The 556,692-nt window shown below is 37.2% G+C and overlaps 13 protein-coding genes and 5 long non-coding RNA genes across 46 annotated transcripts in view; 10 read left to right on the top strand and 8 right to left on the bottom strand.

The window, feature by feature from the left end:
- Window positions 1-21,411: 21,411 nt before the first annotated feature.
- On the top strand, window positions 21,412-26,662 carry LOC125268906 (serine/threonine-protein kinase pim-3-like). Of its 4 annotated transcripts, none has more exons than XM_048191537.1 (10): window positions 21,412-22,424; window positions 22,791-22,937; window positions 23,482-23,619; window positions 23,665-23,781; window positions 23,910-24,254; window positions 24,414-24,508; window positions 24,654-24,704; window positions 24,950-25,331; window positions 25,418-25,597; window positions 26,270-26,662. In XM_048191537.1, the coding sequence occupies exons 1-10, from the start codon at window positions 22,391-22,393 to the stop codon at window positions 26,440-26,442; spliced, it is 1,662 nt and encodes a 553-aa protein (XP_048047494.1). In that variant the 5' UTR covers window positions 21,412-22,390; the 3' UTR covers window positions 26,443-26,662. The 4 variants fall into 4 exon arrangements, with proteins under 4 accessions (XP_048047494.1, XP_048047495.1, XP_048047492.1 ...); XM_048191538.1 differs by having other exon boundaries at window positions 23,482-23,781; window positions 23,910-24,092; window positions 24,228-24,254; XM_048191536.1 differs by adding an exon at window positions 25,875-26,014 and having other exon boundaries at window positions 21,417-22,424; window positions 23,482-23,781.
- Window positions 26,663-37,429: 10,767 nt separating this feature from the next.
- Window positions 37,430-58,868, bottom strand: apoba (apolipoprotein Ba). Its single transcript, XM_048191534.1, has 29 exons — window positions 58,770-58,868; window positions 58,297-58,350; window positions 57,790-57,902; window positions 57,409-57,554; window positions 57,138-57,279; window positions 56,765-56,917; window positions 56,550-56,674; window positions 54,886-54,974; window positions 54,334-54,781; window positions 54,122-54,236; window positions 53,888-54,031; window positions 53,516-53,721; window positions 52,676-52,880; window positions 52,391-52,570; window positions 52,099-52,302; window positions 51,812-51,979; window positions 51,526-51,731; window positions 51,171-51,353; window positions 50,943-51,073; window positions 49,029-49,239; window positions 48,678-48,850; window positions 48,414-48,589; window positions 48,177-48,298; window positions 47,546-47,919; window positions 39,771-47,354; window positions 39,410-39,521; window positions 39,294-39,323; window positions 39,008-39,194; window positions 37,430-38,926 (listed from the first exon to the last, which is right to left on the bottom strand). The coding sequence occupies exons 1-29, from the start codon at window positions 58,819-58,821 to the stop codon at window positions 37,706-37,708; spliced, it is 13,254 nt and encodes a 4,417-aa protein (XP_048047491.1). The 5' UTR covers window positions 58,822-58,868; the 3' UTR covers window positions 37,430-37,705.
- Window positions 58,869-60,843: 1,975 nt separating this feature from the next.
- Window positions 60,844-62,633, top strand: lg5h1orf115 (linkage group 5 C1orf115 homolog). Its single transcript, XM_048191533.1, has 2 exons — window positions 60,844-61,221; window positions 61,714-62,633. Exons 1-2 carry the CDS (start codon window positions 60,928-60,930, stop codon window positions 61,849-61,851), a joined length of 432 nt encoding a protein of 143 aa, XP_048047490.1. The 5' UTR covers window positions 60,844-60,927; the 3' UTR covers window positions 61,852-62,633.
- Window positions 62,634-64,607: 1,974 nt separating this feature from the next.
- Window positions 64,608-73,924, bottom strand: LOC125268226. Its single transcript, XR_007184842.1, has 3 exons — window positions 73,576-73,924; window positions 73,172-73,273; window positions 64,608-65,594 (listed from the first exon to the last, which is right to left on the bottom strand). It is a non-coding gene; the product is annotated as an uncharacterized LOC125268226 (long non-coding RNA).
- A 13,219-nt stretch (window positions 73,925-87,143) lies between these two features.
- Window positions 87,144-93,148, top strand: alkal2b (ALK and LTK ligand 2b). 2 transcript variants are annotated; one of them, XM_048191532.1, is made up of 6 exons: window positions 87,144-87,378; window positions 89,679-89,974; window positions 90,114-90,167; window positions 90,248-90,328; window positions 90,568-90,641; window positions 92,461-93,148. In XM_048191532.1, exons 2-5 carry the CDS (start codon window positions 89,731-89,733, stop codon window positions 90,630-90,632), a joined length of 444 nt encoding a protein of 147 aa, XP_048047489.1. In that variant the 5' UTR covers window positions 87,144-87,378; window positions 89,679-89,730; the 3' UTR covers window positions 90,633-90,641; window positions 92,461-93,148. The 2 variants fall into 2 exon arrangements, with proteins under 2 accessions (XP_048047489.1, XP_048047488.1); XM_048191531.1 differs by lacking the exon at window positions 87,144-87,378 and adding an exon at window positions 88,176-88,990.
- A 5,314-nt stretch (window positions 93,149-98,462) lies between these two features.
- Window positions 98,463-131,958, top strand: sh3yl1 (SH3 and SYLF domain containing 1). 2 transcript variants are annotated; one of them, XM_048191529.1, is made up of 10 exons: window positions 98,463-98,577; window positions 105,795-105,905; window positions 108,030-108,143; window positions 108,786-108,850; window positions 111,464-111,576; window positions 115,104-115,232; window positions 115,373-115,523; window positions 118,127-118,199; window positions 118,407-118,469; window positions 130,989-131,958. In XM_048191529.1, exons 2-10 carry the CDS (start codon window positions 105,881-105,883, stop codon window positions 131,180-131,182), a joined length of 927 nt encoding a protein of 308 aa, XP_048047486.1. In that variant the 5' UTR covers window positions 98,463-98,577; window positions 105,795-105,880; the 3' UTR covers window positions 131,183-131,958. The 2 variants fall into 2 exon arrangements, with proteins under 2 accessions (XP_048047486.1, XP_048047485.1); XM_048191528.1 differs by having other exon boundaries at window positions 98,500-98,653.
- A 330-nt stretch (window positions 131,959-132,288) lies between these two features.
- LOC125268901 (solute carrier family 22 member 13) lies at window positions 132,289-140,370 on the bottom strand. 5 transcript variants are annotated; one of them, XM_048191526.1, is made up of 11 exons: window positions 139,979-140,367; window positions 139,774-139,867; window positions 139,588-139,688; window positions 139,346-139,500; window positions 138,176-138,344; window positions 138,002-138,104; window positions 137,762-137,892; window positions 137,143-137,360; window positions 136,891-136,999; window positions 134,714-134,944; window positions 132,289-133,423 (listed from the first exon to the last, which is right to left on the bottom strand). In XM_048191526.1, the coding sequence occupies exons 1-11, from the start codon at window positions 140,002-140,004 to the stop codon at window positions 133,330-133,332; spliced, it is 1,431 nt and encodes a 476-aa protein (XP_048047483.1). In that variant the 5' UTR covers window positions 140,005-140,367; the 3' UTR covers window positions 132,289-133,329. The 5 variants fall into 5 exon arrangements, with proteins under 5 accessions (XP_048047483.1, XP_048047482.1, XP_048047484.1 ...); XM_048191525.1 differs by having other exon boundaries at window positions 139,588-139,691; window positions 139,979-140,366; XM_048191527.1 differs by having other exon boundaries at window positions 139,588-139,691; window positions 139,774-139,916; window positions 140,063-140,263.
- A 4,463-nt stretch (window positions 140,371-144,833) lies between these two features.
- Window positions 144,834-199,599, bottom strand: nhsl1a (NHS-like 1a). Of its 10 annotated transcripts, none has more exons than XM_048191513.1 (9): window positions 198,728-199,599; window positions 159,153-159,305; window positions 155,826-155,953; window positions 155,185-155,259; window positions 154,352-154,544; window positions 153,585-153,716; window positions 149,548-152,700; window positions 148,697-148,820; window positions 144,834-146,624 (listed from the first exon to the last, which is right to left on the bottom strand). In XM_048191513.1, exons 1-9 carry the CDS (start codon window positions 199,011-199,013, stop codon window positions 146,024-146,026), a joined length of 4,845 nt encoding a protein of 1,614 aa, XP_048047470.1. In that variant the 5' UTR covers window positions 199,014-199,599; the 3' UTR covers window positions 144,834-146,023. The 10 variants fall into 10 exon arrangements, with proteins under 10 accessions (XP_048047470.1, XP_048047474.1, XP_048047477.1 ...); XM_048191517.1 differs by lacking the exon at window positions 198,728-199,599 and adding an exon at window positions 184,348-185,122; XM_048191520.1 differs by lacking the exon at window positions 198,728-199,599 and adding an exon at window positions 183,352-183,575.
- Window positions 199,600-202,213: 2,614 nt separating this feature from the next.
- Window positions 202,214-237,278, top strand: itsn2b (intersectin 2b). 2 transcript variants are annotated; one of them, XM_048191502.1, is made up of 39 exons: window positions 202,214-202,453; window positions 210,651-210,726; window positions 212,451-212,543; window positions 212,676-212,739; window positions 212,827-212,993; window positions 213,769-213,975; window positions 214,776-214,872; window positions 214,954-215,096; window positions 217,666-217,729; window positions 218,092-218,229; window positions 218,379-218,482; window positions 218,938-219,200; window positions 219,315-219,464; window positions 219,613-219,753; window positions 219,951-220,038; window positions 220,254-220,393; window positions 221,921-222,057; window positions 222,143-222,900; window positions 222,985-223,109; window positions 223,357-223,514; window positions 225,298-225,388; window positions 225,483-225,679; window positions 226,017-226,060; window positions 227,090-227,256; window positions 227,341-227,386; window positions 227,474-227,595; window positions 228,067-228,163; window positions 228,248-228,442; window positions 230,895-231,016; window positions 231,550-231,656; window positions 231,744-231,927; window positions 232,088-232,186; window positions 232,308-232,475; window positions 233,202-233,414; window positions 233,519-233,640; window positions 233,915-233,997; window positions 235,524-235,607; window positions 235,896-236,069; window positions 236,216-237,278. In XM_048191502.1, the coding sequence occupies exons 2-39, from the start codon at window positions 210,720-210,722 to the stop codon at window positions 236,371-236,373; spliced, it is 5,517 nt and encodes a 1,838-aa protein (XP_048047459.1). In that variant the 5' UTR covers window positions 202,214-202,453; window positions 210,651-210,719; the 3' UTR covers window positions 236,374-237,278. The 2 variants fall into 2 exon arrangements, with proteins under 2 accessions (XP_048047459.1, XP_048047460.1); XM_048191503.1 differs by lacking the exons at window positions 225,298-225,388; window positions 225,483-225,679.
- A 140-nt stretch (window positions 237,279-237,418) lies between these two features.
- Window positions 237,419-265,627, top strand: pfn4 (profilin family member 4). 4 transcript variants are annotated; one of them, XR_007184994.1, is made up of 5 exons: window positions 237,419-237,842; window positions 237,959-238,093; window positions 239,657-239,762; window positions 239,847-239,986; window positions 264,549-265,627. XR_007184994.1 is itself a non-coding variant. In XM_048191510.1 (5 exons), the coding sequence occupies exons 1-4, from the start codon at window positions 237,723-237,725 to the stop codon at window positions 239,873-239,875; spliced, it is 390 nt and encodes a 129-aa protein (XP_048047467.1). In that variant the 5' UTR covers window positions 237,419-237,722; the 3' UTR covers window positions 239,876-239,900; window positions 264,549-265,622. The 4 variants fall into 4 exon arrangements, 2 of the variants coding, with proteins under 2 accessions (XP_048047467.1, XP_048047466.1); XR_007184993.1 differs by lacking the exon at window positions 264,549-265,627 and adding an exon at window positions 242,010-242,138; XM_048191510.1 differs by having other exon boundaries at window positions 239,847-239,900; window positions 264,549-265,622.
- lpin1a (lipin 1a) lies at window positions 240,036-261,807 on the bottom strand. 4 transcript variants are annotated; one of them, XM_048191504.1, is made up of 21 exons: window positions 261,624-261,807; window positions 253,586-253,786; window positions 252,562-252,657; window positions 249,939-250,240; window positions 248,421-248,510; window positions 247,913-248,011; window positions 247,520-247,646; window positions 247,149-247,434; window positions 246,934-247,027; window positions 246,675-246,856; window positions 246,337-246,430; window positions 246,146-246,215; window positions 245,148-245,240; window positions 244,914-244,975; window positions 243,391-243,529; window positions 243,156-243,304; window positions 242,974-243,060; window positions 242,712-242,864; window positions 242,507-242,621; window positions 242,327-242,430; window positions 240,036-242,111 (listed from the first exon to the last, which is right to left on the bottom strand). In XM_048191504.1, the coding sequence occupies exons 1-21, from the start codon at window positions 261,690-261,692 to the stop codon at window positions 241,952-241,954; spliced, it is 2,772 nt and encodes a 923-aa protein (XP_048047461.1). In that variant the 5' UTR covers window positions 261,693-261,807; the 3' UTR covers window positions 240,036-241,951. The 4 variants fall into 4 exon arrangements, with proteins under 4 accessions (XP_048047461.1, XP_048047463.1, XP_048047462.1 ...); XM_048191506.1 differs by having other exon boundaries at window positions 261,607-261,747; XM_048191505.1 differs by lacking the exon at window positions 261,624-261,807 and adding an exon at window positions 255,830-256,780.
- A 495-nt stretch (window positions 265,628-266,122) lies between the features above and the next one.
- greb1 (growth regulating estrogen receptor binding 1) lies at window positions 266,123-297,777 on the bottom strand. Its single transcript, XM_048191501.1, has 32 exons — window positions 297,634-297,777; window positions 288,518-288,671; window positions 287,592-287,696; window positions 286,944-287,120; window positions 284,206-284,388; window positions 283,272-283,394; window positions 282,980-283,111; window positions 281,801-281,923; window positions 280,580-280,702; window positions 280,093-280,278; window positions 279,437-279,787; window positions 278,888-279,016; window positions 278,700-278,804; window positions 278,418-278,615; window positions 276,176-276,356; window positions 275,900-276,083; window positions 275,646-275,782; window positions 275,010-275,358; window positions 274,783-274,898; window positions 274,062-274,267; window positions 272,546-273,021; window positions 272,362-272,464; window positions 271,751-271,906; window positions 271,517-271,656; window positions 271,156-271,317; window positions 270,759-270,963; window positions 270,513-270,675; window positions 268,223-268,444; window positions 267,993-268,128; window positions 267,684-267,884; window positions 266,841-266,979; window positions 266,123-266,754 (listed from the first exon to the last, which is right to left on the bottom strand). The coding sequence occupies exons 2-32, from the start codon at window positions 288,666-288,668 to the stop codon at window positions 266,591-266,593; spliced, it is 5,526 nt and encodes a 1,841-aa protein (XP_048047458.1). The 5' UTR covers window positions 288,669-288,671; window positions 297,634-297,777; the 3' UTR covers window positions 266,123-266,590.
- Window positions 297,778-297,847: 70 nt separating this feature from the next.
- Window positions 297,848-383,557, top strand: LOC125268899. Its single transcript, XR_007184997.1, has 3 exons — window positions 297,848-297,985; window positions 299,330-299,538; window positions 383,273-383,557. It is a non-coding gene; the product is annotated as an uncharacterized LOC125268899 (long non-coding RNA).
- spata17 (spermatogenesis associated 17) lies at window positions 369,898-402,578 on the bottom strand. Its single transcript, XM_048191508.1, has 10 exons — window positions 402,418-402,578; window positions 402,115-402,204; window positions 400,242-400,323; window positions 399,273-399,323; window positions 396,195-396,298; window positions 390,401-390,524; window positions 387,945-388,130; window positions 385,224-385,372; window positions 381,521-381,656; window positions 369,898-370,026 (listed from the first exon to the last, which is right to left on the bottom strand). The coding sequence occupies exons 1-10, from the start codon at window positions 402,483-402,485 to the stop codon at window positions 369,946-369,948; spliced, it is 1,071 nt and encodes a 356-aa protein (XP_048047465.1). The 5' UTR covers window positions 402,486-402,578; the 3' UTR covers window positions 369,898-369,945.
- Window positions 402,538-405,932, top strand: LOC125268897. The gene is made up of 3 exons (XR_007184995.1): window positions 402,538-402,649; window positions 403,140-403,455; window positions 404,108-405,932. It is a non-coding gene; the product is annotated as an uncharacterized LOC125268897 (long non-coding RNA).
- Window positions 405,933-475,759: 69,827 nt separating this feature from the next.
- On the top strand, window positions 475,760-482,564 carry LOC125268898. The gene is made up of 6 exons (XR_007184996.1): window positions 475,760-476,098; window positions 476,213-476,311; window positions 476,691-476,750; window positions 479,372-479,586; window positions 479,699-479,745; window positions 481,626-482,564. It is a non-coding gene; the product is annotated as an uncharacterized LOC125268898 (long non-coding RNA).
- A 1,454-nt stretch (window positions 482,565-484,018) lies between these two features.
- On the bottom strand, window positions 484,019-494,648 carry LOC125268890. 2 transcript variants are annotated; one of them, XR_007184992.1, is made up of 3 exons: window positions 494,466-494,648; window positions 490,917-491,050; window positions 484,019-484,460 (listed from the first exon to the last, which is right to left on the bottom strand). It is a non-coding gene; the product is annotated as an uncharacterized LOC125268890 (long non-coding RNA). The 2 variants fall into 2 exon arrangements; XR_007184991.1 differs by having other exon boundaries at window positions 484,019-484,444; window positions 494,466-494,639.
- Window positions 494,649-500,797: 6,149 nt separating this feature from the next.
- The window catches only part of esrrga (estrogen-related receptor gamma a), a 190,213-nt gene continuing 134,318 nt past the window's right edge, over window positions 500,798-556,692 (top strand). Inside the window, exons 1-4 of one of the 3 annotated variants that reach the window (XM_048191495.1) lie at window positions 500,798-500,982; window positions 501,242-501,388; window positions 504,772-504,894; window positions 505,149-505,693. The gene's annotated coding sequence lies outside the window, so the exon portion shown is untranslated. Of the gene's footprint in view, window positions 500,983-501,020; window positions 501,389-504,771; window positions 504,895-505,148; window positions 505,694-556,692 lie in introns of those variants that run through there. The other 2 variants (XM_048191497.1, XM_048191496.1) reach the window with 2 other exon arrangements.

Raw genomic sequence — 556,692 nt, 5'->3', positions numbered from 1 at the left:
CTCACCAAGGCTGCATTTGAATGCAAAGTACAGTAAAAAGTAAAAACAGCACAGTAAAAACAGTAATATTGAGAAATATTATTACAATTTAAAATAACTGTTTTCTATTTTAAAACATTTTAAAATGTAATTTATTCTTGTGTTGGCAAAGCTGAATTTTCAGCATCATTACTCCAGTCTTCAGAAATCATTCTAATATGCTGATTTTCTGCTCAAGAAACATTTATTGTGTACAATTGTACAAAATATTTGTGTACAATATTTTTTTTTCAGGATTCTTTGACGAATAGAAAGTCCAAAAGAACAGCGTTTATTTGAAATCTAATCTTTTGTAACATTATAAATGTCTTTACTGTCACTTTTGATCGAGTTAATGCATCCTTGCCGAATAAAAGTATTAATTTCTTCTCAAAAAAAATGAAAATAATTACTGACCCAAAACTTTTAAACGGTAGTGTATAATGTTACAAAAGCTTTCTGTTTCAGATAAATGCTGTTCTCTTGAACTTTCTATTCATCAAGGAATCCTGAAACTGTTTTCAACATTGATAATAATCATAAATGTTTCTTGAGCAGCAAATCATCATATTACGATTTCTGAAGAATCACGTGACACTGAAGACTGGCGTAATGATGCTGACAATTCAGCTTTGCCATCACAGGAATAAGTTACTTTGTAAAATATATTCAAATAGAAACGGCTATTTTAAATTGTAATAATATTTCACATTATTACTGTTTTTACTGTATTTTTAACTAAATAAATGCAGCCTTGGTGAGCAGAAGAGGCTTCTTTTAAAAACATTAAAAATCTTACCGATCCCAAACATGAGCGTGTATGTTCTCGCGCTCATAACCGCTGAACATCTGACACAAACAATGATCAAATGCATATTGACGGATCTTCTTCCGTCTGTTTTCGAAAAGGTAATCAAATGTATATTTCTACAGGCGCGTGTAAACTGGTTAACAAAACGTCGCCGGCGCCGCCACTGCACTACCCACAAATTACCACGGGGCGGCGAGTGTTCATTTCATACTCTGAACAGTGGGAGCTTATTTAATGTCAGTGGCGTAACTTTGTTTTAAAAAGTGGGTGGGACAGGAATGTGTGGGGGGTTGGGGTATTGTAATTGTATTATTACAATAATAATAATATGATATTAAAATTAATATGATAGTTTCTTCCTTACATCTGCTATAATACAATGTCTCGAGAGTATGTATATTAGTTAATAAATACGTGGATCCGCTGTTGAAATTCAATTGTCATGATGGGCTGGAGGCAATGTTTTCGTTTAGCATGCAAGAGATTCTGGGTTCGAATCCAACCATGTATGATTTTTTTTCTCTCATTAAAACCAAAGATGGTTATCAGTGATTGTATATCAAGAGCAGGGACACGTTTATGTGTATTTTGTTTTGTGATTGCATTTGTAGGCCAACCCGGAAGTTAGTGGCGCACAGGTTCCCTCGGTTGAAAGCCTATGCATTTTTCCCATAGACTTTTGGAAAATCGCAGAAAATAAGCTGTGTTTAACAAAGGGTTATGACACTTACACGTTTTGTCTATCAAGATAATATAAGAAGTTAACACAACATTTATAGATTTTGAAGCCTAAATAAAGTCGTCAGATATAAAAGGCTAACAGCAGGCTATAAACGGACTACAGCACACCATGGTCGTGGATCAACGTCGTCACCACCAAGCTTCCTCAAACTGTATTTAAAAAACAACTTTATTTATAAACATGCTCGTTGATTATGATCTGTGCTGTTGTGAATACTTATCCACTTTTTCATGAGAAATGCTGTCCAAATGTCCCGTTTTTAATGATGATGTCTAAAGTCCCCGCCAAAGGAAGTAGTCCCTTTTAGCAATTTGTTAGCAACCGCCGATTTTAAGACACAGTAAAAGTTTAAAAAAATCACAAGTGGGTTATAACTGGTGTGTTTTATGTCATAGATCAAAACGTTAAAGTATTTAGAGGCTTTGTTAACCACAGACCTTATTTCAGGCGATTTAGCAAAAACCCATTCAAAAAACCCATAGACTTTACGGCGTTGGAACCGGAAGTCCTAAAATGCTAACTTGCTTCCAGGTTTTGCCTACAAAAATGCGTCATCCCTGAGGCACTCTATCCACAAGTTTCCTACGCCCCATGAGGCCTTGCGTCAAACGTGGGAGTGTCTTCCGGTTCGAAGTAAACAAGCTGGACGTGACACTCATTCATTCAACATTTGACAGTCATTCAAGATTTAACGATCCAAACTTGCGAACGTTTGTTTTTTACTTAAAGATTTAAGATTCCAGCATAAATATTTGAAAAATGTTTTACAATAAAAAATGTTACATTAATAGTAATGTATTAATTTATGTCAGGAGTGCAGATCAATCATGCTAAATCTAACAGACCTATTCAGTTGCGCCTGCTTCCATTTATTTACGATCACGAGAATGCACAAAACAACTCCACTAAGGCTTTTAAATCCAAAGGCTTACACATTTAGAAATATATTGATAATATACCCTATGTTTACGTCACTTTTCTGAGCATTTCTATTTATTTTCCTCTAAATTATGCGATGATTGCAATCCGAGGATGTTTGCGCGATCTCTTGTCTATCTATCCTGATCCTTTCAGCCAGAGCAACAGAGGGAGCTCATGAGAAGACAACAGGAGTTATGAGTTATACGAATTAACCGGAGTGTGTGAATCTGTGAAAGATATGCATTTGTCAGGAATCAACAGGCACAGGGAAGAGACAGATAAAACATTAAACTAAATAAATACACGATTATAATCATATAAGAATTGTCTTCGTCCCTCAAGCAGTCTCTGATATTTTCCATAAACGTGTGTATCGCAATGGTTAACATCAGTAGCCTTTAGCATCGCATACAGTGGAAACGCGACTGGCTCTGGCACGCACGATACGTTAGGAGTAAAATATCACATCATATGGCTTTGGTGCATCAGTGACAGGTGAAGTACAGACAGTGGGTTGTTCATGTATTGCAGGGTCAGGATGCTCTAGTCATGCAGTAGCACTGTTGTGAAAGGTCAGTAAAGTAAAGGGCAATTAAGGGCACGAAAACTGTTTATTGTATTGTGATATTATTAACTAATAAATGTACTAAACTGAAATGTTGTCCCTGAGCGCCGTAATGACATCTCTCATAAAGATTTGCAACTTTGCAAAGTAAACACTGATCCAAAAAACACTTAGCCTCTTCGCTAATTAGCACACTAAATACCATTGGTATGCTACTTCCGCTGCCTCACCGGAAGTTGTACCCACGTTCTCTTTTACAGTAGCGGCCCGCGGAAACAGGTGGATATAGAGAGTCTCCACAACAGCGATAGATTGAAGCACTCGTCCGTGTGAAGACTGCTCAGTGTGCATGAGCGCCAAGAGAACACTGTTGCGCCTCTGATAACAGCGACAACGAGCACTCAACATGATTTCAAAAACAACACATCCCAGCGCCAGATCGCCTATTATTAACACAAATTGATAATCAACTAGAGGTGTTTCTTTTGTATTAGATATCCGCGAGATGCCACTACATGTTTCAAAAAGTGGTGGGGACATGTCCCACCCGTCCCACCCGCAAATTACGCCTATGGTCGTAACAAAACAAAACGTTTCACACTGAAAACTTACCATCATTGAGATCTCATAACTGAATAAATCTGACTGTCATTGAAATCTCATAACAGAACAAAGTAACAAAACCTACCGTCATTGAGATCTCAAAACAGAACAAAACCAACTGTCATTGAAATCTTGTAACAGAACAAAACTGACCATCATTTAAATCTCGTGATGAAAAAAAACATTTCACACTGAAAACTTACCGTCATTGAAATCTCGTAACAGAATAAAACCGACCATCAATGAAATCTCGTAACGAAAAAAAAGTTTGACACCAAAAAAAATTTACCCTCACTGAGATCACATCCGACTGTCATTGAAATCTCCTAACAGAACAAATGAACAAAACATACCATCATTGAAATTTCGTGACTAAAAATAAAACGTTTCACACGGAAAACTTACCGTCATTGAGATCTCATAACCGAATGAAACCAACCGTCATTGAAATCTCGTAATAGAACAAAACTGACCATCGTTGAAATCTTGTAATGAAAAAAAAAAAACATTTGACACTGAAAAACTACCTTCATTGAGATCTCATAACCGAATAAAACCGACCGTCATTGAAATATCATAACAAAACAAAGAATAAAACCTACCATCATTGAGATGTCATAACCAAATAAAAAATACTGTCATTGAAATCTTGTAACAGAACAAAACGACCATCATTTAAATCTTGTAATGAAAAAAAAATCGTTTCACACTGAAAACTTACCGTCATTGAGATGTCATAACAGAACAAAGGATCATAACCTACCATCATTGAGATGTCATGACCGAATAAAACTGACCGTCATTGAAATCTCGTAACAGAACAATGCCAACCACCAACGAAATCTTGTAACAAAAAAAACGTTTCACACTGAAAACTTACCGTCATTGAGATCTCCTAACTGAATAAATCCAACTGTCATTGAAATCTCGTAACAGAACAAAAGAACAAAGCATACCGTCATTGAGATCTCATGACGGAATAAAACCGACCATCATTGAAATCTCACAACATAACAAAACCAACCATCATTGCAATCTTGATACAAAAAAAATGTTTCATACTGAAAACTTACCGTCATTGAGATGTTATTACTGAATAAATCCGACTGTCATTGAAATCTCATAACAGAACAAAGGAACTAAACCTACCATCTTTGAGGTGTCATAACGAATAAAACCAACCGTCATTGAAATCTCATAATAAAAAATAAAAAAAACGTTTCACACTGAAAACTTACCGTCATTGAGATCTCATAACTGAATAAATCCGACTGAAATCTCCATTGAAATCTCGTAACAGAACAAAACCTACCATCATCGAAATCTTTTAACGAAAAAAAAAACGTTTGACTCTGAAAATCTACCATCTTTGAGGTGTCATGACCGAATAAAACTGACCATCATTGAAATCTCATAACAGAACAAAACCGACCATCATTGAAATCTTGTAACGAAAAAAACATGTTTGACACTGAAAATCTACCGTGGTTGAAATCACATAAACAAACAAAACCGACCATCACTGAAATCTCGTGACAGAACAAAGAATAAAACCTACTGTTGTTGAGATGTCATAACCGATTAAAACCAACCATCATTGAAATCTCGTAACAGAACAAAACAAAACATACCATCATCGAAATGTTTTAACGAAAAAAAAAAACGTTTGACTCTGAAAATCTACCATCTTTGAGGTGTCATGACCGAATAAAACTGACCGTCATTGAAATCTCATAACAGAACAAAACCGACCATCATTGAAATCTTGTAACGAAAAAAAAATGTTTGACACTGAAAATCTACCGTGGTTGAAATCACATAAACAAACAAAACCGACCATCACTGAAATCTCGTGACAGAACAAAGAATAAAACCTACCGTTGTTGAGATGTCATAACCGATTAAAACCAACCATGATTGAAATCTCGTAACAGAACTAAACCGACCATCATTGAAATCTCGTAAAGAAAAAAATACATCTGTCCTTGAAATCTTGTAAAAGAATAAAGGAACAAAACTGACCATCTTTGAAATCTCTTAACAGAACAAAGCCGATTGACACTAAAAACCTACCGTCATTGTGATCTCGTAATAGAACAAAACCGACCATCATTGAAATCTCATAATGGAAAAAACTGTCATTAAAATCTTGTAAAAGAAGAAAATATACCGTATTGAGCTCTTGTAACTGAACAAATGAAAATTTGACTGACAATGAAAACCGACTGTCATTGAAATCTTGTAAAGGAACAAAATGACTGTTACTGAAATTTCTAAATTAAACAAAACATAGAAATCTCATAACTGAACAAAGTAGCTGTTAGTAGCTTTTTATGTCCAGATCTGATTGTCTGAATTTTTTTTTTCTGCTCATGGTTTTTATGTTCAATCTAACTGTTTTTTTGCAATACAGTGAGATTTCATGTTGTAGTAAAACAAAGTTCGTAATTTGAATGCATCAATGGCACAAAATCATAATCTGATCTTATTTCAGCTTTCTTTGCTACTGCAAATGTGTTTGACAAACACAATGTCACAGAAGCCAGAATATACAAACATATTATATTCCAACTAATGGAAACACCAACTAATGTCACCATTCTGGTAACTTCAAATTAAACAAACAGGAGTGTTAATTTCTGTTAATTCTCAATAGTACTTCTGTAGATGAATGACAGAAATAAAGTTAATAATATATGAAGCTGTAATGCTGTTTGTAGAGTTGTTTATTCCTCCTCTGCTGAGATCTGGAGAGATTTAATGACTTTTTTTATCTTCAGTTGATTTCATTCGATTAAGGCTGTGGATGAAGTCAGTTGTAGCTCTTGTGTTTCTCTTTGTCTCTTTTTTCTGTTCTCTTCTTTCACAGGCTTGTTAATGCTAAGATGATTCTATAAATAATATATAAAGATTTTGTGGCTCAGATAAGGTCCAGTTCTGGTTTATTTCTTTGCTTTTTTTTTTTTTTTTTTTAATGCTTTATTAACACCAAATCCGATATCCTTTGAGCATTGAGTTTTAACATAATATCCTAAAATCACATGCATATAGGATAAAACAAAAGTTTTTAAAATATTGCCAGCAGTAAAGTTCTCAACATCTTTCCAGAAACACTGCGTATCTTCACAGGACCAAAACAAATGAGAGATGGTTTCAGTGGAATTTTCACAAAAAGAGCATTTTACTTCAATATCACTTTTAAATCTTTGTATAAATTGTTTAGTAGGATAGACTTATTAATTATTTTGTATGAAATTTCCTTAACCTTCTTTGTAAGGAGCAACTTCTGGGGCAGTGACCAAACTTGAGTCCAATTTACATTATGAAAGAGATTGTTCCAATAAAAAGTAACAGGAGGAGTAGAAATATTCTCTTTTAAAAATAAAGATCTAATTTTATAATTGTTGGACTTTAACACAGAAAAGCAAATCATGCCAACTGGAGTATTTTCAGGTCTTGGAGGGCATACATAGTGCAGATATAAAGGTATTATTTTTTAAAAGCATTCCTACTCCAGCAGGTATAGCCTTGGTAACCACATTGAATTCTTTTAGTGTAATAGGTATTTTTGTATTTTGAGATAAAGTTTGCAAACTCAAATAAAGTTCCATTATTATTGAATAATTGGCTAACTAATATCAGCCTGCTCCTAAACCAATTGTGAAAAAATAAAGATTTATTCCTATACAAGATATTTCCATTATTTTTAGATAAAAAACATTTGGGAGAAGTTGTGTTTGTAGATACGACTCCAAGCAGCAAGTGCTTGTTGATAAAATTTAGAGAGCTTAATTGGAAGTTTTTCAATTTTATAGTTACACATTAAAAGGAATTCAATGCCACCCAAGTGAGAGAAAATATATTGGGGTATTACATTCCAGACAGATGATGGGTTTTGGAAATATTGTCTGAGCCAGTTTATTTTAAAGGTGCTATTTAGAGAGCCACAGTCAATAAAATTTAGGCCACCTTTATCACATGAATTTAATATGACTGATTTCTTAATGTAATGAACTTTGTTTTTCCATAAAAATTTAGTCAATATACTGTCAATTAATTTACATGTGTGTTTGTCGACATAATATAATGACTGGGCAGTATATGATAAACGAGAAATGCCTTCTGCTTTAGTGAGCAGAAAACTTTTGAGCAATAGATCTCTCTGCAACAAATTATCCAATACCTTACGTGTCTTATCAATAATTGGAGTAAAATTGGAGTGGCACCTAGTCTTATTATCTTTAATAATTTTAATCCCTAAATAGGTGACACTTTCTCTTATAGGAATGTTGCAGATTGAGGACACCAAGCATTTACCCACTGGAAGCAACTCACATTTATTGATATTGATCTGAAGGCCTGAGGCTTTGGAAAAGGGCTTGAGAGTTTCTAATGCTATAGCTACTTGAGAGACATCATTCAGAAACAAGGCAGTATCATCAGCTAACTGACTTATTATCACTTCGGTATCAGCAATGGTGATTCCTTTTAAAGGGCTTTTTCTAATATGTAAATTTAGAAGCTGTGTAGCTATCAGAAAAAAATACGAATTGGGCACCCTGTCTGACCCCGCGATTCAGAGAAAATCTAGGAGAGGCGCCACTGCTGAGTCTTATAGAGCTATTGCCATTAGTATAAAGCATTTTGACAGATCTGCAAAAAAATTCACCAAATCCCATCTTGCGAAGGGTTTGAAATAAAAACTCATGTTCTAAGAAGTCAAAAGTTTTGTAAAAGTCCAAGAAAAGGATAAAAGAATCATTAGAAATAAGTTCAGATTAATCTAATATATCTAAGACCAGACATACAGTATTAAAGATATGCCTTTTTTGTAAAAAGCCAGACTGGCATTCATCAATCAGATTATTTAAAACACATTTCAGTCTTTTTGACATAATCAAAGCTATTATCTTATAATCATTATTTAGCAACATAATTGGCCGCCAGCTATCAATTAAAAGAGGGTCTTTATTCGGTTTGACATTAGGGTAATAAGTTCTTGACACAAGGTTGGAGGAAGCAAAGCTCTATCAAGACTCTCAACAAAAACTTCAAACAAGAAAGGAGGTCTTACTAAATGCTTTATAGAACTCGGCTGTTAGACCATCTGTTCCTGGAGATCTATTATTCTTTAAATCATTTATGGCATCAATAATTTCTTGTAATCTAAGAGGGGCATTGCATACAATAGAATCCTCAACATTAAGCTGCTTTATGTTGGGCAGGGATTCAAAATATTTGGAGGCAGATTGTTGACAAAAATTAGAAGTATATAGATTACTATAAAAATCAGAACAAAAATTGGCAATGATTTTGGGGTCTTTAACAATATCACCATTAATATTCAATTGTTCAATACAATTATTTTTGGCTTGTTGTCTCTCAAGTCTAAAGAAGTAGGCAGAATTCTTTTCGCCTTCCTCAAGCCATTTCCTTCGAGACCTTATAAAGGCTCTTTCAGCCTTTCTATTGTAAATTTCCTCTAATTTAAGTTTTTGCTCAGTAAGTTCTGCTTTATCAATGTCAAACATTTCTTCTACTTTTTTAGATAATAAGATGGAAATGTTGACTAAAATTTTATCCTCATCAATCTTCATTTTCTTTGCCAAATCACTACAATATTTCCTAAAAAACTTTCCAATTTCAAATTTAAGACGCTCCCAATTACTACAGTAATTTTTATCACTTTTTGCTTTATCCCAATAAGACAAGAATAGTTTCTCTACACCTGTGACTACTTCATTATGATGAAGTATTGAATTATTCAGTTTCCAATATGCAGAATTTCTATTTAAATTTTCTAGAGATTTAAAGGGAATACTAATAGAAATTGCCTTGTGGTCTGAGAATGGAGATGGTATTATATCAGTGACAGTATTTTCTAATTCTTTAGAGGTGAGCCAATAGTCAATCCTAGATTGACTCGACAATGAATTATTATTAAAGATACTTGTGATGGGTGCGATTTCCTCCATGCATCAATTAAGGAAAAATTCTCCTTGAATCTAACTACATAATTAGGAACTTTACTGCTAGGCTTTGAAGGCTATCTAATGTATTGTCTAGGACAACATTAAAGTCACCTCCAAAGATCAGAGAGGAGTTTGGATACATGGCCAACATACGAGTCACCCGCTCATCCAATCTGTCAAAAAAGGCCTTATTGTCTTTCTGTAAGTTAAAGCCGTAAACATTTATAGTAATACACATTACATTAGAAATTTCAGTAGTAAGTAAAATGTAGTGTCCAGACGCATCGCAATCAGAGCTTAAAAAAAAAGCGATTTTTCAAAATACAAACCCCAGCAGAGTGAGTAGTTCCATGAGAGATCCATAAATCTAATCCCCACTGCAACCTCCAAAAATTAGCATCTTGAATATTGGAATGGCATTCTTGTAGAAAACAGAAATCTGTATTAAAGTGCTTAAGATACAAAAAGATAGCTTTTCATTTAACAATATTGAGTAACCCTCTACAATTAAAAGAAACAATAGATAAAGACATAACACTGACAGCAACATAGTGTCGGCCCAGATCCGGCACACATCTGGTCCATGTGTAATCCAAATGAACCAGATGTGGGCCGGATCTGGGCCACGTTTTGTTGCTGTCTGGGAAAGACCATAAAGAACACAAACAAACTGAACCAGAAGATTTCGATAGAAAGTTATAGCAGATCTTTAACGATTGCAACAATTTTCCTCACTAAAGACGAGAACAGCAATCCCTTTTTAGAGCAAAGAAAAATATTTTAGTGTTGTGTCTTTCAAGAAAAAAAAAAAAACATTTGAGCTTCTCTTATAATAATTGTATAGGTCCTTAAATCAAAGAAACAAATACCTAAATTGTCACTAGACCCACTTGCATAAAGCGAAGTAACATTCTCTCATTTTATGTGGATCTCAACACCATCTACAAAAGCACGTCCACCAACAAAAAAAGCTCTCTTATTTTCTTTGCGTGCCTTTTCGATGGCGGGCCACAACTTTAACCTTCTCTCTCTGTCGGCGGGAGACAAATCCTCAGTGATCCTCAGGTGGTTGTTCTTCAGAAAGTCTGCATCTTTTGTCGGAGCGTCAGACAGCATCCCTGAAGAATCATCCCTGAAGTGAACTGGAAGATTATTCCTCTAGGTGTGTTGTTTCCCGAGTTATTACGACTTAGTCGATGCGCCACATCCACAACATCAGGTAGTTTGTCTTTGTACTGCGGTAAAAGGCACTGGCATATCTTGATAACCTCATAACATCTTCTCCTCCTTTCTCTTGAAGCCCATGAATTCTCAGATTCCACCTGCGCGAATAGCCTTCCAGCAGGGTCAGACATCTCTCTTGCTCCTTAACACACTTGTCAGCTTGTATCAGTTTAGTTTTAGCTTCCATAACCTTCTCTTTCAAGGCGTTGATGTCTGTGCAAATAAACTCAATTGTTTCCTTTAGCCCGGTAATTTCTTTCGTGTTTGCACCGTCTTCCTCTTTAATTTCGGTAATTACGCGCAAGTTTTTTCTCCACCAACTTTTCGAACACATCTGATCTATTCTGTACAAGTCAAAAAAGTTCAGATATCTGTGAGAGAATGACCATTGTGTCTCGGTCTACAATTCTGCGTTGCTTGGGCGCTGGAGACTTGCATGGGATTTCAGGGAGACATGGAAATTCTTCCTCCGCCAGCATAAATTCATCCGGATCAGCATCTTGTATAAGATAGTGATGTAAATTTTCTGTAATCACATCACTGGGAGGGACTTTCATCAAAGTTTCAGTCACCTGCTTACTGCAGCTAGCTTTGTTAGCAGTGTTAGCATTTCTGCTCTGATCAGACTTTCCAGCCTTCTTTCCAGCACTTTTCCTTTTTTCAGACCCACCCATCGTGGTCTCAGATAACTCACTATAATGTTAGAGTAAGCTATCTTTCAAAGTCTTCTTTGCAACAAAGATTTGGGTCAATTTAAATTTTGGGGAATGCAGAGCTCATTAAAACACGTGCGATCTTGGAACCTCCCCATTTCTTTGCTTTTGGCTGACATGTGGCATTGCTATGGCCTGCTTGTGGCTCAGATCTGGCACACAGGAGTGGAAACCAACCAGTACCTCTCAAATAAAAAAAAAAAACAACATTATTACAAGTGTACCTTTGTGAATTGGGCTAAGGTAAGGAGATAGTTTTGAACACTGACTGGTTATGTACTTGCTCAATAATTGATTTGGATAATTTTTAACCAAAAAAAGTTACAGACTAATAAAAGTCAATCAGGTAATCCATAAAAGTGTATAAACAAAACAGTGTGCACTCAAACACATTCAACACCAGATAAAGGAGGAACTGAAACAGAGAGCATATATACAGAGGATAACAAACTAAATACACACAGGAGGGATCTAATTAATGTGTAACCAAGGAGACTAACTAGTTGTGGGAAAATTTGAACAAAGGAAACAGGTAACTGAAGAGAAACAAACTAAAAGTCCATGAAAATGAAACTAAACAGAACATAACTATGATACTAACAGTAGTAGCACAAACATGTTTGAGGCATAAATCTCTTAACAATGGTAAGTTGGTTGAAGCTATATATTTCCTCGTTTCCAGTCATGATTAACTTTGTTTTTTTACATACATAATGCACAATGGAATTAAGGTTGTCAAACCATCTTTGGACTGAAACTCCAGCTATTGTGATTTTTCACCACTGGGATTGTATTGCAACTATTGTGTTCATTAATCACTAATTAGTTGTTTTAACATCCTTTTACTGTTGAGGCAATGTCATACATTTCAATTGAATAATATATATCTGTTTTTCTGTATTTTTATTCACTTCCTTCTTCTGTCTATCATTACATTCACACACAATAAATTCCCTGGTGTTATAATAACACCGCTCGGTGTTCATATGGGAACCACAAGCAGGACGTTAAAGTAACACTAAAGCAGTGTTAGAGTTAATTAATTATTGAAGACACCTGATGATAATGAGTACAATCACTGAAGAAAAGGGAAACACAAGAACTACAACTGACTTCCAGCCACTGCCTTAGATTTTGGCTACGTTTACACGTGGGCGGCTATTTTCATAAATGGACATTTCAACCTCTCCGGTTTCAAAAATAACATTGTGCACACATGTCAGTTTTCAGAAAAGTGTTCATTTGCACGTACCCGTGTATATATGCCGTCAAGAGCATGCCAAACCTTTAGGTGGCGGTGTAACGAGATGCTCAAGCCCACGTAAGCCAATCAGAATCCCGAAAATAGCAACGAATCACGCGGACTGGTTCTTCGTGTTGGAGGGAGAAGTTGTTGCAAAATTGCTGACCTCCGAGCACTCATTTGTCTCTGCTCCTCGACATAATGGAGCAGCTGTATTTGCAAATGCAAACACACAAGAAGAGTTTGCACCAACATAAACGCGACTGCTACTCTGAACGCTTCCATGATCACATGTAAACATAGGTCGCACTTTTGACGTAGATGAGAGCTCTGGCGCATACTGTGACTTTGGCTGCCTAAACAACCGTTTGTCTCAGTTTACATACAAACGTGCAAACGAAGATTTTCAAAATCTCCACTCTGGCCGGAGTTTTTAGAAAGACTCATTTTCAGAGGCGAATTCTCCATTTGCATGTAAACGAAGGGCGCAAACGAAGGGAAATGTCTCCATTTTTCAAAATAACCATGTATGTGTAAACGGGGCCTAAATCAACTGAAAAGACATTAAATCACTCTTATTGCAGACCAGACTGCCTTTATATCTGTCATTTGTCTACAGTTCTTTTTGAGAATTAACAGAGATTTAGGTGTCACCATTATGGTGATTAGTGTTTCCATTAGTTGGTCAGTTTGATACTTTGCTTTATTATTTCAGTGTGTTGTTTTTGTAACAGAGTTAACATAAACACACAATTAAAAGAAGCTATACATAAAGGCTACCAGGCGATATAGTTTTCTTTATCATAAAATAAATGATTAACTAATCGCATCATTGAATAAAGGGGTCAATGATGAAAAAAGAAAAACATTAACAGATTTTCACAACACTTTCTTGACACAGATCAAGCATTCAGGATTCTGCTTTTTAGACACGTTGTAGAAAAAAAAACCTCAAGCACACAAACTTCAAGAATCAGCATATGAATTTCAACAATGGTGACACTTCATGCCATAATGCAAGCTGGGAGTTATGAGCTTTATACTAATGTTGCTCCAAACATGTGTTGCAGTATGAGGCATGTCACTGTTTTTGAGATTCATATGCTGATTCTTGATGTTTTTTTGATGCGTCATTCAGACAGACAACAAAAATCAGCATATGAAGCTCAACAATGGTGACATGTCTTATGCTGATAGCCACCACAGTATAAGTGGTTCCCATCATGCATGAAGAATGTCACCATTGTTGAGAATCTTGTCCAACTAAATGAAGCACTGATTGTCGTAATGGTGACCAATCATTTTCAATAAAAAACAACATTTAAATCTCAGTTAATTCTCAAAAAGAACTGTAGATGAATGACAGGAAGAAAGTCAGTCTAGTTTGTAATACGAGAGATTTAATATCTTTTCAGTTGATTTTGTCTTAGGCTGTGGCTGGAAGTTGTAGATCTTGTGTTTCTCCTTACTTCAGTGATTCTGCTTGTTATCATCAGGTGTCTTCAATAATCGAACAATCATTACTCAATTAATCACTTAAGTATCTAATTAACTTTTAACATCCTGTCGGTTGTTCCCACATGAACACTGAGCAGTGTTAATTTAACACTTATATCCTGAAATCAATAAACTCACCCTCAAATTAAATATGAAAAGCCTTCCATGATCACATTTTTTGCAATATAATCAATGTTATTGTTTTGGCCTTCACGTTCAAAGCTTGTCTTAGATAAACATTACGTTTACAATAGGATCTAGAAATTCTTGATTCATTTTTGAAATTTCTCTCTAAGGTCAAAAGCAAGGTTTTTGCCTCTTTCTGTTTATGAATTAGTTATCAAAACCACATAGCTGATTTCTTGTAATTACATCTGAACTGAACATCTGAACACATCTGGGAAAAAAAAGTCTTGTGAAGCTTTTGATTAATTCTTTTAGTTAAAAAGGCAAAAAGAGGGAAAATTCCAAGAGAAACAGCTGTGTAATAGATATCTTTATTAATGAATGAATGATATTCACATTGTCATGCATCAAGTTATATTCAGGAAATACTTAACATTATAATCTCTCTTTTTTCATATTTAAACAACAGATCTCTCTACCAATATTTTGATACTGTTTTCACAGGTGCGCTAAATATTCCCTATTGTCCTCAAACAGCTCTGTGAAAATTTGTTTGATTGTATGTGTGTTTAGTTAAATGTTACATGTGTTTCCAGTAAAATATCATTATTATTGATTAGATTGAGATATGAGAATGGCAGGTCACAAGCATGAAATTCTTGGCATACTCACCGCAGGCATTTGTATATGAGCAGTGCTCTTTAGACCAAGGCCATAAGCATACATTTAAGAATGGGCAGGACCAAATATGGGGAACAGGGGTGATTTGACAATCTTAACACCAGATACATAAGTTAAGCTTATTTCTTCTTGTTTTAAACAAACTCTAAAAAGCATTTCAAACCTATTTACATTTGTAGCTAAACCCTGGGTTAAAGTTACCATGAAAGTTGATATTTTTGTATAGCAATGTTTATTATAACTGATTTATCAATGCACATCATTATTTTTTTTAGATGTGCCCTAATAATCTTTCCTAAATAAATTTAATAAATTTTCCTAGAATAAATTTCCCCTCCCTCTTGCAAGTCTCTTCTCTGATGACGTCTTCACTAGTGTGAGGGCAGGACAATAATCCTTTCCCTCCAATGATTCAGTGATGCAATCAATTCTTACCTGTCCTACCTTTTATCTCATTCAAGCAGCTGTTTCACATAAATGTCACAATAGAGAAGAAAAGAAGATCACAACTTTTGTTTCATGTAATTGTATTTGCCAGTACTTGTACTTGTATTTGTACAAGTACTGTTACATTGCTGAAATAATACTCAATTACAAGTAAGAGTACTGGTGTCAAAAAAGTACTCAGACTAGGTTATTTATATGTAAAAATCATACAAATGCCCCATTCTGAAACATACATCTACATTGTAAAGAAATTAAAGATTCATCTTTGTTTGTTGAGACTTTCTGGTGCATTTCACTTATAGCCAATTAGATTTCCTGTTGCATTTTCATCGGACAGACATGGAAGTCTATTCTGGGGTGAGTTTCCCGAAAGCATCGTTAGCCAACTATGGTCATAAGTCCCATTGAACTCTATTGGTAATGACGGAACTTGCGACCATAGTTCGCTTTGGGAAACGCACCCCTGATTGATTGATTGATAACTTTTGACAAAGTTTAATTTTTACTGCGCCAAGTCAAAGTGCTCCCGAGCAATTGCTATGGTATTCCGTCATACAATATAGTTATCCATTTTACACGCTTAGAAAAGCGCAACGTTTTGTTTTGTGTCACCGTCCTAAGTCGAGTTACACTACTCGAGTAACTGTATTTAAATAGGGAAAACGTGTTGAATGAACTGGGCTAAGCTAAGTGCTAACAAAGTTTCGCCGCAAGACAGAGCGATTTAGTGCACGCACTGAGACGAGAGAGGTATGTATCAACTCGTCTTAGTTAAGGGAATAACATAGTTTAATATGAAAAAACATTGGAGTATCCCTTTAATTTGTAGGCCTACTTAAAGGTGCTCTAAGCGATCCTGGGCGGAGTAACTTCCTGTTGACGTTCGAAGTGTTGTCAAACAAAACAGAAGGTGCGTTCCATTCGACCGTAAGTGGACTGCGAAGTGGACTTCACAGGGTATTTCGCCATCTTAAGTGAGATTCCATTCCGAAGGGAGCAAACATGTTCTATTCGAAGGGCACTGCGAATGGCATAGGGAATAAGGGAACATCGATACATCACTTCACAGGAAGTAGAGAGGTAAAATTATCATTGCGCACCACGTCACCAGTCAGAACTACGATGAAGCAGAGCCGTTAAAAGAGTTTAACGGCTCTCTGGTTTTGAGTATTAATACTTTTTATACGAACGAAAGTATGAATGGTTATGGCGATGAGTGTTACATTTGTATATTTTATTGTATGAATAGGCATGACAAAGTAAAAGTGTTGAAAAGCAGCTAAGGCTCTATCATTTATTTCATTTTATTTTATTTAATGTTACCTCAGGAGTGTTTATGTGGCTGCGCGTGGAAAAGAAAGTGCACAAGACCATGGATTAAGAATACATTCATACAGTTAACCAAATGAGAATTTATTTTCATATGGCATGACAGTTACAGCTTCAAATCTCTTAAGAGTCCATTTTAAATTCAAAAGTAAATTAAAATATCTATTTATTTATTTATGTTATCAATCTGCACAACACTGTCGTTGACTTTCTTTGATGACGTTTGCAGGGCGTTCCAAATGAGCGATTATTGTCAGCGAAGTCCACTTCAACTGATATACTGTGCTCAGGGAGTAGGGAGCAGTGAACACTGCGTAGGGACCCTGTCGAATGGAACGCAGCTAGAGGCTAGCTAGACCCTCCCTCCTCCTCCTCCTCCTCCTCCTCCTCCTCCTCCTCCTCCTCCTCCCCTCCCCTCCGTGCTTCCTGAAACAGTCATGAATGTGCACTTAAAATCATTCTTGTTGGTTATTGGCTGGAGCATGTTTATTATGTTTCGTGGTCCAGGCTGCACCAGGTAGTTTTTGTTGCTGTTTTTGGAGCTTGTGGCGACTACAGAGACAGGTTTTTTTACAGTGTGTTCAGGGGACAGGCAGCTAGCGGATAGTGAGGAGATGTTTGCTGTATGTGACAAAAAATGTTTTGGCCTAAAAACACGTGACATCACTTAGAGCAGTGTTTCCCAACCCTGTTCCTGGAGGCACACCAAAACTGCACATTTTGCATGTCTCTCTAATCAAACACACCTGATTCAAATCATCAGCTCATTAGTAGAGACTCCAAGACCTGAAATGGATGTGTCAGACAAAGGAGACATGCAAAATGTGCAGTGTTGGTGTGCCTCCAGGAACAGGGTTGGTAAACACTGGCTTAGAGCACCTTTAAGTACAAGTAAAATTACAGATTAAATTAAAGCTGCAAGCAGCGATGAAAGGGCCCTCGCACCCGGGCTCACCGCCACCCGTTGGCCTTAGGAAAACAGTGAACAGTGGGCGACATGCATGTAAGCGAGTGAATACAGGAGAATTATGCCAAAGTCATTTCGAAATGCCACACTTCCTGTGGCCAACAGGTGGCACTTTGACCGTCACTGAATATTGCCATGTTGATGTCTTCAGGCAAGGACTATCATCGAACATGTGAAGTTTGAAACAGATCGGACATTGTATGCCTGAGTTACAACAACTTCCTGTTTCTTTCGTTGCGTTATTTGCATACATTAGCACTCAGCAAAGTGTTGCATAATTTAACATGTTTCTAGCATGTTTGGTACTTCGTGGCATAATGAAACATGAATCTGGTAGTGAATTACAGTGTAAAGCATGCCATTTCCTGTTGCCAGCAGGTGGCGCTATGGCTAACTGAATATTGTCATATAGATGTCTTTAGGCTAGGACTCTTATCACACATGTGAAGTTTGGAGCAGATCGGACATTGTATGCTTGAGTTACAACAGCTTCATCTTTCATGGCGAAACATCAGAATTTGTCAGTCCACCACGGACACGACCTTCAACGAAAACTCAAGATCTTTGCAATTTAACATCTCAAAGGCCTTAAGATTAGACTGGCCATATATGATGTTGATCTGGTTTAATCTCTATGAGGAGTTAATCACAGTGTAAAACATGTCATTTCCTGTTGCCCCCAGGTGGCGCTATGACTGTTACTGAATATTGTCATGTAGATGTCTTCAGGTCAGGACTCTAATAAAACATGTGAAGTTTGGGACAGATCCAACATCGTATGCCCGAGTTACAACAACTTCCTGTTTCATGGCGAAACATCGAACTTTGCCAGGCCGCCACGGACATGCCTTTCAGCGAAAACTCTAGATCTTCGCAATTTAACGTCTCAAAGGCCTTTAGATTAGACTGACCAAATATGATGTTGATCTGATTAAAGCTCTAGGAGGAGTTCATTAAAGTACAACATGTGGAAATGGCAAAAACTGCCAAAATTTTCTAGAGAAAATTCAAAATATCTCACTTCCTGTTGGGTTTACAAACTTTGCACCGGGGCTTTTTTGTAGGTATTGGGCTGTTACATCTGCCTACCGAATTTCATAACTGTACGTGAAACGTAGCACGAAGGGCGCTTAATTGAAATTTTGTAGGTGGCGCTATTGAGCCATTTTGCCACACCTAATTCTGAAACCCATATCAGATGTAAATTTTCACCACTTCTGACGCGTGTGCAAAGTTTCATGAGTTTTTGAGAACGTTTAGGCCCTCAAAAATGTGATTCATTTTGGAGAAGAAGAATAATTGGCTGAGCAATTCCAATAGGGTCCTCACACCATCGGTGCTCGGGCCCTAATAATACACTAATTCCCTAACTTAAACAAGAGAAAACAAGATATAAAGAAAATGGCACCCACCTCTCTACTAACCCTTCCCCAAATGATTAACAAAATAAACTTAGGTAAAGAAAAACAATAACAAAAGTATATACAAAAGGAGATAACTTACAAAACATAAGGGTACAACAAAAAGTGTCAACACAATGACACTAAAGAAAAAAAAAAAAATCAACAAGGTATAAGTCAAAAACAACTAATAAGGCTTTCTGGGTTGGGAAAAGAAGCCTCACAATGCAGCCTCCACACACAAACACACACACACACTGCTCTCTTTGTGCAATGGTGCTGCTTAAATCCCCACAGCTTCCTCTCCTCCTCCAATCACATCAGATCACCAGTCACTGGAGTCAGGTGGCAGCCGTTACTTCCTGCTTATGGAAGTAGAGAGAGAGGGAAAACAGGGAGAAAGGGAAAAAAAACACAAAACAAAACAAAAACATACGTCCTTGGACGTAACAATCAACTTTATAAAAGTTTGGTTAAAAAAAAAAAAATCCTGAACCCTAAAAATTGATTTGTAAATGGCATGTATATTGTTTTTGCCTATACATGTCATTTCATGTCTTTTTATTTTTTTAAACAACCGAGTTCTGGTGTCCACTACAGAGGACATACTGTAGCATAACATATGTCCCCATTTGTTTATCACGCTCTGAACATGTCATGACATGAAAAATACTAAATTCAAACAACCTTTTGTTTTTCGGGCTCTCAGTAGGAAACATTACATTGTCCATCTGATCCAAATATGTATAGGCCTATTATTAATTTTCATTTCACAAAAACACTCAATTTAATTGCAATTCAGTTGTCTCCTGTCTTTCTCAAACAATATTTAAGTTATTAACAGTTTAACTCTACGCTGTCATGTGCCAATTCAGGACTGAAATATTACGGAGGTAGAAACCACATCAAATGTAGGGTGAATGAAGGGTGATTGGGACACAAGGTCAGATGGGACAGTAACTATATAGAATTTATTTTCTTTTCAAATAAAAACTTTTTTTGCTGAGGCCTAGCTGTGAGACCGCATAATTCAAATGGGATGCCCTCATTGGTCTAACATCATGTAAGTGGGTGGGACATGCATCAAACGGGAAGTTGACCGTGAAATGCATGAACTGAGGAAAATGACATACGCTTTTGGTAGTTTTAATAATAAGGTCTTAAAATTGTCATAGCTACTACAAACGTTTGATAGAAACATGAATATGACGCACTACTGCTACAAAATCAGTAAAAACAATTGTTAATATCATGTTTCTATTTTCAGAATTAGGTTGTTTTTATTTTGTCCCATCCACCCAAACACAAAATGTGTAATTTTGGGTGATTGGGACAGTGCTTAAATGCTTTGCTAATTAAGAAAATTATTAGCCTTGCAATAGAGAACCATTGTTTATGCTCTATATGCTCTATATTCTCTATATTCTGAAAATAGAAACATTATAGTTAAACTCTTTTTTTTTTTTTTTTTTACTGATTGCAGTAATAATTTTACTGTTGCAGTAATGAAAGGTTTGACTTTTGGACTTCAAACCTTCTTTTGATGGATTTCAAATAAATAAAGTTGAACAAACATAAACATGGACTCTTAATGATGATGAACAGAAAAGGAAATATTGCATATAAAATTATATCAAAGTATGAACTGTGCAATACAGTAAATATGCTTAAACTACCCTAAATCAATGGAAAGACGTGCTGTCCCAATCACCCAAACGTTACCAAACAAATGGTTTTGCTCAGTTTGCAGAAAAGTGTATGTCGCACATCCTTTCATTATAATATACCATCGTTTCCTCCTCAAATGGATAGTTAACATCTTCAGTATTACAGAAATGTATCATGTGCTGAGCTGATGTTTTTCATTTAAGACAAATTCAAAAACTGTCCCAATCACCCTTTTAATTCACCCTAGTAAATACATAAAAAAAAAAAAAAATGAATAAACGGTTAAAAGAAAAAAAAAAGTCAACTTTCAGTTTAGCGATTGTTTCCTTGAACATTTTTTTTTTGTTATTTCCCCAACATTCGTTTTATTTATTAAATTATTTATCTTCCTCGCACATTTAATTCATTGTGTATTTATTTATGCAGGAATATGTGGAATTATTGTGTATTTATTTACACATGTATTTTATTTATGTACAATTTTGTGGATTTATTTATTCTGGTATTTATATATTTATTGTTTTTGCAGGTTTCGTCCTCCATAAAAGATATGATTGTAAAATACATGATGAACGTCATCCTCCACTCCTTCATTAGTAAAATCATAAATGGGCTTTATTTCGATGACGCATTAGTGATACTGAAAGCTGATTGGCTTGATGGTTATATATGCGGAAAAGAGCCAATTTAATCAATCTCTAGAGTTTATAAGATGTCCGATTTATCCTCCCTTGTGCCTTTTTACACGCATTTTGGACAGAAGCAATGCCTACATGATCCATTAGACTGTAAGTGCCTTAATTGCGAAGTGGACGCTTTTGCTCAATTATGAATAGGCTAATGCAGATTTTGGACACGAATATTTCCAAGGATTTTAATAATAATAATAACAACAACAATAACTGTTCAGAAAGAATAAAAATTATATTTATTAAAGAAAACGTCCAAATGAAGTTTGAAACAGTCAATAAATGTGTTCCGATTCGACGTGCGCTCACGCGCTCTTCTCATGTGCACGTGCATGCATGCGATGAGTTGCTATAGCGACGCGTGTTATGAATTCTGACTGAATATATACACTCGAACCGATCACTGTCTGTCGGTTGAGAGACGAATTTACAGACTTTTGCAGAGTATTTTCTGTGCGAATCTTGTGACTTGGAAGCTGCTGGAGGATTTCTGAGAGGAGACTTTTATTCTAGAAGACATCGCAGGATATATCCTTTTTATATAAAGTTATATTTTTGAAAGAGTTCCTATTATTTTTGAGGATACTTTTATTTCATTGTTCTTCTCTTATTTTAGAAGGAGTTTGTTTTTATTTCTTTTTTTTTATTTTATTAATTTTTGTTTTGTTTTATTTTTTTATTTTCTGTGGAGGAGTATTTCTGAGGAGAGTTGTATTTTATTGTATTGCATTTTGTATTGTATTTTGTATAGTTTTTATTGCAGATTGCAGGAAGATGTCGATGGCTCACATGATGGGTGAAAGAGGAGGCGAGTGCTTTAGTTTTTCACTTGTTTATGGTATGGTATGATGTACAATGATTGCCTACATTAATGTGAAAAAAATTGTGCCAGGTAACCCATTTGATCCCCCAAGTGATCAGATGAATTTGATTCCTTGCATATGAAATAAACGCTTCAATTTGAGTAACTAAAGTAACAATTTGTAATTGACCCACTGACATTGATTATTAATACAACATAACTAACTAGCATAACATAGCATAACATAACTAACTTGGAGACCCAGTTCTGATGATCAGGATCCGCCGCCAGACCCGACCCAGACACAGAGCCAGGAGCTTCCTGGATATTTAACACCTCTGTCTTCTGAGTCGGCTGTTTCTATGTCCGCAGGTCAGGCTGTCAGGTCCGCCGACAGCTTCGATGGATGGCTGTGCCCTCCGCTGCCAGGTCAAGTTCCTGTCGAGCCAAAGGAGACGTTACGTGGCCTAACTGCCCAGGGTGCCATGGAGGCTTCTCCTGTGAGCGAGAGCTCAACAGGTGAGATTGAAATAAGGCCGGGCGGTGTAAAGTGGACAGATCAATGGTAATTGCGCTGTCTGACACACACCCGAAACACGCACACAGAAATCCTCTTCTCAGACGGCATTCTATCGTTGCTTAATTTGATGTCAGAGATGTTTCTAATAGTTGTGTTTTCAATTGTTTTCTTCATTTCAGAAAAACCTACAGAACGCAGGAAGAGGAAACGAATTCGTTCTTTCCTCAACAGGACCGTGGAAGGCCGTGGAAGATCTGGAGCCAGAGTCTGATCCCGAGCCACCGTCACCTGCTCCAGATCTGGAGCCAGAGTCTGATCCCGAGCCACCGTCACCTGGCTCCAGATCTGGAGCCAGAGTCTGATCCCGAGCCACCGTCACCTGCTCCAGATCACTCCGGCGTCAAGCCAATTAATGGTAAGTCGGCAGTGGTTATTTCTCCAACGTTATTTTGTCAGTTTTATTTTCCCCATTTTAATATGATTTTTTCGACACAACCAGCACTGATATTTTTTAAATAAAACAATTGTTTTTCTTCCTTTCAGAAAAACCTACAGAACGCAGGAAGAGGAAAAGAATTCGTTCTTTCCTCAACAGGCCGTGGAAGGCGATGAAGAGTCCTTTCCGGTGCTGTTGCCCCTGTAGTGATGTGGATGTTGTGGAGCCTTTTGTCCCTCCACCAGATCTGGAGCCAGAGCCTGATCCCGAGCCACCGTCACCTGCTCCAGATCTGGAGCCAGAGTCTGATCCCGAGCCGCCGTCACCTGCTCCAGATCTGGAGCCAGAGTCTGATCCCGAGCCACCGTCACCTGCTCCAGATCACTCCGGCGTCAAGCCAATTAATGGTAAGTCGGCAGTGGTTATTTCTCCAACGTTATTTTGTCAGTTTTATTTTCCCCATTTTAATATGATTTTTTCGACACAACCAACACTGATATTTTTTAAATAAAACAATTGTTTTTCTTCCTTTCAGAAAAACCTACAGAACGCAGGAAGAGGAAAAGAATTCGTTCTTTCCTCAACAGGCTGTGGAAGGCGATGAAGAGTCCTTTCCGGTGCTGTTGCCCCTGTAGTGATGTGGATGTTGTGGAGCCTTTTGTCCCTCCACCAGATCTGGAGCCAGAGCCTGATCCCGAGCCACCGTCACCTGCTCCAGATCTGGAGCCAGAGCCTGATCCCGAGCCACCGTCACCTGCTCCAGATCTGGAGCCAGAGTCTGATCCCGAGCCGCCGTCACCTGCTCCAGATCTGGAGCCAGAGTCTGATCCCGAGCCACCGTCACCTGCTCCAGATCACTCCGGCGTCAAGCCAATTAATGGTAAGTCGGCAGTGGTTATTTCTCCAACGTTATTTTGTCAGTTTTATTTTCCCCATTTTAATATGATTTTCTCGACACAACCAGCACTGATATTTTTTAAATGAAACAATGGCTCTAGCAATCTCATATATTTCTTAGATTTTACTGTTTGTTTTTCAGAGTCCTTTGAGTCTCTGTATAACGTGGGAGCGATGCTTGGATCCGGAGGATTTGGCAGGGTGTACGAGGGAACGCGCAAATTTGATGGCAAAAAGGTAAATCTTAATTTTGCTCTTGCATGCATCAAAACATATTTAAAACAATTTACACCGATGGTTTAATACTTAGTGCAAGATCAAGTGCTTGAATACTGTTACTGTTTTGATTTTTGTTGTTGTTGTTGTTGTTTGTTTTTTGCAGGTTGCCATCAAGCAGATGCTCAAGATTGACAACGATCGTTATCTTCATATTGTAAGTTGGGCAAAGCCTGAATATGTATTTAGTTGTTTAAGTGCAGATTACTGTAGTTGATACACCCGTAGGAAAGCATCAGGTGTGAATGTGATTGACAAATAAGCCTAGAGGCACCAAATAACTTTGAGCTGAAAAGCCTCTTTTGAACGTATCTAAAAAGATCAAAGAAAAGTACATTTAAAAATGACATGTTTTCTTCAGATTTTTACCCAGCTAACCTTCTGTCTACTACTTTTCTCTAGCCTGGGCACCCCAAACCTCTCGTTACCGAAGTGGCGCTGCTGCTGATGATGAGGCGAGAACCCATATGCCCCTACGTCATACATCTATACGAGTGGTTTGAACATCCTCAAACGTTCACTCTCGTTATGGAGTACCCGGAACCCTGCGAGAGCCTGCATGACTTCATCGCCCGTAACCCTCGACTGTGTGAACCAGCCGCACAGCTCATCGTGCTACAGGCTATGATGGCGCTACTACACTGCCTCGAGCGTGGTGTTTTTCACCATGACATCCATGCTGAGAATTTCCTGTGGAACAAAGACACGTTTCGTCTCAAGCTGATAGACTTTGGCTGCGGTCAGCTATTTAGTAGTGATGGCTACGAGAGCAAAATATACATCGGTGAGTATTTTGGGAGTGTGGAAACCTGAATGTAGTGACTTACTAATTATTTGTTGCTTTAAAATGTGCAAATGTCTTGCTTACAGGAGCACCGCTTTACTGCCCACCTGAAGTCCTGACCGAACCTCGCTTCCACGCCGTCCCAACAAATGTCTGGGCCCTAGGAGTCTTGTTGTATAAGATGGTGAACGGATGTCTTCCTTTTCGCAGTAGAAGAGAAATCACACAGGCCAAAATTACATTTCATAACTCCACATTATCCGAAGGTGAGTGAATAATATTGATAACACTGATAAACACGCATGAAGCAAAGGCTCTGTACAGAAACAGTTAAAGGTGAAGTATGTAAGATTTTTTTATAACTATAGCCCAACGTATAGCGAGAGTTTGGGAAGGGGCCTTTTGAAAATATGCTTTATTTTGTAAGAAACGACATACTTCACTTTTAAAGTAAAAATAAGGAACATTTTAGATGCTATTTTCATAGATGCCAAGTCACATGGTCACGACTAACCAGCTCTCTCCTTATTAAAATTTGTACAGAATGTGCAGATCTGATTAGCCAGTGCCTAGCCCGGGATCCCACTAAACGGCCGACGTTAGAGCAGATGTTTCAGCATGAATGGATTACAAGTGATCTAGATTGGGGAAGTTCAGGAGATTCAGTCTGTCTGTGATTTCAGGTGTGAGGAAGTGTAACAGACAGAGTAGGATTATTATCATGTGTCTTCAATTCTGGATCATTTGCAGTGAGGTGTTCATTGTAATGTTCTTGTTATAGTCAAGTCAAGCTCATTTATGTAGCGCTTTATACAATACAGATTGTTTCAAAGCGGCTTTGTGGTAATAAACAGGAAAATAACAGAATCAGTGATGCAAACAGAAAATATAAAATTGTTCATGAGTTGACTTGTTCATATGATCTTTGTATTGGACAGGAAATAACATACTTGCTGTCCTTGGTGGAAGACTTGACCCGAAGCCTGAAGTCCAACCCCAACCCGACAGGGAACTCGGAGCCCGTCCACGTCTGAGCGAGAACACGAGAGACTGCGAGACTGGAACCAAATCATCAAGTCATCCCAGCCACATTTGCTTTGTTTTAAAATGAATTTTTGCTTTGTTTTTTAAAAAGTCAAGACACCTCATCTTTATTTATATATAGCGCCTCGTATATGACCGATCTGTACATATGTATATATCATTTTTGAATTAAAGAAATGTTTTTTTTAAACAGTCTCGGCCTAGGAGGAACCTTTGAAGTGAAAAGGCAAAGACCTATTTTTGTGCTTCCCAAAATAAAACTAAATAAAAATGTAAATAAAACTCTACATGATATCAAATGTTTGGAGGTTTCACCATGGACAACAAGAACTCCTTGGTCTTTAACAATGACTGACATTAATTTAGTGATCAAATTTAGCACTCTTAAATAATGTTGTAATCATAATAACTAAACCTCAAATTGTCATAAATCAACATCTCCATAAAATGTTATGGAGTTTCTAATAGAAATATGACTTTCTGTAACAAAACAGGGCATTGATTATGTACAATCATGTTTATCCAACATCAGGCATTTTGGGAGACACAACAAGTGAATAGGGAAATTATATAGCAATATTCCTATGAAATATTAGACATTATTATGAAAATGTTGCCAATTATTGCTCCCATTATTACACTTCTTTTTTCATGACATGTTGCCCCAAGAACACATTCATATGCAAATTAGATACAGTATATAGATACAGTGTATCACATTTAAGGCCATTTTACCCACACATTGCATCAAGTAAAACGGTATATCAATCAATTCCGTTATATCTTTGATTAGTTGAGAATCATTGTTACGTTCCCATCTAGTCTAAGGAACAGGTAACGGAATAAATATGGTGTGATGTGCGGAGGCAGCAAGGTGCAATTCCCAACACCAGGGCTTTAACAAAGACCAAAGGCAACTCAATATCAAAATAAACAAGTTCATTTATTGTACAGATGTGGGAGGATTAAGGCCAAAATAACAAACATAAACCCTCTAACTATTTAGGAAGAAACTAACTAATCTACAAAAGAAAAGAAAACCAAAATACAATTAAAGCTGCAAGCAGCGATGAAAGGGCCCTCGCACCCGGGCTCACCGCCACCCGTTGGCCGTAGGAAAACAGTGAACAGTGGGCGACATGCCCAAGCAAATTGCCCAAGTGTTGCATAATTTAACATGTTTCTAGCATGTTTGGTACTTCGTGGCATAATGAAACATGAATCTGGTAGTGAATTACAGTGTAAAGCATGCCATTTCCTGTTGCCAGCAGGTGGCGCTATGGCTAACTGAATATTGTCATATAGATGTCTTTAGGCTAGGACTCTTATCACACATGTGAAGTTTGGAGCAGATCGGACATTGTATGCTTGAGTTACAACAGCTTCATCTTTCATGGCGAAACATCAGAATTTGTCAGTCCACCACGGACACGACCTTCAACGAAAACTCAAGATCTTTGCAATTTAACATCTCAAAGGCCTTAAGATTAGACTGGCCATATATGATGTTGATCTGGTTTAATCTCTATGAGGAGTTAATCACAGTGTAAAACATGTCATTTCCTGTTGCCCCCAGGTGGCGCTATGACTGTTACTGAATATTGTCATGTAGATGTCTTCAGGTCAGGACTCTAATAAAACATGTGAAGTTTGGGACAGATCCAACATCGTATGCCCGAGTTACAACAACTTCCTGTTTCATGGCGAAACATCGAACTTTGCCAGGCCGCCACGGACATGCCTTTCAGCGAAAACTCTAGATCTTCGCAATTTAACGTCTCAAAGACCTTTAGATTAGACTGACCAAATATGATGTTGATCTGATTAAAGCTCTAGGAGGAGTTCGTTAAAGTACAACATGTGGAAATGGCAAAAACTGCCAAAATTTTGTAGAGAAAATTCAAAATATCTCACTTCCTGTTGGGTTTACAAACTTTGCACCGGGGCTTTTTTGTAGGTATTGGGCTGTTACATCTGCCTACCGAATTTCATAACTGTACGTGAAACGTAGCACGAAGGGCGTTTAATTGAAATTTTGTAGGTGGCGCTATTGAGCCATTTTGCCACACCTAATTCTGAAACCCATATCAGATGTAAATTTTCACCACTTCTGACGCGTGTGCAAAGTTTCATGAGTTTTTGAGAACGTTTAGGCCCTCAAAAATGCGATTCATTTTGGAGAAGAAGAATAATTGGCTGAGCAATTCCAATAGGGTCCTCACACCATCGGTGCTCGGGCCCTAAAAATGTACTCAAAAAAGTACAAAAACCCGAAAAATCTACTTAATTACAGTAACGTGAGTAGTTGTAATTCGTTACTTCCACCTCTGGTATTTGCATATTTGTGGTGCCAACATTTCATGAACAAACACAGCACGCAACTTTTTAAAATAATGGTATTGTCCGTCTTGAAAAGGTGGGGGGGAACAACAACTACTTATTATATGAATACATCAAGTATGTGTGGCTGGTTCTCCACTTATTGATGAGGAGAAAGCCCACTCCAAACCAGCTATTCTCATCCCAAGCCTGCCTGCCCCAAGATCCTCCAGTGGACCACATTTCACCAAACCAGGTGCCCAGCCACCCCCACGCCACACATGGAGAATAAGCCAGAGCCCACTGCAGATGGAGAGCTCACACCTGCCATGGTGGACGAGCCAGAGCCTGAGAGTAGGACGGTGCCTATAATTGCCCTAGATCCTGAGCCCCAAAATGAGTCTGACCAGGTATATGAGCTGGCAACATCTGTGCCAGTGGGAGTATTAGTGGAGATGGACTCTGAGGAGTGGATGATTGACTGGGAAGTGGAGGTAGAGCTTCCCACCCTGTTCAGCCCTGTATCTTCTGTGACTTTATCATTGACGCTGGACCTGCCAAGCATAAAGCCAGTTTCTACGCCCTGTACAGAGTCTATGTTGTCATCGTTAATCCCACCCAGCCTCCCTCTCCTGCCTTCTCATCCTCACTCAGCCAGTCAGTCAACTCTGCCTTAGCTGGTTCCCTTCAGCCCCTCATCTTTCATAACACAATGCCGTGTGGATTAGCCTCAGGTCTTAAGGCCCCAAGCAAGTGGATCCCCTAGCTCCTCCTCATGATCCTGTCACTCCACCTTGGTCCATCGATCTGACACCTTGGCTCCTTCCTCCCTTGGCTCCACCAAATACCAACGTTCTTAAAGACGTTCTTACAGTTCTTACAGGTGTTGCTCGGGCCCATCTGCTCTCCGTCTGTGCCTAGGGCTCCACTTTCAATGGCTTCATCTCTGTCAGTCATCCCAGGCTGTTGTCAGCCAAGTCTCCACCATGGGCTATCGTCCTGGCAGCTCTCTGGTACCCCCTTTCCACCAGCACGAACCGAGTGCTAATTCAGAGCTAGTGCTAGTGCCAGTTCGGAGTTGGTTCAACTGACGAGCCTTCTAAGAACCGGTTTGCCTTTCCACGGGCTAGAGAGCCAGCACAGAGCCAGGTGTTACGTCACTGTATACGTCTCATATTTTACAGAATCTAACAAACACAAACACACCAGGCTCGTTTGAGATGCATCGGCTTCTCGCATAGCGATCGGAGCATGACATCAAAGCTCCGCAAGAATGATCCGAAAGCACAAGGAGTTGTATGCTCTACAAACGCTCCCGCGGATCCGCGGCACCTGCCGAATTGGTCCGCGCTGCTCCGATGCATCTCGAACAAGCCTTCTAACAACAATCGCGGATGTTTCACTACTGTTGATGCTCATGGCTTTGCGACCCTACATCGGCATACAAACACAGCTCGCCGTAATTTGTATATAGGCGGAGATTACAAGTGAGCTGCTATTAGCTCAATTAGCTGCTATTTCAAAAATGGCGGTCACAAGTTTCTTGTTGGTCACGGTAACCGTGGTTACTTACTTCTAGCCCAGCAACGTTTTGGTGCTACTTACGAACCACTTTTCCTGGTTCGGAGCTGGTGCTTTGTGTGTCGAAAGACAAAGAGCTGATTTGAAACTAGGCTCTGGCTCCGAACCAGCACTCAAACTGCCTTGATGGAAAAGGGGTATGGGTCACCACCTGGCTACCTCTGCTCCTGGCTCCACCCACCATCATCGCCAACTTGATCTCTTCTGCCACCATCATCTCTAGTCTCCTTTTGTCACAGTTATGCTTGGTTTTGTCATTCTCGTGGACTTTTTCTTCAGTTACCTGTTTCCTTTGTTCTCAGTTTCTCAGTTTACAGTTAGGAAGAAACAATTTCCTCATTACATTTTTATAAATAAATTAAAGCACTTTTTGAAGTTTAAAATGGACAATATCAGTAGCCTAATAAAAGCAGCTTGATTTTACGTGGAGCACATCATTTTGGGATCCCATGACAGACCAAGTACTAACCAATTTATCTCAGTAACTGCCCTGTTATTAAGCAATTTGCTTGTGAAATCAATTTATCATGGCTCACAGCAAATAGACCATCTGTGACTGAAAACATTTGCTTTTGCGATGCTGCATCCACTAATTGTCAAAAGATGATTATCATCCAGTGTGACACACAAAATTACTACATAAATCTGAAATTAATTGAAATTCAATTCTATTTGCACGTTGTCTTTTTTTCTAATGCTAACCACTGAAAGGCATTGCTTCATTTCAAAGTGGCTTTCACATATTTGATACACAAAAGCACAAGGAAATGTTTTAGAATTCCAAGTGCCACACAGAACGGATTAACTCTTTTGTCGTAAGAATGCCATATCTGTAATATGTTGCTCAGTCAGTGGCCAGCTGTTGTTTTATGCTCCAGCTTGGTCACAAATCATCACAAGATTTAGAGAGACACTTTGAAACCTGCTGCAGTGATTTACATGTATGACAGACCCAACAGGTTGAGGTACATCATCTGAGCTCTCAAATGGGGGAGACTGCTGTCCATTAGAGGCACTACACAACCCACACACACATAGTCTGTTGCCAGAATAGCTAGAAACAGATGCACCCAAAATCTTCAGGTGCCCTGTGCGGTTAAAGTCCATGGTGTCTTGCTCCTGTGGGGCCTTTAGTGCTTGAGAACATGAGTTTGTGTGTGCGTATGTGTGTGTGTATTAGTGAGAAGGATGTGATTTACACATGTATGGGTCAGAAGGAAGAGGGAGCACCTGGTGTTCATTCTAGCACCTGGCCCATCATATTTGATCACATCAGTTTCTTCTTTCTCTCTTTGCTACTCAAGAGACATTTATCAAACAACTTTGTCATCACTACAACCTCTAAATCCTGTCTGAATACATCTGAGGAAAAAACATTCCCCATCCAACCATCTGTACCTCTATTTGGTGAATAATGCAGAATTTATTGTTATGGAACAATTTATTGTTAAAGAATTGACATTTATGTTTTTATGCATGTTTGCATGTTAATAATTCAAAAAGTATTAAACTGAATAAGCTAGAACTTTAATAATAAAAGTAACCTTTAAATCATGTTAAACAATGTTAAATCACAATATTATTTGCTGTCTGGTTCACTACCCATATACAGTGCCACACTCTCTGTACCGGTGTGTCTATGGGCTGTAATGCCATTTCCTGCCTTCATGTTACTTATGACAAATTCACCCACCAGATTTCATTACTGTTGACATTTCAAATAGAAACTATTGGCAATGCTCTTTGTCTGCCATGGCTTGTCCAACATCAGGTCTCTGTTGGTGTTGGGGAAAACTGGTGTAGGGTCACCTTCTGCTGCCATTAATTAAACAAACAGCTGCAAGATGACTGACAGACGGACACCACTGCCAGCATGCGCCTTCCAACAAATATATAAATAATAATACATCCATTTCAATATTTTAAAATCATCTATACATTTTAAAACATTCCATTCAAGCATTTTTTTTTTTTCAAATTATGCAACATAAATGAATGAATGAATAAATAAATAACTTTTATTGTTTCATTTCTAAAAGCCTCAGTGCCCATAAAGGATTTGAGAGTATTTATATTATATGGTATAATTTTCATCAGCTGACTGAGCACCATATAGAGGAAATGTAAAACAGGCTACTTATTTTAGCTTCCAAACATCTTGGAAATGTCAGCAGATGGTCAGGAGCCACATGAAATCATCAACGTGTGGAAGGTAATACATCATTCAGGCCTGTATGCTCTCATAACAGTAATGTATTCAGATGAATGTTTAAAAAAATGTTTACAGATTGATGCAAGGCAATGTAGACATTCACACAAATCAACACAAAACACAGGCAATATGCAGTATTGTGATACTGCAGTACAGTATCTGACATTAAAACAATTAGAGGGGGCAAATTGTGTATTCCATTAAAAAAAAATAGAGAAAATGTAAAAAATGAATTAGTGGGAAGATCTATGGAACTCTGAAGAAAAACGTCAGGTTGAGAGCATGTGATAAATAGATGAGTAACAGTACAGATGGGGAATTTGAAAACTGCTCACCTGCTGATCTTTCCTCAAAAGACTCAAATCCTTTTCAATTTATGAACAGACAAAACATAGATTATTATAAAAGAGGCTTTTAAACTCTCTGGTGGACTCAGAAAAAGACATGCAAATTGGAAAAAACATAAATAAAAGATTCTGTCCCAGAACTCTAATTCTAACTCACATTAAGTTTAACTCTTAAAGGGATAGTTCACCCAAAAATGATAATTCTGTCATCATTTATTCACTCTCAAGTTGTTCCAAACCTGTATGAATTTCTTTCTTCTGCTGAACACAAAAGAAAATATTTTGAAGAATGTTGGTAACCAAACAGTTGATGGGTCCCCATTGACTTCCATTGTATATTTCCCCCCATGCTATGGAAGTCAATAGGGTCAATCAACTGTTTGGTTACCATCATTCTTCAAAATATCTTCTTTTGTGTTCAGCAGAAGAATGAAATTCATACAGGCTTGGAACAATTTGAGCGTGAGTAAATGATGACAGAATTTTTTAATTTTTGGGTGAACTTTCTCCTTAAGGCTTAAGCCACATGATTGGCTAAAACAAGAAAGTAGACTGGTTTGGATCTTTCAAAAACTTTAATTCTAGTTTGTTGTTAATCGGATGAAAAGTTCACTGAGGAGTGGAGAAAATGAATGACCTTTTGATTAATATGACGCTGGTGTGAGGAGCTGATGATACCCAAATGCCAGTGAATAGCGGAGAGACTGTCAGCATTTTATCTATAAGAAGGTCAAGTGAAAAGCAAAACAGCTAAGGAATATGAAATCATCCGTCCATGTGATTTTTATCAGTTTCCAGCCTTCTTCCAGCTGTAGCAGGTCTGGATGGTGGAGTGGGGTGGAGCGGCGTAGAGCAGCATGTGTTTTATTGCCTTTTACGCACCCTGTAAATCACTGACATTTTGTTTTCACTTGTTAGCCTTCTCCTCTGGAGAAATGAGATTACTTAGGGCTGGCACTGAACCAGTTCAGGGATATTTGACAATCAGTGACGCTGTTATGAAATATGTCTTGTTAACAACATGTGCTTGAGTTACTGAAGCTACCAGACAAACTGATTTGTTTAGGCTTATAACTTTGCTACTTATCTGACTACATGTCCAACACAATCAAGCCTTTCACTGCAAAATATCAGTATTTTTATATTTATGTAAATATCCTAAAAACAAGATGATGAGTTGCGTTGATATTAAAGGTGCCCTAGAACTTCTTTTTAAAAGATGTAATATAAGTCTAAGGTGTCCCCTGAATGTGTCTGTGAAGTTTCAGCTCAAAATACCCCATAGATTTTTTTTAATTCATTTTTTTTACTGCCTATTTTGGGGCATCATTAACTATGCACCGATATATAGGTTGCGGCCCCTTTAAATCTCGTGCTCCCCCTCCCCTGGAGCTCGCGCTTGCCTTGAACAGCATAAACACAGTTTACACAGCTAATATAACCCTCAAAATGGATCTTTACAAGATGTTCGTCATGCATGCTGCTTGCATACATCGGATCATGTGAGTATAGTATTTATTTGGATGTATTACATTTGATTCTGAATGAGTTTGAGGCTATGCTGCGTGGCTAAAGCTAACATTACACACTGTTGGAGAGATTTATAAAGAATGAAGTTGTGTTTATGCATTATACAGACTGCAAGTGTTTAAAAATGAAAATAGCGACGGCTCTCTTGTCTCCGTGAATACAGTAATAAACGATGGTAACTTTAACCACATTTAACAGTACATTAGCAACATGCTAACGAAACATTTAGAAAGACAATTCACAAATATCACTAAAAATATCATGTTATCATGGATCATGTCAGTTATTATTGCTCCATCTGCCATTTTTCGCTATTGTTTTTGCTTGCTTACCTAGTCTGATGATTCAGCTGTGCACATCCAGATGTCCTGCCCTTGTCTAATGGCTTGATCATGGGCTGGCATATGCAAATATTGGGGGCGTACACCCCGACTGTTACGTAACAGTCGGTGTTATGTTGAGATTCGCCTGTTCTTCGGAGGTCTTTTAAACAAATGAGATTTACATAAGAAGGAGGAAACAATGGAGTTTGAAACTCAGTGTATGTCTTTTCCATGTACTGAACTCTTGTTCAACTATGCCAATATAAATTCAATATTTAATTCTAGGGCACCTTTAAAACTTATTTTAACACTTCAAAAAATATATCTTGAATTACCCCAAGCTTTATTCACCCTCAAGCCATCCTAGGTGTTATATAACTTTCTTCTTTCTGATGAACACAATCGGAGTTATATTAATAAATATCCTGACACATCCAAGCTTTGTAATGGCAGTGAATGGGACCAATGAGTATGAAGCTGAAGAAAGTGCATCCATCCATCATAAATGTACTCCACATGGCTCCGGGGGGTTAATAAAGGCCTTCTGAAGTGAAGCGATGTGTTTGTGTAAGAAAAATGTCCATATTTAACAAGTTATAAAGTAAAATATCTAGCTTCCGCCAGACCGCCTTCCATATTCAACTTACGAAGGAAGTGTAATGCCTATCGCAGTTCAAAACGCTTACACTACTTATTAATATAACTCCGATTGTGTTCATCAGAAAGAAGAAAGTCATATACACCTAGGGTGGCTTGAGGGTAATTTTCATCTTAAAGTGAACTAATCCTTTAAGTTTATTTCTTAATTCATTGTTATTTTATTTATTTTTTTATTTTTTAAGTATAAACTCCATTAAGTTGGCAAAACTATTTGCCAATTAGAAAAAATAATGTAATTCAACATACTTTCTTATTATTCTTACTTACTTCAATATTTATTCCTGAATCATCAGTTAAGATAGCACATCTGATGTTGTTTTTGACCAATGTCCTTTGAAATGTTGTGCTCTTTCAAGTTTGTTTAAAATGTGATTTACCTAAGGGTCAAATTCATGCACACTTTAAAAAGAATGAATCTTCACTGAACTTTTAACCAACCCCATGTATGAAAACTGTCTCAAAAAGCAATATGTTATGTCTGGGTGATCACACACTAAAAAAATGTTGGGGGTCACAACTGGGAGGCTGATTCTCCATATCCTGAAGTTCATCTTCACACGGCGGGGGTCCACAATGATGGACAACCATGAATAAAACTACCAACAAACTATCTTTCATTCACAGCATTAGCCAATATTTCAGTGTACTGTATTTGTCTCAATACTTTTTCCAATCTTTAGGCAGAAATATTATATATGAATCTTGGGATTGGGAATCCCCAGCAGTAAGGGGAGAAAATGGACAGCGACCAATTTGCTCGCTGCTTCCATTTGGACATCCTTCGGAAAACAGCAGACAGCTATGCTGTGCTACTCAGTTACTTGTGAAACATCACCTAAGTTGTTTTGCCAAGTATCCATGGCTAAATAATAACTGGCATACTCTTCGGAGTGTTACGTTAAACCTCTGACAAGTGAATGAACGAATGCCAAGAGAAATGGAAAACGTCTTTCCTAAGAAAGCACTTCATCATGAATATGGTAGCAGGCTACTGCCTTATTCCCTTTATTCCAGGAGCAGATGCAGTAATGCTGATAGTTCTTTTGGCAGGACAAAACTAATTGTCACATCAAGAACTGGATATAGAAATGCTTTTATGCTTTTGTTACACATGTACCTAACTGGCAAACTTCAGTTTTCTCAATATTCATGATGAGTGAGAGAAAAAGTATTTCTGTATCAGCTATCAATGCCAGATATGTTATCCATATGTTATATGAAATTTAGATGGAGAAATTAATATTTGAATGTTTCTGGAACAGAAATGCATCATCTAGCAAAGCTGTTATAAATATTAACAGGAAGTTCCTAAAGAACACAGGTGTTGATGCATGATGAGTGATAAGATCTTTTTTTGGGTCACCATACACTCAGGCTATGCTTAGTTTTGAGTGATTCTAAGGATTTGTGAGTTCTGACAGCCACATTGGAAGAAAAAAATGATGTACTGCATGAAAGTTACATTCATCCAGGTAGCAAAAAAAAAAAAAAAAAAAAAGTAGCAGAAGAGCCAGATGAGGCCTACATCCTATCCCTTACACCCCCACTCCAGTGCTAATGACCTCTAACCTTGTCTGAAAAGACTGGTGTGGGAAAAGCAGCACGCACTTGAACACAGCACAGGCCCAGATTCCAAACAGGTGGCAGTCTCTCTGCTTAGCAACATTTGTTTTGGGGCTCTTTTGATGAGGTTATATGAAATAACAACAGGAGGGAACTGTTCCCCACCAGGTAACCAGGGGCAGTATATGGTGGGAATGTAACCTACTATATTATACTGGTGTGGCCATGCACTGAGTGGAGTGAAACAGCACGGCTGGTTAACCATTTATGATCTTACAAGGTGCAAGAAGTGAAATCCACAGCCGTGTGTCATTTGTTGCCATGAAGACATCGCCCTCTTTTGACCAAAAGCTGTAAACGCTATCACAAATTCAATGCAGTATTTTAACAACTTTGTAGAACTGTAAAGGACATTTCTAAGGAATTGTGGAAAAGCACTCCAAAGTCATCTGTTTATATAAAAACTCCCCATTTGTAATAATCTTTGCACATTGCAAATGTTTTTCACTTCAATTTATGTAATGTCTTGCAGCTTTTTATTTATGTATTTCCTTAAATACAATTTTACAAAATCATTTTAGCTTAATTATATTCTTAAAACATGGTTCACCAAGACAGACATTCCAAACATTACTATATTATTTATACTTTAATTTTCTACAATTAAATTAAAGATTAAAATATAGAAATGACATACAAACTTCATAATACAGTGTTTAAAGGAACACAATAACGGACAGAAGAAAACAGTGGACAGAAAAAGTGTTTCTAATGCAGACTTTTTAGACAAAAGGTTTACGCCACGCTGGGCCATTCACTAAAAGATTTCCAATAGAAAGGAAGAGGAATATCTACATCCGTTTTTTTGTTTGAAACTCGTACGTATGGTTCTGTATATGACGGCAATGACTTCATAAACGCAAGATAGCTCTTAAACAGGCTATTGATATACGATTCTAATACCATGAGAAAATCTTTCAGATTTGAGTTGAGCTTCTCCATGGATATTTCATTGTACAGCTCTTGGACTTTACTTTTGGCAAAGTCTCTGAGCTCAGATAAACCTCTTTTAGCCTCCCGCATCCATTCACGAATCTTCTGTGTAACTTGTAAGTTCCCTGCCTCTTTGTAAATCCCATTGATACGTGAGGAAATTTCTTCCAGTTTTTCAGTCCTGAGAGAGTTCAGGAACTCTTCTGCTCTCTGGATGTAATCCCTTACTGAGTTTAACAGGTCCTGGAACACCGTCTCCAATTTGAGGTTTTCCCATCCCTCTATCGCCTGCATAATCTGATCCTTTGCTGATTTCATGGCAGACCTTAGATCTTTCAAAATGTTCTTCCCACTAATAACCTTAGTGGTACCAGGAAGAGTAAATTCTACTTTGTTGATGTAATCTGAAACGGAGTCAGCAATGGTTTCCATGAGACTAAAAAACCCTGTAGTTATTCTATCAGTCGTCTTTGAAATGGACTGCCTGATCCTATTGTACAACTCCTGCCCGGTAAGCTTCTCCTCCAGACCTGGAAGATGGAATTTTGTGTCCCTCAAAAACTTCATGGCAGCATCAAAGAGAACCCGCATGTTTGACTCATACTTCTGAAGGAGTTCATTGGCACTGCTGAAGAACCTTCTGCTCAACTCTTGAAGATCAATCTGGGGAAAGTTCTCCAGTGTTCTCCTCCACATATTTTTACCATGCTGTCTGAGCTGCTCAACTGAGGTCTGCAGAGTATCAATCAAGGACGGGATCTCCTGGTAAGCTCTGTCGATGCCATTGGAGAGTGTGTTCTTCAGTTTTAGGGCAGCACGGTTCAGGTCCATGCCAAAGTGATCAATGTGGTACTGGTTGATAAACTTGTGAAGAGCTGCTAGGATAGACGGAAGTCTTTCCTTAAGGCCATTAATCATGTCTGAGAGCCCATTGATATGATAGCCAACCTGAATGCTCAACTTTTCAGAGTTCTTCAAAGTCACCTTGAAACTCATCAGGTCTGTGTCCTTGTCAGGGGTTGACTGGATAAACAATGCAGACATTTTGTTAAAATATTTAAACAAGTTATATAAATTGTTGACAAAAGATTATCACTCTCTTACCAAATATCTGCTGAACAGTTTTGCATAAAACTGAGATGGTGACCTCCTAGTGAACTGGAACCCAATGAAGCCAGCTGCTGGTGAGGATATCGAGGATGTAATTCCATTGTTGTGCGATGCATAACGAAAGCTCATGTCAGCAAAGGTCTGGCTTGCTACATCAATGCCCAGTGTATGACGTGAAGGACTGTAGTGTAAAAAAACATTCACCGTAATATTAGTATTGCAATTTTGCAATGCATATAGCAAAACAAGGCCTATGTAAAACAGAAATTCAAGCGATTACCTAGAAACTGAAGACTCTTCACGTTTCATTCTGGAGAAACAACAAAAATCATTAGGAAATTATGACAGGAGACTTTATAAATGTGTAGGTTTGAGAAATTGATTAATTGTTCTTACCTTAGATTCTGACTGAGATCATGCTTCCAGTTTATATTTACATCACGATGAGTGAAGGTACTTTTTCCATCTAGACCCAGAGCTCCATTCTCAAAAATGATGGTGGCAATCACTAAAAAGGGAATGTGAAAATGAATAAATAATATTAGTATTAATTAATAAAATTAATTGAGAAATATTGCACAATGCTTGACAGATCAATTGCATATATCCAAAATACATATTATTTATTATTATATCTCTTCATGTTTAATTATTGGTTTGTTTACAATTATATAAATGTAATATTATGTTTGTTAATTAAAGTTATAACAAAGTGCCAGTAAATATATATGAACTTGCAAAAGTCTTTTAAACTTACCATCCAAGTCATACTCCAGGAAAACCATGGTGGACGTGCAAGTGGACTTCAATGTGCAAACAATTCCTGACTTTGTGTTTTCCATATTTCCAGTCCATGTATTGTTGTGAACTGGGGAAGACACTTTGACAGTGGCTGATAGGGAACCAAAGGTTGGAATAAACACACCAGCTGGGAGATGGAGTGATATCTCTGGGACTTCAATTTTTTGTTCAGGGATGATAATAGTTGGCAATTCAAAATGATATAGTGTTTTTGTGATGTCATCCAGACGTATTGGGTACTCGCCAATGTCGAATGCTTTGGGAAGGTTAAATGGTGAGATGGTAATTTCATACTGTGGCAAACTTACAAACAAATGAGCCATTTTGTCTTTCAAATATTTTGTTTTAGCATTTACGCTAGGGATTTCCACTTTTGGTAAACCAGGCAAAGTGATATCAAAGTTAGGTGTACTGATCTCATTGGGGATTTCCAGATTTGTCAAATCAATGACAAAGGACGGTACATGGAGAGTAGTGAAAGGTACAGTAAACTCCGGAACAGCTATGACTGGTGGTATTGAGACATAATCAGGCAGGTCAGGTTCTCTGAATCGCATATCAACCTCCCTAATCATTTGCGGAATTTCTTTAAACCAATTCGGAATGCTGACTGTTGTTTGCGGGATATTAAACGTCACGCCATTTTCAAACAATCTTGTTGGTAGCGCAAACAGTGTTCCCTCCATGCTCTTGGTGTATATCACAACAGTTGAAACATTGAGGAACTGTAATTGGTCAGTTTTGGTGACCTCACCAAATTTAAATATGTCCCATAGACTCTTATGGTAGACTGGCAATTTGATGGACTTCAGGAATGCAACATCCCCCTCAATGGATTCAGACATTTCCATGCGGATTTCAGACTCATCGTTTGATAGTGTCAGATCAGAGGAATGGATCAGTGTTGCTAGTTGTTCCTTGCCACTCCAAAGTAATTTTTGCTTGTCTGAAGTGATGGAAAGATCTGCATTCTGCACTATGCCAGCATGACCGAGGTCACTCGGCTGTGATATGTCAATATCAAAATTAGCTGTCAAAGTTGTCAATGGAACAAACTCAAGCGTCAACCTCACATTTTGCTTTCCGTTTGTTGAAAACGATGCAATACTAGCTGCATTAGTGCTTGTGTAAGTCATCGTAGCATAAATACGCCGCAGAGAGGCCTCAAGAGCAAGGTTCTTAGTGATGTCCATATTCAAGGAACCAGCCTTTTGGTGGTAGACCTTAGATGTTACATCAGTTTTCAGTGTGGAACGAAGACCATTGGCATTCACATAAATAGTTGCTTCATTGTCCAAAGATCCAGCAAGATTTGCACTTTCCATGATGGTTGTTTCTGTTTTTCCTTTCCAAGTGCTCTCCAAAGAGAAATAGGATGACAGCGCCTCAAGAGCAAAATTGTGATCAATGCTTCCAGTGCCTTCCATCTTGATTACAGGTAAATTATACATTATTTTACACGTTAGTTTAGAGTCTATATTTGGATTAGACTTAGTATTACCACGAATCACTTGATGTAGGTCCATCGTAAAAACTGGAAGCTTAATCTTTGCTAGGTTTGTTAAGGAAGCTTCCATATTCCTCTTGGTGAGGCTCACAGTGCTTTCATGACTACATTCAGCACTCATATGTACAAAGGACAGACTTGTGGCCATCTTCAGACCTCTCCTTTTATTGATGGTGGTACTACCATCAAGTTTAGCTTTTAGGACATCAAACACGGATGTTGACGAGACATCAAACTTGATGACAATGTCAGACTGATTATACAGGCCACCAATGACATTCAGAGATATTACAGGAGATTTGATTAAAAAATCATATGTCATATTTCCAAATGCAGGTATCATGATGTTATTCTGGATTTCTGGTATTGTAAATGTGGGTAGGGTCAAGTCTCGAAGCGTCTCAGGAACATACAAGACTGGTAGCTCCAAAGATGGAAGCACAAGAGTGTATGATGGCACCGAAAAACCCATAAAAGGAACTTTAAAGCTTGGTGTGCTTACCTCCTTGGGTATGAAATAACTAAATGCGGGCAATTCGGCTCGGAAGGCTGAAACCTCAATGTTTAGTATGGGTATGGTGTATCCAGGAACAGTGAAATATCTTGGTGGCTGGTTTGATGTGTCAATTTTGTACTTTTCATACTGAATTCTGGCTTTGTTGTAGGAATTGGTGAGGGCATCAAAAATGTGGTCTCGTCCAAGTTCAAAATGCAGATTCAAGATCTTGGCATTTTCATTGAAGGCTTCATAGATCGGCTCAAGGTTTAGATCAAATGTGTGCTTGTCTGGGTTTTTCTGATACAAGAGCTTGAAATCAATGTCAAATGATTGCTGAGGGGTGGTCAGAAGATCTTTCAGACCATAATCTTCCCAAAGAGAAAACTCTTTGATTTTTGGTGTTTTCATACCCAGGTATGGGATCATAATTTCTGGAATACTGAGTGGAACAGTCAAAAAGTCAAGATTGGCCTCACCATCAACAAAACCATAGATTCCAGCTTCATTTTCACTGTTATCCAAAGTAAAGTTGTGTTTGTATTTGTACTGATTGAAGCGAGCCAGACCTACCCAAAAAGCATGTTGCTTATTGGAGTTCAAGGTAAATCCAAAGTCATCTTGGAGATCAATTTTTCCAGTCAGCTTTAGGGGCAAGAGAATTTTAGAGTTACCCTTGTTTCTGCAATCAAGTGTGACCTCAAATGGTTGAGCCAAGAACTCACATGCGTTGGATATACTTCCACTCACTTTTCCAATGAGCTCAGCGTTATGTGAAATTCCTATTTCCATTCGGACATCCTCCATTTGAGCCTTTCCTTTAAGCGTCAAAACACTGCCCTTAATGAAAGGCGCCTCAGTCTCAGCCCTGGCATCAACAGTAATGTGGCTCAGGATGACAGACTCTGCATTAACTGACTGCTTCATCTTAAGGTTTCTGCTATTTGTTTCTCCTTCAAAATTGAGCTTTGCTGCACCAGCGTTGACAGTGAACTCCAAATTGCTCTTGTGTGTAATTTCATCAGAATAGTCATCAATGGACTTGATGGTCCTTGATGGACTTAATGGAGACCATTTTCCACTTCCCACTGTTCCAATGGTCACGGATATAATCCCAGATTCAAAGCGAGCCTCTGCTGTTTTGGTTATTATAGCCTGACTGGAAAAATCTATGTTGGGTATGTTCAGATTATGCGTGTAAGTTGTGTCTATATTTGCAGATATTCCATTTTTTAAAGCAATGCCTACATTGTTAATCAAATCAGCTGTGTATATATGAGTGATGACTTTAGCAGCTGTCTTGACTGTTGCTTCTGCTGAAGGACCACTTAAGAGAACAGAAGCCTCATGGTCAATTCCAAGGGCCTTGTGACTAACTTTCACAGTCTCACTAATAACCATTTTTCTCATTTTTGGAGCTTCAATTTGAAGCATTGCATCCAGAGTATAGTCAAGAAATTCAAGGCTTGACTTTCCCATTGAGTTCAGGGTAGCTTTAAACTGTGGAGATTTGGGTGTTCTGGTTGTGTTCTCGAAAGCTGCTGATGTCATCATTGTATAATAAGGAGAATCTACTTTGAATTCTCCATAAAGTTTGCCGAAAGCAGGTAGGCATGGTTCAAATGGAATTTCAGGTATTTTGACATCAGGAATTGGCAACATGGTGATCTCAAAACTATCCAGTTTCAGTTTTGGAACAGTGATCTCTGGGAATCTGATCTCTGATAGAGTGATCTCTGAAAAAGTAAAATTAGGCAAGTCGGAAAGATAAAGAGCTCGTAAGTTCCCGAAGATAGCTTCAGGGTCCACTTCTGGCATTTCTATCTGACGAACTCTGTCAATGAAGTCAATAATGCTCTGCTTGATTTTCTCAAAGTCAACTGTGATGGAAGGAAGACTGAACAAGTCCAGAATAGTGAATTCAGGTATTGTTATCATTACTGGAATTGTAATATCATGTATCCTTGCCATTTTAATCTTAAAGGCAGGAACCTCAAGAGTTGTGAATGGAAGAACAAAGGTAGGTACATCAATTTCTGCTGTCTTTAGGGCATTGAGAACTCCCTCCACAGCTTGAGTGATTTGATTGAGGAGCGCCTTATCTTCAACCATCTTCTTAATTTCATCAATGAGTTTTATGAAATGTGATGAGATGTATTCAATCATGTTGATGTAAGCACCACTTGCCCTTTCCAAGTAAAGTGAGATTTCATCTCTGATGTCCATGTCACTGATTCTCTGCCTCGCATCCTCGAGAATGTCTTGGATCTTCAGTTTTATGTCTTTATATGCAGTAGTGTCAATTACATCTATAATATTCTTGCAAACTTCAGCTATCCTTGTATTTTTCATTTTCTCCAAATAATCAATAACCGTCACCTGCATCTCTTTTATAAACTCTCTGGATGCCTCTATTTTTTGAGGGATTTCATAAACTTCATTTATCTGCTTGTTAATATAATTGACTATGTTCTTTACTTTCTCATTTACTTCATCAACAAATGTGTTGTAATCAAAAGTTCTTAATGTCTTTACAATCAAGAGAATGTACTCATTTAAATAATCTATAATCTTTTTGAAATCCATAACCTTTAACAGAGCAACAATTCTATCCAAGACCTCCATAACCTTATCCGAGATGTACTCAAACTGGATAGATTTTAAAGTATCCACTACAGCCTGCACCAGATTTTGGATTCTGTACTGCTTGACTAATATAATGGCCTGCTGCACAAAAACTTCAATTTTCTTGTCAATTTCATACCTTAATATAAGCTCTTGTGCATTTAAATAAACTCTATTGATTTTCTGTGGAATTTCATATTCATCTATCCAGTTGACAATGACATCCTTTGCAGAATCCAGCACTCTCTCGATGTCTTCATATGGGATTTGATAAGATAGTTCTTCCACATATTCATTCAAGTCAAATGAGATTATATAGTCTCTCAGACTGTCAAGTAACATCTTGATGTCAAATGTCTCAACAATCGTCCTCAGTTCACTCAGCTTTTCCTGAAGTTTGGTTTTAATTTCATATTTTGCATCCAGTTGTTTCAACCAAGCAGCACTGCTGTCCTGCAGCTTTTGTAAATCAATCTGTCTTATTATATCTTCAATACCATCAATGCCTCTGATGATTGTTTTGGTTATTTCATACTTCTCATCAAAAGATTTAAGTTCATCTCCAATCTGCGTCAAAATGTCAGAGACAGAATTGGCCCATGATCCACTCTCAATGCCATCTTTGATTTGAATCATTAGATCCCTAATTCTTGTCGCTAAATCAATAATTTTCTTTCCAGAAGCTTGCTTAATTTCCTCTGCATATGCATCAAGGTCATCTATTGATACAGTGTAGTCATGTATGAGGGAAATCAGCTGGTTCTTGACATTGTTGACTTTGTTCTCTAGGTCCATGTCCACTATGATGTCATTCACTTTTTGAGGGAGTTCATCCAACTTGTTTCTAAACCGACTTATCAAACCATTGATATCTAAACTGTTGATGTAGTTTTGGAGGGATTCGAATTTATGAAGAATTGCATTTTTCATTCTTTCAAAGGCAGCAGGGAAGCTCTCGATAAATGGAAAATAAATAATGTGACAGTCGCTGTTCTTATCATACTTGACAAACCCAGAAGCACTAAACTTTTGATTGTCTAATGGAATATCACTAGATATTGTTTCAGTGTTCAAAAGATTTGTTTGAAGCACTCCAGAGAACTGGACCCCCATCTCATTTTCTTTGTTGTAAATATTGACATCTTGGTTGTATGCATGATTGTTTAGCTTTGACTTAACCTTCCATACCACAGACTGTTCATTAGGTATCAGAAAGCTGTCAAACTTGTTTTCAATGTCTGTTTCAAGTGACTCTCCGTTTGGCAACATGTGTACAGCAGAAGCTCTGCATTCATGGGACTTAGCAATGGCCAATGGTTCAGCTTTCAAGAGGAACTTACTGTAGAGCTGACCACTGTGTTTACCATAAAACTTCACAGTGCCATCACTGTTCAAATTGGCATCGATTGTAAGGCTAAACGGCATGGCCATTGTGCGAATGTTATTTTCAAGACGTAAAGATTCACAATTTACTTGTGTCTTGCTGTTCATAACAGAAGACAGTCCAGCAAAATCCAAGTCGAAGTTGTTACTTATCTGGAAATCAAAGACTTTTGCTGTTGTATCGCATTTGATGGTGCCAGCCAGATCTGCGTAACTAAATTCACAGCTGTGTTTAACGTTATCCTCTTCCCCATACTTCCCACTGAGGCTTCCAGCTACATCCATCTTAAATGGCTCCATCTTTAGGTGACCATCACCACTGAGTCCAAAATCAAAAATCTCAAGTTCGTTATTTGCACTTATCGATGTGATAAATGGCCTCATATTAATCTTAATGTCGTGATTGTAGGACGCTCCATCACAGATGAAATTGTTCATTTTGGAGCGGAAAGCTAAGGTCCATAACGTTATAGTCAGGGTATGTGTGCACTCCGATCTCATTTTCTGTAAGGTACCCATCATAGTATTAGACAGACTCAGTCCTTGCTTATTAATACCAAAGTTCATTGTGTTTCTTGCAGTTCCATCAAAGGCATTCCCTTTAAAAACGCTGGTTAGATGCACTTCTTTGGGTGAAATTTTACCCTCCGCATTGAGCTCAACTGTGTTATCCTGTGTTGATCCTTTTGATACAAGAGACATGGAGGCTCCATCGCTATCAATTCCACCATTGAAGTTATTTTCAAAAGTCAAAGAGATTCCATCAATGGTTGTCATGCAACTGGTCGTCAAACCATTTGCTCCAAAAGTAAGTGTGCCTTTGTGTGTCCCACGTCCACCTTCAAAATTCAGCAAACCTTCTGTGTTAATTTCAAGGCCGTTACTGTTTAGGGATCCAGTTAGGAGGGAGTATGCATGATGTGTTGCATCATCTGCCTGGGATTCAACCTTCAGTATGGCTTCCTCACTTGTGACATCAAGTTCAGCTTTACAGCGGAGCGCTTTTCCAAGTGCAGTCGTGCTACCATCCGACTTCACAGACAGCTGGCCTTTCTTGTGCTTTAACTCGACCACGTGCTTCAGAGCATCATTTTGCACATTTGTTTTGGACAAAAGTGACAGCTCTCCATTGACGTAGGATCCTTTGATCACATTCTGACCTTGGATAATTGAGGAGTCAAACTTCAATGTGGACTCTCCTTTTCCTTCTCTTTTGATCATATTGTAGATGTAAGATTGGCTGAGGGTGGAATTAGCATAGAGAGAGCCTATCCTGATAAATCCATCAAAGTTTCCATCTCCAATGACTTCATCACTCGTGGAAGCTGACTGAGCTGAATAATACACAGAGGTGTCTAGACCAAGTGGACTAGATGCTTCAATCCTGTAGTTGGTCCTACCACTGATTTTATCAGCCATACTCATAGTTTCAAAGACACTCAGGCTGGCGTCAAGTAAACAATGACTGATGGATCCATTGACAATGTACTTCAGTGTATCATCGACTGTACCAGTGATCATACCCATACCTATGTGAAGAGAAAAAAAATTGCACTTAATAAATAATGAATAATAATAATTAGTTAATAATTTAATAAAATGTGATAAGTATAATAATAACAACAAAGTGCTAATGTACAGTGAAGTAAAATAAATTCAAATAAACTGAAGATGCCATTATGACAGTCATCTTTGTGGTGATTTTTGATGACTTAAATACCTTCAATTTTGTATGACAGGGGTGTCACAGGGCAGCTGGCCATCACTTTGTACTTAGCAATGTAACTAGGAACGTCAACAGTGTTGTTTCCCCCTAAGATGGAACCCTCCCAGTCATAAAAGTTGCTGTTCATCTTGACAGACACCTCTGCTACACCTAATATGGGTAAGGAGAAGTCCAAAGCGCGGGGAATTGTGAATGATGGAATCTTATAGTTGTTCTCAGGAATGTCCAGGCCAATAAGAGGAATTTGAATCTGTGGGAGTGTGAGGGTGGGAGGGATGTTTAGTTCAGCAGATGACTTTCCTCCGAGGAGAAGAGGAAGTGAAATGGAGATTCTGCCTTTGTTGAACTGGTATCTCATCAGTGCATCGCTGAACATAACAAAAACATGAAGAGTAAAAAAGTTTATGCTCAATAACAATGTATATAATATACCTGCATATAAACACTAACAGTCTAAAATGTGGACACATATCACTGTATTTTCATTATACTATATAAAATGTTAATGTAATACATTGATCTGTTGTGACAAAAGGCCCTAATAGTAGTATATACACCCTTGGGTATATATATCTCCTGTATCATCAGTTTTTTTATGTAAAAAGTAGCAAATAGTGTCACTCACGATTTAAGATATATTTTTTCGGGCAAAGATGGCAAGGTGAGCTCTGGGGTGCTTCTCTTGCTCCTCTCTACGTTCACGAATGAACTGCCTGCTGCTAATTTATCCAACCAAATATTCACTGCCTAGGGACAAAAGGACTTATTATGAAATGTTCATTTTGAACAAAGCCATTCAAATAGTCAAACTGTAAAATACAGGCAATTCAGAAAAATCTCAAGTTTGATTTGACGGACTTACCTCTAACCCTTTTGAAACAATGTGACGAAGTTTCATGTCAGTCTTGGTGACTTTCTGGTCAAGGATATCATCAATACTTGCCTGCAGCTGGCTAAGGTACTCCTCCATATTTGGAAAAAGTTTCTCAACTTCAGAGTTTAAATCTGACTTCATTTCAAGTTCAACCTTATTATTATCTGCAAAGTCACCAAGAAAATAATGAAAAACACAATGACAAATTCATTCCAGGAATGTTTGCTTCATTAGCAATGTGTGCTTCGTTACCATATCGGAGTATGGCTTTCTGCACAGATGTTGTCTCCGGCATGTTAAAGGCTGTTTCAAGCTGCAGGACGAGCCCATTGTTATTCTTTAAGGTGGCAGTGGCAGAGGTGTCCATCTGTAGTGCTGGCACTGCCAACTGAAGCTCAATCAGACCATCCCTCATAGACTCCAGCCTTCGCAGAAACATATCCAGATTAGCATCAAATGACACTGCCCATATAAGTACTGTATATGACATGTTAAAATAAAAGTCTCCATAACGCTGATGGGATTGCATTGTTCCAATATTTTTTCCCCACTACTGAGTTTTTACTAAATCATATTTAAAAAGAATAATTGTTTATACTGTACCTGGCATGCCCAACTAGGGAAATCTGTGGGATGTCTTTATTAGTTACATCAATTGTAATACCACGCATCTTTTTTCCTTTAGCACTGCTATCTGTAACTGCCAACTTGATGCCAGCTTCAAAGTCATAATCAGGGATCTGAAAGTCGGTGGTGAGGATGTTCTTATTGCGATTGTATTTCACAACTGCTGTGGCTTCAGTTGGTTCAGCACCTTAAAATAAGAGGAACTTATTTTAAGACCGATTTCACATTCTTATATACTAGACAACTCATTAATTGAAATGCAAGCAATCTTGACTGAATAAGTAAGTTATTTTCATAAATTGCAGATGAATATTACTGGACAAAATCTGTGTAGTGCAAGATCAGTGATCCGCATCTTTACTCTATTTTTAAAGGTAGAGGTGGTACATTTTTAATGCATGTACACTAAACATACCTTTGAAAGGTTTTTGAAAATAGTCTGCATTTATTTGATCAAAAATACAGTAAAAACAGTAATATTGTGACTATTAAACATATTATCTAAGGGTTAGTTCACCCAAAAATGAAAATAATGTCATTGATTAGTCACCCTCATGCCGTTCCACACCCGTAAGAAGTTGGTTAATCTTCGGAAGGCAAATTAAGATATTTTTGTTGAAATCCGATGGCTCAGTGAGGCCTCCATAGCCAGCAATGACATTTCCTCTCTCAAGATCCATGAATGTAATAAAAACATATTTAAATCAGTTCATGTGAGTACAGTGGTTCAATATTAATATTATAAAGCGACGAGAATATTTTTGGTGCGCCAAAAAAATCTAAATAACAACTTATATAGTGATGGCCGATTTCAAAACACTGCTTCAGGAAGCTTCGGAGTGTTATGAATCAGTGTGTCGAATCAGTGGTTCGGAGCGCCATAGTCATGTGATTTCAGCAGTTTGGCGGTTTGACACGCGATCCGAATCCATGATTCGACACAGAAGAATCATTGTGCTCCAAAGCTTCCTGAAGCAGTGTTTTGAAATCGGCCATCACTAAATAAGTCGTTATTTTGTTTTTTTTGGCACACCAAAAATATTCTCGTCGCTTTATAATATTAATATTGAACCACTGTACTCACATGAACTGATTTAGGTGTGTTTTTAGTACCTTTATGGATCTTGAGAGAGGAAATGTCATTGCTGGCTATGGAGGCCTCACTGAGCCATCGGATTTCAACAAAAATATCTCAATTTGCGTTCCAAAGATTAATGAAGGTCTTACGGATGTGGAACGGCATGAAGCTAAGTAATAAATGACAGAATTTTCATTTTTGGGTGAACAAATCCTTTAATATAAATATATTATTATTATTATTATTATTAATAGTAATAGTAGCTGTGGTAGTAAAATATTATAAAATATTATTCAATACAATTTAAAATAACAATTTTCTATTTTAATATATTTTATAATGTAATTTATTCTTGTGATTGCAAAGCTGAATCAGCCATTACTCCAGTCTTCAGTGTCACATGATCCTTCAGAAATAATTTTTATATGCTGATTTGGTGCTAAACATATATTTTTCTTATTATTATCAGTAGTGAAACCAGTTGTGTTGGAGGTTTTGTGGAAACTGTGATACATTTTTTCAGGATTCTTTGATGAATAGAAACTTAGAAAAGAACAGGATTTTTTTAAATAGAAATCTTTTGTAATATTATAAATGTCACTTTTGATCAATTTAATGCATTCTTGCTGAATATATGCATTAATTTCCTTCACGAAAAATCTTACTTACCGAAATCTTTTGAACGGTAGTGTATTTGTTAAAACTAACTTTTGACAAGATTTAACACAAGCATATACTGTAGATGACCTCAAAGCATAAATGTTAAATGCAAAAGTTAGAAATAAAATAAGAAAGAATGTTTGAAAACTTACTCTCAGCCTTGAGAACAATTTTCACAGAATCGACTTTATGGCGTCCCTCTTTTCCCTCCCTGAGTAATGCATAAGCAATGGTTGCCGTATACTCAGGCACTTCTCCTGTAGGATGAAGTTCCAGAGCAAGTCTGGAAAGAAATTATTTATTGCTATTATTGTTTTTAAGTGCATAGACCATAGAAGTAAATAAGTTGTTTGCATACTGTACATCCACCGTTTTCTCACCTTGTCTCTCCTGTGAGAGGATAGTACGGGGCATTATTGGTTAAACTAGCGTTTGAATAGCGCAAAATGGTGCAGTAATTCATCCCAGGAAGGATGGGATTACACTCTGTTGAGTCAGTCCTGTCCTCTACCATGGAGGGGACAATCTTAGTCTGAGTGGAGGTCACTGAAAGCAACTTGTTACTGTTGTGGAAGAGAAGACACATTTTTCTTTATGTTACATTCAAATCTTTAATCTCATTCAGTGCTATAGAAAAAAGTGACCCTTGTGAGTATGCAACAGTATAAATGCATTATAAAAAAGCATCTGACAAGAAACAACAAATGGAGGATACTGAGAGTTTAGATGGCCTACCTGATGCTGAAGAGCTGGATGTTTCCCTGTGGAGCAGGGACGGAGAGCTTGATCTGACTGTCACTTACAGTGACTTTGGCATTAACCGCACTTTCATGGTACATGTTTGTGTGTGTCTCAATCCCAGCTACCACAAATTCTGGGATATAAACACCCATTTGAGTAACAAACTCCACTCCTAAGGATGGCATGAATGAAAGCTGTTGCTGTGAACAAAACAGAAAAACATTAACAGTTTGCTACTTAATTGTGACATGACAAAATTTACACTAGTGAGAAGGATTACCATCATGCGGTCAATGGTCATGCCTCCTTTGGCTCCAGGGGCCAGAACTCCAGATAGGGAAAACTTCAGTGGAAAACCAGCACTTGTAGGTAGTATAAAGGCCTTGTCCAGGAACATATAGTGGACAAAAACCTCATTGTCTAAGCTAGATATCAGCTTTCCCATTAACTGCAATGACAAAAGAATATCACACTTAAATTAAGCTACAGTTAAATTTAGTTGATGAGAGATTTTTATGGTAATGCAATTAGTATACAATACTTTCAAACTCTATGAATAACACTTACATTCATAGACATTGACTTAAATGTTTCTGTGTATCGTTTAATGTACTGAATGATGAGATTGAGCTCATTGGTCTTCAAGTATCCCAGTTCTGTTCCCATAAACCGTAGGTAGGCCAAGCCTTTGGGGGCATCTTCAATCTGTTCAAGGCGTTTTTTGAACTCTGAGAGGTATTCTTCCATATTCCTCATAATGTCCTGAGGGACCTTAAGGGAAAAGATTTTTAAGCATTATTTTTATTTTCATTATTATCATTATACACTTAAATGATTTAAGATAGAATAGAATATTTACCTGTCTTTTCATCCTTTCACCTCTTAGTGGGGAAATCCACTTATCCAAAACCCGTTTGATGGGATGTGGAATCTTGTCATTGGCCCAGTACATAGCTTTCGAGATTGTATCAGGGAAGAAACCATTTTCACCAAAGAGAACTTCAATGGCCGGCTCAAAGCCTTCACCTTCAAGACCAATCTGAAAAAGAAGTGATCACATGCAAACATAAAAATGGAAAATATAGGCAAAAATATAGAGCCTTTTTTAAAAAAAAATGTATTTTATGATAAACTTATACAGTACCTCCAGTATTTCTGCATTGAAATTGTCAAGTGTGGTAGCTAACATGACTTCTCTGGGCATATAATTGGCAGAGTCAAAAATCATGTTGCCTTCTACCGAGCCAACCAGAGGGACTTCAATTTTGTAGCTACGTGAGAACTTTGTGAAGTCCATAGCATTAAAGCTTGCATCCCCCTGTACAGCTTTAAGAATGTAGTCCTTTGCTCTAAACATAGACAAAAATAACAACAACAAAAAATATTATGGATGAACAATATATCAGTGCCATGTCGGCCATAGACTAATCTAAAATTAGAGGTTTTTTTAAGCTATAAGTATCAGATACTTATAATGGATATCACTTATGGATACCTTTACCGTTAATCTAACGCTCACATTTAAAGTTTAGCTTTAAAATCACTTGATTTAATAACACCATTAAATGTTATTTATAATGTTATGCTGCCTAAATTCACTTATAGTATTTTAGTTTAGAGTGTTTTGTGATTAATTTATTAAGACAAATTAAAATAGAATTAGATTATAAGTTATCAGCAATAACATGAAAATAATTTTAATATTGGTGCATTCCTAAAACGATTAAAGATATGAAGACTGGGGTTGTCTTGACAACATAAAAAAGTATTTCTTTTGTTTGAGGAAAGAATTAAGAATTTGTCCTCGAGAGGTAAGATCTTCAATCTTAATACAACATGGCCAAAACTTCAAACACTTTTGAACATCCATTGTACAAGTACATTTTCTGCTTCTGCTTCCAACTAAAACATCAAGACAAATAATTTTGAACTACAAGGCCATAATAATAAACACATTTAGTATTTGAAATATTAGTGTACATACGTGCCCAGGTTTGGATCTTCTGACTCCAATATGTTGGCGATATGGGAGGAGACAAAGCTCTTAACCTGCTCATTTTGCTCACTCTTAAGTGTCCTCAGAACCTCGTTTGCAACCTCAGGGTTCCTCATGAGCATCAGATATGCTGCGATGCGTTTTTGTGCAGGTGCCACTGTGTTCTCATACTGTTGTATCAGGGCACTTCTCACCTAGTAAAAAGAAATCAAAATATCAAATGCTTTGACAGGAATTAAGATCATGCCGTTTTTCACTTTAAATTATTTTCAAGAACTAAACTTTTATTTGAGTAACCAATGCATTTAAGAACTGGAATGCGGATCGTATAAATGTAAATCTTAACAAGAGTTGATTTACATCTGAATTCATTTCCATGAGTCTGAAAGCCTGGATAGCTGCTTTTTGTACTGGCAGAGAAGCGTACGTCTGGCCCATGCAATTTAGGAGAGAAGACTTCAGAGATGGAAATCTCTCCATGTACTTTCCCATGACACCAATAACCTGTACAACAAATACTTTGGTTAATAATAAATCATTTATGTTTATCATATATTCATCAGATGGATGGATAAAGAGTCTTGTGACATATACCCTTAATGTAAGGAAAGTGCTGTCTTCGTCTCCAGAGCAATCACCTAGCATGAACTCCATAAATTCAGCTACTTCCTTCACTTCAGGTGTTGATGTTGCTTGGTCTTGAGGAAGTCTGGTGCAAAATATACATTTATCTATTAAAATTCTTTCTTGAATTCTTGACTTGTGCTAACTGAGAAGCTAACAGAGTAAACATCGCCGACACTTACTGTTTCACAGTGTTGGCAAGAGCATACATGATGGCTTTCCTAGGCTTGTTTTGGGCCATGCTCAGCATATCTCTAACCCTCTGAGGGCTGGCCTGGGGTAAGAGACTCAAAGCATAAACTATAGCATCCACCCCTCTGGCTGACTCATCAGAAGTCCTGAGGATCTGCATGATTGCACTGGTACATTCATTGGTTCCACACTGGAAGAGTGTCTGCCATGTAAGCCACTCTGATATTTTCTTCATCTCGTCAGCAGCTCCAGAAAGCGTTTCATTTTTCAAGCCACGGACTTCAGACACCAACTTGTGGAAGAGGCTGGCTCTCTGTTGACTCTTTCCTGAGCTGCTAAGCGTATTCAGCTCTCTCATTGTGGCAAGCACATCATCCTTTGACTGAAGAGGAAGTTTGTCCTCCACCTCCTCTAAAAAGAGCTTCTTCTCAAGAGTGTCTGTTCAGAAGACAAAGACAGAGGAAATTTGTTTATTTATTCGTATTATCATGCCGCTAAACCTCTCAAAATCTATCAAAAATACAAAGTAGATGGCTACTCACCATCTTTGCTGAAATATCTGCTGTTTATTTTCACTGAATCCTGTAGGGTTAGACTCTGTTTTACTTCTGAGGAGATACCATACTGCCCCCTGTAGGAGAAATTTTAACATTGATTTTCATGAACATTACATAGTTTATGCCAGGTTTGACATCAATTATGATGTCATAATTTTTTTGTGTTAAATAACTAATTACAATGCAGCAACTTTAAATAGGTCCATATTCAAATTGGTCCATATTTAAATAGGTGCATATTCAAATACATTTGAAAGTTTAGAGAGCTAAGATGTAGAGAAAGACTTTCGGCGATTAACAACTTAAATTTATTTTCATAAAGCTATAATATAAAAATAATATAATACAGCAGCACAATATAGTCATTTAAGCTGTATAGACTATAATAATGGTGCTATTTTGTAATTTTTGGAGCTTGACAGTTCAGGTCACCATTCACCCAGTGAACGTTCTCAAAACTTAGGCTAAAGTTCTGACAAGGTTCTCTCAAAGTCATGAGCAAACATTCTTCCACTAACATTAATAGAGTCATCTGGTCTTTAGTAATTTTCTTAAATGTTTTTTTTTTTTCCAGAAACATTTTAGTTGGACAGTCGTCTAATGTTTTTTAAATGTTTTTAAATCATTCAGAGAACACTCAAAAGTAACATTTCCATAATGTTTGCAAAAATTATAAATTAACGTTCCCTTAATGTTGGTACATTTGAAAAAAAGGACATTTTGAACATTCAGAGAACTTTCAATAATGTTTTTATAACTTATTGGGAACATTAGCAAAATGCTCTTACAACATACTTGTTAGCTGGGCAGTTTCATTGTATGGAAAAGAACAGTGTGAACAGCCTAGGTACATCACCTTTTGTGTTAAAAGAAATCATAACATTTGGAATGACACGAGGATGAATAAATAAAGGGATAGTTCACCCAAAAATGAAAATTTGATGTTTATCTGCTTACCCCCAGGGCATCCAAGATGTAGGTGACTTTGTTTCTTGAGTAGGTCACAAATGATGATTTTTTACTCCAACCGCTGCCGTCTGTCAGTCAAATAATGCTAGTGAATGGGAACTTCTACTATAAGAGTAAATAAAACTTGCTTAGACAAATCCAATTTAAACCCTGTGGCTTGTGACGACACACTGATGTCCAAAGACACGAAACGATCGGTTTGTGCGAGAAACCGAACAGTATTTATATCATTTTTTACCTCTAAAACACCACTATGTCCAACTGCGTTCAGCATTCGCTTAGTGAGGTCTGATTGAGCTCTGACAGCGGAAGTGATGTATAGCACTCATGCGCGAGACATCACTTCAGTTGTCAGAGCCCGTTCAGACCTCACTAAGCGAATGCTGAACGCAGTTGGACATAGTGGTGTTTTAGAGGTAAAAATTAGAAGTTCCCATTCACTCGCATTATTTGACTGACAGACGGCAGCGGTTGGAGTTAAAAATCATCATTTGTGTTCTACTGAAGAAACAAAGTCACCTACATCTTGGATGCCTGGGGGTAAGCAGATAAACATCAAATTTTCATTTTTGGGTGAATTATCCCTTTAACAACTGAATTTCCTGTTTTGAGTATACATTTCTGATCAGGTCAGATACCAGGCATCCAAAACAAAGCCTTTATGGGAAGAGAATACGCACTCATGTGAGAACGGGATGAAGAGATGCTTCTCTGTACACTGGGCTTCAGTCATGTGCTTTCTCCTGTTGTCAAACTGATAGTTGCAAGTCTGAGTACTGCTGATTAGCTTGGACATAGCACCATTCTGCAAAAGTAAATTTCAGTTAAGTTGTATGAGTAGTGACTGAGATGGATATGAAAGAATGGATATTGAAAGAAGTCATTTGTGTCCTACCAGGCCAGGCAAGAGGGACAGGGGGCTGGTTGGGAGACTGTGAGGTGAGAAATGGCTGCAGTCTGACAGATCTCTGACTACAGTGACATCTGTGTCAATGTCCTTCCGTGAGTTGACTGTGACACGAGTCTTGCATATGCCATGGATTGTACTCTTAAAAATATAAGAACATAGAAGAAGTTAGGGAAAATCTGTATTAAATCTATAGAGGTGTACAGTGGGATTCAACATCTGATTTAAAATGTGCATTTTTTTCATTTAAACCTGGAGATAAAAGAAGTGTATTTTACATATGACAGAAATACAATGAATGGAAAATGAACGGTGTCGACTGCATTTGTGTGTCTACTCTACATTTTTGTTTTAATCTCACCATTTTTTCATTGTGTTCTTCCGCTGGCACGAGAAGAGCAGAGATGATTCCTCTTTTGATGTTCAAAATGTTATCTGGCTCATCCTTCTCTGGATAAATGGAAACACTGGTTACCTGCTCGACCACAAAATTCAGAGGGTTCCTGAAAAGGGATATTAAAAATCACTATTCAGTGAAATAGGATACTGTATTATCAGTACTGAAGGAACTGGGGGTATGTCCTCTATTTAAGGGGAGGAATATCCCATATATTAAAGGCTTTTCCACATACTTCTCCATAGCAAGCTGGAAGGCCTCAGCTCCAGCAGCCTGTCTATAAACAGGTTGACCCTGTGCGTCGATGATTGACACCTCGCTCAGGATGCATTCTTTTGTGTGTAGGACAAAACTGCACATCTGTGGGACTTCAATTTCAACCTGATGGTGGACAAGGAATATACATACAGTACACATGGTATTCTCATATATAATAATCATATCATCTCATAATATATATACACACACATAGCCATTTAAATTGTAATGATAATTCACAATATTACTGTTTTTAATAATGTAAATGCAGCCTTTGAGAAAAAAAAAACATCTTACCAACGCCAGTTGAATGCTTATATAAAAAAGAGGTTAAGCCATTTTAAGGATTTTTTTGTACCTGACAGGAGATCTTTGGCCCATTCTTGAGGTTAGCTGTACCCGTCACCCCATTTTTGCTCTCGGCTGTATACTGATAAACATATTTTCTGAGGTTCTTGAACCTTGCAGACACTTCAAAAGAAAAAAAGCATTTAATAATTGTCATTATTACTGACAATAATTGTCACTGTATAATAATAATTTTATCACTGACAATAATGACAATTAAATAACAAATTTGTTGTTGCAATTATTTCACAATTGCCACAATTGCCTGGCAGTATTTCAGAGTCAGTTCTAAGCAATCAGATGATCTAAAGACCTTTGGACCATTTGTTGACAGAGTGGCACCTCTCTGATTCAATATTTTTGACACAGACACATGTACCATGTACCAGAGTTCAGTGCTGCTATCTTCAGCAGCCGATAGTAACATGGTAGGCCAGACTAAAGATAGAGTATGTCACAACCAACTAACCTAAGGTTAGTTAGAAGATAATCAACATGTTTTTTATTGGTTTCTTACATGGGCATATGGATGGTTGTCCTTCTCCACCGTCTTCCTCAGCTACCTCAGCTTCTACAGAGACAGAGAAACAGTAGTAGCTCTATAAGTAAATCAATTTTATGTTTAGCAAAATGCAGCAAATCTCAGTAAATGATAACTACACAGTTCTAAGAAAGGAGGACAAAAAACATAAAACTTAAATGTAAAAACAGTGAACAATCTCTAGACTTTAATTTCAAGCACGGCAATCTTAACATTTCTATAATTTGTTTTCATAATAAACACTAGAAACTTTCATAAGACAAGGCATTTGAGTAACAGAAAAAGATAATAATACAAATAAGAATAACAATAGGATGAAAAATAAGAAAAATAGGTGAATTGGCCAAATAGGAGTAATAGTAAAAAGGGAAGATGTGGATAGCACAAAAAGAGAGTGCAAATGTATAGTACAAACTTAAAAAAAAAAAAAAAGATATAAATAATCTTACCTGCAAATAAATGTGCACTGAGGAAGAGTAATAGACACAATTTAGTGTCCATCTTTATGGCCACTAAAAAACTCTTTCCCTCTGTTTTTTTCACTAACTTCTCTTAAATATTCCCACCCAGCCGCGTGCTTTATAGCATGCCCCCCACCCCCTAAGCCTCCAACTGAAACCTCCTCCAATCAAAAGACCACAAAATGACAACTCTGACTTGTCAAAGTTCATGAACATATTCTATTTGAGAACACAGGGAGAACACAAGAAAAACATGATTAATATGTGAATAAATATGTTAATAAATGCAGGGCACCTATTTTTGTCTAATAAAAACACAAACATATATACATTTCTTTTTTTTTTCATTTTCATTTCAATTTCAAGCATATTTAGGCCTACATATGTCTCATTTTGCAAGTGTATAAGTGCAATTACATACTTGCGAAATGAAACTTGATTAAAATGAAAATTTTACAGGTTTCAGTAGCTGATGTTTCAATTTTTAATTTTCTGACTGTACTGTATTTACCCACTGTCCTATTTTAAATGGTAGTATGTCGTAACGCCGAATTCACAAATCTAATCAATATGTTAAATAAGGCACAATGTATAGGAGTCCAAGCTGATATGTTAACACGTAAAGTCACTTTCAAAGTTACAACATAAGAGGGTTGCATAATATTCACAATCATCTTCTTGACAGTGAAGACGAAAATTGTCCTTTTTGTAAGCTACAAAACAAAAATTGTATTTTTCAAGCTAAAAAAACCCCTAATCAAATAGCAACTTTTTTTTTGTCACAATGCACAATGTAAATAATTTAATATATATTTGTATTTGCATGTAGAGTAAACCAGTAGTTGGCATGAAAATATGTCTTGTGGTCAAAGTCTGTTTTAGTCTAAAGCTGATGTTTGCAATAAAACAAAACTAAATAAATGTATAAAATACATTTATCAGTTTATATAGACAATTAACATTGTGACTTCACATATATTTATTCATAATGCAACAAAATGTTAAGATTTTCATGCCAAAACCTAAAATGAAATAACCTAACCACATACTTGGCCTGGCAGACTAAAATATTGTAGGCCTATATTCTTTTAAGGTAAGATATGGAGCATATTTTCTTTTCTCAAACTGGCATATGGCCTACCTGTAAACTTCATAAATCAATGGGTGATCGCAATGTCCAAAGGGGTGTAATCTTCTTTCTTTCTTTCTTCAAAGGCTATATTCATGGCGAAAATAAAGTATAATTAAATCAAAGGAAGATTAAAAAAGATGTTTCAAATTTATTTCCTCTAAAAATCTTAAAACCATGCTTGGGCTCACTTGATTAAAAACCTTTTCAAAACTATCAACAGAGTAAAAACGGTTTCTCACAGGGGTAAATGTAATACAGTCTAAAAGGATATGTTTAATGGACAATGGATTTTAAAGGGGTGTAATGTTTGAGTGCATGATAGGTTTATAAAAAGAAAAGGCTTTTTTTTATTATTATTGTTTGACAAATTCAAACAATCCACCACTTTCTCTCACACATAGCCTATACCAAATCTCAAGCTGAACTTTAAAGGGATAGTTCACCCAAAAATGAAAATGATGTCATCATTTATTCACCCTCAAGTTATTCCAAACCTGTATGAGTTTCTTTCTTCTGCTGAACACAAAGGAAGATATTTGGAAGAAAGTTTGTAATCAGGCTGCTTTGGGGCACCACTGACTTCCATAGTAGGAAAAAATACTATGGAAGTCAATGGTGCCTCAGAACTGTTCAGTTTCCCCTAATCTTCAAAATATCTTCCTTTATGTTCATCAGAAGAAAGAAATGTATACAGATTTGGAATAGCTTGAGGGTGAGTAAATAATGACAGAATTTTTATTTTTGGGTGAACTTTCCCTTTAAGTCCTGTTTAGTTTAAAATGTTGTGATTATATTTCAAGTTGCAGAAGACTCTACGGTAGTGTAGGCTATAACACTTACTGAATACCAACTTCAAAATGAAAAGTGATACTCAAACCCGTCTAAATGACACATTACATCAGGTTCGCTGAACAGCGCATGCGCTAAACTACTCCGGTCGAAGTTCCGTGAACTTCGCACCTGCTTACACGTTCAGCTGATTCCGATGGACAGTGTATTTTTGATGTGAAGAAAATGCCTCGAAAACGTGTCAAGTTAAAGCGGAAATCAAAACAAAGAAAGGAGGACAAATCTAAAATTATTCCTATAAACGACGCTCAATCAGCCAAGGAAGGAATCAAGGCTCAGGACGAGCCGCGTATGCTGGACTCAGCGAAGTGCGTGAGCAAGAAAGAAAAGTCCGCCAAACAAGTGCACATCGCTTTTCTACCGGAGAAATACCAACCGCTGGTTGAGGAGGATGTTGTTGACCAACCACAAGATGACAATATCAAGAAAAAACAAGACAAATATAAACGTTTAAGAAAAGTACGTGGTTAACTATTATAGTGTCTTATCATGATTGTTTACACATGACGGTAAATAGGCTATAGCCTATAATAACAAATTAATGACATAATCACAGAAACATTATTTCATTTGTTTGAAGAATCAAAAGCATGCTATTGTATGAAAAATAATAGCCTATTTGTGATAGGCCTGCTATATTTGTCTTTCACAAGGTTAGCCTACTCATAGTAAGCAATCTACAAACTAAACTTAAGGAAAATGCTAAAATACGTAGGCTAAAACATGTAAGCAGACATTTCTTATTTTAACTGGTCTTCTCAACATCTGTTGTTTTTATTTAACAACAGTTCTTCAGTGTGGTTAATTAATTTAACCTATTGACAATATAGTTTCTCTTAATAAAAAGTTTGAAAACAAGCTGCTTTATAATCACTAAAATAGAATAGGCCTAGGGGGGATTTTGAATACTGTATTGTTTTATTCATCTTTGTTCATCCACCTTTTTTGCAGAATGTGGGAAAAGCTCTTCGTTACAGTTGGAAGTGTTTAGTGGTGGGACTGCAGAATTTGAGCACAGCCTATTCTATGCCACTGGGTGTCGCTACCACAATAGTGCCAGACATCCAAAGAGCAAGATCTCACGTCTAACACATGACTCGAGATCAGGCGGTAGCACACTGATCAATGTTGGACCCCCATTTTTACTGCAGCCACTTCCATATCAGTGATATGTAACTGATCTAATTGCAAAATTTGTATTATTGTTTATATGCCACTGTTATCAAAAGAGAATGGCAATGAAGAGACATGGTAGTGACTACATTTTTGAGATAATTTGCCTTTGACAAGAAAACACTAAGTAGGCCTATGCTGTGATTGACTACAGTTATTTACACATAATTACACATATTTGTCTGATAATGCACAACTGAGTAAAACATTTAACTTTACAGGCTTAGGCCAAACATGTTTACCAAACAGATAAGTTCTTGAACTTGATATTTAATATGATGGATAAAGTAAGTATAGAATAATGGTATTGTGGATGTTATGCCAGTGGAGTGCCTTTATTTAGTGCTCTCATTGAGAAGACAAACTGAGAAAGGAAACAGATGTGGACTGAATAGTGATGCTGAACAGGTGGAACACAGTATGTTAAGTTTGTTATCAGAAGTTGTATTGTTTCTCAAGATTTAATTATTATTCTTATTTCTGGATGTTGCAAATACATTGTATAGGCATAAATGTGATTCAGCTGCACTTTACTATTCTACACTTTGTTGTAATGTGAAGAAATAGTTTTTTAAACAGGATTTAGAATTTGAATTGAACAAAAATATTGTTATTAAATTAATGTGTATTTACAATTTTGTACAAATGAATTGCATAAGAATAAACTGGACTTGAAATGCTTGCTAATATTGCTAAAACTGCTTCAAGCCTGAAATTAACTTCCACTTGTTTACCAATAGGTGCCAGCATTGTCTAGGACAACAGAAATAGATAGATAGATAGATAGATAGATAGATAGATAGATAGAATATTATCTATGTACACTATAAAAAGGTTCTATAGCCTATGGGTCGTAACCACCATAGACACTGAAGGGGATGATAATTAGAAATTGCCAAATTGTCAATTTTCGAGATATTAGACATAGGCCTATGAATAAGAGGGAATGTGTATATTTTAATATAAAATATTATTTGCAAATAGTTTAAATTGATTGCTTCAGTTCACAACTACAGTTAGACCTAGAACTAGGCTATTGGTTCTTAAAGGATTAGTCCACTTTTAAATACACTTTTCCTGATAAATTTACTCACCCCCATGTCATCCAAGATGTTCATGTCTTTCTTTCGTCAGTCGAAAAGAAATTAAGGTTTTTGAGGAAAACATTCCAGGATTATTCTCCTTATAGTGGATTTCAATGGCTACCAACAGATTGAAGGTCAAAATTACAGTTTCAGTGCAGCTTCAAGGGCTTTAAACGATACCAGATGAGTAATAAGGGTCTTATCTAGCGAATAGATCGGTCATTTTCGAAAAAAATACAACCGTTTATGCTTTATAAACAAAATACCGCCTTGAACGTACTTTCCGCATTCTTCATAACGCTTAAGCTGAATGTCCTACGCCTTCCCTATTCAAGTTACGGAAAAAAACGAAACTGGCGCCGCGTTCGTTCCATAAGTAGAATAGGGAAGGCGTAGAACATTCAGCGTAAGCGTTATGAAGAATGCGAAGCGGAAAGTACGTTCAAGGCGATATTTTGTTTATAAAGCATAAACGGTTGTATTTTTTTCGAAAATGACCGATCGATTCGTTAGATAAGACCCTTATTACTCATCTGGTATCGTTTAAAGCATGGGGGTGAGTAAATTTATCAGGAAAAGTGTATTTAAAAGTGGACTAATCCTTTAAGGAAGCTCAAACATGCTGCGTAACACATGAGAATGAACCTCAATGGTTCTCGTACGTCAAACAAGCATGATTGAGCTTCTGTTTACCATATCTGATGTGTGAGTTGATGGATGTTTGTCTGCGAATAAAAGCCTAAATGGAATCTGTTCATCAAATAGGCCTAGAGTAATCGTGTCTCTTAAGAAAATTTGGACTAAACCGCTTGAATATGTAATAGACACAACATATTCATATATATTCATATGGTTTAGTTTTATAGTCTCTTTATTAACTTTTTGAAGTGTCAAAGTGGTAGTTGCATGGACTGTCAATGGAGGGACAGAAATCTCAGATTTAATTAAAATATCTTCATTAGTGTTTCGAAGATGAACGAAAGTCTTATGGGTTTGGAGCGACACGAGGGTGAGTAAATGATAGAATTTTCATTTTTGGGTGAACTAACCCGTTAAAGGGTTAAAAATTTATTCAACAATATCTTCTCTTCTGTGTCATTCTCATACGCTGTTTGTGTCTAGTGCTTCCAGGTTCAACTTCAGAATGCCCAGTCATTATTGGCCGGCTCCTGCTTCAGCATCACACGCATGCATTGTGCTGCTGACATGAACAGCGTCCGCCAATACTGAGCCGGCATTCTGACGTAGAACCTGGAAGCGTTGGGCGTAAACAATGTTGAAAGAATGACACAGAAGAGAAGATATTGATGAATAAAGTCATTATTTTTGTTTCGTTTCTGCGCACAAAAAGTATTCTCATCGCTTCATATAATTAAGGTTGAACTACTGCAGTCACGTCAATTATTTTAACAATGTCTTTAGTACCTTTCTGGACCTTGAAAGCGGTGCTTAAATTGCTGTTTACTGAGGACTTCTTGGATTCCATCAAAAATATCTTAATTTGTGTTCCGAAGATGAACCTTTATGGGTGTGAAATGACATGAGGGTGAGTAATTAATGACAGAATTTTCATTTTTGGGTGAACTAACCCTTTAAATCTTTTTAATCCTCATTTAGTCCCTTTAAATAAAAAGACTAAAAGACTCCAATTTCATGAATTAAACAACACATAAACTAGATCACTAGAAAAAATTGAAATAACCTGTTAAACATGAAAGTATTATGCAATAATTTAAGACATTTCTCAGAACCTTTTTGTCATAAAGCGTTCTTTCAAACTGAGTCAAGAACCCATAAAGAACCCCACTGAAACTTTTTTCTAAGTTTATAATAAATTAATGAATTAAAAATATATTATTTAAATGAATTGCTTATATAAACACCTGAATGATTTATTATTATTATTACTGATTTGAAGTGTGCTCTGGGTAGCAAGTTTAAAGGAAATATTCAGATACCAAATCAAGATAAGGATGCAGAGTACTCAAGGCAGTGTCTTGTAACTTGGTTTCCCACACACAATGTTCTTGTTTGATGTTTTCTGGGTTGTTCCATTTTTACTAATTAATTAATTTAATCCACATCACCATGCCAGGGATTTCCCCACAGGTTCATTTCCAGTCATTTCATCATTACCTCAGATTCAACACTTACACAACACACCTCATTGCCTTTATGTTAGCAGGCACAGCATGGAATGGAATGGAATGAGTCAGTGTACACATTCACAGCAACATACCGTTGTGCTCTAGTGTAAGTCTATGCATGGAAAGCAACCAGATAAGTTTTAATCATTTGTAAAGTGAATTTTGTTGTTGTTTAACAAAGGGAGGGACGTTAAAAGTCAGCCAACAAGATGGCCATCAGCAAGGAGGGGAGCAGCTGTTACAAAGATAGGAATGTTTGAGACTTAAAATACACTTTTTTTATTTAACAGAGGGTGTTGGACAGGGTTGCATGGCTGAAATGTGATCTATGGACCAAAGGAGATTAAGGGTTCATGGGTGTATTCAGCTGGCACTCTCCTCCTTGCAGGTGCTGTGGTAGAACTTGACTTAAGGTGGGCTGTGATCACTGTTAAGAGATAAGAAAACACTCTTTTTAACAGGTGCCAGGTCATTCTAAAGTACATGAAGCAAATTAAATCAGCATTTTATGCTATTATCTATAGACTTAACAATAATACACTCATCACTTAATCTAATAGTCATAATAAAGAACCACAAAAAAGTCTGAGGAAGAAAAAAGGATTCTTCTCATCTTTAAAACTTATGGCATTTTAGACAACCACTGGCTACTAAGAATATGTCTCAGCAGATATTTGTGCTAAATATTAAATGCATATTTTAATATCTTATAGGAAGCGGTTCTATATAAATCCTTAAAAGGTTCTGTCAGGCACTTTATATGTAGAACCTTTTAGGGGTTCCCATCATGGGATCATTTTATAGATTTAGTTTTAATTAATTAATCTTATGATTTAAACAGCTCATAAACATACTTTATCACTAGAAAGAATAAAATAACCTGTTAAACATGATTTAAGATTTTTCTCCTTATATAGAACCTTTTTGCATAGAGGTTTCTGTAAAACTGAGTCAAGAATCCTATTAAATATATATTTAATATTTTATAAGATTTCTGTATTTACTTATACTTGTATAATTTATTATTTATACTTCATATACTTTTTCATACACTTACACATTGTAGGCTATAAAGTTAAAAAGTATAAAATTAAGCACAACAAAAACATAACTGTTAAGTCTGTTGTTCTCAAATCGACTTACTGAAGGCAGATTTCTTAGAAGAAATTATGATTATAATAACATTTTTCACTTTGATCTTATCAAGTTCCTCTTTGAACATTAAATATCAAACTAATTAAAGTCAAATTGTTTTTAAAGCCAATATTACACACAGTGTTCTGTTGTCTCGCCATTATTTATTAGACCTCCCAAAAGCTGAATTTAGAAAGCTGAATCTAATTAAAAGACATCTTGCCACTGATGTTGTCTGATAAATGTGGTATTTACCTCCAGCTCCCTATATTCAATTTCAGTTACTGTCAATTTATATTGTTTAATAAATTTAAGCAAGGTGTTTTTGTTAGGGATAAACCCCAAAGTCTTCTGGTCTATGATGAGCGTGCTCTTTGATAAAAAAAGACATCAGAGAAATGAGAAGCAGGCGGCGGCAATTATTAAAATCTGTCATTCAGTTTTCCCAAAGTTCACCCTTCAGCTGGTCAGCTCGGCTTTATATGATTTATCTGTCATGCATTTGCTGCATTACACAAGAGGATGCAATGACTTCATCATCTAAATAATCTGCCTTTGTCAATAAATACACTGGTGTGAATTAAAAAGCAAAAATCTTCCCAGCACTTAAAGGCATTGACAGATTGTGTTTCATAATGTCACAATCAAACACAGACAGACAGACTCCGTTCCAATAGTAACATCTGACCTTCAAAGGGGAACAAGAACCAGCAGGCTGTTGGAAGATGCACAGAAGGCCAGTACAAGCATTAGCGGTTGTTATGATATTTACATTATCTGTTGCCTCAAATAGAAACTTGAAATATTTTTGAAATTATTGAGAGGTCTGAGACAACCTGGTTTGGATAACAGGAAATAACTGGCAAAATGGAATTTTTACGCTCAAAATACTACCACACATAACACCCTGGCAATCACATAGCAACACCCTAGCAACCACCCAGAACACCCTAGCAATCACCCAGAACACCCTGGTGTCCAGTTCTGCTTCTAGTAAGCCTATAGTCTTACTTAAGTAGTTAAGGCAGGTTGGAGCTAAACTGTGGAAGGACAGTGGCCCTCTAGGACTGAGTTTGGACACCCCAATTGCCTAGCAATGCCCTAGTAAGAACCGTAGAAACTGTCTATTAACCACAGATAACACCTTAGTGATCACAACACTCTAGCAACCAACCAGAACACCCTTGCAACTACCAACAACATAGTGCTGAGTTTTGCCAAGCACAACCCTTATGGAAAGAAAATATATTTCCCTATATATGAATAATCAATATATTACATGATTTAACAGTATATTTGAAAATATACATACAAATATATTGCGTAAATATATTAAAATATATTGAATAATACATAAGGAATTGCCGCTTTTCATATATTGAAAAATATGTGATAATATATTTACTAATCTATCATAATGTATGTCATTTTATATTCAGTAATATACTTCATAATATATAGATTTATATGTGATCAGATATGGTACTGCATGCATAATATATTGCAGATATATTTATTCATGCAGTATAAACACATATATGGTAAAATATATTAAGTAACACATTTCTTATATTTTATAATTATTTACATGTTAAATGTTACATATTTGCAAGTTAGATAACAAAAGCACACCTGCATGTACTAAAGTTTCTACCAAAAAGACTATCATTGCGCTATAGTGTGCACAGCCGTTACTTTTTAAATAAAGTTATTATAGTCTTAATGGTGTTCAGCCAATAAATCTAACCTCAGGCTCTACTCACACATACCAGAAAACCTTTTAAATTCTAAAATAATACAACAGAAGCAAAGCATGCTGGGAACTAGAAGTCTGTTGTAACCACTGATTGTAACTTATTCCATGAATGTGTGTGTATATATATACATTTATATGGGAACATGTATGTGCAATATATGTACACAATAAAGGATAAAACTTTATGAATTTAATGCTATTTTTGTCTTCATTTATAAATATTTTATATGTATCAGTATAGCCATGCATGGTCAGTGCATATATTGCAGTATATTGAAAAATATAAGCACTGGTTTCCCATATATGGAAATGTATTATGTAATATATTGCATCATATTTAAAACCTGTTTTCAATTTATTTATTTTTTTGGTTATGATACACCTGGAAAGCTCTTGGACTGCCTTATTGATTATGGGTGGGTATGCAGGGGCTCCTATCATGGAGGTCTCTTCTCTGGCTGCATGGCTGAGTCACTGCTTCAGGCACCTTATTAATCAAACTACGCCTACACTATCTCCAGCCCTCTGATCCATCACTCTCTACAAGTGACATTTAGCTATCCGGCCACCAATCAAGAGGGCTGCTCTTTAACCCAGCCCGATTTAACCTTAGAGTTTGGGCCATTGCCTATGATACATTTTGCTGAAGAATTGGACCATAGAAAAACAGCAAGTGCTTTACAAGACACATTAGGATACGATGGTATGATTTTGATACAGAGTTTGAAATGTAGTAGTTATGGAATTAAAAAAAAAAAAGAAAAATGTTTCATCCATGTTCCACTTCCATGTACACTACCATTCAAAGTTAAGAACTTTAATGTTTTTGTTCTTAAGCTCACCAAAGCTGCATTTATTTGATCAAAAATACAGTAAAACAGTAATATTGTGAAATAATATTATTACAGTTTAAAATATCTGTTTTCTATTTTAATTTATTTTAAAATGTTATTTATTCCTGTGATGGCAAAACTGAATTTTCAGCAGCCGTTACTCTCAGTGTCACATGATTCAGAAATCATTTTGGGCTCAGGATACATTTCTTTTTTTTTTTTAATCAAAGCTAAAAACAGTTGTGCTGCTTAATATTTTTGCAGAAATCTGATACATAGATTCTTTCAGGAATTCTTGATGAATATATATTTAAAGGTGCGGTAAGTAGATTTTGAACAACGCTGTTGGACATTGTTGATATTTGAAATCAACCCCAAAAAAAATACCCCTCTTTTCATTGCTCCGCCTCCAAAACTCACACTCCAATCCTAACCACCGCAGGCAAGGCGAGTGCACTAACAATGACAGTAAACTCTGCATTCTCTAGCTAACATCAGTTTGCAGTGGTTTACATGCAAAACTCTCACTATCTGGCCACTGTTACACATGCAATGCGAGTGGATGTCTGTTTATCACAGCTGACGCACAACAAAATGCTTCTCGAAAAATTAAGTGCAGTTGATGAACGAATGACAAGGAAGCACAAAAAATGAACGTACAGTACACAAGAGTAAATACAAAGCTAGTCGCATACAGCACAGCAGCTCCAGACAATCAAAACCCAGTGTTTCTCACATGAGAAGCTGGATTAAAGCAGCCTCCATGTCTGTTTTCAGGCCTTCCCACTTAGCTTTCTCCAGTGCTGGAAAGCTTTTCTTATATAAACACAGGTCCTAAAGCGCTTGCCCAGTCATAAACCTTCATTCCAGTGATATTCTTTGAGCTCTTTTGTATTGTGTCCCATCTCTCATTCTCGCTGTTTTTTTTTCTTTTTTCTTATTTTCAAATCTCTCTCTTGCTCATTCTCTTTCCTGGACATACGCCCCTGACTAACTTCCAAACAGTGTATTTGAAATTCTACTGAGTCCACTTTTAACAATATTTATTTGAAATAGAAATCTTTTATAACTTTTTAATGTATATATTATACAGATACTTTTTGTTCATGTCATGCGGCTCCATTACAGCTTGAAAGTCAATTACATAAACTGCGTATGAATTCAGGAATGTTAGATGATACTCAGCGAACTGTGAGGTATATGCCAGCATACAGGTGTGAATTATTGCTTAATGTCTAAATAACTGGGATCTGATAAGGATTTAGTGCAATCTTTAGGACCAAGAATGTGCATCTGGGTGTAGCTGAAGAATTGTTAGATTTGTCATCACAACAATTGTAAACAGATTCTTAAATCTCAAAAGTGGTAGTAATTGTAAATAGGCTGAATAAGGAATCTAATAGCAAGCTAGCTTTGAAACATGAGGACCCACCCTCCCTTCAGAGCGTCTCCAAAGCTATGCCTCCTCCAAAAGATGTGAACACACACAGCACAGTCTGCAAAACTTCATGAGAGATGGCGTTAAATTACCTCATGTCTCAAAGCCACCTGTACCTCCTGACTGCTGCAGATTAATTTCAGTGTTGATAGTGTTGACATAGAAGTGCAAAAAATCTGAGTATGAGGATGTGAACAGCTCCGGGTAGAACGTCACGGGTTGCCATCTCATAATTACAGTTATGACAACGCAGCATAAGCTCATTGTTTTGGTTCAGGAGGAACTGTAAAAGGTGGCTGGTGTTTGTTTGCAGCACTGTGTGACTGTCTGTGTACATATGAATAACATACGGAACGTGCTGATGACATGTGATGTCTGCACGAGCAGAGGTATGGAAATACATACAGTGGTATGCAAAAGTTTGGGAACCCCTTGGGAACCCCTTGTAGAACAGTTCACAGCACTGAATCTATGATCTCAAAATCTGCAGCCAGCAACTGTTTCTTTTATGTCGACAGATAAGGTAATTATAATCAAAGTATCATAACAGTGTAATTTTAAAGTATATTTGAGACAATAGACCATATAGATCTGGCTGTGTGTAGTTTGAATTAATCTCTTTTCTTTGCATGACACTCTAAAATTACAATAAAGAATAACTCTTTCAGCATTATCCTGAAGAGAGCCTCTCGGAAACACGCATAAATGTCACATCCTTTTGATTTTCCCACCATAAAAATCAGTTTACAGGCTTTCATTAACAACCTAGGAAGGTCTTGTTTTTAAACTTTTCCTTACAAAGGTTTGCTTACCTTAGTTTGTGAAGCAGTCCGGCGTAAAATGACAGCATGGCAACAACACTCTACTACAACACTTCCTCTTCTTTAAAGCAACCCAACATGGTCTCGCTCCCTTTGTTGCATTTTCTCAGGGGCAGGGTTTGAATAAATTTTAGGGTTATTGATTACTGTGAAAGGTTCAAACATTCACTGATGCTCCAGAAGGAAACAAGACGCATTAAGAGTCGGGGGGTGAAAACTTTTGAACAGTATGAAGAAGTCCCAATTTTTCTTATTTTGTTGAAATATTTTTTTTCAGTTAGTACTGCCCTTTGGAAGCAACAGAAGATACTTGCATGTTTCCCGAAGACAAATTTACCTTGATCTTCAAATTCAAAAAGTTTTCACCCCCTGGCTCTAAATGCATCGTGTTTCCTTCTGGAGCATCAGTGAATGTTTGAACCTTTTTTAATAGTTGAGTTTGAGTCCCTCAATTGTCCTCAGTGTGAAAAGACGGATCTCAAAATCATTCAGTCACTGCTGTAAAGGGTTCAAATATGCAAAAAATGCTTGAAAACTGAAGAATCTGCAGGACATGGAGGATTTTTCTGAAGAACAGAGCTCAGTTTAACTGCTCAGGACAAACAAGGGACTCATGAAGAACCATCACAAAACAAAAAAAAAAACAGTTGTAGATCATCCAGGTAACCACACATAGTATTAAGAATCAAGGGTTCCCAAACTTTTGAACGGAGATATTTTAATAAATTCAGCTATTTTTTGTCATGTGGATTATATGTAAACATCTTTTATGTAAAATATCTTACTCAGGACAGTACTACAAAAAATAACATGCATTTTGTATGATCTCTCTTATTTTCTTAAAATTATTCACATTTTCACAGATTCTGCAAGGGGTTCCCAAACTTTCGCATACCACTGTATGTTGACAGGCAGGTAGGACATTATATCATTGCATTCGGATCAAATGCAATGATTGGACGAACATTTTTTGGTCCTGAGACTTCCACAGAAGATATATGTACATTTTTTAATTTTTAGACCATTCTATTATTGACTGCTATCAGGATGTGAAGAGAGTTTCAACCAGTATAACAAAAAATGTTTATGAAAAATTTGCCTACCCTACCTTTAAAGGGGTGGTAAATTATGAGTTCACTTTTTTAACTTTAGTTAGTGTGTATTGTTGCTGTTAGAGCATAAACAACATCTACAAAGTTATACTGCGTTCACACCAGACGCGACTTGCGCGAATAAATCGCGCTATTCGCGCGTAGTTGGACGCTTGAACATTTTGAGTTTACTCGCTTCATTCGCGCGTGAAAATCCCTTCACAACAGACGCGAATTCGCGTCATAACGCTCAAAGTTCAATGCAAAGAGAGATATTTTCTTTTTAAGAAAATTTGCTGTTTAAGGACTACAACAAACGACTGGCTACAACGAGCTTCTTCCCGGGTTATTGACATCAATAACCCTAAAATTTATTCAAACCCTGCCCCTGAGAACATGCAACAAAGGGAGCGAGGCCATGTTGGGTTGCTTTAAAGTGTTGTTGTAGTAGAGTGTTGTTGCCATGCTGTCATTTTACGCCGGACTGCTTCACAAACTAAGGTAAGGAAACCTTTGTAAGGAAAAGTTTAAAAACAAGACCTTCCTTGGTTGTTAATGAAAGCCTGTAAACTGATTTTTATGGTGGGAAAATCAAAAGGATGTGACATTTATGCGTGTTTCCGAGAGACTCTCTTCAGGATAATGCTGAAAGAGCTATTCTTTACTGTAATTTTAGAGTGTCATGCAAAGAAAAGAGATTAATTCAAACTACACACAGCCAGATCTATATGGTCTATTGTCTCAAATATACTTTAAAATTACACTGTTATGATAGTTTGATTATAATTACCTTATCTGTCGACATAAAAGAATCAGTTGCTGGCTGCAGATTTTGAGACCACAGATTCAGTGCTGTGAACTCCCTTTATGGGTTGTCAGTTTGATTAGTTCATCCACAAACTCATGTGTGCAGAAACTCTTCAGATCTCACCTCACACCGTGTAAATACTTCTTGTCTCTGAAGAACATTTTGTTGCTCAAAACAAGTTATAACTAAGTATCAAAGTTGTTTCAAATGTTTCTCCCAAAATACCTAAGGAGATATAAAGATAATGAGCGATGGGTTGACATACAGTAAGACTATGAAGCTATAAAATTAAATGTGGACAGCATAGCTCTGATAATTTGGTTGTGAAAGAATCTAAAGAGAATTATTTGAGTTCATACTGAAATATTTGACTGTTAATAGCAGACATTGATCTGAATCATCTTTGTGAATCTGAGCTTTTAGTCTGTTCTAAAGCAAAACAACACCTTTCCTTTTTTAACAATAGCAAATACTCAACATGACAAATACAAAACCTAAAGTTTTTGAAAGAAGTCTCTTATGCTCACCAGGCTGCTTTTTGTTGATCAGAAAACAGTAGTACACACAGTATTCATCAATGGCAACAGTATGGCAAATGGCAAGCACTTGCCATTTGATTATTGTGCACAGAGATTGTAACACAAGTAGCAGTACATCCTGCCAGTAATATCCATTGGCATTTTCAGTTGTTCCCGATGAAGACATAGATAAGACAGAAGACAAAAAACAAAATAGGATAGTACATTAGTTCATGGCAGGAGCAGTTGCAAACATGCGTAAAGTGCCAGCACCCTACACGCTCAGCTGCTTAGATAAATATGTAGCATTGGGCTGTTAAAGCTGGAGAGAAAACTTGAGAGGGTTAAATAAATACAAATACACACTACACACGTCAAAAGCTGGGCTTTGTTTTAGCCTGCCATCTGTGCAGCTGGTAAGTGATGATATGGGGCAGTAAGTAATACCTGCAGTAGCAGCCAAGATGTGGGTCTGTCTTATAAACTATAGACACACTCCCCAAGAAGGATTCATCAGGCCTGGATGACCAGGTGGAATCCTGAATTGTGCAATTCTGTTCGCAGAGGTTATATTAGGCTACAGAAACACAAACAAGAGCTTGCCAAGGTCAATAAACACATGCTAGAGAATAACAACATGACTTCCTACAGACAACAGGGCAATTCAATAACTTCAGTTTGAGAAATAAACCATTGGTTTAGATTTACTTAAGTTTTTCTAAACATTTTCTGGCTGATTTGCTAATGTTTTCCCATAGAAAAAAAAAAAATCATAAAGGAGCTATGTTTAATCTTGGTTGTTTCCTGTTTCTCTGATTTGCCATTTGAAATGAAATCTGCTATTAATAGGTTTCACATGCACTCAGTTTCTAGGTGGAGCATCTGAGAAGTTAATTAATTGAAAATTAACTATAAACTCCATTAAGACTCCTGGGTTTTAAAAAGAGCATCCTCTGAGCAACATTTCTTTTCACATGTTTTTGTCTTCAGCTAGTTTCTCACGGCACAGAGGTTCAGAATGAGGCTCAAGAATGAGGAGGACTGAATTCCCTCCCTATATTATTATGTCTTGCAAAACCTTCAATATTTATTTGTAAGTCAGATATGGTAAAAAGAAATAAATCACCAAATCTGGATTTCAAAAATTCTTTCAAGATTTCATAACATCAATTGATGAGCCTGAGAAAGGTTTGGTCAAGGGTCTATTGGCAGCTACATCAGTTACATTCAGAAAACGGAATCCTCATAATCCTCATAAACCAATAAGAATTGACAAGGTAGATTTGGTAAGGTTTCAGGGTATGCATTTTAAGCAATCACATTTTATAAGCTGTTTTTCATTATTTACCAGGAATAATGCATCTAGTACAAGTAAAACAAAAACTCTAAATACAAAACTAATAAAGATAAAGTGAACAATAACTATAAAACAGCTGTAAAAAAGCCATTAATTTGTGATTCTACCTGATCCAAGTTTTCAGTTATGTGCAATGTGTAAACTTCTACCACGCTATACTTGCAAGTGAAAAATAAATGAATATAACTCTTAAATGCAAACCACTTTCACAATTTTCCTCAAAAGACCTGACTTGCTAAAGTAAACTGAGGGTTTCCTAGTCTGATTTGCCTTGCAGCTTGGTGCTCTTTTGCTTTGATCTTGGAGCAAGAGGGATTCCCTCATGTTCATTCAAAGCTAACTGCAGATTGGGGACAGCTGAGATCTGAGGTGTGATTGCGACAAATAAATCCACCTACATAACATGTCCCATGGGTGGAGATTTTCAAAAGCAGCGTGACACACAGCCCACTCTCTCAACACAACCCCACCAAAAAAAAGTTTCTATATAAAGTCGTGAGTTATACCCTACTGAATAAACCAAATATCAATTGTCTGTGCTAATATTCACACAGCACGATTTAGAGTCTGTCATTTCTTTTATAGAACAGTTTAATAAACAACAAGGTAATATTGAGTAACTTACAGTAACATAATAGTAAACGAAAATAGTTCCAAACAAAGCCACAGCCAAATTAAACCATTGCGCTTCTCAGAGCAACACACAACAGTGGTTTTGTTCCTTAAAGGTGCCTTAGAATTAAAAATTGAATTTTCCTTGGCATAGTTAAATAACAAGAGTTCAGTACATGGAAATGACGAGTCTCAAACACCATTGTTTCCTCTTTCTTATATAAATCTCATTTGTTTAAAAGACCTCCGAAGAACAGGCAAATCTCAACACAACACCGACTGTTACGTAACAGTCGGGATCATTAATATGTATGCCCCCAATATTTGCATATGCCAGTCCATGTTCAAAGCATTAGACGTCTGGATCTGTGCACAGCTGAATCAATAGACTAGGTAAGCAAAACAAGAACAATAGCAAAAAATGGCAGATGGAGCAATAATAACTGACATGATCCATGATAACATGATATTTTTAGTGATATTTGTGAATTGTCTTTCTAAATGTTTCGTTAGCATGTTGCTAATGTACTGTTAAATGTGGTTAAAGTTACCGTTTCTTACTGTATTCACGGAGACAAGAGCCGTCGCTATTTTCATTTTTAAACACTTGCAGTCTGTATAATGCACAAACACAACTTCATTCTTTATAAATCTCTCCAACAGTGTGTAATGTTAGCTTTAGCCATGCAGCATAGCCTCAAACTCATTCAGAATCAAATGTAAACATCCAAATAAATACTATACTCACAGAAATCGATGTATGCGTGCAGCATGCATGACGAACATCTTGTAAAGATCCATTTGAGGGTTATATTAGCTGTGTGAACTTTGTAAATGCACTGTATTTTAGTCGACAGCTCAGAGGGGGCAGGGAACACGTGATTTAAAGGGGCCGCAGCATAGTTCGGTGCATAGTTAATGATGCCCCAAAATAGGCAGTTAAAAAAATTTAAAAAAATCTATGGGGTATTTTGAGCTGAAATTTCACAGACACATTCAGGGGACACCTTAAGGGGCTCGCACACCGGACGCGAAGCTCAGCGCCGCGACACGTCTTAAAATTCGAACGCATTGTTTTCTATTGTTTTCTGGGCGCCGCGGACAGGCGCCGAATGTCGCCACCGGTGTGCGTACACTCATAGAAAACAATGCGTTCGAATTTTAAAGACGTGGCGCGGTGCTGCGCGGCGCTGAGCTTCGGTCAAATACAGGTTATGTCGATGTGTGTAAAGGCAGCATTAATCCACGTTTTTGAACAAACCTGTTAAAGACAGTCAGCTATCGCCAGTAGGTGGTGACAAAAAGTGAATTTCTTTAGCCTGCTTATTCAATCTAACTTACAGAGAGAATCATAAAATACTCCCCAACTAATACTTACACTTGGTGCATTCACAACATGTTCAGAATTACCTTTATTAGGAGATTCTGATTTGTAAAAAAGCGTACATGTCCTGGTACAACTTGTTTCTAACAACTTGTGAATTTGGAATCTTCTGAGAATATTCTGACTTGTCGTCGTAATTATGGTTATTCCAGCATGACGTAAAAGCAAGAGACTGCCTGAAAGGTGAAACACAGAGAAGCAGAGTGATTTATACAGTGAAAGTCACAGTGCAGTGCACTTTTGGAACGTGGTAGGAACTAACTTTTGTATAAAGCAACACATTCAGGTGAGTAAATGAATGTCATGTCTTTTTTGTGTGTTTTTTTTTTTTTTAATGTGGCCTTATATAAACTTTCAGATCCACACCACCAGGAGCTGGTTCAAAATCCAATGATTCATTTTCAGCCTGGCCTCAGCTGGAAGGAAACTCTTCCAAGACATAATTTATGGATGGTATAGTATAAATTCAAAGTTAACCTTAAGTCTTATCTTTACAGATTAAGTTCCTGGTTTCTTGACAGTTGGTCTTAGAAAATAAATCCCAGTAAAATCTTTAGCTTACATTTTGTGTTGTTTTAACCAACCCCATTTTACGTGAAAGTGGTTTTCCCCGTCATTTTTTTGATGTAAGAGGCAGTGTGAGTGCACATATTTCTCTTTTGTTAAACCTTCTCTATTTTGATGCTGACTCAGATCACTTACACATACAATATAACAATTCCCAAAATGCTTGAAATGCATGAAAATGCTTTCATGTAAATATTTCTCATTCTAGCTGAGCAAAAGATGCTCATTTGTAGTCCAAAGATTTGAAGAATGAATCAGCTTTTTTTCCTGACCACAGAGGAATTTACTGCATGAGGCTCTTCATCACAGAATTGCCTGATGTGTCTTTTCTCTGATGACTTCTAGGGAGTTGTGCACAGATGACCTTAAAGTCTCCATGAGGGGGGTGTCAAAATTACTCACCCAGAGTGATTTTAGCCTTCACTATTGCATGTCTTTCTCAAAAGATTTAGGTGTAGCATAAGAGACGTATTAGTCTTGCTAAATAGCCATGCACATTTTTTGTCTTGTCCTCCGTAGTTTCTGCCTGTCTTTAAGTGCTGCATGCTCCTGATGTCAACTTAAAATGAATTAACCCTTTAACTGTTAACTGCAATTTAAAAAAAAAAAGTCGATATGCTGTGGTTATATTTCTTAAACAAGACTATTTGAATCATAGAATTGAAAAGCATTGGCAGTACAAGAAACGTGCAGACAGCAATAGATTTCTCTCTAGAGACTTCAGTTTCACTCACCAGAGCTTGTGTCACATCTTTAAGTGCATTCATCACAGTATGTTGGCCAACAAAGAAGTGATAATGTGTTATCTCAACAGCGGCAGGGATGGAATTTGGAAATCTGGAAGATACAGACACCTGCAATCAAAATTGAAATATTGATTTTGGCTCCACATTCTCATGTACGTGTGATTCTTCAGGTAGCAATTTGACATCCACCAAGTTTATGTTTCCATTGGATCTTAAGGAATCACAGCTTAAAATGTATGCAAAAGTGCTGAGTTTAACGTCTATCATTACAGCCTTTGGCAATGCAAAGTGTGTATAATGACACTAATGGTCTTTAGCTAATGCCATCGTAAAGCTTTCGAAATCCTTGTAAGCTTTCAAAATCCTTAGCAAATGTATTGTTATCACTTACTGCTTGTAGAGAATTTAACTGAACAGAATAGAAATATTTATTTGCAATTGCAACACAAATTCAACCAGTGGTATTTCAAGATAAATAGAAAACAACTAGTGAATATCATGAAGACATAATTAGCAGAGCATTTCCCAACAGGTCTGATGAAGGTAAGAGACATTGTTATTGATTATTGATTGCCAGGTATTTTCTGTGCTGTGGAAAGTACATTTCTAAGCTATTCATTTTCTCTGTTAGCGTAATAAGGATTTCCTCTCAGACTGGAGCTCAGTTAGTCTCTCAGTACATCATTAATAAATTATCAAAAGGAATTCCCTCTTTTATTTAGGCTGTCAATTTTTAATATCAAAGAGAAATATATACACATAGCAAAGTATCAGTGTGAGCTTCGAAAGTACTTGCAAAACTAATCTAAAAATCACACATGCAGTGCTTTTTGAAATTGTGTTATAATTTAAGTAAATCTGCTTAATAAAATTCAGAGAAATTATAAGAAATTAGTGTATTGCTGCTGTCAGACTTTGGGTTATATTTTTAATATTGGCAAATTGCACACAAAACAGCTTGCCTAAATCTACTACAATATTACTACAATACCTCAATTGATGTATTTGAAAATATATGAATATTGTAGATTCTTGCATAATGATGATTACTTAATTTCAGTTAATGTGGTATTTATTTATTTATTTATTTATGTATTCATTCACTCATTCACTCATTCAAAATTTGAAAATTCAGTAAAATTTTAAATAAACTGTCAGGGTTGAGGTCTATATAAAAAGCCTCTTATATATGCCATATACTTGTATAGAAATATGCCATATACTTATATAGACTTATATAGAAAGTCATTTGTGTGGTATAAGCCCTCAAGCAATGGTAAATCTTTTTCCAGTGTGGTGTCAAATCAACAGCTTGTGCTGTATTAGATCCTGTGAAATTACTCTTCAAGTGAAGTCATGTTTTTCTAAGGATTTGGGGGTTTTCAACGAAGATTTTTGTGCTTCCAAAAAGATAGATGGGAATAAAAATGTATGAATTTGTAATCCTATATAAACAATTACCACATAGTTTGTCTTCAAACTGCTCTATCCTTCCTCTGTCAACTGATGCTTTCACTTTGAAGATTGTTCACAAGCCTCAACATAGAAAAGCGTTATTCCATCAACACCACATTGAATATATATTTGTATACTGTTACTGAGACGAAGAATCAAAGAGTGCTAATGATTACAGGAATTTTAAAACACCCTAAAACTACAATTCTGTCATTGTTTACCCACCATCATGTCATTCCAAACCTGTAAGCTGTTTTATTTTATTTGTTTTATCTGTGCAAAACAAAGTAAATTTGAAAGAATCTCCACATTTATTTTTGGCTGAACTATATTCCTTTGAGATTAAATCCGCTTACATGCATTCTGCTCCTGAATGAGTCATTTCAGAACTGTCTCTGCTTGCTTGGTCTCTAAGGTTACCGACGACAAACCGCATATACACTTCCAGAAACGGGATAATAGTTTTGCTGTATACAAGAGACATGTTCACACATTTATTTCCCAACAGGAACACAGCAAATGTTCATGAGTTCAGGTTCCTCATACCATGGAATCAAACTGTCATTGATGTTTTGAGATAAAAGATGGAAATGATATACTATATGACATATAGCAACTTTCAGAACTCATACTCATACATACTCCCCAGTAAAAAAAAAAAAGTCCAATCATTACAACTAACTAAATTAAATAAAAAAAATTACCTATCCTCATCAGAAAAAATGATTTGACCCATTTTACTTGGGTCTGCTGGCTTTACATGAAGCACAGAGATTTCAAGAAGACCCCTGCTACTTTTCTAAGTGGGACTCCTTGTTGATGCTAATTAATCAGAACATGTGCTATAAGGTATTACTGTTATTTGACTGTGTGCACATACTATTTATGGATGCATGTTAATAGTCCAAGAAAAGAACCTGACAAATAGACTTAGCTGTTCTCTTACAAAAAGTAATGTGTGGAATCCAGGAACATTAATAAAAAATAAAATCATACATATAACTGACAATAAATGACATTAGAAATAACATCAGTCCACAAACATATCTACTCATTCAAGACATTTTCTAGAATTCAGGTGATAACTTTTTTTTTTATTCAGATTCACATTTTGCGGTCAAGGGTTGTCTGGTTAACATGGTCCACTTTGCCCCTGCTGGTAGATGTTGTAACTACACCAAAACGTATTTATCCATTGATGATGGCCATTCAAAAGTCTGAGGTTAAAGGATTAATTCACTTTCGAATGAAAATTAGCCAAAGCTTTACTCACCCTCAAGCCATCCTAGGTGCATATGACTTTCTTCTTTCTGATGAACGCAATGGGAGAAATATTAAGAAATATACGCATCCGAGCTTTGTAATGGCAGTGAGCGATTCCGACGAGTATGAACAAAGTGCTTCCATCCACATCCATCCATCATAAATGTACTCCACACGGCTCCAGGGGTTAATAAAGTCCTTCTGAAGTGAAGTGATGCGTTTGTGTAAAAAAATATCCATATTTAAGTTATGAAGTAAATAGCCTCTGCCAGAACACCTTCCATATTCAAGTTACAAAGAAAGAGTAAACTGGCGTCACGCCAGTTACACTTTTTCCATAAGTTGAATAGGGAAGGCATAGGACATAGCGTAAGCGTTTTGAACTGCAAGAGTTTTACACTTTCTTCATACGTTGAATACGGGAGACGGTCTGGCGGAAGCTAGATATTTTACTTCACAACTTGTTAAATATGGGTTTTTTTTTTTTTTTACACAAACACGTCATTTCGCTTCAGAAGGACTTTATTAACCCGCTGGAGCTGTGTGGAGTACACGTTTATGATGGATGGATGTGGATGGAAGCACTTTCTTCAGCTCATACTTGTGAGTCATGACCCATGCACTGCAAGCTTGTATGCGTTAATATTTCTCCAGTTGTGTTCATCAGAAAGAAGAAAGTCATATACACCTAGGATGGCTTGAGGGTGAGTAAAGCATGGGCTAATTTTCATTTGAAAGTGAACTAATGCTTTAAAAGAAATGAATACTTATATTTAGCATAGATGCATTAAATTGATCAAAAGTGACAGTAAAGGCTTTTATAATTGACTGATTGCTTTGTACAGCACTTTGGGCTGCACTTGAGGAGATTTATATTTCAAATAAATGCTGTTTTTTTTTTTTCCTTTTTATTCATAAAAGAATCATGAAAAAAAAAAAAAAAAAAAAAAATCGAAATGTAGCATTGATAAAAAAATAAATGCTTCTTGAGCACCAAATCAACATATTATATGATTTCTGAAGGATCATGTGACACTGAACACTGGAGAAATGGCAGTTGAAAATTTAGCTTTGCCCTCACAGCAATAAATCATATTTTAATTTAATATTACTGCTTTTACTGAATATTTGATTAAATAAATACAACCTATGTGAGCATAAGATACTTCTTTCAAAAACATAAATTATCACAGACTCCAAAACTTTGAATGATGGTGTGTCTGTCTGACTAATAGTAGACATGTAAAGAAACAATTATTTTTACAATTCACTTTTGTACTAAAAATGACACACTTCACCTTTAATCAACTACAGACCTGAGTAGAGCAGTTATTAGTGACAGTCTCTAAGTATAGCATGGCATTAGAAATATAGCAATTATCTAACCAACCACTAACTGACTCAGCAGTTTTACACTGTAAAAAGCTCCCGTCAAACTTTCCGGTATAAACAAGTCTCGGAACGCCTGGAAAAACTGGAATCATCAGGTATGGCTGTATATGGACAGCTGCTTTGGCCTTCAGTCAAAACCAAACATATGATGCTGACGTGACAACGAACAGGCGTAACTAATCACGCATACATGTCAAAACTGCTGTCAAAGTTGTCAATGATATCAGATATGGCAAACAGGTCAGCAGAGATTAAGGCTGTGGACAGGGAACTGGCATGAGCCAAGATTAATGAGTTAATGACTGAAAGAAGATCAGTGGATTTTAGGATCAGTGGCTGAATGTGTAGGCTGGACTGTGCAATGCATATTTGGATATGGGTCGACATGGCTGGTGTCATACCAAGCACTGAATTATGGCCGATCTGGAGCGCTTATTATGTGATACTAGATGTAGAGGATCACTGCAGTTTGAGTGGATGACAGCAGAATCTACTGACCGTTAAGAAAGAGTCTGATGACAGATTGGTTTGAAGAGAGGCAGGGAGAAGATAAAGGCTACACGTGGGAGGCTTAGTGTCGCTGTTTGTGCTGTGTCAAGCATGTGCTGCATAAAGTAGGCCTACTACTTAATTCTCTTGCATTGATTTAATTCAACAGTTCTTTTTTAGAATTAAAATGAAAAAAAAGCACATACGTAGCACAGTTGCAGTTATTATAGTATATAGTTAAATAACATTTCTTTGAACTTTTTTGTGAGTTTAAAGAGTTTAAAATTATATATACAGCATATACAGTAGTCAACATTTGAAGTGGATCAAAAAAGTTCATCAAAGTTGTTCTAAGAACTAAGTTGTCTTAAGAAGAAGGTTTTAGGACAGCTTTGATGAAAGTTCAAATGTTGACCCATGTATGCATATCGACCTATAGGGGATGATATGCTTACATGCGATATGCATACATATCGCATACTTCTCTATAAATGTTCTATATATCTCAGGTCCAAGACCTTCTTAAGTTAGATGAATTCAAATAAAAAGGAATATATATATATATATATATATATATATATATACAGTAGTCAACGTTTGAAGTGGATCAAAAAAGTTAATCAAAGTTGTCCTAAGACAAGAACGGGTATTGTTCAAAATTCATGTATAACATGTAATTCTGCTATTAATCAGTGTTGTCATCAATGGAATTTCATGCCTCATTGCTTTTGATGGTGCCCAGACATGATTGTTTGTCACAAGGTGTGAAGTGGCTTGTCACAAATTCATGAAATCAAAAGGGCATCAAAAAACTGTTGGTTGTTCAGTACTTCTTTGATTCACCTGAAGTCACAATTGACTAGAAATGCCTCTTAATGCCTCTTAAGCAGTGCAGCAGTGTAGTGCCTTTTGAGTGCCTCAAGGAGCGAGCACAATGGTCATAATGATGATGCACTGGATACTGTACTGTACTGTACTGTAGTCACTCTTGAGCTTGAAGCAGGAACCAGAACAGGAAAGAGAGTTTTTTCAGTTCAACAAAATAAGATGTTATTGCACGTTACAGCAGATCAAAAATCTGAGTTCATATTGTAAAACAAACATGGTTTAACAAATGCGACAAATAAGTCATGAACAACAAACAACAAGCGTTATGCATTGAGACACCCAGTCAGTAGTCAGTGTTACCACCTCTGACGTTGATCACAGCCTCACATCGTCTGTGCATACTTGAGATGAGGTTTTGTATATTCTGTTGAGGGATGGCTTGCCATTCCTCCAGCAATGCTGTTCGCAACTCCACACGGGTTCCTGGAGGGAACGTTCTGGCGTGCTTGCACTCTTAACTGTAGCTGCTCCCAAATGTGTTCAATGGGGTTCAAGTCGGGTGACCGGGCTGGCCACTCCATCCTTGAGATGCCCTTCTCTTCCAAAAATTCCGTCACCAGCCTTGCTCAATGTGGGCGGGCATTGTCATCCATAAGCATGAAATCTGGCCACATTGCACCAGCATACATTCGCACAACTGGTCTCAGGATTTCATCACTATACCTTTGGCCTGTCAAGCTGCCATTTTCAACGATGACAAGCTCTGTCCTTCCACCAATGGAGATGCCTCCCCAAACCATGAGCGATGATCCACCAAAACTGTCATGCTGTACAACATTTTGTGGCAAATTTCTCTCCCCAGGGCGATGCCAGCTCCTCCTACGCCTGTCTAGGAAGTTCACGCAGAACCAGGACTCATCTGTGAAGAGTACTGTACCCCACTCATTAAGTGTCCACCTGCGGTGTTTTGTGGCCCACTGCAGACGTGCCAGTTTCTGGGCTCTGGAAAGAGGCACCCTCACAGCTGGTCTTCTGGCTCTTAAGCCAACTTCATGAAGTCGTCTCCTCACAGTCTGAGTGGACACTCGCACCCCTGTTGCATCCTGAAGGTCATTTCACAGGCTAACTGCAGGCTTGAAACGATATCTGTGGGCATGCAGGGTCAAGTATCGGTCTTGATTTGGTGTTGTGACCCGTTGTCTGCCTCCACCATGCCTTCTACTCACACTACCAGACCTTCTGAACCTGTTCCAGGCTCTGGAAATGACACTGGAGATGTCCCCACTGCGTCTGCAACACTCTTCTCCGCTCCTCAAATACATAAAGCATTAGTCTTTATATGTTTCTTTTTGAGTAAAGAAAACGCTGAACTTTTTCAAAGAACAAGTTCTTTATTTACCTTTGGACTGCAGACAAGCAGAGACGCTCCAAGCTGCACTAGCGATAGAGGTGGGGTGTACGGTGTTCATTTTAGAACATCCTCCGACCTCAGTCATACAACAAAAAGGCATCATGCCTAAGGCTGAATCCCAAATGGCACACTTCATAGCACTTTCGGTCTTGTGGACTTATAATGGCTGCAGGGTGCGCGTGTCCGTTAAGTCCACGAGACCGTAGGGTGTCCCATTCATCATTTTAGGTTTCAGAAGTGATCGCAAGCGCCCCCTTTGTGGCCGCTATGCGCCCTCGATGCGCACTTCAGCTGAGCCCGCAAGTTTGCGAGCTACGCGGACCTTACCCGGCAGTCAAAGCGGCAAGAAAGTGCAGACTCAGAGGGTTTAGGGTGCCATTTGGGATCCAGCCAAAAAGGCTCAGTCTTTGGACAAACCAGCATCACACCTTAGACTGAAAGGCCTCAGGTCTCAGGAAAAATGATTCCTTCCTTAATCATGATGATTAGGATGATTAGGAGGCCATGATGGACAGAGGTCAATGGGCAAATTTGGCCAGAATGTCAGGTTAACACCCCTACTCTTTTCGAAGGACCTCCTGGGATTTTTAACGACCACAGGGAGTCAGGACCTCGGTTTAACATCTCTTCCGAAGGACGGTGTTTTTTGACAGTGTGTCCCCATCACTATACAGGGGTGTTAGGATCCACATAGACCACAGGGTGAGCACCCCCTACTGGTAAGATTTTTTTACTTCCATTATGAATATTAACCATGATTTTACTACAAAAATAATAACAAAATAACCACGGTAACCACAAATTAACCATGGTTTTGTTACACTATAGTTTATGGTATTTGTAGTAAAACTAAGCAATTTGCTTCCTTCTAAGTCCATTTCGTCTGATGCCTTTATGTCTGCTGCCTTTTGGTCTGAGGCTGTTTTGTCCGATTGTATGAGACCTGACACCTGATGTCGTTTTTCCTGAGACCTGAAGCTTTTCAGTCTAAGACGCGATGCTGTTTTGTCCAGTGACTGAATCCTTTTAGTCTAAGGCATGACACATTTTCGTTGTATGACTGAGGTTGAAGGATGTCCTAAAATATACACCGTAGTGGTGGGGCTATGAAGTTTGACTGACATTTTTTGGGAGCCAATAGAGTTACAAGGTTTTAGTCACAAGCTCCTTTTAAACTTTTCATTGATTAAATATTTGCAAAACCCACAGACAGATGTAAAGGTTGACCAATGATGATTTATGGGGAAAAAAGACGAAATATACAAGGTTTCTGCCTCACAGTGACATTTTAAATTAAATGTATTAATTTAAAAAGTAATTTTCCATAGAGTCTAAGTATTGGAGTAAAATAATAATAATAAAGATTTTAAAATTGGACGTGGGTGGAGTACGTGCCTTGAATGCTTGAAGTAGCTCCTCACTGCAGAACATGAGATCCAAGATCCAGATCCAGGGGGTGGAGACAGGTAGGTTTAGGGATATGTAAAGTGGTAGGAGTTGGATCTGGATTCAACCTCTCCCCCTGGATCTCGTGTTCTGCAGTGATGATGACCATGGAAAAAACCTTACTGTGGTTTGAGTAAAACTTGAGTAAAAAGAATTTATACTCTCTATGTAAACTTAAAAAAAAGCTATCAAAACATTAAGTCTGCTTTTGGAATGACTATAATGTTTGGAAGGGAATTCCGAAGAAATAAGTGGTTTAAATAAAATTTTATCTATGTATATTTAATAGTCAAATAGGAAACAAAAATAACTTTAAAAGCAAAAACAAACAGAATTCAACTTTAAACCAAAGAAAATATTTGCAGATCTGAAACTTCTGTCAAATCTTGTGGTTTCAAGGTCTCTGCAGTGTTAAAGCTTTACTTTAGTGCAGTGTCTCTGCATTAAAGATGTAGTAAATAACACAGAATACTTCACACATGTAGAAACTGTGGGCGACAACTTGCCACTACTTGAGCTGTTATCTTAGTTGTACCCGCTCATGTGGTGCATCATATCTATTAAGTCATTTAGATAACTAGGGGCAGCTTTGAAGAACATTTTAACCACAGATGATGAAATAAGGGATGCAGTAACATTTCATTCACAAGTACAGTATGGATGATTTGTGAAGGGAAAGAGAGAGAAGAGGATAAGGAAAAGAGAACGTGGGACAGAGAAACCAGGACTACAGGACTGCAAGAAAGAAAGAGGGTCTGTGGGTGATAAAAGACATGGAACATGGGCTATTAAAAACTGAAAGAATAAATTATTTATTTGGCACAAAGACAGGAACAACTGTGTGATGGCCACTGGTGTGAGAGTGAGTACTCTCTTCTACTCTATACAATTGTTTTCATTGTTATTTTATAACTTTAGATACTTTTTGTTTTCATTCATTTAACTTGTCACAATAATTTCTGTAATTTCTATTGTTTTGAGTTTTAACTCATATCCGCATGCTGTCACTGCAAAACAACTTTGATTTTGCTTAGAACATTTATGAAAGCAATTATATTTACATTTATTCATTTAGCAGATGCTTTAATCCAAAGTGTAATGTGGAATATCATAAGCAATTTATCAGGTTTAGTGGGTTTGTTGGGCAAGGAAACCTTGTCATATTTCACCTGCTTCATGATAGTTAGTTTACACAAAAATGTATTACAATAAAAATAAATAAATAATAATAATTCTATCATAATTTTCTTTTTTATGTTTCATATTTTTCCAAAACAAGTCCAAAACAACAGTAAACCAACACTGATATATAAAACCCACACCACATGATTTATCTTCTTTTTTCCTTCCACGGAAGAAAGAAAGTCATACAGGTGTGGAACGAAATGTGGGCGAGTAAATGATGACAGAATTTTCAGTTGTCGAGTTAACTATCTCTATAGGTTCACCTTGAGCCCATTTCGTAGCACTTATCATTCAAATGAACACATTCACTGTGTGGCACTGTTGAGCTGTGTCTCAACACCGCATCACGTTATCCCAGATTAATCCATGCAAGATGATTAATAATAGTTCCCAAGGTATATAATCCTGATTATCATCAGCTATGGACATGGAAGCGCACGGCAGAATGGTGTGCAACTTGAATTTGAACCGTTTGAGAGCCAAAGAGGAGGGGAATGAAATATGAGGGTTTTTTTCTATACTCAAAGGGAGTGGTGTAATGTCGAGATTGAGAACGAAACCAATATTGGAGAAGGCCTCAGTCTTCTCATAGACGCTGCTGTTGATAGTCTCCAGGAGATTCTGCCTTCCCACTCAAGCTCTTACCATGAAGGGTTCTGATGATATTTTGCGCTAAAATACAAAACCGCAGCATCCTCTTCGGGGAAACTTTAAATATAAAGGAGCCGAGAAGCACCGCGCGCACATAGTGTCACTTAATAAGAAGATACAAAGAGGCATTAGGACAAAGAAAGCACTTCTGGTGAGAATCTTTCCACTCGTGCCAAATTGGACCACCGGAAGATGCGCGTTACGAGACGGTGATCCAACAAAATTAAAATGCATTTTTTAAGGAGTGCTCTTAACGCGTTTCTAATTAAAGACATGCCGGGGTAATCCACATGGGACAGCTCCTTACGTCTGCAGCTGACAATAAAAAGTGAGGAACCCATGCCGGATGATCTGAAGCAACTTTACGCACCGGAGGGGGAAAATAAATAAATAAAAAGCGGCGGACTTTCGTCAATTTCCACCCACTTCGAGTCAACACGATCAACAGATGACCACGGCGGTCTTTAACCATATAAAAGAGACTCGCTCTCCTTGTGTCATGGTGCGCTAGAGCTTGTGGAAGTACCTTTGGAGAGGCGACGCCAGCGGAGTCTATTTGATGTGCATTGCTTTAACATTATTAAACACGGGAAGGCCGTCGAACAAGTGTAAACCAAATCTGCATTGAAGAAAAACAGGTAATTTGTTACTTTACCAAACAAACAGGTGTTTCCGAAGCGCCTTTGCGCAAGAGCGTTCGTGCGTAAAAGTGGAGAAAACTCGGGATTCTGGTGTGGGTCTGTGATGCTTTGATTGTTTAGAGATATCGGACAAAGCCTGAAGCTACATTAACTTGTTTTGTGAATCAAGAACTTATTTAATGCATGTTACAACTTAGGAATAAGAGAAGAGATTGTGTTTACTTCTTTTAGCTGGATATTATTAAATTATTGACAAACCTTGGTCAAGTACCCCCCTATATGGACCAAGGTTTGTCAATAATTTCATAATTAATAATATCCAGCTACTTTCAGGTTGAAAAGTATATCAATGCAGATGTCTTTTAATTTTTAAAATATTTTAAACAATTCAATATTTTTCAGTGTCTTCCAAAATCTTTCAATTAATATGAGATTGTAAATCTGTATGCATAATAATTATACAATAATCACCAAAAAGCAGTTTAAAACAATTTTAGATGAAGTATAGCAGGATGCAAAAATTAAAAGACATATGCATTTATATACTTTTCAACCTAAAATGTACACGATGACTAAAAAAGTCTATGGACAAAATCTAATTATGTGTCAACCGTCCATTCATTTAATGTGAATCAATAAATCATGTAAGTGGCAGGGGACTGAAATGATCATGGTGTGCTTGCAGGTCTGTAAGACTGGACACTGGGCAGAGGGGCTCTCTTTGCCCACTTTTCAGCATGAGTGCAGTGCGCACACCTGTCTTCATAGGGCTCCTTTTGCTGATCCTCACCTCCGGCTACTGCAAACCGAGAGATAGGGACGACACAAGTCTGCTGGACCTCCTAATGGACAGAGTGAGACAGGCACAGGAGCATCGCAGCGAGGGAAACACACAGCATCCCCCCGAGATCATCGAGCATTCGATGGAAACAAGAGACGTTAATAAAGTTACAAAGTCATATCAGCATGAGCGCATTCTTGGTAAGCATCATCACATTCACTGGCTTACTGTGTTTGGATAATGAGAGTATTTTAGTCCATACTTGTAGAAAGACTATGCTAAACTGATCTGCTATGTGGCAGACTTTTCTGACCTGAGGAATTTCTCTTCTTTTAACAGAGGTCTTTCCGAGAGATCTTCGACAGAAGGAGAGATTTTTAAAACATTTAACAGGTGAGCAAATGTCTGTATCTCTGTGCATTTTCTTCATTTTCGAATTGACAGCAATTTAAAATCTTTTTGTATTTTTGCAGGGCCACTTTATTTTAGCCCCAAATGCAGCAAACACTTTTATAAACTCTATCATAATACCAGGGACTGCACAATACCAGCCTGTAAGTGCCATTTCATTGAATACCATTATTATGACTTCAGCTGCTATATCTAGGAGTGTAACATATTGATTGGAAATATTTCATTTTTAATGATTGACCTGAAATGTTTTGGCATATATTCTGGTAAATGATTATGCTTGCACACTGTATGAAGCTTTTATATTATTTTTTTTACTTAAACATTTGTATATGGTACAGGTCTGTCAAATTAAACGTGTCTAACTCTTGTCTTTTTCTAGATTATAAAAGATGTGCCCGGCTTCTTACAAGACTAGCAGGGAGTCAACGATGCTCAGAGGGATAGATGTCGCAGGTGAATAGTTAACATAATGTATACACAGATTTAATGGTAAACTTGTTTCCGCTATTAGAGCTAAAATGTTTGTTATGGAAATATTTGCCCAGAACAAACACAAAGCGATCAAATATCTAGGACACAATCATCCCAACGTTCTCGCTACCACATTCTAAAAAAAGAACATGATAGACAGTTTCTGGTTACACACACACAATGTGTAATCTACGTACAGAAGTATACTTAAACATAACTCTACAGGAGAAATACTACACCTAACTGTTTATGACCTTTCTAATATTACGGAGCTCCCAAATTAGCTTTTACTTAACCTGTTTGTAATGAAAGGGTTTTCATATTTTAGTTAAAAGTCTGTTCTGGTGGAGTTTCTAGTGCAGAGCTTCTCAGACTGTGGATCACTGATGGTCTGTGAAGGATTCCAGGTGGCTGATAGAAATAGACATATATAAGTAGATTTTATCAATTCAAAATGAACTAACTAACTTCTTAGCAAGTGAATAGTTAGCTCATGTATGTACAGTACCTGTGTAGCTCATTTCAATGAAATGAAAATAAAATAGCACTCTGTAATCATTAAAAGAGAAGCTATGTCAAAAGAGTACAAATTAAGGATACTTCAAATTATTAAGTGTGCTTTGTTGTTATACTTTATGTTGCTGCATAGATAAAAATAAGAAAAACATATCACAAAGCATGAAACATTACCACACAGACACATATACTGATAAACAATCACACAGATAATTCTTGATATTTAATTTGCATATTGGGACTCTATATCTTCTCCCCTGTTTTGAGGTAGTTGGTGGTTTCCCCCATATTTGGATGTTGGGTGGTTAAAATGTATTGTTTAACTGTTGAACTTGTGATCCGCAACCTAAAAAAGTTTGAAAACTGATTCAAATACAGTACTGCTCCTCAAACTGAACGCAAAAACATAAGAAAAGTGTAAGCAGGTCAAACTGTGGCACTACTACGTCTGTCAGAGAAAGTACCTGAATATAATCAGGGATTACATTCTCAATTGACTGTAAATGGCATGTTAACTATTTGAAGTAAAGAGCCACACTTATGGACAATGGCCTTTTATGACGCTGCTTTAGTTCTCAGTGTAACATAAAACCTTCAATCCGTTCGCCATCTGTGTTGCACAATTTGCTCTTCTCTGAGGCTTTTCCACACTATTGTGTCAGGTCAAGTCACCTTTATTTATGTAGCGCTTTATACAATACAGATTGTTTCAAAGCAGCTTTACAGTGATAATAAATAACGATTCAATGATGCAAACAGAATTCAATTCTGCTGTAAAAAAGACAGTCATTAGTAAACAGTCATTATTCAGTTGGAATCAGTTCAGTGTTGATTCATTTCGGTTCAGTAACTGTGTAAAGTACATCAATTATGAAATGAGTTCAATAAAGCAGCTCTGCAGAAAACAGTGATGTCATCATCCAGTTAAGTTGAGTTCTCATCCAATGGTGTCAGTGCTGTCGAATCAGTAATATAGGTTTATTTTAGATTTTTTTCATCCTCTGCCTCGTAAAAATTATAGCTTATTAATTTTTGTGTGTGTGTGTGCAGTCATAGGGAGATCTCTAGGTGAATAATAATAAATATAGTAAGATTTTATTATTTTGCTGTTTTAATAACTGCATAACTATTTATTATTATTATTGCTAATGCCCCCTTTTCATATAAATATATTTGCATAGTCTAGCTTTAGCATATATGTACAGAAATTGTGTTTCACTTGTTTTTTAAGGTTTTTGTGCTGAAATAATTTTTTGTTCATTCCAATCATTGTTTCATTTTACAGATTTCAACAGACCTGAAGAAATAAAGAGAACCAAGTAAAGTGCCTTGGAGAAAAACAGGGAAAATAAATTAATTCAGAACAATCATATTTATCACATAAACATAGCTTTTTTTGCAATGAAATGGAACTCCTCTTCTGACCTTTTTCTTCTCGCATACAACTCGTCAGTCTTGTGAGTTGACAAAACTGATGTTAGAACCAAGTTTACTGGCAATGGTCATGGTGAAAATGAAGAAGACAATGTTTTATGGGAAAAACACACAAAAAAAATATGTCCTGCTGCCAAAACACGAAATCTGGATGTCACATTCAACCTCATATACATTATAAGTTGAATTTGCCTTCACAGGTAGTTTTTGGTTGAAGAACTTAGAATTTAGATGTTGTGTTGCTGATGTTCAAAGGTGTTTACTGGCTGAACGAAGCCTTTGGTCCAATATTCCTGACAACCTCAAAGCCACATTCCTCAAAGCCAGAGCTAAATCCTTTGATTGAATTATGATTTGCATGATATTTTCTTGCCTTTTTTGTCTTTACAAGACATGTCTTGGTAGTGATGAATGCTACAGGTTGCAGTTTATTCTGTGAAAGAAATTAATTGCATTTTGCTAATATTGAATGTCTTATATTATGTATTTATACATTCAAGCTATTAAATATTGCTATTGTCAAATGTATAAACATCTAAGCTAGAGTTCAGTTTGTAAATATTGTAAATATATACAGTATATATATAACATATGATCTTTAAAATAAACATGTTTGTTATAAATTGTTTAAAGAGTGACGTATGAATTTGAAGTTTCCCACTCCATTTTGGCTGTAAATCCATCTTTGAGAGGTATGAGACCCATTTAAGAGTGTGGGAAAGCAAAGCAGTACTGCTCTTAGCTGATGTCATTACAGCACATTTAAGTGACAACCTTCTGAAATAATGTTTGCATTGGCATTTTACTGAGGGAAAAAAGGCAATAGAAAAACATTTCAAATTGTTAAGAAAAAAATCAGCAAATTTTATTAGTGTCTGTTAAGCAGAGATAATGCACCATTTTAATCATCACACACACACACACACACACACACACACACACACACACACACACACACACACACACACACACACACACACACACATAGTTTGGTATTGAGCAGCAGCCCATCAACTTGACTTGAAGTTAATGTATAAGTATACTGTCTAATGAACCATGGTAAAACCCTCTATTATTTCTGGTTTACTATTGCAGAGTTATCATGATTTGTCCAGACACGCTAGTGTCACTTGTGCTCAAGCTTAAGAACAAACAATCAAATGAATGAATGACAAAATTAAAGGAGATACATGGAAAGATTCATTTGTCAGGATGAACCAGACAAGCAAACAAAGCTAGCCATGCCGATCTAGCTAGTCAGCTAGCCACAAAGAACATCCTCCTAAACTGCTCATCTTTAACTTACAGAAAAGTTTATAAAAAGCTCTTCCTTTACTTTCAGATCATTATAGTCCAAACATCACACACAATAAAGGCAGAATCACTAAAGTACAGTAGATGAAGAGAATTCTTGTTTCGCCAATAGCTCTAGTACTTATAGTCATATAAGCATTCAAGGCTAGTTTACTTGCTGCTGTTACAATCAGCCATATTGCATGCAATTTATTAGTCTGCTGAGGTAATGCCTGTGTATCTTTCTTCTGTCTTGCTTAGGAACTCCCATTAGTTACCTGATGCCAACACTGTGGTTTAGCTGGTCTGACTATAATTTTGGGCAGCAGCCAAGTAAGAGCAAGAGTATAAGCAGCAAATGGTACATTTACCATTGTGACAACAACTGACCATCAAGAGAAGGTGATAAAGATTTTGAAATTTCTGTAATTCAATAATGTTGAAAAAAATCAATGTATGGAGGTTACAGTTGGATTTCATAGCTATATGTCACAGCTATATGGTGCCACTAGTGATAACTGGTAATGTAAAGTGACACGGATAGGCAGAGAGCAGTAACTTGAAACCAAAGATCAGGAACAAAACTGGCCAAATCTGACCTGATGATTAAAATGAACCATACAAAATCTGGTGACTCATACCTCCACGTCAGCCTTAACCGCATGCAACAACTGTGACACAAGAAACTGAGCAACAACAGCACTGCAATTTATATTTGCTTTATAATTAAGCAGTCAATGATATGATCTAAAAATGTATTTGAAGGTCCATCTAACAGAAATTCATCATGCAACACATCCAATATTATAAAAATATGTATAATTTCAGATATTTAAATATGCAAACGGAAGTAGATGTTAAAATACATTTATTTACATGAATATATTTTAATGAAAAATAATATTTTTTCCATAATGGGGAAACTATCAATCAATTCATTGTATTGTATTCTATTCTATGAATTTTCTAAAGACATGTTGTTCTTTGTCATTTACAAAGTTGAAGTGAGGACATTCTCTTTGAGACGGCTCCAACAGAAGTCAAAAACATTACTGAGGGGCTTAATTTCAAGTTGTCTAGATAGGTGTTCTACCAAATGCCATTCTAGGCTTAATGCTCCTTCCCTTTTCCCACTCCAGTTGGTAATATACTGCATGGAAAAAGTTCCCGGAAATGTGACATGAAGCATTCAAAGAACTCCATAAGCTGATTACTGGAACTTTGTTGAGCACATGATCTGAAAATGTTCAAAGTAACAATGTATCCACCAATGAAAGCTCCTCAAGCTTATGTCTATAGCATCAAGGCTGAAGGATGCATATAAGTTAGGCTATAGGAAAAAAGATATTTGTCCATCACTGACTTTATAAACAACACTCTGCTATTAACTCCCCTAAACTGTATGGCAAAACATGCTTTGTTATTGACAAACCTTCACATAATCTTCACTGGAATGTCTCGGGAAATATCTGTAAGTTTCCATTAAACCATTTTCACTAACTCCCATAACAAATTGGCATATAAGAAAACATCTTTTAGGGTAGCGAAGAGAAATTTGGCTTTGAAAAGGTATAATTTGGTGAAAACCCCAAATGATTTTCACATTATTAGACCCTCTAAAGCATCACATAATGGGATCTAAGCCTATGGAGCAAATCTGTGACAATGAAATGACAAAAACAACCTCTGGGAATTTCTTACATTGGTTACGGTCATTGGTCATGTTCAGAATTTAGAGTCAAAATCAATTAGATTTTCTAAACTTCAGTCTTTAATCCTCTAATTTAGGATTTCTGCAGTGTCAGAGTTCAAACAGTGGTGCTGCAGCCCTTTGAGAGATTGACAAAGACTTTTGGAAAGCTGTGCAAACCAGCATTGTTTGTCGTGTTTTGATGTAGGAGCAAAGAACTGGAGCATATATCTGCATAAGGTCTGTTTATGTTGAAGACAGGTGTTTGTTAAATGCCAAAATGCTGTCTGTTACGCAGAAAGGATGAGACACACGTTACATTTCTTACATAATTGGGTGTGGATGACTGACAACCAGTGGGGTGGTTATAAAAAAGCCCAGCTTTGAGCAGCAAGCTTCATGTTTTCTCAGCTTCCAAGTAGGGGCAGGGAGAGGAATGTTCGGCTACTGCGATTTGCAAGTCATAACTTTGTGGGCGATCTCAGGCAAAGGGTCTTAAAATTCTGTCTGACTGTCTGTGTGTGTGTACATTAGATTGTTTGATCATTAGATCATCAGGGTGCACATGACAAGCCAGTTCTGCCAAGAGCCCACCAGTGAAGATGTGTGACGATATAGCATGAAAAAGCAGTCTCTGTGTTTTCATAATTTTATGGTAAATACTTTATTAGTAACTTCTAAAAATTCTATAAATGCAACATAAGGGATATTAAAGTTAGGATTTGAGAATAACTTCAAATGCTTTAAATAGTATAGTTAATAAGATAAATATTTGCATTTAAATGAAAATAAGAGGATTTAAGGATATTGAATTATGCATTTATATAAACACATAAATAGTAAATACATTTTGTTTGATGATTTTAAAAGAACTTTCGGACCCACTTTATATTAAGTGGCCTTAACTACTATGTACTTACATTTAAATGAATCATTTGATACAATGCACTTATTGTGTACATACATGGTTTTACATTGTACTTATATTTTAAAAACACCTGCATGTAATTACATCTGTAATTAATTTCTGTAATTACATTTATAATTACACTTTTGACCCATCCCTTACACCTTACCCCTACCCTTAAACATACCCATACCACCAAAGCTTTCTCTAACCTTACCCGTATCCCACCTCAATAGCTGCAAACATGTTTTGCAATTCAATATGAACCCAATAAGTACATTGTACTTATTTTTGATGTAAGTACATAGTAGTTTTTTTCAGAACTTTCCTATAGGGAAAAGCTTCTATTGATACAGAAGTGGCCAAAAGTGATGTCCGGAGATTATATTTGTTTTTAATGACTCCACAAGTTTGATTAAACCATCAAAATATGAGGAAAATATGTTTTATTTTATTTATATTTTTTCAATATTTTAAATATGAGGGAAGAACAAAACACTTGGTTAAGGTCTGACAAAATGATTTGGCAAAAAAAAAAAAGGCAAACTAAAGCTTAAGGTTACATTGACTATAACAATCAGTTAATATTTCATTGGTTGTCTCTTGTTTCTTCATGTGTTCATAATTTCTTTGTATGACAGCCTGGTCAAAAACTATGTCTGCACAATTGGCATGTTTAATTGCATTATCACAAATTATTATAATTAATACTACAACTACAAAATATGCTTACAAACACATTTTCAATAATATTTGTATAAATAGGCCTAGTAAAGAAGGCCGGACATCACTTTTGGTCACAACTGTATGTTGTATTTTTATGAGAACCTAATATGTAAATTCTTTGGCATACTGTATGGACTTGTTATTGTTTTGCTTACTGTATATACATTTCTAAGTCATATTAAGCTTCAGGTTATACTGTTAGTAAAGAATTCCATTATAAGGAATCAGAACTGATTTAACTGTATGCAGGAGACTGAAAGTTTTTTTTTTTCAGATACAAAAAAACTGCATAATTTTGTAATATTAATAAATAATAAATAATTTTAATAAAAAATATTTTATGGTTTTAAAATTAATGTGACAAGTGATGTTGTAGATTGCAGTCTTGAAAATCCCACAGAGGAATAACAAATGTCTAATGTGCGAAAATATATTGTGAAGAAATCAAACAGCAAGAATGGCCTGTCAAATCAAGTTTCTAAACTGAGAATTTCCTTGGTAAGTTATTTAGGACAATATGATCTGTACATACTCTGAACAATACCCTTTTAGGCAAAAGAGAATGTGCCAAAGGAAACCAGGCTTTAGAGCCCTGTTTATATACAGTATGCAACAACAAAAGTGAATTCATACCTTCTTTGAGTCTAGATTTACACTGTGCTCACAGCAGGTGATTCCATATAAGGAGGATTATCACTGTTTGTTTATAAATGTCCAAACTGTATGAAAGAAAAAAATACTGGCAGGTTGTTTAAAACATATATCTCTTTAAGTTAGCCTACATAAACATTTCGACCCTTATTCATTTTTTCTATGAAGAGAAACTCTCACCTTTTAAAAAATGCTATTAACTGTTTTTTATCAGCGGGGATGGTTTTACACACTGAGTTTTCCTAATAATACAATTTTATATAAGTATACGTCTATTAAATGAACACTGACTGAAATAAATGAGAAATGTCACTCATCACACAACGCGCGCCTGTTTGACTTCACACTCCCTGTCAGCTGAACTCACCAGAACGCGCTTCTGTGCACACCAGAGCGCGCTAGGGGTCCTAATCATGTTAAACGTCATTTTTCCTTGCTGTGTCCCATTGTTGCCTGAATCAAAAATGCTGACTAGAACTTTGATCTCTGTAAAGCTTAAAATAATAGTCTATAATTGTGACATGCTACTTTTCCTCACTGCGTTTCTTAATAATATGGATACATATTATTTACCAAACGAACTGATTTTTTTTATATTTAGTTTTACTTCTTTACGGGTCCTTTAAGACTAAAGTAAACAGGTTTGGCAGGTGTATCGGAAGTGTACGCTCTCGCTTTTAAACTTCTCTTACCTGCACCAGGTGAGACTACATAAAAGTCAACTTAAAACTTCGAGAAGCTTTCAATCCTGGTGAATAAAGTCGGTTTTTGATAAAAGTAAGTAGAGAACGTTTTTCATTTTCCCTGAGATGAATCGGTAAACCAACGTTTAATCGAGTCGGTTTATTTCTCTGTGCAGTGCTGGGCTGAAATATTCACACGTACGGTGTGATCTACTTATTTAGTGAAGTGCCATTTGTTTTGGTTTACTACTTTTTAAAGTATGACATCACTTCTATATTGCCTAGATTAAACATAAATAGATTCAAAACATTCAGAGTATTCATTCAAACTAAGTGTAAATGTATGTGATTATGGGGCATATTTGATGGTCCCTTAGGAAAATTAACAGAATATGACTTTGACAATAATAAGGTCTGTTAGCCTAATTATATTTTGGTGTAAAATATGATTACCATTGTCAATCTACCCCCCCCCCCCTTTTTTTTTTTTTTTTTTTTTTACTCAAGAGTAGATGATGTAAATAGTAGCTGCATGACGTACACTTTATTTAGCGTCACTGCGGCCACACGTGATTATATAGACTGTCTGCTGTCTTGATTGACAAAAGCAATTAATTTAACCCCTGTGGGAAAGTAGATATGATTTCTCCACCTTGGAGCAGACAGCTTGTCATGATCTGGAGTGTCCCTTCAACATTCCAGTTGCTTTTTTAACATGCATGATGAAAAAGAGAAAGACATGACCTGATTGTGGGAGACTTTGTCGAATGTGTTTAAAACTTTGAAGCTATAATTAAAAACATTATAACTAAAGGGGTTAACTTTGGTTGAATTTGAGGGGATTGTTGGCTGCTTTGTGCCATTTCAGACTTTATTTCATTCTAGAACCACATTTACGTCTTTATTATCCCTTTCGCTTAAAAACACTGATCGATCGTCGGGGAAGCACTGAATGAAGATTCTTGAACCTTTCTGATTAAGTTGTTTGTCCAAAGTGTTAAAGCAACCTCCACTGTAAATGTCAGTGACAGTCAGATGTTTGCGCTCTCTCTCTGTGGATCAATGCTGCATCCGTAATTGTTCATTATCTTTTCCAACTACAAATTAAGACATAATTGCACTGTCCCAGGTATTTGCATTTTTCATGCTTTATTTTGTTATGTTAATCTGGAATTGACTAATTATCTGCGTAAGCGGTAATTATTTGTACAGTAGTAATCACAACAATCATATTCTCATTGTTACGCTTGATATCACAGCTGCATTTATTAGTCCACCCCCTCTGTATGACAGTCACACCACAGGTTTTACATGCATGAGGAAATGAGTGGAAAACAACACCATCTATTATTACCTGGGGACAGTAATAAACCTTACCAAGATGCCCCGAAAAAGCTTTGTTGCTACCGATTCTTGTCAGATTTATACCATGCAAAGTTTATGCTTTATTGTTCTCAAGTCTGTTGAGAAAATATTTATCATGTAAGAGAGAGAACTGCATTCATCTGCAATTCCCCATCCAGATGTTCTCAGTTCACAAAGTTCAGTGCTTTTGCTTGTATATGAATTCCCTTTTTTAATAGCACAATCATTTTTTTTCTGTTGCAGACACATGTATTAAAGCCGTAGGCTTATAGAATAGAAAGAGGGGATTCTTGTATTAGACAAATCAAAAAACGACCCAAGGCTCACTTTAGTCAGTGGCAGCTGACATTAGGTTCAGAAATAGTGCTTCATTTGCTCTTTAATGGCAGTGCTTTTCAAATTATTTTACTTCAGGAAACGGATTTTACAATGGGAATCATGCATTGGCCCAGGACAGTACCAAACGTGTTTATTTTACAAACTAAAGTAAAAAGCATTGGCCCACCAAAGTTCTGTTTGGTTTGTAAATGATCATGTTCTCAGAAGCCAATAATTAACTGCAATGTGTTTGTGTGGTGAACACAAAGTTTTATCAGTAACCTGTATTTAATGTATTTAGGTTGCAGGCATGTCATGCAATCTGTTCATGTTGGGATCTGCTGATTTTGTCTAGCTACTAACAAGGGACATTTATTTGGACCAAAATACTGTACAAATAACAAATATTCATCTTAAATATGCATGATATAATATATGGTTAGTTGCATATTATTATTTGTATTTAGCAGGGCTCAGACAGATGGCCCACTGACCCGGGGCAAGTGTGAAGGAGCTTTGGTCTGGTTGATGAAACCCTTTTGCCCTTTTGGTCTTTTGGTTGCCCCTTTTGTGCTAGTGCTTTCGGAAACTTTCCATGGGAACTTAACCGGGGGAATTTTGGAAATATTCCAATTTGGAAACTTAACAAGAATTTATGGGAATTTATGGAAATTTATGGCAATTAATTGGAAATTTTGGGAAATTTATATAAATTTCTAATATTTATATAAAATGTATCATATACAAACATAAATATAAACATTTTGTTTAGTCATAACATGAAATTTCTTTTTCACATTCAATTAATTCTAATTTAGTAATTATGTAAAATAAATATTTTTATTGCAGCAGTTCTTATGTGTTCTTTTTTTCAGTGTCACATGATCCTTCAGAAGTCATTCTAATATGCTGATTTGATACTCAGTTGCTGTCAATGTTGGAAACAGTTGCACTGCTTAATATTTTTTTGGAACCTGTAATACTTTTTTTTTTTAGGATTCATTGATGAATAAAAAGTTAGAAATCTTTTCTAACAATATCATTTTAATATCACTTTTTTTTTTTTAATCAATTTCACACATCCTTGCTGAATAAATGTATTAATTTCTTTCAAAAATATTACTGACCCCAAAATTTTGACTGGTAGTGTATATTGTTACAAAATATTTCTATTTTAAATGCTGTTCTTTACATTTTTATTCACCAAAGAATCCTGAAAAAAGTATCACAGGTTATAAAAAATATTAAGCAGCACAACTGTTTCCAACATTGATAATTGAGTATCAGATTAGCATATTAGAATAAATTCCGAAGGATCATGTGACACTGAAGACTGGAGTAATGATGCTGAAAATTCAGCTTTGCATCACAGAAATAAATTATATTTTAATGTATATTAAAATAGAAAACCATTATTTTGAATTGTAGTTATATTTCACAATATTACTGTTTTTTCTGTATTTTTGATCAAATGTGCATGTTATGGACTGGGGGAATGCACAGTGCATGCAGGGGGTGTGGCCTCAATAGCCCTGCAGTAAGTAGTGTGCTGTGTGAATGTCAGGGTAAAAATTCAACTGAAATTGCATTAAATCTGGTTGTTTTAACCAAAATTATGTTGCAAGATGTTTTTTTCAACTACATTTAAGTATCCTGTTATAGGCTAACCTGCAATTTTGCAAATTCCCGTTAATTCCCATATATTCCTGTTAATTCCCATATATTCCTGTTAATTCCCATATATTCCCGTTAATTCCCATATATTCCTGTTAATTCCCATATATTCCCGTTAATTCCCATATATTCCCGTTAATTCCCATGGAAAGTTTCCAGCTTAGAAAATTCCCGGAATTTTGCAACCGTAGTTTTTATGCCTTGAAAACTTAAACGTTTAATTATCTGTGATGGTTTTATAAAGAAAAAATATTTTAGTAAACAAAAAAAAATTGTTCAAATGTTTGGGGTCTGTATGTTTATTTATATTATTTATATTTAAAAATGTTTTTGAAAACATGCCTCACAAAGGCTGCATTTATTTAATCAAAAAAAGAAATATTGTTACAATGTTGTTACTCCAGTCCAGTCTACTTACAATGTTGTTTCTCCAGTCTTACTGTACTCAAATAATCCTTCAGAAATAATTTATATATGCAGATTCTGTGCTCAAGAAACGTTGCTTAAGTTAATAATGTTAAAAACAGTTGTGCTGCTTAATATGTTTGTGAAAATGTTTTTTTTTTTTTCAAGATTCATAATGAATATAAAGCTTAAAAGAACAGCATTCATTTGAAATAAAAATCTTTTGTAACATTACAAATGCCTTTACTGTCACTTTTGATCAATTTAACATGTTAATGTTGAACATATTAATTTCTTTACAAAAAATCTGACCCCAAATGACCCCAAACTTTTGATCAGTATTGTAAATATTTCTAGAAAATATAAAAATGGATCATTCTTTTCTGTTTAGGTCAGTGAAAATGTTTGCAGGGCAAGTAAAAATCAGACATACTGGTCAGCGGTATTGCGTAATACCATAATGCATATCGTTAAACAAATTATTTGGCGAAATATGGGGTTGAAATGGCTTACTATTTGCATGACATGACAATGAAATGTCAGTGTCTTAGCTTGCACAGGGTTTTTGTAGCTTTGGTAACGGCAGAGGTTTTTAATAGTGTGAATTTGTAAGCAATACTGCATGGTCTGTCAGATGAGATAACTAATACACTTTTAACACTAGAAAATGTTTTGTTTTTGTTTTGGTTATAGCACAGCTGATCCCTGAAATCACCATTACATTGCTCAGTGCGTACTAATCCACTTTAAAACCACGTCATATGATCAGGTTAGACTGAGGATGACTCAGACAGACATTCTTTTCTGAGGTATTTTGGCATAATGTCTGATAGATGAGATGCTATTTGACATAAGTTACTTACGCAGAAGTCTTGAGGTATCTCCCAGACAGTTTGAAAGCGCGTGGAGTTTTATGATCATTGACGGCAGTTCAGTAGAGTAATTTTTCCAGCGCATTACATCAGGAGCTGAATGACAGTTGAGAGAAGAATTCTCAGCACACAGCTGTTTAATACTAAAAAAATGTGAGTGGAAGAGAATCATAGAGGTGTTACCAGCCACAGCCTGGCATTTACTGCTACAATGTATATGTTCGTAATGAGAGATTGTTATTACCCATAAGCACTTTGTGTAAAATGACCAACTTGATGTTCTCGACTGGTCTTCAGGTCTTAAAAAGTTCATTACTCCAGTTCACTTTCGGAAATCTCGTGCACTTATTTTCAGGCTAGAGCAGTGTTTATATGCTTCTTAAAATAAATAATGGATTGTAGGCACTTTTAAGCGATACAAAAACAGAACATGACCTTGGTCCTCTTTTTTTACTTTGGAAATAATCTGAAACAACTGTGAATGACTTCTTTGTTAGTCATCTGCTTTTTCATGTGATGTCCTGAACTTGGGGAAGTTTTTATGTGAAGGCAAGCATCATTTTTACTTTTGCTCATTTTTAGGGTTAGGAACTTGAACAAACTTTGGTGTGCAATCTGAATGAGCCATGGATAGGAATAGATTTTTGACCCTTTTGTGTTGTGTAACAGTAGTATATAGTGATGGAAGTGTGTTACTTAAAAAATAACCATTGAGTGATTCATTTGTAGTTGTAAATAATATACATCAACAGCCCTTTAAAATTTCAAGGATGCTAAATTACAGCAGCCGTTGTCAATCTGATACTTTTTTGTTTACATTTTTACTGTGTAAAAAAGGTTGAACAAGGTCAAATATTTAACATGTGTTTATGACATTTGTCACTTTTGTACCTATTCAACTTACAAATGAACTCTATTCATCGATTCGAAAGTAGAGAACATTTATCTTGAAAACAAGGGTAGCATGTTTCTAGAGTGACAAATTCCTCACATAAGGAGGAAGTCAAAACCATCACCTATGTGTATATAAACATTCTTATAACCAAAATGTATGTCGTTCAATACGGGTTATATATTCAGAACATTTGGACTAGTAATCAATCATTTTTTCTCTTTGAAAGTTCACACAAAACATATTTTTTTAAACTTCAATCCAGTCCTGTATTTGTGGCAGATTAGGTTTATACCAACATCTAGTTATAGCTTTTTTTGCTTGAAGCAAGAAGTATTCTGTACATTTGCTCCTACCATTGAAACATTGCCAAGATAAAGTCATCAGTTATCATTGGTTAGTGACTTGTCAAAGTCTGTCTCATTAAGAATGTCTCGAGCAGCATTAGTTGGACAGAACAGCCTAAATGGTGGCAGACCTGGTATTACTAAATTGAATTATTTAAGCAGGTGCATACAGGAGAATCGTCTTGTTGATGTGGCCGGTATTGCAAGAATTCCTCAACTGGAAAGACTGCGTTGAAAGTGACATTTTGCAAGTACCACAGAACCAAACCACAGAAAGTGTGCACCTGCCAAAAACAACTCTTATTTGTTGCAAAATGGTGCTTGAGCACCCCAATATATCCAGTGATTCATCCCTCAAAAATCAGTTCGTAGAAAGCGATGCATTAATCAGTGTCGCAAAATGAGGGTGTGGTGGTATTTAAAAGGAATGCTTTTGTAGTATACTGTACATCGGGTGCAGTGTTTGTATGGATTCATATTATTCGAAAATACTTTAAAATGTCATGCATGCATACAGTGACTTGAATACACCCCTTTTAGATATACATTTTTTTGGGGGCATAAAAACGTGCTGCTGATATATTGAAATTATTAGTAGCCTAATTCATATTTGCAAAAAATAATTTTTACCTGGAAATATATTTTAAAACTTCTGAAAATAATAATTAAGATATGTACGCTCACATTTATTCAAGCTGTAAGGAAAATGTTATTTATTTGATGGTTACACCACAGTAATTTTTATGTTAAAATTTCTCAAATCTTTTCTATAAACTTGCATTTTAAATGAGATTTTAAGTGATTTTTCTTTATCTTGGACACTGTTATTTATTTGACTTTTATCTTTTTCTATATGTTGTAAATGGGAATTTACCTGCATCAGTGTTTTAGATGGCTTTTAGATGGGCTGGGATAAGATGTAATGAGTAACAACTGGAGGAAAGGCAAATCTGACTCAGTGACTCATGGGAGACACATTTCTTTGACCCAAAGTCATCAGCATGAATATTAACACATTAATCACTGATTGTAAGGCTATTATAATTAGTGCAATTATCATTGAGATGAGCAAAATAATAATAATTTGTTTATGTTGACATTTGATGCATTACTGAATAATTAACAGGAACAGGCAATTGTGGTGACTTCAAATCTCTGTCACCTTGAACAAGTGGTTAAATATTATAAATTGCCTATAGCCTGGTAGTACATAGTAAAAAATGCCATGAGTCATTTACATAGTAGAGTTGAAAGCATTCAGGAAGATGCCCAACGCCCTACAAATTTAGTCTACTAGACATTTGACATTTCAGATTGATGGAATGTGAGAACATTATGTATCTTCTGACGTTTCTTTTACAGTGAATAACCCTATTCCTGCTAACCTAAAGTCTGAGGCCAAGAAGGCCGGCAAGATCCTCAGAGAGTTCACAGAAATATCCAACAGAATGGGGCCTGATAAACTTATTCCAGGTAACTGTTGTCGCTGCTGTTGTAAACCAGTTAGAAGGCAATGGAAAAACATTTGTCTTTTAGTTATGGGGATTAATTGAATTAATTGAATTCAAATGATTCATTTTTTCTGAGTCTGAGAACAAAGGGTTCAGTATCATATTTGTACCATATATGTATGAATATTTTCTTTTTGGTAACCTTGTGTAAAAGCACTGCAAATGTTCTGTTTTGGGCAATTTAATGTATAAATTATTATTACATTAATTATTTAATATGAATTAGTTTAATCACTCTGACCCATATGGAACAATTCAAACAACAATATTAATTTATTAATTTAAGCAAATTATGTGATTATTTGCAGTTAATGAAATTAATTTATTTAATTGTTTGACAGCCATAACTTTATTAAATGTATTTCTCAGTTTAATAGACAAATTATGAAGTTCTAAGATTGTTTTCTTATTTACACAATACAGTGGCTCCACAAAGTATTTGTAAGCTTACAGTGAACACTTAAAAATTTCAAAGCATTAAATAAGAAAATATCAAACCAAGTGGTTTCTGCACACAAATGATTTTAGACCAGAGAACTAACTTTTCAGATGTATTTTTATAAACATTTTGCCAGTGGTCCCAAGATGATTTTTAGTGGATGAAGTCAGTTCTCTCAAATTTCATACAGGTGTAATTCAATTCACCTACGGACATGCTCTTCATTTCATGCTCATTATCTGTTGTTTTATGCTTTAAACTTAAAGGTACACTATGGCCTGGTTTCACAGACAGGGTTTAGATTAAGCCAGGATTAAGCCTTAGTTTAATTAGGATACTTAAAGAGTTATTTCACCCAAAAATGAAATTTCAGTCATTAATTACTCACCCTCATGTAGTTCCAAACCAAACCCGTAAGACCTTCATTCATCTTCAGAACTCAAATTACGATATTTTTCTTAATGAAATTCGAGAGTTTTTTTTATCCACCATAGAAAGCAATGTAATTATCACATTCAAGGTCCAGAAAAGTAGAGACCTCGTTAAAATAGTCAATGTGACTACAGTGGCTCAACCTTAATGTTATGAAACGACAAGAATACTTTTTGTGCGCAAAAACAGCAAAAATAATGACTTTATTCAACAATATCCTGTCATTCTCCTACGCTGTTTACGTTGTATAGACTGTGTAACGCTTTTGGGTTCTACGTCAGAACACCAGCTCTCTTTTTGCCAGCAGACTTTCCTCTGTTCTGCGTTTTTTTTTTTTTTTTTTTTTTTTTTTTTAAAACTGGTGATTCCCCAGAGAGATTTAGAGTTCACCATTTCAAACTTTCTCACTCGTTGTGACAATTAAACTATGCTGCTCCCACGCCATACTGCATCAAAGTAGCCATAACTTTTCTCTTTTTACGGCTATGACGAGACACACACGGGTGAGTGACGCATGTATGCAAATCCCCGCGAAAACCATCCCGTCAGGGCTAAAATATAAACATTTAAAAAAGGCTTACCATAGTGAGGTAAGACAAAAACACACACTGGAAGAAGGATTGATGATGTATTGACTCATTATTTAAATTTTAAAAAGTTACACAGTGTACCTTTTAATTTTAGTGAAATGTTTTAAAATAAAAAAAAATAGTTTTGTGCCAAAAATTAAATGCCACTTTTATATATTGATATGTTTATGCATTGACATTGATACATTTTTATTTTTCTAAATACCATGGTTTCTTGTGGTTTAAGAGCGTAGACTAATCCTGATGCAGTAATAGCACACATGCCAGACATGTAAGTGCTATTAACTGCTCAAAGTTAGCATTTCTGTTGACTGATGTCATTTGTATACAAGACCAGCAGTCTTTCTGCCAGTCCATTGCCAAGTATCTGTTCATGCATGTCTTCAGAATGTGACATGAATGCAACTCACTCAGTGACTTCACCATATCTGTGCAACCTGTGCGAAAACACAATGCACCAATCAACTCTGCCTACCTGTTTCATCTTGCATTTACAGATTGATTGATTTTTTTTATTTATATATTTCAGTCTTTGTGTTTAGATTCAGAAGAGTTTTGCCTGCACAAGTCCAGTTGTAATATCTCATATTCATTTACTTCTATCTTTTCCACAACCTGACACCAGCCCATGTCATTGCCAAGGCTCAGGGACTCGCCATCCTGTCAGTCTTCAAAGCGGGTTTCATGATCACTGCGAGGGGTGGCAGTGGGATAGTGATCGCAAGACTTGCTGATGGAAGTAAGTTGGTTTTCCGTCTTTTCTGACGTTTATTTTAAGTGTAAAATATATTTACACGAATATTTGCTTGGTGAGGTCAGGTGATTGTACGGGTTTGTGACTTAAACTGTACAGTACATGTTCAGAAATGTATTCCTTTTCATTTATCTTCATGTCTAAAGCATAACTATTACAACAAATTAGACCAATTTGAGTAAATAGGGAGGTTTAATGGGTTTTGGTATAATTGATGTCTGGCAGCTGCCTTAGCAACATTCTAAACTGTATAAACAAAACACTCCTTATGGTCATTTAGAGCTTCATTGTTTTTACTCATTTAACTTGTACATTATTCAGAGACGATACAAGTTCAGAAGATTTTTTGAGTATTGTAGTAATCATTATTGAAACTTTGGTAATAGCTGTTATAGTGGACAAATAGTCCCATGTTTTGGCACTATATTTTAATCTCGGAAAAAAAAGTTGAAGAAAGACCATTTTGACTTGTTATATATATTTGATATATATTTTATATATTTGACTTGACATATATATATATATATATATATATATATATATATATATATATATATATATAGTGTAACGTTTTTTTGTTTTGTTTTTCATTTTAATGTTTTTCGTTTTCTGCTTTCTGTTATGAAGGATGGTCTGCTCCTTCAGCAATTGGTATTGCTGGACTCGGTGGAGGATTTGAAATTGGTCTGGAGGTAAGTTTTTATTTGACACCAGACTCTCTAAAGTTGCTTTTCCACTGTAATTACCTGGAACAATTTGTCCCAGGAAATTTTTTCCCCCAGACCTGTTGCTGTCTGTGTTTCCACTGCGGTCTAAAGTACCGTGAAGATTAAGTCCGGTGACGTAGGGCTGTGCGCAACTTTACAGCTCCAGCTGGATTCTGTCCTCCACATATAAGCTTAATAAAACCTGAACCTCGTCATCGGTCCATCAGTCATATTTTTTAAACTCCATTGATGATTCAAATAGCAAACAACTCACGCACCGCAACAGACTTTTTAAAATGGTGGTTGAAATAAAATGCTGCGTGGAGTCAACCAATCAAAATGCTGGAACTTCATTTAGACCCTAGATTCTGGGGAAAGTTCCTGGTGGAAATGCGTCTTAAAAGAACATTCAGATATAAATTGGGTTTTTGGCTAAATAGTTTTTTTTTTTTTTTTTTTAAGCTGTGAGAAGGTCATTTTTTCGTTACTTTAAAATTCCTTTTGGGTTCTTTGGTAGATGTTTTTTTTTAACATCAATAGATAATGAATAGTCAAAAAAACATCTGACTAGACATAACCATAGGTAACATGATAAGCACCTTAGTAGTAGATACAAAAAGTTTCTCACATATTTTGTGCTGAATCAGAGAGTCAGTTAGAGAGTCAGTAAAGTGTTCAAGAACAGTTATGCAACATGTTTATTCACGTATCAGATGAACATCTTGGACTACACTATGCTGTATGCCTATGGATTATGCTCCGTATGCAGACACTATAGGTTCTTCATCAGGGTATAATTTGTAAATTACTTCACATGCAATGTCATGGAAAAAATGTTTTCTTTCCATCGAGATTGTCTGAGTCATGCATAGACAAGAACATCAAGACACTAAAATATTTGCCCTGTCTGACTTGGCTGTCTTGTTTTGTATTTCTTTTTCTTTCCATCATCTCCCTAATAAAACATATATGTTATTAGAGCTGTCAATCATTTAGAATAATTAATCGTGAATAATCTTATAGGCTAGTTTTAATTATGAAGAAAACCAATTAATTTTCTTAGGTTTCAAGAAAACAAATTGATATGCTTTTGTGTGATTCTTAATGTAAGCAACAAATAAATAAATAAACAATAAAACGTAGCAACTGCCTTCACACTTTATGGACTTAATCTTGCAAAAAAAGTTTTGCAAATTACTTTACTTTCATCAAATATACAACCCGGGTTTGATTTATAATTAAATTTCACTATCATTTACTCAAACAGGTGCTCCCCAAAATAATTGTTTACTTTTGATTTGAATTGAAGTAATGTCAACAGTAAGTTTTCCCTGAATCTTGCAAGGTGTTCTGTAAAAGCATGATCCATTATGAATTACTCATTACGACCTTTTCCCTAAACCACAGGTCAGCCTTTTGTTGGGAGCTATTTGTAGCTCAAGTGCTGGCTTCATCATTTTTCAAAGCGTAAAGTGGATTCTCATATCTCTGGCACAGGAAATCACTGTGCATGTGTCCAGCGAGGTCATTTGTCAGCATCAGGCAGAAGTTGCACTTTTGTTTCCTGACCTTGGATTGCAGCTCGGATGAGTCATTTGTGTACCGAGCGCCTGTGCATCTTGACAGTCTTGATTAATTTCTCGAGTAGCCTTCAGGCACTGTGGTTAGCACTGCGGTCTCTGTCTCTCAGTATGTAGCAACACACCTGATAAGTAGCAAGGGAGTACAGGAAATATCGATTTTATCTTTAGGCATTAAAACCAGAGTATGTCTGAAACCGGTCCAAATCTTTCGATACCAAACGCTGAATATAGAGCTAGTTTTTTAATGTTTTGCTGGTGACAGATGCACAATAGTTGGCATAAGTGCTTGTCAGAGTGATATATAGCTAGATTATGCATTAAGGACACACTCGCTTACTAACTAACATCACATGGCCTGGTGCTGATTTTATAAACCGAGAGAGAAAATCATGAAAAGAGTGATGCCAGTTGTGAGACTAGAATAGGCAGTTCTGAGTATCTGGTGAAATATGTGAGTGTTTTAGGGCTGGGCAGTATGAGATTCGGCTATATTGTTTATACCACAGCACATCTGTGGCACGATTTTAAAAATACTACAGTTCTTTGAATATAATGACTGTCGTTTAGTTTTTATTTATATTTAGGTAAAGGCACAAGGTATTTGATACCCGACTTATCATTCTTATCCTCTCTCCTTTTTTTGTTTGTTTGTTTAAAATTCAAAATGTATAATGTAACAAAAAAAAAGTATTTAATGTAATTAATTTAATTTAAACTTTCTTTGAAATTACATCCCATCACCATTCACTTTCAGTGTAAGTAAAATTCATATTGAATTATTTTTATATTCATTTTTTAGTTTGAAATTCAAATTGTGTAAAGTTTAAATAAAAAATTAAGAAATCTGAAAAACAATTAAATTCAGACTTTCTTTGACATCCCATGGTCACCATTTAGTTTCAGTGTAAGTAAAATTCTTCTTGTGAGAAGGAAAAAAGTCATTTTTAGGTAAACCGTCCCTCTAATGCTTCACATAAAACATGACATCTGTCCATCTGTCTCTTTTCATCTCCAGTCATCAGATTTTGTCATCATCTTGAATCAGAGGAGAGCTGTGGATGCTTTTAGTAAAGGAGGCAATCTTACACTTGGAGGAAACTGCACTGTTGCTGTTGGGCCTCTTGGCAGGTATGTGAGTTGATTTTAAAGTGTAGTACCCCATTCTGTTGCCAGGGGTCAGAAGAGAGGGAATAATGGAGAGTGAAGGTTTGGAAACTTGGGTTCTTTGAGCAAATGTCCACTGTTAAGTATCAGTGTCGTAAATGAAATGACACTTTTATTACTAAAGTGTTTTATTTTTTATCTGGATGCATCTGTGTCACTTGGCTGACTTCTGATTAAAATCAAAGGTTATGGCTTAAAGAAAAAAGGCAATATGTTAGGCAATTGATGTTATGATTTTTTTTTTTTTTATGTTACTGAAAGTGCTGCCAAAGCAATGTGGACAGGAATGAGAAAAGGATTGTTCAGGCCTTGAACGTTTGTGAGTTGCATTGCGTTTTATTAATTTGAAAAATCGAGTGTTGAAGCCCATTTGTTTGGAGAACAAGTGTTTTTAAAATGTTTACATAGGCGATGGAGGGCTTTGACAGCATTTCTCTGATGGTATAAATAAGCTGTCTAATGTTTTTGAACTGTTGTTTTAGTGCATTTATGGATAGCAATGAAAGAAAAAGCTCTTGCTGAATGTTGCAAAAAAATCAACAAAATATAAAAGCATCTATTTTTATTATTTCACAAGGGACTAATTTTCTCTGATGACATGTTTATACAAAAAATGTATACAGTTGTGAGCTGCCAGCTTAAGCTTTCATACGCAACACAGTCATTCGTAATTTGACAAGCATGAACCTGTGTGGAAAATACTGTGAGAATTATAGATAATAAAGGGTATCCATACTGTACATTAGGAGCCATTCAGTAGTGCTAGTTTAAATGACAGCTGCATTGTTCTAAGGTGAATCAGTGATTTTATCTTTATTGACGGATTCTGCTGTGTTCATGCTTGTTTGGAAAGTCCTTTTTTGTTCTCACTGCTTTAATTGTTGTTTATGGATCTCTCCAGAATAGAGCTGCAAGCAATATTGTACTGAATGGGTGCCTGCTGCACTACAGTAGCTTTGAAAACTAACACTTAATGTGGATCTATTTTTTTTTTTTTTGGCTTAGATTAGATCGGGTTTGGATTTGGTTTGGCAGCAATGACTGCAGGGTCCATGTGCTCTTTTGAAATGAGTTATTTTTGGAATAGAACCTTCTTACCACCTACTAGGATATATTTTATATAAATGTTACATCTCATTATTTTAATAAAATCAAGGTTTGCATCAAAATCAAGGTCTCTTTTAAGAACATAGTTATTTAGTTAGTGGACAGTGAAACATGGATATTTTATAAATATTTTAAAGGGGAATACAATGTTTTAAAGGTCCCGTTCTTCATGATCCCATGTTTCAAACTTTAGTTAGTGTGTAATGTTGTTGTTAGAGTATAAATAAAATCTGTAAAATTTTAAAGCTCAAAGGTCAATGCCAAGCGAGATGTTTTATTTAACAGAAGTCGCCTACATCGAACAGCCAGTTTGGACTACATCCCTCTACTTCCTTCTTTAATGACGTCACTAAAACAGTTTTTTGACTAACCTCCGCCCACAGGAATACACAAGAGTTGCGTTTGTAGAGTGTGTTTGTCGCCATGTCGTCGAAACGCTGTTATTTTCATCCCGCAGTCCAATCACCGGGTCTGATTCCGGCTCAAATTGATAGGGTAAAATTAAAGACATGTTTACAATAACGCTGAGCGCATGCATCTCCACGTTATGGTAAGAGGCGTGACCTTTCCGGGACCTTTCCGCTAAGCTGCTGTCGAATCACAACACAGGAACCGCTGGCACAATCAGAACTCGTTACGTATTTCTGAAGGAGGGACTTCATAGAACAAGGAAGTCATCAGCCCGTTTTTATGACAGTGGAAACAGCGGTATACAGATAAGTAAATTATGTGAAAAATACTGTGTTTTTTACACGCGAAACATGAACACATGTTATATTGCACACTATAAACACAATCAAAGCTTCAAAAAACCACGAAAAACGGGACCTTTAAATTACTGTACCTTTCAGAACTGAAAATCATCTCTTTGGTCTGTAAAGATTAGTTTGGTGAAAGCTAGTTTGGCCATTCCAACATTTTTTATGTCGAAACTTTGTAGCATTAATATATGACTGTCCAAATGTACACACAGAATCTGCTGTTTTTGACTGTGTAGCACCTACCGCTCTGCACGTCCTTCCAGTGTTTCCTAATGTTAGAATTAGCAATGAGTGAAGTTTTTTCTAATTTATTTTTTTAACTGCTGCAGTGTGCTTTTGCTATTTAAACACATGAAGAGGGTGTTTACACAGAAGTCTTAAAGGGGTACTTCATAGCTGACAAAACTGGTGCTACCTGATTAGAGAAAATAAAAATAAAAAAGGCTCTTGTCTTCAAATAGGTTAGAGGCTGCTCACTGCAAAGCCATAGGTGGAGCGTGAAGTCCAGCTCCACCCTCTCTGGATGTAATTTGGACATAATGGGTGGAGCTACAATGTCCAACAACACCCTAACCCTACCCATAACTTTATCCCTCCACCTATTAGATCCACAGAGGTAGAGCTGGACTAGGTCAAGCCCAACCCATGACGTGGAGCTGGACGACATTTGGCTCTGCAGTGAGCACCACTTGGAATAGGGAGGAAAACTTCAACACCCATAATGCACTGGGCATGTTGCTGTCCAAGACCACTCCTGTCTGTTATGGATATGCTTACCAGAGTCAAATACCGCTTTGCTTTAGTAGGAAATACTTCTTAGCAAACTTTTAGGTATAACATTTTTTAGTGTTGTTTTCGTTTGCAAGAATTTAAAGAGTAAACGTTTAGCGGGAGTGAGTTACTTTCAGTTTTCAGGCAAGAATCCATACATGATGTAGGCAGTGGTCAAAGGCTGCAAAGAATCATAAATATGGAGAGAATGCTGTGACGGAAAATCTGAAAAGTTTAGTCAACATTTCAAATTCGATGACTTTTAACGCAATGTTTTATGCCAAAATGGAGGGGAAAAAATAAAGAAACTGCAGTTTTCACAAAAGCCCTGGAGATGTCAAAAGCGTATTTTTGCTGACAAATAAACATGAATTTCTTGGTCCAGGTAACACAGAGAACAAGTAAACATTATTTATTTACATATACTACTGACACTGTAACAATACAAAGGTTAAAAATGACTTTTAATGCTAAAAGAGAAAGAAAGGGCTTCAAAGGGTCAAAGAGAGGATTGAAGTGGTAATGAAACACTAAATTATGACACACTACTGTTTAAAATGTTTGGGGTGAAAAATTTCTTTCAAGTTTCGAAAGACATTAATACTTTTATTCAGCAAAGACACATTAGACCCCAATGTTTTGAATGGTAGAGTTTAAAACCATAAAAAAGCAAAGTATAAAAGAAAAAAAGACCCTATTAAGACATGACCTGAGTAAGCATGTACTCTCAACAACCCCAGTAATTATTACCTTCAGTGCAGTTTCATCTTCCCATTCGATTCCACTATGAGCCTTGACTGTGTAGTGTATAGTCCTTGCATCTATACAAATCTGACTAAGCATATTTGACAGGAATTTGGAGGCAGATGTGGCGTTTCGCAGTACAGCGGCTGTCTACTCGTACTGCAAATCTCGTGGTCTCTACGCTGGAGTGTCTCTTGTTGGTTCTTATCTCATCGAACGGAAAGAAACCAACCGAAAGTAAGAACGTGTCATAGGTTAAGGAGTTTAAATGTTGTATTAAAACCCTCAGGCACTGATGTTACCTCACATGTTGACCTACTTTGTGTTTTCATTGTGTTATAGTTTCAATATCTTATGTGTGCTCTACTTTTGTGTAGGTTCTATGGCCAAGACATTCGTGCTTCTGCTATTCTCAATGGAGATGTGGAACCCCCACCTGAAGCATATGATTTGTACACCATTTTGCAGGACTACACAGAGAAATACACCACCGACTGGCAGAACAAACACATGCAAGCTTCAAGCAAGGTTACTTTCTTGCACTACTAAAGCTGAAGCTGAAATTAAAGCTTGCTAAGTGACAAGCTACTCATAATTTTAAATATAATGCTGCTACTCTTTTGAAAAAGTATATAGTTCGTTAGACTACAAGCTACAACATACAGGTGACAATAAATATATAATATATGTAAATATAAAATTATGGAAAAATATATAGCTATCTGCTGATTTTTTGTTTAATCAGCTGTAAAAAGACATTGAGAGTTTTGAATGTATGAACAACAAGGGCTATCAGGGTGATAGTATCAAATTTGAACAGATACAAAAATACTTAAAGGTGCCCTAGATTCAAAAATTGAATTTATCTTGGCATAGTTAAATAACAAGAGTTCAGCACATGGAAAAGACATACAGTGAGTCTCAAACTCCATTGTTTCCTCCTTCTTATATAAATCTCATTTGTTTAAAAGACCTCCGAAGAACAGGCAAATCTCAACATAACACCGACTGTTACGTAACAGTCGGGGTGTACGCCCCCAATATTTGCATATGCCAGCCCATGTTCCCAACATTATGAAAGGCATTAGACAAGGGCAGAACGTCTGGATGTGCACAGCTGAATCATCAGACTAGGTAAGCAAGCAAGGACAATAGCAAAAAATGGCAGATGGAGAAATAATAACTGACATGATCCATGATAACATGATATTTTTAGTGATATTTGTAAATTGTCTTTCTAAATGTTTCGTTAGCATGTTGCTAATGTAACTTACTGTTAAATGTGGTTAAAGTTACCATCGTTTCTTACTGTATTCACGGAGACAAGAGCCGTTGTTATTTTCATTTTTAAACACTTGCAGTCTGTATAATTCATAAACACAACTTCATTCTTTATAAATCTCTCCAACAGTGTAGCATTAGCCGTTAGCCACGGAGCATAGCCTCAAACTCATTCAGAATCATTGTAAACATCAAAATAAATACCATACTTACGCGATTAGACATGCTGCATGACGAACACTTTGTAAAGATCCATTTTGAGGGTTATATTAGCTGTGTGAACTTTTTTTTTATGTTGTTTAAGGCAAGTGCGAGCTCTTGGGGCGTGGAGCACGAGATTTAAAGGGCCACACACCCTGAATCAGCTCATTTCTAATTATGCCCCAAAATAGGCAGTTAAAAAAATGAATTAAAAAAAACTATGGGGTATTTTGAGCTGAAACTTCACAGACACATTCAGGGGACACCTTAGACTTATATTACATCTTTTTAAAAAAAAGTTCTAGGGCACCTTTAAACAACAAAACAAAAAAACAAAAAATTGTGATGGAGTAGAATTTAACTAAATATTTCACTGTCACTAAATATGTTAAATGCAGGACAGGGACTCAAAACTGTGAATTGGTTGTGAATCGTTTATTATTTAGTTTTTATCATTTACATTAACTGTGTCTGAACAAACTGATTCACTCAGACTAGATGAATCACTAGAATGACTTTACAGCTGAAAGAGAGAGGAAAGTTTAGTCACAAAATTCCACACGTCTTATCAAATTTAGAAGAATTATTGACATCATATCATATTCAAAAATTTTTTCTTTAGATTTATAGTGTGCGGCAATATAGCAAGGGATTTACTGGGGGGAAAAAAATTGAATAGCACACTGTTGAAATCACTTCTCATTTGTATCATCAGATTAGCAACAAAATAAATATTCCTCACCCATCCAGTTACTCTTTAGCTCTGTTTAAATTGCCCGTGTGATTTTTCTTTGCATGCTAAAACATCACATTAATTTGACTGACAACATCACTCATTTGAAGGGTTAAGTTACTTTAATCTCTCTTACTTGATGGGATTTAAAGTCACTCTTTTTCCACTCTGACTTTGACTCAAGTTTTGTTTTTTTTTTCTTTTCCCTTTCCAGTCAAATGAACAAAAAATTTCATTTTGTTCATTTGAGTCAGTGCACACAGAAACCCCTCTAGTGGCAAACATTAAAGTACACTTTACAAGTATGCAGTAGTTCTGTGAGTTTGGAATGAAGAAATAAATAAATTACACCTACATAAAGCATGAGAGGTGTAATCTTCTGACAAAGTCTTTCAACACATTAGATGGTGATTGTGAGTTTCATTTGATGGCTACTATAAATCAGACTTCTATAAAACACTGTAGATGACAGTAATATAGGCTTTCCTCTTGGCACTTCATATTTCGGGTAGTATATTTTGGTCACTGGGGTTATGTGGAAAAAAACAGTGGTCTCATGAAATCAGTTCTAAACAACCCAAGGGATTCCTTGTCATAGTAACAAGTATGTAATGTTGTTATTTAGTTTTATAAGTTGGAATGAAAAAAAATCTGAAGTTTTGTATGTGTATGGCACAACATACTGTGTAAATACGGTGTATGTTCAGTTGCTTATATACTTAAATCCAGTTAATATTTAAGGTGCAATCTGATCTTACATACTGATTCAAATTTACAAAAAAAGTGGTCCAATTGTCCTTTCAAAGACTTAAACTAATTGATTTTTATTGCTTCAGTGCCATGCAGTCTCTGCTTATCAAGTTCACTGGGTGAGAGACAAGCCTGTTGATGTATATTCGGGTGTCTGTTTTCACAGATGAGTTCAGCACCATCTAGACCAAGGCCTCCCACTCAGAGAGCTGCCTCCTCTTACACACCCAGGACACAGGGTAAGACCCCGAGTGACCTCTCAGATCCGCACGCATTTCATCTTTCAGAGTAGAAATATGGTGACTGACTGAAAAACTTTTTTCCTATATTTTCTTGGGCTGTTGTAAAATTGAAGGGAAGTTGCTATCTCTTTGCCTCTGATTGAGTGACTCTTTTATGGTTATGTTAATTAAAAACTATAACTATAGAAAATTATATTTTTACAGCTCCTGCATCTGTGAAGCCAGTTCTTTATCCGAGCTTAGACAGCTGGGATACCGAAAGTTCAGGTGAGTGCTGTTTAGAAATTGTATTTTATTTTATTAAGTGTAATATATTTTATTTTGAGGATATATATTTTGAGGAAATATATATATATATATATTTTTTTTTTTTCTTTTCTTTTTTTTGACCCCTGCGTGCCACAAGTGCTGCTGGTTTTCTTTCTTTCTTATACTGAGGACTATGTAAGTGCCTAAGAAAATATAATTCAAAAGTTTCTGTCAAGAACAAAATGTTTTGTGTATTTCTGTTAACACAAGCTTCCCACACAGCTAATACAACCATGAGGAGTATGTTTTTCCCTTCTTAAGTGGAAAATGGTAAATGGTGAGGTTAATCAGACACTTTTTAAAACAACAAGAAATACCTGTGAGAATAAAGATGACAATATGGTCATGCATTTCAGTTGACACTGATAAATTATAAAGTGGATTAAAACTGCTAGATTAGCAACGGCTAATTAAATAGCAGAAATGCACGAGAAAAAACACCCAGTGCTGTGTGAAATCCTTTCATTAATCAGCTCAGCCTGTGGAGGATGATTTGTGTTGTCGTCAATTCAACTGCACAAACATTCTCATTTATTTTCATTAGGTTCCTAAAGGCTCATGTTTAAAGTTGAATTATAGGGATTAGATAAAAAACACGCTACGGAGTGGCTTCGCCTGCCCCATTTCGAGGAAAGCCACTCCGACTGGCTGGGAAGATTTCGAAAGAAGCCATGAACTGTAGACTGGCTGTTTTCCCATCTTCCTTTATTCAGTAAAGGCCTCTGTGCTCTTTGCCATGTCACAAGTCAGCTACACAGCAAACGCATTCTTTCCCACAGTGAGATGACATTTTCATCCTTGAGGGGAGAGGTTTTAAAGACCACTTGCTAATATATGATGTGTGTGTTTGTGTATAGATTCAGGACTGATGGATTTTGTCACATACAGACCCGAGCATCAAAAACATTTGGCAGCCTCCCTGTCCTTTAAATAGGACATACTTGGAGAAGATGTTGTCTTAGGTCACCACACGTCCTTAAGGCTACTTTATTGCTAACAGTACATTTTATTCCCAACTAAACCGCAGACGAGTACTCGTGCCAATCTTTAGTACACATGCATAAATGACAGCAGTGATTCATCATGAACACATTATAACAACAACATAACACAGTGATTTTAAGTCCAGGACAGCCAACAACAGCACTCAAGGGAGATTATAGTGATTCTGCTCATAAAGGACAACCGAAAGGAAGCAAAGGCTACAGTCTTAAGAAAACAGCTCACCAGTAACTTGTCTTTTTAAATTGTTAAAGGGTTAGTTCACCCAAAATGAAATTTCTGTCATTAATCACCGTCATGTCATTCCACACCCATAAGACCTTCGTTCATCTTCTGAACACACATACACAAGATATGTTTGATGAAATCTGAGAGGTTTTTTTATCTCCCATAGAAAGCAACGTAATTACCGTTATTCAAGGTCCAGAAAAGTAGTAAAGACATAATTAAAGATGAACGAAGGTGTCGAACGACATCAGGGTGAGTAACTAATGACAGAAATTTCATTTTTGGGCACTAACCCTTTAATTAAAATAAATTGCTCATAACCCTTCTGTAAAAGCATCTTAAACAAGCCTAAGTTGGTTTTGTGGTCTTAGTTTGTCTTCCAGCCTTGTCAGCATGGTTTGTTGGCTGGTTTTTAGAGGGGTTTGGGGTACTTTTGATCAGGGCAGATAAAATCTTACACAAACAGTTTAAAGGCTGAAATACATTATGTGACTTTTGCTCCAATTTGCAGTCTGTTACAAGTCTGACACTAGTTTCCGAAAGATTTTTGGCAGTGGGAGTTGACAGATTTCACAGATTCACAGACAGATTTCATGTAGTGTAGGATGAGCACAGGATAAGCTTTTTAAAACTTTGATTTCGTCCAGTCAGAGGATATCAAACATGTTTGATATTTTGGTAACACTTCAGTATAGGGAACACATATAAACTATTAAAGGGTTAGTTCACCCAAAAATGAAAATTATGTCATTAATGACTAACCCTCATGTCGTTCATCCGTTCATCTTCGGAATACAGTTTAAGATATTTTAGATTTAGTCCGATAGCTTTCTGTCCCTCCATTGAAAATGTATGTACAGTATACTGTCCATGTCCAGAAAGGTAATAAAAACATCATCAAAGTAGTCCATGTGACATCAGTGGGTTAGTTAGAATTTTTTGAAGCATCGAAAATACATTTTGGTCCAAAAATAACAAAAACGACGACTTTATTCAGCATTGTCTTCTCTTCTGGAATTGATTCCATTGAATTGATTCCATTGAATCCTTTCATCTGTCGGCGTTGGTAATGCACTTTTACGTCGCCATGGTTGTTTTTGGCGATTAGGACATCCGCGACATGCACACTTACGCACCATTTTAAAAAATTTAGCAATGGCAAAATACAAACAATGTAGAATAGCTTGAATACAGCGTGCGTCTCCCTCAGACTGTAAACGAAGCTTCTTCTTCTTCTTCTTGTTTTATGGCGGTTGGTATCCAGCGTTTTGGTGCATTACCCCCTTCTTGTAAACAAAGCTCAGGTGCACCGGATAACACGTCAGCAGCGTCTTACGTCAGCAGCGTCACTGCGGAGTCGTGAACGCGGATTGACAACAGACCCGGAAGAGAATACAATGCTGAATAAAAGTCATAGTTTTTGTTATTTTTGGACCAAAATGTATTTTCGATGCTTCAAAATGTTGCGGATGTCCTAATCGCCAAAAACAACCACGACTACGTAAAAGTGCATTACCAACGCCGACAGATGAAAGGATTCAATGGAATCAATTCAATGGAATCAATTCCAGAAGAGAAGACAATGCTGAATAAAGTCGTCGTTTTTGTTATTTTTGGACCAAAATGTATTTTCGATGCTTCAAAAAATTCTAACTAACCCACTGATGTCACATGGACTACTTTGATGATGTTTTTATTACCTTTCTGGACATGGACAGTATACCGTACATACATTTTCAATGGAGGGACAGAAAGCTCTCGGACTAAATCTAAAATATCTTAAACTGTGTTCCGAAGATGAATGGAGGTCTTACGGGTTTGGAACGACATGAGGGTGAGTCATTAATGACATAATTTTCATTTTTGGGTGAACTAACCCTTTAACTATGACTTTTCCCTCAATAAACTTCTAATTTACTGCTTATTAATAGTTAGTAAGGTAGTTCTTAAGTTTAGGTGTTGGGTAGGATTAAGAATGTTGAATAAGGTCATGCAGAATAAGGCACTGATATGTGCTTAATAAGTACTAATAAATAGCCAATTTTCTAGTAATATGCATACTAATAAGCAACTAGTTAAAAAACCCTCAAATAAAGTGTTACTGATATTATTCGATATTGTGGTAAAGAATAAAATCTTTTGTTGTGGCACTGAATATTCAGATCCATTGAAGGCTAGAAGTTAAGTATACTAGTGTTTCTGTCATTGTGAGCATAGCAACCTGGAGGGAAAACTGCTTGTGTACCTGTATGTGTTTGTTACTGTGTCAGGGGTCCCCTTAGGTCCTTCATGGTCCTTCACAAGAGTGCCATCAGAACATTGCACATTTCTTAGAGAAGGTATGTTTGCTTCAGTTGTCCCTAACTTGCGCAACTGCAGTTCATTTAATGTGAGCGAATGACGTTATGAGAGAGGGCAATCAAGCGTGCTAAGGCTAATATAAACTAAAGACGCATTCTGTGATCGTAGATAAATGATATGGGGTTTGTTGTCCCAAGTAAAGTCGTTCTTGAATGCATGGATACCAACAGTCAAACATATCACCTTTGCTACTAAAAAAAAGATGCCTGTACATTTACATTCCTTTTAATTACATAAATGAGTGATAATTTAATTACTTGCACATTAATTCAGGCAATAATTCCTTGTTGAAGTGCACACAAGTCGACTCATTGAAAATTGCTAAAATTAGATTGAAAGAACTAAATTTTTGTATTATCGCCACATCTCTCACGCATACATCAGCCTAAGAATGATTAGCTGATATCCCTCATTTCCTGTGTTTACTCTTTAATTAATTTCGATGCTATTATGGTGCATTTGTTCAGTTATTTTTAACCCTGTTGATTCAGATGTGTAAATGAAGGTAATTGTTTGAAATGTGCACGTGCCTCAGCATGATCCAGACAGTTAGAGACTGCTGTAGACAAGGTTTCATTGTTCGCATCTCCTTCAGGTGGGAATAGGAGTCCAATTCCCTGTTGTGATGTTTAATTACTGGATTTTGTCAAATTACATGTTAATATTCTACTGGTTGATAACAGTAATTTCTAAATCAACAAATGATGAGTTGAGTTTCGATTGTCAGCTTCATAAGACACCAAACCATTAGCCAACAGCAATCTTTTGGCCAGAGGAGGATAATGTGTAAGAGAGCCAGATGAATTGTACAGGGAATAAATGCTGTTAGCCAACTACTTGACATGTCTTTCAACAGCCAGTTGTCAATGCTTAATTCAGAATAAGCAGACAGGTACGCCTGTTTTGTCAAAGCACGGCACTGGATGACTTCATCAAAATCAGGACAACAGATGTCTCTGTTTATTTTGTTAACTTTTATTTTTCCACAGCAAAACCGTAGAGAACAATGCAAAGCATAAGAAGTGTTTTTCTATGGATCAGTTGTGTCAGTTAAAGTGAACTGTCACCAAATAAAATTCAAAAATAGTTATTGTTTTTTAATAGATTCCTAAATATTTACATATACTTATACTATACTTTTGATCTTTAATTCATAAAATTAGCAAAAATCTAACCTTTCATTGAAGGAAAAGAATTGAAAGTGGGGGGAAACTCACATTATGAAATAAATGTTTTTTCTCCAAAACACACGTTGGCCATAATTGTTGGCACTCTTAGAATTTATTATGAGTAAAATATCTCTGAAGTATATTCTCATTCATATTTACATTTTTAGCACACTAGGGTGATCATGAACATGATATTGTCCAGCCATGACTTCCTGTTCCACAGGAGTATAAACATGAGGAAACACAAAGACCAAATTCCCCTAATCATTCATCACAATGAGTAAAACCAAAGAATATAGTTCTGATGTGCAGCAAAAGATTGTTGAGCTTCACAAAATAGAAAGTGGCTGTAAGAAAATAGCTAAAGCATTGAAAATCCCCATTTCCACCATCAGGGCAATAATTAAGAAGTTCCAATCAACTAAAGATGTTACAAATCAGCCTGGAAGAAGACGTGTGTCTAAATCATCCTAATGCGAGGTGAGAAGGAAAGTTTGAGTGGCCAAAGACTCTCCAAGGATCACAGCTGGAGAATTGCAGAGATTAGTTGAGTCTTGAGTCTCAGAAAGCCTAAAAAAGAATTATCAAACAGCACCTACATCCCCACAAGTTGTTTGGGAGGGTTTCAAGAAAAATGCTCTCATCCAGAAACAATCTCCAGCATATTCAGTTGTCAGACACGACTGGAACTTCAAACGGGACCGGCTTCTATGGTCAGATGAAACTAAAAGAAGAGCTTTTTGGCAGCAAACCCACCAGATGGGTTTGGTGCACACATGGATAAAAAGTACCCCATGCCCACGGTTAAATATACTGCTGGATCTTTAATGTTGTGTGCCTGTTTTTCTGCTGGAAGTCCTGAACATCTTGTTCAGATACATGGCATCATGGATTCTATCAAATACCAACAGATAAAAATTCAAAACCTGACCGCTTCTGCTAGGAATCCAACAATGGGCCGTGGTTGGATCTTCCATTAGGAGAATGATCCAAAACAAATATCAAAACCAACACAAAAATGTGTCACTGAGCACAAAATGAAGCTTTTGCCATGGCCGTCCCAGTCCCCTGACCTGAACCCTAAAGAAAATGAGTGGAGTGAACTGAAGAGAAGAAGCACCAACATGGAGCTGGAATCTGAAGGATCTGGAGAGATTCTGTATGAAGGAATGGTCTCTGATCTTTTGTCAGGTGTTCTTCAAACTCATCAGGCATTATAGGTGAAGACTCAGAGCTGTTATCTTGGCAAAAGGAAGTGGCAAAAAGTATTGAATAAAAGGGTGCCAATAATTCTGACCACCACTGTATCATCATTTACTCAGCCTCATATCTTCTTTTGTGTTCCACAGAAGAAAGTGAGTCATAAAGATTTGGTTATGATCAAGTGTGCTGCACAAGCATTTTTATCGCCCTCTGGTGGCTGGCTGCAGTATAGGTCTTAAACCCCGCCCTCTCCATGTAATCAAATGGGACGCAAGCCAAACTAAACAATCCAATTATACTTCAAATTATTATTATTATTTTTTTTTTTGAAAATCGTTTCTGTCACTTTAGGTAGTTCTTATCACACAGACATGTTAAAGTGTTCATTTTCCCAATACGTTTTTTAAATAAGAACTTATTAGTATGAACTATAAAGTATGGGCTGGACCTTGATGCTGCGGATCCACCTCAGGATCGCTACTGCGCAGACTCAGGCTCTTAGTGACGTAATCGGCAACAACCATGAGCCTACTGGGATATTTTGGCTTCATTTTTTGCAGTGGAAGGCAGAGATGCGCTGTCCATCTTGTTTTAGAGTTTATGGTTATAATATTCATTCTTCTGTGGAACACAAAATATTTTTTAAAAAATTGTCCATACAATTAAAGTCATTGGAGTCCATTTTTGTTTTGGACCCTATTGACTTTCATTGTATGGACCGTGTTCCACAGAAGAAAAAAAATTACGTTTCAGACATCCCACCTCTTCCGGGAGTCTCTCGCATATTGATAGCGGTGTGCTAGAGTGCAAGCTACTTCCCGGAAATGAACTTTTATAATGTTGAGAAAGACATTTTGGATGAAATATCCCACTAAATTTAATATCGGGGAAAACACTTTTAATGACTTTTGATTTGATATGTGTTCTGTCCACTTTCATAGAAGTTGCAGATGTGTTACTAAAAAGACTTCATCATGATATGATGAAAACTGACTAAGTCTTTCGAAGATGAGTCAAAGAGATGCTTATCTGTAATGTTACAAACTGAAAAGAAAAAAAAAAGTCCCTGGGCGTGTGTTCACATTGCTTGTTATTTTACTGGCAGACATTTCTCTCCCCCCAATTATCATGATATCATTTGTGAAAAATGAGACCTGGAAAACTCTCACTCCTCACTGTTTCATTAACACTCCTTAACCTCAAGATCATTAAAGCTGTAAATAATACAGTCATTTAAATGGATCCCTGGCCTTAGGAAAAGGTGGTTAGAGAGCCACCCTGATTTCTAAAGACTCTTTTGTCTATAAAGGGAAACTGTTTTATGAGGTTTTGATTTGTTGAGTGTAATGACACATTGAGCAGCTGTTGTACTGGTTTCTCTGATTAATCCCGCTTTCCCTTTTCCTTTGGAATGAAAAGTGTATCCAGGTTTTCATTTGTTAATCAGCTCTTTTGCATTCCACTATAACCAGGTGCCAGTGATTATATATGAAGACTTCAGATGCAAAAACCTTTAAGTGCCATCTGAAATGTTCTTTTAAAATAAGCATTTTTAGGTTCAGTAATTCCACTTTAATGGCAATGAAAAGGACCTATTAATTGCCATTAAAGTGAAATAACTGAACATAAACAAACGTGCTTGATAAAAATGCTTATTTTTGAAGAAAATTTCAGAAGGCACTTTTGCATCTGAAGTCTTCATATGTTTACATAAATTGGATTTGGTCACTGTATAACTTTTTATAGCAGATTTATAGCAGCAAAGAGGAGAAATGGCAGACATTCCTTCTTGTCATGAGCTGTCACTTTTTCAGATATTGCGTGTGCAAGTAGAAAACCGCATAGCTCAAATGTCACCACTCTGCCAAAATACACAGCCCTTCCAGATCTGAAGAAACTCTCTGGATTGTTTTGCTGTCTTACGCCCGGCTTGTCATGTCTTGCACTTGTGGTAGCGGGAATGAACATTATGTTGAATGGATGCAGTTTTTTTAGGATACAAGTTAAAAGCGTAAAGTGTAAAAAAAACGGCTCTACTGAAGCTTTTGGCAATGCCCGAGGTTTTTTTGGAGTCAGGAGATTTCAGAGCAGGTGCCAGCAGTATGAAACCGCATTCTACCTCGGTCTAATTCCCTGCTCCTCTCTTATGTCTTTACTCCTGAAAACCCCTCCCCACCTGTTTCCCCCCATTCGTACTCTAATTCGCATCCTCCGGTGGTGCTTCATGCATGTTGGATGCCAGTCTGCTTATAATGACTCAGAAATGAAAAAGAGTCTAAAACCACATTGGAAATGGGATTCTGTTCTGAACATAGAAATAAGGCAGGACGTTTTGGCAGGAAGGCAGTAAGTTTTTTTAATTGTTTATCAAAAATGATAAACAATTAAAGTTATGACCAGAGGTGTAAAGAGTACCTGAAAACCATGCTTGAGTTTAAGTACCATCCAGCGAAAATGACTCCATTACAAGTTATAAGTCACCAGTTCCAATACAACTTGAGAAAAAATCTTAAAGTATTTCACCCATACGGAATGTAGGCTCAAGGATGCACTAGTCTTCAACACCTAAGAGACATGCCAATGAAAATCAAGAAACAGTTGATTTGTTTGGAGAGCATTTGCATGTTTATTTTCTAAAATCAATATAAAACTGAACACCTGACGATTGCAATATATCCAGGTTGACACAACAGCCTTTACAAAAGGATCATTAGTAAACCAGTATCCTTCAAAAAGGTTTATAACGGATAAATTAAATAATGTTAATGTTAAAATTAAATATTCAAAGCCTACTTGCACTGGACTGATTTCAGCCTCATCACCAATGAGGCACTACAGGACGTCCTCATCTCATATATGAAACACTTGTTCGATTCACAACTACTTGTCAATGCGGTCGCATTCAAGACTAAGGCAGCTGCAGGTAGCGTGCTGAAAGGAGGTGTGCCGAAAGGTGAATTGCTACAACTGAAACTAACCCCTACCCCACACCCTGACAGTCAGCTTTCACGACCAATGATAATGACTTTTCTCCCTACCTTTCGGCATACCCGTTACTCCAACCCGCAGATACCCACACTTGTAGCCTTGTTCACAAGTTTGGGTGGTAAGGGCAAAATGCACAAGATATAGTACCTTCAATTCCCTGTTGATGGCAATATCACTTCTTTTGTAGCAGAAATAAACTGCTGCAGAAAAAGTTTGGTGCCATGCAAAATGTAATTAGTAATTGCATTACTCATTACAAATGTATTGGAGTAAAGAGTACATATAGGGTGAATTCAGGGTGATTGGGACACTTTTTGCCAATGAAATGACTGGGGAGAAGTGTCCCAATCAACCTGAATTCACCCTACTTATTAAAAAACATAGTCAAGTAGAGAGTAAAGGTTGTTAATATCCGATACTTAAAGTAGCCAAAAAGATAAAGATTTTTTTTCTTCCGTATTGTGACATCCGAGTGAAACAAAAGGACTTGGACTTGGTTCTATCCATAGGCTGCTGATTGGATAGAGGCAGATCTGAATGCAAACTTGCAGTTGATTTGTAAGAAAGGGGCAGGGTTTATGCGAACGATGGACATTGGAGAGTTTCGGCATATGTCACCAGAGAGAAGTCCACTGGAAGATTACAAATGATGAGATAAATAAATGATAAAAAATTAAACATGCATGGATTAACAGTTCACAATAACATGCATCTATAAAATAGGGTGAATTTTCATTTCATGCCGACTTGAAGATTCTGCTAAGATTTCTTGGTCACTAATCCAAATTTCACTGGTCGTCATTTGGACACAATGTTTAACCAGGCATCAAGAGTAAAATGTTTTGGTTAAAAAATATATTGTTTTCCAAAAGACCTCTAAAGGAAGGAATAATCCCGACTGTAAATCTTTCATTTATTCCAGCTTGATGTGTTAAATCACTAGAGTTTCAGTAATTGAAGGTTTACATGTTTGTTAACCTGACAGCAGAAATGATTGCACAGTTGTTTATATCTTAACGTGTTGATAGACAGATAAAGAAAGGGGTTTTGCCCCTGGCTGACAGATCCTATCTAAAGATGTTAATATTGAGCTGCGCAACCACCATGTAGAGGTGGAAAGTTGTGTGGTGTTTAAAGTGTGTGTGTGAGAGAAAGTGCCAATTCACTGAGCTGAAGTGGGGTAAACTGTTTTAAGAGAACACATGCTGCTCTCTAGTGTTGACCATTTGCTATTACAATTTTCTACAGCATAATATGCAAGTTTTTAATATCATACATATTTATTCTTGATCATGTTAATATAATGTCACTCTAAGCATGTGCAAGATTTATACATTTACATTTAATCATTTAGCAAACTGACTTAAATAAGGAAAAGCATATTAAATGCCTCATTCAGTTTACTTCAATTTATTTATATAGCCCTTTTCATGATACATATTGTTCCAAAGCAGTGCTGAAATACCATTCAGGACAAATTTAAAATAAATTAAAATGATTTCAAAGGTAGAATTACAAATGCAAAAATGTATTTATAATATAAATGTGAGAACACATACCGGTACATGTAAATACCACAGTAGAACTTTTTTTTTTAAAATTTTATTTAGTTTTTTAATTTTATATTAATCCGTAATATATTTTACTAAATATTTTATTGTATTTAATAATAAGGAATCCACATTTGGGAATCATATTATCATGCTTTAAATTGCCTTCTTGCTGATTTGTTTTAATTAAAAAAGCTGCAATAACTTACAAAATACAAACCCGATTCCAAAAAAGTTGGGACACTGTACAAATTGTGAATAAAAACAGAATGCAATGATGTGGAAGTTTCAAATTTCAATATTTTATTCAGAATACAACATAGATGACATATCAAATGTTTAAACTGAGAAAATGTATCATTTTAAGGGAAAAATAAGTTGATTTTAAATTTCATGGCATCAACACATCTCAAAAAAGTTGGGACAAGGCCATGTTGACCACTGTGTGGCATCCCCTCTTCTTTTTATAACAGTCTGCAAATGTCTGGGGACTGAGGAGACAAGTTGCTCAAGTTTAGGAATAGGAATGTTGTCCCATTCTTGTCTAATACAGGCTTCTAGTTGCTCAACTGTCTTAGGTCTTCTTTTTCGATATTCCTCTTTATGATGCGCCAAATGTTTTCTATGGGTGAAAGATCTGGACTGCAGGCTGTCCATTTCAGTACCCGGATCCTTCTTCTACGCAGCCATGATGTTGTAATTGATGCAGTATGTGGTCTGGCATTATCATGTTGGAAAATGCAAGGTCTTCCCTGAAAGAGACGACGTCTGGATGGGAGCATATGTTGTTCTAGAACTTGGATATACCTTTCAGCATTGATGGTGCCTTTCCTTTCCTGCCCATGCCGCACGCACTCATGCAACCCCATACCATCAGAGATGCAGGCTTCTGAACTGAGCGCTGATAACAACTTGGGTTGTCCTTGTCCTCTTTAGTCCGGATGACATGACGTCCCAGTTTTTCCAAAAAGAACTTCAAATTTTGATTCGTCTGACCACAGAACAGTTTTCCACTTTGCCACAGTCCATTTTAAATGAGCCTTGGCCCAGAGAAAACGCCTGCGCTTCTGGATCATGTTTAGATATGGCTTCTTTTTTGACCTATAGAGTTTTAGCCTGCAACGGCGAATGGCACGGTGGATTGTGTTGAGTTTTCTGGAAGTATTCCTGAGCCCATGTTGTGATTTCCATTACAGTAGCATTCCTGTATGTGATGCAGTGCCGTCTAAGGGCCCGAAGATCACGGGCATTCAGTATGGTTTTCCGGCCTTGACCCTTACGCACAGAGATTGTTCCAGATTCTCTGAATCTTTGGATGATATTATGCACTGTAGATGATGATAACTCCAAACTCTGCAGTTTTTCTCTGAGAAACTCCTTTCTGATATTGCTCCACTATTTTTTGCCGCAGCATTGGGGGAATTGGTGATCCTCTGCCCATCTTGACTTCTGAGAGACACTGCCATTCTGAGAGGCTCTTTTTATACCCAATCATGTTGCCAATTGACCTAATAAGTTGCAAATTGGTCCTCCAGCTGTTCCTTATATGTACATTTAACTTTTCCGGCCTCTTATTGCTACCTGTCCCAACTTTTTTGGAATGTGTAGCTCTCATGAAATCCAAAATGAGCCAATATTTGGCATGACATTTCAAAATGTTTCAACATTTTTTATGTTATCTATATTCTATTGTGAATAAAATATAAGTGTCCCAACTTTTTTGGAATCGGGTTTGTATTTAATTTTAGCTTTTAATTTAGTGTTTTTATGTATGTATTTATTTGCTTGTTTGTTCATGAATATGTTTTACTAAATGTTTGGTCTTTAATAATGAGGAATTTCAGAATCATTTTGTATATTATCATGCTTTAATAAATTACCTTTACACTGATTAGTAGAATTAGAATTTCAAAACCCTGCATTAACTAAAATGTGTTTTCAGCCTAATGATGACCTTTCCTCTGATTGTGTTCTAGATCAAGCATCAGGCGGTGCTCTAGTGGTCACAGCTGTGCATCCGTTCACTGGCCAGCAGCCCGGGGATCTGAGCTTTGCTGCAGGAGACCGCATCACTGTTATCACCAAAACTGATTCCCAGTACGACTGGTGGGAGGGAGAACTAAGAGGGCAGGTTGGGATCTTCCCAGCCAATTTTGTGTCCTACAGCTAAAGGTACTTAAGATGGCAAAAAAATCTCAATTTGATGACAAACGATATCTGGTATTGAAGGGTCCTTTTCTTTTGCACAGTTTGAAATGACGTTTATGATGGTGTATATTTTTAGAAGCACTAGGTGTTCCCCTCAAGGGTTGTATGAAGGGATGAAAAGGTGTGTTTTTTCAATCTTCCGGCCATTGGTAAAATATTTTTTATTTATTTTGTTCCGTTTGGTTATTGGTTTGTGGGTAAAGAGTTTCTATTTTACAGATTTATTTTTTAAATTATGCTATACTTCAGAAATGCATTTTTTTTTTTATGCAGACAGTAATTATGACTGAAACACATAAAAAGTGACATTGTGGTATTTAAGTGCAGTTGCTCCAGGTATTTGAAATATGATAGCACATCGGTTTGCCATCGACAAAAACACAGTAACACACAATTGCATGTTGTGCCATTTTTTTTTTTTTCTCTGAAAAACACTGAACAGTTGTTGCTAACAAATGTTACTACACATGATAAGATTTAAAACTGGTTATGAAAACTATAGAGATGCCTTATTTAAAGTGTAATGAACTATAAACACAAAACGTTCCATCTGACTTGATCTGTTACTTTAAAAAAATGGTTTTTTTTTAAGGAAGTGTTTGCTCTCTGTGCTTTAATCTAATTTATTGCATTTTGCACAACTGTTAATCAAACATGAATGATTGTTTTCCTATTGATTTTTAAATGTCTATAAATGTATATTAGTTCTAATAAAGATAATTTCCTAAATTAACTTCATATTAATTTGTCTGTGGTGCTGGTGTTAAACAGAATTCCCTTTTGTAAGATAAATGAGTTATACTATAAGTTATAAAAATATTGCATATTTATATATTACATAATGAATGGCGGTTTCATTCACTTACACAAAGGAGGGCCCCTTGCCCACAAGGTGTCATACAAGCTATAAATAAGCAAATTATGTTTTATAACGGCAACATGCAAATCCTTTTACACCTGGAAGGAAAAACAACTGAAGCTGAATGTTCAGTTACATGCTATACCTACATGTAATTTTGCCTCAGAGCTATACATAGATCATTGTACAGTATATACAAACATGTATAGTTAAAAATATTAATAACTTTATTGGTTATTAGTTGATCCTGTCGAAAGACTGATTTAATGTGTTTTGACATTTGGGTGAGGTTAAATGGTCGGTGTAAATGTATGCTGTACTGGGTTCTTAATAAGTGATCACTTTGTTAAACTTTCATAAAGAAACTGTAAAGATGTCCAAAAATCACATATGTAATACTGGTGACTCATTTTAAGAAGCAGCTTCTCTTTTTTTAAAGGACACAAATAGAAGAAAGTTCAAGATGCATAATTCAGTTCTAAATCCACTTCAGCAAACAAACGCATACAGGAAGTCTTTGAGATCAAGAAAATAAAACAATTGTTTTCTTAGTGTAAGGATCATTTTAATAATCTAAAGAACCCTTTTCCACTATAAAGAACCCTTTGGATGGTTTTTCATGGATGTTCACAGAACCATAGATACCAATAAATAACCTTTTTAATAAAATCAGAAAGGTGCACATTATATCTAAGTTGAAGACTGAGTTGAAGATTGTAGTATTATTGTTGCATGGTATATATGCAAGCTGTTCAAAACAATGATTTAACCTATTATTTAATTGTAAGACGTGTAAGAATTACAGACTTTGTCCTCAAGTGTTTTTGTGAAAGTAAATATTTTACTTTTTAAAATTATAGGAAATAAATTCTGTGAATTTGTCAAATCTTTACAAAACAAAGGTTACTCATAGGAGAAAATGTATAGAATTGTGCGTGTTTTTGAGCTGAAGATGTCCTCTATAAAGACATATTGTGCATATGTCAGTAGCAGCATTGAATGATTCCAGTATAACAGGAGTTTTGACATGTTCCAGTATCATCATCCAGAAATAAAGTTCATTATTGACACAATCTTGAAACGCCATTATATAATAGAATTCCTTGAAAATATCCTTTTGAAAAAAAAGGGTGACATCCTTAGCATAGACCCCCACTTATACTTGATTGTTATAAAAAAGACACTAAAATTTATAGAAAATATGAACAAGTCACTTTCTGCTATGACAGGAAAGAATTTCCACTTGTTGACTATGCTGAGAGGGGACTGCATTCCGTTTGGTTCTTCATGTCCGTCTCCTTGGTAAATGAAGCATCTGACTCCTGTTTAGGCTTCATGGGCCAACTGTCATTAAAACAAAAACATTATTATTTTTAATTGATCCGTAATGAATTGTATATATTCTTATTAAAATAGTGACTATTTGTCTGCAGCTAACCAGCATTTTTTCCCATATTATATCTTTAAACAGGCTGCAATCTATTGGATATATAGAATGATATAGATGGCCTGGTGATGAAAAATGCTGTCAAGGAATGACATTTACTGATAAGGTTAACATCTGATACATCTAGTTCACTAAAACAACTCTGACATACTATCCCATTGACATCTTTGTAATTCAAAATATTCCATACGTGTTCATGTTTGTTCCACCTGATCACCAGTGGCAGCTTGTGAAACAGAAGCTTTTCAGCTCTTTTCAGAACTTCAGGGCCATATCGTATATGTGGCTCTTTATTGGCTTTCTATATGGCTGGTTTAGTACAATGACAACATACAGACACTGACCAAGAATGTTTAATTTAATTTAAATATGTAATTAATATATGTTAAAGGTCCCGTTTTTCGTGGTTTTTTGAAGCTTTGATTGTGTTTATAGTGTGCAATATAACATGTGTTCATGTTTCGCGTGTAAAAAAACACAGTATTTTTCACATAATTTACTTATCTGTATACCGCTGTTTCCACTGTCATAAAAACGGGCTGATGACTTCCTTGTTCTATGAAGTCCCTCCTTCAGAAATACGTAACGAGTTCTGATTGTGCCAGCGGTTCCTGTGTTGTGATTCGACAGCAGTTTAGCGCATCTTGCCCGGAAAGGTCACGCCTCTTACCATAACGTGGGGATGCACGCGCTCAGTGTTATTGTAAACATATGTCTTTAATTTTACCCTATCAATTTGAGCCGGAATCAGACCCGGTGATTGGACTGCGGGATGAAAATAACAGCGTTTCGACGACATGGCGACAAACACACTCTACAAACGCAACTCTTGTGTATTCCTGTGGGCGGAGGTTAGTCAAAAAACTGTTTTAGTGACGTCATTAAAGAAGGAAGTAGAGGGATGTAGTCCAAACTGGCCGTTCGATGTAGGCGACTTCTGTTAAATAAAATATCTCGCTTGGCATTGAACTTTGAGCTTTAAAATTTTACAGATTTTATTTATACTCTAACAACAACATTACACACTAACTAAAGTTTAAAACATGGGATCACGAAGAACGGGACCTTTAAAAGATGCATGTATTAAGTCATTGTTATTTTTAAATTTGTATATATATATATATATATATATATATATATATATATATATATATATATATATATATATATATAAAATTGTATCTCACCATGCGCAGCATGAGATCTTCAGTCTGGGCTGTTTTTCACAGTCCTGTACTGTGTCTGGTAAAGGGATGCCACTGGTCTCTGGGAGGAGCAGGCACAGGGCTGCACCAATGATTGGCCCACTGCTGTAACAGATCATAGCTGGCAGAGGAATCCCGCCCTCAGGGGTAACCACTGCATTTATAATACAGGCCACTCGGTAACAAAGACTAACCAGGCCGACACACTTCTGCCTGTGTAGAGTGAAACACTTTGTTAGTGAGAAAGAGACTTCAATTCAATGTGCATTTCATGAACAATAAAGTACTTGGAGGAAAATAAATTATTTTTTTGCAACTGTTGCACTGTCCTCCAAAGGCAAAACACAGTAACTACACATTTTGAGTTCTGACTGAAATTTACACGACAATGATGTATTAAAAATTGAAAAGTTTTTCCTTTGCGTTTTTCATGTACAGTTGACAACATTGTAAAAATGATCCCCATTCACACAAATCCACAAAAACAACTAAAAACGCTTGTGGGTCAGTAGTTGACAATGTCACTACGGGCCTATATTTTATATGGCTTTCAAAAAATTGCACTTTGATACCTGTTTTCAAAAGTTTGTGCTTTCAGGCCCCCAAAATGCCATTGTCGTGTAAATGAATGGCCAAAAGGCATAAAAAGTCTTGGGTGTCATGTAAACAGCCCTTAAGACTATGATCTGTCTTGTTATAAATAGGATTAGCTCAACTATTCTCAGATTTAGAGAAAACTGAGTGTGTTAATATCACACCAATCAAAAAACTTCAGTGTTGGTGTAGTTACTGGATTTTTTTTGTGACAGAATAAGTGAGCCATTCATTGAAAACATTCATAGCAAGTTAGCAACATTGACTCAACCAATAGTGTATGTCTGGCTGACCAATGACAGGTGGGAGGAGTATTTGAGAAACACGTTTGAAAACAATCTTTTTTATTTTTTGTCATTCCATTTAAAACGACACACTTCACCTTGAACAAGCTCCAATCGCCTCCAACTTCCATAAAAAAAATAAAGTTTTTTTAATGGCATTGATGGCCTATGAAGAAAACAGTTCTTGTTCTTCACACTAATAAAAAATGGTTCTTTTAATAACTGTGCACTAAAAGGTTCTTTGGGGAACCCAAAAATGGTTCTCCTATATGGCATCGCTGCTATGGCACTGCAACCTTTATTTTTAAGAGTGTAATTGTTAACTAATCAAATTCAGGTAAACTCTGTAACAGTTTTATAAACTCAATCAATCATTTCTTATCTTTGCAGCAGATCTTAAGCAACAAGGTGTCCAACAATTTCTAATCTGAACACTTCAGATTAAGTGTGTTTAGTACTGTGCTGTTTGCTTACATATACACCAATATTATGTAACTGATGGAAAAACAGTTTTACAATGTCTACCATGAGTCAGCATATTTATTACTCTGAATGTCCACCTGCGTCTCGCACTGTGGATCAACAATCCAATATCTCTCTAACAGTGCCGGAAATGCCACAGATGTTCTTTTGATTAGTACTGAATACTCTCATAGATCAGCACATACTCATATTGTCAGGATTATGTTTGGTTTCATTGTCTTTTTGTTCATGTGTCTGTGTTTCTTGTCTTTCCTTTCCGTTCAGTGTGTTAATTTATATGATAAATAGCCTAAATGAGGTAAAATAAACCATGTGTATGAGTTGACATTCTCAAGCTCAAACATGCATTTTAGTCTGGGACAAGGCTTAAGTCTTGTCTGTGAAACTGGGGCTATGTCAACTAAAACTTGACTAAATAAAAACAGGACATTGTTGACTAAATAGTATTTGACACAGGACTAAGACTAAATTTAAAAATAGCTGACAAAATTAACACTATTTCTGTGGTCTTATCCTGTAATGCTCCTGGCAATCTCCTACATATTTTGAGTTTTATGATTAAAGACTTTGAATTCCTGGTTTGTGTGTGTTATTTTCAGCACCACAACGTGACATTCATTTTAAAATATTTTTATATAATATTTTTGAAAAGTGAAGAAGGTCTTGCATATTTCAAGACTGAAAGATCTGAACATTAACACGGTAGCCTTAAGGTGTGTTTTGAACTTAGAGACAAGTTATCTAATTATCTGGCCATTAATGTGTTTTATCAGATAGGCTTGTTTGGGTATTGTGTACCTTATTACAGTTGGGAACAGCTCAATCCCATAGAGCACAGAGACACAGGAGGTAGACTGCATACACAGCTTGCCCATCAGCGCCAGACTCATAACAAGGGCAGGCATGTCTGTTCAGAAAGAGAGATTGCAAATAACAGTTGTAAGAGTGATATTCTTCTAATGAACCTACACATATAGCTAAGAATTAAGCAATATCAGATCAAGATAAGACTGTGCTAATGTATTGTATTTCAAAGACTGTGTCCCTCACCGCAGAACTTGGAAACGAGGAGGGACAGCATACAGGAAATGCCACTAAGGAACAGCGAACCCATGCTGAACGGCCTGCGGCCCCATCGCTTCAACAGAAATGGAAGCAGCAAAGAGGGAGCCTCTGATAGTCCAGAGAAGAACTGCGCCAGATAGATATTTACTCCAAAACTTCCCACACTGAAGCAGATCCCATAATAAGTGAGAGCAGATGCAAAACTGTGAAATACATAAAAAATGAGTGTGAAAGGTTTGTGTGGATAATAGAAATATTTTTGAATATTTTCAGGTATTGCCAGTAGTTACAGAGAAAATAAGTTATTAGAAATGTCTCTAACTGGAGATGACAAACTTGCCAGTGGGGTGTCATGTAACAGCCCCTCAATGTTACATCATTCAGGAGGCAAACTATTTACTTTGTGCTTTTTAAAAACAAACAAAAAAAAAAAACAACTCCAGTAAGACATTCCTCAAAGTGCAAGATCACCTCCCTCTGTGCCACATACTTAGAAATCCTCCAAATCTATGAAAAACACATGTGCTACGTTCAAAATACAGTACAGCACTGTACAGACAGGCAGACAGACAGAAATTGCATTACCACAGTTAAACTTCCATACCCAATGTAACTCATGATAAACAGGCGCAGCAGTATAGTATGTGATGTAAAGTTGGAGAAATTAGACTCTGTTTTAGTGGAGGTCTTCTCTGAGGGTGACTTCTTCGTCTTAATGTCCACAGACTCCAAAAGCTGTCCATGAAAGGAACATACAATTTATGTTTTCATGTTAAAAAAATTGCATGCCTCTACACTTTCCATAAACATTTGAGTAGTTCTAGATTACAACCTAGTGTCTTACAAGATCCAAGTAGTGCTTGTCTTCAGGACTTCTATTCTGATAGCCCTCTAGTGTTTCCATCCTCTTATTAAGAAGTAGCCATCGAGGAGATTCTGGAAGAAAGCTAATAATTGCTAAAATTAGTAAATTATGCAACACACTTTAACATGCATTGAAGATGTTCGTTCTACTAACAAATAAAGAGGTAGAAAGAGGATCTGAGGGATGCCTAGTGCCAGATGAAACTGCATCCAGCCACTGGTCAAGAAAGCTACGGCCGCCAATCCCATCATTCCCAGACTGAAGATGAAAGAAAACAGGGTGGGTGGCCAGATACGGTACTTGGGCAGACTCCATTCAACCCCTGAGAAACCAGATAAGCATTTTCATCAGGCTTAATTAATCAATTTTACTGTGTCATGTTTGTACTGAATCTATGGCCCGGTTTCACAGACAGGGCTTAGCCTAAGCCAGGATTAGGCCTTAGTTCAATTAAGGCATTTAAGTAGCTTTTATAAACGTTCACTAGAAAAACACATTACTGGTGTGCATCTTGAGACAAAACAATGAAAATGACATATTTTAAGATGTATCAGTACAAACTGTTTTCAGTTACAACAGCTCAAACATGCATTTTAGTCTAAGACTAGCTTAAGCCTTGTCTTTGAAACCGGGGATACGTTGTACAATTTTGATATTCAACGTGGAAGTAAGGTGTTTTCTGTGAATGTGGGAGACTTCCAATTTATTAGCTGCTATAGACCATATGAAAATATATTATAGTAATTTATAGTAAATTCTATAGTGTTTTTGAACCATACTATAGTAAAGTACGTTAATTAATTTGTTGTGGTAATTCTATAGTTGCTGTGGTAATATAACTACTGTAGTAAGCTAATATAAACAAATTACTTTACCCAATACTGTACTAAGTTTTCTACAACTATAAGGTAGCTATATTATACTCCAAAACACTAGTTTACTGTAAAAACTAAAGTATAGTACAGTATTATAACACAATAGTAAACTATAAATTACTGTAGTATTTTTTCATGAGGGAGGGAAATAACGAGAAGAATATCAAATTGCAGTAAACTGTAAAAATGTCTGTGCTACAAACCACTGTTTATAATTAAGGTAAGAAATACCAGTTTGCAATATCAAACATCATAAACGAGCTGTTTTGTACAGCTAAAAATAACTTGCAGCGAATGACACCGGAAATCAGACACCTTAAATTTACAAATGGCTGCGCGCGGTCGCTCTTACCTGAAAAATAAGGTGGATAGCCACAGCCTATATTTAAAGTTTGGAAGCACCCTAAAAAAAGTGGTACAGTGTTAATACAGAATAAGAAGACAGTACCTAAACTGTAGGTGCAGATGTGAATGGCACAACAGGCTGCGCCAGTGATGCAGCGGGCAGTCAGGTACGCGGGCACATACGGCAGAAATGCCACCACCAGTGTAGCGACTGCATGGACCACTGAGCAACAAATGAGAAGTAATTTCTTTCCATACCTGATTGGAGGGAGAAAATACACTTTTTGTAATTAACTCGAACTCTTTAGTCGCAAAAGCGTCTGCCAGAAAAGGGAGAATACCAACCTGTCAGATACAGCGCCACCGAATAAAGATCCGATAAGTAAACCCGTCATGTATGTCGCTTGCCCATGTGCAAAATGATTTGCCTCGTGACACGTGAGATCCTGCTGCAAAATAGATACAGAGTGTAACTCACTGAATACACGTGCTGGGCTTTAAATAGGCTATATATTGTGCAATCCTACTCACACTTGTAAGGTCGCTGTGATTGTCTGTCCGAGTTGTGATGTTGGAAATAATAATGTCCACTGTGTGGTTCAAAGACTTGCTCGCTATATTCTTACTGCAAGGCGTAATGTATAACGTAAACACATCCACGAAAAATGTAAAGGCTGTGAAAAAGATCGGTAAAGTAAGGATCAAATAAACATGTATTTGTAGTGGACCAACAAACCGACGAAAAGCGCCGTCCGTCTTCATTTCGCCGGTGATCGGAGGTAAAGTTCCCTTATAAAGAAGTAATCCTAAATAAACTTACAAGAACGAACACTGATCTTTCACTGAGAGTCAGCATTTGAAACGTGTTAATGTTCCTGACATCATGACTGGGACTTCTGAAGACGTCTTCTCTCCTTCCTCTGGTTATGTGAATAGCATAGTTGTTGGTTTGGACTCCTTGAGTTAGAATCTCTCACCAGTGACGCGACGGGGTCAATAAGGATAGTCTCTCTCTGACACTTTATCTGGCATAGGCTATGCTTTTTAACCGGGTATGAATTGTAAACTCTCAGTATAGAAGGGTTCTGTATCCACAAAAGTGAAATAAAACAATCACTGTAGCTACATTTGTGTCTTTTTTACACAGAAACGCTAAGAAGTACCTAGTAGCCTATACCAATTGCATAGTTATTAGGCTTCTCCAAACAAATATTAAATGGTGGGTCTGAGATGGCAACTCATTTTGACGACACAAAAATTAAATGAAATTGCCTGTGAGTGTAGATCAACACAAGTAAACAGTATATTTGCCAATATGTTGTCTCAAATAGACCCAGGGGACCCCTTGCTGTCCAGAAGACATCCTTGCAAGATGAGGCAAAATTACTGCATACCATTTTCTGATTTGTAGATTGTGTTTATTTCAAGATGTTAATTATTATTAGCATTCAGCGAAATTCAGACAAAGGAACTGTAATGAATATAAATCTCTGATTTTGCAACTATCCTACATGCTAGTAGCCTAGTGTTTTATATAGATATTTTATACATAGGCTAACACAAATGCAAACTAACACAAAATACACACACAAAATAAAAACAAGTACAATAGATAAATTGGATAATTGGATAAAAATCACAAGACATGCTCAAAATATAAAAATGTGTAGGCCTATCAAATAAACATGTTGTGTTTAACAATTTAGCAATCTCAACAATTCAACACAGTCCTTTAATAAATAAAAATAAAGCATTTAGCCCATGGGTGCCCAATCCTGTTCCTGGAGACCTTCCTGCAAATTTCAGCTCCAAGTCTGATCAAACACAAATGGACCAGCTAACTAAGATCTTCAGAAGCACTTGGTAAGTACAGTCAGGTGTGATGGATCAAGGTTAGATCTTAACTCTGCAGGTAGCAAAGAGCTTAGAACCCAATAGACCCCTTAAAAGTTTGTAAACATTGCAACGTTTCCTGGTGGGCGGGGCTTAGCTGGAGGCAAAAAGAGGCGCTGCAATGTTGACAAGCGTAAGCTAGCATGTTTTAGGAGGGATTTATTGAACATGGATGCAGAAGAAGGTTCAGAACTGTCCGAATATGTACAGTCACTGACTCTGCGGGACCGTGACAGCTATTTTTGGTAGCAAAGAGTTTAGAACCCAATAGGTGACACTTTGATACTTTTTGGATATCAGCCACTATAGATATGGCGCTCCGGTAGCGCGGCCGCTAATATGGGGTGAAAATACTAACTGGACCATAGAATCCTTCACATCTTACGCACCCAAAATCGGCGAATTTCACTGCCAAATCAGAAGCGCAATAGAACAGTTTTTTAAACTAAGTCACCAGTAAATTGTATGTCTCCTACAGTAAATGTTGTCTTATATATGTTTTATTTTACCAGTTGTGGAATCCAACCATTCAACCATCTGAGGTAGCGTAGTTAGCCTACTTTATTGAGTATTTCCATTTTATGCAACTTTACACATTTTTGCAGCGAACAATATATTTTAGACCTAGTGGAGTAATAGTAATAATATCTAGGTCTGAATTTAAATATATTGTACGTTTTAATGGATCATGCTACAAACATTGATCTTATAATACATGATGCATTACTGTGTCCATTATCGCATAATTCCCACTTTTGGACACTTATGCTTCAATGGACAAAACTGCAAAATCAAGCTGTTATACTCATATATTTATTGTCCAACATTCCCATTTTTTCTGATGCATGTCCTTAATTTAATTTCATATGTTGGTAATAATTCAGTGTTTATAAGCCTTTTAAAGAATTTTAACCCAAACTGACTGGGTTTCTAGAGAGTGGTTTTGTGAAAAAAGTGGAAAACTTAAACACAAAGTGTGTAAAATAAACTGTTAAAAGGATTTGATGATCACTATAGTATTTTATTCTGTGTTGTCATCATTCAGGTTGGATTTCAGCTTTAATGTAATTTTTTTTTAAACAAAGCAGCTGATATTGCCATAGAAACTAGTGGGCTACCGACTCGCTTTCACCCCAAAATGGCGGAAACGCAGGGCTGCTGCTGGGCGCCGGTGTTTCAGTGGAACCTTCTATTGACTGTCGCTTCTTGTTACTGTTAGTGTATCTGCAGGTAGTTAGATCTCCAGGGACAGGATTTGGAACCCCTGCCTGTAGCCTATCGGTTTCTCTAGTCTAGTAGCCTACTATTCTTATTATTTTATAAACGACTCATTACTGACACCAAGTGGTATCTCTAACACAATTATATTTTCTAGTGTCCAAGCAATTAGAAACCATAAAAGCCAAGTCTCATAAAAAAGAAAAGAAAGAAGATTAGTCTAAATCTCTTTTGCAATGACACAAGTCTTACACGAAGACCTCCGTCAATCCATCACATTTACTCAGTGAGGTACTGATGATACTCCGTTCATCAGCGACCGTTACAGACATTAAATGAAACACGATTCCCGCCAACTGCGCTGTAAAAATCCCGCGTGAACCGCGCCTCTGCTTTAGCAAGCTCCAGCTGAAGGGAGGGCGGAGGTGCGCGCGAAATGTTTGGCTTTCTCGTTGGATATTAACGGATGGAAGATGGGTGGCCTTTCTACCAGTATCCGCCGTCGGTTCCCTAAACCTCAGGACTTGGGTTAAAACTGTCTTCAATCCTGCGACCGTTTTCGTGTAGGGGAACAGCCTTGTGAGAATTTCCATTGATGTTTGTTAGGATTGTCCTACGGGTTAAAATAGATTAGGAAAATTAGTTGGCCTAAATAATAACAAAACAACAGGGTAAATCAAATCATAAAAACGGAAATGTTAGAGAACCGTTAACAACTTAACAAAAAGTAGTAACTGGTTACAACTAATAAAGAAATAGCCAACAGTTTGGTATGAATAAGCATACTCTTTTTATTCAGTATTATGTGATTCAACTGGATATTAATAAGGAGATCATACATTACAGATCTGTTTAGTTTGTAGTCATAAAATGGAAAGAAAAATTATGCATTTTGGGTTCGCTTGACAATGTTATTCACCCAAAAATGAAATTTCTGTCATTAATTAAGCTACTCACCCTCATGTCATTCCAAACCCGTAAGACCTTTGTTCATCTTCGGAACACAAATTAAGATATTTTTTATGAAATGCGAGAGTTTTTTTTATCCCCTATTTATCGCATTCAAGGTCCAGAGAAGTAGTAAAGACATTGTTAAAATAGTCAACGTGACTAATTTATTAATTTAGTTGCTTTCGGGAGATTAAAAAAAATCCTCAGATTTCATCAAAAAATATCTTAATTTGTGTTCCGAAGATAAAGGTCTTGCAGGTGTGGAACGACATGAGGGTGAGTACTTAATGACAGAAATTTCATTTTTTGGGTGAACTAACCCTTTAATTCAAACTTAAAACCTGTCAGTAACTTAGGCTACTGTATTTTTTAAAACAGACAACGGTTTCAAAATTCACATTTGAGAATTAAATTAGTAATTATGTAAATATCTGTCTTATCTCAAAGAATGCTCCTCACTTGCCCAAATCATTTCGAAATATGACCTTAGATAATTAACTTTATTTATTTTATTTTTTTCAAAAAACTGAAAACTTGATAATTACACAATTTTAATGACCATTTGTGCCTTATTCGGTTAAGCAAGAACAGATTTCATAGTATTTTTTTATTTCAAATAAAACTAATTGATAAAACAGCAAGGGGGTTTCCATGTGGTGTTCCAGAAGTTAATAACTGTTAAAGTGCAATAGTTGCATGTAGGCCATTCATTAATCTGTTTTCTCTCTTCAGTTCCTGAAATGATACTTAAAATGAATATACAGCATATTTATAGACACATGTCCATTATAGCTAGTATTGATAGGCATTGAATTAAGCCATTTATAACCCAGTATTAAATTACTTCCTTATTTGGATTGCCACATAAGAATTAAATACTCTCAGTTTGTCAATTTAAAGTTACAGTAACTTACCTTTTAGTGTAGGGTCTTGTCGGGTTGAAAACTCAGGTGAGACAAAATCTCCCTTGCTACTAAAGAAGAAAAGTCTATTTGCTAAAATGTATTAAACGCTCCTGATTCGGTTGCTCCACATCCATCAACATCAGTGACTGCTCTTTCTCAAGACTAAGGATGTTGCATCTATAGGATTTAATTGCGTAAGCGATCACATGTCTACGTGTCTGCAGTCTATTTGCATCACTGGCCCACAGCTCACATGTCCTGACGTTTGGAGATGAGCTTGAATGCAATTAACCAAATAAATTGATTAAATTATTTACTGGGTAATCCATACTAAAAACTGTTTGATGCTCCCACAATTCATAGGCATTTCACAGGTTATATATGGTTATACAGTAGGCTTATGATTAAAAACAAATTACTGACATCATTCTGTGCTGGAGTCCTGTATTTGGCCTTGTCTGCAAGCTGTAAATCTCAGCAAGGATAATAGCAATCAGACGTGATTACCTTTATGACGTCAATGGATTGTGTGTGATCCTGAGTCACTGCTGTAAATATGAAGCTCTGACACAGTATAGATCAGAAATACATACTGCATATATATATCACAGAAAACAAGTGATGTTTTGAGATTAATGCCATGTTTTATTTCTTTCACAGAAACTCTTGCATGTCACATGGCATTTTCCCGGGGGCTTTACCATTTCTCTACTACCATTCTGCTGGTGTTCAGTACTACGGGAAAAAGAACATTCAGGAGCATGTAGTACAGTAATTAAACTAAACAGTATACCTCCCTTTGGAAATAAGAAACATGAAAATGTACAAATTGTCATATCAGGGCAAATATGAGACAGGCAAAGGCAAGGAATTTCTCAGCTCTTGAAGAACCTAAATAGAAATATGACCTAAATACAAGCAGTCAGTTTCTATAAATGAAACAGAATGGTTGGTAACTGGCTTTTGTAAAGGTTGGATTATTTACACTGATGAAGTATAAAGAACTATTATTATTGTCTAACTGTAAACAGATAAAATTCTATTTAGTTAGTTAAAAATTGACTTGCATTACTAAATATCTTTATGTTCCGATAAACTTTCGTTCCTCTCATTGCTCTAACTGAAGATTGTTCGACACAATCAAAAAGAAATTAAGAATGTAAAGGTGCGTAAAATATACATATTTTAAATCAGTCTTTCTGAACACTTCTTAAAAATCTCCATTTTATGTCCACACTCATTCTTTTGCAACTTCACCATAACCATATGTGTCCCCTTTCAAACTTATCATGCTTCATAATGCCAGTACTTAATTGACACCTCCTCTTCCATAAATGTGATCTCAATGTGGGTTCCGTGCATTCAGTGTTTCAGTGCTCACTTTGGTTAAGTACTTTCCATTGTCACAGATGCAAAAACACATCAGCATGGACTATTCAACACAAAATCCTTCAATAACATTCTGCTTCCACTCACTCTTTCCTCAATTTACCACCAAGAAGGAAATGTACATTTCCTTGTTCTCCTAACCTTCATACTAAGAGCTAATAACCTTTGATCAAACCAAACCAGTAACCCTCTGTTAATATAAAATTTTTTTTTTGAGAACGCTAATTTCTTTTGAAAGACAAAACTCTCAGGAAAAGAGCAAAACTACAGTTACAGAATTACAGAAACTTCCCCCTTCACCCTGATTTCTTGGGGAATTTTCGGCCAGCGCAAGCATGGCCTTCCAGCCAGAGTTTAGACCTCTACAGTCTTCATATTGAATGGATTGCTATCTCTTACAAGCTATTAGGGTTGAGTTGAGAAGCCTAAGTGCTGCCTTGAGCACAGACCGTGCTGCTGGCAGATATAGTCAGGGTGAAATGACTCTTTGCGCTAATGCAGCAATCTGTAGACTCAGCCACCTCTCCCTCTCTTTCACAGATGGCAGTCATTGGCCCACTAGGAATGCGGCTGCGGCTGTTGTACCGACTGCTGGCTGCGGAAGGTGGTGTGCTTGAACGCCCATATTTTAGGGTTGTTAGTCCAGCGGTAAGGCGGGGCAAGGCTCCCTCCGTACGTGCCCACTCTTCAGGTGCTCTCCTTATGCTTGTCGGAGAGGTGCACAGTCCTTCAGCTTGTCCATGCTCCGAATTAGCCCTCTGGAAACGGGGGTCTGTGGATTTGAGAATTTCAGTGGCTGACATGCGGAAGCTGGACTCTGAGCGGCTGCCCTTCTTAAGTAGCAGAGCTTTAAAACTGTCATTGCTTGTGGTTGAGCGCCGCAGGCTGCGCTGAATAGAGCCGGACTGACGTGGCAAGGAAGGTAGGCTGGGACAGGATCCGGTTGGAGTGACAGGTGGTGAAGGGAGGACGCTACGGCAGCGTTCCTCTTCAGAGTCGCCACGGCCCAGAACCTTCCTCTTTGACCTAGGGATTAAAAAGACAGTAGGACAGATTCTCAGGTAAGCCTTTGGCATGGTTACTGCATGTCTTCTTGTTGATGATGTTGATAACATGAGTGGGTAATTTCCACATGTAGCATTTTTGGACTTTAGTTCATGAGACTGTCATTTGTTGTAGGACTGAGAATTTTTTTTTAGGTTAAATAATTCAGAAGTCATTCAACATAATGATGAATATCTAAATATGTCTACAAATGTTTAGCATTGTATTTTCAGGCTTGAAAATCATCCGATGCCATGAGGTATTGGTAGAGGTGAAGTGTGTACATTTGTTTTTGATGTTATAACAATATTTGAAATTTAGATGTTAGAAATTACACATTTCATTTAATAAAGATTAAAAAAACTACTACTCGTTTAATATCTTGTGGGAGTTGTGATATAAAAAAATTATATTCTGCTATACCCTTAGAAAATAACTCCACATTTGCATTTAAATAATTCCACATCTTCCTTCATGTTTCCTTAAAAGTCAGGTCATCATGTTCCCTTAAGGCTGCTTTATAGGAGCACTTGGAAGTCAGATCTTTCTTATTCATTAAACTTTGATTCACACAAATTAATTATGACAAATCCTCTAAGAATAACACTGCATCTTGTGCTTTTTATGCCAGAATAATCTTCACAGCTCTGTGTTCGCACACCTTCAGGTTGTTTCATATACACATTTAACTTTTAACCTAACAAACAATGTGACACCACAATACAAACACCATGAAGCAGAGTTTGGGGATTAGAGAGGACAAAAAAGAGGATAGTTAATTATTTTAAGGGAGCTACTAGATTACGGGTGTAATCTGACCCTAGCCAAACTACAGGTAGACAACACCAGCCAATTACGTTACTTGCCAGTTTACTCCACACCTTTTATTGGATGTTCATGTTCTGTTTACGTAGACTGCTCCAGATGACACATTTAGACAAACGATTTAACATACAGTAAATGCATGAGCACATGACACAACTCCAATAACATTAAAATTCAATGATTAAAAGATTACAGCTTGTTAGTTAAATCAGTATAATACATGTTGTACAGACCATCAAAAATACCAAGATAAAAACATTATACATTTATATTATTTCAGTAAAAAAATACTGATAGGCCTTCTACAGAAATGTGATTCACCACATTTGATTTAAAAATGTGTTTGCATACATTTAAAAGTATTTTATTATATAATTTATTTATTATTATATTAATAATTTGTTAATACTTCTAATGAGAGAATGAATAGCTTCACACACTGATTTACCTGTTATCATCAGGGTTGTGCTCTAGTCAGAACTAAATTAAATTCCAGTTCAATTCTTGAATTTTAATTAATGTACTGTAGCAAACTAAAAAGCCTCAAAATAAATTTGAATCTAATGAAATGGAAAAAAATCATGTAACTTAACATTGAGTTTTTATTTTATGTTGCTCTATATGGCATATAAAAAAATCAGTTTGATGGCTAAATAAATATTATGTAATTATTTGTTTTGTCATCCTTTTTCTGCCATTATAATTCAAAAATTCAATTCAAAATCCTGTGTGGTTTGACCAATTCAATTCACATTTCAAATGGAGCCAGTTCTAAAATTCTGAAACTATTTATCAGACAAAACTTTCGTAGTTTTGGATGATTTGGTCACAAATTCCCTTTAAATGATCCTGGACAACAAAATGAGGGAGGGTTGAATATTCTGAACTTTCCTGAATGAATTATGTGTTTTTACAAGTCAATTCAAATGTAATACAGTACAATAATACTTTATATGCACATGTATAAAACCCTGATTTATGTTGAATAGTGCAAGAAAAATTAACAATCTGACACTCTTTTTTAATATATATTAATACATTTTTTTATACATAGTGAATTATCCACTATAATGGTACGTTACAATCTAGTAAACCTTTTAACCTGCATTACCTTTTTAAGCACAGCCTTCAAGAGTTTGTGTGCTTGTATTTAATGTATTTATACAAATAATGTATAGCAGGCATAATGCAGGCATTACTGGCTAAATAAAAAAAAAACATCACATTACCTATGAATGGCAGCAAAGAGGTCCTCTGTTGTACGAGGGCGAACAGGCGTCACCATCTCCTCCACAGCCTCTCTTATAGTGTTAATGCCAGATGCGCTTTCAGAGCTCGAGTCAAACACGGCACCTACAGCCCACACACAAACAAATACTTAGCTTACCTCTCAAAGTGGAAAGAAACAATGGAGATTGAGTCTATACTGAAAAAGCAGAAAGGCATAAAACCCATGCTGCAACAGACATTTTCAGATGTTTAAATTATTCACACTCCTTTGGTAGTCCTGCTGTTGTGCAATAACTGCACTTTAGTGAGCACTACAGAGGCTTGAGAATATTACAGTCTAAACCCGCTAACCATCACACACTCAAGGGCTTTCGTTCAACTTTCTAAGCTTATTCAAGGGCAACAGACAACACAATACAATCATAGAGTTATAGCTATTCCTGTAGCACATAAAACAGAATTTGTGTGGCAATGAATGAAGAGCATTCACTGTGCCTTTACTTACAATGGGGGTTGCATTGGAAGTTTAGAAAAGTATTGAAAGTGTTGTTATATCAAATCAATTTACTTTACAGGAGATAGAAAGATGATAATGATCCCTGAGGTTTGACAATAAAATACAGAGCACTTTCTGATCCATAACCTAATAAAATAATATAATCTACTAATTCATGCCACACAAAATGCAGTTACACATGTCTCTGCTATTCTGCTGATGGGTGTAAAGTTGAATAGTAAATTCTAATGCATGATCTTTTGGCACAATCGTTTGTTTGACATGCTAGAGTGATTCTCAATGCACAGAAACTTAAATTCTTAGTTTTAGGCAAGTAATAATAGAAGCCCTTACCATTTTCCTCATGTTCATCCTCTTTAAAGCTGATGGATCCTGAGCTGCTGCTTGAACCATCATCTGATGTGCTTTTATCATCACAGAGCCCAAAGTCTTTATCACTCAGGCTGAGGTCATGCTCATGGAGAATGAGATCGGAGAGTTGCAGGTCTTGGAGACTGCTTGATGACAGCTCACTGCTGAGAGACACTCTGCTTTTGATCACAGGGGTTGAAGAGTCTGAGTCACTCTCTTCTTCTACCTCAAAGTCTAAAGGAACTGCCTGCAAATTAATTGGGTTTGTTGGGGATGTACCATTCACTTGCCCTGACTCAAGTGTTTCTTGTGCTTCATGAACCTGTTGAAGCTTAAGTACGTTAGAGACAGGTAGGTGCATAATGGGTGGTATAATAAGGGAAAGACTGGGCTTCTTAGGTGATATAGGAGGCTTCTGTTTTGGCGGAGAACTTTGAAGAGAAGCTGAGGAGTTTGTGCACTGCAGAAGCTTGTGGGAAGATTCTGGAACATTCTGCCCAGTATTGCTGACAGGTTCATCTGGGCAAGGGGGTATAGAACCAGTTGATGCCTCAGGGAAATCTTGTATAGATTTGTTCACTGAATATTTATGTTCAGATATTTCATTTGCATTTTCTGACTGACTAACACAGCTTGCAGTCACTGTGTGCTCTGGAGTCTCACTTTCTGGGGACTTTCCTGAGTTTGTTTCAGAATGGTTGTGTGCTTGGTCATCAGAATTATCAAAACTGACTGCTGTAAAGATATTTTCTATTTGCTTGAGCTTGACAGGTCGTAGCTGCACCATCTGAAGAGCTTGGGCAGTGATTATTGGTATCTGAGTCTTCTCTCGCTCTCCATTGTATTTGATGTTCAGCCTTTTTTCAATTTCCACGGCCTTCGTAGGTCTAAGACAACTCTCTGTCTTCAAAATGGCTGAAGTTTGAAGATTCATCTCAAGTAATGGTGGAGGAGGAGGTGGAGGAGGAAGAGAAGATAGAATGCACAATGAAGGTTTGGGAGAAAGAAGTAGAGGAGGTGGAGGAATATTTATATCTTCATTGCTTGACAGAGATTGAGAAACCTTTGGTGGGGGAGGGGGGAAATCGAGAGAGTCACATTCTTCAGGTGTCGATGAATCTGAAAGTGAATTATGTCTCTCTTCCAAGGCAGAGGATACGTCAGATACAGGAGGAAGAGGTGGGGTTGGGTCTATCGTAGATGCTGTTGGAGAGCAAGAAGCGGGGCTGGGTGACCCACATGATGCAGAAGTCATGTCAGGTGGAGGTGGTGGGATGTTCCTGATAGAATCTGAGGTGTTGGAGGACAGGGATGTAGAGGAGGATGACACAGAAGACCGCAGGGAAGACTTTCTTTCAGGCACTTTTGGTTTTGGCCTCCCTGCAGGAGACTTCGCTCTTATTAGAGAAGTAACTGGAGTGCCTGCAGTCGGAGTGTTGGACTGACTTGAATAACCACTTGATGGTGATGTCAGGCGATGAACCTTGTCAGGTGATGAGGCCAATTTTGACTGACTCCCACTACTGTTGAAGTGGGATGATGGGAATCCGGTGTTGTTGGATGCATTGCCCGTGACTCCTTGATTCGCTTCAGCACTTGCAGATTTTGTGATTTGGGAGGAGAGACCCTGGTCGGACTGTGGACCAGGGTAATCCATGTAGAAGTCCCATGACTCTGCATAGTCTGAGCGCTGACTGCTGCTGTCGCTGTGCGTGGGTGTGACTGGACATACAGCAGCTGGTGCAGACATCCCACTGCTTGCTGCACTTATGGTGCTCTGGCTTCTGGGTCGGAGCACCCAAGGATCTTCAAATCTACCACACGGTGTCTGTTCGGAACAAGATGAATTATTAGTTTTTAGATTAAGCTCTAAGGACTGCTGGAGACTGGAGATAAACTGCTCATTAAGCACCAAACCACTTTGGTGAGGCTTCCTCTGGGGTTTGCGCCTTAAGGAGTCAGTCCTTGCAGGAGGGAGTGGAGGCTTCTTGGCTTTCCGCAGTGAAATGCTACGTGTCAGTGAGCGGTTGCTATGCAGACTTGTATGGTCACCTTGACTGTGGTGGTCCTTGCACTCGTACAAATTGTGCCTGGCATCCCCTGCTTTATTGATGCAGCCATGGCTATGTGACTTCAAACCCGAGTCCAGACGCATGGAGGTGTAGTAACCTTCATTGTCAACAGAGAACAATGAGCTTGTGTCTGTCTTGCTGGGAGAATGTTCCTCACTGTTGTATATATGGCTGACAGGTGAGGAGCAACTTGAGGTGACGTCCTTTGGAGAAACTTCATATGTCCACTGGTCAGTGGTTAATGTGCTGCAGCTTTGGTTGCTGCTCTCTGAGAAGTTGGAATCCCTGCGGACACCATTAGGACTGCTGCAGTTTCTACCATCAAGTGTGCTGCACTGGGACTCAGTCTCAGTATGGATCCCTGTACAAAGGGAGGCTGTGGATTCGTAACAGGAGGAGACAGCTGACAACGAGGCATCATCAGAACTAAGTAACCGGGTCAAAGAATGAGGTGATTGTATCTGGTTATCCTCTGTCCTTTTGCGTCCATAAAGAATAGAGTTCTGTAGAGCACCACTGAGATTGAACAAGCTTGGGCTATTATTTTGATCAGAGCCTTGGTAATTTAAATTTTCAGCAACCTTTGGGCTGTTTAATGTATTGCTTATGGAGTCGGACAGCATATGCAGTGATGATGAAGAGCCATGCTGCATGTCAAACTGGTAGGACAATGAGCTTATAGAGCCAGAATTCATCCTGTAGGGGGAGCTGTTGTACTTTGGTTCGCAGTGTTGATGTGAGACGCGAGAACCTTGTCGTGGCAAACTGTGAAAGCTCTGATCACTGTCATTAAGTTGAGTGTAGCTAATACCATTACAGTCACTCATGGTGGAAATGCTGCTTGAGGAGGAAACACTGGCCATTTGGGCGGCAATTCCGTGGCCTCTCTGTGCTCTGATTCTGCGTACTGAGGGAGGAACAATCTTCACCTCTTCTGTTTGGCAACTTGAGTCTCGGGTGTCTGAGCGTCTCAGGGTGGAGTTTACACTTCCCACTCGACTGAGGGTGGAGTACTGATCTGCCACACACATGGAATGAAATCTAGAGTCTTGTTCTTTATTTGCTGTAAGAAAATAGGAATGGGGAAACATAGATACATGGTTAATTTTTCATTGATTTTCTTTCTTAATGATTCCAACAAAAAATAAATACATATCAAAAAAGGATTAAAATACAGTAAAGAAATATACTATATATTATAGTATTAAAATAATTATAATAATTCAGAAAAAAATTCTATAAATCTATAGAAATTCAGGCTACGTTATCCCTAATGCATCCAGTTTTTTTGTATTTATTGTTGCGCTAACATGGCAGTCATCTTGGACTATAATGACACCTAGTGACATAAATACTGTACAACATCACACTAAAAAAGCAAACCTTTTTTGATTACCAATGTCAATGCACAAATGCTCTACTAGCAGTCAGCCATTGTCAGATTAATGCATTTCCACCACCAAAAATGTCAAACAGTAGTCTTTGACACATACAATCTTTACTGGTAAATCACCTTTTCAGAAATACCAGTAAATCAGATCTGGCAATTTTCCTTCATGAGTATTGCTTTGGGCCAATCATAAAGCTCTGTTGGAGCTGTTTACAGTGTTCCGTTGCTTTTAATTGTTTTATATCTAAATATGCACGAGACGGACATCTGATTGTTAGTTGTGCCATGTCTTACACTCGAGACCCTGCTTTCTTTTCCATTCATCGGCACTGCGGCTCTACAGTTTCACTTTTTCATATTATAGCCTAGTAACTGCTGTAATATACTAGCTATTATGCATCTAATGTTTTTAAGAGCATTATGTAAAGAGTACTATTCATTCCTTCATGTGTAAAACTTTGTGTAAAACATAATGTGGGAAAACATACTGAGTGCAACTTTAATTTGGTTGAGAATAGGGCATCATATTTGAATGCAACAATTAATAGGAATCATACCTAATTCAGTGTGGATGTTGTCAGGAACTCCTGTTATTGTCTTTCTTCTTTGCACCCTCTTGGGTCTTCTTATTATGGTATCAGTGTTTGCTAAGGAGCGACGGAAACTAGCCTGGCGGTCAAAGTTCTCACCTAAAGATGTAAGAACAGAGAAATAATGACATGCCTCATGCAGAGTTCACAGCACTATACTGTAGTTAGGGATGCACAATATATTTACAAATATTACAGAAAAATGTATTGATCAGTATTTGTTCATTTTGGGTATATATTGGTAAATATTTAATTGTGCATGCTCATTTTCCTTATTTTTACTTTTAGATTACATTTTCCTGTCATCTAACGCTCATATAAACACTAATAATTTAATAACACTGTTCAGAACTGAATATCTATTTTACTTATTGTACATTATATTGTTGTGATGCCTAAATTCACTTGTTGCATTTAAATTATGAATTTTATTTTTTAATTTTATTTCAAATTCTTTAAGACAAAATAGTACTTGAATATTGCCATGTATAGTGTGAAAACAGTTGTTGGCATGTTGATATTGGCCAGTTTTAATATTGGTGCATCCCTAATTGCAGCTGAGAAGAACTGAAATAATTAGAGGAACCTAATCTTAAACCTGTCATAAATTCCTCTCATAAAATAAGTATTTACTGGAAAAAAATATGAGTTAAAGTTTAAAAGTTAAAGTCACTGCTCTAAAAACCTCAAGCTTATTGCAAGTGATATATTTTATGATTTAACAATGGTGGTACCTGTAATGTTGATAGGAATGATATCAGTGGCCACCGACTGAGCCTGTAGTCTCATTTTCTCCTCAGGAGTAGGCAAAGGTAGACAGTTGGTCCAGCTTCTCTGGATGTCCATGTCAGAGCCGTGATCCAGCAAAGGGGTCTGAGGCGGCATTGAGTACACAAGCTTCTCCTCCTCATTAAGTGAATCTGAAGCCTGAACACAACACAAACAGACTGATTTAGTGAGGTCAGGATTCTCTGAATGATAGCCTAGCCAATGCCCAGGGATAGGTATTGTCTGATACTTGGTCATTTCTACTGTTATTTCAATTAAGTTCTTTCCAAAGAGAGCAGAGTTAAAAAGACTCTTGGAGTGCATTTCCCTCCAGGAACATCGGCTGACTGAAATATTTCTCTTAGCAATAAGCCTAGGGGAGCCCTGAATGGAGGAGAGCTGCTCTCTAAATTATTCATGCTAATTTGAGATCAGTGTTACAGTCAGTGTTTTCAACCATAATGTGTCTAGATACTCCATACTCCATTTTTTTTCTTTTTTTTTTTTTCCATTGCCAAAAAGACAAATTAGACATTCTTTTGTTCAGCTTTGCCTTAAAAAAATTCGCAAAATTGCTTGAGGGAAATACACATCTAATTCTGTGTTAATTATGTCTAATTTGTGTAATCTACTACTATACTTATTGCCTCTAAGTTGTTGAGGGGGAAACACGCTCACAGCGGGTGACTAGCGCTAGTAGGTTCTGTATGAAGATGCTATAAAGACTTGTCAGGATCTGAAGCCAACCTTCATACAGCACAGTGCTACCACTGACTAGCAACTGCAGTGAGAGCAGTACCTTTCTTTTCCAAGATCTCAAATGACAGCAGAGAGAGAGGCAAGACTGTGATAGGCAGTCTAGGACTTTAAACCGCTTGAGGAGAGGAAAGAAAATTTGAAAATAAAGGAACAAAACAACATCAAATGAAGTAGGACACTACTTTTTTTTTTTAGTATTACAGAATGTGGAACAAATACTTTCTAGTTTGATAATTGATTGTATTAGATACCGAAAACATTGCTAGCATGCATTTAGCCACTAGGGGGCAGTGCAAAACAAGACACCCAAAACATGTTCAGTTGAGTATTTAGGAGAAACCAGGCCTTTGTCTGTTTCATGCACATATGAGCATATTTAGCTCTCATTATACAAATTTAACATCTAAAGAAATAATTTCTTTTGAATTAAGAGCTTGTTTTCATTGTCATGTCAATCCACTCAATTTCAGATTTGTATACCTGAATGTCAACTTGGACTACATAATTAAAAGCTATTTCCACCAACAGGATTTTTGTAATAATATGTTGAAATTGATTATAAACAACATTACTGCATATTACAAACATAAAAATAGTTGCTGTTCTTTTTCTAGCAACAGCATACATGTGAATGCAAAGGTAAGGACAGTGGCAATATATATATGTTAAGGTCACGCTTACCTTCTTTTTCTTCTCCCTCTTCTCCTCATCCAGGTGCACACTCTCACATAGGCTGGCTGCAGAGAAGGCAGGGCTTTGGGAGTAGTACTGGGAGCTGCGGAAGCCATCTTTCCTGAGCTTGTCGCACTCTGGAGAGGCAAGCATAACCATCCAATCATGAGCAATTTGTTGTGGTAATGAGTATGTAGAGATCATTTAACACAGATCACAGGCCTATAGCAAGCATTTACATGTCAATTCATGTTACATGGTTGTGCACAGACTGTTTAAACATTTTATTAATCAAAGAGGCTATAAATCAAATATTTATTTCCTTAAAATCATCCTGTCGAGAACTAAATGAAGCAATAAAAAGTAAATGTAAAAATACGTCTTCAGAAAAAAATAACTGCAGAACATGTTCTCCATTTGGAAGGAAGAAACGGCTGACTACTCACCAAAAGAATTTAAATAAAATGTTTTATCAAAAGAATTTATTTAAATATGTTTTTTTTTTTTTTTTTTAAGTGAGCAATTGAGAATGATTAAAGTACTTTTGGCTGGCATAGAATGCATCCCGATAAACACACTGCAAAGAAGACATTTCAGTTTCACATAAAGGCTGATGACTCTTATATCATGCTCAGCATTTACTGAACCACTGCAGAGCTACAGTGTCCTTTTGCCCTCAGTGCAGAGAGAGGGCAATTACAGACTGATAGACAGTGGGCTTATGCTCTATTACAGGTAGGTAGGTAGGTAGGTAGGTAGGTAGGTAGGTAGGTAGATAGATAGATAGATAGATAGATAGATAGATAGATAGATAGATAGATAGATAGATAGATAGATAGATAGATAGATAGATAGATAGATAGATAGATAGATAGATAGATAGATAGATAGATTGATTGATTGATTGATTGATTGATTGATTGATTGATTGGATTCAATAAGACCTCCAGTCAAATAAAAGTAGTGCCAGTTTTTACTGTAGGACTAAGAGTTTAACCTGAATATGTCAGATCTGACTGTCGGTTATGAATGGCCTGAGAGCAGGGGGTCTCCACCTCCACCTAATGCCACTGACATATCCATTTATTTTAGCTGATCACCTCCTCTGGCACCTTCATAATGAGAGCCTGCTGAGAAACACTATGATCCTCTCTCTCTCTCTCTCTCTCTCTTGTCTTTTTGCAGAGCTCAATTTAATCAGCTAATCCTTCCTGCAGTAGCTCATGAAAAGACATGACACCTCATCCAGTGTAGTTTGCAGTATGCACAAAATGCATGATATACAGTATCTCAGCTGGTTAGTGTCTTAAAATCTATAATATGTAAGCACAGCAAAGCTTTAGTCCTACATTTGCATTCTGTATTTTAACCGAAGAAAAACTGATTACTTCAGGATATAAACGGATTCTTTTTTTCATGGCAATCAAATTTCAGTTACTACATGCTGTATATAAATTCAATGTAAATGTCTGTGTTAAACATAACATATATGTGGCACTGACCAGGTGATTATACAGTTCAGTAAGCAAGCTTACAAAAGACATATAATGCAAGTAGGAACAGCTTAGCCTGCATTCTTAAAGTATATAAATATATGTCTTACACATACAGTACTGGACAGAGGCATTTAGATTACTTATTTAAATTGCATAAATGTTTAAAGCACAATGAATCATCATAAACCCTGGAATAAGCTTTGTGTTTCTCATGCTGCATAGTGTCAGAAGTACATTATTATTGTATATAAGTGTGTTGGTTTGTTTTAGGCGGCTAATAATATTACTTCACAGAGTGCTACTTATTTAAACTCCATTGAAGTCAACAACTATAATTATCAGCGCATTTTAAGCTGTGATTAGTGAGCATAGGCTAGTGCAGGTTAATATATTAGTAGCTCAAGGAGTGAAGGATAGACAGAGAGAGAGAGAGAGAGAGCGAGAGAGAGAGCATGTGTGAGGGATATTGTATTAATCCTATAACTGAGAGGACTTGACTTGTGCTCTCACCTCAAATCTTTCACTTTACCTCTCACTTCTCATCTTACTGCAGGCAACATGCACAAACAACAGATTATTGGCATAACAAATACTTTAACCTGTAGTTTGTTTCTATAAGCAGCTTTGTCCGCCATCTAAGAAGGCATTAAACCAGCAAATCAGCAAAAAAGAAAGGAAAACTCTGCTGTTCCAATCCCATATGACAAACTTTCATCTCACTAAATCAGTCTTTGTTCAATTATCAAAACATATCATTTTGTGCTGATCTTCATTGGAAGGAAAAAAAATTAGACAAGGTTTGTAGTGACATGATGGTGAAGGTATTTTTACATGGTTATCAATCAGTTTCCAAAATCTATAATGTTGGTACGGAGAGATTATTGTATAGCTGCAGTAGCTGAGTAGACTCTTAATTGTCACATTGTGATTCAGAGTGTGAGAGGAAAATCATTCAAAAGCTGTGGTGTGGGTGGTCAATGAATGGAAATGAGATTTAAAAAAAAAATATATATATATTAAATATAAAAAAAAAAAAAAAAAAAAAACACACACACACACACAAAACAGCCATGACCCTGCCAAAACTCACTGGGAAAAGAGGGAAAACAGACATTTGGTGTGCCACCTGCTGCCCCCGCTGGGGCCAAGACAGCTCACAAACAGACACCGGTATATTAGCATTCTAGAACACCTCAGAGGACTTGTTATTAAGGCAACAACAAGGTCAAATGAATGAATTTAAGAAGAGTCATGAAAGTGAAATGTATCTGGTTTCCAAATACAAAAGGAAGTGATGTTGTTCAGCAGAAGAAGGTCAAATGATGAGGACATATGCCATTAGGCTCTACAGGAGCTCCCTGTGGGGGGTTTATTGATACAAAGTAACATGAACCAGAAACCAAAAATTTAAAACCAGGAAGATTCAGAAACAATGTGAAACATAATTCACAATCCATCCTATGATCCAATCAATTCCCAAAAAACAAAATCAAATCCCACTCTATATTTTTCTCATTCCAGAAGCTGCTTCACTTGGATATATGTCACAATAGGGAAGAAAAGACTGTGGCAACTTCAATTTCATGCTGACTTTAAAATTAGTAATGGTTGGGTAAGAGAACTTTCTGCACAGCGGTAATGTTATCTTCATTATAATGGTTTGTAACAGAAATTAGATATTCCTCTGAAGGGCATTTTGTATTTGCTGATTATATGAAGCAATTCTGAATCTTATATGGGATTTCTGATGAAATTACTAATCATATGCTGTAGTGTTCAGAATATTATAATTGTGTTTTACATTTTAAAGAAGAAAAGTACTGTTGCCTTTGTCTCTGACCTCTGAGGACTGTTTTCAGGTTGACTTTGGCCTGGCGGTGAAGGTCCTCGACGCAGGCTGGTCTGGACCCTGGCAGGAAGACATTCTCCTGTTGGTGCCAGGAGGCTGTGTAGTGCACCGACCACTTGCTCTCCTCATCAAGACTGGACACCGCTATAAGGAAAAGAAACAAGGACACATTCAAATTCGACATGCTTAAAGGAAGAAGGTCAGTGGTTTGTGTAAAAATGCAATAATCCTATTTGGGATTATTAGTAGACTGGTAGATATGAAAAGATTTACAGTGTTTTCCTCCTAAATAACTGATGTTATTAATAAAAAACTAAATGTTTTTGTTGCTCTACCCTGCTGGAAAAACCAGAATCAACTTCCATGATGGCTTCCAGGTTGGTTTATGTTGGTTTAATTGGCAGACCATGGCCAACAATGTCTCTGTGGTGAAGCTACAGTAGCTGACCATGGAAATGCTAGTTAAGATAGTCAAGATGCTTGTTGGGGACACAACCTATGTGACCAGGAATGCATGTCTCTTCCACAGCATAATCTAGAATAACATTGTCTTTTAGGGGCCAATTTTAATATTGGCCATAACAATAAAATAATTATTGGATTATTGACAGAAATTTAAATTTAGTTTTAACTCTAATCAACTCAGATGTCAGCAGAAAGAGATACAATTCAGACAGAAAGAAAAACAGCTGCTGGGCACATGAGATAGATTTGGGAGCTGCAGTCATGTGTGGGTTCTTATGCTCCCTCAGAGAGATTACATGAAAAACTGCACGAGGGGCCTGGCCAATCAAACACTTCTACGCCACTGCGTCTAAAGACACTGGGGACATGCTTGTCTTTGGCTGGTGCCTTGACAACCCAGATTACATGATCAATTATGCCAAGTTCCTCTGGGTAAGATTAACCAGGTCAGCCATATCAATGCATTTTTTTACCCAGAAAAAATGTATGCCAGTGATTATAGATTATTCACAATCATAGTTTCCTCGAGTGCAAGAAGTCATGCGAGAGTACTAGGTCATGAGCTTAAAATACATAGATTTCACTAGTCCACCAAAAAGTCAATGGCTCTGTTGGAAAATACCTTAAGGCTAAATGAAATGTGTAAATAAGATCAGTAATAGTGTAATCTAAACTTTACTGTACAACATTAATTTTTTACAGTTATATCTATAATAATTCATAATAACAAATCATATATGAAATAAAAAAAATAAAATGGATATCATAATCATATATAATTGAAATTAAACATATCTCTCTAAATATAATTAAAATAATCTACATCATTTGGTGAACACTCAAAGTAAAATATATTAAAATTGAACAAAACAGGGTATCAGAGCTTTACATCACCAATAAAAATCACTCGAAATTGCAGAACAAGGTCACTATAAGAGACTGATGCCCCACTATAAAAAGAAACTCGCAAACAAATGTAGCACAGCGCTCCGAATCAGATGCATGCAACCACAGCAGCAGTGATGAATAACCCCACACCCCAAACTACTTGAGTCTACTTGACCTTGAGCTGCACGAGTGATAAGAGAAACCCAAAACGGCACGGTACATGATTTGAGGAGCTTACCCTTCTTTTTGAAGTACTTAATGACAGATTTAAGAGTGGTCCCGATGAACACCATTGTGACAGACGATCGATCCCCTGAGAGATACGCGCATAAGGATGTATTAGTCCACCATTGGAGCGAGTGAGTGTGAAGAGAAAGAGAAAGGAGGAAAAACGGCACTACCCATACGACACTCTTTCTTTACTCATTTTACGCTGACTGGCACAGCATGCAACACTCCCCCTCCTCTTCTATCTCTCTCTCTTTCTCCATCACACTCTCTCTCACACACATTTGCCCACCCCAGAGGATATTCAGTTGCTGTTTGAGTTATTCTCTCTCTCTCTCTCTCTCTCTCGGCGTCCATCTATTAATTGTGTGTCTCTCCTCCCCTCCTTGTGTCTCTAGCTATAGTGCACGTCTCTCTGTCGCATTGCATAGGTTTAAGGCTCTCTCACCTTGCCTTGCTGTGGAGGTATAACCAACTTGGATCCGTGCCATACACTATGGATCACTGACAATCAGCCTATTGTGTTTCTTTACACCGCTGCAGCCCCTGCCACTCCTCCTTTTTCTCTGTCCTTTTTTCTTTTGAGATGGGGGGCCCAGGACGAGTTTGAAAAGGATCCTAGACTATTCAGCAGAGATTAAGGTGGTGGTTACCCACCCAGCTCCTATTTAGGGACTCACTGCTGCAGTATTTCATTAGTGTTGAAGCAAGTGTAATTTCTTTCTCCCTCTTGCGATCCTTTTTTTTCTTTCTAATGAACCTTGAATGGCCACTCAGCATTTTCACACGTGAGGTTGGTCAGAACTACATTTAGATTCAGTTCACATGACTCACAGCTGGTTTTCGATATCACTGTATGTCTATGACATTGTCATGAGAGAAGGCATGGTAAGTTCAGACAGTTTGGTGTCTTGAGCAAAGAAGATTATAACCTCATATTTACCAATTCTGGTGTGCCAATCAGTGATGCTGTAAATTAGAGCCCTCTGTTCACCATAGGAAACTAAGATGACACAGATGGCCATGATGCATTGACACTGATCCAACTTGCTGACCATCATATAGAGCATGACGACCACTCACAGCAAATGTCTGTCCCTGTTTTTAAGCACTTTATGGATAAGAATGGAGAACAAAAATATGAAGCATGCTGTATCCGTTTGTAAGAGATTTTACAGCAGTGGTAAAAATGTTTATTGCTCTCTTAGCTAATAAATAGGTTTAGTAGTTCCCTGTAATGTCAAATTCAAGTCTACTGAAAGCCTTGTAAATAGATAAACCACTTTTAATTTTAGGGCAAATCTTCAAGTAAATATTGTGCAAAATTATTTCAAAATATAGCAGCCATTTTTGTATGCTGTAATGTGAATTTAATTATTCTGGTTTTGGTTCCTCTTTCTAGTTCTGTAACAGTTCCATGAATGATTCTTATAATTATTTTGAGGAATAAATATTTGAAAAACAGAATGGAATTCCAGTGCCAACTATTGAGATGAACAGATGATCAATAATTAATAAGTAAATGGTGTGTTTAAAGTTGCGATGAAACAGAAGTAATGAACTATCTTTTTTTCTGTATTATACATTTAAACAGATTATCGAAAATGAAAAAAATTAGGGCTGGACTTGGTTTTGTCCATCGGTTGTTGATTGGATGGAGGCAGATCAGCTGAATGCGAGCTCACAGTGGATTGTAGTGGCGGGTTTAAGTGCACTAAATGGTTGGAAAAATCTGGCATGCTGTACATTTCTCCAGAAGGTCATTTTGATAAAAAATTATGAGGGATTTTTTTTTTTATTTATGGATAATTGTTCACAATAAGATCTAGAACATGCATTAAGAAATTAATTTTCATTTAATTAGACATTGTGGGGCAGTATGGCAATCCAAAAACTGGTCTTAACTGCAAAATAATAGTACAAAATAATAATAAAAAAATGTGGTCAAACATTTTATTCAAAAAATATTTAACTACATTTTGTCATATGAGCAACCAAACTACACTTAAAGGTTAGTTCACCCAAAAATCATAAATTTTTGTCGTTCCACACCTGTAAGACCTTCGTTCATCTTTGGAAAAAAAATTAAGATATTTTTATAAAATCCAATGGCTCAGTGAGGCCTCCATTGCCAGCAAGACAATTAACACTTTCAAATGCCCAGAAAGACATATTTAAAACAGTTCATGTGACTACAGTGGTTCAACCTTAATGTTATGAAGCGACGAGAATACTTTTTGTGTGCCAAAAAAACAAAATAACGACTTTATTCAACAAAATCTAGTGATAGGCTATTTCAAAACACTGCTTCATGAAGCTTTGAAGCTTTACGAATCTTTTGTTTCGAATCAGTGGTTCGGAGCACGTATAAAACTGCCAACGTCACGCCCCCCAGTGGTCAACCATTGAAATTTTGAAACACTTATGACTTAACGAAGCCTCGTTTACTGAAATCACGTGACTTTGGCAGTTTGATACACGCTTCGAACCACTGATTCGAAACAAAAGCTTCGTAAAGCTTCAAAGCTTCATGAAGCAGTGTTTTGAAATCACCCATCACTAGATATTGTTGAATAAAGTCATTATTTTGTTTTTGTTTTTTTTGGCACACAAAAAGTATTCTCGTTGCTTCATAACATTAAGGTTGAACCACTGTAGTCACATGAACTGTTTTAAATATGTCTTTCTGGGCATTGAAAGTGTTAATTGTCTTGCTGGCAATGCAGGCCTCACTGAGCATCGGATTTTATCAAAAATATCTTAAATTGTGTTCCAAAGATGAACGAAGGTCTTACGGGTGTGGAACGAACAACATGAGGGTGAGTAATTAATGACAGAATTTTCATTTTTGGGTGAACTAACATTTAAGTCTTAAATACAATATAACAGAAAGTTGTAAGTTGTACTTGTTTGATTCACAAAAAAAATGGCCATCAGTTGACTTATTCATTCAGGAATCAGACTATTCTGGTAATGCTGAATGTAATATGCTGTAGATACAGTAGTGGTGTTTTGGTACCACAAAGAGTATTTTAATACAGTGTTCGGTGTACACCGGAAGAAAAATGTTCCTGAGAGAAGCGTTAAATGAACATCATTTGGTAATGATATTGAAGAGGAAAACAAAACTAAATTCTTGATTCATTATACTAGTTGTAACTACTGATTCTAAAGCTGCTTTGCTTGTCTTTTTCATGGTTAATGTTGTGTATTCCGTTGGCACACCCTGGCGCAGCTAAAGGGCACACTCATAATGAGATTGGGGAACAGCCTCCTAAAATGCTAAAAAACTTTCTGCATGACTGATCCTATTGTGTTTAGTGGTTTCCAGCACTACCAGTCCTGAAACACAAAAACTCATATACACACACATAAACTATAGCACTTCTCCTTCCCATGTCCCAGACAAGACATTAACTAAAGAAGACAAACCGCTCCATGTAAAGCAGCTAGAGGGCCAAAAGAAATGCCCATTAAACACAGGCCTAAAGAGACCAACAACAGCTAAACTAATAAACCCCTATAAAATGCAATGTTGTTTTTCACTCACCATATACCCAAAGAACATATGGCAAATTGAGTACAGAATACAACTTTTAATTACCTGCACCAATATACAAACCATAGTCCAGTTGGGATTTTAATGCTGCATTTGTGCTGATACAATAGAAATGAATAGGACCATAATGAGACAGAATGGGGATTCAGAACAAAACTCCAGCAGTGTGTGGACTCCCTCAAAGACATCTCAGCTATTGTGTGTCGCTGTGTTAAAATGCCAGACAGACAGAAAAACGTAGTATACTACAAAAGAGAGGAAGGAAAAAGGAAGAAACACTTGAACTTTAATGAGGAATGGGCTCGTAGACAGGCTTTGCACTGTATGTATAAGGTACAAAAAACTAGTTCAAATGTGCAAGGACGTTATGCACCTGTAACACTGTGAAAGTTATATTTTGTCCTATCTGTTATCTGCTTCAAGGAATTATCTGTTATCATGTGACAATTTACATATTGGTGTATCCCTATTTAAAATCCATGATGTTTTTGCATATGCGTTTTTTGTACTGGAGATCAGAAGAGCAAGATCCTCAGTATTTTTTTCAAGTCTGAAAGGTTTCAATAGCAATAACTATTAAATCTTGAATAAGAATCATCCATCTTGATGTTTATGCCCTGATTAAACAGCCTTAACAAATGCAAATAAATATTCACCGCAATCACTCTCATATTCATGTATTCATAAGAGAGATAATAGTAGTTGAAAAGGTTAGTCTGTTCTATCACCTTTAATCAAAGCAGCCATCACACCGAGTATGTTCCCTTCATAGTGCTCAAAAACATATCTGATTAGAGAGAATCCAAAAACGAGTCCCCTAGCAACAGTAGAGGAAAGAGAGGGTACTTCAGTGACTGAGCGAGTCACGTGAGGCCTGCCCACACCTGCACAACAGCCCTTATCATTCGTCCTGCATGCTACGGTCCACACAATTGACCCACTCAGTCCCGTGTTTGTAGTCACCAGGTTAACAGCCTCTGCCCACATATGACTGGTAAAAACAAGCATTCAGGATAACTGGACAGAATTAACAGTATAAAATGAGTATGTGAGCATTGATCACAATGTAAAAATACTTTATAAAAAATGCTGATGCTTCCTGAAACTGATATTAATATGTTTTATGAATCAGCCATCACTGCATAATGTCATCTAGTGTCAAGTTACGAGGTACAGGTGGACATAATATAAAAAAATAATAAGAAAAAGAAAATATACCATAATTCTCATTGTTCATGAGCAACTGACACAGACAAGCGGACATGAATGATAACTCAAATCATGAGGAGTGAACTATTACTTTTCTAAGTGATCAGGCATACGTTTTTCATCTAGTGGGCAAAAACAAAAAAATCTCATAGACTTGCAATGAAGAATATAAGTCGTATATGCAAAAAAAAAAAAAATCTTACTCAAGACACATTTTACATCATTTTACTTTTTACAGAAGTAAAATAACATAATATATTAAGTTTTGTTGTATATTATTAGATTAGATTCGATTTTTGCTTAGAGTAAGATAAAAACCCCTTGCTTTCCCTTTTGAATAAAGATTGTTTTCTGACCCCATTGGCACATATTTTTTTATTGTTTTAAGCGTAAATTTTCAGAAAAGAACACATATATCTCTTTATATCTTAAAATCTCAAGCCATTTTGCTTCTCGAGTAATCATGATTTAAGAATGTTTAGATATTTGTAAAGGAAAAGTAACAAAAATACTAAGAAAAGTGTTTGCAGTGTTGGGACAAAAATAGCTTACAAACTTGTAGACAGGTCCTTGTAACTTGAGCCAGTAAGAAACCACCTAGCTGAACACCCTAGCAACTGTCTAGCAATGCTCTTCCAATCACCTAGTGTACCCTAGTAACTGCATAGCAACGAACACATTAGCAACTGCATAGAAACAGCCCTGGCAAGCACCTAGTATTGTGCTAATGGAGTTTATTTGACTGTTTAAATGCTTTTATCCTCAGAAAGGCCATTACATTTAAATTTACAGTTTTGCCTCTAAACTGCAAAATAGCTAATATTTGCATGTGTGACTCAACATTCAAGTACCTACATAAACAGCCTGCAGTTAAGCTAATGGACTGCATTACTTGGTGGAAGAACTGATTATATTGTTCCTGCCACCATTTTATGAAAGCAATAAGCCACTTGAGGCAGTGTAACACAGCCTCTCTTAAAGGGATAGTTCAACCAAACATGAAAACTATCCCATAATTTACTCAAGCATTCCTAGGTGTATATGACTTTCTTCTTTCAGCCAAACACAATCGGAGTTATATCAAAAATATCCTGGCTCTTTCAAGATTTATAATGGGAGTGAATGGTACCATTTTTTTAAAGTCCAAAAAAGAAAAAAGTGCATCCATCCATCCATCATAAAAGTAATCAGTATGGCTCCAGGAGGTTAATAAAGGCCTTCTAAAGCAAAGCGATGCTTTTTTGTAAGAAAAATATCCATAATTTTAACTTTATAAACTGTAATCACAAACTTCCAGTAACGGCCGTCCACGCATTCATGAAAGAGTAGACGCCTCTCGCGGTTTAAACACATACTGCCAATAAAGCTTCTGCAACATTTCTCTTTAAAAAAATCTAGTTTTAGACTTTTAATTCTTGATCAGTGTTTTGTTTCGCTCTTTCCTCTGAGCTTCCGCATTCATCAATATGTCATACATAGGGTCAGAGGTCACTCTTCCACCGGAACTAGATTCGCGTATGGTCGTTATCGGAAGCCAGTTATTATACTTTATCACACTTAATTAGCCCCCCGGAGCCATGGATTACTTTTATGATGGATGAATGCACTTTTTTTTGTTTTCAAAAAATGGTACCATTAACTACCATTATAAAGCTTGGAAGAGCCAGGAGAAGAAGAAGGAAGTCATATAGGATGTCCTGAGTGTGAGTAAATTATGGGATTATTTTCATTTTTGGGTGAACTATCCCTTTAACTGACTTTATTAATGGGTGAGTGACTATTTATGATCATCTAAATACACAATAATATTATCGTGATAACATTCATGATAATTACAAAGTACAGATGGCAATAAAATTAAAACATTAAAAAGATTGCAGAGGTTACATGGACACAAAATAAACAGTATGCAAGAGAATCTGAGTCTGTAGGAGACTGGAGCTCTTTCTCTGGTTATTTCACAAAATAAAAGCCCATGTGCCTGACTCTTACATGACCTGGTTGCAGTTACTAGGGTAGCTGTGTGTGAATTAAGTGAAAAAAATCCATCAAGGGCTTGCAAGGGCACTACATCTCGTCTTGATTTTGAATCAACAAGGCCCACACACAATTTGCCTGAGTGGGGAATGTGAAGAGGAACTGCTGATTTTACAAGGGCACTTGATGTGTAAATGCTTCTTTCAATGTTTCCATTGAATGCAATACATAAACTGACTTGCATGTCAAGCTTCAAATATTTGCTGTGCTTATCAAAGACAATGTCATGTGTCATTTACTGAACTAAGCAAAGATTGCTTCTGTGATAGCAAGAAGGTCAGCGTCACTGTAGACCCACAGGTTCACCTCTAGCTGTAAGCCAGTGAGATCTGGACACTGGCTCCCAACATAAAGAAACTCTTGGGTCAGCACAAAGCAAACAAGCCCAAATAAAAGCCTAACTATACAAACAACATGCTCATAAAACACCATCACCTGTATTCAAGCAATACGGACCAATCATTCTCTCGCAATACAAAAACATTTAGTTGCCTTTTTAAGGATGCACTTTATATTGCATCTGATCGGATAGAATTTTTTTTTACATTGTCCGAGTGTGAGTGGTGCTTGCCTGTGAAAAACTTCATGAAAACCACCATGATGCTAGGAGATTCTAGGTCATTCCCAGGGTGTTCCCATGTGATTGCTAAGGTATTCTGGGTGATTTTAATGATGCTACTATGTGGTTTCTTACTTGCTTATGTCATAAGTACCCCCCTCAGTGTATAGAGGAAATGCATGGAGGGTGATAAGTAATATTATTCTTTATATTAAAATATACAGTGATTTCATTTGAAGCATGTTGAGAAAAATGTAATTACAGATTATATATATATATATATATATATATATATATATATATATATTCATCTATTTAGACAGACAATGATATCTCTTTCTATGAAGTATTTCTCTTCTTTAAATAACAGCAGAGAAGAACAGACATTCAGATTTCTAAGTGAGGGGCATTAAAATATCACACGAGTCCCACCCAGACACTGGCCTGATAAATAATACAGCAGCTAGCCACTCTGCTCACTTTGTCTGCCCAGACATATGTGGCGTATTGATCTGTAACATGTCTGCCCCAGCATCGGCTACAAACTGTGCCAATATCTGTGTCAGAAAACTGGGCCAGCTCCAGCACAATGAGAAATGTGATCCCCTATAGCACATCAGCAGAGACCACTGAGCCCATATTGGGATTTGGGATGGTATTTTTACTACCTGACATAAAGAAACCATTCTCTGTTATTCTCATCTCATTGAGTACTAAATGGTGTTTCATGTTAATTTTTTAAAAATGTTTTATGATTTCCTGTATGTATTGCATAAATCTGTCCATCAGAGATTTGTAATGGCCATTTTTATGAGCCATATTAGCAAATCAAGTCAAAATTTGTAGACACTGCTTTTGCAGCCATGAGAGACAACCGTGTTTGGACTCATTCCCAAACATCCCACACTGATCAACATTTTGATCTTAGATGTTTTGCATTTGAAGTCATTTTATAGAAATGATACATTTCTGTTAAAGGTGCCCTCGAATGAAAAATTTAATTTATCTTGGCATAGTTAAATAACAAGAGTTCAGTACATGGAAAAGACATACAGTGAGTCTCAAACACCATTGTTTCCTCCTTCTTATATAAATCTCATTGTTTAAAAGATCTCCGAAGAACAGGCGAATCTCAACATAACACCGACTGTTACGTAACAGTCGGGGTGTACGCCCCCAATATTTGCATATGCCAGCCCATGTTCCCAACATTATGAAAGGCATTAGACAAGGGCAGAACGTCTGGATGTGCACAGCTGAATCATCAGACTAGGTAAGCAAGCAAGAACAATAGCGAAAAATGGCAGATGGAGCAATAATAACTGACATGATCCATGATATCATGATATTTTTAGTGATATTTGTAAACTGTCTTTCTAAATGTTTTGTTAGCATGTTGCTAATGTACTGTTAAATGTGGTTAAAGTTACCATCGTTTCTTACTGTATTCACGGAGACAAGACTGTCGTTATTTTCATTTTTAAACACTTGCAGTCTGTATAATGCATAAACACAACTTCATTCTTTATAAATCTCTCCAACAGTGTAGCATTAGCCGTTAGCCACGGAGCACTATCAAACTCATTCAGAATCAATGTAAACAATATAACAGTATACAATACTCACATAATCCAACGCATGCATGACGCATGCATGACGAACACTTTGTAAAGATCCATTTGAGGATTATATTAGCTGTGTAAACTTTGTTTAGGCACTGTTTAAGGCAAGCGCGAGCTCCGTGGGCAGAGAGCACGAGATTTAAAGGGGCCGCACAGCATAAATCGGCTCATATTTAATGATGCCCCAAAATAGGCAGTTAAAAAAATTAATAAAAAAAAATCTATGGGGTATTTTGAGCTGAAACTTCACAGACACATTCAGGGGACACCTTAGACTTATATTACATCTTGTAAAAAAAATGCTCGATGGCACCTTTAGTGACACACTTCTCAATTACATGAGGACTCATGAAATGTCCTCATATTTCATGTTTACATCATAATACCAGTGTAATACCCATGTCATTATACAAATTTGTGTCCTCATAAATCACAAAAATGCACACATACACAACACACACACACACTAGAGTTTGGCATCTGTGATTAAATTGATCAAAAATGGACAATAAATACTTTTTAAAAATTCCTTTTTAACTAAATACTGTTCTTTTGAACTCCATTCATCAAAGAAACCTTAAGAAATATATTAGTTTTCACAAAATATTAAGCTGTTTTCAACATTCATAATAATAAGAAATGTTTCTTGAGCACCAATCAGCATATTAGAATGATTTCTGAAGGATCATGTGACACTGAAGACTGGAGTAATGATGCTGAAAAAAAGAAAAGAAAAAAATCTTACTGACCAAAAAAGTTTGGAAAGTAATGTAAATTAACTAATTACATTTTATATCTTAACAACCTAAGTTTCCATTTATTTTCATCATATGGAAGACAGTAATCTGCAGAAAGATAATTAAAAAAAGATAATTAACATTCAAATTGAAAATAAATAATGAAACTGAATTGTAGAAGAATCCACTATGTAAAAGAATAGTGCCATCTTGTGGCACTACATAGTATCTCAGCCTTTACTGGACTGACATTGGAGAGTACAGGAGGGAAGGTAGGGTCTCATGGGAACTTGATGATGACAAAAACATTCTAACACTAGGAAGGGAGGTCAGTGTACTATTGTAGTGACATTCATGGAGAAAGAGGTGCTTGTGTCTGTGTGTGCGAGTCATGTACGTGTTTCCCTGAGCAGCTGTGTGTAGCACAAAGCCTATTTGAAAGTAATTACATTAATTAGACCGCATTAGAAGTGTTTACCACACCGTATGGACTGTAGGCCACCTCGGTAAATAAGTGCGTGCTAGTGTGCATCTGAAGAGAAGCTAAATCCAACAAAGCATTTTAAAACAAATGGCTGCCTCAACACAAGTAAATATATTAAGTATTTACAATCATATTTTTGCTTTAATAACAGTAGCGCCTGAACTGTGTGATTTCCACAAGTTTGTGTAAAACCTGATCATGGTCTCCAGCATGATTTGAGAATTGACAGGAGTGGACTGTAGGGCATCTATATGATTTTGTCTGCCCATTGATGCAAGGAGCAGCTTGCCTGGTGGATGGGATGAGATTTTAACAGCCCTAAGAAATCAGCAATGTCGTCTGCCAAGAACCTGAGGCTTAGTCAACATTACACACTCTTCTCTCAATGTAAGGCCCAAAACAAAACTCTCCTCTAAACAAGCCTGTGCTAAGTCTCTGACTGCATATAACGAAAAAGGATTAATATTACATGCAATATGTCTCCATATTTAGTTCTGGATAAGACTTATAAGTAACTGGGTTTAATCTGAGCAAAAGTACAGTTTGTAATTACAGTAAGAGGTAATTCTGTAATTCTATGCAGATTGGAAATAGTTCATCTGTAAATTCTGTCATAGTTTACTCACTCTCATGTCAAAATATCTTTTAAAATGCAGTTACAATTAATGATGACAGGAGGTTTCAATCTTTAAAAGGACACAAAAGCATCATAAAAGTGATCTTTATGACTTGTGAACTATATTGAACTATGTAAGTCTTCTGAAGTGTAAAAAACAGACAGAGAATTATGTTGTTAATCACTGAAAAACTTAACTCTGAGACATGCTTGATTCAGTGTTGTTATTGTTAACTAACACTATTAAAACTGATTTTTGTTCATTGAAGTAAAGCTGAAAGCTGAAATAGAACATAAATATTAGATAAAATACTTAACCTTAAAAAACTTAAATGAAAATTAGAAATGTCGCCTTGGCAGCTAATAAATTAAGTTTAAGCTCAAGCACTAAAATTACTATAAAAAAATAAAACTTACAAAAGCACATGAAATTACTAAAACTTAATAAATACTGACATTTATTTTGAAAATATAAAAAGAAATGCTAATTCAAAATAATAAATATTCTATAATAGTATATAAATACTAAAATAACACTGGCCTGATTCATAAAATAATCATTTTTTGAGTCAGATGAAGCTTTTGAAGCTTTAACGTCAGTATATTATTCAACATCTTTCCTTTTGTATTGCACTAAAAAAGGAAGCCATACAGGTTTATAATGACATGAGGGTGAGTAAATGATGACAAATTTGCAGTTTAGAGTGAAATATCCCTTTAAACTCAAGATAGCTAAAAGACAACTTAAACTGTTCTTTGAACATTTCTGTATTCTCTTCATGGAGCAGATTATCTAGAAATCTCTCTTTAGTTCGGTAACACTAGCTGCTATTGTGTATCTCTACGCTAGTCTTGTCATGGCCTGCCTTGTACCAGACTTCAAACACCATCCTTCAAACTGGCCAACACATTAAACTATACTTTAATCATTGCTCTTCAGCTATTCACCACCAAAACCCTGTCAAAACTTATCAGAGTTTCAAAGGTCTAGCTGTTAAGTTTTAACACCTGTTAATACCACCAGCCACTTTGTTATGCCAACAGAAATTATAAAGTGAGATAATTAATCATTGAGCACCAGCTTTTGCACTTAAGCTACAAAACAAATGCTACTCTGATGAACAACAACAAACTATATTTTCAGTGCTACCTCTCCAATCGTGGCACGGCGGGCTGAAGGTGTAGTTGGGCTGGCCCTGCAGTTGGGTGCTCTTTCGAGCTGGTGGTCCTGCCCAGGATCTGGGTGCCCATAGGGCGTCCTGCTGCTGGTGAATTTTGGAGGTGAGGAGTCTCCGGCGAAGGCTGCCCTCCGTCTTGGGCTGGAGGTTCAGTTTGCGAGTATACAGAGGAAGAAGTTCATCTTCGTCCTCATAGTAGGTCCTATTCCAGCATTTCCCAGCTGGTTCGGTGGAGAGGCAGTCTACGTATGCAATCATCCTGTTGTATGCAAAAGTATCCCAACATAAGTCCAGTTTGGGATGTTCAACCACAGGTTCCCACATCCATCCTTTTCCTTTTTATCTCCACAGAGCCAAGACAAATAGGCGTCTAAAGAAACCTCTACAAATATTAAGTCTCCAAAAGTCACTAATCATGCCAGAGATGATGCGGAAAATGGAAAATGTCCGCAAGAGCAAATCTTAAGTTCTCCATAAACAAAAAGATCAAAGGTTAGTCTCAAGAATCAGAGAAAACAAGTCTAGTATGTTATTGTCCTCTCACTAACTACCTAAAGCTTTAGAGTGAAGGAATACTTCACTACTCAAGTTAGCTTGCCTTATCTAATCTGTAAACCAGGATTATCCCTTCACATCCAAGTGCTGCTGAAGGCAGGCTTTGCACTACAGATGGTCACCTGGGAGAAGGTGAAAAATAATGCTGAACTAATGATGGTACAACTCAAAAGATTCACTTAAATATAGAAATGCCATGGCTGAGCAGATGAGGAAGGTTGTAACACTACATTCCCCATCGACTTAAACTGTGTAACTACAAATCTTTTTTAAAATGGGACAGTGTATAAAAAAATATTTAACACAAATCACCTCCCCAACACTGGTAGTGGGGCAGGTTGTAACTACAGCAGCCTATCATGTAATTTAAAGGTATACCATGTAACTTTTTTTGTTCAGAATTAACAAGATTTAAGCAATGAGCCAATACATCATTACGGAGCCCCGCACATAACATGCAGGGGAACAAAGTAAATTGTGCGCACAATTTACTAATTCGATCCCTGGATCCCTTTACTATTTCGTTTCCTCAATTTGCAAAATCTTGTGCACGATTTACTATTCCGTTCCCTCGATTTGCTAAATCGTGCGCATGATTTACTATTTCGTTCCCTCGATTTGCTAAATCGTGCGCACGATTTACTATTTCGTTCCCTCGATTTGCAAAATCGTGTGCACGATTTACTATTTCGTTCCCTCGATTTGCTAAATCGTGTGCATGATTTACTATTTCGTTCCCTCGATTTGCAAAATCTTGTGCACGATTTACTATTTCGTTCCCTCGATTTGCTAAATCGTGCGCACGATTTACTATTCCGTTCCCTCGATTTGCTAAATCGTGTGCACGATTTACTATTCCGTTCCCTCGATTTGCTAAATCGTGCGCACGATTTACTATTCCGTTCCCTCGATTTGCTAAATCGTGCACATTATTTACTATTTCGTTCCCTCGATTTGCAAAATCTTGTGCACGATTTACTATTCCGTTCCCTCGATTTGCTAAATCGTGCGCACGATTTAGTAATTTCGTTCCCTGGATTTGCTAAATCGTGTGCACGATTTACTATTTCGTTCCCTCGATTTGCAAAATCGTGCGCACGATTTACTATTTCGTTCCCTCGATTTGCAAAATCGTGTGCACGATTTACTATTTCGTTCCCTCGATTTGCTAAATCGTGTGCATGATTTACTATTTCGTTCCCTCGATTTGCAAAATCTTGTGCACGATTTACTATTTCGTTCCCTCGATTTGCTAAATCGTGCGCACGATTTACTATTCCGTTCCCTCGATTTGCTAAATCGTGTGCACGATTTACTATTCCGTTCCCTCGATTTGCTAAATCGTGCGCACGATTTACTATTCCGTTCCCTCGATTTGCTAAATCGTGCACATTATTTACTATTTCGTTCCCTCGATTTGCAAAATCTTGTGCACGATTTACTATTCCGTTCCCTCGATTTGCTAAATCGTGCGCACGATTTAGTAATTTCGTTCCCTGGATTTGCTAAATCGTGTGCACGATTTACTATTTCGTTCCCTCGATTTGCAAAATCTTGTGCACGATTTACTATTTCGTTCCCTCGATTTGCTAAATCGTGCGCACGATTTAGTAATTTCGTTCCCTGGATTTGCTAAATCGTGTGCACGATTTACTATTTCGTTCCCTCGATTTGCAAAATCTTGTGCACGATTTACTATTTCGTTCCCTCGATTTGCTAAATCGTGTGCACGATTTACTATTTCGTTCCCTCGATTTGCAAAATCTTGTGCACGATTTACTATTTCGTTCCCTCGATTTGCTAAATCGTGTGCACGATTTACTATTCCGTTCCCTCGATTTGCAAAATCTTGTGCACGATTTACTATTTCGTTCCCTGGATTTGCTAAATCGTGTGCACGATTTACTATTTCGTTCCCTCGATTTGCAAAATCTTGTGCACGATTTACTATTTCGTTCCCTCGATTTGCAAAATCTTGTGCACGATTTACTATTTCGTTCCCTGGATTTGCAAAATCGTGTGCACGATTTACTATTTCGTTCCCTCAATTTGCAAAATCTTGTGCACGATTTACTATTTCGTTCCCTCGATTTGCTAAATCGTGTGCACGATTTACTATTCCGTTCCCTCGATTTGCTAAATCGTGCGCACGATTTACTATTCCGTTCCCTCGATTTGCTAAATCGTGCGCACGATTTACTATTTCGTTCCCTCGATTTGCAAAATCGTGCACATTATTTACTATTTCGTTCCCTCGATTTGCAAAATCTTGTGCACGATTTACTATTCCGTTCCCTCGATTTGCTAAATCGTGCTCACGATTTACTATTTCGTTCCCTGGATTTGCTAAATCGTGTGCACGATTTACTATTTCGTTTCCTCGATTTGCTAAATCGTGTGCACGATTTACTATTCCGTTCCCTCGATTTGCTAAATCGTGTGCATGATTTACTATTCCGTTCCCTCGATTTGCAAAATCGTGCACATTATTTACTATTTCGTTCCCTCGATTTGCAAAATCTTGTGCACGATTTACTATTCCGTTCCCTCGATTTGCTAAATCGTGCGCACGATTTACTATTCCGTTCCCTCGATTTGCTAAATCGTGCGCACGATTTACTATTCCGTTCCCTCGATTTGCTAAATCTTGTGCACGATTTACTATTTCATTCCCTCGATTTGCTAAATCTTGCGCACGATTTACTATTTCGTTCCCTCGATTTGCTAAATCGTGCGCACGATTTACTATTTCGTTCCCTCGATTTGCTAAATCGTGCGCACGATTTACTATTTCGTTCCCTCGATTTGCTGAATCATGCACACCATTTACTATTTCTTTCCCTCAATTTGCTAAATCGTGCACATTATTTACTATTTCATTCCCTCGATTTGCTAAATCATGCGCACGGTTCACTAATTCGTTCCCTCGATTTATAAATTGTGCGCACGATTTAGCCTACTATTTTTTTCCTGCAGGGCTCCGGACATCTTCAATCCTTCTTCCAAATGTTTTTGTCTTACCCTGATTCACTATAGTCGACCTTAGTATTTTTAGAAATTGCGTACATACTTCACTCACCCATGCGTGTCTTAATATATCCGTAAATAGTGAAAAGTTGCTCTGGCTACTTTGACGTGTGTTTTGGAGTGCCATAGGTTAATTGTCACAATGAGCGAAAAAGGTTGACATGGAGCACACTAAATCTCAAACGTCCGGGAACTACCTGTTTTAAAAAAATACAGAACGAATGAGAGTCTGCTGGCAAAAAGAGAACACAACAGTCACAGAGTTCGAAATAAATTGAGAATCAACACTAGTTTAGATTTTCGGAGATGGTGATAACTAAGTGATTTGAAATGTTGTAAAAGTGACACAGAGATGCCATCTTTATTACTCAACATACGAGTAAGGTACTTTATCAAAAAGATATATGTAGCTCTCTAACAGAGATTTATCTATTGTGAAGGGTCATATTCATCCACAAAGTTACGGCATGCAGAGCCAAAGCTTAAACAAAACAAAGTTCTTCCACAAAAAATGCATGCAGTTTTGTTTTTTAACCACTAGAGGGACAAAAGTTACATAGTGTACCTTTAAAATTTTAAGGAGTAATTTGTATTTCAAAACAACTTTAATTTGCTGCATATAAATGTAAGAAATTTATATCAAAGATTGAGATGAATAGATAAATTAAACAAATATCTAAATAAATGAATTACTAAAAAAATAATCAGCCCTAGTCTTCCCTATCTTGAGTCACTTGCACAGCTGTTTGAGTAGAAAACATGAGAATTAGACAGGGAGTGAAATACAGTATGACCAACAGATAGTCAGACAGAAAGGGTATTGTACTTAGTTATCTCCAGCAAATGTATCTGCCTAAGTCCAGATAATTTGTTGAGCCCCAGGATGGGTGAACAATCTGGGGCTGGAAAAAGATCCGTCACCCAAATAGATCAACAACACACTCCTATATTATATTTCAACACTTTGCATAGACAAGCTGTATATAATATAATCATGCATTTTATCGTGATCAGATCTGATTAAACTCTATCCGGGGTCTAATCCAAACCCTTGAGCTCAATTCTTTGGATGACCGCCAAGGCAAGAACTGGACCAGATGAGAATTCCAGCAACCAGAATTTGTCATGCCAAGAGCTTAAACTTACATACAACCATGCTGGCCCAAAGAGAGCTTTTCACAGAAACACCGTCACATCCACATAAATTTAGGCTTATCATTTAACATGCCTGGCAGCAAATGTTGGATGAATGTCCAAAAAGGGCTCTGTGTTAACCTAAATGAGTAACACACACATTTTATTGAAGTTTACGCTGTGACGTGGACACTTTGAGGGCTTAATCGTGTGCAGAAAATTCAGAGTTTTCAAAGTATCTTTCCCAGAAACATTGTTTGTCGCAAGAAGTAAAGTATGTGTTTGTGTGGTCATTGCTCACTGGTCTGCAAAGCATCTGGATCCACTTAATTAAATGAACAGTTATGCAGTTAAGCATTCGTGAAGATGCAGTGCAAATTTGTTAAGCTTAGAGATACTAGGGAATTCACAAATGTAGCATTTTTTGTGACAGAAGAAATTTGAAATGGCAGGTTTATTAATTTTTTGTGTACATTATGAATAAAAGCGAGAGAGCTACCTAATATAATCCCACTTTATTCCAAATTTCATTTTCTTTCTACAGAAGAAAGTAAATTCAGGGTACATTTACAAGACAACAATGTACTAAAAACAGAAGTTTTTCTTTTATGTTTTTCGTGTACAGACAACAACAAAATGTCTAAATGATCCCAGTTCACACCGAGTCGCGAAAAAGATGTTTTATGCATGCCAGGCCAGTAGATGGTGATATTACTTTGTAAAGAAACACTATGCACCTATAGACTGAACATGTAATACTAGTGCGCATAACGTCACCATTTTTGTAGTTTACATGGAGACGTTTTTGAAAGCTTTGCATTTTCAGGCCCCCAAAACGCCGCTGTCGTGTAAATTAATGGCCAAAGGCATAAAAAGTTTTATGTTTTTAGTTGAAAACGATGTTGTGTAAACGGCCCCTGAGATTAGTTCCTCCAAGGAATCACACAAACCAATGGTTCTGAATAGAGATTGTGCGCCCCCACTAGCTGCAAGTCTGCAGCGCCCGAACCCCTGCTTGTTTGGGTGTAAAAACCACAAGGTTGGAGGGTTTCAACAATGGTTGCTATGGAGTCCTGGTTATTCGGCTAGAGGCACCTGCTGGAGCAGACAGTATGCACAACTAAGTGTGCACGGCTCCATTGTTGTGTCTATTTGGATAATTTCTGTCCTTTGTCATGACTCAGTGGACATGACTTCAGTCAGACAGGCCTGTTGTGTGGGAAGTTACCCATCATTTCATATCCTGTATACTACAGGTGTACAAAAGCAAATGCACAGCACCTGCGTATTTACAGTACCTATAAGGTAATGTATAAAAATAATTTTAAAACTGGAAATATATATTTTTTTTTACCTTTTTCATTTAGATACCTTTGCTGTTCACTTAAAGTTAAATTTTAAATCTAATTATTTAATAAAACTTAAATAATAAATCTCAAAATTAATATAATTTTTTTGTAATGTACATATTAAATCCATGTAGCATTTAAAATGACTGATTTTAGTTTTTCATGTTTTACTAATTTATTTATTTAGTACTATTTAAAGAGTTAGTTCACCCAAAAATGAAAATTATGTCATTAATGACTCACCCTCATGTCGTTCCAAACCCATAAGACCTCCGTTCATCTTCGGAACACAGTTTAAGATATTTTAGATTTAGTCCGAGAGCTTTCTGTCCCTCCATTGAAAATGTATGTACGGTATACTGTCCATGTCCAGAAAGGTAATAAAAACATCATCAAAGTAGTCCATGTCACATCAGAGGGTCAGTTAGAATTTGTTGAAGCATCAAAAATACATTTTGGTCCAAAAATAACAAAAACTATGACTTTATTCAGCATTGTCTTCTCTTCCGGAATCCAGATGAAAGGATTCAATGGAATCAATTAAATTTTTTGACCAAAATGTATTTTCGATGCTTCAAAAAATTCTAACTAACCCACTAATGTCATATGGACTACTTTGATGATGTTTTTATTACCTTTCTGGACATGGACAGTATACCGTACATACATTTTCAATGGAGGGACAGAAAGCTCTCGGACTAAATCTAAAATATCTTAAACTGTGTTCCGGAGATGAACGGAGGTCTTACGGGTTTGGAACGGGTCATTAATGACATAATTTTCATTTTTGGGTGAACTAACCCTTTAATGCTATATAAATTTAATATTGCCCATGACATGAAAATGATTATTGGCTTATCCCATAGGCCAGAATTTAAAGATTGGTACATCCATAATCTCAAATCAGGTTTTATGTCAGCTTGAATGCTTATGTCATTAAAGCAAAAGGAGAACGAACACATATGCACATATTTCAGATACCACTTGTTTATATATAGCCATCTATACATTCATGTGCAAACATTCCCTCTATAGTTATTGCAATGCCAACTTAGAGCTGTTAATGGCATTCTCTCAATTCCAGTATTCAGACCACCAGTGTTTCCAGCTAGACTGCAACATGCTTATACATACAGTACATTATTGTTAGTAAACTTGAGGATTGTGAAATATTTGATGTGAACTTTCAATGTCATAACCATTACACGGCAGTGCACAGCATAGTTCTTCCAAACAACTTTCAAAAGACATCTGTATAGTGCAGATGCTGTGTATCACACACTCCTACGAAGAAGCATCTTGGAGGAGGAAACCATTTTCAGCTTATAAGGGGTGCTTTTGGACTACATTTCCAAATACTCCCATCTGTCAATCCCCCTAATGTTTTGAATGTCCCTCATTCATTCCACAGAATCTTAAAGAATGGAATAACATCCTTAGACTTTGATTCAGCAATAAAAATCAATCAGCTCCCTTGAACGGTTCCATCTTGGAATCGTCCCCTATGGTGTTTATGAAATGAAGAATGCCCTTTCTTTGCTTATCTCCACCCTCAAAATATGTGCAGGCCAAACACGATGTTACAGGGATCAGACTCAGAATTCCACTAATGTGAAAGGGAGGGACGGCTCTGCACACGCCTAGCGACTGAGATCTTCATGAGGGGCTGACAAATGTGGAATGGCCATCATTCTTCAGGCTCCAAGCCAACCCTGGCTAATGTCCATGATTCATAACTGTCACAGGAACCGTGAATGCCTCGTGTGAAATGGGAAAAAGTGCATAATGAGACATTCATGCTAGCATGAGACTCAAATCCAGGTGTTTTAACAATTAAGTCTGGGTAATGACTTCGAGATTTGGAAAAATGATCATCCTGACAGCTGAGACGCCCATAAGACTCCATTTTCTGCATCTTCAGTCCAAAGCAAGCAAGAACAACGTAAAATCCTCCTGCTTGAACAGATATGATGGGATGATTGGTCCTTTGGGTTGGATTGCAAAATGAACGAGACAATAATTGGATTACATCCAATCAGCTGCTCTGGCTCTTCTGGAAAAGAGTAAAATGGAGAGAGAGGGAGGCGGGTACCTTTATCTAGGTCAAGGAAGCTTCATTTATTAAAAAAATCTTACACAGAAGAGCGCTTTCAGGCTTTTAAAGTGAATTACCCTCCACGAAATACCAGTCCCTGCCTCCCACGAGAGTCGTCTCCACTTCTCATTTAAGTCACACAAGGATGCTGATTTTATTCAAGACCTGAGGAGCAGCTGACTAACAGAATGCCCTTTTAGCTGTTCATTAGGGAGCTGTGAAACCGTCTCTCCATCATGTGACACTTTTAGAGAAGCCTGTGGGTTGTGGGTCGCCGCATGCATTTGCACCCAGTGATTACACCTCTGACAACAGAAGTTAGTCCATAAAGCAGCTTTACTTTATGAGAGCAAACATTCTTATTTGGATGCTGGTGTGCAGTGTGCTGGTGTACAATTAGCTTAAAAAGGAAAATCCACAAGGGTTTTTGAGGGAAGAGTAGGAGCGCTGCTGGTGTGATATGAATGCACTTGTTTTGGAGCTTGACTTTAAAGCAGAAGCCTGTCTCAACCTGCAAAAAGCCCTCAGCTACAGGCTAAATGCATCCAAGTTCATGGTGCTGCTGCAAACGACAGATTTTTGTAAACAACACTCTTCATAGAACAATGAAGTATGCTTTAGGCCAGTTTAGTGGATATTATCTGTTACATATCTATTTCAATCCATCAGTTAGAGGAGAAAATACTGAAAGAAAAACACATCATTGAACCAAACTAGCCAATATAAATTATTGAAAGTAAGGTTATGAAGTTTAATAGGGAGCATAGGGGCTAGTTGTCACACTTTTTAAGTCAAGTCTGGAGTCCACAATTAAAAAATAAAGTTAATTGTTTTTTAACTTTAACATTGAGTTTTATGACAACATGCCCCAGTAGCACTGTGGGGGTTGTCACAAACCTGCCATTATTATTGACTTTTCAGATAAATTTAAACCATAAAACAATTATGAAAAGCAAAAACATGGATTTTTAAAAGATAACAAGCAATAAAATATCTAATGTTTTGATAAATATTGTAATTTGTGATTAATATTGTAACGGGGGTACTGTAGGTACTATAGTTTGAAACCAAGAAACCAAATCACTGCTTTAAAAAAAAATGCATAGCTGAACCTTTGACTTACAAACCTTGTGAGATTCAACACTTGTGACAAGTAGCCTTCTATGCATAGTTTGAGAATTGTTATATGAATGTCCAATTTTAGGCCATTTTCATTTGATCCTACTAGCAAAATACTACCAAAGGTCGGAAAAAGCACTTTTGAAAAAGTTCACTTTGAAAATCATTGGCACTAACCAGCCATGACAAAAAGCCAAAATACCAATGTGACCATTCAAAACATGACCTTCAGGTCACTAGTAAATAAAAGAGGTGACAAGTATCAAAGAAAATCAGGTCACCATGCTGGGCAGATTATTTATGCTTGATATGAAAAATACACTAGACAACAAAAAGTCACAAAATAACAGACAAGTAAAAAGGAAAGGGAGAAAAACAGGGTGAACAAGAACACAAGCCACCTGATCATCCATCCAAAACAAAGAAAAGAAAAAAAAAAAACAGCTACTATATTCAAAAGTGATAAAAAGTGATCAACCAAAAAAGAAACTCTTAAATTAATAGTTCACCTAAAAATGACAAGTCTGTCATCATTTACATAACTTTCTTTCTTCAGATTAATACAAAAGATGAATTTGTGAAGAATATCATTGCTACTATTTTCTATATAACAAATGTAAAGGAGAACTAGGGCTATCAAGTTCCAAACTGATAAAAAAAACATTATAAAAGAACTTGTATAACACTTTTAAAGCTTAAAAGCTTTACTCCTCATTCATTATAACTACACGGACAAGAGAGACCAAACATTTCCCTGTTACACTAAACAAAGTCATACAGGTTTGGAACAACAAGGTTGAGCAAATGAGGTCTAATTTCCATTTATAACCGCGCAATTCCTTTAAACCAAACACAAAGCATTTTATACATTATTTAAAGATCAAATGCGGATCACAAAATACCAGCACAATGCCAAAACCACAAAGAATGACAAAGCTGCAACACTTGCAGCTCAAACTTGCATTTCTAAAGAAAAACGTGCCATGCAATAGCTGCTCAGTAGACAGATCAGATAAAAGTTTCCTCCTTCCTTATAAACAACCTCTCTCATCACCTCAAAACCTCTGGCATGGTCGCTTTAACTTTTCTGACAGATTCCCACTCTTTCCTCCGGCAGCCTACGAGCCGCACTTCCTAGCAAGAAAACAAAGGAACCGGAGGAGAGAGGAGCGCTTTTGAAACTGAGCAGGACATTTAACTAACAGCTGAGCTCAATCCCCTCCCTTTGTCTTCCATCAGGGAACTGTTACACTCTGAAACTGCAATAACTTGTGTCTCCTAGCTGTTCTTTGTCTTTCTTTCCTCCAGTTTTGAAGGTCTGCCACTTACCGCTCAGACAGAACATGGTCTCCTGCCTCTCCCACTGTGTGTTGGTATTTGCTGGGAAGTGTGTCAAGAGTTTTGCAGCGCACTGTCCTCACACAGCCCAGCGTCCCAGCCGGAGCAGCCGCCCCCCCCCCGTGCCTCCCGAGCACAAACACTCACACAGGTTCATAGGCACTATCTGTAACCCCCTCCCTCGGTTTCACCCACGTATACACACACACACGGTGGCAACCTGCCAGCTCATGCGCTCTGGGAAAATGTTACCCAATCCCAACATACTCCTGCCGTTCCACAGGACTGACACTATTCCAGGACAAAGGACAGAGAGGTGGAGAGATTGCGGGAGAGAGACACCGACTCAGTTAGGGAGACCCCCTCCTTTTCTCTCTCTCTCTCTCTTTCTCTCTCCATCCTCAGCTGCAGCACTGCAGAGCATTGATTGTTCTTAACTTATCTGTCAGCAGTTCTGCCGTCGCTGGCTTTTGACACACACAAAGTTAAATATAGCTAAATCCCCTCGACTCAATTGTTTGCTACAGAAATAAAAGGTCATTGTCCTAGGCTGTCATCTGCCGCTAATGCTTAGTCTAATAGCTAAAACACACAAAGCATGCATTTTGACAAAGCATGTCATGTGCAGTTAGTGATTTTGACAGCATCTACAGATGGAACTTCCTCAAGAAACATTTATCAAATCAAACCGAATTCAGGCACAATAACTTAGAAGTTCGTTGCAATAAAGTTAACCGTTTTTCCAAAGCTATTTTACTTTAACCAGAAATCTGGTGTTGACTGTGGACTAAGATTAAATAGGATGGCTTGACTAAATCAGTCAAACTGTTAATCTTGGACTCCTCACAAGGAAATCCCTCACTATCACAAGGTAAATAAAATCACGTTGCTCGGAACTTTTCGTTTTACATCCTGGAATTCTCTAGTATTTCAAAGGCTATATCACAAACAGCTCATTAGACAAACACAATGAAAGCCTCTACTTACCTCTGCGATGGAGAGGTGCATAAACCCACTCATCATAGTCATCATCAGTATCCAGCTGCTCTCTGTGGCAGGGGAAGAAGTGTCCATGCTGCTCGGACAGAGAAGAAAGACCCAGGGCACTAAGGGTTCGAGGTACCGGGTGACTTTTGCCCTCTGCCCACTCCCCCCTGTACCTCAGAAAGTTCCTCTCTCCCCACATCACCCAGAATCAGCGCCAACAAAAGCCTCACTTGAACCGAAGTGTCAGGCAAGTCTCCAAATGCCCCACATTTCCTTACGGAATGCAAACAGCAGCTTAGATCACTCCAACAAGGAGGGATTTATAAAAAACATGCTTGCAAAAACCAAGGGCGGGTCCTTCTGGAATATCCATGCTTCAAAATATTATGTTGAAATTGTCTTCATAGGCTTCACTACAAGCAGAGCTGTTCTTCAACATGCCTTTAAGCTCCAAAAATACATTCTTCTTTGTTTGTCTAAATGAGTTTGACTCCAAACAAGCAAAGTGCAGTCTCAGGAAGTCCTAAGAAAAAACTTTGGACAGAAAGTGGGGAACTTCCTCCGCTCCCCAGCTGTGACACGTCGGTGCGTTGGCGTGAGCAAGTGTGTGTGTGTGAGTGTGCACACTCATGTGTTCCTCCAGCACGGCTGTGTTTGCTCCAGCAGGGTTTTCGCATGCTCTTTCTTCAGGTGGAGCAAAATAAACCCCATCTGTTATGCTGCTCAATGAATAAGGCGATTTGAAGTAATATTTAACTGAATAGCTCCTGGCTAAACCACAAGATTCTCACACTCCTTCTGTCTAATCTTCATAAGGCAACACTTTAGCGTGGTCCACATGCATCCTATAAATAGATAAAGCAGATTAATTACTTTAGAGTGTCTTACAGGTGATAGGGGAAAGCTCTTGGACCTGACACATAGTGTGTCTGATATTATAATGAATTATGCATGATTATTTATCATAATTATAAGCACACTTATTTTTTTATAAAGAGTACTCACAGTATCCTGAAAAAAATACAGAACAGAACAAGTTAATGTGGATGTATCCAATCTAAAACCACAGAAAAGAAGAGAATATATTAAATGTTACTTGTTTAGTGACTTGGATTAGCTGCACTAAGGGAATGCATCACTTTATGATAGGAAAATGCATTTTAAATTTCACATTTCAAAAAAAAGACATGTTTAGAATGCCCAAAACTACAGAGAAAAGAAACATTATGCGATCCATAAATAATGCCGTAATAAAACATGTATTTCAGCGATCCAAACTGCGACTAAAATGGCTAATGTGACAAAAATGCGGCAATAATTTAACATGTAGTCGAAAATACACTGTCGATATGCGGTTTCATCAGATCTCTTGAACCAATTAGTTAATGAGTTAGCAGTTTGAATCGGACTCAATCAGTCATTACTGATTCCATGAACAGTTTTGTTTTAATATTTAAAAAAAAAATTGAATTTTTTTTTTTCCCAAAAATATTTTATTGACTATTGATGTGCAACTACTGAAACGGTTGTAAAGAAATCTTTGTTTTACTATACTAGGGTTTGAACCATAATCAGCGCAATATTTGTTTGTTTTGTTGTTTTTTATATTCTGGGAAAAAAATATGTTTACATTGCACAAATAATATATTTTTAATATATTTAAATCAACTAGGTAAAAGAGAAATTAATCTGAATGATTCCTTTATCCTTGCGGGCGGAAAGTTTCTTTGGTTATATAATGTTCCTACCATTGACCCATATGGGCGCCACCAAAGAGATGGATGTTTGATATGGTGAGAACGTGTGTGCCAGTTGGCACAATCAGCTCACCCATAGTCAAATGCTTCCCAAAAGCTTTGAAATCAGGAGCGATCCAAATGTTCCAGACTGCTTTACATAGCATTAATCTGGAAGCTACATGCTGACCCTAAAACACTCTGTGATGGTGCCAAAGTCTTATATGTCATGATTTTGTACAGCACAATTCAGCAGTAATGCATGTACATTGATGCTGGCTTTAAAATATCTTATTTTAATTCACATAAATACATGAATTGTATTTACATCTATTCAGTGACGCTGGTTATGTGCTCTTGACATGCTGAGATGGATAATTAATGTCTAGTTTCTGTTTGCTGCTGAAGGAAGTTACGATAATGTCAGAATAAAAACTAGTTAGTTTAGGCACTATTAGAATATTTTCTGTTTATGACTGAACATAAAAGTACACTGTCTAGCTGCAAATCATCTACCATACATCAGGACTACGCAGACTAGCAGACATCATATTTCAGCCACAAGAGGGTGCTATGGACCCAAGCATTCTCTTGAATTTAAGATTTGCCTATAAGAAAATACTTCATTTTAACCAATTACTAAATTTGTTAATATAACTCAAGTACTAGCTCAAGACATCATTATGTTCCTAACAGGCAGCCGTTCCTCATATTCAGGGATGATATTCAAGCCTTTAAAAACATTAGATAAGGCATGATAAAATAAAGAGAGGGAAACATAAACTATCAAGCCAGAGCTATAACAGATACCTGATACAGAAGCTTATCCGACACGCTTAGCTACCTTCCTGTTTACAAAAGATTTTCACTCCTGCAGTGTTTTTGTGCCATTTTGCCCCACATTTCCCTTCAGGGACAGACAGGGAACCCAATGAATGTCCTGCTACAAAACACATCAGCGTCCTTGACTTTATCACTCATTTTAGATATATTTCACTGCATAAAGAAGCATTGCATGAAATTTAATAAAGCTCATGGTTTTCAGTAACTATATATATATGTGTGTGCTCAGACTGCAAAGTTGAAATGAAATGGAAATGCAATGTCTTCCAGACAGACCACAACTGAGGTTTTACTTATGAGCTGGTCGACTCCACCCAAATAAACCAGTGAATTCAGATCCCTCCTTCCACACATAAACATTCCAAAAAAATTAATATTGGAGGTATTTTGAAAGGCACTTTCCTCACTAAAGCAGGACTAAACAACCCCAGGATCAGATGTTTTCAATTAGGATTAAATTGGAAAAAGGGAGCAGCAACAGCAGTGGAGTCGCATATTTCAACCATAAAGTCTAGTCATATGGCCTTGGCAAACTAATAAGCCATTAAACCAACATTAAGGGGACTTTTTGAACCGTAACCAATGACCTCAACTGACACATTTACCCCCGTGCCCCTACTTTTACATGTCATCCATCTTTGTTTTGTCTCTCTGGGTTGATTCTGTTTGTTTTTGTACAAAAATGCTATAGGACCTTGGATCTGAAGTCTTGCTTGGTTTTCTCATGTGACACATACATATAAGGGGAATCAGTTGCTCTTTTTGGAAACAATTTCTATTTGTAAATTATTATTTGACTTCATTAATACCATGGAATATACACATTTATTGCCTTACAATGCAACCATTACCTACACTATTTTATACTATAATGTGTTTATTATAATTTTCACTGCAAAACATAATTTTATTAATCAGTATTTCCAATAAAAAAAAAAAATTAAACATGCTTAAAACAAAATAATTTTTCTAAGAGGCAGATTAAATAAGCTAACATACAGTAAGAAAACTAGGAGTTGAATAATTCTGTTTATTCTTCTGACCCCAGTTTCCCCCTTGTTTTAACTATAAATGCAACAAAAAAAAAATGGTAAAAAAGGGTAAAAAAAATATACAAATTCTCTAAAAAAATGTTTTATGGCCTTTCACATTTTTTATTTGCAAGTACATTTATGATTTGGCCTCTACTGAGACCAATAATGAAATATATATAAACTAGTTCCAAGCCTTTATCTTTTCCTTTGTTGCTGTGTTACTCTCAAACAATCAGATGGGACCCCCACACATATCTATGGCCTTCCTAAATAAAAACTCAGAAACTCAGATAAAAACATTAAGACGTTAACATGATGGTGATTTTAGGCGATTCTGCACTACTTGAAAGCCTTTCAATAATGAATTAGATGGTCTGAGTTGATTTATTTTAAATGCATCTACTGTAGCAAAATGGCTTCATTAAATGATAAACAAAGACCATCCCAATGAGTATTAAACAGGTTTATTCATGCCCTTGACATCATCTTGAACTTTTTATTACAGATGCCAACCAAAACAAGACCAGATATATTTTGATCAAGAAGGCAGCATATCATTTTCATACAAGTCTACAATGGGCTGAATGTACTTAATTTCAAGTTCAAGTAGGAAACAGATTTTCTTTATCTACTGGCAGCAGCCATTCCAGTGGTTATAAGGCTATTTCACTCTATAGTCTCAGCCAGGGAAACGTCACAGAGAGGAAATATTCACAAAACCAGAAGGAAATCCTGAAGCCTGTCACTGTTGTATTTTATTCATCCTCTCTCTGATATCTAACTGATCATATCTGTTCTTTTCCAGTATCACAGCTGTCACCACAAACTTCACATACAGTCACCATCTGCATCAGCAAGCTTGACCACAGCATAGTCAAATTTTACAGTAATATTTTAGAAATAATTAACAAGGTGGACAGTATAGAAGTGGACCATACAAAATGAAGATTCTCAACCAAGTCAAAAGCCAAAACATATGAGGTATGTCATGAAATAAACTACCCTACAAACTTTGAGGAGGATCCCTTCAAAAAATCCCTTTGACCACCTGACTGTTGATATACAGTATACTGGCCTTCAGATACAGCTCCTTGTGAGGAATGAAGCTTATCTGCATACAAACAAGGAAAAAGTATTTTCATAAAAAAAAAAAAAAAATTGTTATTTGCTACTGTGTTTGGCACATTTGATTAGACCACCATGTATCAAAGTTGGAGAACTCCAGAGTCTATGCCTGTGTGTGTTTATGCTAAATGGGAGTATTGTCTAAAACCAATAACTCAAGCTCAGTTAGACTGCACCGTGTCAGGGGGGTGATTCTTCGGTTCCAGACTTCCAGGTGTGAATCTGCTGGACGACAGAGGGATTTAGGAATGTGCTGGAGTTTTCCGCCAAAGAAAATCATATTTCTTTTTCAACCTGAATAAGCATCCCACACTGACCTACTTCTCCACATCCCCATGAGATCTTTTAATTAGTCTGAAATGAAGGGCAAACTGAAGGGGAATCTACACAAAAGACACCCACATGCTGAAGAAGAACACTTCACAGATACCATTACTAGGAAAACAATAACTGGAATTTAGTCTCAAATAGGCTGAAGCCTACAGCTCAGGAATTCCCAAAACATAATGAGCAATTTATAAATTAAACAACAAAAAAAGCTCTACTGGAAAAGACACTAGCCTAAGATGGTTTGGTAGTCTTAGCTCGTCTACCAGAGGGATTTTTTGGTCATAACCAGCTTTGACAACCAGCTTTTACATTTTACAATGTTATCTCGAGCTAGTCATGCAAAATGGCTTCGGCAGAAATTTGGACTGAGGCCATGAGAAGGCAAATGATCTGGAACAGGAGAGACTGAGAGGCTTCTGCACTGAAAATGGGGACTAAATGCAAAATCAACTAGAATTCAACTCAATGAAAACATCAGGCCCTGACCTCTGTAATTCACGTTGGCATGAACCTGTAAGAGTACTTTACTCCAACTCTGCCATGACTAAATAAACTCAATAACAAAAGCGCTTCAAATCAAAGAGACTGCTCTCAGTGCCAAGCTGGATGTAAGTTCAGGGCCCCTTCATCCAAGCACAAGACACCTATTGTTGGCAGAACCGCCAGTCAGTTAATGATGCTGAATGAACAAAAAGGAAAGTATGCTGGATCATCAGATTCTGCCATGGTATACTCAAATACACCTTTAGACCAGAGGCATGGAAGTGCAATCAAACTTGAACTACATTATTGCACTACTATGTTACTCTGCCATCACTTTACCTTATTACTCCACATTCCCATAGTTCTTTGGTTTACGTAAGAAGTACCTGCCATTCTCCTTCCATTACTGTAATTATATTAGACCTCCTACTTTCGTTCCATTAAATTAGATTCTTTCAGAAAATTGACGAGTTAAAATCTCACCAGACATGATCTAGTCACTAAAGCCTTTCACAGCAAGCATGCTTTTAGTCCAGCTCATGAGCTGTTACTAAAAATCAAACTTCTCAAAATCCTCATGAGAGAGGCTTAATGCAACAAGAAAGAAAATGTGAAACAGTGGCATAGAAACCACACCTAACTCTTTCACAGGTAAATCTAAAGAAAAGATTAAACTCTTTACAAATTAATATTACAAATTAGTGAAAATTTGTTTATAATTGTGTTATTGAAGTTCCTGCTTATAAGCTCAAGGCTCTAAGTGATAGGCAAAAGAAGTAAGAGGAAAGAAATAAAGGAGACTGCATGACAGCTGATGTCTGACTCAGGGTGCGTCTCAATCAGCTCCCAAGCTCGTGAATCAGTATATCATGTACATGAATTTGGGCACTAGTAAGGACAGGAAGGACCCGGGCTCACTACATATTGGGACACTTATCGTCCTCATTGTACAACATCACTACTGGTAAAAAGAACATTATTTGAATATTATTCTAACATTCTCCTATAACGTTATTTTAATGTTCCACTAAAATTATTCTGACATTCTCCTAACGTTATTTTAACGTTCCCCTAACCACCCTGCAACGTTCTGAGAACTTAAAAATAACCACCTTGCAACTTTGTGGGAATGTTATTTTAAGGTTGCAAAATAATAACCTAAAAATAACCTCCCTGCAACGTTCTGGGAATGTTATTTTATGGTTGCAAAAAATAAAACCTAAAAAAGAACATTATTATTTGGTTCTCAAAAAATAACCAAACCTAACGTTCCCCTAACCATCCTCCACTAACTGTCACGGTCACCATCTTTCTCACCTTCCCTGGACTCCATTTCCCAGCATTCCTCCTTTTTACTCACCTGCACTCTGTCAACAATCACCACTGATCACCACCAGCTGTCTCTCATCACCTGCCCTGTTTATGAGGACTCTCCACACACACACTTGTTGTCTAGTCTTGTCTATGTCCCACCAGATATGCTTCTTGGATGTGACTCACATAAAGACTCCTTACCTGATGTTTGTCTAGTTCCACGTCTCCATTCTCCTTCGTCTCCTGTCTCCAATCTAGTGTACTCGTCCTACAAACACTGACTGTTAAATGTCTGTGTGTGTGGAGCTACTCACCTGTTCTGTGTCCATCCTGCTGCCATCACATTCCATATCCATCATTGCAATTACCACTGTGTTCAATAAAGCCTGCCTTCATTTATACTTACCATCATGCTGGTCTGTGTTCCGTGACACTTTAAATTTCTTCTAACATTATTTTAATGTTCCTCTACCGTTATTTAAACATACTCCTAATGTTATTCTAATGTTCTGGGAACTTAATGACCACCTATAATGTTCTTGGAATGTTTTACGGTTGCAAAATAACCATTAGGGACCATTCTGCATGTAAGTTCAGGGCCTCTTCGTCCAGCAACAGCAGAACTGATCATTCTGACATGATGATTTAATGTTCTTTAAAGTACATTATGATTTTCTTGTTACACGTGGAACATTTCAGCCAAAAATAAACTATAAATGTTAGCTAGATTGTTCATTACTTGTTTAGCAATGTATACTGAAATATAATTAAATAATGGTTTGTGTTTTAAAAACAGTAGGGAGTTGACTCGCATGATTTGTGTCGCCCTTCACTCTAATGTTAAAACTTCTAACTTTATTTTAATATTCCCCTAATGTTTTAACATTCCTCTAACACTTTAATGTTCCCCTAACATTATTTTAACGTCATCTCACAATTTATGTAATAAAAATCTTGTTTTATTTTGAATCTGGTGTCATTGAGCATTTTGTTGTCTGCCCTGGGACCTGGAGACGGTAGTTCTCCCATTTTTCTCTCTGCTGTATTGTTAGAATCCTCTTCCTACCCCTAAGAGTGGCACATAACTCCAATATCATTTACACCGCTGTAGGTCAGTAATCATCCAGCATACCTGCAACCCAGTACACTATAATATAAGCGGTATGGAAAATAGATGACTGGAGGCCTATAATCAGTATTATACAACGCATCTTGTTTTTATTTGTGTAATAACAATAATCTCAGCACATTAATTAAATAAGATTAAATTTGTCCATTAATGGGATAGGATTTACTGTATTTCATGGGGTACCCAGATTTTACATTTCTTCTGCACCAAATGACTTTTTTTTTTTTTTTAAATATGATTTTTTTTCATGGACATTAAGAAATTAATAAACAATAACAGTTTTACCAGATACAAAAAAAAAAAAACTTTGAAAAAGGTTTTGAAAAACTTTGTAAGGAATAAGGCCTAATTTTCTGTATACAAAATATTATATTTTTCCTTTTTCTTTTGAATTTTGGAGTGAAATGTGAACCCAGATGTTCTGCATATAGTCTTCATGAAATTCTCATATCACAGGGTAATGTTCAGTTTGGTTTCTGTTTTATTATCATGCACTTTTAGATCTTTTGTTTCCTTTTTGTTCTATGGTTCCTTACGTTCCATGTTTTCATTTGTTGTCATAGTGACTTATTGTTTAGTTGATTTGATTCACCTGCTCCTTGTTTAGCTATTTGGTTTCTGTGTATTAAAGGTGCCCTAGAATTAAAAATTGAATTTATCTTGGCATAGTTAAATAACAAGAGTTCAGTACATGGAAATGACATACAGTGAGTCTCAAACTCCATTGTTTCCTCCTTCTTATATAAATCTCATTTGTTTAAAAGACCTCCGAAGAACAGGCGAATCTCAACATAACACCGACTGTTACGTAACAGTCGGGATCATTAATATGTATGCCCCCAATATTTGCATATGCCAGCTCATGCTCAAGGCATTACACAAGGGCAGCCAGTATTAACGTCTGGAGCTGTGTACAGCTGAATCATCAGACTAGGTAAGCAAGCAAGAACAATAGCAAAAAATGGCAGTTAGTGATATTTGTAAATTGCCTTTCTAAATGTTTCATTAGCATGTTGCTAATGTACTGTTTAATGTGGTTAAAGTTACCATCGTTTATTACTGTATTCACGGAGACAAGACTGTCGTTATTTTCATTTTTTAAACACTTGCAGTCTGTATAATTCATAAACACAACTTCATTCTTTATAAATCTCTCCAACAGTGTGTATTCTTAGCTTTAGCCACGGAGCACTATCAAACTCATTCAGAATCAAATGTAAACATCCAAATAAATACTATACTTACGCGATTAGACATGCTGCATGACGAACACTTTGTAAAGATCCATTTTGAGGGTTATATTAGCTGTGTGAACTGTTTATGCTTGTTAAGCCAAGCGCGAGCTCCGGGGGAGGGGAGCACGAGATTGAAAGGGGCTGCAGCCTGAATCTGTGCATATTTAATGATGCCCTAAAATAGGCAATTAAAAAAAATGAATAAAAAAAAATCTATGGGGTATTTTGAGCTGAAACTTCACAGACACATTCAGGGGACACCTTAGTTGGCTGTTATTTTTGTGTTTATGTATTATGTTTTTTTTTTGTTTTTGGTTTTTTTTAATCAAGTGGTGTTAAAAAATGTGACTGCTATGTTTAGACCCTGCCACTACTCTTCCTTTGCTGCAAGCCTGCAACCAACCATGACACATAGAAGTGTGATACTGGTCTCAATGTCAGGTTTACTAACACAGTTTCATCATAAGTCCAGAATTAAATTAAAATGGAAAAGTAAATGGTGTGTAAATATGAAGTCCTCTGCTTCCATTTATATAACTCACTAAGGTTACACACAGAACCGTTTCCCAACAACAGACTGCAGAAAGGAAAGGAAACAGTAAGTCCAGAGGGTCCATACAAATCTGTCATGAAACAAAAACAAGCCCAAAAGGTGCACCAAGATGGACTTTACAGCAGTTCCAGTGAGTCATCTATTGTCTGGATGGGGGAGATATGTGATACAACTGTCTAAACAACATGATGTCACAACAGTCAAGAGTGCAAAACTTTCCCATATGAGAGAAACAGCAGAATGATCACGAGCTGTATTTCAGTAACTAAACAGAAAAAAACCTATTCAACAAGACACATTGGAAAAGTACATGTAAACTCATAAAAAAAATCTGCATACATATGGAGATAACGATTTTAGCTAGTCTAATAGTTGATACTAACTGTGTATTTTTCAAGTAGATATCTACAATGCATTTTAACTCGACTGTGTTCACTAAAGACTTCAGTCTTTAACTTCAAACTTGTAAGATAACTTTGAGTTTATTGATGTAAGTAGATTAAAAGTTTTCAAAGAAAATGTTTCTGATTCAGTTATGGTCCATTTGTTGGATAAATAGGCTATCCAGTATTTTGGTTAAGCCATTTTGAAATATTAAGCATTCAGCCTTCTGCAGGCCAGATTTCATATATCAGATTTCAACAGTCCGTATTTCCTTCAATATGAACTTCAGAGGATTCTAAACTGATACCAGATTTTCATGGATTTAAATAGAATTATTTACCAAGGTTCCAGCTTTTAACTCCTAGCAACCCAAAGGTCTCTGCTTGTAATTTGTATGTTCTGTTTCATCATGGATTCCTGTTTTCCCTGTTACGGGTCTGTTTGCCCTAGTTAGTCTCCTTGATTACAGATTACGTTCACCTGTGTTCCCTTGTTAAGCCTTGTTTAAGCGCATATGTATAATCCCTGTTCTGTTTGGTTCTATTGTCCATTATTGTTGATGTATACTCTTGGATTCTAACAAAGTTTTTTTCCGCTGCTCTGTTGTGTGCTCATTACAGCCACCTTTGCTGACAGAATAACGGACCCTCTATAAGAGTAACAAAAAAGAAAGAAAAGATGGACTCACCAGCACTGTGTCTCCTCCTCCTCCCCGAACAGAAGAATTTGCTGGAGTATTTGGGCTGGGTACTCCAGCAAGGAGGGTTTTCCATCACAGCCTGCAACCCAGAGCGGAGCCAGCCATCACCCTGCTACACGGCGCATATGCCAGAGCTTACCGCAGGTGGAGGGATTAAGCCTGAGCCAGAGCCAGAGCCAGACAAGAGGAATGAGCCAGCCATCACCCTAGAGCCCGAGCTCTACGGTCTGTCTGACCAGATGTGTGATCCGGCTACATCGTCTGGCAACGTGGGACTTCTCGTGGAGTTCGAGGGGATGGAAGGAGCCCTGTGCCCTCGCTGGTCCCATCCAGCATGAAGTCTCCTGTGTCTCCTGAGTTCCTTTTCGTCCAAACTCAGCCAGTCCGTCAGCCCTGCCTCTGCTGGTTTCCTTCAGCCCCTCGGCTCCTCTTCTGATGCCACTCCATTGTGTGGATCAGCCTCGAACCCTCAGTTCTCCAGTGTCACCCAGGCAAGTGGATCCCCCGGCTTTGCCTCCAGCCGCTGATCCAATCACTCCACCATGGTCCGTCAACCTGTCAGCTTCACCTTGACAGGTGTAATACCATTCATGTAATACCATTGTCCTTACGGCTCCACCAGGCTCCCTCGTCCCCCCGGCTTCGCTTGGTCAGATGTCACCCTGTCTGCGCCATGGACTTACGACTCGTCCACTGCGCTCCGTCTCTCCTTTGGCTCCGCCTTCCCTCCATCTCTTCAGTCCCACCAGGTCTGCCTAAGTCCTCAGGCACCTTGGCTCCACCTCAGATGCTTTCCGCTGTGACTCGGCCTCAGCCTCCAGGACCATTGGTGTCGCCCAGTCCCATCTGCACGCCTTCTGCGCCCAGGGCTCCTCTACCATCGTCTTTGTCTACATCAGTCATCCCCCAGGTGTCATCAGGCAAGTCTTCACCATGGCTCCTGCCTCCATCGACTCCACCTGTGGCTATCATCCTGCTTGCTCTCTGAGTCCCCACCTGACTTCTCCTGCTCCTGGCTTCTCCTTTCCTCCACTCCACCATGAATACTCCCTGTAGTTCTTTTGTCCATTATTGTCCATGTATACACTATTGGATCCTATTAAAGTCTGTTTTTCACACTGCTCCTTCATTGCGTGCTCATTATAGCCACAGTTTCTGACACTTGTATTCAGTTATTCCCCATTTGAGCAGGAAAAAAAAAAACAGGAATAAAAACACAACAGATCAATGTAGAAAGAGAGTGAGATGGAAAAGGAATTTGGAAAGAATTTAAGCACACATACAGCTGGGGGGAATTATATTTCCCCAAATATAATGAGGGAAATATCACAAATAGACAAAGAAAGAGGGTGCATTCATCTGGCTGTGATAAAAACACAGTGTCAGTGAAAGATTTCATAAGGGCTGGACCAACATCTGGTTTCGACATGCTTTCCCCCTGCAGACGAACTCTGAGGAATGGGCTGAAGTTGCTCTCTGAGGAAAGGAGGAAGGAGTGGGTAGGAGTATAACAGCTGGATTGCATACTGTGACACAATATGTGTATGGTGTATGTATTTCAGACTCAACAGTAAATATACTGTTTAATATTTGGGGCTGATGTTTTAAAACAATCCCAGACAAAAATGTCTGTGCAAAATGTTTAATTCTGTGTTGCATTACAACCTTTGTTTGCATATAAACCACTACAACAGGTACTGATTCAAGTATTTATTCTGTATGTATTTTTTCTTTAATCAAAATAAAAGATATTTTTTTAATCAAATTATTTCAATGAAATAAATTGTTCTGCCTCGGAAACTACTTTCTTTTTTGACTGACATCACCACCATAGAAATGTCCCACAGAATGTCCCAGAAATAATGGTCAATCAGTATTGGTTTTTTTTCCTTGACTGATTCTTAAACGTTTACATTTGGTCACCCTCAGTCTTTTTTTGTTGCATCCTTGCCTTTAACCATACTTTTCAAAGTCCAATCAATCCCATTGCATAAAATCAAGTCTCTGCACACATTCTTTCTCATTAGTTATCTGACCCAGAAATACATTCTTAATAGTGTGCATAAAAATAAGGTTTGCAAAGACTCCTATAAATTGAAAACATAATCTAATTATAGTGATATATTTTAATTATAAATTTTGTTGAAAACAAATCTAATTTTTTACATGTACATCCAATATATGATGAAGATTAGCCTGGTGTTATTTGTCTGATCATTTGAATTTTATTTCCATTATATCCAGTGACCGTATTAGATTCCATGTCATAGCATGCAGCAGACAAAGAAATTACTCTCTTTTTCTTTCTTAGTACCTTTTAATATATCGTCCAGGGCTGGATGTCTGGAGCACACATGTATCCACTTATGCTCTGCTTCCTGCACTCCACTCACCTTACTTTGGGCTTAGTTCTGGAGGCAGGGCCAATGAAAACACCCATTGTTTTCTTTGGAGGTGAAAGCATTGCAGGGAATCGCTGAACAGAAGTGCAACATATTGACCTTGGAGGTATCAGAAATATGTGAACGCAGAGAAGGCAATGAGAAAAAGGAGATAAAGAAGACTCATTACTACCAGCTTGGACAAATCCTTAGAATTCGAGAACTGCATTACATTGGTGACACTGATATTGTAATGAATGACAAAAAATATATGCTTATTATCATTAACCTGACTTGCAGGAGAAATGCATTCCAAAATAATCCATTATGACCAAAAACTCAACCGCCTTCACATGCTCACACACACAATGGTGAATACAGAAGAGAAGACCTCAGTGATTGGTGTACCGACCATTATTTTCCAAAAACCTCTATTTATTTGTTCTAACTGGAGCTGCAGTTCTCAATCAGAGAGTGAAAAGCGGCGGCCAACAACAAGTGTCATGAGATAAAAGTGCAACACAAGCCTGAATTCCACATCCAGTCAAAGCCAAGCATCTAGAAAGGAATTTGGAATTAATGATCTGGAATCATGCACTGCCTTTATGGCAAGCCATTTTAACATTCTTTCCTTAAAATTAACTAGCATATATTTTATGTTAATAGTACTAATAGTTTTAATTAATTTTCATAGTAGTATTCATGTGTAAAAAAAAAAAAAAAAAAAAAAATAGTATACTAGTAACTAAACCAGTAGCAACTATTTTCAATTAGTTACTTATTTCTTTGCTACTAGTCAGCATCTCAACAATAACAGCATTGCTGCATTAGTGATAAATTGCACAGTTTGGGCATTGAATTATATTGCAATTTGTGGTTTGAATAGGTTATTAATTATTTACTTTAGATTAAAGTGTATTCGAATTTCAGTAAATTTTCTTCAGGTATACTAGTAATTATTTCTTAGTTTGGCTACTATTACCTATTCCACATAGCCTAACTGAATAGTTATGAATTGTAATGAATAAGAATCACTCTTGGATTGCCTACTATAACATAAACATAAATACTAGTTAGTTTTAAGCAATATGCTTGCCACAATGTGGTTGAATAAATTAAGGCAATTAACTCACGGATTGTGGTCCTCTTATGGTTGAGATTTCGTACAGTGTCCTGCAGTGAATCCAGTCTGTGCTGCAGCGCGGAAGCTTTATTGATCACCAGCGCTGCTTCAGTCTGGATCTCCACAAACATGCTGCTCGCGTGCCGCGACAGATCGGACAGCTGATGGAGGATGTTAATCAAGGTTTGACAATTCACAGCATCCAGGGAAATAAATACATCCCCATTAACTTCTGGTCGTCCTCTGTTTATTCTGCCCAGGCTCCGGGGCTCCACTATTCTCTTATGAAACGGCATATTTCATGGGAAAGATCCAGTTGTTTGTTATATTAGAATTATTCCACTTGTCCTTTATAAGTGTCAATTGTTTTTGTCCAGTCAGGTGTCGTAACCTGTTCTGCAAACATCCTGACATCCCGCCTCATGATTCAAAGGATCCTGCCCTTATTCTTCTGGAAGAGCGCTTTCTTAAACTTTCTTCTGGGGAATCTGTTCTCAGGACAAACTCAAAACACGGAATCTGGAGCATCCGGCGGATCTGGAGTATGAAGCGGCCTTGTCAATTACTTTTTCACAATTAAATTTAGAAATTAATTTTTATCGAATTAACAGAATTTATTTTAATGAAACGAGGAGAGAGATAGTGTGATTCTCGGACATTTCTCAAATAGCTTAACATTTAGGCTACATTTTATCTCGGTTGCTTTGGCCTACTCGAATCAAATTTGCAAGCAAGTGCATTAATCCAAACAGTTCGTACAAACAGAACCACGTAATGGATTACTTTGCCTGTAACTTGCTCAAATTCAATTTCATCACTAAAAAATAATTTATGTCTATGATATCGTTGTCATCAGAATGACAAGTCCCACAAACACAATAAAGATAGTCAAAATGCTTAACCATGCATGTACATTCACATTACTGTGGTATGTGGAATATTGACTGCAAGATATTGGACAGGATTTACATTTAAGCTTTCTGTTGGTTCGTCAACAAGTTACAGTTACCAATTACTTAGACTTAATAGTCATGTAATGTAGAAAACAAAAGACAAACACAATCAATTGAAGCACTGACGATTTGTTCAGAAGAATGAGAAATTGAGGTTGAACAAGCAGTTTTGAAAATGTCAGTTGTGATCTAAGAAATTTACCAAGCAACTAAGAAAAACCATATCTGAAGTTAATTTATTTTTTAGCAGGAAAACTAACAGGAAAAGTAACACAGCAATGTTATGCTGGTAAAGTGCGCCCTCGTGTGGTATTTGATTGAAAGCGTTATACCTTCCTTTCTTTCTTTCTTTCTTTCTTTCTTTCTTTCTTTCTTTCTTTCTTTCTTTCTTTCTTTCTTTCTTTCCTTTGAATTAGTGAAAATAATAAACTTATCTTCACTTTGACTAGGCTAGACACTTTTGTTTCAAGTTTATGAAATACTTGGGTTTACAGAAAGAGTCTCATAATGTTTTTCATGAAAAGTAAGTCTTTATGTTGCTATACATGTTACTGTTTTAGGTTTAAGGGTTAGGTTTCATTAAAGCAATAAGTCATTCTAAAATTTTCTAAAAAATTTGGGACATGATTGAAAATTATTTTATTTGTTTATTTATATTTATTTGTCATTTAAATAGGGTGAAGTCATGTAAAATGGGCCAAATAAGGTTGTAGCGTCATATCTCTTTAAATTTTTACAGCCAGTCACAATAACAGATTTTGCATTGTTGTTTCAACACTTGTTGACATGTAACAATAGTTTTGACTGGTCTGAGTTTTTTAAAGGAGGCAGGGCAGAGTGTTACATGCATAGACATAATAAATACAGTATTTATTATGTCTATGGTTACATGAAGCTTGTCAGAGAAATTGTGAGGAAAGTGAGCCTGACATAGTAAAATTTCATTCATCACTAATAAGAGTAAAGCAATTATAAGTAAGCTTATCAACAAAGCAAAGGTTTGATTTTTGTTAAAAAGGTTTTTTTAGGTTGAAATGGCTGGTTAAGCTAAAATGGGCCACACTTTTCAGCTAAAATGGGCTGCACACACACACACACACACACACACACACACACACAAACACACACACACAGAAACTGGGGGTGAAAATAGGTTTATAGGCCTAGATGTCTCCATACAAAATCTTAATATTGTTTATTTATTTATTTATTTTTTATTGCAGACAGTATGGCAGGTGGACAAGCAAAGAAAGAAAACAGAGAGTCAAGGAGAGAATAGAAATAGAGAGAAAGGAAGATGTTAGTAAAATGGACTGCTTCCACAAATACACACTTTTACACAGAAATTGAGGGTGATAATAGGTTTATAGGCCTAGATATGAATCCATACAAAATCTTAACAATGTTTTAAAAACATTTGCATTGCAGACAATATGGCAGGAAGACAAGCAAAGAAAGGAAACAGTTAAAGTTGTTAAAGTTTTTTTTTTTTTTTTTTTTTTTTTTTAAATAGTCTAATCTTTAACAAAATGTTTGGCAAATATTTGACAAGCATACAACACATACATGCACACAAAAGACACCAATGCACAGAAACACACACCTATACAACATGATCAGTTCATTTTTAAAGGGTTAGTTCACCCAAAAATGAAAATTCTGTAATTTATTACTTACCCTCATGTCGTTTCACACCCGTAAGACCTTCGTTAATCTTCGGAACACAAATTAAGATATTTTAGTTGAAATCCGATGGCTCTGTCAGGCCTCCATAGGGAGCAATGACCTTTCCTCTCTCAAGATCCATAAAGGACGAGAATATTTTTGGTGTGCCAAAAAAACAAAATAACGACTTATAAAGTGATGGCCGATTTCAAAACACTGCTTCAGGAAGCATCGGAGCATAATGAATCAGTGTATCGAATCATGATTCGGATCGCATGTCAAACTGCCAACGTATTGCCAACTGATTCATAACGCTCTGAAGCTTCCTGAAGCTTTTTTTTGGCGCACCAAAAATATTCTCGTCACTTTATAATATTAATATTGAACCACTGTACTCACATGAACTGATTTAAATATGTTTTTAGTACCTTTATGGATCTTGAGAGAGGAAAGGTCATTGCTCCCTATACAGGCCTCACGGAGCCATCGGATTTCAACTAAAATATCTTAATTTGTGTTCCGAAGATTAACGAAGGTCTTACGGGTGTGAAACGGCATGAGGGTGAGTAGCCTAATAAATGACAGAATTTTCATTTTTGGGTGAACTAACCCTTTAATTGCATTTTGTAATTAAATATTTGTTCAACTTTCTATTTTATCAATTCCTCATATAACCAATTTTATCTTGCAATAAAAACTAATTCAGAAATTAAAAATGATGAGCTAGATGGACAGACCTACAATTTTCATGAGAAAGAAAGAAAGAAAGAAAGAAAGAAAGAAAGAAAGAAGTGGGACTTACTGTGATTGGGTGTGATGTTTTTTAGCTAGTGAGGGGGCAGCAGTGTTTCAGCTACAGCGCTGCATTGAAACACACTCAGCCCCTCCCTCTTAAAGGCTCTTCTGAGCTCAGCGCTCGCGCACATCCCGTCGTCAGCCATGTTGTTTGTCTGACAGCGTACAGCAACAGGTTGTCAAAGATTCTCCATAAAACACTGCATAAACTCTTTAAAGAAACATTGAAAGCCGATTGTCGTCACCTTAATTCAGAGGACAATGGAAAAGGATATGTTTTCCTCCCAGGAGATTTCGCCAAGTCAATAATGCTGTTGTGTAATGTGAGTACCTCCTTTAATACTGCTCAAATGTCTGCTCGTTTTAGTGTTATGTGCTTGAATCATACTTTATAGATGGCTATAATGTAGTTAAAATACACATATTATATATTATTTATGTTACATATAATGTTTTTGGTGGTTATCATTTGGTTTTACAGTAGTTGGGTGATGAGTTGAGAAAGTGTCCAATTTCACACTCTTCAAGTCCTTCAGAGCTTCATATTACAATTATTAAGAGCTCATTGTGAGTCATATGTCTCATTACATGTTAAAGAACTGATTCAAAGTGCTTTCAAACATGCTTTCTTCACACAAACCTGCCAGACAAGTGGCAAACTCGTCTGTCTGCCTTTCACGCAGATATGAATCGCTATAAGTAGTGTACAATGTCTAGTGTAGCTACACAAAAAAGAGCGAGATTTATTTACTTTTATCTTGGTTATTATAATGCTACAGTGATTCATACATGACAATTAGCGGAACATTAGCTAACAGATGATGGCGATGGCTGTGTTTCAAAACGTAATGCGTTGCCTATATGGACAGCGTTTTTAGGCATCACAGCCAGTGTCTCCGTCCAATATTCATGAGACAGGTCAGTTTTTCATATCCATTCATTGGCTCCTGTTGGCTTGTCATATTATTTGTACTACAGATTGAAGATCATATTGATGAGTTTGCGCCAGACCTCTCTCTTTATAAGCTGCTGTGACCCTGTGCTTTAAACATTTATATAACATACATACATAACATTATAAATGTTGAGATTTGAATTAAGTCTCTTTTAAGTTAATATTAAGGTAGTTAATTCCTTTAATTCCCTTAGTTTTTAAGGAAATGTCCTTGCAGACCTTGGGTCACTGAAAGGAAATTATTTGTCAAGCCATAATGACTTGATTTTTGTCCTCTATTTTCAGGTGAATGATCAGTGACTTATTCTGTGTGGTTAACCATAGGCATTATGCTTACCTACCAAATTACCAATTAATATTTTACATTAGAAATAGATTGGGTTACACAGTTGTTCAAGGCCACATACTTTTCATGCTTATCTTCATAGCTAGGACTTATCTGCCCTTCATCACAAATGCTCAAAACAGCTCATGTTATCTAAGCAGACCAATGAACGGATCCATTATGCATGTGATAATTTGTTAGAGCCTGCTGGATATTTGCTTCATTTAGAAAAAGAGACAGTTGGGGATGTTGGGCATCATTGTAGTGTTGCATGATATACTGGTATTTGAAAGGTATTGCGATACCTTGCTTTTAAAAACTATATGATTCCTCATTTTACTAGTACTGGTGCTTTAAGAAGGACAGTGTTTTAATAAGAGTGTATTTCCTGAGTTGCATCAACAAGCAACAGCAAAGCAGTGTGTACACACACATGCTGCACTCAGCACTCTACACTGGCTGGGCCAATCTTTATCATTGTGGGACTGCTTAAAGTTATTGGCATAGGCTATTAAAGCAATAAAGAATGAGAAAATAAAGCGTGGGATGTGCTTAATGTTAAAAAGAGTTAATGGGGACCTATTATGCAAAATTCACTTTTGCATGGTGTTTGGACATGTGTGTTGGCAGTGTGTGTACACAACCCTATAATAATAAAAATGCAACCACTCCTTTTTTTTTTTTAATCCCAATAAATCATAAGCAGTGTCTCAGAACAAGCCGTTTCCAGATCCCTGGCAGTGTGATGTCACGTTAGCCACAGGCCCCGCCCACAAATGTTGACAGACACTGCCTGCCGTTTTAACATAGAACCACCCTGAGCGAGTTCACAGTGAGCTATAGAGACCACCATTGCTGCACTGAATGTCTCCCAAGCGTTTTAGGTGTTCTGTAGCTGGATATATATAGCTCTCTCCATTTACTCCCTAAATCTGAGCCGCTGAAGACGAGGTTGATTAATTTTGTTTTCGAAGAAAATGCTCCCTCAACTCTACCAAAATTCGTTTGTCAAAACAGAGGTTGAGCTAAAAATGTGTTACTCAAGGATAGATCAGTAAACTGTTCGTGATCCAGCTTACAGCCTCCAGAGTGATACTGGATACAGCAGTAATGAAGGTGAGAGCACTTTATTACAGTTCATCGGAGTTGATTTATGGATATAAAGTTTACCAGTTTATTAAGCTTGTACTAATATAGTGGATAAAAACAAGAATACAATAAAAGTTATAACCATAATTAAACTAAACTATACCTTTTCTATCTCCATGCAGCATATATGCGTAGTTTCTGACTCCTGATGGAGAATCAGCTCTTGAAGCTCTGCCCTCTTAGGCTGAGTGCAGCAGCTCATTTGCATTTAAAGGGCCCACACTGAAACGGCGCGTTTTTTCTCAACCCCAAAAAGTGGCCATTTTAACATGCTATAAAAAATTGTCTGTGGGTTATTTTGAGCTAAAACTTCACATACACACTCTGGGGACATCAGAGACTTATTTTACATCTTGTAAAATGGGGCATAATTGGTCCCCTTTAATGGTCACTGTAAAAGAGTTACTGTAGTACTCCCACGCTATCAAACACCCAAAGGGCGTGCACAGAAAGCCACCTCTCAGACAGCATACGATCAGTAAAATGATTGTTTTGGCGAGTATTTACGTAGACACAGTCGATTATAACTTAAGTGAATGTAAAGAGTTGGGAGAAAATTAGATGCGTGTCAAGTCACCTTCATTTTTATAGTGCTTTATACAAATGTGATTGTTTCAAAGCAGTTTTACAGTGATCAACAGGAAAATAAGGATTCAATGAGGTAAACAGTTTGGCTGTAAAGCAGCTCTAAAAAGAAAAAAGTTTCATTGTTCAGCTGAAGTCACTTCAGTGTTGATTCAGTTCCGTTTTAAAGATCATCAATTATTAAGTTAGTTCAGTTTAGCTACAGATCTGTAGAAAACGTAATGTTATCATCCAGGTCATTTCAATTCTCATCAAATAGTGTCAGTGCTGTCAGAGTCAGATCAATGAAATTGTTGAATGTATAGATTCAAATGTCTCCAGCTGAGCGAGCCAGAGGCGATAGTGGCAAAGAACCCAAACTCCATCAGGTGACAGAATGGAGAAGAAAAACCTTGGGAGAAACCAGGCCCAGCTGAGGGACCAGTCCTAACTAGTTCCAAACAAAGCAACATGGTGTGGTTTAATTCTAGGCTGCATCACAAATCAGAAGTCAGATTGTGGATTATCATTCAAAATATTTCATCCAGTTCCTTTTGCTTGAAGATCGGATTCATCACGCCAGTATGGAGGCGAAGCTGGTCATCGGGATCTGTGAGGATGTCTCGTGTCGACGAGGTCTTCACAGGGGATTGTATAATTGACATGGTCTCTGCTGACATTCAGGGCTGCGTTGTGGTTGGGTCTAGGTGCAGGTCCACCATCTGATCTGAAAATGAAAAACAATTTTTGCATTGTATGCCATTAGTATATGAACATTTAATGAAAAAAATATAAATACATTTTATTCCGGCACATAAAATGTTGCTAAAATAGTGCTGTTATTGTTAACTAAGACTGTTAAAAGCTGAAATAAAATATAAATATTAGATGGAATATTAGAAATGTTGCCTTGGCAACTAGCTGAAATAAAATAAGTTAATAATAAAACTGAAATTATAGTAAATTAAAGCTTAATAGAAATATAAAAAAACAAAAGCACAACAAATTCACTAAACAAACTGAAATGAAAATGAAAACTGAAAATATAAATGACAGCTAATTCAAAATATGAATAAATGCTATAATAATACATAATACTAAATTAACACTGGCTTTTTATCATACTTGTAGTACGGGGCCAGGGAAATTAAAAGGCAGGTAAAAATGTCAACTACTGGCCCAAAGCGGAAAGATCCTTGTTGTTGAGCCCTGATGTATGTTTAAGAAGGTCCAATGATGTTTTAGTAGTGTGGTGTTTATGTACAGCATGTATGTTCCTTGACAGCTGTGTGTGTGTTTGTTCAGGCTTCACTGACACCACCTGCATGACCTTCTGCACATAAAGCCACAAACTAAAGACAATGTGTCTCAGAATGTAGCGTGACTATGAGTACTTGAAATCTTAGTGTCAAAATATGAATGTAATTCAGTTTAGTGGATTACATTCTAATCCCCAGAATTGAATAATAAAACAGCATTTACAACCCTCTGTGGACTAGCCATTGACTAGTCATTTTTTTATTATTATTTTACTCACCAGACCTCTTACATGAAATGCAAGAACAATGCAAATGAAAAATTCTATATAAATATAAAATATAAATCTTAAACATTATTAAAGACAAGTAAGCAGTCTATAATAATAATAATAATAATAATAATAATAATAATAAATCCAACTACAAGCAAGCAATATCACAAATATACACTATAGAACCAAGATAAAAATGAAATAAACCATGCTTTTTAGGTAGATCTAACCATAGTATACAGATTAGGTAAATTATGTACAGAAATTGAATAGAGTAATAAAATGTAAAATAACACTGCATGGGCTTCACTGTATAAGTTAAATATAGATGAATCCTTATTAATTTTGTCTTTTGTTGTTTGATTAACATTAAAAACACAGACAGCAGCAGGAATAATAGGCTGCTGTCACTTTAAGTCATAATGCATGGATCCAGTATACTGATACTGTTACACATGCATTGTCTTTCTCGTCTGTTTATGTTCACTTAACTGACTATGTTAACTAGGATACTTGCTTGCCAAGACGGGCATTTTGACATAATTTGTCCGTTCAAGCGCAAAGACATGAAAGAGAACTTGGTATATTATTTGCGTGCTGTCAGACGCTGCTTTCTCACACAGTGCACAAGAACTGAATTGAGTTCTCTTTCACGACATCTTGCATTTGAATGTTTGAATTTTCCGAAGCTTGAAATCACATTCAAATGATAAACTCATGATGCAGCACCGGCCAGATTGGGACAGTGACAGTTTCGTCAACTCTTGGCCATCGGGCAGTCGTTGAGCCTTGCATTTAGATCTAGCTCATCAATTATCTTTACGTGGCATGTGTAAGCTTCTCTTTATCTCTCACGTTGGGTGCGCATGTGTGAGAGAAAGTGACAGAGCAGACAGTGCGTAAAGCTAAGCAGGCAATGAAATTATATCTGTGCCAAACTTAGTTTTTGCCTCTAACTCAGCCAGTGACAAGTAAATTGTATGATTTCACTCACCTGTGACTAATTAACATTTTTTTTAGTTGCCTAGTGTGAAAATCACTCGCATATGTGAGTGATTTTCTTGTGTTGTAGAGGGTTGGTTTTAAAAAGTTTTATAGGTTCACAGCATAAAAATATTTTTTGAAATGAGTCAGTTAATGTAAATATAAATTAACCGTTTAGGGAAATGAAATCAGTACCAACCACCCTCAGCATCTCTGGTAATTTTGCCAGAGTTTTTTTCTTTTTTCTTTTTTTCCCATGATCAGGGCTCTCTGCTCTCTTTTACAATCAATGCTTTCATTTTCTGAGAGCAGAGAATTCAGTGGCAAGCACAAAAGTGAAAGGTCTGATACACAGACCGGGTTTGTTGGTTTTAATGTGGCTTAATGTCCTCTGACCACAATGCTGAGGGACCAGAGCATTTGTACAACATTGTTTATGACCTCTTGACATCCTGTTTCATTTTTGCTTTCCTCCTACTTCCTTCATTCCTTTGTGGTTGTTAATTCACATACAGGGTGGAGACAGGAGGTGGTAGGACATGGCCAGCTATGACCTCACAGTCTATCTTTGCATCTCTCACATCACTCACGTCATTAATTTACAGTGGGTGATGGTAGAATGACAAATTACATTGTGTGTTTTGTCAGTGTTTCAATGTTTCCAAAAAGTTCACACAGTACCAGTTACTGAAACCAATTATTGACAAGGAAATGTTGAAATAATTGAGGGAAATGTTTTGTTCCCATTAAAAAGAGCTGGATATTGGATATTGACTATAAATCAGATTATGTAAAATTTTACCCAGTTGCAAATAACATGCAAAGCATCAATGAAATACTATATCCACTGCGAGCACTGCCAGATTGTAAGATGGAGAGAGAGTGAGAGAAAAGGGAGTTATATGACAAATGACAATCATGCCCCATCCAAGCAGTCTTCTGGAAGCTAGTCCTGTCTGACCACATTCTCTTCCTCTAGACCTGCTCTCGCAGCACTACCACATTACTGCCACACATCGCTTCCTGTCAGCAACTTTCTCACTGTTTTTAGAACTTGTATTCTGCTATCAGTATTTGGTTTTCTGACTGCTCTGATATACAACTGGTTTGTTAAATGAGCGTCATGATAGTCCAGTATATTAGCCAGGCTGATGTTTGGACGTTTTGAATTGGCCTATACCTGTTTGCTTATTAGGGGTGTGTAAAACTACAAATTTTCATGAATGTGGGTGTTCTGAGCGACTAGTTGACTAGTCTGTGGTAGGGCAGTCTTGTGTAATTAGGCTGTATCATCATGTCTACCTGCCCCCGATCAGATGTGTTTCTCAGGGATATGTGGACACCAAGATACAGCCCTTCAGTATTCTAACAAAAAGAACTTAAAGTTTTGTGTTCTTGCTGCTTCCTTTTTTTTCCTACAACACATTAAGAGAAAAACTTCTCATACAGGGTTTTGTAACACAAATAAGCTTGCATATAAACTTGTATGTATGCATATTTTTACCCTGCCATGCCATTCAAAAGCTTGGGGTTGGTAAGATTTTTCTATTTTAGGTTTTTGAAGTCACTTATGCTCAGCAAAGCTGCATTTATTTGACCAAAAATACAGTAAACTTTAATATTGATCAAATATATTTTATTATATTTTAAAATTTAATTTTTCCTGTGATGGCAAAGCTGAATGTTCAGCATCATTACTCTAGTTTGCAGTGTCAGATGATCCTTCAGAAATCATTTTAATATGCTGATTTGGTGCTCAAGAAACATTTCTTATTTATTGATGAATAAAAAGTTCAAAAGAACCGCATTTATTTGAAATAGAATTTGCATGTGTCATTATGAATGTCTTTATTGTCATCCTTGATCAGTTTATTGTGTCCTTTCTTGCTGAATAAAAATATTGTTGTCTTTCAAATAAAAATCTTACTTGCCCCAAACTTTTCAATGGTAGTGTACATATTTATAGATTTTACATATATATATATATATATATATATATATATGTAAAAATCTATATATAATGTATATTTTTGTGTATATACATATATATTTTCATCCATTATGTCAGTACTGGTCTCAGTCTTTATAGAACTATATCAGTCATATGTAATTATCAACCATTGGCCACTTTGATCTGTAGATACAGTGGCTTAGTGCTTGGAGCAGTGGCTTGTGTGTATTTATGTGTGTGTGTGTGTGTGTGTGTGTGTGTGTGTTTGTGTGTGTGTGTGTGTGTGTGTGTGCAGAGATAATGTCAGGCTAATTGTTTTAATGTGTGAATCACAGTTCTTGGCAGACTCCCACTACTGACATTTACTTGAACCACATTTATTTAGTAAAATTGCATGGGTTGTGTGTGATTTTAGCAAACAATGTGAAGCTTACAGGGATAAACCTAGAGAACATTTCATTATAAGACTATAACTTATGGAAGCTTGTTCCTGCCACTGCATGAAAACAAAAGTACAAATTGTGAGATGTAAACTCGCAATTGCGAGGAAAAAAGTCAGAGTTGTAAGATTAAAAAGTCAATTACCTTTTTTATCTTTTATTTCATGGCGGAAACAAGCTTCCTTATTAACCTTCTTGAACTCTAGTTTCTGAGAGGAATTATCATTACTTCACAAAGTAATGACCAAGACTCTTCCAGCATGAACTAGATAGCTTTGAAATAAGTTTCTGATGTCATTAGTAGGAGGATAGTGCTGCAGTCAGTCGTAAACGGTGTAATAAAAGTGTCATTGTTTATTAAGATACTGCACATAGAGCATTATTCTGTTGAAAGCATTTGTATGGGGAGTTTGGAACTCTCATCCCCTCCCTCTCACCCTTCCTCTCCCCTTCACACATCCTCCTCTCTCTCTCTTTCAGTCTGAGAGTGCAGGATGAAGATAGCGACAGCCCTGCACTCCTCTGCTTTCATTATTAATGGGTGGACATTTCTTCTTTCTCTCTCTCTGTGTGTGTGTGTGTGTGTGTGTGTGTGTGTGTGTGTGTGTGTGTTTGGTGCAGATGACTGAGCTAGCCAGCTGAGACGAGGAGATCAGGACCGCTCTCCTCATATCCCTGCCACCTGCAGCCATGAATGGTAAGAGCTCTGCTTTATATTTCTATGTGTGTGTGTGTTTACCCACGTGTCTGAACCAACAGGATTTGTGTGCGTGTGTGCGTGCGTGCGCACACACACACAGAGGACCTTTAGCCCTATAATGGCACTAAAACAAGAGTCTTTCCTATTTATCATGTCTTGTTCATATTTGCAGTGTGTGCATCGGTATAGCAGGAGCTACACTGCTTTCACACACTGCAGTATGATCACACACAACGGCTCTGATCATCCGCTCTGCAGCCCATCTGTCAAACTGACACGTCACTGCTTATTGATTTTGTTTATTTAATAAATTACTTGTTTGTTAAAATATACAATTTTTGTCCCTCAGTGCATTTAGACATATTTGAGTAGCAGGACCAGACCACCCTGTAAATCTTTTAAGGGGTGTTGTTTATTAAAGTCATTCTTCGAAATGTTTGCCTGTTCCATTTGAGAATGGTTGTTTTAAAGTACATTTCTCTATGATTTGAAATCGTCTATCAAATTTTATTTTCTGCTATGTCAAGATCAAATTAATTTGTTAGGATAGTAGAACAGTTTCAGCACAAAATGGCTGCTGTTCTCTGTTATCAATCAGGACTCAACAGTGACTTGTTGGTAGAAAAAATTAAGTTTCTTTCTGTGTTATGTGATTGAGTGACTATGTTGTGCATGAGGAATGAAATTGTGAATGTAAAGTGACATTAAAACTTGCCAACTTTTGAACTTGGCTCCTCTGAAAAGTCAAATGATGTCACTTCCTCTTCATTATGTCATTTAAAATGACAGCTCACTACATATATTAAATTAGTGTGGTTGGTGAGGTGTTATTTTGTAAGTTTTTTTTAATGTTTAATAAGTTAATTAAAATAAATAAAAAAAATACTGTTAAAGAAATTTAGCAAAATTGTTTAAATGCAATTTCCAGTATGTGACTGCTTATACAAAAATGTGCTAATGCATATTATTAAAAAAAAAAAAAAAAAAAAAAAAAATTTAATTGCTTAGCTTGCAAAACACTTAATAAAGTATGTGTTAAGAGTGTTATCAAATGTTGTAGACACAAATCATACTCCTTTTATGCAATTACTCTCTTGTATGCTTTTGCCTACAGCTGTTCTGGTATTCTGTTTTGAACTCAAGTATATTATGCCTACTGTTGCTTTTAGCAGACTTTAACTCTGCAATGTCAGTAAATATCAGAGTGACACTAACTGCATTTACAGCCACTGTAAAAATTAAATTTCAGTCTGACTAAAGTAATAATTTGTCTTTTTTAAAAATGTCATTTAAATGTTTTCGTCTGACTCAAATCGTGGGAGGCATGGCATTGTGTGCTTGCTGCGAAAGACAGAAGTGATGTGCCACGTATTTATCATTCAAACAACCTGACTCTGCAAAAGCTAACTGTACCACAAACTGTGCATGTAAAAGTGATGCTGCTGACAGATTCAGTACTCTAGTATCAGCAAGTACAGTTCACAGTGTTGCCTGCTTTATTAGAAGTTTAATTCTCTCTCTCTCTCTCTCTCTCTCTCTCTCTCTCTCTCTCTCTCTCTCTCTCTCTCTCTCTCTCTCACATATCAATTCAAATGAGCTTTATTGGCATTACTGTGTGAAATGGCACAATATTGTCAAAGCAATAGACATACAAACAAACAAAAAAATATATACAGTTAGACACTTAGACACTTATTCGTTTTGTCTACTTTTCTTTTAAGGTGGTCGGAGTATTTGGGCTATAACCCCAGAGGAGAGGGACAAACATGATCAGAAGTTTGATACCCTCTCGCCAGTGCAGGGCTTTGTTACAGGTATGTGCTTGGAAACAGTTGCTGGTGTTAAAATTTTAAAAACCTTTTGATATAAATGCTTAATTATTATTTGCATTACAAGCATAAATGTTACTTAAAACTGTTATTATTAAAAAATAATTTTGTGTATAGGGGAGAAGGCACGAAACTTCTTCATTCAATCAGGGCTTCCTCAGTCTGTGCTAGCTGAGATCTGGTGAGAAACCCTGACCATGCACAATCTGTTTAAAAATAAATATATAATCTTGCTCTGATGGCTTGCCTGTTTGTTTGTGTGTGGCAGGACCTTGGCTGATATGAATAAAGATGGTAGGATGGACCGGCTGGAGTTTTCTATAGCCATGAAGCTGATCAAGATGAAACTGCAGGGACAGAATCTTCCTACAGCTCTGCCTATCATCATGAAGCAGCCACCTGTGCCAGCTCCAACCATGCCAGCAACACCTCTCGGTGCGCTGCCAAACTACACTATTACCAGCAGAGCAATGATCTGAGAGGGCATTGGGATTATAACACTTGCACTGTGACACATTCAAATTTTACACAGTTTATTGTTCTAATTACAGATTATTTATGTTAATCTAATTGTTATCCTCGCCCAGTACCACTATACAGAACAGGCCAAAGTTTCTCTTCTATTACCATGGCTGGCTGCAGTCACACATGAATGCTGTTCAAACATCAATATTCAGTGTTCAGCAACCTGGCCCGCTTTGTATGGAGGTCATTATGTAGAGGTCATTTAAGGCTTAAAGGCACAGTAGCTAAAGCCTGTTTAATGCTGAGTTACGACTGTTTTTGATGCAAAAAGATCTTTTGATTAACATTACTTTTAAGCAATGCTACAAAAGTAAAATAATGAAATAAGTGTGAAATAAGTATAGAAAGATACTTCCCCATTTGCTGGAAAAACCTCATGAAAGTCCTTCTTATGACAGCAGGTGCACAGCTTGATGGCCACAAGATTCAGTTGAGTTGTAATGTGGAACAGATGGTTATAAGCTCGACCTTCAGCGTGTGCTAGAGAAATGTGTCTACAACTTGTGAGATTTGAGAAGTAGCTCCTGAATTTTGTGACTGTAAAAATGAGATTTTGCTAGCATTAAACTAGTGAGCTCTTGCTATTAGAATGAATGGTTTGAATATTTCTCAAGCACTTTATTTAGTGAATTATCATGTTTTATTGTCTTTTGTCTGTTGAAAGATGTCCTTTGTGTCTTTGCAGGAATGGGAACTATGCCAAATGTACCCATGATGCCCAACGTGCCCATTCTGACCCCTATACCAATGACCGCCATGAGCCCCATGCCGGGCATGACTCCCATGATGGGCACAGGTCTGTCTGTGCCAGTGATTCCCAACATCAGCACACCAGCCCTGCCTAACGGACCTATTGCCATTCTACATCCAACCCCCATCCCTCTCACCTCCAGTAAGAAATGCTATAATGTCCACATGCCAGTGAAGTCTGAATGCCATAAATTATGACAATTCACAGATTTGATGTGATGGTTCTGACTGTACACTCCAGGACTTCATTTAAATAAGCACCTTTCATTTCATTGAAATATCCAGAAAAAAATTATTCGCAGTTTCCGCAAAAATATTAACCTGTGACACTGAAGACTGGAGTAATGGCTGCTGAAAATTCAGCTTTGCTATTACAGGAATGAGTTACATCTTAAAATATATTAAAACAGAAAAGGTATTTTAAATTGTTATAATATTTCACAGTATACACTGTTTTAATGTATTTTTGAACAAATAAATTCAGCCTTGGAGAGCATAAGAGACTCTTTCAGAACACTAATAAAATGTTACTGACCCTAAACTTTAGTAGTGTAAATATCCATATATGTTGTGTCATTTCGTATATGTTGTAAAGGCAAGAGCCTCTGTGAGTGTACAGTGTGCTAAAGGTGAATTGACACTGATCTCTTTTGCTCTTAATGAACTCAGCATTTCCTCTGTTTCAGTCTTCCTGTGTCAGGACTAGCTCAGCTTGTGTCTATAAGTCTGAGCTATATGAAGAAGCTCTTTATACATAAACAGTCTCAAAACGATGACTTTGCAGCTTATACTGATTTTGTTCACAAAATAGTGCAGTATTTTGACTCGTGCATGATATATTTCTTTATTAATGGCTCGTACACACTGTTCTGGAAGCTTTTTAAAGAGCGTCACAGGCTACATTTTTCTTTCAGATGTATTTGTTTGTGTTTTTTTCCGTAGCTCTCCCGCTGTCAAGTTCCTTTTCCTCTTCTCCACTGGGCTTCTCTGCCAATCCAATGAATAAGACCTCATCTTTGCTGGACCTGGGCTCGAGCAGGTCAGGAACTTCCACACATAGATTTTATAGTGTACATAATACTATCTGCACACAAAGTGACTTGTGTACTTATGTCTACAGCTCAAACTCCTCCCCCTCCACATCGTTGGCCAGCAACTCTCCAAAGGGCGGCCCCTCTGATTGGGCCGTCCCACAGGCCTCACGGCTCAAATACAGGCAGCAGTTTAACAGCCTGGATAAACAAATGATCGGTTATTTAACAGGTACTTCATCGTAAATGGTTTTCAAAAAACTATAATCGATAATGGGTGGGAAAAAAAGGTTGGTTGTCTTACTGGTGTGCAATGAATCGCCAAACGGACAGTTCAACTAGCACTAAGTTACTGTAGATTCTCTTAATGATGCCTGGGGACAAAACATTTGAAATGCCACTGTGATTACTGTCATAATTTCATGAATTTACCTGATGTAGAGACTTCAGCTGAAGGCTATAGTAGTGCGGTAAGATGGCAATCCACACCTATGTGGCTCATCTGCATAGCATATGACTGTATCACTTACATACTTCATGACAAAGACGCATCTACTAGAGAATTTCAGGAATGAGAAAGTGGGTAAAACATGACTTTGTGGGGTTGATTTCACAGGTTTATGGCATTGTTAAGTTTAAGCCTACAAGCTGTTTTGTTACACGTAATGTAATGAAGGGTGCTCATTTTTTCTGTGTGAAAACGGTTTCTAGATGTGGTAACATGTTGGCGGTTTAAGTGGATTTTAGCGTTGTCACGTTAAGAATATCGGCCAGCTAGTCAAACCAGTTATGTTAGTACAACAATTGAGGCATCTTTACACAGAAAAAGCGCCACAGAAACCACCTCTGAAGCGGCATAAAATCACAAAAATGTGCATTTACACAGACTCTTTAATGCTCCTCTGAAGCGGCATAAATGCATTTACACAGGAATTACGCGGGAAACAATGGTTCGAACATAAGTATTTCAAAATTAACAGTTTTAACAAAATTAATTTAAAAATAATTAAATAATAAACAATGAAATATAACTCGAAATAAAAATAAAAAATACGAAATTTTAAAGTAGTATAAACTGCATGCTATCTCATGCTTTGATGTTTGTCATAATAAAAATTGTTACAGTTGGAACGATGCTACAAAAAAATATTTATTATTACACCGGGTAGATCACAACAGGATTAAAAAAGAGGTCGAACATTTTTTTTTTATTTTTTTTTTTTCAGAAACAACAAATGATGCTATAGCGTTTGCGTGTGTCAGGCAGCAGCAGATGTCACCAGACCATCGTGTGTGGGTGAAATATCGTCCTCAAGGAGATGATTTTTGGAATATAATATATCGATACACAATCAGTGACGCCGATTGTGTTAAGCATTTACCGTATCTGAGAGAAATGTAGCAGCACGTTGATCTGACAGTCTCTTCATAGGATTATTACAAACGGCGAAAGCCAATTGATGACACGACGATTCTCTGCTGTTATTTTGGTGGTTTGCTTCACGATGTACATAACGAGTACAGAACTCTTTTACTTTAATGCCCCTTGTTGGAAGACATTATTTCTATTATTTGCCCTAACGTTATGTTTCGTCTCCTGCTTCTTGAATCTCGCGCCGCCTAAACTGACTGCCCGGAATGCTTTCGGTTGTCATGAAAATGACGTATTTTAGGGCGGCTATATTCCGCGTTCATTTACACTGAACCAGAACAGTATCAGACTCGCCTTTGATACTAGGGCCTGAGGTGGGTCAGACCCGGCGTATTTTAGGTATTCTTTAACGCGGCATTGCGTCTTTACACTGAATTCTGAGCAGATACAGACCCGCTTCAGAGCAGCCATAAATCGGCTGTTTAAAGATGCCTTCAACAGTATCAATTAGCTGGTTGTAAAAAAAACAAACAAAAAAAAACAACTATAAAAAAGACAGTTTCTAAAACACAGCAGATAGAAAAGGATTTTTTGAAGTTAAAAGGTTAGTTTATCTAAAAATGAAATTTCTGTCATTAAGTACTCGCCCTCATGTTGTTCCAAACCCGTAAGACCTTCATTCATCTTCGGAACACAAATTAAGATATTTTTGATGAAGTCCGGGGGTTTCTGAACCACACATAGGCAGCAACGTCATTGCACCTTTTGAGGTCCAGAAAGGTATTAAAGACATCGTTAAAATAGTCCATGTGACTAGAGTGGTTCAACCTTAATGTTATGAAGTGACGAGAATACTTTTTGTGCACGAACAAAACAAAAATAACAACTTTATTCAACAATTTTATCTCTTCCCTGTCAGTCTCCTATGTTGTTGTCGTAGTGAATGCAGTGCCGCGCCAGCATCACGCGCATGCGTTATGGTGTTTACATGTACAGCATCGGCCAAAACTGAGTCGCTGTTCTGACATAAACACGGAAGCGCTGCACTGTGTTCACTACGTCAACCACGTAGGAGACTGACAGACATTTTTGTTTTGTTTTTGCACACAAAAAGTATTCTTGTCACTTCATAGCCACTGTAGTCACATGGACTATTTTAACGATGTCTTTAATACCTTTCTGGACCTCAAAAGGTGCAATGACGTTGATGGCTATGTGTGGTTCAGAAACCCTCGGATTTCATCAAAAATGTCTTAATTTGTGTTCCGAAGATGAACTAAGGTCTTATGGGTTTGGGACGACATGAGGGTGAGTACTTAATGACAGAAATTTCATTTTTGGCTGAACTAACCCTTTAAGGAGGAAGGTATGTCTATGAATCTGGTAATTAGGATCCTTATAAATTCTTTCCTTAATCTTATTTCTGCAGGTCCTCAAGTAAGAACTGCAATGGCTACAACATTGCTTACTCAGACCCAGCTAGCTGCCATCTGGTAGGTGTTTTTATTCCCCAGTATTTTCATGAAGCATTTTTTTTTTAAAAAAGTTTGACTTTGAATCATTGTAGTTTTTTTATTTGCCCTATGTTCAAGAGTAGCTGCGTGCAAATATATGCATGTGACATGCACATTTTTTGACAGGCCTAATATTATGAAGCATGTACAAGGTGGGTTCAAAAGTCCACTTTTGAGAGAACTTTTGTGAATTTTTCTCATTTAACAGTTTTTTCTTTACAGATAATACTGTTAGCATAAAAACTTAAGTAAAATATTAATTGAAAAGTTAAGTTTCAGATTGTCTAAATATTTAGTACAAGCCCTTTTCATTTAATGACATTTTGTATGTTTTTTGTCAGGAATCTGGCTGATGTGGATAAGGATGGCAAACTGAAGGCCGATGAATTTATTCTTGCCATGCATTTGGTAGACATGGCGAAAATGGGACAGCCACTGCCTATGGCACTTCCTACAGACTTGGTGCCCCCATCACTGAGGTACAGCTGACTGGATTTTAACTTGATCTGCTGTTGGCTAAAAACTATATTATATAAAAAACGTTTGGTCATGAATGTAAAATACATTTTGAATTAGTATCTGAATTGAATTTTAACAATGTTCTTTCTCCATACATATGAACCTTTAGGGGGAAGGTAGGTGACTCTGTGAATGGAACCACTCCCTCAATCTACACAAGTCTGGCTGAGGATCTCTATGAATCTGAGCCTCCACAGAAATCAAAGAACAATTGTACGGCTTTACACCACACCCATTATTACATAATACAAATATCTATGACTCGCTTCTTTTACAAAAAATCCTCCCACTTTTACACAGTAAATAGTAAAACAGATGCACAGCAATTGTATAATATTGTTTGATTTGTGAAGGATATGTAATCAGTTGGTTTAAATAATTTCCTAAATATTGAATTATGCTCATTATGGTGTTCTTACTGACTGATTTGCATCCTATTTACTTTTAAAGCATGTAGTATCCCTTCCCTCCTCTCTGCATATTGTTTAGACACTTAAGCCACACTTAAAAATGCATAAATATCATTGCATTAATTACCTAAAAAATAAAAAATCAAGAAGCATAAGTTTTGTTTATAAACAGTATATCCAATGCCATATATCTGAAAAATTGTTGCTTGAACATTTCAGTTCACGTTAATAATTTATATATGTGTTCTGTGTATCTAGTGACTTTTGAAGATAAGTTTAAGAAGAATATGGAGATGGGAAATGCTGAGTTGGAGAAGCGCCGACTGGCCCTGCTAGAGCAGCAGCGCAGGGAGGAGGAGAGGAGAGCACAGAAGGCCAGAGAGGAGCAAGAGAGGAGAGAGAGGGAGGCACGAGAGCTGGAACTGAAGAGGAAGAGGGAAGAGGAGCTCAGACTGGAGCGACAGAGGGAGCTGGAGAGACAAAGAGAGGAGGAGAGACTCAAAGAGCTGGAGAGGAAGGAGGTTAGGGGGTGACCTTGTAAAAATGTGTTCAGACCAAAATTTTACCTTTCCCAAAATGTGTTTCAGTGATTTATAGAAAGTTTTTACTGACTACTACTGTGATGCTCCTTACAGGCAGCCAAGAAGGAGATGGAGCGCCAACGGCAGATTGAGTGGGAGAGAAGGAGAAAGCAAGAGCTCCAAAACCAGAAGAGTGAGGAGCAGGAGGAGATCATCAAGCTCCGAGCCAAGAAGAGAAGTCTCGAGATGGAGCTGGAGGCTGTGGTGAGTTTTTGGGGATGAGCACATCATGCTCTCAACTGCTGGATTACATCTAGACTTGAAATTTAACGACACATTTCTGCTATGTACTATTACTACTATTACTATATTTTCGTCCCGCCCCCTTTTTTTACTTTTTATTTTTTTTTAGGGCAACAAGCAGAAACAAATTTCTGACAAGCTCCGAGATGCCCAAGGCAAAAAGAGAATCCATAAAAACGAGCTGGAAATGATCAACCAGAAAAGAGACTCCTGCATCACTGAAATCAACACTCTGCAGAAACAGTTAGAGGTCTGACTGCTGCATCAGTACCAGCACGCACTCTTCATAAATTAATAGGATCTATACATAAAATTAATTTACTCTTTTACTCTATATTCTCCATTTATTCTTAATAAAACATAATTTTAGAAGGAGATTGCCTCAAGTGCATAGTGGTTATTATTGCAGCTTGTGCAACTTGTGAATGTTTTTTTTCCGACCCCCAGGAATTTAAGAGAAAGTTGGGACAATCGACCACAGAACAGCAAAAACTCAACGACAGACTCCGCAGCCTGAGTCTTAACAACCTGCCTAGTAAGATACATTGGCCAATCATATGTTTGTGCCGAGTTTTTTTTTCTCCAAACATTGCTATTTTATAAATTTTTTTCCCCCATTTGTGATACAAGCATCTGGAATTGTGTAATACAGAAATTACTTGAAGTAGGCGTGAATGATGTGTTGAATTGTAAAAATAAATATGTAATTCAACAATTTAAAACAAATTGTTTAAAATGTTTCTGTTGCAGCTGCAACAGTGAAGACTTTACAAAGGAATATGGAAGAGAAGGATCTTACCTGTCGAAAGCTTAAAGAACAGCTTAATGTTGTGGAGAAGGAGACTGCAGCAAAATTAGCAGACATGGATCAGTATAAGAAAGAAATCCAGGTAATCTATTAATGTCACTCAGCCATGATTAATAAATTCATGTGAACCAATCAGATCAGAACAAATTGCACCGCATGTTTAGCTAGACTAGTTACACTTTACAAGATTCAGATTAAACCACAAGAGATTTTAACTTCACATATATATTGACAATTTCCCAGCTGTAGCAATTTAGCATTTCTGTAGCAAATCTTTCTTAACTGATCACTGCTAACAGCATGTAGACTGCTACTGATGACACTAATGCGAATAACCCCTATGCTTTTGTCCCTGTGTCTTTATCACTAGCTGTAGAGCTTTTCTGTCTGTCTGTCTACTTGTCTGTCTCTCCCTGGCTTTCGCTGCAGTTTGAGGAAATGGATGACTGCATGCTTAAAGGCCTGCTCTCTTTACTGAGTTGCCTCAGCAATCTCTTCTTCCTTCTGAAGGTTGCACATCTCTTTTTCCCTCCTCCTGCTCATTCTTACTGTAGCTGCTTCACCTTTAGATCATTACCAAAGGTTCTTTACCGCACAAATGATTAGGGATGTATGTAATGCGCTTAACTTCTGTAATGTGGCTCATTTCTGAGTGAAAAAGAATATTCAAACCTGAAAGAATGTAGGGTGGGATTTTATACATCAGGATCAAACTGAATAGAAACATGTTATATGATTAATAATGTTTTCTGTCTCTGCGTTCTTGGTTACATCGGAAGTCATTTCAGAGAGGTAGAGAAATATTTTACATTGTGTACATTATGACTAGTAATATTTATTAAAAAGTGTCAGTTTGTTATTTTAGTATCATTGAGATACTGCTATATAGATTTTGTTAATATTTTGGTATTTTGCATTAGTGTTTTTTTACATTTTCATTTTAAAGTTCTAGTAATTTTGTTTTTGTTTTTATTCATTTTTTTAATGTTAAATAGTTTTTTTTTTTTTTTTCAGTTTTACTTATTTTAGTACATTTTAAAGTTCAGCTTAATGTAAATGAGAAATATTTTCTTGACATCTAGCTGAAATGAATTTCTCTCTTTTGTATTTTATTTTAGTTAAGATTTATTTTAAGTTACAGAAATATTTTTATGGTTTTTGTTTTAGTATAATAACCCTGGTTTGGAGTAAATTCTGGCTTTGAAGTCAGTGTGAATCCACATGGAATCCCCTTGAATCCTTCTCTTGTGACATACTTCTGATTAAAACAGGATATTCATTGAGGAGACTCTAGTTTAAGTTGAATTGAAACATGAAAATTAGGAATTGCATACCAGAATGGAGCCATACATGTAGGCAAGTTTGCTAAAACAGTGCCTAAATAACTATTTGGCTATTGGTTAATATTATTTTATGGTCTAAATGATGTCAGCAGAAAAGGCAAGTAATTTCAGAAGAATATCATGTTGTTTTCATTAAAGATTATGAATACAAATTATGCTAAAGGTTTTTGATTTAATTGTAACTTTAAGGAATTTTTGGGTCTCTGTTACACGAATTGTGTCTGAATTGAGTTCAGTGTGTTATAATCTTGTGGGTTGTTTATCAGGATCTCAGAGAGAGCCAGAGGATGCAAGAGTCTGCTTTGGAAAAACTTCGCAACATTAAGGAAGAAAAAATTCGAGAACTAAAGAAACGCAAGCAGGAGGAACTGGAAAAGAAGAGGAGAGAAGAGGAAGAGCAAAAGTAAGAGATCATTTCCTAGAGTACACTTACAGATCACTTTAAAAGCATTCAGGTTTTCACAAGCAGAATTTCTTTTCTGATGCAGACGCATCAAACTGGAGAAGGAGCGGCAGTGGCAGGAGAAACTGCGGCGCGATGAGGAGGAGAAACAGAGGAAAATACAGGAGGAGAGGGAGGCCAAACTTCGCGAGGAGGAGGAGAGGGAGAGACAAGCTCGTTTACAGGCTGCTAAAGAACAAGCGGAACGAGAGCGCAAGGCCCGGGAGGAGGAGGAGAGGAGGCGCAGGCAGGAGGAGGAAGAAAGGAGAGAACAAGAGAGGCAGAGACTTGAGGAGAAAAGGAGGCAGGAGGAAGAGGAGGACCGCAGGCAGCGAGATGAAGAAAGGAGGAAACTGGAGGAGGAGAGGAGAAAACTCGAGGAAGAAAGGAGAAAACTGGAGGAGTTAAGATTGGAGGAGGAGAGGAAGCGCGAGGAGCGAAAAAGGGCAGAGGAGGAGCAGCGGAGGAAAGAGGAGGAGAGACGAGAAGAGGAGAGAAGAAGGGAGCGTGAAGAGGAGGAGAGGAGGCGACATCGTGCACAGGAGGCTGCCTTGAGAGATGCGGAGGAGAGGAAGAGACTAGAAGAAGAGAGAAAGAGAAAAGAGGAAGACCGGAAAAGGCAGGAAGAGGAGGACAGGAGGCGTCGGGAGGAGGAACAAAAGAAACAGGATGAGGAGAGGAAGAGGAAACAGCAGGAGGAAGAGGCAGCAGCCGCAAGACTGAGAGACGAAGAACAGAACAAGAAGGCCACTGTCAAATCAGACATTGTTGCTGCTCTTCTGCGTGGCCTGGAGGAGAGGAAGGGTAAGAAAAAAAGTGTACCATGAGATTTATAGTCATGGCTAGTCGAGGAGGATGAATGATAGTTCAATGTCATCGTGATTTCAGGCAGCAAACATCCTCTTGGCACACAGCACAGAAGATCAGCAGCATTGACGACGTTTAAAGCCCTCTACCCCTTCACTGCTAGAAACGATGATGAGCTCTCCTTCGAAAGCGATGACCTGATTGAGGTAAGTTGACAGAAGAAATGTAGAGAAGAAAATGTTGTTGTTTTTTGTATGTGTGTGTGTGTGTACATGCATTGGTTAAAGGGTGTGGTAAAGTGCTTGCAGAAAAGGTGTGACTTCAGCTGCTCCTTGAAAAATGTAATGGTCTCAGCAGTTGGGGTGGAGGTTGCCATACAACATACAGCATACTGTGAAACTGCTCCATGTTCACAGCATTAGAGTTTGTTCAGTATGATTTGTGCTTGTTTAGGTGGATGAGAGCGTAGAGCGAGAGCAGGGCTGGCTGTACGGCAGTCGGCAGGGGAAGATGGGCTGGTTCCCTGAGAGCTATGTGGAGAAGCAGGCCAAATCTGAGGCTCCGCTCGTGGCCAAACAAGCCCTGAAGCCACAGGTCTCCATTTCTGTCAGGTGCGGTCTACAATCTGATTACCTCATAGGGGCGTAACGGTACACAAAATATGAGAGTTCGGTACGTACTGTACTTCGGTATTGAAGTCACGGTTTGGTTTGGTACGGGTTCGGTATAGCAGGGGGGAGAAAACTAAAGCCCTTTCTTGCACATTACTATAATGTTAAAGTTTATAATAACAACAGGGTTCAACACTCAAATTCATTTTTGAAATATAATTATTCACAGTTACTGTCATAACTTGTTTCATGACAAATTTATTTAAACATATTAAATGATTAAGATATTATTAAAGGTCCCGTTTTTCGTGGTTTTTTGAAGCTTTGATTGTGTTTATAGTGTGCAATATAACATGTGTTCATGTTTCGCGTGTAAAAAAAACAGTATTTTTCACATAATTTACTTATCTGTATACCGCTGTTTCCACTGTCATAAAAACGGGCTGATGACTTCCTTGTTCTATGAAGTCCCTCCTTCAGAAATACGTAACGAGTTCTGATTGTGCCAGCGGTTCCTGTGTTGTGATTCGACAGCTCTGAGCGCACCGTGCCCGGAAAAGTCACGCCTCTTACCATAACGTGGAGATGCAAGCGCTCAGCGTTATTGTAAACATGTCTTTAATTTTACCCTATCAATTTGAGCCGGAATCAGACCCGGTGATTGGACTGCGGGATGAAAATAACAGCGTTTCGACGACATGGTGACAAACACACTCTACAAACGCAACTCTTGTGTATTCCTGTGGGCGGAGGTTAGTCAAAAAACTGTTTTAGTGACGTCATTAAAGAAGGAAGTAGAGGGATGTAGTCCAAACTGGCCGTTCGATGTAGGCGACTTCTGTTAAATAAAATATCTCGCTTGGCATTGAACTTTGAGCTTTAAAATTTTACAGATTTTATTTATACTCTAACAACAACATTACACACTAACTAAAGTTTGAAACATGGGATCACGAAGAACAGGACCTTTAAATAAATATAATGAATATGCAAGCTAATATAGTGCATATATTTAGTGAAATGCTCCCCTCTAGAGTTCATTTCTCTAGTGAACTAACATGCTGTGGACACTAAATGACTTGCCTAAGGTAAATGTAATGCTACGTGAGATATTATTCTCAAGCTGTTTTATTGACATCTTTCCACAGTTGAAACACTGGTTGAGAGATTACATGTAAACATTTCAATGCATAGATAGTCTGTTGTTCTTCTGCACTTTTTCCTGTTGTGGCGGTTAGCAAACAGCATTGCATTGCTGTGCATGCCCCCTTCTGGATTGGATTGCCTGTGACCGACTGTATTTGTCATCTGACCGCATGCATCAAACTGTGACGGTTCAGGAGGAATACATGTACCGTTACACCCCTAATACCACATTTTGTTCAAATGCTTCATTTACACCTGTAGCACAATTATTTGTACAAATTTTTCCCAATGTACACTCACAGACAAAGTGCATGTGCCTACAGAACCATTACAGAAAACATTCACAGCTACAAACTGCATGTCTTTCATATGAAAGATTCAAAGTTAATTTGGAGTACAAGACCTTTTCACACCAAGTCTGAAAATATAAAATATTACCAAACAATGTCTGATGCCATATTTTTGTCATTCTGATAAAAAAAAAAGTGAAGGCAAAAAATAAAACTAATTAAATAACTATCAATTAATATAAGGACTTTGTGTGAAATATTTCATAGAGAGGCACTGTTTCATTTCAAAATCTTGTTGAGCATGACAGTAGAACATGTGGAATTTTCTAAAACACCTTCTTCACCAGCAAACTGAGTGACGGACAGAGCGGATCACGGCTGAACTCCGCTTTCACCCCCACCCATGCCACAGGCTCTGCCTCTTCCAGCCACGGTCAGGTATGCAGGATTTCTTGAAAATTACCACATTGTGTTTATGTAAGGTACAACTTCCTTGTAGTGGAATGCAATGGCATTTGCTGCATGTTTTCAGGTGGTGGGGAATGTGCAAGCTCAGGCTCTGTGCTCTTGGACTGCAAAGACGGACAACCATCTCAACTTCTCCAAAGATGATGTGATCACAGTTCTGGAGCAGCAGGAGAACTGGTGGCTGGGAGAACTCAGTGGGGTTAAGGGGTGGTTCCCCAAAACCTATGTTACAGTGCTGAGCGCCAGTGATGCACAAGCAGAGTAAATACACTCACCATGCTGAAGTGGTTGTGATGTTGCTACTTTCTTTTTTGACCTAATAGATGAGTGTGTAGCTGTGAGCGTTACATGTACTTTGTCTGTGGAAAGTGTTAATGTGAATGTTGTTTTCAGACTTTGCATACTAAAACTCACCATTGTCCTGACGTGCCAGTGTCCCTGCAAAGACACTAATTCAGATGTTTGTTTTGTTTTTTCTTTTGCTTTGCTTTCACTGTTTGGGGTTGTCAGTTTGAAATTGAACTGCTTTATTGAAACACCTGAAACACTATTTGATCATCTTGTTTGGTGTGTGATTTTTATTTTTTCCCCTCCATAGTTCGTCTGATGCATCCGATACAGCAGATGGATCCAACTATGAAGGTAAGAGAAAACAGGTTTGCTTTTTCTATCAGTAAACTTTGCAGTTGTGACATTCTGAAGCAGTTTCCCCTTACATGTAAGAGAAGATATCTACATATGAACAACATGTTAAGATTACATGTTGTTGTAGTTTCTGATTATATAATCGCAAATATAGTTTTGTTACTTTCTAAAATTCTCTCATCTCTAAAATTCACATAATGCAGGTTGCTGTCACCTATTATTTCATTTTCTTTTTATTATTATTTGTATATACACTACCATACAAAAGTTTGCAGTTGAGAAGATTCTTTTTAATATTTTTGGAAGAAGTTTCTTTCTCTGCATTTATTTTATTAAAAATACAGTTAAAACAGTTATAATGTAAAATATTAGTTTTCAGTTTTCTACTTTACTATACAGTATTTTTTATAATTTAATTTATTCCTGTGATGGCAAAGCTGAATTTTCAGAGCCATTACTTCAATCTTCAGTGTCACATGATCCTTTTGGAGTCTTTCTAATATGCTGATTTATTATTATTGTCATCTTCATTATCATTATCCATGTTGAAAACAGTTGTGCTGTTTAATATTTTTGTGGAAATGTGATACTCTTTTTTTTTTTTTTTTTTAGAATTCTTTTGAATAGAAATTTCAAAAGAACAGCATTAATTTGAAATAGAAATCTTTTGTTAAATTCTAAATGTTTGTACTGTCATTTTATTTTATTTATTTAATGCGTCCTTGCTGAAAAGTATTAATTTATTTAAAAAAAAAAAAAAACAACTCACTGTCCCCAAACTTTGTAAGTGTGGTGTGTATGTGTAATTATTTTTCTAGTAATTTTTTAATGTAATTAAACATTTCTTTGTGTAAGTGTGTGTGTGAGAGAGAGAAAGCGAGAGAGAGAGTGTGTGTATATTCATTTTCAGTATGTTTTGTGTCTGTTATGCTTGTGAACACATCACAGTTTTATCTGTGGACATCAGCATTGTCCTTCATTTCTGAGTTTCCGTGAACAGTGTTTGTATGTTGATCCCGTCATCAGAATACTTGGCGCTGTACACTTACGAGAGTCCTGAGCCTGGAGACCTGACCTTCACTGAGGGAGACACCATCCTGGTATCCGAGAGAGAAGGGGAGTGGTGGAGAGGCAGCATCGGAGACAGATCAGGAGTCTTCCCCTCCAATTACGTCAAGCCAAAGGAGACTGATGTAATTTTATTTTTATATTCAGGGAGACTGGCACTTATATATGTTGTTAGTTGTCATACAACATCTTTTTTTTTTTCTCATTAGACATCAAGTCTCTCTGGTAAACCTGGAATGCCAGGGAAGAAACCAGGTGAGTAACAGTGGAACGTTCTTTGACAACTTTAAAATCATAGTACTTAGAGTTCTCTAAACCTAAAGCATGTTATTTTGTTTGTAGAAGTGGCCCAGGTGACTACTGCACACACTGCAGCAGGTGCAGAGCAGTTAAATCTCGCTCCAGGCCAGCTCATCCTCATTCTCACCAAGAACTCCTCCGGCTGGTGGCTCGGGGAACTGCAGGTGAGTGAGCTGTTAATGCACAAAGACTTTAAATGAGCCATTTTCCACACTTTTTTGTAGCATTTCCCCCTCTGAAATCCACTTATGTTCATCAAGGCACTAAAATTGCAGTTTAAGTAATTTTACAGACCTTTGGAGTTGGTCAAATCTTTATTTCCATGATATGTTCCCAACTGGATAGTTGACATTTTCCCATGTACTGCATCATGTGGCCGCATTATTTATATTAGGGATGTACAATATATTCATTTCACGTCAACTGGTTTTTAATTTACTGTCATTAATCATATATATCAGCAATTGTACACAAGATAATTGTCGACAAGCTGGTAATTATTATATGTTATGGCATGCATATAATTTTTTTTTACTTGTATAACTTCTGCAAACAAAATTATTTTGATAAACAGACTGACATACAAAAATGAAAATATTCAAATTAGCTGCAAAATCTTCTCTTTGTGTCTTCAGGCCAGGGGGAAGAAGCGTCAGAAGGGCTGGTTCCCGGCTTCGCATGTCAAACTCCTGGGCTCAAACAGCGGCAAATCTACACCTGCATCTGCGGCTGGTGAGAAACGGCACAAGTATCCATGATTGATTTATTTCTCTCTGCATCTCTCCTCATTGCTCTCTCTGTTTTTCCTCCCTATAGTCGGCCAAGTCATCGCCATATACGACTACACCGCAGCGAACGAGGACGAGCTGAGCTTCTCGAAGAGTCAAATTATCAATGTGCTGGACAAAAGCAATCCTGACTGGTGGAAAGGAGAACTCAATGGGGTCACAGGCTTGATTCCTACCAACTATGTGAAAGTGACCACTTCAGATTCTGACCCCAGTCAGCAGTGTAAGTAGAGACCCATAAACAGACCTATTCTGGTTCTGTGTTTTGAATTATTATTATTATTATTATTATTATTATTAAGTTTTTCATGGCCTTTTTGTTTATTTTGAAAGTTAACTTGGTTTCAGAACATTAAAAAAAAATGTTGCAGGTTATGCTGCTTAAATGTGGCTGTTTATTATCTAAAAGAGTTTGTATGATGGAGTGTATTACAGTTTTATTACAATGGCATTTTTATCCATATCTAGTGTTATTTTATGGTGCCTTTTTGGTTCATTTTATTTTATGAGGTTATTATTTTTTTCCAGTCATTTCCAGTTGCACATGTAGTATCTAATTAAGCTTTTCTTCTCATCCTCCATATTTAGCCACACAATCATTTTTCACAAATTCTTTTCTCCTTCCACTTTTTTCTTCTCATTTGTGTCCTTCTTTGTAGGGTGGTAACACCTTTCCCTCTCTTCACCCATGAGAGACCCACTATCCCCTCCCACAGTGGAGGTGGTCCTGTTGAAACCACCATTTACTCACCCAATCACACTCCTTTATCTCTCCTCACCCATCTCATTTGTTTTAAACAAAAACAGGGCTTCTCATTCAAATTGACTGGTAGTCTGGACCAATACTAACTAATTAGTATAGAGGAATAGTGAGTCTTTCTATGGTGTTCCTTTTTTGAATTTTGATTTGCTTTGAAGATTCTTAAGTGTGGCAGCTTCTTTTATAATATGGGACTTCACAGTAACCTGTTGCACCTCAGTCATTTTAAAGGATGCTACATTTGTGAGGGATGTTACAAGGTGTGAAACTGCCTCTGTATTGCAATCGCACTAATGATACACTTTGCTGGTTATAATGCAGCTTTAAACTTAGTATTATTGGTCTCTGGCTATTCAAGGCACTTTGATATTTTAAAGAACAAACACCGGTCACTTTTTTTTGAGGCAGTTTCACCTTGAATCTGTAGATGGTTTACACTCTTGATTCAATTTTATTTGTATTCAGTTTGTTTGAAATCAATGTAAAAATGAAAGACAATTTGTATTGCTGTCTGTGGTGTATTTAGAGGTATAGTTATTCTGCTGCTATTTTAAGCTCAATGCTTTCGCCTTAGGTGGTATTGTTACATATTTACTGCGTTTTATGCCATGTTTGTGCATGAATCGCTTCTGTATAAACAGATTTGTTAATATTATACGAGAAGCTATGCTAGTAGTTGTGAAATTGTGGACGAATGTTTGCTTTAATATTTTACTGGATGTTGTTAATAATCATTTAAATATCTCAAATACTTTGAACATTGTACTTATATGATTTGAGGAAATCTAGACATTAAAGTCTTTTGAAAAAACAAACGTCGTCCCTTTTAATTTTTGTAATATAAGAGTTCAGTGCCAATGTAACAACAACAACAACAAACAAAAAAACATATTTCCAGATACACATTTAGGAAAAAAAAAAACCTAGCTCATAATTATTCCATCTTTTATCATCTAAAGTAAAATATAGAAATGTATTTATCCTATTATTATAAAAATACATTTTAAAATAGTAAAGTTTAAGTCACCATGAAATCAAAATTGACAGTTCTTATTATTTATGGAATATTGCAGTATTTATTATAAATGATTTATCCATGCACATCATTTTTTTTTTTTAAATGAATGTGCCCTCCATAATCTTTAATCAAAATAACCTCTTGCAACGATATCTCTTCTCTGTGGATGTGAGGGCGGGACAACCTGTCACTCACATGAGATCACAGCAATAGCAAACCACAAGCATCCAACGATCCAATCTATGAACAAGTCCCGCCTTAATTATTTTATTATTTTTTTTTTATTTTTATTTTTTTTCTGGTTTGAGAAGCCATTTCACTCAGAAATGTGTCACAATAGGGAAGAAATTCCAGCTTGTGTTTAATACCAAATTTAATAAATGATCAACAAATTAAAGTGTAAGTAAAGATAAAAGAAAACGACTATATTATCTCATTTGAAACCACCTCCATGGGGACTTCCTGACAGAATTAATCCAGCTAATCTGCACTGCCATCTAGTTATGGTTGTCCTGCTGTTGTATTATGGGTGAAAACAGAATGAATAATCCTGCATGCTTGCAGTGTTCATCAAAGTAAATGAGCAGGCTTACAAAGCACAGCTCAAGAAAATGAGTGATCATTCAGGGGGTAAACTGCTATTTTTGCGGCTATGGGATGTGGATGATGAAGACTCCGTGGATGGTCAAACGGACAGACCATCAGCAGGTAAGGATTCACGCAGAAGCAGTTTGGAGTGTCATCAACACACTGCGACTGACATTATTCTGCTTGGTTTTGAGTGTGTTTGGAGTAAGACTGTTGAAGGATCTCATGGAGCCATCAATTTGTGTGTGTTTTGTTAAGTTTATGGGCTTCAAGTGCCTGGGTGAGTTCACCTGTACGGTTTTCTTGTAGGGTGTGCTGACCAGACCACTTTGGATTCAATGAGCCCGCAGGAAAAGAAACGACAAGATTACATCCATGAGCTCATTCAAACTGAGGAGAAATACATGGAAGACCTACAGCTGGTTCTAGAGGTACACACCTGTTTTACATTCACATTTTATCCAAAGCAACTTAGAAATGTAAAAAAAGCAAGCAATTTACCACAAAGATGCAAACAGTTTTAGTGGTGCCACGATTTCAAAAAGAGTAAACCAAAATGATGCAAAGGTATATTTGACAAATATATTTTTACATTATTTTATTATAACTTTTGATTGTATAGTATATTATATAAGGAAAGTCTATATTTTTTATTTATTTATTGTAATGATTTTATTTATTCCCTTTTTTTGCAGTTCATGGTCCTTTTAGTATGACTTAGTATGAGTACAAAATTCCCAAGTATTGCAATAATAAAGTATAATAATTAATAATAGTGTAAAAAAATAGTATAATAATTATACAATAAGTAGTTTTATTAAATAATTATTTTGGATTATTTAATAAGAATTATTTTATCAAATAAATTACTTATATGTGGAAGCTATAGTGCTTTTTGTGTCATATTTGATTTAAATATTTTTACAGATGATAAAATATTTACTTCCTTGTTGTCTCTTTAAAGGTCTTTCACAAGCCCATGTCTGAATCAGGCCGTCTCACTGAGGCTGAAATGAACATGATATTTGTCAACTGGAGGGAGCTTATCCAGTGCAGCTCCAAGATGCACAAGTATGTGAGGCTAACTTGAAAATATATATATAGTTTTTTTTCTCCAGTGTACAGTGAGTGTATCATGCATGATGTGTGTATTGGCAGGGCCCTGAAGGCAAGGAAAAAGATTGGAGGAGACAACATGCCTGTTCATATGATCGGGGACACCCTGGCCTCTGAGCTGTCACACATGCAGGCCTATATCCGCTTCTGCAGCTGCCAGCTGAATGGTGCCACGCTGCTACAACAGAGAACCGATCAAGAACCAGACTTCAAAACTTTCCTTAAGGTAGCCACGCATACTTCACATGCAACAGCTAAAAAGACAAATGCACATTAATATCATGAGAATTTTTCAATTAAAAACTTCCCAGATTTAGATTTAGAATTTGAGTTTTTTGGTTTAAAAATTGCCTTAGTAATAATTAAAATCATTTATTTATTTTCAGAAAATTGCAACAGACTACCGTTGTAAAGGAATGCCTTTGTCCAGCTTTTTACTCAAACCTATGCAAAGGATCACCCGCTACCCTCTCCATATTAAAAATGTGAGTACTGTGAAAATAACATTTTGTTTTATTTTTCTATATCTCTCATCTTAGATATTGATAGTTAAAGCAAACGATTAGTGTGTTGTTAACCAATACTCGTGCGTGTTTGTGTGTCCAGATCTTGGAATATACTCCAGAGAGTCATGTGGACTATGTGCAGTTGCTAGAGGCTTTGGAGAAGGCAGAGCTGCTGTGCTCTCAGGTGAACGAGGGCGTAAGGGAGAAGGAGAACTCCGAAAGGCTGGAGTGGATCCAATCCCATGTGCAGTGTGAAGGCATCACAGAGGTCAGAAAGCACACCGTTTAGTCATTATACCATCCTTTTTCTGGTACAAAAAGTAGCTGATGTTAAAAACATGCATTGCAAGATTGATCATAGGCTGACGTCTGGATTTATGTTTCCGTTCAAACATTTGGGGTCGGTAGGATTTTTTTTTTTTTTATGTTTTTGAAGAAGTCTCTTATGCTCACCAAGGCTAGATTTATTTGTGCAGTGCAAACAGTAATATTGTAAAATATTACTACAATATAAAATGTTTTATTGTGTTTTAAAATGTAATTTATTCCTCTGATGCAAAAGAAGAATTTTCAGGAGCTATTACTCCGGTCTTCAGCGTCACATGATCCTTCAGAAATCATTCTAATATGCTGATTTGCTGCTTAAGGAACACTTCTCATTATTAACAATGTTGAAAACAGTTGTGCTACTTAATATTTTTATGGAAACTGTGATACACATTTGTTCACGATTCTTTGATGAATAGAAAGTTCAAAAGAACATTTATTTGAAATTGATTTTTTTCTGTCACTGTCACTCTAATCATTTTATATCATTTTTTATGAATAAATAATTTAATAAAAAAAATAAAAATCTTACTGACCCAGATTTTTAAATGGTAGTATAAAATATTCCGAAGGCTGATTGGCTGAAAGACTTTTGCTTAGATTTTCATATATAACGCTTTGAAGGTACAAGTAGATTTCTTACTTTTCTATTATGTCACTTGTCTAGAATCTGACCTTCAACTCTCTAACCAACTGCCTGGGTCCTCGTAAATTGCTGCACAGCGGGAAGGTGTTTAAGACCAAGAGCAATAAGGAGTTATACGCCTTTCTGTTCAACGACTTTCTGCTGTTTACTCAAGCTGTCAGGCAGTTCACTTCTTCAGGAACGGACAAGCTCTTCAACCCCAAATCCAACACCCAGTACAAGATGTATAAGACGGTAGAGTTCCACTCCTCTCTATAGAGTAGTAGTCTTCTTATTGTCAAACCTTTGGGGGAAAAAACCCTGGGATATTGATTTAATGTGTATGTTTGTGTTCCCAGCCTGTGTTCCTCAATGAAGTTCTGGTGAAGCTTCCGTCAGATCCGTCCAGTGATGAGCCCATCTTCCACATTTCCCACATAGATCGCGTGTACACACTGAAGACCGAGAACATTAACGAGAGGTCAGTTTCAGCCGTCATTCTTTTTTATCAGGCTTATCAGCAAGCCACTATTTACTGCATACATGGGATGTTTCATTAACCGTTCATGGAATGTTGTTATTGCCACACTGTACGAGAAGGGGGAAAAAAAACAATCGCCTATCTCACTGCTGAAAGTACACTGCAAGAGTAATTGACAGAATTTCAATGCAAATTATTTTATCTGCTTCTAGGAAACTATATATAACTTTAATTATGCCATAAAATGTTTAACATCTGCCTTATATCCTGCTAGGACTGCATGGGTTCAGAAGATCAAAACAGCATCAGAAGAATTCCTTGAGATGGAGAAGAAAAAACGGGAAAAGGCCTATCAGTGTAAAAAAAAAATTTTTTGAGACCAATAAATATGACTACTCACTTGCCACTTACACAACCATCCAAAGGTTTTGTATAAGTAGTGTTTTTTGGAAAGAAATGAATACTAGCAAATACTAGCAATAAACTGATCAAATGTGACAGTAAAGACATTTATAATGTTACAAAAATTTCTATTTTATTCTATTTATCAAAGAATCTTGTAAATAATGTTTCATGGTTTCCAGAAAAATATTTTGCATCACATTTGTTTTCAGTATCAATTATAATAATAATTGTTTCTTGAGCACCAAAATCAGCATACTAGAATGATTTCTGAAGGATTATTTGATGATGAATACTGAAGTATGGATTCTGAAAATTCAGCTTTGCCTTCACAGGAATAAATTACATTTTAAGATATAATCAAATAGAAAACAGTTCTTTTAAATTAAAATAGTTTCTGAAACAATTTTAATTTAAAAGAACTGTTTTCTACGGAAGAGGATTAGGGCCAAGCAATAATAAAAAAATAAAACCACCTCGAGATTAAAGTTGTTAAATTTCGAGAAAAAACTCGTTACATTTCGAGAAAAAAGTCGAAATAAAATGTTGAGAGTAAAGTCGTTAAATTACGAGAAAAAACTCGTTAAATTTCAAGAAAAAAGTCGGGATAAAATGTTGAGAATAAAGTCGTTAAATTACGAGAAAAAACTTGTTAAATTTCAAGAAAAAAGTCGAGATAAAATGTTGAGAATAAAGTCATTAAATTACGAGAAAAAAGTCGTTAAATTTTGAGGAAAAAAGTCGAGATAAAATGTCGAGATGTTAAAATGTTTGTTCTCGTAATTTAACGAGTTTATTCTCAACATTTTATCTCGACTTTTTTCTCGAAATTTAACAAGTTTTTTTCTCGTAATTTAACGAGTTTATTCTTAACATTTTATCTCGACTTTTTTCTCGAAATTTAATGACATTTTTCTCATAATTTAACGAATTTGTTCTCGTAATTTAACGAGTTTATTTTCGTAATTTAACTAGTTTATTCTCAACATTTTATCTGGACTTTTATATCGAAATTTAACAAGTTTTTTTCTCGTAATTTAACGAGTTTATTCTCAACATTTTATTTCGACTTTTTTCTCGAAATGTAACGAGTTTTTTTCTCGTAATTTAACAAGTTTATTCTCAACATTTTATCTCGACTTTTTTTCTCGAAATTTAACAACTTTAATCTCGAGATGGTTTTATTTTTTTTATTATTGCTTGGCCCTAATCCTCTTCCATAGTTTTCTATTTGATTTATATCATAAAATATAATTTATTCCTGTGAAGGCAAAGCTGAATATTCGCAATATTATCATTTTTACTGTATTTTTTTATCAAATAAATCCAACCTTGGTGAGCATAAGAGACTTCTTTCAAAAACATTAAAGAAATCTTAATGACCCCAAACTTTTGAATGGTAGTGTATGTCTTGGTCTTTAAAATGTAAATAATATTTACAACAGGTTGCCTAAGCTCATACTTTTATTATTTTTTTACAGCTCGATCCATGAAGGCAAGTGGAATCGGTCGACTGCTTGTCACCATTTTGGAGGCAACGGAGCTAAAATCCTCCAAACCAAATGGTGAGCCCATCCATCCATCCATCCATCCATCCATCCATCCATCCATCCATCCATCCATCCATCCATCCATCCATCCATCCATCCATCCATCCATCCATCCATCCATCCATCCATCCATCCATCCATCCATCCATCCATCCATCCATCCATCCATCCATCCATCCATCCATCCATCCATCCATCCATCCATCCATCCATCCATCCATCCATCCATCCATCCATCCATCCATCCATCCATCCATCCATCCATCCATCCAATATTAATACTTTTTTGTTTTGTTTTTTCAGGAAAGAGTAATCCATACTGTGAAGTGACAATGGGTTCTCAAGGCTTCACTTCTCGAACCATCAATGACACTTCCAACCCCAAGTGGAACTTCAACTGTCAGTTTCACATTAAAGACCTGTATCAAGATGTCCTCTGCATTACTATATATGAGCGGGAGCAATTTTCACCAGATGGTCAGTATAAAAATAGCGAGTATAAGACTATTTCTAAATTATATCATTTAATTAGTCGTGTACTGAGCCCTCTTAATATTTGTTAACATATAAAATTATACATTCCCTAAACTGTCATTGTTCTATTTCTCTTTCTCCCTCTATAGACTTCTTAGGTCGCACTGAAGTTCCTGTAGCCACTATTAAGAAAGAGCTTGAAAATAAAGGTCCGTCCACCAGGAGGCTGCTGCTTCACGAAGTTCCCACTGGAGAGGTTTGGGTTCGGCTTGACCTGCAGCTGTTTGACCACAAAGCCCCCAAATGATGAAGAAAGAAGATGATCCTTCAAAACTGCACTTCAAGCACAGCGTCTCACCACTAACTCAAGATTTTAAAGACTGACCTTTGCCTTAAGGTGTTCTCAACTTATGTGGAACATACTAACAAATGTGTGACGATAGGGAAGACAAGTTATGATTCACAACTTTGCCAAGTTTAGCTTTTTTATCAAGTGACATGGGAATGAAAAGGAGAATTTGGGAATTTGTTTTGTTTTGTTTTGTTTTATTGCATAAATAATTTTACCACTGGATGCAGAGATTTCTCAGGACCTATATTTTGCTTCAAATATACTGTCTTTTATTGCTGTATTAAAAGCTATATTTGTTATAATCGTAATTTGCCTAGATCTGAAGTTGAAGAACTTTTTGTGAACTTGAATATTTTCATGAGGAACACTAAACCAGGTGGTGTTGTTGTTTTTAATTAATTATCTGTCTGCCTTACCTGCCAATTCTTCCATTTAACTTCACCGTTAAAGACTTAATTTGCACCAGCCAACTGATCCTCTTTAAAATCTTATAACAGCTTATTTGTCTGTGTAACAAGAAAGGAACTTATTTTGCAGAGCTTACTAGTTTTTATTTACGAAGGTACAAATGAGGTGACTAACAAGGGATTATTGGTTAAAGGTCTAATAACTGTTGATTTTTGTGTGCTTGACTGAGTTTTATTTATGTTAATTTATGCGTCTTTGACTATCTGCACATTTTACGCTGCCCAGTATATCTGGATTGCCATAAAGCATTCAGATAAGGTCTTAATAGTGTATATTTTTGCTGAGTTGGAGTAGTATGAATGCTTACTCAAGAGACTGAGTCCCTGAGTTTGTCTTTTAGGTTTAATTGTTCGAGTTTTAAATATACATGTAATAAAGTTTGTTGAATATTCTGCAAATGTTTTTTTTTCCCCACCCGTTTTCCCTTTCCCTCTCTTTTGCTAGGTTTTGTTCTTCATTATAGCCAAGTATTCGTTTTGAAAACAGCTAGTATTGTATTATACTAAAGGCCTCTGAGCACAAATATGCAACAAAATCAGGTTTCAGATGCAAATAAAATTAATTTGAAAATGTTGTAAAGTATACTGGGTGATTGTGTTCAAAACAGATTAAATATTTTATCAACTTCACAAGTACAATATTTTTAGTTTATAAAATACATAGTCAAAACGCCCACTCATGAATATTAATTAGAGATCTCGAACGTTTCTTGGTAACCTTGGAGCTTTGTTCATTAGTGAGTCAGGCGCCAGGCGGTTGTTAACGGCGACCTAACCGCTAAGCGTGCGACATATCTCATAAACAGTTTGAGCAATTTTTCAAGTTATTTGTTAGATATGGCTTTGAACCCATTTCCAAAGCTATTAGAAGACTGTCTCATTAGCACGAAACATGTAGAGTGTGCAGCGATACTCGTGGCTAAAACAGGCGAGGTAACGGCTGCATTCAATTTTACAGTAAGTTTACTGCAAGTCTGCATTTCTAACAGATAAGCCTGTTATTTTTAAGTTTTATAATATTTGTTCAGGACAAATTGTCAATTTAGTTGGATCAATCTAATGTCTTCAAACAGGTCTGTCCAGAGCAAACACATATGTTTATAGACTCATTCAAACACGTGAATGTAACGAGGCAGAGAGGACTCAACTTCAAGAACAAGCTCTACACCTGCGTGCGTGCTGACAATCACTCGATATACGCTAAATGTGTAAGTAACACACTATCCCCCGGTTTCACAGACAAGGCTTAAACTAGTCCCAGACTAAAATGCATGTTTGAGCTGTTTTAACTGAAAGCAACTCGCAATGACATATCTTAAAATATGTGACTGCCATAATGTTTTTTCTCAAGATGCACACCAGTGATGTTTTTTTTTTCTACGGTACGTTTATAAAAGCTACGCAAATATCCTAACTGAACTAAGGCCTGAACCTGGCTTAATCTAAGCCCTGTCTGTGAAACCGGGCCTAAGTAATCTACATGTTTAATTAAACCTGCTCAAAATGTAAACATTTTTACAGATAATTGACATAAACAACACAAACACTAGAGGGACTAGAAGCAGCAAAAAAATGATTAATATATTTCCCACAAAAAACCCAAAGGTGACCTTTTTCACATTTCCGGGTTTCAGAAGAGTATGTTATAGTTGTGTTATAACAAAGTACCTTTAAGGATATATATATATATATATATATATATATATATATATATATACACACACACACACACACACACACACACTGCCCTCCAAAAGTTTGGAAACGCCCTAGAAAAGTGGGGTTTTGGACAATATTGGCATGAATCCTTTTTAATTTGTGATAATTTTTCACTGAAAAGGGACAACACAAACTACAAAAACATATTTTATTACATAAACAGTTTATACATAGAAAAAAACTTAAATTTTCAATTCATCAAAATATCCACCATTAGCAGCTATCTGACCTAAACTGGGTTCTTCTGATTGGTTCATTGTATTCTAAACTTAATTGGCATTATTGGCAATGTCATGTAATCAAAATGAAAATTATTTTTGCTGGTCTTCAATGATAATGTCAAGTTACTTTAATGTATTTGCACCAAAAAATGATAAGGATTTATGCTGATATCGTCCAAAACCACACTTTGCCAAGGGTGTTTCCAAAGTTTTGGAGGGCAGTGTGTATATATATATATATATATATATATATATATATATATATATATATATATATAGATATGGATATATATAGAAATCTATAGTCTTTGGTTATATATATTATATGTGTATTCTTTTCATTTAAGTAGTTGTGGTGAACGACTACAATAAATATATTTTTATTTATTTTAAATATATATTTGTATTCCCATTTGCTCAAATAGCAAAAGGAAACTCCACAATAGTGTTTTCACAACTTTAAAAAATAGAGAGATTGATAACGGCAGTCAGAAGAGAGAAAGATGCTGATTTTACCATCACTCCCATTGCCGCTGTTTTAGAAACACCCTCACAGCAGCGTTAACTAGTTTTTTTGTAATCTGATGCAAAGGTAATATAATACAAAGTACAGTGTAATAAATATACATTTTTACAAAAATGAAAATATATATATTTTAAAAAAAAACTGCAGGATTTACTGTGCTGATGACCATTAAATGCGACCATTAAATCCATCACAGTCTGTGAAAAGGCTCCAGTGCGGATTAAGTTTATATAACCACATCATCACCTTTTCATCACGTCATCACATCAGAATTCATTGACTGATTTTTCATGGTCTTTGTTTAGGAAGGACATGGCCTGGTATTGGTGAGAACTGCACTGTATGTGATTGTTGCCACATACTCGCAGAGCATGTATCCAAGTATCTGTGTGGAAGCAGTTGAGAAACTAGGTAGGCTAAAATTCCAACCAAAGTTCAGTTAACTTTTCTGCTCTAATTTAATGTTTTTTGATAATAGTTTTGCATGTATTTTAGCCGAGTATCTGCGTGAAAAGGGAAAATGAAGCTCATCGTACCAAATCTGAAGAGGTGAAGAAGCTGTTCAGTGTCATTGTAGTAGTACTAATGAGAAACTATAAACTATACTCAATCTGCTTAACTACAGGAACACCAAGGTATGTTGTTTCAGTACTGCTCAGACAAACAAGAAAGCAAGTTTTTGGATTCATGTTGTGGGGTTTTAATTTACATATTGAGATTTGGCATCTTAAAATATACACACAACAGTAGTTTCACATCTCAACACTGAACATAATGACAAACAAAATCAACTGCCACAACTTAGGCAACAAGATCTTTCACAGAAAGAATATAAAACTCCATAGAGAGAAAAAAAAAAACTGTCGTAAATGAATGTTATGGCTGTTACTATTCATACGAGCAGGAAAAATGGGATGGGAACCACAGTCTTGTATTATTCAGCAATTTTTTAAATTTAAATATTGTAAGACATGTAAAGAGAGCAGATTTTTGACCTGATCATTCACAGTGTTGAAGTTTGTAGCAGTTATCTGTCATTAGTCTGTATCGCCAACTGAACCAATTAGAAATCAGTACAAATTGCATTTTCATGTTGCACACATCTACATCATATACTCTATTTTTCTTTGCAGAACAATAACACATGATTTATGTTAAAATACACAGTTTTACACATTTAAACCAGTCCCTAAATCCCCCTTATCATTCATGCATCACATCAGTGCTTATTTAATGTGCTCCTTGATAACCTTGGAAAACCACAGATTATCCATTCACTTATGTTAAATAAAAGTTGGAGCAACAACTAGCAAGAGCTTGTTGTCCATTTATGTATTACACAAAACCCTTATTCTTTCACTAGAGACATATAATATATTCTATTATACAGTGCTTTCAAAACACACAATCCATTTCATCCTTTAATAAGACTGAAACAATACATACCATTGGGTAGAGGTGTTGGTAGAATATAAAGTTATTAAAAAAACAAAAAAACAAGATAATAGGATGCACCATGAATCTGGGTATTTTAATTACTGAAATAAGCTAAAATGTTTTTTTTTCCTCTCAGGTGTTGTAATTATATTTTATAAAAATGATTAAGATGTATTAAATATGATATTAATAGGAAGGAATTATTACAGGTAGGAAATACTTCATGACCTGAGTGTTCTTTGCATTGATGTTTGCTTTTGTATAGTTTGTTTTTTTTAAACATGCGAACGGGTTTGACATATGACAAAATCAATTTTTGCATGATTAATTTCTGCTGGTCAGAGATATGTACTTTACATAAAATACACACAAATAATAAGGAATGCAAATTTATCATACAGTAATAAACATTTGGCAAAATGTAAAGTGTGTATGTGGTAAGAAGTTATCCAAGATGAAAATTAAGTAATAACCACTTGCATTTGTTGTTTTGTTCTTAAGGAAATGGAGTCATAAAATAATTTAAATGTCAAAGAATATGCAAAAACCAACATTTTTGATTTTTGTTGTTGTTGTTGTTGTTGTTGTTGTTATGAAAGGTCACTTTAAGTTTCAAAAGAATACCTTGTGAAAATTCTATAACACCTGAGATAGACTAGCTGGCTTTAGATCTACATCTGAGTTAATTTATTATTGTTATTAATTTTCATGAAACTTTTAAATTTCTCTCTGAATGTTTTATGACAAATGTTCAAAAACATTTTTTTATTATGTACTAAAATAATTGTATTCCCTCATACATCTTTACACCCTTGGACAACGCCAAGGGAAAGAATTTTAATAGCATAATGTAATTGCCATGTTGGTTATGAATAATGCATTTGGCACTAACTGTACCATCATCAATAAACAAATACAGAGCAAAAAAATTCCCTAATATGAGCTGCATGATATGCTACCAGATTCAGCCTATTGGGAGTTAAACAAAACATTAAAACACAAAGAAATGTTAAATGTTTGTTAAAAGAGTAAAATAATAATGAAGGAACAGGCAGAGGGCGGCATGCGGTCTGCAAAGTGCTAAGTTGCTTGTGCGTAGAGTAATACCTATGGCAGTGCAGCGTTTGAGCTGAGTTTGCAGATGATGTTCGCTTTATGTCCTTTTAGCTGCTCTCAGCATGTTGATCCTGCTTGTCTACCTCTGGTAACTGCTCTCTCCAGAAGGTGAACTGGCTGAAAGTGTCTGAACAGGGGAAGTCGGTGGTGTTCCCTCGGATCAGAAGAGGGAAGACATGATCTACGACCTCACACAGACGGCCATAACTGTAAAACAAGCGAGAATGTTTTTTTTTGTTTGTTTTTTTCAAAATTTACTGTCAGACTGTCAAGCTCCAAACTATATAATAATGTCATAATGCAAAAAAAAAAAAGAGAGAGAGAGAGAAAAGAAATAAAACCATCCCAAAACAGGGTAAGCTTTAATGCAAAGTTGGTAATTTTTCTTTTAAATTGAGAAATGTTTTAATTAGATCACTTACGATGATATGTTGGTCTTTGCATGTTCTTGGATGAGCTCTCCCCTAGGATTCACAGTGAATATTCTGTTCAGAGGCACTCCCACCTCTTTATATGAATAAACATCCTAGAGAGAAGAACGTCCCTTAGAGATTTGCATAAAATAAAGGCAATGTTTTGCAAATTTTGCTACTAGTACTTACTGTTGCCCTGTTTCCAAAAGCAGCATAGAAAGGTTCTGTGTTTGGATAGAACAGATTTTTAATATCGGTCAGACATTCGATTTTAAACTTTTCTGGCTTCTTCTCAATGACCTCCCTGAAATTGAAAGAAAAGACATTAGTTACTATATGACATTAACATTATTATTTAAAGCCTATACAGTATGTGTTTTGTGTGTGTTCCGACCTGTGAAATGCAGAGAACAGACTACTAGGACTAAGCAGCACCGGTCCCATGGGTAGCATAGTGCCTCTTTCATTAACCCAGTGCAGGTAACCCCGGGTCATATCAGCCATGCCAATAGCCCGAGCTGAACAGTACATAAATTTGTAGCCGTTCCTGTTTGACAATGAGTTTTAGATATATTAGACATTTTAAAAAGGACCAAAAATCTTTTTTTCTCACATTTGATAGATGTGACATGCTCTGTATGTGGTGTGTGACTCACTGGCTGACTCTGTGGTAGAGTCGGGCAATACCCTGATGAGTCCAGTCTTTACCCAGTGTCGGTAATATGTGGCCCAGGGTGTCAGACCTGAAAGAGACTTTGCAATTTATACTGCATACTTCATTTTTTACATCTGTCAAGCCCATTATATTGCCTCAGGAAGTTCACATAAGGTGTCTCACCTTGTGATGGTGCCATCAATATCTGAAATCACTATCTTGTCATCCCAGTTCCACAGATAAATGGTGCCCTCACAGCGACAGGTGCCTTGGTACTGGGTGGTGACGCTGAAGACCACATCATTGGGGCCATCTTTTAAGTGCAGACTGGCCTGAGAAAAAAAGAACATGCTTGTAGCATGGGTTTCCATTACATACCGTAGTCTCTGATTGCTTTATTGAAAATGGAGATGCTTACTAGCTGTTCTGGGGACAAACGAAGAGTCTTTCTGTAGCAGTGGCCTCCAGAGCTGTGGAGAACTTCAGGCTGATTGCTCACAGGATTCTGTTTAGCACTTTCACTGTCATCTTCACTGGATGATGATTCATCCTTTAATCTAGTAAAAAATAACACCGCCAGCTAGTCCAAAATGATGCATACTCTATAAACCTACATTCTCAATGCTATAAAATGCATTTATGTTCGAATTTTGATTGATATGACATATGTGACCCTGGACCACAAAACTAGTCATAAGGGTCAATTTTTTTTAAATTGAGATTTATACATCATATGAAAGCTGAATAAATAAGCTTTCCATTTATGTATGGTTTGTTATGGTATTGTATGTTATGGTATTGTATGTATGTATAGGATAATATTTGGCTGAGATTTGGCTTGAAAATCTGGAATCTGAGGGTGAGGCCTTTAAAGTTGTCCAAATGAAGTCCTTAGCAATGCAAATCCACTCACAAAAATATTTTATATATATATATTTACGGGTGGAAATTTACAAAATATCTTCATGGAACATGATCTTTACTTAATATCCTAATGATTTTTGGCATAAAAGAAAAATCAATCATTTTGACCCATACAATGTATTGTTGGCTATTGCTACAAATATACACGTGTGACTTATGACTGGTTTTGGGGTCCAGGGTCACATATTTTGAGACCTGATTTCGTAGTTACTTATATAGAAATCTCACCAAGAACTGTAATTCTCTTTGAGTCTGTTTAGTTCTAAAGGCCTGAGAGACAGCGTAAAATGTTCATGTTAAACTAATATCATAACTTTTTTTGATGCAAGAGACCTTGATTAAAGGCCTGTTCATACCAAGAAGTTGAATAGCAAAGGAACCTAGTGCACCTACTGTTGGAGAGTGAATTTGCATTTTTATTCTGCCCACAGACGTATTTCATGTGAAAACTGAATTGAATGTTCATATTGAACGTTCCAGTTGGTGTGAACATACCTTAATATTATACAACTGTACTTCAGCTAAAAAGTGCTCAAAAAATACAACATATGACCCAATTAGCAAGAACAATGGGTCTCATCCACTAATAATTGCATGGATTATTCGTATTGATACGCACATGGATTTGTTCTTAACTCTGATCGAACGTTAATGAATTTGGGGTATTCTAATTTGCATAAAACATGCCCAAACCATGTTCATATAAGGGCTTTCTGTACACCCTTTTGTCACTCTCAGCAAACATGAATCTCTCTAAAGACGCGCTGAGAGCAAGTGCAGCAAGATCCTCGAGCAATGCCAAGTGTGCCATCCTCACACAAGTTCAAACACAAAAACATCTTTAATACAGGCCCAGATTAAAGACCTCTGACTAGCCAAATGTACATAACACAAACTGAATCTTTATGCAGAAACTCGCATGATTTGTTCATGAAAACGTTCGTACACAGATTCACGGTTAGTGAATGAGACCCATTGTTGTTTTTCTAAATGTAATACATTAGGTTTAACTTTTACCTGCTCACAGTTCCTGTTCTTATAGACTCCTCTCCACCTTCAATCTGGTCTGATGCTGATTCCTGTTGCAGTAAGAATCACAGTAACTCAGCTATACTTTGATTTGCATGCTTTTATTATATACATAATATTTGCAAACCTGCGAGAAGTCAAAATGTCTTTGGATAAATCTGGTAACACTTTACCTTTAATTAAGTTCACAATTATTTACCATATGCAATAATGCAAACATACCGATTTGGAGCTGTTGTTTCTGCCCCGCCATGAGAACCACCAGCGTCCTCCTTTCTTGGGCATCTTCTCCTTCATGATGTTCTCAACTGTGGCCTGGAGCAAACGTACAGAGCCCCTGATACTCAAAACTCAAAAACTAAATGACAGGATGACTGTGACTAAACACACATGCAGCTAATAAATAAACACAAATTCACAAAAACGTACAGGACTAGTGCCGAACACGCTAGGAAAACAGTATGTGAAGAAACCAAGAGCAGAGTAGACATAACTCAGACAGGAATACTTAGCGCAATGGCGCACAATGGGATGGGATGAGGGGAGATCAATTAAAAAGAAGAAGAAAAACAAGGAGGAGGGAAGAGACAAAATTTAAAACCCCTGGAGTGCCATGAGAGTCGGGGTGCAGTATACACAAGGACATTAAAAAGCCATGAAACACTCGCCAGGAGAAGACAAACAATACAGAAACACCACTGTGATGTATTTTATCGTTTACCTATTTAAACAATCCAGTAATTGGGTCTGTACTGACTTTAAGTAAAAATTATGCTAAATAAGCAGAGGTGTCCAAAAAATTATAGATATTCAAAAGTGAGACAGTACAGTAGTTTTATTATTATTATTATTATTTGTATATGCAGGACAAAGAGGTTTCCAAGTGAACATTTTCTTTGTTGTAATGCACCTGCAGGGGGCACATGTATCCCATGCTCAAATAAAGAATTCTTTAAACTATTAGGTAAATTGTAAATACATTAAATCCATTTAATGAATTGGTGAAAAGTTTGTATGATATCAAGTATCTTTTACTGATGGAACTAAAGTTAAGTCACCTATTTTCAGTGTATATACATCACCAATCAACCAATGTTTGAGTTTGATATTAACAAGCTTAAATGAGCTTTATTTAAACTACTACAAGGTCACATTGTCAGTGTTGGATGGATACCTAAAGACCTTTATGTACACGTGTGTGTTGTTTATGCAGTCCTTACCTTTGGTAAGGGCTTCTGAAAAACCTGCACGGCCAGTACGATAGGAGCAGCTGTGGTCCAGTTATAATACCTTTGTGGGGAGAAAAAAAACATGAAATAATTAATAAATGTATTAAATAAACTACTTATTTCTAAGGTTATGAGTATTTTGACACTGCTATAAGTTTTTTTATGTGGCACACATGACATACTTGGTTCCAATCTTTACGACCAGGTTGGGATCATCAATGATAGATGGATTATCTGCAAACTCTTGATAAGATATTGCTCGTTCCTCGAATTCCTCTGTGAATGAAAGATTGTGAAGACTTTAATTGCTTAATTACTTACCCAGCTAATGAAATCTAGAAGAAAACTGGGTATTAATACAGAGTCTACATAATAATTGAACAGCAACTGAAAATACATTATTTTATACTACCTTTGAAAAGTTGTGTCAGTAAGATTTTTGTTTGTTTGTTTTTTGTTTTTAATCAAAGCTGACAGTAAAGAAATATATTAAAATACACATCACAACTTCTCCTTTTACCTTTAGTGATCTCTCTGTTTTCTGACAATCCTCCACATAGAGAGATGGCAATATGAGGCAAGTCTCCTAACTGGTCAGAAAAGCTGTCCACCCCACTGTCCATTCCACTGCTGCCCACTGACTGAGGGGACTGATTTGCACTTCTCGGATCTGCCCCACCCCTCACAGAAGTTGCTCCATCACTGAACAACAGAAATAAATTTAACAATTAAATATAATTTAAAATACTTACATTGTTTAAACATAATCAGTAATTTACCTCTTTGGAAAGTACAAGGCTGCCACCTCAGGTTCCAACTCTGTGATGTCATCCAGATATATTCCATCTGATCCCAAGTGCCGGCTCCTTTTGTCTAGGAATTGATGTATTGTGAAGTTATACATGTTTTAAATAGCCAAAGTGTCCTACTTTGTAAAACATCATTTCAGAGATCATATTTAATGCCATATGCCAGAAAAAAAAATGTTCTCTACCTTTTCTCTTGGATGGAGAGTCTGTCTTGCTAATGGCATGAGCCCCAGGACTGTGACGGCCCTCCTCTAAGTCTGTGATAAGATGGGCGGCTGCACTGATGGCCTCCACATCCACAGCAGGGGCAGATGTTGCCTCTCCAGCCCTGAGATTAGGCACATACACATCATTGCCCTGAGACTCCACCGTTCCATCCCCAGTGATGGCTCTGAAGTGCGTACTTTCAGAAGGTGGGATTGATCTTGGTGTCACCACCATGGGCTCTGACAGGGGCATCAGGAATGAAGGCTGTGTAAAAAGGAAGATGTACAGTTAATGGATTCAGGTTTGTTAATTTGCTGTGGCCATGTGGCATAGCTAGTGATTACTGTACCTTGGCAGCATAAGGCAGCTCTCCCCATGTCCACAGCATCTCAGGGTTGTCAGGTTTCTCTTTACCTCTCTGACTGGCCAGCAACTCGGAATCACTCTTGGGTGTAGATGGCAAGGAGCTATTTGGACTGCAGTAGGGAGGAATGAGATGGAGACATTGAGAAATATTTAGATTAATTGTTGGTTTGTATTTATACAGCTGTAGTGAAATAAGCTGGTAAGAATGCCTTTTCATTCCTTATACTGCAAAACTGAATTCCATGCTTGACAAACAAAGCAAAAATCTTAAAATTGGGCAATACACTACAGAAATGTGAGACTTTTTTAAGCTTAAGTGAAACCTTATGGCTTTGTTGCAAGTTTATTTACATTACATGGTGACTGCAGTGGTTACCTGTATGTGGACTGGAACATGGCTGTTTGTTGAGGGCAGGAAATGGATAATCCCGAATTGGTGGGAATGGGTAAAGAGCATGTCTTCTCCAGCCCTGTACTGTGGGTCAGAAAACAAAGCTTTAGATTCAAATGTCCATTATATGAATCTCATATATAGAAAAAAATCAATATTTAAGCACAATACTAAACAAGTCTGTTGTAGAATAAATACAGCTAAATGTTTTGGCATGTATTGTGCATTATGATATATTATCATTTTAATCACCATACTGTAGCTGGGCAACAGTTTACTGATGATTAATCTAGCCTTCGGTACAGTCTCATATATATAGTTGAGAGGCTCTTTTGGTGTTCTATACTAGTCATGGTACATTGTTGTCTCTTTTGCAATATATTAAATACATTTACTGTAACTTGCAATTGTGACTTTGTTTGTCATAATTGCAGTGTGACCACAACTTGGCTCCCTCTAACTACATCTTTTTGAAAAATACCAGTAAGCGTACCTTTGAACACCAGTCCAGTTCCCTTCAGACTGTTTGTATGTGCTGCTAGTTCCTTTCACCTGCTCAGCAAACAGTTCATGTGACATGGCTCTAAAAACACATGCAAGTATAGGCAGACATAAGTATATACACTCGCAAAAGGAAAGAGTAAGACGATGTACACATTTAAAGTCGATTTAGATGTTCCATGCACATAGACAAACCAGGATAATCTGAAGTGATTGTCTTTAACAGGCTCATTCTTCCAAGAAGACAGAAAGCATTGAGGGGATTCTAAAGACATAGTCTCTGGATTCAAACTGCTGCTTTACTGAGCAACACATTCTTGAGTTACATTACTTCCCAGCTGACTCTTTTTTGGCCTTGTGAACAGCATTTTCCCAGTGGCCTTTACAGTCACTTTTTAAATTTATTACTGGTACCTGGGAAACAGTTTCTTGGTAATGCAAGGCATGTAGTTGACTTAAGTGTAGTGGAATCTGCTTATCCAGATAGAACAGATAAAATACATAATTTGTCATCCATGGGAATGTAAGAAGAGAAAGGATGTTGTTAAACTGATTTATATTGCAATGCAAATCATTTCTTTCCTTGGATATGTGTGGGTAATGCTAGATTGCCCAGCATTACAAAGGACTCCCCTCGAGCTGGAGCCAGAACTGGCATGGTTTCATGGATTTCGTGGAAAAACATTGGAGGGGCTGTTTGAGCTGCTTGTTTACTTCAGCAGTGGGACTGGCGACCTATTTTTCTCCACTTTGCCTCTCTCTCCATTGCAAAGCTTATTCGAAGAGTGAACAAACAGACACAGCCCACATCCCAAGAACACTGCAACTGGAATCTTTCCAGCATACTTGCAGCAAACAAATTATGCCACTGCAATCACATAATTTGTAGTGATTTCAGATGGGTTAAGAGAAGGAGGATCTCTCATTACAGAACCATCTGTTTTGCCTTTCATGTTGCATGTGTTTGTCCTCTATGCTCTACACAGGAAATAAATTAAGCTCCACAGCTTCTGCCAAGCTGAACTCCCAGAAAAGTGTGATTTAGATTCAATGTGAGATCTTGGCAAGACCACCATCCCCATTTAGCCACATATAATGAAAGTGAATGGTGACCAGGGGATTTCAAGCTCCAAAAGACACCACAATGCCATCCATCGCAGCTCTCAAAACTCAAAGTTCTCATGTATTCAAAAAAAGCCCATCAAAATGTGCCACAACAGGTTGACGTCAGTGATACCAAATGACATTGGCTTTTACATGTCTCTAAAACAATTGCAATGTGATAAATTTGAATGTGCAAATAATTCATATGGTCTACTTCTGTTTCTTTTCAATTTTGGTGCTTGACAGCCCCTGGTATGGAAAAAAAATGGCATAGATTTTCAAAATTTCTGCTTTTGTGTTCCATGGAAGAAAAAAAAAATCATACAGGCTCAGATCGATATGAAATTTAATGTGCATAATAATATTTCTCCAATTAAAAAACGTTCTCCATACTGTTTGTTCTGACCTGCTGCCTGTAGCTACTGTGTCATCATCAGAACTCATGTCGATGGTAAACATGTCCTCATCTTCTGAAAAGTCTCCATTGTCCTCTCGCTTCATGCTGTCAACTTTAGATTTTCTCCTCCTCTTCCTCCTCTTCTTCATTATTGAACTGTCACCAGGGGACTGCATGGGGCCCAGGCTTTGAATGGAGGTTCCGTTTCCAGACTCAGACAGACGGGACAAGCCTTTTCCCACTTGGGCTTGCATTAGGGCAGAGCCTTCTGAAATGATGGGTGATGTAGCCAAGTGGGATGGCACCATCTCCTGTAGACAGAGTAATAAATAGTATGAAATTTAGACATACTTTAGGGAGTTGTTGCATTTTTAGTTTTTTGGTAACAGTTTACAATAAGGTTCATTAGTTAACTACATTAGTTAACATGAACTAATAATAAACTGCACTTCTATAGCATTTATTAGTCTTTGTTAATGTTAATTTCAGCATTTACTAATACATTATTAAAATCTTGTTAACATTAGTTAATGCACAGTGAATTAACATGAACAACTGTATTTTCATTAACTAATGTTAATAAAGATTAGTAATTACAATAACAAATGTATTGCTCAGGGTTTCTTCATGTTTTTTTTCCTTTCCGTTTGGAGGACAACATCTTGACTTGTTTGTAGCAAATATTCAAGTATTTTTTTATTGACCTATTTTATATTTAGAAATAGGTGTTGCAAAAAGTTAATATTGGACCTTGCTATGGTGTGTTGTAGGCAAACAGTTCCCTTACAAAAAACTCTATCTGCAAATACAACCATTCATTCATATAATATGAACATCAGTGTAAACTGTATCCTTAGACTGTGTCTGCTTAAATCCAAGAAGCACAACACTGTGACCTTAATGCCATGTGATAGATCGCTGCATGTTTCATTATAAATATCTGGCTTCATAAAACGTAAGTGCATAGCTGTTACAGAGTAAGTGCATGGCATGTTACCCTTAACAGAGCCATTTGGCTGACACAGAGACAAGTGTGAGTTTTCAGGATACCTATTTGAATAATATATGTCATATTTTTGTGTATGATATTCCAAAAAAATCTTGTAATTTCTTGTACTGCCAACAAAACAATCCCATGTTCGCTGCACTTCAGTCAAAGGCCTCTTCTGTCTTAAAACTGATTCTAAATAACACGCATTATGTTTGTGTCATGCTCACACCATAGTCTAAAACATACTCTAACCTTGAGAGAGAATAAGCAGTTATGTAACCGGCAGTCCGTGAACATGGGGCACTTTGGTGTCCATTTTTAGAATTAGGGGTAGAACTACTTCTGCTAATTCTATAGAATAACATATACATAAAAGTAATAAAGCATGAAAAGTATCAAATGTTTTAATTTTTAACAAAATATTTATTTTTTGAACTTTTTCAACTACATTTTGATTTTATTTTTATGTTTATTTAATGTTCATTGCTAATACATTAAATAAAAGATATTAAACATTGTGGTAGGCTTTGTTCTGAGATGTAAATATGAATATATAGGGTAGCTCTAACTCACGTTTATTTATATAGCGCTTTTTTACAGTACAGACTGTTTCAAAGCAGCTTTACAGTGATAACAGGAAAATGATGCAAACAGAGTTAATTTTGGCTGTACAGCAGCTATAAAAGAAAACAGTGTCATTGTTCAGGCGAAGTGCCATTACATACATATCTAGAAAATCATCTCCTAAAATACTACACCAAAGCATCCAATGTATTAAATGTCCTTCTCTAGAAGTGTAACACTTGTATTTAAAACAGGATATCATATTTACATAAATTACTTTAGTTAGGAGTGTAGCAATTTCATATTCCTGTGCATGCAATCCAGTGATAGCCATTTGTTTGCTATTGGCTATATTTAGTCAAATGAAGCAAAACAGGTTCAGGCAAATGGTCAGTGATTCTGCCAGCATAATTTAGAGAGAACATAATATTGTTACACCGCTGTATGTCAAAAAGAACAACATTATTTCAGTAGCATAAGGCAATGGTTGAGGGATCTTAGGACAAGTGCTCTTTTCAGCCACTGTCACAATCCTTCAAAAGCTAGAATGTTCCACATGAGCGCTAACCAGGGGAGCCATTCTAGCAATTACCGAACGCAGTGTACCTCAGCAGATATTCATCTCAGGCATTTGTGCCTGTGATGAGCAAGAAACCATCTGTGGTCAGAAAGTAATGAGGAAGGGGAAGACTAAGCCAGGAGGATAACCAACATTACACGACATAAGCTTTTCTTATCTCAGCAGTCGGACAGTGTTTCAGGGCTTTTCTCCTGTGCATTACTTTGCCCTTTAAACTGGCCAGCTTTTTCTTTCAAGCAGGGCAGCAGAAAGTTGGGTCCAGTTTTAGACAGGACAACAGTGGCCTTGGCAGAGTTCTAGAGCAAAGTGTTCAAGCTCAGGTAACAGAATGCGTGCAGTGAGATTGTTTCCAGTAATCAAGTTCAGATTTCAAGCTATGGTACTCACGAAGAGACTTGCATACATCGTGTTGCATTTCTCAGTTCACATAGACCCTTGGCCGGCATAAAAAAAAACGCTACAGGATTTATTGTTTGACACAGGACACCAGTACTCACCTCATCACTTTCTGTTTCTTTGACAAAGAATGCCTCTCCATTTTCACCCAGTTTCATTTGTAAACTGACCGGCTCCCCATTTATCTCAATGTCAACCTGAGGAGAAAGGGAACAAGGAAAGCTGTCACTATAATAAAGACAATTTACAACAGTAATCCATGTGCAACACAAAGTCAATGACAATGCTAATTTTATCTCATCTTCAAACAACTGCTGTTCCCTTAAGTCTGCAACTTAAAAGACTTTATTTATGTCCATATGTCCATGGCTTTGATATATTTTTCTTGATATGTGACACCAGACGTTCTGGACATTGGACAGGATTACCATGTCTTAAATGGATAGTTCACCCAAAAAAGAAAATTCTGATGTCATTTACTCACCCTCATGTCTTTAGAACACAAATGAAGATATTTTTAATATTCTCTCATGACTTTTGTCCATCCATTTAAAGTCTACACAACCAAATCTTTCACACATTAAAAAGTACAAAAAAAAGAAGACTTTGTAAAAGTAATCCATATGAATTAAACAGTTTAATCAAGGTCTTCTGAAGAGACTGGATCACTTCATACAATGAACTGATTTAATTTAGGCTTGTATTCACATTTAAAAATTGATCATACATAAAGCCCATTAAATATGGTAAACAGAAGCTAAAAAATGCTTGCTTGATGCACAAAAGAACAAACCTCACTGGTTCTTGCAGAAGCTTGAATGTGCTTGTGTGACGTGACAAACCTCACTGGGACAAACAAGCACAATAAAAACACAGTAAGACACTATTCCAAGACTTTTAAAAGCACTTGGTATTTGTTGGTTCTGTTTGGATCTTGAAGACTTTAAAAATCCTTTTGTTAAAATAAAAAAAAAACCCTCTATACAAGTTTGAGGGATTAACATAAGGGTGAGTAAATATCTCTTTAACACACACAAGATGAATCAGCGAGTTTGTAAGCTGCAAATATATACAGTACATATCTCGTGCACTGCCACCCTAAAACATGCCTGCACTAGTGCTTACCACTTTCTCCCGTGAGCGCAGCACTCCCATCTTGCCAAAACGGACATGAAAAGGCGAGCACTGCAGAGTGCTGTCCGGCTGACGCACCACAATGACATCAATACAGCCGGAGAGGGTGGCAGGGTTCAGCCCTCTGTACAGCTCCTTCACCTGCACGAAAACCTGACCGGCCAACTGACCCACGTAGTTCATGGTCTGACTCTGAAACAGAGAGATTTCTAGATTTTAAAGGGGGACATGGGGTCTAAAGTGGACACAGTGCAAGGGGTGTACATAACTGAAACCACTCAAATCAGCACCATCTTAAAATCTATTTATTTAGATTTTCCATTTAATTATTAAAATGTATCAATTTATTTTGTTTGTTTCAGCTTGTGGCACTCCCTGAGAGAATATGTTATCTGATACTCTCTTACATTTAACAAACAAGTACTTGATAATTTTATCATTATGTCAAGCAATATATTTCTCTGTGCACTTCAGCACTAACATGAGTAGCTTTTTGTGTGAAAGTACACAGTCAACTCTGTAAAGGCAACTGTTGTTTTGATGAGCCATCTCTGGGTTAAGAGAGTATGATAATACCAATAATAAACTTTTTTTAAAAACACTAAAATATTCAGCAAGTCTAATCTCAGTGGGAAGAGAATTCCAGAGTTTTGGAGCCAAAGAAGAAAAAGCCCGGTCACCCATAGAACGCATGGTAAAACGCATTGAAGGAACAGTTAAAAAGCCAGAATCAGAAGAACGGAGATTTTGTCTTGTGGTGTAGACAGCTAAACTGTCAGACAGGTATTGTGGCACTAAACCATGCAATAACATGAAAACATATTCGACATCTCTGAACATTGTCTTCTATGATTGTGCAAAGATTTGCAGCTGCAGGTTTACTGGAGAAAAAAAAAAAAAAAAAACCTGTAGAGCAAAAACATGCTTTCTTGCTTAACTCAAGCCCAGATCTCTTTGGCAATTTGGGTGAAAGGTAAAATATCATTGAAACCCCTAAAGACTTCAAGTGGTAGACACAATGACATTGCTCGAAAAAGGATTACAAGTGGTGTTCCTTCTTAAGCATTGCCCCATTGCATGCTTTACCAACCCAGAAAACTATTGCCTCTCTGTAGTTAACAACACGTAATGATTAAAGTAATTAGCTAATTGCAAGTTTCTGAGAAAAAAAAAGTGTGTGCACTATTACAATATGCGATCTAGGTCTTGTGTAGATCACACAAGGAACAACAAGTTTCCCTGGCATTAATGAGGAGAAAAATTATTTTGTATGCATGCTTGTCAGAGTCCTCACACTTGTTGACCTATGAATTTTTTTGACTAGCTTATGACCATTCCATCTGTTCATGATTACTGGCAAAAGGATTTATTTAGAAATCTTTTTTTCTTGACGGATTTCCATTTGTATTTCAGTGCCAATTTTCTGAATTAACAGAATTAAACATTTATATTAGGACTGTACAAATGACCTTCAACAGACAAATTGAAGCTGCATGTGGTCAAATATTTTAAGCAAGTGAAATACTTGAGGGAAATGCAAGAATGTATTTTCACTACAGGCCTGGAAATCACACTTTTAAAATCTTTCTAGGTTTTCCATGACTGTGGGTACTCTGGCTCTTAGAAAACCTGACAACCTTATTAACCCAAATAATTTGCCCTCTAGATGTAACCCTTGGATTATGTAAAAACCTTCAAGTAAGTCTTCATTGTTCATACACAACAGACTGGTCCTTTACATATACACAGACACTATAATCACATGGGACTGACATGGCTCGAATGGTTCTTCTGCTGTTAGATACTGGTGCCAATAATAGCACAAGCATCCAAATGTACAGTGCATCATCTATGATGCTTAATTTAACACTAGACCTGCAGGACAACTATTGCATAATTGCCCATACCCACAAACACTCAAAGACTCACTGAGCAAAGCCAAATATCCTCCAGACTAAGGTGATCCATATATATATATAAAATATAATTTTTTTTGTAAATCTAAGTTAAGTCTTGATAACTGCATGATTGCTATAGAAACCGAATGTCACGGATCATTACAGTCAGAGCAGAGGTCCAAAGAATGTAAACAATCATCCATTGTGCTATAAAAAGAGAAGCCCCTTTCACTGTGCATATTAACCAAAACAAATGCATTCATTTACGTTTGATGATGATTATAAACAGGATGGAAATGAGAAACCAGGGAAGGATGGAATTCCCTGTAATACATACGTGGGATGCGGCAGACGCGTTAGGATGTGACAGCCATTCAAATGCACTTAGTGGATCTTCGTACACTGCTGAATCCGGACCGGTTGATATTTGTTCGCTGCTCTTCGCTCATATGTATTTTGTCTCTACCGTTTGACTCACTGTTCTCTGACTGTCTGTGTTGGCGTTGTATTTAAAGCAGGGTGGAAACTGCTTGCAGTGAGTAGCAGACCCTGCCTCTGCAACTGACATCACAGTTAACCCTTTGCACCCATCTAAACTGCTAAATACGCGACGCGACAAACAGCTATAAGCTCCCGTTGACAGTCTACTGTATCCAATAGTATGCGCGCGACGCGTCTTTTACGTTTGTGGATGGAGTCATGACGTCGTCGTCAGTCAGTGGACCAATCAAACACTTGATTGGTCCACGCAACGCGACTAGAACGCAACGCGACTAGAACGCTCAAGTGTCAAAGGCAATATATGTTGTCCACTAATATGACAGCTCATTTTACATTTTAATTTCTTGCCTAATTTATATGTAATTATAATTGCTTGCTGAATCTACCATTACGGTGGTGAAGTAACGCTGACTATGCACTGCATTTAATGGATTTAACACACACAATTCTGCTCACGTGGCAGGAAAGCAGCAGCAGCTGAACTGGCAATCGAATGTTTACAGTAGCATGGGTGTGTGTGTGTGTGTGTGTGTGTGTGGCTGTGGCTGTGGCTGTAAGTCATCACAGAAAAGACATGTGGGTGGGTGAGTGGTGGTTTACTAATTATTATTCCACTACCATTACATGCTGTCAAAATAAAAGGTTTTTAACACCCTTACTGAACAGAAATATATGGGCGTATACTGCAAAATATAATGCAATATATTACATGATACATTTCCATGGAAACTAGTGCTTATATTTTTCAATATACTGCAATATATGCATTAATCATGTATGGCTATATATTAAGACAAAAATAGCATTACATGTAATATTCATTAAGTTTTATCCTTTAATGTGTACATATATTGCACGTACATGTTCCCATATAAATGTGAATGTACACACACACACACACACATATATATATATATATATATATATATATATATATATACACACACATATTCACAGAATGTTAAAGCAGATTTCTAGTTCCCAGCATTGCTTCTGTGTGTTCAAGAAGAGTAAATGTTAAAATGAAATGTTATTTCATGCGTTTTTGCTCGATATCAATATAGGAGGAGATCTGTTAGTGTTTAATGTTGGATTATTTTGTATTGTTAAAGGTTTTTTGGTATGTCTTGAGTTTTTGAGGTTACCATTGTGCTGAAGAGTAGACCCTGTGGTTACATTGACGATTGGCCAAATATCACTAAAACTGTAATTAATTTATTTGAAATGTTACGGCTGTGCAGAGAATACTTTAGTACATGCGGGTTTGCTTGTGCTATTGTTAACTAGCTTGAAAATAGGAAACATTTATAATGTAATTTATAAGAAATATATTACATAACATATTTCTATATGTGTGTGTGTTTATACTGCATGAGTACATATATCTTCAATATATTTATACACAAGCAGTACCATTTCTTATCACATGTACATCTATATATTATTAAGTGTATTACTAAATATACAATTACATACATTATGATATATTAGTAAATATATTGTGACATTTTTCAATATATGAAAAGCAGTAAATTATGTATTATTCAATATATTGGAATATATTAACACAATATATTATTCTGTATATTTTCAAATGTACTGTTAAATCATTTTGATAATTCATATACAGGGAAATATATTTTATTTGCGTGAGGGCATTTATGTCTCAAACACATGTTGCATACCAGATGTAGGCTGTACAGTAATCGCAGAGGGATTAAGAAAATCATGGTGAATTAATTTTGTATTGAATTTAATATATCAGCGTTTTCTGGGGAATTGATTTGAAAAGTATACCATGGTACTGCGAGTTTATCAGATGGTAAATATACTGATTGATACCATATTCATGTACCATTCTATTTACATTACTTGCAAAGATTATAATGCTACTATAACACCATGGTATTACCATGGTACTTTATCTAAAAGCGACACTTGCAACACTTGCTCTGCAAACATGACTATTTCTTTAAAAACAGTGATGTTTCTGCCTACTTCAAAGCCTTCATCAGACATCCCATGACAGACAGTGCATTACTTAGCTTTAGAATTGCAATGATGCATAGACATGCATCTTTACTGATTTTAAGATTTTGCTTTAGATGCCATTTGCACATGCCACTAAAAGCATCCATTCTTCTCATTCTGACATAGCAGTTATTGTAGTGTAGTGTACTGTGGTAACCCTGGTATCCTTTAAGAGGAATTTTAGATGGACAATGTGTGTGTGTATTTAAGTTCCGAAACTGCTGCCTTTCTCTGAAAAGAGTGAGTAAAGAAGACAAAAGTATGTGTATGTGTGTGCATGAGCAAGTTTCTGTGAAGCACTGTTCAAGCGAACAACCTAAGAGAAGCTTGCCATATAAAGAAAGGACTGCCCACCTCTCCGATTACACAGCATTCTCTCAGCACGCTCTCTATTTCATCATGATGCATTGATCTCTCCATTGGACAAACCAGCACACTAGAGTACATTCCAGAAACATTAGCATGGTTTCTAAGAATCAGAGAATGTGATTTAGAGGGTCTGGGGTCTGAGCAGTCCAAGGAGACTTTTAATGCTCTGTGTGATTACAATGTCCAAGTGCAGAAAAATATTAGTGAAGGAACTGAATAAGATATGTTGACATAGCTGTCAAGATACTAATAAACACTGATATATTTATATCAAACATTTCATACTATTTTCTGATATTCTGTTTTGCTGTCTCTTATCAGTCATACTGCAATCACACTTTGTCCATGGAAAGATTCACTATATTTAACAGTAAATGTAAATACTATCTTATGTACTCTAAAACCTGTCCTATGACTCTAAACATTTTGTTCTATAAGCTTAGCATGTGACTGATTGTGAAAATACATTCCCAAGAAAACTCATGAATGTGTTCACGTGGAGGAAGGGGGAGTCATCTGGGATGGGCTGTCTCCACCAATCAGAGTGGGGGCCTGTGACACAAGGCATGTGGGGTCATGTGACTAAACTGCTGACCTTACTATTGTAAGAGGGAAGGGTGATACTGAGACTCTTCAGTGAAGTGGGGCCTGTTTTTCTGCATCGCTCCATTGTGTTTTTGACGTCCCGGGGCAGCACAGTATGTACCATAGGCTGTAAAACGAGATTCTGCTCTGTTAGAATGAGGGATTGGGTTGTAAACAAGTGGAGGAAGTGTGTTCATGTAACAATGTGCAGCAACTCAAATTAAGCACCTCTCAAATAGACAGTATGCAACTCTGCAGACACTCAAAAACTCAAAAGTGCTAAATCAAACCTGAATTTCTCAGATTATATATATATATATATATATATATATATATATATATATATATATATATATATATATATATATATATTTAAAAAAAAAAACATTTTATAATAAAAATATTTTTAAAAATTAACTCTATTTTTGTTGTTGCATATGTTTTAAACAATTATTCATAATAAATTAACACTTTAAATTACCAACCCTAATTAAATTAAATAAGATCTTATATTTAATAAGTTCTCAGGCTTTTTGACTCCAAGGCTCCACAACAATATCCAAAGGCCCCCTAGTTCTAGTTTTATTTTCAAATCTCATTTTAATCTATGGACACCCCTAGTTTCTGTAAAAAAAAAAAAATAATAAAAAATAATAAATAAATAAAAAATAAAACATAATTATGCTTTAAAATTATTAAATTTTGGAGTCTGAATGAGCTATATGTTCTTCAGGCATTCCACCAACTTAAAAAAACAAACAAACATATTTACTCACAATTACTACCCGAAAACATATTGTAGAGCTTGGCATAACTAGAAAAAAAAGTATATTCATTATAAAAATGGCCATTGCGTTTTAAGATTTTGTTAATTCCAGGGACTGGTTGCATAAGCTGCTAAGACTTGTCTTAAAGGTTAGTCATCATTTTTCTTTAAGACTATTTATAACTGTTTTAAATCAGTTACAAAAAAAAAAGGAAAAAAAAAAGATAATTTTATACTAAAAAGTAAAGCTGATTAGCCCTTGACAAACTGCTAAGTCAGTGTTTATGCAACTGGTCCCAGGTCTACAAATCACACTTAGGCATATATATATATATATATATATGAGGAAGAGAATGTGGGAACCCTTTTTTTCCCTTTTTTTTTTTTTTAATAAATAATTTAAGTCATTTTAAGGCCCTTGAGCCCTGAGAATCACTGGACTTTTTGGAATAAGTAGTCTAACATGTTGAAGTTGAAGGAACATGAGCGGTGATATTGTATCTCGTCTCTCCTAAACCCCTCACACCACACAGAGTACAAAATTGGAAACCAAAGAACAGGCTTGGCTGGAAGATCATGCTGATGTCTGTTTATAGTCAATCAAGCTAAAGACTCTGTTCTCAAAAAACAGCAAAACAGTTTCCCTTGTCTCAGCACAAGCTGACTTGCTCTGCTGCAGTGGTATGCTAAAGGTGATGATATACAAGGCAAATTTTTGAGCAACGTTGCCAGGCAATGTTGCCGAGCGATGTTGCTTGGGCACTTTCCCATTGAGAATGGGCAACAAATTTTGATCTGAAGTATCCAGATGGAATTTTGTTGCTCATTCTCAATGGGAAAGTGCCCAAGCAACATCGCTCAGCAACATTGCCCAGCAACATTTTTCAAAAAGTATGATCACCTTAAGAGCTTTACATCAGTTATTTCAGTCTTGATGTAGCATTGTCCATATAAAACTTAAAGTGCATGTCCTAAAAGGGAGTTGAATTACATGAATCATTATAAACCTGCATCTGTTGTCTAGTTTGTATTTAATCACACTGCACTTCAGAGCAAACAGTAAAATATGAAAATATAAAATATGAATCATTCATTCTTTAATGACTGCAGCAGTGAATATACAACAATGTACAGTTCCTGACCTTCACTGCTCCTGCTGAACACCAGATCCAGATATCCAAATACCCTGACCTTTAATTAAACACCTGATGTTTCTTTTTTAAATTAAATGATATTGTACGGATGTCCTATTAACACATACTTTGACAAATTACATCACTTAAATGTTATGCAAACCTCGTCCGTCTATTTGGAAATGCCCATGTAACCTGACACAATGACGCACTTGATGCTCTTTGGTTCTAGGTCACATAACAGACTCTAAACAGACACACGCTCATGGTATCCCTGTCAATGACCGTCCCCCATTCATGCCAAACAGACATTTGATTCGCAGATGGCGAAAACTCCTCATGTTGCATAGAGTAATTAATAAACATCACAATATAATAAATATTCAAATTATATGTTAAATGCTAGTCCTATGCATAAGAACATATCTCAAATACTGTTGTCAAAATCCAAAAATCAAACTGTGTTGTAATATGCTGATGATTCATTCTTAAAATTAGAACCTGTCACTGGCATATAAGAACAATCACTGTTTCAGAACAATCTTTCAGGCCACAATCAGCAGAAAATTACAGAGAGTAAGAAATGAAGCTACACTAAAGCTACAGGGGAGACAAGCTACAGTTAAAGCTTTAAATACAATAAAGCAATTAAATTACGTCTATAATAATATCAAATCCAGACAGACAGTTTTCAGTGTTTTAGTCCATCATATTGAATATTAAACTGACAAATCACTGTGTGTTACCCATGTCCAGCTCGTCTCATTTGGGCCGAATCTCTCATCGTAGCCTTCCACTTGATCCTCTGCTATCATGATTCCATTATCCACTCGCTTATATGAAATAAGCCTTTATTACGAAGCTGAGACTAGTCCTTACTCAATGCTTGTGCTTACAACTGAGCGGCGAGCTATATACTGGGCTTGAAGGTGTTTTCATATACTAATTTTACCAAGTGTGTTCTTGGAATGGTGTCCACAGTCGAAACTTGAGAGGTCTGGCATGAAGAGCCTCAAGCGGTCAGACCCTCCCCGAGAGAGTGGATATCACTACAGCTTTCTCACAATTAGTATATAATCACTCACAAGGAAGATGCACACGTGATCTATAGACCAACCATATACACGTGCACAACCAACTCAAAGCGTTGTTAATGAGAAAAATTGAGAGCTGTTTCAGGCAGATGTAATACAAATGCCATTTCCACCACATCTCAAATGTATTCTCTTTGATAACATTTTGTAGTGGACATGACATTATAGCAGATTTTGTATGTATATATATATATATATATATATATATATATATATATATATATATATATATATATATATATATATATACACATACACACAAGCCGATTCCAAAAAGGTTGGGACACTGTACAAATTGTGAATAAAAACAGAATGCAATCATTTTCAAAGTTTCAAATTTCAATATTTTATTCAGAATACAACATAGATGACATATCAAATGTTTAAACTGAGAAAATGTATCATTTTAAGGGAAAAATAAGTTGATTTTAAATTTCATGGCATCAACACGTCTCAAAAAAGTTGGGACAAGGCCATGTTTACCACTGTGTGGCATCCCCTCTTCTTTTTATAACAGTCTGCAAACGTCTGGGGACTGAGGAGACTCAAGTTGCTCAAGTTTAGGAATAGGAATGTTGTACCATTCTTGACTAATACAGGCTTCTAGTTGCTCAACTGTCTTATGTCTTCTTTGTCGCGTCTTCCTCTTTATGATGCGCCAAATGTTTTCTATGGGTGAAAGATCTGGACTGCAGGCTGGCCATTTCAGTACCCGGATCCTTCTTCTACGCAGCCATGATGTTGTAATTGATGCAGTATGTGGTCTGGCATTGTCATGTTGGAAAATGCAAGGTCTTCCCTGAAAGAGATGACGTCTGGGTGGGAGCATATGTTGTTCTAGAACTTGGATATACCTTTCAGCATTGATGGTGCCTTTCCAGATGTGTAAGCTGCCCATGCCACACGCACTCATGCAACCCCATACCATCAGAGATGCAGGTTTCTGAACTGAGCGCTGATAACAACTTGGGTTGTCCTTGTCCTCTTTAGTCCGGATGACATGGCGTCCCAGTTTTCCAAAAAGAACTTAAAATTTTGATTTGCCTGACCACAGAACAGTTTTCCACTTTGCCACAGTCCATTTTAAATGAGCCTTGGCCCAGAGAAAACACCTGCACTTCTGGATCATGTTTAGATATGGCTTCTTTTTTGACCTATAGAGTTTTAGCCGGCAACGGCGAAAGGCACGGTGGATTGTGTTCACTGACAATGTTTTCTGGAAGTATTCCTGAGCCCATGTTGTGATTTCCATTACAGTAGCATTCCTGTATGTGATGCAGTGCCGTCTAAGGGCCTGAAGACCACGGGCATCCAGTATGGTTTTCCAGCCTTGACCCTTACGCACAGAGATTGTTCCAGATTCTCTGAATCTTTGGATGATATTATGCACTGTAGATGATGATAACTTCAAACTCTTTCCAATTTTTCTCTGAGAAACTCCTTTCTGATATTGCTCCACTATTTTTTGCCGCAGCATTGGGGGAATTGGTGATCCTCTGCCCATCTTGACTTCTGAGAGACACTGCCACTCTGAGAGGCTCTTTTTATACCCAATCATGTTGCCAATTGACCTAATAAGTTGCAAATTGGTCCTCCAGCTGTTCCTTATATGTACATTTAACTTTTCCGGCCTCTTATTGCTACCTGTCCCAACTTTTTTGGAATGTGTAGCTCTCATGAAATCCAAAATGAGCCTATTTGGCATGACATTTCTAAATGTCTCACTTTCAACATTTGATATGTTATTTATATTCTATTGTGAATAAAATATAAGTTTATGAGTTTTGTAAATTATTGCACTCCTTTTTTATTCACAATTTGTACAGTGTCCCAACTTTTTTGGAATTGGGTTTGTATATATATATATATATATATATATATATATATATATATATATATATATATATATATATATATATATATTCAGTTTGTGCATAAAACTCTCTTGACTCCATTTTACATCATTATGCCTGCAGGTAAACGACAAGTCTTTATAAGTGAGTCACTGAATCATTTATTAAACTGATTCATTCAAGAACTAAACAACACCACTGCTGCTTGTTGCTCTGAGATACACAACAGTTTATTCTACGTTGACTTCGTTTGGAATTATTTTCATTGGGGGAGCAAAAATGGAAAAAGTAAGTTGCTATATAATATTTTAAGAAAAGTTACTCAATATTAACTTCTAGTCTATTGAACTGTTGTATAAAATAATAACACTCCTAAGCACACTGTTGGGAATTCATATTTAGCACTACTGGAATGATATTGTTATTATCTTCACTGACACTGTTGTCACCTTGGTAAACAAGTACAGTTGAATGAATAATGATGACTTTTTTATTAAGACATTATTATTAGGACAAAATTGTTGGTTGAGATGAAAGTGGGATAGTTGTAGTTTGTGTAAGTGATATCAACTATTTTCATACAAAAATAATGTATGAATTGATTACTGAAGTTAAAGTTATTAAAGGCTGCAACAACTGTGAGTCTGATTATAAAAATGTTATTTTTAAGTTGTATATGTTACAGTTCCAGGGACCCGTCAGATCATGTCACATGTCATTTCAGGAGGGGCCGGTTCTGCTGTTGCTGTGACTCTCTCTGTGAGACTGACCCTTACCCCACCAGAGATGGCCAGAATGTACACTTGCAACACGAGTCACCGTTTCCACATGCTTCAAAGAAGAAGTCATAAATTCACATCAAATGACAGCGACTGTATATGTCCCTTTAGTCAATTGTGTATCTAGAGATAGTGATTAAATTGTGTAACAGTTGAATGACTAAAGATGAATGCGGTCAGCACAAATCCACGCACACACATACAAATGTACACTGATCCAATTGCAGGTACGCAATGTTCAAATGTTAAATGTTAGATTCAAACATTCCTGCAGTATTTAAGAACCTTTTTTTTTTTTTTTTTTTTTTTACTTTTTAGATTAGCTAGTTCATATCCACAGAATACAATGTAATTAATCCCTCTGATGACCAAGAAATATGTAATGCCACATCCCATATACCAGTGTGATGGGTATTTCAATTCGGCACAGTTAAAAGGTTGAGTTACTCAGTTAACCAGGATTAATTTCAAAACGATTTGATATTGAGAGATATTTATGGGTGACACCAATGTGGTTTGGAATCTCATTTAAATATTAACTCTCGTGCTTGAATTTAACTGCAAGCTGCAGGCATGTTTGTGGGTGGCCGTAACCCCAGGATCCATATATATATGACATACGCTGAGGTTGCTGTAAACATGTCGAGTGACACATTTATGTCGCTTATTAAATGAATGATGAATGGTACATGTTGTTAACCGTAACATAACATGCCTTGAGAACATGTCTAACAGGTAATTTATTAACCTGTCCTGCCATACAGAGTATAACACTGAGCAGATATTTTGTCATGGAGTATTATTATTGACCCTGTCATGCATAGAGGTCACTACAACAGACAGCTATTCAGAAAGCCATGTCTTCTGTATGCATGGGTTTTGATTGCACAGTTGCAACATCAACCACTAGTGTACACTACACTAGTGCAACATCCTATACGCTGCCACCAAGTGGCAAGCCATCGTATGTGGAATTTTTCTCTCTCCAAACCAAGATGGCTCATGGCCAGTCAAAAAGACTGAGTTCAATACACAAGAACTAAAATTAAACATTAACAAATTATACTTTTCATTATTTATAGTTTTATGAAAAAAAAAAAAAAAAAAAAACACCTTTGATTATTTGAGCCAGTTAAACCATAGCTTCAGCTGTATTAAAAGAATACATTTTCTTTTTAGCATCTCTACCACATGTGATTGTTCTGCCCTCTAGTGTTCATACAGTGGTACAGCCAGGGTTGCCAGGTTTTCACAACAACAACAACAACAACAAAAAACGCCCAATTGCTACTCAAAACTGAAATTCCACGTTTTTGGCAGGGATCCCCAGGTGAAAGTCGCATTCCAGGGGCTAAATATTATTTTATTTGGGGTCGCTTCAACCCGTGGACATGAAAAACAACCCGCAGCAACAATGTAAAATTAGCCCACGGACTTGGCAACACTGGGTACAGCGTCAAATGTAGCACATTTTGGGAAAGCATTTGGAACAGAAAAACAATGTTGAGCGGAGACTGTAGAGATTTGAAATGTATGACAAGTACTTTAATGACATTATGCCCTCATTCACACTCATAACAGAACTGGCTAAACACAGCTACAAAAATACTCTTTTCTACAAAATACTTCAATATGTTATTTTAACACTTCATAACTGCATTAAGCTGATGCTAAAAGATCCGGCTGTGACAGAAAAAAACTATTAAAACACCAAACAATAAGACATAAAAAGATAAAAACAGAAAGGTCACAGTAAATAAATACATTTTAAACGATGATAAAGATGTAAATCCGGTTTTGAGGGTGTGTCCATATGCAGCGTAATAATATTTTACTTTTCCTGTATGAGCTTAAAAAGAGAAAAAACACCAACAGCAAGCAAGCAGTTAATTTACAGCACATCCAGTGCATTATATACAGAGCTAATATTATATACATACAGGACTGTTGATAAGACCAAAGTGATTAAGTCTTTGGGCTTTGAGAGTCATATGTGTTTTCCTGTGAGGAAAAAGAGAGGCTGGTCCTCTTTGGCGTTGGCTGTCTGAAACTCATCGTTGAGACGAAACCGCCATTCGTCCTCCAGTTCCAGCCGAACTACAGTCTGACGTAGAGAGCTCCGGTTAGGACAGATCACACACAGTGTTGCCCCTGGAGCAGAAAGAGCAAGTACTTGTCAGTATTTTCTTTTACTCTAAATAGACAGACTAATAGTTACATATATTATTTAAGTTTACCTTTCAGAAACTGGAACTTTTTGAGGAATCCAGGAGACACAAAGGAGTCACAGAAGTATAAGAGGAGGCCACTGAAGAGCAGTCCTGTAGTGCTGAAGTTAATGGAGTGAGGTCTGGAGCTGACAAAGCAAATGGTCACCTGGGAACGGACACAAATAAACCACAAAAAGCTCTACTTAGAATCATGTGGAAGTATGCAGGAAGGTAGCGATGTGTTCCTTCAAGTACCATGGTATTACCATCTGGCACAACCAGTTTAGGCCTGCATGATTATATAAATGCAACTGTGATTTAAAGCAAACAAACAAACAAAAAACTATAAAGTGGGCTGTGCTTGATTGTAGGGATAATAATAATAATAATATATATATATATGCTTTACTCTGAAACATTCAGTTCATTTATTTATTTAAATGGATCATGATGTGATTTTTTTAAAATTATTATTTTAATCTGTTCCTTGAGGTTTACTTATAACATTTATACAAATTTTTGCACAAAAAAACATGCAGAAAAGCCATTTACAGACAAAGCATTATAAAATCCTTTACTTGCTGTACGGTTTGTGATGTCAGATCCAATACAGTTGGCTGCTTCATCTTTCAACAAAAGTTTCTTTGCAAATTTTCCATAACACTGTGCCTCATTTACAAAACAAAACAAACTTTCCGAACAAACATAATCTTCCAATGTGATCCGGCACGGCATTAAAATAAACTATCCACTTATTTAAGATGCTGGGATTCTTCTAAAGTCTGTACAGAGATGCAAACAAGCTGTTTAAACTGGACATTAGTCTACTATGAATTTTTTTTTGGTAAAAGTACAGGTATTAGTAAGTACCTCTGGGCCGAGGTTCAGGTAGCAGTCGACAGAGAGGACTGGGTGGCTGTAGTTTTGGGCGCTGAGCGGGAAGAGGCGATGGCTGGTGTGTTGGAGGTATTTCTCCAGCAGTAGCTGAGCTGGTGTGGCCAGGAACAGGTGCTTGCTGTCTGGAGCGCAGATATACTGAGACGGCTGGACTGTGGTGGGCACATCTGTCATCTGTGGAAAATTCAGAAGAATATCAGAAGAAGATTGTTTTAGTAGTTGCATGATTCTTGTCATAGATCTATACAGTAAAATGCTTTTGGATGCTGGCTAGAAACCTACCTTAGTTTTGATGATGAAGGTACCGTATCCACCAATGGCGATCTGCTTCTTCATTACACTGAAGTTGTTGAACCTGCAGATGAGGAGTCCTGCACTGTGGGCACGCAGGTTGAAGTCCACGTCATCACATGTGAAACTATTGTGGAGAGAATGAGGGGAGGATTTGGTGAATATTTGGACAATAATGGAGGAAAAACCAACCAAACTAGATGGACATTCTGAGAACTCACCGGTTCTGGTTGTACTGCACATTTTGTGTGAGGTCCACATTAAGTAGCAGGAAGTCGTGTAGGTGTCCACGCGAGAACGGCTCTTTCTGCCGCCCGGCCTCACCTCCACGACTGGACCACTTCCTCATCCCACATAAGCCATATTGAGTAATATCTGGAGAAGACTCCATATGCTGAAGAACCTGTTTCAAGGACACATTTCTTTCTGTCCCTGCGGTACCGCTGAAAACATATAAAAACACTACTTCAGAGAGATGGTGTATATATAGGGATGAATCCAATATTACAATTCTGTACCTATACTTTCTGACCCCATTCATTTCCATCAGTCTTTTTTGATGACAGGATACTTTTATTTAACATTTTTATTTAAAAATTGTAGTTATTTTTTAAAATTTATTATTATTATTGATAAAAATGAATTTGGAACAACTAAAAATTAAGTAGCTAAAAACAATTACAAAATAATAATAATAAATAATAAAATATATAATTAATTAAAATAAAGTTAGTAATAATATAATAATATATATTATGAAAGTAATAGTAATGGTAGTAATTTCTAAATTAATTTAAAAATAACATTACAGTTTATATATATATATATATATATATATATATATATATATATATATATATATATATATATATATATATATATATATATATATACATACACATACACATACACACATATACATACAGGTGCTGGTCATGTAATTAGAATATCGTGAAAAAGTTAATTTTTTTTTGTAAATTATTTTAAAAAATGAAACTTTCATTTATTCTAGATTCCCTACATGTAAAGTAAAACATTTCAAAAGTTTTTTATTTGTTTTTTTAAATTTGTTGATTGGAGCGTACAGCTAATGAAAGTCCAAAATCCAGTATCTCAAATTAGAATATTTACATTTGAGTTTCATTAAATGACCATCCCTACAGTATAAATTCCGGGTATCTCTTGTTCTTTGAAACCACACTAATGGGGAAGACTGCTGACTTGGCAATCGTCCAGGAGACAATCATTGACACCCTCCACAAAGAGAGTAAGTGACAGAAGGTCATTACTGAATGGGGTGGCTGTTTACAGAATGATGTATCAAAACATATTGAATGCAAAGATGACTAGAAGGAAGAAATTGCATAGGCAAAGGTGCACAAGCAACAGGGATGACCACAAGCTTGAGAATACTGTCAAGTAAAGCCGATTCAAACGCTTGGGAGAGCTTCACAATGAGTCAAATGAAGCCGGAGTCAGCGCATCAAGAGTCACCACACTCAGTCATCTTCAGGAAAAGGACTACCAAGCCACTTCTGAAACAGAAACAACGTCAGAAGCATCTTACCTGGGCTAAGGAGAAAAAGAACTGGACAGTGAACAGTGGTCGAAAGTCCTCTTTTCAGATAAAAGTAAATTTTGCATTTCATGTTGAAATCATGGTCCCAGAGTCTGAAGGAAGACTGGAGAGGCACAGAATCCAAGCTGCTTGAAATCTAGTGTGAAGTTTCTGAAGTCAGTAATGATTTGGGGGGGCCGTGACATATGCTGGTGTTGGTCCATTGTGTTTTATCAAGTGCGAAGTCAATGCAGCCATCTTCCAGGAGATTTTGGAGCACTTTATGCTTCCATCTGCTGACAAGCTTTATGGAGATGCTGATTTCCTTTTCCAGCAGGACTTTAGCACCTGCCCACAAGCAAAAACCACTTCCAAGTGGTTTGCTGACCATGATATTACTGTGTTTTATTGGCCAGACAACATGCCTGACCCCTGAATCTATGGGATATTTTCAAGAGAAAGATGAGAAACAGTCGATCCAACAATATACAGATGATCTGAAGGCTCAATAGTGCCTCAGCAGTGCCACAGGCTGATCACTTCCATGCCACACTTCACTGATGCTGTAATTTGTGCTAGGAGCAAGTCATTTGCTGTAATATGTGCTGCCGACCAAGTATTGAGTGTTCAAATGAATATACTTTAAAGAACTTGAACTTTTCTGTTTTGAAAATCCATTTTTTGATTGATCTTAGGAAATATTCTAATATTTTGAGATACTATATTTTGGACTTTCATGAGCTGTACGCTCTAATCATCAAAATTTAAAAAAAAAAAAAAAAAAACTTTTGAAATGTTTTACTTTACATGTAGGGAATCTAGAATATATTAAATTTTCATTTTTAAAAATAATTTACAATAAAAAAAATGAACTTTTTGATGATATTCTAATTATATGACCAGCACCTGTATATATATAGTTTGTAAGTTTGATCAAGTGTAAAATTAAGCACCTTTTTGGATCAACATCAACACTGTTCCACATGACACAGGAATCATCTGCGAGGATGATGAAGGGCCAAACGTCTTGTGGCCGATTTCCATGCTCCACTCTCCGGCTCCGCTCTAACTCCAGGTTATGATGGGAAAGCTCTTTAATCAGAAAATGTGCTGCTCCTGAGAACGTGGGAGAGAAGGCTACTTTATTAAAGACTCACTGACCAACAGATCAGTTAAACAGGATGATAACTGGTAATTACCTATTCCAGCTCCATTGAAGATAGTGGGAAGGACAAGCATTATATGGTTGGGCCAGTATTTCTTGTAGACGGCCATCTCATACTCTTTAATCACTAGAATGTGCAGGTGGGCAGCTCCTTCCATGGCATGATACAGATTAAACAGGCCATGCTCATGGCGACCAGTGGTGGGTGTAAAAATTGGACTTTTGATAGCGTCGGGATTCTGCAAACATCAAATCTAGCTTTAATGGTGTTCTTTTTATTACTCAATTACATAGTCTGGAATTAGTCAAGCTTATTTAACTAAACATTTTAGAAGACATTTACTAGTATTTATAACGAAACTATGAAAATATCATGTTCATCATGCACTCATGGCAAAATTGGCCCCTACTAGTTGACTATTAGTCTGTACCCAATCAGAAGCAAGCGGCAGTCTCATGCTCTCCAACTGGCCTCCTGACTGGCTGAAGGAAAAGTAATGCTCTTTGGATTTGGGAATGATGAAGTAAAGCTGGATTTCCTCTCCCAGTAGAAGGTGAGAGAAGGTAAAGGCATGCAGGGTGGACTCGTACAGCTGCAAACAGAAAATCAACGTCCCAAAATATAATCAGACCAAAATGCGCACATTATAATATAGATTATGCTGTTTAAAGCCAAAAGGTAAGGGATAATGTACACTCAGCTGGTCATTATTGCCAAAATTAACCCTGACAGAGTGATCACAATCTCAAAGTATTCAAGAGAGCTGTGTAATAAAGTGAATAAGGACTCACCTGATACTGTGGATTGAAACCCATATACTGGTGACACTGCTCACAATGATGATACGTGTTGTATGCTGCATATTTAGAAAGTTTTATCCGTGCCGTTTGCCTGCGTAGATACACGTCTTCCTGCCTCCTGGAGTGTCCATCTAAAGCAGTAAAGACAAAACAAACAATTTGAATAATACAAACCTACTTAACAGGGCTCAACTAAACCATTTATGATTGTCTTGATGGTCCCACCTTCTGAATTCGGAGTGAAGTCTGGTGAGTAGACAGTGCTAATGTTGTAGTATTTAGGGTCATGGATGGAGTAATCAAAAGGCATCTCTCGCGCAGTGTCTGTGTTGGGCCACATCGCAGCGGGCTGATGATATCGCATCAATTCTGTCTCACAATCTGGAGAAAAAAATATTGAGCATTTCACTGATACCTATAGGACACAAAGACATATTTAAGACTTCAGTGTGTAAGGATTTAAATAAAAGGAATTCAGTGTCACAAATTTATAAAAAAATATTTTAGAATACCAGAACCAAATTAAAGTTCATTAATGGTTCTGGTACATGTACCAAAACACAGCTGAATCTACACAGCGTGACCAGTGTGGTCTGATTTTTGAACAATTGACTCTTTTGAATCAGTTCTTTTTAGTAATTCAAAAACATAGAGCACAACCAGCATATTCCGATTCACAAATGAATGATTTTTATGAGTCTGTTCTTCTCAGAATCAAGACCCAACAGCATGAACAGTGAAATCCAGATGATTCCTGAATGAGTAACTTATGAGCCAATTATTTTCAGTGACTCAAACACATGATATTCCTTTTTATTTCCATCCCGAATACTTACTGCAGTTGATGTCCTCCTCGTCGTAGATGTCCACCTCCATCAGTCTGATCAGCATACGAGAGAGAATACCAAGGAACTGCAGATACGCCCCAGTCTTCCCTACCTGAACATGCACAACAATAGCCATTTTATCCCACCAGTCTAATACTGACACTGTCATCCAGTGTTCCAGACTCTTGTTTACCTGTGGTGGCCCACTCAGAAGCAGCTTTCGTGGGTGGAAGTTATCAGTGCGTCCTTCAGCTCGGTTACTGCTGTCCATGTGGTGGGGTTTAGGGACCGTCCATTGGCGATAATATAGCGACTGCTCGGTGCAGGTCATCATCTTACTGAGGAGGGGTCTAAAGGAGCTGGCCCACTCTACTGAAGAGTGAGGGAGGAAGGAAGTGGATTTAGGCAGGCCACTGGAATCCACAGTGGTGATGAGGTCGTAGACAGCTTTAGGGAGCAGCACCACAGGCGGGCGGCTGAGATTGCACGCCCAGGAGCAGCTCTGCCGTAGAGGAGAGGCCCGTGTGGACGAAGAGCCGGACGAGGTGGATTTGGATTGTCTTCTCTGGTTGGGATGCTTTTCTGGATCCAAAGGAGTCCAGTCAGACTGTGGGTATTGAGAGCCAGCTGGGGAGGCCTGGTTACCCAGCCTAGGGAGGTCGTTGTTTACTATAGACCACCAGAGAGAGGTAAGGTCAGTGAGAGAATCCCACAAAATTCATGCTGCCAGTAAATTTTGAATTCACCAGTTTTGGGAGCCGTTCCGAAAGCAGATCACTGCCGCAAGTCCCAAATCAGACCCATTTCCCTGTTGAAAAAACCAGCATATGCTGGTAAGGTATGTTTTGAAGCATGGCAGCTGGTTTGAGCTGGTTGCTTTGGACCAGCACTTGACCAGCCTAAACCAGTTTATGATCATGTGGTGGTTTTTTCAACAGGGTTCCCATTATTTATTATTATTAAAGTGACGTTAGACATTCCACTCAGGATATCAGTTTATTTGATCAGTTTATCAGTTATTATCATATGTTATCAGGATGTTTTTGGAGTTAAATTGAAAGAGTGAAGCAGTAAATTACAAACAATTTCTCAAAGAATTACAAGCACTTTTGTTAGATTTTAACCAACAACCCAAAGTGTTACAATTAAAAGACATCTTTTGCTGACAAATACACAGAGATAACTGGGTGCAGGTAACATGGAAAAAGTACACATTGTTTATTTACATATACTACCAACATTGTGACAATAAAAAGCTGGTTGAAAAGTTATCCTTTGATTTTAATTTTAAATAAATATAGATTTTGATATTGATTGATCCATTATGTTTTGGATTATTGGAAATGTCCCTGAAGAAAGAAACCGTTCTACCTATGTGGAAATGCAGTCATTGAGGTGGTTAATCTCCATTTCCTCTTACATGAGGTGTTGGAGGACAATGAAGAGATGCTGGGGTCTTGGGAGAGAATCCTCTTCCTCCCAAAAGCTGTGCTGAAGATTGTGTTAAAACACAGACTGCATGAGGCTGAGCTGACTAATAGCTTGATATTCTTTTTCTCTATATGTATGTTTTGGGTAGTTGTGGGTGTGCCTTGACCATGAAAATGCCTGTCTAATTTAGAGTATAAATGGTGCACACACTCTTATAACGAAATGGTTTATGCTCAGTTTAGTATAAACTTCATGTTTTCTGGCTTTGCAATACTGACCATCCACCACAACCTCTTCCTCCTCATTGTCAGTGCTGCTGAGTTTTTCAGGGTCACTCTCAGACAGGTCGCTGGGTGCGTGGGGCCCATGCTGGGTGTCTTGTTTTGTCTTCAGTAGGTACGCGGCCAATCCCAGCTCCTGCTCTAGAGTGGTGCGTTGCAGAGACCAGAGGCTGATAACACGTAGGTCACAGTACTTCAGAGATCTGGGGACAAAGGAACAACATGGGTGAGAGGTAAGACAAAGTACAAACTAGGGTTGCACGGAGATGTGTATAGATTTATAGTGATATTAAAATTTGGGCTAAAAGCATTGTAACTCTGCTTGACATTTTGAACCTAATAAAACACCAAAAAGCCTGTGCTAGTAAAATAAATACATGAAATTGGGACAACTATTTTGAAAGGGACCTCAAATTGCCACCGGTATTTATTTTTCTGAGGTCATGTTGACCTCTGTACAAATTCTAACCATTATTTGGGCAAACAAATAAAATAGATAAGAAAGCTTTAAAAGGCCCATTTCATGATTCACTGAATAATTTGCAGAACCTTTAAGAACTACTCTTAAAGGATTGTTGTTTTTCTTATATGAAATAATAAAAAAACATATTTAACAGCTGGATGCATGCCTGTAATGCCAAAAATTTTACAAAAGCAATTCTGAATCAAGCCACAGGCCAAAAAAACTGAAATATGCATAATAATATGAGTGTTTTACTTGGGTAAAGACTCTCCAAGTGGATCCATGCCGGTTAAGATGAGGATACAGGGTAAAGCCTCCAGCTCTAGATATGTCCGTGGAGTCCAGTCCGGGTCTAAGATCTTCAGCCATACCTAGAGACATTCAAAGAGCAAAATAATTCACAATTTAGGGATATTTTGGGAGGAATAAATGACACAATATTTTATTTCTCTTTAAAAAAACAAAGAATTAAAAGTAAATACCCTCAGTTGTTCCAGGAAGTGCTTTCCTACAGTGAGAGCAGAGCATGGATCCCCTAGGATGATCTCAAACTGCTTGTGGAGGCCGAGTCTGTTGCGGACATGGCATAGGCGCTGGTGGGCGAAGGCAGCGAGATCTGGTGAGGGGATCCGCAAGAGCAGCATGTGACCATGATGGCTGGGACACCGCTGGGATGTGTTGACAAGGCACTGTACCATCTCCAGAGTCTCCACTGAGATGTGCTTCTGCAAAGCCTGTAGAGCCTGGCCGCCCGCTGTTGCCATCAGGGCCAAAGAGTAATGCTGGATCAGCACATGAGTGCGAATCACCGCACTATGTAGTTTTGGAAACCTGAGGAGAAGGAGCGGGGTTATAACATAACATATAGAGAGAGGACTGAGGCAAAAGTTCAGGGTCGGCAAATTTTTAAAGGGTACAGGATAGAGCAAAAAAAAATCTTTAGCTAATGTTATTTTACTGCTACTTAATTGATTTAATTCCTCCTTGCTGAATAAAAGTATTCATTTAAATCTTACTGACCCCATACTTTTGAACCACAGAGTATATGCACTGAAGAGTATAAACAATACATTAATTAATAGCTATAATATTAAACTATAAAAACACTGAAAACATACCTTTCCTCCAGAGCAGCAGCCATGCTCTCAAACGAACTGTCATATCGTAGCAGAGGAAGGCCACTCCCAGAGCGGGTCGTCTCCAGCAGCTCAGATACACCAAAGTACTTTGTCTTCTCGTGATAAAAATCCACATCCTAAGTGAGAAATACAGTGAGACAAAATCAAAAAGTTCTGTGGTTGTGATCAACCTCTATGAGCAATTCCAGGAGCTTAACTTTCTGGTTTAAATAGATAGTATGTGATGTTCTTACTTTGTTGAATCCAGAGGGCCAGTGGATCTCATTGTAAGGGCTGATGCGTGTGTACTGAGTCTGCAAGGTGAAGGGGAATGAAGTCACGTGGAGCGTCAGGATGTTGGGAGCATCTCGAATCTGCCTGCAGTTCAACAGACCATCCACTAGTCCTGAGTTGGAATCTCCTCTACTGCACTGTCCACTGTCATAAGAGCAAAGATACAGAGATTGTTTTACCAACAGCCACGCAAAGAGGATACTAAGGTTTAAGGAGATTCATGGGAGGTCTGATACCTGCTGATGTCCCAGTGTGCATGATCATGCACCAGTATGAAGAGCGTGTAGGGGTTCATCTTGGATTTCTGAATGAGGCTGTTGATCTTTCCTACTGCGCTCTGGTTCAGCTTTACCACGTACTGCTCCGCCTCCTTTATAGACAAGCAGTCTTGGTTCAGCCCCAACTCCCGTAACACCCCTGGAAATACAACAGCAGGAAGTGAGATCTATCTGCAATATATAATATAATTCCTCAGTGGGATTTCTCCAAGTCTGTGACATGAAAAAAATGCCAATTTAAAAAAAAAGGAAAAGGCCTTTAACTTTCTGTTTTAAAGGGAGAAAAGAAAATTGAGAAAAAAATGAGAAAGAAAATTGTGCCCTTATAAAAAAAAGTTTATTAAAGTGTGCTATTTAAAACTAAGAGAGTATACTTTCAATTTACTTTGTATGTACTCATCAGAGATATACTTAACAAAATTATACTTAAGTATACTTGGCTTATACTGGATAGTATAGTTGGCCTAAATTTTATTTATTTATTTAATTGGCCTAAACTTGTACTTTTAATCGAGATATACTTAAGTATCATTTCAGTCAAGTATTTTAAGTGTACTAGGCTTACACTTACAGATTCCTATTTATATATTATTTTTGCACTTTGATGCATGATGTTAACTTCACTTGTATATGTGTATGATGTTAAAGGGTTAGTTCACCCAAAAATGAATTTTCTGTCATTAATTACTTGCCCTTATGTCGTTCCAAACCCGTAAGACCTTTGTTCATCTTCGGAACAAATTAAGATATTTTTGATGAAATGAATGAGTTTTTTTGTCCCCCATAGAAAGCAACATAATTACCACATTGAAGATCCAGAAAAGTAGTAAAGACATCATTAAAATAGTCAACGTGACTACAGAGGTTCAACCTTAACGTTATGAAGCGACGAGAATACTTTTTGTGCACAAAAACAAAACAAAAATAATGACTTTATTCAACAATTTCTTCTCTACCCTGTCATTTTTCTAAAGCATGCAGTGCCATCTGCTGTTGCGAACTAAGCTCAGGATCGATTCGAGAGTGAATCGTGATGCATTCGGAAAATCTCAGAATTGATTAATTGTCCCAGCCCTAGTAATTAGTGACAGAAATTTCATTTTTAGGTGAACTAAACCATTAACTTCACTTAAAGAACTAGAAAAAACTATTAAACTAGTAGTTTACTGAGAGTATACTTCTAAGTGTACTTTCATCAACTAAAAAGTGGACTAGAAGTTTATAACTAGTAAACTAAGAGTAACAGTATATAAAACATAGATATAAACTAATTGTGCACAATTTGCTACTGTTACCCTTAAAAGTATAAACTAAAAAGTGTGCCAATTTAGTCCCAAGAGGTACTGAAATAGTACTTAAATAGTACTATGAAATAGTACTTATAATAGTACTTGGTACAAGTAAACAACAAGTACATAGAAACACTGCTTCATGAAGCATCGGAGCATAAATGAATCAGTGTGTCGAATCATGATTCAGATCACGTGTCAAACTGCCAACAGCTGAAATCATGTGACTTTGGCGCTGTGAACAGCAGATTCGACACACTGATTCATCTGTGCTCTGATGCTTCCTGAAGCAGTGTTTTGAAATCGGCCATCACTAAATAAGTCGTTATTTAGTTTTTTTTGGCGCTCCAAAAATATTCTCGTCACTTTATAATATTAATATTGAACCACTGTACTCACATGAACCGATTTAAATATGTTTTTAGTACCTTTATGGATCTTGAGAGAGGAAGTGTCCATTGCTCCCTATGGAGGCCTCACGGAGCCATCGGAATGCAACTAAAAAAATCGTAATTTGTGTTCTGAAGATTAACGAAGGTCTTACAGGTGTGGAACGGCATGAGGGTAAGTAATAAATGACAGAATTTTTGGGTGAACTAACCCTTTAAGCTATTTCTAGACTAAAATGCATGTTTGAGCTGTTTGAACTGAAAGCAACTTGCAATCGTTTTGTCTCAAGGTGTACACCAGTAATGTTTTTTTTTTTTCCCTTTTAGTGAACATTTATAAAAGTTACTTAAATGCCCTAATTGAACTAAGGCCTAATCCTGGCTTAGTCTAAGCCCTGTCTGTGAAACCGGGCCAAAGTGTCACTGGAAAATATATTTGTTTACTTGATAAAATGAACTTGAAGTATACTTCTTTTTTGTAAAGGTGCAGAGACTCATGGATAATGAGTGGCGGTACTCTACCTGAGTTCCACAGGTGAAGGACGACTTGATGAAAGGTGACCTCTGAGGGCGGAACGCAGATTAAGAACTCAACCTTATCGAAGGAACCGAGGTCCAGGTTCTGTGTGCTGGAATCAGCGATGGCACAAACGTGTGAGAGCAACTTCCGTGCAACAGCAAGCTGAACGGGCCGAATCTCGTGCCACTCCACAGAGAATTCTATCGAAAAAGTGTTAACACACCTTACGCTGAGGGTATTTATCACATTCAATTCATACTTGGATACTTAAAAGTCAGTCTCACCGGCACACTTGGGTTTAGGGCTGCCTCCTGATAGTTCTATTATACCAGAATACTGGGAGGTGTTCTCAGGACTAGCTTTCTCCAGCAAAGCCTCCACATCTCCATCTGATAAATGGTGTAGAGGTGCATTAAACACTGAATGGGGAAACTGACAAGGTGAGATCCATTTATCAAACCAGAAGTCTTACCTGGACCCAAAGAACTGAAATAGGACCCCAGCTCTGCAGCCATCCCAGATGACAGTTCATGGACAATCTCTCTCACACAATCACTGGGAGAGAGAAGACTCTCAGCTAGAGCACGAGTCTGATGCTTCCCTGTGTGAAAACATATACATTATAAAATTACCTTCAACTTACTGCTTTGTTATACTTTCTAAAAACACCATCACAAGATTAATTGCAATTATTTTAATATGTTGATAGCTGTTTTGATAGTTTTTAACTGTAAGCTGTTGTTATTTTAGTATTATTTATATATTATAGTATTTATTCATATTTAATGCGGTATTAAATTATTCATGTTTTTTAAAGATTAACTTGAAGTATGTGTAAGATGATAGCAAAGGTAATCTAAATGTATAAATAGAGGAAATAAACATGCACAAATAAATATCCAATATCAATACAGATAATGTAAAAAAAGTGCCAATATGGCACCAATATACTGTGCATTTCTAGTCTAAACCCATAAATATATATCTACAATTATAACTTGGAAATCTGTAACCCACAGACCTGTCACCACCACACATGACTCTATTTCCTGGCTCCTGTTCATGCAGATGATCACCACATAATTGGTCTGCCTCAATCTGCCATTCAGCAGTCTGTGAAAGGTGTCCTCCAGCGCTTCGGCCAGAGAGGGCGCTGTGTCCAGCACCAGAACTCCTTCCCCGCATGAGCTGGTGGCCAGTTTGGCCAGCCAGGGGAGCTGAGAGGGAGTGAGGGGCTGAGCGAGGCAGGGAAGAGGCGATGGAAACTGTGCATGTGTCTGCTGATACTGCCGGATCTCCGTCAGGTGTGACTCACGCCAGGAACGCATGAAGATCTGCTCCAAGTCTTCCATCAGAGGAGCCTGGTCAGGTGCTGTTGTAACATGATAGACAAATACACTTACATATACTGCTCATACACAATTAATTGAAGAAATTTTATAGTATATAATGTCTGTTAACTCTTGCTGGGCTTTTTTCTTCAACTTTATACATCTAATATTGCTCTAAATAGAGGGATTTCTGTTTTTATATTTTGCTTAAACAGTACAAATTGATCTTTACACATGCATATATTTTAGGAAGGGACTCATCATATAGGGGACTTCTGGCATCAAAAGGTTTACTACTGGACATAGACTGTATGGAATGTGCATGTATACATGCTGTTGTTCTCACCAAGCTGCACTAGATAGTAGACAGTCAGCAGGATCAGCATCTCAGTGGAGATGGGCTGAATGGGAGCAGTGCCGTACTGCTCGTAGACGTGGGGGAGGTTTTGGGAACTGCGATAGCATTTCTGTAGCAGGTCACTCACCAGCACGTCCCTGAGGTTCCCACCCAAATGTGGCAGTGTCCCGTGCCCTACAGACAAAAAACAAAACAAAAACACAGTGTAACTGAACAGCTGGCCCAAGATAAAGTGGTAGGAACCGCTCTCAGGGCACTGCTCACATCACACGGTAGACAAAACAGGCACAAACCACTGAAAACATTTTTAAAAGTGTCCAGGTTGTGTTTCTTCTACAAGTCTATAAACATTTCCAATATTTTTTTAATTTTGTAATGTAATTTTATAAATATTAGTAACAGAAACTGGTGTTATTGTAAATAGGGTCAGAAAAAATATATAGTCACCAGAATTCATGAAAACAAAAAATCTTACCTTTAAAAATGACAGGCTGCAGTCCACAAGTCTGGAGTAGGTGATCAGGCACTGTGACAGACTCCCGCGGTGCAACGTGCAGAGATGACCCCGTAGACAAACACCCAGATGCCCTGCTTTCAGCTGAGGACAAACATATCCACACTTGATATAGTTGATGTAATAGTATATCAACACTCACATGACTTATGTGGTCTGAGGGCACACACATAAACACATCCTTAATAACCACCTTCCCAAAATCAATCCCAATACAACATCTCTTTGAAACAGGTTGGGAACCACTGACCTGAGTCCACGGGGGGCACGGGAACTTATATGTTTTGAGGTCAAATATGAATGCAAAAAAAAAAATTTGAAAAAAAACTTTGGTATATCTCTAAAATTTCCCTGGTAAATAATATGATGCAGTGTAGGAGCAGAAATATTGTGTCTGAATGAAACCCAAATACAACCTAGGGCTGGACGATTACGGCCTAAAATCAAAACCTCGATTAATTGAACATTTTACCTCGATTCCAATTAATGAACGATTATTTTGTTTCTGGGTTTTTTTTTTTTTTTTTGCCGTTATAGTTCACTGACAAGGTTTGTACTGTAAATATGTTTGCCTATTAAAGGTGGGATATTTTTTCCTATTGAAAGAGCGATCTGACATAACAGCTCACTTTCAGCAGTTATTTTATCTATGCTTCATAACATTTGTTACAGATTTCTGGTCGTTGTAATTCAGATAAAGATAAATTAGCACAGTACCAGTACAAGTGATTTTGTGTGTGAATTAGTCATACCGTCTCTCTATTCATTGTGAAGCTGTGGGTTGTAAATGGTTACTTCAAAAGTAGAAAAATATATGCTATAAGACGTTTTGAGTTTCTAAGCTACTTTAGTGATAAATCAGAGTCATGTGGCTACATGGTAGTGGTAGTATGTTTTTAAGGGGAAGTATTAACAGGATTAAAAAAAAAGAAATATACCTGGGAAAATTACGTCGGTTAGAGGGTCTGAATTTTGGTGTTGGTTACTTTTCGATTAATCGTCCAGCCCTAATACAACCCACTGATTGTTTAATGATTTTACAGTGCACCTCAGGAAATATCCATCCCCCACACCCACCATGACTCTGGGCTCCTTATTCAGAAGGACAAATTCCTTCACAACACAAGAAGCGGTAAATGAGTGCAGTGGATTTTATGTCAGTAAAGATATGAGTGTCTCTACCTGATTTAGTGCCATTGGTCGTGCTGTTGGGAGCAGGTCTGGGGGTGACTTCTGTAGGAGCAGAGGATTCTGGGGACCATCCCTTGTGTCTCTTCTTGGGAGGCCCAGAATTTGCCATGGAGCCTTGAAAAGCAGCACAACTGGTCAGTGGTCAATATGACTAACAAAAAAGTAGAAAAGAACAAACAAACAAACTAACTAACTAACTAACTATCTGTCCGTCCTTCCGTCATCTATCTATCAGTCTGTCTATCTATCCATCAGTGCGTCCATCCATCCCTCCATCAATCCATCCATCTATCTGTGTCCAAGTTTAAACTGTATTTTGTTTTCTTTATTTTCAAATTAGGAATTGTAGAGGTTAAAAAAAAAAATTCTTCTGTTTGTTATTTTGGCCTTGTCTGCCCCTGACGCTAAACCCTCATTAAGAAATAAATCTTTTCTTTTCGCCATCTCTCTGGTAGCGAGACTCTTTTCTTCCTCTCTTTCTCTCTCTCTCTCTCTTTCTCTGTCAACACTGCTATATAATGTAACTTCAGCAAAAACTTTTTTAAACTTTCAGACAAGTCTTTGCCAAGCTCACATTAAGGTTTACCTTGACAAACGTTCTTTTTTTTTCTTTTTTTTTTGTAATTATAAAAGCAATGGAATGTAAATTTGTTTTAAAAGTGGGTTTTGGTGTCATAGGAAGTGATTATCATGTTACACATTAACCAGACTGTAAACACGAGCAGAAATGCAAAGAGAAACAGAAAAAAGGGCAGATGTGTTAAATCCTAATGAAAACCAAAGCATCAGGAAGGAAGTCTCACATTTTACAATGCAGACAGAGAGCAGGAGAGAGAAGGGAAGAGACTTTACAGCACCACTTTATGGAGGTGATAGTCAGAGAGTGTTGAAAGAAAAGAGAGGGATCTTTTACAGCCCCAAATGCTGAATAATGACAGACACCAACAACAAAAGAGGAGGAGGAAAAGGCCTAGACAATACAGCTGCCTCTTTTTAAAGAATTTAAACATTCCAAAAGGTGGGCTCTCTTTCATTGGAGGTGTGAAGTCTAAAGGGGGGATTAGTTTAGGGACTGCCCCTGTAAAACTGAGGTTTCCTTTTTCTCTGATCCAAGCTTGAAATATAAACACTGAGTGAATAGTGACTGCTGGATAGTGAGGGAAGGATTACCTATTACTGTGGGCCTTCCAGGGCCATTGGCCACTATTCCAGGCTGTGGCAGAGGCTGCTGGGATCCAATAATATGACTGCCGTTGGTTATGGGAGTGGAGCCCTCAGATATATGGAGATGGGTGTTCAAATCTGTGTGATGGGGACAGGGTAATATGTATCAGTTTAAAGATAAAAGAGATTCTATTCTTGAAAAAGTAAATACATTCATTGGACATTTTGAATTTAGGAACAAGACAGACAGTTAAATAATGTAAACTTATTCTATCTGAACACCCTGTTTGTTTCCTACCTGCGTGGTTAATAGTGTTCAAGGCAGTGTGTGCTGAATTGGGAGGCAGGTCAGAGGGTCCATGTCCTGATTGTTCCTCTGGTCCAGCAGATACATTACAGACTGCATGTCTCATTCGGCTGTCTGCACATAACATGAGAAAAAACAAAAAAATAATAAACCTCAGTAAAACGCATAGCATTAACAGATCAACACTAAATTGTAAGCATTTTTTGCCTGGCAAATTTTTGCCTGAAAAAAAAAAAAAACTGCCAAATAATAATAATAATAATAATAATAATAATAATAATAATAATAATAATCACATCAGAATACCGTAGCCACTCACATTTTGTTTAGGAAATGTAAACATATAGTTTGTGGTAATGTTCAGTTTATTATAAGCGTGTGTTGCAGTTATGTCATCCACAGCTTTAAATGCTCAAGCTCTTTAAAGCCGGATTAATTCTGATTGGTTTCCATTGGCTGTTATCGTTCATCAGCTAGAAATTTCCAACGACTTTGTTCCTCTGTGTAGCTGCGGTGTGGACTTTCCTATTTTCATTGAATTAGAATATAGCTATATTTATCATTATAGTTATCCTCCTGTGTCTGAGCAAGCCATTACACTCATTTAGGCATCCTATTGGAAAAAAATCTCTGAATATGTGCATACACTGCCAAAGCTCTTTGGCCCAATGTTGACTTGTCACCATGGCAGCAGTGAGCTCAACTAGATGTGCTGGCCATCTGGACTGTCAGACTGAGAAGACAAGTGCTGGTGACTGTGTCAGGGTGACCCAAGATGCAGAAAAGTTAACCTCTTCTGCTAATCACTGGTTGTCAATAATTCATGCTGATGCTACGCACTGCTAAAATAAGATGCCATTCAACAAGATTTTCATAAAGTATAGAATGGTACCTTCATTGTCTAATCATTTCTGTTTAAACTTACCCATTCTTTTCCAGCAGATTGGCGGTCCCTTGACCAGAATGCCCTGTGCATTTCTGAGCAGGTGGTATTTTAAGTGCTTCTGCTTCTTTGGCTGCGTGGTGAGCTTCAGGTTGATGTGATTGGCAAACTCAGTGAAGTAGCGGAAGCCCTTTTCTCCACAGCCCATGCAGTTCCCAGAGAAACCTAGAACAGACAAGACATCCGGTAAATAACTGCTTTTGTGGATGTCTTCAAGTGCACAGATGCGGTCTACATTCCTTGGGGATTAAGATCAGTTAAGTAAAATAGAGACATAGTAGACAGTGCCCAGTTGAGCGCCTAGTTTCCATAGCCACAAACCATCACTGGGGGCAAAGGGTGCTGAGTTGAGTTTAGGGCCATAGAAACCCAAATTAAAGGGATAGTTCACCCAAAAATGAAAATTTGTTGTTAATTTATTAGGTGATAGTCAGAGAGTGCTGAAAGAAAAGAGAGGGATCTTTTACAGCCCTCCTTTTACAGGTGAATTTTTTTCTTCATTAGAACAGTAAAGAAAATCTTTAGCTGAAACCGGTGATTCATATAATGGAAGTCAATGGGTGCCATCACTTTGAGAATCAAAAAAAAAAAAACATGCAGACAAAACAAAATTAATACTGGCTGCTTCTGACGATACATTGAGGTCTTCAGAAGCGAAACGATCGGTCTTGGCAAACGACCCTGAGCGTGAGCTTTCTGTCGCATAATGACATATGCACGGGAGCGACCTCACACGTGAGCTGACGCTGTTTGTTTACCACAGAGGCAGAATTGTTTCGCTATTTAAGACCTCAATGTATCGTCAGGAGCCACGGGTATTCATTTTGTTTTGTCTGCATATACAGGTGCTGGTCATATAATTAGAATATCGTGAAAAAGTTCATTTTTTTATTGTAAATTATTTTAAAAAAATGAAACTTTCATTTATACTAGATTCCCTACATGTAAAGTAAAACATTTCAAAAGTTTTTTTTTTTTTTTAATTTGTTGATTAGAGCGTACAGCTAATGAAAGTCCAAAATCCAGTATCTCAAAATATTAGAATATTTACATTTGAGTTTCATTAAATGACCATCCCTACAGTATAAATTCCGGGTATCTCTTGTTCTTTGAAACCACACTAATGGGGAAGACTGCTGACTTGGCAATGGTCCAGGAGACAATCACTGACACCTTCCACAAAGAGAGTAAGTCACAGATGGTCATTACTGAATGTGGTGGCTGTTTACAGAGTGATGTATCAAAGCATATTAAATGCAAAGTTGACTAGAAGGAAGAAATTGGGTAGGCTTGAGAATACTGTCAAGTAAAGCTGATTCAGACACTTGGGAGAGCTTCACAATGAGTCAACTGAAGCCGGAGTCAGCGCATCAAGAGTCACCACACTCAGACATCTTCAGGAAAAGGACTACCAAGCCACTTCTGAAACAGAAACAACGTCAGAAGCATCTTACCTGGGCTAAGGAGAAAAAGAACTGGACAGTGAACAGTGGTCGAAAGTCCTCTTTTCAGATAAAAGTAAATTTTGCATTTCATGTTGAAATCATGGTCCCAGAGTCTGAAGGAAGACTGGAGAGGCACAGAATCCAAACTGCTTGAAGTCTACTGTGAAGTTTCTGAAGTTAGTAATGATTTGGGGGGGCGTAATGTCTGCTGGTGTTGGTCCATTGTGTTTTATCAAGTGCAAAGTCAATGCAGCCATCTTCCAGGAGATTTTGGAGCACTTTATGCTTCCATCTGCTGACAAGCTTTATGGAGATGCTGATTTCCTTTTCCAGCAGGACTTTAGCACCTGCCCACAGTGTAAAAACCACTTCCAAGTGGTTTGCTGACCATGATATTACTGTGTTTTATTGGCCAGCCAACATGCCTGACCCCTGAATCTATGGGATATTTTCAAGAGAAAGATGAGAAACAGTCGATCCAACAATATACAGATGATCTGAAGGCTCAATAGTGCCTCAGCAGTGCCACAGGCTGATCACTTCCATGCCACACTTCACTGATGCTGTAATTTGTGCTAGGAGCAAGTCATTTGCTGTAATATTTGCTGCCGACCAAGTATTGAGTGTTCAAATGAATATACTTTAAAGAACTTGAACTTTTCTGTTTTGAAAATCCATTTTTTGATTGATCTTAGGAAATATTCTAATATTTTGAGATACTGGATTTTGGACTTTCATTAGCTGTACGCTCTAATCATCAAAATAAAAAAATAAAAAAACTTTTGAAATGTTTTACTTTACATGTAGGGAATCTAGAATATATGAAAGTTTCATTTTTAAAAATAATTTACAATAAAAAATGAACTTTTTCACGATATTCTAATTATATGACCAGCACCTGTATTTTTTTGAATCTCAAAGTGACGGCACCCATTGACTTCCATTATATGAATCAAAAGGACCACGGTTTCAGCTAAAAATTACTGTTATAAAAATGACTTCTTTACTGTTCTATTGAAAAAAAAAAGAAAAGTCACCTGCATCTTGGATGGCCTGAGGGTGAGTAAATTAACAGCAAGTTTTTATTTTTGAGTGAACTATCCCTTTAAAGACCTAAACATGTCTCTCTGACAAATGAAAATGTGGTTCCACAAGGTTGGGCTACCCTGACCTAAGTCAAGGCTTTCCCATTTTCCACATCTATTTCAAACTCTGGCTCTTTTTTTATAATGCCGGTTATTCATATTCTGGTTCATCAGGTTCAGTACGTCTTACCTAAAAGTGCATTACGTCCACATTCATCAGGAAGAAAGCGCAGATCCACCGCACACACCAGAATGTGATCAGGCACACTGGGAGATTTCGCGCCGACGAGCAGAAACCCAGGAGGGACTTCCAAAGACTCAGTGGCCATGGACGACAGCCGAAGGTCTTTACCCGCCTGACAGAAACCTGACAATAACCAGAAATACAGTGCAGTCTGGTCACTATTGTATCCTGGATCAACATATTTTGTTCATCCTGGAACAACATTCCTGTCTGAAAATTTAGTCTTAACCCTATTCCTACCCCTAAACCTAATCCTACCCATAACTTATCCCTAAATTCAGAGGGGAAAGATAGGTGAATAACATTGACGTAGAAGCACCTAACCCTGGTTGTAAACCTAAACTTGACATAAACGGTAAACTTGTCCCTTAAATCTGATTGGTTGATTGGAATGTTGTTCCAGGATCAACAAAGATGCTGATCCAGGAACATGTTATACTTGGTGAAATCACATTCACCATTGTCTCAGGACACAGTGACTCTATGAATGTACAGATCATCCATCAATAGTTTGAATGGCTATAAATGTACTGACTTATGGCATAAATAGTCACTACTGATCTGCTCTTTTACATATGGTTCATATGATCTAACCATCTGTAGTACAGGATCCCTCTGGTGGAGGCTTCATCTGATATGGGATTGGAGGACTGTTTGAATCTGAGCCATCCTCTTCATCATCTTCCTCATCTATTCGACCTGTTGGGAAAAAAATAAAATAACATTTTAAAAAAATAAAATAACTAACTACATAGAATTAAAATAAACATTCAAGAGCTTTTATCGCTTGATGCTTTGTCACCGCATGTCTGGTTAGGAGACGTACTGTATAGCCTAAGTAGGGCTGGGTGATAAACGGTATCATATCGAGATTGCGATAAAATTTATGTCGATGATAAGCTCTGGAAATTTTTACACAGCTATGGAAGCTTGTTTCTGCCACGGAATTAAAAAAAGGATAATTGCAACATTTTTTCTCAGAATTGCATGATATAAACTCGCAATTCTGACTTTTTTTCTTTATGACACGCAATGCGAGTTTATATCACACAATTCTCATTTTAGAAGTCGCAACTGCGACTTTATATCATGCAATTCTGAGAGAAAAAAAAAGTCAGAATTGCGAGATGTTAACTCGCAATTGCGAGAAAAAAAAAGTCAGAATTGTGAAATAAAAAGTCGCAATTACCTTTTTTATTTTATTTTAAGATCTTCACGACAAACCATCAAAATAAAAGTTCGGTTTAACTTCAAGAAATTATGACAGAAATATATCACTATTCTATACTAAAATGTACTTCTCAAAGAAAGGAATATCATACAACCATTTTTCATCCATGTTTGATGGTTAATGAATATTGTGATAAATATCGTATGATATGGAAAAAAAATATTGTGATAATATTTTTGACCATATCGCCCAGCCCTACGTAAAAGACACTGAAAACATCAAAACAAATCAAGAGATGCATTCTAAAGAGTGTGATACCACAGAAGACTCACCACCACGTAAAACTCACCATCATGAGAATAAGGCAATGCCTCCAGGTACAGCTGAGAGAACACAGGTCTGGGCACCACTGTGTTGGAGCGCAATGACGCCTCTATGGAGTTGTGCAGCACTTCCTCAAACCGTGTGCTCTGAAGGTGTCCTGTATACGAATTCCCCATGACCTTTAATCGAATGGAGAGAATTTGTTATATAAAACTTAAAATGGCAACACAACAAAAAATGTCATAGTGCCATTTTTGCTGTAAAAATTCATTCCATGATAAATTTGTTGTGAATTGTAATTTTTGTGAGAAAATTAATATATACAAATTTTAAAAGGAATATATCTTTTTCTGAAACAAAAATGACTACGTAATCATTTTGTGTGGGGCCAATGAAAAAAATCCCTGTATTGCACTGTACATTAATAAAAGAAATTATTAGTATTATTTAGTGTTTTAAAGACAATTATTCCAGTAAAACATCACACCTGCAAATAACAAAACTACAGTTTAATTTGAGAACTCTGCAAGAAAGCAAACAGCTGTTACACAGAGGTTATTTGAGGACATTTGATTTTAACTGCACACAAACTCATATAAGCTGATCTGATGTCAGTGACTCATAAGGCAATCACCCTCTCTCCGTGGTCAGTAAATATGATTTGCACAGAACAAAACTGAGCTCAAATCATTTACAACAGGCTGTGCAGAGAGCCAGTTTCCCCAGGATAGTGGATTTTTGTAGGGTGTCCAATTTGCAACCTCATAAAGTCACCATGAGCCAATGTCAGGGCATCCTGACCCAGACTGACACAGAGAGAGAGAGAGAACGAGAGAGAGGGAGAATGATCTACCACTAACAGTAAACACAAAGTTGGAAGCTGGGAAAGGCTGCGTTCACAGGATGAATAATGCATTTTATAGATTTACTCTTTTCATTAGAACATTGTGTGAGGAACAGACTGAAAGCTATGGAAAGTCTTGACATATGCCCTAGCTTTTGTTTAACACCAATAAAATATTATTTTCAGTTAGCTCTTTTTACTGAATAAGTTGATCCAGTTCACAAAACTGGTTTGAAAGACTAGTTCACAAATCAGACTGATCTGGGCTGTATTCCCCAAAAGCATCATAAGCCTATGTAGAAGGTAGAGAGCTGATGCCAATGATTTCTTCAATCTAGTTAAGATGTGGTCACATTAGTGAAATTTCATCGTCCATTATCAATAGTGTAGTGACGCATGAAGAATCAGAAGTCAATTTCCAACCAACCAGTTTTCTGTTGGTCAACATGAACACGAGTGAAATCTGTCTAGGGAACGTTTGTGTGACTTTTGTGTGATTTCTTAGTGAAATGACTGGATTTTGTCCATGAAATCTCGCAGAACAACGGTAAATGTGATCACACATTATTAGAGTGACAATGATTTTTCAGAAAAGCAGCCTTGGTTTGCACATTCAACTAACAGACTTGAATCAGTCACAACAGTTATTAGCTCACAGGAGGAGATTATCAGTAAATAATGACTTAAATTTCAGTCTGTTAAAGGATAAGTTCATTTCAAAATTAAAATTTCCTGATAATTTACTCATCCCCATGTCATCCAAGATGTTTATGTCTTTCTTTCTTCAGTCAAAAAGAAATTAAGGTTTTTGAGAAAAACATTCCAGGATTTTTCTCCATATTGGACTTCACCAGGTTACAATGGGTTGAAGGTCCAAATTGCAGTTTCAATGCAGCTTCAAAGGGCTCTACATGATCTCAGCCAAGGAATAAGGGTCTTATCTAGCGAAACGATCAGTCATTTTCTAAAAACAAAAAAAAGTATATACTTTTTAACCACAAATGCTCGTCTTGCACTGCTCTGCGATGCGCCATGCATTATTACGTAATCACGTTGGAAAGGTCACGCTTGACGTAGGCGGATGTAGGGCGAAAAACTTCTTCTCTAACTTCAAAATCGTCCGACATCGTTGTTACATCTCCATTAGATGAACGTGTACTGCATTAAACGACGACACTGACATGAGCCATTTACAATGCAACTTTACTATCGGTTCACTGGTATACAGATGACGTTTACTGCATACTACGCATGTGTCATAAAACAGAGGATCAGTACAGGGTGTCGTAAGGACAAAATATACAACGCTTGAAATGCAATACACAACAGTTGTTTTACCTTTTTTTGTAATAGGCTTTTGACTTAGTCTTTGCACGTTCGCTTTGTAGACACTGGATCGGTACTTCTGCTTACGTCACACATGACTTTCCAACGTGATTTCGTAATTGCATGGCGCATCGCAGAGCAGTGCAAGATGAGCATTTGTGGTTAAAAAATATATAAAGCTGCATTGAAACTGCAATTTGGACCCGTTGCACCCCAGTTAAGTCCACTATAGGGAGAATAATCCTGGAATGTTTTCCTCAAAAACCTTAAAGGTGCCCTAGAACTTTTTTTTAAAAGATGTAATATAAGTCTAAGGTGTCCCCTGAATGTGTCTGTGAAGTTTCAGCTCAAAATACCCCATAGATTTTCTTTAATTCATTTTTTTAACTGCCTATTTTGGAGCATCATTATAAATGAGCCGATTCAGGGTGTGTGGCCCTTTAATTCTCGTGCTCCACGCCCCAAGAGCTCGCGCTTGCCTTAAACAACATAAAAAAAGTTCAAACAGCTAATATAACCCTCAAAATGGATCTTTACAAAGTGTTCGTCATGCAGCATGTCTAATCGCGCAAGTACAGTGTTTATTTTGATGTTTACATTGATTCTGAATTAGTTTGAGGCTATGCTCTGTGGCTAACGGCTAATGCTACACTGTTGGAGAGATTTATAAAGAATGAAGTTGTGTTTATGCATTATACAGACTGCAAGTGTTTAAAAATGAAAATAGCGACGGCTCTTGTCTCCGTGAAGACAGTAAGAAACGATGGTAACTTTAACCACATTTAACAGTACATTAGCAACATGCTAAAGAAACATTTAGAAAGACAATTTACAAATATCACTAAAAATACCATGATATCATGGATCATGTCAGTTATTATTGCTCCATCTGCCATTTTTTGCTATTGTCCTTGCTTGCTTACCTAGTCTGTTTATTCAGCTGTGCACATCCAGACTTTCTGCCCTTGTCTAATGCCTTTCATAATGTTGGGAACATGGGCTGGCATATGCAAATATTGGGGGCGTACACCCCGACTGTTACGTAACAGTCGGTGTTATGTTGAGATTCGCCTGTTCTTCGGAGGTCTTTTAAACAAATGAGATTTATATAAGAAGGAGGAAACAATGGAGTTTGAGACTCACTGTATGTCTTTTCCATGTACTGAACTCTTGTTATTCAACTATGCCAAGATAAATTCAATTTTTGAATCTAGGGCACCTTTAATTTATTTTCGACTGAAGAAAGAAAGACTTAAACATCTTGGATGAGATGGGAGGTAGGCAAATTATCAGGAAATTTTCATCTTGAAGTGAACTAATCCTTTAATCACACAACTTTAAAAGTCATGAAATATAGACTATTACTTGTATGGACCATTTTTTATGGTGTGTTTGAATCCTGTTTTGAAGCTTGGAAGCATCAGTCCTGATTCATTGCAATTACATGGAAAAGAATGACCAGCAAAGTCTTCAAAATATCCCTTCTGTGTTCCAAAAAAGGAAAAAAAATCTCATTGGCTTGAAAGATGAGTAAATGAAGACTTTTGAGATTTTGTAAGAACAATTCCTTTAATGTCTGCTTTTATTTTATGTGTAGGTAGGTATAGGACACTAGTGAATCCAATTTGCCCAATCGTGTGAATGGCAACACAGTGAAGCCATTAATGAAAAAAGCTCTGGGGCAGAAAACAATCCCCTTGGACATAATCCCCTTGCCTTTAAATGCTCTCTGCCATATGTTCCTTCTCTCAGCCCCAACACACATCCCACACACTGGGAATTCACAACACGGTAACACCCTAAAACAATGAAGAAGACCAGCAACATGTCATATAAACATCCACCAGTACCACCAATAAAACTTTTATAACCAGAAAGTGAAAATCACATGCTCCCATAATGTTGCTAGCCAGAATCGGGATCTCATAGAAAAAACTTTTCAGACTTTTTTTTTTGAGCTAGTCAGGAGCCATGCTATTACCCAAAAAACATATTAGCATTTGAGCTGAGGGGGAGAAAACAGCAGTTAAATAAACAAATGCTAATGCAGACAGGCTCTGCAGATAGTCGAGGAGATAAAAGAGCAAGACGTGATAGCAGCGAGAACATTCAACAGCCCCATCCTCCCAGACAGAGCTTCCTTACAGGGAGGTGACGAGGTCTTTCATCTTTCCCGGACTCCCCCCCAAGACAACATCACCCAACTATTGTGTCTCGGTTTATGGCCTTCTCTCTTACAGACAGTCCACTTTCTCTCTGTCTGTCTGTCTTCCTACACATCTTTCTGACACTCTTTACACTGCACTTCAAATGCTGAAGAATTAGCTAGAAAATATCACCGCTGAGGCACATTTGTCCCCTCAATTTCAGGTTAAAGCTGGTTCACACTGTTCCAACAAACACCACCAGGTTTAACACACTAACCAAGAAAACCAACCATTGGACATGAAAATATATACTACCATGTGTATGTATAAGTGTCAGGAAACACATTTATCATGTTATAACATCTCTATTTCAAATAAATGCTGTTCTTTCGCATTTCCTTTTTATCAAAGAATCTGGAAAAATATATATCACAATTCTCATAAAAATATTTAGCACTACAACTGTGTTTTACATTGAAAAAATGTTTCTTGAGCTGAAAATCAGCATATTAGAATGTTTTCTGAAGGATCATGTGACACTGAAGACTGGAGTAATGATGCTGAAAATTCAGCATTGCCATCACAGGAATAAATTATTCATTTAAATAACTAAAATACTAATTTTAAAATATATTAAAATAGTCTTGTTGAGCATAAGACACTTCTTTCAAAAACCCCTAGTGAACAATGCTTGGGACAGATGACGGGCCTGTGCTGCATCATCATGAAAGTTTAAGCCTTGCCAATATACATATTCAAGCGCAAGAAGATGCGGAAGAGAACTCAATTCATTACTTGCACGCTGTGTGTAAAGTTGTGTGTGTGCAAACATCTTAAGCGCGTATCCAGAAAGTTGCGTCTCAGTGTGCAAATACTGAATTGAACTCTCTTTCATGTCTTCTTACACTTGAACGGACATATTCACAAAGAAAAATGTAAAAAATGCCCTTCTTGGTGAGTGTCCAAGTAAACATTGTCGGTTATGGTTTAAGTGAATGTAAACAGTAGAGAAAGAAAACGCATGTATATCAGTATCAGTGTATTGGATTAGCTAGTGACAGAAGCCTAATAAACCTGCTGCTGTTTGTGTTTTTAATGTTAGCCAACCAACAAAGGACAAAGAAAAAAAATCATTTACTGCTCTTGACTGAATAACTTTTGTAACTTTAAAGGGTTAGTTCACCCAAAAATGAAAATAATGTCATTTATTACTCACCCTCATGTCGTTCTACACCCGTAAGACCTTCGTTCATCTTCGGAACACAAATTAAGATATTTTTGATTAAATCCAATGGCTCAGCGAGGCCTGCATTGACAGCAATGGTACTTCCTCTCTGAAGATCCATAAAGGTACTAAAAACATATTTAAATCAGTTCATGTGAGTTCAGTGGTTCAATCTTAATATTATAAAGCGACGAGAATATTTTTTGTGCACCAAAAAAAACCCAAACCCAAAACGACTTTTTAACAATATCTAGAGATGGCCGATTTCAAAACATTGCTTCAGAGCATTATGAATATTTTTAGTCGAATCAGTGATATTGATCGCATATCAAACCGCCAAACTGCTGAAATCACGTGACTTTGATTCGTAAAGCTCCGAACCTTCAAGAAGCAGTGTTATGAAAACGGCCATCACTAGATATTGTTAAAAAGTCGTTTAGTTTTTTTGCCGCACAAAAAATATTCTCATTGCTTTATAATATTAAGGTAGAACCACTGAACTTAAATGAACTGATTTAGATATGTTTTTAGTACCTTTATGGATCTTGAGAGAGGAAATACCATTGCTGTCTATGCAGGCCTCACTGAGCCATCGGATTTAATCAAAAATATCTTAATTTGTGTTCCGAAGATGAACGAAGGTCTTACGGGTGTGGAACGGTATGAGGGTGAGTAATTTTCATTTTTGGGTGAACTAACCCTTTAATAAGGATTATTCTATGTTTAATTATTTATTCAGTGTTATTTTACATTTGATTACTTTATTAAATGTCTATGCCTGAAAACTACTGTTTACTTGTCTTTAATAATGTTTTAAATTTATATTAGTTGGGCTAGTAGTTTTAGTTGTGGTATCGAAATTGGAATAGAGAATTGTGAATATTCACTTGTATCTAAAATTTTGGTTTCATAACTGCCTGTTTTTGCAAAAACAGTTTCATGGCCAGTAAAAAAAAATATTTATGGCTGGTAAAATAAATAAATAAATAAAAAAATCATCAGCCATTGGCAGGTGTGGCAAAAAGTTAGTTTTAGGCCCTGTACATAACTCTGGTATTTTGGCAGAATATATTCTTACCATTGTAAGTTTTTCATAAGGTGTTGTTTTAGAATTTTAGCCTAATATTTTACTTTTCAAACAATCACAAAGTATAACTATTCTAGAAAACTCAAAATTGAAAATTGCAGTTCAAATGATACACATAGTTCTTTACACAGGTGCAAACCACATTAGAGACATTTGGACAAACTATTTGTATCTCTAAAAATGGGCATCTGAAGAGCTGAAACAGAAAGAAAGTGCTACTTTCACTACTTTTTTCTTCTCTATAGAGGATGTAAGAAGGGGTTGGATGGCTTTTAAGACTTTTATCCTTGGGAGTTAGTGGGGGCTGGGGTCATTCCATGCTCCTCACATACAATAAAACTGAGCAGACGACTAGGAGAAGAGTCTGAAACAGAGAGAGGAAACTCATTGAACGATATTGTTGATCAGGGAGTGGGTGAAACAGCAGGTTTCTGCTTTGCCTCTGCCCACTGTCTATCTCTACCAGCACGCGCGCACACACACACACACACACACACACACACACACACTCCTGCGTAAAGCTTGCCGCATAGCAACAGGCCAAAGGTCAGGGCTGGCAAACAATGTTTGGCCAGTGCTTTGATGTGCTCAGGCATGGTCCAGCCAGAGGCTCAATGGACACAAAGAGGCTGAGAAGGGCAGTCAGATAGCACCGTTTCATTCTTCTCATCACCTTTAGCCTTTGACCCCTGCACCCCTGCGAGAGATCACATTTCAAGGATGACAAGTCACATTCAGACAGGTCTTTTTGTCCAGTCTTAAGGCGAGTTGGGCTACTGCGGAAATAACTGGTTCATTTTCAGCAGAAAGAAGCATATATTACTGGTTAAAAATGAAGATATCTGATAAGTATCAAAGCATTAAGCTTATCATATAGGGATGGAGTGTCACATTCACAGGACCTGTATACAGACTGTCCTAAATAACCTATAATCATTACCATTCCCACTACACTAAATACCCTTCTGGCCCTGAATGTCTGGCTCCCTCCTTGTTCTCACAGTCCAAACACCAGCTGTTCCCACCAAAAATAAGCTGCCCTTTCCTATAACAATGTCTTAATAACAGATACATGGCATCTTTTGACAGCTCAAGTAATTGGTCAGTCCTGAGACTCAAGATAACCTTTGTTCAGATCACCTGAGGCTCTTGTTACCAATTTCTATAATTACTACTTCAGTCTGACAGACAGTTTGCACTTTTGCAGGCTGAAAAGGCTGTTTTATTGTGACGGAGCTTGTGAGGAATAAAGACTGTCTTCGTCCAAAGGGCTGAGTTAGCCTTCATGCCTACTTTATTTCTAGAAATTGTATTTCATACATTTTCTCAGGGTTAGCTTTTGTGTAAAACATACTGATATATGAAAGCTTCATTGAATTATCTGAAAATATAATGACAATGTATAAAAATGGTGTATTCAATGAAGCAAAACTACTAAGACACAGGCTATCTAATGTAGACATGCTACATCTACTCAAATAAATCAGGGAAAATTACAATACGACTACAATATTATTAAAAGATCAGTCAAATTCAATATGTCAGCTTGAACAGACACAAGTGGGAGAGTGACAAATGACATATTCCAACTTCAGCTCTCAAACCTTACTGTAAGCGAGGATTTTCCTTCATAAATATCGTTTAGTGCACTTTTGCTTCTTGGATATCGGTATGAGTGAATTTATTCAGTTTTTATTATTTATTTCTATCTGTTGAATATTGTATTGTGAAGCAAATGGCTGTGCTTTTACAGCCAATGTTTGTCCTTGAAAGAAAAAAAAGAGATAAACTGTTTGTGTTATCTACAGTGGGAAACGGAGGGAAATCCAGCAAATCAGAGAACACATTTAAACATTCTACTCTTTCACAATATAAACAGAGCATACCATTCATATAGGATAACAATAGCAATAAGTTTCTGATTCTTTCAGCAGTCATTTGTAATTGCAGACACTGTTTAGAGTTAAATGATGCAATACAAAATGTTTAATGTAAATAATCAAAGTTTCAAATAGAAGGAGTCCTGCTGTCAGAAATAACCTCAATCACATTATGTTCAGCGTGAGACTCTACAGGGAATTAAACTTGAGTGCATGTAACACACTGTCCTGATCGAAACATTTAATAAAATCCTCAACTGCAAATCAATGACAATATTGCCATTAACATTCATGTTGCTTATTAATTACACAGATGTCAAATAATATCTTTGCATCTGATAATTAATCATTAACATAAATGAGATTGACTTTATTTCATTTCTCAGTCAAAAAGTTAGTTATTAGTTAAAAGTTATATTATAGACTAGAGTACAAACTATAACAAAAATGACTTTTATTCAAAAGTCTTTGCAGTCTTGACAGAGTATTTAGAGTATTTAAGTGTATTTAGCGATGATTTTCAGTGGAGATGTGCTGGGATCAGAGTGTGTATGGCAACAGCATTCTTTCCTATATGTTTACTATAGATCAGGTAATAAAGCGCAACACACTACATGCAAACACAAACTTACCGTTAATTGACTGGGAAAGCACTCAGATATTCCAGGGGAAATTGACTGGGGTCGGACTGTTCATGTACATATCTCCAAGATGCGACTCTGCTGAGCACAAGCGGTCAGCCCTGCTGTGAAATGCCCGTGCCCGCATGTGATGATTTTTTTTTTTTTTTTTTTTTTTTTTTTACAGCGAACAGGACACCCCTCCCTACTTGTGTGATGGTATCGCCCCTTCACCGTCTTCTGAGATGATTTCGCCCCTTCAGTCTCTGTAGATGGTTTCACCCAACTTCACCGTTTGAGCGGGATTCTCGATTTTGCATTTTGGTCTCGATAGAGTTATTGTCAGGTGTAATTTTAACGCTAGGTAAGTTGCTGCTTTTTATCATAACGTATAAATAAATAAAATACACAGTTCACAAATGCATTGTCTCAATGTTGTTACTGTGGTAAAACCATGGGTAATTTTCCTAAGGACTGGTGAGCTTAACTATATATTATAGACCAAATAAAAGCAAAATCAGTAACAATCAGTTTGTTGTGCTGTGCTTTTTTTCCACTTTATAGATGAAGGTCCCACAGTTTTACACAAACTATATAAACAGACCAAGTTGTATGAATATGTACTTTATCATTTCATCAAGAAGACTGATGTGACAATGAATTTTATACAACGAGCACAACATGAGTGTATCAATCAACTCTTTATGTCCATCTGCTGGACAAATTGAGTAACAACACTATTTGTGTTCAGGAGGTTGGATTTCTTTTCTTTTCTTTTCTTTTCTTTTCTTTTCTTTTCTTTTCTTTTCTTTTCTTTTCTAACATAGGTCCAATTGAATAACCCAGACTAAAAGTATTACCACTTTACAGTACATACAATAATCATTATATTGGAAACAAATATAGAAATATTCTGTAGAACTTTTCTTGTGGTGTTATCACACCCAATCAATATGATCACAATATTATACTACAATAATACCTCAGCGTGTGAAAATATACACTAACAGTTGGACCCCATTGACTTAGACATACTATAGAAGTCACTGGGGCCCATCAACTGTTTGGTTGCTCATATTCTTCGAAATATCTTCTTTTGTGTTCAGCAGAAGAAAGAAATTCATACAGGTTTGGAACAACTTGAGGGTGAGTAAATGATGACAGAATTTTAATATCTGAGTGAACTATCCCTTTAACCATTCACAGAATATGGAGGCCTGTATGAAGTTAATGACTTCTATCATACGTTCCCTCTTTTCCACTCGTCCGGTGACAGAATTATTAAATTGACATGAGTATATCACATAACTGTCACCCATCGTGTGTCGCCACCACCAAATGTTCATTTCTCATTTTTTTCCCCCACAAGTCCCGGTCTTCAGCAATCTGTCATCCTGACGGCTTCTTATTCCCCCACTAAGTGCCCACAGGCGAATGTGACGCTCATTGGTGACAAGAGCATTTTAGGTTGTCATGCACTAATGCTGAAGTTCCCGGGGACCCAACCGGTGTATTCATCTTCATCTGCTTGACTTTGCTCTTTCCGCTGTTGTCATAGCTTTGGTAAATTAAAGATAGCCCCTCCCTCTCTGTGAAGAACACTGTCAACAATTTACTCAAATGTACCTCATTAGCTGGTCACACTGCCACTCAACTGTAGATTTAGGCTTTTAATCCAGGTGAGTTATTGTTACTTTGTCATTAACAGGCACCGGAACCTGATGAGAAAACAAGAGCTGGAGCTTGGCCAAAAAAAGGAAAGCTTGCTGGTGATTCATTGGACTAGACCACACCAGGTTCCCCCACCCCAATAGGAGATAATAAGGCCATTTATATGGGTGTCAGTGGACAGGAAGCACGACCATATCTGGACTCTGAAGGGCAGACAATCAAGTCTTCAAAAGGAAATGTTGGAAGGTGAAAGATTTTTTTTCTTCAAATAATACTTTGGACCTTTTTGGTGGTCTTTACTTAACCAAGAGTGACATCAACATTGTAAAGCAACCTTTTGCAGGGCAGACTTTTTTACCCAAAATGACTAAATGTTGCTGACTCTAAACTGGTAACACTTTACAGTAAAGTTTAATTAGTTAAAGGTACACCATGTAACCCTTTTTTATTGAAAATTAACAGAATTTAAACAATGAAGTCAATGCATCATCAATCCTTTTTTCAAAAGGTATTTCATTATGGTAAGCCTGTTATAAGCGTATATTTTTAGGTTTTTGCTAGAAATTGCGTACATGCGTCACTTGCCCATGTGTGTCTCGTGACTCTCGTCATATCTGTAAATAGAGAAAAGTTGCTCTGGCTACTTTGACGCATATATAGTGTGGGAGTGGTATAAGTTAATTGATATAGTACACGCTAAATCTCGAAAAGCTGGGGATTCACCCGTTTTATAATAACGCTGAACAAAGGAGAGTCTGCTGGCAAAAAGAGAACGCTACAGCTTGTAATAAAACAAGAATCAACATAAATTTTTGGAGATTTTTGTAAAAGCGACACATAGATGATTTATTGAACAGATAAATTGCAATATGTTATACTTTTAACAGTTCAACCGTTATCTATTGTGAAGGGTCATTTCATTATTAATTGTTTTTGCGCTGTGCCGGAATTTATTTTCAAGGAAGTAACGTGTTTATTAATGGGTGTAGCTACAGTAACGTCTTCAGCTAGTAAGCTTGATATCCTTTCCATTTAAGATGGTTATATGTCTCTAAAGGTGTTCTCTAATGCCCCTTTCACAAGATGTAATATAAGTCTCTGGTGTCCCCAGAATGTGTCTGTGAAGTTTCAGCTCAAAATACTCCAGAGATCATTTATTATAGCTTGTCAAATTTGCCCCTATTTGGGTGTGAGCAAAAACATGCCGTTTTGTGTGTGTGTCCCTTTAAATGCAAATAAGCTGCTGTTCCTGGCCCCCTTTCCAGAAGAGGGCGGGGCCTTAACAGCTTGTGCTTCAGTTGCTCAACAACAACAAAGCTGGAGACGATTGTCAGTAACGGTATTCAACCTTACGTTGTTCAAACTGGATTCGGACACTGATGGAGAGACTCGGGAAGAACTTACAACTTATAGAATGCATCTGGACATTTCTGAATGGTTATTGGATAAATTTATGTACTTGCTGTGGAGTTGTTCAAATCCAGCGTTGAATTGACCATCGTTTGTGAAGCAGTCCAGCGTAAAATGATGGCATGGTAACAACACTCTACTACAACAATTCTTATACTCTTAACAGCAACATTACACTAAAGTTAAAAGTGCACTCATGATCAACCACCCCTTTAAGCCTAGTAGTGGACTGAGCAGTTGGATAACCGTATTCATTAGCAGAGCCGAAGCATAACCAAAACAATGTTTTTCTGCAAAATGCATGCAGTTTTGTAGGTATAGTTCATAGGTTTACCACATTTATTAATGCAAATGAATAAATATAGTTAATTATTGTTCATAATACATTAATTTTTAATTAGTCTTGAAATGTTAAAAATATACAAGTAAAATGATCATTAGTTAATGCATTAGGAAATAGGAATAATGAACTAACAATGAAAAACAAGTGTTTACAGCATTATTAATCTAAATGAATAAATATAGGTAATTCATGTTTGTTCAGAAAACATTCATAGGCCTATTTGAATTTATACAACTTCAAATGTTACAAAATGTATTTTTATATGTAAAATGAACATTAACTGAGTGGTGGGATGCTATCCCTTTAAATATCTGCCGATGGGACAGGTATTTCTAATTTACACACAGTGATTACCAAAGTCATTTTAATGAATATCATTGCGATTTTGCAAGCTGTAAAGCATATCATTACCATTAGGCTTTTACACACTAGCCTAACTAGGGATGCGTTCAGCAAAGCCTTAACAAAGTCGTTAAATCCATTTAAAAAGAGCCTTATTTGAGAAGCAATAAAATTTTAAATTATTTTATTACCAAAAGAGTATTTAACAAGTAGCTGATTAAATGCCAAAGGCAGGTTATCTAAGTTTAACCTTCAGAAGAGAAAATGATCAGAGTCTGCCCCTGGCATTGTTGGATAGAAATATCATCCCCCATTATCCCGCCACACCTGAAGTTGCAAATGGCCTTTTGTGGGAGGCAGGGAAGAAAATTATGTGATTCAATTAATGACCGTCTTTATGTGAGAGAGGGATAGTATGGAGGAAGGGGGGCTGGAGCAGAGTGTACTGACTCTGAGTACTAGCAGTAGCATCTGTAAGATGGAATAGCATTTGTATAATATAAGAATATATGATGATGACCTCATATGTCTGCACTTATGTGTCATCAAGTGCCTCACAGAACTCATTTACAAGATAAAACATTATGTATGTTGATAAATATCAATAAAATTACAACAATACCATGAAATATTGTATACAAATATTGTTTTTAACCCATAATCCCACCTGAGTATATGCATAATAAATACAAAAATATTTTATAACCAAGTTACTCATAATGCCCCTCACGGTTAATTAAAAAGTGTCCTGCACTTATTTGCATAGAAAATGCATTTAAACCATGAAAAATTAAAAATAAATACACAATCATCTATGAAATATGGCTCATACCTTACTGACCGTTCGTAATTATTCTTTTAATTATCTGACATATAATTTGAGTGCTGTGGCTTCTCGGGGTTGCCGGTATTAAGCTGTAAATATTAACGGACAGCAGCAATTCACTCACAAGAGGGTTGCAAAAGTAATGAACAATGTGACAGCGGAGTCTTAATTAAGCAGGAAACGCCTAGACCGGATCAGGTCTGGACCACCAGAGAGTCAGTTCAATAACACTGTCTAATCATGAACTTACCCATTTGTACTTGATCGTTCATTTATTTAAAATATGGTAATTAATTAAAATCAATAACATTGAAAAAAAATGATCTCACAAATGAGCAAAGGCATTTTACCAAACGTAATGATTTGGTACATTGTGATTATAAATGATATATTTTTAGGACTTTTAAAGCAACACAATAAATCAGTGCACATCTACAACATTCCTGTAGGATTAGGGCTCCACGATATTGGAAAAAACTGACATTGCGATATTTTGATTTTCTGCGATATATATTGCGAAGGAGTATATATAGATGGATCTTATTATATATGCTATATCTTATTAGATCTTATTATAGATGTTAAATATATGCTGAAGTTGCATATATATAATATATATATTATATATATAACCCAGCGATTGGGTTGTTTTGACCCAGAGGTTGGGATAAATGTTTGACCCAACCTGGGGTGCGTTTTCCAAACCAAACTATGGTCGTTACCAATAGAGTTCAATGGGAATTACGACTATAGTTGACTGACAATGCTTTCGGAAAAAGCACCCCTTCTGGGTAGTTATATTTAACTCAACTAATGTTTAAAAATCACTATATTGCTTGCTTAAAATTAACCCAAATGTTGGAAATGAACATTTATTAATATGTTTAATAAATTAATATTTATTAATTTTAATAAATAATAAACATTTATTACATTTCTTATTAATAAATGTTCACGTTTGGATTATTACTGTTGCCTTTATGTGTCTGATTTTTAATTTCCGACCTATTTTAGGTCTATTTTAAGCCAGCCAATGCCATATAGTAATTTTTAAAAAATAGATGATTTAAATAAAACTACCCAGGAGGTCAAACATTTAACCCAACCACTGGGTTTGTCCATATTTAACCCAACTTGGGTTGTTTTTAACCCAGCATTTTTTAGAGTGTAGAGATAGAAGATCTAAAAATCTGAACATTAATATTTGTTATAAATTTCCTTCTTTTTAAGACTGAGATACTGTATCCTTAAGCGCTTGTGTGTGTGTGTCAGGTGCACTCAGTGGCTCCTGTGAGGCCATGGGTAGATGATGAAGTATCAAATGTTAGCCGGCCTCTGTGATGAAAGTCTGAAGCAATAAGCTCCAGTAGCTAAAAGGATCTGGTTCAATAGCGATTTACCTCTAAACTGCTTAGGGGTATCTCACAGGTGCCAAGAAGCTTTTTATTTGATACAGTACAGTAGTATTAATTCAGGTTTCTTGTTTTCATTTTTATCTCAATTTATGTCGTATGCCATGAGTCTCCCTGGGAAAATATTGCCTCAAAGCGCTGTCATATGAAGCGAATAAAAATCGGTTGTTTGACCTGGCTGTAACAAGGTTAATTATATTTTGCCATCTCTCTTTTCAATTTTTCTGCTCAATGAATGAGTGATATGTGAGCTCTTGAATATTTCAAGGTGAGCAGAAACAGAATAATAGCTAGCAGTGTTTTGAAATACTTCATGTCACTGTGATCCGAATGTAATTAGGTCTAGTTTTTTTTTCCTTGAGCTTTTGGCCTGGACTGTCAGGCACATATTTGATAACACGCTCCACCTATTTTAAGGATGAACTAAGTTAACTTTTGCCTGCAGAAACATAATTCATTGTAATAAGTAGACATTGCCACAACAAAATAGAATAATAGAGTATGCAAAGTAATACTCTATAACAGTGGTTCTCAACCAGTGAGCCGGGACCCACTAGGGGGCCTCAGCAAATTTCCAAGGAGGCTGCAGAATGACTTAAAATTATTTCTAATAATAAATTATAATTAATACAAGTATTATTTTATTTTAATGTGTTAATAATAATAATAATAATATTCTAAAACAGAGATAAAATATTTCCTCACCGCCCCTCCAATGACAATTGTTTTCCTGTTTCTTATATATAAAAAAAAATAAAAAAAAACCAAGCAGCTTTGTCATAATTATATAAAAAATACTGTTGGAAATATCTTACCTTTTTATAGGTAATAAATAATATAATAATAAAAACTATAGTATAACAGACTTAAATATGCATTAACCGTTTATCTGAATTATATATTATCTTATTATGACTTTATTAATGACTTATTATTGTAAGTTACGAGTTTTTTGTAGTGTTGTTTACGCTCTAAAAACAAGCAAGAATGAGCGTAAATTGGTGCACTGTACGAACGAGGCACAAGCTATTACAAGTACACAGAAGCATTCACCCTTATTGTCAATGGGTAATTAAAGTCCAACACGCCATTGGTGTGATGGCTTTAATTGCCCCTTTAAACACAATACATTGTAATTAAGCGCAGGGCGCGCGGGGTGGAGGGTGAAGGTGACAAACGGATGGCAAATGATCTGAGGATACGCGGATTTGATCCACAAGTTTAATAAGATGTCACGCTCGTGCTCCGCCTCGCGAGCGTCTGCTAATTTCGGCGCGCACGGGCATTCTCTGGAGGTGTATCAGCGCGCACGGCCCAGAGCTCCTACACACCTCTTTTCTTTTCTATTCAGAGAGCAAACAGCTTGCATTGCCCTGCAGGTATCGCAGGCATACGCTTTCACCTTCACTCTTTCTCTCCGGTCACTCCCCAGAAGAGCGCGCGGCAAAGTTTTGCTCCCCTTCTGCCCCTTTTTCCGCGCGTATGCCGCGCGCAGGCAACGGTGCGTGGCCCCGCTCAGCCTTATTAAAAGTGGAAGGCGATATTTCACCCTCAAGAAATATAACAAGATAGACAAGTGAGCAAAGCTAATCCTGGGGATGAAATTAGCAGGCAGAGTCCGGGGCCTGCTGGAGATGATGAACGAGGTTGAACTACCTTACACAGGCGCGCGTCCGCTGGGATAATTACGCCAAGCTCCCGGGCTTGAATCTGTCGGCGGGACTTTTTGATGGCTCTATTTCAATGGGGGCTTGCCTGTGAAATACATAGTAAAAGCTATTAAAATTGAAATTGTTCTAGGGTGGTGTTGGGAGAGCGGGCTATTGACCCTATCAGGCAGTGTTTAATAAGGTGTGCCTTGCGTGGGGATTCTCAGGGCGCTCGGCGTGTCTTTGACAGTTTCGCACGCGCGCGCACACCCTTGCTCTCTGTTCCTCACGTTCAACTTTTAAAGTGAGACAAAATTCATGAAGATTAGTGTAACGACTGAGAAAACGTTATCAATAACTAGACCATTTAACTTTTCTCAACTTTTGTGTGAATCTTGATAAATTGTGAGTATTAAGTATTATAATGTCTAATGTTGTTTCAATTACATTACAGATCTTTTTACAGTTATCCAATATTCTGTCTTTTAAATGGATAAAGCACTAAAAATGTACATTATAGAATTATAACATGGTTTTGTATTTTAAAAATGCATGTATAAAATAAGTAATTTTAATAAAATAAATACATCTGTTATAGTTTGTTGTTGTTTGTACACAGTTAAATATATGTACAGTTTGAAATTATTTATACATCCACAGATAAAAGCATCAGTTATTAACTGTAAGAAAATTTTATCGTAGTCTTAAAATATGCTTAATTTGGTATTATCTCAATTAACATTGTTGATTCATTTCAGTGACCTGCTACAAAAAGTTACATGATCAATATAAAGTAAATTTTAAGCATCATAAATATCTCTTTAATTTAAATCAATGTTGTCAGTGTGTTACTTTACCCAGTCAAGTGTCTATAAATGACCAACCAAGTTAAATGTATATAGTGCATGGGGCAATGTCCTAATGTGTTATCGCTCTAATGATTTATCAGATTCGGATTACCATTACACACATGATATCTTCTACAAAGGCACACCAAAGACATTATTTATGCAGGTAAACATCAGAGGACGCATTGCAAACATCAAGGAGATGTTTGTGCATACGATGCAGTTGGGAGGGAGATTTTACTCAAAATAAATGTGAGAATCCTCAGTGCTTGGCTCTGGGTGGAGGTGGTCGGGTGCACATGAGGATAAAGCACAGTAGAGTCGCATCAGGCTTTGACCAATATGCTGACCCGTCTCCAGGGGAACAATGACTTTGAACATTTCTGCACCCGGCCCTGGCACCTTCATTGTACGAGTGATGGTGCCGGCAAACCTATTCATCACTTTCCACTAAGTTACCTCCTCTTTGTTTTAGTTCACAAATGTAGGTGGAGAGAAACAAAAGCTGAAAAACACATGCATTTACGGCACAAATTTAAGTCAAGTTCAGATGCATCAATACAGGGAGTTTGAATCTTTAAAGGTAGACTATACAGTATACATACAAAGTTGCTTTTGAACAATTGAATGACAAATGACATGATTTTTTTTTTTTTAAACATGCTTATGCATTTAATATGCATGGCACATAATTCACTTATATATAAAATACAATAATATAAGTAAACAAATTCTTGTATCAAGATGAAAAACTCTTTGGAAAATCTGTTGTTTAATATGACCAGCAGATGGCCCCCCCTACCATGAAATGGTACATTTTTCCCAAGCACCTCTGCAAAAGAAAGCCACACAATTTAGACAAAGCAAAAACTGTTCTTTAAGAGGATGGTCCCACTCTCTTGTCTTTTGTAATAATTTATGGAGTCTAGCAAAACTCCTGTCTTTTGTCCTTGGAAAATTAATTAGAGTGAAAATATGCAAGCTTTCACAATGATACCCTGCATCATGTGCCTTAGTTTTGTCCTTCTACTCTTCAAAACATTTTTAAAATCATTTTTTTCTTTACAATTTAAGACTACTGCCTCCATAATTGTGTGAGAGTGAGAACTAATTTTAATTTTTATAGGTTTGGTTGCTAAAGCTGCATAAACAATGACACAGATGCATTTTTGTGACATTTTTCGTCTGCAGAATTTGTATGCATTCAAATTTCCCTGTTCAGAATGTCTGTTTATACGAGTTATGACAGGAGAGTCTATTCAAAATGTACTATTATGTTGAAAAATTTCTTCCCATCAAAAATGTAGCATTGTTTTCAGGCTTTTTGTAGTTAAAGTCAAGCATGTTTTTTGACAAGGCTGCATGTTTATGTAAATGTAGAGCTTGTAAATTGTTTCCATTGTAGTTTCGTGGATTTCCAAAGTTCAGCTGCCTGGTACCTGTTTTCCTTCCAAAGAAAGCGGAAAATATACTCTCAGAGCACTTTTTGCTCATTCAGTGAGGCCATAATTTGACTGAAGATTAGAATTGTTGTTGGTGTTTATTTGAGTAACTTGAATGCTTAAAAACACAGAGAGTGTGTAAAAGAGGATGAAAGTTAGTCTGCACATTAGTTGTGCAAAAGTGTGGTTCTGTTCTGAAGAGCAAAAGGCAAAATTTAGAAAGTTAAATTACTTAAACATGTAAAAAATATCGGAAAATCCGATTTGAAACAATTAAAATAAAGTGAAGTTAGTGAAAATACAGCGCCCATGGATGTGAAATGTCACTACATCCAGCAGTGCTGAGCGCAGCTGCCAGTGAGGGTAAATGAGAGAGTGGGTTTGCGGCTCCTGCCACACTTAGCAGTTACGCAAATCCAATTTAATTCCCTCTCATATGCTCTCACAGGTATCTTTTGTCCTTTAATCAAATTCTGTTTACGGTTGAGGCAATTATTTCCAATTTACCCACTTAAAGGAGAATGAAAGTGGTCCACCAGGAGACTCGTGGAGGGGAGGGGTGCGGTGTGCGAAAGTACACCGCTTGCAAACAGGTAACCTCTAAAAGAGCATTTTTACTTTATCTATGCTCATTTCCCTCTGCTATGATTTAATTTCCCTGCTTTTAAACATGACGAATTACTGCTCTTGTCTTCACTTAATGCATTTAACAGATCCCAATAAACTGCATTAATCGGCTGTGCGGCTGGCCCGAACCTGCAAGCTGGAGCTGCTCATTTGCCCTATTAGTGAAGAGACTTGAGCCCATAACCAGGTGGATAATCTCTTGGCTTTACTGCTTTAATTATGCCATAATCAGTGCAGCGGTTGGCCCTGTTTAAAAGCAGCTAGAAGCGATACCTCACTGATACCTCCTTTCTCGCCAGTAGCCCATATTCGTTGTCACAGCCAAGCTCCTCTTTGACGAAGCATGATGAAGGGCGCTCTAACTTTGTAGGACAAGACAAAGCTTAAACATATGGCAAGAATCCCTCAGGTGCCATCTTCAAGAGGGCCGGTCTGTGATCCTTCCACAGCTCGGTGCTGTTTCCTGACTCGCACTCTTTCCTCTTGAACATCTACTATTGCCGGATCTCTGAATCATAACCGTTTTTTTCTGGGTGAATATAATTGAATTTTTTTGGGTCTTGCATCAAGTTCCAGAGCCGTCATATGGTAACAGACGTATGATGGGCTAAAAAGCTGCTCAATCTGTAAGGGTTTTAATGGCTTAATGAGAATGTAGAGTCTCATCAGTGAGCCGTGTGCTCAACATGGCAACATTTTATTTCAATATTTACATGTTTGTTTCCTCCGTTTATCTCGTTAAATGCTCCAGTAAAATGTTTTAGGCCAAGAAATAAATATCTGCTATTTAACTTCATTATTATAAATCAAATGAGCACTTTCCAGTGCGTTAATGAAGACAAAGTGAAATATGGATGTTTTTCTCATTGCATTCGAGACCAATTAAGTGGCCCATTTAAAGCTAATTAGCCACTAAACTTCAATTTGTGTCATAGTATTCACTCTTTTTGAATTTCTCTGCAGTCATACATTAGTTTTTGCGACAAATCCAATCAACAGACATCTGTTTCAAAAATATTCACAAATGTTTTACTTCTCATAAACAGAAAGCACTCAAAACTACAGAGCTGATTGTCTCCACAACAACACTGTGCAAAAGTAGATGTAAAAAAAAAAAAAAAAATGAAAAGCTTGTTTAGTGGAAACTGACAGTCTTCACATCAAAGTGCATTTCTAGTCTGAGAATTGCATTTACAGGTACCTTGACAATTGTCACTTCCTTTTAGCACCGTGCCCTGTTATAAAAGCTGAAATGGATATCATTGTGATATTAAGAGCAACGTCAACCCTGACATGCACTTTCAAAGTCATCAAAATAAGTCAAATAATATTTTAGTTAAACTGACAGTTGTAATTTGAACAGTCAATAGGCAATATGGTAAAGGGCTCTCACTGGAATCTCTTTAAACAGTCAGAACCTGTTTAGACAGATTTGTGACAGCCACAGATATCTGCAACCCAGTTCAATTTCACCACTTGACATTTTCACAATAGGTGCAGGAAATAGCACAGAGCCATCCAAGATTAAAACAAGCATACTAATGCATGCTTATTCAAGTGTTTGATGTAGCCGCGCAGTTGTAGCGTGTGCCTTTAGAAGCGCAAAACACTCCTACGGTTTTCAAGTCGAGCCTTTTTTTTCCTTCTCTTGGCAGTCAGTGGTAAAGAGTCATATGGTAATTCTTCTGGATGAGTTTTTGATGGCATGCCAACAGTTTTCTTTTCCGCTGAGTAATTTTCTCAGCTTTCCCTCAATAAATTGTAATCCTCCTTTCGTCTGGCTTGCTGCGAGCTAAACACTGCCAGAGAGAATGAGGGATGTGCACAATATTTTGACATTTATAAATGCCATGAATCTGAGAAAATATGTCTAGTTAAGTGAAGCTCTTTTGGTGGAGAAGGCAGACGTGTTAAATTATATTGTCAATGGTTATTATTAGAGTTATCTTCAAAGTATGCAGGAGTCGGTAAGAGAGTTTTTGAATTGAAATACACAATGAATTGGTAAAATTAAAATGACTCCACCATTTCATCTTATTTATGTGCAGTTAATCAGGTTTGGGCTAACCTCATGCAATCATGCTTTCCTATTTTCTTAAAAGGTGTGTTGGAAAACCAAAGAGTAATAGCAAAATTTGTGAATGTACAGTAATTGCTAGTTTGGAACTAGGGAACAATGACACAAAATTATTATTACAAATGGTAATATTACAAAATATAACAAGATCTCTGAGTTAAACTGTGTCAGAAAAAAATAATCTTAATTATGTCAGATAACACTTAAGCAAAACATGGTCATGTCAAAGTGTCTGAATAATTTTTGGTTCCAAATTGTTATCAATTTTACTGGTAGTCCACTGTATGAAGATTTTTTGGGTATACTATGTAGTTTACTTAGTTACTTAGTTTACACAGTTTCCTTTATTTTGCTATCCTCACTTACATAAATGAACTATAGTATCCTGCACCCACTAGTAAAACTATATAAAAAATGTCTAAATCATTTTTGGTTTGACTATTTTATTTATATATATATATATATATATATATATATAATCACATAACATATTTTGTAAGTGCTGTAGTGGTATATGTTACTTTTTTATTGTTATGAGAGAAAATAAAATCAAAAGGGCTTCCCTGGGGGTGTTTTAGCCATGTTGCACCTCCTACTCTAGCAATGAAATATCTCAAAATTAATTTGAATAAAATAATTAAACCTGACATTCTCCTAAAGACAATAGTTTCAAGTGATGTAATCTCTTACATGAACAGACAGGCAAAACGATTACAGAAACATCTGCATGAAAGGATGGAGCAGTGGCAAGTGTTTTATCACTTCCATGCGCACCCTCACTTTTTCTCTCAGCCCTTCACCTGCTCTTCTCCTGGAGGGCTACAAATGCAGCGGCTGATATGCATGGAGCTCCAGTTCTCCCCTCCTCCATCATTCAGTGGCAGGGGAGGCAGGCACTCTGTGCTGGCCTGTCGTGATTGATAGGCTAGGGGCTGCTGCGGTTTGGGTGGCTAGTAGGGTGCAGTTATCAGGAGGGTTGACATGTTTGCTAGCCCGATACTGGTGCTCTGGTGGGGTGCACGTTTTGAGAGTAAAAGGCTGTGATTCTGTCATGTGATTCAAGTCACAGTGAGACCTGGCTATCATACTTTTCTCATTTAGCTGTGAGAACATTTTTAAATTATTTAGATAATGTTTAAAATTGAAAAAAAAATCTAGCCTCAATAAGCTGATAATTATGTTATGGCTAATAACTGATAAATAGTTTGTCAATCTAAAATAGTTTTAAATGTGAGTTTAGGCTTCACATCATTATAATGTACCGTATGAAAATGGTTATTCATTTTGAGATTGACTAAAGAAGACATCAGTGTTCAGATATCAGTGTTATTATTTTATTCATTTAAATTGTGTTTTTAAAGATGAACTTGAGCAATAGATGTTGGCAAAGGTTTTCTTAAGTGTGTGTGTGTGTGTGTGTGTGTGTGTGTGTGTGTGTGTGTGTGTGTATATAATATATATATTACAGTCAAACCAAAAATAATTCACATTTTTTATACTTTTGATATATTTTTATATCACTATAGTTAATTTATGTAAGTGAGGATAGTAAAATAAAGTAAACTGTGACATATTATACCCAAAAAATCTTCATACAGTGGACTACCAGGAAAATTGATAAAAATTGAAAAAAATAATAATAATAATTCAGACACTTTGACATGGCCATGTTTTGCTTAAGTGTTATCTGACATAATTAAGATTATTTTTTTCTGACACAGTTTAACTCTGAGATCTTGTCATATTTTATTACATTTTTTTAAACTATAGTGAATAAACTGTATTAATGAATGAAATGTTCAAGGTGTCTGAATAAATTTTGGTTTGACTATATATACGTGTGTGTGTGTGTGTGTGTATATATATATATATATATATATATATATTATAAGCAAAGGCAAAGCACTGATTCACATTAACAAAAAGTCAACAGAATGAGAATATGACAATATTTTGGCATTGGCTTGTGGGGATTATGGCCCAGTTTTGAGTCGCACGTGGTTTGGTATGTCTGCTGAAGGACTTCCGTGGTAGCAACTTTTTTTTGCAGTTTTTCTGATGCACATTTGTAAGATGAGGGTGAAATTCAATCAGGAAAATATAGTGACAGCCTCTGGAGACACCAGGGTCACATGGGAGTGTTTTCTATTCTAGCACTACTCATGTTACTGTACTGTAATTCAGAGTAACAAACGCCTATTCATCAAAATTTTTAATAATTACACATGATTGCTTTTGTTTAGAATCTGATTTTTTGTAATTCAGGCTGTAAGAGAAACACTTTAAAGTTTACTTTGAAATTCCAAAGGTCAAATACTCAAACTCTCACTAGAGAGAGACAAAGAGCGCAGGTAACTAGAGGAAACATTAGGTAAAGAGAGAGAAAAAGGGAAACGTCCTACAAAAGAGGCGCGGGGAGGTAGCCAGGGAACTTTGTTGGATTTGCTGGACTGCAGAATTTCCAGTGGAGTGTCTCAGTGGACCAGGTTCTGGGGGGGCTGCTGTGTCCAGAGGGGATGGGTGTCAGGCAGGTGCGCGTGTCAGTGAGTAATGGCACTATCAGCTCGCCGTTGTGATCCATCATGCACGGCGGCCACAGCCAGCACAGGAATCACAAGCACAGCAACATATCATTACACAAGGTTATCACTGCCCCATTACAAGCCTTGATCAATCTACTCTTCCACTGGGCCCTCTGCTCTCTTGTTTTCTTCCCTTCTCTCGTTTTATAAAATGATGAAAGGAGTTTAATACTTACCTAGCCTTTGCCACTACCCTTACTACATAATAAATATTTTGTTGTCTGGCTCATTCACACGTTCAAGCTCGCACACGCACAAATTTGTACGTGAAGTCTGTGTATGAATGTTTTTACAAAGAAATCATGATTCATCAATAACTTTCGTACTAATTTTATTCTAAATTTACAAAAAAAGCAGAAACAACTGAAACACGCATACGAGAAAACACATACTCTGCGTGGCCTTAAAGGGATAGTTCACCCAAAAATGAAAATTCTGTCATCAATCACTCACCCTCATGTTGTTCAAAACTTGTATGAGTTTATTTCTTCTGTGGAACACACACACACACAGACACACACACTCAAAAAGATATTTTGAAGAATGTTGGTAACCAGACAGTTGACGGTAGCCAATGACTTTCATAGTATTTTTTTTTCCTACTATGGAAGTCAATGGCTACCATCTACATTATCTGCATTATAGCTTGAGATTTACAGTGAGATTTCTCTGTATCACAATGCAGATACATGTATGTACAGCTGGCTAATGAGAGGTCTGTAATCTGGGTCTGTTAGAGAGCGTCATGTTTACAGAGAGTGAAGTTGTAGGAAAGGATTTGCGGAAATCCCTTATATGGAGATGGGTTGGGCGTTTTTTATGCAAATGACCAACCTCAGGCATCACTCATTTAGAATACTCCAAATTCATTAACAGTTGATTGAGGTTAAGAATAAATTCTGTGCGCCTGCACATGTGAATTAGACAGGACATTTTTTGTGATAAGTTGCGTGCGTACAAATGTAGCCTAATGCAGTCATTAGTGATTGAGTTTATCATATTTGTTCATAGACTACTTATGAAAATGCCTGTATAATTTACTTTTATTATGCATAGTGTGCTCAGAGTGAATTTAATGACTGCTTACAGTTGTTGACTGGTGAGTTAATATTGGCTTTGAATAGCTCTCTTTGTCCTTTGGACTGAATGAAGCTTCAGAAAAGTTAATGCACTGAGAAAAGCCAAATGAAAAATGAAAACATTTGATTTATATCAGTTTCAAAGGAAATCTCTGACTTCTCATGCTAATTAAGCATTAAAAATAAACAATTGTTTATGGGTTTATAATTTAAATGAGAAGTAAAGCGTGGCTTCATCAGCTTCAGCCTCTCCATATGTAGCTGAGTGCACTTTACAACTAAAGGCAAAAAGTCATTATCTAAAGGGGGTATTATAATTAGCCAAACAATAAAAGTTTATTAATGAACATTAAAATGCAAAATAGTGAAAAGAGATCCTATCAATCAAAGATGACTCCCTTTTTTAGTTTTAATTAGATATTGCAGTTAATGGCATGAGGGGGGAGTTTTGAGCAACTTAATTGCAGTGGTTTAATGGACCAACATCTTTTTAAAGTTGAGGATTCAAAAAAAGTCATTTTTATTTCTGCTGCTACTAATAAAATGTCAAAGGACAGATCTCCCAGGCTTTGAAATCAGCGAGGCTTGAGGTTCATTTTCTTGTTGCTTTATTTATTGTAAACAGCTGAGTGATATTGTTTAATCACTTAGATGCAAAGTTGTTATTAATATTACATTGTGGTTGTCTTCCCATTGCACTCTTAAAACAGAGCAGATAAGCCATAAGGCAAATGCAAGCCAAATAAATTACACTTTCAAATGAAATGAACCTAGCCAAAATGTAAAAGTAATAATAGTGTGTAGGGGGTGAGCGAGGCACAACCTAACGTGGGATAGTTGTAACTCACATGGTTTAAAAGTTTCCACACTTTGTTTAGTTTAGATTAGTTTAGTTTACTTTATTAATCCCGCAAAGTTACAATAGGACATGGGCAGCACATCACAAACTTCATTCCCCAATAAACACATAGATTACAGAAACAAAACATTAAAACAAACAATTTCCTCATAATTACAGATTACAACACCACAACATGCTTCATAATAAAATTCAACCACTTGTAAAACCTTGTGTATTTACTAGTTGCCATCAACACTATATAGAGAAAAAAATACACCAAAATTCAAAAATCTTTGGAAGATATCACTGAACATTTAACCATAGCAAAAGTAAATTTCTTACTGAAATTAATTTTCCTTCTCAGTTTTTAGTGTTTATATAAAATGAGACAAATTTATGTGAATTATATAAACCATGAGAAAGAGGTGCATAAAGACTGAGAGTCAATGCTCAGAAATTAACTATTATTATGTTTTGAACTATGTCGTATACTAGCTGTTTTTGTTGTAAATAAAAATAATGCCAGTTATTTTATATGAAAAAGTTAGCTGTATTTTGATAGTTTGTCTTGTTTGTGTGTGTGTGTGTGTGTGTGTGTGTGTGTGTGTGTGTGTGTGTGTGTGTGTATATATATATATATGTATATATATATATATATATATATATATATATATATATATATATATATATATATATATATATATATATATATATATATTTTTTTATATATATATGTACTAAAAAAAAAAAAAAATATATATATATATATATATATATATATATATATATATATATTTTTTTTTAGATCAGATAACATTTTAAGATGTCATATGGTCATATTACAGTGTGCCCCTCACATGTTACAGTGGGGCATGTTGTCACATTTCACTTCCATTCTTTCGGGGTAAATGAAGAAAAAACTATACAATGTATTAATGAAACAAAACCACATAATTGTACTAGACGTATGAAATTAATGTGGGAAAAAAATAAATACTCTGAACCCCAAGTGAATTTACACAAACTGAGAAAGTCAAAAAGTGTTAGGTTGTGCCCTGCTCTCCCCTATACATAGTTTCTTTCTTTGTGTTCCACTTTTATCAATTTTTTTTTTTATTTTTTTTTACTTTTTTTCTCTACTTTTCATTCCACTCTTAAACTCCGCCTTACATGATTTGGGCTTTAAATATTGCAAACAGTACATCAGCCCTGGTGAAATGTTGAATTGGACCTAGGGAGCTATTTCAGAAGCAGGGCAAATTCAAATCAGAGCGCTCTAGTTTCCATAGCTGGGCGGTAATTAGGACATGATTTGAACTCTCTTTAGCTCCTACTTGAGCAGTCAAAAGGTGCTCAGACTAATATCCATTTAAGAGAACTTGAAATAACTTGGTACATGATTGCTTATCAATCAGTCACACTTCAGTATATTTTATTTCTTAGTAGAGTTTTTTTTATTTTTTTATTATTGTAATACATCTTTGGTATTTATAATAAACCACACATTTGATACTGAGGTTATCAGCCATGGTCATAAAACCTTATAGTATGAGTGAGTTCACATGTTATATTCCTTGAAAATGGTACATGTAAACAGTTTTGGCTTACAGTCCATGATAGAGGGAGTTAAGGATAAGACTAGACACTGTGTTTCCCCCTGGTCTAATGAATGAAGGTGAATTAATATATGACAGAAATATTTAATATAAGGTTGGAGTCATATCGATGGGATGCTGTAAGAACTGGTATTTTCTTGTGTTATATCTCCTTCCAAACATGTATTTACAAATCAACAAAATGTGTTTTAACTGAAAAAAAAGTTATTTTTTACAAAAAAAAGTTAGCTTTTGCTACCGAAACTGACCCTTCATGATTTTTATGTATTCGGGATGATAATATAATATTTATTATTATTTGTATAATAATTATTTAAAAAACAATGAGCATGAAGCACAATTTAGTGTTGCTTGACAATTTTTGTAAAATACGCATTTAGAAGAATTGTTTTATTTTGTTAATAAAACAATTCTTCTAAATGTTTGCTATTATTATTCCATAGAAATGTAACAATGTATCATAGAACATAGTTATGCTGTGATATAATTTGTTTATTGCCAATGAAGTGCATAGTCTTGAAGGGCACAAGTTTATTTCAAAAGGCGCCCCTGACAGCAACCATAAAAAAAGATCATCCTATAATCGCACACACAGACTCCCTGATGAGTTCAGGTATGAAAAGAGTCTAAAACACACTCTTCTGCATTTCCCTCTGTCCTGATTTAGTCTCTCGTTTGGGCTCCCCTTTGGCCAACCCGATTCATCTGTCAAAATCGCACCTTTTTGCAGTCTGCGTCTCCTTTTGTCCCAGCTCAGTCTAACACTGCGGGAAAAAAGTAACAAACACAAAGCAATGGAACAGGCACAGCACCGGCATGTTCAATCTATTTTTGCCTGTTCTTCCAGCCAGAGCCACAGGCCGCTGCACGTAGCTGCCACAATGTAGACTTCATGTGACATCCGACTCCAGCACACACTCGCTGACTTTCAGCCGCCCTTGCGTGGAGTATAGAGCCTTTTTCAGTTCGGGCTGTTGTTGAAGAGAGAGAAAAAAAGGATTGAAAAGAAATACAAGCGTCAATCTAGTGAGAGTATATCATTTTATCCAAAATGAAATGGATTTAAGTAAATTATCTGTAATATAATGTAGTGAACTGATCAAATATACAGGAAATCTAAATTTTTGTGTTGTAGTTATATAACAGTTAGTTCCGGTCATTCAGTTTGACAGGCTGAGGAGCAAAGAATAAAATTCACATACATAAACAGTGAATAAAAGTTTCTCCATTAAAAGCCATCAAAGGAAAAGTACTCTCTTTCTGTGGCTATACTTTTTGACAAGTGGAAACTTTAAAATATAGCAGAGTGCAAAGAGCAAAGAGAGAAAGAGACAGAAAACGAGAGAAAAATGGAGTGAGACGTCAAATTGAATCTACACAAACAGAAACAGAACACAGCAGATATCTGGCCTAAAGCCATGTAACTTGTAGCTGCAGCGTCTGTGTCACTGCTGTGTCCTTGAAGGCTTCAGGTAAAGATGAAGCGCTGGGAGTTGTAGCAACCAGAACGATCACAATGTTTTAATGAACAGTCCTTTATACTGTCACTCAAACTGCAGTCTCAAAAGAACACGCGCCACTAACTCAGTCAAATGCCCGCAAATACCATAATCTCATATCACACACAATATCAGACACAAAGCCAGAGATAATACCGTCACATTCTTATATAAATTGCTGATCTGTAGCTTTAGCTTTTAACCACTGTAGTGCATATTCAGTAATTAATAGGATCTGAAGTACTTAGCAAGTCATTTTTTGTTTTTCTTCAGCAAATGGCCAGTGAAAGGAAGTGCTTAACCTTCAGGAAATGTTGATTAACACCAGTTAGACCAACTAAATGTGATTATAAGCTGATTGTCTTACATTTTAGAAAAGGTCTTTGTAGCCCTATTTTCTAAACTTTAGTGCGTAAATAATTCTAAATATTGTACTACAGTGCAATGTGTAATGTTATCAAAATTATGACATTGTATGATTTTGTTTGTTTTAGATGTGAGGTGGTGAGACACCAGTATTACCATTTTGGCATGTTTGTCTGTTGCCATTTTGTTCCTCTCTTATTGTTGCGATATTCACGGAAAGCTGAGACTGAAAGCAGAATGTTCTGTCATATAAACCTTAATGGATGTTATAGAAAGGCGTAGTAGAAATGAGAAAATTGTTGGAGAAAAATTCATTATTATTTATGCACTTCTATAAGGACTTTCAAACTTTTTACTGGTAAGTCTGGGAAAGCTGAAGAATATGAAATGTAGATAAATCCAAATGTAAAATTTGGTGTTTTGCTTCATTTAGACACATTCTAAGCATATAGCAGCATATATCAAAAATGTATTTTTATTCACAAGCCTTAAATTGGTGTGACAAACTTCCCCTTAAACTTATTTGCAAGGTGTGTTTTGTATTTTAGAGTCAATTGATCAGCTTGTTGCCTCACTTGACTGCAGAACAGTGCCAATAATTCAATAGACAACATAATTAATAATACTGTATATTTAATACTTTGGTACTGTCCTCTGAATGTGACACAAACTCAATACTATTTTTAGCATGTCCTACAAATTCTTTCGTTAAACCTTGTTCCATAACTTCCCCTCCAATCACCTTTCTGTGATAAATAAGCAAGACGTCAATATCACACTTCTCTGTTAAGTTGATCATACACACACACACACACACACACATACATACATACACAACAGTTTTCCTTAGACCTGTTGAGCACTTTTAGCGGGTAACAGATTCAGGTCAGTGGTACGTCCTGCCAGAAAGTCTCATATAGCTCCCCTGGAAGCTATATAAGGAAGGCAGGAAGGAGCCATAAATTAATCATTCCTTACCTCAGTGATTGACTACTTTATACGCGCTGGGATGCAAAGACAAATTTCTTTGCAATAGAAATGAGGATAGAGTGGTACCCAAGGAAAACATTTCCATTAAAATGTGTAACCTCATGCTACTGGCAGGGAAAGCCTTAGGGATCCTGAGAAAATTTCACATGCTTTATGAGAGCGTATAAACTGGCAGACATTGTCATGTTAGCGGCTGGGCGGTGTGAGTGCAGCTTTAGTTTCTAGTGTAATGCATATTCCCTGTGAACATGAGGCTAAATTTTTTTTCCTCACTATATTGTGGTTTTTGTACGTTTCAGTTTTGGATTCTACAATCCAAAACTGATTCTTTTGGAGCTGTGTTTTGGATTCTACAATGGTGCCTGAGACCTACCTGTCAACTTTGCTCAGTTCAACCTTGCCTTTATCTTATCTGAACACTCAGTTTTACAAACAGTTTAAGCTATCATCTACTCCCACCGTGGAGGAAACCTTGAAAAGCGCTTATGGGCAAGATTCTACCTGTAGAGACCGTAGCGTAGATGTGAAAAAGGAGACAACAGGCCCCAAAACACTGAAAACGGAGGCATTTGTGAATGCGTGAACTCATAAAATGTGACACGGGGACTCTGCGGCCATGATTTTCTCCATCCGATTTGTGTTGCGCGAGTTCATGTGACATTTAGAAAAAGAGAACATCTCTGGCTTGTCTCTTCACATTGTGTCTGAGCGGGGCCAGCTGCCAGACTGAGGAGGAGCGCGGGGATGAAGGCATGCGCTCTGCCGGTGACATCCTGTCCACTCCTGTCATCTCCCGCCGGACAGCACCTCGGCCGTGCCACCCTGTTTCCCCGGGCTAGCGCGATCCACCAAGCTGCTGGCCTGCTGTAGCCCTTAAGCTTATCGCCCTGCTCACCCTGCCCAACACCCCTATGTTATCAGGCTGGCAGGAGCCGTCCCTCCCTTTCCGACTTCATTCAGCATCGTGTAGACACCATATGAGTGGACTCTGGGGTCAAGCCTACTTACACCCTTATTAATACTCTTTCAGAGGGAATATGCATCATCCTGACTACTTGTGCAGTGTGGCAGTAGACATTCATGTGTTTCTGCATCATGTAATTACCAATAAACATTTTTTAGAGCTTCTTTGTAATCCCCCCACTTGGTTTACCACTAGTCGCCATTCATGCTAAAACCAGTTTTGGGCAGTTGTTAACATGAGCTCACCCTTATTAAATTTTCAAAATGTGAATGCTGCAGTTTTTAATACACACATATATAAAAAGTTTGGAGACATGTCCCACTAATTGACCTTTTTTTTTTTTTTAGCAGCAGATCCTTTAAGTCCTGTAAGTTGTGAGGTGGGGCCTCTATGGATTGGACTTGTTTGTTCAGCACATCCTACAGATGCTCCATTGGATTGAGATCTGGGGAATTTGGAGGCCAAGTCAAGACCTCAAACTTGTTGTTGTGCTCCTCAAACCATCCCTGAACCATTTTTTCTTTGTGGCAGGGTGCATTATCCTGCCGAAAGAGGCCACAGCCACCAGGGAATACTGTTTCCATGAAAGGGTGTACATGGTCTGCAACAGTGCATAGGTAGGTGGTACGTGTCAAAGTAACATCCACATGGATGGCAGGACCCAAGGTTTCCCTGCAGAACATTGCCCAAAGCATCACACTGCTTCCGCCGGCTTGCCTTCTTCCCATAGTACATCCTGGTGCCATGTGTTCCCCAGGTAAGCGATGCACACACACCCGGCCATCCATATGATGTAAAAGAAGACGTGATTCATCAGACCAGGCCACCTTATTCCATTGCTCCATGGTCCAGTTCTGATGCTCTATGTGCCCACTCTTGGCACTTTCGGCGGTGGACAGGGGTCAGCATGGGCACCCTTACTGGTCTGCGGCTATGCAGCCCTATACTCAACAAACTGTGATGCACTGTGTATTCTGACACCTTTCTATCCGAAGATTTACCAGCATTCATTTCTTGAGCAATTTAAGCTACAGTAGCTCATCTGTTGGATCGGACCACATTGGCCAGCCTTCGCTCCCCACGTGAATCAGTGAGCCTCGGCTGCCCATGACCCTGTGGCCGGTTCACCACTGTTCCTTCCTTGGACCACTTTTGATAGATACTGACCACCGCAGACCAGGAACACCCCACAAGAGCTGCAGTTTTGGAGATGCTCTGATCCAGTCATCTAGCCATCACAATTTGGCCTTTGTCAAACTCGCTCAAATCCATACGCTTGCCCATTTTTCCTGCTTCTAACACATCAACTTTGAGGACAAAATGTTCACTTGCTGCCTAATATATCCCACCCACTAACAGGTGCCGTGATGAAGAGATAATCAGTGTTATTCACGTCACCACTTTTTTTTTCAGAATTGCGAGTTTATAAAGTCAGAATTGCGAGATATAAACTCGCAGTTCTGAGAAAAAAATCTCGCTATTCTGACTTTATAACACAATTGCGACTTTATCACTCAATTCAGAGAAAAAAAAGTCAGAATTGGGAGATAAAAAGTTGGTTACCTTTTTTAATTTTTTATTTAGTGGCGGAAACAAGCTTCCATAGTGTCCCTACTTTTTGCCCTTCACCCTGAGGTCCTGTTAATTAGTTAGTGAATTAAATTATTATTATTATTATTATTAAGTTTTTTACAAGCATTAGTTTAAATTATTTCTTTATTGGAATTGAATGCTAGATTATTTATGATAAATATTTATTATAAATATTTGTCATGACAGTACACTTTTTTGAATCTGAGTTACAGCAATGAAAAACACACATTTTGTAAGAAAATGGAAGAAGCCGAAGGTTGCACCAAAACATTGAATAATTTGAACACCTCTGAAAATGCATTTTTATTTTTTTCCCCATTATGTTGCATCCAGTTGTCTTCCTGTGCTCAAAAATCAGTGAAACTGGTTTTAATGTATTGACATTTTAATTGATGATGTTCTTCGACTGATCATCAGGCTTCCCGTTGTCGTTTCTGTTGACTCTATTAAGACATGTTGTACCTGCTCTGCTGGCATGGGCTGTCGGAACACAGAGTGCTTACTCAAACACACTGAGGAGCCTGGGGAGATGGAGAGAGACAGGAGCCGCCGAACCACAGACATGCCAAAGCACTCGGCGCGTGCCAAATCAGTTACATGTCTCCTACTTATCTCTCTCCTCAAATCTGTCTCTCCATCTCTCCTCCGAGATGCTCAATGCCAACCATGCTGCCAGTGCCAGAGTGCTGATGCCAAGTAGAAATGACACCAGCTCTCCCCACGGATTGACTTAATTAGACCGGCCTCGTCCCCCACGGTCCTCGTGGCAGCAGGGACAAAGGAAGTTTCTGTCATTTGGATGTGTGTGTGTGTGTTTGACTATCTCCAGCAGATGCTCCAGAGCATCCCAACTCTTTCATTGAGCTCCAGTATCATTAAAGTGTCATTGAGAAGTGACATCGCTTAATTTTAGCAGCTCCCAAAGTGCTTTTGCATCAGGAACAGCCTCATAGGCCGGGACTTGAGGGGTATTTTTACATTCTTTCATCAAACAAAGCAGTCGCATGGGAAAACATTAAGATCAAACCTTTATCTATTTTGATGCCAGTCAATAGGTATTTAATCTTCTCCAAACATGTAATGAAAAATTTGAATGTCAAGTGACCATTCTCTCTGTTATCGCACGGCCCTTGACCTTCAACCACTGGAACACCCTGGATCTTGTCTGACAGTCCTTGGGATATGTGATCTCACCAGACATGTTAGGAACAGCTAAAGTTCTCCTAAAAATTCCTCTGTGTGTCAGATTAATTTTGTGCAGTGCTCGTATAGGGCTCTGGGCATACGCCTGTATAAAAAAAACGCTGGTCTCATTTGTATCACGATAGGATTTATAAGGATTACAGCCCAAATTGTAGGCTTCTATACTGGAACAACACAATCAATCTTAGCTTGCAATAAAATGTCACTTGACACAGTTTATTTATGAGCAGGATGCAGATTAGACTTCAGCGGATGACTTGGCATGTGCTACGATTGCGAAATGATGTCATAGAAATGACAAAATGTGATTGGCAGACAGTCGCTATGAGACTGTCACCCTTCAGGAGTGTGAGAGCACTCTAATTGGGGTGTGACATAGACATCTGCATTATCCAACTGTGCGATGACTTCCCCCAGAGCGGCGTTGTGTTTGGTGAGAGTTTGGAGATTGACCGGTGGGACAGCTTCTTCATTTTTAATTGCTCTCAACAAGTGAAGCAAAAGGACTAATTAAAAGATCGTTTGACACACTGGAATTGGCAGCTATTGCACACAATATACTTGTGTTTCACAAGTAGTGTGATTTTAATAACAAGCACAGCAGGATGTCATGACTGACTGATATCTGGTTGGAGCAGGGATATTTAGCCTTTTACTTTTACTAAAATACTATATATTTACCCTTCAAAAGTTTGGGGTCTATAAGTTTTTTTTTTTTAATTTAAAGAAATTAATACTTTTATTTACAAAGTATTTAATAAATTGAGCAAAAGTGACAGTAGAGATGTTTGTAATGTTACAAAAGATTTCTATTTCAAATAAATGTTGCTTTCAAGATTGATAATAAAAAAATGTTTTTTGGGTTTTTTTTTGCAGAAAATTAGCATATTAGAATGTTTTTTTAAGAATTATGTGGCACTAAAGATAACTATGTATAGGTAAACATGCGCTGTAAATGTCAGACATCAATATTTTGGTCATATAATTCAAAATATCAAAAATTGTCTGATTTCAGGCCCAGTCTTTTAAAATTCTTTCTTTGAAATATATAATTATATATGAAGTCTCATAAAATTCCTTTTATAACATTTTCTAATTTTAATGTCATCATGTAATATATGAAATATATTAGTCTGCAATATTTTATATTTCATTTATTTAACATTTATGTAGAGAAAATGCCATTTAAGAATTCCATTTTGTTTCTCATTAAAAATTTCTCTCAGTTGTTATGTGTCAAAGTGATTTTGCTGGTAAGAAGTTTGTGAGGGTCAGGTTTTTTTATTTTTTTATTTTGCGTGGGATTTAATTAATGAGCCAAAGACTTCTCCATTGTGATCTGAGCAAATGAATAATAAATCAAAAGGGGAGATTTGTCAGGGAAGGAACATCTGTTTCTTACAAGCGTTACAACATGACTGGCGCTGGCCTGCGCCGTGGCCGCGTGGAGACGGTAGGAGTCCTGTGCTCTGGAGCCTCTTCATTTGCTGCTCCACTGAAGGTGAACAAGGAGCTTTCTAATGGGCCTGTGATGTTAATAAAAAAAAAAAGAAGAAAGAAAAAAAAAAATGACTGCCGCTCTCCTCCAATTTCACCAGGACCCCTTTTTCGCTTTTGGGTGTCACTGTCCTTAGTCTATGGTTTGTTAGGCAGGGCGCCCATACTGCTGTGTCAGTGCTTTACTGGATGATTAATGCAAGCGAAAGCAATCATAAGGCACGGACAATATGATCTCCTTTTCAGCAGAGTTGAACGGTGTACCCACTGTGTACATAAAGCCAAGCATTCAGGCATACAAGACTGGAGAGGAGGGGTCTCGTGCAGTAAGTCATCACGTCATTAACCGACGCAATTTCTCGTCTGGCATTGTCTCAGAGGTGCTGTGTTTGAATCATTAGAGAGTGTCTGAATCTTATCGTTAGAGGTTATTCTCAATTTCTCTCAAACCTGCACTTTACTTTCATGTCCTGCTGAGGGGGAATAAAATGGGTCACTAAAATGAAACATTAAAAATGTGCTTTCATATTACACCAGGCTAAACAGACCCATATGCCACCCACGGATAACACACTACATGAGGTGTCACGCTCCGGTTATTACTGAGAAAAGTACAGCTGAGACTGTTATAGTCTGGATCTGTAGGAAACGTATGCTTGCGATGTGCAAGGGCAAAACTTCGTCTCACCTAGACGTGAGGATAAAATGCGATTTCTCTACAACTAAAGGCGCCACATAACACTTATGTACTTTAGCGGGAAGTCGCGGCGGCAGATTGGATTGAAATTCCTCGAAATCTTTCCTTCACACAAATATGCCACCCACAGACGTGCACAGCGTCCTCTCAGCCCCCACGAGAGATGTGTCTGGAGCCAAATAAATCAGCATTTAGCCAAGGATGTACTCCTTTCCTGGAGCGCGCGCTTTTACGGCAAGGCCACTGAAGCTAATGTCCCCCAGCTCCCTTTGAAAAAAGCCTCCCCGTAGCCATTCATCAGCTTTCCAAGGGAGCGGGCATTGGTTCCACTCTCTGGTTTAATTGTTAATGCTAATTGCTATTTATTGGCTCAGATGCAAATGATAGGCCAGCCAAAGTGAAATTTTATGATGAGTGAACTCCCCCTTTCGCACAAATTGAAAAAGTGAAACAAGAAGAAGATGAAATGAGGCGAGGAGGGTCTTAATGGCGGCTTTTTAATGGGGAAGGCAAAATTAAGACTGATTTACGTGGCCGGATCCCCTGTTTTCCCTCATCAGCCCATTTGGCAAGAAAAATGGAAAAGTAATTGTTCAGCTTTTTTGACGCAAGACCTCAAAGCGTTATTTATTGACTGAAATTAATTGATGTTTATCCTATATTCACATGGAACATGCTCCATCAGCGTTATGAAGTTCAGCACCTCATTTCGCCACCTGCAATTTGCTCTGGAGGAGGGTGGAGGCACTTTGAGTTCTCCTGAAGCATGCCCTAATTTCCTAGCTGAAGTGGCTCGATACTGACCGTAAAGACGTATAGAGTGTATTATGCCTTTCCAGAGCCCTCCCTCAGCTTAGTGCTTTATTTTTGGATTTGGTTCTTCGACTATGCATTGACACTTTAGGCCCTGTGGATTGTTAGAAGAAAAATGTTTTTTCTTAAAACACTCTTTTCGCACTCACATAAGTTGAATTCTTTTTAGTGAAGTGAATATATCACAGGAGAACTCAAAACTCTCAAGAACATTTCCACCACACAATTATGTTTGTGGTTATTTCCATTCATGATGTTGTGGAAATCTTTGGAATAAATTAGACACCTGTTTTGTCTTGCAAACATTCATGTAAGTAATATTTTCTACACTTTCTTTAAACATTTTGTGACCAAATTTAAGCTTGAACTAAGCTTGAACTTAAATTAAACAAATTAGTTTGCTCAAATCAACTTTCATGAGTATTTAGTTCTTTCTTTTTCTTTCAAGTTCACAGAACTGATATATTTTAAGTAAACTGAACTGTTACATTGTTTTGAGTTTTATGAACTAATTTCTTTTAATTAAGATGAACTAAAATTTAACTGAAACTGGGCTGGGATTTCTATTTCCCAGCATGCTTTGCCCATGGCACTCAAAAGGGAGAGTAAATGCTAAAATTAAGTGTTAAATAAAGTTTTTTTTTTTTTTTTTTGCAAGATTAATGTTAAGTGGGAGATTTAGTAGTGATAAATGTTTTGTTATGCTCATTTAGAAGTGTTTCTGTTAATGTGGGTTTTTGAGAACTGTCATCATGGTGGCAAGTGGTACATGCGGTGGTTTGAGAGCAAGTATGTTAAATACTTTATATTTTTGTACTCATTCAGCAAGTGCTATACCATGCTATTGTTAACATGTTAGCGAATTAGAAGTTTTTTGAATTAGCTTGTGGTAGCTAGCTAAGTTTACACTAATAAAAATGTTTACATTGAGGTTACACACTGTTAAAAAAAAAAAGTTTTTACAAAATAATTTTGGCAGATGTGGTTGCCAGAATAATTTTGTAAAAAATACAGAAAAACTGTAAACACTTTTACAGAACAAACTGTACATTTTACAGTATAAAACTGTAATTTACAAACAAGACCATTTGAATGTAAACCAATAAATTCAACAATGTTTTGTACCTTTAACATATACTGATAACCACCATAATAATGCAGGTGGTAAAAGAGAAAGCCACATGAAGAATCAGAGTTCATCACAAGTAACTTTTCCACGAGCTGAAGTATATACTGATATAAATAAGGTGCACAGTCATTCATGCAAATGCAAAACACCATCTTATGGCACATAATGCAATAAACATTCATTAAACAACAGAAGATGTAACATAAAACCCTAATGTACATAACTTATAATAAAAACTATTAAGAAACATGATTATTTAAATAAAATACTTTCAAATGTGGAGTGTCACACAGGGAATTGTGGGAATATCAGTTTACAGTTTTTGACTGTAAATTATACATTGATTTTTTCTTTTTTACTTATAAAAATGGTCAAATTTACAGCATTTTACTGTGAATTTTACATAAAATGTCTGGTAAGAGCTATTACAGTTTTTCCCTGTATATAATACGGGAACTTACTGTTAACCTTTTTACAGTTTTTTTCGTAGCATTTTTACAATACTTTACCGTTAAAATCACATTCATTTTTTACAGTGCATGATAATTTTAAGGTAAATGTATGAATTACTATACTCAAATATTTCAAGTTAAGAACAATTAATATGTATGAGTACAAAATAAAAATCTGCCACTTCTGCTTGCTTAAACTTTTAATTTCTTAACTTAAAAATTTTGAGGCAACTGATTGCCAATTTATTCGGGTTTACAGTGTGGAAATTACATAACTATCTAAAAATGTAATTTTTTCCCCTACATTTTTAGTCATTTTTCCTATAACCAGCCCACTATTTTAATGTCAAGCTACCAAATTCCAAGCCTCGCTAATCACAATGATTTAAACATTAATTTCCCATTGCCAAATGTGAGGATGTGATGCCCCTCCTGGCTCTTGTCTCCAGGGAAGCCCACTCTTGGATGTGAGCACAGATGCCCAATGGTTCAAGCTTGCAAACACAATGAAGCAATGAAAATGCAAACACGTTCAAGTGAAAAGTCATTTTTGTTAAAGGCAAGCCACGGTGACCTTCCATATTCTAGCTCTAACCCTCACAACCCCGTCAGCCGTTACCTCTGTCTGTTTACCATATCTTTCCCTATCTCACCTTTCTGAAAGATTAAAATCACTGCTCTGCTGCCAGGTGTACGCCTTGCCAATTAAAATTCAATCCAATCGCGTGGTGCCTATAAAGGCCTCTGATTTGAGGAGAGAGAGTGTTTTCCCCACCATGTGATCTGGGGAGGTTAATGCAGTTAGAGTTATTTCACAGTCCATTAAGGAGCTTATGTTGACCTTGTGACCTCTGAGCCAACAACACCGAATCCATTATCATCACAATGGAATAGCTGCCGGTCCAGTTGACATGACAATGGGCTCAGGAAATCCCACGTTAGCACTTAGCAACGGTGAAAAGGCAGACACCTTTTTTCCCCCCTTTCCTCGCTTCTCTCTTTCTCTGCTTTCGGGTTTGGCTATTAATATAGCCAAACTGTAATTTGTATCATTATCATTCAAAAGGCACAGAGAAGGACAATAAAGCGGCCATGCAAAGTGATGAAAAGCGCTGACGTTTGGGGTTTTTGCAGCATTTGATTCCATTAGATGGAAAGCAAACGCTGGTAACGGTTGTACGTGACTGAGTGTGTGAATGTGACAGGATGGGAGCTTTGGCGGAGAAATCTAGCGGCAGATGAAGTTATCATGTTCAGGGGGGAAGTTGGTGACATGAACTTCCTGCTGTGATCTTGTTATGTTTGACGACAGCTCGGGGAGATGAAAAAGAATTGATTGAGGTCCACGCAGAGTTGAGTGCACTTTTAGCAAAGTCTAATTGAGATATAAAAAGATTATCAAAGAAAAAAAGACATATGTTGTCACTTCACAGAAGATGTCAGTTCCAGCTTATGCAGGATAAAAACTAAAAAAAAAAAAAAGAATCTAAAGAGTCTAAATTTATTAATGCTAAATTAATAAAAAAAAATTTAAAGTATACTTTATGAACTAGTAATGCTAAAAACCACTAATAGTAATTTAATTATTATAATTCATAGGTAATTAAGTATTTTTAATTCATTTCCTTATATATATATATGAAATTTAGGACAATGACGATTATTATTTAATTTCTAAATTTGATAAATGAATTTTGATAAATTAAATTTATAATGATGATTATTTGATTTCTATTTGATATTGTTCTGCATAATATACAATATTAATTTGCCGTAACACTTTACAATAAAGTTTCATTAGTTAACATTAATTATCTACTTTTGTTAGCATTAACTAAGAATGAACAATACTTTTACAGCATTTATTAATTTTAGTTAATGTTAATATCAACATTTACTAATACATTATTAAAATTAAAAGTTGTATTAGTTAACATTAATTAATGCACTGAACTAACATGAACAAGCAATGAACAACTGTATTTTTATTAACTAACATTAAAAAAGAATAATAAATACTGTAACAAATGTATTGCTCATTATTTCATGTTAGTTCATACATTAACTAATGTTAACGAAAGAGACCTTATCGTAAAGTGTTACAAATTTGCCAAATCATATAATATTGCATTAAGTTCTGCTGTTAATGTTTTCCTGTACAAACCGAATGTGTATAATGTCTTAAAGCTTTTTCGTCAATCTCTAATCTAAATCTCTGACCAAATGTCTCTGTGTGAAAATATTGCATAAGAGGTCGTGTTGGTAAAGGAGGGCAACTATGACCAAGTAATCTAAGTTAATTTGAATAACAGCTATTGTGGTCATGCATTTCTTTCTTTCCTCAGAGTTAAGCCAGTCATCATGACCTTCACCTTCGTCTGCCATCCATACCTTTGTACACCTATTGATTGGCAGCTGGTTTAATGTCATAGATGTTGCTAACAAGACAGGGGAAGCAGTTTATATGTATTTTAGCACAACGGGGGGAAGCTAGCCTGTGCAGCCTCATGCGGCGTACGGCCCGGTGCGAACAGCGTCAGCACAAATGAGTCCAGTATTAGAACCTACCATATTTAACCTGAAAAAGGGAAGAAAAAAAGACATTAACAAACTTCGACTGACCCTGACCAGCCTTTCTAACTGCAAACCTGCCCCCTTCCCAATCCCCAGAGCCCTGGCTGCCCCCTCAAACCCCAGCAGAACTGCTACATCCTCTCTCCCCTTCACCTCCTCCTTGGCGGTCTGCACTTCCACCAAAACGGCGCGAGATGTTTGGGGTGGGAGTGAGAACGGCACGACAGTGAAATTGATATCCCTCCCCGTCCTCTTCCCAGGCAATATGTTGCCTTTCTGGGACTTATCATTGTGATTGATGGGAGGGGCGAGCAGCAGGAGGGACCCCTGCTTTAATCAAACGCACCACCCTCAACAAATTGGACAGTGGTGGACTAACAAGTCAGATACTAAGACCGCTACCCCTCTCCCTCAACTCCGGCTCTCTTCTCTTCTCCCCCTCCCTAAAAGTTCTCCTTGGAAAAACTCCTTTGGCAGACAGGATGGTGGGGAGGGTGAGTACGAAAGATGAGAGGGAGAAAGCATGAGTAAGCTATAGAACAAGACAAAAGATGGCAGCAAGAGAACAGAGTATTATCATAAGACTAGACTATACAGGAGATATTTGTCCTGAAACCTCAATATCTTAAAAGGATAGTTCAACCAAAAAATTAACAGCCTGTTGTCATTTACACTTTGCCATATTGTTCTAAACATGTAAGACTTTCCTGCCTCTGTTGAACACATTGAGGAAGTTTAGTTGTTTCTTGCTATTCCTTTTTTATACAATGAAAGTGAATGTAAAAAAATTACTTTGTTATGAAGACAGCACAAAAGATGCATTACTTTATACAGTAAATAAGTTAATTCAGCATTAAGCATATTCTATATTTGTACTCGATTCAAAAACCATATGGTATTTTTGTATACACAGATTTAAATGTATAAAATGAATTGAAATACACTTGATGTTGCTATTCCCAGCATGCACTGCATGTAGCATGAATAATAACTAAGGTTTTAATTGCTCTGTTTTTATTGTTGATGTACTCTAAAAAATGCTGGGTTAAAAACAACCCAAGTTGGATTGAAAATGGACAAACCCAGTGATTGGATTGTTTTAACCCAGCAGTTGGGTTAAATGTTTGACCAACATGCTGAGTAGTTTTATTTAATTAGTATATAGCTGGCTTAAAATAAACCCAAAACAGGTTGGCAATTAAAAATCAGGCACATAATTACTAAAGGCAACAATAATAATCAAAAGGTGAACATTTATTAATAAGCAACTTATTATTAATTAAATGTATTAATAAATGTTTATTTATTAAACATATTAATACATGTTAATTTCCAACATACTTTGGGTTAATTTTAAGCCAGCAATATAATAATTTTTAGTTAAATAAAACTACCCAGCAGGTTGGGCAAACATTTAACCCAACCACTGGGTTAAAACAACCCAATTGCTGGGTTTGTCCATTTTCAACCCAACTTGGGTTGTTTTTGACCCAGCATTTTTTAGAGTGTGCTGTTGTCAAGTTTAGTAAACTGAAAGGTTTTAGATTTACTCACTATATTCAATTTTCTAAAACTATTTTTAATACATTTTATACCAATGGATGATATACTTAAAATATGTGTGCAAAAACTCCAAATTCCAAAAATATGGACTACGGAGCTTGACATCAACTGGTAACTATTAACTTGTTCAACTATAAACTGGTTGAACTAAGGTTAAAGGTTGAACAAAGACTGTTACATACATTTTCATAATGATGAACCTTCCCTCCCCAAAGACTTGCTGTAAACAAATTTGATAAGCATCGTTCAAGAACATATTCGACTAGTATTTATTAATATTGTGCACTTTTGATACTTTTGATCCTCTGAGAAAGTTGCCCATCTATTTACCCTAAATAATGTAAAACTTTGCCGTATCATTGCAACACCGTATCGGTTTGATGAATTTGCAAAATGTACAAAATGTGATAAATCATTTGTCATTTTTCAGTTTGCTCCAGTAATGCCATTCGGGGAGCAATGCAGAGCTTCAGTTCTTTGATGGAATGATTACAGAAGCATCCATAATATTAATGATGTTACTGACACAGGGCTCCGCTTTTAAATTTGATTGTAAAGCAGGTCCAGGGAGGGATTTTCTTATTTAAGTTCTCTCATTAATATTTCAGTAATATTGAAAATGCGTGAGAAATATTCACTTAGCTCATGCCCTCGGGCATTTGATTTACTGCTGTACAACACAGTGGTTGCATTAGAATATTCATGTGTCTGTCTCTGTTCAGCTGTTGCATTATTGGCTTTTGATTGTGTTGCTCTTTGAAAGCTCTATTCAGCTCTTCTCAATGCCGCTGCCATGTACATCCAGTCAGACAAGGTAACAAAGGCCCGGGTACTTTGCAATTCTCTCATTTGTCCTTCAAATAGCTCTCCATATTGACTTTGTCACAATCCTTTTTTCTCACTGTTATTTTCAAATTGTTGCTCAAACTGAGCACAATTGCAAAGCAGACAGTTTTTCAATGCCAGCTCCATTCCGATTGATTACCAATAGCCTGATGCAGAATTCAGTATCATTGTGTTCTCCTCTTTGGACCTGAACTGACAGCTCTCCCTTTTGATTTAAATATCCCACTGTTTTCTCTATTAGATTAACATAACAAACAGTGAAATCAATTAGATATAATACCCAGCAGGCTTTGTTCTTGGGTGTGATATCTTTTGGATGTGAAAATGCTGTTCCCCTTCATCTATTTGGTAGAAAGCATTCAAAGATGTTTTGAAGGATCTCTTCTGACATTTAGATTGGTGGCGGTCTTGTTTTTCAGTGTTTTTTTTAAATAGTATAATAGTATAATGTTATTAGTATATGTACTAATTTTTAAATATTTGATTTGATAAAATCTATTTTTTAATAAAATTATTGAATATGATATGATGAAATACTGACTAATTTTAAAGGATATTTTGATCAAAAGACAAGAATTATAACCAAAACAAACAAACAAAAAAATGGTGTTGAAATTAACATTGCATGATCGTCGTTGCTCCTTTGGGACTTTAGAATGTTCCCAGCATGCATCTGTTCTGTTGAGTCTCCCGCAAAAATGTGATGTGGATTTATACGCCATAAGAATTTGGTTTAAGTAACAACTATTCTGCTGGCTTAGCAAAGGTTACTTTAACCGCTCAGGGATTCGGTCGTCCCCTGTAGCGAAACCTAAGCCGTAGGCCACTTCGCTGGTGGGTAGATGGCAACATTTTTGTTTTCTCCTTCCCTGTCCGTTTTCTCCTTGGTGGCCATTTCCTGCAGTAAATAAATTAGAAGGGGGAGTGAGCGTCGTAGGAGACCACGGCGGCGGCCACCCCAGATGCCTGCAGATGAGACGAGCTGCAGGTGACACAGAGGGTCTTCAAACACCAACGCGGGCCCCTCCGTACCTAACGCTCTGACAGTATCTGAGGGAGCACGGGCGGCGCTAGATTGATGGGTACCTCCGACTTGGCCGTTTCTGTGGAGAATGGCCGAGCTCCTTTGCCTAATGATGCCCCATCCATCCTGGGGGTGAGAACTGCAGAGGACCAGGGAGGATGGGTAACCTGCCTCTGATCACTCTTTATTTGGCAGTCAGCTCTCTGTTCACAGGGAACCCTCCACAGTGCACATTAATATTATATATAGATACCCTTGTCAAGGATTTACATTCAGTGATCCGAAATCCAGCAGACAGGGAAATAAAGGGGGTGGGGGGGAAGGCGCTGATTGATTGTGTAGGACGTTGGAGACCAGAGGAAAGAAAAAAAGAGGGAAAACACAGGCTTAAATTTATCATGATGCCCCTAACATAATGCAAGCATGTTCTCTTTGTTACTGTACAATACAGTTGGTCCATCTTCTTTTGCGGACAATCTGGACTAATAAAGGTTAATTCCAGCATGACATTAAGCAAAACAATAGTTATTTGTCAAAGTACTGTATTTAGAGCTTATGTCATAGTGACAGAATTTAAGTTTGAACTTTGAATTTAAAAACATTTTTTCTGATGGTTTTGAAACAACTTTTTTTTTTTTTTTTATGTACATTTTAATAAACTTTTTTTAATTGTAATAATTTCTATATATATATATATATATATATATATATATATATATATATATATATATATATATATATATATATATATAGGAATCCACACTAGACTATAAAAATAATTAGCAAAGAACGTGTTATTCACATGGTTACCAGCTTTAAGTGACAAAAAGCAACTTGATGCTGTGCATTACTGTCTTAGCTTTAGGGATGTTATTAGAAGAGTGCCACACGGCCTCAAGTGGCCCATTGCTTTTTTCAAACTGCAGAACAGCATCTATGGTCAAGAAATAATTACATTTATTACTATTAATAATAACAATCACAGTTAGCCTAGTGGTAGGCTGTTTATGGTTGCCGAGCAATGTGGTGCACTAATATAGCTTTCATTTGAAGTGTGGTCGCAGGTGCTTGGCTATTTTACTATGTTTTTTACAACACTTTTCAAAAGCAGCTTTTTTTGACAGTAAATGAAAATAAATAGCATATTAGGCATAATTATAAGCATGAGGCTAAACAGTGCCAGACCATCTATACTGAGGGCTGGAAAATGAATCTGACTATATTTTCCCACTGTTGTGTTATCTTGAAGAAACAATGTCAAACAATCAATAAGCTAGTGACATAATGAAGAAATAAGTCTTTGGATTTCCTCCTTTGAATTAATTGCACATAGCTTTAGCCTTAGCCCACTCAAGCAACCATTAATTTCCCTTTACTGCATTTCTGACCAGTTGGTGTACATATGTTTTTTGGAAATCCTGAAGTGATTGTTAATCGGTGAGGAACACCAGTCACATCAGACATCATTCTCTCTGGATTCTAGAGCTATACCTCAGCTAATCGCACTGCCATGCTGCATTAAAAATGTCTCCTACTCGACTATATGATTAAGGCACTAATTAGATATGCTTGAGCAATATATAGATCATTTTGGTGACTTTACCCTGGTGAAAAAAAATTCTATAACTTTATATATTTCTATATCTTTACATTTCTATAATACTTAAAGTGCTCTATTTTCGTGCACTAATTTTGTACTTAATATACTAAAAATTCTTCTTTAGTACTAATTAAGATAACATTAAGGCAACTTAAGAACATCTAAGTGTACTGAACTGTGCTATTTTGAGACAGCATGAAATATGAACTAAATTGTGCTTTTAATATACTATCTCTGCATTTAAAAAATGTATTTAGATACCACTTATAGTACATTTGAACCCATAGTGTACTACAAGTGGTATGTAAAAGTACATTGTAGAAGTGTACTTTTTTTCACCTGGGTATGTTAGTTTCCAGGATGTAATTGGCCAGGCTGGGCAAAGAGTTATTCAGTTAAAGGTAGGGTAGGCAATTGCAGAGAGACTAGCAATAACAAGCTAGTCTTGAAAGCATGAGATCCCACCCTCCCTTCAGAGCGCTCTCCAAAGCCACGCCTCCTCCAAAACACATGAATGAACGCTCACATCCAAAGCAGAGTCTGCAAAGCGTCACAAGAGACAGTGTTAAATTACCTCATGTCTCAAAGCACATACCATTACAAGAATAATAAACGTAAACAACTTAAAGAGATATGACTTGTACTAACAGACTGCTGAATATTCATCTTGGTGTTGATAGTGTTAACATAGAAACACATAAATCCAAGTCTTGAGGACATTAACAGCTCCGGGTAGAACATTACGGGCTGCCATCTCTTAATTATGGTAATTACAACATGGCATGAACGGAACATAAGCTTGTTGTTTTGGTTCAGGAGGAACTTGAAAAGTTGGCTTCTGTTTGTTTGCGGCACTCGGTGGCTGTCTGTGTTCAAACCTTTATAGCCTTATGGAACACGCTGATGACGTGTGATGTCTGTGAGAGCAGGGCGTGCGGAGGTATGGAAAAACATAGGTTTACAGGCAGGGAGGACATTGTATCATTGCATTTAGACCGAATTGAATGATTTGGAAGTTTTTGGTCCTGAGACTTCCGCAGAAGATATACAGTGGCTACGGAAAGTATTCAGACCCCCTTAAATTTTTCACTCTTTGTTATATTGCAGCCATTTGCTAAAATCATTTAAGTTCATTTTTTTTCCTCATTAATGTACACACAGCACCCCATATTGACAGAAAAACACAGAATTGTTGACATTTTTGCAGATTTATTAAAAAAGAAAAACTGAAATATCACATGGTCCTAAGTATTCAGACCCTTTGCTCAGTATTTAGTAGAAGCACCCTTTTGATCTAATACAGCCATGACTCCTTGCAGATCCTCTCCAGTTCTGTCAGGTTGGATGGTAAATGTTGGTGGACAGCCATTTTTAGGTCTCTCCAGAGATGCTCAATTGGGTTTAAGTCAGGGCTCTGGCTGGGCCATTCAAGAACAGTCACGAAGTTGTTGTGAAGCCACTCCTTTGTTATTTTAGCTGTGTGCTTAGGGTCATTGTCTTGTTGGAAGGTAAACCTTCAGCCCAGTCTGAGGTCCTGAGCACTCTGGAGAAGGTTTTCGTCCAGGATATCCCTGTACTTGGCCGCATTCATCTTTCCCTCGATTGCAACCAGTCGTCCTGTCCCTGCAGCTGAAAAACACCCCCACAGCATGATGCTGCCACCACCATGCTTCACTGTTGGGACTGTATTGGACAGGTGATGAGCAGTGCCTGGTTTTCTCCACACATACCGCTTAGAATTAAGGCCAAAAAGTTCTATCTTGGTCTCATCAGACCAGAGAATCTTATTTCTCACCATCTTGGAGTCCTTCAGGTGTTTTTTAGCAAACTCCATGCAGGCTTTCATGTGTCTTGCACTGAGGAGAGGCTTCCGTCGGGCCACTCTGCCATAAAGCCCCGACTGGTGGAGGGCTGCAGTGATGGTTGACTTTCTACAGCTTTCTCCCATCTCCTGACTGCATCTCTGGAGCTCAGCCACAGTGATCTTTGGGTTCTTCTTCACCTCTCTCACCAAGGCTCTTCTCCCCCGATAGCTCAGTTTGGCTGGACAGCAGCTCTAGGAAGGGTTCTGGTCATCCCAAACATCTTCCATTTAAGGATTATGGAGGCCACTGTGCTCTTAGGAACCTTAAGTGCAGCAGAATTTTTTTTGTAACCTTGGCCAGATCTGTGCCTTGCCACAGTTCTGTCTCTGAGCTCTTCAGGCAGTTCTTTTGACCTCATGATTCTCATTTGCTCTGACATGCACTGTGAGCTGTAAGGTCTTATATAGACAGGTGTGTGGCTTTCCTAATCAAGTCCAATCAGTATAATCAAACACAGCTGGACTCAAATGAAGGTGTAGAACCATCTCAAGGATGATCAGAAGAAATGGACAGCACCTGAGTTAAATATATGAGTGTCACAGCAAAGGGTCTGAATACTTAGGACCATGTGATATTTCAGTTTTTCTTTTTTAATAAATCTGCAAAAATGTCAACAATTCTGTGTTTTTCTGTCAATATGGGGTGCTGTATGTACATTAATGAGGAAAAAAAAATGATTTTAGCAAATGGCTGCAATATAACAAAGAGTGAAAAATTGAAGGGGGTCTGAATACTTTCCGTACCCACTGTATATACATTTTTTAGACCACTTCTATTATTAAATGCTATCAGGATGTGAAGAGAGATTCAACCAGTACAACAAAAAGTGTTTATGAAAAATAAAATAATAATTGCCTACCCTACCTTTTAAAGTGACATTATATTCCATTAAATGCTTAGGATATAGGTTCCTTTAATGCTGACAATTTTATAACAAATAGTTTTAAAATCCTACATTGTAAAGTAAAAATTCAACTATTGTAAACTGAAAAAAATAAACTAAATGGTAATTAATAGGGACAGGTGGACCAATATATCCACATAAGTCATATGTGACAGTCATTGTATTTTTTATAGCATTTGTAAGTTTATTTTAAAAAAAAGTTGTTCAAATATTGATCATGTTCTGTAAAAAAAAAAAAAAAAAAAAAAAAAAACAAGAATAATAATTTGTAGTTTTTGGTTAAATGCCTATAATAGTTATATTCCTATAATTATCCATTTTATCCTTAGAATATCCTTACATAATGTCTGATTTAATAGAAATATTGGCATTGTGTAGTATATTGGCCTTGTTTGTACTTGGTATCTGATTGAAAATGAAATAAGCTGTATCAACCATCACTAGTAATTAGGCTACAAAATCTCTTGCTTTGACAGTACTGTAGCATTCAGACATCTGTCATATGAATTGACTGGTTTTCTTAACCGGACTGTGCTTCGTATTGAAATGCATAATTCACCTTGAGGGGGTGCCTCTTTAAGTAATCTAATATTAAACTGAAGGTGTGAACAAGGAGGTGGAAAATCAATATTATTTGATGTTGAGAGACTTCTAACTACCTCTTGCAATTTTCTGCCTTGTTTGTGAGGACAATGTCATTCCTTATTTATGAATTGATTTTCATTTTAGCTTCTTGAGATACAGCGTGCCCGGTTAATGCCTGTCTCCATCTTTCAATTAAGTCGGAACTTTTAGCATCGCGCCAACCAATATAATGACATAAAGAAATGCGCTAAATGAATATAGCACTTAATTGTCCTCACTTCCAAGTGGTGCTTTATTCCGGTTGTTAAGCTATTTGTGCAGCTTCCCTTCCTGTTACTTATCCAGTACCTCCTCTCCTGCCTGGGCCCAGAGATGCGCTTGTCTCTCTGCACTGGCAGCCGAAAGCTCACCAGTGTGTGTTCTCCTCCTGCCAAGTTGTTTCTTCTCAGCAAAAACATTCCCGACATTCCAGCCGCTGGGAAAAAAAGTAGGTGAAGTGGCCTGGCAGGCGCGCTGCGCTTCAATCAACCAATTAGATAATCAAGGGCTTTCACATTGTGCAGGCTGACAATCAACTCTGCCAATTAAAGACCCGTCTGTGCTGCGTGCAGCCCTTCAGCGCAACCCATTACTGAGCTCTTGCACTGGAGTGGGCCCGGCTGATCAAGAAAAATTATGCCGCTAATAACAGCGAAACGAAAGAAATTTGGACAAAACGACTCTCTGCATCACAGATTTTGTTTACTAGTGGGTAATTAATTCTCCACATATGTTGGGAACATCTGTCGCGATGACCTGCCATCGAATCAGCGAAACAACTGCTGTGCTGCTCCTCCTCAGGTCATTAGCACAACCATTCAAATTACTCTTCCTCCCTCTGCCTTGTCCAAAACTGCTCCCAACTTTATTTTTAAAGAGCCACCATCCTTCTTTCTTCATTCTCTCGGTCTTGTCTCCTGTTTGCTGAGTGTTCTTTTTAGATGGAGACGCAGGGGTGGTCTTCATGAGAAGACTGTGAGGCTCAATAACTATGTCCTGTATAAATATCATTTTAGCTGTTTAAGGAGGCATGTTCAGCATAGACTTGGCCCACTTTGTCTTACAAATCAGCAAATCCACTTGTTTAATGTCTATGGTCTATTGTTTTAACATAATAATAATAACAACAACTATTATTATTTGGATGCCAGGTCAGTATTTTTTTCCCCCAAATTATACATTATTTGGTGCAAAATATTATTGGTGATTTATTACGACAGGCCACTTTTTTATTTTCATTTTTAATTAGACAAATTATTTGTTATTTGTTGAAAAATATAATTATTGATTAGTTATTATTATTATTATTAATTTTATTATTATTTACAGTTCTCTTTAGGCGGACAATCTGGTTTTGTATGTATTTTGACCACGGTAAATCAAATTACTGCGATGATCTACATTATGTCATACAATGACATTAGAGGGTTAGTTCACCAAAAAATGAAAATGATGTCATTAATTACTCACCCTCATGTCGTTCCACAACCGTAAGACCTTTGTTCGTCTTTGGAACACAAATAAAGAAATTTTTCATAAAATCTGATGGCTCAGTGCGGCCTGCATTGACAGCAAGATGAATAACACTTTCAAGGCCCAGAAAAGCTACTTAAAGGTCCCGTTTTTCGTGTTTTTTTGAAGCTTTGATTGTGTTTATAGTGTGCAATATAACATGTGTTCATGTTTCGCGTGTAAAAAAACACAGTATTTTTCACATAATTTACTTATCTGTATATCGCTGTTTCCACTGTCATAAAAACGGGCTGATGACTTCCTTGTTCTATGAAGTCCCTCCTTCAGAAATACGTAACGAGTTCTGATTGTGCCAGCGGTTCCTGTGTTGTGATTCGACAGCAGCTTAGCGCATCTTGCCCGGAAAGGTCACGCCTCTTACCATAACGTGGAGATGCATGCGCTCAGTGTTATTGTAAACATGTCTTTAATTTTACCCTGTCAATTTGAGCCGGAATCAGACCCGGTGATTGGACTGCGGGATGAAAATAACAGCGTTTCGACGACATGGCGACAAACACGCTCTACAAACGCAACTCTTGTGTATTCCTGTGGGCGGAGGTTAGTCAAAAAACTGTTTTAGTGACGTCATTAAAGAAGGAAGCAGAGGGATGTAGTCCAAACTGGCCGTTCGATGTAGGCGACTTCTGTTAAATAAAATATCTCGCTTGGCATTTAACTTTGAGCTTTAATATTTTACAGATTTTATTTATACTCTAACAACAACATTACACACTAACTAAAGTTTGAAACATGGGATCACGAAGAAAGGGACCTTTAAGACGTATTTAAAACAGTTCATGTGACTACAGTGGTCAACCTTAATATTATGAAGCGACGAGAATACGTTTGGTGCGCCAAACCCCCCCTAAAAAACAAAAAAAAACGACTTTATTCAACAAAACAAATCTTTTGTTTCGATTTAGTGGTTCGGAGCACGCATCAAACTGCCAAAGTCATGTGATTTTGGCAGTTTGAGGCTTTGTTGCATCTTAAGTGTTTCGAAATTTCAATGGTTGACCACTGGGGGGCGTGACTTTGGCAGTTTGATACGCGCTCTGAACCACTAATTCAAAACAAAAGATTCGTAAAACTTCGAAGCTTCATGAAGCAGTGTTTTGAAGTCGCCCATCACTAGATATTGTTGAATAAAGTTTTTTTTTTTTTTTCACACAAAAAGTTTTCTCGTCACTTCATAACATTAAGGTTGAACCACTGTAGTCACATGAACTGTTTTAAATACATCTTTAGTAGCTTTCTGGGCATTGAAAATGTTAACCGTCTTGCTGGCAATGCAGGCCTCACTGAGCCATTGGATTTTATCAAAAATATCTTAATTTGTGTTCCGAAGATGAACGAAGGTCTTTACGGAAGTGGAACGACATGAGGGTGAGTCATTAATGACAGAATTTTCATTTTAGGGTGAACTTTAATGGATATTCCAAACCATGTGAATGTAATGAGATTTTTCCCTTTGCAGGTGGTTTTAAACAGAGTAAAATGCGGGACTGTACCCTCAAAATGCTTCACTCTAGTAATTCTGTGCATGTTTAGTGATTCTGTGAGATGGATATCAAATGCTGTAAAAAAAAAAAAAAAAAACTTTGAATATAGGCCCTTTCTTGACATCTTGACTTATGTTCAGGTCAATAAATGTATATATCAGAAAAAATGGAAAGTCAGCATAATCATGATCAAATAAGTGGCTGTGGATGAACAGGGGTCTTTCAGCAAGAAGATGCAGAGATGGAGTTTGTGTACAGAAGAATGCACTGACAAGTGCTCAATTAAAGAAAATGGCTTTGAGTGGTGGACTGAAAAGTGACAGGTCTTGGGCTGAGAGGAGCCTTTGAGCACAGAACAGAGGGACTAACAGCATTACATCGCTGACCTTTCCCATGATGGACCACCCTCACATGGGAATAAGGAGTTTCGTGCTCATAAAGTCTCATGAATTTCAGTAGCTTACAGTGTAAGATTGTCAAATACTGTCAAGAAGGGATAGCAATTCAGAGCATGTGATATGACTTGTTTCCAAGCGTGCAGACTTGCAATTTTAGACAGGTAAAAAACAAACAAAAAAAATATATATATAAATTGAAATATATACATTGTATTTAGCATTTTAAACAGTTTAAATCTTCTTCTGAAATTATCTAAAACTTACATTAAAATCTAACATTTCAATCAGAATAAAGTGAGATTTAGTCAGGAGTAAAGTCTATTCTGTAGTCTTGTCTGGCTCTTTGGGTAGTGCTAGAATGTTCTGAGCAGCCATGAGATGTCAGCGTGACAGGCAGCATCCTGAAACCGCCAGCGACTGTACATGGCCACTGGGCCGACACATATGGCCATCCCTGCACCCCGGGCCGGCTTCCCCGAGGAACACTTTGGGAGAGGGTGAGATTGTGGAGGAAGGTCACGATAAGTTCGGAAGCTGTTGTGCCGGGAGGGAGGAGGGTTGAGTCTGGGCTGGAAAAGAACACTGAGGTAGCAGCGTCAAGGTGAGATGTCACACATGATATCATCACCAGGTCTTGACAGCTGATGAACCGCTAACAGATAAATGAGCCATGAAAGAAACCTCAGTTCTTCCCTTATTCGAGTGTGTGTGTGTGTGTGTGTATGTGTGTGTTTAGGCATGTGTTCCGTTTCCCTCAGTTGAAATTGCTGAGGCCTGCATAGATTAGAAACTGCTGGGAAGAAATCCTGTCTCACAGTTTGCCACATGAACAGTAATGCAATTGTAGATAATTTTAAGGCAGTTTTGCAGACAATTTTTTTTTTTTTTCAATTCGTAGTTGTAAATATGAATTGACTTTGAATTGCCGCAACCTACCGGAAGTTGAATCTATCATTCTTTTGTTCTCTCTGTCCATAAGGTTATATAATAACCTTCCACCTTCAACATTTTTTTTTTTTTATATTCTACGTTTTACATTCAGTTTTGAGTTGCAATTCAGTTTTCTAACTCAATTCAAATTCAGGAACTGAACTGGAATTTAAAAGGAATTTTTAATTAAATTCTTAATGGTGCACAACCCTGACTTAGAACTTAACACTTCTTTTGTTAAATGTGAGATTTGTCATTTCTTCCAAAATGGTTCTGCACCTTTTCTATGTAGTAACTGGATATGAAATTTTTTTTCCCCATGTTGCATACTGTTAGGTAACATTTTTATATGGTTTTTGAAATAAGTCTTTTATGCTCACCATGGCTGGAATTATTTGATCAAAATGCAGTAAAATTGTGAAATATATATATATATATATATATATATATATATATATATATATATCCATTTTCTATTTTAATATACTTTAAAATGTAATTTATTTCTGTGAGGGCAAAGCTGAGTTTTCAGCATACTCAGGTCTTCAGTGTCACATGATCCTTCAGAAATCATTCTCATATGCTGATTTGCTGCTTAAGAATCATTTCTTATTATTAGCAATGGAGCCCCACCCATGACTTGAGGACAGAAATATATATATATTGTGGCCACGAATTAAGAATTAGTTACCATGATTTATTAATTCGTTCCATCATTTTATTAAATCGTGGCCACGTTGAACTAATTTGTTCAACAATATAATAACAAATTATTCTATTGTGTGCAAAATTTACTTAAAATGAGGGAACAAATTAGTAAATGCTGACTGCTGACATATTAGTAACTGTTAATTCGTGGCCACGATATACATATTTTTTCTCTTGTATGTCATGTGCGGGGCTCCGTAGTGAACAGCTATGCTTTTTAATATTTTTGTGGAAACTATGATACTTTTTTAAGATTGTGATGCTTTTTTTTTATCTTTGGTGTATAGAATGTTAAATTTCTATTGAAAATTCATAATTTATTTTAAATATAAATCTTTTGAAACTTTATAAACATCTTTACCGTCAAGAACAGTTTTGAACACTTTTGCGTCCTTGCCGAGTAAAAGTATTAAAGGTGCCCTCGAATGAAAAATTGAATTTATCTTGGCATAGTTAAATAACAAGAGTTCAGTACATGGAAATGACATACATTGAATCTCAAACTCCATTGTTTCCTCCTTCTTATATAAATCTCATTTGCTTAAAAGACCTCCGGAAAACAGGCGAATCTCAACATAACACAGACTGTTACGTAACAGTCGGGATCATTAATATGTACGCCCCCAATATTTGCATATGCCAGCCCACGTTCCCAACATTATCATTATGAAAGGCATTACACAAGGGCAGAACGTCTGGATGTGCATAGCTGAATCAACAAACTAGGTAAGCAAGCAAGAACAACAGCGAAAAATGGCAGATGGAGCAATAATAACTGACATGATCCATGATATCATGGTATTTTTAGTGATATTTGTAAATTGTCTTTCTAAATGTTTCGTTAGCATGTTGCTAATGTACTGTTAAATGTGGTTAAAGTTACCATCGTTTCTTACTGTATTCACGGAGACAAGAGCCGTCGCTATTTTCAATTTTAAACACTTGCAGTCTGTATAATGCATAAACACAACTTCATTCTTTATAAATCTCTCAAACAGTGTACTGTTAGCTTTAGCCACGCAGCATAGCCTCAAACTCATTCAGAATCAATTTAAACAATATAACAGTATACAATACTCACATAATCCGACGCATGCATGACGAACACTTTGTAAAGATCCATTTTGAGGGTTATATTAGCTGTGTAAACTTTGTTAAGGCACTGTTTAAGGCAAGCGCGAGCTCTGTGGGCAGAGAGCACGGGATTTAAAGGGGCCACAGCATAAATCAGCGCGTTTATAATGATGCCCCAAAATAGGCAGTTAAAAAAATTAATAAAAAAAAAATCTATGGGGTATTTTGAGCTGAAACTTCACAGACACATTCAGGGGACACCTTAGACTTATATTACATCTTTTAAAAACATAATCTAGGGCACATTTAATTAAAAGGAGTTTTGTACAGCTAAAAATAACTGGAAGAGGATGACACATTCCATTTACCGACGACCACATCTACTCTTACGTTAAAAATACGGTGGATAAAGAGGTGAATAAGAGCCAGCAAATCTTAAAAACTTACTGAGTGCATCTTTAAAGTTGTGAAGAAACAGAAGTAGTAACAAATTTGCATTGTGACATACATCCGAGTGTACCAGATTATTGAAAAAGAAAAAAATGTAGGTTGAGGACTTCTATGCATCGGTTGTTGATTGGATTTTAAAATTTGGCCATTGCACTCAAAAAATGGATGCAGGTGTACATGAGATTTCCACGTCAACAGAAAGTCCATCGAAACACATGAAACATATGGACGGATGAATCTATAATCTATGTCTATAATATGCATTTAGAAAATAGATGGGGTGAATTTTCATTTCATGCCAACTTTAGTAATTAGATACACTGTAATGAGTATCAGAGTAGATAGCCAGGTAGCGTGACACAATACAAACTGCACAACAGGGGTTAGAGTCATTAACCCTTCCACCCTGAGCCCTCTCAGACAGTGACAAACACCCTCCCCTTTGTCCTCACCGCTGCCCACAACAGCAAAACAACACTCCACCAGAGATGGCCAAAGAAATCAGGAGTTTACTAAGTGGCAACAGCAGGAATTCCAAATCTGTCCCCGCTAATTTTATGTGGAATCAATTAAATCGTTTCGGGGGGTGGAGCAGAGGGGGAGCAATTCCCTCTACGTGATCTCATCTGTGCTTTAATGCAATTGTCCACTCTGAGCCATGCCGCACAGCACATAATAAAGTAATAAGGCTAATCTTGTTTCTCTGTCGCCTCTCCGGATCGACACGGCAGTTATTGTATTAGATCCGTAATGAGATTCTGCACTCCATCAACACGATGGTGCGCCAAGGGGGTGGATGCCTCTTTCCTCAGATAGAAATTTTGTCCATTTACATGCTATCATTAGTTTTATACAAATGTGCCCTTGAGCGCGCCGCACCTCTGCACCGCGCTCGTTTGCAAACACTTTACTTTGGCAGCAAATGATCATCACTGCCTCTTTCCTTGCACACACACAGATACCTCTTTCTTTGGGAGGGATAGGTAAGCAGGACGAAAAAGACAAGGGCAAACACGCTGTAGTGTGCTGTTCTACAGAGACAGCGTAATGTAATGTAAGCCCACACACAGGCACAGAGACAGAGATATGCACTCCTGTGGGACACACTCATCGGACAGGATATGAAAAGCACAACTTCAGGACAGAGCATATCTCAATCTTCTGACGCTTACATAACCAGACTATATGTAGCTGGCCTAGATAGTGGAAGACTGTGAGGAGGACCTTGCTATGCTATTCAGGGCTCAACAATAAAGATTTATTTTTTAAATGCTGGCATGGCTGATTTGTACTTGTCCTGCTACTATCCCCATATATATTTTTTTTTTCCACTTTTTTTCCCCCTTTTTTCTTTTTTGTGGTCACTGGGCCACTTCGGTCCGAGATGCTGGAATAAACTCCAGCATCCCCATGACCCTACAGAGGATAGGGAGTTTGGAGAATATATGCATTGCATTGCATTGCTTTACATTATTCAGTGACTGTTTCAGCAGCTTATATCATTTTGCAAATAGGTTGCGAACTATGAGTGAGTCGCTAAATCATTAGGCTTGTTCAAGATGCATCGGCGCTGCGCAGACCAATCGGCGTATGACATCAAAGTACCGCGAGAGCATACAACTCCTTATGCTTTTGAATCTCTTTTCATACAGCGATTCGTTCAAAAACACTATTTCATTCAAGAACCAAACCAGATGTAAAGCCATGGCACACCAAGCTGACATCAAAGAACTAGTGGCAACTGTGTTGCCTCGCTTCGGCTGCTTCTGGGCCAAAAAGCTATGCTTGAACACACCAAAAGGACTACAGGCAACTGCAAGTATGTGCGTTCTGTGCCAGTGTGTAAGGAAATAACTGTCTCTGCATGGTATTTAGTAGTCTATGTTCATCATTCAAAAAGAGGAATTGAAACTAGGACTGCAGATATACAAACCGACCGTAAACAAAGCAGCGCTTGCTAACCATTTTGATTATCAGTCATGTTGACCACTTTCTTCCTTCCAGGTGGCTCATGTTGTTATGAACATATTCTCTAGTGTTGGCAAAATTACAGACTTCGATACCAAGTTGGTACTGAAATGTTAAAAATGGGATGCTTTGAGCGCTGTTGAGTGGATTCTTAAACACCTCTGATTAACCATTGTGTTCATGCGCTCATCAGACTCAGTACTGAAGTCGGTACTTTTGACAACACTAGAATTTTCAGGTAAGATAAAGTAAAATTATAACAGCCTTTAGTCTGTCTTGTGCTTGACTTCTTTGCTCACACACTTTGGATTTTTTTTCTTATTCACTGACTTGTTCGCTAATCTTAACAGCCAATCAAAATGATCTCTCTCATGATGACCCAGACACCAATTCAGCTGATACTAATTCAATGGCCTGACGTTGGCCGACAGCAAAACGTCACCTTGGTGTGTCACGTCCCTATGAGTGAGTCTTTGAATCATTCCCTCAACTGATTCTTTAAAAAACAAACAAAAAAACCCACCAACAACAACAAAAAAAAAAAACTTTATAGCCTTTCCATTGGTGGAGCAAAAATATAACCAGTATATAACTAGTAAAATGTTATTGTCAGGCACACAGACGGAGGCAGGCAGGTAAGTGATAAACAAGTTCTTTATTATAAACAGAGGCACGGTAACTGGCAGACAGATGAAGCAGGTGAGTATAGCAAACAAGCACGTTGGATAGTCACTTAGCTGAAGAAGTAATGGCTAATGTCTCTTTGCAGGTATGGAGCGAAGCTGATGGGAGAACAGACGAAGGAACGACGGTGGATCTGGAAGACACAGGTAAGTGGCAGGTAAGGAGTCCAAGGTACGTGTGAGGGCCTTTTGTGTGGTGCAGAATGAGCTGGTGGTGATCGGTGATTGCAAATGGAGTGCAGGTGAGGAACCAGAGGGATGCTGGGAAGTGGAGTCCGGGGAAGGTGAAACAGATGATGACTGTGACAGTTATACAGTGCCCTCCACAAATATCACAAAAATCTAACATTTCATCGAAGTTAAACAATTGAAAGTGGGGGAAAATCACATTATGAAATAAATGTTTTTCTCCAAAACATGTTGGCCACAGTTATTGGCACCCCTATAAATACTTATGAGTAAAATATCTCTGAAGTATATTCCCATCCATATTTACATTTTTTTAGCACACCAGGGTGATCATGAACATGAAATTGTCCAGCCATGACTTCCTGTTCCACAGGAGTATAAACATGAGGAAACACAAAGACAAAATTCCCTTAATCATCCATCACAATGAGTAAAACCAAAGAATATAGTTCTGATGTGCAGCAAAAGATTGTTGAGCTTCACAAAATAGAAAGTGGCTGTAAGAAAATAGACAATGAAAATTCCCATTTCCACCATCAGGGCAATAATAAAGAAGTTCTAATCAACTAAAGATGTTACAAATCTGCCTGGAAGAGGACGTGTGTCTAAATCGTTCTAGTGCACGGTGAGGAGGAAAGTTTGAGTGGACAAAGACTCTCCAAGGATCACAGCTGGAGAATTGCAGAGATTAGTTGAGTCTTGAGTCTCAGAAAGCCTAAAAAAAATTATCAATCAGCACCTACATCCCCACAAGTTGTTTGGGAGGGTTTCAAGAAAAATCCTCCTTGCTCATCCAGAAACAAAATCCAGCATATTCAGTTGTCAGACAAGACTGGAATTTCAAACGGGACCAGCTTCTATGGTCAGATGAAACTAAAAAAAATAGCTTTTTTGGCAGCAAACCCACCAGATGGGTTTTGGTGCACACATGGATAAAAAGTACCCCATGCCCACAGTTAAATATACTGCTGGATCTTCGTGGCCCTATTTTTCTGCTGGAGATCCTGGACATCTTGTTCAGATACATGGCATCATGGATTCTATCAAATACCAACAAATAAAAAATCAAAACCTGACCGCTTCTGCTAGAAATCCAACAATGGGCCGTGGTTGGATCTTCCATCAGGACAATGATCCAAAACAAGCATCAAAATCAACACAAAAATGTGTCACTGAGCACAAAATGAAGCTTCTGCCATGGCCATCCCAGTTCCCTGACCTGAACCCTAAAGAAACTGAGTGGAGTGAACTGAAGAGAAGAAGCACCAACATGGAGCTGGAATCTGAAGGATCTGGAGAGATTCTGTATGGAGGAATGGTCTCTGATCTCTTGTCAGGTGTTCTCCAAACTCATCAGGCATTGTAGAAGAAGACTCAGAGCTGTTCTCTTGGCAAAAGGAGGTTGCAATAATTGGGTGCCAATAATTGTGGCCAACATGAACTAGAGAAAAACATTTATTTCATAATGAGCTTTTCCCCCCATTTTCAATTAATTTCCTTCAATGAAAGGTTTGAATTTTTTGTGAATTTTTGGTGAATTTTTTGAATGAAAGATAAAAAAGGATAAACAATGTAGATTTATTTTCACAGCCGCCTTTGTTCGTATTTACTAAGGGTGCCAATATTTGTGAAGGGCACTGTGTAACCAGTATATAATATAATAAATACATGAAATAATATTGTTATATATATTAATTTATATTCCATAAAAAATGCAGTTACTAAAAAAAAAAATGCAGTAGCTGGAAATTATATAGTTCCATGTAACTGTTACTCCCAATTGTTCTCTATGATCAGTGAATACAAGACACAGTGATAATAACCCTGCTTTCCAAATATAATTGTGGTTATAAAATTATACTTGCTATAGATTACCATTCAGTTTTTTCTACATAAATTGTGGGATGCTTTTTTACCGTCTCCCATAAGCATCATACAATCTCAGCCTAAAGTGGAGAGTTTACTAATACATTTATCTTAGTCTACTCAGTGAAGAAGAGATAAAAACCCCTCCAACATCATATAAGAGATAATATTTCAAGGTATTAATGTTGAATATCTAATTATCACTTTATTTGAACAAAACAAGATTGCACTTAATAAGCAAATTACCATGATAATAAACTGTCTGGATGAGAGCCAATCTGAATATATTTGGTGGAAACATCTTTAGCCCCTGGAATAGGAAACTAAAGTAGGAAATTTTCAAAGATACAATTATTGCACTCTTTGAGCCACTGGCAGATAAGAATCAATAGAAGCAAATGAGCGTGATCATATGACAAATGTTAAATGCATCATGCTCTGCTCATTGTGGGATGAAGGCACACTCATGTGGTGGCGCTGATAACTTTGAAGGCATTTATAAAGGAGAGTGAAGCTTTTGACTCGTAACTTGACTCGCGCTGTGGTGTGAAAATGAAGCCGTGCAAATGAGATGCTGTCTCTTTAAGGCAAGGCTTCTAGTTCGGAGAGGCGATAGATCATATCTAAAATAGAGTGTTTGCTCTTGGTGCAGATGCCATCATTACTAACTACTTGCCGGGGATCCTTGAAAGCTAAATCGTTTTGCGATGCATCATTGAGCTTTTACTTGCCTCACCAGCAGATGGGTCCTTGTGGTCCATCTGTTGGAAGAGATGTCTTCAACAAGCCCCCTTCACCTTCAACCAAAGAGATGAGAAGACATTTGAATATTCATCCCATCAGAAAAGCCGCCTGGTGGGACTGGGGTCAGTGGTGTGGTTCTTTTTCTGGTCACCTCAGGTCACTACATTTTGGACGCTGAGTGAGGGGTCTCGCACCTGGTCCGCTGGCCCGCACATATATACGCTGTTTGTGTTTATGGAGGAACAGATGAACATGTGGACGTGGGTGTATTAGAAAGAGAAAGGAGCAGAAACCATCATCTCCCCTGGTAATTAAGGAGGCTGCATCTGTTAAAACATCACAGCTTAATGTGCTCATTAATTGTGTGCTATTTTGAATAGTTCATTATAAGTATCCGGTCCAGGGGGGCATATTTCATACACAAAGACTTTGCTTAACTTGTGGCCTCAGCTAAACGTATTGTCTCTTCATTTGTTTGGGTATTAGCCATGATTATTGAAGTTATTTATTTATTTATTTTTAATTACAACACTAGCATGTACATATGTCTGTATTGCTTCAATTCTGATTTGATGTGCTATATGACAAAAGCTAAAGTTCAAAAGGTTTGTGGCATCCAGGGCAGATTAAGGTGGTCAGAGGCCCCTAGGCTGCTCTTTGTGTGAGGCCCCCCCTTAATCATTATGCTTTCTTAAAAAAATGTATTCAGTGCCATACATGGTCCACACGTAAATATTAAGGTTAACTGGCATACACACACACATCGAGACAGCCAATACTACAGTTTTTCTTCTACGTTCCTTCAACTGGTGGGCCACCACAGTCAGACAATTACCACCACATCACATAGGTAAAATGTGAAATTGAAAATCATAATAAATCATATAAACCAATATATAATACATAGCATAGGCAGAGGGTGAATCATCTCTAGGGTAGGGCTAGATGCGATTCCTTCATAAAAACACATAGAGTCTATGTCATGAAATAGTTACGTGTCGCCTATCAGCAACCTACACATCCCAACATAAATGCAAAAAAATTTGATCTTCAAATTCTGAATGAATTAGGCCTATATTATGGAAGCCCGTTTCCACCACTAAATTAAAAATTAAAAACAGTAATTGAGAAATCTCAGTATTATGACTTTTTATCTTGCAACTCTGACTTTTTTTTCTCGCAATTGCGAGTTATAAAGTCACAATTCTGAGATATAAACTCGCAATTGCGAGAAAAAAAAGTCAGAATTGTTACTATATTGCAAGGTTATATCTCAGAATTGTGACTATATCACACAATTGCAAATATCTGGCCTGGCAATTCTGACTTTATAACTCGCAGTTGTGAGAAAAAAAGTCAGAATTCTGAGATAAAGTCGCAATTACTGTTTTTATTTGGCAAAAACGAGCTTCCATACTATAAAGCCTAGAAAGCATGCCCTCCCTTTATAACCACTAAGCTGTCACTCATCTTAATTCATTGCGATCACACAAAGTTTTGCTAATCGATTAAGCTGACTGAATAATTAATATCAAATTTTTTGAACAAAAAGCTTAGAAAATCGTGTTTTTTCAAAGACTAGAATGCGTGCATTAGCATTAGCAATGTTTTGATCTGGGGTCTCATTTATAAAGCGTGCGTACGCACAAAACGGGGCTGGAAACGTGCGTACGCCAGTTCCCAAGCAAAGGTTGTGATCTATAAAAACAAACTTGACGGGAGAATGTGCGCAACTTTAAGCAAACTTTGAGCCGTGCATACGCACATTTTGGAGACAAAAGCGATATGAATTGAGATAGTAGATGTGCTACTGTCGATCACTTTTCCAGTGACACGCTGTTTTAATGACAGCGAGGAGCGCTGGGAGCACAATAATTCCTCTTTAAACTAAACTGCAGATGTTATGACAAAATATTTTTTCGAGAATGACGATCAGTGATGCACACTTAACTTAGATATTATGGAAGATACTGCTGGATTCGGTGGTTGAACGGACCGTTGTCCAGTTTGAATAGGTCCAATAATATCTTACTGTACAGCCACAGCTGCAGGAGGTGTTGATGTCGTGTGAAACAATTACCATTTGAAGGATATAATTTGAGGAAAACGGTAAGATTTGCATGTTTTCTTTTTAAAATACTTTGTCAGTGACGCGCTGAGTCAGACAATTGTATTTACACTGCAATAAATAAGTAGTACGATTTGTTTCCACTAAAAATAGCCTATAAACTTCCTAAAAGATATGTTCACCTCATCAGCAATACTGCATAAATTTGATTTGAATTGTTTAAAACTATTAAAATACTATCTGGCCAGTGGAAATGAATGAATCAAATCAAAAGTATTTTATACAATTTTGTTTTTATGGATATTTTGATATATTTATTCTAAAACATAAAGAGGATATTGGATGATCTTTATCAATATAATGTGTGGCACAAATGGCATTTATAGTCCATATCTAATATTTTCCAATGTCTTGTACCTTTGACGGTGTTAACTGTGGTGTCACGTGGTTGGGAACGTGTATGGAAATGATATGCAGATGAGGTTATGCATAGTAAAACTAGGCGTCGTAAGCTCCATATATGGTGATTTCGGGGAGGAGACAGGGTGGAGATGCACGTACGCACAATCTTCCGCTGACTGGGATTTATAAAGGGATTTGTGCGCAGGTTCTGGCGTACGCATGGTTTTATAAATCTGATTTTTTTTGTGCGTACGCAGAATCTAGCTTTTGCGCGTACGTACACTTTTAGTAGGGATCCTACGCACAGTTTTATAAATGAGACCCCTGGAGATTGCCTACGATTTTAGAAGATGTGTAGAAGCGCCACCTACCGTATAACAGTGAAAACATAATAACTACATAATAACTATACTTTTTGTTAAGTTAAATTATAACGAGAGGATTTGAGTGTGCAGATCTCAGCACTGGACAAAAACTCATGCGTTCAAGAAATCAAGTAAGTTAGTGATTGGCTACATTGCGCAAAAATACGTTGTAAATAGAAAACCTGTTAGTTTCGACGCTCTCAAGAGCACAATCACCAAAATGTCACATCTGTCCAATCACCTGTTTTTTCTTATGGGCCAATGCGGGTCTTTTTTGTTTGCGCTGTAAATTAAAAAAAAAAATAGTCTGGCCAATCCAGGGCCCCTGCACACGTGGGGCCCCTAGGCTGCAGCCTAGGTAAGCCTGTGCATTAATCCGCACCTGGTGGCATCTAATCTTTTGTGGCAAACAAATCTCTTTTGTTTGAGAGTTTTACCAAGTAAACTATATTCATGAGCAGCTATGTCTATTTGTGCATTCAAGATCGTATTTATGATATATTTATGTCATTACAGATGGGAAACATGGGATTTTCTTTGTGCGCTGAGTTGGGCCTGTATTTGTGCTGGCAATAAATTTATTAAGTACATAGTATATTGTACAATTACCAAGTTCTGGCTCAACTCAACATAACAGACCCATTGACTCTGCAGTATAGCACTGTAGGTGCAATATTTTTAAATATATTATTTAATTTTGTACTATTATGTAAAATTCAACACAGTATGGTTTTACTTTTACTTACAACAGTTGCTTATACCAGCAATACAATAATATTTCTCCTTGTATACACTTCGATTCAAAAGTTTGGGGTCACTAAATTAATACTTATTCAGCAATGATGCATTAAATATATTTTTGTTACAAAAGATTTATATTAAAATGCTGTTCTTTTGAACTTTCTATTCATCATACAAACCTGAAAGAAAATATATCACAGTTTCCACAAAGAGAATTAAGCAGCACAACTGTTTTCAATATTGATAATGATAGGAAATCATTTCTTTAGCAACAAATCAGCATATTAGAATGATTTCTGAAGGATCATGTGATGCTGAAGACTGAAGTAATGACTTATGAAAATTCAGCTTTGCATTTCAAAAAATTGTAATAGACATTACTGGTTTTAATGTATTTTTGATCAAATGAATGCAGCCTTGGTGAGCATAAGAGACTAAAAACACAAAAATTCTTACCGACCTTAAACTTTTGAATAGTATAATTGCATTTATGCACAGTTTTTACATTATATAATCTATGTAATGTCAGAAAATGTGAATTCAATTTCCTTTTAAAAAGGATATTTACCTGGGCAGTGAATACTGATACTAAAATCATGTGTGTGATGGATTGATAGTTCATAGCCCAGTGTGGGCAGAAATATGAGTGAGTCAGTAGGCACAATGCCGCGGTCCTTAGAGGATTTCTGGAAGGATGACTGACTCTTTATGATCAGCCCTTCCAGAACATCACTATTTGAAGTCTCATCATTTATATGATTATGAAGCAGCGACAATAGACTGAACCCTTGACCCTCATTTTAGACAGCGTTGCATTATTCGCACCATAAGGCCTTTCAAAACTACTTCACTCTTCAGTGGAACAAAATTGATTTCCCCTTATACTATTCATGCATTTCCATGTTGCATTACCCTGCGTCAAGCTCTCGCTTGCATACACACGCTCTGTTTTACATAAGCCATTACTGTACGGTGTCACTTGTGTTTATTTCAAACACATGTCTGTGTTACATTGATATTTTGACATATACTTAGTGAGGGGAGAGGGGGCTCAGATTGGGACACATCATTTTCAGCTCCACCTGAACTGCTCTGTGCCCCACTGCCAATCTAATGAAGCTGTTATGGTGTGGAGACTGACAGGTTAATTATCTTTTATGAAAGTGGGACAAATTGAACTGTGTCTTTCCATCAGTTTTTGATAGATCAGAAGGCTGCTGGAGGTCCTGCGGCAGTACTCGAGTGAATCTCATAGCTAATCCACTCGATTCTTCCTCTCTTGCTCTAAAAGACAAACGAGAAATACACACACACACATGCTCTGTTCCTGAACAGCAAGGATTAGCTCAGTGATTTACTTCTCACCCTCATGTTGTTACAAACATTTATGACTTTCTTTTTTTCTGTGAAAAACAAGACATTTCAGATGATGCTTTCAAGCTTCAAAAAGAATGCAGAAGCACCTTAAAAGTATCATAAAAATGAATGAATTGAGCACTATAGTTTTCTGAAGCTATATAATATCTTTGTGTGAAGAACAGACTGAATTTTAATTCAAATTCACTTCCACCCCTGTGAGCTGTTAATCTTTGTGAACAAATCGATAATGAGTCTCAGAGAGTTGAACTTCTGAACCAAATCATTCTGATTCATGAATGTATTATTTAAAAGTTTTGTGAACTGAATAAAATGATTCATTGACGAGTTCTGATTCAAGACATTTCACGTGAACTCTCAAGAGCATGCTATCGAGAACTAGGGCAGAAGTCAAGATATTCTGTCAAAAATAATTCAAATCTGTCTCTAACAATTCTATAATAACATTTTTATGGCATTTTTTGTCATTTTGAAGCTTGAAAGCGTAAGGAAGGATTTCTTCAAAAATGTGAATTCAACTGAAGAGAAGTGATTTACAAGAGAATTGACTAAGAGAAATGTTGATTATAATGTTTATACTTAGACATGTGACAGTATCAAATTTTCATGTTGCGATAATTGCTGAAGCTTTTATCACGGTATACGGTATTATCGGCATTATTTATTTTTAATAGTGTTATTAAATGTTGAAATTAACATTCACTAAGATTAATAAATGCTTTAAAAGTATTGTTCATTTTCATTTTATGTAAACTATTAAATGAACTCATGTTAACTAATGAAGCCTTATTGTAAAGTGTGAATGAACAGAATCAGAACATGCAAACAGCAAACAAAACCTAGGGCATGTTGTAGTCCAGATTAAAATAAAAATGTTTAAATTTGAAAATAAATAGCCTTAAGTCTTTAAGTATTTGGTGCTGTGATGAACACTACTGCAAATACAAAAAATGGCTGTTTGAAACATTTAAATACTAAAAGGTAGCGCGGCTGCTTTGTTACAGGTGTTACGGGGTAACCACTGCATTTCTGCTGTTCTGTCAGGGCCCTCTGCTGTCAGAGAGTGAATATGCATTTTCATTCAGCACGTCTCCTTCACTCGTGTGCGTGTTGGGCTTGTTTACATCAGTGCATGTGCCTCTTTGATGCAGCATACAGCGGTTATGTGCATTTTAAATGGTTGATGGGTAAAGTATTCTTAAAATGCATTCTAAAAATCGGAATAATTCGTAATAAATAATTATTCACAGTATTTTGAAGTGCCCACGATAACAATATTGTACATGTTTATTATCGTGATATATCGTATTACCATATACCGGCAAATGTCTATTTATACTATATAAGTATTGATTCAAATCAATACTTATTTTGACCCTGTTTTTATGCACATTTTGAAGTATCGCATCAGAAACGAGTGATGGAAATAGCAAAAAAAAAAAAAAAAATCCCTTAATTCGCAAAAAAAGTTTTTTGACTTGTGCGAAGAAGAGTTAATGTGAATAATGGGAGATGGAAACACATTTGACAAATAAATTCTGACATAGCGAACATTAAACCCATGTGACTAATCGGCTGGTGTTTTATTTACTTTTGGTTACTAGGTTACCAGTACCACCATCATCTGCTCTAACAACTTGATGGAAACGCACCTAATTCGCATTTGTTTGTTTTTTTGCTTTTTGCGAATTTTGAAAAGATTTGCTTCACGTTTGGATGGAAACCCAGCTAGTGAGGCAACTTTACCAACATTAGATATCATGAGTTCTAGATATCATGCCCCCTCTCCTCTTTGCCATCTCATCCGATATATCTGACCCCTACATCTCACTTGGATACCCCCTCCTTTCGTCATTTCTCTCTCCCAGCTCCCTCTCTCACACAGACTGTGCCTTGACACCCATATGTTACCTGACAGGCCTGGCCCAGTAAATGATGGCTATATCTAAATGTTGATGAGAAGGAGATGCAGACAGTGGCTGTGTTTGTAAATGGAGTGTTGTTTGGACGGGGAGGCTGGGGAGTTTGGAGCTATAGCTGGCAGATGTCAAACAGTGGAGGAAAAGAGAGACACGGTCACAAGACAACTTGACAACTCTCTCAGCGGCAGGCCAGTAGATGGGCACCGTGGAGGTGGCCTTTTACCCCTTCGCTGTGTGACACCTGACAGCAGAGTCCTATCTCATCTCGCAGCCCAGAGACATCACTTACGTTCATGTCCAAAATAAGGTGGGAAATAGGAATATGTTAATTAATCAACGGTCAAGGGTCAAATAGATGAAGACACAGCCCATGCCTCAGGGCTCGCCATATGAATTTATAGACTGCTGGGTCAAACCTTTTCAAGACAAGGTCATCAAGTGGGAATCTGAGCGGTACAATTATACAACATAGACAGCTATTTGTGTGAGGAGTAAGGCAAAGTGACTAGCCTTACAAAACTTTCTGTTCTGTGTGTGTACCAATGGACAGTGATCAGATGGTAATATTCTGCTGTTCTGATATGTACATGGTACTCCAAGGTACTTAAATGAATATCATGGTTTTACCATGGTGTATGTCCAAAAAAGCAAGGTTATACGCTGGTTATATATTGGTTAAGCCATTATTCCATTCTTCAGAGACACATGATCCCCTGAACTTTGAACAGTATGAACTTTTATACACATTTTCATGTTTAAAATGGTCTTACATAATTGTCTGAATACATTAAACTCATTATATTATTTAACATTATTTAAGACATTTATTAAAGTTGTAATATTGCCAGAAGCATTTTTAGTTATTCTTTCAGTTTAATCAGAAAATCTCCAGTGCTGAGTTAGGCAGTTTGCAAGTACTGGACATTCATTCATAGATGTGTAAATACATAAAGATACATTTATCTTAATACACTGTAACATTGCACAGCTGCTTGAGCTTTTTAAACAAACTGAGCCAGGTCACAGACCAGAAGGCAGCAGCCATGATACGCTCCTGCATTCTGTACATGTGTGTGAGAAAGTGTGATTGACTGGAAGGCCTATCTCTCCTCACAAGGGGGCCGGCAAAGAAGCACCGCACCTCAAGCTCATCGGACGCCTGTAGGCAGTGCAGGCATTAGCACCGTCGCCCAGGTGACCGATAGCGTCGCGCTAACTGAATGAGCCGCGCTTTTTACCTCTCGGACCATCTGGTCCCGCTGTCGGAGCGGCCTCCCCGCCTTCTCCCCGGTGGGCTTCTGTCTGAAAAGAGGAAGCAGGACGAGGGTCTGATGAGCGAGGCCTTGGGGCCCTCCATCACTCCTCGCCACCAGGAAGGCACCAGCTGTCTGCACTCATTTGCATTCTCTCTTTGCTTCCCCCCCAAAAATAATGAAATTAGCCACAAGTTTCCTGAGGTGATGCAAGACACGGACTTAGGCAGAACGTGTCAGTGTTTGTGTAGATGCGGGTGTGTGCTTCAGGAACCAGAGAAGAGAAGGTCATAGAGCCTCTGATGCTAAAGACAGAGAGGGAGAGCATACATGCCAGTGTGGTCAAATGTAAGAGCTTATAAAGGTGTCTTTTGACTGGGCACTGTTCTAGACTAACACATTTGACATCCACTGTAAAAATAATAATAATAATAAAAAATATAGAAACAGTGATCTTTTTTGATCTTATCTTATCTTAAGACTACTTTGTACTAGCCTAACCATGTAACAACTTTTGGTAACCCTATATAATTAGCTATTAACCCTAAACAAAACCTTAACCTTAACCCTATAGTAAGTACATGTAGTTGTTAATATTACCAGTATATAATATACTCTAATAATGTCACCTTAAAATAAATGTAACCTTTTTTAAGGGCACCAATGGCAATCCTGGGAGAGATAAGCATGACCAGAGGAAAAACAACAACAACAACATTTGGGTAAAAACAGGATAAAAAACATAGGATTACTGCCATAAAATGAATTAGTATATCTTTTGATTACCATGCATACAAGTACTTTATTTCATTTTTTTTTTCATATATCAATATTAATGTATAACAAATATATAAAAATGTTATTACAGCAGCTAGTTAATTTTGCAAGTTAGTTGCTGTTCTAAGACTGATTATATGTGGGACTCTTTTTGAAGGTTACATTGTTACACCAGTAGGTGGCGACAATTTACATTCTTTCAGTACTGTCTTTCATTGAGCAACACCGATTCAAGTGACTGTCTTTATAGCCCTGAGTATACTTTTTTTTTTTTTAGCGTACGCACACAGTCGAACGCACAGCCTTGCAAAGTATAATTCACTTGACTCGTATGCGTACATGTGCGCAGTTTGAGCAATCTCTTGCCACGACTTACTACCCATGTAAATATCTTTGTATTCTTTCATGCTAGAGTTGTACAAATCTAACCTCTTCACACAATCTGTCATCTATATAGGCCTCCATTGTCACTGTAGTTCGCATTTGTTCGGGTCTGTTCTGTTTATGCAGGTTTTCTTCGACTACCTTGTGAATTAATGCCCCCAGGGCATGGTTGCCACCTTGTGGATAAACAAATTACTGCAAAAAAAAAAAAAAATTAAATGTGTATATGCTTTTTCAAAAATCCAGTGGTGTGTACAGTATGCTCATATTCTTCTCATGAGGAAATTAGCGTCACGCACTGTACGCTGACCCTCGCGTACATGTAAAAAAGAAGTATACTTTGGGCTTATGAGTGAGTCATTGAATTATTTATTTAACCAGCTTGTTCAACAACACAGATTCACTCAAGAACAAAACAAGTAGTTGTTGTAAAGTGAGTCATTGAATCATTCACTCAACAAATTATTTCACAAACACTGATTCATTCAGGAACGAAACACTATAGCTGTCTGTTGCTCCTAGACGCACAACTCATGAATTCTGTTTGACAAAGCAAAAAATAGACAAAGTAACAGCTCATACTGATGATAATTACTCAACATTAACATCTTGCTTATTGAACTGGTCTCAATATATAGTTCTTCTTGACTGTTTGTACATAAGCAAAGCTTGTTTGTTAATTGCACAAGATGGTGTTTAATTCTTGCAAGGCAGACCAACTTGACCAGTGTAGCAACGCAGAGTATCAGCTTGAAAGTATTTAAGACATCCTGCAATATCCAACAATAGAAATGGTTTTAACTATCCATGTGAAGTGGTCACTGGCTTGTTTTCTCAGTATCTATTTTCACCCAGAGAATTGTAGATACGTAAAGTAGGAGAAAAGTCGTTTTCTGTTAGGGTGGTTCTCAGTATTGGTCGTAGAAGCGTGTGGAGTCCCTGCGGGAGCGTCTCTCTCTACCTCTCCATAGCCCTGCTGTCTGCTCAGGTTAGTCTCTGACAGCTGGGCTGATTGATTCTCTGAGCAGAGCCAGGCAGGGGCACAGCCCTCACGGTGAGCTCTACCTGTCCACCCTGCCAGAGCCCGGGGTCACTGTCAGGGCCTGGGGTCACTCAGTGTGGGCCACAGCTGACACGGCCCTCCATTGCCCATTAGCATCATCTTTATTTCTTGTTATGTCAGGGCAACCACCTCAGCCAACTCATGTATCCTGACCATTAGTAATCCGCCGCTGTCATGGCCGGATAACAGAGGCAGGCAGACACACAGTTCCTCAAATAGATGCAATAGATGGTCAGTTTCTCAAGTCTGGTGCTTTGTGTGTGATCTTATGGGTTTCAAAAGTCTTTCTTTCTTTGTTTTCTCTCCCTATCTCTTCTTAAAGGCATGTCAGCACATCCTATCTATCAATAATGCCTTGTCACTCAGATGGCTGACAATTGCCAGAGGTACAAACCTGTCAATATGTCTGTTTAAGACAGACACCTGTCTCTTTGTGATGCAGCGGGCAGAACAAATGCTTGTCAATACCTCTTCTGATTGGTATTCATCATCGCCTTTGCTGTTGGATTCCATTTGTATCCCGATTTGGTGTGAGGAGATTCCTGTGTGTTTGGACTTCAAAGTGAAAACAAAAGAGCTTTTTGTAAGTGTCCTAAAGAGACAGAAATGTACCAGTTAATCCATGCATGATAACATCACTGATAACTACATTATGTAGTTAATCTTAGTCAGTGTATTTTGGAGAACCATGATATTCAGCTCAAAGCTATGGTGTGCGAGCACATGCCATCTGTGAAACCACCATTTTCACGCCACTTGGCCCAAGGGGTGTCATGGATCTGTATTATTTGAGAAGGTGCCAGTCGCAGTCCTGGATAACTTGGTACCAATAAAAAAATAAGACATAATGTATTTAATAATAATAAAGCCTTTAATGTAATAATAAGAAGAAAATAAAGAAGACTTTTTTTCAATTAAGGTAAAAAGAATGAATTTCTTTTTGCATTACAGTAAGGAGAATTGGTGCATAAGGCCCCGATATACTTCAAATGAAACAGAAGAACGAACTGATGTGGCATCATTTCGAACAAAATCAGGCTGAAACGAAGTTCGTTTTGGAAGTTCAAAACAGCTTGCCAAAGCGAACTTTCTGGAAAAGTTCACTTCGGCTGGTAAACACCTATGTGTGCGCTGAGGTTCCATCTTCTTTCACTCTGAAAATCTTTTCTAGTTCATTTCTTACGTTCATGTCCAAAATAAGGTGGGAAATAGGAATATGTTAATTAATCAACGGTCAAGGGTCAAATAGATGAAGACACAGCCCATGCCTCAGGGCTCGCCGTATGAATTTATAGACTGCTGGGTCAAACCTTTTCAAGACAAGGGGCCCGTTCTTCGTACGTCGCTTATTACATCCGAGATCAAATGACACATCCAAGATGATATCATCGTGCTAATCATGATCCGGCTAATTGGGTTCTTCGAACACACCTGTTGTGTATGATTAGTATCGCTGGATTGAGTTATCTGAGATAATTGCGCGTTCATGTGTTGGCTTAAAAGGGGATATGTATCGATAGTAGAAACATTGATCAGCAATGCAGTGATTGGCTGGAGTCAAGACGGCAACGTAATGACATCATAGAATGAGAAAAGACACCTGACAAAAAACTTGACGAATTTCTAGACATATATAAGGAAACAGCCAAGCGAATAAATGACAGAAGAACGACATAAATGTTAGATAAATGAAATGTGCACTATTTTTTATTTTTTTTACGATTACCCAATTATTTAGGCTATATTCACAATTTCTATTATTTGTACATTCAATTTTTTATTTCAATGTTGTAATTAGCAACTAATTTACCTTTGAAGCATATTTGACAGCATTAATTAAAGTTTCTTAAGGGTCAAGATCAAGTTATCTGCATCTCCTGCACTTCATCAAGCCACTCCCATAATATATGTCGCGGTTCAAATGCACAAATGCATGTATGGCATAGACATCTGTACATCATGTGTGTAAAACTCCAATAAAAAATATTACATAATTATTCCCTCACGAATGAATCTCTCACAGAGTAAAACTGTCGGTGTCTATATTATGACACTACACGGCATTATAGTGTTATTTGCAAATTTATTTTTAAATCATTATTATTGTCCCTGGTTTACATTAGGGTACTCTTGTGGGAAAGTAGCAGAGGCTGGGACAGACTTTAAACATCATCTCCGCTTAAAAAGATGCAATCTAATCCTGTTTACATGAAATAAGCCTGCTCCCGAGCAGGTTTGAGCTTACGGACCTGTTGCTATGACAGCAAGTCTAGGATGAGCTTCGAAGAACCAAACGATCCAAGATCATGCCAAATCATCAACAATCAAATCCAGCTAACTGAGTTAGCGACGTTCGAAGAACGGGCCCCAGGTCATCAAGTGGGAATCTGAGCGGTACAATTATACAACATAGACATCTATTTGTGTGAGGAATAAGGCAAAGTGACTAGCCTTACAAAACTTTCTGTGTGTGTACCAATGGACAGTGATCAGATGGTAATATTCTGCTGTTCTGATATGTACATGGTACTCCAAGGTTCATGGTTTTACCATGGTGTATGTCCAAAAAAGCAAGGTTATATGCTGGTTATATATTGGTTAAGCCATTATTTCATTCTTCAGAGACACATGATCCTTTGAACATGATGAACTCTGAAGAGTATGAACTTTTATACACATTTTCATGTTTAAAATGGTCTTACATAATTGTATTTTAAACTTCGTTTTACCCCTAAACGAAGAACGAAAAAGAACTTCGCTTGAAGTACAGTGCTCAGCATAAATGAGTACACCCCCTTTGAAAAGTAACATTTTAAACAATATCTCAATAAACACAAAAACAATTTCCAAAATGTTGACAAGATTAAGTTTAATATAACATCTGTTTAACTGTAAGGTTAATAATATAACTTAGATTACACATTTTTCAGTTTTACTCAAATTAGGGTGATGCAAAAATGAGCACACCCCACAACAAAAACTACTACATCTAGTACTTTGTATGGCCTCCATGATTTTTAATGACAGCACCAAGTTTTCTAGGCATGGAATGAACAAGTTGGCGACATTTTGCAACATGTGTCTTTTTCCATTCTTCAAGAATGACCTCTTTTAGAGACTGGATGCTGGATGGAGAGTGATGCTCAACTTGTCTCTTCAGAATTCCCCATAGGTGTTCGATTGGGTTCAGATCAGCAGCCACTGAATCACTTTCACCCTGTTCTTCTTCAGAAATCCAACAGTGGCCTTAGATGTGTGTTTAGGATCATTGTCATGTTGGAAAAGTGCACGACGACCAAGGGCACAGAGTGATGGTAGCATCTTCTCTTTCAGTATAGAGCAGTACATCTGTGAATTCATGATGCCATCAGTGAAATGCAGCTCCTCGACACCAGCAGCACTCATGCAGCCCCTCATAAGGACACTGCCACCACCATGTTTCACTGTAGGCACCATGCATTTTTCTTTGTATTCCTCAACTTTGCGATGCCATACAGTTTTGAAGCCATCAGTTCCAAAAACATTTATCTTGGTCTCATCACTCCAGAGTATAGAGTCCCAGTAGTCTTCTTTGTTAGCATGGGCCCTGGCAAAGTCTAAGCGGGCTTTTTTGTGCCTGGGCTTTAGGAGAGGCTTCTTTCGTGGACGGCACCCAGTGTATGCCGTATTGTGTCATGGAAATAGTCACCCCAGTTTGGCTTTCTACTTCTTTAGATAACTGCAGTGAACTTGCATGCCGATTTTCTTCAACCCTTCAGAAGACACTCCTGTCGAGGTGTTAACTTCCATGGACGACCTGGACGTCTCTGCGAGATGGTTGTAGTTCCATCTTTTTTACATTTTTGTACCACTTTTGCTACATTATTCTCACTGATAAGTAAAGCTTTGCTGATCTTCTTGTAGCCTTCACCTTTCTGGCATAAAGAAATTATTTTCTTTCTCAGGTCTTGTGACATTTCTTTTCCATGTGGTGCCATTGCTGACAGCATGAAATGGGAAGGAGTTTTAACACCCTTTTATAATCAACTGTCTGCTGGACACCTGTAATGAATAATTATACTCTCCTGTGGTTGAATTCTTGTTAAATTAGACATTTGTAGTCTAAAATTTAGCTTTGCTCCAGAGACTTTCAGTGGGGTGTACTCATTTTTGCATCACCCTATTTTGAGTAAAACTGAAAACTTTCATGTTATAAATTAAACAGATGTTATATTAAACTTAGTCTTGTCAACATTTTGGAAATTGTTTTTGTGTTCATTGAGATATTGTTTAAAATGTTACTTTTCAAAGGAGGTGTACTCATTTATGCTGAGCACTGTATATCAGGGCCTTAAATGTGCTTAATGTCAAAAAACTTTTTTTTAAGGGAAATAAGGGTGATATAAGAAGTATCAGAAAATGATGCAAGTCTGATTCAAACAATTATCACACACATTCTAAAGTGTTTCTAACTGCTAGGCCACCGTTTCAACTACAAATCATCATTAACCCAAAGATTCAACATTTCCATAACACAAATCAAGCTTAACCACGCTCTCGAGCTCCAATTGACCCAGCCAAACATCTTATCTAAGTTAAAACAGCACACAATCAAAACATGGATTGACAGCAGACCACAAACATCTGTTGCTGCTTGCAGCTGATGTTTTGAAACATATAAATCAATAGGATGATCAGTAAATCACACTCGGAACTGTCACAATATTATGCATTAGTCTGAGGGAAGTCAGAGGGGCCGAGGCTTTCGTTGAAGCAGCATGAAATGCCTGCTCGTATCTGCATGCGAAATGTAATTATGGAATCACCCAAGTGAGCTGGGCCACACATCTGCCACAGCATCTGGCGGGGCTCTCATCTCGACTCGCCCGCTCCGTTCTGTACAATTCAAATTCCATGCCTACAAGCACATTAACGCAGATTACAAAGCGCTCAATCTCTACTTAAGGTTCATTCTCCGCTCAGGGGACGATAGAGGAGATTTGTGTCTTTTAATTTTGCAGATTGCTGTGCGTTAGTCTCAAATGAGATGCATTTGCATGAAAGGCTGCGAATAGTTTCCAGGTTTCGGAAAGATGGATGAAAGCCGATGTGTTACTGTAGGCGGCAACACAGATTTTGGCATTTAGCCGTGAATTGAAGCAGACACAATTTCTTCTGAATCATAAATGCATGAAAGCTTGGTTAATTGCCGATCATTAGTTTAAACTTCAGGGTAATAAGATCACCGCCTTTGTAGGAGAGAAAAAGATTAGACGACATCCTCTCTCAATCTGTGAATCAGGATTTTTTTAATCCCTAAAAATCTAATGCTGAAAAAAAATGTTCCGGTCATATTTCGCCCCCAAATCAAAATAAATAGTTACATTTTTTTTTTTAAACTAAAAAATGTATTTAAATCAGCATATATTCAGTTCAGTACAACAAACAAATATGACCATGATGTATAAATACTTTGAAACTTCAAATTAAGCAATAATTAATAATATTTATTAATAATATATTTATTATTAATAATAATAATAATAATAAATAATATTTTAATGCTATTAAAAATAATAATCATTTTATTTTTAATGATTATTATAATACAATTTTATAATTGTTTAATTTTAATATTTATTTAACAAGGTAATAAAAAATTTGACTTTTTTTCTTTACATTAACTGATAGGAAAATGTGCCTAATTGTTATAAAAAATAATGTCATAATGCAAAAACAAAATCTCAACCATCTTAATTTTCTTTATTGAAAGTATAAACTCTTGATTTTGGGGCAAAAATGTTACAGACAGAGATTGACCCTTAAATGCATCTCATGCACTCTACTCAACTTTTGATACCTACACACGAGTTTCATGCTATATCTTAAAATTGTATCCCATTTGCATGAAGTGTAATCTCTAGGCTAATTACAAAGAAAAAGTAGAAGAGTGTCAGAGAGAGAGAAAGAGAGAGGGGTCTGCTGGTACATTAAGTGAGTTGGTCAGGGTGGACAGACAGGTAGGAGGCGAGCCAGCGTGGGCAGTGAGCCTGCAACTCTGACACGTCCTGCTGTGGCTCAGCGGTGAACTAAGACAGCCCATCACTTCACTGTCAGCACTCTGACCCCTCCCTCTCTCTCTCGCCAGCTTCCTCACACACACAAGCCATTGGCTTTGAGTTGGAGTAGGAGGACCCCCCACCCTCCATGCCTGGACCCCCTCTCTTCTTCGTGAGTGATGGCCTGAATGATGACTCTGACCCTAAACCCTGGACCGACCCAGAGTCTCACCAGCCTCACACAGTCATTCTCTCAAAGCCAGATAGAATGAATGATAGCTCATGTTCTTTAAAAAGAACTGGAGCCAGTTTTACAGCATATAGTCCTGATGAATATCACTAGTAATTCACTTTTTTTTTTTTTTTTTTGGTTAAGGGAGTTATTCAAAAGTATGTTAGGCAGTTTTGATTTATATGCTGTTTATATGCTATTTAAAGGGGTCCTTGATTATGATTTCACTTTATTAACTTTAGTTAGTGTGTAATGTTGCTGTTAGAGCATAAACAACATCTGCAAAGTTACAAAGTTCAATGCAAAGGGAGATATTTTCTTTAACAGAAATCACTTTTTAAGGACTACAACAAACGGCTGGTAGGGAGGGACTACAACGAGTTGCTTCCCGGGTTGGTGACACCACAAACCCCAAAACTTACATAAACCCTGCCCTGAGAACACGCAACAAAGGGGGTGAGACCATGTTGGGCTGCTTTAGAGAAGAGGAAGAGTTGTTGTAGTAGAGTAGTGTTGCTATGCCATCATTTTATGCCGCACTGCTTCACAAACGTGGGTTAAGTAAACGGTGGATTTGCACAAAAGATTAACATGACGACACATGCTAGTCGATGAGTTGAATCAACTCCACAGCAACTATATAAATTTATCCACTAACCGTTCAGAAACGTCCATATTCTAAAAGTTGTAACTTCTTCCTGAGTCTCTCTATGAGTGTCCGACTCCAGTTTGAACAACGTAAGGTTAAACACCGTTACTGACAATTGTCATTTTGGGTGTGTGAAGTTCTCCAGCTTTGTTGTTGTGCAACTGAAGCTTGAGCTGTTAAAGCTCCGCCCCCTCTGGAAAGGGGCCCAGGAACAGCAACTCATTTGCATTTAAAGGAACACACACAAAAATGGCGTGTTTTTGTTTTCAACCAAATATAGTGGAAAATTTGTCAAGCTATAATAAATGATCTGTGGGGTATTTTGAGCTGAAACTTCACAGACACATTCTGGGGACACCAGACACTTGCATCTTATAAAAAGGGCATTATAGGTCCCCTTTAATATTTGATGATAGTTATTTTACACATGGATGGTTTGAATTTTAATTTTAATTCAGAACTTAAAAATCCTTATTATAGAACATATAGACATATTACAGTTAATGTATTTATATAAAAAAAAATGTATGCAGGAAAAAAAAAAAATAGATCCAAACATGCGATAATATTACTGAAAAATCGTATTTCATATCTATTACACCCTTCTGGCCAGGGAAGAAGTTTTCCCAGAGACAGGGTTATGAAGACAAGGCTTTTTCATATTTTCCCTGTCTCTACTCATTAGCAAGCTTTACCGCTCTTCTTCATTCTTTGCCTCCTCAGTGGCATATCCTCTCTCTTGCATATGGCTTCTCTCTGTGAAGAGGACGTCCCGCCATCAGCGTGCCTCATTCTCTTTGGTGCGTGTTGGCTGGGCTCCACGGTGGAGTTGAAGCCAAGACCTGTCTAGATAGCCCATCAAAAAGCACTCTGTGAGCCCATGCTCAGAGATCTGGTGCTTCTGTGAAGTTACTGTAAGTCTCATTATTTCATTATCTGATAAAAGAATACCAAATTAGATGTATTTACAGGTCATGCTATGATCATGAAAATAAAGAGGAATGCCTTTGAAACTCTCAAAAATTGCACATCTAGTATGTTGTTTTTAGCCAGGTGCTACATCATCAGCTAATAATCTGAGTGAAAGGTTTTCCATAACCCATCACAAAGACCATCTTTTGCGTCCCTCTACAAGCGCGTTAGCTCTGGGATGTTGTTGCATACCCACATGTCCGGTAGCTATAAGCAGGGCGCTGCTTTTTCCATCGTGGGGTCAAACTTAGTGTTAAAACAGGGAGTAATCAGATCAGCCAACTAGGGCTTTTTCTAATCACCTTGATGGAAAAGCGTCGTTTTTTCGGAAGCAGGAGTCAGCAGCAGGGTGAGTTATTGTGAAGTGATGGACTACCTCAGACCAGGAGCAATCTAAGAGATAGCCCTTGCATCTCCAAATTACTGCTGCCCATGTCTCAGATTCATCAACCGGGTGCTGGTGGCTATGCCGGCCAGGAGGCTTCGTACAGTTGTAGGTCCGCACACACATGCGCGCGCGCACACACACACACACACACACACACACACAATAGAACGAAGCACTCAGAATTATTTGTGGAAATGAAACCTCTGTAGCAGAAGACTGGATCAGTGCCTTAACCTTTTCCCACTCACTGAAATTAAATGACATTTATTTTCTGTGGCAACAATGCATGGGAAATGTTTCAAAACGTCTGATTCCGGGAGCAATGCGATGAGGTTGCTGCCTGCTCGGCCTGTATGCGTTGATTGATGGAAGTGATGTAAGAATCCGCATGTGACATCGGTAAGTGTGTAAACTAATGGAGGAATTTCATTAGTCTCTTTTCCAGGATCAAAATCGTTGCTGTTAAAGAATTTTTTCATCAACACAGCGGATATTAAGTGCAAAAAGCAATTGTGCGTAATACAAATAGCATGTAATTATGCTAAGAGGACGAGATGTTTTTACTCTGAACGCGTCACCAAATGTTTTCTTCACCCCATCTCACCTTCGTACTTTCTGAACCAGACAAACAAATGATGCATAATTGGATATTTCATTTAATGTATTTATTGATTCTGTCTGTTTTCCACTCGGCTATCTCATACAATATTACCAGCATTGGAGTACATTCGTCCAAACTTGTCAAAGACGTGGCAGGTGGTGAAGACGGTCTTGAAGGGCTGAAATGATAAGCACATTGATTGGATGTCAGCAGTTTGAAAAAAAAAAAAGTTTAACACTCAGCAGAGATGGTGCAATTATTAGTTTTTCCATTTAGCTCCCTCACACACATACACCCAAACAAATACACATGCTTCCAAAGGAAAATGTTATTGCTCAGAGCTTGCTCTTTCACATTCTCAGTTATGTTGAAGTATCAACTTAAAGGGATAGTTCACCCAAAAATGAAAAAAATTCTGTCATCATTTACTCACCCTCAAGTAGTTCCAAACCTGTATGAATTTCATTGTTCTGCTGAACACAAAGAAATATATTTGGAAGAATGTCAGTAACCAAACAGACCAAAATCTCACCCCCCTCTTTCTAAATGGGATCTGTTTGGAATTGTTCTTCCAATTCTTCCAAATATCTTTCTATGTGTACAGCAGAACAAAGAAATTCACTGCCTCAAAGAATTACTTGAGGGTAAATAATGACAGAATTTTCATTTTTGGGTGAACTATGCCTTTAATCTCAGAAGTGTCTCCTAAAATTCTTTAGGAATAACTTTTGGGGTCAGTAAGATTACAATACTTTTATTCAGCAAGGATGCATTAAATTGATCAAAAGTGAAAGTAAAAACATTTATAATGTTACAAACGTAACAAAATGTTTATATTTAAAAAAAAAAAATGCTGTTCTTTTGAATGTTCTATTTATCAAAGAAAAAAAAAATCTATTATGTTTAAAAAATGTTTCTTGTCTACCAAATCAGCGCATTAAAATGATTTCTGAAGGATCATGTGACACTGAAGACTGGGGTAATGATGCTAAAAATTCAGCTTTGCCATCACAAGAACAAAATACATTTTAAAATATAAAAACAGTTATTTAAAATACTAATAGTATTTGACAATATTACTATTTTTACTGTATTTTTCTTCAAATAAATTTAGCCTTGGTGAGCATAGGAGACTTCTATCAAAAACAAAATCCAAAGTCCAAACTTTTCAATGGTAGTGTAAATAACAAATATACATATATATCAGAGATATTAAAATTAGAGATAACGATAACAATTTATAATTTTATAAAGTAGAATAGCTGAGAAAATGTGGTTTGTCAGGAAAATTTGGTGTATTTATATGTTAGGTAAGTTCATATTGAAATCTGACTTTTGCTGGAAGATTGTCTTTGCAAATCTCAGCACTATTTGAGACATAATTGAGATCTATTCTGAAACTGTAGAGTAGACATGTCATATTACTAAGCTCTTTTACCCAGAATAAAATGATGGGAAAAATAGTCTCAGTTTGTTCGCAAATTCTCCTAGCTGTCTAGGAGAAAAAAGTGAGATATTCAAGAGATCTCATATGTGATTTTATTTCTTATAGGCTCATATAAGATTTTAAATTTGAGCTTTTAGCTTGAGACGTGGCCTGGGGAGTAGCGCTCATGCTCCAATGATGTGAGCATATGTGAGTAAATCTCATACAAATCATCCATCTATCCATCCATTTTCCAAACCGTTTGTCCAATGTAGGGTGGCCAGTCCTTCACAAGCACGCAAGTCATTTTACTTCCAAAAACATTAGCGCTACGTTAGTGCATTCTGTTATAAAGTTTTACAGTGTGAAAGTTTGTTCAGTTCAGCTGTGCACTAACTCTCACTACAAGTATTTTAGCATGACTAGCAAAAGCTAATATGGTAGTATCTCCACTTGGATCTAAAATTACGAAGTTAACGGGTGCTTAATATGGCTACATATGCAATCTCTCTTCCCTGATGCCTGGATGACTACACTAAACTCACAGTAGCTGCTGTGACTAGCAGTGGCTCTTCATCACTGCTATAATACATTCTCCCAGTCAGCCAGTTAATGATAAATACATGAGCCACAACAAATCCTGCCCTCTTTTTTTGCAGCACTGCACAAAATATCTGCGTCAGATATTTTTAGTTGGACTGGATTCAGCTTTTGCTAGTGGCCTAGTTGCTGCAGCAGCTACACATGTCTTGGAGCATCTCTCAGAGCACGCTGGCTCTCAGTGACCCCCCCTAGAGGCTGACCTGGTCTAAAACACGCCACCTTCATCTCCACAACCACTTAATGCAAGAGCCTGTGAGGAGCACTGCCGTGTTGGAATGGAAATAACGGAATGGAGTAAGAATGGGAAGAGGAAAGGGAGGTTGGGAGGAAGGCGATTTAATTATATATTTCATTTTTTAAGACTAAAAAAAGCCGAAGTTGAGCAAGGACAAACTAATGTCATAGACTGGGGCGCTGACTGTTTCCCTCTGGCAGGCATGCATGTGATCCCTCTGTCAGTCAGCGTACGCCACCATGACAATCATCCGCGTGTCTTGGCCTCGGGAAATGCTGCAGCTAGCTGTCCTTGTAAACAGCACTCCACACTAACTCTAACAACTGCACAAGAAACGCAAAAGGACACCATCTCCAAAGTGGAAAATAGATTCATTCACATCGTTCACTACACAACAAAAATCAAACTGCAGAAATTAGATTATCGCAAAAACTTTGATTTCTGTCCCATAACAAGGCTCGGTTTGGAGACGCATAATTGGATGACTAACGATTGATGTTGGACAGTGTAGGTAGCCGCGTACAAGCTGAACTACAACTGCTTTAAGGTTAAAACAGGGTGATGAGATAAAAAGGATCTTACAGGAGCCTGTTATTTTATCTTTGATCAAGTATTGGGTATTTCAGAATTCTAGTATCTATTTATAAACCGACCTATTCCTTTTAACATTAACAAATGGCCTTAATTGGAATCAGCGAGACGCATTTCTAAAGTGCCCTCAGTCCTTTTGAATGTATAAAATGAATCTCTCCTCTAGCTGATGTTCTTATTTGTCACGTCAACCTGTTCTCTTAAAATAGCTGTAGCCCATGTTCTTTGTTATCTTTCACCTCAGAGTGTGTTTCATTTAACAGCTACATAACAGCAGTGGAACAACAACGGACTTCAGATAAGCACTCAGGGCACTTAGACACTTTTTAGTCCATGGAACCCATATTTTAACCAAGCATTTGTTGCCTCTCTTGCCAACATTACCCAATAAAAACAGACAAGGGATAAAAAAATATGAGATTGATTTATTTGCTCCAATGTTCTTCGGAATGAAGCTTTTCTATTTTTTTCCCCTCACAACTGAAACCAATTAGCACGGCTAGCACTTGTAGTGCAGAAGGTAGGTCAGCCTGGAGTAATAAAAAAGTATTGACTTTTCTCTGACTGTAAGCAGGCTGAAAGGGGTGCCGCGGCCTTGTCGTACATGAAAAGAGCTCCATTAATTTCACTTATTTCAAGAAGGGCCCCTGTCAAGTCCTAATGCGTCCAATGCACTTTTCGCATTCATACACGTTGACATCTTAGCTGGGCCTCAGCCGAAATGAGTTTACATTATTTTAGCTAGTGAGAAGTTGACGGCGTAATTCCCACTGCACAGCTCTATACAGGCCGGTGGGGAAATGGCAGAGGACTCTTTCATACGTGGCTACTCCTTACCAGGCCCGACGCCACGAGGGGGCAAAGGGAGGCATTGCCCCCTCAGATCTGATTTGTGTCCCCTCAGTTTCAATTTGTCCCCCCTCCACCCTCGAAACTCTTTGATGCGTACGTTCACACTGGTGTGTTTAGAACATTCAGTGTATCACATGATCAACTGCTAAATTCAAATGTGCTTTCGTGCTTCGGCTGGCACTGAGCCGGAGACGAACACGTTCGGAGCTTTCATATATCACCTATTCCGTGTTTTCAACTAAATAATGTTTCTTTTAGGTTTCGGACATTTAAATACACATCTAAATTAAGTACTCGCAAAAAAAACAAACAAACAAAAAAACATTTATAGTTTGTTAAATACACACTGATGTCTATGTAAGCGGAAAATAATCCTTTCAATTATAATATGACATTGTTTTATTCATATCAGATACACATTGTGTAAAAAACTTTAAAGTTTACTATATTCTTCTCCCAGTTTGCTGGCCACTTACTCTTATGTATAATGGGAGAAATGGAGGAATTTATGTGATGTAAATTCGACAGATCCGATTCTCTAACATGATGGCCATGGCCCCCTCAAGAATTATGTTTGTGTGTCCCAGTGCAGGCACTCTGAGGGGAGCTGCATGTACCCTTTGCACTTCTGACTGCTCAACCGCACATTAAAATATTTGTTGTTGTATTTGGACTGACAACATTTTTGTTGACGTGAAATGCTATTCGATTTTATTATTAGAGTTAGAGTTATGTACAAAAAACTAAAACAAATGTTGCAATAGGATTTTAAAAGAGCTAAAAATGGTCTTCAAAAACATCAATCAAAAACTTAATCTAAGGTAAAACAAAAGCTCTTTATGCTGTATTGTAATCAGTCCAATTTGACATGGCAGTGCATAATCATTTCACTTTAATCAAATGCTTGATGAAATGTGCATTTCATAAACTTTACATCCACTTTTATTTATTTTTCATACTGAAAAAGTATTTAGTTTTAAAGACATATCAATTACTCCCTCCAGAATACCATAAAAAAAAAAAAAATTTTTTTACAATGAACCGGCAATGACAACATTAAGTAGGATGAAAAAAAGAGTATCATTAAAAATAGATTTGTTTCTGGCAATAAGTAATACTATGCAAATATTTATCAGACACACACTACCGTTCAATGGTTTGGGATCCCTAATGCTCACAATATTAATATTATTTTAATAATTAATAGTTACATATATATTGTAATATATATTTTTATGGGATGACTAATTAAGGCATTTAATGTAATGTGCAAAAATGTGATCAGTACAAACTTAAATTGTATTTTGTGAATGATCATTGTGCTTTATCAACAGAGAATGCATTATCTAAATCCCTAATGTAATTTATGCTCTCACGCTCTTCAGAATGCTGTAGATATGACAATTAAGTCAGTGAAAATCATAAACTTGATATAATCAAGCTATTTCAGGTGACATGACCCCAATATGGCTCTCAATCAGCTAACACACACAGGCAATTTCAGTAAGATTAACTGACAATACCAGAATGATGCATTTTTTTGTGCAGTTATGTAATGTTGTGTGGCTAAAGTAATCCTTCTGTGTCTACTGAAGAGACCTAGTGCATGCCATCTAAATGAGATTCCTGCTTAGTTATTACCTGCAACAGTCACATATAATTGGCACGTGAACACAAATCCCTGTCCTTGGAAACTAACGTACAGTAATTCTGATTTCATTAATTCAATCGCACTGTGAAGAGAAAAATAACTTCAATTCATGCTATGCAAAAAAAATCCAATAGCTTTCAAGTAGCTGCATGAGTCACAGCACAGATGAAATTGTTTTCATTGTCAGAATGACAGAGGAAACCAGTTCATATTTGAATAAACATGCATAGAGGAAAGAGACGGTGTAAAAGAGCTGGGGGTTAGAAAAGTACATTGTATTGTAGGGCAGAGTGAGAAACGCTGTAATAAAATTACTCCAAAGTACAATGTTTATTTGCATTGTGCGTTTATTAGATACTAAAGTATCAAAGTCATGTCTGAATGAAGGTGTGGGTTTCTGCTGTTTAAGTGTAAGCCAGAGGTGTGTTCATTTAGTTTGTTTTGTCTGGAGGGACAACAGGCAGTGCTTCCACAAAGTAAATAAATAAATTCATTAAAAACCCCCACAAAAATACAAATATTACAAAATATGAAATCATTACAATGCACATTTCTTAACTTTTAGAGTCATTCAAGATTGACATTAAATTACCTTTACTTGCTGCTGAAGGATGGTATGGTTTTTCTAAACGTTTAAGGTCATTTCAAATCAGTCTCAACACATTATATTTATTTACTATTTATATGAATGACGATAAAAAAGGAAATGCTGACATAATAGAAGAAGGTGTAAAGTTAATTGATACATATGTAAGAAAAAAGTGAGAGGCATGTCAAGCGAATTGTTTATTACGTGGCAAATGAAGGGGCCGAGAGATTTTATATCCCTATAAAATGGATATAGTGAATCACCCAGAGGCTCTTGGTCACTAATGTAGTCCGGTCTGGGATATGAGCATATGTGTGTGTGTGTGTGTGTGTGCGTAATAGAAACACTCACATGCCATTTCCTATCCTGGAGTCAAAGCAGGTTGTCCTACTTTTATATCACTTATTTATTGCTCATTATGAATATCATTCGCATTTAAACACACCTCATATATCACACATATCATGGTGATGCATTATTCTGCCAGTGATTAACAAGAGCAGCCACTAACAAAGAATCATTTTAGGCTAAATATTCCAGTTGCCTACAACAATAATTAAAAAAAAAAAAAAAAAAAAAAGTTGCTCCAGTTGTGCTTAGAGGCGATATTCAGGGGGGGACAATGGAGATGGGGGTCTAGCAGAGCAAAAAGCAATTACTGAAGCAACATTAGAATAGAAGAGAGAGAAAATAAATGTAGGCCTGTGTTGGTATTCTGGCGCTAAGATATATCAGTTTGAAAACATGATTGATGAAAGTCTAATGCAAGGCGATGGAGAGGCTTTTGCGCCGAGGCAATGCCACCGCCTGCACTTTATTAGCCACCGTAATTAGCCCTGGTGGTTCAATTTGTTAGAATCGGTGGTGATGATGCAAAAATCAGATCGCAGGGCTGGCTAGTCAGCGGCCGGCGTACAGCCTGATGAAGGGTCATCCTTGTCAAGGGGCTATTAACTAATGCACTAATTACAGAGGAGAGGGAACAGCGCGGCACCCGTGCCTCTTTGTCTGTCCGCATCACTTCTGATCCACAACTGGGCTGACAACACACCGCTGTGGACGTCACTTCATATCTTAAAGAGCTCAAATCATTGTAATGCCGCCTTTCACCGATTCAATTTAAGGGTGTTTCTTCAACTGCAAGCATTTTGTAGACATTCATAAATGAAACTCTCTTAAAACTGGAAGCACTTTTTTTTTTCTTAATAGTGACTAGTGTATTTTATCATACTGCTTTATGTACATGCACCACAGAAATTTTCTGTCATTTCTTTTTCCCTGAACCATCATGAATAAATGTCATTTCCACCTCAAACTGCCATTCATTTTTGAAGTGGAAATGACATTTTTAAGAATTAAGGAATAAAATAGCTCACCTCCTTAAGCTATATTTTATCCGAAATACAATTAAATAGTATTTTCATACTTTCTGCATAACTTGACAAATTTATTTCTTTATTCAGATGTCGCAAAATAAAAATATTCTGCTTACAAGTGATATTTTCAGTACCTTGATTTTTATGTCACAATCTCACAATTCATCTCAAACATGCTCTTCACTGACACCACTGTAAGTACACTTAACTTTTGAGAAAAACTATTAAAAATATTATTTTAAAACTTAATTATAACAAACTGTTGTTGGAAATGACAACTAAGGAACAGTCATATATAAATACTTTATATTCATGCGAGTCAATGCAAGGAATAAAGTAATGGGTTTCACACAATAAAAAACTAAAAAGTTTTACAGTTATTTCACTCCTTTTAGATTACCAAAGCTTAAAAAATTCTATATATTTATTAGCTAGATTTTCATATTTTTAGACTGAAGTCTGGGACAAGTCTAAATTAATAATAATAATAATAAACCCTTTAAAAGAAACTGAAAATGTTGAAAGAAAAAAAAAAGACAGAATGTGACCTTTTTACACTTCAAAACAAACAGTTTATATATATATATATATATATATATATATATATATATATATATATATATATAAATATATATATATATATATATAAAATGAACTGTTCGTTTTGAAGTGCCTGTAAGTTGAAGAAACAGCCTTAAATAGAGGAGAAAAAAGACAAAAGGACAGACAATGCAATGGTTTAACGTCTCTAACTATAAGTTCACTTAGTTCAGGAAAACTTTTGTTTTTAATGGACTTCTTTGTTCAAAGGAAAAAAAAAAAAGAAAAAAGAAAAAAAAAGAGAGAGACCTCAAAAGGTTTTTATAAAAAGGACCTAGATTCAAATATCAGAGGCAAAGTTCATTAGTTATGTATCTGAGCATGTCTGAAGCCTCTGTAATTCTTCCTGCATCACTTCCTTTTATCTCCACAATTGAGATAAATCACCAAGCACTGCTTTCAGGTTAAGACATGTTAATCTGGGAAATAACACATCTCAAGGTGTGGGATGAACAAATGAATGGAGAAGAAAAGGAAAACGAGAATGGCTATAATTAAATCAGAGATGCACTTGGAAATTACCATATCCATCATTATCTTCATGTGAGTCAATGCAAGGGAAAAAAAGTGAGGGGCTTAGGAGATTTATTAAAAAAAATGGTTTGCTTGCAACGCATTTCTCATTGGTAACCGTCAAAGGTAGGCAAACGTGGAACATTTATCACACCACAGACAAATGACACAGGGTTACTAGTTAGACAGTGTAATAAGTGCCATCTAATTTCCTCTTTAGAATCAATTTATGTTTCAAAGCTTGGGATCGTCATCAAGGGACAAAGCTTTTCCTGTGAGAAATTAGAGTTTAAATTTTCTTTTTCACACAACGTACCTAACATACCTTGCACAAACTACCTTTTTTAGGCCTTTTTTCACTTACTGGGAAATATCATATTCTTATGTTTATTTATTTATATTAAACGGTAAACAAAAAAAATCGTAATAATGAAAATTTACTCAATGGCAGACAGTATTTTGTTATAGGAGACAGAGATGCATATTCCAACTGCAGTTTGCATAAATCTAATATCTGTATCAAACCCATCGAGAGTACCGTCATCTTAACATACGTAATTCTCACGGGAACATCAGTGCCTCTGGCGCCTGGGTCTCGGTGTGACCTGGGTTAAATGGAGGGCATCTTTTGGAGTACATTACTCTCTTAGAAGTCTAATGCATTTTGATTAATCAAAAACAGCTCTGCAGTCGCAGACGTAAATAAATAAATATGCAAACAAAATAATTAGACAAGCAAAACATAACCAGCACCCCCCAGTGATAGAGGAATGGATGGGCTCCTTGATGATGAGGTGGGAGAGAATGAGCGAGTTCTTCCAGATAACTTATCAAAATAGTGTTGGGGGGGAAAGAATAATCCATTCAAAGCAGAAATGCTGTGCGTATGTTGCATGAGCTTTTTGCATTAATTACAGAAACTGAGGCAGCTTTGCTAAGGGTTAATGAGCCTGGCGTGTGCCAACAGATCAAACGCAAGAATGCCATGAACAAAATTGTAGCTGGATACTTCTCCAAGCCTGTTCATGCTCAAGTAAAAAACAAAAAGGTATTGGGAATTTTTAATCTCGGAATTGTGAGTTTATGTCTCACAACACACTATACAAGAATCACAATAAATTTGTCTACAAATATGAATAGATATCTTATAATGTATGATTTAATATCTTACCATGTGTCTTTGTATTTCACAATATCAAGAAATAAAGTCATATCATATATGTATATATACTGTGCATTTACCATTCAAAGGGGGATTTTTAATGCTTTTGAATGAATTCTCCTATGCTCACTAAGCCTGTATTTACTTGATGAAAAATACAGTAAAATAGTAATAGTGACAAAAAAAAAAAAATTATAATGTAATATATTTTTAAAATGAAATTTACTAGCTGAATTTTCAGCATCAGTACTCCAGTCTTCAGTGTCCGTGATAACTTCAGAAATCATTCTAATATACTGAAACATTTCTTATTATTATCAGTGTTGATAATAACGTATTTAATACTTTTGTGGAAACTGTGACGCCTTTTTTCAGGATCTTGATGAACTGAAAAAAGTTCCAAAGAACAGCATTAACTTAAAATAGAAATCTTTTATAACATTATAAATGTTTTAAAAATTTTGTTTCTTACAAATAGGATTTAAAGTGTCAAAGTAAACAAAATTTTGTCAATAGCGGTAAAAACATGTTGGAGTACCCCAGGGTTGTGTTAGCTCTGCTGTACTTTTTACTTTGTACACCGATGACTGTCTGTCACCAATGAATGCCTTCAGTGTATATATATATTATATATATATATATATATAGTCAAACCAAAAATGATTCATTTTTGATATTTTTGATATATTTTTACTAGTGGGTGCAGGACACTATAGTTCATTTATGTAACTGAGGATAGCAAAATAAAGTAAACTGTGACACATTATACCCAAAAATTCTTCATACAGTGGACTACCAGTAAAATTGATAAAAATTTGGAACCAAAAGTTCTTCAGACACTTTGACCTGACCATGTTTTGCTTAAGTGTAATCTGACATTATCTGATTAATTTTTTCTGACAGTTTAACTCTGAGATCTTGTCATATTTTATTACCATTTTTTTAAACTATAGTGAATAAACTGTATTATTGAATGAAATGTTCAAGGTGTCTGAATAAATAAATATGTATATAATCGTATATAATCGTATATATATATGTATATAATCGTATTTACTGTCACTTTTAAATAAGCTGATTATATATATATATATATATATATATATATATATATATATATATATATATATATATATATATATATATTTTTTTTTTTTTTTTTTTCCCTCAAACGAACAAACATCTTACTGACCTCAAACTTTTGAACAGTGTGGTGTATGTGCTATTGTGGCAAAGCTCTTCTGGGTGGGGAATCACCCCTGAGGCTGAGGGTTTGCCTCCTGTTAAGCTATGGATCAGTGATAATCCTTAAAATGGTGTCCTCTGCCACATCAATTATGCTTATCATAGGCACGCTCGTTATGCTGAGTCTTCATTACTGTCAGATGGCGTGAACACCAGCCTCAGACCATCACGGTATAAATCAAGATATACTGGGCTACTTTCCAAAAGAATCAGAGAGAATCATGTACCACGTCTTTTAACCTGTAACGTATTACAGATTGGCATGGATATAGTGAAGCTAGACCTGTGTCTGATATATTCTGGGAATGACCTGATGAATTCTGTTCCCTGTTTAAAAAAAAAAAAGTCCAAAATTTTATGCCATAGAGATAACAATTAAAACACAGAGCGGAACCGAGGCGCCACATCTAGTATCAACCAAGCATACATGAGCGGTGTCAGCAGTAGGGGCTCTCTTATTTATTTCATTCCGGAGGAGGTATTTCTGGGCAATTGCGCTGGATGCAGAGGGTAGTGCCTGCTGGTAAGAGCCAATAAAGAACTCTCATCCATGAACGGCCTTCAGCAGAGACACAGTCAATTACCTAATGTGAGGACTTTGAGGGGGGGAGAAAGCCTTTTCTCCTCATTTACTTGTGGGTATTTATTAAATTGCTGTCAAATTTGACAAATTTGCGATGCTCATCATGGAGGTTGTTTTGGTGGGGGTTCGTGGGTTCACCAGTCCCCCTCCCATCACCATCACAGACCCCATATCCCTTTTCCAGATACATGCCAGCACACAATGCGCGTTGGCAGTTCTACATGTGCATGCTAGCGAAACGTGTACCTTTTTCCCCTGAAGGTACTCCTTGTGCTCCTCTCGGAAGTGCTTGGTCCCATATGCCACCTGCTCAAAGGGGGTGGAGGTGTGCATCAGGCCCTCGTACCGCTTAATTCGGCTTGTGTTTGAAAACGGAAGGAAACTGTGTGGCAAAAAACACATAATAATTCAAATAGTTAATATATTATTTGATCAAAATACATTAAAAACAATAAAATTGTGAACTACGATGCAAGTCTTCTACTGTAATTGATTTAAAAATATAATTTATTCCTGTGATGGCAAAGCTGAATTTTTAGCATCATTACTTAGTCTTCAATTTCACATGATCCTGCAGAAATCATTATTTTGCTGATTTTGGTGCTTTTGATCAATTTAGTATGTCTTTGTTGGATTAAAGAATTCATTTATTTAAAAATAGGGGGAAAAAAATTGCACTGACCCCAAATGTAATGTATATGAATAGGAACGTATTTTTCAACAACGGCTTGTTGTATTAGCCTTATGTATGGAAAAGAGCATAACCTCAGTGTCGGCCCCATTACTGGCCTCTCGTCTTGGCTAACGTGACTAAGAGCTAACGCTCTGCTATTTCCAGAGCACATGTTACTTATATATCATCACATTGCCTCATCCCTCCCTCGCAGGCACTTTTCATTCTAGTCCAGATCATTTCCAAACCCAAATCGCTTCTTAATCGTTGTGATGTCTTGTGGTTGTTTCTGCACATGCTGCGTGTTTGCTGGGCACACGTTCAGTGCAAATAGCAGTTACTTAGGAAAAATGCCAGATGTTAATTACAGCGAGGTTGATTTTGTAAATTGTACCCAAGACACTTTGCCTGGAGGAAGATTTATCCAGTGCGGTACAAGAGGTGTCTGCGCGAGGCTGGATAAACGTCCGCTGGGCATTGGCTTGGCTTGTCACAAAACAAACAAACAACCAACAACCTTGGCACTTTCTGTGAACACAATCTGCAAAGAAAGGTTTTTTATTCCCGATGCTTGGTGTGTTCGTTCCCTTTTATGATGATGAAACCTGAAGTGCAAGAGAAGCCCTGTCCTCTTTAATGAAATCAAACCAGACAAATATGGAAAATGTAAACATAATCGCTCCACCTGGAAAAGTTGCAAGTTTGCAATACAGTACATTGCAAAACTGGCACATATTCAGATGGGATTGTCTAAACAGACATTAGATTAAAGACTTTGTCTCGTATTTTTAAATTAATGCTTTCTGAAACATCTGTTTCTGAAAAAAAATATAAAATAATACTGGCTGCGCCAACTAAAGTGAAACTTTCTGGCAGAACTGGAGTTTGTTTGACACTCTCTTTAGTCATTTCTTTAAAGAACCATCCTGAACAAGATCATTATTTATTAGAGGACTTCTCCTGTCACGTAAGTACCACATAAGCAATAATGCTTGCTAAAGCTTTGATGGTGCAAGGTAAAAAGGGGGGGTGACATCAAACACCACGCTGGCCCTTTAAATAATGGCCCAATCTCCCACAGACATCCTTATACACTAGAGACACCAGCCTCCCTACAAGACAGATTACAGTGCAACCCATGCTAATGTGCACATGGGACGGACATCACAGAGCAAAAATTAATGTGGCCCCAATGTCCCAGAATACACAACGCTTCTGCTGCTTGCCGGCTGTTTCACTTACTGCCTTCATTGCCACTGAATTGCATTTTAATAGGGTAGTTTTTATTCATTGAAAGCCATTAAGGAAAGTTTGACTTCTCGCAGGGGATCTTTTGGCAGTGCAGACCAATGCCCAGTGACAACACCCTAGGAGGCCACAAAAACAGGAAAAGGGGGAGTGTGCAAGAAGAAGTGAAGGGAACAGTGAAGAAGCAGGGGTAGATAAAAAGAGAAATATGTATACATGTGTGTATTCAGCCTTGCACATTTGTAAACCGACATACAGGGTAACACTTTTAAACTGAACAATGTAAAAGACAAAATAAAAGAATAAATTATAGCTTTTAGAAATCATTTCTAGAAATTATTAAACTTATTTTTTTTTTTAAATTGAATACATATATATATATATATATATATATATATATATATATATATATATATATATATATATATATATACACACACACACTGTATAATGTCAATTAAATGTAATTTTTTTATGCAACGTAGTATTTAGATTTGTTTATTTACCACATGTAGCATATTATTAGTTTACCTGACAAAATATTTCACAGTGTAGTTCTCGATACTTAAAACCAGATAAACAAGAGATATTTTCAAAATTAATAAACACTTCATAGTCCAAGTACTTATCCAAGTAATTATTTGTCAAACTATAAGCCAATGTGTTTAGTCCACTATGGAACATTTTTTTTTTTTTCCTAAATTATGGTAATCCATCCCAGCATTATCTGCATCGGAGGCTGAGGAGACATCACTAGGAAATTAAGCTGGTGGTGGAAAAAAATGGAGCAGCAACATTTTAGTGGCTCTTTGAAACATTTTGGAGAAAATTAGCGGGAAACGAGAGTAGGATCCTGGATCAAAAAGACTCTAATCATGCTTCGCCATGCCCTGCAGACACCACATGTATAATACGATTTACACAGTAACCACCTCTCCTATTACAGCCTGTTTGGGGTATTCTGTGTTAATGGGGTTAGCTAATTTACTGTTTAAAGTCGGAGCAAGAAGAAAAAAAAAAAATTAAACATGATTAAAAAACATTGCACATTCAGCTTGTAATTAAAATAAAAAGGGTTTTAAAACAGAGATGGCACTGAAGTAATGTAAAAAAAAAAAAAATACAGTATTTATTATGGTAATCTGCTTCAATAATTATATAACAGAGAAGACTAATAATGTCTCAGCAAGGATGAAACAGTATAGGGCTATAAATAGTTGCTGTTGTTTGTTAACTTATTTAGCAACTAACCCCACTTGAGATTTTACCATCTGCTTCAAACTTTGAGAGAATAAAGTGTGGGGTTTATCTTGTTGTGTGATTAATGTGCGTCTACATACTGTCACAAATAGACTCTGAGCACTCAACAATTTAGACTATTACACTTGGAAAAATAATTTTACGTTCACGTTAATATCTACAGTGGCCTCAAAAAGTATTTGGACACTTAAGTTTACCCAAATATGAAAATTAACCCTACCCCTACTTGATAATGCAGTGTAAATTTATAGAGTACATGGCTCCAGAAAGTATTTGGACACTTACAGTATGCAATGCCATTTATATGTTTTGAAGTGTAGTTCACCCAAAAAATTAAAATTCTGTTATTATTTACTGACCTTCATGTTGTTCCAAATCTGTATGTTCCTTCTGTGGAACACATAAGATGATATTTTGAAGAATGTTTCAACTGTTTTTGTCCATATAATAAAGTCAGCATTGTTTAGGACACCACTGACATTTATTTTATACAGAGAGAGAGAGAGAAAAGACGTTTGTCTTTTGTGTTTCACAGATGCCACAAGGGTGAGTAATTGAAGCCACACTTACTGTACATAAGTGTCCAAATACTTTTTGGATCTTACTGAGATCTTGTGCGATGAATTTACACTTCATTATCAAATATTGCTACAGAATATGTCCCATTGACTATATTCAGCTCCAAATCAATACATACAAGCATTTCTCTACTGCAGCTTTTTGGGATGTGTACATGCGAGCACTTGTGTGTGTGTGTGTGTAACTCACGTCTGGTCGATGACGCGAGTCCTCCACTCCTGCCGTTTGAGCTCCTCTCTGGCCTCCTCCAGGGCAGTGATGGATGTGGCCACGCGCAGGCTTGGCTCCAGGGGCCGCTGCCGCTGCTGCTGCACCTCCAGAGCTGGGCGAAAGGGCCCCTGACAGGTACGGGGGATAAGGTAAATGTTTTATTGCCCAGACCCGCCCGCCTCATTATTGATGAGGCCCCTGTGGACGGCCAGCTGGACCCTCGAAAGCCCCAGTCTTTTCATCTAAGACATTAACACACCTGACCAGTGCTGATAATGATACGTTGACCATACAATGAAGGCCTTAAAGAGGTCGAGGTGGTAGAGACTTCAAGTAAACGCACTAGATTTCACTACCAAATATATATGCAAACAGAATAGCCATGTCAAATTTTTTTATTAAGAAAATAAATTATACCCGTGTAATTTTTCAGGTACATTTTTATATTTTTATCACTTAATGTCACATTAAATTTTGATGAAATCTGACGTTTTGGAGCTGTCAAGAGTGTATTGCAGGTACTTGCAGGCTGTCAAGGTATTGCAGGCTGTCAAGAGTGTTTGCAGGTACTATATTTTTTTTTATTGTAAAGCACTTTGGGTCAACCTCTGTTGGCTTACACGTGCTCTAAAAATAAAGTTTGACTTGGCTTCTTACCTGTGTCACCAAACCACTTTAACCACTGTTATACATTTAACAATGCTAATAAAAATTACCACTATACCTTGTAGTATAAAGTAAACACCATGGCATATGAATATGGCAAGCAAACAATACCATGTTACCTGTCCAAAATTAATAGACTTATCATTGTATGGCATTCATTTTGGACAGGTATGGTTTTGTTCCACAAACATTTAACTGACATGTTGATACACAAGTTTTCAGATTGTGTTTAGTTGCCCAAATAGAAAGTTATGCTCTATACTTTTTGAACTGAAGCGAGGTTTTGAACTGGCGCGCACAAACTTGTGGCATGGCTCCACATGCATAACTTATTGTTTTGGTTGCTGTTAGTTTAAATGTGACCTTCAGACATTGCTGTTTTTAATTCATGCTGGCGCAACATTCTCTGCCCTTGATACTATCAAGACCAGATCAGCACCTGGCACTGACCAATCCCCTTACTTCCCCTAACAATACACATAATCAATCTATCACTCGCAGATGCTTATCACACAGGGAGAGATGCCTAGGGAGGGGGCTCCACCTCAGACCACAAATAATTGAGAGAGAGAGAGAGAGAGAGAGAGAGAGAGAGAGATGGCATGAGGGAAGGGGAGGAGAGGTTTGAGGGTGGGTGCTTATTCTGGGGTCTTTGTAAGGGCAAAATGTAGATAAATAATGCATCTTCATCTATTGCACATTGTGTGAAAGATGTGGCAGTTTTTTTTTAATGAATTCCGACTAACTGGGCCCAGCTGGAGCGAAAAGCCAGCCCAGGGAGAAGAACTCGGGCTCTAATAAAAAGAAATGACTCACGCTTCATTTCTGCTCACTTATGTTTTACATTAATAGAAACCAATAATAAGAACCAGTTACCATAAAAGTCATGGACCGTAAATAACACAAATGGCAAATACGTATCATCAAATCTCCCTCACAGCTGGACAAGATGACATGCTAGATTTGGAAGTACTTAAAGATATTCTTTATCAGGGCACCTTTACATGTTGCGGTATTCCCTTGCTGAGATTCCCTTAATGGGATCCATGGAATAAAGGGGCTTGGGTTGACAGGCGTGCTTATCACCGGTTATCTGGCTGTCTAAATGCTTTGGCGGTATCCAGGCGAGAAGGGAGGCACGTTTAATGATATTATTCCATTTTTACAGCAAGTTTTTCTAAATGATCTCACGGTGGCAATAAATCCTAGCTTGAATCATAGTTATCTCAGGATCTTTTTTGTTAATTGTCACCACACTCTGTCATCTTTTTGAGGCCATTTCATTGAAATAGTCTAGGGACATCTACAAATGCTTTAAGTTGATATAATATCCTAGTGAAACATTTGTTATGAATATAAATGAAAGTTTTAGTGTGAGTTTGCTTAAAGACAAATACAAGTTCTTATAACAACACTACATTAGACAAACTACATGTATAAAAAACATTTATCTTTCCCTGAATTTCACCACAATGTGGCAATAGTTCACCAAAAATAATAATTCTGTCATCATTTACTTACCCATACGATGATCCATATGACTAAAGAACGATTTTAAAGAATGCCCTCACTCTTTTCCATGCAGTTACAATAAATGGGGACTGGAGCTTTTAAGTTTCAAACCAAGACAAAAACACCATAAAAGTATCATAAAAGTGGTTCATACAACTTGTGCACTTTATTCCAAGTCTTATGAGGTCATACGAGAGTTCAGTTTAGTATGGTTCATGAACTAATCATTCAGAATGGTTTTATAAACTTCACCTTCTGATTCATTGAAGAGATCTAACTCAAAAGAACTATTTGTTCACCAATGAGACATCGCTACTCATGAAAACAGCAAGGTCATCTAGGACAGAAACAATTTTTGTCTGTTCCTCACTTATTTTATGTCTTTAGAAGTTTTTTTTTTATAAAGGACACAAGTCATATGGACTGCTTGAAAGCCTGAAAATCCTTTTGTCTTCCAGTGAACATTTTTGAAATGACAAAAAGGTGAGAAAATGATGAAGGAAATCTTGGTCATGATCTCACCTGTGGCTTTTTGTGAATGGGTGGTAGACGCTCTCTGTTTGGCATCAGGTTGGACAGATCAGGGACTGTATCAGGGGTCTTCCTCTCTTTGGGAGCTGATCGAACCAGAAGCGGTTTTACTTTTCTCAGTCTCAGCTCCATCTCATCAGGCTCTGCTCTGAACGGTGAATTGAAAACACCCGGACGCTAAGATGAGCACACAAACACAAAAAAAGGGTGTTGTTTAGATAAGCAAGGTGAACTAAATGTTATGCTTCTATTAGCATAATGAAGAGAAAGTCTTTTTCTCTAAATGATTGTCCTTAAACCTTGCAAACCAAACACATCCTCATGCCCCCTTTAATAACTCATTTGCTAGCAATGGACTGCTAACAGCTTCCATTATACCTCTCATCATATGTATCCATGCAAAACCCACAGCAAAACACATTTAGCTTTCAGGAAAAGGAACCCACTTTATTCGGTCGACCACAGCAAAACAATTATACTTGTCACCTCCCCTGAATGGACACACATCCATCACTCTGGCATGTGTCATGTCTGCTAGCGTAAATGTCTGCTAGCTAACTATGAGCTGTCTGATCTTACTGTAGCACTTCAGTGGTTCTTAGTTTGGCCTGAGGAATAACAGCTAGAATAATTAGTCTCTAATCAGATGCTTCCTCATATGTGCTTAATTAGCAGCCAAAGTTTTTTAAAGCTTTGTTACTATATATGCTAATAGCTTTCACAGGTAATACGCCTCAGTAAGGCTCCTGCGCCGGTTTGAATTGTGTAGCTTTGGGTGTCACATGGTGGGGGGTATACCACAAACTCCCAACTTGCCTCGGACTTACAGGAAAAGAGCAATGATGTTGACCCTCGTACCGAGGAACTACATCTATGTCAGCACAGCCACTTTTGTCCAGCGGAATTTTCTCTGGTTAACGATGAACCATGGGAGACCCATCCATTTCACGGAGACAAGGTCAGACTGTGGGAACATAAGTTGCCCAGCATAGAGACACAGAGTGAGAATGAGAAAATCAGGGAGGGGGAGAGCAGAGTTAGACTTGAGAGAGACTGAGAGAGAGTGAGAAAACTAAGAAGAGAGTTAAACCTTTCCTGCAACTGACAAGTCTGAGATCGAGGTTTGTGGTTTAAATGACGTCCTTATTAGGATGCGTCATGAATTATGTGCATGGTCATATGTGCAATATTTTTTACATTTACAAACGCAGAGGCCCCTCTATAATATAATATAATTTATAATATAACTATCATCGATCAAAAGTTTGGGGTCAAGAAGATTTAAAAAAAAAAAAAAAAAAATACTTCTATTCAGCAAAGATGCATTAAATTGATAAAAAATGATTGTTCAAATAAATGCTGGTCTTCTGAAAATAATGTATCATGGTTTCCACAAAAAATATTAAGCGGCACAATTGCTTTTAACGTTGATGAGAAATAGCACCAAATCAGCATATTAGAATGATTTCTGATGGATCATGTGACACTGAAGACTGGAGTAATGTCTTCTGAAAATTCAGCTTTGCCATCACAGGAATAAATTACATTATAAATTATATTAAATAGTTTTTTAGACAACATTACTGTTTCTACTGAATTTTTGATCAAATAAATGCAGCCCTGGTGAGCATAAGACACTTCTCTTGAAAACATAAAAAAATCATAACTAATTATAATTTAAAACATTATTTGAACATAATATATTACATTATAAAATGCTTATCCATTCATCAGTTCATTTCAAAATAATAATAATAAATGAAAAATAATAGATACATTTTTTTTTTTAATTTTTCTAGGGCTTTTCTAAATATTTTCAATCAATGGGACACAGGAAAAAAAGTACACAGTTAAAAAAAGAAAGAAAGAAAACTGACTGGTAAACTAGTCAATCCCAGTAACACCAGCCCACACACACATATTTTATCCTTACTGTATCTCCCTCTAAAGCATCTTTTAACTAGCATGTGGTCCCTCGCATCTGTTGTCCATTAGCTGATGTGTATTATTTCTTGATTTCCTGCCTCAGACTGCAGGCAGCAATGTCCTCATGCCCTGTTCACAGTGTGGCTGGCACTAAGCGTCCAGTGACCAGAGCAGGAACATGGCATGAGCGGTGTGGCCACAGGAGGCTGTGATGACCATAAAAGCATGAAGGAGAGGCCACAAAATGAAATATCTGCTCACCCCACACTGCTGCTGAATCAACAACGGCCAGAGCACTTCATCATAATTATCAAGACACATTATAGCCAGAGGGATTTCTGAAAAGAATATATATATCAGCAAATGATCGCAGCGGTTAGGAGCTTGCTGTAAGAATAAACTACAGCAGGTCTTCATACTCCATACCGGCACAGTTCCTTTTGATTCCGTGACCTTAAATAAATGCACTTATATGTATGCTGGATATACGTGCATGTCCATCTCATTGATTCCGCACTGACCTGTTTAGTGCTCAAGAGGAAGTGGAATCTCTGAGCCTGGATGTTTTTCTCTTGTTCCTCTTTTTCCAAAGTGATCCGTTCTCTCTCTTTTCTCTGGAGCTCTGCAAATTCCTCCAGGTCTCTCCTGGGAAGCAGAGAACAGTACAAATAAACTCACAGTTTTTCCAACTCACACTTCTGTAAACTCTTGTCTTAGTCCCAAGATATCAGATGATGTTCAATACACTTGTGGATTGTTCAAGAGAGCAGCTTTACTGACAAAATAATAGTCTGACAAACTTGTATGTATGTATGATAAAATGACCAAAGGGTGTTGTTAGTGAAAGTGACATGACGTGTAGCCAAGTGTGGTGTGCTCTGCATTTCACCCATCCAAGTGCACACACAGCAGTGAGTATTGAACACATACACAGAGTAGTGAGAAGCCATTTTTGCTCTGGCGCCCGGGGAGTGATTGGGAGTTAGGTGCCTTGCTCAAGGAAACCTCAGTTGTGGGTAATGAGTGGAAGAGAGCTCTGTTCATTCACTACCCCCACCTACATTTTCTGCCGGTACTGAGACTCGAACCCACAACTTTTGGTTTATAAGTCAGACTCTCTAACTATTAGGCTCAACTGCCCCCAGTTGGCATGGTATGCATACGTTTTGAAATATTGCAAGGCCGTGAAAGCCTATGTAGCAAAAAAAAAAAAAAATAAAAAAAAAAAAAATTATAATAATGAACATAATACTTCCTGTTAGTTATTTTGCTCTGTACACTGACCTTTAAAAATCACCTTACTTTTCCTATGATGCATTTTTCTCTCCCATTTCCTCTCCGTAAAAGTAAATCGCCAAATAAATCAAATACGCAGAGTAGTTTGGGCTGTGAGCGTGTTTTCTATTGTGGTCTGAGGTCACAATGTTCAAACGCTTTCTGACCAGCCTCGGTTTCTTTCGTTTGGCATCACGCTGTCTGTGTGACCTTTGTCAACCTATATCTCCTGCTTATTATTAATTGCACTGCAGTGGACAAAAGCCAAATAGATTTGTAACCGTGGAAGGGGATCTCGATCTGTGTCTAAGAGAAGGCTGGGGTAACACATAAACCTCATTAGTGTTGATGGGCCAGTAGGGAGACATGGGAGCAGCTAACACAGATGACCTTTGTGTGTCCTTACACAACACACCGCAATAAGCACCCTGGGCCCATTGAATTGCATCCACTTACTGTAGAATCCACCAGGTGCTAATCACCCTTACATATCAACAGATAGGCACGTAGTATTCAGTCAAAAATACAGGTCGTTTACAGCAGACTTCACTCTTTTCTTAACCTTTTTTTTCAATGTGTTATGTGTGTGTACATATATATATATATATATATATATATATATATATACACAACAGTTCTTTCTGGATACTACTGTTATTTTGTAACGGAGTATAGTTTTAAGAGTTTTTTTAGGTGAGGATATAGTTGTTTAGACCTCAGATATGCAATTTATATGTAAACATAGCACCTATTTGAAAATTTGTTTAGACGCTTTCAGAGATGCAAGCTTCAGGACGTCAGCAGCCGTTTAGTGCTCAAGTACCTGCAGAGAACAGCTTCACCTCAGCCAGTCCTTCGGGAATTTGCCACTGGCTCTTATGTAGATAGTGTTTAAACATGAGGTATATCAGATGGGCAATCTTCGGCCTTATTAATATATTTCTTGTTCCAGAGCTATTAAACATGAGGTATTCGTTTTGGGTATATCAGATGGGCAATCTTCGGTCTTATTAATATATTTCTTGTTCCAGAGCTAATAGATTCAGCTTAAGGGCTACATTAAGTTTCATAACTTTATATTTACATTGAAATTAAATTCTGTACTAACTAGAGAGCTGCTTTATGATTGACTGAACTGTTTGCTAGTGTTTATTTCCTATTTTACTTCTTATACTGTTATAAAGGTTATTGTTGTTAATTTAAATTATATTGTTCAATAAAAAATATTTTATATAAATAACATGCCGTATTTTTTGGTACTGAGAAAGAGTCCGTTAATGATTTCGACTTGAGTGAAAGTTACATTAATACGCCATGAGATGGCGGCAAAGACTGTCTGAGTGAGTCAGTCAGTCACAAAGACTTTTATATTGAAATGGAATGAAGCGACTCAATGTTCCTTCATTACTAGTTCTGAAATGACGTTTTAGAATTAGTAACGGAGGCTTGGGCCCTGTTAAACTGTCAACTTGAGATTTGAATCTGTGGCGGAAGGAAGTAGTTCCTCACAAAAGAGGGTTTTTAAAGACACTCCATTGTTGTTCTTATTTATTTACACACTTGTGCCGTCGAAATGTTGTATAAATGCAATATTACATTCGTAGCCATGCGATATGGCTGTACATCAGCACGCTGTGATTACCTGAATCACAGTTGTGCTGTTATACAGCCATATCACATGGCTACTTTTGTGACATTGCTCATATATTATATATATACAGTACAGTCCAAAAGTTTGGAACCACTAAGATTTTTAATGTTTTTAAAAGAAGTTTCGTCTGCTCACCAAGGCTACATTTATTTAATTAAAAATACAGTAAAAAACAGTAATATTGTGAAATATTATTACAATTTAAAATAACTGTTTTCTATTTGAATATATTTCACAAAGTAATTTATTCCTGTGATGGCAAAGCTGAATTTTCAGCATCATTACTCCAGTCTTCAGTGTCACATGATCCTTCAGAAATCATTCTAATATGCTGATCTGCTGCTCAAGAAACATTTAATGTGTACAATTGTACAAAATATTTGTGTACAATATTTTTTTTCAGGATTATTTGATGAATAGAAAGTTCAAAAGAACAGTGTTTATCTGAAATCTAATCTTTTGTCACATTATAAATGTCTTTACTGCCACTTTTGATTGATTTAATGCATCCTTGCTGAATAAAAGTATTCATTTCTTTAATTTCTTTTCAAAAAAAATAAAAATAAAAATTCTTACTGACCCCAAACTTTTGAACGGTAGTGTATAATGCTACAGAAGCTTTGTATTTCAGATAAATGCTGTTCTTTTGAACTTTCTATTCATCAAGGATTCCTGAAAAAAAAAGTACACAACTGTTTTCAACATTGAAAATAATCATAAATGTTTCTTGAGCAGCAAATCAGCATATTAGAATGATTTCTGAAGGATCATGTGACACTGAAGACTGGAGTAACGATGCTGAAAATTCAGCTTTGCATCACAGGAATAAATTACTTTGTCAAATATATTTAAATAGTACACAGTTATTTTAAATTGTAATAATATTTCACAATATTACTGTTTTTTACTGTATTTTTAATTAAATAAATGTAGCCTTGGTGAGCAGACGAAACTTCTTTTAAAAACATTAAAAATCTTAGTGGTTCCAAACTTTTGGACTGTACTGTATATATATATATATTAGTGTGTGTGTCATATGAAGTATAATTACCAGAGTGCTTTTTGACATTTGTCATAATGGAATTTCAGTATTAACTATAAATTCTCAGATTTCCACTTACTGTAATTGAATTAAAGAAATTTGCAAAAACCAGCAAAAGCCACCTACTATGAGTTGTGTTTTTTTAATGAAAACACACACAAAAAACAAAATATGATTAATTAGAAGAATTTAACAGCTTTTAAGGTGGAAAACATCAAGATCAATTTGCCCATAAAATGGGATTTGGTATACTTCTCTGTAATGAATGCAGTAATTTGTGTGATTAAGCATATGCATAGCGTGGCCTGTGTATTTTGGAGTCTTTCTTTGATAAAAGACCTGCCCTAAATACTATGAAATGTTTATAAAGAAAAAAAAAAAAAACATTTAATAAGGCCTGCAGTTAAGGAGTGAGTTTCACAGATGTCCTTGAAAGGGACACGAGAGCAGAAAAAGTAGCCTGAGCAATGGGAGTCCATAAATTCCCCCTGTGTTTCCAAAGAGTTAAAGATTTGCCATGCTCAAACATTACAGAGAGAAATTTATCTGATTATGGCAGTAATAATTACCCAGCTGTTTATTACAGATAGAGAAATAATTCATGCAGGCAATAGGCCATGGTGGCAATGACACTCCACATTTAGTAAATATGCAAGCCGCTCAGTTCTAATTACTCAAGCCCAGAGGAAGCCCTTATTAAGTGCTGGAACTTTAAGTGTCTTCTTGACAAGTGATAAATTGTTACATTGCACAAACTCTTGCTGTGGAATTGCCGCGGTGAACTCGGGTCTTGACTTCATTAAGGTATGCAGAGAAGGACAACTGAATGAAGATGGACACTAGAACATAGCGGGCCTTGTCGTCAGGCTAGAGCTAATGAAACGACACAGATCGTTTTGCATGGGGAGGAGGGGGATCCTTCACCGCTGGCAGGGAGAGAGAATGAGAGAGAGGGGCCGCCCTGACATGGGCAGTCGCTGGCCTCCTATCATTGGCATGCCGGGCTGGTCTGCTTGTGCTAAATGGGAACCATTAGGAAAATTTTGAATAATTTATTCAAGCGCCGGAGCTGTACGGATTAAAATCCTGGCACTGAGACCTTTGAGGGGTGACTAATCAGTCAGTGGGTGATCCTGAGCCCAACGTGGAACAGATTGTCAGAATCAGCGCAGTGATCTTTCACTTCACATCTATGACTGATTCATCATGACCTCAGAAGCGTTACATAAACAACTAATTAATGCGCCAACAGACAGGGTCTACCGACGGATAGAGAGAGAGGAAGAGAATGAGAGAGAAAGAACAGACAATCAAAAAATGGGATGTTGTTTGTAAAACACAGCGGGACATATATCCAAAACTCACTGAGACATGACTGACTGTTCCTATGTTTTTTACACATCAAGCAACTTTGACTTAAAATACTTTATTACTGACCAGGTGGATTAATCAGACAATATTTGGGAATTTCTGAGTGAGCTTGAGCCAGTAATTGATATATAATAATTAACATTTTTATCTGTCCATATATATATAGTATAATATATAACAAAACAGGAAATATACAGTCTGAATTTTAGACTTCTGTTAATCAGTTACTGGCGGATAACGCATTTTATTGTCCTTTTTCCACTCTGCTCGGAAGATATTGGCATCCTAAAAAACTCATGACAATCTGTGACAATCCCACACTAAATTTTGGCCTCTCCTGAAAGGGAAACAGAAAAACAAAGTTTCCAACATTTAAGACAGCGTAGTACATGATGGCCCAGTGTTTTTATAGAGAAATGCAATGTGTTAACGTGATTCATAGATGAGAAACACCATTAAAAGAGAACATTCCCACTTAAAGAGAGGCTGGAGTAGGGAGGGAGATGGAGGGAGGGAGCAGGGTATGGGAGTCAGTGATCCAAGGAGCACTTAACAGATTTACATTTAATTTTAGCTAAACCCTTAAGATATTTTCCCACAAAATATATTGGTCACATTAAAAAAGTGACTTCGTTTTTATCAAAAGTAAAAGATGGCATCTTCCTTCAGCCCCTGAAGCAGGATTTTTTTTTTTTTTTTTTTTTTTTTATATAAATGTGGGGGTACACGCAAATCAGAGGCTAATTTTAAATTTCATAAAGTTATTCATTTTCAAGTAACCAGAGGCGATTTATGCATGACATGCTGCTAATGTATATGTCTAAAACATGCCGTTAAAGGCATGACATTCCTTTGTCTTTGCAAGAATTTCAGACAATGGTCATCTATGAACACTAGTTTAACGTAATGCTATGTACAAATAATACTTTATTTGGAGCAGTATATATAAAAATGAAATAATTTTAATTCTTCTCACCTGATGTGCGCATTCTTCCTTGTCAATCCCTCCAAATATCTCTTGCGTGCAAAATAACTGTGTACATACTTCCTCACATAATAGCCCCGCCATCTCTGCTGTATCTGCAAAAGAAGGACGAGTTCTGGTTATGAATATACCTGATTATTATTTTGTTGTCTTTACTATTCCACTGTATGGCTGTTAAAAAGTAGGAAGTTGAGCTTTATTTGGAATTGCAAAAAGTATTTGAAAGACAAATCAAAGTCAGAGCAAATTAAAGAAGTTCCGTGTCACTTTTGAGCTTGGAGTCATTGTCACTCCATGAAGAATGAGAGTGCTAGCTAGTGCCACCATGACAGCACCACTGAGGACCCAAAACAAAAAGGACAGATGTCCTTCAGGCTAATTAGGTACTTAAAACAATAGCAGGTAAATGAGAAAAAAAAAAGAATAATAAGGCAAAAACTAAACAAAACAAGAATTGCCATTGATCAGTAATCAATAGATAATTTTAAATAAAGTAATTGCAGGCTTGGATTCTGAGTTCTTTGTGACCTCTTAAGACTAGTAAAATCAATGATGCATATTGCTCAATTAGATCTAATACAAATCAGGCCTCCCTTGTAAACACTGATTTCTATTAAAAGGCTAACACATTGGCACATAAAAAGCATGATAAACATTTTATAGGATAAAGGAAATGACTAAAAAGAAGTTCAACACTGAACACTGGTTATTGTTTTCAGCTTTAATGGAAACAGCTTTCTGCTTTAATGCTTTCTGTCATCATATATACTTATCTGAGCATCTGATTACTTTTTTGATATACATTTGAATAATTCTAAAAGATCACACATATGTTTACATATAGTCCACAAGACAAAATAATAGCTGAATTTACAAAAAAGACCCCATTCAAAAGTTTACATACGCTTAATTATTAATACTACAGTATGTGACGATACCTGGATGATCAAAGACTGTTCATGAGTCCATTGTTTGTCCTGAGCTAAACTTTGCAATGTTCTTCCCAAAAATCGTCCTGCACATTCTTTGGTTTTCCAACATTTTCTGCATCTTTGAACTCTTCCAGCAGTGACTATGATTTTGAGATCCAACTTTACACACTGAGGACAACTGATTGGGGGTAAACTTATAACCACAATTGTATAAAGTGACATTCATTAGTAAACATTATGCATACGTTCCCATGAAGCTTTCCAAACTCTAACAGAACTGACAGTCCATTTTTTCATCCAACACACCCAGTCTGTGCTTGAAACTGATCCTTCAGTGACTGTTTTCACAGTCGCCTTTTCATTTTTCCTTCATCAGATTTTTACATTACCAGAGCTTCCCGGACATAGCACTCTGTATTTTACAAGGGCTATAAAAGCTGTCTGTCCTGTTAAGCGACTTCTGTTTGTGTCTAAGTGGTGACAGGACCTTTAGTCTCATATTCTGTGACCTCTGAGAAGAGGTCAAGCTTCATGTTTCAAATTAGACTCACATAACAGAAGCAGTAGTGAAGAATGCAGGGTGGGCCCTAGATTTAACGCAAAAGATTTGCGTATAAATCACTTCCTCAGTTCACATTTCTTGTGATGTCCAATCATCACAGTAGAAATATGCAATCCTCCATAGAAATGCAACATTCTTCAATAAGCTATGAAATTTTGTAAGACTTATAAAATTCTTTAAAAGTTTCACCTCAGGGAAAATCAATTGTAAAACTAAAGCTTCTATACATTCCAATAGCTCTATAAAAGTGTCAAAGTCTCACTCAAATATAAACGTGTTGATTTATAGGCTGTGAAACAGAACATGCAACATTTGCTACCTTTTTACAACTTTAGGTCTTATAAAAGATGAGAAAATATGATAGCAAATTGTTTCATATTTGGATTTGACTTCAGTTACCTTGTCAGTATGGATAAGGACAATCATTCAAATGAATAAATAAATATACTGTCATTCAAATGCTTGAAGTTTGTAAGATTTTTTTCATGTTTTCTCAATGCAAAGAATGCTCACTAAGGCTGCACTTATTTGATCAAATATACTATAAAAAATATTGTGTAATATTATGTCAGTGTCCTTCTAACATGCTAATTTGGTGCTCAAGAAAATTTCTTATTATGTTGAGAACAGTTGTGCAGCTTAAAGGGATAGTTTACCCAAAAATGAAAAATTATCCCATGATTTACTCACCCTCAAGCCAGGTGGATATGACTATCTTCTTTCAGACAAACACAATCAGAGTTATATTATAAAATATCCAAGCTTTATAAATGGTAGTGAATGGGGCTCACAATTTTGGAGTCTAAAAAAGTGCATCCATCCATCATAAAAGATATCCACATGGCTCCAGTGGGTTAATAAAGGCTTTCTGAAGCGAAGCGATGGGTTTTTGTAAGAAAATATCCATAATTAAATCTTTATAAACTAAAATAACTAGCTTTCGGTAGCTACCCTATGCAAATCAACTTACGCCAAAAGAATAATCTCTGACCTGACACATGACGTACTGACGAACACAGAGGCGCAGAGGATAGAGCAAAACAAAACACCAGTCACCAATTAGAAGTCTAAGGGGCCGTTCACATTTTGCGTCTTTTGCGTGCTCAAGTTATTTCAAATGTAGGCGCGTGGCAAACGTGCTCTAAATAGAAATGACACGGTCACGATGCACATGCTGTGCAACGCTCGCTTTTTCCAGGCGCAGCAGGATGAAAAGTTTTCAATTTTTCAGAATGTTGCTATCGCGGTGCAGGTCATGTGACAAGAACCAACCGATCAGCTTCTGCCTTTCTGTTACAACATCGAAAGCCCACTGCAAGTAAACATCTCTGTAGATTATATTTATATATTTATGATAGTTATGAAAACATGTCACATATGTCAATAAATATATATATATAAAAGGTATTTTAAATATTTAATATATTTAAGCATATTTTGATTTTATGCACCACTTTCACTTTACAATTTCAATGCAGTTATCACACACCAGTAAAATCTGTTTACAGGTTTCATCCAAATCAAATGTGTGACCCACTGACTTTTCACTCACTAAACAGCAAGAGAAATATTTACCTTGACAGCCATCTTATTGTAGAAATTCATCTTCATGATAAAATATGCTGTCTGTGAAGAGAGGGAGATAACATTACATTGTGACTGGGCCCTCTGATGTTTTCCCAACATGCGAGGAATAAAATCCTCTTTATACATAATACATAAAAGTCATAGAGAAGCAGCAGCAGCAGCAGCAGCAGATAAGAGGGTGGAGTGGCAAGTCATACTTTGTATCGAAGGGAAGTGCCTGTTCTTAATACATAATGCAGACATGGCTGGGAAAATCTATGAAAGTCAGGCTGGTAACTAATGGAGATGTATGAAGGTAAAATACTCTTTGCTGAGTTTGATAATCAATGGAATGCTGCTGAGGATGGACCGACTAAACACAGTGAGGAATATTCACAAGACACACAAGGCACAAATGATTCACTCAATGGTGACACAATCAAAAAAATAAAAAATAAATAAAAAATTATATGAACTGCTCTATATGATTTTTTTATCACAAATAAAAGAAATCAGACAAAAAAAATAAGACCATGTAAAATGTTCTTCCTTTAAAAAAAATGTATTGTCTCACTCCAGAATTTTCCATATTACACTTACTGAAATTCCTGGAAGTTCTTAAAAAAACAATACTGTAACTGTACATTTTAGAAAGACATAACATATTAGGCAACCAACTGCAGGTCATGATTGCACATGCAAAAAACAGAGACAACAACATTTTTTTGAACAATTAAGTCTAAAGTTTTATTTAAAAAATGAGGTTTTATTTAAAAAATGAAAATAGGAAAAATGAGCACTAATTAGTCAGCACCTTTAAAACACGTACGAGATAAAAGCATTCCATTGAAAATCAATATGAGTTGTCAAATTACAAACTTATGCCAGATATATATAAGTCACGGCATGCTTGTTAACTGCTAAATGTTAATGAGGGTTATCATAACATAATCAATATTACATGTCTCCACAACTTACCTTTACCCTTTGTCTGAAAAGCACCCGAGCAGTGAAACCACGCCATGTTTTTTGTATTAATGTTGCGTTTTTATGCAGATGACTGAAAAATAAAACAACACTCGACAAAGTGTAATCATACTTCTGTAATTTCAAACTGATTAAATCAAAACTTCCTTCCTCAAAGTCCCCTTTTTTCATCCTGCCTGCCTGCGGTAAGTCTTTCTTGGACAACTGTACATTTGCATTCATCATTAACCACCCTCTAAATGTATGTCTATGGCAACTCTGAACTCAACATGGCCATCAATTTCCAAAAGGCCATTTATAACTCAAAAAAATCAATGCGTATAGGGACGGTGGCAACCCTGGAGCTGCACTCAAGAAGCCTAGATTGCGCTTAATTAGGCACTTAACACATTGATCAATTAACTAAAGTAATCTAAATTAACCTACTGTCTGGGAGTTTGTCTGCTCACTGCACAGAAATATGTTGAGGTTACACACTGTAGCGCCCTGTGCACTGGCTAATTCTTGCTTCTAAAGACCAAATGCGTTAGATTTAGGCTTCAGCGACCACTTACAGGTATATGCTGAGAATATAGAATCATATGGCTGTCCTCATTAACACATATGTCTACCCTATACAATATGGATTCCAAAAGTGTCACGCCTATAGAGTGCAAGAGTGCCCGGCCACTTTTTCAGTGGCCTTGGTTCGGGAAACATTTTTCCCATAGGCATTTTTAAAAAAAAGTCTTCACCTAAAGAGTTATTAGCCATGAACCAAACCAACCAGCTACAAGGTGTACAATCACAACATTACAACCTTTTATTTGAAGCAAAAAAGTATTTAAAATCAGACATAAAGACAAAGGCTTCAATTAGGGAAAGAACTACAATCCCATAAACCATTGAAAATTACTTAAAATAAAAACAATGGATATAAAACTGTTGATTTAAATATGTTGATATATATTAAAATGAGAAAATATGAAATATGAGAAATATGTTTTACACACACTCAAAGATTTAAAGTCGGCACGAAATGGAAGTTGCAATATTGCAATAGTCTTTTCTTTCCTATTGTGACGTACTGTATATCCAAGGGAAACAGAAAAGTATTTAAGAAAAGTAACCATAATAAAATTGACTGATATTCATTGTGAGGTGTAAAATCCTGTAATTTATTTCTTATTTTGCAATCTAACAGATATTTTTCTTGAATGAGACTGCCTCGATGATGTATGCAGCCTTCAAAGGGTGCAGCCCCTGAATTGGGACACAGCCATTGTTGAAAAATATCTCGCCTTCCGTATCCCGAACGAAACGCGTTGATGGGCGTGCTCTTGCTCTGGGTGACGTGTGTGCGCACGATTATCAGGGAGAAGTGCCTATACAAGGAATTCCGCTCACTTTTGACGTCATACAGGACACACTCAAAAAAAAAACCTCTCCGAAACCTCGTAGCTCACACTAGTTTTGGCTTTAAAGGTTTATAAGTTATTGTAAAAATAATCAATAGTAATCAAGTAATCAATTCCTCAGGGAAAATGAGTGGGATTTTTAATTCCGGACCAGACTGTTGCACTCTATTTAAATTGTCTGCCTTCAGATTTTATAGCCAACTTTTAAATAAATAAATTACAATGAATGAAAATAAAAGTACATGATTATTATACATAAGTTTATAAAAATGCTGAGAACTATTTTTTTATATTGTCTTATCTAGGCTAGGGAATGAACTGAAACAGGACTGCCACTTATTTCCCCTCTAAACAAACAAATAAATCTTAGATTAAAGAGTTAATTCTTTGTTTGTACACACTGACAAACTAATCATATAATTCACGCATGTTATCAGATGAAAATCAGATCACAAAGTTTGTCTTACCTGAGGTATGCCCTCACCTGGCAGCCCCTGAACCAGCTCTGAATTCTGACTGCAGCCTCATTCTCTTTCTGTCTGTTTTCCTCCGCAATCCTAACATGTGAGAGTAACATAAGAGGCATGAGTTCACCGAATTAATGAGTTATCAACTTTACCAATGTGTCTTTTGTTATTCTTATCTAAAAACAGCCGTGAAGAAGGAAGTTGTTGACATAAACGTTTTGAAATTCGCATTATTTCCCGCCTACATCGACTGATACAACACAACAAGACCGTTCTCAAATGTAACGAATATTATTTAATTACCTGTTTCTGATAAAATATTGCTGTTTAATATTATCAACTTGACTGTAAAGTTTCACAAGTCTCGCCATGGTTCCGGAAGTTTATAGGTGTCCATGACAACGGAAAGGTCCAAGTGCGCGCGGGTAGTGTGCTCGTCGCCAGTCACGCGCAGTGAAGGAAGTGAAGTGCACGCGTCCATTCAAATGAGCGGGAAGTTATTTGAGTGGGTGGAAGACATCTCTGTTTGAAGTTGGTAAAGATAATTATTCTTAATGAATTCTCAAAAAAATGTTCACATTTTCGCCTCAAACTAAACGTTATACATGGCAAACGAATGTTTGCATGCAATTATTTATTCACTCGTGATTTTAGGTTATTTCCTGTTGGACAGCCCATTACAGCCAGTTAATTAATGCAACTATAGTCAAATTTATAATATGTAATTAATATGTAAATAAGTATATCACAAAGGATTTTAATTTTACAGGATTTACCATGACCTGTATATTAATGTGTATTTATTAAGTCTCTATGAACTAGTAGAAACCAACAATTTATTTTTTGTTTTTCTCACATTGAAGGCCATATATTTGATTATTTAAATCCTTGGTTCATAGTAAATATACACACTTAATAAATGGCAAGAGAACATCCTGTTTTTTCAACATAACATGATTTGGAACAGATCTTTTGAGATAACTGACAAATTCATCTGTTCACAAAACACTTCTCTCTGTTCTCAGATGCGTCTGGATGTGATACAAGCAAGATACAAGATGTCTTGTGAGTTCCCGGCAATACAGATAACCACTGACAGACGCCAGCCAATTTGCTGTCCCGCCGCACCAGAGCAAAGCATTAGAAATATGGGCAGAGGAGTGACCCTTTGGCTGTGTCGCCCATCCATCCGAACCCGGTGGTGGGCTGGCCACCGTGGTAATTGCCTGCGAAACAGTGTTTTGACAAGCCAGACGGGTGTAAGCCATCATTCTAGCAGCACGGTGATGAGGTGTCACCTGGAGAGAGCTGTTGAGAGCCCACATGTTTACATGCAGCCAGGTGACCCAGTTTTGCCCTGCATCAGACCACCACTGCATTCTTCACATTGGTTTCACTTCTCTAGATCACACTTTACTGATTATGTGAATCACTTTGAATTGGTTGTCAGTGCCAAAGGCATCAAGGTTGAGGGGGGTTTTTCATAGTCTGTATTGAAGCTTCTCAAAATAGTGCCACATTTTTATTTATTCATTTTTTTTATTGTCAGATTTTTCATATCTGTTGACTCATGAAAGATTCTGCTGGTGCAAATATATGAACACACCAAAAAAAGAAAAAAAAGTGCTAATTAATATGCTATATTTGAAATGTAACATTCCTAAATAATCAAAAAAAATGTCAGTTTAGAAAAATAGTGGAACACTTTATTCATGTACCAAAGTTTTGTTGAAATTTTCACTCTAAACCGCCACACATTTTTCTTTTTCCTTGCAATGGAGCGACCATGTAATTGCAATGATAGCCGTTATTGCTTTTGGATGATATCACCTTCCCCCTCTCCTTTTGTTTCCCTTAAAGGATAAAGGTGTGACTGTTCCGGTGCAAGAGAAAATCATATTTTTATTAGCTGGCCTTTATCTGGGGAAAAAGGTAATGAATTGAGTATTGTGTAAGATGGTTTAATCTGCAGGTGTTCTATCATTATTTGCAGTGTGGTTCCACTGAGACAGCAGTAATCCATTAAGAAGGGGGCTGATCCTGCGAGGGGTTTGATGAAGTTGAGGCTCCTCTGCCCCATGCAGAAGGGCGTTTAGTGCTGCCGGCCTCACTGCTAGTGTGCAGGGATATATCACCTGCGTACTCACAGTTTCATCATAGCTCTCCGTTCCTCTACTCTCCAAACAATCTGCAGTGCTTCTGACTGGGTGACCAATGGAAAGGCAAACTCTTTTTTTTTTTTGGTCCCCTCAAAATATAATTGAGAAGAATCTTTTATACATTGCATTTATACAAAGCTTAAAAATGTGATTATGCTTCTTCAACTCCATACGACTTCATTAGAAACTTACACTACCATGCATGATGGGATTATCATGCAAGCTATAAGTACAGCGTGTACGCCTGCTGCTTATTATTCATAATCAGGTAATTCATGTTATTTTCCATCCTCCTTCTGTTTTGCATTTCCTTTCTTCCCTCTTCATCTTCTCCTGTTTTCTCTGGCAGACATAATATCAGCTAGAGGAGTGCTCTGTTTCATGTCCTGAAGAAAGGCTTAGCTTACGTTTGATTGAGGTCTCTCCCATCTCACACGGGCGCTGTGTTTGCGGATACGGTGCCAGAGAAGCAGATGCAAGGGCCTATTTGATGGCGGCAAATAATAAAACGTATCATTTGCGTTTGCAGTTTCTCCTCCACTGTATCAGGCGCACAGATGCTACCGCACAGTTTTATTTGCCAAAAATCATATGGACTGTAGTTAATGGAATAGGGAGTGTTTGCCATCCAATTTTGAAAAGAGCTGAAGAGAAAATAAATCAAGCCATGTTGTTCTCTGTTATCTCGCTTTGGCTGAGAACGTCCACCGTAAGCACAAACTTGCTTCTTTTTATCGTTTTACCATTCATCTGTCGGTTACCCCTTCATCTCTCTATTGAGTCAGACTGTTTTTGTTTTGCGGCAGTTGTGTTGTTGTCATATAGGTATTGCCTAGAGGCCATGAAAAAAAAAACCCAATTTAAATCCTCCTGGGCAATGTTACATCGTAGTTGTATTTCTGAGGTGTTTACTTCCACTCTAAAATCCTTTTGTAGGAGAGGAACGTAGGACTTGAAACATTTGCAAAAAGTAGAATGGCTCTGTGTTGCCAAGATTAAGTAAGACTTTGATTTCTGGAGCTCACCAGTGCCAGAATTACTGTGCTGTTTTTTAATAACGGCGGTTTGAGAGTGAATAAGACTACAAGTCTCCTGGGATTTGCTTGTCACAATGTTGTTTGGGTTTGTGAATTTTATTGTCACACAAATCCCCTTGTACGCACTTTTCTTTTGTCTGTAGTGTACTGACTGTACTTACACTCACTGAAACATAAAATGACATTTCTTTCCTGCAGGGAGCATCTTTCTGATGATAAAAACATGACAGTGCATTTATTCAAACATGTCTGTGTAGTGTGATCGGTAATCAAATGTGACGACTTTGGTTGTGACTTTGGTTTTGATTATTTCAATTTCTGTAATGCTGAGACTGTCTGAGGTAACGTAGTTCAATCTACCTGACTATAGAGGAGCAGTTTCATCCAGATATAAAAACAAGACTCACCCAGTCAATGCAGAGAGATGGATATTAGATAATCATATAAAAAAAAATCTAATAGATCTGTAAAATAAAGCAAATGAGAGAAAAAAAATTGTGTATGCAAAATTATTCATATATTTTTTTTTTATTGTGTAGATTTATATTAGATTATACATTGCATTTTATACAGTCATAAAATCTATTCTAAAATCTAATGTATCTATAAAGTTAAGGGTTAAGGAGAAAGAACAATTAGTCTATATATATATATATATATATATATATATATATATATATATATATATATATATATATATATCTTGTTTGTTACAGGCTTATTTGTAATTGCTGGGAATTGAATTGAATCCAATCTTAAACTGAGTAGTATACAAAGCTATCCATCTTGTGGATGGGAGGGGGGCAGCTCTCGTAAAGACCTTGACCTATGAACTCTGGCCTATTTTAGTCATGGTCCAGTGTGCTCCATCCAGGGCCCGATCCCATTTCTAGCTTTTTGTTTGCTTCATTGCCCACCTGAGCCAAGCAAAGGATTTGTTCCCTGTTTACTTGCCTCTATATGGCTCTGTCCGCTTTTATAGGAGCTATTACTACTGAAAGATTAGTTTTCATGGGCCTGATGACATGGGACTTTAGTAAGTTGTTGGTTTAAAATACTATTTGACACTGAAAAGTTTTCTGCTTTCACTATCAAATCAAGAGAGTAAGTGGAGCACAGTGGCTGGACACAGGCACTCTTGGAACAAAATGGATTTCTGTTCAGAGACCTTGGTGGGCATTTTATCATTATTATGGACTGGAATAATAGAGTGGTTTGTTGTGGTCAGTTTTAGGAATAGTGGTTTATTTAAAGCCCAAATGAGTCTTTGTATATTTAGATAATTGAATATTAGCTTATATTGTAAGTTGGGTTTCCTTTTAGTACATTTTGTAGACCTTGTTTGAACATCAGAATTTGCAATTCTGCAACATGCAACATTCTATTTGCAGTGGCATTAATGGATAACAGTTGACTTTGTGTTAATGCATTTTTATTGAATTAATGTGTGCATCTCCAGTCTAGTTGCTTGGCAGTAATTTTAAATTAATTGACGACGACACACCAGATAAATTTCATGAAATTTTCTTTGACTGCTTATCTCTGCATATCTAACTCTTTCTCCCTCTCTCTCGCTCTCTTTCGTTCTCTCTCTCTCTCGGTCTCACTTGATCTCTTTCCCAATCATTATTGCTACGAAATCATTCTTTAAATTACCCAGCTATCATTTAAAGAGTTAACTACTGCCAAGTTATTAAGCCGCAAAGGTCAGACTTGTTTCTAAAGGATTATCCTTGTTAAGGAGTCGGAAAACACTAAATATTTCTAATCCTATGTTATTTGCCGCTTGGCTGGTTAAAAGCTACTTTAAGCCTCATAAAATTAAAACAGAGCGTTCCCTCAGCTGTGGCAGCCATTGAATTTGGAGGAAGAGGTACAGAGCCAAAATGTTGCGACAGAATTAAATGTCAAAAATCTTCTCAAGTTGTAGATATATTGTTCACACTGGGTGGTTTTGATTAATACATTTAATCTAAATCATGTGAAGGTTCCTCCTCCTTTTATCCATAAAACGCAATAGGACACAAATCAGTTTTACTGTAGCTTGATAACAATTGGAAAATAATGCATTTTCCCACCCAATAAATTGCTGCTTACACCCCTAACCAAAATCAATTCATCTCTCTCGAATTTATTAAAATCCCAGCCATAAATCTTCCACAATGTTTGTTCATCTGCTTTTGTGATACATTTCTATCACGTTTGTTCTGGTCTAATGTTTTCCCTGTCGCTCCTGCGTAAAATGGAAAAATCTATTTTGGACCAATTGAATAGTTAAAGAAGTGCGATCCCGGTGAGGTGCTGTAAATAGAATCGATAAAGATGGCAGTGTGCGGTGAAGATAGCACCTTTCCCCTTGAGTTTTTGATTAACCCATCCGACAGTGAACCTGACAGCAATATACCGTTGCTGCTCACGGGAGGTATTCCCTGAGGCCCTCTTTTTGTCTTTTCATAAACCGTTCTAGACATTTTTGAAAGAGTTTTTATTGGCCTGTGTGTGTGCGCACATGTGAGCCTGTACATGCTTTTCTGATTGTAGTTTTCTTTTTGTCTAACAAAGGTGGGCTAGAGAGACTATTTTTCGGGCCTAATAACTGCATTCAGTCTATTTAGAAATCATTTACACCATTCCATGTCATCAGATCTTTACCTGAGGCTATGAATTGATTGGCCGCGTTATGTTGCACAGCAGTGCCATTTAAAATATGATGCAAACCTCATCTGATGCTGTCAACAACCAGCTAAGACTTTGGTAGTTGCTATCTCAAGCCAAGATTTTATATTACAAAAAGATGGTCCTTAATCCATCTGTGCTCTCAGACTAATGATTTGGGTGTGTTTCAAATACGAGGATACAATACGCCTCATTGCTGCACATTGTCCAATTTACTCTTGATCAATTACCCATACTACACAGACAGGGTCAGTCGAGAGAAGCAGGGCTTTGTGATTTATTTTAGGTGTTAAAAAATAATTTGTTAGGATTAATTAATTATGCTAATTATATGGGACGAAAACAGATGTTTCCCCTTCCAAGACTTTAATTACATACTCTTGCTTTACCCAGAAAACAACATTTAAAGTAGTTTAGTTCAGTTTTAAAATCTTTTAAGCTGTCTAAGTAAACACCTTATTTAAGAATTATTGCTGCATGATGATTTGCATTGCTTAAGCCTGTCACACACTACAAGATATTCGGGGTGATTTTGGACCGATTTCGGACTGCTTTCTCCCCTTTCGACAATCCTAGGTAAAGTCCCAATTATCTAGATGGTTCCACAGAATATCTTATCAGATTTTCCTGTGGTGTGAGTTGTGTTAAGAGTGACTGAATCTGCTCAGAAGAACGTTCGAGCCGCCCCAATCTCGAATCGTAAATATTCAACATGATGAATATCTACAATCAGAATTTCTGTTGTGTTGGGGGAACCCCAAGGACAAACGTGCGCAGCCGCACACACTCTGGAGATTATCATGTGAAACTAAACAATACCCAATCAGAAAGTGAGCTGATGGAAGACTCACCTCCAGCTCGCACTGTAACATGTAAAGTCCCATGTTCACACTGCCTCCACGACTGGAAAACACTATGGTGGAGTTTTTCTATTGCTATTTGAACAAATAGGAACACAATAAATATATTTATTGTAGTCTCTCATTCACCACTATAGAAGTTTACCCAACTATGATGACTTCTGCTTCTGAGAAACCCAGAAATGTTCCCAGATGGGACTCTGGTTGCTTGGAGAGCTCAAAAGATCTGATGTCTGGTTGTTAAATGTAATCTTTAGCAAATTTCAAAATTGAATATAATTTTTTCAAAACTGTACATTATAACGTTGTGATGCTGAAATACACTTGTAGCATTTGAAACAGTTAATTAGTTTTACTGTTTTATTTTCAATTTATTTCAACAATATGCTATAGAATTTTAATAGTGGCCATATTATTGCTTATTGGCCATAAAATGAAAATAATTATCAGCTTATCAGTATCATCTAGAATGTTAAAATGAGTGCCTCCCTAAGAAAAGATGGCTATATTCTGCATACATTTAGAGTAAATCAAACAATAAAAGTATTCTTCCTGTAATCAACAGGCCTACTATACCTACACAAATGGCAAACACGTTTTTGGATTCTCCCCTTTTCTTTGGTGTTGATAGGGCTGTCCTCTTCCTTCAGCAGAAGCTGTCATCATAATGTGCCAATCATTCTGTTCTCTTGTCTGTCAGGCTTTGATATGGTAATTCACCCTGACTGACTGCAATAATGACCAGTCTTCTGGGTGTGATTAAGTGCATAGCTCTTCTGCCTGGCCCCACTAAACCAGAGAGAGCCACACTGACCCTTGTGTGACTGCCTGGAGGCCCCTGCTGTCAGTCCCACGACCACATTAGCACACTCGACTTGAACGTATCACAGAATTAGCCTTGTTGCAGCAGACTTGAACATTTGCTTCTTTATTTATATTCAGTTTATATAATCAGAGCCCTTATGAAATATATTTGATTTCAAAGTCATGGTAGGCTGCAGCCCTTTCTTGCATACACATCTGCATATCTGCCTTTAATATATAATTTAGAAGAGCTTTAAACAAATTGCAATATACAAGTTCCTAATAAGTCTTAATCGCTTTCGTGTTGCTTATGACAGGCTCATAAATGATACATAAACATAACTAATTGCTTGTGAATAATGCACTTAATGACTGCATTTCATTATCCAACTCTGTGTGTTAGTACGGCTATTAGTACGATACATAAAAGCAGAGGATGATTTAAGTCAGCCTGCATTTGGTTGTATTATAAGTACAATTCATAATGAAAGAAAATACCTTTTTGTATATTAGAACTTTAGCAATACAGCTGTTTTTTTTTTGTTTTTGTTTTTGTTTTGTTTTTTGATTTGTTTTTATCCAGGCATCGAGGCCTATAACAGTTTAACGTCATAATGGTATTTAATGATATAGAGGTTGATTCTGAAACTCAGAGCCAGTGACGTCCTGCATGCGGAGCGCGAGAGAGGAGCTGCTGATAAAGAGACACAAGCTGTCCGCTGTGATGTAGTTAAACTGTTATCGATAGCAAGGAGGAGACATAGATCATTCTGGAGTGTATTTTTGCGCATGCCCGTGTACATTCTGTGAGTGTGAGGCCGTTTCTCACATCGCTCAGCCTCAATGTCATTTAGCTTCAATGGCAGAGAGGTGTGGCTACAGGCAATGACTTCAACAAGATGTTTACTGTTTTGACATTTATGCTTAATGCATGTGATAATCAGGGCATACCTGTACATTTAGCAATGTAAGGATTTCCAATTTTGAAATTTTAAATATGTATAGTGTCTTATTCTTCTAATTGTAATTATTGATTAAATATAAGACATTTATCTGGCAGTAAATGTGGATCTTTCAGATGATTTTGAGGAGTACTGGTTTGGTCTTGCCTTGTCTTAGTCTTTGACTTGTCTTAGTCTCAACCCCTCAAAGTCTTGGTCTTTTCTTGGTCTCAACACACTGGTCTAAGTCTAGGTCTTGACTTGGTCTCGGTTTAGGTGGTATTGTCTACAAGTTTACTAGTGAGCATAAGAGACGTCTTTCAAAATATTTTAAAAATCTTACCAAACCCCAAACCAGTTGTGAAACCAGCTTTTTATCTCTTGAGATATTGCTTAAGTATATAATATGCTATAATATATACAATATATACTTTTTTTGCAATCATATATTGAATTTTGTGGGAATTTGTATTAATTTTTTTGACACAATCCCTCATTGATTTCAAACCTGGCACAACAGTAACAAAAGAAATCAAATTGGATATAAGTTATTGATTGCATTTGAAGCAGTAAGTTTTACATCCAATTACATTAATGATGTTGACAAATAAATCAGATAATGCATCGGCAATTCAGTAATATCCCTGCAGTTGTGGTCTTGACCTGTTTTGAATTAAAATCCAAAGTCCTCATAGTCTGAGATGAGACCGGGTGCAAATGTGGTAGAGACAGAGATGAGACGAAGTTCTTCAAAAAATGGTCTTGAGACTGAGACTGCTTTAGCTAGATCTTACTGTAGTTGAGAAGCTTAGTTTTAGCTATGAATATGTATTAAATATAATGGACTCTTTGCAGTCAGCCAGCACAAAGTGAGGTGCTAAACAGGCCTGTGTGACTCTGTGCTGAACAGCAGGTTAAAAAGTCACTTCAGCTAGTCTATATCATCTGACAGGAAATGTCATGCTGGAGGAGGCTGATCCTGGATCTGATCTACAGCAAATTTCTATCTCATCCACCCCTCCCTTGCCCCTTCTCACCCACTCCCACAACAGCTTAACTGCATGGATTTGCTGCTGAAGTTTGAGCAGTTTGAAATTAAAATGTATTGCTCATTCTCAATGTATTGATTCACACCTTGCTGTGTCAATATTAACTGCAGCTAGTTTTTCAATAAGAAGTAAAGATCTACGGGATGAGCAGAGTGGGTCTCTCTCTCTCTTGCTCTTACTCTTGCTCTTGTTCATTCTCTCTCTATTAAATCTGAGTTAACTTGTCCCAAGTTTTAACACAACGTTTACAATACATCAGCAGCTGAAGTCACTGAATATGCGTGTCTGAACATCTTTAAATATCAGAGTGTGCAATAATGTCTCTGTACTTGCTTTTTGTCTTTTTATTTTTTACTGTGTTGCAACATTTGCACATCTATAATCCTTGAACTTTTTAATTCTTTCTCAGTGGACATTTGACTATCTATATGCACACTATACATCAACTGTTTAATGACAAACTGCTTGACAAGAAACCTTATGGAACTACTTTAGTTTGTATTCCTGAAAAAAATTTCTCAATTCAATTCTCAATTTAAAAAAAAGGAATTTATTCCAATGATGGCAAAGCTGAATTTTTAGCAGCCATTGCTCTAGTCTTCAGTGTCACATGATTCTTCAGAAATGATTCTAATATGTTGAATAATGCTCAATAAACATTTACTTATCAACCACATAATACAATTTATTTCAAGAATCTTTAAAGGTGCCCTCGAATAAAAAAATTGAATTTATCTTGGCATAGTTAAATAACAAGAGTTCAGTAGATGGAAATGACATACGGTGAGTCTCAAACTCCATTGTTTCCTCCTCCTTATATAAATCTCATTTGTTTAAAAGACCTCTGAAAAACAGGCTAATCTCAACATAACACCGACTGTTACGTAACAGTCGGGTGTACGCCCCCAATATTTGCACATGCCAGCCCACGTTCCCAACATTATGAAAGGCATTAGACAAGGGCAGCCAGTAGTAACGTCTGGATGTGCACAGGTGAATCAACAGACTAGGTAAACAAGCAAGAACAACAGTGAAAAATGATAGATGGAGCAATAATAACTGACATGATCCATGACATCATGGTATTTTTAGTGATATTTGTAAATTGTCTTTCTAAATGTTTCGTTAGCATGTTGCTAATGTACTGTTAATGTGGTTAAAGTTACCATCGTTTCTTACTGTATTCACGGAGACAAGAGCCGTCGCTATTTTCATTTTTAAACAGTTGCAGTCTGTATAATGCATAAACACAACTTTATTCTTTATAAATCTCTTCAACAGTGTAGCATTAGCCGTTAGCCACGGAGCACAGCCTCAAACTCATTCAGAATCAGATGTAAACAATATAACAGTATACAATACTCACATAATCCTGTGTTTAAGTTAAACAGTGCCTTAACAAAGTTTACACAGCTAATATAACCCTCAAATGGATCTTTAAGGCAAGCGCAAGCTCCGTGGGCGGAGTGCACGAGATTTAAAGGGGCCGCAGCATAAATTGGCGCGTTTATAATGATGCCCCAAAATAGGCAGTTAAAAAAATTAATAAAAAAAAATCCATGGGGTATTTTGAGCTGAAACTTCAGACACGTTCAGGGGACACCTTAGACTTATATTACATCTTTTAAAAACATGTTCTAGGGCACCTTTAAATAGAAAGTCCAAAAGAACAACATTTTCTTTTAAATAGACATTTTTGTAACATAATCTTTATAACCTTTAACATGAAGACCCTATGTCAGATCCATCAGAGATTCCCAAAGGAACCCATGTAGTTCATGGAGTAAACAACTTTATGTATTCCCAACAAGGTTTGCGTAACTCTTAACAGACTATTTTCAAAATAATATCTCCTTGTAAAAATCAGAAATGATCTCATTATATGCAGAAAGGAAAATCTACAAGTTGTTCCATGAATTTAACCAAACATAATAAAAGTAAAACATGAACCAGCAAGATGAAGTTTATGACACATCCTTCATCTCTCTCTCACCTCAGTGCAGTGGCCCTGTCAGCCTAATCCTATTCCTCCTCTCATTGTCAATACCCATCTAATTCTACTTTAACAACAGTAATTGTCTGGTAGAGTAGAGGCTATAGATTTGCTTTCCTGATGACTCCTTGACTTTTTTCCATTGGTAATACTAATAGAATTCCAAATCCTCGCCACTGTGATCGTGTCATGAGTAGGTCAACAGTTATGTCAAGGTCCTATTGGAAACTACACATCTAACATCTTAATTTAGATTTAGACATCCCCACCCCCCAGTGCTCTCTCGACTATTCCTCTCTCATTCCATCTTTCTTCTTAAACTAGTCATGTATGAGAAATTGTGAGCAGCTCTTTTTGAAGCTAAGGCGCTCGTTCCATTATTACAGAATTCATTTAATTCTGCGACATTCAATTCTTGCATGTGAATTATTTGGCCTGGGCCATTATTGGATGCGTTCTGTCGGCAGTTGAAGGATTATAGATTTGATTTCCATACAGCTGGCATCTTCTGGGAGGGACCGGGTGACTACTGCTCATTTATTTTTATTTATAGACTTTTGAATTGAATTTCTGATCAATGAGGGAGGACGGTTTGTGCTCGCACACTAAGTTTCAACTGAAACAAAGAGCGCAGGAGAGAACTCAGAGGAACACACAATTGATTGTGTCTTCGTGTGGGGCTGGGTTTCGGAGGATGATGTACACTGTACCGTCCCGATATAGCTGAGCCACGGCTAGGCTCATGAGAGTGCAGTTACCTTGTAAGGACTGTGAAGGGCAAGAGGCCGTCTGTTTGTGACTGGAAATAGTTCACATTGTGTACTAAAAACACTGTCCTCTGGGAAGCAGATTTCATATTTCTCAACAGAATAAGTCTATTTTAACAAATGACCTAAACGTTACATATTTGTTCAGCTCTTTTGATACATATTTACTCCCATGTTTATCATTTCTACAGTAGGTGTCGTAGTTATTCAACAGAGGTTTTGACATCACTTTTTTTATTTCCATCTTGTTTCTGTTACGGCTGGTGGTGTAGAGATGAGGCAGATAACGGATTTCCACAAACATACAGGGTTTTAATATAAACAAAGGCAGAGTACACCAAACAAGCGTCTAACATAAACAGAGAACGGACCAGGAGTGCAGGGAGTGAGTGCATTATAAAGGGAGTGCAGATGATCAAGTCCAGGTGCAGGTGATGAGTGCTGATGAGGAGCTGACGAGGGAAGTGAGTGCAGGTGTAGAAACAGGAGGATTATGGGAAATAGAGTCCAGGGGAACAAGGGATCTGTGACATTACCCCCCCCTCCCGGTAGGCGCGTCCTCGCGCCGTAGATGAAACAACCGGGAGGGGGGCGGGCGCCCTGGAGACCTCAAGCTGGTGCAGGGGGAGGAGCAGACTGGAGTGGAGGTCTCCAGGGCAGGTTCAAAAGCCATGGCGGGTCAGGGGCCGGAGGCAGCCACGGCGGGTCAGGGGCCGAAGGCAGCCACGGCGGGTCAGGGGCTGAAGGCAGCCATGGCGGGTCAGGTGCAGCGGGCAGCCATGGCGGGTCAGGTGCAGCGGGCAGACATGCAGCGGGCATACATGGCGGGTCAGGTGCAGCGGGCAGCCATGGCGGGTCAGGTGCAGCGGGCAGCCATGGCGGGTCAGGATCCGAAGCCTTCGAGGCGTTGAGCCCAGTCGGCGCAGAAGGACCGGCGGGAGATGGCGGAACCAAAGGCTCTGCCGACCGAAGCGCAGCCGGGACTCCAGAAGGCCGCAGTGGAAGCAGTAGGACAGCCAACAAAAAGAACACCGGGGGGAGTGAGGAAGCCAACTGAAACTGAGGGACGGAGTGACGGAGCGGAGACGGAGGAGTGTAGTCCAGAGGGAAGGGCAGGCTGACGAGTGCACAAGGTGTGAGTGGAGGCAGGATGGATACTGGTGACGCTGGTGGACTGATGGGTAACGGTGGAGCAGAGGGAGGTTGGAGCCGGGGTGTAGGTAATCGCCCAGAGGTCCGAGGTGGAGATCTGGGCGAGGGGGCTTGAGGTGGAGGTTCAGTGTAAACATAAATGGATGGAGGTGGGAGAGGGAGGCAGGGAGGGAAAACAGTCTTAGAGCTGGCGGGTTCAGAAACACAGTTCATAGGGCAGTAAGCTCGGCGGCGGCTGGAGCGGCTGGCTCGTAGGCGGCGGCTGGAGCGGCTGGCTCGTAGGCGGCGGCTGGAGCGGCTGGCTCGTAGGCGGCGGCTGGAGCGGCTGGCTCGTAGGCGGCGGCTGGAGCGGCTGGCTCGTAGGCGGCGGCTGGAGCGGCTGGCTCGTAGGCGGCGGCTGGAGCGGCTGGCTCGTAGGCGGCGGCTGGAGCGGCTGGCTCGGCGGCGGCGGCTGGAGCGGCTGGCTCGGCGGCGGCGGCTGGAGCTGAGGGCTCGGCGGCGGCGGCTGGAGCTGAGGGCTCGGCGGCGGCGGCTGGAGCTGAGGGCTCGTAGGCGGCGGCTGGAGCTGAGGGCTCGTAGGCGGCGGCTGGAGCAGAGGGCTCGTAGGCGGCGGCTGGAGCAGAGGGCTCGTTCATCCCCTCAAATCCAATTAAAATCCCCACAGGCACTGGAGCTGGCTCTGTGGGGACTGGAGCGGGCTCTGGAGAGACTGGAGCGGGCTCTGGAGAGACTGGAGCGGGCTCTGGAGAGACTGGAGCGGGCTCTGGAGAGACTGGAGCGGGCTCTGGAGAGACTGGAGCGGGCTCTGGAGAGACTGGAGCGGGCTCTGGAGAGACTGGAGCGGGCTCTGGAGAGACTGGAGCGGGCTCTGGAGAGACTGGAGCGGGCTCTGGAGAGACTGGAGCGGGCTCTGGAGAGACTGGAGCGGGCTCTGGAGAGACTGGAGCGGGCTCTGGAGAGACTGGAGCGGGCTCTGGAGAGACTGGAGCGGGCTCTGGAGAGACTGGAGCGGGCTCTGGAGAGACTGGAGCGGGCTCTGGAGAGACTGGAGCGGGCTCTGGAGAGACTGGAGCGGGCTCTGGAGAGACTGGAGCGGGCTCTGGAGAGACTGGAGCGGGCTCTGGAGAGACTGGAGCGGGCTCTGGAGAGACTGGAGCGGGCTCTGGAGAGACTGGAGCGGGCTCTGGAGAGACTGGAGCGGGCTCTGGAGAGACTGGAGCGGGCTCTGGAGAGACTGGAGCGGGCTCTGGAGAGACTGGAGAGGGCTCGTTCATCCCCTCAAATACAATTAAATCCCCACAGGCACTGGAGCTGGCTCTGTGGGGACTGGAGAGGGCTCTGGAGAGACTGGAGCGGGCTCTGGAGATACTGGAGCGGGCTCTGGAGATACTGGAGCGGGCTCTGGAGATACTGGAGCGGGCTCTGGAGATACTGGAGCGGGCTCTGGAGACACTGGAGCAGCTTGTTTCCTCCTCCTCCGCTTACGGGACCCAGTGGAGGAGTGTGGGTTCCGCGTGGGGCAGGCAGGGAGTTCGTAGGAGGGGTATGTGGAGGAAGACGGAGGTTGACTGACTGGCCCGGCCAACCGTGTTTCTGGATGAACTAGAGACAGACACCCATCCAGAACCCAATCGACAAAAAATTTGGAGTCATTTAACCATAAAATGGAATTTATAGTTTCGCTTAGGGAGAAACGATAATCGGGTTCACCAAAACGGATGGTGTCATCATCTAGTCCATCCAGAAACAGAGAGATCAAACATGCTTCAGGCCAGTCAGACAAAGAAGCAAGCTCAACGAACTCCTCCACATACCTCTCCAGCGAACGACCTACCTGCAGGAGCCCGATAAGGCGTTCGCTGGCTGTCAGGGTGAGAGGCGTTGGAGGAGCTGAATCCAGGGAGCCGGTGAAAGTCTCCATTTTTTTTTTTTCTGTGGAAAATCCGGTCGATATGGGTCCGTTCTTCTGTTACGGCTGGTGGTGTAGAGATGAGGCAGATAACGGATTTCCACAAACATACAGGGTTTTAATATAAACAAAGGCAGAGTACACCAAACAAGCGTCTAACATAAACAGAGAACGGACCAGGAGTGCAGGGAGTGAGTGCATTATAAAGGGAGTGCAGATGATCAAGTCCAGGTGCAGGTGATGAGTGCTGATGAGGAGCTGACGAGGGAAGTGAGTGCAGGTGTAGAAACAGGAGGATTATGGGAAATAGAGTCCAGGGGAACAAGGGATCTGTGACAGTTTCTAGTAAGTACCCAAATGAAAATTTTATTGCTCTAAGGTTGCTTATTCCTAACTTTGAAGATTTATTTTCTCAAAACTGCTTAATTTAAGTATCAACTCTAGAAGAGACTTGTGTGAATTTATTGAGAGTCTTTATCTCATGAGTAAAATGTATGAAGCAGGAGACTTCAGCAAAAGTCTCCATTTGCTCTCCATTTACTCTCATTGGCATTGGATCATAATTTTTATGATGCTACCAGAAAACATTTTTTTAAATATTGCTAACACTTTAGTTTAGGGTCCATTAATATAACTATTAAATAGTTGCTTATTAGCATCCATATTACTCAACATGTCCTCCAACCAATACGCCCCTATTTAGGTCGTTTGTCTCTTCCCTGAAATATGACCCATAGGAGCATTTACTAAAGTTGCATCCATATCCACAACAGGACACTTTCATTTTAATGCATTGTACCCTTTTATTTGCGTCATATTTTGGGTTTCGTATAGCTCAAATGGTAGAGCTGTTGTTGCAATATACAACAATATGCAATCATGCGTTCGTGGGTTCGATCCCAGGAAACACATGTGCTCATAAAGTGTATATGCACTATAAATCACTAAAGGTAGGTTTAGGGTTGGGGTAGGTGTAGTCGTTAATAATAATAAAAAAAGGAGTTTTGCTAAATGGAAATGGGACTAATGGTGGGTAAGGGACCGAGTAAAAAGTCCACACATTGCTTTTAAATGAACACACATTTGAATTGGTAACGACAGACGTTGTGACGTTTCATTCATTTCATGACGACAGACGTAACACGACACTGTCATTATTTTTACGCCAGCTGGAGGGTACGTGACTTTAAAACGTAAATATATGCCGTAATAAGGTGCTTGAAAAAAACGACCTATCGGGTCGTGTTTTATTTGTTTGTTTTTTTGGAGGACAGTTTGATATTACTAGGATTTTGTCTGTTAATTAGTACTTATAAAGCACATATTAATGCCTTATTCTGAATAATCTTATTCTACATCCCTTACTCCTACCCAATACCTGAACTCAACAACTACTGTACCTTGCTATTAAAAGCAGCAAAAATTCATAGTTAATAGTTGGTTAATATTAAGAATTGGACCCTAATCTAAAGTGTGACTGAAATATTTCATATTCTAACACCTGAATGTTTATTTTTTTTAATTTATGCCTTTGTTTTAAATTGTATGAACTGTGTTGTTTACCTTGTGTTTGCCATGTAAATAGCCTTGATGCAATACTGATGTTAAAAAGGTAATAATCAAACAAACTTATTGTCATCTGAACAGAAGTTTTAAAACTATGGTCTGGGAACCAACATTTACCATTATGTTTTTCTAAACACTGATCAGAAATCATTAATTTTATTTTTAAAGGAAAAAAAATATATATATATTTTTAGAATTAGAAATTAGAAACTATTTTATAGATAAAGATTTTACAGATTCTTTTTAGTCTTTAAAGTTAATTAATTTTATTTTAAATTAGAATTAGAATGTTTATTTTATTATTTTTTTCCCAATATTAAAGGTGCCCTAGATTATGTTTTTAAAAGATGTAATATAAGTCTAAGGTGTCCCCTGAATGTGTCTGTGAAGTTTCAGATCAAAATACCCCATAGATTTTTTTTTATTAATTTTTTTAACTGCCTATTTTGGGGCATCATTATAAACGCGCCGATTTTATGCTGCGGCCCCTTTAAATCCCGTGGTCCACGCCCACAGAGCTCGCGCTTGCCTTGAACAGTGCCTTAACAAAGTTTACACAGCTAATATAACCCTCAAAATGGATCTTTACAAAGTGTTCGTCATGCATGCGGCATGCATGCGTCGGATTATGTGAGTATTGTATACTGTTATATTGTTTACTTCTGATTTTGAATGAGTTTGATAGTGCTCCGTGGCTAACGGCTAATGCTACTCTGTTGATTTAGAGATTTATAAAGAATGAAGTTGTGTTTATGCATTATACAGACTGCAAGTGTTTAAAAATGAAAATAGCGACGGCTCTCTTGTCTCCGTGAATACAGTAATAACCGATGGTAACTTTAACCACATTTAACAGTACATTAGCAACATGCTAACGAAATATTTAGAAAGACAGTTTACAAATATCACTAAAAATATCATGTTATCATGGATCATGTCAGTTATTATTGCTCCATCTGCCATTGTTCGCTTTTGTTCTTGCTTGCTTACCTAGTCTGATGATTTGGTTGTGCACAGATCCAGACGTTAATACTGGCTGCCCTTGTCTAATGCCTTTTATAATGTTGGAAACGTGGGCTGACATATGCAAATATTGGGGGCGTACACCCCGACTGTTACATAACAGTCGGTGTTATGTTGAGATTCGCCTGTTCTTCTGAGGTCTTTTAAACAAATGAGATTTATATAAAAAGGAGGAAACAATGGAGTTTGAGACTCACTGTATGTCATTTCCATGTACTGAACTCTTGTTATTTAACTATGCCAAGATAAATTAAATTTTTCATTCGAGGGCACCTTTAAAAGGTCTTTATAAATGAAATGTATAGATCCCTTGATATTTCATCATCAACCCTTAATCTAGGAGAAATAATTGAGAAATTAAAGTGATCTCATTTGTGGAGTTCCACACTACTTGCAGCTCTGAAATATTTTACCATTTTCCGTCCCTGAATTTACATGTCTAGCACCTCAAACCTCCATGTTCAGCTGCCTTCATCTCATATTATGATACATCTACTCCCCGCACGGGCCCACCACCTCAACACAAGGCCACATCCAACCATGTATGGTAACAAGGTCAGTGATGAGAACAGGCTTCACAGACTGGGATTAATTTCCCTTTTTACAGTTGCTTTTTATGGTTGCCTGTCTTTTGTTTCATGTGCTCTGGCGGTGCGGAGCTGTTCTAAGTAGGCAGCACTTCATTAGGTCAGCCTGCAGGCGTGAAGGTTCCACTCATTACTGAACACCGTACCTCCAGCGCCCCTGCGCTGATGGAGCTTAATGGGACTGAGTATGGACTTAAGGACCTGATTGAGGCCATTTTCCAATTCCTCAATAATTAATATAGTCAGACATTTTGAAAATATTATTGGTCTTGAGTCAGTGGGCTTAAGGAGGAACTTGTGCTGACCAAGCGATCCCTTTCTCCGTTTTTTTCCCCCTTCCGTCTGTTAGTCTGTCTGTTTGTCTCTTCCAGTATATCTCGACCAGAAGATACAGAAGAAGAAGAGCGAGGGAAGAGCGTATACTGGAACGGGGTGAAAAGGTAAATTAGGTTGTCATGCTAATTTAGTGTCAGGTGACTGTGTAATTGAATGCATAAGGGAGGCAGTGGAAGTAGGCTGAACTTGACCCAGCTAAAACGAGCTGACCTTGAACCCCCCTCCCCCTTCCGTCGCTCCTCGCAGACCCACTTGCACCGGCGGCTGCCGATTCGCACTCGCGCTGCCCTCAAGATCCATGTGCTAGAGGTCAGCAAATTAAGCCAATAAATCTCTCAGCCTCTCCACGGCTGTAGACATCACTTACATTAAAACAGGACGTTTGCAAATTTTGACTCTTGTCTAAATGTAAATGCAGCCGGAGTTTCCCGAATGTTCGCATGAAACGTTACGTTAACTTTTAAGCATGTCATTCCGTAGCTGTACTTTGGTGTCATTTTCGAGGACATCGTTCATGCATAGTCCATGTGTGCGGGCAAAATGGTGTTTTGCACATGCAGTACAAACAGTTTTTTGATCAAAGCGGAATGAAAATGGCTTTCTAAAGCTCTTGTCTTGTTTGCTTTAGCACTCGTGCTGGAACAGATCCTTCCCGCCGCTTCTCAGAATGTCTTTTAAATAATTCACAACACAATCACACCTGTTTCCCCTCGATCAAAAGATGGATATCACAGGTCATCCATTCTTCCAGATAAAGGTGACCTCTCCTTTCTCCCTTTAAAAGACCGTCTCAGTTAGGCTTTTTCCGAAAGCACCTTTGCTCTTAGGAAAAGACAACTTTTTACCTTGTACTCGCTCTCATTATGTTTTGCATCCAGGCCCTGGTGACCTTCTCCTAACTGTGCTGGAAATTTATTGCTTGAAACGCAACTTCTTCTAAGCATGGGGAAACAATGTGCTGCCCGTATCATTAGGAAAAAGAGAAAAGGAGGAGTGTGTGGAAGGTGTGTGTGTGTGCGGGTGTCGAGGTATAGGATTTAATCAGAGACACAATGAGGGGACAGAAAGAAGGAGAGGACATCTAAGGGATAAGGGCACAATGAGATGCCAGAGATTGAAAGTAGCATGGAGTATTCCGGTGTGAGTGTGTGTGTGTGTGTACGTGTGACACACAGACCGAGCACGGAGAATTCATTAACATGGAAAGGCAAGATAGGAGCCTTTGAAGGACAGCTGCGATCCATCTGTCTGTGTGTGAACTTAAGAAAAGCTCCTATAAAGACACCTCTTAATATGTTGGCTTCTATGAGCATCAGGGTCTGTTTGTAGTATTTTGTGATAGTTGTGCATGAGGTCCTGATTTGTCTTAATAGTGACACCTCCAGGTCCTGTAAGTTCTTTGGTTTCCCAGCATGCTCTGCACATTTGAGTTGTTTACCACTGTTACTTTATGATTCTGCTTTGCCATCTAATTTATATATACACTACCATTCAAAAGTTTGGGGTTGGAAAAAATGTTTTGATAAGATGTTTTGTTTAAGTCTCTTATGCTCACTAAGGCTACATATGTGTTTGATCAAAAACTGTAATATTTTGAAATATTATTACAGTTTAAAATAACTTTTTTTATTTTGATATATTTTAAAAATGCTGATTTGACGCTGACGAAACATTTCACAGTTGCAAATAGTTATTGGTTATAGGGTTAAAGGGTTAGTTCACCCAAAAATAAAAATTATTCCATGATTTACTCACCCTCAAGCCATCCTAGGTGTATATGACTATCTTTTTTCAGGCAAATACTATCGGCGATATTTTAAAAAAATATCCTTGCTCCTCCAAGCTTTATAATGGTTGTGAATGTCTGAAGCCAAAATAAATGCATCCATCCATCATAAAAGTAATCCATATGGCTCCAGGGGGTTAATAAATGCCTTCTAAAGTGAAGTGATGGGTCTTTGTAAGAAAAATATCCACTTTTAAAACTTTATTAACTAAAATAACTAGCTTCCGGCAGACGGCCGTATGCATCAATTTGCGGCGGAAGAGTAACCTCAGACCCGATGCATGATGTAATGACGAACACGGAAGCGCAGAGGATAGAGCAAAGCATGAATTAGAAGTCTAAATTAAGTTTTTATAACTAATAATACTATTAGAACTAATAATAATACTAAAGTTAACTTTTTTAGTTAATAGTTAAGTCTTAATGTATTAACTAACATGAACTAACTATGAACAAAACATTTGTTACAGTATTTATTTATCTTTGTTCATGTTAGTTAATAAAACTAAAACTAAATCATTGTTTGTTCATGTTAGTACACAGTGTATTAACTAATGTTAACAAATACAACTTTTGATTTTAATAATGCATTAGTAAATGTTGAAATTAACATCACCTAAGATTAATAAATGCTGTAGAAGTATTGTTAATTCTTAGTTCATTTTAACTAAGTAGTTAATTAATGTTAACTAATGAAACTTTATTGTAAAGTGTTGCCAAATTATCAAAAGAATAGCATTTATTTCAAATAATCACTTTAGTTTTAAAATAGTCACTTTAATGCACTGTAATCAATTTAATGCATTCTTATTGACCCTAAACTTTTGAAAGGTAGTGTAGTTATGTATTTTATTGATGTTCAAGGAGGCAAAACATTATTAATAACCAATGGTATGTAAAAGTTTGAACAGATTTTTTTTTTTTTGTCTTTGAATATATGTAAATATCTGTTATGCAATGTCTTCCTCGTTTTTATTTTGTTGTTTTAATACTGTATTTTTCTGTCTTATTTTTCTTATTTTTTTTTTTATTATTATTTATCTTTTATTTATATTTCCTCCTGTATTTGATATGAGCACAACTATATTTTACGTTCTGAACATTTGGTTTTACAGATATATATATATATATATATATATATATATATATATATATATATATATATATATATATATATATATATATATATATATATTCTGAATAACAACAGTAAATGGCAAGTAAAGCTATTGGCATGTAATTAAACCTATTGTAATGCCGGAGAATTTTTGCATAATCATCACATTCCAGAGCAGTCATGCCCGTTAGTGAATGCACTAATTTCCCAGGCTAATCAAAAGGAAGATTCATTGCTTTCCATTTCTATTTTCCCTATGTTATGTCACTAGACATTTCAATGTGACAATATGGATTGTGCTGTTTTAGAGATGATGGTTCCTGAAAGCGGTTCAGTACGTGTGGTGGCAGGCGGTCCGTTTCCTCCACTCGCTGGCTGCTTTCTGTGTCATTGTCTTTAGCTGCGGCACAGTGTGTGGAGATGGATGGAGCCACGATGCCGCTTCAGTTTCCCCAACTGCCGGTGCCTGCCTGTCACGCCAACTCTCACTAGACCAATTAATTATGATGGCCTACTTATGATGTTTAATTGTGATGATTTATAGAGTAAATAAATATATTTGCGAGGACAACATCTGCTCTATCGGGATGAAAAAAGGTGGCGCTTTAATTCTGCCGTTTTTTTTTTTTTTTTTTCTTTGTTTATTCCAAAGAAAAATAGGACATGAAGCTAAATAAATAAAGTACTGTATGCTCATTAGCTGTTGCAAAGGGAGGGAGGAATTAATATCAAAATAAAAATTATTATCAAGCTTATAGATTAGTAGCTCGAGGATTCACCTGCAATGAAATGTCGCTTGTGTCATAAACCTTCCATAGCGGTAGAGATATGAAATCATTGTTTAAATTGCAGTTCAATTACATTAATTATGTAAATGTTTACATAGTGTTTCCTTACATTCTTTTTTGCATCCCCAAGTAAAATACTGGAAATATAGCTGCTCTGGATTTAACTTTTTTAGTTTTGACATGGTGGCAATGCTTTTGAAAAAATATTCTTAGTCCTTGGTATGTTTTTGTGTATGTGTGTGTTCAGAAGTTCAGGGATGCATGAGGGGAGCGGTCCCCCTGGTGAGCAGGGCCGGCCGGGACAGGGGCTTGACCCTTCCTCTGACCCCTCATCATTTCCGCCGGCAGGTGACGCTGGCAATTACAGCCCCGACTACTGGCCGCGTCCGGCTGCTTCTGTATGGCCGGTGATGAATTGCAAATGGCTGGCACCCAGCGCACAACTCCAAACTCAAATAAATCTTCAGCGTGTAATAATGACAGGAGCAGGGAGAAGACTGGCAGCTATAACAAGGCAGCCAGTGTCACCCACTTACGCCAGGCTTTCAAGATCCATCATTACCTGCCAGGCCCCACGCTAAGGTGAGCCGGACATGCAGGCCCAAAAGAAAGATGTGTTGTTTGCAGTGGAGCATCCAGCCAGTCCCATCTGGCATGCTGCAAATGGGATTTTTTCCCCCCGTCTTCCTACCCCCTTCTCAGACCAGTCTGACTGAAGCTGTCTGTCACCTCAGGTAGGTTTCGGACGTCCAGTCACAGCGAGAAAAGACCAGGCTGTGTGCTCTGGTTATTTTTAGCATATTAGCTCCATGATGTCATCGAGACCAGGGAACATAGTTTTGTACTTTTTACTTTGATTGATTTTGAATTGATTTTTCTTTCTTTTTTAATTTTTAGATTGTATTTCTAGATGGCACTTACTTTTTGAATAGTAGGAGTAGGACAGGAAATGATTAGGAAAGGGGAGGAAACAAGTCGATCTCAGCACCATGGCACATTTTGTTGAATTATGTATGATAACCGCTAAAACTTGACTCCAGCAATGGATCAGAATTCTGTCTTCAATTTTTTTTATTCATATGTATTATTCATTTAATCAAAATTACAGTAAAAAATAAGAAATATTATTTTTATTAAAATTTAAAATAACACTTTTCCCTTTTTAATATATTTTAAACTAATTTATTCCTGTGATGGCAAAGCTGAATTTTCAGCAGCCGCTACTCCAGTCTTCAATGTTACTTCATTTCTTATCAGTGTTGAAAACAGTTGTGCTGCTTATTAATTTTAATGAAAACTGGTACTTTGTGATCAAAAATAAATATTTTAATGATAAAAATATTATTGATTATGGTTTATAATAATTATATTTTATATAATTAATTATTTTTAAAAAATATAATTGTCCTTCATACATACAATTTGTGGTCTAAATCAAAGATTTTATTTATAAAAAATATTGTAATGAGTAGTGTAATTTTTTAATTATTATAAACCATTTATTAAAATATTTTTAATCAAACTATGAATATAAATTAGACAACCTGTCGTTTGTGTAAGCAGTTTTTCTTTTTAATTAATCTCTCACGCAGTTAACACTAACTGATCACAAATGCCTTGAGTCAATACTTCCTGTGAGTAACAAACTCTCTGTGAGATGCAGCAGCTTGCCGTAACGCTCATGTACATGGCTCATCAGTGACCTGTGAGTCCTGGACCCAGACCCTGTGAATCCCCTCTCCTCTTTGAATTGTGTGTGGTGATAAATCTTTAGCTCCCTGAGAGGTGCGGGACTGATGCAGATGGGTGAGAGGGTGATGAAGCAGGACCTAACCATGGCCCCTCTCTCTCCTCCACCCTCTCACACACACACACTCTCTCTCTCTCTCTGGACTCTGATTGCTGTATAAACAGGGGTGTCAGGAGCTACAGATATCACGAAGTGAAATTTAGGCAATTTGTTTCCACCCAGTCAAAGGCTGTTCTGTGGCCTATTTTTGGAAGCCCCTTTGGTGGCCTTACCATACGTTTCCACATAATTTATGGTGGCACTGTAACATATGGACTTTTCATCACTGTCCGGCCTCTCTCTCTCTTTCTCTTTCTCTCTTTCTCTCTCTCTCTCTCACTCACACACACACAAACACACTCTGAAACAATTTTTGAACTTGAAGATTTTGCTTTCCTTCCTCCTTCTCTAAGTTTTGCAATTTCTTTTATTCTTTGTTTACTCCAGAAAGTACATAGTTCATGACAGAATTTAAATGACAAATTATATCATTTAGAGCACTCCAAGGCTAGGCTATATCTCAGTATCTTTGAGGTTTTGCATCATAACTCCAATTACAAATGTGTTTTCTTAAGCAGTGGTTTTGTATGTTGGTTTCAAATACCTAGTTCAAGGCCCTTTTGTTTTAAATTAATTTCTGTGATTAAATTAATTTATTATTCTAATAAATTCTAATATATATATATATATATATTAACCATGGCCCCTCTATATATATATATATATATATATATATATATATATATATATATTATGGTGTACACTTGTTATCAATTAGCGATTACAACAATATAATGATACTGGAATTTAGTTTGGAGGACAAAAGAAATTAGTTTAATCACAGAAATTAATTTAAAACAAAAGGGCCTTATTTGAAACCAACATACAAAACCATTGCTTAAGAAAACACATTTGTAATTGGAGTTATGATGCAAAACCTCAAAGATACTGAGATATAGCCTAGCCCTGGTGTGCTCTAAATGATATAATTTGTCATTTAAATTCTGTTATGAACTATGTACTTTCTGGAGTAGACAAAGAATAAAAGGAATTGCAAAACTTAGAGAAGAAAGAAGGAAAGCAAAATCTTCAAGTTCAAAAATTGATTCAGAGTGTGTTTGTGTATGTGAGTGAGAGAGAGAGAACATACTTATATGTATAGTCTACGTTAACACACTGCTAATTAAACAGTGGCCAGCACACATTAGATTTATCACTGTAACGCTGTCTGGTAATTTGCCGCCATTTGCGTGGCTGATGTCTCTAAGAGCTCTGATGATGGTATGAGAGAAGAGTGATTGATGTGTGACTGGACACCTTTTCAAGGACTGCATGTTCTGTGTATTTTGCATAGAAACTAGCTTCATACCGGCTTACGACTGTGACACATTTATGTGTTATCACAGCATTTCCTGCCATTACTGAAGCCTTGTCATACTGAATTTAAATGATTGATCATTGCTTGCATCACCGAAATGAAAATGAGCAAAATGCATTTATTTAAAATGACATTTTAAGAAGTTCTTTCATGGATGTTTTGATAATCTGCATTTCTTCCTGAGTTTATTTCAATAATAACTTTAAAAGAAATAGCATTAATAGTATCAATAACTAAAGTATTTTTAAAAATATATTTTGCAGTTTATCTTTGCTACTAAAATCCTACCTTAACATTGTAATTAATTGTGCCTGATTACTATGAAATTAAAACTGTAAACATTACATTGATTTAAATTGTGTTCTTAATTTGGTTAAAATCATTGTCATATTTTATGTGTCTGTGTAAAACACTTGCACTTATTAGGCACATGCTGTAATTTTTTACTGAGACTCTTTGAGAGATATTCAGTGATGCTTAGCACCAGTCTGGCTGTGTTTAGTTAATGGATGAAAAGTGTTACTGATGTCTCTCTCTCTCTCTCTGATGTGCTGGAGTCGTAACCTTCACAGACAGCATAGCCGTGTGTTTCTGACTCATCCTCCTCACATTTATAAACATCAGCATCAAAGATTTGGTTTTCAAGTGAAACTGGAAATCCCCTACCTTCAGATGTACACTGACGTAGATTTCTGTTTTTGTCACATGATTGTGTTCAAATACCTTCAATACAGGTCATGACATTGTCACCGCAACACTTACTCTTCTTATTTGCCAGGTAGAATGTGTGTGTGTGTGTGTGTGTGTGTGTGTGTGTGTGTGTGTGTGTGTGTATGACTTTGACAGAAGAATGCATGATTCTGATTATATTTTAGTTTCATCACATAAGTTTGCTGACTGTTAATAATGAATTATAAATCATTTGACAACTGAATTCATTGTAGTAATTTTTTTCAAATGAATCTAATAATCTAAAGCCTGGTTTCACAGACAGGGCTTAGATTAAGAAGCTTAGGCCTTAGTTCAATTAGGACATTTAAGTAGCTTTTATGTGCCTTGTAAAAAAATTTGAGACAAAACAATGGCACTGATATATTTTAAGATATGTCAGAGCAAGTTGCTTTTATTAAAACAGCTCAAACATGCATTTTAGTCTGGGACTAGGCTTAAGCCTTGTCTGTGAAACCAGGGGTATGTTTGCAGATAGTAATATTTATTAATTGTCACTTAATATCTATTTGATTTGTGATTTCAGTAAATACAGAAAAGTAGCATAATTCATTTTTATCAATGTGGCACAGTAAGAGAATGTTTACTAGACACTGAAACTATTAGGCTTATTGTTGAATTAAACAATAGCAAAGAATCATACATCATATTTTGGGGATTATATTGTTTTTTATTTTGATGCTGGTGAGTGAATTTTTGTAAAACCCCACAGTTATAATATTACTTAAATATATTATTACTTAATATAAATATATATATATATATATATATATATATATATATGCATTATGAATTATTTCTAAACATTCAGTAGAAACTTTGCCTTTTGTTACTGAGTGACTTGAGTGACTTTTCACTTTGACATTGAGATGATTACATTTGTTTAAAGACCTCTGCAGGAATGAACTCAGTCTCCATTAAAACACTGAAAGCGGTACATTTTTGTAATGCCTCACAAAAACAGAAAGAATCAAAACTAAGCCTCTGATAAATTTTCTTACTGCGCCGTGGTATTGATTATTTCTGCCAAAAAGCTTCCCTGGGGACCCACTCTGTGTTTATATTGCTATTCGTTCACATCAATATATCTATCCTGTATATGCACCGTTCAAAATGGTCTGCTCTTATGAAACCACTGCGTGACCACGTCTCTCCTGTTGGCTTGTGGAAGCCGAACTTCAGATCACTTTAAAACAAAAAAAACAGCGGGACTCATACAGATCTAGCAGTGGGGGTTTTAATAAGTTGTCAGTTTGTTGCTTTACTTTTTACTAAGTGTATGGAGGGGAGTGTATATAAATGTGGATTGGTGCGGTGAGTGTAATAGCATGTGACGGCCAGGGGCAACATTCGGGGGATGTTATATTGTACCCCACGCAACCTTCTAGCAACCTGCCCCTCATATTAGCACAGTCTTTTGTTTCAGTGAAGTCAGATACAACAATAGTCTCCTAGTCTCGTGCTACATTGCTGTGTGCATGAAAAATAGATTTGTGTGTGTGTTTGTGTGTGTGTGTATGTGTATATATGTTTGCAGGGTTGCTGCTCTGTGACTCATGTTGCCCTCAGTTAGCCAGCAGAGGCCACTCACAGCATATCATACAGCTGACAGTCAGACACTACACACAGATCTGACTGCGTTCACCAGCACACACACATTCCCACAATCAAACATCCACATACATAGTCATTAATATATTACGTGTACATAAAGCATTTCCTCTAAATGAGCTCTGCATTACATTTTAATTCACTTTTTATATATGCATCAATTATTTTAACATTTAACTTTATTTGATAATAATCATGATGTCTTTCTGTATTATTTTTTGTTCCATTTTTTATGTTTAAAATTACAATATTCATATTTTATATCTTTAGCTATGCATTGTAAATGTGCATCTAGTCTTTTGCTCCCTTTTAGCATTTCAACAAGCTTTCTAGGCAGATCCGATGCAAAAAATCATCAGTCAGTTGCTCGTAAAAGCTGATAAATGATTTATCCATGAAAAAATATTAACTGGAGTCTGGACAATTGATCGGCCGATGATGAATGCGTGGCATGTGGATTACAGGGGAGAGCCGAAAGGCAGTAAATACAGGTGTCATTTTGCCGAAGCACACCATGTTACGCTGCCATCACGCGACTCTAAAATCACCTAAGAGTGTCATCTTATAGATTCATCACACTCACATGTGGCTTTTTTATCCTTGTCTCTTCATGTCATTATATTGTAGTCCTTTGAATCTTAAAAATAGTCCACGAGCCTGTAATGGTTTATATAATTAAAATGGAAATAAGTTATATCCATAAATGCATTCTTTTTCTAGTTTGAGAATTGTATACTGAAAATTGAAGAAATATTCCCTTTGGTTAATGAACAAATTATAAGATTTTTTTTTTTTTTTTTTTTAAACTAACAATACTTGTACAATTTGCGCTTATGCTTTAAAAACAGAGAACAGTTCTTGTGTAAAACGCACAGTGCCAGTCTTGTCTCCCCGATCAACTCAGCGGCTCATCCCGTTATACAAAAGCGTGCGTTACGCCGTGATCCGCCTGAGAAATTAAAAAAAGGGAAGTGTTTCTGTCAACCTAAGCCCAGGATTCACGACCCAATCCACCACGGAGGACTAATGAAATCATCCTAATCCTTCCACCTCCCCTCACCCTCCTAATGCACATTCATTCACTATCCTATCTTTACCAAGGGAAAGGGAAGCCGAATCAATATAGTCCACAGCTTTGAAAACCGTCAGGAAATAAAACCTGCAGAAATGAAGATATATGTGCTGCTTTCGTGTATTGCATTTCATCTCATTCCGCATGCTTTATTCAATTGGCAGTAAGTAAAGAAAATATCTCGCTGATGAAGGCATATATGGGAATAAACCTAATCACTCTTCAGCCCTTTTTCTTTCTGTCATTTCTCTCTCTCTCTCTCTCTCTCTCTCTAAAGGTTGAGGAAATTCCAGCCTTCGGAATGAATCTTTTCCTGTAATCGGTCCCTGAGGCTGTGTCATAATTCTGTATACAGTATCACGATAATGACATTCCAATAATCATACGCATCATAAACCCAGGCTCTCGGGTTCGCAGAGAGAACGATCAGACGCTCTGTGTCACACAGCTGACCTGTAATGTTACAATGATGTGATTGGCCATAATCCCACTGTGAATATGGGTTTCATTCACTTTTATTAATGGTTTCCCCCTCATTTACAGTAATTTAATATTAATAAACAATAAGTTTAAATAAAAAACACTTAAAGTTGCTGCTAGTGTAACCAGAAAGAATTACCAGCAAAAATAATTGTTTCTGGTTTTCCGAACACACCACCATTGGTCAGAAATCCTATAGCGACGCCCGAAACTCAAGCCATTGGTCGAGCCACTTTTAGACCAGTTGGAAAAAACACTAGGAACAAATTGTTCACACTTTCTGGAAAATGCAAATGTCTTATTTTGCAAATTAAGATGAGATTGGAGAAAGTATTTTAACATTTAAAAAAAAAAAATCTTGGTTAGCGTAAATCTATGCATTATTAAGCTTTCATTTGAGTGTATTTATAGTGTGTCTCGCACAGCTTCACCTAGCATACACACATCCTTTCCACTCTGTTACTCCCACTTCTCAAAAGACTACTTTCTTAAACCCACAGGTAGTAAACAACCAATTTTTTTCTCAAGAATAGCCTCAGCTTCCATCAACCTCATGTTTATTTTCGAGCAGTGCGAGGGGAGAGAGCCCAGCGCAGAGTGGTATTGTGATATTTGTGCTACGATAAGTCCATAAATAAGATTAATACGGCATAGAGGAGGTTGTCGGCAGGCCGGGCTAAAGGAAATAAGTTGGCTGTGAACAGAGAATACTGTAAACTGAATGAATCAGTGGGGTCCAGGGCCAGATAATGTGATCCTGAGTCCATGTAACTCAGCATGACAATGGGCGCAGGCTTCTCTGCCTCCATGCTTCACTGTTGAGAATGGATTACAGAGCTCCAGTGGCACGCCGTAGACCCATTTTCAACCTGCCACTGAGATAGCAGCCAGATTAAAGTCCGCGCATACACATGCGTACACACACATGTAGCCAGCCAGAACAGGACCAGACATGACACTAACATGGACATGTGTCCATACACTCCATGAACACATACTCGACATACAGCACACAAGCATGAGTAGAAGTGAGTATATCTATATATTAAAGACTCTATGAATTGGCCAGCAACATGTGTTGATGTGTTTCCTATTGAGACAAACTGTTTGGGTGGGACATACAGAATGGCTTATCTCTTTTGTTTTAAAGTCCTGGGTCCCTCTGTCCATGTATGAGGACATTATATTTTAGTTAATTTCTCTGACACCATACATATCACAGTTTTAAGTCTGGATGTCCTATAAAGAGCACATCAGGGCTTTTCAGAGATACCAAATGTTTCTCAACAATTTCTCCTTGGTCTTTAAAAATGACTGAATGATCAAATTTAGCACTCTTATGAATATATATTTTGTAATTATCGTTTAAATCTGACAAATTTTGCAAATTGTTTGTTATAAATCAACATCTCAGGAAAATGTTATGGGGTTTCTAATCAAAATATGACTTTCTGTTACAAAACAGGGCATTGGTTTCATACATGTCCACTGTAGAAGACACCAGGACTTAAATCATGTTTATCAGACATTTTAGGAGACACAAGTGAATAGGGAAATAAATTACATATCAATATTCCTATGAAATATTAGATATTATTATGAAAACTATTACTCCCATTATTACACTTCTTTTTTTATTACATTGCTCAAAGAACACATTAATCTGCAAATTAAATACAGTGTATAGATACATTGCATTGAATGGGAAAACCCATGTATGGCCATTTTACCCACATATTGCATAAAGCAAAATGGTGTATCAGTTCATCCCGTTACATCTTTCATAACATAGTTGAGACTAATCTTTAAACAAAGTGTATTCTGAAACCTAAAATTTGATTGGTGAATGAAAAAAAAACGTATTGTTTTTGCATGTCATGTCATTTTATTTTTTGTAAATAACTGAGTCCTGATGTCCGCTTTTGAGGACATAGCATAACATATGAATAAAATATCATTTTTCAAAAATGTTTTTTTCCCCCATTTGTTTCTTATGCTCTAAACAATGTAATGACATGAAAAAATACTAAATTCAAAAAACAATTTTCCCCTGGGTCTTAAGAGGTCAAATGGTTAATAGTCTTTTACTTATTCAGCCGCAAACCATCATTTGCTACTTGGTAGTCATTAGAATCTTCATTCCAGAAAGCATATGATTGGATAAAAATGTTTTTTTTATCACAGTATTTGCTAAAAGTGAATTTTGTCAACTATTAGGGGGACAGCACCAATAAAAAGATTGTGTTTTTTTAATGTTTTTGAAAGTTTCATGTCCTCTTATGCTCAAGGTTGCATTATTTGATCAAAAATACAGTATAAACAGTAAAGTCGTGAAAGATTATTTAAATTTACTTTACAATAACTGTTTTCTATTTTAGTACATTTTAAAAGGTAATTTATTCCTGTGATGGCAAAGATGAATTTTTCAGCATCATTACTCCAGTTTTCAGTGTTACATGATCCTTCAATGTTAAAAACAGTTGTTATGCTAAATATTTTTGTAGAATCTGTGATGCATTTTTTTTTTTAGGATTCGTTTGATGAATAGGAAGGACAGTCTTTATTTAAAATAGAAATCTTTTGTAACATAAATATTTTTACTGTCACTTTTGATCAATTTAATGTGTCTTTGCTGAATTTAAAAGTGTTAATTGCTTTAAAAAAAAAACTTTTGAAGGATACTGTAGAGGACCTCAAAGCTAATAGACAGGGACTAAAAGACAAAACTCACAGACATCCACAGAGTCATACATTCATTGTAAACTTCATCTAAGCACATATATGCACTTTATCATAATTCAGTATGCAAATCATTCCACTTGCATGCCTGTACACTTCGATAGTCCGCAGGCCACGGACGCATATGCACAGCACACAATGTGAGAAACGCTTGCACAATCCCAAAGACTACATCTGACTAGTTTTCATTGGCCTGTTGTATGGATTGGTATATTCACAGAAGTAATCCTTATTACCCACAGTCCTCAGGGACCCATTTACATCGATTTCTCTTCCTCCCTCATTTTTTCTCACTTTTTAATGCTTATTCCATGAATCATTTGCCTTTCCACACTTTCGCTCGCGGATTACACACATTCGCCTCCTCTCCCGTTCTCACAGTGCTCACATGCTCTTTATCTCCACATCGAGCTGCCTCCTGGTGCTCGGCGGCAATTTCAATAAGTTGTGGGTTTGACGCCCTTATTTAAATCACTTAGAGCAGAATGGCACATAACAACAATAACAAATTACTATACAGTCGGTCTCTGGTGCAATTAGGTTACAGTATGATTAAATACGAATGCCGTCTAGTTGCCAGTGTGTAATTTGGGCCTAGCAGGAGGTTGTGGGAGGCCAAGATGATAAGAGTTTGTGTGCATGTGTGTGTTTGTGCTGTCTGCTGGTGGACCACTTCATTACTGGTGTGTGTACACTCGGCACGCGGTGGGAGGGAGATAGCCTCCCTGAGGAAGAGCGCACTGCATCTTCCCCCCGCTGACAGGCCCGCATACATCACCACCCTCCTTCCAGTCAGATGCACTTCTCCCTCCGCACTCTCCCTTTATTATCCATTTATTCCCCTTGCTCTTTCTGTCTCTTTGCTTCTCTCTCCTTCTCTCTCTCCCTTTCTCTTATCCCACCCCCTTTTTGTCACCCCTTTGATTTTTTCTCTTGACTTTCTTGCTCAACAGTCTCATTATTATTGCTGAGTATCATTAACATTAATTATTATTCTTGAAGTTACCCTTGTGCTGTTTTAAAGACAAAGATGTGACCAAAATGAAATTTTTGCAACACTTGCTAATGTTGGGCAAATTGAGAAAATCAACTGTGGTAGATTATTTAATGTTATAGTCAATTTACACATCAGCAAGGATCTGACTAATTCTGACAAGTAATGTTAAATTAATATTAAGATATTATATTAAATTAAAGGATTACCGAAATGATTGGTCATTTACTGCATGCTAATGAGCAACTAGTTAAAAGACCCCAAAATAAAGTGTTACCAAAACAAAAATTATTAACTTTTTAACCACAAATGCTTGTCTTACACTGCTCTACGATGCACCATGCATTACGTAATCATGTTGGAAAGGTCTCACGTGATGTAGGCGGAAGTACCAATCCTGTGTCTACAAAGCGAACGTGCAAAGACTAAAGCCCAAATTATAGTTCACTTTTTACGCATACGCAAGGTTAGTGTACAGTGTGCGTGATGCGAATTTCATTATGAGAAGAGTATTCACGTACTGTATGTGCACCGCTGGATTTTGGTAACTGCATGTACTTGTACACCCAGGTCGTACATGCGCATTTATTTTTTTGTAGTAATTAGTTTATCCACAAAGTGGCTGCCATGCCCTGGGGGCGTCGATTCACAAGGTAGTCATAGAAAAAACAGAACAGACCAGAACGCATGCAAGCTACAGCTACAATGGAGGCCTACATAGATGAGAGATTGTGCAAAGAGGTTAGAAATTACCCTAATTTGTACAACTCTAGCATGAAAGAATACAAAGATGTTTACATGGTTGTAACTTGTGGCGAGAGATTGCTCAAAACTGCGATGCGTCAAATGCCTGTGTATGCGTATAAGTCGAATGAAATATACTTTCCAAGGCTGTGCATTCGACTGTGCGCATACACTAGCTTACACGTAAAAAAAGAAAAGAAAAAAAGTATACCCAGGGCTTAAGTCAAAAGGCCTTTACAAAAAAAGGTAAAACAACGATGGCGGACAATTTTGAAGTTGGAGGAGAAAATGAGATGGAGTTTTTCGCCCTATTTCCGCCTATGTCACACGTGACCTTTCCAACATGATTACGTAATGCGTGGCGCATCACAGAGCAGCGCAAGATGAGCATTTGTATATAAATGTTTTTTTTTTTACTTTTTTCATTTCACTAGATAAGACCCTTATTCCTTGTCTGGGATTGTGTAGAGCCCTTTGAAGCTGCATTGAAACTGCAATTTGGACCTTCAACCCGTTTTACCCCAGTGACGTCCACTATATGGGGAAAAATCCTGTTTTCCTCAAAAACCTTAATTTCTTTTCAACTGAAGAAAGAAAGACAAACATCTTGGATGACATGGGGGTGAGTAAATTATCAGGAAATTTTAATTCTGAAGTAAACTAATCCCTTAATAATTAATATTATAATTCCCAATATTATAATTATAGAATTGAAATAGTTTAAATTGGTTTTATTTTATGCCAAAGCCACTTTTTACCTGCTATTGTTTCATGCTGAATGTTTATGTGAGACTCTTTCCATACACTTCATTTGATTGAACTATGCGGTCAACTGTCTAGCTCTCTGTCGCACTTGAATTTAAAGTTGAATCAGAGCGTTTTTTCATTTCATTCTCTTTTTTTCCCTATCTTTTTTTTTTTTTTTTTTTTTTGCTTAATGTGTTACACCATCAAGGCAATCAATACCATCATGGCAAATATTGATATCAGATATTTCCCAGACTATGAAGCAGTATCCCATTGAATGCATAGATTACCATGCTTTGTTTTTTTTTCTGCTGCCTTTTGCTAAGCAGTAGCAGCAGGCATGTAATCATGCCAGAGAAGAACTTAATGATATGAAAGAGAATTGATTTTCCAGAAAGAGATTCAACTTTGATAAGGTATTAGTATAAGAGAGAAAATGCTGTGAATCTTCATTATGGCACTTTGATATGCACTGGCACCATTATTAATAGAGAAAAAGAAAGACAAATGAATCTTGAAAATAGATTCTCACATTTGAGAAGGAGATAGAATTAGGTATCTAGTTAGAGGAGTCTGCTGCAAGTTTTAATAACACTATTTCTTTGAAGATAATACTGACATTAGACAAAAATGGAGATACGGTTAAAGTTCATTGTACTATATTAAACATGGATGATTTTTTGTGTTGCTTGGGCTCAGTTTTGACCATACTGGTAATGCAGAGCAAACGATAAGAACCCAAAGAAGAGATGAAATGGTGTGAAAGCTCCAGATGAAATTTACTGACTTGACTATTCATTTTCAAGAGTATTACTGGAGATCGGAAATTCGAGTTTAAGGATCCTGGGTGATCTTTTCTTTTATCCTTTTCTTTCTTCCTTTGAAAAAAAATTTGACATTTAGTAGGGTTTTTTTCTCAGGGAAAAAATAATCTGACTCTGAGAAGCAGGAGACTAAAGAAAGTGTCGGAGATCATGAGAAAATTGACATTTCCATTCTGACATGCACTGTAATGCAATAAAATGCACATTATGTGAATGCACAGTTTGGATTAGAAATTAAGTAATGTTCCATTTTAATTTCCATTTTTATTTATTTTATTATTGATCAATTTTTATATGGCACATTAGCACATATTGTATCTTTACTGCAAATTGCTACTGTGTATTGCTACTACTCCATATATGGTTTGCTACATGAATTAGGCATGTGTTATGTGTGTGTGTGTGTGTGTGTGTGTGTGTGTGTGTGTGTGTGTGTGTATGGTTGGCCATCAGAAGTGAAGTGCTCATTAAAAACTGCCAGCAGGTAAAACGCCTTTCCTCTTTGACTATTCTGCTTCTCATCCCTCTCTCCCTTCATCTTTCAGCATCATAGTCTGTTCTGTTTTTCTGTGTAGAGTTGGTCACCCTTGTTGATCCTGTCCTGGCTCAGCAGTGTTTGAATTATTGAATTATTGTGTGACTGTCAATCATGAAATATACTGTCCTCAATGAAAACAGCACTGGGACAAAATGCTGATGGTGCTTGGATGTCTAGGAAATAACTGGCTTTGGGGTGCAATTACAGTAGAGATATCTCAAATCGGGTAAAGAGACCAATTAAAAGCATTTATACAATTCTTTCATCCAACTAAACAGAGAAATCTTGTTTAAAAATGAACTTTCATTCAAACACTTTTGATTTTGGACTGATATACGACCTCCCATATGGCCGATTTACTTTGCTACAATTAAGTAAACCACAAGATCCCAAATCTGTATAAAGTGTCGACTTTCTCAGACTCAATGACTTATGCTCATATAAAGGTAAGACAAGTGCTGGTCATTGAGGGATTGTTTCATTTATAACTCTGAGGTCTTTCCTGATGTTCATCAGTGGATACAAATCACTACCTTTTATCACTCTGGCCCAACAAAGCAAATTATTCAGCTGTTATTTATCTTCAAGAACAACTTGATATACCTCACCTTTTACAATCACAGCTTTATCATCTGTTAATGAAGGTGTTTGTTGGCCTTTGACACACATTTTGTTGATAGAGATAATTTTATAATAGGAAACAACTGTTTGTCAAATTTATTTGGTCTAGGATGTCATTTTTGTGGTGAAATTATTATGGAGTGCAGTTGTCTCTGCCACACGATCATCTAGTTATTTATGTTTAATTAAAAAAAAATTGCAGAGATTTACAATTACTTTTTTTTTTTTTCAGAAAAAAAATTACATTTACAATTTTTTAAATACATTTTTAAAAATGTTAGAAATTCATAAAAAATACACTAACCCTGACAGTAAAACAATGTAATGAATGTTTAAAAAAACAAAACAAGGTTTTATATAGCACACTTCATATTTAATAGTATTTCATTAATATTGTAACAATAATTAAAACATGTATTACTATTATAGTTATTATGGTTAAAGATGCGGTATGTAAGAATGATAGCTAGTGGTTGAAATGGGCACTGCAGTCCAAATTCAAAATATTGTTTGTCCCGCCCCCTCCTCCTCAGACTCAATGCTTACATGGGTTGCCAGTTTGAGGACATGCAACAGGAGCGAGCTCAATTGACATTGGAAGGCGAGGAGACTTACAGACTGTAAGTTGATGAGTTGAGTTATTGATTTATGATGAGTTGATATCACATTTTAATATGCTTTCCTTCATAGAGATTTTTAGATGGATTTTTAGGTCGGGTAGAATCGGTAATCTCTGACCCAGTTTGTTCGCTGGCTTCCATGGCTGCGATTCGCTGCATGTGTTTTCCGCCAACTGGCAACCCGGGGTGGCGAAATACTATTGGATAAATTGGCAACTTGCGGTCTTGTACAGACCAAAACAAAAACAGACATTCCGACACGGCAACTTGCGGTCACAAGTAAAATAGCTGGCTGTAGCATGGGTGTTCAGAGAAATGAGTATTTGATATTTCCTAAATATCTGCAAACATATTATGGTAGTTCTATGCTTTAGTACAGTCAAAAACTTACACACAGGACCATTAATATTATTAAATTTTTTATTAAAATGTGTTTTGTGTAGTCTAAGGCTGGATAGAAATGAGTATTGCTCTTTAAGTAATGTTGCAGTATTGCTCATATCACGGAATAGCTATATATACACCATTTTTAAAATTAAAGTTAGTGACAGATATATCGGTAATCGGATATTTTTACTCTTCCATATCGGAATCAGTAGTAGGCTCAAAAGACCAATGACTGTCAGGCTATAATCAATCAAAATATAAATTTGTAGTGTTTGAGATTGTTGTAATTTTTGTGGTGATGACTGGCAGCTGTTGTGAGCTAATGGATCATTTGTCATGAAATTTGTTGTGTTACACACAACAAGGGCTTGAGGAACACAATCGAGGGTTCGATGCTTTCAATGCGGTGCCAGTCGCAGCCTAATGAAGATTAATGCACTGAAGCTCAGACAACAAGCGAAAAAAAGAAACTTTGCTCTGTAAGTCTGAGTGTGTCTGCAGGGCTGCCCCTCTCCCACCAGCCACACCGATGAAACTAGACAACTGTCAAACCACGACAAGTCACACTCCGGACACAAACTGCTCACTGTCACATGACAGCTTTTTCACACACTCAATCATTGTGTTGTTTCATCGTGCATCACATACACAGCAACGCAAAGACCCTCCCTTTCCAAACACTTCAGATGGTTTTATTTTCTATTTGTCCTCTCAAGCTAAGGCCAAGACTTACATCTTGCAGATGTCTTTAGCAATTTCCCCCTGTGCCGATCTGGCCACGGGTTATCATCTTCTTGCCCTTTTCTTTTCTTCTAAATGCTGTTTTGTCTTCCCCTGCAAGTTTGTTTGTTTATTTCATCTTTGGCAAGCTCTACCGTTTCTGACTTGGCAATGTTGAAAATTGCAGGGTGAAAAAAATCACCTCAAGAGGATGCATGTAATATCGCATGTGACGGCGCCTTTTGCGGCCACTTAGCTTGCTAGCACAAGTGCCCGATCCTTTCCTCTCCTTCCTCTGTGCTGCTGTGCACTTGCAGTTTCCCCTGTGGGGCGGTGATGGCTTGTGACAGTGGCCGCTGCTGGCTTAGGCGGCGCGTGATTGCGGAGGGAGAGTTGCGGAAGGAGGCAAAGAGAGATAGGGTTCTCGGCCCCCTTATGTTGTGACACTGCCAGGGCCCCCTGCGCTGGCGCTACAGCTGATGCTCTGTCCGGCCCCATCCCCGTCTGCTTGACGCTGAGCGGTCTTGCCAAATGCCAGGAACCATAGTCACATCTGCCCGTTTCGGGCGGCCTGGTGGCGGCAGGCCGCCTTCGGGCCGGTGCGGGCCGGGGGGCATGTGCTAGCCGCTGCTGCTGATCCACTGACTGACAAGAGAGAGAGAAACGGAGAAACAGAGTACCTGTTGTCTGCGCTTCACTCTTGATCGCTGTTGACACATATAGCTGTCACCACTGCATCAGACGCCAGGCTCTCGGGCTATGCAGACTGTTTTTTTTTCAATAGCAGATATCTCATGCGAGGTGTCTCTGCCCTGTTCAGATGCTCTAGCTTGCAGCACGAGGTTAACAAACTGGAATAAATGCAGAGAGAAAAGGCTACCAGGAGCCAGATGTGTTTGTGTGCGAGCGGATGCGTGTCTTTCCCTCGTTGCTAAATTTCAATTTTAGCATGCAGTTCACTCAGTGTCCACAAAACCTGGCCTAATTGTGGTTCATGGTTGAGATAGACTTTACATGCACCTTTCTGCAAAATTTGATTGTTTACTGGTAGTTGGTCATAAATGGAGAATGTGGACATAAACATAGTAGAATGGCTGCAAAATGTGCTCAAGCACTTTTTTTAATACAGTTTATAGTCTCAAGACTGTATTTAAAAATCATTTTATGAAAACAAATTGCATTCAAAATAGATGTCAGGGAAAGTTTTAGTTTTCCATTGTAAAAACCTTTTGATTTTAGTTTTTATGTACATAAAAAACTATAAATTATGCATAATCACATACAACTAACACTAAACTAAACCCTAACCCTATAGTAAGTATATGTAGCTAATTATAAATTATAGTAAATGTATAATTACACTGTAACATGGACATCTTAAAATAAAGTGTAACCCTTCATTTTAGGGTGTATGTGTTACAGTGCAGTTAAATAATATTACTTAACAATACATACTTATTAAAGGGTTAGAAATAGGATTTGGTTTAGGATTTGTTGCATGTAATTATGCTTAATTATTTTTATTCATTAATTATGTATGAACATACATGTAATATATAACAAGGATATATAACAAGGATACTGTAAAATAGTGTTACCAAAAAGTTTGAAATTTGTTACCATTATTTAATGAATTTGGTAACTATATACTAAACTTAAATAATAAAGCAGGAGGTAGCTCATGTGAGAGGTACAGGTTTGAACGTGATCATATCTATCACATACAGTATATAATTTTATGTTATATCTCTTTTAATAATAGTCCATCTGCACCTCATTTTTCATCATAGCATGTCATATACATTTTCTAATTTAAAAAATAATAATATAGCTGATGTGCCCACCCCCCTCTAAAAAATGTAAAGGCTGAGGTTTGCCACCTTACCTCCAGGGCTGCCTTCCCCTCCTTGCTTTAAAATGAACTGTGTGAGCTGCACCTAAACAGTGAATGTGGAGGAACTGAACTCGTGCCCCACTTGCTCCCCAATGTGAAGGGCTGCATATTCTGCTTAATGGAAGTAGAATTACATGTTTTCACCAGGGGAGCACAAGAATAGAGGGAGAGGGGATAGGTGAGAGAGAGGGAGGTTGGACTGTTTAGGTTTTTTACTCTGGCACTGGCTTTTATGATAAATACATTGAGGTGCGCAGTGACTCTCCATTAGGACATTAGAGTCAGAGCGCACAGAGGTGATTAAAGGCCTCACCTTGTGGGTGTTTGTGTGTGAGTGAAAGTAAGAGGGGTGTGGATTGGTGTGTTTGTCATGATGCCATGTCCGTAGGTTCAGAGTCAGTTTGAGCTATGGAAAGAGAACATCAACAGAGAAAATAACCGAATGGAAGTAGACTCTATTGTATTTATGTATTATTTACTATCAATAACATAATTAACATAATAAAGAACATTTAGAAACACATCTTCTAAGCTCCACCTTAAAACATTACTGCATTACTGATCAGTGCGATCTTAGAAACTGTTGCCATCTGCCATTTTCTCAGAAAAGCTTTTTTTTTTTTTTTTTATTGTAAGACAATGGAGGATCTGCAGGTTTGGATAGTTTTGAATGCAATTGTATGGAAATGAACCAAATTTACAGTAAAATGTTGTTGCCAAGTCGCTTATAATGTTGGCACAAGGTACCAAGAGTATACTAATTTAAAGTCTAGTGCTGTCAAACAATTAATCGCGATTAATCACATCCAAAATAAGTTTGTTTACACATAATAAATGTGTACTGTGTATATTTTATATATATATATATATATATATATATATATATATATATATATATATATATATATATATATATATATATTTAATATATATATATTTTTTTTATTTTATTTTATTGTTTTTTTAAATATATTCATGCATGTGTGTGTATTTATATATACATAATAAATATACACAGTACACACACATACATTATGTAAACGCAAACTTTTATTTTGGATGTGATTAATGGTGATTAATCATTTGACAACACTAGTTCAAATGTTTGTAGTCTGTAAAAAAAAAAAAATTAAATGTTTTTTAAACAAGTCTCTTATTCTCACCAAGGCTGCATTTATTTGATTAAAAATTATTACCATTTAAAATAACTGTTTTATATCTTAATATATTTTAAAATGTAATTTATTACAGCGATGGCAAAGCTGAATTTTCGGATGCCATTACTCCAGTCTTCAGTCTCACATGATCCTTCACAAATCATTTAAATATGCTGATTTGGCCATCAAGAAACATTTCTTATTATCATCATTAATGTTGAAAACAGTTGTGGAACCCAGTGTGCATTTTTTTTTATCAGGATTCTTTTGATCAATTAAATTCTTGCTGAATAAATGTATTTATTTCTTTAAAAAAATAAAAAATAATAATAATATATATATATATATATATATATATATATATATATATATATATATATATATATATATATATATATATATATATATATATATATATATATATATCCTATTGACACCCAAACTCTTGAATAGTAGTGTAGATAAAAAATTGAGTGGTTCCTTCGATTTGTTCACTGCCTCACTTTCACAGTGACTTTTTGTCATGGTGTAGTTTTGGAGTTACATGCATGCTTTATGTGTTGTTTTGTTGCTCATTTATGGCCTGTTATTTTATTTTCTTATTTGCCTGACACTAAGAGTATATTTTACTAATTAATGTCAAGGCAGACAAGCTTTTAGTGTTACATCCGCAGGGGCTAAATTAAAATAAACTTTGATGATTTCCTCAACCTATCTGACTGTGTGTGTGTGGAGGGTCCACAACAGGTAAATTTATACCACTTGTCTCCCATCTAAAATCTCCCGACCTAGGCCCTTTACCGCAGCAAGCCTCTGACAGCCTGATAGTTTTGGAGTTTCTATTAGGCATATTGCATGGTTGAGGGCGTCCAAAGATTGGTTACATTTTGTTCTGACGGCATTAGCGCTCTTCATATGGCCCATCAGCGCCTGTCGACTTGCTGTGGTGATCTATGATTCTCCCATCACACTCGTATAAATCACACACTAAAAGCATTTTCCCTTCCATATTCTCCCCCGTCAAATTTATAATGTTGTAAAAAAAGAAAAAAGAAAAAAAAAGAAAAGAAAAATTACTCTTTGACGAGTTCCTCACTCCTCCCCATCCCTTCTTCGCTACATCGCAATAAAATATGGCATATTTTCAAATTACACCATTCCCTTATCACCGCTGTAGTAATTATCAGTATTGTGAGGGTTTAAAATCTGAATTGTGTCCTGAATTGTTTGTGATCGCTCACAGAAAGTCTGGTCTGACCCTGAGGTGTTGGAAAGCATCCTAATTACCGACGTCGCGCCGCTTGACCACAAACAATTGGACGTACAGCCCAGCGCCATTTATGTGTCTCAGTCACTAAATGCAAATCATGGAGGCACTCAAGTGTAACGCCTTTCAAATCCTATCGCCACTCCTTTCTACCCTCTCATCTGAGCGCACTTGCTCAGCTCAGCGTACGAGACGAGAGCTCCAGTCTTGGTTGACTTGTTTGTTATTGCTGGCAGTCTTGAAATTAGCAATCTTCCTCATTCAAAATAAATGTTGTCGTTGTTTATAAACATGCCCTTTTTCATACTAAAGATTGATGCTCAAATCTCACTCTTAGTGCACTTGTTTTAACTAAGGAGGTTGTTTTAACCTAGGTACATCTTTAAGAGAGCATCGTTATATATGTAATTGGATTGACGATTGTGGGTTAATTAATTTAATCTTTAAGATATTCTGTCCTTAAAAGTGCTCAGTAGAGAGAGTACCATACAGTGAAGTATAATGAGATGATCGAGTTAGACGTAATGCTTGAGTTAAATACACATAACACCTTTTTTTTGTAAAATACAAACAGTAGATGAGATTGATTAGATACATATTTTATTACTATTTAAGATAACCATTCTATTTTAAAATGTAATTTATTCCTGTGAAGGCAAAGCTAAATTTTCAGCATCATTATTCCAGGCTTCAGTGTCACATGATCTTTCAGAAATCATTCTAATATGCTGATTTTGTACTTAAGAAGCATTTCTTATTATTATCCATGTTGTAAACAGTGGTGCTGGTTAATATTTTTGTGGAAACCATAATACATATATTCCTTGATGAATATAAAGTAAAAAAAAAACAGCATTTATTAAAATACTTTTTTTGTAAAAATCTGAAAGCCTTTACTGGCAGTTCAATGTGTCCTTGCTGAATAAAAGTCTTCTAACCCAAATCTTAATGACCCAAAACTTATGAACTAAACAAAACGGTAGTCTATATCCCCTAAAAACTGAAGCTACCTAAACAGAGTGTTTTTAATCCTGCGGGCTCGAGCAGCCACGGAAAAACACAAGATATTCTCCATTCATTTTAACCAATAAAAAAGTGATTGCAACTATCAGTTTCTATGGTTATTTTAATAACAAATATAGAGAGCGCATTAATGTAATGCGTGAGCACATAACTCTCAGCTCCACTGAACACTGGGTTCTTTGGGAAGCAAGGTTATCTTTCCCTCACAAACACAAACACACTTCTTTGGTGACATTGTTGATTTCATAGTCTAAAAACAAAGTGACAAATCTTTCTCGAGTAAGTCCTGTGCAGGGCTGCCGATGACTTCTGTAAACCCGAACGAAGCACATTGATGGGTGTGCTCTCACTCTGGTCGACGTGTGCGTGTGCGCTCTTCCGGAAAAAGTGCCCATACAAGGAATTCCGACCTTTCTGATGTCACACAGGCACATGCTCGAAAAAAAGATCCTGAAATTTAATTTTTGGCACAGAAATACACCGTCATTTGTCTGGCTATCACCAGACCAAGCTCAATTTAAAATTGAACATTGGTCTGGGGAGTTTTCTATGTATTTCCTACTGCACAAGAGGCGGGATCAACGAGCATTATTCACGCAATTGGATAGTCCTTCGGCCAATCAGATCAACGATCCGGGTGACGTACATTTGCAGAGCGATGCGAAAACTCCAGACAGGCTTAGTTTGTATTGGTTTGTAGCATTGATCAGCGGTTTGCAGAAGCAGCAATGGCATCGAACGATTTTTGCAGGTTGTGCAAAAAAACATGAAAGTGAGTGGTATTTACACCCAGTCGAGCGATTTGTTTGCTAAACTAAAGAAGTTATTTAGCATCATTGAGAGGTTAAAAGGAATTGGATTGATGGTCGTGCGAGAGACGTCATTGTGTTATACCCGCCCAGAGCCATAGAAAGAGCTCTGTACCCGCCAATAGCGAGCAAGGTGGATAAGCCAGTCTGTGATTGGTTCCCGCAAAAGTGTAACAGATGCAGAAGAAATGTATGTACGGGTTTCCAGACTGAGTTGCCGGGAGAAATCAAATCGCCGGCAGATCAGGCTGGGTATACCCAGTCATACGTCCAACTCGTGTTTTGAAACTTTGGCCATGTTTAGCATGAGAATCCAACTCTTTAACAGTGTAAATAAGTCAGAATAAGTATACCTGTTTATCCCTAAAGAGTAATATTGTAGTTTTATCTAGAGTAATATTGTAACAAAAGGCTATAACTTGCTTAGAGATTGATCAATTTATACAAAATTTCATCTAAAAGTTTAAAACATCCAAATATAACTTTTTAAAAGAAAAAAAAATCAAACTTCATGAGGTTTTGTGAGTTTACAGTAAAAAAAAAAAAAAAAAAAACACTAGATTTTTGCTGGCGTTTTTTTTTAAATTCGTGGAATTTTATCCATTCTCAGACAAAATAAATGTAAAATTGACACTTTAAATGAGCTAAACTGAAACTTCAAGTTGTCCTGTTTAAAATGATATATGGCACTTGATGCTGACTGCTAGAATAGAACCAGAGAAAAGTGCAGGCGAGTCAGGAGCCCCCAAAATGCTCTAGGTCTTTAAGGGTTAAATTGCTGTCTATAGAGCAGTCGGAGAGCTCTCCGATTTCATCAAATATATCTTAATTTGTGTTCCGAAGATGAATGAAGGTCTTATGGGTGTGGAATGACATGAGTGTGAGTACTTAATGATGGAATTTTCATTTTTGGGTGAACTAACCCTTTAAAATAGTGGCATTTTTTTAACCTCCCCAGTATAGTGCAATGTTGAATTGAATCTGGATTTCTTTATCCATTGATAGTGTACAGCGCAGCATGTTGTATTCCAGATGATGATAGTGGACTGTTAGATATTACCACATACATAGGTGGCCTTGTGACCTTTGGCCATCTCTGATTGCTGCTCAGCTGGTGCAGATACAGGAGCATTTTTAGGCATGACACAAATGGTACACCCAAAGCTTTGGACATATAGTGAGCCCTAAGATCAAGATCAGATTGGACCCCATGAGTTCTGGCTATTGCCCTCGGAGACTGACCAGACAAGGACATTCTTTGCCTACCAGCACTAGGGTATGTTCTAGCACGCTGTGTTATCTTCACCAATCGCCTTGAATACAAAGCTTTATCAAAGGGGGTCTTGACTGGATGGCCTGACCCCTCCTCAGAGCTCGGGGGCAGCTACAGGATGGCTGCTGAGAGGCTAAAGAGCTGATTAACTTCCTCTGCAGGCAGGAAGTGCCCTGCAAAACAAAGAGAAGACACAACAGGAAGTCAGAGAAAAGTTTTGCCCTGGAGGGATCCAAAGAGAAGAAAAGCATTTAAGATGCCAGCAGATTACAAGAACTCTTCCCCCTGGACAAACTGGAAATGTGATGTTAATAAATAAATAAATACATGTTATAGCTGATGTTCCATTTTAATGCTTCTGTCAGGGGGCACCTTGAATAATAACAAATATTGTTGTGCTCTTCATAATGGCATTAAATAAATTAATCTCCCCTCCACCGCTACACCAAAAGTGATCTTTTGTGTCTTTTTTAATTCATTTTGAGCTTAAATTAAAAAATAATCACATTCTTCTTAATGAAACTCGATCAATTAATTAAATGTTCTTTTCCGGAACTGGAGAAAGTCTTGATGGTGACCAAATTTTCTGTCACATCTCCTCCACATCAGGATAGTGTTGGATGATGGATGACACAACTCCGGGCTCTTTGGTAGACCCAAAGCACTAAATAACTTTTGAAACGTATCAAATGTTGAGGATCCCCAAAAATAACAGCAGCAGCTTTTTCAAAATGCCATGATCCAAGACTTTTTATGGTTGTTTTTATAAAAAAATAAATAAATAAACTGATAATATCATAAAAATGATGGGTTAAAAACAACCCAAGTTGGACAAACTGTGCAAAACACACCCAGCAATTAGTTTGCCCAACGTGCTGGGCAGTTTTCCCAACTATTGTTTAAAAATTACTATATGGTTGGCTCAAAATGAACCCAAAATAGGTTGGAAATTAAAAATCAGACACATAATTACTAGAGTTAACAATAATAATCAAAAGGTGAACATTTATTGCTAAGCAATTTAATAAATGTTTATTGTTTTAATTTCCAATATATTTGGGTTAATTTTAAGCAAGCAATACAGTCATTTTTAAACAATAGTTGAGTTAAATAGAACTACCCAGTAGGCTGGCCAAACATTTAACCCAGCCACTCGGTTAAAGCAACCCAATTTCTGGGTTTGTCCATTTTCAACCCAATTTGGGTTGTTTTTAACTCAACATTTTTTAGTGTGTATGGGCTTAACAAAAAAATGAATGCATCCATCAATGTTTTGGAGTTATGAAAGCTTAGAATAAAATTACATTCAATCAACAAACTAAACTGAGTTAGAGGAACTGAATTTGTAGTATAAACATTTTTTTAAGTTGATTGATTTGCCCCAAAAACAAGAACCATTGACATTAAAAAATAAATATTTTTTTTTTTATAAACTGCCATAAAAGAAGACCTGTACTCATCACAAGCCTTTGTGAATGCTGTTATGCAATTTGGGTGATCTGATCTGAATTTGAAACATGATCACAGCCTGAACACCCATTAGATGAATTAAAGGAATTACAGCGTTTTAGCCTTCATTTGAGATTATCCCTTCAATATCCATTCTGTCTCCTTTTCTCTTGCCAACCTGTTTTACTATTTATAGTTTCATAGCAGTGACCTTTCAAAAATTCTGTTCTGATGCATACAGTAATTGTGCTTGATTAACATACAGTATGTATGTCATTGTTTGTTCATTTTTATAATGATCACTGAAGGAATACTACTGTAGACATACCGGAGACACAGAGACACATTTCTGGATGATTCTGAAAGGGTGACTTGGCTTCAGCGCCTCATCTTTAAATATTGGGAGCGAGAGGAGCCAGGCACCAGATGTCGGGCTTCTAAAGTCAGTCTTGCAATATGGCACCGAGCACACAGGTGTGTGCGGAGGGAGAATCACAGCCTCATCTCCCATTATTTACCGCTATTAATCACAGTGTCACTCACAGAGCCAGATCAGGAAAACAGGCTTTAATTAGCTGTGCTTAAAACCATGACAATGTCCACTTGTCAGCTGTTTTATTCTTTTATCCGCCCTTATCTCTTTTCAGGGTATGTTACTCCGGATGCAGTATGTAAATGCAATTAAAAAATGTGTATAGTATAATTTGTAGTATTTTATATCATATAAAAAATAAATATATATTTAATTTAAAACAGCTGAAATCTAATTAAATATAAATGCTTTTAGAAATAACTCAAATGAATGTAAGTACTAAAATGACAAAAACTGAAATAAAATGTATAGAAATATTTACAAAAAATAGAATTAAATTAAAAATGACTGAAACTTTATTTACAACTAAAACTGAAAATATAAATCAATCATTATATATTCAAAATATTAATAAATAGTATTAAAAATCTAAAAGAACACTGCATACTGTATGTTTTTATTTTTTATTATTTTTATATCTAATATTGTAAGTACAAGTTGTCTTTAATTGAGTGCAGTGTGTCAGCACTTCCCGAATGGTAGCCTACTGTCCTGTCCTTGTTAATCTGGGGTCAATGCACACAGCTCTTTTTCTAACTACACTACAAACACTACAAAATTAATGACTGTCGGCCACTAATGGCTTCATTTAGTTGTAGTGATAACTGCAATGAAATGATCAGCAGAATTCAGTATTGATTTGAGAGTTTATGAGCACTCAGCAATATGAAACTAGCTCCTACGAACAGTTAAAAATAATATATTTAGTCTCAAACTGTACTCAACTATCTTACGGTATTCATTCAGATCATCTGTTACGATGAGATTAAAACAAAGAGCGGCACCAAGTACTGGTGACAATGTGATATTTTAAAAATGCTCTTGCAGCAACAATAGCACATGCATAGGATGTTAGAAGGACAACTGTAAGAATTAGCCCGGGGAGGTTTGGCATTCTGGCGTAACTTGAGCTTTTAACAACTCATTTATTTTACTGATTTGCTGTAACTGATATGCAACTAACAACTGGACCATGAAAAGTCCTGCTGGTGCCCAGCATAGTCAAGCCTCATTGACTCCACACACCTGACATATAGAATAGCAGATTTCCCTCGCCTCTCACCTCAACCTGGGCTTACAGTCGAAAGCACTTCACATCAGCGTTGCACCTTAACACAGATTTCTGTGCATTCAGTTAATCAGCATTGGCATCACATGAATGTACTGTAGTTTTGGGTTAATTATAAAGTAGCATAGTGGCTTGTATCCAAGTTATTTAAAAAATAACGGAGTTGAATCTAAACCCTAATTGAACTACATAATGTGTGTAATAACATACATACATACATATATATATATATATATATATATATATATATATATATATATATATATTTATACACTGTAAAAAAAGATTTTTTGGTTTAACTGGTAAGTTACACTCTAAAAAATAAAACAATGGTTCAACAAAAAAAAAAAAAATATGTTAACGTTTTCCACTAGAATTTTTAACTTAAGACAATTCGGAGAATTACATAAATTCAAAGCAATATTTTGAGTTGATTCAACATAATGTTTTAAGTAAGGTGAAGACATTTTTTGGCACAATAAAAACACATTTCTAAGTAACAAACTTAATAATTGTCAACATGAATGCAACTATTTAAGTTGATCCAACATAATGTTTTAAGTAAGGTGAAGACGCTTTTTGGACACAGTAAAATGCATTTCTAAGTAACATGAACTTACCAAGCACCGCTTGTCACCATGATGGTAAATCTCCAAAAACCCACATTAACACAAACTCTTCTAAATTAGCATAACAAAACACTAATTACTGCTAAATCTCCCTTACCCTTAATCTTGTGAAAAAAGCATTATATAACACTTAATTTTAGCATTTACTCTCCCTTTCAAGTGCCATGGGCAAAGCATGATGGGAAATATAAATCCCAGACCAGTTTCACTTAACTTAAGTTCGTCTAAATTAAAAGAAGTGTTCATACAACTCAAAACAATGAAACACGTTTACACGTCATCACATTGTATTTTACATTAACAGAACTTAAAATTAAATATATTTTTGATTAACTGAAAATGTTAAACTATGACAAGTCATGATAGTATATCGAATCAATAGGCATAATTTGTGTGTCATCCAAGCTCAATAAAATAACAATTACAAGTAAAAAGTCTAACAGCATTTCAGAACTTGATTTTTTTATTTCACAACAATATATATATTTAAGTACTGACTAAAGGTCCCCTGAATTAGTTTTTAGAGTGTACCTGGTTGCCTTAAAATGTTGAGTTCATTTAAATTAAAAATTTAAGTTAATGCAATGAAGGTAATTGGTTTAAACAACAGAAACTCAAAATATTATGTTACCTGAACCACTATCTGAACCACGCTTTAACCTCGCGCACGAGCAGATCCGTCTCCTCGCTAGATAAGCGTTCCGTTTTTCCGCTTGCAAATCCCGACATGTAAATAGCAAATTCGCCCTGGCGTGAGCTCTACTGGCTTTTAAAGGGAATGGGAGAGGAGACTCTGATTGGTTTATTGCACGTTATGCCCAAAACACACCTATTACTCATTAAGAGAATAGGGACAGCCCTTTTAGACCATGCGCCGGGCACGCCGACCATTTTTCCCGTCGTTAAACTAGCAAAAGTGGATTCGTAAATGTCCTAAGTGCACTTGCACCGTGTGCTTTTGACCATGCGCTTAGATCGTTCAAATAGGGCCCTTTATGTCCATTTTGTCTTGGTCCTGTCACTTTATTCTTGTTTTAAGATCAGAATAATCATTGAAAAAGCTGAGAACATCCTTATTAGCCTGCTGTTGTTAGTGAAATTGGACATATAGGAAGCCTTTCATTTGTTATCCCGAATCTCCTAGTGCTTCATTTATTCATTAGCACAGGTATACATGGGATAAACCGCATGATTATTCATTAGTAAAGGTATGGGGTAAATGGCATGATTGCCTTTAATTACTGTGCCAACACAAACACCACTGGATAAATGAATGAACAATTAAGGATGCAGGAGTCAATACTCGGTGACAAAGGCCTCCAGCTCCGAGAGCCAACCCTTCCTGTTCAGCTTAGTTATGTTATCCCGTCCCCCCTCTCTCTCTCTCTCTGTCGCTTTCTCCCCGTCTCTCTCTTTTTGTCCTGCCGCTGGTAATTGTCTACACAGCAGTGACAGATGTGCAATATCGCCACCTCTTCGGGAAAAAATTCACAGTTTGTCCAGTATGTCAGTTCCCTCTTTTTAGTGCTCCAGAGGTCCTGCCCCCATTACGGCTGATTTAAAAATGGAGAAAGCGCAGATACCGGTGAGCCCGAGAGCACTAGTTAGTGCAGGGCCTAATCTGCATTCCGCCATTCACTTACAGCAAAGAAATTGTGGCGGGCCCCTCTGGCCGGGGAGATGAGTGGGGGAATGACAGTGCCTTGATTTGTTGAGAGAGAGAATAAATGGGTTTTTCTAAAGCTGAGGAAATATCGCCATTACCAGCCAATTTATGTCTTTTTATCTGTTCTTCAAACATGTCACTTTTGGTACTCTGGCATGGTAATTGCACAGCGTCCAAAAGAAAAGTAGGGGGTGGGCAGCATGGAGAGAGGAGAGAGAGAGAGAGAGAGAGAGTTCAGATGGGCTTCAAAATCCTCTAATCCTGATAAATACCCATTTATGATACTCCCGGCTGATAGACTCATTTTAATTTTGAGTAGCCACACTCGGAGTAAATAGGATGCAGAATTGGATTCCAGAGATTATGATTATCTTAAAATAAAATCACAATTTGCTTATTTATTGCCCTCTGTCTGATCATGTGAAGCCAAAGGGGTCATTCTTATTGGCTGAAAAACAACACCGAAACAAGAATTCACAAACCTCCTCCTGCTTAAGATGTGTCGATGGTGCGATTTTTATATCCCTGAACATAATTGCCTTAATTTTACAAAGGTTTCACAAGCATATTGGGGTAATGAGTTGTACTAAAAGAGCTAACTGTCTCTAATAGTATTTACAGTCTCCCTGTGTATCGATTGGACAGCACATGAGTTCGTGCCCTTGGCAGAAGCTCTTATTGATGTCCCAGTTTGTCTTGGGGTTGAATGCGCTGTAACATGTTATAGATAAAACTCAAATGCTGAGGGCAGTGCATTAACATGAGGTTATAGCTTCAAATTGCACTGTCACATTATGAAACGATACAAAGGACGAAGACACGCTCTTGAGACATGTTTAGCTCATCAGTTGCTAGCCTCGCTGAGCCATGTAATGCTTTGTGGATGTGATGAAACCGTGGACTGAATTGGCATTAGAGCTGCTCTTAGCTTGTCATGCATTGTGATCACATTAGTGTATCATATGCAAAGGGTGTTTCTAGCACATACACATTTTTGTGTGTTTGCATAGCACTGAAACGTATGTTAACGTATTGGCTGCATCTAAAATGTTATTATTTTAAATTTAGAGCCATACAAATCCTTTCAGATTCATGGAATATTGAATTCATAAAAATAATAGATTTACCTAAACCCTAACGCTCAAAATAATTAACTGTTTTGAGTAGGATGAATTAAATTGAACAAATTAGTTCAGTCAAATTAACTTTTATGAGTAAACTTAGCATTAGCTAAGTTTACACTAATAAAAATGTTCACATTGAGGTTACATGAAAATTTCAAGTTAAATGTATGAATTAGTGTACTCAAAATTAAAAATTTATGAGTACAAAATAAAAATCTGCCAATTGTGCCTACTTAAACTGAATTTCGTAACTTAAAAATTGAGGCAACTGATTGAGTTTTTCCAACTTATTCGAGCTTACAGTGTAATTTGAGATTATAACCATTTCATTCTGTTCTATGTGTGTTCAACTCATTTCAAAGGATTCCAGCTATTATTTTTTTCTTTCTTTCTGAGGTTTATAAAATGTACATGCATGTTGTACGTGTAAACACTTTTACGAGTATATTGCAGAGTATGTATCCAAACATATAAGTGGTAGTAACGCTACATACAAATGAGATCGGGCCTTGTCATCATACTGCATAAGGTGAGCTTTAACCATCTTTTAAGACTACTAAAACATGGGATTCACTTTACATTCTGTAGGATATTGAAGTCTGATCCGTAAGGAGCTTGGTGGAAGGGTGCTTGAAGGTCACCATAATGTGCATTTCAGAATTCGAGACTTTTCTCATAGTGCGGAGAGAAAACGCTGTGGATTTATCTTACTTGAATTGTGTGAATTGTGCCAGCCAGAACTCTTTGTCGGATAGGGATAGAGTTCTGTGCTAATGTGTCTTTTGTCTTACGGCTCCTTCAGCTCTCATTTGCATTCGGCGGGGTTATTACAAGCGCACAACAGCCCGATTCATCATTTCCCAGAAAGCCTGTGTTCCAAAAGTCGCAGACGAGTATTAAGTGCTGATGGCCTTGCGATGAATTTCATCTTAGCCATGGCAAAGACAATTTCACCCTTCTCGTGTGTTCTGCGGAGCTCAAAAAGGCAGAGCTTTCAAAGTAGCTAAATGTGATTGGTCCTGTTACATTGAATCCGCTGCGAGCACATTCTGCTACAATACGAGAAACAATGCGTCTATGTTAGGACCTAGTGAGATTAGCAAAAGTTTAACTGAACGAAGCCTGCGTAAAGTGCCTCTCCACTCGTCCAAATCCTGTTAGCTGACTTATACTCATAATGCTCACGTATTGCCCATAGTCTGCACTATTCAGACAGGAACACTGGAAATTAATTTGAACTATAAGCTCAAAGTTTAAACTATTAAACTCCTTATGTGCTGGCATTGTGGGTATGCTTCAGTCAGTGAAAAGGTAGATATTTTCCTTTTCCCTTTTTTTAATTTAAGCTTTTAACATCATTAATTAGAGTCATTGTAATGAAGAAGTGATCTATTGTCACTCTGTCTCGTTGTCTGGCATGCCAATGAGATCTGCTGGCGTGTTGTAAGCGGATGCTAGGTTGTCCGGAGGAGATGGTGCTTGACATTGAACAGGATTAGGATCGGAGTCAGTGGATTCTTGACGAGTTTGTTAGATTGATACGTTTTTATTGATTTCATGGAGAATATTTCTTTTTTGTTTTGATATTTTTTAGCAGTGGTGCTTTATTTATTGTGAAGTTCTTAGCGTGTAGAAGCTTTTGTACTGAAATTTGCACTGTCATACCCTCGGAAAAGTTTAAATTCATCTAGTCTTTCAGTTCTTCCCTCTTAAAGGTGCCCTAGAACTTTTTTTTTTTAAAGATGTAATATAAGTCTAAGGTGTCCCCTGAATGTGTCTGTGAAGTTTCAGCTCAAAATACCCCATAGATTTTTTTTAATTCATTTTTCTAACTGCCTATTTTGGGGCATCATTAGAAATGAGCCGATTCAGGGCTGCTGGCCCTTTAATTGCTCGTGCTCTCCGCCCACGGAGCTCGCGCTTGCCTTAAACAACATAAAAAAAGTTCAAACAGCTAATATAACCCTCAAAATGGATCTTTACAAAGTGTTCGTCATGCAGCATGTCTAATCGCGTAATTACAGTGTTTATTTTGATGTTTACATTGATTCTGAATGAGTTTGAGGCTGTGTTCCGTGGCTAACGGCTAATGCTACACTGTTGGAGAGAACAGTGGGAGGGAAGTTGTGTTTATGCATTATACAGACTGCAAGTGTTTAAAAATGAAAATAGCGATGGCTCTTGTCTCCGTGAATACAGTAAGAAATGATGGTAACTTTAACCACATTTAACAGTACATTAGCAACCTGCTAACAAAACATGTAGAAAGACAATTTACAAATATCACTAAAAATATCATGATATCATGGATCATGTCAGTTATTATTGCTCCATCTGCCATTTTTCGCTGTTGTTATTGCTTGCTTACCTAGTCTGATGATTCGGCTGTGCAGATCCAGACGTTAATACTGGCTGCCCTTGTCTAATGCCTTTCATAATGTTGGGAACATGGGCTGGCATATGCAAATATTGGGGCGTACACCCCGACTGTTACGTAACAGTCAGTGTTATGTTGAGATTCGTCTGTTCTTCTGAGGTCTTTTAAACAAATGAGATTTATATAAGGAGGAAACAATGGAGTTTGAGACTCACTGTATGTCTTTTCCATGTACTGAACTCTTGTTATTTAACTATGCCGAGGTAAATTCAATTTTTGAATCAAGGGCACCTTTAAAGCACTGCCACTACAGCCATACCTATGGAAATAAACATCTTTGGCCTTTGTGTTGCATTTTAAGTTTTTTTTTATATATATAAACTTATAAAGGAATAGTTCACCCAAACTAAAATATGATGCATTTTAGCTTATCTTTGAAACACAAATTAAGATTTTTTTTAATGAAACCTGAGGGATTTCTGTGCCCCCCCCCCCCCCCAAATGAAAGTACATGCAACCAAAACTTTGATGCTTCAAAGCAAAAAAAAAAAAAAAAGAAAAGAAAAAGTAAATTCAAGCATTTTCAAGTCTTCTTGAGAGACACAATCACTTTATATGATGAACAGATTTAATTTAGGCTTGAACTAACCTTGACATCTGTGCAGGCATTGTGGGTAAACTTCTGTCGGTGAAAAGGTAGACATTTTATTTTTAAATTAAGTTTTTTAATTAATTTTTTAAGTTTTAAAATTTAAGCTTTTAAAGTCATTAATAACAAAAGCAATTAATAACAACATAAGCAATTAATAACAAAGTCCCTTTCAAGGAAAGTCTCTTCACTCAGCGGCCATATTTGCAACGAGCAGCTATTTCAGGCATCCAAGACCAAGTCCTATCTATTTGAATGGGGGAATCCTGAAATCTCAAAAACTGCTTGGCGAACTCACAATTAAATAACATATTTCAAATCAGCAACAAAATCTGACATGCACTGTTCCATAAATGTTGTTTATGCTCAAATAGCGTTAAAAAAGCTTATTTTTCAGGCTAAACTAGCCAATGTGCATGTGCAGTCCTAAGCGCGAGTCTCAGGTTTCTATGGGAACCGGAGCTTCTAGACACAATGACTATAAATCAGTGACTGGCTCTTTTACTTAGAAGGCGGGACGAATTCCGCCATATTGCGCGTTGCAGTTTCTCCCATTCATAAATAGGAGTGAACTGTCTTTCTATATCTACAGTCTTTGATAATAATTAATTAAGGCCAATTAGTCAATTAAACGTTCAGGCAAACCATATATCAAAAAAGGCCATTTTTGAGGGGGATACACTGGTAATACCATGTTTTGGGGGTATTTATTGGACAATTTAATGATCCAGGACTCTATCCCTCATGACCTTGTTTCATTTGCATCAAATATGCATTTAAATATGTCCAAACTGAAGTCTATACGCTGCACTTAATCAGTGAATTGTCTGTTCTCCGACTATTGTTTTGTATTGCAGCTATGTAACTGCCTTGCTAACTAGACCCTATAAAACTTCTGACCTAAAGTTATTAGTGTTTTGTTCTTGTTTCTTGCTGTAGCATCATAATGTACAACCCCTGTGCAGATCTGCAGTCGCTTCTCTTCAGCATGCATGTATTCACATCTGTTAATTGTGTGCGTGTCAAGGTTGCTCTGTGTGCGGGAGTGTGTAGACCGAGAGAGGGGGCTACTCTCAACCATACGCACTCCTCATGCTCCATTTAAGACGATGATTATTTGCTTTGTTCTCCTGTCCGTAAATTATCATTATTCTTTTGACAGCTTGTCTGCTGTGGAGCCTAGTGTGTGAAGCAAAGTGTTTTTAGAGCGTTCTGCTTTCAAGTTGTTTGTGTTTTTGTATTTGTGTGTGTGTGTGTGTGTGTGTGTGTGTGTGTGTGTGTGTGTGTGTGTGTGTGTGTGTGTGTGTGTGTGGGCACAGGCCTTGTACTCTCTCTCATGTGTTTATCCACAGCAATATGGCCTGACCACTCCTGACAGGACCATTGATTCAACACCGTGAAACAAACAAATCAAAAATAGCACGCGGAAAACAACCAAGATGGGATTTCACTCACTGGTCATCCTTTCTGACAGATTTCCTCATCTTATTATTTCCCCACTGGAGCCAAAGTGCTGCACCTGCCGAGGATTTCAAAAAGGTAATTTATTTATTTTTTTTAAAGCTTGCATACCAAAATTTTCAACCTCATATAATTTCAAACCTGTGTAACTTTCAATATTTGTGTGAATTTGTGAAGAATATACACTGTTTTCATTATAATGAAAATGAATGAGGCTGAGGCTATTAAGCTCCAAAGTGGCAAAAAAAAACAAAAAAAACACAAAAAGTGGTTCATATGATTCAGATTTGTTCAATGAGTTGATCCAGGTCACAGTCTGAATGATTCAGTCATGATTCAGACTGATGCAAAACAGTCAGTAAAGGAAGATTTTCAGTGAATAATGACTTAAATTTTGGGCTACTTTAATGAGATGTAAATGGTGTTTTTTTTGTGTCCCCCCCCATTCATTGTAATTTCATGGAAAGGAATGACCACACAAGTCTTCGAAATATCTTATTTTATGTTTCACAGAAGCAATACCGGTTTGGTGTGACATGAGGGTGAGTAAATGATTTTTCGATGAACTATATCTTTAAATCATCTACTATCATGCATAGAATGTGATAAAAATTGCACTTTGCCAGAATGATGACGATATTTATTTTACATCATATTGGCTATACTTAAGCAAATTATTTCACAGACGTTAATTTATAACAATAATTAGTTATTCAAGTCACACATGCTATGCTATATGTATTGTTCACATGGGGTAAACAACATATTTAAGCAAATATGTGCCATTTCTCATCATGTCAATGTGAGCATGTTTCTGTCATGTTTGAAAGATGCTTCCAAAGTCTCCTGTGTTCGTCTCCTACTGTCAACTCTATGCTGAGGCCCAGCAAGCTGGCAGGGGCTGACCCTGAGGTGCTGGGAATTGTGGGTAGTGGGATTACCTATAGTGGCATAGTCTTGGGCTTCCTCTGTGAGACTAGCTGGGCTGAGCAGATGGCAATGGCCTGGCAGTCACAGCATGGCGTAACCACAGTTTCCCGTTGAGCAGTTCTGTGACAGCTGTATGTCAATGCTTTGCTCTTATAATTTTTAGAGAATTTATACAGCGTTGAGCACATGAAATATACGAAAAACTGACAATAATCATTCACTTTATCATCATGCATTTTAACATATGATCAATGCTTTTTTACTTGCAGTAAATCACCCAACATAAACAAAATCGAGCTTTAAAAAAAATCTGTATTCTCAAACTGTTAATTAACTTAATTAATGGTAAAAACTTGTAGAACTGAGATATTGATGATGTATAAATTAGAGCACCAATGACTTGTTTACTTAATTAGTAGATTGATAATCCTTTAACTTAAGCCTGGCGAGGAGAAGCAATTGATTGTCTTTTAGTTGTATATAGATCGCAGTTTGGCTGGAAAATCTTTAAGTAATCCTTTTTTTGGATCTTTCTCCACCTCCATCCTTTCTTTTTCTCATCTGTTTTAGCGTACTATGGGCTACTTTGAGCTTTACATTTCTTTTGTTGTGTGTTTTTAGACTAAACAAAGATAATTCATCCAATAGGCTGGCATAATAAACTAGCTAGCATATTTGGCCCACTTTGCATGACTATCTCAATCGAGGGTTTTTAAATACTGTAAGTTTAATGCTGTATAATGTTGGAAAAACTTTAAGTAATTGTTTTTTTTATTCTTCTCCACCTCCATTCTTTCCTTTTCTCATCTACTGTAACATATCGTGGGCTGCTTTGAGCTTTACATTTCTTTTGTTGTATGTTTTTTTTTTTTTTTTTTTTTTATAAAACAAAGATAATTCATCCAGTTGGAGATAATAAACTAGCTAGCACTTCTCAGGTCTGTTATTTGGCCCACTTTGCATGACTCGCTCAATGGAGGGTAATATTTATGGCAGGGATGTTTGGGAATGAAAGCCTTTTACATTTTAATGAGCACTAAATAGGAGCGGTGAAATATTGTTCATTAGGCGTAATCTGTGGAATTGCTTGAGTGAACTTCCTCATGAGGGTGTTTTAAACGCCTCGCTCAAGTAGAGCAGTTTGTATGGTAATTAAGCCGCCGTTTCGCAGTCAACATCTGTGTTGTATTTTGAGGCCTCTGATTGTGTTGTGTCTGTGTCAAACATTACCGAAAAAGCGCGTACGTTTGTTTGCCACACACCTACATGCTCTTTTATTCTTTCTTTCCTCCCCCTTATCCGGCACACGCTCCTACATAAACACACCCAGGACCTCTCAAGTGACAAGAAGGTTTCTTTTTTTCCCTTCTGGAGCACATTAGAAAAAATTACAGTGCTGACATTTCTTCATTAATCATGGCGGCCGGTGGTGGCAGCGAGCGGCGCGGAGCCTTGGCAGACGCGAGTGTCCCCGCCGCGCTGGCAGCCGCGCCCCAGACGCCAGCCTCTCAATGCCACAGCTGTTGCTGCCATCAGCCTCGCAAACATATGACACCCACCCCAGATCAGCCCCGTCCACGCCGGCTTCGTGCGCATCCCAGAAGGGCTGAGGCCTGGTCTGGTGTGGCCCATGTGCGCATGGATGGATGGAAGCATGAACGACCTGGATGGATGGATTAGGGGATGTGGTATCCCTCAAGGCCAAAGTGGGGTGTTGCTCCTCGGAGAGAGTCTATTCTGCTTTGACTGCTCAGTCTGGGCTGATGTCTGAGAGCTAAAGAGATGAACGGTGTTGTATTAATTCATCATTTTCTTGGTCGTCTACCAGTTTGTGTGGCCGACATGAGTGGACTTGGTGCATTGTCTCCTGTAAATGGGGTGCTTTATATTGTGTCTCTTTGTACATATAAATGACTTTGTATGTGTTTGTTTCATCTCAGAAGTGGCAGGGATGCAATAAAGGGGTATACATAGGCACTCCACACCAAGATTTTAATTTGTATTTTTAAAACATCAATTATATATACACACATTTTATTTACTTGCATCTTGGGTTTGCATTGCATATATGCATCTTATTTATTTGTTTTTATTTGCAATATTATATTTTATATTTATATTATAGTTTAAATAAGTTCATATGCCTTTTTACTTTCATATCAATTTAAATATTTTATTTTATTTTATTTTATTTTATTTATTTATTTCATTACTTTCCCATGTAGCTTATTCTGCAAAAAGCTCATTTTAATTATGTCAAAGCATTCTTGTCGGTTTGTGGGTCCCACTTTATATTAGGTGGCCTTAACTACGATATACTTACATTTAGATGAATCATTTGATATACTTATTGTGCACATACATGTTTTTACATTGTACTTATATTTTAAAAATACCTGCATGTTATTACATCTGTAATTAATTTCTGTAATTACATTTATAATTACACTGTTGACCCATCCCTTACATCTTAACCTACCCTTAAACCTACCCATACCACCAAACCTGCCCCTATCCTTACCCGTATCTCACCTCAATAGCGGAAACAGTGTTTTGCAATTCAATATGAACACAATATGTACATTGTACTATTTTTTTGATGTAAGTACACCTAATATAAAGTGGGACCCATTTGTGCATATCCCTCACCAAATGCGCCCCATGTATGGGTGGTAAAGTCTATTTCTCAGTATGCATGTGTGAGTCATGCGTTTTTCTTTGTGTATGAGCGTATATAGGAGGTATTTGAGTCAGGCTAGAGGCTGAGGTGCTCATAGCACCACTGAGTTCTGTGTTCCACCATATGGTGGAGACCACTGGGACTACATGGGGAATCAGGCCAGACTGCTCTCAGAAGAAACCCCACCATTTCTTATTCCCATCTTATTCTCACACACACATAAACGCACACTTCTATATGTGAGAGGCCAGACCTCCATCCTTAGAGTCGGAGAAAGTAGGACAGGTTGAAGGAGTGTAGCGAGCACAGACCCAGATGTGACACACACACACTCTCATACATTAGACATCTGCCCCAGCCTCTCCCTATGACACACACAGCCGAGTTATTCCCCCCTAGCATCTCCTTATGACCACTTTACCGCAGTTTCCTCTGCCCTCCCACACCTGCCTCTCCCAGTATACCCACCCCCTATTTATATATATATATATATATATATATATATATATATATATATATATATATATATCAGCCTTTTCTGCATCACATGGCTCCATATACAGTAGTTTCTATAAAACTACTTACAGCTGTAAGGATTGTCCAAGTAGCACCATGTACACTACCGCTCAAAACTTTTGGGGTCAGTAAGATGACAATAAAAACATTTACAATGTTGCAAAAGATTTCAGGTATTGATTAAACAGTACCTTTTTTTCAGTTTAAATGTCTATGGCATGTCTATTTGACATGCTGTCAAATACCACATACTCGTCCGTCAGTTTTTAAAAGCATTTACAGTAATGCACCTGCGATGGAAGCCTACCATATGGAGATGTCAAAGGTCAAGAGTATCAAACATCAGCCTGGATGTATACTGTATTCTAGACTACTGCGTTGTACTATAAATATCCCATAATAAACATTTCCACCACCTCAATCAAAATACATGAGTGTGTTACGAGACTCCCATCTGTCTGTCATTGTATCGCTGCTTTGTTTCAATTTCCCTACAGACAGGGGCGGGGGCGGCTCTGTTGTGTCGCGGGGAGGGTTTTGACTTTGTCTTTGGATCTCAGCTGTTTCCAACACGCCTGTCCTATCAGTCACAACGTCACTGCGCTTTTCCCTTCTGGCATTGGTCCGGCCCGTGCCAGGTGTCCCTGATGGCACTAACATGACCACTAATGTGCTGCCAGATTTTTTTGCCCACCCCTGCAGCTCAGTTTGCGGGTGATGTTCCTGGTTCTTCAGCGCATCGTCCATCTTCCTCCGCCCAGTTCACGGCCTTCCTGTGTGCGTGTGTGTGAATGCACACAGCACATTTCCGTCACTCCTCCTCCATTACAATCGTCTCAGTGGCTGAATAATTATAACGCAGTGTAGCTACATGAAGTAGTGAATGAAAACACAATTAGTGTAGCAGTTGGTGAGAGTGACTGCTGATGTAAATGTGTGACTGTAATGCACTTCTAAATTAAAGAGAAAGCGACTGTGTTGTTCTCCGGCATTGCTTATAGCATCCGGTTACTTCTAAATGCTCTCTGAATATTCAAACAAGCTCATTTATGATGTCTGCTGCATGTTTGACATGTTAACATCCCTCCGATGAGCCTTAGTTCTCATTCTGAATGCTTGTCGCATGGAGTACAATGGGATATAAATGAGAACACACACACACACATACACACAGTTCTAGCTTGCTTTTTTTTCTGCTGTGTTTGTCACCAGATACCACCATTACTGTTAACTACGCTATTAAATCCAGTTCCTATGCTGCGTTTCTCCTCTTTTTGTGTGCCGTGCTGGGACTCATAAAGCAGCAGCAGATGTTAACAGTGCGCACATTTAAAGATTAGCAGGTTTTAGACAAGCAGTAAAGCTGCGGTGGGAGAAGCGATATTAATGTAGTGGTTTTATGTTGCAACACAGCTCACAGTGAAGGGGCAAAACATGAGCCATGGTGAGAGTGAGGGGTGTGGGAACACAATGTGTGGTCATTCATGAACGCGCCCCTCTGGAGAGAAAGAGAGAGGTACGTAGGACAGATGAAATGGTAAATGAACTGGTACATGAGCCAGAATTCTGCTAGTTTTGGTGATGTGATTCCTGTAGACTTGGGCAATGTCCTTCACCACTTGCTCTAAGTGTGAATGCTCACACGAATGCAGAAAATGCAGCATGCATCACTAATCCAGTACGCTAAAGATCTAAAACTGTTTTACAAGTTTTGTATAAGTTAATTTGATTTTTTTTTTATGTGAATCATAAAATATAAGTGGAGTGTTTTCAAATGAAATTGCCACTTATCTCTCAGTGGTAATTATCTCTTATCTCTCTTTTAATAATTATAAATGTATTTTTTGGTTGTCTCTTATTCATCTCAGTGGTTGTGGACATTATACTGACATCTGTTGGCATAGATGTATGAAATGTGTTTATTAACGGCTGCTGAAAGTTTCAACACCTTTTGTTGTTTTATTTTGTTCTATTTTTAGATGTACTTTTATCTATATATATATATATATATATATATATATATATATATATATATATATACTGTAAAAAAAAAAAAAAAAATGTTGGTTTAACTTAAAAAAAGTAAGTTACCTGGTTGCCATAAATGTAAATATATTTAATTACAGAATTTTTATTATTTCATGAAGAAAATTGAGGTGAAACTGAAAACTCATAAAATTGAATATGAATTGCAAATTGTGACATGTTGTAGTGTTAAAAAAAATCGTATCAGGTCTGGTTTACATTATTTTAAGGTGTCTTCATTACACTGTAATTATATATTTATACTGAGTATTATTAAGTAACTATGTGTACTTACTATAGATTTAGGATTAGGGTTTGGTTTAGGGTTAGTTGCATGTAATTATATATATAATTTATAGCATAATTTATAGTTATTACTATAGTAACTACATATTACATATGTTTTTTTTTTTTTTTTTTTTTTTTAAACATATCGTTAGCCTCATAGCATAATTGCCCAGATCATATTTCAAAGGCAGATATCACAATTTGGCCAAAAAATGACTTAGGCAATTATGCTATGAGGCTAACGATATGTAACAATGACACTGTAAAATAAAGTGTTACCCAGGTCTGTTTTTTTTTTTGCGCAAGTCAATTCAATTTTTACAAACAAATAGAATCACTCTGACTCGCATGCTGCATGCTTTTCTCAAACCCTGTGCACTGTCTCTTAGGCAGACTTCATGTACTTTTCGTGTCTCTGACTGAGATGTGTGTGTTATAGGACATAAATCAGCAGGCTTTGGATCTGTTTACTGTCCTTTATCTTAGCTGAATATTTATGCAGGCAGAAATAGCTTGAGAGTAGATGGTCCTAGTGAGGCTAGCCTCTCCTCCTTGAACCTGCAGACTCCTTTAATTACTCCTGACCTCCTTGTGTGGAATGTGTTGTGCGGTGCTGGATTCAAGCTCACAAATCACACACTACTATATTGTTGTGTCTGACAGGAGACAATGAGCGTAGCTGTGATTTAGTGCAGGAGACGGACACCCAGAGAGCCAAACACCACAGAGAAAACAAACACAGTATGTTACTCTATTTTAAGGTAGTCATGCTGACAAAGGTGGTGGTCAAAGGTTGTAGGCTATATTGAGCGTATAGATATAAGACTTGAATGTGATTTGCTGTATTATTTTTTTATATTAAACTATATATAAATTTAAAAATTATTTGCTGTATTTGATATTACATAAATATTAAATGATTTTACATGCCCTAACATTGTTAATTGTTTATAGCTTATTATTAGATTCATATTTATTAGATTAATATGAAAATTTGGTGACAACAACATATTTATTTTTTAGCATTTATAAGATACATAAAAATCAAATCATTATTCCCATGACATGTCAACCCTATAATATTTATCCTGCACAACCAAAATGGGTGCCAAGTTTTTAAATATTTTCTATAATTTGTCTTTTATGTATTATGTCTTGTTATATTTATATTTTTATATAGTTCTGTGAATTTTTTTTTTTAAAGGATCAGTTCACTTTAAAATGAAAATTACCCCAAGCTTTACTCACCCTCAAGCCATTCTAGGTGTATATGACTTTCTTCTTTCTGATGAACACAATTGGAGTTATATTAATAAATATCCTGACGCGTCCAAGCTTTATAATGGCAGTGAATGGGACCAACAAGTATGAAGCTGAAGAAAGTGCATCCATCCATCATAAATGTACTCCACACGGCTCTGGGGAGTTAATATAGGCCTTCTGAAGTGAAGTGAAGCGAAGCGATGTGTTTGTGTAAGAAAAATATCCATATTTAACAAGTTATAAAGTAAAATAACTAGCTTCCGCCAAACCGCCTTCCAGATTCAATTTATGAAGAAAGTGTAACGCCTCTCACAGTTCTGAAAAATCAGTTTATATTATCAAACATTCCTTTTGCCATTAATTGTAATAATCCCTTGTGATTTTTGTATGCACAGGGAGTCTGACAACAGCCGGCATGCACCACATGGAGGTCTCATCTCACCATCACCGAGTACATCTGGGATTACATGTAGAAGCTGAGACAGACTAAATCCACAAGAACTGTGACAAAGTCCCCAAGACTCTTGAAGAAACCTACCTGCAAAGCTACCTGAAACTCTATGTGCAAGTATACCTAGGACAAAAGCTGTTTTAAAGGGATAGTTCACCCAAAAATGAAAATTTGATGTTTATCTGCTTACCCCCAGGGCATCCAAGATGTAGGTGACTTTGTTTCTTCAGTAGAACACAAACGATGATTTTTAACTCCAACCGCTGCCGTCTGTCAGTCAAATAATGCTAGTGGATGGGAACTTCTACTATAAGAGTAAATAAAACTTGCATAGACAAGTCCAAATTAAACCCTGTGGCTCGTGACGACACATTGATGTCCTAAGACACGAAACGATCGGTTTGTGCGATAAACCGAACAGTATTTATATCATTTTTTACCTCTAAAACACCACTATGTCCAACCGCGTTCAGCATTCACTTAGTGAGGTCTGAGCAGGCTCTGACTACGGCAGTGATGTCTCGCGCATATACTTCAATGAGAGCGAGACATCACTGCCGTTGTCAGAGGGCGATCAGACCTCACTAAACGAGTGCTGAACGCGGTTGGACATAGTGGTGTATTAGAGTTAAAAAAATGATATAAATACTGTTTGGTTTATCGCAAAAACCGATCGTTTCGTGTCTTAGGACATCAATGTGTCGTCACGAGCCGCAGGGTTTAATTTGGACTTGTTTAAGCAAGTTTTATTTACTCTTATAGTAGAAGTTCCCATTCACTCGCATTATTTGACTGACAGACGGCAGCGGTTGGAGTTAAAAATCATCTTTTGTGTTCTACTGAAGAAACAAAGTCACCTACATCTTGGATGCACTGGGGGTAAGCAGATAAACATCAAATTTTCATTTTTGGGTGAACTATCCCTTTAAACGCAAAGGGTGGTTACACCAAATATTGATTTGATTTAGTTAATAGAAGTTGATTAAAAATAATATTTAATTATGATATTATTTTTGAAAGCATCCTCACTTTACAGCATTTTTACACAAGTGGCTAAAACTTTTCACAGTACTGTAGCTTTGCAGGTAGGTTTCTTCAAGTGTCTTGGAGACATTGCTGCAGTTCTTCTGGATTTAGTCTGTCTATTTTTTCTGTTTCTTCATGTAATTCTGTTCCTTCCTCCTGACACACTAAAGCAAAAGATATAAATAACCATTTTTTTTTTTTTTTTATATATATATATATATATATATATATATATATATATATATATATATATATATATATATATATATATTATATTATACATTTATGGCACATGATTTGTGGCACACAGTCAAATTTTTATTTTTATTGACAGCTTGTTACTGTTACAGGTGACCTTGTTAACTGTACAGTGTCATATTTGTTACTTTTTGTTGTCAAGCGATTTGTTGCTGCTCATTTAAAACAAGAATTGAAGCGACTGCCCCTGGACAAGGCCTCCACACACCTGCCAACATTTCTACATTATTTCTCAATATTCCCTATAAATCACTCTGTCATTTATGCATCCATATCATTCAGGACAATACTGATTTAAATGGAGGAAAGTTTTATAAATAAACACCTCACAGCATGCATGACTTTTAAACAGACATTTCTGCCCCTCACTATAGTTTGACACAGCTATAACTCAAAGAGTGAGTTTGGGGATCTTGAGTTATGGTCGTGGCTCTGTGTTGAAACGGCCTATACGATTTGTCCTTGTCTGGACAGTATTAAACTTTGCCCGCCGTTTTCACTGGGCATCACTATAGCTGTTCCCTGTAATTTGACTTTTGCTTTATCTTTATATTATCACCAAGAAATAGATGAATGACAAACGTACACATTGAAATTTAACAAGAATTGGCATTTCATTTAAGTCTCCATAAGGATCTCTTTTTGTCTGACTGTCATTTTCATGTGGTCAGTTCACAATCTCTCCCTTAGGCCTGAAGATCTGAGCAGAGGGCAACATTTCACCTTGACCTGAAGCTGAGGTGACCAGGCCAGCACAAAAAAATAAAAAAATAAAAAATAATCTTTCACAGAATTAAAAATAGGCCGTGGCCTGGCTGTTGTGCACTTCCCGTGGCCTCGGTGTGGCTGCGGGGTCTCGTTGGCTCCTCCAGCTCTGTCTTTCACATGAGATTTGAGGAGACTGAAGCGCTGTTGCCTGGCCCCTGCAAGGCGGTTCTGCTTGCAGGCCGAGTGCAGGATGTGCGCTTCTGCAGTGGGAGAGCCCGGAGACATCAACACCAATTGGCACTAATTAGGAGGCCTGGGCTTGCTGGGGTTGCAGCCACGTTCATGTCAGGAATACTGATGCCAACCGAGTGTTGAGACACTGCTGCTGTCACCACTGAACTCACAAGTGGTGTGGGGAGGGGCAGAGGCCTCGGTAATTATAAATGCCTCGTGTCCTATGAGTAGGTTCATTACTACTACTTAACACAAGGGCTATCATACTTAGTTCCCAGGTTTTCGCCACTTGTGCAGGGATAAGTGATCTGCAATAGTTTGCATAGCTTTCGTCCATTGGGAATGAATGTTGTGTTTACAAGTTACTAATTAGTGGATTTTTAATTTTTGCAAGGATTGTTGCAATGCATGTATGAGATATTTAGAGTTTTATTTGGAACTTCTAACTCAGTATCTAGATGTATATTCTGCTTTGTTTTTTTCAAAGTTATGCCTTTGGTGCTAATTGGTGCTAATATATGGACGGAAATGCAGTTGTTTTCTGCTTATTTTTAGGGATCCAAAATATATCTGCTCTATCTGAATTTTCTTTTTAGTTTGTTGGTATTGCCTGATGTTTAGAATTAAGATTTTAAGATCTACATCATTACCAGACACTAACTTTATTGAGATAGTGATAGATTAGGCAAAAATGTAATCATTTAAAGGATTAGTCTACTTTCAAATAAAAATTTCCTAATAATTTACTCACCCCCATGTCATCCAAGATGTTCATGTCTTTCTTTCTTCAGTCAAAAAGAAATTAAGGTTTTTGATGAAAACATTTCAAACATATTCTCCTTATAGTGGACTTCAATGGAGCCCAAACGGTTGAAGGTCAAAATTACAGTTTCAGTGCAGCTTCAAAGGGCTTTAAACAATACCAAACGAGGAATAAGGGTCTTATCTAGCGAAACAATCGGTCATTTTCTAAAAAAAAAAATACAACTGTATATGCTTTATAAACACACATGATCGATGTCCTACGCCTTCTCTATTCTACTTACGGAAAAAAAACAAAACTGGTGCCACGTTCGATCCGTAAGTAGAATAGGGAAGGCGTAGGACATACAGCGTAAGCGTTTTGAAGAATACGGAAAGCGGAAGCGCATTTGTGTTAATAAAGCATATACAGTTGTATTTTTTCGAAAATGACCGATTGTTTCGCTAGATAAGTCCCTTATTCCTCGTCTAGTATCATTTAAAGCCCTTTGAAGCTGCACTGAAACTCTAATTTTGACCTTCAACCGTTTGGGCTCCATTGAAGTCCACTATAAGGAGTATAATCCTGGAATGTTTCATCAAAAACCTTAATTTCATTTCGACTGACGAAAGAAAGACATTAAAATCTTGGATGACATGGGGGTGAGTAAATTATCAAGAAAATTTTATTTGAAAATGAATTAATCATTTAAGCGCACTATCTTTTGAAAAGCGATTTCCCTTTAAGAACAGTTATTTTAGAATTATTTATATACTTTTATAGTTTTTATTAATAACTTTTTTTCTCATTCATTTTAATTCATTGTTAGAAATTTTATGTTCATTACTCTAAAAAGGTAAAAAAAAAAAAAAATTAAAAAAAAATCTTTATTAAAAGTATTACATTTTCACCCAAAAATTAAATTTATGTCATTTATTACTCACCCTCATGTCGTTCCAAACCTGTAAGACCTCCGTTCATCTTCGGAACACAAATTAAGATATTTTTGATGAAATCAGAGGTTTTTTATTTTTTATTTTTTTATCTCCCATAGAAAGCAACGAAATGACCACATTCAAGATCCAGAAAAGTAGTAAAAAAATATTGTTAAAATAGTCAACGTGACTACAGTGGCTTAACCTTAATGTTTTGAAGCGACAAAAGTACTTTTTGTGTGCAAAAACGAAACAAAAATAATGACTTTATTAAACAATTTCTTCTCTACCCTGTCATTCTCCTACACAGTTTACGTTAAAGACACATTGCAGAGCTTCCGTGTTCTACGTCAGAACGGCGACTCAGAAATTAAATTTTTTGGTTGAACTAACACTTTAATGTTATTTTGAAATACACTAAGTTTCAGAGTTGACATAAATCCCCTTGTATAATACCCTCCTTATTTTCTCATTCAAATGATATACTCTTTCCTAGAACAGATTATTTATTTATCTATCTCCATTTTAATCAATATTGGCAGTTCTAGTGCAGAATAAGCTGCAAAGTGAACCAGTAAACAGACTTTTCTTTGTATTATAGTCTGTGAGACTAGCCTCACCCTGATTCTGCCCATGATTCTCTGTTATGGAAAAACATATTAGGAAAATCTTCCTGACTTCCTAATCCTGCTATTCCAATGCCAATTTAGACCCTGGCTGGTCTGTTTTCCATCCAGCTGTGTCTTAGCCCCCATCCTGGCCAATCACTGCTCTTTATGGGATTATCCAGCCCCCATAATGTCCTCTGCCCTCATCGTCCCCAGAAAAATCACTCTGGGCAAACACAGCAGGAATCTCAACTGCAGGAGAGCATGGCTCAGATAACCTGCAGCGGACTGGGTTGTTTATTGGTAATGTGCCTTTGAGAGATATGAGAGGGGATGTATATGAAATGGGCATTCATGGATTGCTGTTTCCAGTACACAAAACCTCTTGTTCGGAGAAGAAAATTGCCAGGCTTAGCCAGTAGTAAAGAAAATCGTTGGCAGTGAAAGCACTTCTTTGACCAAAGCAGATGTTGCATCTCATCACTGCAGGAATCATCATATGCATTTCTAGCCTGGTGTGTTTTTAGTCATTGAGACATCATGGAGTTTAGGTTTATTGAGCTTAATCCAAGAGGAAAAATCAATCTCATGCAGAGAGCATGATAGAGTCTTTATTTATCTTTATTTATCGCCACATGACTAGGGCTACTGCAATTTGTTTCTGTGAATGCTTAGCAAGGCAAGAATCGCAGAGCATGCATTTCTTCTTTAGTGTTTGTTTCAGTGATAGTAGGGCAAAACAAACTGAATGTGATGTGTAATTTAATTATTGTATAATACATATGAAAAGATCGAACACATACGCTGTTTTCATATTCGTAATGCTGCTTCCTTTTATTTGCTTACCCACAAATCACTGTTGATATCTGATCATTTCACTGTGGTAAGCCTGTGTTTGCTACTAAGTTTAGTTCAGCCAGCCTATTTTAGGAAAGGAGCTCTTGACACAGGCCTGCGCCAGTGAAAAATCTTCCCCAGATTGGATTCCATAGGAGCATCACCAGGAAACAATCAATAAGTGAGCGGAAAGAGGCCCGTCTCCCTTGATCGCTATGTCCCAGCGCCCTCAGAGCCAAAAGAGGGAAGAGTCAAGCATTTGTGCTTTCTAACGAACCCATTCCCCTCTGCTTTGAAAAGACTAGCATCACTATTGCTATTGCTTATTAGTTGGGTTATGGGATATTAACAGGCACCTCGTTTTTTCATATATTTCTAGATTTTGTTTATTACTATTATATAAAAAGTCAATTAAAATTATCGTTTTGGGTTTTTTATCATAGTTTTCAAATTTCATAATTACCGATTTAAGTTTTGCCAAAATTAATCCTCCATCTGGTATCTTTTTTTTTTAAACACTGTATAGTGTTTTTGCTATGTTGAAGGATTTTCATGTTTAAGTGAAATTAATCTTTGTTAATTAACCTGCAGGGTGTAAATATTCCAAGTTTTATAATACCATGTACTGAAAACTAAACAAACAAAATTAAAATGCCCACAAATGAACTTTATATTTTTATAGTTAATTGTGTAGTCATGAAAATGCATTTTATTTTAGTTTTAGGTTTTCCCTAGTTTTTATTTTTATTTCTGTTACCAAAACATATTTCATTTAGTTATCATTTTAGTTTCCATTAACACTAATAGCTCTGCACAGAACACCCTAGCAACCATTTAGCAATGCCTGGAAACTTCTCAGAACACCATGTCACTGTTGCAAAGAGTTTTGGGCTACTCATATTTTCTTCAAATAATTTAAAAGTCTAGGTGTGAATTCATTTAAAGCTAGTATAGCATCTAATGTGACCTATTCCTTTCAGCGTTTGTAACGTGCACAACCAGCCACTCTCACAGTTACACATACTTTGTCTTGCAAAAGCTGTCTTCATCACAAAAAGTTAAAGATGACAGACATCTAGAGGGGCAGGAAACCCTCAATTTTCTTTGCCTGAGCAACCAATCTCCATCAAGAGCAATTAGGAGCCTCTAGCACCAATGGCTTCAGACAGGTTCAAGTGTGGCATCCTCCTATCATGCCGGTCACACCTCCCTGTGACTGGTTCCTGCCCGCAAACACTTGCTCTTTTTTTTACCTTTCTCCTCACATCTGAGATATTTACTCATTGTCAAGACAGGGATGTGGGATTATTTCTATCTGGCAAGTTTAAGTACCAAAATGTTCTTATCTTTTTTCTTTTTAATTCTGTCATTTGTCTATCTCTCTTTCTTTCTTTATTATATTATTTCTTTCTCACCCTCTCTAAACCAAATTATACTTACTAGCAGTCTATTGGTGAAATATATTTTCAGTGCACGTTAGAAATGTTTCTTTTAATGCAGTTATCCGTATTCTAATTCTTAGCTCGGCAGAGTTGTGGCAAAACATGCAGGAATCACCATACATAATATACCACATCAACACACATAAGGAAATGCCATTACTAATACTTTCCTCTGCACAACTAAAACAATAAATATTGGTTAATATTCCAAAAATGGACATTCTTATTATTTTCTGTTGTAAATTCTATTTTGTTAGAATTTTAAAGGGTTAGTTCACCCAAAAATGAAAATTCTGTCATTTATTACCTACCCTCATGCGTTCCACACCCGTAGACCTTCGTTAATCTTCGGAACACAAATTAAGATATTTTAGTTGAAATCCGATGGCTCCGTGAGGCCTCCATAGGGAGCAATGACACTTCCTCTCTCAAGATTTAAATCAGTTCATGTGAGTACAGTGGTTCAATATTAATATTATAAAGCGACGAGAATATTTTTGGTGCGCCAAAAAAAAACAAAATAACGACTTATTTAGTGATGCCCGATTTCAAAACACTGCTTCAGGAAGATTCGGAGCATAAATGAATCAGAATATCATGATTCAGATCACGTGTCAAACTGCCAACGGCTGAAATCACGTGACTTTGGCGCTCTGAACAGCAGATTCGATACACTGATTCATTTGTGCTCCGATGCTTCATGAAGCAGTGTTTTGGGGGGGTGAACCCAAGTAGAACAGGTACCTGGATCAACATCCGTGTTGATTCAACATTCCAATCAACCAATCAGATTTGAGGGATAGGTTTATAGTCAATGTCAAGTTTAGGCTTACAACAAGGGTTAGGAGCTTCTACACCATTCTTACTCGCCTATCATTTCCCACTGATTTTGGGGGGTAGGGTTAGGTTTAGGGGTAGGGTTAGGACTATGTTTTTTGACAGGAATGTTGTTCCAGGATCAACAAAAGATGTTGATCCAGGAACATGGTGACATGACAAGAGGGTTGAAAAATTTTCATTCTGAAATTCCTTTGATTTTAGGCCTTATCTTGTCAGTGTTCCAATCTCGTCACATGAAATAATGGCAAACGGAAAAACCAACATGCTCTGGAAAAGAGAGAGTTTTTTTACACAACGTCTTATTCGGTTAAAATAAAATCCCCTTGAGTGTTGTAACCCATTTTAAGCACTACCAAGCAGCTTGTTACTGCCTCTCTCCTCTGGCTGCCTGTCTGCCTTATCACTCCGTCATTCCACACGTCTGTTGCCATGTGTACAGACAGAGATGGACTGTGACAGCAGGCGGTGCATGGGCAGCGCCTGGTCCCAGACCTGCGCCCACCCCCCCATCGCCCCACAGGGAGGGCAGGAGATGAGCCCTGTGCGCCGGTGGCCGGAGGAGCTCTGCAGAGAACACATGTATCACTGTAATGTCTTGTGAAGGGCCACTTTGCCAAGAGTATTAATTAGAGGTCAGGCTTTTGGGGAGCTGCTTTGTTTCAGCCCCAACTCCACGCTCTGCCAGGTCAGGGCTCTACTCCAGCATGGCTACAAGGGAGGCTGCTCAAGGCCTCTGTGTGTGTATGTGTATGTGTGTGTGTGTGTGTGTGTGTGTGTGTGTACATGTGTTGGCAGGAGGTTACGCATCACATTGCTTGATCACCGTACGGCATTTTATGTGTGGAGAAATCGAGACTTTTAACTACAAAAAAAAAAAAAATAACAATAATAATAATGCACCTTAAACGCTTGATTCTGACAAACTGTTGAATTTTATGCTGTTGCATGTGTGTGTTCTGTATCATCTTAAATACATATCCTTTCCCCCGTACACAGAATCCTCTGTTCTTAAATACATATTCTTTCCCCCGTACACAGTTTGTTAGTGCATTGGCAATCAGCACAGACAGGCCTGTACAGGTGTTTGGGAGATGACCGTGTCAGAAGTTAACAGGATTTCACCCTGCTATGGAAACCAGAGATAGAAATCGGAAAATGTTTATGTGATATTGCATCCAGAGTGACAAGTGTCAATAGTTTCTGGATGGAGGTGAGGCAGGTATGGATTTTTGAAAGGTGCTCTTCCAACCCTGCCTGTCATTAGATAGTGACCAACTCCAGTTTGCCTGTGCATGTTGAAAATTTAATCTGTCAACAAATGGCGTATTAATAGGGCCCAGTGAACCTAGGGAAGACAAGCAGGGGAGGAACATGCCAGGCCATGTAGAATCACATCCTGAAGACCCTTATATTACGAAAGATTGAAAAAGCGGTATGTATACTTTTGAGGTGGAGCAACTGATGAATAATATTCTTAATTTCTTAGAGAAGTATTGTGTCACAAGAAAGTTCAAGAAATTACATGAGATCATGGCATCATGAGAATGTGGCTGAACATGAGGCCTGACCATAGACAGATGAGGTCAGCATAGCCTGGTGAAGTTATAGTCCTTATAGTGTTAGTAATTAAGATTATTTTCTTTCCATTACCAACATGTCCCCACATGTTCCATTAAATAACTTAATATTACCACATGGCCATTTCAGTTTAATGTAAATTCAAATTTGTAAAAGTGTCTAAACAGCACATATAGGCTTATTTATTTATTTATTTTGCATGATGCCTTTTTTTTTTTCTTTTTTTTTTACAGGAATGGTTTGAGGATTTTTTTAATGACCCTACAAGTTCAATTAAACCATCAAAATATGAGGTAAATGTTTTGTATTTTTAAATATTTAAAATATGAGGCATAAATAAAACACTAAACTTGGTTAAGGTATTTATCTGACAAAAGTATTTGGCAAAAAAGGGGGTAAACTACAGTTACATGTTATTTTATTATGCAAAATAAAAATGCATAGAAAAACTAAAGCTCACAGGAAAAAAACATACATAATCAGTTTTTAATATTTAATTGATTCTCTTTTGTTTTTGCATGTTTTCATAAAATTATAACAGCCTGGCCAAAAATTATGCCCGCACAATTTGGCATGTTTCACTGCATTATCATAAATAAAACTAATGACTCCTAGAACAACTATGCAATATGCTTACTAAATCTTTAACACATTTTTTAGTAATATTTGAATAAAGGGTGAAGATGTACACTGCCCTCCAAAAGTTTGGAAACACCCCTGGCAAAGTGTGGATTTGGACGATATCAGCATAAATCCTTATCATTTTTTGGTGCAAATACATTAAAGTAACTTGACATTATCATTGAAGACCAGCAATTTGCCAGCTTTGATGCCTGGTTACTGGTTTAAACTTGGCCCAGGTTTGTAAAAGATTTTTGGGTCAGCACACCTTAATAGCTTCAACAATTGATTGCCAATTAAGTTTAGAATACAATGAACCAATTAGAACCCAGTTTAGGTCAGATAGCTGCTAATGGTGGATATTTTGATTAATCAAAAATGTAAGTTTTTTCTATGTATAAACTAGGGGTGTGACGAGATCTCGTGTCACGAGATCTTGCGAGACTAAAATGTGACAAGATTTCTCGTCGAGGCGAAAAGTAGTCTCATTATGTTGCTATGACACAGTGGTTAGGATGATTAGGAAAGAATATACCACCGCTATGTTTACATTACGCCTCCACTGTCGTTTTGCTTTGTATTTAAATAAAAAAAACCCATTTAATTCAGTTGGATAACGGTCGCCGCCGCTCCATATTCACAGAGTACGCGCGATCACGAAAGTGAAAGTAAACGCGAGCGCGCATTCAAACTCGATTTCAATACCCTGCATTTTGAAAGCGGCTCCCTGATGAATACAGATATCTCTCAATATGAAAGCTATTTTAGGCTGGGCAGTGTAGTTGTAACCATCTCTCAGCTCTGTATCAAAGAAAAATTTGTCTTATTTGCACTTTGAATATTGAGAGAATGCGATTATGGTTGCACTTATTGTAAAGTGTTACAATAAAAATGAATAACAGTTTTCTCTTAATCTTATTCAGCATAAACAATAAGGTTTCATTTGTTAACATTAGTTAATGCACTGTGAACTATCATGAACTAACAATGAATGACTATTTTTATTAACTAACATAAACAAAGATTAATAAATACTGTAGCAAATATATTGCTCATTGTTAGTTGATGTTGGTTAATACATTAATGTTAATAAATGAGACCTTATTGTAAAGTGTTACCATTTTCATTTATACTGTTTTATTTCTATGATCAGTTTGTGGAAAGGAGTTCAGTTAGGAGGTCAACAGTTGTAGAAGCTCATAAATCATGTACAGTAAGGTCTGAAGAGACTGAAATCATACAGAAGAGAAGTCAGTCAGTTGAGTTAGTGGCAAAACCTTTTACAGTACTTGAGTATTGTTGTCTTTTACTGCATATGATAATTCATACTCAGAAAGTAGAACTGAAATGACATTCATTACAAGATGATTCGTTAAAACATTTCAAATACACCTGCAGAATATTTTTCTAGTCATGTATTTCGCCATCTTGTCTCATCTCGTGAACTCAATCTCGAGTCTCGTGAGATACCTGTCTCGTCACACCCCTAGTATAAACTGTTTATTTAATAAAATATATTTTCGCACTTTGTGTTGTCCCTTACCAGTGCAAAATCATCACAAATTAAAAAGGATTCATGCCAATATTGTCCAAAACCCCACTTTTCTAGGGTGTTTCCAAACTTTTGGAGGGCAGTGTATATGTTTGAATTCATTGAATATGTGTAAGTATGATCCAACTAAAAATGTTTTTGTTTTTTTTTAATTAAGGGACATTTTTAGCCACTATGATGCAGTTTAATTTAGTCTGATTTAATATACTTAATAGATAATAATAATAACAACAGTCATTATTATTATTATTATTAATATTATTAAGTATATATTTAACAAACATTTCACCCCCCCCCCCCCCCCCCCCCCCCCAAAAAAAACACCATTATTTGCTCATCCGTATGTTGTGAGTAAAAGATGACAAATTTCATTTTGAGTGAACTTTTCCTGTTTAAACTTCACCATAATGTTTTAAATGCAGGACATATACAAGATGACTTTATATAAAATTAACATTAAATGTCATCTTGGGTTCCTTATATGTTTTTTCCTGATAAATCCCGTATTTGTGACGCAATTTGTGGCAAAATCCAATCCTACTTCTTATCTCTAAATTTCACACCTCTCCTACCAGAATGACAAGAGACTGAAACGACAGTCTCACTACATAAAAGCAAATGAAGAAAATAAATGATAACCATGCAATGATTAGCCTGTGTTTATCAGTGCCGCCATAGTTGGACATGTTGTAGATGTCTTTTGTAGAGTTAACTCTATATTCCTTTATCCTGTGTGTCCAGGGTTCTGTTTTACTGAGCCCTCATTCTCTGAAATACACACTGTGGGAGTGAAGAGGCATGACCGCACCAGCAATTACTGACTCCGCACCTCTGACTCTTTAATTTGTTCCTCACGGACTTGCCTGCAGCCAATACGCAAAATCAATAGTCTCTCCTCCAGAAGAACTACTGCCAACAGCTCCACTGACACATGAAGATACATGTTCTTACATGAGGTCAAAAAAAAGAGGATTGCATATATTGTTTTTTGTAACATGTTTTTGTAATGCTGTATAACATGTTCAGTGATGGGCTTAATTGTTTGTTTGTGGGGGTTTTTTTTCACAGTCTTTACTCTTCTGCAAATCCGCTAAGTGGCTGTCTGTCAACACGAGGTAAGTTGTTCTTACTGAGCTGTTAATCTATGCTAGATCCATGAGCTATTTAGTTGTAGTGTAGTAAGTGTTTCTCTGTTCGGAGGAAACCACTCATTAACACAGCATGTACCAGGATTTGCTCTTAGCACTTAGCAGTTGTCGAAATCCACTTTACCTGGTTTTTCCTCATTATGTGATAATGGACGGAGAATCATGGTGGCTCGATAGCCTTGCAATTAATCTCATCTGCATTGTGTTAACTGAGTTACTGGAAGAGTGTTGGTGCTCCACAACATTTTGCTACCAGCCACTTTCCTTAGTGCATATGGTTTAAAATGAAATTAGGGAGGGGTTGCTCTAGGGGCGCCCAACAATGTTTTACATTTTGATTAACATAACTTACATAATTAAATGAAAGAGGACATGTTTTATTGATGAAATCACAACCGTTTTCCTGTTCACAACTCCCTGTTGTAAACCAATACCTGGACGGAAGATGAGAAGACCCTGTTAAAGACCACATGAAACAATATGCACAGCTCTTTTAACTTCTGTAATGTGACGTATTTCAGAATATTTAGGGAAAAATTAAATAGATTGGATATAACTCATGGGTAGTTCCATACAATATATATTTCAGTTCAAAGCCTTTATTATCATATGCACAGTTCCCTGTACAATGAAATTCTTACTTTGTCTTTTCACCATGAATGCCATTAAAAAAAGAATAAAAATATACATAAATGAATAGAAAAAATATATATACTATATATATATATATATATATATATATATATATATATATATATATATATATATATATATATATATATATAACTACAAATATACAAATTCAATATAATATACAAATTCAATATTCATATAGTGTCTGCAAGTCTGGGTGATGACAGGGTCAATCATTTTTAAGTATATATTAATATATATTTTAAGTACTTATTTTTAATTTTATATATATATATATATATATATATATATATATATATATATATATATATATATATATATATATATACTATTTTCCCAAAAGAATTCAAAACTCATTGACTTGCCCTCATTCAAGACTCATCTGTCTTGCCCTCCAAAATCATCAAAAAATTCTTGATCATCAAGCAGCATCCTATTTATAAAATGACTCCTCCAGGCCTCTGCTACATCTACAGTGTTTGTGGGCGGGTCAAAGTAGACATTGTTCACAGGCAGCCAATGAAGACCTTAGGCTGGTATTATGCAAATGTGTTACATTGTTAATTAGGTATGTAACAGTAAGTGAGGCTGGAATTGATCGACTCTTTCTTTTTAGAAGACAATAACTTTATTTGTTGTGCACGATCTTTAAAACTTTGCAGACCTTTTACATTCACAGACAGCTATATAAGAAAACATAAAAGAAAACATTCGAAAAAGCATAAATAGGGGCATTTATATAATATAATATGTAATATTTATATAATATGCCCATAATAGGGGCATTTTAATAAAAAAATAATGATTTGCACTAATAAATTATATTGGGGTTGATATTGAATAAGTGGCATTTGATTTAATGCCTTTAAACTGCAGAGACTTGTTTAATTTTGCTCTGCCATTTTTTCCCTCAAGTTTCTCTGTAACTTTCTGTGGTTTTACTATGAGTCAAGAGTGAGATCTCTCTCCCTAAGCGTCTTATTTTTAGACATTGTACATATTCTCCCCCTGAACACGGGCTAAAGAGACCCAACAACATTAATTATGACTTCAAGCTAAGTTTACAAACTTTTTGGCCCAGAACGTGACCGGTGGCCTGGCGTTAGACCTGTTGGGGAGCCCCTGTTCATTAGTGTTATGGGCAGGGGGGCGATCTGTGGTCCTTATGTGTGTGCGTGTTGTGGCTTTTTCAGGGCCGGACTGTGAAATGCCGGTGAGGAAGCAGCCTGCAGACTGTTTGCACTGATGTCACAGAGAGGTATGATGACGTGTGTGCACCAACAGTGCAGTTAGGTCTGTCAGTGCGCATCCATCACGGACATGGCCGGTCACTGGCCTCTCTCCATCCCCACAGCTGAGACCAATGTGGACAGACAGTTGGAGCCCCTTGTATTTAAAGCTAAGAAGTTCAGACAGATGACACCCCTCAGGGAGGGCTGCAAATGTGTGTCCCCTCCCCTGCACTTTATGAAATTCTCAGAGTGAGGCGAGAGATCCTGGTTATTGCCTGTCACCGTTTCGATTCGGTTGTTGGTTGTTACTGGTCATCCAAGAGTCTATTGAATATCAGCTATGTTCTCTGGTTGTGTCTCTCCTGGAGCTCTTCAAATGAGATGTAAAGGGAGAAAATAACGCTCAGTCTCATTCTGGTTGCCATTTAGCCTAATGCTGAGAGACACTTCGAACAAGTCGAAACATAACCCGTGGACCACAAGCCACAAATTCTAAATCATTGATGAGATGCTCCTCTTAGCTATACACTCTGGCCGCCCCGTCAATCTTCTTCGCCAATTATGCTCCACCATCCTTTATGTTTTTCAAGGAAGAGGTTGTGTTTTTGCTGTGACCTTCTCTTTATGCTGGATTCACGCTTGAAGCGTCCAATGATATTGTTCTTTTCAGTCACATCAGAATGATCGCTGTCATATTGCATCTTATTTGATTGCCTTCCACCAAGATTAACTACATGGATGAAAAGCATACCTCTGTCAACTGTGCTCATTGAGAATGCCCAGAGGATCATTTTATTCCTCACAGGTTGCTCTTACATAGCTCTAGAGACTTAGTGGAGTTCCCAGTTATGTTTCATTGAAGCATCAACTTTGTTTCACATATTTTTTATCTAAAATTGACTCAAGTAAGTCAATTATTGATCAGCGTAAGACTATGGATAGCATAGTGCAGATTATTTGATCTTGAAAAAGTGTATATATCTGACCTGTGTCTCATCAAGTTAGTGTTTTAAGCATTTCTACATTAATACAATAATATAAACAATATATTTTATTTGTGTATTGAGGTTTTTCTTTTTAATTGTCAACCTAGGATATTTTGGATCATCAGTCATGCTCCTTAAACACCGTCTGTCACAGACACGAATTGTATTTTTAATTTCCCCAAACTGATTGCACTAAAAACCCCGCAGTCATCAAGCTTTCAGTCCATTTCAGGTTTGATTTTGACGTGACATAAAGCGGTGATATCTAACTGTGATCTGTTTATTTACTTTTCAATTAGTCTTCCGATTGACGCCATTATTTGTTCAGTCAAACTGACGCGCAGAACGCGCACGTCAACGAGAGGCGGGATTTATCGCACAAGCCAATCATATCCAATCACAACCAATTACATCCAATCAATTACACTCTTCTCACGTGACTTTTCCCCCATTCATTCTCAATTACCCCCCACAAAACCCGCCGCATGCCGGGGGTCTGATGATTTTAAATGGTTTTCTATGAGAGGAAAGGGAGGCATGACTCCATAGACGGTAAAGCATGACTCCTCTGTGTACCTTTACCTGCGGGTGTTGCTGTTGGGCAGTGTTCCTTAAGAAATACGCATGACTTGCGCTCTTTTTAAAGCAGAACTAAGTAACTTTTTTTACCTTCATAAATAGTTTTCTAAGTCCTTACGATGGTTAATTGACTTGTAGTGGTGTGTTTGAGGCGAGCACTAACTCCCTCTGGCACGTCTACGCCAGAATACAGCACTTGCAACTTGAGCTGCACCGACCCGAAACAATCTTGCCTCATGTTCACGTTCACGCGAGAGTGACAAAATGCTTTACGGTAATTCAAAAACAATGTATGACTTTATAAGACAATTTCGAAAATTACCCACATCCATCGAGTGTACTGTGTTTGCAAATTACCCACCTCCTCTTTTTTTGTACTGTATTTGCAAAACTACTGCGCTGGTGAGCGTTGTAGTCGTTGTAGTCCAGAGCTGCGCTTGGAGTATTTACGACCGTGTGATTCACTGAAGGAAACTGTAGGGGGAGCTTCGCAAATCTTACTGCTTTAATGTCATAATTTGTCATATTTGTGTTGTTTTATATGTAATATGGATTATTTTCTCATCCTATTTTTTTGAGGAGGCACTGCCTCCCTTGCCTACTCGGAGGAAACGGCCCTGAGAGATATATATATATATATATATATATATATATATATATATATATATATATATATATATATATATATATATATATATATATATATATATATATAATGATTTCAGGACTCTGGTCAATTCAAACACACGTGTTGTTATGTTTTAAAGAAAAGAAATCACATTTATTCAGGCTTACTCACATATCACATATTATTAAATATAAATATTTTAAAAAGGTAAACAAACGGTGGAGAGCAAACACTTAAATCTTCAGATCTTTGGAAACACTGAGCTTGTATATTCATTAAACTACAGAAACAAATGTTTTCTGAGAACTTCAGATTGTTTATTGATTTTCATCTCTGAAGCTTGAGTAAGTCTGTCTGAGGGGCTCCCACGGGACTCCAGGGGTTCGATGAGGGTGTCATGTTTCAAACCTGGCTGCACACTGTGCCATGTCAACTCCTGGGATATGATAACAAGTAGAATGAGTGGAGAGGACAGCAGTCCTGTTTCATCTGGGTTCCTCACTGGTTCTCATTACAGGGTTGGAGTTCACCATGACGTGGTCTTTACTTTCGATTTTTTTAGTCCTCGCTGCACTGCTGTGATCCAACTGAGAAAAAAATATGCTGTAAAAGTGGAGTTGTTACTAAATAGTTATTTATACTTGATCTGACCTGCAAAAAATTCTTTGTTGATGTGACCTATATTCAGGTTGATTTAGTCAATATTAAAGTGCCCCTATTATGCCATTTTTAAGGTTCCTAATATTGTTTTGAGACTCTTAATACAACATGTTTACATGCATTCAAGGTCAAAAAACACTTATGTTTTCTCATAATACAGTATATATAATATCACCTAATTTCTCAAAGATTCTTAAATGATTCATTCCAAGCAGTTCAAAGATTCAGTCTCTCTAAACCCCTTGTTTCCGTGAGCCTACTCTGCTCTGATTGGTCCAATGTGCCCAGTCTGTTGTGATTGATCTACCGCATACAGCGCGTCGGAAACGATACACCCATTGAGATTACTAGGGGTATTTAACTAGTTAGCGTGGACAGTGCTCGCATCTTCACATCCTATTATAACACATACCCCTTTTCCACCAAGGCAGTTAGAGTGCTGGTTCGGAGCCGGAGCCTAGTTTCAAATCAGTTCTTTGTCTTTCAACACCCAAAGCACCAGCTCCGAACTAGGAAAAGTGGTTCATAAGTAGCACCAAAACATTGCTGGGCTAGAAGTAAGAACCGTTTGCGTCAGGGGCTGGGGGGCGGGGTTACCGTGACCAACAAGAAACTTGTGCACTTGTGACCGCCATTTTTGAAATAGCAAGTCAGAATGCTATTTCATGCATTCTGACTTATTTACACTGTTAAAGAGTTGCATTCTCATGCTAAACATGGCCAAAGTTTCAAAACACGAGTTGGACGTATGACGGAGTATTTCTGTGCCAAATACACTACTTCCGGTTTCGGAGAGTTTTTTTCAAGTATGGCCCGTATGACGTCAAAAGAGAGCGGAATTCCTTGTATAGGCACTTCTCCCTGATAATCGTGCGCACACACATTACCCAGAGTAAGAGCCCATCGACGCGTTTCGTTCGGGATACGGAAGCTGAGATATTTTTCAACAATGGCTGTGTCCCAATTCAGGGGCTGTTCCCTTTGAAGGCTGCATACATCATCGAGGCAGTCTCATTTAAGAAAAATAACCGTTAGATTGCAAAGTAAGAAAGAAATTACAGTATTTTACACCTCACAATGAATATCAGTCAATTTTATTACGGTTACTTTTCTTACATATGACATCCTTGATGAAGTATTCAGCCTTCAAATTCGGTCTCCGAAGGACGCAGCCTCGGAAATGAGACGCAGCTCCTGTCACCGAAGGAGTGTGTTTTTGGTTGTGAGGGAAAGATTACTTTTTTCAGCTTCCCAAAGAACCCAGCTTCAAGGGAACAGTGGATAAAGTTTGTTTTTCCGGGGCAGCAGTGGAGTTGTGTATGTATGTTTGTTTGTTCCCGGGATTTTGGTGACGATTACTTTTTAAACAAGATGTCTGTGTTTTGTTGGCAATCAGCGCACAAGTGCATATAATGTAAACAACACAAACATTTTTATTCCCTTTATATTTATAATGATGTTGCAGCTAGCAGACGAACTCTACACAAAAGCTGCGCACGCTCGTGACTCTTTAGCTCCGCCCACGGCAGACACGCCTCCAGGAGCTCGGCTTTTTTCGGAAAGACTCGCTTTAGCGTATCTATCTTTTATAAATATGATAAAGACTTTTCAGAGATATGAAGGATGCATTGTTACTCTATATGTACTCAAGATTAACATGAGATTGGCATAAACTGTGTGTGATACCCCCCCTTTAATAAAATGTCGGAACACAACAAAAGATTGGGATTGTACTGCTGTGATATCGTTGAAAAAATGAATTTTAACCACTGATTCCTTGCAGCCTCATCATTCGGAAGTGAAAAAAAAAACAAATTTACTTTCACAGCGTCTTCTTGACTTGGTGTTAACAACATGAAAAAGCTACAGTGTTTTAGGGCATGTCAACTTGTTTGTGGGTGAACGACGTAGAACAGGGCATTAGGCAAATGTGTTACCCTTTGATGTGTACCCGTCACGGAAGTGACGAATTACTGATGACTCATTTAGGCTGTTCAGAGTCAATTCATTCTTTTAGAGACAATTGCTGCGTCCGAATTTGAATACTTCCCTACTATATAGCATGCGAAAAACAGTACGCCAACAGAATAGTATGTCCGAAGTCAGAGTATTCGAAAAAACAGTAGGCGAAAAGTCCCTGGATGACCTACTACTTCTTGGCGAGATTCTGAAGTGCTCATTCAACAGACACTTTACTATCCCATGAGTTCACAGGAGAGGATTTATGAATGGAGGTGAAGCGACGCAACTGACGCTGGTAGGTCACGTGATAATGACAACATGGAGGATGTAGTACATCTGAATTACTTTGAGAAGGTGTTCACTGCAAAGCAAATGGTTGGAGCTAACATTCAGCGAGGAGGACCGAATGTACAACCACACCGTAATCCTACCCTAACCCTACCCACAATTCTATCTCTCCACTGGACGTCCAGAGAGGAGGAGAGTTCTATACCTCCACCCCACTGGACGTCCAGAGAAGAGGAGCTGACCATCATAGACTCTGCATTGAGTACCACATAATTACATTCATACTTCATACTATATAGAACGTACTTTTGAATGGTTGATCAATGGTAAGATCAAATTCAAATGTAGTACCTACTCAGACAGTACGCAGACACTGAATATCTTAATTTATCGCGCATTTTCGACTTTGCAACTTTGCAGAACGTTTACATTCACAGACAGCTACATTACTCATTGCATGAAAGGTAATATCGAAAAAGCATAATGGGGCACTTTAAGTAATATTTTTGACTTAAATAAACCACTTTACATGTCTTCAGATGAAGCACATCCTGTTACCTGAAAAAAGATTTTTACAGTGTACTAAGTAAAACTTAACAGTACATAAAAAGTCAAAAATTAAATGAAAGGGTTCTTTTTCAAGGGTTCCTATCTCAGGACTATCCATTTTATAAGTAATTAAATTAATGAAAGTATTCTCTCTCTCTCTCTTTTTTTTTTTTATTTAACATGAAACAGTTTGCAGCCCAGTTTACTTTCATGATCTAATATATTTCCAGTTGTATCAAAGGCAATTCTGATCCTGTGCTTCTGTGTAATTTATTTATGCCAGACCTTCAGACTGATGGCAGAAGGCCTGGACTCCATGGCAGCTTTAATTGGCTGAGGACCACCCAAGAGACCATCTGACTGACATGTATAGCAACCAATCACGGTTTGTATTGTTCACCGTCATGTTTAGGTGAGTGGAAATGTAAAGTCAATAACACTGCCTATACCATGAACTTCACATATTTCACATACTTTTGACAGACCATTGTTTAGTTTATCCTGATAAGCGCTCATTGTCACAGTTATAAACACGACGGCTGGGACATCTCCCAGAAATCCTGTAGAATTTAACCCATCAGATGACAAATTAGAATCTCCTGAAGTGTTTCTAATTTCATGTGCCATATGCATTAGATGTTCAGCCAACGGTCCGTGGGTGTGACGTCTGAGGCTGAGACTAATATTTTATAAATGCATATTTTTATTTAAAAAATAAATTATAAATTATATTTTTATTCTCAATCATGACGTTTCTGTTAATAATTATAAGCAATGATAATTACATAATATTATTTCTGCAGCTGTAACTGCAAATTTATGTAAATGCACGTTTTTGTGGTGTATGTGCAACTTCAGATGCAGCAGACGTATCAACGACTTGTTTTTGTGTGTGTAAACATGTGGAGGCACAAGCGAGCCAGATACAGAACTGGCACATGGAACAGCAGCTACTTAACAGACACACTCTGCTTGTTTTCTTACGTATGTCACTCTCATATAAATAGTACCAGTTTAAGTACCAACTATTCACAGCATCTGTGCTTTTTGGCAACCTCCTCCTTTTGGCACATGGACCTCCTTATTTAAGTCCTTGCGTTTTCTTCTCAAATAGACCTTGTGGCCAAACAGCCACCTTGCCAATGGCTCCATGTTGACAAACCCAGATTAGGAGGATCTGCGGCCTGACCTTAGTGCACGCTGTGTCTGAACGGGTTCCTGGTATCGCATGACCAGTCATAATGGTGCGTAAGCCACATTGGGGATGCTGTCAGCACTGTGCTTCTGTTCACTTTGCCTGCTCAGAAACCATTGGCCAGCACCTCTGGAAAAGCAGATGATGATCCTTCCAGTCATTGGCAGTAAATTGGTTTTAAACAATCCTCAACATGTATTAAAGGAGGATGTTTGAAAACAGAATAAAATTCAACTCTCAGACAAAATGTCCAATGAGATCTACTGACATGATAACTAAGAAATATTGCTGTCTGAGATGCATCGCAAATATATTTATGCAACAACTTGGAGCACATCTGTTGCTGTGAATCATAATTTGAGTCACAGCTTGGTGCCCTAGTAATTACAAAATCTAATACGTTTGCTCTCACTTAAAAGCCTTCATGTTCCATGCACATGAAACAGCAAACAAGAGATAAGACTTCAAAACATGGCTGCTTTCAAGGTAAACTCTTAAAAGGCAAGATCCAGGTCTAGATGTTCAGGATTGTTTTTCAGACTACCTTCTTAGGCTCTGGTGAGGAGATATGCTGTATTACTGCATTTTATTATTTTATTTATTACTAGTGGATGATATTTGTTTGTTGGGAATTGTTTGCTTATATCTTTATTTTACTATTAGTAGATGATTTATTAGAATTAATAGAGAGAATATAATGTTTGTTTGGGGCATTTATCACTGCATTCTTGTTTGTTTATTTATTTATGATAGTAGTAGATGATTTTTGTTTGATGCTAGGTAGTTATTTATTTATTTATACTAGTAGTAGATTGTTTGTTTAATGTTTGGAAATGTATTGCTGCTTTGTTTTTTATTTGTTGATTTATTTTACAAGTAGATAATGTTTTTGATGTTAGGAATTTATTATGGCTTGCTTCTTTGAATGTTTGTTTGTTTTACTTTAGTAAATGTTTGCTAGATTTTTTATACTACATTTATTTATTTAATAAGCAGAAGATTGTTTTTATGTTAGGAATGTACTACTGCATTCTGTTTGTTTGTTTATTTATTTTACTAGCACATGATGATTGTTTGATTCTACACAAAATTGCTGGGTTAAAAACAACCGAAGTTGGGTTGAAAATGGACAAACCCAGCAATTGGGTTGTTTTAACCCAGCGAATGGGTTAAATGTTTACTACCCAACCTGCTGGGTAGTTTTATTTAACTCAACTATTGTTTAAAAATGACTGTATTGCTTGCTTAAAATGAACCCAAAGTATGTTGGAAATGAGCATTTAATATGTTTAATAAATGAACATTAATGAATAATAATTAAACAATAAACATGTATTAAATTGCTTATTAATAAATGTTCACCTTTTGATTATTATTGTTGCCTTTGGGTTAATTTTAAGCCAGCCATATGGTAATTTTTAAACCATAGTTGGGTTAAATAACCACTGGGTTTGTCCATTTTCAACCCAACTTGGGTTGTTTTTAACCCAGCGTATTTAGAGTGTAGGCATTTATTGCTTCATATTTGTACTGATAGTAGATTGTTAGTTTGATGTTTGGAATTTTGCTTGTTTGTTTTTGTTATTATTGCTTTCATTATTTTTTTTTAAAGTAGCATATGAAGTTTGTACCATATTATCATAGATTTTCTCATGTCATCCAGTATTCATTTGTGTTTATACTGGAATTCACCTACACAAATCAAACTTTGAGAACTTTGACAGTGTACAACTGAACACCCCCATTATGTCTTTGTATAAGTCTCGGTCAGCAGGAACTTGCTCAACCAGCACCTTGTTATGGCATCTCAGATGAGGAAGAAGACTCTCATCACTGAGGCATGTCCTGTATAAAGAGCATGAAACGGAAAAGACGATGTTTGTTACATATTGATGCCTATCAGCCCTGAAGATGGGAGCCATGTTTCATCCCCTCTGTGCTTCTCCGCCGCTTGGCAGACATGCCCCTTGCCGCTGCATAATCATATTAATTTATGCCCTGAATCAATTATGCATTCAGATTCTCCTGATAGCTTGTCACTTTTTATCCATTAGTCTTTGTGCGCCGGTTGTGGGATGGTAAATAAATAGAGAACACAACACGCCCCAAGCCGCTAGAGGTGTGGTGAGGCATCCGAGTGTATTTGTGGAGATTTAAGGGTTATTAAGCGAAAAGGGGGCAGTCTCTTTAATTTTTCTTATCTTGTTTGACACCTCGGAGGGTTTGTTAATGGCGGCGAGGGAGGGGCCGACAGGGTTGAAGGTGTCACATCTGAGTCGTATTTAACAAAGAGAGAGGAAGTTCACCAGGACGCTTGCCATAAACGATCACGCCACAAAATGCAAATAGTTTCTCTGATGAGGCATGTTGCCGCTCTCTTGACAGTGTCAGAGTAGCGCAATTACCTGGGAGAAGAGAGCTGGCACCGAAGGGAGGTTCGAGCTGGAGGAGACAGGCTTCGGCATCTGGGCTCGTGTTCACAAATTGTCTTATAGCCGAGAGTGTTGATGTGGAATCGGATATCCGCCTCCAAACTGACCTTAAACAAGATATGTAAGGATGATTCACAAGTACTGTCATGGACTCTTCGTTGAGAGTGCACATGATAAACTCTTTCCTTCTTTCCTTTTTTTTTAATTTTGTCAGAGTGGGGCAGAGGGTACAATCACTGTGTGCTTTTTGCTAATGGCAAACCTCATTTGTTTAAATACATACAATCTAGATGGAGAGCTAACGTTGAGCGGCTCTTGGGCTAAAAGGGCATGTGCATGTTTGGTGATACAGGAAACTGAATGTAGGCTCTTCACTTCTAATCCAGACATTTCACAGAGACGACAGGGGCAATGTGGACTGTGCTGTTTTTGCGTTCATCATAGCCACAGCCATTTGCATTCCATTAGATTTTGTAATCTCTATATTTAACCAAACCAATTCATTATACTACTACAATTTTTTTATATTGGTTTAGGATTTACTTTTTTTTTTTTTTTTTTTTTTTTTTAAATCACTAATTACAAAACGGCAGGTAACACTTGCTAAGATTTTATAACTTTGTAACTTAAATAACAATTTTTGGTTACTCTTTATTTTAAGGTGTCATTGTTACAGTGTAATTATATATTTAAGTACTCTGTAATATTAATGCATAATTTACTGTTATTACTATGGCAAGTACAAGTAACAAGGACACTAAAATAAAGTGTTACCTAATATTTGTTATTTACAACTTTAAAAAATTACAGTGTGGGATAGATAGATAGATAGATAGATAGATAGATAGATAGATAGATAGATAGATAGATAGATAGATAGATAGATAGATAGATAGATAGATAGATAGATAGATAGATAGATAGATAGATAGATAGATGGATACTTTAGGAATTTACAAAAAGCGTGCAGGTATAAGGAGGAAAGCAGAGAAGCGATATAAAGCACATGGCATTCCCTTTACGTAATAATAGGAAACCTATCGGGTTTCCACAGGGTTGAGGTTACACATCAATTAATGCCCAAATGCGGAGCAATCTGATCCATTTTCAAGCTGTGAGCTTCAGCAGTGTCTTATATTACGCAACGATGAGCTAGATATCTAACACCTTTCATTTCATTTTCTGCTGCTACAAAATTTTCAAATAGAAATAGCATTCCTCCATAAGGCCATATTTGATATGCAGTCTGCATGCTTGATAAACATTTTGTTGGGTGTAGCTTAAATAAAAATACAAAACTTCCTTATACTAAAGGAAGAAAGTTTTAAATGTTTGCTTGACTATGCATCTGTTATATAATTATAATAATTCACTAATAAATAATTCAGTACCAAAGTGTGATCTTAAGGTATGCATTTGTGTAATATGAATATATTCCTGGACATACTACATGGCAAATTGGCTTTCTCCTATGACGTACAAACAACAACTGCAAAAATAATTTACTCTGGTAATGCTAAGTCCAATTTAACCACAAATAACTTTCTTTTTTACAAATCTAATAAAGGACTCCTGTGGCCTCATGAGTTAGCAAAGTGTCCACTAGTTGCATACTTCAGATTCTCAGCAGATGCATTGTTTAAAATCATGCATATTTGGATTCCCTACTAATTGCTTTTTGCATGCTATATAATAGGAAAGTATATAGAAACAGAAAGAAAGAAACTTTTCAACAGAGCAGATCAGGACCATGGACAGCAGTCAGGATCTAGTGGAGGCCTACATACATATACTGTGTGTGTGTGTGTGTGTGTGTGTGTGTGTGTGTGTGTGTGTGTGTGTGTGTGTGTGTATATATATATATATATATATATATATATATATATATATATATATATATATATATATATATAAATGACTGCTTACATCACAATGTGTGTCATAATTATATGTGTGACCAAACGAACAAGGCATTCAAACACCTTCCGTTTACAGTATAATAAAAAAGCTAAAACCTTTTGCAAGCGCCCTACTATTCATTTATGATGGTGATTGTGAGAAAACGCACACGAACGCGTGAGAAACAGTATCCGCTCGATTTTCCATATGTCCAAAACTAAATAATGTAATAATAATAAAATAATGTCTTATTTCACGCAGAAGAAACTATTTGAAAGTTTTTTTTCTGCATTCAAACTCCCTGAAAACGCACCTCCTCGTTCTCCTAAAAGCGCGTCTCGTGCCGCTTGCTCTTATCTGCGCGTGCAGCTCTCACCAAACACACTCTAATACAAAACGACACTTAATTAAGTTTAACGTTAAGAATTGAAAACGTGGCTTTAACGTGAGGCTCAGTGTGCTAGTGCACGTATGTAGAACGAGAATAGCTTCACCAAAACCTAAGGGAAGTGTTACAGAAATGGACAAGATATAAAGGGGCGCGCGCGCACCCACACACACACACACACACACACACTGACAAATAAAAAGGATACAGGTTGAACTCTATAAATCATGACGCAAACATCCGCTTGCCTTTTCTCTGTCTCTTGTCACTGAATGGATTAATTCAAATCGTCTTTATGTTATTAGTTTATGGGCCATGAGATTAGATATGAATATGAAACAGTCAACCAGCACTGCGACAATATATCAAAGGCAATATAAAGGAATTAATACCTAGACAGGGTGAGATGTATGAAAGCTAACTATCTCGATTGGATGCTTACAGACTTTTAACAAGTTAGTGATAAAGACTGCTTGCTGTATGATTACAGCTAAAATGTACACAGAAATGTATCATGGTATGGACTTCACTTTTTTTTTTTTTTTTTTTTTTGATTTTCATGAAGACTATTGTTCTGAAACGTGGTTCTTTCTAAAATGGTTTAGTTTCATCGTTGCGTTGACAGTACAAAAACAGCGGGAAAACTTTTCTCAGTCCTATCTGAAACGCACTGATACTTCAGAGTTATGATAGGCTAATGTGTGTACAAAAACTTATTAAAAACTAGTAGTAGGCCTATTTGTAGTAACAAACAAACAAAAAAAAATGGTAGTATTTGTTCTGTCAGAAAAAAAAAAAAAAATCGTAAAAGAAAAGACAGACAACCGACACAGTCACCCAGACGTGTTTGTTTACTTCCTTTTGGTTCCTTGACGAAAGCAGCAGACGATCTGTTGAAATTTAATTCGATTACTTGAATAATTCATCTAATGATCTGTTGAAATTTACATGGAAGATTCTGGGGGCAGATCTTGCTGAGAGAGGGAGCTCCTGCGCAAAATTACGCCTTCCCTTCTCATTTGTTAGCCGTTTTATCTAAAAAGTTACCTATTTATAGCCAAGTGTACACAACAACCCGAGGGCATCGTAAACTGCGCGGCACCGTTTGAAGCTGAACAGTGATCGACACCTGCACTGACTGCACACTACAGGAGAGAAAAGACACCGCGCGCGCCAGCCAATTATCCCTCAGCAGAAGTGACACCCAGTGACCATGTGAGTACCGACATACTTACGTTTATAGATTGCGATGATGCCGAGCTTCAAATATTACTTTTATCTTCGTGTGTAACTTCACTTAATTATATTTGCATATCAATGGCAGGTTAACCAACCAGCCCTCATCGCGCGCGTCTGCACAGCTCTCCACACCTCTAACTGATAAAGCGCGCGAATCTGACAGAGACTGCTTGAGGACTACTATCGTTTCGTTACGGATACTATTGTCAAATGAATCATATCAGATGTATCATTTGGATTATATAAAACTCTAGTACATTTATTACAATCTAGATAATGAAAAATGCAATAACAAAACAAGTTTATTAAAAGTTATACATAAACGTTAGAGGAAACCAGCTGTAACATCGATTGAGTTGTAACGTCAACAGTTTAAGCCGGGGACACACCTAACGATTAGCTGAAACATTCTAAGACTGAACAGAACACACATACCGATTGTTTCCTTCAACTGGAGCCGATTTTAATCGTTGACAGTCGGAGAAGAACACCAACGTTTACGATTGAGACCGCTGCTAAGCAACACACTGTGCGCGGGATCTTGAAAATGGATGTAAACAAACAGCTGGCGCTCTTCATCTGCAGCTATATTTGTGCGGAAAATAACAAAAAAAAAAAGAGGAAAACGCACACTTTGTTTTCAACAGAGAGAATTTGAGGTGAGTAAACTTTGGTAAATTAATCTATTTTTAGAGCTTGCACTCCGGTGGTGTCGCCGTTGTTAAGCAACGATAAGCTGCAATCCTCAATGAAGCTTGTTCGACTTGAAACGGCACTGTACAGACCATTAAATTACCACAGAAGTACATTATACTACCACAATGCGACCTCAAAGGGCACTTTCACTTTCGCGATCAAAGGGGCAGGGCTCTTTATATTCTCTCTGTATATATTGTATCATTAACTGTTAATTTTGTATCCGTATCTTTCCAGATAAATAATATATATACAAAACATGATAAAAAAAGTCTAACGTTAGTCATTATCTTTATCACTTGTTGCCCCCCTATTGGCTGGTGCCCCAGGACACTCGCCCAATCCCGTCTATGGATAATCCGGTCCTGTACCTGATACGTTCAAAGCTTCCGCAATAGCAGCCCAGCTTCTTTCCTTATCACTTCTATTATGGTACGTTATTCCTTCGAAGATATGTTGTATTCGTACTCTTGCCAGAGTTCAACCAGTTTTTCTTCCATACCGGTTGTCCAATGTGTATTTATGTTGCAAACGTTTTTGACGCCATTTCGCCGCTTGTTTACAATCGCCTGACACATTCTCCAAGGAAACAGAGACGTCATCGGTCGCAAATATTATGCTGCCTTCACGTGCTCTCAGCGCTATTGTAAAAATGACTTTCCTTTCGAAACTTGAATGCGATTTGCTCGTAATCACTACTTCAGAAGTGGGAATTATCACATTTGAGAAGAATCTTTGTGAGGAGGACTGGCAATGACTGTTTCTAAAAATTCTAAGACTAGAATCGTTAGACGCAGCACACTGCACGATTTTAAGCACCAACTGTAAACACCGACTGAACGCAACTGGCTCTGACTCGGCGCGATTGGACATGATCAGTCGTAAGTATCAAATTACACTCATAATCGGCCTTACAATCGTTAGGTGTGTCCCCGGCTTTAGCCAATTAGAAATAGGCCACTGGGTGAAATCACTATCATGCACGAGCACCCTCCACCTGAGGTGACATTAGAAGTTGGAAGAGTCTTTGTAAAATTATAAAGGATTTACAGGATAAAATACAACTTTATGTTTGACTCGTAATAATGGATGTTAAATTAGTATCATCTTAATCATCAGGTTTTCTTATTTAATTTGATTTAAAATATCCACACAAGCTTTTCAACTACATGTTTAAATATCATAGACTAAACAGATATTGGGGAAAGTACAAGTTTCCAACGTACTTCTAATGGACATTTAAAGACTGCGGCACGGTGTATATTAGGCCACATTGTCTCACAGATTTTTTTGTTGTTGTTACTTTTTAAACTTTTTTCTTAGGTTTTATTTGCTGTTTTAATTCCTATATGTTCACCATTTTGAATAAATTTAAAAATAAATAAGTGGTGATAGAAGTTTCCAAAATAAGTATATAAAATGGATCATCAGAACAATTTTTTTCCCGCTCTCCCCTTTATTCAAATGCGCACGCGCACAAGCTAGCAATCATTCCACTCCACAACCCCGTCCCCCCCCACACACACCGGGCCTACATACTGAGGACTATACAGAATTTCTGCGCTCCAAACAATAAACTTAAAACTGTTATTTTAACCAGACGTAATATACAACTTGAACAACTTTAGATCACTGCATGATCTATAGGGGGAAAAAAGAAAGAAAAGAGAGAGAAAATAACCCAATAGTTTTGTGGAATAGGACATTAATCGAAGGAGCGCGAGCATGACAAGTGCTCCTAAAGATTTATAGATTTATATTGGCGTTGCTGAATTATCTCCGAGGTGCCTTTAATCTTGATTTAATTAACATTAAAGTGAACCATCAGTGAGAGGGGCCACATCGGATCAAAGGCCGCTGTAGTATTTGTGCACGAGAGAATGCTGATGATATGATTAGACTGATAGACAGCAGATGAAATGAGCAGATCTCCACAGCCCTGTCGTATGTGCCCATATGAGGCGCTTCCAGCTCGGATCAGGAGAAGCTTTGGGACGGATATACATTAGGTGGCAGCAAAGAGACTCTATTTTTGAGCAAAGGACATACACTAGGCCATGCATGACTTTATGCGGTAGATAGTAAATATGGAGAATAAAGGGGTGCAAAAAGTGATGCCATTATTTTAATACACAAATGAGGGAATTAAAATGCCAGTGCGTGAATCTGCATATAGAGTATGTTTTTCATATCTTATATAACTAGTGTATAAGCAATATTAAACAAGATTCAAATATAAAATAGGCAAGGGTTTAATAAATTCACTTTATACAAACGAAAATACAGGTGGTTAATAGTGTTTCTTCTTTCTTCTGCTAGGTTTACATTCATCTGTCATTCCATGTTTGTTAAAAACAACAACAAAAACATCAGCATTATGTACATTACTGGCTAAAAGAGATGTCTGGATGGGATTGGTTTAGGGATTCCTTTTTAACGACCCTATAAAGTTCAATTAAACCATCAAAATATGAGGAAAAAATTAAGTTTTTTTTTTTTTTTTAATAAATTTTAATAAAAGAACAAAACATTAAACTTGTCTAAAGTATTTCTCTGACAAAAGTATTTGGCCAAAAAAAAGGTGGTTAAAAAAGAAGCTCTCAGGAAAAAGCATACACTGACGACAACATAATCTGTTAATAATGTTTGTTGGCTCTCTCATGTTTTTGCATGTGTTTATAACAATATCAGTTTCATAACAGTTTCATTGCATTATCCCAAATAAAACAATTGACTCCAAGCACAACAACGCAATATGCTTACAAAATTTGTAACACATTTTTAATCACTTGAATCACTTGAATGAAGGTGTCAGTTTTCCTAGGCCGGACATCACTTTGGTCACATCTGTACCATAAAATGAAAACTTTTTAAAAATGATTAGCCTTCATCTAATATACTCTTTGTAATTTTGAAATGACGAGACAGCAGTAGATGTGATTACATATTAAATGTCTGTGTGACATTTACTGCAAAAAAAAAAAAAAATGTTGTTTCTATCCATTTAACATCACAATAATTTGTCATTTCTACTTGTGTTATGAGTAATTGATGTTTATTGATGTTATGGATTTTCACACTTTCAACTAGACATCTTTAGTTAATTTAAAAGTGGTTGAAAAAGTGCAATGGAAGCTTGTGGAAGCTACTTTTGCTTTTTTAGTAATCTGTTCAGAATCAGAATTAATCACACATGATAGCTCTGAAAAAAGGCATGATGACAAATTGTTTTTACACCATTAGATCAGGCCACATTTGTAAAAATGAGAGAGAGAAGACAAGCTTTGCCTGACAACTCATGTTTGCCTAATCATTTACTGTTGTGGGATCTGTGTCTTATAGACACTGTTGTTTCCTATAGGCAAATTTCTTAGTGATTTGGTGATGCTTATAGCTCAAGTTTGCAGTGTGTTGCTGGGTTTGGAGCTGTCCGGGGTGCTGAAATGTTACTGCAATCCTCAGAACTCAAATCTGCCACTGTTGAAGCTGCACAGCAAGGAATGACTATAAGTAAACAGGAAATAATGTCAATTAAACCTAAACTGAACAATGATGAGCTGAACTGAGACCTTAACATTTTGCTAATAATGTACTAAGACAGCTTTTACCTGTTGATATAAAACAAAATAACTCAGGTTAACATAAGAGTTGTTACTAAAAAAAAAAGAAAAAAAAAAGTGGGGGGATATTTCAATTAGTATCACAAATACATGAAATTAAGGTATAAAAAAGTGATGAGAGAGTAAGTAAGTAAGAGAGAGAAACATTTAGCCTTCACATATGACATGTTCTCTGTATTGCTTCAAATAATGGTACACTCTAAGAATGTTTTATCAGGAGACTTAAATTATGATTCATGTGATAACATGTGAATTAACTAAAAATATTATTTGAATGAATCAACCTAGGTTACACCAACACAAAGTTATTTTTAAGGGTCAGATCAAGTAGAAAAATATACCTGAAATGATGCTAAAATATCTTTATTTTAATTTCAAATGCCTGTAAATATTTAAAATCATAAGTGTAGTGTGTAACTTTTGCATATTTTTTCATGTAATATTTATTATCTAACAAAACACCACTGACTTTCCATTACATGCATGAGGACACCTAAAATCATAAAAGGACGATACTTTGGAGACGTTGACTCGGTCAGCATTAAAGACTAGTCACTTTACAGAATTTATGGCCGAGAACTAATTAGTCTTAAGTTTAATAAATACGTCATAAATTCAATCAAAGGCATATTATTGGATTAAGATTCATGGTTTAGGTCATTGAAATACATTTATTTCCACCAACTGAATTATTAGCGTGGAGACATAAATAACCTGGTCTAACACAAGTGATATCGCTAGCGATATCATTGCTGCATAAACAAAGACAACACGGAATGCATGTTACTGAAGAGACAAGGTGGAAGGGGCAAAAAATAGGAGGGCTGCTAATCCTGGGGTGTAGGATGGGGGTTTGGGGTTAGGTTTGCGTTTCCCCCCAGGGGAGAAATACATGCCGGGACACTTGAGGGATGGACAGTCCGGGACAGTCAGTAACACTCAGGCTACTCTCACCTCCAGCCCCGCGCACAATCCAAAACAATACACCCGAGCTATATCCGTCATCTCATGCTGGCGTCAGTCTGCTGTCGCCTGCCTCTCCTCTCCCCTCTCTCTGCCCCTGCACTGTATCGAAATAACAGCACGGCCAGTATGGCAGCAATGAAGCGTCGTTACACAATGTATCTTGCTTATTATTACCCTAGAGTTCCAATGAGCACTGGAGACTGAGGCTGGGATGTGACCTTTGGCATCTTGTTCTCTTTTAAAGCGTGCAGTGGAAGTTACAGGGGCAGGCTGCATCTGAGATATGAAACTTTTCCTCTGTGTCAGCAGGATTTAGGGATTTGGTTGCATGTTAGTCCTCTGTTTGTGTCTTGGAGCTGATTGATTGTTCTCTTTAATTAGGAACGGTCTCCTTCAACTCTTCACGCTTCCTGTTTTTATGTCTGTCACTTTGTCATTCAGTTTTCCAGGGTTGCTAAAAGAACATGGTTGATAAAATATGCAAAAAGAAAAATTCTACTCCAATGACATTCTTGATCTCTTTTTATGATAGGTATCACTTATAATTGCTTTTAAACTTAATACAGAGAAATTACCTGGACAACCTATTTCTAAGTAAAGTCAGTTATAACTAAACCTAAACTTTACTCAAGCTAAATGGTTTCATCCATAGTTAAAGCAAAGATATTATGTCAAAACATAAAAGTAAAAATAAAAGGAGCTTTAGGGCTGTCCTTGTAGAATATTTATACAGTATAAATATGTCCCACAAACAAAAAAACATCTTAAAGTGAATAAATAAATAAAGCTCCCTACATGGAGAAGTTTATCAGTGACTTATAACTGGAGCAACTCTTATCCTGTGTGTGTGTGTAGTGAGGGGCAGTTTAAGAGAAATTAAGTGAAAATTGTTGGAAAACAATAATGTATTTTTTTTGTGTGTTTGATGATAGAGATATGATATGACATGTATTTCACTATCCTGAAGATTATAAAATAATGCACTTACAGATTTTGCACAATGACATTTGCACATTTCTGACATGTCATTTTTCTTTTTTGTATACTATATACAGCATGCAAAATGGCCAAATGGATGTCTGAATATGCAATTTTCACGATACACTAGAGATGAACAATAGCCTGATGATGACCATACTCACCTGCTGAAATTCTAAAGTGTGCAGCTTTGCTATACCATAATGACAGAGAACCGGGGGGGAAAAAAAGCCTTACTGCATTGAAACTACAGGTAATCAGATGGAATGTCAGGAATTATTAACTTTCAGTTAGGAATAGTATATATCGACTGTTTTGAACGCTAGAGGACTGTTACACTGCCATAATAGGGGATTAAAAACAAAATTTTCAAACAATTTGCCATCAAAAGGCATGTGTAGGCTCATCCTGAGATATATTTTTGAAATAATTTCTTTTCTATTGCATTTCAATGCCACATCTGTATGTATTTATAACAATGAATAGAAATATTGACCACAATATTTCCATAGGACCCCTATTTGCAGAATGTAAACGTCCCGTTAGAGGCAGTGGACGCACGAATGTGAGTGTACGCCGCAGCTGATTGGACAGGAGTTTTAAAAAGCAGGCGCTGTCACTTTAAGAAGCAGTTCTTACCTGGACACCCGCCACACAAGGTAACCGACGCTTTATATCTTCAACACGCCTACATTTACGTACATAAAGCTTTTATTCACCCACTTCTGCATCAAAATGACATACGGCTGCCATAAAAAGCATGTAGCACCTTCACATGATCAGTTTTACCCTCGTTTTAGTTTCATTTCGGTGTCGAGCGAGATTCCGAAATGAATAAATTCACCCACAACATCAACTCGAGAAAGTCATAGAGATGTTGTTGATAGCAAAGTGCGCGTGTATCAGATGGATGCGATTTTAAGATAGTCACACCGTCCCTGTATTCGTAACTTTAGCCCCTGCCGATGGAAATAATGCGCAGTGCTTTAGCGAGTGGAGCGCTTGTCCTTGAAATGTTTAGTAACATTGAGATGGAGACAGACAGCGACGCGGCCGCCATGAGATCGATTCATTCCGTAAGCTTGAGAAATTGCTCAATTCTGTTGCAGAGCGACGTTTCTACCGAGCACATGGTAGCGTGTCAGGCGAAAAGCACGCTGGATGTGTTATTGTATTTGATGGGACACCCACCAGGATATAACGTGAGCTGAGAGCTGCAGTTTCAGCCAATATAAATCAGCAACACATCTCTAGCTGCTTTTATGCCACATATGCCCTTGTTGAGCTTTGTTTATTTGCAAAGGAGCCTGATCCCAATTCACAAACAGCCTCAAAATGTGCCATAGCGCTGTACCTTTAAGGTACTGTATTTTACAGAGCCCTCATTGGACCATGTAGGGATATTTATGAATTTATTTTTCAGTTCTGATTATTTGTGTCTAAGGTTGTGTAATCTGCTTCGTGCTTATAAACTCCTCACAGATTTGTAAAGTGTACCCTCAATTTTGACATTTGTGTTCGTAAACCGCACCCACTGGTGTGTACACAGTACCTTCAGTCTAGAGATATGTGTACAGTGTAGCCTACCTACTGTACATAAAAAAAAAAAAAAAATGTTTTTCCAAGATGGTTACTAAATATTTTCCTTTTATATGAACGTTTTCAAATGAAATGCTCACTGAGTGTTAGGTTTGGGGTGGAGCTTCAAAATTTTTGTACAAAAATCAGACCATACAAATATACGAAAATGGCAATTTGTTAAATACGTTAGGTTCATAGAACTTGGGTTGGTTTTTCACACAGCAAAAAACTTTTCTCCCTGTCTCCAGACCCAGAGTCACAACAAAACTAATTTACCTAAAGAAAAGACAATCCACATCCCTTTCACTCTATTTGTGGTTGTAAATACAATTAATAATGTTTTGTAAATGCATTAAATTGCACATATTTTTAATTAATAGAACAGTCCACAAATAAATGGGTAATGTGTTAAAATGAGGATACAATTTAAATCTGTGCGCATGAATGGTTAAAATAAGTAATGGTTTACAAATTTGAGTACTCGTAGAAAATCATGGACAGATAATTGTCTTACCTCAAAACAACAACAACAGGGAGTGTCCATTGTATCTTGCATTTATAAATGCAGACTGTGGCATAATTTCCCCTCCTGCCGATTATAAAGATTTCATTGGCCATGTCAATCATACAACCTGAAATTCGCCATGAAAATAGCAACCCAGGCTCATTAAAAAAACGCGCCTTTAGCGACATTTCTGTAAAATGATATTATGTTGTTCCATGCACCTTTTGCAATAATTTCAAAGTGAAGTTCCCAGGGACAAGCGCTAAATATTGTTCAGTTTTATCCAGAAAAGATGATCGTGAGCCTGGCAATGCTGGTTGATGTACGTATTCATGAGGCAGTTTGGAAATGAAATGTCCGTTGAGTTGCATCTGAGTATGCTAATAATCTACCACCTGCACTAAACCCTAAACTGAACTCAACCGATCGTGTTAACAAAAGCAAACGTGAAATAAAAACTCATTTGCTGAATAAACAATGCCATTTTGGCTTGCTTCTACAAGTCTACAAGCTTGTTTATCATGAATCTTGTTTCACGGGACTCGTACCCAATGTTGCAAATGCAATGTTGTACCAGGTGAGCAGGTTTACTACGACAGAAAAGCCATGCATAGTATTGTGGAAGGAACTGTGCCAAAATAAGTCTTGATTAATCAATAATCTGCCCCGTTATGATAATTTGAGTGAAAAGGAATACAAGTTGTTGGTGTTTTAGTGCCATTAGTGTTCATTTCAGCTGGAAATTGCAGTAAATTGTATGCATAGGTATTTTTGGAATTTTACAAAAATGCAGGTATATGCACATTTTTCCAATGAGCTTTTGTCGGAAAATAACCATAAAAACTGACATGGCGATAAGAAACAAAACGAACTTGCCCTTAAGTCATTCATAACATGTATGACTTTCTTTTGTTCTCTTTTCCATACAATCACGAGTCTTATGGACTACTACTATGTATGTTTTCCAAGTGCCATGCAGTCATGTGAGAAACAGTGAAATTTAAGTTGATATTCTACAATAGCTCTCAAATCACTTTCATGTTTGCAAATTTTCAAACTTGCCATGTTAAAAGGATAGTTCACCCAAAAAATAAAAATTCTGTTATTAATTACTCACCCTCACGTCGTTCCAAACCCGTAAGACTTTCACTCATCTTCGGAAAAACAAATGAAGATCTTTTTGATGAAATCTGAGAGCTTTCTGTCCCTCCATAGACTGCCTATGCAACTGAAAATTTGACGCTTCAAACAGTTCATAAAGAGATAGTTAAACTAATCCATATGAATTGAGTGGTTTAGTCCAAATTTTCTGAAGAGACTTGATCGCTTTATATGATGAACAGATTGAATTTAGGCTTTTATTCACATAAAAACATTGATCAGCGAACATAAACAGAAGCTGACACAAACCTCTTGCGGAAATTCAAACATGCTGCGTAATACACGAGAATGAACCTCATTGGTTCTCGCATGTCATGCGAACATGCTTGAGCTTGTGTTGGTTTACCACAACTGATGTGTGAGTTGATGAATGTTTGTGTGAATAGAAGCCTAAACTCAATCTGTTCATCATATAAAGCGATTGTTTCTCTTCAGAATATTTTGGACTAAACTGCTCGATTCATATGGATTCGTTTTATGAACTCTTTATGAACTATTTGAAGCGTCAAAGTTTCAGTTGCGTAGGCAGTCTATGGAGGAACAGAAAGCTCTCAGATTTCATCAAAAAGATCTTCATTTGCATTCCGAAGATGAACAAAAGTCTGAGGGTGTGTAATTAATTGCAAAATTTTAATTTTTGCGTGAACTAACCCTTTAAGATGCACTGCACCAGTTTTGAAAGTAAACTAAACAGCATTGTTTCTTATTTACAAGATATGTTGAAGTTTAAATCAAATTTTAAACTCTGTGGCAAAAGGTTTTTAGTGAGTAACATGCTGACTTTTTTTTTTGTAGCTTGACCCCTGCTAACTGTATGATATCGTTGTTTGGAAAAGAGCAGCTTGAACATGCATCAGAACGTCTCCTTTTGTGTTCTTCACAAGAAATATAGTCATACAGGTTTGCAACAACATGAGGGTGAGTAAATAATGACAGAATAACCCTTTTAATGTTATTTAGTGCAATGATTTTTCTCGTTGTTGCTCGTTAAATAGCAGTACATGAGAATATTGCTCAAACATAGTCAGGTGTCATCCTGTGCTGTTGTTTTATTCGAGAGTTACCGTCTCCGCTCAAATCTTGCATTGTGAAATGAGCAGGAAACGCTCGAGAGTATTTCCAGAAATGTGAACCCTCTTGAAATAGCTGTTTGTTTGTTTGTTTGTTTATAGAAGTCTGGTTTTGGGGAGGTTGAACAATCAACATTTTTCACATGAGACAGCCATACATCAGGGACCACAGATCCCAGAGGCTCCCGGCTGGTGACAGTTAGCCCCCTAGTCCGGAGATCCAGGCTCCCACTTCCTTGAAACGTGATGCTTCTGCTTTTCAGTAAAGCAGCTCTTTTCTGCCGGCTTGCAATAGGAGCTCAGCCGGCGCTGTGTACTAGTACACAAGCGAGAGGGAACGAGCCGGTCAGCTTGCCCAGCAGCCTCTTTTCTCTCTCTCTCTCTCTCTCCTTCTCTCGCTCTCTCTCTTTCCTCCCTCCTCTTTCTAACCCTCACTTGCCAAGCTAGGGTCCTGCTTAATGATTTTGAGAGAAACACACAGCCCCTGATTCAGGCTAGCTGAGGGAAAGCAAGCAGGCTTTTTTTGTGTGTGTTTGTGGTCGCTGCACTGGGAAAGGGGAGGAAAAGCGAGAGGCAGCCGGCGGGCGGACGTCCTTGTCCTTGAAAAACTGCACCAGAGAACTCTTTGAGGGAAGCCAGGATCCAGCGTAAGTAAGGCACACCTCTGACGGGGAGGGACAGAGGGGTGCATGGGAGACCTGCTGCTCTGTGTTGACCCGCCAGGCTGGACTGAGCCACGGTGGTTCTGGATATGTGGCGCTTGGTTCTTTAAATGCTTAATGCTTTTGACAGGGGATTAGGTGAAACATAAAATGCCTTATGTCTCCGAAAAAGCCTGCCAAACTTTGTTCTGTGAAGCTTACGCTCGGTTGTAGTACAAAGCCGGGTAATCTGTTTCTCTGCGAACTGAAGCATACTGTCACAACATTGCAGTCTGTAATGATTTAGTTGTTTTATTTTGTGTTATAATAGGACAGATGACACTGGGTTACATCGGTGCAAGGACTTACCTGCTTGTAGGCCATGATTTCATGTGTACACAATGGAAGTATCGCTTAAGATTATGCATCTTTCACATCATGGCAGTGATTTTGCAGACACAATACAAAACATGTAAATGAGCTCTTGTTTCAATCCCAATGTATTTATGTAGAGCATGAGGGATCTCGTCGTAGCACTGTGACTGCTCTGCTAGCCAATCCAGGTCAGCCAGTCAATATTTCCCACATACTTACAATACTGAAAATTTGACACCGGCTAAAGAGGCTTTTCTGATCATGTTAGTACTTACGTTGTGCAACCAGACATGCTTGGATGAATTTTATTTATTTATTTATTTTGGGATAAACTCGCACCCTGTTTTGCTGCGTATGCATCACTCCCTAATTGATACCCGAAGCTTTCTGAATGTGGATCGTCTATTAATATACACACCAGTGATGCCTGCCACAGCACTGCCGCATGTTTGCAAATGAAAACTACTGATCCACTGTCTTGTCATTTCTCTATGTTGTCTAGTAGTGGCTCTACTTGTGAACGTCAAAAATTGACGGCAGTGAATAAAAACCGGCGTCGTCGTGCAAATGTACAGGTATTTGCTTGTGATGCACAATATATCGGTAGCATATCGGTTATATGTCGTAAATTCATTGATAGTTTTTTTTTTTTTTTTTTTTTTAGTATTTATTATTGTTTATGCTCATTTTGTACATTTATATCACCTTTGCCATCATCTAATGCTCACTTAAAATGAATCTATATTAATAAAGAATACATTTAACTGTTATTAAATTAATATTAACAAATGTCAAAATAAATATCACATTTTTATTCTGTACATTATAATGTTGTGACGCGTAAATTCACCTGTAGTGTTTAAAATGATTGGTTTGAGTTTTTACTGTTAAACAAAATAAAGAATTTTAATATCAGCCATTTATGGGATATCGGCCATAACATAACATTGGTTTATCTCTAGTGTGTATCGAAATTAATAATTTTTTTTATTCAGCAAGGATTTAAATTTGATCAAAAGCGACAGTAAATGTTTATTACATTGTTAAATCTATTTCAAGTAAATGCTGTTCTTTAGAACTTTCTATTAATCAAAGAATCCTGAAAAAAGTATTTTTTTAAACAAAAAATATTAAGCAGCACAAGTGATAATAATAAGAAATGTTTCTTGAGCACCAAATAAGCATATTAGAATGATTTCCGAAGGATCATGTGACACGAAAGACTGGAACTGAAAATTCAGCTTTGCCATCATAAAATGACATTTTAAAATATTTTAAAATAGATAGATAATTGTAAGTAAAATATAAGATTTTCAATATTACTGTTTTTACTGTATTTTTTATCAAGTAGCACAGCCTTGGTTAGCTTAAGAGATGCCTTTCAAACTTTTGAATGGTAATTAACAATATATATACAATTATTTTAATATGGTTTTAAGTCTTGAGTTTATATACTGAATATCTCTGTTCCTGTAAAAGATCTATTTACTGCTAATCCCTGGTTTGCTTTGCAGTGCAAAAGGCCTCTGAAATCCTGTAGACTTTGAGCAAAGATGATCTTCTGATTAGTATTCCACTGTCATAATGTATCCGTCAAGTTTACAAGCTCACCCTCGTCCCAATGTATTCTGGGGCATGGTACACAGCATGTCGCTTTAGTTCAGCAGGATTTGACTCTGGTGTTGCCAGAGTAGCCTATGCATTAATTTCTGAACACCGAGATCTTTTGATTTCCTGTGAAGTTGGGGATCCACATAACATGCGGTTACATATGCGTCAATTCATTATCTTGAAAAGAAGTATTTAGATTGTTAATCCTGAGGATTAACACTCTGAATTAAGAAATGTGTATTACCTCGCACCCACTACCATAAACGCTTTGGCCGAGATAATCCTGTCCAAGTTACCGAGTATATGGAGTTGATTATTTTATTTTATAAAAAGGTTAGTTCCAGTCCTTGTTTCTGATTGGTCAATAGCTGTGTTTTATTCACCATAAAGCACGGCTATGACCGCTTCACTCAACGGTTTTGTGTATCACTGCAACACCCTTAGCAACCATCCTGAGCAACATAAACAATCACTATAGTAGGGATGTGTCACGATTTTCGAATATTCGATTAGTTGATTTAATTATAGAATTTCGAATAGGTTGTGCGATTGTCATCTTAAAAAAAAACGTAGAACACAGACTAGCGTGGCATATAACAGAGACGTTAAAATCAATGTTCACAAGACACAAGTGCCGTCATTCAGGCTGGCTGTTCACAATGTTATAACGGGGTTCGGCAGCCTAAAATCAATATGGCTTGAGGTAGGCTTGCTGCGATAGTCGGTGTTGCCGGTGTTCAGAAACAACACCGGTATCATCACTTGTCACCGCTCCCGAATTGGCTGTGAAAGTAAAATACCCTCGGTCATTCATGGTGCGTGTCCACTCGCAGAGAGCGAGTGTTTTCAGTTTATTCCTATGGAAGCTCAACGTAAGAATTAATTGAAAACGCTCGCTCTGCTTCGCACCGTTATGAATAGCCGTGCGGATTTTACTATTTTATTATATGGCTTGAGACAAGACAGCATATTCCCCAATGAATTAAACAGTTTATCAATATCATACAGTTTGAAAGCGTGAATGGTCTCTCTCCCTCTCTCTCTGTTTGTGTGTGCATGCGTGCGTGCGTGCATGTGGGGGAGGGGTGCGTTTTTCGAATAATAATCGAATTATTCCCAGCGATCTTCGAATATTATTTTTGCTTGAAATGCCCATCCCTACACTATAGTTCCATTTATTATGTATTTCGGCAAAATGAACTGTTTATTATTTATGTAGTGAATTATGAGTGATCCCTGCTGGCATGAAGTTGAGTCATTGAGGCCATGCCCTTTCCGCTGTCAAAGAGTCTTCTCATATGGGAGATACGTTGACGTGTGCATGTGTCTGTGTGGAAGCCCACAGTTTCCGAAGTGTGAAGGGAATATTACTGTATTCATAATTTTCTGTTTCAGGTATGGTACTCTGTCCATCAATTTACACTGTATAGACTCTTGTAAAATCGTGCTGTGCCGCGAATCTGTCTGTTTTAAACAAAAAACAAAACAAAATGCAAAACCGCTGTTTTCTCATGCTAAGAGATGTGTGTGAGAAAATATCATATATGGTGTAAAAAAAAAAAAAAAAATGATACAGTGGATAAGAACAGTTCCTATTTGTTTTTATTTGAGCTCCATAAGATGAGGAATGATACACTTAGGAACATTGTCTTGCCATTTACTGTCACTGTCAGGAACTAATTTAGCAGAAGGATAGCATTTAATGAATTTTCTTAAAAAAAGTAACATTAATATATACATTTTTGGTTTTAATACTAGTATTGTGTGGTAACCATTTTACAAAAGCAATAAGGTATGGCTGAGTCATGGCTGAAGGGGTTGCAGAGACGCCCTTCAGCTGTGACTTATTCACAAAACAGCATGGCCTCTCGTACCTTATTGCTTTTATAAAACGGTTTAAGTATTAAAACCAAAAATGTATATATTATTACTTTTTTTTTTTTTAAGTAAATTCATTAAATGCTGTCCTTCTGCTAAAAATTAGTTCCTTATTTTTTATGTGTGAGAAGTACAGACATGCGGTGGTGAAGTTAAGAAGTTTTTTCCCTCTAGATTATCATGGAATGCATTTTTAGCTCTGAGTTTGTTGTGTGGCTAAGGTATGATGGTGTTTGTAACATTCAGCCTTGTGAGAGGCCAGTTTGAAATGTGGCTTCCTGGAGGAAATTAATCTTCTATGGTTTATTAGTGGAGGCCACACTCTGAAGTATCCTTCACCTTTTGAATAATTAACAAGCAAGCTAAACAATGTGGTAGATAGATGCCATAAATCTGAAGGCCGTGGAGGAATACTCCTGGTCCAGCATTCATAAAGAGTCTGAAGCGATCTAAACAACGGTGAAATGAGATGAATTAATTGCGTTGTTGCTTTTGGCATCTGCAGTCTTAACGTTACTTGTAAAAAAAGACCCATCAGTCCGGTCAGCCCCTTTCCACATCCTCTCTCCTCATCCTTGGTGGATGGCTCCAGTGTTTTCTTTAAGACTAAGAGCTTTGTGTTAAAGCTACTCTCAAATTCTCGACAGATCGATACCTATAGATCCTCTAATTGGAAGCCATTAGTTATGGGGTTTATAAAGCTAGTAATTATTGTGTGTAATCTTGCAGAAAATTAAATTTGGAGTTGTGTACAGTGTATTGGAGAGAAGATTTTTTTTTTTTTCTGCTGCATTTACTATCTGTCAGGTGTTGCACGGTCCTACTTTTTCATGTGAAGAGCCAACTTTAGTCTTTCTAGCATAATATACTGCATTTATATGGAAAAGCTGAATAAGAGGAAGCTGTTTCGGGACTAGGTTTTATGAAAGAATGAGTAAAGCGAGGTCTAGTTGTATTCTTTTGAGAAAACAAAATACAAATAGGAAGTTCAAAAGAACAGCACTTTTTTGTAACAATGTAAAAGTATTTATTGTCACTTTTGATCAATTTGCTGAATAAAAGTATTAACTTCTTTCAAAAACAAGATCATGCTGACCCCAAACATTTAAAGGGTATATACTGAGTAATAATACTGTAGACACCCGATAATAAAATGTATAATAATTGTGTTTTGGTCTGTAAGACACTATTCTGATATGATTCTGGTTCTGGTTATGTCATGGACTTGTGTATGGAATTACCCAAAAATACTTTTTATGCTCTTTTATGCAGTTGTAGTACTCATAACATGCATATATTCAGTACAGGAGATTCATTGTCTGTTTGGGGGTAACAGCGATAAAGTGAATATCTGAATATAAAGTTGTTGCAGTGGATGAGATGATGACAGTGCCTAAGGCAAACACACACACTTGTTAAAAATGGAGGAAAACTAGAACTGCTACATGAGTGTAATTCTGGTGGCGCTTTAATTTTACTTGTTAGTTATTATGTGTAGCTATTTGTCAGATTAATTGAAATTAATTGGTGAAAACCCTGGAGCCCTTTTGACCCTAAATGCTTTTGAAGTTTAGAGAGTTTAGTTTTAAGAATTTCCAATGTAATCATGATTTACAGTTTTTGTTATGGCAAGTAGAGTAAATTCGAAGTGAATCAATGTTTAATTAAAGGATATGTTGTCATGAATATCATCTCTCAATGCATCGACCTAGAGAGATGTGTGTAATCAAAAAACATCTCAATGATTAACAAAATAGCAGCAAGAGACCGCTTTGAAAGTGGTGCGCAATTGCAATGCAACAATAGGATCAAATGATATTGTGTCTTTAACATTCTGGTCATGTTGTTCACAGGTCTAGATTTAGAACTGGACCACTAACAGAAAGCATTGCACCTGGTACAGTGTGCCTGCATGACCACCTCTTTTAAAATAGCTCTTGTTTTTTCTGTGTGTGTGTTCAGGAGTATTACCTGTAAAAGTTAGGTCCGTTAGCTTAGCTTTGCGCGTGGTATTTTCCGCGTAAACTAACCAGGGTGATATGCAAAGCAGCTTTTGTTTAGCTGTGTAAATGAAAATTGCTAATCAATTTTACCCCTTATTTCATGGCCTGTGGTTTCTGCCCCACCCCCACCAGCTGGTTAATCATGCACAAGCTGAACACTTCATTACCCAGGACATGTTTGCCCCTTAGCGCTTTCTCGCTAGTAAATTAGTTCTTTCTATTTATACAGGTAAGGCAGGTCAGAGGTCTCCGGGTTGCGAAAGGTAAAGGGATGAAATTAATATAGCGCCAAGCTCTTCTGGCTGAGAGCCTCCCAGAAGAAAAGCCCTCCAACTTAAACAGTTTCATAAGGAGAAATGAATTGGCACTGTAGGAGTGCGGCTCTTTTTGTTCTAGCCTCAGATTGGTCCTGCTGTGTTCTTTCTGTGCTGCACTGCGTGTCCTTTGAAGCCATGAGCTCAAATCTTGGAAGCCTGTTTCCTACCCAGTGCCTGTCCTATCTACCTCCGCACCTTCGTCCAGGTTGTTTTTGCGGTTTCATCACGTTTCTTTTGTAGCTGCATTGAAGTGATTCGCTATTTTACTCTCCCTGCAAAGAGTACTTGTGAAAATTGAGGGAGGACCCCAGAGATTTGAGAGAGCAGTGTTTTATCTTCATGTAATCCCAGAGTGACAGTGTGTCGTCTGTATGACGAAGCTAGTCAAAGTCCAGGGGGCTTCATCTGAGCTTTATTGGGGATGAGGCGAAACCGATCCGTTTCACAGGTGTTCTGGACTGAGGTATGCTTCTTTTAGGTTTTGTTGACCTTGTCAAGTAATGGTCACATTTGGTGTTCTTGCAACCTACTTAATAAATGGGTAATTCTCCTTATGCCCCAAAACCTTATGCCCCAGAAACTTATATATATATATATATATAAAAATATGGTGTAACGATATTGATACAATGATACACCACCCGTTGTACCGTGGTACTCTGATGGCTCCCTCTGACACCCGCTGCCCCGTTCCAGCCCTGTCCCATTGTTTAGGTTGACCTCACTTTACCTAATGTCACAAAACTTCTTTTTCTTCCTTTACATTTGATTAAATAGTAATTAGGGTGTAGCAATACAGGTATTCGTCCTGTGAATTTCGGTATTTTCAGTACGTGTCTTGCATGTACACGATGAATACAGCGTTATAGCCTTACCACCATTAACCACCAATAATCACAATAAGCCCCATGTTTTGTTGCTTTCGAAAAGAAACAAAGCGTCATCTTTCAAATTCTGTCCATTATATTTAAAAAAATCCAAACATAAAATGCTGTTTTGACACACTTTAATGTGGCGTGATAGATCACTGTATAGACTTCTCAGTTCAAGCAGAGCGCGAGTGAATGCAATAATCTCTTTCTCTTTAAAGGTGGGATAAGTAGATTTTGAAAAATGCTGTTGGACATTGTTGATATTTGAAATCAACCCAAACAAACCCACCCCTCTCTTCATTGCTCCGCCTCCAAAACTCACACTCCAATCCTAACCACCCTGCTCCGAGTCGGTCTCGAACTCCGGCCTGATCGCTGCTGGCAGGCGAGGCGAATGCACTAACAATGACGCTAAACACCGCATTCTCTAGCGGTCGTCCGTGTACAGTAGTTTAACTGCAAAACTTCACTATCTGGCCACAGTTACACACGCAATGCGAGTGGATGTCTGTTTATCACAGCTGACGCACAACAAAATGCTTCACGAAAAATAAGGCGCAGTTGATGAATGAACGAAAAGGAAGCACAAAAATTTAACATACAGTACACAAGAGTAAATACAAAGTTTTCGTTGTTAGTCGCCAACAGCACAGCAGCTCCAGACAATCAAAACCCAGTGTTTCTCACATGTGAAGCGGAATGAAAGCAGCCTCCGCGTCTGTTTTCAGGCCTTCTCACTTAGCTCTCTCTAGCGCTGGAAAGCTTTTCTAATATAAATGTGGTTTCTAAAGTGCTTGCCCAGTCATAAACCTTCATTCCAGTGATATTCTTTTGAGCTCTTTTGTATTGTGTCCCATCTCTCGTTCTGCATTTTTTTTTTTGTTCTTTTCTTATTTTCAAATCTCCCTCTTGCCCGTTCTCTATCCTTGACTGTCATACGCCCCCTGATGCTGATTAGTTACAAGTTTATTGTTGGCGTCGGCCAGACTAACTTCCAAACAGTGTTTTTGAAATTCTACTTACACCACCCTTTACACCCATACTAGTTACAGAATAAACATGAATGAACATCTGAAGGTATTTTTTTTATTTATTTTTTTTTTTTTAAAGTTATATTTATGGGTTTTTTGTTCCTTTATTTGGAGAGGACAGTAAAGAGCAGACAGGAAAGCATTGGGCAGAGAGAGGGGGGCAGGATCGGCAAAGGACCTCGAGACGGAAATCGAACTCGGTTCGCCGTGAACGCATTTACGCCATATGTCGGCGCGCTAACTGCTAGGCTATCAGTGCCAACAATCTTGAAGGTATGTTGAAAGGTACAGTACAACTTACTGAAACTTCTCGTGTAATCGCTCAATCGTTAAAGACATCAATAAAACAGCTTGTAAACTGTCATGTAGCATTTAACTCATGCAAGTTATTCAGTGTCCACAGTTTGTTAGTTCGTCAGAGAAATGAACTCTTCCTCTTTCGAGGAATGAAAGTACACTGCTGTGAAGGAAAGGGAGGTGTGTGGGACAGAATGTGGCAGTGGCACAACAATCATTTCATTTCGATTATCTTGTCATAAACGTTGGAAGCCAAAAACGAAAAATCTATTACGATTAATTGCACAGCCCTACTTAATGGTGTATTTATTATGTTTTGTTTTTTTATTTTCATATCACATATTAGGCCTACGAAGCTAAAAATGGTCAAATTAAACTTTATTTTAGGTTACTAGCTTAGCATAGTCTTAGCTGTTTAAGAAAAGCTTTTTATTAGCTAGAACAATATACTGTATCAGCTTGCTATTTTTGATCAGGCTTTGAAGAAGAGGGGACAGGATTCTTGTGACTCTGGTTTTTAGTCCTGCTCATGTGTGCCGTTTAATGCTAACCCTGCTAAACACAGCTTAACCAACTAATTAGGGGTCTTCAGGGTTATTAGCCTTTCGTATGAATACCTACTTCCCTGCTGTATATCAGGTGAAAATAGTAGTAGGTCTGAATTTTATTTTAGTCTTCATAAAACAGTCAGCAAAGACTGTTCTTGGCTCTGCAAAGAACCTTTCAGTAAACAGTTCTTAAAATAACTTTTTTTTTTTTTTTTTTTTTTTTATGTGAAGAGCATTTTAATAATCTAAATCTTTTTTCCATTAAAAAGAACCCAATGGAAAGTTTCCATGAATTTAAAGATTCTTCATGGAACCATAGATGCCAAGAAAGAAGAGTACTGGAGCAGGATAGGACACCCCTGGCCTATGCAAGTTTTATCACCGTTTCCACATCTGTAACTACACCATCAAAGTTCTTAAGAGAAGCAGATTGCTTTGAGGTTAGAGCAGCCCCCTGGTTCCTCATCAGAGAAGTGGACCACAGCACTGCGCTCTTGACCCAGTGCAGTTATAAGAAGTCTGGCTTGATGAGCCCATCAGCTGCTTAGGAAATTTTCTCATGAGGTCCCTCAATCTGGCTTTCTTCATCATCTGTCCCCCTAAAAATATGACCAATGCCGCCTTCTTACCCTGATCCTTCGGCATCTGATTTCATCTCGAAGGCCTATTTTTAATCGCGGGTGCAGTGCAAAGACATTCCTCCATTAATTCATTAAATGACCCAGCTGTGCCTTGCTGTGTCATATTTTCCTTTGGCCCTCTTGCTATGTACCACCGAGGATAGGGCCCAGCTCCATGCTGTTGATTCGTTCCTGGCCGCAAGTCTTTGGATCACATCACAACTTGAGTATTTTCATTGAAACAAGAGCACCCTCATCGCGTGTATTTACATATAAATATACGCTTGCAGTGCATGGACAGATGGCTAAAAACAGGGCGTTGGGTGGGGGAGTCATGCCTTTTTCCAGTCCGTTCTGAGGTTACTAATGTTTACATCCAATAATAGATAATACGCTCATCTTATCGCATTTGGGAGCTGCGACGTGCATGCGATGCTCTTCAGGCTTTGCAATGGAAAGTCAGCGTTTCAATTACTTGTGCCAAAGATTTAGATGAGCTTGTGCCAAACGAGAGAAGGTAATTCAGCCTTGATACATGGATGCCAGTATCTGCCAGTGCTCCTGGAAAAAGGCAAATAAAAGATTAATAAAAGACTTGCAGGTTTTTTTTGGGGGGGGGGGTTTCTTCATTGTTGATGTTGTGAACCATAGATGGCTCCTGCCAGAACGGTTAGCATCTAGCTGACCTGAATTCTTTTGCTTATAACAGCCTTGGGTCAGATGACCCTTTCATGCTAGCACAACATCCCAGCATGATTCATGTTGAAATATGAATAAGGCTATAGGCACAGGGGCAAATTTGGTGCCAAGGGATGGCGGTGACTTCACCATGTGTTGTGTAGATTGATGAAGTCAAGTGACAAGACATTTCAAGAAGTTGTATGTGTACAGAGTGACAGAAGGAGCTTATCTAATTTTTAATATACTGCTATTTCCCTTTGTTGTTATGTCAGGAGAATTTAGTGTAATCCTGTTTGGTTTTTGAAATGTAAGCCAAACTAAATTGAAGGGTCGTGGAAAGTAGTTTCTCTAGTTTATTTGCAGGTTCACCATTAATGAAATGGAGTATGGATTAGTTCACTCAAAAAATACCATAGTTTAGTCATAGTTACTACACTGACTAGGTGGACTGTTTGTGCTTTATACAGTGTCTGGTATTATTCAGCTGTCCATGTGATCTCAATATAGTGTGAAATTAAACCACGTTTATCAGACTTCATTTTGTTTGTACATCATTTTAAACATTTTTTAAAACTGTAACTTTGGCCTCTCTATTGCCATATGTGACTGAAACAATTGCATTTGCGAGTTACTTGCGAGTTGTTCTTTGTGTGTGTGTGTGTGTGTGTACACTGCAGTTCGAAACTGCAGTTTGCGGTCAGTAAGATTATTATTATTATTATTATTATTATTATTAAAGAAATTAATACTTTTATTCAGCAAGGATGTGTTAGATTGATCAAAAGGGACAGTAAAGACATGTATTATGATTTTTACTTAAAAAAAAAATGCTGTTATTTTGAACTTCTATACATGAATCCTGAAAAAAAAAAATTCCACAATGATATTAAGCATTGATGAAGTATTTCTAATAATAAGAAGAAATGTTTCTTGAGCACCAAATCTGTATATTAGAATGATTTCTAAAGGATCGTGTGACACTGAAGACTGGAGTAATGATGCTGAAAACTCAGCTGTGCCATAATAGGAATAAATGATATTCTAAATATATGGAAATAGAAAACAGTTATTTTATTGAAATATTATTTCACAGTAGTACTGTTTTTGCTGTATTTGTGATCAAATAAATGCAGCCTTCGGAAGTCGCAAAAACCTTACCGACACACAAACCTGAGTTAGTAGTGTACATACTACATACTTACTTACTTACTTACTTACTTACTTACTTAATTTATTTTAGCACAAAGTTATTCACTTTATTGATTCAAAGTACACTTTATTGATGTGGTGTGTATATATAGTATTACAGTAGCAACAATAACTGAAGTGTAATTATGGTATTATGGATAGATTTGTGTATCACTCACTGCTAGAGTTTACTACTTTCTACTCCACGTAGTACTTCAGATTGTATCCAATTAGAAATATGCCAAAATAAAGCATACAACAGGGAAAAGGGAATGATTTTAGACATTGAAACAGAAGTAGAGCACATGTGCAGCAGTCTCCAAACAGGTTTCTGTGGCCCCAGTGCCATAGATAAGACAGCAGAGTGCAGCGCGAGCACCACAGCTTCCCGAGTGACATCAGCCGCTCTGTGATCTGGCACACTTTCATTCGGTAACAGATTAAAAAGCCTCTTGGTGAGTCCCAACTCTGGAGCACACACTCTCTCTCTCTCTCTCTCTCTCTCTCTCTCTCTCTTTCCATCAGGCAGAAAGAGGGTGAGGGAAACAAGTGAATCAGAGTGATACTGGAGCTCTGTGTGCTTGAGGCTGTCCCTAACTGCATCTGTCTCACTATCTCTCTCTCTCTCACTATTCATCTTTCACATATACAGCACACCATCACACTCCTTAGTTCACAGCAAGGGTTTAAGATGGGGAAAAAATACAGAGGCAAGCTAGGGACCAAACTTTTTTTGTGTACGCACGTGGTGTTGGAGACAGAAAGCTGCTAATCCATCGCGCTGGCCGAATGGAAAGGGCAGACATATTTATAGCAAACTGAATCACTCGCCTCACAAATGCACAACAAGCTTTGGCCGTGATATTTCAGCTCTACAGTGCAAATACAGCAAAGCTCCATGCAAACTAGACTTAAGACACTGGATTCTGCAACTCTTTCAGTGCAGAGTTGCTCTAGGGAAACAGGTGGTGTAGATATGAAGCATATGAGCCTTGTTTATTCACCTTCAGATGTTGTTTTACCTGTTCACTCAGTTATGAAGATAAATTAAGTTACGTTTTCTGAGACATCAATAATTTTTAAGATTGACTATACGTATCTGAATATTGTTGAATGAAGTGCAAGTTGAAGGCTTATGTGTTTCCTTATTAACTACAGCCTAATAGAGTTTTGGAGTAAAGGTCTTTTCAATGTGAACTTGGTACATCGGATCATCTCTGACCTTTTCTGACTCCAATGGCAGGTGTGAGAGTTTATAAAATATATAATATTCTCATATGCTGCCAAAAGCTTTTATACATACATACACACACACACACACACACACACACACATATATATATATATATATATATATATATATATATATATATATATATATATATATATATATATATATGAAAGAATTATGCACAAGTGCATGAATTCTGGGTATAAAAGCTTTTGGCAGCATATGAGAATGTATGATAACTAATATGTTGAATCTTTAAATGTGTCATAATTTTACATCTTACAATCCTCCAGCTTTCTTGACACCATCTGATCAATATGAACCGGAATAGCCATGTATGACTATTGTTAATGATAACTGTCACTACATCTGGTCTATTCCAGTGAGAGGTGTGGACCGGTGTTGGTCAGAACAAGTCTGTACTATTTAAAGGTTTGAAGGTCGCTGCTTTCTAATCGTCACAGCAAATGCGTGTGTTGGAAGTACACCTGCGTTATATACAGTATATGCATTTATGTGTGTGTGTATCCTGCAGTGGCATTAGTCAGAAGAGGTATTTTGGGAGTGCAAACTGTTGGCTCGCAGTTTGAGCCCTGTCAGCATGACATTTTCATGAATCATGTTGTTTCACTGAGATGTATGACTCTCCCTTTTTCCCTTGCTCTTTGACTTTTCATTTCTTTGTTTTCTCCCCCCCCCCACCCCTCTCTTTCTCACTCTCTGTCTCTGAGGTTAAGGACAGAGTTGTGAAAGGAGTGTAACCCCATCTCTACCTCTTCACGGTCTTCCTGCCATCCAACGGTTGTGCAACTTTATCAAATAAACTACATAAAATTGCATTAATAATCCACTTGAATCAAAAAAGAGCTGTATGATCTACTTTCATCTGCACACAAAAGAAGATTTTGATGCATGTTTTTGTTTCTGTCCATACAATCTAGAGTTGTCAAAAGTACCAACTTCGATACCAAGTCGGTACTGAAATTTAAAAAATGTGATGCTTTGAGCGCTGTTGAGCGGATTCATAAGCTCCTCTGATTGGCCATTGTGTTCACACATATCTGATGAGCGTGTGAACACAATGGCCAATCAGAGGTGTTTACAAATCCGCTCAACAGCGCTCAAAGCATCACAAGTTTAAAATTCCAGTACCGACTTGCTTTCGACAACACTAATACAATCTAAACCGGACACCGTTGTCTTTAATTTTATGGACATAGACATTTTCCAAAATATCATCTTTTATGTTCCAGCCACTGAAGAAAAAAAGTATTTAGGAATGACATGAGGGTGATTAAATGTTAAAAAAAACCTTTTATTTTGGGTGTACTCTCCCTTTAAATGAAATGTAACCAATAAGAACAATCTCTGAGCAGTACGATCTTCCTCTTACCATTTTATTGTTGCATTGGTAACAAATGTGTGTGAATTATCTTTAAATTCCCATGATGGAGCAGCCAGCATGAGGGTGTCAGTAATGTGCAGTAGTGAAGATGCTTATCTTGTAGTTGTGATGACTCTGTTGATTCCATGTAAAAGACTAGAGATTTTCTCATGCCTCTGGTTTGCTTTCTGTGTGATAGTCTACCATTGACAGGATTTAGTTCTCCGAATCTCTTGGGGGAACGTTACTTTTTATACTGCACTGCTCTAATGCAGACGATTTGGGTATTTTTGCACACGTTGTAAGTTTTGCAAACGGTGAGTCATTTGGCAGATGTCTCTTGCGATGGAACATGATGATACATAAGGCAAAGATTACCCTGGAGCCCCAGAGGAACACTGTCATTTTCTGCCACCACTGTCCTGAAAAGAGATGCTCCAGCTCTCTCTCCCACTTTCTCTCTGTCTCTTGCCCGCTGATATCTCTCTCACATCAGCAGTAGTGCAGGGAAAGCAGAAATGCTTACGTCCAGCTTTCTTTGGCTCCCTTCCCTTTGCCATTTCCCTACACAATAGGGCCGGTGACTGTCTCCACCTGAGATGATCTGGGAGATAGATGGTGAAGCAGGCAGGAAGAGCTCTGACGTAGTACGTCATTATGCAGACTCTGATCATCCCTATAAAGTTTGGCCATTAAATTAATTAAATTAATTGTTCTCTTGAACTGATTGTTATTGATTTGTTTGGGCCAGTTTGCAAAGCAAATCGAATCGATTATTTTGTAAATCACTAAATTGTAAAGGAGGTCTTTGTCTGAGAGTAAAACATTGGTGGTGGTTGACATTTTAAAAATTTAAATTGCAATCTCTATATTATCACCAAAAGCATAGTGACAAACAGCAGTATTAAAAAAAATTATAATAATAAGGATGCGCAATGTATTGGTACCATATTGTTTTTTTTTTTTACTTTTATTTTAAATGTATTGTTATCAGACAATTTTTATTCACTTCTACCATGCAAACTATTTCTTTAAGTTTGAGGGACCGTTTACACAACACCGTTTTCAACCAAAAACGGTAAACTTTTTATGTGTTTTGGCCATTCATTTGCACAATTGCATTTTGGGGGCCTGAAAACGCAAACTTTTAAAAACAGGTTTTAAAGTGCATTTTTTTGTCATTATCACCTCCATGTAAACTACAAAAAAATCGAATTAGTGAAAACTGTGATGTTATGCGCAGTCTATTGGCACATAGTTTGTTTACAAAGTGAAATCGCCAGCTACTGGCCTGGCATGCATAATACAGCATTTTTAGTTGTTTTCATGGATCTGATCATTTTGATAATGTTGTCTGTATGTGAAAAAGACAAAAGAAAAAACGTTTTTAGTACATCATTGTCATGTAAACATACCTTTAGTTGGTTTTATTTTCATTTGTTTTAACAAATTAGTATAGATTTATTATCACACAGAATTTTATATTGGTGCATCCCTTCAAAAGATGTGTGCATGGTGACTTTTGGAAACTTCTTTGGAATGATGACTCAATGTAAATTAGTTTTGTTAGGGATGCATGATATTCAGATTCTTGCTGATGCCAATAAGCTGTTAGTCATGTTATGGCCAGTAACTGATACAAGGCCAATATATATATATATATATGTGTATATATATATATATATATATATATATATAATTTTTTTTTTTTTTTTAAAGTAAAGTATTTCAAGTTTTATTTTAAATGCTACAAATGAATTTAGGCATCACAACATTATAATATACAGTATGATTCTTTGGAGTTATGTAACATATCAATAGCATTTACAGTGAAATAGTCAAAATTCCATTGAAAACTCTAACATTGTGTAAACATGAAATGTTTTTTCCTCCACGTCTTATGAAAGAATCTCATGTCTATCATGTTTGTGTATACCTGTTATGTTCAATCTATTTATTTTTCTAGGTTTGTTTCTCTGTCTGTCAGAGGAAATTAATTAGACTTCAGCCTAGAACAGATATAAACAGTATATAAAAAAAAAAGTGTTCCCTCCAAACAAGTACATCACAACAGCAGTGACATCAAACGCCAGCCTTTCATTAATGTAACACTATTTGCTGATATATTTTGATAAGTGTTAGCTAATGCCTTCTTGTTAAAACTGTAAGAAGAAAGATATGAATACTGGAGTGCAGTGGAACGTGTAAACAGCACCCATGAGACCACGTCAGTGTAAGATCGCTCATTTAATTTTTCAGCTGTATCGACGATGCCTGACATCTCCACAGAGACGAGACGTACATCTTACACAGATTAATGGATATGAATTTTTTCCCCCCTCCGTTCTAACTACACCCATTTTAAGGGCTCAAATTTGATTTTTTTTTTAAGGTTGAAAAATCCACAAATGGAGGAACTAGGGCTGTCAAGTGCTAACATTTTTTAATCTAATTAATTACGATATACCGATTAATTAATCTAATTAATCGCACATAAAATTACCCCCAAAAGATAAAGTCATTATTGTGTTAAATCAGAAAAGCATCTAATAGACATTATAAAAAACGGCTTTAGAAAGAAATATTTTATAAAAATACACTGTAAAAAATGACCGTGATTTTTGTTAAATTCACAGTTTTTGGAAGTGAAAAATAACAATTCATTGTAAAATTTACAGTGAAAAACCGTAAATTGACATTCCCACAATCCCCTGCGTGACACTTCACATTTTATATATTTTCGTTGAAATAACTCTTAGTTTTTCTCATTTTTTTCTAATCAGTTATGTACATTAGGGTTTTATGTTACATCTAATGTTGTTAAATTAATGTTTATTGCATTTTTAAAATTTCATGCATGTTACCATGATGGTGTTTAGTGTGTGTGTGAATGACACTGTGTGTCTATATATTAGTATTGTCCTCCTCAGCTTGTGAAAAAGCTGCTTGTGATGAACTTTGATTCATCATGTGACTCTTATCACCACTGTGTTTGATGACTGTCAGTGTATTATAAAGGTACAAAACAGATATTAATACTTCATTAGGTTGGTAAATTAACATTATATCAGTTAATGAAATACGTTATTTTACCGTAAATTTAACAGATTTTTTTTTTTACGTTGCTACTGTATTTTTTACGGTAAAGTTCTGGCAACCACAGCTGCCGGTTTTTTACCGTAAATTTTACTGGGATTTTTTTACAGTGTAGAATTTATTACACAAACCTTTCGGCTACAAGGTTATTTACAGACCAAAACCAACATTCAAAATATCTTCTTTTATATTGTGCAAAACAAAGAAAGTCATACACGTTTAAATCAACATGAGGGTGAGTAAATGTTAAATCAACAGAATTTTCTTTTTTGGGCAAACCATCTTCAAAATATGAAATTATTAATTATAATATTATTATTTTTATTTTTATTATTATTATTATTATTTTTTTTTTGGATACTCTAAATACTAAACAAAAACTGCCAGTAGGTAGTGGTAAATGTCTAAAGGAGTAAGTTATTTTTATTCATTCATTCATTTGATTCTTCAAACGACTTATTCATTCAGGAATGAAGTAAATGGCTCTCTTTATGAATGGGCCATTGAATCATTGGTTCACTCAATTGATTCGCTCAAAACGTGGATTCATTCAGAAAAGAAACCCTGCTGTATGTTGCTTGAAGACTGGTCTTTGGCAAAATTGAGTAAAAATAGACAATATGTCTAAAATGTAACAATATCATCTTTTTGTTTATTAAACTGATCTATAAAATCAATATCACTTGTGCTATTCTGTATTATATTGCGCTTGTTACTCATGTGATATTACTTAACTATATCATATGATATAAATATGCGCAAACATATATAGACGCAAACATATACAGGGGCATTTTTGCCCTGATATTTTTAATTTTAGGGGCATTCTAGCTGCATTCTATAGGCTGCATCATGAAGTGAGTTGTATACTGTAGGTCTGGGGCGTAATCTAACTGAGATTTTGCCATACATGCATAAATATACTAAGAGGTCACGCTTTGTGTGTCTTATGCTCACTGTCTCTCATTTTTTCAATAGCCGATTCTTTGCAGACATACCCACCAATTCTTTGTTGTAGTCACTTCTGTAGTAAGAGAGAGAGAAGTTGTTTCGCAGTGCTATATAACAGGATTTGAACCTGCATTGCAGTCAGTAATGAAGATGTCCATAGAGGTGACGTTATTCACAAGACTAAGGTCCGAGAGCCTAAGGGACGTCTGTATCTACAGGATTACTGCAGTAAATCTCTCCTCTGTGTCAGCAGGCTTTCCCTGGCCCTCTCTCTCTCTAGGAAGTATAGTCATACCTCTCTTTCCCCCTCACTGATCAGAAAGGTGGAGGTGTCATCAGAAGTCTCATCAAAGCGAACAAGCTTATACTTCCTAAGTTGTACTTGGCATATATATATATGTAAAGACAAAGAGAGACCTGTGTGTTATTTCTGCTATACTAGTAACACCAAATGAATGTGCAAAAATGGGTTTTCAAACAGGATCCCAAAAATATTCTACCTGCCTGAATTGTTGGAAAAAAATGGATAATACTGGCTCAAACTCATGCCATTGTTTGCTAGTGGGGCTGGTAGGGATGTTTTGGGTTTTTTGGTTTGGGAATTTTTTGGGTGCCCACAACCCCTTCTACTACCATTCAAAAGTTTGGGGTCAGCAAGATTGTTTTTGCTGTATTTTTAATCAAATAAATGCACCCTTTGTGAGAGTAAGAGACTTAAAAAAAAAAACAAAAAAAAACAACCTTGCCGATACTAAACTTTTGACCGTGTTGTTATTCTTTTTAATTGTTTGGCAATGAATTTAAAGCCTGATCTGCCACATTTGCTTTTAAATAACCTTCTATAGAAATCGACTCCAGTTCAACATCTTTCAATGAAAGGCTCAGTTTTGTGCGGAGTTTAGGTATGTCTGCAAGTCTTTATATTCTTCTATATGTGGACCAAAGCTGCTGTCTTAAGGTCGGGGATCCACTCTCGGGGTCACACTCAGGTCTGGTCTCTCTGCATTAATCACCCCTCATCTTCTTAGTGCCTGACCCGGGTCTCCAGCAGCATTCCCAGGGTTGCACACCCCCATGACCTGCTCCTTGACCCACTGGCCCTTTGGTAAACGCTTGGCTCCTCTTCACCTGCAAATAAATACAGTAAGGTGCACTTTTCCATCCACCGCAGCCCATGAGACCAGACCCCATCGTTTTTTCCTCTTGGAAACACTTCTCTGTGTTTCTTACAGCAACACAATCCTGCCCATAATCATTTTCAGACACTATCTGGATGCTGGAAAGAAACAGCACCTTTCTGTTTAATATTTTGCTATTGTACAATGTATTTATATATTTTTAATACTTTCTTCATTTGATATTCTAATCATTAATCTGTTTGCCTGTGTTGATACAAAAATCCAGGAAACTCCAGGCTAAATCCAGAGTTTAAAGAAAAATGAAGCGCTCTTGATGTGAAAAATGACGGAATGGCCCTCTTTCTTGTTTTTCTCACCTCTCGGATCATTAGCATGTTGGTTTAGCACTCCTTACAAAAAGCAAAGAGGTCTCTTGGGAGCGTTCCCACACGTGCAAAACCCACCTCCTTCAAAAGAAAACGCAGCAGGCTCTCTTTTGTTTAGGTTAGCCGAATAACAGAAGTCAAGCATGTCACCTGTGTTTTGAGTTGCAGTTATGAATATTCAATGTTCTCTCCTTCATAGTAAAGTGAGAGAGAGAGAGAGACCGAGATGGAAAGAGTGAGAGAGAACCACACACTTCTTATTCTAATGCATCGTTTTGGTCTTTTGGGGTAGCTGCCATGTTTGAAGATTCAAGAAAGCAGTTGGCTTTCATTCAGCGTTAGCAGTAAAGAAAATGTAAGTGCCCAAGGAGGGAAAAGCAAAACCCACTTTAGCATAAAATCTGTGAATTTTGTTCCTGCTGATGAAGAAACACAGCTTTCATACACAGATTTTGGCACACAGTGTATTCGTTTTTATATCCTTTCTTTCCTGGTCCTACTTATTTTCATTTGAATTATTTTCTTATAACTTGTTCCAAAATTACAGTGCTGACCCACATTTCTGATTTGACTAATTTGAATCATTTTAATCATGCATACCGATCTGCTGGTTGGGTAGGGGATAATTGTATGTTTTCTGCAGCGTTGCTGTCTTCATTAGTATACTTTGATTACATGTTTTCTGGAACTACAGAGAACACCTATAAGTTCACGTAGACAGTTTAACTCTTATCAAGTTTTATGCCCCCTGTTGATTGAGTAATGTTACAGCAGTTTGGCTGCTCCTTGAAAAAAGTAATATTTGCTAGTTCTCTTCGTTATAACAAAGGAATAGTGCACCAAATGACTTTCTTGCTTTTCGCAAAACGCACAAAGAGATGTAAAAACTTGCCAAGGTGATATGACAATATATGTTGATTATACAGATCATCCACTGGTTGAAATTTAGATATATTGTATTTATTAATTGTGTAACATATAAACCAGTGCCACTTTCAGCACCATGCAAGCACAATACAAAGTATCATAAAAATTATCCTTATGATATGCAATATATTAGTTTTATTAGGGATGCACCAATACCACATTTTCCAGAACGAGTCCGATACCGATACTTCTATTTTTGGTACTTGCCAAAGTACAGATAACTGAATATTCATTGCATTTGTCATTATTAAAAATATTGGGTAGAAAAAAACTCCTCTGATTGGCCATTGTGTTCACACGCTCAATAGATATGTCTGTGATTGGCTACAATGATCAACGCTTCAAAAACATGTTGTAAATAGACATCTTTGACGCTCTTCATTGAGTGCTTACACAAATACACATCAGAGCTTTTGAAAACACTTTTAAACACTTACGTGTGCTTTCAAAAGCTCCGTGCATTGATCATTGTAGTCAATCACAGACATATCTGTTGAGCGTGTGAACAATGGCCAATCAGAGGTGTTTAAGAATCCACTCAACAGCGCTTAAAATGCTAGGGGGAAATGCTGGTTTTGTCACATTTTTTAAATTCCAGTACCGACTTGGTATTGAAGTCGGTACTTTTGACAACACAAATGCCTGTTAAAAAGTATTGTAGGAGCTTCTGTTACTTACACTGTTCATATTATTGCTACTATTTCTATAGCACGGTTATTTCTCTAGCAGTTCAAATTTTTAGATATCAGTGAAACATCAAAATTTTCAGGTACAGAAATTGAATAAATTAATCAAATGCAAAATAACATTGCTTAGTCTTTGAATTAAATATAGACTAATCCTTATCAAAGTTACAAAAGTTATCCAGTAAAAAGCAGTGCGTATCCAACATACTGTTGCACATGCATTTTCTTTCTCAATTGTTTACGTTCGACATAACCGACTATGTTTCACAGAGATACCAGCAATACAGGCATTTTGATATAATTATGTGTGAATTTGTCCTTTCAAGAGCAAGAAGACGTGAAATAGCCTATTCACGCACTGTCTGAGAGGCAGGTTTCTGGGCGCGCACTTCAGATGTTTGCACATGTTCAGTTCATGTTTTTACTTAAATATACAAAATAATATGTGCAGAGTAAGTGATCAGCAACCAAGAACATGCCATAAAAGTGTGCACGCTCTCTCTATACCGTCAGTTAATGTTAGTAATACGTGCCTCATTTTATCTTCTTTGCTGTTGACATCCGACCGAACTACAAGCTTTCCAGTAATGTCTGTAAAAACGGGTTATGCTCGACAATATTTAATATTCTTAATATTAATATTCTGTTAATTAGATACATTTACTTCATAGATATCCTTCTCTCATATCTCCATTATGCTCTTTGTTTGCTGTCAGTGTTTCTTTGTCTGGACAGGGGACACAAACACTGTATACACTCTGCATGGTATTGGTTGTTGGCATTGGAGCATTTTAATGAGTACGAGTACATGAGTGCAGTATCGGTATACTGGTATTGATGCATCCCTACGTTTTATTGTATATTCATTTTCTAAATTTAAGTTTATTCCTTATTATATAGCTTTAATGGTGCTCTTGAATTCTTTTGAAGCTTGAAAGCTTTAGTCGCCTTTCATTGTAATTTCATAGTAAAGTGTGACCAGCACAATCAAAATTTCTCCTTTTGTGATACACAGAAGAAAGCAAGTTATAAATACTTGGAGCAACACAAGTCTGTAAATCATTTTTTAGGTGAATTATCCCTCTACTACACTACTATGTTGAGCATCCTTACTTTGTGAGCATCGGTGGAATAGTGTATGAACAGATCTGTGGTTCACCAGAGACATGGTGTGTGTATTTGTGTATGTCTGGCGGGTCACGTGGAGGCCCATGGCAGCGTGTCTGGCTGTGTCCCTGATTCAGTGCTGCAATGGGGGGACAGATGGGGCCGCTGAGAGCCGCCTGCAGCAGCGGAGCAGCACAGACAGGGGAGCACCCCATTCACACCTCACCACGACACTCAGATCAGCATGGGGAACCAGGCCACACTGCCTCTCTGTCAACCATTCTCCATGGCTTCTGGACTTTTTGGTGAGCGTGAAAGCTCAAACACATTCAACACATACAAAAATCATGAATTTCTTTATTATTCCACGGAAAAGCCATCCACTTTAATTTAAGTTAAAACTCTAATACCCAAATGTGTAGGCATGAAAGTTTATCATAGCACAATTCAGCATCCTAGTGCCGCTACAAACACCTTCTTTAACAGCTTCTGTACCCCATTTATCTACAGGGCACAGTACAAAGAACAACAAGCTTTTTTTGCTGGAACATAGTGGTTTCTTAAACATAGGCAACATGAAAATATGAATACTAATTACAAAATTAGGAAAGACAATGTAATTTGTTGGGTGCTCAGTTGAGAGAGCATTAAGCCTGAGGAAATTCCTTCTCGAGAGTTTGCTGTAGCTCACTCTACATAACTCTTTGAATATTTGCATACACTGAGTTAATGAACAAAGTTTTCCTCCTCTGTGAAGGCGCATCACTTTCAGCCCTGCTGCACACTTGTAAATTAGCCACGGAGAGCGCAGGCTTCACCTGTTGAGAGGCCGTCTGGTGTGTGAAATGAGCTCCCTATTGGGAGTGGGTGTTGCCTCGTACCACTGATCCGAAACCAGGTTTTGCAGATTCTCTTGTAGCCACTGAACTCTGGAATGAGGTAAGGGCTTGACTTGGGATCAGTACCGTATTGTCATGCTTTCTACCCGGTGGTTGTCTCAGAATCAGAGATGGACCATCATTGACACAGACGCAGAGTCTTTTTTCACCTGCTGTAGAGGTTCATTCAAGAGCACATGGTGGCATCTTGGACTTGACGGCACATACGGAGTGCATGAGGAGTCCTGTCTGTCATTACACCTGCTGAGTTGTCCAGTGCAAATTTGTAGACAAAGGGTTAAGCCGGTCTCTCCGACTTTGATCTGTTGTAGATGTCGATTCTGGAACAACCCTGAATTTCCTGGTTGATGCTGGATTGGTGCTGGTCTTGTTGATGGACCAGCATCACTTTAGTTGATGAAACTCGCCAACCAGCATGGCCTTTTTTTGAAACTGGTTGGCCAAGGGAGTCTTGCTGGTGAAGCTAGTTAAAACTCCTGGTAGGGACTATCAGCATCCAAAGCATGACATAATGGTGACCAGCAAGTTTTAGGGTTAAGGTTTGGGTTAATCTTAAGGTTGGGATTAGAGGCAATGACAACATCTTACCTAAAATTGCCCTCTGGATTCATAGTTAGTTAGGGTTAGGATTGTGTTTAACAGGACTGCTGTTCCAGGACCAACCAAAAATCCAAACTGGAAATTGCTTTACTTGGCAAAGTTCTACTTCACCACAACCCTGCTGTAGAAGTTAATGGGTAATGATCATGGAGAAACATGTTCAATGTGTTTTTTCAAATGCGAGATCCCTCCAAAAACTACCTTTGTTTGTTGCCACTTTGTCTTCTTTTTTTAGCCTTGCATTCTTTATCCTGAATGCAAATGGGACACAAGAAACGAGTCCGTGTGTGGAGAGTGAAAGTAAAAACGAAGAAGAGAAAGGTTTCAATTTCTGACGGAGTCATGAAAACCCAATTAAGCCTCTCCACAAAGAAACATCAAGTGCTTTCACACGGCGGCCGCATGCCTGTGGGAATTTGAGTAACTTCAATTACTTTGGGATTAATTTGGGGTCATGAGGGTCCGTTTGCGGAGCTCTGTTAAGAGAGAGAGCGAGCAAAGTCAGGGGAAGGAGGAGGAGTGGAGGTCTCACTGGTATTTAGTACTGCAGGTTTGACAGAGACCCCATAGCTGCTGTATCTACTGTAACGAAGAATGAGGTCAAGTGCTGAAGACCGTAAAAACACTTAGGACACTAGCAAATATTATTTGTGATGCTTTGAAATAAAATGTAGCTGTCAGCCTACCATTTTTGCTTATAGGCCTAAAAATGTATAATTTACAATAGAGATGGTCTTGTTCATGAAAACATTTTCCCCCTCCAGTGTTAAAGCTGTAAGATTCCTATTCTAGATAGCACCTTCACGTCAGAGCGCTCCCTGATAAGGTGCTTTTCTTGCAGAAGCCCGAGTCAGCATTTTGGACTCGTTTCTAAACTTAGGTTAACAAAATGCAAAGTTACACAATAATATGGAAGGAAAGTAGAATACGAGACTGCAGAACTCCTACAGGAATACAGCTATTGTTATTCAAGACACTTGCATAACCATCCAAACAATTAGATTTTTTTTTCTTTACCTTAGCCTGAGGTGTTAGCGGTTTAAACGTATAATTTAAATGTTTTCAAAGAGGAAAGGCATCAGGGATCCAATGAGACGGTGTATTATTGGAGGTCGCTGTCCCTCTGTGCTAACCTCAGATACTTTAATCCTTGACTCTAAGGATTATAAATATATTATTTTTTGTCTTAACTTTTTTGAGTATCTTAGATCTCATTTCCATCAAACTTACCGTTTCCTGGTAAAGAATACCAGAATTGCTTCTGCGGAACTTAAAGGGATAGTTCACCCAAAAATGAAAATTCTATCATCATTTACTCACCCTCAAGTTGTTCAAAATCTGTTGAACACAAAGAAAGATATTTTGAAGAATGTGTTAAACTGAACAGTTTTGGGGCATCATTGACTTCCATAGTAGATTGGTGCCCCAAAGTGGCCTGGTTACAAACTTTCTTCAAAATATCTTCCTTTGTGTTCAACAGAACAAAGAAATTTATACAGATTTGGAACAACTTGAGGGTGAGTAAATGATGATAGAATTTTCATTTTTGGGTGAACTATCCCTTTAAGGTGAAGGGTACATGTATAACATACAGTAACATGAAGGATTCTTTGTAGTGATGCACTGAAATTAATTATTACTGAAACAAAATATAGTTTTCATTTAGCCGAGAACTGAAAGTAGTTTATTTAATAGTCAATTAACTTATCAATTATTTAATAATCAACACTCAACAACTGAGTTGTATTTAAACATTTAAGTTGCACATAGGGCAGTTTTTATATTAACTTTTTAATAATATTATTTACCACATATTAGCATACAAGTTCATTAATAAACCAATATTACGTCTATTATATCAGGCTCAAAAGATCTGGTAGTTCTCTATTGGCAGAGATGTTTCTCTCTGAAAGAAAAACTAGCAGCTGTTAATCTGATGCCATGGCTTCTTGCTAAAGAGGTGTCTTGGTGTCCACAAAGACCCCACCCTTGGTCATGTTTTTGCACTCATCAGGGTGCAAATGATGTGCCTGTAAAGTGAGTAAATTGTGTATCCTGTTAAGTGATATGGCGCTCGCTGCAGAAGTGAGGTGCAGAGACCAGCCACAGCTGCTGTTCTACTGTTAAAGAGCCTCTTACTGTGATCTAACCCCTGACTGATTGAGAGAAAGAGAGCGAATCCTCTCTGGATCAGATAGTGAGGTCACACAACTCACCTCTCTCACTCTCTTTGTGGAGAGCTGCGCTAAAGGTGCACAGATATTACAGGGTTTCCTTTGCTCTTATTTTAATGGTAAGTGTTATGGGCAGGGGTCAGTATTTCTTGTTGAAATCACTAACAGAAGAAGGCCCCTCTCAGAGATGAGAAAAGGCCACTGGAGGAGTGATCTGACATGTTTTATAAAACAATGTCATGAGCCAGCTCATTCAAGTGGAAAAATGACTCGGAGCATCTAAACTGCCACAGAGGGGGAAAGATGGAGAATAGAAAAGAAGGGAAACCAATAAACCTCTGTCATTCATGATATACAAGTGTAGACATTTTAACACTTCTTGTGGCCCATGCAGTGGTCATCATTGTGAGATGTACAGTACCAATGTGTGAGTAGATACATCAACCCTGAGAAATTCTGCTATGTTTAGCAGAAAACGATAGTCTACTCTGTCACAATTGGGTGTTTTAAAATTAGACAGCTTCATTGACATTATAAAGAATGTGAGTTGATTTTCTGCTCATATCCTGTGTAATCACTGTGTAACTGCAGGTTGTTTACAGTTGCCAAGAAATATTGCAGTTTGACAGTAATATTGGCTGCATCCAAAAGCTGAAAAACATACAGAGGTAGAAAGGCGACAAGGCACGTCCGAATCCAGTAATCTTGTCACATCCTGTCTACTGAGATACCTTCAACTGGTCAATTTGTGAAGGCGGCATAGATGTATCCTTTAGCTTCCAATTATACCCCACTATTCTGTGGGTTCGATTCTGTCATAGGTGAGCTTAAAAAAAAAAATTGGTGTCTGAAAGTTCCAGTTGGTGGTAAGTTTGTGTGTAAATGTATGTTTTTTTTTTGTTCAACCTTTTCCACTTTCAATGTCATTTCTAGAGAGAAGTTGGAATTGTTGTTAGTTTGACTTCACAAAATAAGACACTGAGCCAAATTTACTAGTGCTATAAATAAGAGAACACCGACTCATATATTATATATATCAAATGTTATATTGGAAGTCAATATTCGCGTCTACCAATTGGTTCTTCTATGGACTTAGAGGCTGACAAGGGAAGTGGCATTAAGTGTGGTGTTTCTAAGTAGGGGATTTGAAGCGAAAGTATTTGATGAACGTATATTATGTACGTAGATGTAGAGCATTCGCTCAATATCATTATCTCTTTTTTGACGGAGGTGGCGTTTAGCGCCTTTTGCATCTGAACTCTTCATACATATATATATATATATATATATATATATATATGAGCAGGCCATTGAATTCTTAGAAAATAATGGAAACCCGAGGTGGTAATACGGCCACGACGCAAAGCGAGTTACACCTCGGGTGTGCATTATTTTCTAAGAATTCAATGGCCCGTCGTCAATTATTCCACTTATTCTACAGTTCCCGCATCTTAAGACACTGTTTCGATGTTGTATTTCAAGACATTTGTCAGGTTATTGTCCTTAAAGGTGCCCTCGAATGAAAAATTTAATTTATCTTGGCATAGTCAAATAACAAGAGTTCAGTACATGGAAATGACATACAGTGAGTCTCAAACACCATTGTTTCCTCCTTCTTATGTAAATCTCATTTGTATAAAAGACCTCCGAAGAACAGGCGAATCTCAACATAACACGGACTGTTACATAACAGTCGGGGTGTACGCCCCCAATATTTGCATATGCCAGCCCATGTTCCTAACATTATGAAAGGCATTAGACAAGGGCAGCCAGTAACGTCTGGATCTGCACAGCTGAATCATCAGACTAGGTAAGCAAGCAAGGACAATAGCGAAAAATGGCAGATGGAGCAATAATAACTGACATGATCCATGATATCATGATATTTTAGTGATATTTGTAAATTGTCTTTCTAAATTTTTCGTTAGCATGTTGCTAATGTACTGTTAAATGTGGTTAAAGTTACCATCGTTTCTTACTGTATTCACGGAGACAAGAGCCGTCACTATTTTCATTATTAAACACTTGCAGTCTGTATAATCTATGGGGTAATCTATGGGGTATTTTCAGCTGAAACTTCACAGACACATTCAGGGGACACCTTAGACTTGCATCTATATTACTATATTACATCTTTTTTTAAAAAGTTCTAGGGTACCTTTAAAACACTCTTGTGTGTGGGACTAATTTCTTACGCATCTCATCCCAAGCCTCCGTTGTTGATTCCAAAACGTCATTTCAGAACTAGTAATGGAGGCTTGAGCCTTGATAGCAGAATAATACCGTTGATATAGTTATTAAAGCAGTTGAGAGAGAGAGAGAGAGAATGAGCATATGTGAATTAGCCTGCCTATATATATTATATGCTTGTGTGTGTATGTATATATATATATATATATATATATATATATATATATATATATATATAATAATTTTTTTTTTTTGTGTGTGTGTGTGTGGTAAAAGATTGGACTTTGTTTAACCTGGTAGCTTTGCTTTACATTATAATCCTTATTTTAGGTTTTGGTAGAAATAAAATGTATTCAAATTGCTGTTAGAACATACTTGGGCAAAATACAGCCACTTACCAACAATCTGTCACAAAATTCCTCTTTTTAGGAAGGACCTGGTCAGAATCACTACACGCACCACTGGTCAGATGTAATCTGTAAACATTAGACTTTCATGTTTGGTTCTCTTTCCTGCAGTCAGCAGAAGAGGTGTGAAGGGAACTATGTTTGAAGCAGACTAAAGTACAGGTTTGGAGCCTCACTACCTCTAAATGGAGTTCAAACTGTCATTATCTGTCCACACAGATAAACTCAAATTACACCTCTATCCTCGGCTGTTAAGTTGTTTTCTTTGTCGCAGCCCTCTCTCTCCCTTTTTTTTTTTTTTTTTTTGTTCTTGCTCACTTGTTCGCTAGGTAGGAAAGGGAAGCTTGAGCCGTCTAGCAGGTGCATTCACGCAGAGGTAAGCACTCAGCATATGTAAGTGCAATTCTAAAATCACTGTCTTGCTGCGAAACACTTGAAATTGTTCTCTAATGGCCCCGGCTTTGTCATATGGTTTTGATTATAATGTGAAGATTGCATTGCCTTGCCTTTAGCGAGGGTGAGATGGAAGAGTAATTGGTACGTGCATCGAATGCTTTGCCCTCCTCGTCACAGAGCTAAAAGGGGAACCCCCCTCCCCTCCCCGAAGACGCGCGCATGCACGAATACATGCAAGAGCGCTGTGTCTCCTCTGGTCATTGCTAATGTCTCAGTTGGGCTGTCAGGAGTTTTCTAAGTGGGTTATTTATCAAGCCTTGCCCTGTTAAATATGCATATCTGCTGCAATCCCAGACATGTCTCCAGTTTCCCATTCTAGATTACAGCAGTTGGAATACAATTGCCAGGCGTAGGGTCAGCAACCAGCCATTTTTAATATCCCTTTTATTTATTTATATATTGATTCATTTATCTCTAGAATGGGATGAGTTTTACTTGTTAGATGAGTGAAAAGTCTTTTCTCGAGTCTCCTCCCAACTTGTGGGCTTTATCTGAGCACTGCACTCTTTAGCATGCATCAGGGATAGATTTTGGTGGGATTGGAAATGTTTTGTACTTGTAATTTTCTGCATCTATTTTCTTTTTTGCTTGTTTGCTAATTGATTGGTAGCATTACTATTGCTAGCAGTTTATCCTACTTAAAAAAAATCCCAAATTGAAAGGAAAAAACATCTTAGTGTGTATTTATTTATGTATTTATTTATGAGATGCCATAGTATCTGCACAGCCTCCTTGAAAGCTGAGATTTGCTGTTTATATGACTGTGCAACAACTTATCTGTGCCTTCACGGCATGACCTTACTCCAGTTATTTTGAGAATTAGCCAGTTTTTGATAGTAATCAGTATACTGTTGTGTATGTAAATCTCACTTGTCACATACTCTAAAACTTAGCTTAGCCAAAAACACAATACAATTAGCATATGTTGTCAGATTGTTAGTCAGGGCTATCTGTGTATGAAACGGTATTATTCACCCATGGACTTGCGTATCTTAAAGATGGTTCCTAATCCAAAACACAATTACTTTCCATACCTTGAACAACTCTAAATCATACCTACATTTTGGTAAACTACCACAGAGTGGAGTTTATATAATCCATTTTCCTCATCATATTTCAGATGTTTCAGAGCTAAAGGGCTTTGGTTTATTTTTAAATATGCTTTTCCCTTGTTTGTCTATCCGCAGTTTTCAAAGGAGCCTCTCTCTCTATTTCCCTCAGCCGTTTGGGTCATCTTACAGCTGGGCAAAACTGCCAGCCTGCTTTCATTTGTTTTTCTGTTTTTCATTCCCCCCCCAATTCTCTCCTCCATGCTGCATAAACTCTTTTGAGGAGGAATATTGTTTTTAGGATGAATGCACAGCTGTGCTCCCTACAAATCCCAGTCGGAGTGTGAACAAACATGCCATGAAACAGCCTGCAAAGAATGCACATATAAAAAGGCCTGTTTTATTGATGAGCCTTTTTTAAGGCACCCCCAAAGACTCTGATTCTGCGCGTGTTTTTCATGCTCAAGCTACGTGGCATGTGTTGACTGATATCAGCCGATGCAGGCAGGCGGTAGACTGTAGCGTTAAGGCCCAGTGTTTTACTCAGACACACACTAATAAATTCTCCCTAATTCATTTTTTATTGTCTCAGGGGACCGGCCTGCAGATTTGCCTCAACAGAGGAAGCATCGAGTTACCTCCTCTAAATAATTGATGCTTCTTGCTTCTCTCCCAGACATGGCCGAAATCTCAAAATATTCACTGGCTTGACTAAATATGAAGATTGCCTCTGAGAGAGAGAGAGAGAGAGTGTGTGTGTGTGAAGGGTGAACTGGCTTGCGCTCTGGTTTTGACATAGTTTTTTGAGGCACGCCGATGTCATTTGCCTGTGTAAGTGGTGGTGCTTTTCTCCGCCACGTTAGAGGTGCACCCGGGCCGTTCAGAGGTTAAGTGCTATGCGTTTTTATGGTGCTAATGCCGCTTGCGCACATACATGCACTTGTGCCACGCAATGGGAGGCGGGCACACGTTACACCTCGCCTATTGTTCGAGCTCACGACCCTCCGCGTAACTGCTTGGAAAATGGCGGGAAAAAAGTCTCAAATGCTAAGAAAGCGTAAATGATGAGGGTGTCTGTGGTCAAGCAAACTTAATTACTCAGTGCTCTTAATTTTGGTGTATTTTAGCCTTAATGGCATGAAATGTCGTGCTGTTCCATTGTTGATGCTCACATCTTGTATATCTCATCTCCACCATCATTCACTCTTATTCTGATTAGTACTATTATTATTCTGTCTCTCTGTGTGGAAAAGCTCAGAAATCAGAAAAGCCAAGAATGATGGCAAGAATAAAATAACAACATATTAATGTTCTGAAAGAAGAGTCATGATGACAATTTCTAACAGTCTCTAAATTATTATTAATTGTTTTATACAATTCATACATTTACGTGCAATGCACAATGTAAACATTTTTACAAGATAGCAATTTGTTAATTAAATACTGTAGTCATGTTTTCTGGTTGGTGTAATTTTAGATGCTGTCAAAACTCTTGCAGGCTTCACTCAGTGTGTTGATGTATTTCCTTTATATTTAATTTAATGTCTAAAATAATGAGGTTGAGACCTCATTCAGTTGAAGAAAAACTGAATCTATGTTTTTCCACAAATTTTCAGTTGGCTAAAAGTATGCGTATTTTCAGTTAACATTAAGACTCGAATTCAAATGTCTGATTTTAAATTCATTTTTGTGTAAATAACATTCGTAACATAAATTATTGCATCAAAAGAATGTAATCAGAAAGGCTGACTTAAAACAAGAGTAGTTTTTATGGCAATTTCCCATAAGAACAGTTTAGTGAATAAATTGTCACACCAACAACAAAATAAATTATCACATTAACGCAACAGCTTGCACAAGAATGGTTTCACGAACAGTTTAAACAAATTTGTTCTGCTTGTGTTTCATGAATAAAACGCATTGAAATGACTGTACTTCTTTCACTCACAGCCTCAGCTTCCTTTATTTCAAATTTAATGGCGAGTCGATGCACTTCGATTTTCTGAATTTCTGTCTGACGTCAAGTGTTCTTTAACTGATGTAATATCTCTTCTGTTTTGCTCTGTCATAAATAGAGAGGTCTGTTGTGGACTGTTGTTGCTGTAGCTTCCTTGGTTCCTCTCTCTGGGCTGGTTGTAATATATATAGGACCCGTTCACCTCAGCTCTTGTACTAAATGCTCAGGACAGGAAAACCGAGCCCCTCTGCACAACTTCCTAAAAGAACAGTGTCTGCAGTTTATGGCTGCATGAAGAATGCAATATTAAACGATTAACATGCTGGGATAATGTTTCGGGAAGATAAAAGTATTGTGGTGTGGGAGTACTTTTACCACAGGGCCTCGGTTGCAGCCTAATGGAGGAGAGACACAGGCAGTGTCGAAGAGCACTGTCTTAGGTGACTGTCCCTCACTTCTACTCACACTTTTTATTTATTTTACCCACCCCCCCACCCCCCAAGGTGCGAGCCCATTTAAGCCCTTCTTGCAGACGCACACACATACTCATCCTATATGTCCACCCAACAATCCCACCAGATTAGATTTTAAAGAGACATGTCATCCCAAATGTTGCCTCTCTTTCTCTCTCTGGGTCTCAACCCCGCTGACCCTAGCTACCAATTAGCGTCCTCTTGCATCCGTCTCACCCACACCAACCTTGCCTCTAGTACCCAGCTGATTGGCTAACCGGTTAGGTGGGAATCTTCTGTACGCTGGCTAACATCGTCAGTGTGAGTCCCTTGCTGATTGCCTAAAGGTTAGACCTCCTTTCTGGAGGTATGCACTACTTCAGCCAGTGGAAACTGGGTTGACTATTGCTCCTCTTTAAAGACCCAGTGACAGTTTAGAACTTATCTTATTATGAAATTTATAATGGCTGATTAGTTAGAATAGAAACGGCCATTTGGAGCACTTGGCTGACGAGAATTGTTCTGATTTGGCTGATGGCCAAATGTGGTTTGACATTGGAGTGTTGTGTTTGAGAATTTATTTTAAGTTCTGTTTTTGACATTAATTCTAACATATTCTAAAGACTTTTCATTATGATTGATGTCACTACGTACACACCATTTTGCTACCAAATGCAGTTCTGTAATCCGTTTCAGGGCCTCTGAAAATATACATATTGATTGACAGACTGCACAGCCAACGCTTTGGATTTGGTTCAGAGAGAGCGTGACAGAGTCTTTGACACTAACACTATAGTTTGTGTCTGGCACTTGCACTTGATTTTCTGCGTATGTGTGCTGAGATGCTGTACGAGCGTACGATTTGCTTCACCACACACACTCTGTCTCCACAGCAGTCATGGTGGGGAATTAACTCGGTGGCCCTGTTTGATCACGCCTCAGCAGCTCCCCTATTTGCCCTGTTCTACCCCCAAAGCCCCGGGGCCTCCTCCTGCTCCCACACGCACTCACATGTTCAGCTGTCATGTCCAGCATTCATGGCTTTTTTATAGCAATAAGGGGATGGTAGAGATGGGGGACATAAACAAAACATTAATAAGAAAGAAAAAAAGCTTAGGCGGGTGTTATTTGTGTTTTCAGTGCCTAGAACAATAAAAGTTTCAGTTGGTTTGTGTGTGGAATAAATTTATATATTTTCTATACAAACTTTTATTTATATTTTTTGTTTACTTAAGTATATAGGAATATGAAATATGCCAATATAGGCATAAAGATGATCAGTTTCTATTAGGGGTGTAACAGTAACGGTTCGGTGCATGCAGTCACACGGCGAATACAGTCAGTCACAGGCGATCCACACTCCAATCCAGAAGGAGGCGCGGTAATGCAATGCTGTTTGCTAACCGCCACAACAGGAAAAAGCACAGAAGAAGAACAGACAATCTATGCATAGATATGTTTGCGTGTAATTTCTCAACTAGTGTTTCAAACATAGAAAGACATCAGTAAAACAGCTTGGGAACAATATCTCGTGTAGCATTACATTTACCTCAAGCAAGTCATTTAGTGTCCACAGCATGTTACTTCACTAGAGAAATTAACTCTAGAGGGGAGCATTTCACTAAATATATGCATTATATTAGCTTATATATTCATTATATTTGCTTTACCTGTTAGTAATGTCTTATTTTATATATTTTAAAATAAATTTGTCATGAAAAGAAGCGACAGTAACTGTGTAAATGATTATATTTAAAAAAAAATGAATTTATTGCAAAAAAAAAAAAACAACAACCCTGCTTTATATGCAATTTACATGTTTTTTCTTTATTATTTGAGTGTTGAGTGTTGATTTATTATATCTTAAAATAAATAGCAACTGAATTTAATAGTTTGGGCTTTCCCCCCTGCTGTACTGAACCCTGTACCGAACAGTGATTTCAATACCATTACGTACCAAACCGTCATGTTTGTGTACCATTACACCCCTAGTTTCTATGTATAAAAAAAAAGTTTAATTATTATTATTTTTTTTTTTGGTCATATTTATTTATTTATTTATTTATTTACATATTTTTACACGTGTAGATGGGTAATGTGCCAACATAGGGGGAAAAAAATTCTCTGTAAAAATCGAATGATTACAGAAGGGGTCTTCCATGTTTTTCAGGGCAAAGACCCTTCAGGCGATGGAGCCGGGACCCCTGATACAAAATATGTCAAACAGAGCTACATATTAAGCATATAGCCTTCGATATTAATAGAAACCAACCATATTATGATCGTTAATATTATGTTAAGACAGAAGATTAGTACTATACACGTTGTTGTACACGCATCATTGTCTGTATATTACTTGTTATAATTGAGATTTATGCATCATAACAAGCATACGATGATAAAAATCGCTATTCATTAGTTGTTTACAGTTGTTGTAAATTTAATGGATTTGCTGAGTCATACATTTTAAAGTTACAGTTGTCAGATGGACAATTAAATATTTACTTGAACTTTAGCTTAAATTTAACAAAGAAATTTTTGTGATGGAAAATTAAGCATCAAATCACTGAGCATATGAAATTAGTGAGGGTTCTCTTGTAAAGTGCAGATAATGTGTAAGCAATGGCTCCACCATAACAAAAATAGCAATGTACAGTCATTTAGGAATGGCAATGTACAGACATTTAAGACATTTTTACTAATAATTGGAGTAGAATATCAAAAATATAGTGGTACAAATATTTTTCTATTAATCTATTAGTCTGCATTTACATTGCATGTTTCTATTTTGACATGCCATATTTTTGTCCCATGCTAGTTGTCACTCTCATTTGCAATTCTGAGAGTGAATCCCTTATTTACATGTACAGTAGATGTCACTTCCATAATTGCATGTAATTGACCAAAAACAAAACTTTTATTCAATGGATTATATATAGCCTTAAAAGCTGCCTTTACTATCACTAAAAAGCTGTCAGTTCGCATTCTCACAAAGTTCCATTAATATCTTCCATTAAAGTTTTCTACACTGCACAATGAATCTCTTACCTACATATTGTCTTTGTTAATGAGAAGATTGGCTAGCCTGCAGAACTCAGCGCTGAACAAAAACTCTGGTGTCTTGAGTGGTGAGTGGAACCTGATTAGCCATTGAAATCAACAAATATGACTGATACTGGCTACATTTCTCACCTCTACAAAAATGTTTTAAATAGAAACATTTGACGTTCTCCAGAGCGCAAACACAGAAATGCTCTGGAGCATTTGCCAAATGTGTTTCACCAGTATGATTTTATTACAGTATCAACTTAGGGTTCTCTTGCTTTCGTTTAAGGGTGCTTATATTTAAAGGTGCCCTAGAACCAGTTTTTACAAGATGTAATATAAGTCTAAGGTGTCCCCTGAATGTGTCTGTGAAGTTTCAGCTCAAAATACCCCATAGATTTTTTTTTTTAACTGCCTATTTTGGGGCATCATTAACTATGCACCGATTCAGGCTGCGGCCCCTTTAAATCGCGCGCTCCCTGCCCCCCGAGCTCTCGACTATAATACAGTGCATTTACAAATATAATCACACAGCTAATATAACCCTCAAATGGATCTTTACAAGATGTTCGTCATGCATACTGCATGCATGCGTAGGATCATGTGAGTATAGTATTTATTTGGATGTTTACATTTGATTCTGAATGAGTTTGATAGTGCTCCGTGGCTAAAGCTAACATTACACACTGTTGGAGAGATTTATAAAGAATGAAGTTGTGTTTATGCATTATACAGACTGCAAGTGTTTAAAAATGAAAATAGCGACGGCTCTCTTGTCTCCGTGACTACAGTAAGAAACAATGGTAACTTTAACCACATTTAACAGTACATTAGCAACATTTAGAAAGACAATTCACAAATATCACTAAAAATATCATGTAATCATGGATCATGTCAGTTATTATCACTCCATCTGCCATTTTTCGCTATTGTTCTTGCTTGCTTACCTAGTCTGATGGTTCAGCTGTGCACAGATCCAGACGTTAATACTGGCTGCCCTTGTCTAATGCCTTGAACATGGGCTGGCATATGCAAATATTGGGGGCGTACATATTAATGATCCCAACTGTTACATAACAGTCGGTGTTATGTTGAGATTCGCCTGTTTTTTGGAGGTCTTTTAAACAAATGAGATTTACACAAGAAGGAGGAAACAATGGTGTTTGAGACTCACTGTATGTCATTTCCATGTACTGCACTCTTGTTATTCAACTATGGCAAGGTAAATTCAATTTCTGATTCTAGGGCACCTTTAAATTTGACTTTGTGATGTTTTTTACCCATGTTTTAATTTAACAAATTATTTGTGATAAAACAGTAATTGGCGGACCCTCTGCAGTACCACTGCGGACCTCCGGTCAAAGACCCAGATTAAAAGTCAATATACTTAGTTTTCCTAGCGGTTTGGCTAACACAAAGATCTGATACCCTCACTGTCTGAAAGAATGACATAAGGTCCACACGTCACATGCTAGTGTTAATCGTGTTTTGTCCGGAAATCTTTAAATCCCGACATGAACTGCTCAATAAGCCCAAACCTACTGCTGTTTGTGTCCACCTCAATTATGTGATGTGGACAAAATAGCAACTGTGCTAATAATGGGAAAGCTGGATTTGTTTGGTTTGTCTGGTAGGTTTCATGGTGTGTGTTTAGCAGGAATCGCAGAACAAGGTGTTTTTTTTTTTTTTTTTTTTTTTTTTTTCTTCTTCAATTTACAGGAATTTTTTTGTTATTCCAGAGAGAAGTGGAAAAGAGAAGAGGGAAGCCAAACGCACAGGCAGTTTGAGTTGTATGTGTGCTGTCTGGGGAGCTTAGCGTGATACACAGAGGAATAAACAGAAAGGGCAACGTCTGGGCTGCAACACTCTCTTTCTCTCCCTTGGTTTTGCCCATCTTCTCCCTTTCTGAAATTCCTGTCTCCATTAGTATAGATGTCTTTCTGCTGTTTCACCCTCACAAATTCTCTCTCTCTTCCTTTTTCCTCCACTATTTCTCTTTTTCCTCTTTATATCTTTCCCTCTTTTTCCCTCTTCCATCTTCTTGTCTATCTGAGGCATGTGAGCGGTATGTGTGTGTGTTGCTCTGTGCTTTTGAGACCAGCAGAATGTCTGTTTTGAGGACAACAGCGGGGGGCTAATGAAAAGGCTTTGTTGATTTTAACGAATTACTAGCCACTGTAGCCAAAATAAATATAATCTGCTTTTTGGATTAGTTGTCACAGACGATTTTACCTACTGACGGTGATTAAAGAACCGGGCAGACAAGCCGGCCAGCATCTCTCCAGTGACCCCCCTCAATAAAATGCCAATAAATAGCAGCAAATAAAGACTTAGAGCATTAGTTATCTGTAATAAACAGTGACACCCTATATAATGTTGGGTTGGACTTCAAAGCAGCCGGGTTTATAAGCAGAGCAGCCGTAACCCTGTTAGCTGAGCTGCATGCAGGAGGAGTCTACTCTCCTCTGTCATGTTTTAGTGATTCTGATAGTCAGAGGATCTTATTATTGTGAGGTAATTAGATATGTATGCCTTTTTTTTTTTTTTTTTTTTTTTTTTTTGCTTTTTCAAAGCAATGTTTTTGGTGCATTGTAAATCTGATCAAAAGATTTTAGCACTTAATAATGTGGTTGCATGTTAAAACCACGCTCCCAAAATGATTTTAACGAGTCATCTTGTTAATGTTATAAATTACTCAAGTGCCTCATCTCCTCACGTAAATGATTACATTTCGATGACTTACTTTTCTTCCCCACCACAGAAACCACCACAGGTTCATCAATGCCATCAAAATTATTCATTTTGACAGAAAACATGACAGAATAACACAGCGGATATCGCATTTTGTGCAAAATTAATAAATTACTTTTCAATACTGACCAGATACAATACTGATTTTGGCGGAAACTTAATTTAAAAAAAAAAAAAATTGCTGTTTATTGCGTTTTGGAACCAAACTCTTTATATATACACACACCAATGCCCACGTACATTGGCATTTATTTGCTGATTACATAATATATATATAATATTATACCGATCAGGCATAACATTATGACCACCTTTCCTAATATTGTTTTGGTCCCCCTTTTGCTGCCAAAACAGCCCTGACCTGGCCATCCACGTGATGCAAAAGAAAACATGATTCATCAGACCAGGCCATCTTCTTCCATTGCTTCGTGGTCCAGTTCTGATGCTCTGATGCTTTTGGTGGTGGACAGGGGTCAGCATGGGAACCCTGACTGGTCTGTGGCTATGCAGCCCCATACGCAACAAACTGTGATGCACTGTGTATTCTGACACCATTCTATCAGAACCAGCATTAACTTCTTGAGCAATTTGAGCTACAGTAGCTCGTCTGTTGGATCGGAACACATTGGCCAGCCTTCGCTCCCCACGTGCATCAATGAGCCTCGGCCGCCCATGACCCGTTCACCACTGTTCCTTCCTTGGACAACTTTTGATAGATATTGACCACTGCAGACCGGGAACACCCCACAATAGCTGCAGTTTTGGAGATGCTCTGACCCAGTTGTCTAGCCATCACAATTTGGCCCTTATTAAACTTGCTCAAATCCTTACACTTGCCCATTTTTCCACACACCAACTTTGAGGACAAAATGTTCACTTGCTGCCTAATTTATCGCACCCGCTAACAGGTGCTGTGATGAAGAGATAATCAGTGTGTTTCACTTCACCTGTGGTCATAATATTATGCCTGATCGGTGTGTATATACACCAGACATACACATGTGCGCACACACACACACACACACATACATTCACAGTATTTTTGTTTATCCAATGAAATGTTTATGCTTGCACTGGTGCTGCCTGCTCTCCACATATCTCTAAAAAAGCATCAGTTCGATGGGAAAGCAAGCCCTATTTCTGTTTTCCCGGATTTGGAAAATTTTGACAGCGGGCCCTGCCCGTGTTTGCACTGCGACATGAAGCAAAACGATCCATCAAAGTTAACGGCAAGTATGCAGAAAGTCAGGAGCCTCAGAAGCCGAGATCTAAGAGGCAAAGAACAATGAGCCTCCCCTGACAAACAGTTAAAAAAGCCTTAAGACTACAGTTTAGATCTGTAATGTCATGGAGAATACAAATGAAGGAGCTGTCACTCTCAATTTTCCTGAAAGCCTTTTGATGTTTTCTTCTAAGGATGGCTGTGAGGGGAAACAGGTACCCAAATGTGTCTGGGGCTGCCTGCTTCACTCCTGTGGATTGCTTGGAATATATTCACATGAAAATCAGTTCCACAGAGGTTATTCCCTTGTTTAAAGCTCTTGCTCTATGTGTGCATTTTTTTTTTTTTTTTTTCTATTTTACCAGGTTTAAGAATTAAACTCCATAATCAGCTTACATCCCAGCAAAATGAAACTTTTAAAGAGAGTTAAAAACTGACTTTTTCAAACAAAACAATGTTGTAGTGGGAAGGGAGTTTAGCAGGGCGAGTAAGCTTTGGACCGCAGTACCAGGGGAATGGCATCACATGGACCACTTGATGCAGCTTTAGAGAGGGTGTGAAGCCTGAGACATGGCCATCAGACAGAATAGAGGCGAACAGGGCACATGTTTGGTCTCGCACTTAAACTTCAGCTGCAGCTGAGTGGGTGCATTGTGGGGAATTCTGCAGTGTTGCGTTCGCTTCATGTGAGGTTTGCATAAAAATTTCACAGATCTAGCAGCAAATGTGCAACGACGAGAGTGGATGAGCACAAATATAATTTTGCTTTGGGAGGATTTTGGATCTTATGAAGACATTTTATGTAAGTACATGTTTTATTTTATAGCATATATTATGAAAAAATAAGCCTATACTATATACTGTACGGAAAACTAACACAGGTGATGAGAGGTAGTATGTGCGTGTGTGTCACCTGCTCTTTCAACTTCCTCTGACATCTCTGCACAGGTGATGGTGCCTCGGCGCCCGTAAGTGAGGATTAGTGCGTGCGGCTCTGGACTCATTACCAGTGGGTTGTGGGTTCAAATCCTAATGAATATTCATGCCAGATGATAATGATGATCCCAGGGTTCTGTAGGCCCCTCCCTCCACCCCCCTCCCTCCTTCAGCAGGTTGATAAAACACTTGCCAAGCTGGCATCCCCTAAGAAATTATTAATTATCTGGTTAATGTGCATCAGGCTGTGTGTCGGTTGATTAATCACCAGTGAGGGGGCTGTGTGCTGGAGGGGGGGCTTTATTTTCCTTTCTGAGTTACTTTACCTTCCACCTTCCTCCCTCCTTTCCTGCCTCCCCCAGCTACCCGCACAGACGCTTTTGTCTCCTTCGCTTCGGTGCAGAGCTTTTCAAGGTTTCTGTATTGATATTGTGGCGGCCAATCAACAATGTCTGTGATTTTTATGCTTTCTCAAATGTCTCTCTGGCACCATAGTTCAATGAAAATATGTTGCCATTTTTCTAGGTTTTGTGTTGCAATAAGGTTTCTCTCTATATATATGTATATGTGTGTGTATATATATGTGTATATGTATTTTTTTATCTCAAACGTCTTATGATTATAGCAACAGGGTTTCCATGGTGCTATAAAACCTTAATAACCTAAATAAACCTAAATAACTTTTTTTATTTATGCATTTGACAGACTGTTTCATCCAAAGCAACTTACATTGCATTTATTAGTTCATGCATTCCCAGAGGAAGAGACAGCATGAAATTGTGTTTGTTTCATACTGTTCAAAGGTTTAGGGTCAGTAAAAAAAAAAAAAAAAAAAAAAAAAAAAATATATATATATATATATATATATATATATATATATTTATATTACTATATATACTTAGAAATGAGAATAGTAGAAGCAATCAAATCAACATGAGTACAACAGTATGTAAATGCTGTGTGAAGTCAGATTCGTCAGTAAAGTGCTCGTAGCAAGGATTTAAAAAAAAAAAATTTAATACACAAATAGATGGAAAAAATAGAAATCGAAAAAAAGAAGAATAAGATAGATAAATAAAAAGTAAGTGCTACTATTACTGGGTCAAGTGTTGATGAAAAAGATATGTCATTTTTTTTTTTAAATGGCTAAAGACTCAGCTGCTCAGATAGAGCTTGATAGGTCATTCCACCAGCCAGGAACAGACCCGGAGAAGGTCCGTGAGAGTGATTTTGTGCCCCTTTGTGATGGCACCACAAGGCGCCGTTCACTTGCAGAACGAAAGTTTCTGGAGGGCGCATAAGTCTGAAGTAGTGAGTTAAGGTATAGCGGTGCAGAGCCAGTGATTGTTCTGTAGGCAAACATCAGAGCCTTGAATTGGATGCGAGCAGCTATTGGCAGCCAATGCAATAATATATATATAATTGACAAAAATGTATACTTTTATTCAGCAAGGAGTCAAGGATGCATTAAATGAATCAAAAGTGACAGTAAAGGCATTTACAATCTTACAAAATATTTCAAATAAACATTTTACTAAATTATTCAGCATCACAGTTTACACAAAAACACTAAGCAGCACATCTGTATTCAACATTGATAATAAGAAATGTTTCTTAAGCAGCAAATCAGCATGTTAGGATGATTTCCTAAGGATCATGTGAAGTAATAAACAACATTATTGAAAATGAATTAAAAGGTGTGGGAACCCTGTATTTGTTTTATTCACTTCAAGCTTGTATTGACACTGTAGGTAATCGTTTAATTTTCATCGTTGTCAATTTGCTGAAGTCACAGGCTCTGTTGTCAACCGACAGTCGCATTTCTTTTGTCGGAATCAGTCGCTGCTGCTTGCAGTTTGAGTTTGAGTATGTGTGTGTTTGTGTGGGAAGCCATTGATGTCTCACTGTATCTTCCGCAGAGAGCGTCTCAGCCCCAGTTGAGATTAAACATTTAATAGCGTATTACAGCATTTAGTCGTGGTTGTGGCCTCCGTAGGCTTACGCCTGTTTCCCACAGTCCACTGCTCCGTTTCTGCAGTCTGTGAAATGGGGAAGGAATAGGAGAATTGCATTGTAAACAAAATCCCACAGGGTGGCATGTGATCTCTCTTTCAGGCCGAGCTAGTTAAACGGTGGTGCTAGTTGGATAGAGAAATGGGTTGCTCTGTTTGTGCTGTGAAAATCCCAACAAATATCATATTCCCTTTGCTGACAGTGGCTTGACGGTGCCAAACAATGTTCGTGGCTCAAAGTTCAGCATTTGCATTCGAATTATTTTATCCCCTATTCCTTACAGGGCTTCCTGAGCACAATATGATAAGTAAAGCCAAGTTTACTTTGCTTAATCTCTGCTATTCCCAAAAGTGCAGCAGATAAGGGAGGAAGGGAGAGAAAGAGAGAGAGAGAGAGGAGCCACAAACAAATCACACAAAGGAAATTTGTTTACTTGCTGTTAAAAGTCCACCACGGTTTTTCACTGATCATTGATTTTATTCAAATTTCGTGGGGTCCTGTAATGGCAAACATGCCATTATATAATGGCAAACAGGCCATCCTGTATAGAAAAAGTAGTTGAGCGAGCCTTCAGTGCTCCTCATATCATTCACCCTATTTAACTTAGAAAGCCACGATTGGGGATTTGAGAAATACATCATTAAATAGAAGACTTAATAAACTGAATAAATTGAACAATCATGCATTTTTCTGGGACGTCTGGGAGATTAAATGAGCTGGTTGGACTCCTGAACTGTTGATTCAACCCCTACAATCTTTTGGGAACGTTTTCACGATCAGAAAGGTCAATGAATCAGCATACAATAAGATCATGCCCTTTCACCACACATCACTTAATTGATTTGTATATGGAGAAGCATCATTATTATTATAATGTGCTCTATAGTTGGTAATTCAGGGCTAGCATGTTGTTGAGAGAGTGTTTTCTATTTTTTTTTTTTCTCTCTCTTCTGGACACACACTCCTCTAAGACCAAGTCGCTAATGAGAGCAGGGAATGGAGGTTACAAGGGACTAAAAATAAATGGGTGTATAGGAGTTTGCTCAGTGATTTTTCCCATTGATTAGTCGCATAGCTAATGCACGCTCATTCCTCAGCTCAGCACTAATTAGCATGCTCAGCTCAGCTTCAGACCAGTTGACCAGCAGCTTCTCCGCAGGCTTCCCGCCGCCACTGTGACTCAGAGTACCACCAGCCTCGCTTAGCCCAGCTCTTGCTTGACTAGATGCTTTTGTTCTTTCTTTTTTGTGTGTGTGTTAATTCGCTATAATTTAGTGCTAATCATAGATTTCAGTTTTAATGACAGACAAAAAATAAAAAGGACACTTGATGGCTTCAGTGTAGTTTACAAATTCTGGAAGTTATCAAAAATCTTGATGTTTTTACTGCATAGGTTAGTTGCATTGACTTGCGGCACAAGGTCTGTCCTCCATTTCAGCTTATTGTAACCAAGAACTGGCCACTCAGACAGGAAGAGATGGTCTGACCTGCATGTAAGGCGACCAACCACAATTTGGTTTGTTTTAATATGTCATTTAGACATAATATTTTATAACATAATATAATATTTTTATTCAGCAAGGATGCATGAAATCAATCTAATATGACAGTAAATACTATAATTTATAATGTTATAAAATATTCTATTTCAAATAAAAGCTGTTCTTTTGATTTTTCTGTTAACAAAAATATCCTTAAAAAATGCATCAGTTTCCACAAAAATATTAAGCAGCACAACTGTTTTCAACATTGATAATAATTAGATTCATTAGAGTTCATTAGAGTGTTAGTAGAGTATTAGTAGACTGATAGGGTTAGGGTTAGAATAACTTGCAAAAGTAATAGTTGCAAATAGTTGCAAAGTTACTTATAGTCAACAGAATCAAAAGGGACCATCAAAATAAAATGTTACCAGTATATGAAATTATAAAAGTTATTTTAATTGAAATAGCATTTTACAATATTACATATTTAACTGTATTTTTAATAAAACAAATCTCACAAACTTTTGAAACGTAGTCTGACTCTCAGTACTAAGTTTTCATGTGACATTTATGAAAACATTGTCAAATTCTGTTATTGAATGAGAATCTGAAAGTAGAATCAAGTAAAAGTTGGACTGCATGTCTGTCTGAACAAATGAAACAATGCCTGTACTTCCTTTAGTATTCACCGCGATTGATTCAAGCCACTCGACATATGTAATACACCACTATAGTATTGTATCACACTTACATGGAATGACATGATGTAGTTAGCCGCTACGCTAATGATTAATGGCGATAGCAACCTGAAGGCCCTATAGTGCTGCGTGATGGCTTTATTTGAATCTCTTCATGCCTGTTCTCATTGCCCGGCCAAAAAAAAAATCCCTGACGCGATGCTATGGGAAGCGTTTGAGAAAGTGCATGGCAGTATCATAGCGGCACTTAGAGGGGGATTAGATTCTCGTCAATGTGCCTCTGAGGCTGTGCTAAAGTTACCCCTTGCAAGCCCTGGCCATTGACTGCTACTCTAATGGCCTAGTCTGTTTCCTCCTGATGGGCATCGACTGTAGGCCTGATCAATATGGGTTTCCATCCAGAATTCGAGCGGGATGCTCAAAAACCAATAAGCAGGCCGAACGGCATGAGTGAACCCCGGAAGTGAATGAATTAGTTATCAAGTGGTGGTCGTGCTCAGGGTGTTTGTGTTTTTCTCAGGAGTCTAATGGTCACAGTGGTGCAAGCTTTTAATTTTGGCTTTTCCCTCCTCCATGTTTTGGGCTAAATTAGTTAAAGTAATGAAATTTGCTATTACATGCTTCAACCTTGTGAGCTGATAGTTCAAACCCAAAAATGAAATGGACTCTCACATTTTACAGTACAGCTACTAAAAGTTACTGCGGTTCCAAAAATTTGCCATACAATCAATTTTATCATTTTACAAATTACAGTAAGCCTACCTGTCCTGTACATACTGTAAGAAAACAATCTGTACAAAACAAAACAAAACAAAAAAGAAAAACACAGATAATGTTCTGAAAGAAAATGACCTATACCATATATAATAAATTTATTTTAACCCTAAAACACAGCACAGTAAAATGTGTAATTCAAAATATGGGTTAAATACCTGTGAAAAATCAGTACAGAAAATTCTGTCATATTAACACATTACATTGCCCTTAATTTTTGCGGACATTTCTTAGAGTGTAAGACAGTACACAGGGTTCCTACGCAGTTTGGAAAAGTATGGAAAAGTATGGAATTTGATTTGAGTAATTTCCAGGTCTGGAAAAGTATGTAAAAAAGAAATGAGAGTATGGAAAAATATTTGTGTTTCCAGACTATTCAGTTTTCTAATTTATCATACCTCCAAACTAGTCACTTTACAGCGAAATTAGCCCTTTTGAATCAAAATACATAATTATGTGAATCGTGTAGATCCAAAGAGGTTTTTTTTCGGGTGTGTGTCTCAGGATTCTCACAATAATCGAAAATGGGCTACTTTTCCATAGACTGGAGTGAGTTGTGATCTTTCTTGGCGCTCTGTGGCGTGATAGATCGCTGTAGCGCTCGCGAACTAACCATCTCTTCCGCTTTAATAGTTACAACACAAAATAAACATGAATGAACTTCCTCAGGTATGTTGTAAGATACAGTACAACTTACCAAAATCCGTATCATGTCACATGCAATCAATCAATCAGTGTTTCAACTGCAGAAAGGTGTCAATAAAACAGCTTGTAAAAATGTCACATTTAGCCTACCTCAGAAAAGCCAGTCAATGTCCAAAATCTAATGTCAGCTACAAAAATGAACTTCGAGAGGAGCATTTTGCTAAATATATGCACTATAGGCTATTGCATATTCATTGTATTTGTAATTAACATGTGCTTCAATATTGAATGTATAAATCTGTTTCATGACAGCCACCATTTAAATGTTTAGGCCTAAATAATAAAAAAAAAGAGTAGACAAATAATTGTCATTAAAAATTTATAAAAACTTCCTTATGTGTAATTTAGCCTATATGTAAGTAGTTTGAAAATCAATTTTAACCTAATATTATAATGATGTACCAGCTGTAGTTCCCTGTATAGTTTACAGCATTAGTTGAGAGATATTTTTTCTTTGAGAAAATTTGCCATGTACTGTACCTGATAGGCCCCAAATTAATCAATATTGAATCAAAGGTAATCAAATCAAATCAAATCAAATCGCAAGCTTCTGAATCAAAATCACATTCAATTGTGAAATTTGTGTAATGCTCAGCCCTACTGCCAATAATTTATTATTATTATTATTATTTTTTTTTTTTTTACTTGAAGCAAATGTTGTTTTTTCCATATATATTCTTGTCAAAGTACACCAGAATGCTTCGTTTACATGTTTAAATCACAAAAATCTTCTCCTGGGGGAGGATGCCCCCAGACCCCCCTACAACAACTTAGTTCCTACACATCACCTTTTACACCTCTTTTGATTGCAGATTCTTATAAAGTCATGAATTTCGGAAATATTACAGAAACTGCGCTGATACTACGCTTGTGTAGGCTACTCGTACTCGCAGGCTACTGTATAAAAATGCTTTAAAACCAACAACAAATACCGACACCAGAGCAAACACAGAGCAGAATGGAAATAAATAAATCAGAGAAGGATGTCTATGAAGTAAATGTGTCGAATTATTACAATTAAACAAATTAAATATTTACGCCTATACTAAATACAAAACTTTATTTCAACAATCAAACACTAATTTAAAAATCACTAAAAGACTGTAAGAAGCCTACTACAAACATGAAGCAGAGAAAAGGAGACCAAGGCTTACCAATGGCAGAAAATCGATTGGAAGGAGGTCTGGAAATTTGAGTCTGGAAAAGTATGGAATTTTGAAATGGAAAATGTGTAGGAACCCTGAGTACAGCATAAAAAGTACATATACATACAATATTACATGTTACATATAACTGTTTGATTCTGTAATTTAGCTAGTCAAATTCAGAATGGATATTAACCAAAATATAATTATTTTATAATGGTGGAATTTAAGTATCATTAAAGCAAAATATTAAATTGTTAAATTTTGCAAAAATATGAATGGCATAGTTGTCAGAATCAGCAGTTTTGTTACATAAGTGTGGGGAAAGTTCCTATAATGTTTAACTATGTATTATTTAAATTGAGATTTGTGTTTGCATTTGCAGTTTTTAAGATGCATATCTTAATATATATATATATATATATATATATATATATATATATATATATATATATATATATATATATATATATATATATAAATAATACACAGTTTTTGTCAGAATTATTGGCACCCTTGATAAATATGATCAAAGATGACTGTAAAAATAAATCTGCATTGTCTATCCTTTTGATCTTTAATTAATAAAATTAGCAAAATGTAACCTTTCATTGAAGGAAAAGAATAGAGAATGGGGGGAAAATCACATTATGAAATAAATGTTTTTCTTCAAAACGCGTTGGCCACAATTATTGGCACCCTTTTATTCAATACTTTTTACAACCTCCTTTTGCCAAGATAACAGCTCTGAGTCTTCACCTATAATGCCTGATGAGTTTGGAGAACACCTGACAAGAGATCAGAGACCATTCCTTCATGCAGAATCTCTCCAGATCCTTGAGATTCCCAGCTCCATGTTTGTGCTTCTTCTCTTCAGTTCACTCCTCTCAGTTTCTTTAGGGTTCATGTCAGGGGACTGGGATGGCCATGGCAGAAGCTTAATTTTGTGCTCAGTGACACATTTTTGTGTTGGTTTTGATGTTTGTTTGATGATCCAACCATGGCCCGTTATTGGATTTCTAGCAGAAACGTTCAGGTTTTGATTTTTCATCTGTTGGTATTTGATAAAATCCATGATACCATGTATCTGAACAAGATGTCCAGCAGAAAAATAGGCCCACAACATTAAAGATCCAGTAGTATATTTAACCCTGGACATGGGGTGCTTTTTATCCCTGTGTGCACCAAACCCATCTGGTGGGTTTGCTGCCAAAAAGCTAATTTTTTTTAGTTGCATCTGACCATAGAAGCTGGTCCCGTTTGAAGTTCCAGTCTTGTCTGACAACTGAATATGCTGGAGATTTGTTTCTGGATGAGAGTAGAGGATTTTTCTTGAAACCCTCCTGAACAACTTGTGGGGATGTAGGTGCTGTTTAATAACATTTTTTAGGCTTTCTGAGACTCAAGACTCAACTAATCTCTGCAATTCTCCAGCAATGATCCTTAGAGAGTCTTTGGCCACTCAAACTTTCCTCCTCACCGCGTATTAGGACGATTTAGACACACGTCCTCTTCCAGGCTGATTTGTAACATCTTTAGTTGATTGGACCTTCTTAATTATTGCCCTGATAGTGGAAATGGGGATTTTCAATGCTTTAGATTTTTTCTTATAGCCATTTTCTATTTTGTGAAGCTCAACAATCTTTTGCTGCACATCAGAACTATATTCTTTGGTTTTACTCATTGTGATGAATGATTAAGGGAATTTGGCCTTTGTGTTTCCTTATGTTTATACTCCTGTGGAACAGGAAGTCATGGATGGACAATTTCATGTTCATGATCACCCTGGTGTGCTAAAAAATGCAAATATGAATGGGAATATACTTCAGAGATATTTTACTCATAAAAAATTCTAGGGGTGTCAATAATTGTGGCCAACGTGTTCTGGAGAAAAACATTTATTTCATAATGTGATTTTTTTTTTTTTTTTTTTTTTTTTTCCCACACAAAGATTAGATTTTTGCACATTTTATGAATTAAAGATCAAAGGATAAACAATGCAGATTTATTTTTATAGTCATCTTTGATCATATTTACCAAGGGTGCCAATATTTCTGACCACAACTGTATGTATGTGTCTAAAAGCTTAACACCGTGTCTACACTGGACACGACAGTTGTCGCTCGCATCACAACAGCTAAAAGCTGTCTACACTGGACGCGACAAAGCACCCATTGCAAAGCATTTGTCCTTCATGTCAGTACGTCATAAATAGAATGAGGCATCAGTTTACTGTCAGAGTTTTGTTGCTTGCATCTCGCCGCATCCAGTGTGGACATCACTGATTATAACGGGTTCTATTGTCTTTTGACGAATCGCGCCGCTCACGTCCGGTGTAGACATTGTTAAACAATGTTTTCGATGTTTGTTCGATGAACCATAAACAATTATTGCACTGCATCTGTGGAACAGTCCTTAAGACACTTACATTTTACAGATGACAATTAAGGTCACAGTTACAATAACTTAGGACATTTAAAGAGACCTTTCTACTGACTCTGAAAAACACCAGGAGAAAGATGCCCAGGGTCCCTGATCACCTGTGTGAATGCCATACACATGCCATAGTCCTGCTGCAGGAAGCATGAGGACTGCAGATGTGGACAGAGCAATAAACTGCAATGTCCGTAATGTAAGATGCCTAAGACAGAGCTACAGGGAGACAGGAAGACAGCTGATCGTCCTTGCAGTGCCAAACCACGTGTAACCATATGTCCACCCAGACTTGTTCGAGAACTTGCAAGTGCCTTGGTGGAAGAGTGGAGTAACATCTCACAGCAATTAAAGCTAGCAAATCTTTCTCAGTTCATGAAGATGAGATGCACCAAAGCAACCAGTGTCCACACCATGTTCTGACACCTTCTTTTGATATCTATATTTGATATTGTTCAGGGACTCTATTCCTTTTTTTTTGTCAAATGTCAATGAAATTTGTTCAGTTTATGTCTCAGTCAGAGGTTCATTGTTTATTTGTTGCTTAACTTATCAATTTAGTGTCAGAGACTTTTGTATTGATCAGGCTCTAATTTCACTTTCATATTTTTTTTGCCTTTGTTTTTATACCTTCACTCAAGGTATACAGTACCTTCACTCAACAAACAATACAGTAAGGCACTGTGAATGGCAAGATGGCTGATGCCATGGTGGAACTGGTAGGAGTGTGTATTTTCAGTCCCATGGTTGCATTTTATCCCCCACCATGTGTCTATTCTTTGCCACATTACCTCACCATCTTTGCTTAGCTCAAGCATCTCCCTGCGTTGGAATCCAGTTTCCAGCCCCATTCACGGCAGCCAGGGATCAGATCTCAGCCCCACTCAATCTTTACCCTGGAGAATGTGCATTCTTTCAGTCAAACCTATCGATCGACTCTATTCCTGGACCTCCAGTGAGCCTGTCCCAGCCCAGTTTGGTTCCTCAGCGAACATTAACTCTGACGGCTCAGGATCGCCCCATGGCATCTTGGCAAATGATGGTCTCTCGTTGTCTCACCCTTTACAATGACGCAAAATTTTTACTCCGATCTCCCTGATCAGTCTCAATGCTGTCTGTTAAGAGCGCTCTTTGTTTTGCAGAAGTCACTGGTTCAATATTATGGCATCCCTGGTGACATGAGTAGAAGAGCTATTATGACTGATGCTCCAGAGGAAGGGGAGGAAAAAGCCAACGGTGTGGTTTGGGTTCTTCGCTGAGAGCTCTGGTAACCTGACCCTCACCGTCCAACCGGAAAGGAGGAGGGAT

The sequence above is a fragment of the Megalobrama amblycephala genome, linkage group LG5 (genome assembly GCF_018812025.1).
Source record: "Megalobrama amblycephala isolate DHTTF-2021 linkage group LG5, ASM1881202v1, whole genome shotgun sequence".
Classification (NCBI taxonomy): domain Eukaryota; kingdom Metazoa; phylum Chordata; class Actinopteri; order Cypriniformes; family Xenocyprididae; genus Megalobrama; species Megalobrama amblycephala.
The sequence above is the reverse complement of the archived record's forward strand: the minus strand, read 5'-3'. Positions and strand labels throughout refer to the sequence as shown.

Bases quoted from the DNA above. Each gene is read 5' to 3' on its own strand.
- LOC125268906 (XM_048191535.1), top strand. From the start codon at position 22,391: ATGTCGATGGCTCACATGATGGGTGAAAGAGGAG. The intron at 22,938-23,481 runs GTGAGATTGAAA...TCTTCCTTTCAG, and splicing joins TGTGAGCGAGAGCTCAACAG to AAAAACCTACAGAACGCAGG. The intron at 24,509-24,653 runs GTAAATCTTAAT...TGTTTTTTGCAG, and splicing joins GCAAATTTGATGGCAAAAAG to GTTGCCATCAAGCAGATGCT.
- apoba (XM_048191534.1), bottom strand. From the start codon at position 58,821: ATGGACACTAAATTGTGTCTATTACTCTTCCTCAGTGCACATTTATTT. The intron at 52,571-52,675 runs GTACTGTATAAG...CTTCTTTTTCAG, and splicing joins TCAATGCAGAAATACTGGAG to ATTGGTCTTGAAGGTGAAGG. The intron at 51,354-51,525 runs GTAGGCCATCTA...CTTCCACAACAG, and splicing joins ATCCAGCTCTTCAGCATCAG to TAACAAGTTGCTTTCAGTGA.
- lg5h1orf115 (XM_048191533.1), top strand. From the start codon at position 60,928: ATGCCTCGAAAACGTGTCAAGTTAAAGCGGAAATCAAAACAAAGAAAG. The intron at 61,222-61,713 runs GTACGTGGTTAA...CCTTTTTTGCAG, and splicing joins AATATAAACGTTTAAGAAAA to AATGTGGGAAAAGCTCTTCG.
- alkal2b (XM_048191532.1), top strand. From the start codon at position 89,731: ATGAGTGCAGTGCGCACACCTGTCTTCATAGGGCTCCTTTTGCTGATC. The intron at 89,975-90,113 runs GTAAGCATCATC...TTCTTTTAACAG, and splicing joins TCAGCATGAGCGCATTCTTG to AGGTCTTTCCGAGAGATCTT. The intron at 90,168-90,247 runs GTGAGCAAATGT...GTATTTTTGCAG, and splicing joins ATTTTTAAAACATTTAACAG to GGCCACTTTATTTTAGCCCC.
- sh3yl1 (XM_048191528.1), top strand. The intron at 108,851-111,463 runs GTAAGTTTTTAT...TTTCATCTCCAG, and splicing joins GATTTGAAATTGGTCTGGAG to TCATCAGATTTTGTCATCAT. The intron at 115,524-118,126 runs GTTACTTTCTTG...CTGTTTTCACAG, and splicing joins ACATGCAAGCTTCAAGCAAG to ATGAGTTCAGCACCATCTAG.
- LOC125268901 (XM_048191523.1), bottom strand. From the start codon at position 140,004: ATGAAGACGGACGGCGCTTTTCGTCGGTTTGTTGGTCCACTACAAATA. The intron at 139,692-139,773 runs GTGAGTAGGATT...TCTATTTTGCAG, and splicing joins ATCACAGCGACCTTACAAGT to CAGGATCTCACGTGTCACGA. The intron at 139,501-139,587 runs GTTGGTATTCTC...CCCTCCAATCAG, and splicing joins GGTGGCGCTGTATCTGACAG to GTATGGAAAGAAATTACTTC.
- nhsl1a (XM_048191512.1), bottom strand. From the start codon at position 173,067: ATGTGGGAACCTGTGGTTGAACATCCCAAACTGGACTTATGTTGGGAT. The intron at 159,306-172,715 runs GTAGCACTGAAA...TTTTCCTTATAG, and splicing joins GCCGTGCCACGATTGGAGAG to CGGTGTCCAGTCTTGATGAG. The intron at 153,717-154,351 runs GTACCACCATTG...TTACATCTTTAG, and splicing joins CATTCCTATCAACATTACAG to GTGAGAACTTTGACCGCCAG.
- itsn2b (XM_048191502.1), top strand. The intron at 218,230-218,378 runs GTACAGCTGACT...ATGAACCTTTAG, and splicing joins TTGGTGCCCCCATCACTGAG to GGGGAAGGTAGGTGACTCTG. The intron at 231,017-231,549 runs GTACACACCTGT...GTCTCTTTAAAG, and splicing joins ACCTACAGCTGGTTCTAGAG to GTCTTTCACAAGCCCATGTC.
- pfn4 (XM_048191510.1), top strand. From the start codon at position 237,723: ATGGCTTTGAACCCATTTCCAAAGCTATTAGAAGACTGTCTCATTAGC. The intron at 238,094-239,656 runs GTAAGTAACACA...GTCTTTGTTTAG, and splicing joins ACTCGATATACGCTAAATGT to GAAGGACATGGCCTGGTATT. The intron at 239,763-239,846 runs GTAGGCTAAAAT...CATGTATTTTAG, and splicing joins GGAAGCAGTTGAGAAACTAG to CCGAGTATCTGCGTGAAAAG.
- lpin1a (XM_048191504.1), bottom strand. From the start codon at position 261,692: ATGATAGCAGAGGATCAAGTGGAAGGCTACGATGAGAGATTCGGCCCA. The intron at 252,658-253,585 runs GTAAGCACTAGT...CTTTCTCCTCAG, and splicing joins TGCGCTCACGGGAGAAAGTG to GTTGACATTGAGATAAATGG. The intron at 243,530-244,913 runs GTAAAAGTTAAA...ATTTTTTACTAG, and splicing joins AGAACAGGAACTGTGAGCAG to ATTAAAGGATGAATCATCAT.
- greb1 (XM_048191501.1), bottom strand. From the start codon at position 288,668: ATGGGGAATTCGTATACAGGACACCTTCAGAGCACACGGTTTGAGGAA. The intron at 270,676-270,758 runs GTAATTACCAGT...CCACGTTCTCAG, and splicing joins CTTCAATGGAGCTGGAATAG to GAGCAGCACATTTTCTGATT. The intron at 267,885-267,992 runs GTAGGTTTCTAG...AATTTTCCACAG, and splicing joins CCTTCATCATCAAAACTAAG to ATGACAGATGTGCCCACCAC.
- spata17 (XM_048191508.1), bottom strand. From the start codon at position 402,485: ATGGCGAGACTTGTGAAACTTTACAGTCAAGTTGATAATATTAAACAG. The intron at 399,324-400,241 runs GTAAGTTGTGGA...CTCTCTTCACAG, and splicing joins TTTTCAGACAAAGGGTAAAG to ACAGCATATTTTATCATGAA. The intron at 390,525-396,194 runs GTGAGAAGAATT...TCTGCTTCCCAG, and splicing joins AGGAAGAATGCGCACATCAG to GAGAGACCTGGAGGAATTTG.